Source organism: Eulemur rufifrons, chromosome 17 (assembly GCF_041146395.1).
Source record: "Eulemur rufifrons isolate Redbay chromosome 17, OSU_ERuf_1, whole genome shotgun sequence".
Taxonomy (NCBI): Eukaryota; Metazoa; Chordata; class Mammalia; order Primates; family Lemuridae; genus Eulemur; species Eulemur rufifrons.
The window spans coordinates 9489365-10065583 of NC_090999.1; the positions used below are offsets into that span (position 1 = coordinate 9489365).

Genomic DNA, 576219 nt, shown 5'->3' on the forward strand with positions numbered 1-576219 from the left:
GTATGTGGGTCATATCTATTCCTCTGTACTGTATAGCAATTAAAACTAAGAAATGTTTAAAACACAAGAATAGACAAACAGCTCCACAGGCAAAGTAGGATAAGTGTGAACATAGTTTTAACCTCAGGGACCCCCTGGAAGGCCTTGAGGCCCCCCGGGGTCCTGGACTATACTTGGAGAACCTCTGAACTATGGAAACAAGCAAAGTCCCCAGGCTTCCTGCAGGAAACTGATGACCAAACTGTGACTGACATCCTTTCTTGTTTAACGAAAGCAAAGAGAGTCCTCAAATACGGCATGTACAAGGCAGTCAGCTAAGGCTCTGCAGAAGCCGTCACACAGAACCACTCCACGCCTGCCTCTTGCTCAGCCCCTCGGACAGTTTCCAGGCTCCAGTGCCGGCACCAACAGAAAACACCTGTTGTGGCAGGCAGAGTAACAGCCCCCAAGGGTCCACGCCTTAATCCCCAGAACCTGCGAGATGTTGGGTCACATGGCAAAGGGGAATTAAGGTTGCAGGTGGAATTAAATTTGCTAATCAGCTGATCTTAAAATGGAGAGATTACCCTGGATTATCCAGGAAGGCTCAATGTAATCACTGCAGCCTTAAAGTGGAGCGAGAGGCAGGAGAGGGATCAGAGAAAGACATGGGACAACAAGTGTGATCCAGGAGGTGCGATGTCGCTGGCTTCGAAGGGGTCTCGGCCAGGGGATGCAGTGGCCTCTAGAAGCTGGGAAAGCACAGGAACGGAGTCGTCCTGGAGCCTCCAGGAGGAACGCGGCCCTGCCAGTGCCTTGATTTTAGCCAGGTGGCACCCATGCCTGATTTCTAACCTACAAAACTGTTAGATGATTTTGTGTTAGATAAACTTGTGCTGTTTCAAGCCACCAATCTTTAGTAATTTGTTCCAACAGCCAAAGAAAATTAATACTCCTGGAAAAACCGTCCAGCACCTGAACCCTGTTCCAACAGGGAACTGTCCAGAAGAACTCCTTCCTTTGGGCAGAACTTGGCATAAACAAATAGACCAATAAGGAACTCGTACCACTGCCCTGCCAACAACAGGATGCCCATGGGAGGCCCCGGCCCCAGCCACCTCCCTGGCCCTGTCCACAAATGGCACATGCTCCTGACCAAGGGCCGACCACTAGGGCTTTCAATGAGGCTTCTGCTCCTTGCAGTCTATTTCAAATGGGCGTTTGGGTTTCATCAGCCCTTCTTTTCTTCCCCTCCATGACATTATGCCAGTTGTCATGAGGGTGCTTAAGTAATTTAGCATGTAGTCCCCAGCTGTAGAAGCACGCCCCGGCCCGGATCATGACCACACTGAGGGAGTGACCGCCAACAGGAGACCCGGAGACATCACTGCTACCGCAAAGGCTGGACACAACTGCAGCAGTCCCCCGTGGGAGGCAGCAGTACACGTGGGCCGCGTGGAGAATCACCGGAGAAGGGATATTGGAGTTTGGTGATGCACATTGTGCAAGATCAGCAGCCCAGGGTGGAAAATGGTGTGTCTGTCATAGTGTTAGCCCAGACAGCATCCCTCCCACCCGCTTCCTAGTAACCTCCCCTCTGCTGCCTCCAGGCCACTGGGAGTCATTCAGAAGTGGCCTGGTCCTCCCAACCCACAGAGTTGATTGGATCAGGGGAGAATACCTGACCAAGCTGGGCCAATCAGAGTCTGTAGCCCTGAAATTCAGAATCAGAGCTAAGAGAGAATCCTTCTCTTTGGCAGAGAAACCATAGCTTGGCAGCTTCTGTCTACAAAAAAGACTATGGACACAAATAAAGCCAGTGTTCAGAAGGAGAAGAACAAGAATGAAACAGGTACCTTCTGTGTGCAGAGACCAGCGAGCTGGGTCACTTGCCATCCTGGTTCTTGCCCCTTCCTCTGCCCCAGCACCACCAGCACCATCCCCACCCACACTGTGATTCCTGACAGCCCTGGCCCAGTCCCCTTCTTCTGCTTTGGTAGTTTTGTGTCTTGCAGCCAAAAGAATCCTAACCCACATGTGATATCTCTACTGTAAGGGTACAGAATCCAGTAGGAAGCATTGATTAGAAAACGTAGTAAGATCCATAACCAATGTTTATTTAGTTCATCTATAGATCCCTGCGAGCAGAATGAGGGTAAACAGCCCGCTTGCCTCTTCCTGCTGCCCAGGGCTCCCCTGTTCCCCAAGACACTTGGGATCTGCTTGTCACCCATGATGCCCAACCAGAAGTGCAGGGCATCGTGTCCACTCTCCTTCCTTCCCTGCCTCTCCCCACCCTTCCCGCTCTTGCTTCCCTAGGGCTGGACTCCTAATAAACTCATAGCATAAATCCTCGCCTCAGGCTATGCTTTTTAGGAAACTCACTCCAAGGTGTTCTTGATTAAAATGAGGTCTGTGGCAAACTCAAAAGCTGAATATGATAGAGATGAAAACATCCTTGCTAGTTTTCTCTGTAGTAACTGAAAATGCAGTAAATACCAAAGTAGCTGAACAAGCCACAGAACAACTGATACCCCTCCAAGTATAGCAGGGAATGAAAATAAGATAATGTTAGCAAATAAACTAAGTTTAAGACCTCACCAGCCCCAAATACAAGAGAATTTAATTTAAGGTGATTCAATAGGACCCCCAAATACTGCTTACTTTTACCTGGAGACAAAAATGAACATCGAGTCATAAACTATACAAACCTGTCACATGGAAACCCAAAGCAACAAAATGGCCAAATGCAAAGAAGCCACTCCGCGGGAAGCCGCTAGGTGGCGCGCTTTCTCCATCCGTCGGATTCCTTGCCTGTCTAAAGACCCACTCCAGGGTTGCCTCTGCTCTTAGGGCGGTTGGTGAGAATTTGCTATTTTGACAAACTGAAACGTACTATGCTATAGTCTGAGAATTTAAGAAATCTCGAAAATCAAGAAGTTGAAAAATGATTTGTCTTAAATAATAAAATAAAAGTAGGATAAATTTAAATTGCAGAGCATGTTTTACTTGTCCATTGCCACGTGACTTTTGTTACCACTCTTCCCTTGGTCCCCCGTTCTTGAGAGGGCGGTGTGGGTATTACGGGGAGGACTTTGGTCCTGTTGCACTTTCACTTGAGGGGGGATGTGTGTTTGCTGTTTAAATAAGGTGTTTTGAGGATAATCAAAAAATCTTTTAGGACAGCATTTTTCACGTGAAGCCAGGATAGAAAAGGAGGGTGTATATTAGGTCATTGGAGGCCAAGGGAAATAGAAAAAGGGGGAATGGGGGTGTGTTGCTTGCAGGACGGGAATAGAAGTGTAGGGACACTGGGACAACAGGAGGGGAACGAATTCTTTGTAATGATTCATGTGAGGAAATACTTTACAAGAAAATCTCTGCAGCTTCATAGTAAGAAATTCATAAAATAATTAATTGTAGAGCTATCCAATGAAAATTCTATGTAGCCATTAAATATTGTGTTGAAGAAGCATTTGAATGAAATTGAAGCATGTTTATGATATGTTGTAAAATGAAAAAAAAAAATCAGGCCCCAAAAGGGTATGATTCAATTTTTATAAAAAAGAAATTTTTTAAGAAATTGCATGTGTATATATATATATATATGAAGAAGGGCTACTAATAGTGATTATCTCTGAGATTGAGAGGTAGGTTGACAGATTTTTTTAATGTTCTTTTTGCTTAGCTATACACCAGCATTACTCTATATCAAGCCTTGTTCTAAGTACTTCATAAATATTGACTCACTTAATCCTCACAACATGCCTATGGAGTAGGTACTATTATTAATACTATTTGCATTTTTATAGATGAAAATATTGAAGCACAGAGAGGTTAAGTTACCTACTCAAAGTCACAGAGCTAATGAGTGGTAGAGCCAGGATTCAGACCCAGGAAGTCTGGCTCCAGATATGCTCTTAACTAGTAAAACAAGAGGAAAAGTAAATAAAAAGCATAAAGAAAAAGGAAGAAAGTATGGCAGGGAGGGAGGGAGGGAAGGAGGAGGGAAGATACTGTGTACCACAAGAAAATAATACACAATTGCTTTAAAAACTTTAAAAAAAAATTATTTAGGCCAGGGCACAGTGGTTCACACCTGTAAATCCTATAGCACTTTGGGAGGCCAAGGCAGGAGGATCATTTGAGGCCAGGAGTTCATAGACCAGCCTGGGCAATTTAGCAAGATCCTGTATCTACAAAAAATAAGAAAAATTAGCCAAGTATTGTGGAGCATGCCTGTAGTCCCAGCTACTCAGGAGGATCACTTGAGCCCAGGAGTTGGAGGCTGCAGTGAGCTATGAGGATGCCACTGGACTCCAGCCTGGACAATGGAGTGAGACCCTGTCTCAAAAAAAAAAAAAAAAAAAAAAAAGATCATTTAATGCCTCTACAATTTTATTATTAAAGGGAATCTGGTTTTTTAAAAGGAAAAAGGGGAAATGTAAACTGAAAAATAGATAACAAACATTGAAATATTTAACCCCAAATAAACTAACCACAAAGGGGCAGAAACCATGCAAATAAAATCTCTTAAATAAGATGCAGTTACTTTTCTTTCCCCAAATACCTCAAACCAGCTGCTTCCCCTCCCAGAGCACAATAGGTGTCCAGAGGCTGCATTTCCATCTCCACACGTTGCCGCAAGTCCTGACTCTGCCTCCCAGAGCATGCCTCAGCCTGACTGCAGGAAAGCCCTAATTGTTCGGTGGGTTTTCTTTTTAGACCAAGTAAAAGAAAACCACATTGAGAAAAAGGGAAAGGGGGAAATGCCCTCGCTGAAAGCATAGCAAACCTTAAATATTACTCTGCATTATTTAAAACTTTCTCTCCTTCAAGACCAGAGGACTGAAAGTGAATAAACTAAGTCTATGTCTGCAGCAAAAAAGAAACCAGCCAGTTCAGGCAGACGGCTGCTCTGCTTAGTGCTGTGGAGAGAGGGAGAAATTATTCCCTGAATTATTCCCTTTTGATGGAGGCACGCTTGCCAGGGATGCCCAGACCAAGGGCCAGGGGAAGGGGTTCGAAGAGAGGGAAGGAGGGAGAAGGAGAGGAGGAGGAGGAAGGGGAGAAGGAGGAAGAAGGCCGGAGGAAGAGCAATGAGAGAAGAGAGCAGGGTGTGATGGGGACGCTTCATGTTCCTAAGACTTGGGTTAGACTTAAGACTTGGGTGTTGAGGAAGGGGATGCTAATACACCTTGAAAACTCATGAAAAACAAGAGGACTATTTCTTTCTTTTTCTCTGTCCCTCAGCACAGACTTTAGGCAAAAATCTCCATCTGCAAAAGAGGTAAATGTGTCTTGACCTCTTAAAAACAGGGTCAGGATTAAATTTTGTAAAGATGTTTGAGCGTCATCTGTCACAAGCATTAAGCAAAATCCTCTAGCGTCACTGCAATACCCTCCAGGATGCAAAGCAGGAATGAAGAGACTTTATAAAATGTAATCTTCGTATAAATAAAGCCGGTGCCGTGCAGGAGATGAAGACGCAGCCCAGAGAGCTGCAAAGTAGCTTCGCAGACTCACGGAGAATGTCATTTTGCCCGTTTAGCTTACCCTACTTCACAGTTTCCATTAAACAGGTATTTTTTAATAGGCAAGGATTAGATTGTTTTAAAATAATGCATTCATGTCACTGCAAAGCCAAGTCTTGTTCTTTAAAACCCCACTGTTCTGCCTAAATGGGCTGATTATCCTCATCGCCTCCACCGTGAGCAGCTAATCCGGCCGTGGCCCCCAGACCCCAAAACAAAAACCCACCTTAGTCCCAGATTACTCACAAAATTGCACGTATCACATTTAAGACATTCAGAAAAGGATAAAGATTAAAATGAGAATGAAGGAAAAGCCCATGATCTCTCTTTTCAGAATTTTTATATCCCTTTTTTAAAAAGGTCATCTGCACCTAATTGTTGCTTTGACCAAAATGGATAAAAATTTTAACCTGATTTCTTTGCACTATTTACTAGTGATGTAATGGGCCCTGTTTTATTTCATTTTGGTGCCAGTGGCCTAAAAACTTGACTTTAAAAGTCATTTTTATACCCAGGGGATTCCCTTATAATGGAGCTGTGCCTACGTAGCATATTCCATGAACAACTGCCAAGTTATTGGTATTCCACCCTCACCTAATGTTATTATTTCCCAATACTAAAAGGAGATCAAGAAGGCAAAAATACATTATTAGCCACTTTTAAATCTTTATACTAAGATTTAAAATATTAGTTCACTGGACATACATTTGCATCCAGTTACCAAGACATAATTAAAAGTCCCAAGGTGAAGCTTAATCAGCCTCTCCCCTCTTAAACCAATCATCGCCACCGAGACTGCTAGGCAGTGACCCAGTTACTTCTTCAGATGCCTTAATTAGTCCCAGAAACACCAAAGCTCTTTTTTGAGAAGTGGAAACCTATTTCTGTTATTCATTAACACCCTTAAAGCATATTCTGCAGCTATTAGATAGAAGCCAATGAGAGGGCAACGAGAAGTCACAAACACAGGGCCTGATTCGCATCCTCAATGAAGAGGTAAAGGGCGCCCACTTTTTGCCTTAGCGATGCCCATCTCTGAGTGCTCAGCTTTCAAATGGAGAACGCAGAATTTAAACAAAGATTAAATTAGCTTCCAAAGTCATTATGAAGTTAATGAACAAATGTAATCATGAGGCAGATGCTCAACACATTAAGAAAGAAGTTAAATACTCTATTTTTATTACTCTCTCTAAATCTTCTCTGTAAGCAGGTAGAACCTATTTTAAAGACAAATGAAGTGACTGGGAGGGGGTTTCCCATTTTTAAGGTTTTTAGGTCCACACAAGCCTAGGGAAGTGGACTGACTATCCAAACGTTCTGAGATTAATTTTCTCAGCTAAAAAAATAAAATATTCTGCCTACTATACTACCAACTATAAATACAAAACAATATAGATTACATAGAATTTAGAGGCATGAAAATATCACTCAGTTAACAAGCATTTCTAATTGTCCAATACGCACAGGATTGGGCTAGACAGAAACACAGGTGTTTCCCTGAATAGCACAAGGGCATAAATAAATTGTGTCCTATAATTCACCTTCCAAAAAAGTTTTAAAAGCGTGAGCACAGCTGTAAAGAGAGATTTGCTTCATGGCTGGTTCCGGAATCAGATTGGCTAACTCGCAGTCATTCCCTATCAGTGACAAACCCAGAAGTCAGCTGTGACATGCTGGCCTCTTTAGATCCGGATAAATCTGGCCAGAACACCCATTTCACGCCCTCCCCAAGACTTCAGTAAATCCCCAGGGAGCCAAAGAGTCCAAGGTCACCTCCAGCTGTGACCTTCATCCTCTGGGGGCTCCAGGTGTACAAGAAGCCCATTGCTCAAATTCCAGGAAACGACAAAGTGCTGAGTGAAGATAGTAGGTCTCTTCAGAGGTAGGAAGGGGGAAGACACTTTCCAAAGGAGCCTCAGGCATGCCCACTCTCAGGGTGTCCTCTGCTCACCTCTGACCTGGGGGGGTCCTCCCGTGACTCTGGCCCCGCACACATCCCAGCCTCCCTCTGCAGCCTCCGCCTGCACGTCCTCCCATGTGTCCTCTCCTCCACCTCTCCCCGCCCACTGCTCCGCCCAAGACGGTGAAATTGCTCTAAGTCCTTTTCCCTGTTTGCTCTGACCTTGCGCCCAGGTCTCATCTCCTGTCTCCGGTGACCTAACCAGAGACTCCCTCCCACAACAAAGACAATTTCCTCCCCCAAAAGGAATTTTGTCATTGAGATCATTAATAATTTACACTGACCTAGAAGAGTATTGTCATCATTTTGCCATGGCCAAAAAGCAGGACTCATTCAAGGAATATAGACCTTTAAAATTATTACCATAAGGAACTTCAGTAAAATAGTCGTGCCATGAAGAACAAAGATAAAATAATAGAATCCTGTTGTAAAATAACTCATTACACATTTCAGACATGAAAAGATACTTAAACCCTGACACAGCAACTATGTATAATCACAGCCTCATGTGACACGGAAAATAAGGATACCCTGTTCTTCAGCACTAACACTACAAAGGAGTCACACCACAGGTCAGATAGTCTTTTCTGCTTATAAGCTTAAATGGAAGAGGACCCGCAACCTGGTTGGACATGAGCGACCTCAGTGTGAGAGCTCTTGGCCCTCCTCTTCCTCAGGCTCTAGGTCTGTGCCCAGATTGCTGCTGTCCTAATCTGTCTGCTGCCATTACCGCATTTGCCTATAAAATTTCTTCTGCCTGCGTGGCTAGCTGTTCGCTTGCTCAGGTTCACTGGGAACAGCTGCTCGAGTTCATCGCCACGATCCATCTTTAGCAGCATCCGTCCATCACACAGGAGCTGCAGCGAACCGGGAGCCAGGCCGGCAGGACAGACGACAGGAGGAGCCCAGGGGCGGCAAGCTTGTTATCAGGCAGGACCCGGGGCTGCTGACAGACGCCAATTTGAGGCTTCACCCCACACTGACCTCTCTTTTGTTTTTCAAGCTACGATAATCACAAGCATTTTGTGCTGAGTCGGTTTTCGGTTTAACTTGCTTAGGATTTTGAGAAGTGCTTGGCTAGCTTATCTTCCCAATGCGATGGTTAAACCTTTCTGAGAACTAAGACCCCTGTCTCTGGTTTCTTTTTCCGTCTCCCACGTTGCCTCGCACAATGCAGCACACATACAGCAATGGGCATTTACAAATGATACCTGATGCTCCGACCACCAAAGCCAGCCCTGGGGAAAATTGTGACAAAGGCAAAATTAATCCTTGGCTCCTTTCTTCCACCCTCCGATTCCCTTTCCCCTTCTCCCCTCCCATCCTTGCACTGCCAAGAGCTCCCACGTCACCCCTGTAGCAGTTTACTGAGGCTTATGTGGGGTACATTTAGATTTAGTGGGGCCTGAAGCTTATGCAAATAAGGGGCCCACATTAAGAAAGAGAACATAAATAGACACAAAACTAGGTATTAAAGTGAATATTTATTTAGAAAGAAAACATAAAACATAACAAATCACAAAAATTTTTAAAAGCTGACAACACAAAATCCAGGTTTAATAAATAACAGTATATTTTTATTAACTTTCTGAAAACTTCTATATTAGAAATATATATAGATATACATATATAGATATGTTTTAGACTGCAAACTTTTTGATTCCTCTCCTCATTCAACAACTTAGTAATATCTTCCAGAGTGAATACAAAGATAATTTAGTCCTTCCTCCAGCAGAGTTGATTGAAATTTGTCTTTTATAATGGAGAGATGGAATGCACCAAACACAACTTCACAAACAGAGAGATACTGTCTCTTTGCAGTACCATTTACGGGTTTGTTCCCTACCAGCACAAGAATTCTGATAAAGTCTGTTACACAATTCCTATCATAAAGGAGGAAATGTATGGTGTGTTTACAACTATATCACTGCATTATCAAAAACAGTCTTGACAGAAAAAATTTCCATTCTTGAGAGATGACAACCCAGTCCTCCACTCTGGGCACAACTAATGATTCAGAGCATTTCCACAGACTGGCTTCAGGCTCATTCATTTCAAAACTAGTGTCTCCTCGTGGAACACACACATCCATGCTGGGCACCACAAGACACGTCTTCGTGAACGTGACCTTGGCCCTGGCCCTTCAGGTCAGGGCTCAGGGTGAGTGGGCACAGCAGCAGCGAGTGCTGGCAGAAACATACACAGCAAAGCCACCAAACATGGCCCACAGAACCTGCAGCTGAATAAAAAACGCCTGCTGCCACCACATCTCCACCTAACGAGAGGGGACACTGGACGAAGGAGAAGCCAGGGTGGAAAGAGACAGTGGTCTGAACCAGTTGCCGCGAACAGACCTGATGTCTTAGTACAGTTGAGCTGCTGAAACAAAATACCTTCGACTGGGTAATTTATAAATAATCGAAATTATTTCTCACAGGTCTAGAGGCCGGGAAGTCAAAGATCAAGGCACTGGCAAATTCAGTGTCTAGCGAGGCTCACTCTCTGTTCCCCACGTGCCACCCTGTTGCTGTGTCCTCACACGGTGGAAGGGCAGAAGGCACTAACAGACTCCCTCGAGTCCTTTTATAAGGACACTAATCCCATTGATAAGGACTGAACTCTCATCACCTAATCACCCGCTAAAGGCCTCACCTCTTAATACTACTGCATTGGGAATTAAGTTTCAGCATGAATTTTGGAGGGACACATTCAAACCATAGAAATGTCTGCAAATTTTACGAAAACATATGCCCGTTGAACACACTGGTTGGCCCTTCCCGTGCAAGTGAGGAGCCCTGACAGCCACGCCTCAGTAGCTTCATGGTAAAGTCAACTCTAGGCTGCCTATTCTGAGTGGGGAAAGCAAGTAACATTTATTAAGCACCTTATCTCTGACATTTACTAACTCATTTCACTCTGAACGTTATCTTATGAGGAAGGTAACGGTTCCATTTCATAAATGAAAAAGGCAGGGTCCTAGCAAGTTTCTGAGAGAATAATCCAAAAACTGTTGAAATGATTATTTCTAGTGAGGGAGCTAGTAGACAGGGCTGGGGTAAAGGGTGTGCTTTGAATTGCTCACACTTCCGTATTACTTTAGAGTTTCTTTTCTTTTTTCCAACATTTGTACCCCCGTAATATGCTGAAATTTAAAAACTTAATATAATAATTTTAATTTTACTGTGGCAAGCACACATAACATGAGATCTACCCTCTCGACAAATTTTCAAGTGTGCAGCACGTTATTGCTGACTGTAGGTAGGTACAACCTCGCACAGCAGATCTCTGTGGCTTACTCATCTTTCCTCACTGAAACCTCACATCCCTTCGTTAGCAACTCCCAACACTCCATTCCCCCCAGCTCCTGGCCACCACTGGTCCACTCTTTGAACCTATGAATTTGACTAGTTTAGATACCCCATATAAGCGGAATCGTGCACCATTTATCTTTCTGTGACTGGCTTATGTCTCTTAACCCAATCTCCTCAAGATTCATCCGTGTTGTGGCATTCTGCATGGTTTCCTTCTTTTCCAGACTGAATAGTAGTCTGCTGCATGTATATAACACATTTTCTTTATCCATTCATCTGTTGATGGACATTTAGGTTTCTCCACATCTTAGCTATTGTGAATAGTGCTGCAATAATTATAGGAATGCCAATATCTCTTTGGGATCCCGAATTTCAATTCTTTTGGATAAATCCCCAGAAATGCATCATGTGGTAGCTCTGTTTTTAATTTTTGAAAGAACCTCCATACTTCTTCCTGCTACAGCTACACCATTTTGCATTTCCACCAACGGTGTGCAAAGGTTCCCATTTTTCTATGTCCCTTCCAACATCTATCGTCCTTTGTTGTTGTTGGTTTTTTTTAGTTATAGCCATCCTGACAAATGTGAGGTGATATCTCACTGCGGTTTTGATTTTTAAATTAAAAAACAATTTATAATATATTTTAAAGGAAATAAAAAGAATTCATACTAAAGGGAAAGTATTGATAATAGCTTCATGAATTACATTGCTATTATGGGTGGAATTGTGTTCCCTCATAAAAATATGTTGAAGCCCTAACCCCCGACCCCAGTACTTCAGGATGTGACCTTATTTGGAAATGGAGTCTTTGCAGATTTAACCAAACTAAGATGGGGTCATTAGGGTAGGTTCTAATCCGACTGATGTCCTTATAAAAAGGGGAAACTTGGACACAGACAGGCACAGAGGGAAGACAATGTGAAGATACACAGGGAGAAAACAGCCATGTGACCGGAGATGCAGCTACGAGCCAAGGAACAGCTGGGGCTACCAGAAGCCACGAGAAAGGCCTGGAATAAGCCTTCAGAGTGCGCATGGCCCTTGCCGACACCTTGATTTTGTACTTCTGGACTCCAGAACTGTGAGAGTAAGATTCTATTGCTCTAAGCCACCCAGTTTGTGCCACTTTATTATTGCAGTCCTAGAAAACCAATACAATTACCTTCCCTTGAGATACTTTATTTTTAACAGAACTTTATAACTCAAAGAGATGACTTACAGCATAGTAAAATTTGACACAAGAGAGAAGTTGGGGCCCCGATCACACCCTATACAGACCACCGAGTGTGCTGTGTGAAGCCGAGGCTGCCCACCACTTGGCCCATTGGAGAGTTCACGCACCCGCAAAGCCAACATCAAGCAATGAGCCCAACTGGCATACCAACCCTTTACTGGTATCAATTTTAATTTCTTTGTACATTAGTGTGGTACTAAAAAAATCAATTAGAAAAATAATTACTTTAGAAAGAAAATTCAGATGCGTATTTCTAGTGGCGGGCATACGTGTATCTTTTCACAGGTACACATTTTAAAAGATCACTATGGATTGGGGGGACTTTTTTGGCCAAGTGATTTTTTTGTATGTTTTTCTAAAGTTAAAAATAAAATATATAAGTGTAGTTTTAAAGTTGACAATATAAAAAGTTGGAAAAATTTTGAGGCTGGTTTTACGCAATTCTAAAACTAGATCAACTTGACTAAATTTAGTAACCTCAAGAAGGAAAAAATCAAGTTTATTTATTTGGTTTAGCTGGCAAAACAGTTATGTGCTTAACTAGTATTTTGTGAATAATGTTTTATTAACAAGATATTGTCATTATAAATATAGTTCTACATTTAACAAATATATACACATACATAAAGGGTAGCTTAAAAAACTGCAGGTATTTTTGTTTAGCAGATCAAAATGTGTCACTATAGCTAGAAACTGCAACATCTAATAGGAGATTAGAATTTACTTTTTTAAAAAAAGCTTTTCCTTATTTGTTTAATTAATTTTAGGATCTCTTTCTTAATGTAATCTTTCAAAATGTACTTATATTTTAGAAATGAAAAAATATATTTTTGTATTTGTTGACAAAAGGCCACTTTCTCATCAAAGAACAGCCGTAAGTTTTGCTTATAAAAATAACATTAAAGAGCAAAACACAGCCATCATAGTAATTGAAAACTGAGCAATAGATGTCTTTTTTGATAAATAACAGAATTTAAAAATTAAAGTTGCAGTTAGTATAATACCTGGGTGCTTTCAAATGAAAAATTTTGTTTTGTTTTTAATGACTAGCATTTTTACATTTCTAATAGTAATCTAATAATAGGAATGTATTATTCTCATTGTTCTTTTTTACTTTGTCTTAATAGCAATAAATTAATCTGACTGATCTTTATATTTCTATAAATTACATTTTTGCTATTAATTATAAATCTGGAGAAGAAAATATCAGAGTTACATAGAACATTCTAAAAAAATGTTTTCACTTGATCATAAATATTCCCTCACCAAAAAAGGTAAGGTCTGGGAGAATTTCATTTCTTGTTTGATTTGGAGCAAAATGCATTTATGTTTTTCATCCTATATTGATTTGAATGATAGAGATTCACCTATACCGTGAGCAATACTTTGATTTCTTTGGTTGGTAAGACTCACTAGCAAGTAAAAAGCCACTTAAGAGATCACCATTAGCCCTGGTCACAAAGAAAATATTCTAGTCCTTCCACCCTTCTCATCTCTCTCTAAAACTCCCTTCATGACTTTGGGGGCAGGTAGTAGTTTCCAAAGATGGCCACAAAAGTATGCCATCCCACGTGTTCTTCATTCAATGTGAGTTTGACAGTCTTCCCATTGAGCAGTGGAGTCTCCTCTCTTAAAATGGGGGAAGGGGAGGCTGTCACTGCTTTGACCAATAGATTATAGCAGAAGTGACTTCCAAAGTTAGATCATAAAGTGATGCAGCCACCTCCTTGCTCTCTGAAATACTCTTTCTTTGAAGCTTTCAGCCACCAGGAAAGCAGCCTACTGCCCTGGGGCTGCCTCACTGGGAGGAAGCCCAAAGTAACCCATGTGAAGACAGCACCTGGAGCTGTCTGAGAAGACAGGAAGAGAGAGATGCTGGGCCAGCCCTAGCTATTCCAGCTCTCAAGAGCCGCGTAAGAGACCCCTAAGATAGGACCACCCAACTCAACCCTTCCCTGGTTCTCACAGAGATAGGAAGAGATAATACAATGATTGTTGCTGTTTCAAGCCACTAAGTCTGGAGGCAATCTGATGTGCAGCAGTGACAACCAGAACAATCTCCAACTTCCTGAAGAATGCTCTTTTAATGCTTCTAATATTGCTACTTCGTGTCTGTTTAAATATCTTTTATTGTGAAATAGGGACATCAAATCTAGGTCAAGAGTCCCCTGGCCCAGCTGCTCCTTATCCGAAAGAAAAAAGGGAGGAAGGAGAACCCTGTGAAATGTTGGGCCTCGTGGAGAGCAAAGGAGAAATTAGTCGCAGCTACCTTTCTCCAATGAGCTGTGGGCTCCTTAATTAAAGGCTTTTGTCACCTAAACCAGAGAGGGGAGGGGAGAAGGTTAAAGGCCTGAGTCCCAAACCACTGAGTTGTTCTGAAATCCAAGCAACGTGGAGTCAACATGGCCCAGGGGTTCTTTAACCCTGAATAGCAACATTGGAGCTCTAGCTGAGTCTATCAACAAGTTGTTTTTACTCCCATGTTCCTCTTTAAAAGGTAGCTTTTATTGCAAAAGTTATCAATGCCCATTGGCGGCAGCATGTTAAAGTGGAGAGGTCTGGGTTCCATCACTGCACTTGCAATCTGTTTGACTTTGGGTAAGTTACTTAACTTCAAGTCTTCATTTTCATTGGTGAAATGGAACAACCACATTTGTTCCATTCGGTAGAGCTGTGTGGATGAAAGGAGATTGCATATGTGTGTAGCATGGATAGCACAGAGCAGGCCTTCAGAAATAATGACTGTCTTTCCAACTTTCTTTTCTAATATTGATTCTGCTGCTCATTAGCTGTGTGACTTTAGGAAACTGACTTAACCTTGCTGAGCTTTGGTTTAGTCTGTGAAATAGTGGACTGTTCTAAATGGTCACTCAATCTCCTTCATCATTTTCTTCCTAGATTTCTGCAATCACCTCCTAACTTGCCTCTCCCTCTCTGATCCCATCCTGTCCCAAACCATCCTGCACATGCTTCCAGGGCCATCTTTGCACTAGGCAATGCAGCTGTGCATTCCTGCCCTCTCCCACCCCTGCTTTCAAAGATAAATCCAAAACTAGGCACATGAGCCTTTTCATGACTTGGGACTCCTTCTGCAGCCTCAGCCTCAACATCCCTCTATGATCCTCAACCCCAGCTGCACCAAATCACTCATCGTCCCCCAGTGGCAAGCCCTCCATGTCTTGGCCAGCCTTCTCTTTCACCACACTGCTGCCTCAACTCAAGTATCATCTTTCTGGAAAGCCCTTTTTGACTCTCCTAGGCAGGAGTTTGTTCTCCAGCTTTCCATGCCAAAAACAGTCTACCATACTCATTGAAATGGCCTCTCTCTCTCTTCCAGCTCAACTTTAAACTCCCCAAGGGCAAGGACTTATCCATCTTTCGTCTCATTATCCCCAATATCACAGGAGCTCATTAGATGTTTGTAGGACACAGAATGATGACCAAACAACAAACATGAATATTGTTGTACCTCTGGTCATAAATTCATACCACTTGAGCTCTTTTGGGTTTACTGGGCTTTGGATCCTCTAAGCTTGCACCAACTGGTGAGAAAAATCTTCAAAATATAGTACATGACTGTGTTCCTTTTGAATCATCACTGCACAATCGATTGGTTTTGGTAAAAGACCTTTTAGGAGACTGAAAATGCTATATTTTCTTTTTCTTCCCTGTATTCTGGAGTTTGCATTTTAAATTCACATCCAGAATCAAATTTGTGTCTTAAAAGGCAAGACCTATGAATTGAAGCTCACAGAGAATTTTCTAGCATGGGAAAGGCAGAGAATGAGTCTCACAGGAATTTGAAAATTATCACACATGCACTTTCCTTTCTCAATATTTAGACTCCATCCCCTGCCTTCCATGGATCTTAATGTAAGTTACTCAAAAAACAGTGGGCAGCAGTCACAATTTGTTCATCTTGTTTGGTCCCCACAAGAAAAGGGGGAAAACGTTATGAATTGTATAATGAGTGTTAGGGGAGCTTCAGAGCTGCAAAGGGGAATTTGAGAAAAGGGTCTCGCAGAAACCGTGCAATACATATTTTAGGAAGAAGGAAGGAAAGTAGGAAAGAGGGATGAGGGAGGAAGAGGGAAAGAAGAAGAAATGAGAAAGGAAGGGGGGATGAAAGGAGAGAAGAAGGAAGAGGAAGGAAGGGAAGGAAAGAAAAGAGATGAATGAAGGAAGAAAGAGGGAGAGGGGAAGAAGGAAAAATAGAGGAAGAGAAGAAGAAAGGAAAAGCTCCCAGGAGTTTTTGCATGGTGCTTGAAACACAGGAGGTACTTAATAAGTATTTATTGAATTGAACCGAACTGCTCAAGTATCTTTAATACCATTTTTCCTACTCCAGCCTCACTTTCTAAGCATTTCCTCTAGAGAGGTAAATACAAAGAGAAAGCATTCGTTCCACCAATTCCACGCCCTTCACACCACACGGGGGGCCTGGCAGTGGGCCGGGTGTGCCCTGAGATGACAGGACAGACTGATCCACGCACTGTCTTGAAGCCGGTTTCCTCGCAGGATTGTAACTTAACAGTCTGGGAAATACAAATATCCCTGGTAGGCAATTTACTCTTGAGTTGAAGCTATTGCTTTTTTTTCATAAACAAAGTAATGAGCAAGCAGTTGTTCAATTCTTTTTTTGTCTGTTTGTTAAAAGTAAGGCCATAAGAAGCAAAGCCGAATGCAAACAGTACTGAGGTAAAAATAAACAGCCACTGTGCTGAGTGCCAGGAAAGAGCTTAGCGTGACTAAAGGAGAAAATGTAACAGGTAAACTTCCTCCTAGCATTTCTTATGCAGTGGGAATCAATTCCTCGAAATATCCATACTCACAGCATCCTTTTTGAAATACTGATGATAGCCTCAACTATACCATTACCTGCACCTGGGGGAAACACAGAAGACCCCTGCCTTCCAGGGGAATTTAAACTTCTGTGGAGGGCATATTTCAGGGATGCAACAATTTGTACACCTTATACTTTGCTTGAGTGTCTATTTGTTTCTATTTTTTCTAAATAACATAACCACAGAAATCCATTTTTGCAGCGTGGATAATAAATTATTAGGGCTGCCAAAATCCTTTCCAAAGCAATCTCGGATAACGGGCAATAAGCTGCCATTGATGAGGGTTAAGAAAATGATGCTGTTCAGGAAACAGAGGAGAACTTAGCCATCGCTTTGTTTCATTGTTGCTGTTCTTCACATCGAGCTATGCGTGCTCACTGACCACCTTCTACAGTACTTCCAATTTTTGCAAAATAGGGGCTATTGACTTCGCTGGGGAGACCACCAGTTACAAAATAGTGTTCATAAAGATGTGACCCATGTGCACAGAAAACAGAAAATATTTATCAAACGATGCTAAATTATCTTGGGAGAAAAAAGTTGTGCAAACATTTTCGGAGTCATTATTCTTTATAATTTTTTCTAACAACGAATATATATATGATATGTATATTCACTGTAGAAAATGTTAAAATGAAGAAAAAAAACAAAGAAAATTAAAATCCTCTTTAATTACCACTAGCCAAAGATAGTCAGTATCAATATTTTGGTGTATGTCTTTTTATTCTGTTTTCTATACATATTTACATACCTTTTTATTTTCATAAAATTGGAACCTATTGCTTTAGTAATGTACTTTTTTCACTCATTCATTGTAAACATTTTCCCATGTTATTAAACATTCTTCAGTAACATTCTGGGGGAAACTTTGCAAATTTAATAGATACAAAGAGGTATATCAATTTAATTTCCTAGATTACTACTTAAGTTAAATAAGAGATTTTGGTAATTTTCAAATTCTTTAACTTGAACAGACCAAGAAAAAATTAGAGGCAAAGACCATAGCCCTGAAATCCTAAAGCAAGCATAATTAATAAAACCTAAAAACATGGCATAAAGCAAACAGCCCTGCTCTATATCCTTATAGGATAAAAACTGATAAACTCCATGTAAGATTATATAATATATGGATTTTAAACTAAGACATACAAAAAAGCCGTTGGTTTACTGGTATCAGAAGTAGCATTGCCATCTGTCATTTCAGGGTCACTATTTTCTTTGACAGAAAATGAGAAAAAAAGTTACTTAAAAGACTAAAAAGAACTAATGACCATTTGTCTTCCGTAAAACAAAATAGATATATTGGAAATTCCAAGTATTTCTGACATAAATCATATGAAAATAAGAATATTAATGTGTCTACTATAAAAGGATGTTCACAAGAATAAAAGCCAATTTTGAGCATGATAAATATTTAGAGATGAGGAAAATGCTGACGTATTATTTGCATAATCTATAGACATATACATTGCTCTTAATTCAGTAAGTATAAATTTGTGTTTATTAAAGCATGACAAAGTGCATACTTTATTGATTAGCAGAATAGAGCCTAATAGCTACATGGCTATAGATAGTGTAGCTAAATGGAAATGTATACAAATACAATCTCCCTTGAAGATAAAGATTAAGTGCAAAAACAAGTACTGTACTTGGACTATTTTTCATTCCACAATATTCATTAAAAAAAAAAAAGCAAGACTAAATAAAATGAAAGCTGATTTAAATGCACAAAGTCCGTTTCCAGCTGCGTCTCACCTGCTGCACGCGAGGGAAACGTAAAGGAACAGAAAGAAACCACCCAGTGGGGCTTTCTCTGCACACCGTCCTTCTCTCTCTCTCCAAGGGAACTAAACATTTGCTTTTGTCCAAACCCAAGCGCCAATGAGAGCTAGTAACAGCCGACAAAGTTGAAACAAAAATTTTTGCCACACCTGCACATCTTTGGTGCTCAATGTGGGACCGCGGGTTGCTTGGGTCCACATTGCTGACGCCCAATAGTCTTTTGGCAGCAAGAGGAAGAGGGGGAGAAGCAGTCCCTGGACTTACTGCTTTTTGCATTTTCATAGGTGCCCTCGTGGGCATGATCGACCACTACCACCTGAGAAAAAACCAGCAAAGCCCAAGAAACAGCAATCCTAGCCCTAAAAGGTCAAGAAAGCGCTTTCAGGCCCCAGACTCTGAAGCTGCACCCCAGAACAGAAGCCAGTGCCTCCCTGGCCACTGCCAACACCCCGCGGAGCCCAGGAACCCCAGTGCCCCCGGAGGCTCGGCCGCGCATGCGCCGCGGAGGACCGGGCTGGGCGTGGGAGCCGCGCGGGGAGAGCACACAGTACCAGCTTGTCCATGGCGTTCCGCGGGGACTCGCTGCACGGTGGCCGCGGCGGGGCCGGTGCAGGGACCTCACTGCCGACGCCTGTGCCGCCCCCTGACCGCGGCTGCTCCCGGGAGTCGGATTGGGCTGCGCCCGCGGTCCGGCCGGTCGGGTTGTTTGCTGCTCCTATGGTTGCCATGACGACGGGCGATGCTCCGCCCGGACCCGGCTCCCGCCCCTCGCGCTGCGGGGCGCTCCCGGGCTCCGCGCTCCGGCCACCTTGCAGGGCAGCCCGCTCCAGCAGGCTCCAGGACAGGGGACGTCCGGAGCCTTCAGCCAGCCTCAGAGTCCCAGGCGCCATTTCCTGACTGTTTCTCATCAAGTTTCTGTTAGGTCTCAGCTGAATGTTATTTGCAGCATCACCTGTAGCCAAGTCCACTTATTTGGAATTTGCTTGAATGCGGAATTTTGACGGTTTCGAGCTTTAGGAGAAAAAAAATAATACCAAATGAAATTGAGAAGGTTTCAACTTCAATTCGCATATCTTCCGCACAGCCTTGAATTATTAGTCTCAGATTATAAATCTTAGATTCTTCTCACTGCTTCCATGTCAGTTACCTTCACAGCTGTTTGTTAAACCTCAACAGAAAATTTTAACCTTGAGTTTTAACCTAAAGGGGATAGAGATAATGTCCTAAATATTGTATGCCCATCAGAATAATGCCTGCATTAGCATGTGTGAACCCCAAGGAACTGTGCCTTACAGGACTTTCCAAAGAAGTTTGAATAGAAATATTTCATATCTGCAAAATCTCCTCTCATCTGGGCCAGCACTGTCAGGTAGAAATAGAACGTGCCGCACATGTAAAAGTTTATATTTTCTAGGAGACATGTTTTAAAAAGTGAAAGAAACAGTAATTTTAATAATGTTTCAACTTATGAATTTGTTAATGAATCAATTCATTAACAAGTTTCATCCAAAGTATTATTTCAATATGCTACCAATATAAAAAATTATTCAGCAGATGTTTTACATTCTGTGATCATACTCAGTCCTCGAAATCTGGATATGTATTTTACACTTACAGCACATCCCAATTTGAACTAGCCACATTTCAAGAGCTCAGTACCCAATGTGACTGGTGGCTACCACATGGGGTAGAGCAGGTCTACTAGACTGTACACCCTGGGAGACCAGCCCCAAATCTCCATAAGGAGGAGAGGTTGCATCTGCTCTTAAGGCCTGCTATAACTCATGAACAATTATTCCAATTCTTACCAGAGGGGGTAAAAAATCCTTAAGTGGCAAAAACACTCTTCAGAAACTAAGAAAATTAGAAATGACATTTTAACTGTCTGCCTTTGTAGGTAATTTATGTAACTTTGCCTACAAAAGGCATCTTTGCCACATGATACCTTCCATGTTAGCCTAAAGAGAATGCTGGCCTGGGACTCAAGGTAGCTGGGTCCCATACATCCCTGCTGTGTTGGGGACCGAGAGTGTCATCATTCTGCCCCCCTCTTTAGGGTATCCTCAGAGTTACTGGTATACCCTAATAATCACCTTAGAAGATTTTAGAACCAGGCCCTCAAGAAAAAAATTACTGTTTTAAAGAGAGAGGCAAAAACTCAGCTTGGTCACGGGAAGCAGCTCCCGGAGGAAAGATTGCCGTACAGGGTGGGTCTGAGAAGGGGAGATGAAAGCCAACACTTTTCTAGGTGATTTTGTCTTAAACCACCCTCTAAACTTGGCCATTATCGTTATTGTTCCTATTGCAGAGGAGACACAGAGAGAGACGAAATGCCTTGCCCAAGACTCTACATAAGCAGAAGAGTAGAACGAGCTTGTGAGCCCTGGCAATGTGGCTGCACCTGGTGCCTGGCCTCTAGGCTCTGTTGAGATGATAGAAGGTTCTGAGGGGAGGAGGTGGTTCTAGGGAGAGGCACTTTCAGGGATGATGGCACAACGACACAGATCTGGCTGATTTCAGAGACCAGGGCTATGTCTGAGCTAATATAGTCTTTTGTAGTTCTCTGATCTGTGCCATCTTAGGCAAAATTGTGACCTAGACATTTTTTCTTTGATGTTCCCTTCCTGCTAAAAATCCTTTGTTCCCAGAGGGGTGTGTGTTGTTCAGGATCCCAAAGCTAAGGCAGGCTTCCTTGGGTCTGGCCTGGGTCAAAGCTTCCCAGCCACCCTGGTCTACCATCAATACTTAATGTCTCCTCGCTTCTTTGCCTTTTGGCTAAGATCAAGTGTAGTATCTGTTCTGATCAATTTAATAATTAACATCACCCCTCCCCTGGGCACTACTCACAAAAGACCCCCATTTGGCTTCCTTATTAATATTATGGATTAATTTCTGCAGTGAGAAATCGTTGGGCAGAACAAGATAGCTGGCTCAGCCAGCTCTCACATCCTTCACACAGCCATACTCCTAAACTTGACCTTCTGGAGATGCAGTCAGCTCTGTGATAGGACGGACCCTTGACTGAGATGATGGGCTGGTAGGGAAGACACTTGACCTGGAGGAGCTTCTAAGTTCCTTAGATCCTGCCTGCCCTGACCATGGCCAGAAGTGATGCCACCATTGATGGAATTAGACTAACCTGCTTCAGGAAATAATTCAATTTCTTTCTTTCTTTTTTTTTTTTTTTTTATTTAATTTTACAGAATCAAAGAGTCTAACAGTATATCTTGTTAGATACAGTATATCCTCATAATGTATACATTATTTCTTGTACAATGATATGAAATAATATGGGAAATATTCATGATAAATTATTAAGTGAACAGTGCAAGTTAAAAACAATAGTTTCATATTTTTTTCCCCACCCCCCCTTTCCCGAGTCAGCACCATCAAGTGTTACCACTCCCCAAACGGTGCGCAATGCACTCATTGTGTAGGCATACCCCCATCCCCTCCCCCACCCCCCACCTCAGTCTGATGTCCAATTGGTGTCGTTTCCAGATTTGTATTTAGGTGATGATCAAGGAAACCAATTTTCTGGTGAGTACATGTGATGCTTGTTTTTCCATTCTTGGGATACTTCACTTAATATAATGGGTTCCAGCTCTCTCCAGGAGAACCATAGAGATGTTGTATCTTCATCATTCCTTATAGCTGAGTAGTATTCCATGGTATACATATACCACAGTTTACTAATCCAATCATGTATTGATGGGCATTTGGGTTGTTTCCACATCTTTGCTATTGTGAATTGTGCTGCTTCAATTTCTTTCTTTTCCTAAAAATTGTAAAGTAAACCTCAGTCTAAAACCCCCAGCCAAACTGGTCTATTAATAAGAGATTTACCCTTGATCCTTCATTGCCCAGCACACAGTAGGTGCTCAAGAACCAGCTCTTGAATCTAAGACTAAGTGAATGAACACATGGTGATTTATTCTTGTCCATCCACATAGTATCATAAGGTATCAAGACAAATGACAGACAGTTGTAAAATTTCGGATCTGAGAATAACTAATCTAGGTTATGATTTCATTTCATAGAAACAATGATCATTTTATAGAAGAGAAAACAAAGACAGACCCACTGGGGGCCACATAGCTATTTACTGACTAAAGCAGGACTGGAAACCAAGTCACCTTTTTGTGCTGTATTGTAATTCATTTCAATCTTAAAAATCATACTGTTCTTCTCTAGGTCTGATTTTCAGGATCACAAAGCTTTACAGTGCTCTGTCACCTCCTTGGTGTTCCATGATTCGTCATTTTTGTCCCTCACGACCATCAAATAATAGTAACTTCTTCTCATTTTACCAGAAAATGGAGAGAGAGAGATTGATTACTGGATAAAATTTTATTAACTGTTTAACTTCTATAATTAGGAGAGGAAATTTTTATTGCCTGTCATAAACTGTGGGCTAGCTAGCACTGACGTAAAATTAAGGAATTATCAGCTCACGAATCAAAATTCATATTATAAAACGTGGCAATGGTAGAATTCACTGTTGGTTAGCTAACATCCCCACATTTTAATCTCATTCTCCTCTGCCTCTGCCACAGAGACAGGAAATTCTAAATATTTCCCAGCCTCCCTTGCAGCTATGGGTGGCCTTGTGCCTTAGTTCTGGCTAATGAACCATAAATGGAAGTCTACTAGGGCCCCTGGGAATACTTTTGCTTTTCTGATGAAAGACAGGTCCAGCTGTCCCTTTTTCCAGCTGAAATGTGGCCATGGTATGTGACTGTTGCAGTCAGCCACGTTATAACCATGAGGACAAAGTCATTTAAATGACTGAAATGATAACTTTAATGTCTTTGTGTCTCCAAACCAACAATAGCCAAGTGCCTCTCCTTGTTATGTGGAGAAATTAAACCTCTATTTGTTTAAAGCATTGTCAATTATGTTTACTATTACTCGAAACTGAAAGCATTCCTAAGTAATACAGCAACTGACAACCATTCTTAGATATTTCTGTGGATCGATTTTATTTTACAAATGTAAGACTTATAAGTTGTATAACTAGCATTAGGTTTCGCCACCGTCCCAACCTCGGGGGAGGAGGATTGGCACATGTTAAACAATCAGTGAATAAAATCTCAAATGGGTGTTGCTCAGGTCCATCCAAGTACCGACGCTGGATGGGTGGCATCTCTTCCCCTCCATGGCTGCCCCCAGCTCCCTGGGTGTCCAGAATCCCACTCTCTGTTTTGGAGGTAGGGGATAAGAGGGATTACAGGTGGCCCTGGATGTTGAAGCAGGGATGTCTACCCTGTATCAGTAAGATAAGCTGGGCAAAGGCTCCAGGCACAGGCAGGTGTCAGTGCTGTGGGAGATGAGCAAATGCCCAGCAGTAGGTCTTCCTGGGATGCTTTTGCCTGACGGTGCTGAGAGAGGCTGCAGGCACAGCTCCTCTGGTTCGTGGACGCTCCCCAAAGGATCTGTGGGGTTGACTGTGGACAGCACTCACTCCTTGCTGGCGCCCTTTTCCTGCTGGTCATTGTGGTCCATGGGGCCCCTGGGCCCCATCCTGAGGTCCTTCCTGCCACTTGGCTGCTAACAACCAGGTGCTCCGTGATGGTGCTCCATGGCATCTAGGCTGCCACTGCCATGCTGGCTTATGTAGACAAGTGGTACCAAAAAGCATGGTAGTATATGTTTGTCCTCTTTGGCTGACTACCATCCAAATCGCCTTCCTATATTTGGAGAATTTCCCACCAAGCAGAGTCCTCTAACCCCTATAGAAAGTAAAAGTACCAGATGTTTTCCCAGGTACCCTTACACCTAGGGAATTGTCATGTGACCCAGGCATGACCAATCAAATGCATGCACCTTGGACTTGAATCAGGAGCTAGCAATCCCAAAATGTGGGATGGTATAGAGTACATTCTGGCAGAGAATGGCAGTAGCAATAATGGCATTGAGCAGTTGTGGCAACGGTAGCCTCCAAAATAATGTATCCAGGAGCCACTTGGGTGTAGCAATGTCCTCACCAGACTGGTTTCATGGCAGGATGTCTGACTGGGCTCCTGGTTGCATCTGAAATATCCTCCTGGCCACCATTTTCCCAGCCTCACTGTTCAACCTTCTCAGCTATTCTGAGCTGCACAATATCTTTTTAATACATTCTTTATTTTGTTGTTTTTGCTTCAACCAGCAGTGCCCAATCTCCATTGCTTGCAATTATGAATCCTGATTGATGCAGCCTCACATCTGATACTACCCCATCCTTTAAGTTTGCTTAACAACACTAACACAAGGCTGGTGTGTATACAATGTACTTCATTAAGATTTGGGAATATTAATTAATGGAAGGAATTATGGAAGTAGAGAAGGAAAAATGTAAAGTAGCATAGTAAACATAACCTTCTCAGATTTGGGGAGCAAATTTTTGAAAGTTTAAACTCTTCAAAGGGACTTTCTTGGTAGGAAGGAGGAAGATGGTTTGCTAATTCCTAGCCTTGTTTATCAGTTGCGAATGTACGTTATTACTCAGGGTTCTAGCAGAGAAATAGAAACTGTAGGCTATATGTATGTATACATATATGTGGGCATGCATACACACATACACATATATATGCAAACTGTATATGTTATGTATATAAAGAGATCTATTTCAAGGAATTGGCTTACACGATTGTGGAGGTTGGCAAGTTCGAAATCTGTAAAGCAGGCTGGAAATTTGGGCAGAAGCTGAAGCTGCAGCCCACAGGCAAAATTTCTTCTTCCTCAGGGAAACCTCAGCCTTGTTCTTAAGGCCTTTCAATAATCACTAACTGCTCGCAACAATTGGATACGAAATGAATGTAAGAGAGATATATTTTGAAGTGCCATTATTTGCAAAATTTTAGTGATAAAAATACTTCTAAAATGAAAACTTAGCCTCCACCAAAAATAAAATCTTACGACCTAGAAAGCTAAGCACACAGGATGAATCCTTTTTTTATCTGAGAAAATATAAAAGTGCCACAGAAGGATTAAACAAAAAAGGAACCTACCAAAGTGAAAACCCAAAAGGCTTTTCTACTGTACTTTATATTTGTAGAATCATGATTTATCAAAATATTTCTATCTAAAATAGAGACAGTATTGCCAACAAAACTTACTGAGGTGTCCAAACTTCAATATCTAATAGTAAAATTTAACCAGCAACTTTGGGTGTACAATTACAGTGTTAAATGCTAGCAAGAAATATACACAGTAAAATTACATTTATTTTTTGCCAAGGAGCAATGTTCTAATAAAAATAATAAAGCTTCATAAAATGGATTTACCGTTTTATCAAAACAATATTTTCCACCTATATTTGAATATAGCCAGTTCATTATTTAAATGGTTGGAAACAATTAGTAATGAAAAATAAAAATGGTATACATGTATAAAGAGTTCCTTGTACTATAAATTGCCTTTACATTGTATATTTTAGTTTGGGTCTTTGAGGTATGGCTTCAGATTATCAAAAACAAATAAAACAATCTGTCCAAGAAACAGCTGCTTTCTGGCACTTGAATGACCTTACTAATAATTTTTAATATTGAAATGTTAAAGCAAGTTCTCAGCCAAATTGAAAAGAGCATGTGTCAAAGTTTTGTTCCAAATCCTCCACAAGAGAAGCAGCAGCCAATTCAAAGACGTCCCTTCTGTTAGAGGTATTTATAGAAAAAAAGAAGCTGCTGTTGAGAAAAATTTTCCAAACTTGGAAATGAGAAAGAAGGAAGCTTGTGTGACTTTTCAGTCTTAGAGTGGAGCATCAATAACTAGCTCACCCAAGGAGTATTGAACCCTTTAGGGGAATGCAGCTCTCTTTGAGTGTTGTTGATTAGGGTGCAGATTCTGGGAAGTTACAGGTTAATTCATAGATTTCTGTTCAGTAAAAATGAAAATTATTTCTGTATGAGAGAAAAGATAATCACAAAAGTTACCATTTTATTATCATGAAGGGCAGTAGCTAGTTTGGTACCTAACTTTGCATTCTTTCATTGATGATGAATAATGCAGAATTTCCTGTAAGTCTTAAACCAGATGGATCTCTAATTAATGAGTTAAAAAATCTTTGACACAGGCTGTTTTATATTTATATTTTATAAATATTAATTTTAAACCACGATTCCTATATTTATATAGGAATCGTGGTTTAAAAATTTTAAAATATACTTTGACATTAGACAGTATAAAATATGCCTGGTGACATCAGATTCCTCAAAAGGTACATGGTCAGTTGAGCGGGTAGGCAAGCACATAACTTTTCCAACAGGATTTCTTAAACTCCTTCAAGTGTATCAGAAAACTGCTCAGAAATGCTAATTACTTCCAAAAAAGAGTTATAAATTATAACTGCAAAAAATTTCTGTACCAGACCTTGTTTGGGACAGTTTTCTTTCTCAGTTGCCATTTTGAATTTGGAAAACATTATGTGTACCGTCTACCATCAATTGACAGAAATAACCATAGAATTACGCTCTCTCACAGGATTATACTGGGGGAGGTACATCAGGAAGAAAATATGCCAGAGAATTCCTAAAATTGGGCACTTAAAAAAATGTCTCCTGCCAATAAAGAGGAGACTTTGTCACATGCCTCTACATGCTTCATGGTCTATATTCTCCTTTCTGAAAATGCAAGCCAGAAAGGGAAAGTGAATTTCAAAACGCCTCATCTTTGTGAAGCTACTTTGATGAAAAGTAACAGAAACCCATTCAAACTGGCTGGAGGAAAGAGGACAAGGTACAGGGAAGATGAAGGAGTATAGCAAGGAAGGGAAAGAGGAATGGCCTGAAGGTGGGACAGAAGCTTCCAGCCAGCACTTCTTGGTCCCCCCCTCCACATCCCTGCATGACCTGCTCCTAACACCCGCCTCCCTCTGGGTAACTCTCTCTGCAAGCCTCAACTTCCCCATGCACACAGCAGAAGGTTGCTGCCCCATGACATCCAAGTTCACAAATCCTTCATTCAAGCACCCAGAAGAGATGGACGGGCAAAAGTGTCTTAACTCCAATTCCTGGAGGGAGCATCTTGGATCCAGCATTCACCTTGGTCCAGTCAGCTCTGACCAGTGGAGCCGACAACACAAAGGGACCCATCCATGCAGGAGGGAGGAAGCTGTCAGAGAAGGAAGGGCATGAAATAGGCAGACACCCAATAAGGCAAGACCTTGGTCCTCTCAATCTGCTATAACAAAAGACCATAGACTGGGTGGCTTCATTTTAGGCTGGAAGTCCAAGATCAGGGTGCCAACATGGTCAGTTTCTGTTGAGGGCTCTTTTCCTGGCTTGCAGACAGCCACCTTCTCACTGTGTCTTCACATGGCCTTCTCGGTGCAAGTGCATGTAAAGGGATCTCTGTCTCTCTCTCTCTTTCTCACTCCCTGCCATCCTCTTCTTATAAGGCCACCATTCCCATGAAATCAGGGCCCTACCCTTATAACCTCTTTTAAGCTTAATTACCTCCTAAAAGCCCTATCTCTAAACACAGTCACATTGGGGGTTAGGGCTTCAACAGATGAATTTGGGGGCACATAATTCAGTCCATAGCAGGTGTCTACTTCAAGCTGAAAGGAATCACTTCGAGGATGCAGAAACTTTCTTCCCACTCCTTCAACCTCCACTCCATGCCATAATTTTTCATTCGTTTCTTCATTCATTCATCAATTGAACAGTGCCAGACACTATACTAGGGGGAAAAGCTGAATGGAACACTCCCTGCCCTTATGAATCTCCTTGGCTAGAGAGATGGTGAGACCTATAAATACCAAAGAAACAGTGTAACACTATATGCATTTAGAGGAGGTATGTGCAAAGTTTTCTGAGTGCATAGAGAAAGAGGACGCTGAATGTGCCAGGGACTTAAGGAAGACCTGACCTAGGCAGCCTTTGCGTGGATTCTAACCCTGAGTGAGAGCTACCTCTCGCTTTACACCTGTTTAGTCTCCTTGATGCTTTTTTGTTATCATGAGATTCAGGTAAATTATGAAACCTCTCTTTCCAGGGTTGTTAAAACAGGGTGATTTCTATTTGAAATCTATACTCCTTAAAGCCTTTTACTGTCAACAAAGAGCATTTGTAAAGTCTACTAAATTCCTTGAACGAGTAAAGAAATTTTCTGTTCAAGGAATATATTTGGTCTCCTTAATGGCCAAATATACTAAACCTTCCATTTTCTGCCAAACCAGTTCCTTAATGGGTCCATCAACTCGGGACTGATAGACAATCAAACTGCCATCACCTTCCTTATCCACACTATTCTTACATTAAGATAATCAAGGTCAGTCTGGATAGAAATTTTTTTTAAAAGTAATTTAATTACAAAGTTAGATTTTAAGAGAGAGACTTAAGCAGTATATAAAGACTTAAATAAAATTAATATATTACTTTTATATAATTTTTAAAACTTAAATGAATCTCAACTTATGCCTCTTGCCATTACTGCTATTGAACAACCACTGTTCATTCTCTTGGGTTTTGCTCACCAGGCAAGAATGGTGTGACAAGGCTTTAGGGAAACCCTTTCCTTCTGGGGTGATCCTACAAATCCCCTGTTTTCAGGTGAACACTGGGACAGCCCACCTCAAGACTCTAGATGTACAAAGTTGCATAATTTAGACTCCACAAAACTGCCCATTTGTGATAACACAAACAAAAACTGGGCTCAGTGTGTCTTTTTGCTATTTGTAAGGAAGGAATTTGCTAAGTAAATGAATGGTGTATACAAAATTTATTTGAAAGGAAAAAATTTAGCCTGTTGAATCCTCCTGTAAGTAATTACCTTTTTCAAATATTTGTAGGCACTCCAGAGAACTATGTATTCATAAATCATTGATAAGTTAATTGGAAAGCATTCTTATGTATTCATCAAATCTGATTCCCCGAGGACCCCTGCTAAGCAAGGCTTTGCTATCCTGGGCCTAATTGCTATGGATATTTAAAAGTAATGAACACTGTACTTTTTTTTTTAACATGCTGAATTTCATTTATTTGTCTGAATTACTGAGAAATGCAGATATATATGTATGTGTGTGTAACTATTTGAAAATCCCTCTCAGTTTTCCTTATGTGAATTGCCCTCCCCTCTCCCCTGCAATTTGATGGGAGTGAGGGTGGGGTGCCCCATGACTGACCAGCCCAGGTAACCCCTAGCTTACCTTGGGGACAGTTTTGAGAAAGTTAAACTCAAGCAGGCAAGAGCTTGTTTGTTATTCCAGGAGGCCCAGTCACGCAGTTTGCCCTCTCAGTCTAAGCTGCTTGGAAAGGGGGAGCAGGTTATGCAAACCCTAAGTAATACATTCAACTTGATCTGTTTCACCATTACCACACCTTTTTGTTTTACTTTTTATTATTTATTTAATTTTTGTTCCTTGGTGTCATAAGTGAAGACGGCCCCCTTTAAAATTTTCAAAACTACCATTTATTGAGTGAAGCCAGTGTTTAGGAAAATTCATTGCCCGCAGTCAAGCATGCCATGTTCTTTTTAGTCTTCACTTTCCCAAACGTTCATTGATTTTCCTCTAAATCATTGCAAAGGTGGATGTGCATATTTGACAACGTGAATAATCAATAGCGAAAGTCAAACTCCTGAGAAGGTTACAGACCTGGTTCAAGTTAAACAATGGAGTCTCCATTCTTAGATTCATTATGGAAACGTGATTATATTGCTCTTTGAAAACTAGTTTTCATTAAATGGATTTTTAAAGACTTTTTAGTTTTTTTTTCAAGAAACATGATTCTATGTCCACCGGTAACAATTTCTTTAATACCAAATGACACTTTTCCTCTCGAATGTAGCACTATGTACTTTGCACATTCCATGGGCACAAGGTATTAGAATGTACAAGAAGGTGCTGGGTTCTTGATTTACGACAATGTTATTCAGTTTGCTTAGAGCTGCACCACAATAGGGGATGTAAGGAAGAGGGGTAATGTTCAAGCTACTTTGGGTGTGCATATTTTGACAAGATGTAATTTAAAACTCTGAGAATCACACAGAGTTGATCAAGTGTGAGAACCGTGAGGAAGGGAAGATCATGTATGAGTGTTGAGCCCAATTACCAACATCAAATACCACTGGGTTAGCATTCACTATGTTGTTGCTTTGGTCATTCTGCAGCAAGAAGTTAATGGCAAATGACATTACAGTTCAACAAGACAGCAATCAGTTTTGTGAAAGACTCACCTACTTCCTTTCCTCCTTTGGGCAGCATTTAAGAGTATGGAGTATGAGAAGTTCAGTAGCATCTCCCCGCTCATTCTCGGGGATCTTTCCAAGATCCTTCCACATTTAAGTCTGGCAATATGATAATTAGCCAACTATGAAAGCCATGGCCAGCCCCTTGCAGTTTTAGGTTCCCTGGTTACCATCTCTCCTTTCTGGAGTCCCACCAGGTGGCTCATGCCTGTAATCCTAGCACTCTGGGAGGCAGAAGTGGGAAGATCTCTTGAGGTTAGAAGTACGAGCCAGCCTGAGCAAGAGCAAGACCCCGTTTCTACAAAAAATACAAAAATTAGCTAGGTGTGGTGGCACATGCCTGTAGTGCCAGCTACTCGGGAGGCCAGGGCAGGAGGATCACTTGAGCCTAGGAATTGGAGGTTGCAGTGAGCTATGTTGCCACCACTGCACCTTAGCCCAGGTGACAGAGGGAGACCCTGCCTCAAAAAAAAAAAAAAAATCATATGGCATCAAATAATTATGGAATAAGTGAATAAACATATAAATAAGGGAATCAGACTTTCTAGTTTGTAAGACCATAGGATGCTCGCCTCCATTTTAAGGTCACTTGCTGGGTAACATCCCACTCTGAGTTCTTTTCCCATGATTGAAGTGTGTAGATTTGGATTCCCAGTGTCACCTATAGTACTGCTTTTGAAAAAAGAAAGAAAGAAAGTACTACTTTTGAAGCAAAATGAGGCTAATAGTTTCATTCTCTGTCTCTTCCTGTCCTCCCCATTTCTCTGGGCCCACAGAGCCGACATCCTCCCCTTACCCTTCACTTCCTGTGCTTGTCACTGTTTCTGAACTTCTAACACCCTTACCGCCTGGCACTCTCGTTTGGCCATTCCTTGTCTCGTTAACAAGATTGTAGGCCGGGCGTGGTGGCTCACGCCTGTAATCCTAGCACTCTGGGAGGCCGAGGCGGGTGGATCGCTCGAGGTCAGGAGTTTGAGACCAGCCTGAGCAAGAGTGAGACCCCGTCTCTACTAAAAATAGAAAGAAATTATATGGACAACTAAAATATATATATACAAAAAATGAGCCGGGCATGGTGGCACATGCCTGTAGTCCCAGCTACTCGGGAGGCTGAGGCAGTAGGATCGCTTAAGCCCAGGAGTTTGAGGTTGCTGTGAGCTAGACTGACGCCATGGCACTCACTCTAGCCCGGGCAACAGAGTGAGACTCTGTCTCAAAAAAAAAAAAAAAAAAAAAAAAAAACAAGATTGTAAATCATGCAGGACGTGCTCTTTTTGTCCCCATGCTTTGTACACTGAAGTCTCTCCAGAAACATGTGCAGGGGGAGGGAAGGTGAAGAGAGAGGAGAGGATGCATGAAAAATGCTCATGGGTCAGTAGTGAAACGCAAATCAGAACCACGCGGAGACAACACTTTACACCCACCAGGCTGGCTAAAATCAAAAAGACAGACAACAAGTGTGGGTAAAGATGTGGAGAAATTAGGACCCTCGTTCATTGCTGGTGAAAATGTAAAATTGGGGCAGCCCCTTTGGCAAACAGTCTATTATTAATAGTTCCTCAAAATGCTAACCTAGTGTTATCACACAACACAGCTATTCTACTCTTAAGTATAGACCCAAGAGAAATTAAAATATATGTTTAAGCAAAAACTTAGACACAAATGTTCATAGCAGCATTATTCATAATGGCCAAATGTGGAAATAACCTAAATTGCTGAATAATATCCCATCCTATGGAAATACCGCATTATCAACCCAACTGATGAATGGATAAACAAAATATGGTCTATCCTCACAATGGAATATCATTCAGCAGTAAAAAGGAATGAAGTACCAATATCTGCTACAACGTGGCTGGACCTTGAAACTATAATACTGAGTGAAAGACACCAGTCTCAAGAGACCACATATTGTAGGATTCAACTTATGTGAAATGCCCGGGAGAGACAAATCCATAGAGACAGAAAGTAGATTGATGGTTTCCCAGGGCTGCGGGATGGAACTAGAGAGCGACTCCTAAATGAGAACAGGTTCCTTTTGGGGGTGTTCAAAATACTGTAAAATCAGATTTTTGTGATGGCTGCACAACTCCGTGAATAGATTCGAAATCCTGGAACTGCACACTTTATGGTACGTGAAATATAAATATCAGTGAAGCTGTAAAAGAGAGAAAGAAGGAAATGTTTCATATGACTTAAGGTTAAATTAGACACAATCTTAAATGTAAATGCTAATGTCATGAATAACACTCCCCAACAGAAATAAACCTGATAAGAGCTGCATTTTCTAAAGGCAACAAATTTCCTTGATTCGCCCACTCTGGGAATTAAAATTTTGAATTGATAGATGGGAGGGAGTCTCCCAGTTCAGAAGATTATCCATAACAATACTTACGGATCTGGTAAGAATGACTGCATTCACACCACGGAATGAAAACTAAATGCAGTTTACAATGTGGTTGACTTAAACATAATTATACACCCCAAACGATAATGATACAGAGCAGGAGGAAATGAACTTAGCGTTAGTAATTTCTGCCTTCCCCACGAGGAGCACCGTGAGGTCCAAGGATGGTTTCTGTCCTGGTCCAGCCGGGCTTCTCCCAGCCCCAATTCGCCCTGGTTCTCCTCACTGTTCCTGTGCAGCCCACAGGGCTCTGGCCTCAGTCTGCTCGGCCCTCGGATGTCCCTTTCTCATTGCAGAGCCCTTATTATTTGCAGAAATTTCTCTTCCTCAGCTTTAACCTTATTTATCTCTTAGTATTTGGTCAGCAGCATGTCTAAAACAATAGGGACCCCCAAAAGATCTACTATTAATTTCTTACTGCCCCTAATGTGGCTTCTGTTTCTCTGTGGGCGCTGCCTCCTACTGGGACCTCGGCTGGCCACAGGCTTCCCTTCTGTCCCCTTAGGTCCTGCATTCTTGCCTCATGCCGAAGCCTGTAGTACTTCTCTATTCAGGGCAGGAAGAATGATTCAGCTCAAATTGCCTCCCAGTCAGGGACTGGAGCGCCCCCTTAGACAGCCCTGCAAAGAACACTAGCACGGAGGTTGACCCTGGGGGGCAATAGCATGAGGTACCCTCTGGTACCCGGCATAAAGGGGACAATTGGGGTGCTGTAGGAGCCCCCTTTTCTCCTTCCGTCCACCCCTGTTTCTCCCTGAGGCCACTCCGGGCTCTGGGTCCTCCAGGGCCACCACTCGCCTGGGCTCCCAGGAGATGAGGCCTAACTAGGGAATTCACATCCTGACAGCGCAGATTTCTCTTTTGCCTTGTGTCTCCCAAACACAGAGCTGGACGCAGTCTTATTAGTCCGAAGGAAGGGGAGGGAGAGGAGCCCCAGGCACTAGCAGGGCAATGATGCACAGCACCCCCAGAGCACAGAGAGAGTGGAAAGCGGGGCCAGGACGGCATATTCTGCTTCCTAACTCCCTAAGTGCTGATGGCAAAAAATTTTAACTGAGCTGAGTGGTTCCACTACAAATTCAAGTTTTCCATCTCACAGCTGGGTTCTGAATGCTTCTTGACAATCATTTTCCTAATCACTCCGTGATTTCCTTTCCACTCCTCTCCGCAGCTGTCACCAACCTTCCCCGCTTCTCTCGGCTCCCCGCCCCCACCCCACCCTGCTCTCTGCTCACGGGGGATTTCACCTTCCTGGGAAGGAGACGCTCTGGCTGCAGCCTCTGTCACCATCCCGCCCTTCAGCTCAGAGCCCCTTCCTTCTGCTCTGACTTGGGTCCCCTTTCTCCTTCTGATCTCTCTTAGGGAGAGGTGCAGAACGTCACTAAGGATCAGCCCTCCACCCCTTATAGGATAAAGAGGTTAATGCAAAGATAGAGACTCGGATCCTGGCACCACCACCACCACCGCTCAGCAGTTTTGGGCCAGCAGGAACTTCTGAGTTTTATCACTGATAAAATGGGGGTAATAGGAGAGTGCCTACCTAGTAGGGCAGTCGTAAGGATTTCATTCATTTATCTGGGTAAAAACTTTACCACAGTGCCTGGCACAATATAAACCCTACGGAAGTGTTCACTATTATTGTTGTAGTGGGGTATTGATATTGATATGCATTCTATTATGTATGTTAATGTGTAGTCATTACTAATATGTATTAATATCAATAACAGTTCATCATGGTTTGCAAATCTTCAAAAAGGGAATGTCATATAGCTGCTGCAAAAATCCTTTACCCATAGCACCTACTAACGCTTGCCCAGAGCAGTGCTCTGCTGCACACCAGCCCCGAAATCAGCGCCTTCCTCCTCACCTGCTCTTGCTCACCGAACTCCTTCCAGTGGCCGTGGTCCAGCCTCTTGCCCCTGCCCCAGGATCTGTCCTTACCCCTGTCACCTGGGTGCCATCCTCATAATTCTATGAAGGGCACGTCTCTTTCTCATTCCATGACATCTCCAACATAGAGAACACCGTGAAGACAAGCGACAGGCAAAGACATGGATGAACACTTCTCACCATGTACAAAGCAGTTACGAGCCAGCTGTGGTTCTGATACTGTGGATTTGTTGTTTATCATTATAATGCACTTGACAGCCACGGAGGATTTCACTGGCATTAACTTATTTAATCATCTCTTCAGCTCTGTAAGTAATTACAATTCTTGGAGTTCTGGTGATTCGTTCTAATAAATGACAGCATAACCGGTGGCTCCCATATTGGACAGCACAGATTCAGATCCATGTACCAATGGCCCGCAAGGCGCTTCCTCTTGGATGGCCCACACGCCACTGAACTCGACATGGTAAGATGTGTTTTGGTGGAATGGGGCTCAAAGTCAACTACATTTGAAATTACACTTACTAATGATTGCAGAAAGTGTTCTTCACACACATCCCATTCGATCACATTCTAAGTGGTTTTGGTGGTGTTATCCCCTTTTAAGCAGACAAGGCGACTGAGGGTCAGAGGGTTTGAGGAATTTGCTCAAGATCTCACGAATGGTTAGATGATGACTTTTGAACATGGGTCCTTTGGCTCAAGAACCCATGTGTTTTCCCATGTCACTTAGTTTTTGCCTAGTGGCCCGTGTTTTATCAGGAAAGTGGAAATGAAGACATCTAATCAGGAGGAACGAGGGCTGAAAGCTCGAGGGAAGGAAGTAGAAAGGGTTTCAAACAGTTGCTTTTGAGGTCCTCTAAGAGTATGTTCTGGAAGCCTAACGTTTGCACCCCAGTGTCCTGGAGCTCTCTCCTTGAGCTGCCGTGCTGGAGGGCCAAGTGTTGGCACTCAAGTGTCAGCAGTCCCAGCTGAGCCTGGCCTTCCAACTATCCCCACCGAGGTGCTAGACTAACAAGTGAAGCTGCCAGCTGAATCCCACCAATCGACCTCAGGCGACACTGGAGCAGGGTGATTGAGCAGCTGAGCCCTGCCCAAATCCCTCACCCACAAAATCACAAGACACAACAAAAACAGCTGTTTTTAAGCCAGTAAGATTTGGGGTGGTTTGGTACACAGCAATAGACAACCAGAATATACCACAAGTTCATCTTACAGTTTCCTTCTCTGCCAAACAAATCAATAGCCAAGGGCTGGGCTAACCACTGATCATAATTAACAAAGCAAGCTCTCCTCTCTTGCGTACGGCAATTCCTGCACACAATTATAGCAGTTTTGTATTTCAAACAAATAGCCTATCAATGGACTGATGTGAAATGTCACCCATACAACAATTTTTCCTTTGCCAGTTATAAACGCTGATGAAAAGGAAATGTCTGTGAAAGCACAGCAGGGACAAATGGGAGAGACATTCTTTTGATCATTTTACCGTTTCCATTTTTGACGCACAACAGCTTTTTCACCATTAACTCGAATTTGGAAAGGAAACGAGATAACATCTGTTTTCCCCACTGTCCTTCCTCACATTGAATAGCACCCATGTAGACAAGGGCTTTGCTCACGTGGTTCCCATTATTCAAGTTCACCTTCTGATGACTCTAAAATGGAAAGGGCATTTTCTATAGATCTGTCTCACAGGGTAGGCCAGGAATGCAAAGTAGCTAAGCAGGGAGTCGATTACTCTAACCTCAGTGGACAAAACAGTTTCCCAAACTGCGCAATTAGCAGAGCACAAACGCTGCAGCTGTTTGCAAAGGCACCCGCAGTATTTCTGACATGGCAAATCATGCTGGTGATGTCAGACTCCTTTCTTAAACAAAAGTGAAATGTGAGAAGGTGAAAAATAGATGACTGTTGGAAGATGTTTTTCCTTGTTTGGGGACTGCATTCGTAAATGACTCTCTTGTCCACGGTTCTGGGTTTTCCCCAGGTCTTTGAAGGTCTGCGTTCCTTTACAATTTTTCACTAAACCTACCAGTTGGCTCCCCGAGTTCCTAGTTATCTCACCGCTCTGTCATGCAAGTCACTGAGCAGGGAGAATGACTCATGGGCTCTAAAGAAAACCTAATTCATTGAATTAGATGTTGGAAAAGAACCTAAGTGAGTCACTGTATCCTTTGCTCTGCCTTGAGGCAGCACCACACCTAGATGGCTCCAGCCAGAAGAGAGGTAATCATATTTTTAATAAGCAGGTTGGAGGAGGATCACTTACAACAATAATAAATCACATGCCTATATATACCTATATTCCAAAAACAACAACAAAGGCATTGCAAAATTGAACCTAAAGTACAAACTAAAGAGCAAAAATACACGAAGCCTAGAGTCCAGCTCACACTGTGCCAGTGCTTTCATGCAAATTAGAAAAAGGTGGCCCCTCAAAGAGAAGGAATTAGGAAAAAGCAGCCCCTTGGAGCAGCAGCTGCCCAGAGCCAGTGCGGGGGGGGGGGGGGGGGGGCGGTGGCTTGGCGAGGGAGCTGATGTGCTGGGTCCCCACTCCTCCTCCTGCCCTGCCGCACAACCTGCCCCCCACCCCACCCCCCGCTGTTGTGCAGAGAACGAATTCTGGGACCATATGCAGTGGCCTGAGAAGAAGGAAATGGAATTTTTTATGACTCCCTCTCCTCCTCTTCCTAGTAAAATATTTTCTTCCCTACATTTACCTTGTTCCTTATTGCTAACACTTGGTAATACTGATTTATTTTTCAAATCTGTCACCCTCTACTAATAAACTTGTGGGCTGGCAGTTAATGTACCTTTATCCCACTGGTACCTGGCAGGTGCTCAATAACCATTCACAAAAAGAATGAATAACTCCTGGGGAGGATGAACACAGCCCTGGAACAGTAACACCTAATGTCATCCTCGCTTTAAACTGGAAGAGTGTGACCTCAGCGCCCCTGGGAAAAACAGCAGAGCAGTAGACACGTTGCTCTCCAGAACAGAATTCCAGGTAGGAAAGGGACCTTCTTGAACACGTGGGCTTTTGTGGCTGTGAGATCTGAATCCGGGGCTGGTGCTATCATCCTTGAACTTGCCTCCTGCGTGGAGGCCTTTCCGAAGCATTCTCTCCCACCAAGTGGCATGTCAGACTGACCATCCAGAGGAGGGGCATCCTTCCTAACCCCTCGGAGCCCTCTCACGCGCAGGGAAGGGGCTGCCTTTTCAGTGCCCCTGGGGACAGCCCCATTTCCTCCTGGGGAGAAGATTAGATTCACAGCACAACCGCCAGAACCCCTAACACGGGCAGATTTTCCCAGCCTGTCCCCAGCCCGGCATTCTCAGCATCCTACCAGGCCAGAGGTAGCTGCCCAGGGACCCCACCACCACTTGGATATGAGAGGCCAAGCGGGAGGTCAGAAACTGAAAGTTTGAGGGCCCGTTTATTTGGTCCACATGGTGTCTTTTGTTTTTGATGTTGTTGTTAGTTGTTAACATTTAATTCTATGATTCCATTTATATGAAATATCCAGAATAGATAAATCCATAGAAACAGAGGCAGATTGGTGGTTACCATGGCTGGGGTTTAGAGGGAATGGGAAGTGACTACATAATGGGTATGGGGTTTCCCTTTGGGGTGACAGAAATGTTTTGGAACTAGATAGTGGTGATAGGTGCACAGCTTTGTGAACGTACTAGATGCCAGTGAATTTTATATTATGTTTTATATTATGTTAATTTCACCTCATTTTTTTAAGTAAAGGCAATTAAAAAAAAAGATCTAAAGGCCCCTCCTACCAGATTTCTGACTTCTCTCCAAGCTCTAGCAGTGCTAAGCTGACCCTGCAATTCGGCAGCAGCCGCTGGTGGGCACAGACCCGCAGCTGCGTGTCGGAGCAAGGGGCATTCGCTCATGGAGGTGCCTTTCACCACAGCCTCCTCTGAGGTTGTGACCCCTGCTCCTGCCCACAAGGGAGCCACTCACTTTCTCCAGAGTAAACAGAGTCCCCACCGAGCTGCCCTCTTCGGATGAGCAGGAGGCGAGGACATAGGTCAAGGTCTGAAAACACAGCCGGGGCGAAGAGGCCAGGAGGCCGTGACGGGGGGAGGCAGAGACACAGGATGAGGACCGTCTTGCTCCTAATCTGCTGCCAGGGGAGCACCTCCCCCTCCAGCCCTCTCCATCCTCTCTCTCTGCCTTATTTTCTTCCCAGCCCTTACTACGGACTTACTACGTGTATTAGTTTCCTAGGGCTTTGGTTCCAAATCACCACAAACTGGGTGGCTTACACAACATAAATTTGCTGTCTTACCGCTCTGGAGACTGGAAATTCAAGATTAAAGTGCCAGTGGCATCCTGCTCCCTCCAAAGGCTCTGGGGGAGAGTCCGTCCTGGCCTCTTCCAGCTTTTGGTGGATCCAGGTGTTCCTTGACACCCCAGTCTCTGCCTCCGTCTTCTTCCACCCGTCTCTCTGTCTCAAACCTCCCTCTCCTTTCTCTCATAAGGACACCCGTCATCGCACTTAGGGCCTCCCCTAAATCCAGGATGATCTCACCTTGAGATACTTAATTTAGTTACATCTGCACAGAAAGACGCTATTTCCAGATAAGAACATAGTCACAGGTACCACGAGTTAGGACTTAGACATATTGGTGGGGGGATGGGACACAGTTCAACCCATTATGTAATACTATGTATCTGTTTGTTTATTGTGTGGCTCACGTCATGTGTCATGGAAGTCCAGACTTTGCCCATTTGTTTTCACGTGGGATCCCCCAACCTAGGACGATGCCTGGCACGAGGGGACTCAACAAACACGGAACGAAGGAATGAGGAAGCACGTGTGTGGGGTGATGTTTGGCTCAAGCTGAGTCAACTGATAACAGGTTCCGTAGGAAGCACAACAAAAGCAAATCCAGTACGTGCAAGGCAGGGTGACTGTCAGGTGGTCCCAGGGCTAAAGGTCCACGGCCACACAAGGAGACACCGGGGTAAAATGAGGAATAGGTCCAGCCTGAGCAAGAAGTTTGTCATTGACGCTGCAGAGTCTGAGCTGATGGAGATGCCTGTGGTGACTGCTCAGGGCCGTGGAAGCTGGTCTGCAGTGGTGTTGGCTTCCACACCGAGTGGGGCTGGACGAAGACACTTCAGGAAGGGTCACGCCTTCCTTCTACCCCTCCTGGGGCTGCCGCTGTGTTTGCCACAGTCTCAGCCCAGGTTCTTACCTCACTGGGAGAGTAAGACTCATGGTATGAGCCAACCACTTGCTTCAGAATCACCTGGGGAATGGGATTTAGAGATGCATACTCTCCAGCCTCAGCCCAGACCTTTGAAACCAGAAGCCGTGGCATTCTGATTGCTGAGAACACTAACGTGGAGACCAATGAAATGCAGTCTCTTATAACGGTGACTGGCAGCATTCTTCCCCTCCTCAACTGTGGCAAACGTCCCACACTATTTGCTATTTGCTATGGTCATGTCCTCAGCACAGGCAGCTAATTGGTTGGGCCTGCCCCAATTCCTTGCCTTTCTATTCTATTTTTCCTGCTGTCACCAGATTTAAAACAGGGATGGCACTATTTCTGTCATCTAAACCCTTGAATGGTTTCTTCATTATCTAGAGAACAGACATTGTTGGTTGCCTACTCAACAGCTGTTCCTCCTTTATTTTGTACTAATAGAAACTTGATTTCATTTGGGCATTGAGGAAAACTGTGCTTCTGGAAGGGAGGCCCTGCCCCTGCCACAGATGACCAGCTGTGACCGGTCCCAAGTCAGTCTCCATGATGCCATTGTCATTTGCCAGCGATTGGTTCTGATGTGGGCATGTGACCCAGTTTTGTCCAATGGGGCATGAGGGGCACCTGCTGGCGGCTTCTGAGAAAGGTCCTCCTCCCTGATAAAAAAGACAAGAAAGGAAAATGTCCCCACCTTCCCCATTGCAGCGGATGCCTCTGGGTCCCTGCGTCACAGCCCTTAGCCTGCCGGAATTGCAGCTGCAGCTGTGATGCATGTCCTTCCTTACAGTTGTTTTGATCATTTCCTCTTCGCCCCTTTGGGGAGGGAGGGACTCCTGAGCTAGGGCTAGGGGATAGCTGAACACTGGACACTCAGCACTGGCCAGGTGAGATCCACCGCAGTTTGTTAGTCACATACTCACAGCCCGGGGAAGAGGATGCCGCCCGCTAAGCAAGGCACTTGGGGCTGCTCCTCGGGGCCAGAGTCAACACGCAGAGTCTGCGGGAGGCAGTTTTTGTAGTATCGAGCAGGTGGTGCCCCCTGGATCCTATGGGAGGATGCGATTGGGTTTTTGAATAATTCCCTGGTCTGGCAGGACCTGAAGCCTATTCTCAGGGTAAGAATAAGGAGGAATTGTGCCTGGTCCTGGTGATAAGGGCTGTTTGGCCAGGGGATCTTATCTGTGGGAGCAGAGTTTCAGATGTCAAGGCAGCACGTAACACTGAATTTTAATTTCAGGACTTATACCACAACGGTGGGCATCCTCTCGACCACATACCACCTCCAACTCACGCCTGAGCATTTTACACTTTTGCCTTCAAGTTTTCTCCTACACTGCCCCACTGCCACCTCGCACACCTGCATTCGCAGCCCTCCGAGCCACTGGGGAACAGGGGCAGAGGATGAAGGCTCCAGGAGCCTCACCTTCCAGGTGGACACTTCTGGCCACCTTCTGTGGTCATAAGCACCTTCGTGGTAGATCCTGGCAGGATCCAGCCCCTGGCTCCCCCAGCAGTAGCCTCAATGACATGCCCTTGTGTTGGCTTTTCATCTTTCCCTGTTCCGTGCTCCCCAGTTCTCACCCCTGCTTCTGGGTCACCTCCCAAATAATATATCAGGCTCTGCTTTTAGGGCAACACAAAATAAGATGCTCTTCCTGTACTCGGACACAGCTTTATGAGAAAATAATGCCTTGTGACTTTGCAAGGACACAGCTGAGGATAAAATGCAATGTGCTGAGGATGGTGGGGTGGAAGCATGAGAAGGGATCATGGTCCTTGGTGACATCCCTGAGATGCTGAATCCACACCCACTCCTTTCTCCATTCTTGTTGGAGGGAGATGACAGACCTCCCTGCCATCAGGACAATTTGATCAGAGCACCCTAAGTGTTCCCAGTGGTGTTCCGTGACCTCCATGCCAGTAGGAGGCAGAAAAAGCATTTTCATTTCAGACCAGCAATGTCAGGAGTCTCAGATAAAAGGTCAGCTGCAAGTGTCAGCTGTTGTGGTCATGCCCTCTTGCTGGAATCCTGCAGGGGGTGAATACAGAAGTCTGAATGTGCCACCATCTGCCAAAGCCAAACCCAAGCCACATTATGTGGGGAGTACAACGATTTGTCACATCTCTGGCCGTTCTCATTCCATCTTGTCTTCAGCTGTCACCTGAATTTCACTAACATAATTCTAGCCACAGAATTGGGGGGGAAATTCTTTGTCATAGTTGCACAAGTACAATTATAGCCACTAACGACAGAGTTTCTCATAACAACAGCCTGTGTGGATCAGCCACATTCAGGCATCTTGGTGGCGTGTCAGCTGCTGTCATGCAACTGACATGTGAGGTTTTGCATGAAATATGTAAACTGTGGAATAAGACATGAGTTCCGAAAACCCAGCTCCCCAGTGCTCTCTGCTCTGTAAGAATATGAGTGATTAGAGATCTATTTTTACTCTTTGGAAGATACTAATTAGCATTTAGTTTGATTTACCTCAATTAGGCAAAATAGTTGTTTAATGAGCAACCTTCACAAGCTAGACAGCTCACGATACCCTCCCAGAGGAACTAACAAAAAGACCCCACAAAGCCTGGCGGGGGGAGCCAGGAAGGTCTCCTACATATTTGTAGGGATTTACTCAAACTATCTGTGCGTGTTGTCATATTTTAGCATGCTCTCTTTTGTGCTCCCAGCAATACCTACAAAATTTCTAGGCACTTTTAACACTTGCTGAATTGCGTTGATTGGCTGTACTCCCATAGTACTCCCTGGGCATCTACCCTGAGCGGAACCCAAGATACGATGACCCGTAGGACTCGCCTTGTCTTCTGGCCTTCAGCACCCGAGCTGTCTGACTTGGACTAAGACACTGCCACTCTGTGCCTCAGTGTCCTCCTATGAAAAACGGCAACAGTAACACCCAGCTTCCTGGTGCCCAACCTTTGCCACCGTGCAGAGCCCACACTCTGACGGGCCTTGCACTTGGCTTAATGCTCTTCTGTTGCCATCTTGAAATTCTTAATAATTAAGAACAAGGGGTCTCACATTTTCCTCTTTCACTGAGCCCCACAAATTACATAGCCTATGCAGAGTTTTATGAAGATTAAATATACTTAAACACAAATGTAACACAAAGCTTCACATAGAATAACGACTCTAAAATGGTAAAACCACCCTGATTATGTGATTAAATCCAAAACAGGGCTGAGCACCGTGGCTCATGTCCGTAATCCCAGCTCTTTAGGAAGCCGAGGCAGGAGGATCACTTGAGGCCAGGAGTTCAAGACCAGCCTGGGCAACATAGCAAGACCCTGTCTCACAAAAAAATAAGAAAAATTAGCCAGGTGTGGTGGTGTGTACCTGTAGTCCCAGCTACTCGATGTGGGAGGTGGGAGGATGGCTTGAGCCCAGGAGTTTGAGGCAGCAGTGAGCTATGATCGTGCCACTGCACTTCAGCCCAGCTGACAGAGCGAGACTCTGTCTCAAAAATAAGTAGATAAATAAATCCAAAACAAATGTATTTTCTCATGGCCTCCCACCCATCTTATTTAAATACCATAAGTTAAATTCTGCTTAACTTTCTTTAATGAATTTTATGCTGCATTACATCTCTGACCTCAACTTTGAATCTTTATTTCCAATTATTACAAATTTAGTGGCTTAAAACAACATATATTATCTTACAGTCCAGACAGTGAGAAGTCCAAAACCAGTTTCACCAGACTAAAATCAAGGTGTTGGCAGTTCTCCATTCTTTCTGGAGACCCTAGACAAGAATCAGTTTACTTGCCACTTCCAGCTTCTAGAGGCCACTTGTATTCCCTGGCTTGCAGCCACCTTTAAAGCACATCACTCCAAGCTGTTTCCATTGCCACATGGCCTCTCTCCCCCACTCTGACGACTCCTGCATTCGTCTCTCTTGCAAGGACCCTTGTGATTATGCCAAGGCCCCAGAAAATCCAGGATAATCTCCTCGTCTCAAGACTCTTGATTTAATCACATCTATAAAGTCCCTTTGCTGTGTGGGGGAACACAGTCACAGGTTCCAGGGATGTACAGGTCCCATGGGCATCCTGGGGGAAGCAGGCATTTATTCAGCCTAATTGGCAGGCTAGAGGCTCATGTGCAAAATTGAGTTCCAAAGGACTGAAAGTAAAATGGCAAAATACTTCTTTCTGTTTGTTGCAGGAGAGATAAAAGGTGAGTACAGATCTGTGCCTGAGATAGGGACAAAAATTCTCGTTGGAGAATGGGCCAAATGCATCATCAGAGCAAGAAGGGCCTTAGGCCAAACGTCAGACCCTGGGTGCAGACACAGGGACAGGTCTCTGCTTCTGGACGTGGCAAACAAAATAACCAAACTACTCTCTCACTACCAAGCACTAAGAAGTGCTGAATAAAATATGACAAATACCTTTTTAATTCATAGCCAAGCTCCTAAGCAAGTAAAGGATAGCCCCAGGGCCCAAAAAATAAATGAACAGAAAGTTAGCATGGCAAATGTGAACTGATGCCGGAGTCGCTCTGTGTGAGCTGGAGAGGTGGCCAGTTTTGGTAACCAAAGGTTCGCATTTTGGTGGCCACACATGGACAGGAGAGAAGGCCTTGGATCTGTCCCAGGTGGAGAATTAGAACTGAGGCCCCTGGGTAGCCTATGAAAAAAAAAATCTGCCCATTGTCCTGGGGAGATGATACCTCAACCAAGTGCAATGAAGTGGGAGAGGAGAAGGGACAGAGGTGTGTACAACTGACTGAGGGGGCAACTTCAGCTGGACGAGGAGGAAAGCGAGGGCTTGAGGGGGATGAGGTAACTCACTGGGGAAAGTTCCGTGGACTGTGATCACCGGGGGCTTGCGGGAGTGTCGCAGTGGGGCGTTGCAGGGGGCTATAAAGTCAGTTGTAAACACTTTCCAATTAGCCATGCACATTACTGCCTCTGAAGACCTTCCAGTGGGACGAGGTGTGGAGGTGGAAGACAGGGATGATCCTGACCCTGTGTAGGCCTAGGATATGTGAGTGTGTGTGTCTTCGTTTGTAACAAAAAAGTTTGAAAAGCAAAAAACAAATTAAAAATTTTAAAAATAGAAAAAAACTTACGGAATAAGGATATAAAGAAAGAGAATAGATAAATACCGGAACAGCTATTGCCATTTTTCTCCAGATCTGCAATTGCAAGACTGTGGCTGCAAAGGCCCGTGGCCTGTGCCACACTTCCCTCCTGGAACCCAGGCAGGAGGCAGCCTCAGGACGTGGGGTGGGAGGGGAACGAACTGCAGATCTGGAAACAGAAGGGCAGGAGAGAGCCACCCACACCCCACCAGCACGGTGGAGATCCAGGGATCCCGTAGCCCTGGAGGGGCCCGGTGATGACTGAGAATTCCATCAGGGTGCCTGCCAGGGGTCGCCTAGCCCAGAGTGAGGGGACATTTTAGGCCAGGGATGACAGCCCAGAGCTGGAGCAAGCAGCGTGCAGAGAAAGTAAGATGAGGTCTCACCCGAAGACCAAGCAGGAAGACGCACGTCTCCTCCCAGGCCAGCTCAGAGAACCAGCCGCCTGAGCCTCAATGTTCCAGAAGCTTCCTCCTGTCCCAGGACTTTCTCCAGGAGGAGGTGGATTTCTCAGAGACTTCTTACGAAGGAGGAAACCATTGGAAAGGCGTGATAGAAACTCTGAGGTGACTGAGAAATGTACTCAAAAGAGTAAATTTTCACCAGAAAATACAGAATTACCTTGAGTGGTGAGATTGCTTTTCTGCCCGGAGAAGGAATGTGATTGTTATGGAGATTGTTCCCACTGAGAGGAAAAGGCTCTCATAGCAAATTCCAGAAAGCTGGTTACCCTTCTGCATATCTGAGCGGTGACTCTGAATGGCTGCTCTACATGCAAATGAAGCAACGTTATATAAAACAGCTCTTTATGTTGACAGCATATGTTAAAAATCAGAAAGGAATATTGGAATGGGAAGAGGCCTCAGGTCACCTAACCTGGTGGTTCTCAGCCAGGAGCGATGTTGCCCCCAGGGTACACTCGGTCTTATCTGGAGACTTTTTTGGTTGTCACAGCTGGGAATGTGCTGCTGGCCTGTAGTGGGGAGAGGCCAGGGATGCCACTAAACACCCTACAATGCACAGGACAGCCCCTCTCAAAAAAGAATTATGTGACCCCAAATATCAAGAGTGCCAATACTGAGAGATCAGTGGAATCCAAAACCCTACCCAGGCAGGCATTTCCTCAGGGGAACTCCCTCCCTGGCTCAGCCAGCCTCGGCTTCAGAATTTCCAAGGCAATTGGCCACTGAGTAAGGCATGAAGGCGTGATTTGTTCCCAGCTCTGCCTGAGCCCAGAGTCTGAGCTTCCGAAACCACTCGGTCGTATGCCAGGGTCAGTCGAAACAGGAACATTGCACGGTGGTATCGCGAATGCCCAGATGGTGGGATGTGAGTTCTCCTGAAAGATCCCCTGCCCTGTAGACGAGGGCTTCCCTCCTCCTGGGCACCACGTGAAAATCAGGTACTCCGTACAGATTTGGAGAAACTGCTCTACAGTAAAGTCTCAGAATGGCACTGCCTGTGTCCCCGGGCAAGGTACTTGACCTCCTCGTGCCGCACTGTCCTCGTCTGTAAAACTCGAATAATGGTTGTACCTACCTCACAGGTTGTCATGAAGACAGCCCATTACATATAATCTTTCATTACATATAGTTACATATAATGAAGGATTACATGTAAAGCACTTAGAACAGTGCCTGACACATAGTAGGTACAATTTGTGGTGGTTGTTAACCGTGTTTTCAAGTGTTCATGGGGGAAATCTGTTATGGGCCCTTTAAAAAGCCTGGCAGAAACCCAAGTTTAAAAAAAATAGCAACAACAAAAGTGCAGTTTCTGCAGTTTCTTTTCAAGTAAGACAAACTATTCAAAACTGAACAAGCATTAATAAGAAGTTGAAGAGTTGAAAGCGGTGAGTGACGGACTATTAACTTGGTTGCCAGGGAAACCCTCCAGGTTGGAAAAAAAGATTGTGGTGGAGGTTGTTGCAGACCTAGGAAGGAGCCCGTAGAACTTCTGTTCTTCTTTTCCCTTGGCCGCAAGAGGAAAGCAAGCAAAGAGGCTCACAGGGCATTTGAGAGCTAACGCATGGGGTCAGGAGAAAGCCCCATGTATCAGCAGAAAGCCTGCTTCTCTCTGACGGAGCTGGGCAAATCTAATTAGAGCAGCAAGGAGACAAGTCAAACGTTGCCCTGATACACAGCAAACATGCTCTCGGGCCCAGAGGAGGCTGAAGGCAGCATGGCTGGCGGAGGTTGTCTGTAGGCTGTTTGGATGCCCAAGTGTAAAGTGGGGAAAAGCTAATATTTCTCCTGAAAAGAAGAATAAAAAAAAAGAGCATAAGAATAGCAGTAGTAAGAAAGGCTTGTCCAAGTACCTAGATGGTGCTATTTCTGGAAAATTATTTCCCTACCGTCTTACAGATTTGTTATGGATTTTTCTGCCATGATAAAGTACACATAGAATTGAGCATTTAAAGTGTACAATTCAATGGCGTTACTGCTTTTGTAGTGCTGTGCAACCATCACTCTCCAATTCCAGAAAATGTTTACCACTCCAAAAAGAAGCCCAGTTAGAGTCACTCCCATCTGCCCCCAAACCCTAGCTACCATGGGTTCGTTTTCTGGCTCTAGGGATTTGCCGATTCGGGATATTTCATGTACATGGGATCACACAATAAGAGGCCTAACGCTTTTCTTTCTTCTTCTGGCTTCTTTCACTCACATTTTCCAGGTTCCTCCAGGTGTAGCTTGTATTCAAACTTTATTATCTTAAGGCCAAATATATTCCATTGCATGGATATACCACATTTGGTTTTTCCATCCATCTGTCATTAGACATTTGGGTTGTTTCCACCTTTTGGCTATTGTGAATACTGCTACCATGAATATTTTGCACAAGGTGTTTTTGAACTCCTCTTTTCAATTCATTTGTGTATAAACCTGGAGTGAAATTGCTGGATTACATGGTAACTCTGTGTTTACCTTATTGGGGAACCACCAACCTATTTCCCACAGCAGCTGCACCATTTGAATTGTTATCAATTTTTGCCAAATGAATAGAGAAGAAATAATAACACATAGAGCTCTAGGGAAACACTGCTGATGGCCCCTTTGAAAAGCAATCTGGCCATGTGAGGAACAGCAAGTCTTAGCAGAAGAGGACAGAACTCGAATCCAGTACACCTGAGTCCAATTTCCACCTCTGCCGACTACAACTTGGCAAAATGCTTAACCTGCCTGTACCTCAGTTTCTTCATCTGTAAATGGGGACTATCTGCTTCATAGAGCTATGGTGACTCTGGCACCTAGTAGGCACCCTATAAATTCTAGCTATTGTTATTATAATGTATAATGTTTAGAATGTATCCAGAGCCATAAAAGTCATGTTATTTAACTAGACAACTCTGCTCTTGAAAACCTATATGAAGGGAATCAAGTTTACCATTTCTACTAAGAAAAAACTCTCAAAATACACGCCCTATTATGGATGAGTCAAGAGTACCATTCTTAAACAAGAAGGAAATGAAGAAAACCAACAATTCTTCAGCACCCTCTCTGCCCTGGGTTCTGGGTCAACTTCTTGACATGCTCATTCAGTCACTAAACATCATTTATTGAGCCTCTGCTATGTACTACTTACCAGACTAGTCACTGGTGATATAGCACCAAATAACAGAGACACAGTCCCTGCCCTTAGGAAGCTTGTATTCTAGCAGGAAAGAAAGGCATTAAACAATCAATAATAACAGCTAACATTTACTGAGCACATGCTCTGTGCCAAGCCTATTCTAAGCCGTGGTTGGCAAACTACAACCCATGGGCCAAATCTGCCCCAATGCCAGTTTCTGTAAATAAAATTGTATTGGAATACAGTCATACCTATTCCTGTATGTATTATCATCCAAAGCTACTTTTATGCAGAGCTGATTAGTTGAGACAGAGACCACATGGTCCACAAAACCTAAAGTTTTTACCTTTTGGTCCTTTAGAGGAAAAGTATACCAACTCCTGTTCTAAGCACAACAAACCTTAGACATAGGTACAGTAGTCTTATTATGCTCATTTTGCAAATGAGGAAACTGAGGCACAAAAAGATAAAGTCACACATGTAGGAAATGAACCAAATGTATAGTATAATCTGGCTATAAAACCCATGCTTTATAACTATGCAATTCTGCCCACCTAATTAAATACAGGATCATCGCTGCAAAAAGTGCCGTACAGAAATAGAGGATGTTGAGCTCATTGACTTGCAAAGCTGAGCCTACCATTTGAAGGGTAAGGAAGAGTTGGCTGGGTGGAAACGGGACATATTCTAGGTGTGGGGAATGAGGGCCTTGGGACAGACAAGAGCTGGCCCAGTCAATGAGCAGCGGCCTACAGGAGAGGCAGGAGGCAGATTATGCAGGGCTTGGTAGGTTGAAGATTCTGAACTTTACATTAAGCGCAACAATGAGCCATTGAAGGGTCTTATTCAAGAATGTGACAATATTAGATTTGCCTTTTTCCAAAAATAACTCTGGATAGTGTGGAGACAGGATGGGAATGCGGGGGCTAAGAGTGGAAGGAACCATTGCCAAAGTCCAGATGAAGGACAATGCTGGTTTGACTGTGGCTAGGACAGTGCAGGGGAGAGAAATAGACAGGCTCAGGGGGCATGGGGGACGGCCAGAATCAACAAGACCTGGTGATGAACTGGCTGTGGTGGGGAGAGAAAGGGTCATGGTTAGGCACCCAGGTTTCTGGCTTGGCTACTCAGCATGTGTTGCTTCTTTGAACTGTAAAATATAATTTGCAGTAGCTAGTTTGGGAAGAAATGGATTATAATAGGCTATGACGTGCCTAAGAGAATCTTTGGAAGCAAGAGTGGACCAGGTTCTAGGCTGAGTTTCCAGGAACAACTCCCTGGTAAAAAGATGGTGAGGAGACCCCAGAACAGAGCCACCTCCGCCCGAACCTGCGCCAGCAAAAGGGAGATGCCCCGTCCTGCCCCTTCCTCACCTGATCCCACCAGGAAGTACAGTCCCATACTCTCACGCTGGTACATCTGATTAGTGGAATCCAAGTCACATGTCTGCATCCTGGCTGCAAAGGGGTCTGGGAAATGTAGTTGGTTTTTGTTTTATGCTTTGGTTTCTATATTGGGGAAAACTCAAATGTGGAGGTGTTCTCAAGATTCTGGGCTGCTTCAAAGGGCACATACCTGCTACAGCAGATGGCAGGGAATTAAGGTTGGGGTTAGGTGTTAGAGTTAGGTCACTAAAATGGAAAACAACAAAGGAGGAGCTGGCTTGAGAGGGGTAATGGAGGTTCCGTTTTGGACCCTGAAAGTGTAGTGCCTGTGGTATTCAGTAGGATCTGGAGAGATCCTGTTTAATCCTCAAGGCAAACTACAAAATCTGTGTTATGATCCTCTTGCCCTAATGTCACATAATAAGAACGTTGGGAAAACAGGACAAGAATCCACGATATCGTGACTCCAATAGCCGTGGTTTTTTTCCTGTCGCACAGTCTTCCAACTCTATTATCATCCTTTTAATCTCTGCCTATGTTTTGTTAATATCATTAATACTTCTAATCCTATTTTTTATTCTATTTTCATTGCTCCCTAGGCTGACAAACACTATGAAAACTCACCATGTGTCCCTATCAAACATCAAGGCACCACAGCTCTTTGAAAGTCATGTGGAGGTCACAGTTCTGTCTCCATCCTTCCTGCTTACCTAGACTGGGGTCTTGTGCCTGTGAGAAGATGTGTTCTGAATTGCAGTTTTCAAACAAAACCGAAGTGGGCAATGTTTGTCTTAGCACTCCCCAAGTCCCAGGTTTACGTAGTTCTTTTCACTTCTAATGTCCTAATTTCTTTAAGATCTCAGTAAATTTACTGGATACCAAAGCAGCTGGAGTTTCTCTTGCTAAAGGGTCAAAGCTTTAATGCTGTTACCCCTCCCAGGGGGAATCTGCACTTCCAAGAACGTTAAATCACCAATTTAAAGAGGCAATTGGAAAGATAGCTTTGGGGGTTTTGTTTTTTCCTTTTCTCTTTCCAGCTTTTTTTTTTTTCAGTCACCCTTTAAATCACCACCAAAATGTACTCAGCCTTCCAGAGAAGTTGGCCTGACAGCCTCATTCGTGCTCAAGGAAGAGTCTATCACATTCCACCAGGCTTTTTCATAGAAATGTCATGTTGATTCTGCAGTGTAAATAAAAATGCAAAGGACATATAATTTAGACAAAACAATTTTGAAAAAAGAAAACACCAAAATTGGAGGACTTATATTATTTTACCTGGATTTCAAGACTTACTATAAAGCTATCATAATCAACACGGTGTGATACTGGCTAAGGATAGTCAAACGGTGAGTGAAAAAGAAGAGAGAGTCCAGAAATAGACACACAAACATGATCAGTTACTGTTCAATCAGAGTGTCAGCGAGGTTCAATGGGGAAAGGATAGTCTTTTCAACAAATACCACTTGACCATCTGAATAGCCACAAAGAAAAAAAATGCACCTCCACCTTTACCTCACACCATACACAAAAACTAACTCAAAATAGATCATAAACTAAAACACAAAAGCTAAAACTACAAAACATCCAGAAAAAAATCAGAGAAAGCCTTTGTGACCTTGGAGGCAGACAATAATTTCTTAGGACACGAAAAAGCACAATGAAAGGATATATTGATAAAATGGACTTTATCAAAATTGAAAGCTTGTGTTCTTTGAAAGAAAGATACTATTAGGACAACAAAAAGGCAAACCACAGACCAGGACAAAATTATTTCAAATATCAAGTGATTTGTCTTCTTATGATTAAGTTGTAAACATATTTATATGTTCTTACTACAAATCTATTGTCAGGGCCGGGCACAGTGGTTCACACCTGTAATCCTAGCACTCTGGGAGGCTGAGGTGGGAGGATCACTCGAGGTCAGGAGTTCGAGACCAGCCTGAGCAAGAGGGAGACCCAGTCTCTACTAAAAAAAAAAAAAGAAAGAAAGAAATTAGCTGGACAACTAAAAATATATACAGAAAAAATTAGCTAGGCATGGTGGCACATGCCTGTAGTCCCAACTACTTGGGAGGCTGAGGCAGGATTGCTTAAGCCCAGGAGTTTGACGTTGCTGTGAGCTAGGCTAACGCCATGGCACTCTAGCCTGGGCAGCAGGACAAGACTCTGTCTCCAAAAAAAAAAAAAAAAGAAAAAAAACACAAGTCTATTGTCAGATATACATGTATCTAATATAGTTTATAACTCAATCATAAGAAGACAAGCCACTTGATTTTTTTTTTAATGGGCAAAAGATTTCAACCACCTTCACTAAAGAGAAAATATAAATGGCCCACAAGCACATGAAAAGATTCTCAACATCGTTAGTCATCAGGAAAATGCAAATTAAAAGCACAATGAGCTAGCACCATACACCCACCAGAATGCCTAAAATTAAAGAGACTAGCAATACCATGTTGGCAAGAAAGTAGAGCAACTGGGGGTGTAAAATTGTGCTTTGGAAAACCGTTTGGCAGTTTCTTAAAAAGTTAAACATATACTTAACATATGACCCAGAAATTCTGCTTCTAGGTATCTACCCAAGAAAAATGAAAACATATGTACTCAAAAGATTTGTATATAAAGGCTCATAGCAGCTTTCCTTAGAGACATTGTGTTATATCCATACACTGAAACACCTCTCAGCGTTATAAAGGAATGACATACAGTGTTATATGCAATAACATGGATGAGCCTTGAAAATGTTATTATTGGTGTCTCGTCATTTCCTCATGGTGCTCCTAAGCCAAAAGAAATACATAAAAATTCAGTTTGTTAAGTCATTAGGTCCACAACAACTTCAAAACACTGGTTCCCATGGCATCCATGGCGCTCCATGAGTTTGCTGCAATGTCCCTGGGCACCTCAACAGAGTTTGGAAACTGCAAAACTAAATTAATCTCTAGTGAGTAAAAGAAAAACAATGGTTGCCTGGAGCTGGGGGACAGGAATACTAGGAAACTTTCTAGGGTGAGAGAATTTCCCTAAATTTTGATTGTGGTGCTAGTTACATATGTGATACATTTGTCAAAACCCATCAAAGTGTATTCCTAAAATGAGTGTATGTTATCATATGTAAATTATACCTCTACAAACTTGACTTAAAAATAAAGACCAAAGATATCTATTCTGGGTATGAAAATATATCTCCTGTGAACACACACATACCATCACACACACATTCACACTCGCCTTTTTCTGTCTGTTCATAGAATCGTTGAACTGTGCTTAGTTATTTTGTGATTGGCCCACTAGCCGACTCTTGAGACTCCATCTTTAATTTCATCCTTCACCTACCACTTCTCTGCTCCTGCCGAGTGACAGTATTTTCCCCATTTCTCTCCCCTCCCCCCCACCACTTCCCAACATTCAGGTATTAGAGATACTGTGACTCCAAATTGAACAGCATGGAGAAAAGCATAAGAACTCAAGGGGCATTTGTAAGCATGAATCGCCATTATAAATTAAGAATGTGGTGTCGAGATACGCAATACCTCACACATAGTAGACGCTTGTTAAATATCTATTGACCTGGATTTATTGCATTTGCTAAGACTTGAAAGTTTCTGGGATATCTTATCATTATCATTAAATAATCATTTGAAACTGCCTTCCACATAGCCCATATGGCTACCATTCATTGAACATAAGCTTTTCTGATAGACACTGTAACTACCGCTGTTCAGCTTCATATCATTAAATCATCCCAATTCTGTGCAATAGATATTCTTAGCTTCATTGTACAGATCAGGAAACTGAGGCTCAGAGCTGTTAAATAAATTGATCTGTCACAAAGCTACTAAGCGGAGATGCTGGGACTTACATTTCAGTCTGTCTACCTGAACAGCTCTTGGACTTTACTATGCCTCGCTGACTAGACACGGGCCCCTGATCTGAGTGTTGTAAAAGAGCAGAACCTTGTTTTTGGAAACTGAACTTCACCATATGCCAGACTAGAATATATGATGGAGTTTAAAAAAAAAAAATGAGAGAAAAAGCTACTGGGAAAGATTCTTTCTCATAGTTATTCTTCTTAAACTTTAGGTAAACAAAATATGAGAATCATTTCTTTCTACAGTATCAGTAGTCATCAAAATGTATGTTAGGTTTTTTTTTTTTTTCCTTATTTTCCTCAAGGTTTGTGCTTTACCCTTTAAAAAACCACTTGCAACAGATTTTTTCTAGCTAAAACTTTTTTTTCATCTTTGGAACATTTCCCACAAGCAATAGTTTTGTCTTATCTTGGGATCTAGAGCTGGAAGGAGCTCAGACATCTGCTAATTTATCTTCCTTCTTTGTAGCAGGTAGTTTTATGCCTGGGATGAACTGAATTCATGCTTTTTTTAAGCCCCCAGAAGGCACTAGCACACCAGTCTCCGACATGCCTTCTCAGCGCCAGGGAACTCTTCTTTGGGCCTGACACAATCTTACATTTTTCCGTTTAAGCTTATCTCCTCTTTTTTGTATTTCCACAGTTGATCAGTCTCCATTCTGGATCACATTGCAGGTCCTTTACTCAGGTGCCCCCAGATGGCACGTCAATCCCTTTGACCAGGTGTCTTCCATCTCTCACAATTCCTCATGGTCACCCAGGGCTACCTGATGCCTCCCACCAGCACCTCGGCATTCGGGGCCATGGCCTGAGCCTCCTCAGAAGGGCATCTCTTCATAACCACACCGACCACCTGTCCTGGCCAGCTGTCCAGTGCTGGTGTCTGCCTGTGTCTGCACAGTCATTGAGAGTCACCCCTTTCACTCACCCTCAACAATCTCTTGGTTTGCTTAAAAAATTCTGTGATCCCCTTATTTACAGGTTATGAAGAATCGGGGTGATTTCCCTGAACCTCCCAGCTTTGCGTGCCCCACACACTAATGCAGTGATCAGAGACTAGCTAGAGTGATTCCCTGCAGAGTGTTCTAGAACTGTGCAGTGCAATATGGTAGCTAAAAACCACATGTGGCTACTGAGCACTCGATATGTAGCTAGTTCTGAGACGTGCTGAATGTGTAAAATACAGTTCAAATTTCAAAGACCTGGTACAAAAAGGAATGTAAAATAGCTTGTTAATAATTTGCATATTGAAATTATATTTTGGATGTGGCTAGTTAAATATAATATATATTAAAATTAATATGTAACTAAAATCTATTATTAAAATCATTTTACTTTTTTAATGTGGCCACTAGAAAATTTAAAATTATATATGTGGCTTGCATCGTGTTTCTACTGGATGTTACTGCTCTAGATCCAGTCAGTCATTCCCAGGAGTGGTCCTGTTACTGACTTTCCTTTTCCTTCCCCACATTAACACGGGGCTGTCAAAGGGTGGCTAGTAACAGTTCTAGGTGTTATTCCTCCCAGATGGTATTTGCCTGGTGACTGTGGCCCTTGAAGGTGCCCAAGTTAACCAAGGTGTTGCAGGTGGATAAAGCACCGTTCCCCAGTTGGGAGACTGAGGCTCTAACTCAGCACTGCATCTGTGTGAACTTAGTTGAAACACCAATCTCAGAGGACTTTGGACTTCCCCTCTATTAAAACAAATGAAGGCATGGAGCGAAATGACTGTTGAAACCCCTTCCAGTTCCTTCTAACAGGCCTGACCCCATGAATGAACCATGTGACTATTTCAGGGATACTTGTAGGGTCAGTGGAGGAACACGATTTAGGAGGGACTTTGGTTACCTCTCAGATCATACCATGTGTGTCACCCTATAGGCCACACTGGGGAGTTTCACTCTATCCTTTGGTGAGTGGGACACCTTCGGGGCTTCTAGTCAGGGAAGCAATGTGGTTAGACTTCTGGGTTAAAAAAATCCCCACCTGCATGTGGATCCCTTTGCACAGCTCCAGAGACCCAGAGCCCCTTTGTGCAAAAGCATATTCAATAGCCAGTTGTTCCTGCTGAATTATTATTATTATTATTAGAGACATGGGAACTAAGCTTTAGTGCATATCCTATTACACCATTTATTTAATTGTAACCACAAAGTAAAACTACATATTTATGTGTGGCTTTTGTGTGTATGAAGTATAAAAGAAAAACTGTAAGAACATAAATTTAGGAAGGTAGTGACTTCTGATGGGGGCAGATAGGCCAGGAGACCCATGAAGGGGGGGGACAAATGGAAATGTCAGCGTTATCCACAATGGTCTATATTTTTTAAAAAAAAAATACAAAACAAAATCAACAAGGTTAACATTCATTCATTCTGGATGGATGGTATGTATACTGATTTATGTTTTTTTATCTGTACTTTTCAGCATGTTTTTAACTCTTCAAAGGTTTGTAGGAAATAAGAGAAGACTCCAGTCTAAACTCCTGGCCTGTTGCCTGACTGGTACCCCAGGAAAGGTAATGACAGATCTCTGGCCACAGCATCCCTTAGAGACCCCCAGCAGCAGTCACACAGGGGCACACACAGATGCACACAAACATGCACACAAAACAGACCCAGGGAGGGCCTCAGATCTTTCAGTCACTTGAGCCAGCTAAGGCTAGACTGGATTGAAGATCCCAGATACCCACCAGGCCTTCTTGTAACAGACCAGCTGCAGAACGTGTTCATGGCAGCAGGGGCCGACCGCTGTTGTGAGCTCCCATGTCTGGGGAGGCCGAGACAGGTCCTGGGCATCACAGATGGCAAGTGGACAAGGGTGGATCTCAGGCCCCAACCTTCCCAGAGGCAGGCTAGCAAACGTTCCTCTTAGAATTAATTTCACAAATGCCTTTAATCTCATACTATGAATTAAACATTATGCTAGAAGCTGGAGCTCTAAAAATAAAAGGTGCTACCATTGGCCTCAAAGTGCTAACTTTCTGGCAAGATACATACACACAGACAAGAGATCCTAGTGTGGTACAACTAGCAACTATGAATTTTGGTAGAAGTGTAGGGAACATGCTGCAAGAACAAGGGACAGGGAGAAAGTCTTCTCAGAGAAAGTGACATCTGAGCTGGGCTCCACGTTCAGAAGTCCCCAGACTTTATCCTTCAGGCAACAGGAAGCAGCAGTCATGGAGGCAACAGATTAGAGAGGAACAATTCAGGAGACTAGATCAGCTAGGATGCTATAGAAATTATACAGAGGGTGGGTGATGAAGACCAGCAACTGGGCTGCACTGGTAAGAAGAGAGGATGAAATAGCTTTGAGGAAATTTCCAGAAGTAGAATAGACAGCCAGGCAGAGAAAAAGAAGCAGGAGTCATTGTTCTGGCTCACAATCCCCTCATATGAGGATGGTAAACGGTTTGTGCCAAAGGAATACCTTTTGCTTTGGAGAAACTCTTCTGAATAATTTGCAAATTTCCAAAACCAGATAATTTTCCTAAAATTGTCTATACTGTAGATACCACTGCAGCTAGTGCAGATTGTCATATAACGAAGCCTGGAGAGGAGAGGAAGGAGCAAACTCAAACACGAAATAGCTCACTGGGGACTTTCCCCTTTTGCAAGGGGATCACAGAGGAAGGAACGAATCTCAAAAAAATACACTGGTTTCCACTTTGATGCCAGTTCTGCAAGATCATGCCAAAAGCTCAGCACTGCTCCTGTAAGAAAGGAAGAAAACAGCTCCAGGGCTGACGATGTCCACACCACATCCAAGCTGGAGGTGGCTACTTCTCACTGGCAGGTGTGTGAGCTCTGCATTCTCGGCAAAACTTCCCCAGGACGTCCATGCCCTGCAAGATAAACAGCTCTCTGCGAGGAGAGAGCCCGACCTTTCATGCACCATGCCCACGATCCTTCTCTTCCCAGGGAACCTGGACACATATTTGCTTCCCATTCTACTAACCACATGCAGAAAGGCACAGCCTGTTTCTCATCCCTGAAAGAGTTTTGGAGCACGATACTGAAAGGGATCGAATCGTTTAAGAGGGGCCCTCTAGCCCCCTGAAAAGAGGCAAGGCTTGAGGACCCCTTCCAGGTACAAAGCTTCCCCGCTACAGGGAGGAGACGCCTGTGCTGCAAAGGCCTGCGGGTTCTGTTTGCGTTGTGGAGAGCTCAGCTCCATGTGTGGTGGTTTCACGCTGATGTGCACATTCTTTGTCGCTCGGCCGTGCTGTAATCCAGAAAGTGACATTCACTTCAGCGTGACATTGGCCATATTACAACAATGCCCTCTATTTTCCCGCTCCTGCCTGGAGGAACTGCAGCGACACTGACTTCCACTTAGAGAGACAAATGCTCACTTCCCTGCTCACCCCATTAGGCCCTGTTTTCTAAACTCACAAGGAGCCCCCTGGAGTCAGAGCAGCCAGGCAAGTTTGGGAACTTGAACAGTTGTATTCCTTGCACATTGAAAATGACACTTCAGGGAAAATGCCTTGCTCATTTCCTTCACTATTTCCCGCCTGCTTCCCCCACGTCAATCTTCCTTATCACTTCCCCTTGGCTCAAGCGGATCTCACCCTCCAGAGCAGAGTCAGGTCAGGAGAAATTTTAAGGAATGCAGTATTCTGAGGTCACAGGCGAGAAAGGAGGAGAGGAGGGTGGTGTTCACTCACCTCCAGAAAGCAGAGTTGGTTCTCTCCGCTTAGAGCCTAGACTTGTCAAGGGTGGGGATTTTGTCTAATCTCCGCCAGTTCAGACACCACAACGGACCTTGTGGGTATTTGTTAAGTGGGTATTTGTTAAGTGGCTCGTGACTGACTAAATGCTTTCTATACGCCTCAGGTGACTTGCACGCAGTTAATTGAAGACCAAGAAAGGAAACCCCACCTACCACGGGGCTCGGCCCCAGGGTGCATCTGCTGGAGAGAGCAGTGGCCTAGGTGTTTCTCTCCAGCAGGGATTGTTGGAACAGACTGAAAATGTCCCGTTAGGACCCACTAGGGTCCATAGCTGCAGAAGTTGTTGACATATTTTAATCACTCGGCTAACACACATGCAAGGTTAATGATCTTTTTAAGATCTGCTTCGACTTGGAACTCACCTGCTTAAAACTCTTCAGTGGCTCCTCGCTGCATTGGTGAGAATATCTAAAATCCTGAAACCCTGAAGTTTTGCATCAGCAGTTCTCAAACTTTTTAATATCAGAACTTCTTTACACTCATAAAAGATATTCAGGACCTCAAAGAGTTTTTGTGTATGTAGGTTATATCTATTAACATTTACCATATTAGAAATTTAAGCTAAGAACATTTTATTTCTAATTATGAATTCATTTTTAAATTTGAAAAACATTTTTTAATTTAATAATTTGTATTATTTAAACAATAAGCCATTTTGTTAATATGATTAACATGCACAAAACATTATTAATACGAATAACATATTTATGAAATCTATTTTTCAAAACAATTTCTAGTAAACAAAAAAAATGGGATTGTTTCACATTTTTGCAAATCTCTTTAGTGTCTGACTTAACAGAAAGCAACCGGATTGGCATGTCTGCATTCAGTCTATTGGCATAAGTGATGTTGATAGATCTAAGGAAAACCTGGGCTCACACAGATATGCAGTAGGAAAGGGAGGAGTGTTTAATAGCCTTGCAGATAATTGTTAATATTACTTTTTGATGCTACACCAAATCTCAGCATATGGTCTTTTCTTAAAGGTTAGTTGCAATGTGCAATCTGAAACAATATCAGTATCATTTTCAGACTCAATTACATTAAAATCCATTGGAGTATCTTGTCCTTTGAAAGGGCCTGTCACATACATGATTTTACATCATCATGCATTGGTCATTTGGAAAATATTGTGTCACTGAGTTAGGCAGATCTTCCAAATGCTGTCACAGTGTACTTCTGTAATATCAAAGAATCTTATTTGTTAATATCACCACCCACCTCATCAAAAAATTCTGTAAGTGAAAGGAAACTATCAAGCTAACCATGACAGATACTATTTTTCCAAAATTCCAGTTTTCATTTGGAAACTCAAACTTTATAATTGGCAACAAATAATGTCTGTTGGATTTATTAAAGAGACAGGCTCACTTTGTTCATTTTTGAGAAAATATCTGGCAGGTATCCAAGTCTGAATAATCATAGTTTGATTGCTCGCCAGTCACACTTTCAAGTCAAGCTCGTGTTCCATGGAGAAAGAGGCTGGTGCAGCTCACAGCTCGAGTGCTTTCCCCTGACACGCCCACCGGGGCTTCCTACGCAGCACAGCACTTCACATGTACTCACTTCCCATTCCATTACTCAGAATTTTTTCTAAGCATATGCAAGACAAGAAATTTAATAAAAAGTAATCATTTTTACAATTTCATCAAGGACATTCTTAAGCGCAACTGGGATTTTTTTCCCACAAATGCAGGTGAGGAAGAATACAATGACTCCTAGCATAGCCTTAATTGGAACTAAAGTCCCATCCTTTTCACCTTCCCTTGTTTTGCATTTTGACAGTGAAACGTCAAAATGGTGGAAAAAAATAAATACCATCTTACTGGTATTACAAATAATCAACTTGACTTCTCATACTCCCTGAAAGGGTCTCAGGCAACACTGGGGTTCACCAGACCAAGCCTTGAGAGCTCCAGCCCTCCGTGCTCTGCCTTCTGTCTGCTTTTCAGCCACCTCCTCCCTTAATGGCTTGCTGTGGGCTCCCCCAGGAGCAGACCAGGAGACAAGATTCAGGGGCAAGTAGCTGAATTTCCAGGTGACCCCCGGAAGTACTGGGAGGGGAGTGGGAGAGTGATATGAAGAAGAGAAGGAAACCAACGCATGATGTGTTTATGAGCAGGTTACCACTGTGGACAACTGAGTTCAGTCCTGCAGGAGATGAGATCACGATGCCACAGGGTTATTCCACCAGAGGGGTGAGGGAGCTGGGGCATTTCTCCTCCCACTCTCATCACCACTGGCTAAAGGCTACTCATGGAGACCACCTTGATCCTTTATTCACCATGACTTGGGGTCTTCTCACATGCTGTCCCTTCTACTCAGAACCTTCTTGTGCCCAGCTCTTTGCCTGGCCAGCAGGCACTCATCCTTCAGGTCTCAGCACAAATGTCACTTCTAGAGAGATCATCCCTTATCCCCACCTTCTAAAACAGGTTCCCTGCCATAATCCCTCAATGCACACAGAGGTTTTCTTCTCAGAGAGCCCTCCCACTGTTTGTAATTATATATTTGTGTTATTCTTGATTTACTGTCTTTCTTCCCACCAACCCAGTATCTCTGTAGCTTGAAGGATGACATCTGTGATTTGTTTTCCGTTGTTGTATCTCCATCACCTAGAACATGCCTGATACATGGCAGGTACTCAGTAAATACTTGTTCAGTGACTAGATGGGTGATAAATACAAAAGTACATAGAAAGCACACGGCTAGAATTCCCAGTGACAATTCAAAGCAAGTAGTTGAAGCAATGATTCTAGAAAATCCAGGCACTCTGATGATTATGCCCCTTAATAGCTGAAGATTGGATCAAAGTCCCTGAAGGAAACACAACCTTGTCCTACGTGGGGTCACACTAGATGGCACAGTGGCAGGGCTCAGTTGCAGTCCCCTCTTGCCTTTCTCTGCCCTCCAGCACCCTGCAGGTTCTATTTCCCCTACTAGGACGCTGATCCCCCAAACACATGGACACATGATCCTAGAATGAGAAGAAAAAGAAATGCCAGAGAAAGATGCTCAATATGTCCCTCCAAATTTTGACATGAGCCATGAATATTGCACCTTACATAGAAAGCAACAGTGAAATTCAAATGAAGAATGAATGAATGAATGAATGATGCATAGAATGGAAGGAACTTTCCTTTCTAGATTTCACACAGATTGAATTTTATTTTTCCACAGCAAGATATTTCTTGGGCCCTTGGCACTGCTTATTTGCAATGCCTGACAAATAGCATAAACCAAAAGAAAAACTTTTAACAGAAACCTTACAAATCATCTCATAACACATGATTCATTTTTTATATCTATTGCAATTTTCAAATACCTTGTCAGTAGAATAGAACTCTCCATAATAAGACCAAATTCCCTGATATGACACTTTAAAAGAACCACACTCCGTGATGGACAGTAGGGTTCACAAACCTTTCTTCAGTGTTATTAAATCTACTGCGGGGAAAATGCTAATTCCCCCCAAACCTTGGTTTTCAAGCTCAGGCCTGCAGGAGTCTCAATCTCAAATTTAAATGCCCAGGTGCATGATTTCATATGTGCTTTGAATAATGGTGTCTGCTCTCAGAAAATCAAACAGAATTAGGAAAAGCAATTGCCCACGGGGATTTTCATTTTGTGTTAGTGACACGAGATCATTCACATGCCACGCCATTTTTACAATTCAGCCTTGTGGAATTACAAACCTTTCCACAGATCCACTGTAGAATTCAGAGTGTTCATTTTCTTCCCATTACGTGAGTTGAAGGAAACAGGTGCTCTGAAACGCAGGCAGCCTCACGGTAAACGTGGTGGCCATTTGCTCAGTGAAAAACACATGGCTCTTTTTTTCCTTACAGAAGAGAGACAATATTTGATTTTAATTATTTGTGTGGTATTGGAAATGTTGGGTCCACGGCACAGAAGCCAAGTAACTAAAACAAAATACACTGAAGCGTCACAGGTCAAAAAGAAGCAAACAAATATAAAAATGGAAATGAAAAGGCAATAAATGACCAAACATAACCTATGCTACTCGCTCGTTGCAGAACTGCCTTTACCTCTCTCCCAAACATCAAAACCTGCTTTCAGGTTTCTTCAGAAATATCTGAGGCCTCAATATCCCAGGAGTGGCCTCCTTAGGCTGCTGACCACAGATTGCAAAGCATCCCAACCCCAACGGGAGAAGCCAGAAGTACTTGGCCACTAGCCAGAAGGCAGCCCCTGTGCCTATAGTCCTTGTGCTGTAAATCCTGTTCATGGTCCTGAGGTTTCAGTTTGCACCTGGCTGCCCACGGTGGTCGGGTGAGCTTGCAATGGAAACACAGGGCAAGATGTCACAGGGTCTCCAAAGGGAGACTATAGAATATTAATAGGTGGGAGGGGCCCCTTAAAAGAGATTTTACAGCATCCCTGAGACTTTCTGCCCTGTAGAGTAACACCCTGGCATCTGCCTAATGTACACTTAGGCCTGTGAGTAAGTCTTTACAAGCTCTGACTCCTAATCATAATCGACAGCATCTTTCCACTTCTGCTAAAAGCCCGACATTTGGTACCTCGGTCCTCCTTCCTCTTCATTGTCCTCCCCCGTGGCTTTCTTCCTCATGAGTCCCCTGATCCTAATATCCCTGCAGCCTAACTCACCTCCCCTCTGTGTCCTCTCAGAAGCCAGTTTGCCCAGCAGTGAAGTGACAGCTGGCTCTGCCACGGTCACCAGGAACTCAAAGACCCAAGGGGAGGGAACTCCATTCCATAAACCTATAACCTCAGCCCAGAAATATTTCCAAGCCCCAAAGGTCTAATTTAGTCCTCCCTCCACCTCCACAATCAGCAAAGCTTTCAGCTTTTTTTTAGTATTTAGTATTAGGAAAAGAACTGAAATGGACTCCGAAAGCTGAGACCTCCTGGAAGAAACCTTGGCGTGAATGCTCACAGAATAACTCACATCCTCGCCAATAGCTCAGCCATTGGTGCCTGCTGCATGCCGAATGCTATGGTGAGCTTTAATTCACGTCAACTGATTTAAGCCTCCCAACAATGTGATGGGGTAGATGAACTGTTATAATTCATGCCCATTTTAAAAATGAGGAAATGGAGGAAGAGAGAGGCTGGGGAACCTGCACAAACAGCACAGGCAGAAAGTGGCAGAGCTGGATTCCAGGCAGAATGGTTGGTCTCCAGAACCGCCTGCCAAAGCCAACCTAGAGTCATAGGATGAGGAGATGAGAAAACAGCCTTCAGATTTCTCTTTTAGGGCCAGGTGCGGTAGCTCACACCTATAATCCTAGCACTCTGGGAGGCTGAGGCAGTAGCATCGCTTGAACTCAGGAGTTCGAGACCAGCCTGAGCAAGAGCAAGATCCCATCTCAAATAAAAATAGAAAAAATAGCCAGCTGTGGTGGTGGGCACCTGTAGTCCCAGCTGCTCAGGAGGCTGAGGCAGGAGGATCCCTTGAGCCCAGGAGTTTGAGTTTGCTGTAAACGCCAGGGCACTCCAGCCTAGGCAACAGAGAGAGACTCTGTCTCAAAAAAAAAAAAAAAAAAAAGATTCTCTTTTATATTCAACCATCATTTCTTTTAAGAAAAGCCCTAATTTCTGTTATAATCATTAATTTAAATGATCAAGTATGTACAGTTTGGGGCTTAAAGACTTCACAGAGTCAATCAAACAGTTATAAATAAATATGCTGTATCCTAGGACCATAAATGAGACTCTGAGTTCAGAAAGGTGATATTTGTGCACATCTGTGGAATATTCCCACTCCCCAAGAACTGACAGTTACTAATGGATGTGCCTGGGATCTGCACAGCAAGGATCCCTGCCACCATCCCTCACTGCTGAGTGCGTGATGCACTCACTCGTTAAGGCGAACTCCAGTGCCTAATCTCCCTTCTTAAAGCAATGTAATTAGTCATGAGTGATGAGTTGGAGTGTTGCCTGGTTAGAAAGAAGTGTTTTTGAAAAAGAAAACTGTAGATGAACATAGCACATAACTGGATATTGAGGATAAAGGAGATAATTGAATTTCGGGTCAACAAATACTTATTGAGCACTTTCTTCATGCAATAACTGGAAGAGTTATATAAAGATCAGCTGGAGACATCCCTGATCTCAAGGTGCTTTACATAAAAGTTTGGAAAGAAGGGAGCTAAGACAAGCATACAAATAATGATAATGGAAATTAGAATAATCATATTGTGACAATTGCAGACAAAAAGCTATGAACTAAAATGTGGCCCAGGGAACAGCAGGAGGGAGAGGTCTCATACAATATGGGACTAAGAGAAGGTATTTTAAGGACTTTTATGGGCATGGGGCGGGGTTACAGGTGAGCAAGCTCCCTCACTGCCTTCCGCTTGGCGCAGACTGTGGTTGCAAGGTCAAGTCCACGCCCTCTCATCCCTGGAGGCTGGTGGAATAATGCTGGCGGGTCACTCTTCAGCTGAAATTCTTGCTGCTGCTGGCTGCATCTAATCCCCTCTCTTGTGTGGGAAGCTCTGGAGTCACAGGAGAGGGTGTGGATTCTACCAGAAGTGTTCTAGCCCTTGCAGAAGCCCAGGCTACTCAATCTCCTGTGAGAGAAGCCAGCATCCCCAGGGATGTGACATGAAGAGACGAGCTATGCTTGGCACAGAACACTAGACAGAGCACTCATCTAAAAGGGAGAGCAAGTAGAAAGAGCTAGGAAAAATCAACTCATAAATGACTAACCCACTTCCCACACAGATTGCACGATGAAAGGCTGTTGTGTTAGCAGGAAGGTTTAAGAGATCAGGCATATTGTGTGTGATCCCGACTAATGTTATCATATGAGTTATTTATGTTAATATGTTCACTGAAGCTTACATGTTACACTCAGATAGGTGACATGTTTCTCCTACAACAGTCAAGAGAATGTCCAAATTCTTCACTGTATTTGATTGTGATTTTGTGAAAAACAAACAAACAAAAAAACAATGACAGGAGCTTTGGGATCTTTTTAATGTACAAAGATGGTGGCAAATAGAGAAATCGATGACCTCTATCTCTCAGCATGCATTTACAGTTTTCTTCCTGGGGAGAAAAAACTTCCAGGAGTTAATGTCTATTTTATAATATTATGTACCTGTTTTGTTTAATGTGGAATCTGCAGGTCACATCTTTTATGTTATAATGAATACCGTTTACAAGACTCTGTGTGGTGAATTAATGAACAATGCAACTTTTGTGCATTAGTCAGTTTTCCAAATTATGATATTTCATAATATCATCAACTTGAAATTCTTATGTAAGAGTCAGTAAAACACATTTGAGTGTATAGTGCTCATGATAATGTTATTAAACCTAAGTTGCTGAGCTTATGGGCTCTATTTTCATCTGAATTAATAGGATTCTGCCTGAAGGCAAAAAAACATATTAAACTAGAGTTCCTAGGAGAAATGGCTAATTCCAGGGCTGGGGTAAGAAAGTACAACCTGAGCCTGGAACAACTTGTTATGCCAAAAAGTAAGGAGAGTAAGGATGTGATCAAAAGGACATAGAAGCCAGCTAAAGAGGCTCCTAACTGGCCAAATATGGGACAATTTGAGCATCAAAATATAATAAAAATAATATATCATACCCTATAATCCATTGAATAAAATAAAAATTCAGAAGTCCATACTGATTAAATAAACAAATGGGGGAGAAGGCAAAGTGCTTACTCATAGTAGAATGCTAACTAATAAATGGAGAAAAAACAATAGAAGTAGAAAATCACCCTTTTATAACCATCACAGTAATGATTGATTCAAGCAGGAATTATCTATACCTGTGAAAAGCAGAGTGAATGCATGAGGAGCAATAGCATATTTACATAGTCTCAAAGTATTTCCCAACAGATCATTCATAAATTACAAAGGAGAAAATGGTTATTTCTAGTGAAGAAACCTGACAGACATCACCCTAATCAAGGGATCCAGGTTAATATTACCAATAATGGGACAAACTGACATAATTAATGTGCCTCCCAATGTGTCACTCAGGCGGTTGTTTTGCCCAAAATGTGTAACCGGCATGTGATCATGAGAAAACATCAGACAAAACCACTAAGGAACAGTGAGGAATAGTCTACCAAATAACTGGCCCATAATTTTTTTTAAATCAATAACGTGAAGGGGAAAGAAAGTCTGAAAACTGCTCTAGATTAAAGATGAGTAAAAAACCATTATGACTAAATACAATGCAAGAGTTTGGATGAGGCTGAGGATTTGGGGGTGGGGAGGTGGAGCAGGGAGAGGGCAGGGAGAGGTATTGTCCCAAAATTATTGGGACAATTGGAGAGATCTGAAGAGGGACTCCCTAGTAGATAATCGCATTGTAGCAATGTTGAATTTCGTGGATTTGATATTCGTACGGTGGCTATATTACAGACTATCCTGGCTCCTGAGAAATATAACCTGGGGCATTTATGGATAAAGGGGGATGACACCTACAACTAACTCTTCAATGGCTCAGGAAAAGCAAATGTGGCAAATTGTTAACAATTGGTAAGTCCAGGCAAAATACATGCAAAAGTTCTTTGTACTATTGTTGCAACTCTTCCATATATTTGAAAGTATTAAATGATTCCTTAACATACTCCCTAGTCATGTTGTCCCATGAGTCTACAATACCCCTTTTGATGATGATAACAGCTACTTTCTCAGGATTGCCTACTGGTACCACCACTGCCCTAAGGACTTTACACTATACCGTCTCATTGGATTTTTACCACAATGCAGCGAGGCAATTACTCTTGTCCTAATTTTACTAATGAGAAAAATAGAGGTTTAGAAAGACTAAATAATAATATGTTAGATTCGATGATTGCTCAGTTAATATTCAGCCACATCCCTGATCTCCGAGAGAGAAGTATACTGACCCCATGCCACATTTGTTGGGCTAAGGCCATGGGACTAAATTTGGGGAAAGAGATGTTAGTAGACAAGTAGAAGTTTGAAATGCTATTGACTTTTTGGTTGTGCTTACCCTTTGGTGCTTCTGCCATCATTACAAGTAAAACATGTCTTGGGTAAAACATGTTGCTGGTCTAAGGAGAATGAGAGACATATGGAGCAGGCCTGAACCTAACAGCTTAGAACTAAGCCCAGCTGAGCTCAGCCTAGATCAGCCAACACTGAACCAACCCACAGATGCATGCTATTAGATGCTACTGAGTTTAGGGTCATTTGCTGCACAGCGTTATAGTAGCAGTAGATAACTGATAAAACTAATATGTCTGAGATCATGCAGATAATAAGAATTGGAGCCAGGAAGCTCAACCAACCATGTTGTTGTGGTGCCTCATGACACACCTCTATCAAAGAGCTCTTCCAAATATGTAGAGCCTTGTTATTCATAATGGTGATGCATGACCCTGAAAATTCCTCACGTACTTCCTGAATCATTGAATTAAAACGATTATAGCATAAAATGCAAGTGTATTTTATTTTCATTTTTTAGTAGTTGATAATCATGGCAGCTTTAATTAACCTTTCTGTTTACCAGCCTGGTCAAATGTTATTACTATTTTTCAACTTCAATAATTATCAGAAATATTCAATATACATGGATGTTAAGTGGCATGAAGTGGAGGCATTGCTTGAATAATCACCAGTCTCTAATGTCAGATGGAAAAATCAATTCTATAAAAATCGGGATGAATTTTCTAGCAATGATTTTTACTCATCTGTGCCCTAAGACAGAAGAGAATAAATTTCTTTGGATATTTTGATTCCCTGCTCTGAGTCTTCCTCAGAACCCAAAATGAAAAAAATACACCTGTTCTCAAATTTTAGATCCAAAGCAAATTTCTAATTTAAATCTAAAGAAAAGTTTGTTAGTTTTTCCCAATTACTAAAGATATTCTTATATTTTTGCTAAAATATTGAAAACATTTTCTCTTATGATAACAAAGGAACATTTTTCAGCCAAGAAGCCTTTTTTATGTTACATTTACCTGAAGAGAAAATTCTATGACAAAAAAGCATCTAGGCATCTAGAATTGTACCACAATGGTTATGACTTGACTTGTAACTATCAATTCAGTTGTGCAGTGGTGCCTGGATCATTCAATAGATTTATTTTGAGCAAATTTCTGATAAAAGAAATGGCCACTGTTAATTCTTAGGGGACATTGCTCTCAACATTCGTTCAAATAAGACTTAGCCAGGTGCAGTGGCAGGTGGGGACAGCCTACCTGCAGGACAGCTTGGGGATTGGTATCAACAGCCTTAAAAATATGGATTCTGAGGTCAGCATGAGCAACACAGCAAGATCCTGCCTCTAAAAAAAATTTTTTTTTAAATTAGCTGGGCGTAGTGGTGCACACCTGTAGTCTTAGCAACTCAGGAGGCTGAGGCAGGAGGATTGTTTGAGTCCAGGAGTTCAAGGATGAAGTGAGCTATGATCACACCACTGCACTCCAACCTGGGTGATAGTGAGACCCCCGTCTCTCTAATAAAGTAAAAAATAAATAAAGATTTTGCAAAACAAATAGAAGACTTTAAAAATGGAAGAATTGTAAAGTTAATGCTCAGTCAGTAATACGCCATTGCAGGTATGCATGGAGTTGGAAATTTTATACTACGAGAATTTGGTTTTATGACTCCTTTAGAATCTTCAGTAAATATACATAAAAGTGAACTCCCTAAAACACAAACTTATTTTCTAAAGATTTAATTTTTACCCTCCTATACAAGAGAGGCAAATTATTTACAGAAACTGAAGTTAAAAAATAGCTCTGGTGATACTGTCTACAAAGTTGAAAACGCTCTTTTTGTTTCATATTCTTATTAAAGAGAGAGAGCAAAAGGAGTGTGAAATAAAGGGCGAGAAAACAGACTCTTTCTAAAAGAAGAGAATGCGAAAGCTCTCCCACTAGCTGATGAAAAAGTCAATAAATCAGATATTTGAGCTAATCTCGTAATAATGAAACTTCAGTAAGTGATTAAACAGATGTAGTTTCTTTTTAGGGGGTAGATGGCATAGTCTCCTCTTATGTTCTCATGAAAAATAGATGTTCTTCTGCCATCTTAGCTGGATAAAAGGGATCACTTTTAGTTCAAAAGACTGAAACAAAGCGATTGATCAGGGGCTGGGAAATTCCAAAGAAAGATGTTCCATTGCTTCCTATTCTTAATTTGTCCTTGCAACATACGCAAGAAGCATCTTAGATAAGAAAAAAAGCAAAAAAGGAATAATGGCAGCAATTTCAACTTAATGACAAAGCTGTGATCCTCTCATATGGCCTCCAGTTTTTTCCTGGTAAGGCACAAGGTCACTTTTATTTATTTTTATAAGAAAGGAATGGTTGATTTTACAACCATTGCAGTGGAATAATACTTAACAAATGCTGAAACTTTAAATGAGATGTAAACCATATCGGAAGTGGCCAGGCAGCAAATTTGCATCTGCAGACTGCCCTGGGAAGCAAGACAAGGGTCTCATTAAAAACACAGAAGACACATAAATTATCCCACAATGGTGTGAAATGTATTAGAAAAAATTCATCAACAAACCAGTGGAACTAATGTTATGCAGATTAATTTCAAAGTCCTTTGGCATCAAAGAAGTCATAAAAAACATGTCTAAGAGGAAGAGTCCATTATACCATCTGGAATTCAGATTTCTAGTTGCAAACCAATTGGTATCATGAATTAATCTTTTTAGTAGAAATAATCTGGTATGGCTGATAAATAACATAACATGAGATGGTAGTTACATATGTAATACAGAAAACAGATCCCCATACATAATGTTCTGCTTATGCTAAACTTTAGTTACCTGAAAAAGACTATACATGAAATATGACTTGCTAGACATTTTAGCACTGCAATAAATACTGCATATTACATTTGTTATATACTATCGATATGTGTAGGTTAAGCATCTATTCTTAATATTTTTAAGATCCTTTTCCCTTTTTGAGTTAGGATTGGAAAGTGTTGAGACACTGTGCTCCACTTGTTTGAAGAAGCTAAATGGCCTTCTAAGAACAGTTGTTGTTTTCCAAGCACTTAGTCTATGCCAGGCAGTCGGCTTAGATGGCAGAGCCAGGGTCTGAACTGAGCAGTCTTACTCCACAGCTCATTCACGTAAACAAAATGATTTAGTGCCTCCCAAACACACAGTTAGAGAGTGTGAACTCAGAGCTTCCCCCACTCCCCCAAATCCCCTCACACCCATTAACTCTAACCGGCAGTGACTTTGAAGTCTGTTATCCCTATCTGTGCCCTAAGAGACTGCTAGATGTCCGGGGAAGGAAAGGAAGCACAATGCTGGAGGATGGCTGTGCAGATCATCTACCTCCCAGCTTTGCTCCTCATGGTTCTGAAGTGGGCACCATGTCTGGGACTTGGTAGTGCAGCCATTGCTACTCTGCCAGTGAGATTCAAACCAGCTTCTCACATCTGGGCCAACCGAAGAAGGAACCTCATCACCCTCCACGTTCCCTGGCTAGCAAGGGTAGTAGCCCTTATTTCCAGAAGGGGGTAAGGTCTTCCAGGGACCCAGGCAGGGGGTTCAGACATCCATAGAGATCCAGTGCAGCTTGTCCTTCCCGCCCTCTTTTTCCCAGTGTCACAATCGCATCACTTAAGTGGCATTATCTCCTTTCTGAAAGAAGGGTGGGCATAAATAAATAAAGTACCTCTCTGATGTATCGGAGCTGGTTTGTCAACCTTGTTCATGCCACCAGTTATTTAATTACCAAGCTGATCATCACCCAAACTCAAAGTTCAGGAGGTTGGTTTCAAAAACTAGCTGACATCAACAGATAGGAAACTGAAAGTCAGATTGCCGTATTACTCTCTACAATGCCAAAAGAGCTTCTTTATGGCCACCTTGCTAAAAGTGAGTTCATATCAGATATCAACTTATTCTCTTTAACTAGAGTAGGTGGCAGCCTAAGAGATCATTACTAATGCCTGAAGTTCCTTAACCGGAAAATGTCTTTCGTACATCAATTAGAAAAAGGTTTGAAATGAAATCCACCTCAGTCAGTGATACCACGATTTAGCTCTACGCTAAGCACAAATTATGTGTAGCTCACCATATACCAAGAAAGAAGGCAAGAGGAGAAAGAAATTCAGTGCCTGCAGAGGATGGGGGAAGAGAATATTCTACTAGATAATTAATTTCTTGAGTAATTTCTTAAAATTACTTCCTTATTGTATATGGGCTCAATAAATACTTTTTGAGTAAATGAAAGTTGAATGAAAAATAGAAAAATGGGAAAGGGAAAATGAAAACTAACTCTATTTATTTCTATGTTTTACAAAGGTAATTAAATGGTACTTGGACAACAAACTAGGGATAGAAGGGAACTTTCTCAACCTGAAAGATGGTATCTCTGGAAAACGCACAGCTAGCGATGCTTGGGGGGTGCATCGGTCGTGTGATAATCGTGAGAACAGAGAAGCTGCCCCAGAACCGCACCTCTGGAACCACCTGCCTCCAGGCTTCTCATAAGGTGAGATTCCTTAATAAACCCCATTGTTTAAACCACACTCTGTCAGACATGCTGTTTGTTGCAGCTGAAAGCCTCCTAATTGACAAATTTTCTCTTAAATAGGTATATTTGTGAATTCTCACAAAATTACATGCTCAGTCCTATATCTATGTTCCTCTTTAGAAGATGAAATAAAATTGATCAGAGGACAGGCCTAGTACCAGTCAGTTGAAGGTGTAAGAAGGAAGCATTGTGCTCCACAGGAGAAACAGCCTTCTGTCTGTGAAATGGGGCAGAGGGCAGGTCAGCCTTTGCCAGGAAGCGAAGGTGCTGATAGGCATCACCTGTCAACCATGCTGGGCGAGCATCAGGTGGGGCCTAAATTAGAGAGTCTATAAAATTCTAAATTCTGTGCCTTAATTCTCATGCAAAAACTTCTAAGACCGTCGACTCATTTTCATACAGAAGATGAAATCAAGCAGCTCTGCTTCCAGATATGTTAATATTTTATTACTTTGTCAGCTTGGGCTCAAGCTAACAACCAGGAACGAGCTCTTAATTGGTTTTATATAATTCTTTGTGAAAATTTGAACTATATCTTAGTGTTCACCATTTAAGGTAATTTGATAAATTATTTTAGAAGTGAACAAGAAATAAATCATGCTAGAAAAGCAGACATGATAGTTCTGAAAGGAAATTATCATTTTTCTTCTTTAAATTGTTTATCTTAATAGAAACCAGGAAATGTGTGAAAATACCTACAATTGTTAATGCTATGATGGAATCTCTTTATAAACCTGTAGGCGTGGGATTTACACTTGTCTCATAATTGTTATGTAATTCTTTATGTATATAATTGTTTTAAACAGCATGATTTGACCTAAATCAATGTAAAATTTAGCTATGAAATAAGACAACCTCAAATCTTTATTTCTGATAGAATTAATGCCACAGAGGCAGGTTTAACTGCTGCTGTTGTTTAATGTTCAGATGTTATGGTCAAATATAGTTAAAAAGCAATCCACTTCAGAATAGTGATGTGAGCTCCATGTACACACTTATTAGTGCAACAATTATACCTGATGAAAAATTATTTTTTAAAAAACAAAAGATCCATTTAAAGTCTCAGGAAATTTTCATAAGGAAATGTACTAAGGAAATGAAGAACTATGAACATATCCACTGTATCTACTCATGATAAGAATAGCAAGAATCTGTGGCACTTAAGTCACAATCTATTCCCTCTACCCATCTCAGCATGATGGAAGCTCTATTCCCAGTAGGTATGGCCAAGAAGATGGAGCTCACTCTCTCCTCAGCTCCCACTAAATGGCTTTGATATCTTTCTAGGAGGGGTTGGCCACCAGCACTTCACATGTCTGCCCCCAGATCTGTGTTGAAGAGGCCGAATCACAAGTGAATGTGGCTGAGAGGTCAGAGGCTCCCTTTGCCCACCAAGCCCCCATTTGTAGGTATGGTAGAGGTTCTAACCCAAGAGCAACAGGCTGAGAACATAAGAGCCCCGGTTGTCCTCATCCCAGTTCACTCATGGGTCAGAGGTCCCCACCAAGAAATGCAATCTGAGAAGACCAGAGGCTAGCACCTCCACCCAGCACCCTGCTCCTAAAGCAGGGGTGTCTCTCAGGGAGAAGCACACCATTGTCCCACCTTCAGCCTGCAGCCAAGGCCCAGAGATTTTGCCAAGGAGGAGAGACAGGCTATAAAACAGAGCTCTGAAACATTCCCCAAAAGAATTAACTATATTGGAAACAGAGGTTGGGAAAGGTCAAGCCTAAGGGTATCCTTAAAAAGCAATGGGGATTTTGGTGGTAAGCAATTAAGAGGAGGCTGGTAGCTTCATGAGAAAGAAAAGCTAAACCATAGGCCAGCTATTTCCCAGAGAAAACCAGAAAAGAGGTAGTTAATAACAGCACTCTTGGGGTCAGAACAAACTTCAAAGACTGGCCTTAGAAACTACCCCTGGAAAGAGGTCCAAATTTAACTGGATTTGACTGTGGAGCAATTTGTGCCACTAAGGCATTGTCAAAAGTAGAGTAATCAGTCAGCTATTAGTGGAGTCTAAAAATTGGATGTGATACCAACAGAGACAGACAGTTTAGCTGAGCAATCAGGAGAAATGGCAATCAAAGAGAGCCCTACTAAAACTACTGTCATCCCAGGGAGACTATGCCCAAGGCTGTGCTCTCTGACATCAGATGCTTCTCACTGCAGGGAAAGTAGACTTCACTTTAAGGTCCAGCCAAGACATTAAACAAATAAATAAGCAAACAGAAACAATAAGCCCTAGAGTTGGAAGGAATTCATATCCAGAATTGCTACAAGATATTAACTAAAAATTTCTCATTTTCAACAAGAAACTATGCTATGTGAAGAAATAGGAAAGTCTGACCCATACATGGGGGTGCTGGGCGGAAGGAGGCAACAGAAACTGCCTATGAGAAGATTTAGATGTCATACACAACAGAACAAGACTTCAAAACTGTCATTACAACTGTGCTCAAAAAGCTAAAGGAAACTATGCTTAAAGAAGTAAAGGTACGATGATAATGTCTCATGAAATAGAGAAAATAAATACAGAGAAATTATTTTTTTTAAAAATTTGTTGGCCGGGCGCGGTGGCTCACGCCTGTAATCCTAGCACTCTGGGAGGCCGAGGCGGGTGGATCGCTCGAGGTCAGGAGTTCGAGACCAGCCTGAGCAAGAGCGAGACCCCGTCTCTACTAAAAATAGAAAGAAATTATATGGACAACTAAAATATATATATACAAAAAATTAGCCGGGCATGGTGGCGCATGCCTGTAGTCCCAGCTACTCGGGAGGCTGAGGCAGGAGGATCGCTTGAGCCCAGGAGTTTGAGGTTGCTGTGAGCTAGGCTGAAGCCACGGCACTCACTCTAGCCCGGGCAACAGAGTGAGACTCTGTCTCAAAAAAAAAAAAAAAAAAAAATTTGTTATCATTTTCTTCTGCTAGCTTTGGATTTGGTTTGTTCTTCTCTTTCTAGTTCCTTGAGGCGTGACATTACGTTGTCAAATTGTGATCTTTCTGTGTTTTTGATGTAGGTATTAAGTGCTATGAACTTCCTTCTTAGCATTGCCTTTTCTGTATCCCAGAGATTTCAGAAGCTTGTGTCACCTTTGTTGTTCAATTTGAAAATTTTTTTATTTCCACCTTGATTTCATTCTTGACCCAAGGGATTGTTCAGCAGCAAGTTTTTTGATTTCCATGTATTTGTGTAGTTTTGAGAGTTCCTCTTGGAATTCTAGTTTATTCCACTGTGGTCTGAGGAGATACATAGTATGATTTTGATTTTACTAAATTTGTTGAGGCTTGCTTTGTAACTTAACATATGATCTGTCTTGGAAAATGTCCCATATGCTGATGAGAAGAATATATATTCTGTAGTTTTGTGGTAGAATGTTCTATAAATGTCTGTTAGGTCCATTTGTTCTAGAGTCCCATTTAAGTCTAGTATTTCTTTGTTGATTTTCTGCCTTGATGATCTGTCTAGTTCTGTCAGTGGAATGTTGACATCCTCAGCTAATAGGATGTTGCTGTTTCTTTCTTTCCTTAGATCTAGTAGAATTTGTTTTATGAATCTGGAAGATCCTCTGTTGGGTGCATACATATTTTAGAATTATTATATTTTCTTGTTGAATTGATCCTTTTATCATTATATACTGACTATCTTTATCGTTTTTTACCATTGTTAATTTAAAGTCTATTTTATCTGGCATAAGAATAGCTACTCCTGCTTGCTTTTGGTTTCCATTTGTATGGAATATTTTTTCCACCCCTTTACCTGAGTCTATGAAAATCTTTTCTAGTTAAATGGGTTTCTTGGAGACAGCATATATTTACGTTGTTGGTTTTTTAATCCATTTTGCCAATCTATACATTTTAAATGAGGCATTTAGACCATTTACATTCAATGTTAGTGTTGATATGTGACATACCGTTCTGGTCATTATGTTGCTAATTACCTAGTTTATTTGTTTTCTCCCTATGTTACTGTTTTATAAGAACTCTCAGTTTTAACTTTGCAGTGTTTTTACACTGATGGGTATGGACTGTTCTGTTCCATGTATAAAGGACTTTTAAGCATTTCTTGTAGGGCAAGTATAGTGATGACAAATTCCCTTACTGTTTGCTTGTCTAGGAAAGACTTTAAATCTCCTTCATTTTTAAAACTTAGTTTTGCAGGCTACAGAATTCTTGGCTGAAAGACTTAATAGGAAGACCCCAATCCCTTCTGGCTTGTAAGGTTCCTGCTGAGAAGTTTGCCATTAGTCTGATGGGTTTCCTTTGTTAGTTACTTGATGCTATCATCGTGCAGCTCATAGAATTTTCTCCTTCACTTTGACTTTGGCTACACGACGACTATGTGCCTTGGTAGTATCCTGTTTGCCATCAATCTTCCAAGTGTTTGACAACCTTCTTGTATCTGGATGTCTAAATCTCTAGCAATACCATGGACATTTTCCTCCATTATTCCCTCTAATAGATTTTCCATGCTTTTTGCTTTTTCTTCGTCTCCTCCAGGGATACTTATGATTCTTATATTTGTTTGCTTTACCTAATCCCATATTTATTGGAAGGATTGTTCACTCTTATTGATTCTTTTTTTTTTTTTTTTTTTTTTTTTTCACTTTTGACTGACTGGGTTAATTCTAAAGCCTTATCTTCAAGCTCTGAAATTCTTTCTTCTGCTTGGTCTAGTCTGTTGTTAAAACTTTCCACTGTATTTTGAAATTCCCTAAATGACTTGTTCATTTCCAGAAGTTCTGTTATATTTTTTCTTAGATTATCTATCTCTTTAGTGAACTTTTCATTCATGTCCTGATTATTTGTGTGTGTGTGTGTGTGTGTGTGTGTGTGTGTATTGGTTTTCAACTGTCTCATTGATCTTACTTGCAATCCATATTCTGAATTCCATATCTGACATTTCAACAATTTCCTTTTGGTTGGAGTCCATTGCTGGGGAACTAGTGTGATCCTTTCAGGGTGTCACAACAGCCTATTTTTCATGTTGTGAGAGTTCTTATGCTGGTTCCTTCTCATCTGGTTCCTTCTCTCAGCTCAAAACTAATAGCTTTGTGGTATACCTGGTCTCCTCTGCTGGGAACACTGTTTGTTGCTCAGTGAAGAGAGGGAGAAGCCCCTGGATGGCATACCTGAGTGATGCTCCAGAAGATTGACCAGAAAGGAGAAGGGCAGATGCACTGTGAGCCTGTGATACTGCTGCTCTCCTGCATCTCTCTGTTCCCCTGTGGTTGTCACAATCCAAGCAAGTGCTGGGAGATATTCGTGTGGAGGGGTGGGCTGGTCCCCAGGCCACTGCTAAAAGCTCAGATGGGGACAGAGTTGGTCCTTCTCCATGGAGGCAGGTGGTCATGGGGGTTTGCTTTTCCTGGGTTCCCCATCAACAGCAGCAGTGGTGGCTGGGTGGGGATACCTAGGTGGTGGCAGTGGGTGCCTGGGCTCTGGGCCTCCACTCCACCCAGGCCAATGGCAGTAGCAGTCAGGCAGCACATGACAGCATTGGTGTTCACCCAACCCAGGTCTGTAGTGACAGTGCTACCCAGGTGGCAGACACCAGATAATATCTTGAACCCACAGAAACAAATGAAAAGAACCAGAACTGGTAAACAAGAAGGTAAATATAACAAACTATAAATATTATATATGTTTGTTTTCCTTTCTTCTCCCAGTTTCTTTTAAAGACATGTAATTATATAAAGTAATAATTATAGCACTGTACTTTTGGGTTTTTACATTGTCGAATTGTTATATATTATTTTATAAAAACAAGCAAGAGGGAGCAGAGCTATATAGGTATAGCATTTTTATACATAACTAGAATTAAGTTAGTATAAATCTGCAGTAGATTCTGATAATATATATGTGATCACTAAAGAAACCAATTTTCAAAACTCAAAAAATTAGAAAAAATTATTAAAGGCATTAAAATATTGCACAAAAAAATACTTAATACAAAAAAAGAAAAAGATAGTTGGTCACATTTAGTAATGCAAATAGACACTGGGCAACCCAGCTACCAAAAAATTGAAAAGTAATTAATGAGAAGATGCTTCCCAAAATTTTGGTCCAAGATCCCGATAAATTCATGTGTATTTTTTACAGTACTAAGGAAGGTACATTTCTCTAAGGGTTTATCCTTAGGAAGAGAACCTACTGTTTATTCACGTCTCACTTGTCACCAAGGGGATGATATAATTACGTAAATTTCTCACAATGACACCACTCACTGATGAGCAATGGGAGTGGAATTCTTGAACAGGAAGAAAGTAAAATGACTCAAAACCTGTGATGGTATGGAGCCTACGTGAGCTTCTTCACACAGAATTCAGGACTTCTCCATCCTGGTACACATCACGTGTCTGTAAACAAGCTGCACTATTCAGGGAAGAGAAATTAACCCCATACACTTCATGGAACTTTTGGCCAGTTCAAAGGCAGGTGGTGCCCCAAAGCTCTAATTGTTTTACAGAAAAGGAGCAAGCGTTCTCTTTTAGAATGCTGACTGACCTTGATAGGCACCCTAACCTCAGCAGAGCTTTGAACAGATGAATGGAAATTACCACATTTCTTCCAGATTAGACATAACCAACATCCCTTCTTGGAGTCATCAGTAAGGAATTTGCTTAATAACTGAACCTGTGGCCTCTGGGTTCCCTGCCAATGGCAGGACTAAATAAAGACAAGGATGCGGACACAAGCAGGGACAAGAGAGGCTACTTTGTCCCTGACTTTATTGTTCTGTCTCTTTTTTTTTTTCTCTTTCTCTTAGCCCTTCTTATCTATTTATAGAAAACAAAATTATCCCTTAAATCTGCATGCATGAGAGGAACATGTATGAATGCATAGCTTAAGCAGACAGTTATGCAAATGATTACAGAATAATAAAATCAGATGTCTGAAGCAAATTATTTTCATTACCACCAGCCCATGGCAAGAGTCCCTATTCTACTTTTAGATCTACTTGTGGTCTTTTATCTCAATTTCATTTTTATAACATTTTTCCTAGTTTATAGAGAGCTTGTCTTCTGTATGTTTCTTATACAGAAAAAAAATCTCCCTCTGTATCTATTTCTATGCAAGATTTTGTGGGAAATTTTGCCTATCAAGAAATATCCTTTCAATTTTCACTCAAACAGAAAATCAAACTGCTCTACAGACCTACTGTAACTTCCTTTACAATTTCACAGTCTCATTCGAGCTTCATTTAAGAAGTGACTTTTTTAAGAGATCAGAGAAAACCTGACTCTGCTTTTCAAATAAAAGTACCATGAACAATGAAAATGTAGGCATATTCAGGAAGCATTTGAAAGGTTTAGTTGGAGAAACTATTGATTGATCTTCATACTATTTCCCTGAGCCTCCCTCAATTACTTCAGTTCGTCTAGTTTTGTTAGTTTCTTTTTCATTTCCAGTAAAATCCTTAGTCTTTCTCATTTTTCTGTGGTAGATTAAATATATGAGTGGAGATAAGCATTTTTACTTATCTAGTTGGTGTGTGTTATGCTTTCTGTATCTGTAGAATCATATATTTCATCAGTTCTAGAAAATTCTCCAGCCATTATTTCTTTTTTAAATATTTCCTTTACTTCATTCTCTCCATTCACCCCTTCAGGAAATATGGGAGAGTGACTCAGTTTATCCATCAGATCTTTTTTTGTTTTGTTTTGAAAAAAACACAATTCTCTACTAGAGTAGGTTTACTTACCTTACTGAAGTAAACTATATTTTAATTATTAATTAACACAATTTAGAAATGACCAATTGCAAGTTCAGTTCCTTGCTGACCAAACTAACTAACTTCTTATGCTTTACCATTTCCTAATTTTAGGTAAACTTTATTGTGGTATAATTTATACAGAATAAAATTCACAAATTGTAAGTGGAAATAGATAAATTCTGATAAATGTATTCATCCATGTAACCAATGCCCCATGTAAGATATAGAATATTTCCTTAGAAAGTTTTCCATGTCCATTTGCAGTCAATCAACCTCCACCACCATGCTCTAGTCAACCACTGATCTGATTTCTATCAATTTAAATTAGTTTTGTCTATTCTTGAATTTCATTTTGTAAAAGAATCATACAGCCTTCCTCTTTTGTCTCCAGTTTTCTCTTTTTCAGAATAATGTGTGGGAGATTCACCCATATTGTTGCATAAATCAGTAGTTTGTTCCTTTTTATGTTTATAAATTAGTATTCTATAGTATGAACATAAGCACAATTTGTTTATCCACATACATTCCATGTATTGTTCCATATACCTAAGTAATCTATATAGTTACATTGTAAAATTACATATATTCAATACAAGAAATGATACACAGAAACTTTTGATAGCTGCTAACTGGCTTCTCTTGCTCCAGTCTCCAGTACACTCTTACAGCAAAGATCAATCTTCCCTTCACCCTGACAATTTTCTATTACACTTTGCCCTTGTCCCCTGCTGGCAGCAATCCGTCTTGCTTCTCAGTTTTTACATCATATGATACACCACTTTCTACTTTGTGTTATGGTTACTTACATACGTGTCTAATATCAACTACTAGACTCTAAGCTGCTTGAAGTCAGGATCCAAGTGATGCATACCTTTGTCTGGTGCACAGCACTTAACCTGCTGCGTAGATAAGTAAGCCAGTGAATTTCTCTATTCAAAAGTAGCTTCAGTGACTCCCCATTTTTAGCTTGTGTTCAAAATCTTCCACGACTAGCTCCAACTTAGCTTTCCAGCTGCATTCCCATGATTTTTCATGCATAATACCTCTTCTCCAGTTAAATTCATCTATTTACTGACTTCCATGCCTTTATCTATGATGTTATTCCGATACACACACACACACACACACACACACACACACACACAAAACCCTATTCTCCCTACCTCCCAAACACAAGTTAGAATCTGCAGGCTTGTGTTTCCAGGACACCCCTCCACCATCCATCGCCTTGGTCAGCAGGGACCACAGGAATAAGCAGTTGCAGATTGTGCCCAGGAGGGGGAGGCGTGTCCATAATCTCTCACTAAATGGGAGGCCTTTCTGTAGCCCGGGGGATTTTAAAGAAGCCACATGTTTAGAAAAACCTCTTACAGATTAAAGAAATAACAGAAGTTCAGCCATCTCTTTCCTCTAATCACAAATTGAGTAATCTCTGCTAACCAAAGCACAGTAATTTGAGCCCAAATAACAAAAACAAAACCATTTGACCATTTTTAATTTCTAAGAACCCCAGTCCATTTGCATCCTCATTTCTTTTTTTAAATCAATAAGATGTAGCCACAGGTTGAGTGTTGAATCTGTGTTGTTGAATCCGGAACCAGTAATGGGAAGTTGAATGTCTTGCCTTTCTTAAGCAGAGATCAACCTTCTCTGGTTGTCTAGGGGTTAGGACTGGGCACTCTCTTAAGCAGAGATCAGTTTAAAAGAAAATAAACATCTGTACTGCCCACCTCTTCCCTCCATTTAGGTTTTAAAAATATGTTTTATAATGGTTTACCAAATGGCAGTTATTTTTCATGTACTAGGTTTAAGATACCACAGGATTCGGATTGACTCGGTGTTAATCATTGATTCACACTGATCACAACCCAGAAGTGAACAGTCGTGGTGAAACACACAAACTGTCACACCACAGGGAACAGAATGGTGGCCCAGCCTGCTGTCTGTCACACAGGGGCAGATGGATTTCACAGAGAATTAATAGAGTTCAGTGTTTTGTAAGTTTCTAAATTAATGAAACTGGAAGAGATCATCCCATTTCATAGATGAGAAAATTAAGATCTAGAGAGATCAAAGTGACTTTTTCAAGAGACCACAGCCAGTTAATGCTGAAACAGAGACTGGAATCCAATGCTTCGGACCTGTTTTTCCCGGGGTATTCGTCATCTGCAAACACCATTCATTGCACTTCCTTGCAGTGTCAGCAAGAGATAATATCTGAAAAGGATCATTTCTGTGCCCAGGTCCTTTAGAGGCATACTAAGAAGGTGATGTGAACACCAGATCAGCTTGAATAATGCCTCTCTAAGGAAGCAGCCAGACTGGCAGCTTCCTATAGCTGCCACATTGGCACCTTTTAAAACAGTACTTGTGAGAAGAATCGTCAAGGAAGAAAGCAAAATCCATCCACAGTGAATACTGCACATATCAGCACACAGCCTATTCACTTCTCCTACAATTATTTATGGGTGGAGTAAGCAGCCGGAGCGTGTCATTATATTAGGCAGTTATTTGTCCCTTGAATCTAAAGAATATGCCTACAGGTCACATTGCATCAGAGGTAGGATATAAATGCTAAAATCTATGTTAAAATGACAGTCCTTAATAGCAGTGACACTCGAAGCTTACAACACTTTTCATGGTGGATCTCAAAGCCCTTGGCAAATGTTCATGACATTTCAACACAGTATTGCTCTGAAGGAGCAATTGTATTGTGATCTCCTTTCTGTAAGTTAGAGAAAAGAAAGATAATTGCCTGTTAAAATCTATCTGGCAAGTTTGGTTTTTAGCCCTAACATTTTTATTTTTAATTATGTCTAATCTTATAAATTGGCTAAAAAACTTCTTGGGAATAAGTTTATATAAATTCTAATTCAATAAATAAAATGACTGACTTGGGATCCAAACTCAAAAGTCCTGTGCTCGTTCAGAGGAAGCACTATCTATCTCTTCTGGCTTCCTGTCATAGACTTCGTACCAAGAACCCCCATAAAGCGTCATCTGAAGTGCCAGGGGTGGAATGTGTGAAGCAACCCACCAAGGAGTATGGCAACTTAAAGAGATAAAATACAGAAGCTAAAATTCCCTTCCCTGAAATATCACTATTAAAAATTAATCCAGGAATTCAGGTTTGGGATGAGGTAGGAGGATGGGTGGGAGGGAATTAGACAGGAAGGAGAAGCAGACAAAGACTGTTTAAATATTTATGATTTTTATTTGAAATCAGAGAAAGATTCCCTACTTTCAAGACTTGAAGTGTCATGATAATTAAGCCCTTCATATATTTTATATTATACCTGATGGGTTTTGACTTCAAAGGCTTAAAGGGCAAAGCGTCAGATGACACACAGCTTTCACTGCAGCCCCCTGGAAGCATTCAGCCTCTTCACAGAGTGTTCAGCCTCTTCCTTCCAAAGGAGTACAACACCCTCGGAGTGCAACAATTTCTCATCTCTAAAGTGGTCAGTGAGATGGAAGTGGAACTTGTTGGATAGGGCCTCTGGAAACATCTCTAAAAGAGGGCTGACTCGGCTATGAAAGGAGCTTTTGTCATTTCACCCATGTCTCCTTCTTCCTGCCTGGACTGTGGACATGATGGCTGGAGTTCCAGCAGCCACTTTGTATCTTGAGGTACACCTTGAAGCCACATTCTGAGGGTGGTAGAAAAAAGATTAAAAAAAAACAAACTCACATACCTGATAACCATGTTGATGTCATGCTCACCCTGAACTACCTAATTTGGTATTTCTTTTGCTTTATAGAAAGCCTCTTACTTGAGGTTTTCATTATTTATTCACTGATACAGCCAACTCAATGGGTTTAGAGTGTGTATGATCTTACTTTCTCTTTAAAACTGTCTTTGATTCTTGAGGAAGCACAGTCAGTACTGTTTTCGTTGTATTTCTAAGATAGGTCCACCAAGGCCTCCATTTTAGATAACTTCAGAGGACATCATTTATATTGTGGGCCACTGGACACCTCTTGCTTAGGTGACAGTGTGAATAGGTCCTCAGGACGCTGTGGTCCTATTTCGCCCACTTTCATGGAATTCTTGCTTACTTTTGATCTTCTTGGGGTTACATCCTCAGGTAAACAAGTAAAAATGTTACTTTAGATTCCAGTATCAGTTAAACAATCTTTAATACAATCTGTGGTTTTATAATCTCATTAGGGGCTAATTTAAACCAGATTTCTCAAATGTGCAACCCCTGGACCACTTTGGCACATAAAAGAATACCTTGAACTATTAATATTTATCACGCTTCTTTCCACAGTGCAAAAAAACAGGGAAAGAAAGAAAGAAAGAAGGGAAAAAGGAAGGAAGGAGAAAGTTACCACATTGAGTGGAAGGGAGCACATGTTATTGATCATAAAATAAGAGATATAGGGAAATTATTTCCCATCAGAAACAAAACAATAACGGTGGCAATAATAATAAACAACATTTATTGTGACACATACCTTACTCTATGTAGCCCTTGTTCCAACTTCTTTATGTGTATTAACTCATTTAATCCTCAAAACAAGCCTCTGAAGTAGGTATTATGACCATTATTATTATTACAATTATTATACTTACTGTTCAGATGAAGGAATGGTGAAACAGGAAGCTTAAGTGACTTGCCCAGAGTCTCACAGTTGGTCACTTGTGGAGTCAGGATGTGAAATCAGGTCATCTGACACCCCCTCTGGCCCTCTGAGCACATACAATTATCAATAACTGTCACACCATACTGCCCCCTGTAGTTTAAAACAGGCCACGTTGTACCACAAACACCAGGACTAGAAGATCTAGACCACACGCTCCACAAGGAAAAGGGTATTTGTGTTTTGTTCACTGCTCTATGCCCAGGCCCTAGAACACTGTTTGGCATGTAATTGGCACTCACATAATTACTCAGTGAATGAAGAAATGGATGAATGAATGAATGTGGAAAACCTGGCAGTACCCCCGGGGTAGGGGGATCTAGGATATGATTATGGCTGAAGAACTGATTTTGGAGTTGCTGTAAGCAGATCCATCCAAGGAGAGACACATCCATGGTAAAGCTGTGCGGGGTGCACCATCTTCAGGTGTAACAAATCCTTAACATCCAACCGTCTGCAGGAAATCATTACGATACCTTCCAGGGAAGGCCCATAAAGGACTTTCTCTGACACCACCTCATTTAATCCTCACAATCGCCCTGTGGGGATTTATTCCCACATTATGAGTCAGAAAACTGAGGCTCTAGTGACAGCCAGAATCTAGACTCATGTCCCCTCCCACCGCTGCACCGTGGGCGTTTACCCTGGGCTGTCGTGGCGGTCGTGGGGTCAGATGCCCTCGGACCACTCACATCTCACTGCCCCATCCCCTTCGTAACCATGGCCTGCATTTACAGCTATTCTTGACCCACAATCGAACTTCAAATCTTAGCGTTCCAGGTATCTCTTGTGGAGTGGCAAACCACCAAAAAAGTTGGCTTAGACAATAATTTATTTTTATTATTTATTTATTTGTTTTTATTTATCTCGCACGGTGCTGTGGGTTGACTGGGGTCAGCTGAGTGGACCTGGGTGGACATAGTGGACATGAGTGGACATGGGTGGCCATTAGTGGATGTGGGTGGACATGCGTGGATGTTAGTGGACATTAGTGGAGATGAGTGGACATAAGTGGACAGTGTGGACATGAGTGGACACCAGTGGACATGAGTGGACAGCAGTGGACACGGGTGGACATGAGTGGACAGTGTGGACATGAGTGGACACCAGTGGACATGAGTGGACAGTGTGGACAGTGTGGACATGAGTGGACAGTGTGGACATGAGTGGACACCAGTGGACATGAGTGGACAGTGTGGACATGAGTGGACACCAGTGGACATGGGTGGACATGAGTGAACAGTGTGGACATGAGTGGACATGTGGTTGCAGTCTGATAGCACGTCTGCTGGGGCTGCAGTCATCTGAAGGCTCAAGTGAGCTGGACGTCCTATAAGTCTCACTCAATGGCCTGCAGGGGATGACGGCTCAGCGAGGGCCACGTGAGCCTCTCCCTGTGGCTTGGATCTCTCATACGCAGTGTCTGGGTTTCCCGAGGAGCGTCCCAGGAGCAAGTGTTTCAAAGGGCGGGAAGCTGCCAGGCCAGCGAAGGGCTGTGCTCAGAACCATCACAGCGTGACTTCCACTGCACCCTCTCTAACAGAGCAGCCCTGCGGCCCACCCAGATTCCAGGGTGTGGAGACATGCATTCCCTTGTCCTGATGGGCGAGTGGGAAGGTCATTTTTCCAAAAAGCATGTGGGATGGGAGGTGTTGTTGCAGCCATATTTGGAAAATATGATCTGCCACATTTGGCTTCATCATTAACCTGAAACTAAGCCACCCGGTTGCAGATAAATTTCCATTTTCACACTGTTATTCTGTGTGTAATTGGGCATGGAATGATGTTCAATTTATTTTTTTTAACTGTTGCCAAGGTTACATTTTGGGCCTTAGCTGTAATTAGCACATATACTTTTATGCCTTCCAAGGCTATTCTAATCCAAACAGGTATTTTTGCCCAATGATAAGAGAGCTTGTGGGGTCCAGGGCATGAGTGAAGCTGCCATCATTTAATTTACACTCACGATAGTCATGTGTACCCCTGGCCAGTTTCCAGCCTCTCAAAGAGGTCTAGGCAAAAATATATAAACCAATCAATACAAATTCATCATAATAATGAACACTGGTTTTTTTTTTTTTTAAGTTCAAAACAACCTCTCTTTCCTACCTTAGGGTCCAATATTTCTCACCAGCACCCATGTTCCAATCAAATCAAACTTCTCATGCCACACATCCTGGCCTCATTGATTTTGCTTTCTGGACCCCTACCTTCCCCCATCCCAGCTCTGATTCTGCTCTTTCATCCTCATTTATTGAAATATTAAAATATGACTTCTTCCATGGAAGATTCAAATTCTTCTAGATTGCATTTCCAAATGTCCCTGCCAAATGAGCCTGACCTTGCTTTTTTTGAACCTCTGTAACCCTTACCTGTCACCTCTGACGACTTTTACCTTGTCCAATTGGAGTCACAGTCCTGTCTGGGCTTGCCTGGGAATGCTGCGCCCATTCCCTGAACTCAGCACAGCACCTCCCACACCACAGGTGCTCCACGAATATGCCTCGAATTGGATTGAACCGCCGTGAATGTCACTCTCATTGTACTGTCAATTTCTCTAACGGCCTAGGCTTCTAAAAAAAAACTCACTCACCCTCAAGGAACTTTCTTCATTCACACTCATCCACTCATTAATTCAACAAATATTGACGCACTGTAGTCTGAGAGCCAAGACAAAAAAATGTTTTAACATAACTCTGAATTTATTTTAAATCATCCCTTTTGCTACAAGCAACATTCTCTTACCAAAGGAAACAGGCGTCATATGTCATGTTTACTCGCATTTCTGCTCCTTGAAGGCCACAGGAGATGTCCTCTGGAGCTAGACCAAGGGCTGTCCACAGAAGCTGAGTGCAGCTTCCCCGCAGGAGCCGGATTTCCCACCTTCTGCCAACATGCCCTGGGCAGGCCAGGCTTCGGGCTGCCCCCCAATGTTGCTTCCTCCGATCATGTCCACAACAAGGGGACTTGCTCACTGACCCCTCCTGATTCTGATTCTGCTCCATCCACGCTGGTGACCCTCCGTGTCCCTCACAGGGCTCCTAACCCGCTCCCCTCCCTGGGCTGGTCTTTGCTGCTTTCTCACAGGCTGGTCTTTTACTCCAGGGGAAAGGACAGCAAGAAAAGTTCCAGCTCCTTCATGGATACATCAGTCAGGGTTCTCCAGAGAAGCAGAGTCAAGGGATAAATATAGATATTTGTGAGAAGAATTTTGTTTTGTTTTGCTTTAAGAGAGAGGGTATCACTTTGTTGCCCAGGCTGGAGTGCAGTGGCATCACCATAGCTCATTGCAACCTCAAACTCCTGGGCTAAAGTCATCCTCCCACCTCAGCCTCCCAAATAGCTGGGACTACAGGCATGCGTTACCACACCCAGCTAATTTTTCTATTTTTCATAGAGACAGGGTCTTGATATATTGCTCAGGCTGGTCTAGAGCTCCTGACCTCAAGCCATCCTCCCACCTTGGGATTATGGATGCTGGGATTACAGGCATGAGCCACCGCGCCCAGCCTAGGATGGCATTTTTTTAGGGGAATTGGCTCATGCGATTATGGAGGCTAAGAAGTCCTATGACCCGCCATCTGCCAGCCGGAGGACCGGAAAAGCTGGTGCTGTGATTCACTCTGAGTCCAGAGGCCTGAGAACCAGTAGTTCCAAGTGCAAGGACAAGAGAAGATGGATGTCCCAGCTCTAGAAGAATAGAAAATAGAAAAAAGTAGATTAGTAAGATAGAAAAAAGGTGAATTCATTGCCCTTCCTCTGCCTTTTTGTTCCTTCAGGGCCTCGACAGATTGGCTAATGCCATCTACATTGGTGGGGGCAATCTTCTTTATTCAGTCTACTGAGTCCAATGTTGATCTCTTCCAGGAATTCCCAGAAATAATGTCCTATCAGTTGTGTGGGTAACCCATTATCCAATCAAGTTGATACATAAAATTGACCATCACAATAGAGGACAGTCAGAAAGGCCCAATTCAAGGTGGGGCCAAGTATTCAAATATATAAAGGCAAGTTATTTAGCTGCTCTGGGCCTCCAATTCCTCAAGTGAAAATGAGGATAATGATAGCCCCTATTTCTTACTGGTCGGGTTGTTGAGAGCACTCAGTGGGATAATGCACTAGGGCATTACAACCAGGCCTGGTGCACAGTAAGCAGCCCATAAATGCCAAATTTTCTTCTTGTTGTTAAATTATCATTGTCTTGGGTCATGTTTCTCAGAAGCAGACCTTGAGAAAAGGAAGGATGTGATTTTAGAAAAAGTCCCAGGAAGGGCAGCTTCCGCCTCATCCCCCAGGGGAACTCAGCAGAGCAGGGGAACCCTGGGGGAAAGAACTGCCTGGAATTGCCCGCTCTCTTCCTCGCCAGCAAGTCAGTTCCAGCAGCCAGCCCGAGGCAGGCCTCCGAGAAGAGTGGCAGGTGTAGGGGAGGGACAAGCAGAGGTACAGCAGGGACCCAGGAAATCTGGTGAGCGCTGTGATGGGCATCCCGGTTGTCACCTGCAAAGTGGTACTGGGAATTCTCTTCTCGGATTGGCTTTGCACTCTGCAGCCTCCATTCTCTGTTCTACGTCCTCGCTCCTTTACCATCTACAGCTTGTTTATTCATTCAGCAAATATTTCCTAAGTCCTGCCATGTGCCAGGCACCGTGGTAGGGTTTGTGACCATCTCTCTGAACAAAATAGGCAAAAATCCCTGCCCTCACAGAAATATTCAGTGGTAGCAAATTTTACCACTTTTTAAAGTAGATCTGGTTTTTAGAAATAGCCAAAAGTCAGGAGAGGCAATTAATTCTATAATAGCAATTTTCACCCAAAGTAAGTTGTAATTATGAATTAACAAGACTGACTTTCTCCTAAGCCTATTAAATTAATCTTTTCCAGGCAATAATTTTCAGAGGACTTCTTTAAAATTATACATTTTTAAAAATTACATAGGTATATAATCACACTGCCAGAAACTTGGAAAATAGAAAAAAGTAAATTAATCACCTATAATTTCCACTGGCTTTCCACAAGTACTATTAGCATTTGGGGATATTTTCTTTGTGTCTGTTTTTCATGTCTATTTTTTTTTATTTGAAATCATTTATGTATATTCATGTCTTCCTTTCTCACTTCATATTTTACCATAGTGCCACAGTCTTTATAAATCATATTTTAATGACCGCACAATATGATAGTACAGCATTCTTTACTCACTCATTCCCTATTGCTAGCCTTTGGGGTTGTTTGTAGTCTTTTCACTATTAATTAGTGAATTGACTACTTTGGAAAACAATTCCAAAAAGGGAGTTCCAATTATGTGCAGAGCTGTGAAACTATAACTGAAATGAGTTTACCAACTCCCAGGGAATTCTCTGGAAGGATGACTCTGATCTGGATATATCAGGTTTGTCACGTTGGTTCAAAAAAACGAATAATCTTACCCAGCAGTTTCATATTTCACATGTTTGAGGCGTTCTTTACACGTTCACCGGGGCAGCCTCCAAAAGAAGAATGCTCGGAATTTGATTTTTATCTCTACCCCATTGCACCACAGAGGTGACCTCCTAAACCTCCCTTAAAGCCCTCTGCAACCCTTAGAGGCAAAGGACCTGGGAGGTGGGGGGGGGGGGGCGAGTGGCCTCCCGCGATTGGCCAGCGTTATTCCTGCCAAGGCCTCAGCTGACCCCCGAAGGGCCCTTGCTGCGGTTTTCCCGGAAGGGCCCCCAGGTCTAGATGTCACCGGTTTTTCGGAAGACTCTCCAAGGCTTCAGACATCTGTTAGACAAGACCCAGGACAAAGACAGCTGGGAGAACCCACGAGGAAGGAAATCCCACTGTGAAAGGAGCTGCCTCGAGTTCCTTTGAAAGCCACAGTCAACTATTGTTCCGTCACAAAAGGCTCAAGTTGAAAGCTGCTGCTGATTCCGGGGTCAGTCTCTTGGCCCGTGGCAGAGTTAGAGGGAGGGAAGGGACACAGAAGCGCCTGTGTCCCCAAGAAGGGCTGCCAGCGGCTGACGGAGCAGCTGAGGGGCTGCTGCCAAGAGCCAGGGCCCCCTCCGGAGAGGGCCTGGGCCCCAGGAGACCACGCCAAGGCACAGACAATGGCCATTAGCTCTCTGTGGCTTCTCCCTGCCTGGCTTTGGCATTTACTGCAGGTCCCACACTCGTGGGTCTAGATCTCCCTGGAAACTCTAGTAAATCGTAGTGAAAACTTTCCAACAGCCACCTGCACACACTCTCAGACTGGATGAATAAGCAAAGAGTCTGACGTCCATCCTCCCTCTTATAAAGGCCTAGGAAAAAGGGGAACAAGTTTTAAAAGTATTTAATATATGAACCCTTCAAAATTGGGTACACACTTTCGTGGCTGGATGCCTTATCATTTTCTCTGGCAGATACGTGACTTCAACGTGCATAGCACTCTAGGTGAAGAGAACAAGTGTTTAGTGGAGAGAAATGGGCATCATAGGAGTATTAAAAAAGGAAAATAATCTCCAAGCTGCTGTCTACAGCACTCCTTTCACAGTTTCTGCAACTCATCAAAAGGCTTCACGTGACAAGTGATACAGTCCCTAGAGCAGGCCACCAGGGCAAAGGGTCAGCCTGGGTGTTGGCATCAAGGAGGGTACAGGTAGCGTTGTCCAGGATTAAAACTGGGAATGACCTCACTCTTGATGGGTTCATCCTAATATTTTTTATCTTTACTCTGGGTTGAGAGAGAGGGCAGTTCCTTAAAAAGCACCTCCTAAAAAGAGACAAGGGAAATCAGGTTAAAACAAACACTAACACACAAACCTTTTCTATACCACCATGCATAGAATTCCAGCCTAACATATCTTACCACCTCCTTTAAGGAAATATGGCTAAAGAAACACCCAAAGGACCATGTGATAAGAAAATCTGATCCGTGAGAAGCTGAAGACCACCTTGCAGGGAAGGAGGCACACTAGAGCTTGCTTCCTGCAGCCACAGCCAGGGGCCGTGTGTGCTGTGAAGGGTTTGGTTCAGCGCTGGGCATCCGGAATGTAGCAACCTGCAAAGACATAAAGGACATTTAGCATGGAAGAGTCGCAGAAGATGCCATGATATGCAGCTGATATGTAGAAAGCATGCTCTGCTGAAGGTACATCTGTTGTTAAGATGCTCTTAGCAAAGGGCTGCTCCCTCACACTCTCCTAATGTTGCTCCTCTGCTTTCCAACCATCCCAACCCTCCCGGGACTGGAAGCCAAGGGTAGGCATCTCCAGGGGCAACCTGGCCCCTGCCAGCCTGCGGGGGCATCAGCCAGTTCACTTAGCAACTGCCACACCTGGGTTCTGTCCCCGTGCACCAACCCCTCAGCCGGGGAGGGCCCAGACAACAGCACAGGACCTGCCAGTGCCCGAGGGTGCCAGAGGCAGCATTCTCCCAAGGCATCCTCAGGAGGTCACTTGTGGGAAACACAGTCCCAGTGGGGTAACCTCTAGTCATTATTGCATATCGAGGTGTAGCTGAGAACACAACGTCCTTCAAACCCTTCAGGAAGAACCAGATCTTCCAATGAAGTGCTTGTTGGAAAATTTCCCCTCCTCTGTTGTTTCCAAACAGCATTAAATCTCTTAACTGTTGAGATTCTTTGATCAAAAAAGGTATGGGAGAAACAATACTTCCATACAGGTGTGCCAAGCTCAATGCTACATGTTTTCTGCCCTACAGTGGGAGTGAAAGGCTTTCCCATGGCAAGATTGCCAAGCAAGAGTGAGCAGTGGCGCTAAACGGGCCGCGATCACACTCTCTCAATTGTGATGATTTTTTTCCTGAAAGTTCTGCATTTCTACCATTTTATTCTTTTGATAACTATCAGAAATATTGTCATATTGCCACCTAAAGTATTTACTCCAGATAACAAATTCTCAGACTGTACCTGTTATGATAGAACTCCAAGGAAAATGAAGCTCAACCCCGGTACCGTCAGCTCCCTCTCTGTCGTGAGCATTACCTTGTTTTCTAGTTTCCGGACTTGTTTTCATTTGTTTTTTTCTTTCATCTGATAGAAACTTGCTGCTTTTTTAAAAGTAACAAGTTTTTAAAAGACCTGAATTCAAATCAAATCATCACTTTTAATATGCCAACATCTGTTATTTCTTTATGGTGTTGTGAGCATAATCATTACCTACAGATCTCTGGGAAAACAGTCGGTTCCCCAAAGGCAGTTGCAGCATTTAAGTAAAACAGATATTAGCTGGCCTGAGACCAGTCCCCGACACGGGCAGGAGCACCTTCCTTGCTCTGAAACTAGCCTGCGGAAACACGGGAGAACAGGTTTCTATTATCTCACAAGGGTATTGCTTAGTGCAGATTTAATTCAGTTTAAGTGTCCCATTATGATTATTGTAATACAACTAGTTTCTTCGTTTCCATCTTCATATAGTAGTATTTCCGAGAGAATGACCTTTCACATCTGAGTGGATGGCCTGTCTGTCTGTTCATCTTTTAGTAACATGAAAACCTTCAGATATTTGTCAGCCCCAAGACAGGCTCAGTCACAGTCTTGGCCAACCTCAGGGAGCTGGATCAGCCTGTCAGAGTTGTCCTGAGTGTGGCTGAGGAGGCCAGGGCTTTGTGCTCCCAAATCAATGTGTATGTGCCCCCAGGAGGGGGCACGACCTCGGGCCGGTGACCGCTGAAGGCTGCCTGCTGACAGTGCTCCCAGCAGCCAGGGCAACAAATCTTCATTGGAGGGAAATGAAAGGGTGCCACGCAGGGGCCACCACAACTGTACCGTCCGGCTGGGAGACACATACAAGAGCAGAGGGTGTCATAAAACACTGTGACGGGAATAGGACAGAATTAAACACAGGGCTCTCTGGGGACGTCTAAGAGACTTGTACACAGTTTGGGGGGTGAGGGAAGCTTCTGGAGAAAATTTCATGCAACTGGGCCGTGAAGGGTGCAGCGGGCTGCGGAGGGAAATGCACGTGCAGAGGGCCGGAGCGTAAGTCGCTGGGTGTGACGGGGAGACGGGGACGGCAAGGCCGAGGGGAAGCGAGGTCTGCGGACTGGAGATTAAGGCGGTCAGTAGGGAGCCACTGAGGGACTCTGAGCAAGGCGGTGGCAGGAGTAGGGGTGCACTTTGTAAAGTTGTGACAGTCACAGTAGAGTGAATAAATTGGGGGGTAACTCTAGGGGAAGCATAACACGTTTGAGTGTTGCAGTAACCCAGGTAAGAGAGGACGGCAACCTGCGGGGATGGAAGGATGTGAGCAGGTCAAAGAGAGATTCGGGTGGTGAAATCCAGACCGTCAGGTGAAGGTTGGGATCCAGGAGGTACAGATGAGGGAGGGGCGGGGTGATGGCCAGTTGTCCAGTGGGTGACCATGGCATTCTCTGACATGAGGTTTGGGGAGGGGTTACGACTTCAGTTTTGGATACACTGAGTTGAGATGCCATTCAGCTGTCCACTAAGCAGCTGCCACATGTGCCCAAAGCTCAGGAGAGACTCCTGCCCTAAAGATGCAGGCTGAGGAGTCACAGCATCTACATGGAAAAGAAGTCCTAGGCACGGATGGGGTCTCCCACGGGCTTATGTAAACAGTGAGAGGAGACGGGGGTCTAGAATTCCCAGAACTACCAGGAGCACTGATGTTTAAGGAACGCTTGCAGGGGAGAAGAGTCTGTGAAGACTGGGGCATGCTGGTAGGAAAAGCAAGGTTTAGGATAACACACACCAAGAGAAGAGAGTAACAATTAAGGAAGCCTGGTAAACCATACTGGGGTTTGCGGGGGCTCAACAAATCCTTCCTGTTTTCCTTAATTGCATTCTGACTTGATTGAGAGATAAATACGGGAGCAGGTAGTTGGAGAAATGACTCCCCACCTTTGTTACTGATAAAGCTGATAATGGTGGCTGTGGCTGGGGTGCGTGGCAGGAACTCCCCAGTACTGGAACCTGGACTCCTTCCTGGACCGCCGCAGGCCCCCCCACATGGGGCATGGAGGAAGCGCGGGGCAGAGTGCCAGCTCCCTGCAGCAGCTGCTCCCAAGAGAAAAGGAGGGAGGCAAGACCAGGCCTGCCCAGTTGCTCCTCACGGAGTCACCAGTCAGGGAAGTCGACCCACACGGAAGGAAGCCCCAGGACTGGGAAGAAGCATCCCCCACCCTCCCCTTCACACACATACAGTAGAGGACTGGAGGTGTCCATTGGGTGATGCTGGTGACAGTGAACTGCATGGAGGGGTGGGTGGAGGGCCAGACTGCAGTGGGCGAGAGAGCAAAGGGAAGCGAGGAATGGAGACAGCCAGAGTGTTGTTGTGATGATGACTCCAGTAGGGTAGAGTAGTGCCTGCAGAGTTTAATTTCATTACCACATTTTAGGATCATCCAGCCTTGAGAAGCTGAAATAAGGTCCAGATGAACTTTCTAGGGAAAGATACAGGAAATAAAGCCATGAAAATGTGTTTCCTGGGGCTTGGGCCGCTGGATTAACAAGGAAACCACCTGGGGTCAAATCATGGAAAGCCGATGAAGAATTGGAAAAGAGCTCCGGTGCCTACAGCAGGTGTGTTTCTTCTCAAGATGATTCATCGTGTCAGAGCCATGAAGGGAAGAAAGAGGACACAGAGCCCTTTGGGAAGTATTTAAACCAACCAACCCACCAAATAAGCAAACCAAAAAACCCCGCTAAATTGAAGAAAGAATATGTATTGGTAAAAAGGCTGTGCTTGCTAACAAACAGACCCCCAGATTTCAGTGGCTTAGCAACAGTAACAGTGTGATTTACCCATGTCATAGTCTGCTGCAGGTCGGGTGGCTCTACTCCATCTTGTAGCTTCACTCTAGGACATGTGGCCTCCAAGGCTGATGTGATGGGGAACGGAGAATAGAGGCTCTCAAACAGGGGTGTGTCTATCCCAGGAGACAGAGTATAGGCACATGGCCTCACCTGACTGCAAAAAAGTCTAGGGACTGTAGTCTGTGGGCCTTTGGAGGGGAGAAAAATGGACACTGGTGAGCACCTGCAGAATCCATCACAGAATAAAATGCTCATGCAAGTAAGGAGATTCCTCACTGGCCTTGAAGAAGTTTTTTTCAATAGGCATAATGTTTAAATAAGTAAATACCACTGATATGAGGACTGTGGCCCACAGCATGAAATCATTGGCAGCACGGTCCCCAGCACACAGGGGTCCATACACATCTACTGACGAATTTAGCTAATGCTTGATACGTCTTGACACTTAACAGAGAAAACAGCAGAAGCAACAACACAAGGCTTTTTCTCTCCAAAGGTCAAAGCGTTCAGGTTTTGCCCTTTCCTTACTCAAGTTTTCCCACATCCTATATTTTTGGCTGCTGGTTTCGAGGCCATAATCAGGGCAAAGAAAAGAAATGCTTAGATAAGCAGAGTAGCTCAGCTGGGTTAGATCTTGCCACTAAAAAGTCTTGGTTGGTACACTTGCCTTTGCCCTCTCCTTTCTTTTGGGAGGGGAATGGTAGGAACGGAATGTGGCTTGCAAGGATGTGCGACCACACTGGTGCGGCCTGGAAAGGGCCTCAAAGGCCCCTAAAACCTCTTCCACGCCTGCTAATGTGGGAAACCTCTTTATAACACTGTTGCATAGGGGAAAGTAATTGAAGGAAAGGTTTAAATCATCTTGAGGGAGGCAATCACTTGATTAACATCCCTGCTTAAAAATAAATGACAAAAATCAGATTTTGCAATTTCAACAGACATTTATTGAACATTTACTAGATTTGCAAAGCATTGTACCAGACAGAGTGAAGGATATACAAAATAAATAGGCCAGTCCCAGCTCTCAAGGAGCCAGTGGGAAAGACAGTCATTTAAACAGCTCATTAGATTATAAAGGAAAATGATTCTGAGCAGAGTGATGAGAAAGTCAACATAGAGTTGAGGGACATGGGTGCTCACCTCAGACCATCAAGAGCAAAGGCCCAGGGGGGGGCACAGGGTTGGGGGAAGACTTTGGGACAGTGGGTCCTCCGTGGCTGCCCCCCACCGGCCCCATATGTATGGACTGAGGTCTTGGCCTGCCTGGGTCAGATGTTCCAGGGACATTTCTGTCCAGATCCTATACCAAGTGTGGATCAAGTCCGTGGAATTGTGGTGCCCCCGGGACATCCTCAGACATTCTGCCTGGAGCAGGCTCCAGAATGTGGATTTAAAATAAGGGACCCCAGAAGATACTGAGGTTTGGGACATTAACATGGTGGATAGTTAATATCACGATTAAGGAGTCTGAACATCATTCTAAATGGCAGGAAGTAAATTAACATCTTTTGAGAAAGGGTGGCACAACCCAGCCAGTCCTTTGGGAAGCTCACTGGCTGTGGTCAGAGGAGGAATGGTTAGGGTGGACCTGCAGTGTGGAGAAGGCCCAGGGGAGCAGCCCTTCCCTGAGAGACAGGCAGCCCCCCATGTTCCTCCATGCAATTCTTCCAGATCTCCCTAGCCTCAGGCACCTGAGGAGACAAATGACGTCACATGACTGTGAATATCAACTTTCACTGGCTGGTTAACTCACCACTCTAGCGCAGCATCCCAAGTTCTTGCAAAGCAGCCCGCAGCCCCAAGTACTTGGAGGAGTTCCAGGGAATCTCACGGGTGTGTGTCCCCACCCACCAGGCTCAGCAGGCCCTGCCTCTGTCCAGCGCACCCCACCTGCTGCCATGGTCCATCCTGAAGCCCCACCTCTTAAGCAACCAGCCCAAGCCCTGGGGAGGCCAGTGCCAGGCTGTGGGCTGCAGAAGAATGAGGACAGATGACCACCTTCCTTTTGCATTAAGGGGTCTCAGACCCACATATTACTTGAACCTGGATGGGTAGCAGTTTGGTGACCAGCTCCTTCAGTTTCCATTCATGGTTGTCCCTCTCCTTGGGATCCAGATTTGCATCCGGGAGGCTGGACTGAAGCTCATTCTCTGCTTCAAATCTGTATTCTCTGCCTACAGTTTTACTCCTGGTCCAACCTCATCGTACCTGACTCTCTCTCCCTTGTGGGTAAGCTCTGCTACCAGAGGCTCCTCGGATAGGCTCTGCCAACAGGGCACCCTACCTGTTTTGTCAGAAATCCCCTAGCAGTGGGCATAGCTTGAGTTCTCTTTCCAGGTGGTTTGTTAAAGATTTAAGGTGTCCAGTGGTTCACCTAGACGTGACTATGTGACTAAGCCTCCGATATGCTGAAATCTACATCATCTGACCAGTCACCATAGGCACCACGTATCTCTTCTCAAGGATTTCCAGTTTATAGTCATAAAATGGGGGTGTTGAATTAGGTAATCCCTCTCAGCTGTAAAATTCTTAACTGTAAGACAAATTAGAAGGCTACTGCAGTATTCCAGACATAAGATGATGAGTACCTGGAGAGGCATGTATCAAGGAAAACAAAAGAAAAGTCACATAATTAAGTACTAACAACAGGCAACAGTCACTGAACCTTCACTATGTGCTAGGTGGACCGTATTCGGCTGTTTACACATATCTAATTGAAACCTCAGAACAACTGTGTGATGTACGACATGCTGTTATCCCCATTTTACAGATGAGGAAGCTGAAGGTAGGCTTCTATGTTTACTCAGATGCCGTAGCTAAGCTGGAATTTGAACCTGACTGTGATTTCAGAGCCATACTCTTAGTTGCTATGCTACACAGCCTCTCGAGATTTTGGTGAAAATGGAAAGCCCTGGATCCTTGAAAGACAAGGTGGGTTCATGGCATAAAAGAAGTTCAGAAAAAACAGGAACCGTGCTGGAGTCTGTCTTTCCCTTGTTCACAAGGCAGTCCGGTTGGTTTGTCTGTCTATCCGTCTGCCTGTCTGTACATCACCCGACCACCTATCAATCTCTCCATCCGTCCATCCCCCACCTTCTTCAGAAAAAGTCCCGAGGAGACTAAGGCTACACAGAGAAATAAAAACTTTTAAAAATAAGGACACAATAATAAAAACCACATAACAAAGGGGAGTATATTATTGTAAAACTGGATGCAAATAAGCACATAACTTACTTCTGAGCATCTTGACTTCTAAGGTATAAAAAGAAACATGGTGAGTTACACAGTTTGCATTCGCTCATAAAAGGAAACACAGCCATCTGTCAGCAGAGACAAACTTTTCTACTACCAAAGCCTGAAACGGCGAACACATGGGTCTTTATTTATTAAAGGAAAATTAAATAACATAAGGCCAGCATCTTCAAATGCAGATGAGTCCCAATAAAGTCAGAGCGCCTAATGTTAAATCTTCATTATTCCTGTCGGACTCCAGGGTAATATAATCTGGACATGCTCTGTCTGGAGTAGTTTCTACAGCCCTGGGTGGAGGAGGCCCAGCAATGTGTGACCTTGTGTTCCCCTGGAGCTCAGTACAGTGTCACCTTCTCCTTAGCGCTGGCTTCTCCTTCCTCCTGCCTATCTCAGGAAAGAGAACCATCTGGGGACGCCAATTAGATAATGTCAGAGAGAGTGAAAGAGACAAGAAGGCAAGACAACCAGGGAATGTCAGGGACTTGGGTGGAGAGGAGCGAATGAATGAAAGAGCATGGCTTCAGAATAGTTTCGAATGCCAGCCCAACTACCTCGGAAAAATCACAACGATATATTTCCTTTCCTTGCTTCTCTAAGGTTGTGAAGAGCTGGGAAGAGCTGAGCAGAGGGGTCTTGCTGAAAGGACACAGCCGGAGATTCCCTCTGCAGGTGGAAGGTACCTTCCTGAGTCTCTTCTCAGAAAAGAATCTTTGCACCAAAGATCAGGATAGAAGGGAGATGCAGGTAACATCTCCCACATGGGAAGGTGCAGCTGCTGGCTATTGCGTGACGGCTTTTGCAACGTGAGAAAGTTCAGTTCCTCACAGTCAAGAAGTGTTATCCAGGCACACTTCACCTGCTCTCAGTGTCCCAGGCCATCAGTAGGTGTTAGAAGCTCTTCCTGAACCTTGAAAGTTGACTGGATCCACTCTCTTTGGAGTTTCCTTTCCATGAGATGTTGCAGGTTTCCATCTGTCATCCCTGTTTTGCCTCCTGGTGGTCTCCCTTGGTTTGAGAACCGGTATCCCAGCCACTGGACAGCGATGTGGATGCCTGCTTTCCCTTTCTGTGGGGAGAGTCAAGTACCAGCAGTTCCTTCCTACTGCACCTCTGCCAGCCATTCTTTCTTTGCATTGCTACTGTTGTTGGCCTATGTGGACCTTCATTACTAGACTAGCATTCCGCAACCGTGTTGATGGCAAGGCACACATAGAAAATAACATTAGGTACTCAGTACACTGGGCTTATCCAGGCTGGACACAAAGGACTCTGGCCACCCAGGCCCTACCAGGCTGCACTGGTAGGTGCAGGAGCCAATATATTGACGTGCTTGCCACCCGGTCTAGGACACACCAGTTGGAAGCTCTGATCTGGAGCACAGACATAGCTACTTGAGTCCCTCCCCTGTCACTGGTCTCTTCCTTCCATCCACATCGCGGACATTGGCCAGGCTCATTTCCCCCAATTCAGCATATTCACTGTGTTGTGTTACTGCTCACCTCACAAGCAGTGGCTCCCACCACCCACTGGGGCTTTAAAGTTCTTGACCTGGCAGTGAAGACCTGCCCCAGTGTTGCCTGGATTTGTCTGTCCCAGGCTCGTCTGGTCTAGATCTGAACTCAGTGCCTCCTCCACACTGACGCCCCTGCCTTCAGCATGGTGCTCTCTTGGGGGGTCTATGCCCCATCTTCATCATTCTCACCTACCCTTCAAGACCTGGATCAGATCATGTCTTCTCCATGATGCTGTCCAGTAACTCAGCTTCTAAAGGTCATCAACTAGGACTTCATTTTAACTTCTTTTTGAACTTTATGGACCAGTGCTCCCTAAGTCTCTTCCAGTCTTTCCAGCTGTCATCCCTGTTCTTCCTCCTGGTGGTATTCCCTGGGTTTGAAAACCGTGATTCTAGCCATTGGACAACAGAAAGGTTTAAATGGTCAAATAAATTCAGGAGATGCTGAAGCACATATTCCCTTCTTGGGGATGCTAAACACACATCTACTTAAAAGGAATTTGTTTAATTTGTTTTAAACCTGAGTTATTCACACTTATTTCAGCAGGGAACTTTTTAACAATAACACTTATTAACTTCCTGTGGAATGTGCTCTATAGAGCAGACTTTGGGAAACACAGCTGAGACCTCGCAGGTCACATCCAAATAGGCTCTAGTTTCAAATTTAGTTAGGTCTTTTAAAGTTCTAGGTAGTAAGAGCTAATTAAATCTGATCACGAAACTAGGCAATTTCACCTTCCTATAAATAGTCTCTTTCCCAGCCACACTTGATACTGGAAGAGAAAAGAGACAGCAGTGGTGCTCCTCACTCAACAGACCTTACTTTCAGCTCTGTGTTTGGAACCTTGGCAGAAGTTTGCTAGGATGAATGTGAGTACTCGATTCGAGTAATAATAGTAGTAATCATAATAGCCAATAATGTGCACCGAGAATGAGCCAACACATTGTAAATGGGCTTTTTCAACCCTCACAACAGCACTATCGAGTAGCCAATATTTTTATCTCCTTTCTACGGACAAGGAAACCGAGGCACAAAAAGATGAAGTAACTTCTCCAAGATTGCACATCTAGGGAATAGCAGAGCCCGCATTTAAACCCAGACACTCTATCACCAGAGTCTTGCTCAGAGCCACCTGCTATGTTACCTCTGCAAGAAAATCAAAGTCCTTCACTGCCTCCCACAGGGAGGGCGTACTTTCAGGGGTGCGTAAGTTAAAATGACACAGTGATGGGGTGATCTGATGCCTTCGTTATGAAACTCTGCCTAAATGTTTACTAACGTCTATGCTCAGAAGTCCAGGTTCTCTTTGTTACACATGGGTAGCTTTACCTTCACCCTTTATTTAAAAGATCCCAGCGTACTTATTCTTTGTGCTGTGAGTCTTGGTCTTTGGCCAAAAGCAATAAAATTCTGACCTAGGAGTTCTTCCCTCATCACCCCACTCCAAGAGGTGTTTCCTGCTTCTCTGAGATCCTTTGGCATGCATTTATTGTGTCCTCTACTCATTTGGACATATATTGTGTTTTATAATCATAATTGTCAAGTGACTGGGTCTTATCTCTCCAACTCGGACTTGTCATTTAGAGCACCACGCACAGTGTCATGTTCAGAGAGGTGCTGAGTGTCTGTTGACTGGTTTATTACTCACAAATGCTGGAGCCATTTCATGATTGTACCGAATGTCCTCCTTTCGCTCTTGAGATCTGCTCTCCGCCATCCTCCACCCTGCCCTGTCCTCAGAGGCTGAGCGGCGGGGCTTGTCCGCAGGCTCCCTCGCTCTCTGGCTCCTGCCTGGTGCCCCCTGATGCAAGGCTGGGAAGAGAGAGAGGTTGGGGTATTTGTTCCCCTGGCTTCCTCCCTTGCATGCTATGGGTTGTCATGACTAAACCACTGTATCCAGAAATTCTATCAAGCACCCTCCCAAGAGCCATTTATTAGCCTCACAGTCCCCAATCTCCAGGCATGGCCATTGTTCCTCAGGTTCTGTTGTGATTCTCTTTTGCCATTCTGCTACGTCTTGGCACTAGACTGAAGAGTGAATGTAACCACCAGCTGCACACCCTACAGAAGGCTGCAGAAACAACTGGAGATGCTTCTCCTTTGGGACAGGTATCCCTACACTCTTCCTGGCTATCGGAGGGATAGCACCACACATTGCAGCAGAACAAGGACAGCCTCTGTCATGGGACATTCCCAGCTGGCCCCATGAGCCTGTCAGCTGTGAGTGGTGAGGTCCGTGATGAGACATCTGAATTTCATAGTTACTGGCATATTTTGCCTACCGGGAGGGATCTCTCAGGAGAGCTTGTATCACTGCCGCAGCCCATTTCTGGCCAGTTTGACCTTTTTGTCACATATTTTAGGGCTTGAGAATTTCCTGAGACCCCCGGACATTCTACTGCTTTGTTTTGAATTAGCCAGAGCCAAAATCTATCAGATTGGGTTTTTATTTACTTATGTTTAAAGAACTTTATTGAGATATACTTTGCATACCATACAACTCACCCATTTAAAGCGTATAGATCATCAGCCTGACGCGGTGGCACAAACCTGTAGCCCTGGCTACTTGGGAGGCTGAGGTGGGAAGATCACTTGAGCCCAGAAGTTTGAGGTTGCAGTGAGCTATGATTGCACCAACGCACTCCAGCCTGGGCAAAAGAGTGAGATCCTGTCTTTAAAAAGTAATTAATTAATTGATGGATTAAATAAAGTGTACAGTTCCATGCTTTTTAGAATATTCACAGGGTTATGCAACCCTCACCCCAATCTAATTTTAGAACATTTTCATCCCCTCTAAAAGAAACACCGTACACATTGAGAGTCACTCTCCTTTCCTCCTGACTCCAGCCCCTGGCAACCATTAATCTATTTTCTACAGCTATGGATTTCCCTATTCTGGACATTTCATATACATGGAATCCTACAGCATGTGTCCTTTCCTGTCTGCCTTCTTTCACTTCGCATAATGTTCTCCTGGTTCACGCACGTCTAGCATGTATCATGCTTTTATGATTGGATAACATTTCCCTGTATGGGTATATGGCATTTTCTTCATACACTCATCAGTTGATGGGCAGTTGGGTTGTTTCCACTTTTTGGATATCATGAATAATGCTGTTATGAACATTTGTTTATAGGTTTTTGTGTAGATATATGTTTTTCATTTCTCTTGGATAAATACCTAAGAGTAGAAGAGTTGGGTCATATCGTAACTCTATGTTTAATTTTTGAAGAACTTCCAAACTATTTTCTAAAGTGATCGCACCATTTTATATGCCCACCAGCAATGAGTAAGGGTTCCAGTCTCTCCACAGCCTTGCCGCTGGTTACTGGCTGTCTTTTAATTGTAGCTATTCCAGTGGGTGTGAAGTGCTATGTCTTTGTGGTTTGGTTTACATTTCCCTGGTGGCTAATAATGCTGAGTAACTGTTCATGTACGTATTGGTCATTTGTATGCAATCTTTATGTCCACAATTCCCTGTCCAAAACCTTAGGAGCCAGATGGGTTTCAGAATTCTGACCCTTTCTGAAGTTCATTAAAATTAAAAAATTTGTCAGATATGGAAAGGTAACATAGTTCATAGACTCTAAAATGCTTAATATCCCCAGTAGGCTCTAGGGCAGCATCCCGTAATCACACTGTTCAATATTTCTGCTGCAAAAATACTATGATTCAATCTGGGATAAAGTGTATATAGCCTCACATGTTGTTAAGTCAGTTTTTACCATCCAATGAGTTACAAAAAAATCTGCTTTTCAGAACATTTGGATTTTGGATTATGAAGAAGGGCCTGAGCACTTGTGCCTGCTCCCGGGTTCCGGTGAAGACTGCGCTCTGGGCAGCCACTCAGATGCACCATCACTGCTTCCCCATGACTCCCATAAGCATTGTCCTCTTTAGTGCAACTCCTCAGGGACCCACCTTGGGGTCCAGTAGGAAGCAGAGTACAAGGACAGGGCCCCAAGTCGCCCCTCCTCCCTGATCTGACTTTGCATGTTGCTCCACCCCAGGCCTGAGTGGCATTCTCAGCCCAGCCCTGTGATTGCCTGAGGATCACCGAGGTCACCTTGTTTGTCCAGAGACAGAGGTGCAGCTGGTGGTGTTCCCAGGCAAGGGAGGGGCTGGGGTTGTGGGGAGGGTTGTAATACATAGAGCAGGGGTGGGTGTTAATCCTGGCAATTATGCCATTGGAGATATTGCCATTGCACTTTCTAGAATCTTTACCTCTACTTGCAGAAACACAGAAAGGCGGCAAATTTGGCTGATGCTGAAATTTGGCAGATCAACAGTGTGCGAGACAATCAGGGCTAGGAGAAGTGTTCTTCAAATGCTTGGTTAAGCTCACATTCATAATCCCCTGTAAGTTGCTCTTGGTCCTTGGCTCCCTGTTGCCTCAGCTGGCCCAAGGGCCAGTCCACGAGAAGCAGAGATGATTAGCTCATTAGCTGTCTCCACACCGCTGACTGCGAGCCACATGAGATCCATCCCAGGATGTGCAGAGGGGCGCTCTGCCGTCTCCCCAACTCTGTTCCTAAGCCATAGCCACCTGCATAGTGAGAGTCTGTTGCCCTTAACCATCCCCTGGAACTGATTTATGTTCTAGTGAGGTGCTTTTAGCTAGAGACACCCCCCCCCCCCCCCACCAGGTGATTCAAGGCAAAGGGAGCTGGAGTTGGGGGAGATGCAGGACTGGTGCTCAGGCCAGAACAACGGCCGTGCTCCTGTCTCCCCACTCCCTGCTCCCGTCTGCCCCTGCTCTTCCCCTGCTGCTCAGCTGCTCCAGTCCGTGCTTCCTTTCTCCACGTTTTCTAATTCAGATAGGAACAAGTTCCGTCTAGCTTGTCTTAAGAGGCTTTCTTGCCCCTTGATGAAGGGAGGTAGGGATGGAGGAGGGGGCAGGTAGGGGTTATGTGATAGAACCAAAACCTGGGAGCCAGGGGAGCCACCACTTTCCTTGGGGAGGTGGTTTTCTTGAAGGCAGTGGTCAGGCAGGCAAGATTCATTTCTCTAGCTCACCGGCCCAGGATTACATAGCTGGTCAGGGGCAGAGCTGAGACTGAAAACCAGCTCTTATTGGGGCTTCTTTTCCCTCCACAACAATATCTACCCTGGCATCTCTAGAAGAAGATGTCAACTACACTGGTTTTGGAAAGAAATCCGATCCACTCATTAGGTTTTCTTGCTGCTTTTCGTAGCCCATCATTTATTTTACCCTGGGGCCAGAAAATAAATAAATAGAAAGTAAAAAGAGGCCTGAGGTTCCTCCCTAAGAAGTGATTTTCAAGTTGTGCCTGTAGTCTCATCTGTTGGTCCCTGTGACCTGGCAGGTGGGTGGGAGGAGGAGGGAGGTTTGTAGGCAGTTCCTCTCGGTTTATAAGGGAAGAAGTCCTCTGGGGTGTGGCTGCAGAGCATGTGGGGTCAGCTCTGCGGGCAGCCAACAATGACCAGGCCAATTCCCATGGGGCATTACCTTGGCAGGGGGTATCCTTGTTCTCCTAGCCCTGGGTGGGGGTCCCATTAGTTGGTGTGGTGGTCCTCAAGCAGCTTATAGAGCCTTCCACCCTGGAAGATAACAGCAGCTGGTTTCTAGGGAAAGCCCCACTACTATCTTTTAAAAAGCTTTTATAAACTTCTGCTTTATTTCCTAACATTCTGATGAGTGCACATAATCTCCTACTTTCAACCTAAAATCACTTGGAATCTTCCCACACAGCAACCCACATCCACGATCTCATTCTGATTAAAAGGCAGAGTCCTTATAAAACACCTAGGAGGTTTTATGTGATGAGGTTCCTGAACCTCACTGACTGCAGCTCCTATTTTTTCCCCATACCCAATCACAGTGGTGTCCCCTATGTTCTCCACATAGCGGGACATGCTCATACCTCAGGGCCTTTGCACTTGCTGTTTCTGCTCCCTCAAGTCCCCTTCCCCCAGATATACACTCGTTTCATTCTCTCACCTCTTTCTGATCTTTGCTCAAATGTCACATCAAACGTTGCCCACTGTCCTGTCCCCCACACATCTCCCCTTTTCCTGTCTTATTCTTCTTCATTGCACTTATTATCATTTGGCCATAATGCATCTTATTGTTTGCTTGTGGTCTGTTTCACCTCACCTAACCTCAGCTAGCAAGTAAGCTCTGTGAGGGCAAGCACTACAGCCTGCTGTGTTCACTCTTGCGAATGTAGCACTTAAAAGAGTGCCTGCCACATAGTAGGGGTTCAATATGTGTTTATTGCACGACCAAATCAGGACTTCTAGAACAGCCCCAAACTGGACGTGGAGTCTTTACGTGGCTTCCTGTGTACAGTAGGAGGCCTTGCGTGAGTAATCAGTGCCTCTCAAATAGAAAAATCCTCATCGCTCCTGCAAATGCACCAGGGTGGATTTTTCTCAGGTTGTACGCTGGATAGAAGCAGTAAGACCAGCTCTAGGCACAAAGTCAGTGCTTTTTTTACTGGTGCCTTCCATCGCTCTTTTCCTTCTTTTATCCCTCATTACCCTGGGCCAATGCTCGGCTAATCCGCTAATCTTCTCTATAAGGTATTAAGTGATAAAGGTTTAAGGCGTTAACATTCCCAGGAGTATTTATCCTTTAAAGAGAAATCCAGAAGTCCAAAAGTTGGCCAGGATCAGAATGAACAAATCTCACCAGGTAGAATTTTAGGTCCTGCAGATTTTGGGCTGGGGGCTCAATTTGGATTTCTTTGAATTACTGGCCAGGAATAGAAAGTCAGCAAACAGTTCTTAAGCAACAAGCCTAGAAAATTGTCATTTGAAGACAAGGCAGCAAATATAGACATTTTTCATTCTCTTATACACCCCTCTCATTTATATGCTTGTAACAATAAAACCTTATAACTTTGAAATTTTAGCTCATTTCAAAGCCAAATCTATCTTTATCTTTTCTTTGTTTCTTCCCAAATTGCTGTGTTTCTTTGTTACCAGATCAAGAACTTTATTAACTCCAATCCAAAATGCAGGCTGGCAAAAGCACTGGTACACACACACACACACACACACACACACACCCCCCTTTTGTCCTCTGTTCACCTCCCACCCCCTGTTGTTTTCCCAGGCTCATTCCACCTAATCTCCTCTTCCACCTGTCACCCAGTACTCTGCTTGATTTGTGTAATTCAGATTTATTTCAATAACTAGAAAAAACAATTGTGTGAAGGGGCCCAAAAGACTCTTTACCAATTAACCCTGAAGGCCAGTTGGCAATTTGTGGGGCTCCGTGCCTGTGAATAGGGGTCCAGAGCAGAACACACAAGGCTCTGGCTTGGACTTTTCTAGCTTAGTTGTCTCCCCAAATCAAGGAAAGCCAAGAAGCTGATTCATTTGGAGTCATTTGTGAGCAAACTTAGCATGGCCCAGGCTGAATTAGACCGTGCTCCCCTCTGTGGGGTGGGGGTTCCTCTCCTTCCACATGCTTCTTAATCTGGCCCAGGACCCACTGGGGACTCTCAGGGCACCTCAAGTCACACCTGCACCCAGAGCTGTCTGGTATAAAAACCCAGCCCTGGCCCCAAGTCCTGCTTACTTTTTACACTCAGGTCCTTGGTAAACTAGTCAAGTCTAGAAGTTCCAGGATCTTTACGCTCTTTAGCTCAAATTTAGAGCTAAGTTTCCAAGTTCTGGCCAGAGGTCAAGCCCCGTATCTCAAGTTATCATCAATACATTCCCATGGTACGTCCTTACCCCCATCTGTCTACTCCTATAGTTACTCAAGCTAGAACTCTCTGCATTCCTCTGGATCCTTTCTTTAGCTTTATCTTAAGCACCTATCAAATGTCACCATAATCTCTCCCAAGAATGACAGTTTCACCCAAGAATTTGGAGGACTGGATAAATATGTTACCTTGTGTATTAGTTTCCTACGGCTGCCAGCACTGTAAGTACCACACACTGAGTGACTTACAACAAGATAAATGTGTCGACTCAGAGTTCTGGAGGCCAGAAGTCTGAAATCAAGGTGTTGGCAGGGCCATGCTCCCTCTGAACCCTGCAGGGAAATCCTTTTTGCCTCTTCCTTGCTTCTGGTGATTTGCCAGCAATCTTTGATGTCCCTTGGCTTGTGGATGCATCAGTCCAATCCTCCATCTTCATGTGACATCCGTCCTGTGCGTCTCTGTCCTCGCACGGCCATCTTCGTATAAGGACACCAGTCATATTGGATTGCTCCAGCATGACCTCAGTCTCAACCAATTACACCACAATGACCCTATTTCCAAATAGAGTCACATTTGAAGGTATTAGGGGTTAAGACTTCAACATGGCCTTTTTTTATTTTTTGCGGGGCGGGGGGGATTTAGGAGACACAATTCAACCTACAGCAACTTGTAAATGAGTTAAGATATTGTTTTTATATTAAAATAAATATAAATATATGAACAGAAGGAAACTAATTCCCATGCATTTCTAAGAAAAAAACAGCAACTTCAAGGACATGTTCATCCTGTGGTGGCTACTTGAGTCCCCTCCCAGATCCTTAGGGGTATAATTTTCACCTTTTTCTTCACTCTCCCCCATCTTCAGGGTTTCTTTGGTGGAAAAGTTTGAGAAGCACTGATAAAGAACTGTGACTGTCCTATCAGTTAGGAGCGGGTTTGGCTGAGTATAACCGAATATCCAACTTACAGCTGCTCAGCTGACTAAGGGTCTTCTTTTTCTTATGTATCCAGAAGTCTGGCAGTGGGCTGTTCACTGAGCCACCTGCACCACGTGCTCTGTCCTCATGTTCACTCTCTCATGGTCACACAGTGGCCTTTCCATCTCCAGTATCTTGTCGGTGTTCCTGAGAGGAGAGGAAAAAAACCAAAAGGCATGCACACGCTGCCCAGCCCTTTCCACTTACATCTCATTGGCCAATGCCCTGTCCCATGGCCACCAGAGCTGGGAAATGTAGTTTTTTAGCCCAGCATAGGTTCTGATAAGGAGAGAAAGATATCGAGTAGACAACTTGCAGTGTTTGTTCCATCTTGTTTTCCACATTTTGCTTTGTGCCTTAGGGCCTGGTACAGCTCTAGGCACACAGGAAGCATGCCAATCCCTGTGTACTGATTGCAAAGGATCGCCTCATCTCGTGGGCAAGATGTTAAACGCAAAAGATGTGAATAATATAACGTGGTGGATGATTAAATGCCAAAATGACTGGTGCTGCAGAATGCAGAGAAGGGAGAGATCAATTTGAGTTATGTAGGAGCTTCATGAGAGGAGATGAAATTCGAGCTGAATTTTGAAGGTTGGGTAGGATCAACAGCAGCTGTCATGAAACCCTGTTTAGATCCCCTACACATGCTCAGATGGCAGAAGGGAAAAACCTGTGTGCAGCCTCTTTCTCTTATTGCAATCTGGGTGAGTCTGCACACAAGTCCCATACTCCGACACAAGTCTTCTATATCGAGTTCTTGGAACTGACTCTACCTGAGATACAAGAATTGGTCAATATCTGAGTCTCAACATTAGAGAGCTCTTCTTGCCCCAATACATGCCATTCCCTGCACAACCCAATTACCAACACCCTTAACAGTCATTACCACTCACCACATTCCCTTTCAGACCAACTCCCATCACTCAGAACTTGCCTCCACCCAAGAATCCTCCAATATGAGTAGGCCTTTTCCAGTTGTCACTTCCCAGATATCACCACTAAGATATTGCCAATCTTTCTGTAGCTGCATATCATCCAATCTGTCCCCCTTCTCCAAGCAGTTTTGAGTTTTTCAAATTCCTGAACTTTCTCCACCATTTTGGCAGCAGAGAAGGGACTCTGTATTAACTATCTGCAGGATAGGGTCATTATGGGAGGGATGCAAAGAGAAAGAAATAGTTGGCACTTGGCTTCTGAATTTTGAGATACTTTTGGAACCCGTGGCAGAGGGAATAATTGTTCTCGAACAATAATTGTTGAACATCAAGAGCTGAGTCTCTTGAAGAACATAAAGGTTATGCAAAAACAAACAAACAATAGATTTAGAAGAAAACATAACAAAACTGGGGTGAGGTTTTCTTCTTGGAGAGGACATAAATATTCTTCAACCTAGGGGGAAGGGAGATGGATAGCATTAAACCCTGACAAGTCTCTGAGAAAAGAGCCTGTGCCCAGCTAGGCCTGAGGGCTCTGACAGCAGAGATTTTGGCCCTGTTTTCTAAGGCTGGATGGGGAGGGCAAGGGCGGGTGGTGTTGTTTCAGCACTTCAGCGAGCAGCTGGATACTTTCCTGGGAATAGCTCAGGAGGGGCACTGATGGTCAGCCAACCTCCAGAGTTCCCATGGTTGGGTGGGAGGAAGCAATAGCAGAAGGCGAGGCCTTAGCAATGCCTGCAATCCAGACATGGTGTCAGGGTGGAATGACAGACATGGGGCACACATCTACACTGGTGCCAGCATAAGCCCATGATGGCCAAGGACCAGGTACAATCTCCTCACTGCCACCCCGAGTGAAGCCTCTGGGAGCTTGGCTACAACCTTGGGGAGAGAGTGGGGAGGGGGGCACTTAATTGACAAAGAAAACCCCCAAGGACTGAGTTTTCCCTAAACTAAAATTAAGCTTTCTGCCAAGGGGGAATGGGAGCTGAAGACAAATTAACAGAGAGAAAAATAAGAAAAAGAAATATTGTCAGCACACCTGGGCTGATGGCCTGTAAAATTTGGATCTATTGCATTTTTTTTTTTTGGAGATACAGCATATCTATTTTTAAAATAATCTTTTAGATAAACTTTTATTTTAGAATAGATTGACATTTACAGAAAATTTGTAAAGATGGTAGAGAGTTTCCAAACACCCCACATCCAGTTTCCCCTATTATTAGCATCTTTTATTGGTAGGGTACATTTCTCACAATTAAGGAAGCAATATTGATTTGTTATTATGAACTAAAGTCCGTATATTACTCAGATTTTCTTAGTTTTTACCTAATGTACTTTTTGGTTCCATTGCATTTAGTCATGATGTCTCCCTGGGCTCCTCTTGGTTGTGAAAGTCTCCCAGACTTTCCTTATTTGTAATGACCTCGACAGGTGTGGGGAATACTGGTCAAGTTGTTTGTAAAATAGCTCTCAACTGGGATTCATCTCATGTTTTTGTCATGATTATGCTGGAGATGTGGGTTTTAGGAGGAAGACCACAGAGATAAAATGCCAGTCTCATCACATCATATCAAGGGTACATACTATCAACATGCCTTGTTGCTTCTCATGCTCACCTTGGTCACCTGGCTGAGGTAGTGATTGTTTCCAGTGGAAAGTGACTCTTTTCCCCCTCCTTTCCATTTTGTGTTCTTTGTAAATGAGTTACTATGTGCAGCCCACAGTTAAGGAGAGGGCAGTTCTGTTCCATCCCATTGAGGAGGGCACAGTATCTACATAAATTATGTGGAATTCTTCTGTATGGGAGATCTGTCTCTGCTTCCCCATTTATTTACTCAATCATTTATTTATATCAGTATGGATTCATGGAGGTTTATTATATACTTTTGGTTATAATCAAATATTGCTTTATTTTATTGCTCAAATTGTTTCAGCTTTGGACACGGGGAGCTCTTTAAATCGCCTCCCGTGTCCTTTTGACATATCCCCATCGTTGTTGTTGATTTAAAAATTTTTTGGGGGGTGGGGCCTTCCTTACCTTCTGGTAGAACAAGATGCTCCAGGCTCATCCTGAATATTTCCCATTCAAGTCCTAGAATTAGCCACTTCCTCAAGGAACCCTGGTTCCTTTTATTGGAGAATGGTATTAAAAACAAGATCTGAGTGCCAGCTGTGTTTGTGGTTATAAGAGTGCTGTTTCTAGACCCACTCAATTGACAAAGTAAGGAGATCCATGTATGTGTACTACCCTGTTATCTAGAAGTCTTTGTATATACCCACCTATGTCTATATTAAGCCAAACATGAGTTCATACGATGTCTCCAACACTCAGTACCACGTGCATCGCTCCAGCCTCTTCTTGTCTGTAACCTCCCACTCCAACTGTGAAAGACCTGGTGGCCACCACCCACCATTTATTTATTTCCAGTATTGTGTGTAGCGATTTCGTCATCCAGTTGTTTTCTTTCTCTCTCTTGTTTCTGTTTTCCCCAGCATTTGATCCTTTAACCTCTGACACCCATCCCTTTACTCGCTTTGTAGCCAGCGCATAGGCGTTTTGTACTTGAATATAATCCAACGCTGATTAGACACGGATCTTCCGTAAAGGTCCATTTCCTTTGATCTCCCCAGCCCCCATACATTTTGGCGGCGTAAGGATGGAGGAGCTGTGAATCCGAGGTCCGGTAGCCCGAGGTCACTTGGGAGCTGGGGATTCCCAGAAAGGAATCTCTTTTCACTAAAGAGGAGACTTGCACCTACAGGAGTACTGTGGCCTCGGGGATGGAGCCGTTAACATGTTTTCATACCCTTTGTTCCTTCAACAACTATTATGGAGCCCCCGCTGCGTGCCAGAGGCGACTCTGCGCCAAGAGGGACACAACACCCCAGCGCCCGAGTCTCCCGGCCCCGCGGGCGACAGAAGAATGAAACGGCGGCAGCGTCTGGAGGACCGCGCTCCGACGCAGGAGCCAGCGCCCCGGCTGGGGGCGCAATGCCGGGCGTGGGAAGGTCCTCCCGGGCTGGCTAGAGCGATCCTGCTCCTCCCAAGGCTTGCAGCTGCCCAGGCGAAGGAGAAGTAGCCAAGCACGACGCTCTCCGGGCCACCCAGCCGGTCGCCTGGGCGCCCGGCCGCCCGGTGCGGCCCCACCCATCGCCACCAGGCCCCGCCCCCCCCAGGCAGGCCCCGCCCACTGCCGAGCCCACGCTCGGGCCCCTGACGAGGTTCGCCGGAAATTCCCGAAGCCCCTCTTTTTTTCCTTCCTCTCCTTTCCCTGCTCTCCCTTTTCCTTTCACCCGGGTTCCCTCCGCCGTGATTTCCCCCTCCTCCTCCTTCCTTCCCCATTTGAAATCAAGATGGAGGCTCGCGGCTGCCGCCGGCGCCCGTGATCCCGGAGCTCCCGCCGGCCACGGGCCCCCGCCCTCGCGACTGCGTGTCCGGCGCGGTGCGCGCTGCTGCCCGCGCTCCGGCCGGCGACGCCGAGGCCGTGGCTCCGCGCCCCCGCCCCGCGGCCGGCTCGCGGCTCCCGGGCGGAGTCCTCGTCTATGTGGGCGCGCTCCTTGGGCCGAGCCGCCGCTACCGGCCCCCGCCGCCCCGGGGCTCTGCGTCCGCGCGCCGGGCGCGGGCAGCTGGGTGCTCGGCGCCGCCAGGCCCGGCGCGGAGCGGGCGGCGCGCGGCGTTAGGGGCGCGGGGCCCGAGGCGGGCGCGGCCGCGGGCGCCGCCGCAGCCATGAGCGGCAGCAGCGGCGGCGCTGCCGCCCCTGCCGTGTCCTCCGGCCCCGCCGCGGCGTCCAGCGCGGCCGGCTCGGGCTGCGGGGGCGGCGCCGGCGAGGGGGCCGAGGAGGCTGCCAAGGACCTGGCCGACATCGCGGCCTTCTTCCGATCTGGTGAGTGCAACTGCGTCCGGCTGGCCCCGGCGGCGCTGCCCCGAGCGCTCGGCCGATTCCACCGGGGAGGCGCCGTCCGCGGGCCCTGGCGCGCCGGTGCTCGCCGTCTGCCCGCCCGCCGGTCCATCGGGGCTCGCGTGCGCTCACCCGCGACCTCTGCACCCCCGCGCCGGGGCTGCCTGACCCACCCCGGCGTGTCCCGTTGCCGGCGCAGCCCCTCGCGCAGCGGCTCGGCGAGAATGCCGCGACTCGCCTTGCCTGCGCCCGCCCCTTGCTCCAGTGTAAAATCCCCGGTCTCCCGCCACGGCTCCCAGGGTTGGGGCGCCGGCTCTTTGTCTCTTTCGCTGGAGGGCCAGGGAGGCGGCGGCGGGGACGGCGTGGGCGGAGGGCCCTGCCCCGGAGGCCCGGCGGACCGGGCCGGGGCCGCTCCCTGGCCCGGGAAAAAGCGGTCTCTCATCTGTGCCTGCCTCTGGCCGATTTGTACCTGGACCCTGCTCGATCCCATTAGCAGCCAGGTTTCCTTACTCCGTCCTCTAGCCTTTTACCTCACCGGCCCTCTGTCTACACTTCTGTGAAACGGGGCAGCCATGGCACCCGTTGCCCAGGAAGGGGAGGACGGTGGCCGAGCTGAAGCTCAGCGGGCGGGGCGGCGAGGTGAGCCATTGTCTCCGGGGGCGGCCCGGAGGGTCATCTGGGAAGCTGGTGGCCCCGGGGGGCGGCGCGGGGCCGGGGCACGGCGTGGGTGGCGTGGAGGTGAAGGCAGTGCCAGGTGGCCCGATGTCCACCCAGGCAAGGAGGGGGTGGCCGTGGAAGAGGCGAGCAAAGCGACCAGCCTGCGGGAGGGGCGCGCGGCGCAGGGGGCGTGACAGGGCGTCCCCGGTACCCCGGCGGCGGCGCCTCCTCCCGCCCCAGCCCAGATCCCGCGCGAGCCAGGCCCGCGTCCCCGCGTGCCGCGTCCCCGCGCCCAGTCCCGTCTGCTCGCGCGTCGGCGGAGCAGCAGCAGGAGGAGGCGGCGGCGACGGCGGCCTCAGGGCCCGCAGCTCGGAGCGCAGTTCCGAGCGGGTGGGGAGGATGCAGACTCCGCGCTGGAGAGCCGAAGAAGGCGGGCCAGGTCGGGGCCTGAGAGGCATGCGGGCGGGTAGAGGGCGTGTGCGGGGGTGCTGGTGGCGACCCCTGCGGGGGCGGCCGGGCTGGGAACGCTGACGGGTCGGGGGACCGGCCTGCGCCCGGGCGTGCGTGGGGGAGGCCAGTGGCTCGCGGTTCTCCATGGCCTCTTTCAAAATCAACTCCCCAGATTCGGTGAGGTCAGTTCGACATCCCGGGTCACAAGGAACAATTGAGGCGGGAGGGCGATGGTCAGAGCCAGAAGTTAGTAGTGCCGGTAGATAGCTGGTTTAGCACTGTTTTGCCTTGGTTTTCTTGATCTTTGCCCATGTGAGGTTATTTTTGACTCATTTTAACAGATTGGTTGTGTCTGGGAGTGACACACTCCAACTCTCCAGTGTCAGCTTGGGGTTAATATACTCTCCAGTGCTCACTCTCCTTGTGAGGTCCCTGCAGAAAGCAAAGGTTTAGGAAAACAGGAGCTCTTTCAACTGAAAGCCTTTTTTTTTTTTTTTCTTTTGGTGTGACTGGCCAGGTAGAGCAGCCCTGTTTTACCTCTTAATAGCAGAACTGGGATGTATTCCCTTCATGCCCTGAAGCTAACTAAAGTCTAGCCTGCCTTCTTTCTCTCTCTGCCACCTGTCTCAGAATAATAGATTCTGTGCAGAAGTCAGCTCTCTGTTAGAAAGGCTCCTGTGCGCCAGGGATGGAATTTTTGGTGCTTGTGATTTCTTACATCTTTATTATGCATAGCAGAAAAATCACTACTTTTGCTCCTAAGAGCCCCAGAAGACATCGGGTTGGACTGGACACCCACAGAAGACTTGCTCCCTCTCAGTGTGACTTTCCCCAGGAGTTATCATCTGCTCTTGGCTTTGCCTAGGCCTGGGCTGCCCCTGCTGCCCGGGCCCCTGTTCATGTTCAGTTTGGGGCAGAACCAGGTAATGTTCCTTATTGGCTTGCTCCTTTCTTCAGTCCTCCAAAATGACTTGACAAGCTTCCCTTGTAGTTGTTTGACTTAGATTCAGGAGCCAGGGCAGAATTTAAGTAGCATCATTTTGCAATGTCCCATCACAGAAGTAGTCTGGAATATCTCTTTAAAGTGCTTTTCCCTGCTTTGGGCAGCTCTGAGTCCCTGACCTAGATCTTGGCGCTCACTTCTGGGCCTGTGATGCCTAGCAGGGGGCAGAGAGGGGCTATTCCTTTGGGTGGGTAGGGTGAGGGTGGGGTGTGAACAGTTAGGGCAGACCATGCAGGAGGACCCTGGGTGGGGACTTCATCTAGGAGAGCAGCTTAGGCGGAGGACTCAGTAGAGTAGAGCAGCCCAATCCATAAGTAAAATCTGACTTTCTTTCCTAAGACGCAGAAACACAGGAAAGTAGGTTCTCATTGAGTGGGGAGGACAGATCAGGGTGTGTGTTTGAGCTTGCTACTAAGATTGCCAACGTGACCTAGACAAGGGCTTCCTATTGGCTGCCTTTCCTTTCTGGGCCCTGAAACTGTGTTTGCTTGGCTGCCTAATTTTCTTTCCTTCTCATTTCTCCTGCATTAAACTTTATCTTTGTAGCCGCAGATTGAAAACTGATACCAATGGTGGAAAGAAAGATTTCAGTTTCATAGAACTTTCTAACTTTTAAGAGCAATTCAAAAGTAGAATGAGCTGCCCTGTGATTTCTCCAGTACTGGAAGTGCTCAAGCAGAGGTGCTGCCACCTGCCAAGGTTTGGAGTTGGGTGCTGGGGATAGGACTTCTGCCTGGAGGGGGATCTGGGTAGATGGCCTTGGGGGCTATTTCTCTTTCTCTGTAGATTTTGGGGTTCCCTCCAAGCCCCCAGTGCCTAATCGTGTTCTCCACTTTTCTTTGGGTAGTTTAGGGCTCCAGAATGGTGGCGGCCCTTCCTGTCTGCTCCGTGTCACCCATGCCCTACCTAACCCAGGACCTCACCTCCTATGCTGTCATTGTAGTCTACACTCAAGACCTTGGCACAGAAACTCCCTATTCATTTTGAAGATCCTGATCACCCATTTATAGACTTGGCAGGTAGCAGACAGGCCAATTAGTGTTAAAGTGGATTGAGTTGAAACGTGTGGTGATGTGTGTTAAAGAGCAGCTAAAAGACTGTGCAAGTGTTAGTGAATTTCGAAGTTCTCTTTTCTCCTTTGCACAGAGCTCAGCACCAAAAAAGATAAAGCAGGTTTCAAAGCAGAAGAGGGGAGAAGGACATCCTAGAAATTAGCTAATCTAGTCTAGTATTTTTTTATTTTATAGATGAGGAATCAGAGTTCTAGGAAGGTTGCATGACTTGCCCCCCACAGTAGAACTCAGGTAAATGTGGGGTCGGGGCTGGGAAGCTTACCCTGATCTCTGGTGCTCTTTCCCGGATGCCTCTCATTGCCAGGATGTTGCTTACATTAGTTCTCAACCCTACTGGGACCAATCACTTTTATTGCCAATCTATTTTGGGGCTCTGTTCTTGTGGCAATAAATCATTCTTTCAGAGCTCCGTATTTAGCCTTGCAAGAGTGTGTATATGTGTGGAGGGGGTGCTTACATAAATGCATTATTTTTAACCTGCCTGATATGCTTTAGGTTGGCGTTAAGTGAATATGTGGAGAATAAAGGTTTGTGGTTATTCTGAAGCATCATGGCCTGTCATGCTGGATTTCTTTCATTATTAAATCTTATTCTGCACTCCTCACTGCAGCCTCTCTCTTTCCAAGGCATATATGGAGAAAATCAGGTCTGTTGCTTAGGGAGCAGCACACATACCTTTATATGTTTTAATATGATGGTCCTCACAGAGTATCAAGGGAAGCTTTTCTTTGTATTTATGCTTTTAACCACACTTAAGTAGCTGGTCTTCAAGCTTGCCAATGCTACTTCTGTTGACATGCAGAAGCCACTTCTGTTGGCATTCAGAAGCCTGGCAGCTTTGGTCATTGTGAGCACCAGTAATAATTATTGTATTATGAAGTAGGTCCTTGTTACCCTCAATATTTTGAAAAGGGAAGCTGAAGAAAATGTAATTTGATAGTGAATGATGGTTTCTCCTTTTTAGGTGGCACAGGTAGTTTTAGAGGAAAGCAAGATTTCTGAAAATAATTCTGTAAGTGACTTTCAAGAAATCAAAGAAGAACAATAAAATAATCATTGAAAGAAACTTTTCATTGAGACCTTATACACTGACTTACTGATGTGTAGGATACTATGTTTTTTCCCATTGCAATTTAATCATCCAAGATTCAAATGAAGATTTCTTTTTTTTTTTTATTTTTTTTTTATTTTTTATTTATTTTTTTTTTTGTTGAGACAGAGTCTCACTTTGTTGCCCAGGCTAGAGTGAGTGCCGTGGCGTCAGCTTAGCTCACAGCAACCTCAGACTCCTCGGCTTAAGCGATCCTACTGCCTCAGCCTCCCGAGTAGCTGGGACTACAGGCATGCGCCACCATGCCCGGCTAATTTTTTCTATATAGATTTTTAGTTGTCCATATAATGTCTTTGTATTTTTAGTAGAGACGGGGTCTCGCTCAGGCTGGTCTCGAACTCCTGACCTTGAGCGATCCACCCGCCTCGGCCTCCCAGAGTGCTAGGATTACAGGCGTGAGCCACCGCGCCCGGCCTCAAATGAAGATTTCAAGAAGCCATTTTAACCATTTAAATGATTAGCCAAAATTTAAATGAAGCCAGTGGTGTTCAAAATGAAACATGTGGGGGGGGAGTGTGTGTGTGTGTGTGTGTGTGTATTTTAAATTTCTTGAGTCAGGGTCTCACTATGTTGCCCAGACTGGTTTCAAACTCCTAGGCTCAAGAGCTCTTTCTACCTCAGTCTCTGGAGTGGGACTACCGGCGTGCACCACCATGCCCAGCTTTTGTTCTTTAAATGTATATTAAAAATATGTAATTAGGATTGTCTTTTTTAGACCTTTTAAATGTGATAAATTTGGGATTTGTTCCTAATTGCATTTGAAGCTGTCATAATCTAAATCAGCTGTATTTGGTATTTATTTTAAGTTAATTTACTTGACTCCTCCACTGAGAAAATAAAATTTTATCTCATTTCCTTGGCAGAATTCCAAAGAAAATTCAAATTCTTAATCAATAGCCACACTTTACTGCCTAGTAAAATCACTTATGTTGCTAGGGATGAGCTGTGTTTTACTATAAAAAGCAGTCGTAACAACCCCCCTCAGTCCTCAGTTCTCTAATGAATTGGTTTTTATTTCTTTAAGTGCATTGTCTTGACTAAATTTTAATAGTGCCACTGGCAGGAAATAGTAGCCACTCCAAGGACAGTGAAGGAATGTATTTGAGTGAGAATCCCACCCTATTTTGGTGGGAGGTAGTTGCTCTGACTCCCTTCCTTCATTTCTTCCTTCCCCAATATTCAGCCCAGTGGATGAGGGTGAGCTGACAAGGATGCTGCTGTGATTGTCTCGTGGGTGGGGATGCTGTCTTTTAGGCCCCCCCCCCCAGTTTAAGCTGACGGGCTGCAGTGACCAGGATGGGCCCCCAGCTGGAGCAAGGCAAAAGTGGGTTTAGATGGTGCAGCCACAGAGTTCTCTTGTCCTATTCTAGATTCTCTGATGAGCTGTTCAGTGGGGCGGTAGGAACGGGGGGGCGGGGGGGTGGGGAAGCATGATCGGGAGACTTCTCAGCGACCCCTGCACTTGGAAATGGGGCTGCTGCATCATGCAGCTGGAGCCATTCTGGGAATTCCTATGGAATGTGGGGTGGGGTGGGGAGGGAGGCGCAGAGGGGAGTGGGAAAGGCCCCATGAGGCCCCTTGCTCTGTGCTGGGCCCCTGGTCTTACACCCCCTCCCCCAAAGAATAGGCCTTTGCGCACCTCATCATTGCAGTGGTTCCCAGTTCCCTGCCAGTGACGCTCAGAGGGAGGTGCTGACGGGGCTCCTGTGTGGTTTCCCGGCTGTTTGACTGTATTAAGCCTCACTTGCAGAAGCTCTTGGTCATGGGAATCTTGCTCTCACATTTAGTGGTTAACAAGTAAGTACGTTCTCATTTTCACCTCTCCTTCACTAATGGAAACTCTTAATTTGCTTGCTGAATAGCTGTGTTGTTACCCTAATTTCCTCTTTTCTGCTCCCTTTCCAGGTAAGGCAGCCCCTTGAAACCCAAATTATTAACCACCTGCCCTCTGGGGAAGGTTATATGCTGAGGGAGGGGAAGCCAGAGCCAGGCTTTTCAAGCATGAGGCTGAGGGCGCTGAGCTTCTGAGGTTTCCCCCTTCCGCTCACGTAATATTTGGTCTGATGGCACAGGGGCTGTGGAAATGGAAACCTCATTTTGGTAATAAATGTACTTGAGTGTTAGATTATTGACCATTTTAATTAGCTGCATGTCTACTCTTGTCTGGGGTGGGGAGGATGGCAGAGTAATCTGTAGTGCACACCTGGTGTTTTGGAACCATCACCCTATTTAGGCTTTGTCATAAATGAGTACATTTTTAGCAGTTACACTGACAGAGAAAGCTTTCGTGAAAACATAGTCAATACAAAGACTGGATTCTAGGTCGAGGGTACTGTGGGTTCACAGTGGCCAGGTGAGTTCATCAGGCTTATTTTCTTACAGTCTGTACCCCTATTATGGAGGGGGATGAATTGTACGAGGTTTCTCTTGAGGAGGGGTTTCTGTAAGCAGTGGCAGATTTGTTCACAGCTCCGTGGACCCCCCTTCCCTTCAGTTCCAGGAAAGAGGTACATGGGATGCTGCTCCACTGCCCTGCTGCTGGGGGCCCTTTGCTGTGTGCTCTTGTTAGCATTAAAGCTATACAGGTGTGAATAGATAAACTGTAGTACATTCTTGCAGTTAATGCTGAGTGAAAGAAGGTGGTCTCAAAGGCTACATGCCGTATGATTCCACTTATTAATATATGATGTTGGCAGAAAGAACTGCAGTAACAGAGAACAGCTTGGGTGTTGATTGCCCGGAGTTGGGGTGGGGGAAATTGTGGCTACAAAGGGGCAGTGGGAGGGGTGGATGGAGAATGGCGGAACCGTACACTAAAACCCATTTAACTGTATGTTATTTTAAAGTAAAACATTAAAAAATGGCTAACAACAAACTGGGAGAAAAATCTTCATTGCAAACCAAAGAATTATATATATATACACACACACACACACACACACACACATATATAAAATTAATAAAGGGCTTCCTCATATCAGTAAGGAAAGACAATACAAAAGGAAAGTAGGCAAACAGACAATTCAAAGAAGTACAAGTGGCCAACAAATAAATATTCACCCTTACTTGCAATCAAGGAAATGCAAATAAAAACAGATACCAACAAAAACCAAAGCCAATAGAAGCCATTTAAGTAAACTTGAACGAAATTGAGTTATCTTGGAAAGATTTTCTATTGATTTGAAAGATGGTACTAATTGCACTCAGATTGCCCTATGTAGGACCAAGCTTCCTGTAATTGCTCGGGGTAATCTAGGGAAACCCCAAAGATAGATATGGAGAAATAAAGATCCTTTCCTGGGATTCTGTAAGAAGTGTTAACTTGGGAATCCATCTGGCATACAAGTTAAGTCTGCTGACTTAAAAGACAAACAGTCTTTAGATAAAGGATAGTCACCATTTTTGCTGCTTCAAATTTTCCTACTCAGGATTTTTGCTACTGTCCAGATAGAAAAAGACAAGTAGCAAGTGCAGGATGGTCTGCAGTGCCTCACCATTGATTCCTGGTGTTAAAGAAGGAATTTCTAGGGCTAAGTTTTATGTCAGGGTAGGGTTTATTCTTGTAATAGTATCTATGTGATGTCATTTGCCCTTTGTTCTTGGCCTTCGTGTATATAATTGACTAGCAACTACCTATTTCATAGTATTGATGATTAATTAGTGAATTTATAAAGTGTTAGTCCCTCCTATTTAAGACTCACAACCATAAAATAAAGCTATTCTTGAACTTGCGAAAAACAATTCAAATGTGAAAGTATAATCCTCAAATATTTTTAGATAGTGTTTGTTGGTGCTTGGTTTTTCTTGGGGGGGGCGGTGTGTGTGTACGTATCTTAGAAAAGTCGTAAACCACCCTACTTTGGAATTCTGTGGAATAGGTGGTTTCAATGCAAGAAGGAATGAATATATTGGAGACTAATACTTGAAATCAATTTTAAAAGAACTCTTGTTTCCTAGTATATATGAAATGATATGTGTAAATGACATGAGTGCTTTAGGGCAAATGTTTTAATTGGAATTTGCAGATTATACATATGAGATGTCTTTAAGACGTTGGTCAAAGGTGTGTGTACGCGTGTGTATATAAATTGGTTTTCATTGTTTATTTTGTTTTTCTTCCTCTTACAACACTGAGGCATCCACATATTCAAGATCACGGTGATTCCTTTCTTTCTTTATTGCTGCTGCTGTGGCTAGCACCACTGAAACCTGTGAGAGGACACTCCTGGGTAATTTGGACTCTGAAAGTTTTACATTTTCTTGCGTTTACTTTTTTTTTTAGTTTGTCCTTGTTCTGCATGACAGGTATGCCAGGGTCTGCAGGAATAACGTAAAAAAAAATATGTATATATATATATTTTTAGTAACTTCATTGGCTTAACTTTTAAATGATAAGGGCCAAAAAGTGCAATTCCTCTATTTTTTAATTCTGAAGCTACCATGCAAATATTGGGAAACAATACTTTGACTAGAACGTTGTTATAAATATTTCTGCTTAACTAGTCAAACACATAATAAAATCTCTGCAGTTTAAATTGCCTAGTATTTTGACATCCACATAACAAACAAATTCATCATTGTTCTAATTCTAAACAAACAGATTATTCTTGTTTGTAGGTAGCTTTTTAAAAAATTTAAATTCATGACTGAGAAAGTCTTCCCCACGCCCACTCCCCTTTCAGTACCACAGTGATGAAAGCTGGCACGCAAGGGAGCATTATGAGCTCAAAAACCAGATTGTACAGGGGCAGGATGTATTTCACACTTTTATTTTGGAGTCACTTCACCTCCATCTGAATTTCTGTGCACTTGTCCTAATATATCTTGTGTCCAGGGGCCTGGAGAACTGGTGCTAATTGGATAGTTTCAGGCCATACATTTTCTTCACAAGTCAGTTCAGGTACCCTGATAGGTTGCCCATTTGAGAGCAGCTCTTTATGGGAGAGGCTTCACTGTAGAGTCATTTAGTGCCAGCATTTTTGTTAGCTGGTCAGTGTATTTCTTTTCCAGTATTTAATTACAAAATTTGCAGGATTCATTGTTAGGCATTTCTCTCATATCTCATGGCATTGTTTATTAGGTCCAGTCTCAACTCTGCTGAATGCTGACTTCACAGTGGGGTTCAACCTGTTTATGGGAGGAGCCCTGTCTCCTGAACCAAAGAGCCGGAAACCTTTGACTGTGAACTTCATGTAGGATTGAGGTAGAATCACCATAGATTTCCTTTGACAGCCTACAGTGTGGATATGGAGCCTGCCTTTTGGAAAGTAGGATCATGGGCGGTCTTTCAGTAACCTGCCCCTTGTCCGTGCTGGCTGCATTCTTGCTATACTCTAAAGCTGTAGCAGTAGGTACCAGGGAGCAGCATGAGAAGCCGGGACCCCTATCATCAGGGATGAGATAACACCTCGGGAATCCTGATCTGTAAGACAGTAAAATAAGTGCATCCAGAGTGTAGTAACCTGCTTGCAGTGCCACAGGATGAGACTTAAAATATCGTGTTTCTTTTCCTTTTCTTTCAAAGCCATTAGTGCCAATACTGCCCTCCAAGGAAACCTGGCAAAATCTTTCTCTTAACTGTTATCTCTTCTCCTGCCACCACTGGTTACCATCTGAGTGCCTATGATTTGCCAGGTACTGTGCAAAGTGTTCTGTATACTTTCTCTCCTGTAGACTCAACTCCCCCTTCAGCAGGTGGATGCTATTCCCATGTTGTGTATGAAGATGTCAGCTTCTCGTGAGGGTAAATGACATGCCCCAGTTGGCTCCTTTTGTGAGCGCCCGCGTGGGATTTACTCCCGGGGCTGCCAGATCACAAAGCTCCCCTACCCGCCTGTCCCTGCCTGATGGGAGGAGAGAGTAGACAGGACCCCAACTCTGTACAGCATCCCAGAATGCCCTGTATTGTCATTTTTAAATCTTTAAAGTTGTATATGTGTAGTCTTGTCTGCTGAGGATCAAAGCTATAATTTACAAGTCTCACACCAAATAAAAGTTGTGTGAAAGATTCCAGGATTTAGCAAGTATTTTTCTAGTTGGTTTGGGCCCTGTATTTAAGTTTTCTGTGCCTTTCCTTTTCTCACCTAATTAAAGCTGATGTTACTTTTTACATAAATAACTCCAGTAGCCCCAGCTTTCCAACTGAGGCGTGTTGGCTACGTTGAGTTTTACTGAATCTCACTGTCTCATACAAAATCCTGGTTGAAATGTTGGCCCTCTGTTTTCTTGGCTGTCAGGACTTGGACTTAAGTGTTGGATAGGAAATCTCTGTGGCCGTTAATGGGGAGTACGGGAAGGGTGGGGAGAGGCTAGCCAGGGAGGGACATTTCTCAGCCCATTGCTGTGTGTGTGACACATTAGATTTCCAGGGCTTCCTTTCTAACTTAGGAAAGGAACAGGGCTGGGGTGTGGGAGGGCAGGAGGGAGGCTGCTAAGCTGCTTTTTTGAGGACAGTTTTGTAAAGTGGGTGTGGTAACACCTGGGTTCTCTATATATAGCTATTTTGTTGCAGCCAGTGATTTCTTTGCTATTATTTGTCAAGATGTGCAAGTAGATGATGCTATGGTGGGCAGTAGGGTTTTTTCCTTCCCACTACTCTCTGTTAGCTTAGACAACTCCTAGGCACGTGTTCTAGGTTTTTCTATTCGTGGGATGCATTTTTGGCAGTCACACCTCATCTGGTCCCCCTCATAATGGATAACGTGATTTTAGAGGATGCTTTCTCAGGCTTATACCCACATAAAACTTCTAAGCTATGGTTTTCCAGCATCATTTCCACGTTGGGAGTATGTTTAGTTTTTCTGTGTGTCTCTGTAACTCCACATTTACCTTGGAGTTTTAATATTTCAGTCAGAGGATGATTGAAATGCTGGTCTCTTAAAGGTAGGCATTGTATAATCAAAAGGTATATTAATTACATTCTAAAAATTTACACATTTCATTTCCTCCTGTTTTACCCTAGGAGTTTCTAAAAGTTTCAACTGTTTTTCATTTTTGTTTAATTCTTGCCTTTTGAAAATTTCTAGAATTAAAAGAATAGGATCGGCCTACTGTGTAATGTGAGATTATGGGCTGCTTTTTACTTGACATATTTTACCTGCTATTATAATATATCTTTTATTTTAAACTAATAAAGGTAGTACAAAGCTCAGATCCATATTAACGTGGTTGAATTGTGATTTTGCTGTATTATTTTTGGCTGTTTAGTTGGTTCATATCTTCAGTGTTGATAACATTTAAAGTTATTTTGGGGAAGGGCTTCACTTGGAGAAGTCAGATTTCATGTTCAAAGAAGCAAGAATGCAGACTGAGTTCCCCAGTTGTTACTGTTCCCCCACATTGGCTTATCTTCCTCCCCCTCCCTCTCTCCTTTTCCCCTCAACCTCTCTGGAGATAGATAGATATATAATTTACATACTTTCTGTTTCAGAACCTTTTGAGAATAAGTTATAAATGTGAGGATGTCCCTTACATGGTTGGTTATACATTTTCTAAGAGTGAGGACATGCTCTTACATAATGATCAAAATTGGGAAATTAATTTTGATACAACATTATTATACAAATATACTAACTTTAATACAGTTTCATCAGTTGTTCCAGGAGTGTCCCTTTTGGCAATTAAAAAAAATGTGGTTGAAGACCACATAATGCATTTAGTTGTTGCAGCTCACTGCAGTCTGGAACTCTGGGCTCAAGCTATCCTCCTGCCTCAGCCTCCAGAGGAGCTGGGACTACAGGTGTGCACCACCATGCCCAGCTAGTTTTTAAATTTTTTGTAGAGAAGAGGTTTCACTGTTGCCCAAGCTGGTCTTGAACTCCTGGCATCAAGCAGGCCTTAACCAGGCCTCCCGCCTCAGCTTCCCAAAGTGCTCTGGCCTTACAGGTGTGAGTTGCCACGGTGCTCAGCTGTTTCCTTTAATTTGGAACATCTTAGCCTGTCTCCCTTCTTACTTTGATGTTTTTGAAGATTACAGGGCGGTTATTTTGAAGATCCCCCCTCAGTTTGGGTTGCATGGTTCATTTTAGCAGAGAATGGTATTTAGAAACATGATCTAGGCACTAAGTGTGCTCATTGCTACAGAGGTGTCATTGCTTCTAGAACCTCTCAGTGGACAGAGCTAGGAAGAGTGTGTGTGTGTACATACACACAGATATGTGGACATGTACAGAAATTACACATGCACACAGATTAAGATTTCTCTCTGCACCTGTCTATAATAAAAACCAAGTGTTTGTACTACTCATGTCTCCAATTCCGGTTCAACGCTACAGGGTTCATTTTAGTCTTGCCTTTTCCATATTTGTAATTCTCTTCTCTGACAGTGAAAAGCCTGGCTCCCTTTATCCTCAGTATCTTGACTTATTTACTCAGTCCTATTAAATGCAGAAAATGATTTCGGAATGCTCACCCAATACCCTGGTGATAAATGAACCTCCATCTTCAAGTTTAAACTGTTCAAATCAGCAGTTAGTGGTCAGCTTCTGTTCAGCTCAGTGCCGTGTCAGTTAGTCATCCAAACAAAACAGATGAAGTCATGCTCTGCAGCTCCCCAGAGGCGTGTTTAGGAAAAGAGCTGCCAGACTCCATCAACAGCTTACTTTCTGGTGATGCTGAAGCACCACATTGAAAAACCAGAAGTTACCGGAAAAGAAAAAGATTAATTTCTAATAGGTAAAGTTTACCAAAAGGACACCTGTTGTGGAAAAAACAGTTTATCATCTTTATCTCAATGTAGGAATTGCCGAAGAGAAGAAATGGAAAGGAAAGTGTTGAGCTAATGAAAATGAATAATGAGGTGTCTGCATGTGAGAGATGGGATTGGAATGGGTGTGTGAGAGAGGAGGATGGGGTGGGAACATCTTTTCTCAGGAATCCAGAAAGTTCCACAACTAGGGAGAGACGCTGAGTTCACATGTTGGAGTAAGTCATGAGTCATGACTTGAAAGAGTGTTGCTGCCCTTCATTGACTACATATTTCTTCCCAGAAACCACGTGCAGTAAATTTAATGCGGCTATGTCTCTGCTTCAGTGGGGATTTCTGGGAAGTGTGTTTGTCTACACTCAGTTCCAGAAATTGTGGAACAGTGGGTGAGATTGTTTGGGTCAGGAAAAGTGTTTGCTGTTCTGTGTTTTTTTACATTAAGTGATAACATGGAACATAGGTCCCTGATTTTGGGAGACAGTCTCAATTTCATATATTATGTTTTGTACTTTCCATAAATGTTGTTAAATTGTGTTCTGGAAAATTTGGCCTCTGTACTTCTAGAAGCCCTTCCTTCAACTACACATTTTAGCAAGAAGAGTCATAATTTGCTTATTAATATTTTAAGGGGGAAGGCTTTTGATATTTAGAAAATTTGGAGAGTAAATGGTTGGGGGAGTGGGAATGACTTCTGGGTCAGACGTCCTGGGGAAAGTGTTTAGGCTTGATGGAGATGTTCTGGAATCAGTGGTGATAGTTGTACACATTGTGAATGTACTATAAACCACCGAATTGTACACTTTCAAGGGGGTGGATTTTATAGTATGTAAATTATTTGTCAATAAAAAATGAAAAGGTCATGGCTAAATTTGTAACACATTTCAGATTTTGAAATAGCTTCAGCTGTTGAGTGTTTACTACATATCAGCTACTTAATTTTCATACCTCTCGGCAAGGTAGGCAGTGATATCCAATATTATACCTAAGGAAATGGAGCTCAAAGGGGTTTTCGACTTGGTCCAGATCAGGTAGCTATAGGGACAGATACAAGGTTATTAAGTGCACAGCAGTGTTCTACTAACGGCGGGCTCAGGGCTCTGGGTCGGAGCAGGAGTTTGCCTGTTGGTTTCTCCTCTGACATGCATCTCATACTGAGGTCTTCTACTACATTCAGGGGAGTTTTCTACTCCCCCCCACTTTTTTTTTTTGGTGTCAGGAGAAAATGAAATCACTCCTATTTGAAGGAGGGGGCTTGTGGATAAGATTTGATCAGGCTTCAGTTGTGATTTGATGGCATTTGGACATTCTGTAGAAAACCTTGGATTAACTTTTCAGGAAGTCTCAGTCAAAAAGAAAATGAGAGACTTTTTGCTTTCCTATAGATTGTTTCGGACCCAGGGATGTATTTTGGGACAGTGAAGAGCACAGCTGAAAAAGTTGAAGCTGATGATACTTCAGTTTTTTTGTTTTTTTTTTTTAATAAATATTCTGGGAAAGTTGAAGGGAGAGGCAACATTCTGCTGCGCTCCTACTGAAAGTGATCTTAACGTTAAAAATAGAAGCCAATTTTTTCTGCTAGTGTGAGTTTTGTATTCTTGAATATTGGAGTCACCTCTGCTCACTAGCATATAGACCAAGACATAGAGTATGTTGTTAAGACTCTAAGACAGAATTGTATTAATTTGCATAAAATCGCATATGCTCTGTTGCAAGAATTTTCATTGTGCCTATTTTAGAATTGAGTTGACACTTCATACAGAGTATTCTAGTTTCACTTGAAAAGAGACATCTCAGAAAGAAGAAGAATTTGTGTGGCTTTGAAGTTACTTTTGGGCACAGTCCTTGAAAGAAATGAACCACTGAAGACTTTTGTTCTTTGTAGCATTTTGAAACCACCTCTTCTGATTATATACATTAAAAACACGTAAAGCAGGTTGAGGGTTGTCTGCTGTGTAGAAGGCCTGCGAAGGGACCAGAGGTTTGGCAGAACAAGAGCCTCTTAGCACAGTGTCTCCTGCCGGGTTGGTAGCCTTTTTATGATGTTTGGTTTGTCATCTTTGTTTCCGAGTTTCAGATGCCTAGCTCAGAATTACTTAGCACTTGAAGTGGTTTTCGCCTTCAAAGGACTTTATGGGTATTATTTAATATACATGACACTGTAATGAATGAGCTGTTTATCCTTTGAGCAGCGTCAATATGCCAGGTGGCATACAGCTGGATAAGATAAAAATAATATTCTGTCCAGTGGGAGTTTGTAGTCTAAAGAGGCAAGATGATTAGGCAGATTCTCTCTTTTGGCCTCTTTTAAAAATGTGCCGGGGAATAATGTAGAAATTAAAATGATAAGAGATGATCAACTAGCTCAAGTCTACCTAATTGAAATTGCCCTCAAGGTGAAAATGAAATTTGAGATGCTCTTAAAAAGACATAGAGTACTAGCTCCCATTTATCGCACATTTATTGATACACACGCTACTTTTTGTGTTACAGGTGAGGATTTTGGTGAGACTGGGTCAGAATCATTCTTTACTCCTCCCTTTCTACTACTGAAACTCCTGTTTTTGTTTGAATGGTCCAAGAGATGGTGCTTTGTAACCAAGTCCCCTTGTAAGTCCCAGACACAGATTTCTCAGTTGCAGACCAGATCAGTCCATCCTCTGTGGCTGGGCCAGCCTGCAGGGCAACTAGGACTTTGTGCCCCCATCACACACCCTGCTGTGTCCTGTGCTCTTGTACCTGTGTCTGTGTTTGCTGTTCCCTCTTCTTGGGTTCCCTTCCTGACTCAGCTCAAGCATCACTCCTTTTGGGAGGCGTCACTTGTTCACCTTGTCCCAGCCTCCTGGGGCTGGTCCGTGTTGGCGTTGCACCTCATACAGGCCTGGATTTGGGCACTGATTCGATTCGGTTGTAATTTTTCCTTCACTTGTGAGTGTGAGCTGCCGGGGCCTCTCACCTCAGTTGAAGCACCAAGTAGAAGCAAAGTAAATGCTTGTTATGATTTACATCTATGGTTCCTTAACTCAGACTTTATCAGAATCACCTGGAAAGTTTTAAAAAAATACAGAATCTCTAGAGATTCTGATTTAGTAGTTCTAGAATAGGCTCCTGGAATCTGCAGTCAAATGCTCTACCCCTGAGCTATTCTCCCAAGCCCCTGGAATCTGTATTTTGAAAAAGCATTATTGGTAATTGAGATGCACAGCTGGGTTTAAGGACCACTGAGTTATGCCAAGGCACCTGTGTTGGCTGTGGGTTATGGAAACATGGCCAATTTTGAGTCAGGTGAGATAAATGTAATTTCAAGAAATCATTCCATTCACATAGCTGGAGGAAATGGAGAAGGTGAATGCAGTCCACTTATGACAGACATGCTTTTTGAAGGAGACAGTCCTGGCTCGTGGAGGAGCTTCCTACTCTGAACAGACTGAAGACAGAATTGGCCCTCCAGACTCTCATTTGAAGTCACCGTGTTGCCATAGAGATGTTAGGTGGTGTTGAAGGAGATCAGAGAGATCCTATCGTAAATTATCAGAACAGATGGCTTGTAATTTAACACTCTCCTAGCCTGTAGTCCTTGTCTTGATACTTGAGAACATTGAAAATATCAGTTTTTACTTTGTTCTTTTACCTGTAAAAATGGCAGAGTTTGTATTTTGTAAGACCTAAGATGAGTGTTATATATGCCACATACTCAGTGTGACGTGGTGTTGGTGTAGGTGGGGGTTAGTTAGAGAATTTTAGGAGTGGCTTGCTTAACTCTGTTTTAGAACCCATGTGTAATTTGTTACCTTTGTTCAGTTCCACTTACAGATTTCATACTCTCCCTCACTGGTTTAATAGCACCAGTCAATTTTTATCTCCTGGCTTGATAGTAATTGAAGTGTGGTCCCAGATCTTTGCTTGCAGGAGGAATATTATATGGTCATGTAGATTTGGGCAACATATTCACTTCCAGGTTGTTTTTATATGTGATCAACCAAATAAAGGGTATTTAGAAGGACATCTCTTTGGAATTTTTTCTGTTTTTCTGTTCTAGCCTGGGACTGATGTGCAACTTTTAAAGATGGTATCCTTTGTTAAGGACAATTATTGTGGCTTGCTGGGAGCCGCATCTTGATTGCAGCTCTGGTAGATATACACGTACATACCGTTGCTTATCATTAACATTGTGTAGATGCCCAGAGTGGGCATGTACCTCAAACACTTCAAATTAAGGAAATGATTATTCTATTAGTGTAATTAGAAAACTCAGTAAAACTTACCATATTTTTTAAGTACTTGTGGTTATGTGTATATTAACATAATTATTTCAGATTGTTTTATTCTCACATGCTTAAAGTATTCAGGAATCTTAACAGGCTCTCCCTACATACATTTTCATAAGCCTCATTTCTCAAGTGTCATACATTAACAGTTATTTGCAAAGGAAATTAACCAGTAACTTTTACAATCTCCAGACAATTCCTGGTTGCCCTTCTGTGAATGTATGTTTTAAACCGAATCCAGACATTCACAGAAGTGAGTACTTCCCTTTGACTCCTTCTCAGCCCACATAAATACATTTTACTAGCCTACACTGTCTATGCTGAGGGTGGTTTCGGAAGCCATTCAGCAGTGGGACACAGAGGTCAGTTGTGAGCCTGACTCTGTTGGACGTAGTAATTCCTCCATTACGATGACTCATTCGGGTGACTTAAGTCCTTTGACACTTCTATGTCAGTGCTAGAGATTTTTTTGGCAAAAAGTACCTTGTAATTATATCAAAAAGCATCTGAAAAACAGTCTTATCAGAAGGGCTCAGAGCCTTTATAGGAGCGAGGGAAAAAATGTGGGAATGAGCCATAATTTCTTTGGTGAGCATGTCATGTGGTACAACAAGGTTGGCTTGACCTCCTGGTATCTGTCCTGAAGCAGAGTGGGCTAGGTCCAGCTTGGAGAATGGGAATCAGATTGCCCCGTTATTGAAACACCTGGCTTGAGGACAGGCTGTGTGGCTCTGTAAAACCACACGTCCGTGGTTGTGGCAGTGAGGAGAGACCATGTCTGCTCAGGAATCCGATTTGTATAGAGGGCAGAAAGGCTCTGTTGTGCCCAATCCCAGAATCTCATTTTCCCGAGATTGCTTCAGGCAGTTTTGAACAATGACCTCTCAACCTGCTGGATTTAGAGTCAACAGTTGTGGCTCTCCATGATCTTAGTTTTCATTAGTCTGAAAGTCTAAACTTTCACCTTTGGTTAGAGTTTTGTCCTTCTCAGCTAACCTGCTGACAGGTGTTGGTGTGATGGTCTTTTTTTCCCCTTTGTTAATTGCCTTGTCAGGAGGAATTTCCTCATTGGAATGTCAAATTCAGCTTTTCACATGTAGGCCCTGAAGCGTCACTGTCATTTTGCCCGTTGAGTTACTTTAAAAACACTAAGGGCGTATGAGGCCCCTGGGAACCACGGATCTGGAACACATACTGGCTGCAGGATGGATGGCCCGAAAGGGAACGGTCGGTCCATGGACGCACAGGGGCTGTGGAGCTGGCCGTTTCCCAGTACAGGAAGGGCATTCTCAGGAAAATAAGTGCACCAGAGCAGTCTTCCCCATCTGCACTGCCCCTTTAAGCTTCCCTGTTGCTATATTTTTGTTTTATTCTTCCTCTGGATTGTCTGTCTTTCTGAGGCTCTGTGTTTCCGTGGACCCTTCAGAGGGACTTTCCTCTTGTTTAGGAGAGTGACTCACCCAAAGGTCAGTGTCAGCCCCAGCCCTTCCCAGAGAGAGCCAAATCTGCCCAGAAGTAGGCTCTTCACAAAGGCCTCTGAACCCTATAAATAGCTGCTGCAGATGCCCTCCTGCAGAGCTGTGTTAACTCTACCGTGGTATCATTCTTAACCTTGTGTTTCTGGGTTTCCCAGCCTCCAGGGGCCCCTCACTCCATCCAGACCTGCTGAATTAATGAATGCCTTTCTTTCCTAAATGGACTGACTCCTTCTAGTTTTGACCCCTCTTTTTCTTATTTCTTCCTTTTTCCTGCATTTCTCTTGTTTCTCTTTCTTCTTTGACACTTAGAGTGACAGTGCCACGCAAGGCCATTGCTAAACTTTGCTAGAGACAGTCAGAGATACGTTTGATTTTGGGGGCAAGAATTTAGGGGGCTGTTCCCTGTGGAAAGTCTACTAGATTCTGCCTCACACTTAACTGCAGACTTAAGCTGGGAGGGAAGCCGACCTCTCGGCGGCCCCCTTCCTCCTCCGCCCCAGGCCCCCAAGGCTGAGCCCGTCTTCAGCAGGTCCCTTCTTATTTCTCTCATGGGCCTCTTCTCTCTCTTTCTGCTCGATCCTGCTCCCCTTAAAGGGAGCACAATTTTATCTAATTTAAAATTTGCATTTCATGACGATTCTAATAAAGTTGGCTTAGGAAATAAACCCGATGGTTCTATATTGGGGGTAATTTAATCCCTTTTCCGAAGTTGTGTGGTATATTCTTCGAAAAACAATTTGGCTCATGGACACCTGAGCATCATGTAATTTCTTCTCGATGTTTTATTTTCCAAGCTGTGATTCACATTGAGGGTGAATCTCACTCTTAGTTGTGTCTGCAGCGTCCAGCACACACTGAGTGCTTAGTGTTTACCGAGCGAATGAATGAGTGGATGCTGCATCCCCAAACCCAGTGGCCAGTTTCCCTTTCTGACAAAGGACGTAACTATTGAGTCAGCAAATTTGGGCTAGAGGCCCGGATGTTTTTATGGTATAATGTTCTCTCCAGTAGAAATTTGTGAAAGGGAAAAAAAAAAAAGAGGAAAGGAGAAATAGGTTTTTGCAGATGGGGCATGTGTGTGTGTGCGTGTGAGCATGTTTGTAACATGGACATGGGCAGCGATGGAGACAGGTGGTTTAAGTAGAAGAAACTGCCCCTGCTCTCGGTTGGCTGTGTTCACGTTGCTGCTATCAATCTGCCTACTGCCGTTTACTGTTAATAATTAGTTCAGTCCTCAAGCTTCATGCCTCTGGTGCTTGGACTTGGGTCTTCTCTGTAATCTCTCAGTCTCTAGATTGACCAAGCTCACCATGGACCCTAATCAGTATTTGCTTACTGACTGTTGGGTCTGTTTCCTCACAGTGGAGGGTGAAGAAGCATCCATGATCAGGTTTCCTTTGAGGTTTAAGATCTAGTTGCCTCTGAATGTTCATATGTTAACAAGTCTATTTCCTAATGAGCAGATTGTGGAAAGATAACTTAGGGGGAGGAGAGCATTGGTAAGATCTTCTAAGTTCTTGGGAGTATTTTTATAGGCATGCTTTCCGTAAGCCAGTTAAGAATGTTCCAGGTCCTGCCCTGTCCCCCACTTCCCATATTTCACTGCCATTTTTTTGGGATTTCTCCCCAAACACCACCGACCCCCACCCCCAGCTTTATTTACATGAATCTGAAAGCAGGCCACAGGGCGGTTTAAAATCAAACACATCAATATGAGGCCAACCTAGTTTTTCATAAATAGGTCAAGTTGTTTCTACAAAGTAGGATTTCAAAAACACTCTCTTTAAAGGAAAAGTATTTTAAGGTAATACGCCCAGTGTTTAAATCTTAACCTTGCTGGTAGAGCCTGTGATAACGCCAGCCCTAGAAAATGCTGATTTCTGGGTCCTGCCTTGGAAGAACTGAAGCTTGCCGCAGACATTACTAAGGGAGCCTCCTGCGGGCCAGATGTGGTGCGAAGCCCGGGATCGGTGTGAGTGAGAAGGCCTGGGTGCCTCTGTAAGGAGCTCTGGGTGCCCTAGAAGCAACTCAGTCTGAACTGGCATCTGGAGGAGCCATGACTAGCAAGCAGCCGTTGCCTCAAGCACAGTTTTTTGTCCAGTGGAACAGATTTGCTTCACCTAACTGCAGGTTTATTTCTTACTTAATAGAGAGAGACTTAAATCTCTCCCCTAATTTCTTTTTATTGATGATTGTGCCTTTTAATCTACATATGAGAATCCACTGATGATCATGTGACACTGGCAAGTTACTCAAGCCACAGCAAATCCGGAGGGGAAGATGCCAAGGTGGGGTTTACAAGGTAGTTCTTCAGATGTATCTGAGAATAGATACCCTTAAAGAATGTTAATCATTTCTGGCATGATCCTTGGAAAAGTTTCTAGAACAGTTTGAAAAGAAGCCTGAATAGCTGTGAAAACTGGCTGCGTTCACAGGTGTAAACATTCACAGTCTCACACCCAAACATGTCATCCTGAAATCAGTGAAATGCTTTATCTCTGATTTCACAGGCCTTATCTTCCATGAGAAGTGGATGCACCATGTGTTTAATTCATGAGCGGGTATATTTATGTGCTGTTCATGCAGCCTAATGCAAGAAATACATTTCAAGAAAAGTTTACCCTAAAGCCCCCCAAATAGGGATGTCCCACATAGGTGAACTAAATAGACACTCTCTGCAAATATATTATTAAAATAGGAGATTTAAAAATATATTTTTTAAAAATAGATTGCCTAGTGAATCTGAATATTTGGCAACAGAATGTGACTTACACAGCCTGGTGTAAATGTGTTCATTTTTCCTTGTACTGTGGTTGATTTTCAGGAGGATTGATGTCCAGTTTATTGTTTCTCTGTAGCAGAATAACTTGCTTTGTATTGCTCTGGGTATTATTTTCTAGTGCTGGAAGTGTTTATGCATGCATATCTTCTTCCTGTTCCTTCTGATTTGGAATTCTGCCCTTTGAGCTAGTGTTCAGTTTGTCCAACTTTATTTGGCTTTTTTGACTTGGTTGAGGGATTGATTTATGCTATTATTTGCAGTTTAAACATTTCAATTCATATTACTGTATGTCACTCTATGTGGCCATCTTTTTCATTTTAATTACTGATCTGTGTTTCAGCCTGTGTTTTGGAATAACAACGTTGAGATGTGAATGTATTATTGGAAGTGCCAGCAATGAACCCAAGTCTGTCTGGTGTTCCCCTTGTCCACACGGTGGGAAGAGAGCCGTGTAGCAGGGAGGCCTGGCCGACTTTCCCACACACATCTGACAGCCAACTCTGGTGTGACTTCTGTGGTCACAGTGTCCTCAGAGCCACTACTTACAGGGTTAGTTTTTTAACTGTTACTGTTTGATTTTAACTTTTTAATTGGGTTATTTGAGGTGAATGCATGGTTTAAGTTTCTTGTTCTTTGTGTTGGACAGAAATAAAGGGAAATTTGAGATGTCCTAGTCTGCTTTTGTTCATTAACTCCATTATATTCTTAATGGGCAATAAGACTGCCTTTTTTGCGTCTTTAGATGGAAGGTTCCCCATTTTTATTTTTACATTATGTTCTTCCTTATACAGTTTTCTTAAACAGTACAAGAGTTGTGTTTTTAAGAATATGTTCCCACATTTCCATTTCCTTACTTTTGTAGGACACTATCGTTTCTGATGATCACTAATTGGTATGTCTGAATACCTCCCCTTTGATTCTAGGTATTATCAGTAGTGACTGAAATAAATAATTTTGCTTCAAAGATGGAAAATTTGGGTTACTGTTTGGGCTTTACCACTGAGTCCCAGGAGATAATTTGCCTTGTTTCATATAATCTTATATATTGGTTTCCCTTGTGGGTGATTATCAAGTCTTTGGTGCTCTTTGTTTTAATCAAATGGAGTGCTTGAGTTATCATAAAACACATATCAGTGAAATGCAGTGTAACTTCTTTGCCATTTTTCTGTGCAGTGGTGGTAATAAAATTGTTTTTTAAACCTCTTGATTACGATTTCTTGTATTGGATTCACCATGAGTTCTCAAAAGAAGGATCACTCCCTAGTAGATTCAAGTCTACCTTTGGAAAATTAAAAGTGATAAGTACTTGCATTTTAGGATTAGCTTGAAAATATCTGTAAGTTGATAGTACTTGGATCATACAGTTTTGTTGTGACTAGCTATAGAGTGATTCGGTAATTAGACAAAGTGTTTTAGAAAGCCTGTATTACTAAAAACAATGGTAGCCAGGCAGGCAAAGGAGCAAGTCTGTTAGAAAAGCAGGGTTCCAGGTGATGTGATGGAAGTCAGGTGAAGTTGGAGAGAGGAAGAGGTGAAGGAGGTAGGAGGGTGTTAAATCAGGCCACTTGTCATGCACTTAGGGAAATGACTTATAGACCTCATTTATACTCCTTCTGGGATGAGTTTTCTGTATTTTACCCAAACCAGCAATCTCTGTTGTTACGATGTATTTTTTTTTTTTTTTTTTTTTTTTTTGAGAGGTCTCACTCTGATGCCCTGGCTAGAGTGCGGTGGTGTCACCATAGCTCACTGCAACCTCCAACACCTGGCTCAAGCGGTCCTCCTGCCTCAGCCTCCTGAGTAGCTGGGACTTCAGGCATGCACCAGTTAATTTTTCTACTTTTTATAGAGACATGATCTTGCTATGTTGCTCAGGCTGGTCTTGAACTCCAGGCCTCAAGTGATCCTCCTGCCTCAGCCTCCCAAAGTGCTAGGATTACAGGTGTGAGCCACCATGTCTGGCCACAACATGTTTTGAAAGACTAGTTTTGTATTAGACATATAAAAGAGAATAGTAGAAAAGTTCTTTGTGATAGCTTTATAATGTTAGATAATAGTTAGCTTTTTTCTTTTTAAATTAAAAATACAATGGAGAGAGTGTAGTAGCTTATATATACTGTGGTTAGAAAGTTTTGGTTCTGTTTAAAAATTTGATATGTATGTTTTGCTTTCAGTAACCTTTAGCTAGTTACTGAACCCTTCACCCTTCAGTTTAACCATTATTTAAGACAATCTTTGGTGCTCAATCATGCATAATTTACTGAGCATCTCCTATGTGCTAAGCAAAAACTAAAAGTAAAACTTCTCTTAAAGTTGATTTCAGGTTTCTGAAAGAGAATTTCTTATTATATATAAAGAAATACATTTATCACATTCAGCCATTTACATTGAAGATATTTGAACAAAATGTAAGTACCTATTCAGTTTTAACTTAATATACAATTTCAGTATTAGATAAAACAGATGAAGATGGGATATTAACAGCTACAAATAATGAAAAATTATTGAAACTTGACCCTATTTCACCATTCTAAGTCTTAAATTATATCTAGCCTAGCCCTAAAACCAAATATCCTGGGATATTTGGCGGGGGGATGGAGAATTGGAAATTTTTACAATCCTAGAGTGTTAAAGATACTAAGAATGTTCAGAAGACTCAACCAAGCCTGACTTGCTCAAGAAAATAAGTAAATCAGACATCTAGTTTGTCACTATTTTAATTTGCACGATCACAAAGAACTAACTTGTATTTAGCAAAAACTGTACCCATAGTGAATTATTACACTGTTGTAAAAAGAGGCAAAAAATGGCCAAAAAAGAAGCAAAATATATTGACCAAAAATTTCTTGCCATCATGAGAAAAGCCTATTGGCTAAATCTCTTATCGTTCACTGTAAGTAATCACTACTTTTGATCAAAACTACAGGCATGCAAATCCAACTTTTTCAATGTTTGAAAGACTCTAAAATTGCACCATTTAAGGTAATGCTGGCTAACTAACCTTCGTAACATTTGAGTGTAGACCATAAGCTGATGAGCCTGAGGTCAAAGTTAGGCAACTGTAACTTAGGATAGTGAAGGACACAGGCAGAGACTAGCCAATAGCTGTTCTGCTGTCTTATCACTGGTAGAGGTGCAGATAGAAATCTGCAGAGATGGGGGAGGTAGCTCCGGGATGACATTCTAGTGGACCGTTAAGTGATAGTGTGTACGAACCCTGCTATGTTTAAGGACTACTTAGCTGCTGTTCCTGGGTGTTTTCCAGTCTTAAACTTCTTCCCTGGTTATAAGATTTAAAAAGAAAGAGAGAGGGGAAGAGGACAAAGGGCGAGGAGGAAGATGATTGGTTGTGATTAGATACGTGGGCCTACAGTAGCCTTTCAACCAGTGTGGGTTGTGGAACACTGCTGAGTGTTTCTGTGGCCAGTTCTGTAGCTACACGAATATACTTATATATGTTCTACTTTCCATTTTTCAAAAGTAACGAAAGATTTTCTTACAAACAAGGTGTAAGAGTCCTCTAAATTATATTTTGGGAAAAAAAAAATCACACCTACAGAAAAGTTGAAAGAATAGTACAATGAACACCTGCATATCCTTTACCCATTCATCACCTGTGAACTTTTTGCCAACCTGTTCTCTCTCTTTCATGTTTGTTGGAACGTTAATAACCACGGCACCATCACCAAAGTGTGAATTAGTTTTGAAGTGAATATCAGTCATGTTTTAAAAAGATTGTGTATATTTTTGTTTTCATTTGTCTTGAGGGTTGATTTGGGCTTTAAAAATACCTCTATAAGTGGAAAGCCAAGCAATGTTTGCCCATGAGAAGTACGACATGAAACAAAATTAGAAGTGCATGAGCAAATCTAGCCTTTTTATTTAAATTGAGTAAGTTCTAAAGTAACTAGACAGCATCACAGAGTGACAGGCAGACCTTGTCATCTCAGGAGCAGCAGCTTTTGTCTTTGGGGTGATAGTCACCCTCAGGTGTCATCAGGGTGTTGACTGGTACGCAAAATAATTCCCCTTGTGTTGCAGAACTGGTTTAATGGAGTAGGACATGTTAACAACAGTTGATTATGCCAAAACACAAATCTAACAGGGCACAAACACATGAAGTGTCACTGTAAAAGGAGGGATGACATCAGACCAGAGCGTGGTGGCTACGCAGTGAAGTGTGCAGTAGAGGTGAAGCACTTAGTAGCATCACTGAGGCGGAAGGACGTTTGAAGACCCTTGGGTTCATTAAGCAAATGGGTTTTAGGTGGTAGTAAGTTGAGGGATAAGCAGTCCCATCCTTAAGGGAATATACGTTTTGGAGGTAGAAGCATGGATATAGCAAATTACAGTATGCAGCCATGATCCAGGTGCTAGACTGGGGCAGGAATCACATCCTGGAGCCTACTGAGGGAACAGAGTGGACTGTATGGAAGGGCTGGCATAGACTCAGGTCTTGAAAGACCAGCGGTGGGATGAGGAGTCAGTGAAGCCTGCCACCCAGGGGACAGGGAGGAATGGTCAGCTCACCCTCCCATCCCTTAATGGCTTCCAAATCTTTGCAGGCAGCACAACCCTTTTCCAAAAATGCTTGTTTTGGAGGAAACCCATCATCATCCATAGGGAATTATCAGAACGGTTATGGCCAGGTGTGGGGTTGGTGGTTCCTCTTTTCTCCTTCCCCTCAGCCCTTAGGAGATCCAGGAGCAGTGTTTAAATTACTGAACACTTGTCTCAGATGCTCACGTTGGCTACATTCTTAACTAGCTCTAGGAATGTTATGGCAAGTGTTATAGTGAGTGGTCCCGAGGACAAATTGAGTGGCATATGGAGAGTCGGAGAATTAAGGTTTATTTGTCGGCGGGCTATCAGGAACACTAATAAAAATCACCTTCTTCATTTAAAAAAGCGGTAAGTCCCAGGTTTACCCGCTGGGACACTAGGAGACTCAATTAGGAATAATTAGATAAGGATTGGGGGCACCCTTCATTTCAGTAAGAACAGGATTGTCACACTCCACACTTAATGGCAGATTAAGAGAGCAACTTCGCTCATTTATACTGATATCATAATTTCAGTTTTCTCTGTTTTGCTTATTGCTAATTATTAGTAAAAGCAATAGCACTGATACAAAAGCACAGAGGTTTTGTTTTGCTTTGTTTTCCGCATATGAATCAGAAATGTTTGTCTCTGTGACTCTTGTCCTCCCATAGTGGTAAGTATAAATATAGAACCACATGCTGTTTGTATGTCTTGGCTGTGCCCTTAAAATACAGTATAATTCTGCCAAAATAGCCAGCAGTGAAAACCAAGGGCTACAAGTAAGCTTACAAAAGGCTGTTGTAGGAGAGTAAGACAAAAAACATGTCTGCTGACATTTAGGGTCACTGAGGTACTGATTCTTCATGTCCTTTTTAGAAAAATCCATTTTATAGTGCTTCTGGCTTATGGAGAAATGAGCTCGAGTTGCCTTCCAGCCTGCTGATTTAACCCTCTGTGGCCGTGGTTGTTAACAGTTCTCACGCTGAGTGGTACATGCGCAGTTTGCCCTGTGTTTTAAGGGCTTGACTTAGTTAAGGCTCTTTTGGCGGCTGGAACAAAAAAAGGAATTTATTTTCAGAGTATAGGAGCCTCTCAGTTAACCCAAGGGAGGTGGGTGGTATAAACCTGCCTTACCCCAAGAGGAACTGCTGAGAGTAGAGCCCAGCAACCCCCAAAATAGCTGCTCTAAGTTTGTTTCTGTTTCCTGTTTCTCCCTAGGGGTCTACTTTATGCCTGCCTGCCTACCTATCTACAGTCAACTTTACCTCACTTTCACAGCTCAAAAAAGGACTGGCTGGCAACTCCGAAAAGTTTCAGATTTCTGATGGTCACATTTTGGGTCAGGAGTCCATCTGGTCAGCTGTGGTCAGAGGCACACACAGGGCTGCTGGCCTGAACCCTTGCCCGAGAGAAGATTCTATGGTCCTAGTTAAAAACTTGTTCTTTGATGGCTTTCTTGAAACCTTTTCTCCAAAGATAGAGATCTGAAAGCCAAATAAGTAACAATGTGTCCAGAGTAAGAGATTTTAGCTGGGAGTCAAGACTGATGAATTTGGATGGGAAAGAAACTAATTCCATCTTTATTTTCATGTAATAAAATACAGAGTTTCCCTCAATTATGAATGTAATACAGTGGTTCCAGTAAGTAGCATCCATGACTTATCACCCATGGATGCCCACAGATATTTCACATTACACTTGTTATTGCCGATCTCTCAAAATATTGTTCATGCTCACCATTGCATCAAAATTTGCATAGTTACTAGACTGACTGTTAGGTCTTTTTATATAATGTGTGGTAAAGATTCATACATTACTTTTAAACCTCCTGATTATTATTTTTTAAAGTATAATTGGCTTTTCTGTTTGTTTCTTTATTTTATGCACTTAAAAACAGAATAAGTTTCTGCCACGAGTTAGAAATGTACTACTCCCAAAAAATTGCTAGTTGGAATTGAAATCACAGTTTTCTCTTTCTGACTGTCAGGATTCAAATGTTTTCTAGTTTTCCAATTTCCTTTTAGTTTTCTCCATTCTTTACTTAGAACTTTGTTCCTGGCCGGGCGCGGTGGCTCACGCCTGTAATCCTAGCACTCTGGGAGGCCGAGGCGGGTGGATCGCTCGAGGTCAGGAGTTCGAGACCAGCCTGAGCAAGAGTGAGACCCCGTCTCTACTAAAAATAGACAGAAATTATATGGACAACTAAAATATATATATACAAAAAATTAGCCGGGCATAGTGGCGCATGCCTGTAGTCCCAGCTACTCGGGAGGCTGAGGCAGTAGGATCGCTTAAGCCCAGGAGTTTGAGGTTGCTGTGAGCTAGACTGACGCCACGGCACTCACTCTGGCCCGGGCAACAGAGTGAGACTCTGTCTCAAAAAAAAAAAAAAAAAAAAAAAGAACTTTGTTCCTTTCCACAGTTTCAATTTCCTTTTATCCTTTAATATCTTATAATAGGTTTCATTTTTTGTTTGTCCTTTGCGTAAATTGTACATTTTTTGGAGCTGAAGATTCTAGATAATTATAGTATTAACATTTAAAGATATACCAGGATAAAACTAGATCTTGGAGTATAACCTCAAGATGTGGAAGCACGATTATGATTTGCAAGCCTGTTTCTCAATGCTTAGGAATGATGGTACTCAGGTAAGATTAAGTTCACTTAAATCTACCTGGGCATTTTAAATTAAACCAATTTTATCACATTAAAAATTACACAAATATTCTGGAAACTTCCTTGTATAATATAGCCTATTTTTAGTGTAGCTTACTGTAAATCTATTTAGTATGAACTTAGCAAAATTTATTGTAGTCATGGAAATGTACAGGATACCTAGACTAATGGATGTTGGGTTGGGGAGACACACCTTATGAAAGAAAAGTAATTCACAAAATGTCATGTTATAGTGAAAGTGTGTCATTTGCATTGGAAATACTGATTTGTGAAGAATATCTAGAGGTTAATGCATTTTGGGTTAACAAATATCAAGCATAGTTCTCATTTAAAAATACATTCTATGCCAATTCCTTATAAAACAGGGCTTAAAAATTTCAGTTCATGCTTTTAAAGATGATTTTAAAATTTGGAAACACTGAACTTTTCAAAAGTAACGGTTTTTTTTTTTTTTACTTACTGCCAAGTAAATGGAACAAGTCAAAACAATTTAATTCTTCTTTAAAGCATAGTTACTTGAAAATTTGGTTTTAACTTCTGTCATTGTGGCTATTGAGTATTTAATGCACACATTTACAGAGTTGATATTAGTTATATTCGTTTTAGAAATGAAACATTTGACCATTAAATTTAGTTTTTACAGGATTTTCTTAGACAAACACTGCCTGTTCCTGGATACTTGTGTGCCCAGCTTTGCATGCCATAGATTTTGTTCCAAGGACCCTGCCCTACGGTTTGAGAGACCTAAGACACTCGTGGTTTGGCAGTAGTGAGCATACGAGTGAGCCCGTGTGAGGCAGGGGATTTATTCTGGAATTCACTTGAGTGTTGATTCATTTTAAATACGTGGGAAGATTTTTTATAAACTATCACATTTAAGTTTTGCTTTCAGTGGCTTATATGTCACAAGTTTAAAGGGCACATTTAAATTTTTTTGGGTAATAATTGGGATATGAACAGATGTAATGGAAATTTTCTTCTTACAAGAATTTTCAGACATTAGAGGTCTTTTTACTACCATGTGCTTCTGGCATTTATGTGAATTTCATGATGCTTGGTGTCTGCCCTGAAACATGCCACACTAGGATCGCACCATCCTTGCTGGGAGATTCCAAGGACAGCCCAGGATCCTTACACTTTTAGGCCTGCTGCCTGGGGTTTACTACCAGATAGGAAATTTAAAAATAAAAGCAAACAAACAAACAAACAGTTGACAGAGGGAGAAGGTGAGGAGAGAGAGAATGAATATTGCTGGACTGACTGCCTTCCCTTCCTTGGCTGAGTCCCAGAGCCAAGGACCCCTTGCAGAGGAAGAATCAATCACTCCTGTCTCCTGCCAAGAACTCCTGCTTCTCCTGAACTACCACGCTTGGGTCTCGTCTTCCCTTTGATTTTTGATTGCCGAGTATACTGGCTGCACAAACGAGAGGCTGCTTTGCATCTTTATGCAAATTTAAGAGTTTCTTTGGAATGCCACAAGCCCATTATTTCAGACTAAGCAAAAAAAACCAAAATCAGCCCTGGCTGTATCAACATTATCTACTTTTGCCATTTTTATTTATATTTATTATTCACCATTTAATTTAGTATTATAGATTATTGTTTGTGTGCGTGGCTTATTTTGTTTTTAACAAAATACTCTTCTTTTAATACTTACAGTTTTCCTAGTTCGTGGAGAAATTCTTCATTTCCCCACTTCTTTTAACCATTCTTCCTTAAAAATACCTCTTTTAGGGCAGAGGTTCCATTTGGCCCTTACTGCTTTAGAGTTGCCAAACAGATGCAGCCAAGTTGTATGTGTGGTGCTGAGACCACACAGCAAGGACTTTTCTCTCGGTGCCCAAGTTGAAAACGGAGGTCATTTGTAGGTGATGCTTTCACTTAAAAGGGAAGAAAAAATGAATAATGTTCAAGTTTACTGCTGTAGAGATGTTTGCTAAGGTTCAACTTTAGAGGCCCAAGGTTGTTAATCTTGTGTTCTGGGCACGTGTTAAGAGGCCTCCTGTGGTGTGGTTAAAAAGCCCCATCTCCGCTTGGTGTTTGAAAAGTGACAGATGATGCTGTCAAAGGTTGATGCTTTGGAAGCTTGACATTCTTCATTGATAGGCTGACCATATAATTTATTGTCTAAACAGAGATGCTTTCCAGAGTGAAAGAGGGTGTTACTAAAATTATTGTAGAACACCAGGTGTAAACTGCCCCTGTCAAGCCAGGATGTGTGGTGACTGGACTTCCCTGACCACGGTTTCACAATTTCAGTATAAAGAGGGTGAGAGTCATGTTGGTGACTCCCAATGATAATTTTTTGTGGCCTGTCCCTAACGTGGATAAAATGATGTCTGATTCAGTACTGGATCTATAAAGGCACAGGCAGCCAGGAAGAGTGGGCAGAAGGGATGGTGCTGAGTCAGCAGCTCCTGTCAACAGTGGGCTGTTTAGAAACAGACCCACAGCACATTCAGAGAAGCCCCCTCCCCTTAGCCCTTGAGTGGCTGAATCTTTCATTTTGTGTGTGAGCTAAGTGTGACTCGAGCTGTGAATCAGGATTTGTCAGCCCTCGTGACCTGGCTTGCATCCTAACTTTCTTTAGAAGAGCTCAGAAGGGGGTCTTTGTACTCCCCCCACCCCCACTGAATCGCAGAGAGAGGGGGGTGAGAAAGCCTTTGTCACTGCCTTCCCCTGTGGAGTGAGGGAAGAGTCTTTGGTCACCCCCTCCCCATCTGCCCCCCTCCCCTGGGTCTGGTGTCTCAGGATGAGGAAAGAAATCCTGTTTAGCAGTGAGACCCCCGGAATAAAGCCCTGGTGACTTCTTTACCATGTGTTAGAGGAATTGTTCTGTATTTGTTCTTAATTGTTCTGTAATGCCAGGTTGCAATTTTAAAAATATCTTCAAAATATATTCTTTTTACTTTTTCTGCCCTCAGAATTCTTAATAGTATTATAAAGATTTAAATAAATCAATAGCAGTGTGCGTTCAAATATGTTCACATTCTCACAATCTGGAATTTTATACATATTTTAAATTCACTTGATTTTCGAAGACATGTTGGGTAAATTAATGATTAGCTATAATATCGATATGGTAGAGCGTGTGCATTATATTCCCTAGTTTTCTGGCACAACCTCTTGAAATAACCTAGATAAAAAGCTGGTTACATGCTGATATTTTCAGTCTTCGTGGCCTGAATTTCCAAACTGATCATTACCTGCTGCCTGGAGCTTCCTATTCTCATTGGATTAAAAAAGATTATTTTGAAGGGAATGGGGCAAAAGAGGATAAGTGACTTTACCATTCATTTTTTTAACTGTGCTAAGAGTATTGTGTTAAATGAAAGGTCTCTGTATTTTTACCTAAATAAATAAGGTTTGTTTGCTTTCTTAAAAATATAACCTAAATTGTACTTTTGTAAGAATCTCATTTTTAACTTAAAAAAAAAAATAAAAAAGATAGGACATGTGTTAGAACTTTCTGATCTTTGAATATGAAAATACAGGTAGACAGTTTTAATTTTCTCTTGAAATTTATGATTTGAGTTGGCTTATTTTCTACATGTGCTAAAATATTTAATTTTGTCTTGTGAAATCTTTCAGAAAAAAGTTAAGGTACAAAAGAACATGCAAGAAAATGGTGTTCATACACATTCACATTTAGAATTTTCCTTGGTTTCATTATGTGGATTATAAAAAATAAATCAAGAATGGAATATTACAGTGCATTTTTTTTGTTTGATTCTTCTGTTATCTCTAGTTCTCAGGCTCTTATCTTTTTGTGGGACATACAGCTAACATTACATACTTTTTCTTAAATAATAAAAGATATCTTATTTAAGGGGTATAGAATGAATGTTGGTATACCATATTTTTCTTGGATGCCTTAAAATGTGTTAGAGAACACTGAAAAGGAAAAGCCCTTCCAGATACTGGTCTGGCTGAAATTCTGTCAGTGCTTCTCTGAAGGTTTTGGCATTTTTTTGAAATGAAAGTTGGAGTGGGCTGCTTCATCCAGGTACAGACAAATCTATGCAGTTAGTTATCTGTCACCATTGCCTGTCATTCGCTGCCCAGGAGATTCCTGGGCTGGCCCTTAGAACCTCAGAGTCTTTCTGTTTTCTGACCCGTCTCAGAGTCTGGGATTGTCCTCGTGCCAGGTTGTGAGTGGGTATGGGCAGGCCTGTGATCTGACTTGGAGTGTTTCTGGGGGGTGCAGTCTGTGAGGTGGCACTTGGGACCACTCAAATAGGACACGTGTCTGCAGGTGCTCCAGGGTACATGTGCGGCAGAAACCCCTTGCTGAGGGCCGTTTCAGCGCCCTTTGAACTCTCTGGCTTCCCTCTCCTCACTTACAGACCAACAGCAGGAGTATGTAAAGACAGATTAGAGGATTGTGGCCAAGTTCAGAGTCTGAGTGGATAGCCAAGAAGTGACAGGGCACAGTGTTAGAGTGCCCTGAAAGACAAGAAAGTTAGAAGAGTGAGTTTCATGTTCTGGCTCTGGCACGTGGGCTCATTGCTTGGCATAGTGGCTGCTGTGTCCTGGGCGTGCGCTCCGTGTGGGATAAGAATGAAGGAGCTCGGCTTTTGTGGTTTATAGCCATGCGGAGTCCCCTACTTAGCCTTTCCTGCAGATTATCCCATTTGATCCTCCTACTGTCCCTCTGATGCCGGGATACTGTTTTCTCCATTCATAGATGAGGAAAGTGAGTCTCAGAGACATTAACCTACTTAATTTGCTTAAGGGTCACTAGGCTCGTCAATATAGAAGCGATGGGATCTAGGCCTCGCTCTAACTCTGAACTTAATGTGTTCTTTTCTTGGTATTGTTTTGCCTCCCTTAGGTTTCAGTGTTTCTTCCAGCTAAGCTATCAAATCATGGGGTGTGTGTGGAGAGGTATGAACAAGGTATGTAGAACAAAGTATAATGACATATACCTGGAGGTTCCACCTGGTTAAGATGGCACAGAAAAGAGGAGATTCTGAGTATCAGGCAAGTTGGGTAGGAGAAGAGTGTGGTTTAGGGCTGCCAATGGAAACAGTGGCCAGGGACCTGGCGTGGGGGACCCCTCCCTAACCAGAGTGTGACTTTGAGTTTACCAGGACACAGCCTGTCTGCCCCTGGCCGGAGCTGGCTGGTGTGTGGTTGCCCAAGGTAGGTGGGCACCAGGGAGAGGTCATGGGCAGACCCACACAGCCAGCCTGTTCCTTGGTCCGTGACTTCCTCGGCCTCCATCCCATGTGTGTGCCCAGAAGTGAGTGTGCGGTCAGTGTCTCATCAGGCAGACTCTGAGGGACTGACTCCATGGCACAGATAAGAACCCTGAAGTCGAAATCCCTTTTGGGATTTACCTTATCATTCCTGATGTGTATTGATGTGTTTTGGTCCATGAACTTTGGACTGTGTATACATTTTTATGTTTACAGCCTTTTAGGGAAAGTTGTCCATTTTTGGCTTCATTTTCAAGATATGACGTGTGGTTTCCTCTTTCCAGTCATATCCTTAACAGTTTTCTAGGGCTCATGGCAGTCATATAGCTTAAAGTTCAGTAACTGGAACACGGTAGCTTAGTATTTATGAGAAAAAGGCCTCGGGAGGTTTCTTATGGCATGGAGCAGCAGAAAAGGTGGGTGGAAATAATTGTTGGAGTCAGTTTTGTAAATTGTAGTAATTAGCAGTTTCTTCAGCCCAAGTAGAGAAAGCACCTGTGAATTGGGGTGACTTTGTCCTTCTTTCCCTAGACCCGAGATTCATAATTTGATGGCCATGAACGTGCTTTATGGTATCTGTTACCCCCTGAAATTACATGCAGAAGCACCTGTGTATGTGGGCATTTTCTGAGGCAACGGTTGAAAGTGTAAGTTGAACTCAATGTTAAGAATAACTGCCACAGGCCAAAGAGATACCTCAAACTGGAAGGGGAGGACTTTTCCTAAATATAAACATAACCTTTTATTTTTAATGACCATATTCCTTATTTTTAGTCTCTTCTGTCCTTATTCCTCCACCTCCACACTCTTTAGAGGTTGAAATCTCTTTCTCTAAAACTTTATCAGTTTATTCCAATTTTGGCTGTTGGTACCAAGCGTCCAGAATTATTAAAGCTCTTTCTACTGAGCTTTTGAAATGTGTGCAGAGAGTGATCCTGCCCCTCCTGGCTTAAGCCCTTCAACATCCCCACTTCAACTCACTGTTCCTCCTCTGCTGCTTCCACCCTGAGCACTGATGTGGACCCAGAATTCTAGGTCTGACCTGGTAGAACTCTCCAGAGTGTTCAGTTTCCCCTTTCCTCTTTATCTGCTTTTTTACACATGAGTCCTTCCTGATTTGTATGTAAGAAATTAGCGTTTTCTACATTAAGCATGACTTCCCACATGCCATTGAATTTCATGTTATTACTTTTCAGTTCTTTCTGTTCAAATCTTTGGATAGTGGGTTTTTTTTTGTTTTTTTTTTTTTTTCTCTTTTCATCCAACACAGGAATGATTTCACTGAGCTGTGTGGCCTGAAGGTTTGGTAAATGGGACTTTTCTGTCTTGTTACTTAGGAGGTGGCTCCTCTCTCTCTCTCATTTCTCCCACCTGTTAGGCTTAGGGAGAAGTGAATACATGTTCTACCAAATGACTACCTTTTTCTTCTGGTATCTTCCTTAACTGAGACAGCACCTTGGTCCCCTGGATCTTATTGTCAGCCCTTGGATTAATTACTCTTTAGAGATGCTTCAACCTTGGGACAAACGTAAATCTGATAGAAATTGTCGTCGGAGTGGGGGTGGAGTATAGTAGCAAAGTTTTAGAAATGGTTGGCTTACCACATACAATGTAGGTTCTTCTTACTTGCCCATAGATATGGCTAAAAATCTCCCCTGTAATAATAAAAGCATGATTAAGTGATACTCTAAATTCTATGCCTTAATTTTGTTGAGGATTAAAGTATAAAAATTCATGAGGAATTTACATGTAGAAGCTCAGTGTATGAGAAAATGCCATTAATTCAAAAGAATAGATACTATACTTTGACATACCTTTCCTCTGATGAAATCTTACGGGTTTTCTGCATTTTGATTTTCTTTCTAAGACATTACCTATTGGAACACTCACTAGCATTTAAGAGTTAACTTTCTCCTGACAGGTGAAGAAGTGCTCCCTAGGTGTGAATTTGGAGTTCTGGGTTTTTTTTTTTTTTTTAATTCTTCCCTGATTTTTTAGGGGATAAGTAAGGAAAATGGGCCCAAATACAGCTGAGAACCTCCCCTTTGCCATGTATCTTGTTCCAGAGCAGGGATGACAAATATTGCCATTTGTGTCCCCCACCCCAGCACATTTGTCCTTTGTAGCACCTTTCCTCTGAGCTGGGCCAGGCCCTCATCCTCTTCAGCAGGACTCCAGGCAGCACTGGGGCCAACCAGAACAGTCTTTAGGGCGGGGGCCAGATGCCCCCAGGAGCTGAGGAGGTGGGGAGTCCTCCCCAGGGTTGAGAAGGACATCTGCTCCTCCCTTCTGCCCAGGTCTCACTCCTTGTCACTCCAGGTTTGCTGCACTCACCTGGACTTCTGCAGGCGCTGCAGTTGCAGTGAGCGTTCCTTAATTGCCAGTTCTGTGGTGCCTGTGCTGTGCCTTGTATAGTCCTTTTCTGTGACTTGTCCTTTCTCTCCCAAAGAGAGACCTAAACTGGATGCTTTTTTCTCTTCTTTCTTTCATAGTAGACATCCAGTAGATATAAATAATGAAAACATATGTCCTTGGAGACTTGTTTTTTTAAAAGGATGTTTAAAAGGCATCAATTTATTTTAAAAAGTATTCATTCAGAATAATTAGTGTCCTCTAAAACTTTAAACAAATTATTACTTGTTGAATATTTTTCTTTTACCAAAACCAAAATAAAACGAAAAACCCATCCCCCCCCCCCCAAAAAACCCAAAGAAACTCTAAATAATTAAAAATAGAGAGAGGGAGAAAAAATATTCAACTCTGGTACTTACTTGACCATCAGAATCTCATTTTTTCCCCTCCATAATGGGCTTGATTTCAAACTTGGGCTGAACAAAACCTTTTGTGTTCCCCCCTTCCCAGTTGCTGAGGAAGGCACAAGGCACTTACCATTCCTGGCTGCACCTTCGGGATCTCTGGAGGTTGGTTGTTGGTCTCCTGGCATCTCAAGTGACACTGCCAACTGTTAACCTTTCACAAACAGTGACTGTTTTACTTTGATTTTATGTTCATGGTAACTTTTTTTTTTTTTTAATTACCCAAGAGGACATGGTTTCTAAGGGAAAGATAGATGCCAAACTTTAAAAATACACAGTTTTTAATTCCAGCTCCCTGATGTGTGGCTCACGGGTTTCTTAAGGAGGACTGCTGATTGACCTTGACTTCAGACCTCCTAAGCCAGGTGAGCGGTGTCTCAGGGAATACTGTTTCGTTCAGATGGTTGGGTCCCACGTCTACTGAAAATGAGTTAGTAACAAAAGGCCTTACAGAATTTATCCTGTGGGGATTTTGAAATGTTTTTGTTAAAAGAGCTTGTGCTCACCTTAGCAACAGCAGTTGTGGTTTGAGAGTTGAAGGGAATACTGTACACTGTTTGTGTGTCCTCTTAACGTAAACACGATGGGCAGCTGTCTGAAATGGTGTGTCCTAAGGCTGTGAGGCTTCCTGTTGCATGGTTTCCGTCCAGTCATTGGATCACGGAGTTTCAATTCTGCATGGTGCCCTGTGCTCTACTAAGGGCACTTGGCAGTGTTGTTGAGGCTTCGAACATACATGCGCGTGCGTGTGTGTGTGTTTGTATGTATGTGTGTCATATTGAGAAAATTATAAGGCTTCAGTGTGCTGGAAAAGTGATTGCATTTGCTTCCTATTGGCTCTGTTATTTTATAGTTTAGGACTTCGTTGGGATGAAAGAGTCTCGTTTCCCTTGATAATTGTTTATATCCTCATATGACCTACCCCCATGTTCTTAGAGGAAAAAGTACATCTCAGCGTCTTTTATATGGTCTAGAGATAAAGTCTCATTGTAGAACTGTGGTCCCCAAGCCCTGGGCCACAGACCAGTACCAGTCTGTGGCCTGTTAGGAACCAGGCTGCACAGCAGGAGGTGAGCAGCAGGTGAGTGAGTGAAGCTTCGTCTGTATTTACAGCCGTTCCCATTGCTCACTCACATCATTGCATAAGCTTTGCCACCTATCCGATCAGTGGCAGTGGTGGCATCAGAGTCTCATAGGAGAGCAAACCCTACTGTAAACTGTGCATGCGAGGGATCTAGGTTGTGGCTCCTTATGAATCTAACACCTAATGATCTGAGGTGAAGCTGAGGCGGTGATGCTAGCGCTGGGGAGCAGCTGCAAATACAGATCATCATTAGCAGAGAGGTTTGGCTGCACAATAAATGTAATGCACTTGAATCATCCACAACCCCCCGCCCTGATCCATGGAAACATTGTCTTGCATGAAACCATTCCCTGGTGCAAAAAGTTTGGGGACTGCTGTTGTAGAACACTTGTTCTATCATGTTTTTTTTCAGTACATACTATATGTGGGTAGTTCTTGGTGTTTGCAGAAAAAAATTTAAGTTTGGTTAGTGGAGCAGACGCCCTCTGGGTGCGGTGCTTGTGCTGTGTGTCTGCACCCTTTAAGCATCGCTGTGCTGTCCTTGGGGATTCCACGCTCTTCCACTGCTCACTAGTCATGCTTTCCGTTCTGCGTCCTAACCAAAATCGAACTCCTTTGAGCAGCGTACTCCGTGCAGTATCTGTGCCAGGCCTTGTATGGCTCCGTTCCAGCCCTCTGTGACGCATAACGGTGATGTCAGTTGTAAATGGGCCTCCATATTGAGTAATGCAAGTCACAGTCTGTTTGTATGAATGTGCCCTGTTGCCTTTGGCGGTTCAACATTTTCATTTAATAAAGCTTGTTTGTAATTTAAATATTCTACATTTTTTTGGTGAACCATTTTGTCCTGTTGATGAGTATAGTGAAGGGACAAATAGAAATAGGAGATATTTGGAAGAGAGAAAGATCATTTATTTAAAGCTATTAGTGATCTGATCTTACCTGAAATTATTTGTAGTAGAACTTACCATGATTTTAGTCCTGATTTTAAAATTATGAGCTTCTTTGGCTATGGGTACTTAATACTTTTTTGCCCAATGTCTAGTACATGGGATTTTTACACTCGGAATTCCTGTAAACATTCGTGGCTTTAGTCAGGAGGTCCTTTCTATGAATTCCAGTGATTATAAAACTTACTCTGAAAATGTGCCAGTGCTTTCATGACTCCAGTGTTTGTCTGTATCAGTGTCTGAGGTGAGGAGTGACTGTAGATGCTGTAACTTTCTGAAGTATTTGCGCATCTTTCAATGGAGATGTTTATTTAACATGTTGATCTCTCTCCTCCCTCCAGTAAAAAGCTATTATTAAATCTGTAGTGTGTCATACAATCTGTAGCATTCTAAGTCAAGGAAATAAAAAAAAAGATGATTCCCTGACGTGCCTTAGGGGAAAATTGAGCAATTTTTAAAAACTCATGTTTGGAAAGGATTCTTAGGCAAGTGCTCAGTAGATTTTGGTGTGGCAAGGTAGCCATAAGTAAAATTATGGTTGGGGGATTGCTGGGGTGGCTGGATTTTCCTAAAATTTAAGGGGACTGCCATATCTCAGAGACATTTTAGTCACTTTCAGTGACTCTGAATCCTGAACACCTAGGCCTTTCTACTTCCCCCCATTAAATTAAGTGCCCCCCTCCCCCACCCCCTGCCAGCTCCTTTTTCTCTGTCACTCTGTCCTTTCCTTCCTCCCTCTTTTAAAGGCCAATAGTGAGTGTTCTTACCCCAAAGCCAAAATAGGTAAAGTTACAGGGGATTACAGGAGAACTTGGTCCTTATTTTTTTCACCCAAATTGAGTCCTGCAGACTGTTGATGCAGACTAAAGAAGAAAATACATAAAGATGTGTCCTTCCCCATCCCCAAGTGGGGTGGACACCCTTGCTTGGCTGTCATGGAAGACATGCCCACTTATGGTTATGAACATGGCTGCCACAATGGGTCTGCTGGCTCTGAGCAGCCTCCCTGGCCCAGATTGGCCACCACACCCACAAGTGCTGGAAGGACCCTGTGCCACCTGCCCCTGTGCTCGGGCAGAGATGGCTCCCTGACTGAGGTGCAGGGAGAAACTGGGGATACTGTTCTTGTGCCGGACACCTAGGAAAGGGTGGGAAGGGACAAAGGATAAGTGGAAATAATGACTGGGAGAAGGCAGAGGGGAAAAAAGGCCAAATAGATGGGAAGCTGGTGGGCGAATGACTTTTGGGCACATGGAGGATGTTTAAAACATTTTGAAGTTGATTTAATTGACGAGAAACAAGCCTGCCTGAATTTGTCTGGTTTATCATATGAGTTTGCATACCAAAAATTTAGATTAAGTATTTTCTTACTGCCAATTGAAAGTGTCTATTTAGAAGACACTTATGTCAGGCAAGTTTTTAAGCCTTCCATTTAATAAATATCACTATTTTATGTTGTCTTCCCTAAAATTGTGGGTGTGTGTTAAACAGTTGGTGGCCGATGAGCAGTTTTCACAGGAGACAGAATTTCTTTCTATGTTTATTTGATAGCTTGTATAGGGCTTGTCCATAGTTCTTTAAATTGTTTTTCGCACAGGTGATATGATTTAGCAGAAGGAGAGGTGGTGTTGCATTTGTATTTGGAATGCTTTGACAGAATAAAGCATGCTGTGGACAGTTGGGGAATAACACCATGGTCTGGAGTATCAGTTGTAGAAAATCGAGCTACCACATTCAGATCTGGCTTGCCCCTCTTACAAATGGGTTGATTCCTCTCATTTGTAAAGTGAAATAGACAACTGTGACTTCCTTGGTGACTCATTGGAACTTCTCAAACCTTCCCCAGTGAACCGTCCAGTTATGGGAGGTGGACCTTTTCATCTTCCAGTTAGAGAAGACCGTTTTGCTGCTTTGAGTACCTCAGCCTTTCACTGTAGGGAAGACTGATTCCTGCTTGTGCCCTAGTAAATGTTTTCAGAATATTTTTCTAGGTAGCTTGGGACCAGGGTGTTTTGAAAAATAGCTTGTTACACAGACTTTTAAGAGGCAGACCCAATTAGCAATACTGAGTAGTGTTTAAATGTTGACTAGATTCACGAGTCTATGCTGGAAGATAAATTGCCCACTTGAGTCAAGTGTGACATTTTAAACTAGCTTTTGGTCCTTAAAACCACTCTGTGCTGGAGACAACCAGCTTCTCTCTTGTTTTTCTTGCCTAGTCACCAGCCTTTTGAGCTCTAGGCCAGCCTCCCAACACTCAAACATATTCCTTTTTTAGAAATGAAAGTACCTGGCCTCTAGGATACATGACTATGAGTCATCCAGTAGATATTAAAGAACTATAAAAACATGCTTCAAGATAGTTTTTCACTTTGTTCCAGAGCACAGTCTAAATTTGGACTCATTTGGAATTGAAGTAGAAGGCTGTATCCTTGGTGCCCTAACAGAACATTCTGGTTGATGCTGTCTTTGAGTTGCTGTGGTGGGTGGGCAGGGTCAGCTTCACCTGGACAGAGGCACGTGGGTTTGCTTGCCTTCAGTTCCGAATCCATTGGCCTCATTTTTGCATTGGTAACCAATATTGAGACTCTTGGGCACGATGCCCTGTGGTTTTATCATGACAGTGTGAAACAATACCCTGCTTTCATGGTGGACAAACCTGTGTTTATATAAAGTTTTATATTATTGCTTTGTAATATTTGGGCATATTAGACAGAGTGTGAGTGCTTGGTGATACTAAGAGGTGCAAATGTGGGAAAGTTGTGAGATGAAAAAGTGACTTGTCCAGACAGCCTCAAGTGACGAATGGGAACCTGATGGTAGTATTTTATGGAATGTCAGTTCTGGTCTTTCTTATATGTCTAATTATAGTATCCACTACAGTAAGTTGATAAGTACTAGAATGTATTATATCTCCCCCCCTGCCCTATTTCAAAATGTAGTATATAGTATTAACAAGGACTACAAATCTAATGCCTAGCCAACAGTTAACAGAGGTAATAAGGATTTTTAAGAAAAAACAGAAGTTAGCAGGTGGTTTTTAGTGTTTTTTTGGTGGTTAGGGCTCTAAGGTTCAAAGAGAATTGCCATTCCTCTGTGTTACCATGAAATTGTAAACATTTGCGTCATGTGCTTTGATTTATTTTTATTTCCTATAGTCTTTAGCATGATATCTGGCCTGTAGTTGGCTCTTAGTTAAGGACCACCTTTGAATTTATGTTTTTGAAAATCACTGTACCAAGGAGTGTATATAGCAGTCACAGGCAATCTTATTTAATCTAAATAAGTTAGATGTCTCCTATTCTTAGATTTTTGAATGTATTAGCTAAAATGAACATTTGTAACAGGATTTGACATTTCAATTTTTATTTTAAGTAGATCCACATAGAACTCCAATTGAATAAAAAGGTGATAGGTGATATTCATATCTGTTTTATATGGAGTATTTAAGTCATTATTATTTAGGTGTTACATTTTGTGGGGTTTCCTGATTATTAAAGTGATGAATTTGCTTATAAAACAGTGACAAATGAGTTACATGGGGAGAGAGGGAAGAGGGAATTATTAAAATATTAAAAGGCCTTTCTTACAGGGGTAAATATGGTTTTTTTTAATTTCAGAATATTATGGGGGTACAAATGTTTTGGTTACATGAATTGCTTTTGTACAGTTTGAGTCAAAGTTACAAGTGTGTCCATCATCCATATGGTGTGCATTGTACCCAGTAGGTGTACCCATCCCCTGCTCCTCTCTCCCACCTGCTTGATTTCCATTAAATTTTACTGCCATATGTGCACGAGTGTTAATCTGTAAGTTTCAATTTAGTAGTGAGTACAAACAGTTTTTGTTCTTCGATTCTTGTGATACTTCACTTAAAAAGATGGTCTCTAGTTCCATCCAGGTTGTTACAAAAGGTATTAGTTCACCAATTTTTTTTTTTTTTATGGCTGATGGTATGCATATACCACATTTTATTGATCCACTCATGTATTGATGGGCACTTGGGTTGTTTCCACATCTTTGCAATTGTGAATTGTGCTCCTATGAATATTCAAGTGCAAATGTCTGTTTTATAGAATGTCTTTTTTTCCTTTGTGTAAATACCCAGTAGTGAGATTGCTGATTAAATGGTAGGTCATTTTTAGTTCTTTGAGGTGTCTCCAGACTACTTTCCATAGAGGTTGTTCTAGTTTGCAGTCCCACCAGCAGTGTATGAGTGTTCCTATCTCTCTGCATCCATGCCAGCATCTGTCGTTTTGGGATTTTTTAATAAAAGCCATTCTCACGGGAGTTAGGTGATATCTCGTTGTGGTTTTGATTTTCATTTTGCTGATGATTAGAGATGTTGAGCATTTTTTCATATGTTCATTGCCCATTAGTCTATTTTCTTTTGGAAAGCTTCTGTTCATGTCTTTTGCCCGATAAATTTTTTTTTTTTATTGAAGTTTTTGTTTGTTCTGCCACTGAGCCAATCTTCACTGAGTTGGGAGCAGACTCTGCTCTATTAAATAGACTCACAATAGGAAGCCTGGATCTGTCTGTGCCTTTTTCACTGTTATAACCTCACTTTTCTCCTTGCCATCTATGAAGTTAAACTGCAGCATCGTCAAGATGGACTGTAACTTAAGAATTGTGAACACAGCTTTTATAAAATCACTAGTGTTTTATTTGTAACATCCTGCAAGTTACCCAAAATAAAAATTTTGAAAAACATTTTTGTGAAAAGGAGAAACTGTGCGCTTGCTGGAATTCTGGAGTGAATATTTTGTGATGCAGTTTTCAGGTGATCTTAAGAATAATCATGATAGCAGCTAGCTGTGTTTGAGTGCCACCTCTATGCCATGTACTGTTCTTATTGCCCATATTGCTTATTTAATAAGGGTAATATTCTGTCCATTTTACAGATGAGGAAACTGAGGTACAGACAAATTGGTTAAGTAGCCCAAGCTATAGTGTTAGTTAAGGACTGGGGTGGTTTGAACCTACTTTTTGGTCCATGTTCTTAACTATTTAGCTGTAACTGCTGTGAACTAAATAATACAGTAGAAATGAATATAAATTAATACAGTTTGCTTTGTATGTGGCTTATAAAATCAGACCCCATTAGCTTATTTTCCATGCCTTATACGGAGTCTAATGTTATGAAAGCATTTCTATTTTTGAATGATTTTTCTTTGCTTATTTTCATTGTTTTCCCCTTGCCATTGCTGGTAACTTACAAATAAGGATTGGAAAGGAAAGAAAAGAGTTTATAAGCCCATCAGTCATAACTTTTGGTTCTGTACGTTTTTCCTCCTTTACCCAATGATGCTTTTCAGCTTTCTCAGTGTAATTCCTCACCAATTTCCATGTTTGTCCCGTGGATCATATCCCGTGTTGTAGTGTAGTTTCACGCTTTTTAGCCTGGGAACTTTTGGGTGGAGAGAATCTGGTAATGTAATTCAAGTGGAAATACTATGAAATTAACCTTTCATGAGCCCATACACTTGTGTGCATATTAAATATATTTTTAGCAGTTGAGCTCTGGCTCATTGTAGTAAAAATGTTTTTCCATGAATAATTCTTTAATGTTGGTCTTGAGTTTTTACCACAGATGTTACAAGTTTGGCTATGGTTCTCCGTTGAAAAGCTCATGCAAATTGCCAGTTTGGTATAAGAATTATGGAATCACATTACTTCTGAATTGTATTTATTTCTATTTTTAGTATGTAAGCTATTTTTTGTATTGTAGTATTATAAAAATGTATCTACATGTAAAATTATTCTTCATTAAACTTAAGCTTTAATAGCAAGTAAATGACCACCATTTACTTGTAGCATTTATCTACTTTTGAATACGTGTAAAATTTTGGTGCTTCTGCTTCTGTGGTTTGAAGCACCTAGTACATATAATGCTATATTTATTATCAAATTTTGAATGAAATCACTAGCCTAAATACAAGTGGAATATTTCTGAAATTTTTATCACCTCTGAAATACCCAATATTTCTGTAGAATTGCATTGGGGAGGGTGGGGAAAAGGGTTAATCCTGAAAAATACAGAAATAGCAGTTCTTTATCATGACGTAAGTGTGTGGCGTGGGAGAGCGTGTTGGATAATTCTCATCTAAGGTTATACCTGTGACCAGAGCACTGGATAAATGTATGTATGGGTACAGTTCATTTTCATGCCTTAGGAGTGCGTTTTGTACTGCTTCCGCCAGTCTAAGCTTTAAAGAGGCCTGTAGCTCATCTGGGATCGCAGAGAGCTGCGGAGATGCTATTCTGAACATCTTCAGAAGACCATCCATGTCTGGCACAGATGATTAGCCGTTTTTAGTCAACAGAGCTAATTTGCATAGTAGATGGTAAATAGACCCAGGGAGAGAAAAAGTTACAGGTTTGACCTAATATAGGCTACTAATTTTTGAATAGAAAAAAAATCTATTCCAGACGGATTGCTTCCTTAATCCCCTCTGGCCATTGCTAACATGGCCTTGCTGGGGTGCCAGGTGCACAGGAGGGGACAGTAGAGTGGGCTCCAGGGAAGCATGGTGCTTGTGGATGTTGCTGCCTGTTTAATGATTCAGGCACTTGAAATCCAGTGTAAGTACTGCTTAATTGAAGAGGGACTCAGACGCCTGGGACAGTAACTTGCAGAACTTCTAGTCCTTTGCAAATACCTATCTCCTCTATCTTGGAAAAGCTCACTAAAGTTTAAAAAATTCCTCCTTAAAAAGAAGTCAGTGGCTGGCTTAGTCTACTCAGAAGTATCTGAGGACAAATTTACATACACACCCCTTCATTTGACACCTGTGGCTTTTAAAAAGAAAGCCAGATAACACTGTTGCATAGTCATTTAATCAGTTTGTATCCACACAAGAGCTTCTAGGATTTCCCTCATGCATTAGGTAACAATACCTTTCCCCTGAGATTGAGACATATATAATTAATTAAGTAGCCCAGTGTGTTGTCCTCAAAAGGGGGCAGCAGCAGGAAGGATATCACAGCCTCTGCGGTCACTGTGTCTCTTTGTCCTTGTGGGAGTTGCAGTAGGAGGGATATAGGACATGCTGCCCTACAGTAAGTTGACCATGGCCCCATGCATTGTGTGGCCGGGTCTGGGTCCTACCTAGTGGGTCAAGGCTGATATATTATGGTTTGGATACTGTTTATCAAAAAGGCCAATTTGATCTAGTTGTTGTGCATATGTAAAAATATATTTATTTATTTTATATGTATATATAGCATTCTATATCCACAAACATTTAAATAATTTTTCTAGAAATTTGTAAGAAGTTATTGCCCACAAATAGCTTGCTGGCCCTGCGGTGTACATTCAGTATTCTTTTACCACTGTTTTTAGAATGGGCACAGCAAACTGTCCACTTATTTTCATCATTAACATATAGAAGATAATTTATAATATTTTCTTAAAGAAGTGATTAAAATCAGAGTTAAAATGAGTAGGGAATTTGGTTCTGTTAATAAAGTAGGTAGTAATCTGGATTTAGAGAAGTTAAGCCACAGTCAGGAAAGTTGCAGACTGGAAAAGATAAATTATTTATAGAGAGTTCTTGTGGTTCTTAATGTATCTTCCTGAACCCAGTGGTTCTGCTCCTTCACCATGAAATCCTGATTCTGTTGATTAGCATTTTTGTGTTCAATAACAACCCTAAATAGCTCATTTATTGTTTAATGTTCTCTCTTTTTTTCTTTTTTATACCAAACATATTAGGGGATGTTGCCATATCAAAGGTGGAAAATCCAAGTAAAAGGAATTCAGAGAGTGATACATCTGATCTCCAGGAGATGATGTGGTTGCAGTGGTTGTATTGTAGAGAGGAGGAACATATTTAGCATAGATAATGGCAATGGCAAAAAAGGTGATAATAATAAAGATTGCTTTTATTTATTTTTTCAGTGATATATGCATTATCTTATTCATATATAAAAGAAATGCCCCCAGCAACTTCTTGGAAGCCTAAAGCAGGTTACCAAATTATTTGTTTTACAAACCAGAATATTTTTAAGAATGACAGGAAGTGCTGTTAATCACTGTGCTGGGACAACAGGTGTAAATCTAAGCTGCCTATCAGGCAGTTGATAAAAAGAATATAATAGTACCCTACCTGTTCACTACACTGATGTCTTTGAACATTTACAGATCAAGAAGAGAAGAGAGCAGGGTCTGCTTAATAAAAGGAGTACATCAGCTCACTGACTTTATCTGGGTTGCTATTAATATTAAATTGATTGGACTAAAATTCTATATAGACATTATCCATCCTTAGAGCTGAATTTTGAATGCCCTTACAATCAAAATTCTTAAATCTTTAGTGTGGTATCAATTTATTTTTATGATGATTTGTAATAAGTTAGAAATGGTTACTTTGCAAGGCGTAGTTTACTTTGAAGATAAAGGAGTGATTATAGTTAAGGAAAAATGCCATATATGGCATTGTTCTTTTCTTAACAGCTTAGGAGATTTGAAGGACTCTGGATATTTTAGAAAGCCTTCTGTTGGTGGCTGGAATGAAATGGAGATCCTGCTGGGATACAGCTCAGAAATCTGTTGATAATTGCTCTAATTATGAGAGTTCAGATTTGGAAAATTTGTCTGAAAAACTGCATTTCCATGGAGCTTTTGTTAGTAATACTTTTGAATTAATTTTTATTGTGTGATACATATTTTTGATTAAAATATTTCTATGCAGCCATTAAATGCAGTAGAGTAACACTATAATAGTAATCTATTGTGACACAGAGGGATATTCACTATAAATAAGTGAATGAGGCAATTCACAAAACACTATTGCTATGTGCTTCCCTTTTTTTTTTTTTTTTTTTGAGACAGAGTCTTGCTCTGTTGCCCAGGCTAGAGTGCCGTGGTGTCAGCACAGCTCACAGCAACCTCAAACTCAAACTCCTGGGCTCCAGCAATCCTTCTGCCTCAGCCTCCCAAGTAGCTGGGACTACAGGCATGCACCACCATGCCTGGCTAATTTTTTCTATATAGATTTTTAGTTGTCTGGCTAATTTCTTTCTGTTTTTAGTAGAGACGGGGTCTCGCTCTTGCTCAAGCTGGTCTTGAACTCCTGACCTCGATCGATCCACCCGCCTCGGCCTCCCAGAGTGCTAGGATTACAAGGCATGAGCCACCGCGTCCAGCCCTGCTTCCATTTTTTGTTTTGGAAAAATGTACCCGTGGACACACATACACAGATAAAATAGTGCAAGGATATATCACTAAATTTAACTGCTTATTTGAGGATTGGTGGCATTGAAATTTATTTTCTTCTAATTGATGACAAATTGACCATATTTTCTGTTTTATGTATACTTTCAAAATATGAAAACATAAAAATTAATCTGTATCCTGTTATAAAATTGGTGGTGTGTATTCTGAAGCTGGCTAGTTCTTTATGTTCAAGATAGTATTTTCAAGTAATGGAATCATTCATTACCATCTCATTCTCATGGTTGAAAATAAAAACTAAGTATATATTGCACAGAAAATGCTTTGTAATCAGCTAGGCAGTCATTTGGTTGGCAAACGTTATAACCATTCAGGTCCATCATTGTTTTTCAGGTCTTTCACCCTCAGCTGTCGGAGCGTATCTCATCAGACACTTGATTATTTTCCACATACATTTATATGAATAATTCATGTGAAACTGGAGAATAAGACCTCACATTCATTCTTAACAGCCTCTATAAATACCGTGATGAGGGTGCTGACCTTACTGAAAATAATAGTGATCCTTTACCGTGTGTTCTCATTATGAAGTACCTGGTACAGACTCTGACCCCAAATCCTTGTGTGCCCCTTCACTACTGAGATTACCGAAAGACTCTGCTTTCTCAGTATTCTCAGCAAGAATGTTTGTTCCATCAGCAGTTCTCTTGGCCTGTCCAAAGTTCAGCAAGCCCTTTAGGCTGAGGAAGATAAGCTTAGCTTCTGTCCATTCAAACGGCATCCCTGCTTTGCCAAACCAGCAAGTAAATTGTACCCATTACTGAATACTTTTCTGCCTATCGAAGTTCCTTAAAAATATCAGTTGTCTTTTTACTTTATGGCATGTGATTTTATGAATTGATCTGATTCACATCATTTTTGTGATATAGCTTGATGTTTCCAAATATGTATAAGCAGGTAGGAGTAGTTTGTTTTTCTTTTGTATTTCTTCTTTCTTTTTCTCTTTAAAGTCTTTAAATGGAAATGAAATAAATGAGGTACATATTATGTGATCTCTTATTGGCAGTATAAATGGTTTTATAATAATTGTTTTCTTTCTTTATTGTTATACAGGTGCCTCATTAGGTGGAGAGGTGGAGAGGGGTGAGAGATTTAAGGATTTGATTAATTTTTAAATTAAAATGTTAGGTCACTAGATATCTCTAGATATCTAGCTAGTAACTTAGCTTTTTAAATTCAGGTTTCCAGGGAGGGATGTTATTCTGGAAATTCTGGTGAAATAAACAGTATGCACAGGCATATACCTGAATATTTAGGTGTTGTCAGGGGCAGAACTGGCAGTGCTAAGTAACTTAGGGTATATTCGGTAGAGGAATACTGTATGGCCTTTATTGATAATGATTTAGATCTGTATTTATTTTTACAGAAAGGTGTCCACTAGATACATGCATATATGCAACATATATATTTAACTTTTTATTTTGAAATAATTTCAGACTTACAAAAAATTGCAAAAATTACACAAAAAAATTTCTATTGCTTTTCACCCAGATTTCTCAAATGTTAATATTTTACCATACTTGTTACATAATTCATGCTGCCTTTTTTCTGTATTTTTATATGTCATCTAAGCATTGTTTTTCTGAAACATTTGTAATTAAGGTAAACATAATGCCTTTTTTACCTTTAAATACTTTAATGTGTGTTTCTTAAAACTAAGGATATTCTTTTGCCACAATAAATGATCAAAATCAGGAAAAATCATATTGATTCAGTACTACTATCTACCTTACCTTATTCAGATTTTGCTGATTGTCCCAATAGTGTCCTAGTGTAGGATCCATTCCAGGATTACACGTTGCATGTCTCTTTAGTCTTTTCAATCTGAAAGAGTTATTTAGTCCATCTCTGTCAGAACTTCGATAGTTTTGAAGAATACAAGCTACTTAATTCTAGTTAATGACCCTTAATTTGGGTTTTCGTGATATTCCTTGTGATTAGATTCAGATTCTGCATTTTAGGTAGGAATACTGCAGAGGTGTGACCTTGTGCTTTGCATTTTATCAGGAGGTGCAGTGTTGATATGTCTGTCCTGTGACTGGGGACATTAACTTTGGTCACATAGTTAAGATGTCAACTCCATTGTAAAATTAATTATTTTTCTTTGTAATTAATAAGTATCCTGTGAGGATTTTCTTTGAAAGTGTGTGTGTGTGTGTGTGTGTGTGTGTGTGTATCTTATTTCTCATCATACTTTCACCCCTTTTTGTCCCCATTGATGATTCTTTCCTGAAACAGTTATTCCTGTGGTGTTTACCAAATGGTAATTTTCTAATTCTTTCATGTATTCTACTTTTATTAGTTTGAATTATACTGTAAGAAAGAGCTTTCCCTTCTTATTTGCTTATTTTTTTCAGAAGGACTCATAGATTCTTACTTTATTCTGCTGGTTATAATTCCTTACTAACATTATTGATTTTATTACTGAAATTATTCCAGGTTGGCCAGTGGGAGCCAGTTGAAAGCCTTCACCTTGTTCTGAGCACTCCCTTACTGTTTTGTCCAATCTACTTTAGTAGGGGGCAGGAGAGTTGTAGAATCATTATTTTACTAGATTTTATCTAAACTTCTCTCCTTGTCTGTATTTACATAAATTTTTAAAACTCTGAGCATTATAGAAATGTTCATGATGGTTGCCTTTGGGTTATGGGATTACTGATTATTCTTGGGTTTGTTTTTTTTTTTTTTTGGAAAAAAAATTGGCCATCTAGCATGCATATTACTTATGTCAGGGAAGAAAGGCTTTGAAAAACACAGCAAAGATTTGTTGTGATTGGAAATCATGTACCTTTAAGTCTAACTGAAATTATCTTGCATTTTGTGCCTATCACTAGGGAGCATTCATGTTTTTCAGGATACATTATATGTGAAATGGAACACTGCCACTAAATGCCAGTCTAATGACGTGAAATAATTATCCTACCTTTAGGCATCTGGTGCCGTGAGGTTAGGTGACTTGCCCAAAGTCACAGAGAATAAATTGAGCAGATATTCTGTCTCTGGGTCCAGTGTTCTTAGAAAACCCTTAATACTGTTTTTGTTTATTAACTGCTTTCTAACCACCAAATACATATGAAATGTTAAAAAGCCTTTAGCTTAAATGTGCTTGTTCCATTCAGTGAATAATCTTCCAAAGCTTTATATCCAAAAGTTATCAAAGTCCATTTGGCTGTGGTTGAAGATTAACAACTTCAGGTGACTCTAAATTGATTTCTTGGTAGACCGTAGTCATGAAATTCTGTGATCAGTCTACTTTCTAGTGTTCACCGTGTAATTACACTATTATTCTATACTTATAAAAACATAGTTGGATTGAAAACACTGGTAAGTTTGTGCCAACTATTTAAACTTGTAAACTTTCTCTGCAATGAAGACGTGTCTGTTAGGAGAAACAAGTCTACTTGTATGTGACTAAGTGACACCTGTAGAATGTCAAGGAAGCCTTCCTTAATCCTTTGACTTGCCTTGAGTCCCCTCTCCTGCCCTCTCTGAACACCTTGCACTGGTTTGTTGTACCTGCTATGGTGATAATTATGTGAAGTATGTATTGAGGTGCTGCCTGTCTGTCTTGTCCCCAGTTCTGTCCTTCGCTCTAGGCACAGAGCCTTTTTCGCACCAGGAGTGCAGGAAAAATGAGAATATCCTTTGTCCTTTCCAAGTTGTCCTGTAGAGGTGGGGCTTCTCTTGATGCTTTTCCCTTCCCCTTCTTTTCTTTTTTTAAGAACATTTAAAGATTGATTTCTAAAAGCAGTTTTATATCATTAGTCAAGGCTTTGGTTGCAAGCAATAGAAACATCTTTAGCCAATTATAATCCTCTCAGACAGTAACAGTAGCACATATTTGTCAAGAACTATGAAGAGTCTGAGCTTCTTTACCTTATTTGCAAGCCAGAAAGTTAGCCTGCCCCAGTTGGCTGACAAAAGATATGAGACTTCTGGTCACGGTAGTCATGGTAACAGCATGTGTTTTTTTGCACCAGTTCTTCAAGCCATAGGGCAACTTGCAGAAGGCTAGGTGAGATTTACACACACAGTGGGCTGCATTGCAGGAAAGGAACTCTGAACTTAGGGTTCCCAAATCTTTTATGCTGGACTGTAAGCATGCCTGCTTTCCTGCTCTGAAAACACTGTCTCTTGCTTCCAAGGCAGTAAGCAAACCTGCTCTTTGCTCTGGAGGAAGGCACTATCTCTATTTTCTAAGTCTTTTTGCTGTAAAAATATCCTTGTAATGATAGTCCAAAACAAATAGTGCCTCTGCTTGAATGATGTACAGAATTGCAAGAGACCTGTGGAGAATTGTTTATCAACAATATGCATCGTGGAAATTGAGAAAATGAAAGAAGAAAATGTCACTGCAATTCTACCATTCTCACTGTCAAAGTTTTGAAATATATGCTTTTTGAGTTTGATCTCTATAAATATAAATGTCCATGTATACCATATATTTTATAAAAATTGGATCAAACTGTACATTCTACCTTGTGATGTGATTTTTTTCACCTACTACTGTATCATGCCCATTTCCCTCTCCCTGCTGCCTCTGTTCTGGATGTGGTGAGGCGTATTTGCCCAATCTTCTTTTTCCTTAAGCCCTGCCCTCTGCCTAGCATTTAATTGTCCTAAATCTAGACTCAGTTTTGGAGATTGAAGAGCAGAGATTTCAGATCATCTGGCCCAAGCTTTCAATTTAAAGTGTTAATTTTCTCATTTAACATAATTACATTTTACTGAAACCTTCTGAAAGCAACAATAAAACCTTAATATGGAACTGTATGGGTGGGGATTTGGGGCATTATAAAAAGTTGCTGGGCTAGCTGTGTTGTTTGGGTGATCCTACTCCTAACTTCATACCTTAAGTGTGAGGGCCTTTGTGTCAGACACTGACTAGGGTGTGCAAGCCCAGGGCCTGGTTCTTAGGGCCACTTGGGCCCCACTTGACTGGGTGTTGCCAGTCAAGCCCTTAGTTGACTCTAGTGGGCTGAACTCCAAGGGCCAGTTTCGCTTTTTCCCGTCACCCAAGAGCCTCTCTGAAGTCAGGCTGTTGTCATGGGGCTAAATCACATAGAGTCTTGGGAAGTACTTGTTCACACAGGAGTTAGTTTTTATTAATAAAATTATTCTTCCAATCAGACTCAAGTCCTTGTGAACAGTAGCAAAATAGTTCATTTCCAGACATGTACTTTCTTGCAATTTATTAAAAGTGACTGAAAAATCTTACCTTAAAAGCACCTCCCTAAAAGTGCCCATCAATACATGAGTGGATTAATAAAATGTGGTATATGTATACCATGGAGTACTACTCAGCTGTAAGAAACAATGATGATATAGCACCTCTTATATTTTCCTGGATAGATCTGGAACCCATTCTACTAAGTGAAGTATCTCAAGAATGGAAAAATAAGCACCATATGTACCACCATCAAATTGGTTTCACTGATCAACACCTAAGAGCATGTTTAGGAATAACATTAATCGGGTGTCAGGCAGATGTGGGGAGGGGAGGGGATGGGTGTATACATTCATAATGAATGCGATGTGCACCGCCTGGGGGATGGACTCGCTTGAAGCTCTGACTCGGGGTGGGGGGCAAGGGCAATATACATAACCTAAACTTTTGTACCCCCCCAATATTCTAAAAAAAAAAAAAACCCCCTGCAACTCAAGGTTTTCAGTATTCATATTTCTAGGTTCCATTAAAGGCAGGTGTGAGGTATTTATATTAATAGAATTTGCCTTGCTTTAAAAAATTTTTTGTACCATTAGATTTTGGATTATTAAGTCAGAATTGCTAAATATTCTTTTGAATGGTGTCTTTCTTGCTAAAGGTACAAAGCTATCTTATCTTGCTTTCAAGAAAATATTATTCTTTGTTGAATGGTTTAAGCTTATTAGTTCTTGGAAAATTATAAGGATGTGCTGCCTTCAAACAGTAAAACAAGTTCTAGCTTCTTGTGCTAAGAAGAAACTCTTGTTACTAAGGATCACCTCTGTCCCCAATGTCATTCTGTTGACTGGGCTTATGGAGAAGAGATCAGAGAAGCTTGTTGGGCCTATGACATTCTACATCCTGTCCCCTCTCCCTGCCTCTGCCCCTCCCTCTTTGATCTCAAAGCTGGAGATGTGTAGAGTGGTGACATGTTCACTACCAAAGCTTTGCTGGCCTTGAAGAGAGCCTGATTTCCAGGTGACATCTTGAGATGTATCTGACCTTGCGTCCTAACCAGTCCCCTTGCTAGACCTTGGTTTCTTAAGTTTGGACATTATGCTGTCCCTTTGCCAAGACAGGGGTTGGGGCCAGGCCTATTAGAATGAGTCGAGACAGACTTGAAAGAGGGAATGTAGCCAGTATTGGGTGGCCATGGAGTGTCCAAAGTCAGAGGCCCAGCTGAAGAGTGTCAGCCAGGGGTCTGGGCAGAGTTCTCTACTGACTACAGCAGGGTCATGATGGCAGTACTCTGGCTATTAGATGGTGATTTAGACTGTGGTTCTACCCTGCAAGAGGGTGGGAGAACCAGGCATGACAGCAGTGTCTGCTGGGTGCCAGTCATTGTATGCTAGGGGCTTGGCATACTGTGCCATTCAGCCAGGCCCTCCCCTCTTGGCCCCTCCCTTCCCTGGGGTCCCTCGATGCCTCCATTCTCCTCAGGGCCCTGCCTTCCCTTCTGCATCTGTCCCCATCCTTACATCACAGTGTAAGTGTCACCTGATGCAAGGGAGAGGGCTTCTCTGACCCCTCTGATTAGGTAACTCCCTCTTGGACACTTTACACCGTCCAGTCCCTAATCTTCAGTTGCACTTGTCACTTGAATTGAATACTAATTGTGCTGATTATACATTTAATTTCAGTCTTCCCTGTAAGACAGATATACTTCTTGGGACAGGGACTAAATGTGAATTATTCACATCTGTATTTCCAGGGCCTAATACGTGATGGTGCATGGTAAATGCTCAGTAAATACTTGTTGGATAGATGGATTAGATTTAGTATTTTCCCCCCACTGGGCCTGGATTGACCTGGAAATTGGTGGGCTGGGCCTGTAAGTAGAGATGAAAGGCCCTGACAGCTGTGGAGTTGCTGAGGAAGGCAGATACAGGTGCAATAGGGAGGGTCCTAATTGAAAAATATTGCGTTTTTCAGTTCATAGTGCAGAGTCAAGCTACTCCATCCAATTAGAGTACCCCTCTTCGCAGTTTCTGCTTTGGTGTGGTTATTGATGTTCGGTAATATTAATTTTTAGTTCCACATATGAACAGCTCACTCATTTTAGTGGATTAATTTTTCTTCTTCTTTGTTAAATGGCTGAGTTTTTGCTTGTTTTCAAAGTTAACTAAAATTTCCATTTTCATGTTTAAATGTTTTAGAAAATCAGTATTCTTTCCAAAATAATTGTATTTAAAAGGAAAACTTATTCTGATCTGTTTATTTTTTGGAGTAAGAAGATTCTGCTTCTTGTTTTACCTTATAACAAAAGTACAATAGGAATTAAAATTATACCTAAGCCATAGAAGTTTTAATTAAATTAAAACACGCTTTTAAATAGGACTTCTAACACTAAGTTGATTACATATAACTACATTGCATTTTAATTGTAACGCTTTGCTGATGTTATAGCTTGTAGTGTTTATGAATGTTTGGCAGCATTGTTAGTTGACTTTGAGGATTCAGTGTGGCTATTCTGATAACAGAACCTGTTCCAGGTGGGTGGGTGGGAGGGGCTATAGTTTGAGAGGATCCCGTATCTGGGTAAAGGGAGAGTTTTATTAGTTATCTCACTTAGATTTACTTTGAAAATATTAATGAACTAATTCTCATTTGTTACATTTGAAAACACTTCGCTCATTTTTCTTGAAATATCATTTGTCTGCAAATCAAAAGGTCTACATTAAGATAAAAGCAAAAACACAGAGGTGATTGATAATCTGGGCCCAGAGATAGAGATAGACCTAAATAGCAGTCACATTTACTTTGCTTTGACAATTTCAGGAAAAAAGATGAAAATATAAGTCCTGTTATCATCCTGTGGAAGTAGGGTATAGACAGCTCAACATTTCTAGACAATTCTGAGGACCTGTACAATACACAAATTGAAGTAATTTTAAGTGCGATGGCTCATGTTGTGATTAACCAATATTGTGCCAGGTTTATTCATAACTTTTTTTTTTTTTTACTGGAATAACCAGGTTTGATTGTCCTGTTTTATGTATGCTCAGCACTGAAGAGTTATTTCTCAAATTCTGATCTGTTCTCAAAGAGTAACAGTGTACTGCATTAAGGATTTACCAGAGAGTGTGCCACAGGCTATATAAGCAGGCAATTTGAAAGGAGAGATTCCAGATGGCTTTGAGTCCTGGCAGCATTCCTGTGGTGTGTGTCAAAAAAAGTCTACAGCGTCCCAAGGTGATCGCTTCGAAGGTAACCCAGCTAGAGTATTCATCTTGGTATCTTTGTTAAGAATAAATAAAAGGAAAAGAAAAACAGTTTTTTCCTTGTTTTCAGAAACATTTTCCCCACAAGGACTATAAAAGCCTTCCAAACATCTTAATTCTCACAGTATTCTTTACAATCAAGTAGAAAGGTGATTTTTTTACACAACATATTTTCTGGTCAGATGTTTCTGATTTTGCAGTTAATAGCAGAATAAGCATATTAAGACAAAGATCTTATGTTCACTTGTATGTTTGATTGAAATTACCTTTTTATATTCTTGGAATAAAAAATAATAAATTCTGAGAAACAGTCTTTAAAAAAATACATCTAACTGTCCAGTGTGATGTCCGGTATCCTCAAGCATGTGAGCGGAGCCTTTGACGGGGCTTCTGTGACGACCCTTTCCTGTCCTCTGCACAAGAAGGCCTCTGCCGGGGAACCTCACTCCCCTTGGCCTGGGCAGTCACCTGCCCCCTGCTAGGTGCTGAGGCTGTCTAAAACCTGTGCGCTTTCTCAGCAGGCTGGGATGGGGAGGGTGCAGGCTCATGGCTTATTGGAGAAACACAGCAGGAATGGTGTATAAAGTGCAAGGGAGAAAGTGAGCTCTTGATGGTAAACTAACACTCGTAGGTTTTCCCTTTTTATTGCTCTTTTATCGTTACATTGTACCTCAAAAAATGTCTGGTACTTTTAAGTAAAAGCAACAAATGTAGAAAGAATTGCAGCTCTCTTTTTAGGATCGCGATGGATGTCTTGGATATTTCTAGACCTTGATAAAAGTACTTGAACCTGTCAATAGCCTGGACTTTTAAAAGCTGCTTATGCTTTTTATTTCTTGGAAATGCTTGTTTGGAGTTTTGTGTCTTATTTTAAGCCAAACAAGTGTCTTCTGTGGTTGTGCTGCTACTACATTTCTCCTTGACCTTGCAATAAAATATTGATTTTGAAAGCTCCAGCCTGTCTTACCGAAAGGTAATTTGGGAGAGGCAAGGAAGGTGCAAGGGGAATGGACTTCCATGGTGCCAGCCTCGGGGAGCGCGTGAGAACAGGGGAGCCACTTTTCTCCGTGGTCGATGGGCACAGAGGAGAAGGGTGTGTGACATCACTCCTCCTCTTCTGCAAGTTGTCTTGGTCCTGGTGTCCGGCAGCTTAGTGACGAATAAGGTCCTGGCACCACCGATTACACACGTGGACAGACACTGCATGGTCAGTGTCGCCCTACACATCGTGTGGGAATGTGTGCTCAAGTGCAGTGAAAAAATATCTAATTAAATAGAGATTTAGGCCGGGCGCGGTGGCTCACGCCTGTAATCCTAGCACTCTGGGAGGCCGAGGCCGGTGGATCGCTCAAGGTCAGGAGTTTGAGACCAGCCTGAGCAAGAGCGAGACCTCGTCTCTACTAAAAAAAATAGAAAGAAATTATCTGGCCAACTAAAATATATATAGAAAAAATTAGCCAGGCATGGTGGCGCATACCTGTAGTCCCAGCTACCCGGGAGGCTGAGGCAGTAGGATCGGTTAAGCCCAGGAGTTTGAGGTTGCTGTGAGCTAGACTGACGCCACGGCACTCACTCTAGCCCGGGCAACAAAGCGAGACTCTGTCTCAAATAAATAAATAAAATAAAAAATAGAGATTTAGAGAAATGAATGAGAGAGTGGTTATTTCAAGCAAAGGATTTGGGGAAGAGATTGCCTGAAATAAGACTATTGTATATCCGTATTCCATGAAGTCCTGAACCCTGTCTCCCATTAAAATGCCATTTGGATTTTGGAGCACAAAGATGAAATAATGGATACAGTGTAATGTGCAGAGTTAACTTAAGGGTGTCCTGGTTTAGAATAGGGACCGTGACCTGGGCAAGTTACTTCACCTCTCTTTGCTTTAGTTTCCTCACCATAAAATGGAGATAACAGTGATACTCACTCACAGGTTTGTTCCGATGATTCAACAACTTAATATTTGTAAAGTGCCTGGAACAAGCCCTGCTGCCACATAAGCATCGTATACGTTTTAATAATGATATTTGTCAGACTTGGTAGAAATCTCAGGATATGGTGTAGCCTGTTTTTCACTTCCAATGTCTTCTTCCTGCTCTCTGTGTTTTCTCCATGGCTGCAGTAGAGACAGATGCCAGTATTTATGGGGCAAAGCACAGTGCTCACGGATTAAGAGGGGTGCAGGGTTTTATTGTCCTAAATCATCAGCTATTGCCAGAAAAACCCACAGAACATCGTTGTATAAACTGCAGCTGCAGGAAGTGTCTGCTTTCTGGCCTCAGCTCCGAGGGCGTGGAGTTGACTGAGCATGTCCATTGCATGCTTCCTTGGCTATTTTTTCTGTGGACTGGAAATTCTTTGGAAAATAAGAACATGTGATCCAGAGAAACAGGAATAAAAAAAAAAAAATCAACATAATGAGCAGCTAACTGTTCATTAGAAGTACAGCAGTAAACAGTAGCTCCTTAGCATTTGAAGTAACATTACAAGTAAATCTGTTGTTCATTACATTTGGTGGGAGATGAAGATCTATTTTGTATCTGAAGTTCATTGGCCAAGGAGAGAAGGATAAAAGCCCTCGGCAAAAATAAGAATCTTCTAGCTGTACTTATAATTAAATCTAATTCTTGAGGAACAACATACCACACTCCATAATAACTTATTAATCTTTATTATCTGGCCACTGTGTTGTCAGAAGCACAACATGTAAGAATTATTAGTATTCTAGAACATACTACTGTTCCTTCTAAAATGTACTTTTTAGAAAAAGAAACTTCTTTTTAAAAAACTAAACATATTACTTAATTCATCCAGAATCTTGCTCCCTTCTTGAGGACTTTGCACTCTCTGAACTCAACTTGCAGTCAGATTCCCCAGATATTTCTTATTCTCAGAAGTTTAACTTAACTCTTCTCCCCATGAGACTCTAAGAGTCTCTGAGGTCCCCGCAGTCCCTTTTCCCTAGTGTCCTGCCGCCCGTTCTTTCTTGGCATGCTTGGAACTCGGTAGTTGCTGCCTTGCTCCTGAGAAATTTGTCATTCCATTTGGATGATATCTTTGTGTTACCTGTACTGACTAAAGTCCATATTTATTGTCTGGGTGAGACGGAGACTACAGTGTGAAGTATAGTATTTTAAAGCCACTTTATTATACGTTATCCCATGTACTGCTAAGAGAATAAAATAAAATTTCGTAGAATTTAAGTACCTGTTGTTTTGGTATATGTCTGTTTGGGCTTCTCTTTCTATTTATGTTTGTATGCATGTAACTCTACATAAGTATGTATAATCAAATTTTACATATTTTTAAAAGATCGTTTTGCAGTAAAGTTTTATCACTAGTTTTTTCTCCGTCAAAAAATCAAAAAACATATTATGGAAATGGATCACGAACCTAAAAGTTAAAACTATAAAACTTGTAGAAGAAAACATAGGAGAAAATCTTTCTGATCTTGGGTTAAGGAAAGATTTGTTAGATAAGATACAAAAAGTACGAACAACAAAAGAAAAACCTAATAAATTATATATCAAAAATTTAAAATTTTGCTTTTCAAAATAGACCATTAAGAAAATGAAAATACGAGCCCACAGACTAAGAGAAAATATTTGTAAACCATATATCCAGTAAATGCTTTGTATCCAGAATATATGAAGAACTTTTACAACTCAATAATAAGAAAACAAATAACCAGATTAAAAATTGAGCACAAGAATTGAATAGTCACTCAACAGAGAAGATATATGGGAGGGCTAATAGACACATCAGAAGATGTTCAGTATCATTAGTCACTAGGAAAGTGCAAATTTAAACCACAGTGAAATACCACTACTCACCTACTAGGATGGCTATAATAAAAAACAAGATTGACACTGCCAGCTGTTGATGAGGATGTGGAGAAAATAGAATCCGTGTCAATTGCTGGTGGGAATATAAAATTGTATAGTCATTCTGGAAAATGGCTTTCAGTTTCTTAAAAAGTTAAACATACACTTACCATATGAACCAGCAGCTCCACTCCTAGGTGTCTGCTTCAAGACAAATTAAAACATACGTCCACACAAAGACTTCTATGCAAATGTTCTATTACTCCTAATAGCCAAAAACAAGACAATCTAAATGTCCATCACCTGGAATGGATGAACAAGATGTGGTAGATCATATCCATACAATTAAATACTATTCAGCAGTAAGGAACAAACTTCTGACACATGCCACACACAACCTGGGTGAACCTCAATGACATTATGCTACGTGAAAGAAGCCAGACACAAAATACTACACATTTTACAGTTTCATTTATGTGAGATTTCTAGCAAAGGCAAAACTAGAGAGACAAGAGCAATCAGTAGTTGCCTTTGGGTAGGGATGGGTGAAGGGATTGACTGCAGAGGCACGAGGGAACATTTTGGAGAAATGCAAGTGTTGAACTAAACATGGCCTGAGGATGTCTCTATTCTTGGCGTTCTTTTGTAATGTATTGTCTCCTAATTTAGTGTGTAAGCTGACAGCCTAACTATTAATAAGTGTATACTTTCGTAACAAATCGCCAAGTCTCAGCCAATCACAGCAGCGGAGTCAATCACAGGTGGCCAACTCACCAGACCATGTTCCAATAAGGCAGAGACTGAGCTGTTGCCACTTGGGCTGCTTCTGTACCTCACTTTGGTTTTCTGTCCATAGATGTTGCCTGCTTGAAGAGGAGCTCCCAGAACCTTTGCGGGTTCTGAAGGCTGCCCGACTCTCGAATTGTCCTTTGCTCAGTTAAACTCTGTTAAGTTTAATTTTTCTAAACCCTTTGCCATTTGCTGTTTCTTCTAAGAGTTAGATGACATACCCGTTTCCAGAAGAGGAAACCGGGACCAGTGTTGGTAAGTGACTTACAGGTCTCCGAGCCAGGTGGCTGGTCCCCATGTTATGACCCTAGTACCCTGTCTGCTAAAATTTTATGGTCTGTAAATGACGCCTCAATAAAATACCTCCTGACATGTGTAAAGAACATGCTATGAACATCTTTTATGTCAGGTATTATGTTTGCTATCATTTCTTAAAATTTATATTAGGCTATTTTAGATATACATAAAAGTAGAGGTTAGGTAATGCCACCCGTGTCCTCCTCACTTAGCTTCAACGATCATCATGTTGTGGCCTGTCACATTTCAGCTCTTTTCCCTATTGCCTCAGTTACTTTGAGACACGTCCCAGTTGTTATACTGTTTTCTGTAAATAGTTCAGTGTAATGTGTTTTTGGATGATTGCTTACTGTGCGAGTGCTTCTGTCATGTGGGTTAATGCGGTTGCCATTGCTGGGTCAGCCGGGTGGGTTGATACACGCTGCTTTGTGAAGGTGCAGCAGGACCCTTTGAGCCCATCTTTGTGCACGGTCTCCAGAGCGGACACTTTTCGGGGGAGCCCCAGGGCCTCGCCCTGGAGCAACTCTGTGTTGTTGGAAGTATTGTGCAGCAGAGCTTTTCCCCCTTTAAACAAACAAAAAAAACTTTAAAACAGTTCTCTAAGAAAAAAAGATTTAACAAAATTCATAAGAGAAGTAGCCCGTAGGTAGTTTTGCCTGTCCACCGAAAGCCCATGATGAAATATCCCAACTGTTTCTGTTCTTCTTTGGAAACAAAAAGTATCAGTATTCGGGCTGGGTTCTCCCCCCACCCCCACATTTGTGTTTAGTTTAAGCATCTTATGGGCAAAGCTATAGGTTTTATGGGCAAAATCTTAAGGAAAAAACAAAAAACCTTACTGGCCCTGAAGGCAATATTTTAAAGTTGTCAGAAGACTTAAGCTCAGGTCTTAGAGTGAGAGAAATTTGGGAGGGATTCTGCACAGAGGGGCAGGGAGGGGCAGAACCTTACAGTGTCCCCAGAGAGGGGTTTTGCCTTCCTCCCTGCGCGCAGAGCTCCCTGTGTGTGGGCCCAGCACCCAGCATGTGGTGTGGAGCTGCCCCCCAAGCCCAGCTGGGGCGCAGAGGGCCATAGCCAGGCCAGGTTGCACGCAGGGTGTGGGACCAAGGAGGGGCAGGTCAAATGCAGGCCAACCCTTTGGTTGAGTTTTGAAGGAAGATTAGAAGTTAGGTGAAGGGGAGGTTCTGTGTAGAAGGTCTGAAGCATGAAATGGCATGATGTAAAGAAGCCACGAATCACTTCTGAGGGCACTGTTTTGTCTGACTTCCTTGTTGGCAGTTGTAGAAACTGAGTTTAGGGAAACTGTGATTTGCCTGAGGCCACTGAGGTATTTGTGGAGTGGACCCAGCTGGGAGTCAGGAATATCTTGCTTTCCCCAGGCCTCCTGGGGGCCCATTTGCAGCCTGTGGTTTGGTGGCCTGTGTTTAGCCTCTGACTCCCTGTCTAGGGTCCTTTAACTTCTGGGATCATTTATCAGAGCCCACTCAGGGGTCTCCCTTTCCCAGATCTGTGGAGACTGTTGAGGGCAGGTTATTTTGCAGTATTTGTTTCCTGTAAATCTCCTTTCAAGCCTTTTTTGCAACAGTGTTTTCTTGTTTTATGATTGGGGGAAAAATCATGAAAGAAAAATGAAATAGTCAAGTTTTCATTTCAGGGTGAACCATAGATATCTCCTTTATTTTTCAACAGTTGTTATTAATATAATGGCATGTTTTTAAAGTTTCAACTTATTCTGTTCAGCCTTATTTATTATCCAGGAGTTCTAAATTCAATTAAAACTAAAATTTGGGCTCAGCAAAAATGAAGTAGATGTCAAAGACTGATACATACACAAAGAGCCCTTCTGTCCTTGTCCTTCTTTAACCCTTTTCCTCTCTCCTGTTGTCTCTCTCCTTTCTCTCCCCCTCATCCTGTGCTCCCCACTCCCTTCCTTGGAAGTTGGCCATGAGCCCTTAGGTCAAAACGTGGGTCTATTCTCATGACAGTTTTGGGAATTGCTGAAGTTTATTCACGGTCACTTGTAGCCATGCCCCCAAGGGAATAGCCAGAGCTTTTGTGGATTCCTTATAACTGGGGGGAAAAAGTCACATTAACATTATTGTTTTGGTCTGACTTTCTAATGAGAACTATAGGTTGTAATTAAACTAATGATTTGTGTTTTTAACAACTGCCAAAACATTTCCTCAGAAAAGGGAAGAGTCAGAGATGTGGAGTTCAGCTGTTTAAAAAGGAACCATCTTCTCAGAAATACGATGTACAAAGTTCAGCTGTTACTATTTATTATTAATATTAATGATTTGGGCCTCCAAAATGCTTAGTATGAATAGTGGGTAATTTAGACCTATTTATGAACATACCCAGTACAAAGCCTGTATTCTGAAATGGTTTACTATTACTAACTTTAAATGTATTAACATATGCAGGCATTTATTATAAACTTGTCCTTGCTATGAATTAACCTGTAGCAGAACATACTTATATAATAATTTAAAATATGAAGCAATGAAATATTTTGCCACATGTGCCTGAAAGTATAAAATAGTAGAACGTTTACCAGCTGAAGTATATATAGAACTTTCCTGTGCAAACTTGGTTGTGTCCCTGTTCTTTGTAAATTTAAGATCTGTCCTTCAGGGCCGGGCGCGGTGGCTCACGCCTGTAATCCTAGCACTCTGGGAGGCCGAGGCGGGTGGATCGCTCGAGGTCAGGAGTTCGAGACCAGCCTGAGCAAGAGCGAGACCCCGTCTCTACTACAAATAGAAAGAAATTATATGGACAACTAAAATATATATATACAAAAAATTAGCCGGGCATGGTGGCACATGCCTGTAGTCCCAGCTACTCGGGAGGCTGAGGCAGTAGGATCGCTTAAGCCCAGGAGTTTGAGGTTGCTGTGAGCTAGGCTGATGCCACGGCACTCACACTAGCCCGGGCAACAGAGTGAGACTCTGTCTCAAAAAAAAAAAAAAAAAAAAAAAAATCTGTCCTTCAGAAATAAGAGCAATTTTTTTGGTCACATATGCCCTCTTGGCTAGATGTGCATGCACATATCAGTAGTGTGTTCTTAAGAAACAATATGGAAATTTTTGTAGTATTCTGATCGAACAGTACTATGAAGGAAACAATTCTTGACGAAACGAAAAGAATAAAGAGAAATGTAATAGATAAAATAGTGGTTGAAAGGTATTATTTAGGCTTATGCAGAGCACTCAGAAAGGATAGAATTATAAACAGGTGGTGTGGACCAGCTTCCATTCCTTCAAGGACTGACAGGCAGGTTTCTGAGAACCAGAAAGAGTCCTGCTCACCGAGGTGTGTTGATTGGTGCATAGGCTGGTATAGACCCCCCAACCCCAGTCACATTCCAGCTCAGCTACCGGGGCTGCCTCCTGAACGGTTTGAGAGCTGCAGCCAGCTTCTCTGTGCCCTTCCTCCACCCCAGGTCCCCGGGGGAATCTCCCTTTTGCCTCACTTGACTACTACATTTGAAGAGGGTTGGAGTTGTATGGGCTTTATCGGAGGCTTTTTTTTATTAAAAGGCTCCCAGTCAGTAAATTACTGTATTTGTTGAGTCCTAGGTAGACTGTGTGTATGGGGGTTGGGGAGGAGTTGCCAAGAAGACCAGTATGTGATACCTGCAAATAGAATTGTCGTGAAACGCACAGAGATGCTTTTGATGCCATTTTTTCCTACCGTCAAACATATTACTAATAATATAGTATTGTTTCTGTAAGAAGCAGCTTGACAATAACAGTATGTCCTTAATCCTTGACCAGGAAAAAAAAGGAAAAAACAAAACTTTCTCCCCAACTGGATTTAACCTTTATTCTTTCATATGTATTCTCTCTTATTCCTTTAATATGTATTCTCTGTGACATAATTCAATATTTGAACATGGAATGCACAGAAATCAATTATACAGGAGGAACAAGCTGATTTTTCTGGATAAAATTATTTTTTAATTCACGTATTCTGGATTTTAAAATATTAAAATCTAATATTAAAAATTTAAATATGTAAAAAAAGCAGTTTTAAATTGCTTGTTTTAAATGCTATTTTTCTTGCTACAGTGCACTCTTTTAATGTGTTTGTGATATCACTTTAAATGTAAAGGTACCATCGTTTCTTAAAATTATTTTTAAAAAAGTATAAATCTTCTTCTTGGTTTGGTCGCCTCATACCTTCACCTTGAAAGGAAACCAACCACTCTGTGAGGGCCTGTGTGCACAGTTCTAAGAGTCCTGAAGATGAATCACTTCAGCACCAACTCACAGAAGGTCCTGGCGGGTGTTTTCCTCTCCAGGCAAGATTCCCACACGTGCTCGGACATGTGCAGGTGCTGCTTTCATTGAGCCTTGGATGTCTCATGCATGTGGGGTGTTTTACAAAACCTGTCCGAAATTTAAATGCCAGCCTGTGCCAGTACAAATAGCAGGAGTGCCCGAGGAAGGGCTGGAACGGGTGGTTCAGAATTGTTGGCATTACTGAAGAAAAAGGAAAGAGCTGGTCCCCGCCCCCTCCCCCCCCCCCCCCCCCAAGGACTGGAAGAACAAAGCAAACGGCCCTCTCCTGACCAGGACGGCAAGTCTCCTGATTATAGCCGGGAAGATGGAGTTTGGCATCTTACTGCTTTATTTTTTAATTCACATATTATATTTGAATTTGGTCTGGGTCAACTTCTTTTTTTTTTTTTTTTTTTTGAGACAGAGTCTCACTCTGTTGCCCAGGCTAGAGTGAGTGCCGTGGCATCAGCCTAGCTCACAGCAACCTCAAACTCCTGAGCTCGAGCGATCCTCCTGTCTCAGCCTCCCGAGTAGCTGGGACTACAGGCATGCACCACCATGCCCGGCTAATTTTTTCTATATATATTTTTAGCTGTCCATATAATTTCTTTCTATTTTTAGTAGAGATGGGGTCTCGCTCTTGCTCAGGCTGGTCTCGAACTCCTGAGCTCAAACGATCCGCCCACCTCGGCCTCCCAGAGTGCTAGGATTACAGGCGTGAGCCACCGCGCCCGGCCTCAACTTCTGAGATAATGATTCTCATGACTTACAGTATTCATTCTCTAGTTCTTTTATTTTCTACCCATCAAAAGACCATATAGGGCAAGCTGTATTTTGTCCATGTTTACATGAAGAAAAGAGTGTGCAGTGAGTTGGGACTTGTGGCCTGATCTCCTCATTTCTAATTTCTTACTTCTGACCAGAGAAAAGTTTGATTGCTGTTGAACAACACTGACAGTGTATGTTAGGGGAATTCAGAGCAAATTCGAAGTCCTTCTTCCTCTTAGGGCTGTCTGTGTGTGTGTGCGTGTGTGTGTGTACACATAACCTTACAAACACTGATGAGGATGGGGAAACAAGTCTGTTTTGTATTTATAGGACAGAAGGATTTCTTTGTTGGAATGAAGAGGAAAGAAAATACAATTTTTTTCTCCCTCTCCTTCTCCTCCCTCCTCCCTTTTCTTATTCTTCCTCCCTTCTCCTCTCTTTTAAAAACATAAATATTAACCTGATAACTCTAGCAGCTAGCAGAGGCGAGCAGGCTACTGCAGCCTGCCTGGGCACTGGTTCTCATCAGTTGGACACTAAGCTGTTGCACAAGTTAGCTGTGTTTGTTTCGAAATCCATTTATGCCAGGGGTATTTTTACTATATGATTTGAATATTATCTGAGTGTTATAAGATACAGGTAGGAAAAGAAAGCATTTCTATAAACACTAAATTGAATGATTTGGGATGACTTGATAAAGGCAATGCATTTGAAGTAAGCTGTCAGATTAAGGATAGGAGGGAATTGTAAAGAGTCAAGGAACATTTTGTGAACATCTGTAAGCATTCTGCCCTTAGGTTTCTTCTGGAGTGTGTCTGCATTCTAATTCCATTTTAATGAGGACGAATACCAGAATTGGCATATTAGGGTTCATGCCAGTAAGATGGTGAAGAACTCCTGTCCAGGGATTCATACTCCAAGAAGAGACCATGGTCCTGCCCTGCGTCATAAGACTCACAGTGTGGGACCCAGCTCCTGTTGAGCAGCAGGAGGAAAGAAAACATTTAATGTGTGTCTTTCTAATGACTCTCTGCTTGTAACTGACTTAGTTAAAAATTACCTGACCAAACTACTAGTGATCACTTGGGAAAGAGGGCTCTGTGCAGTCGGGCAAGCCACAGGTGGGGCTGTCACTGCTTGGGTTTTAACCATCAGTGTGCTCCTACAGTAAATTGGTTAGGTTCTTTATTCCTTAAATTAGACACAGGTTTAGAAACTTAGAAAAGGTCTGGGTTTCAGTTGTCCTCTGCCACCCAGACAGACCAGCAGGTCATGGTGTTCATGATCAGAGGCAAATACCTACAGGCCCTGAGGAAGGGGATGCCGTTGATCACCTAGGGAAGGCTAAGGGGGAATGCCTTGTTTCACAGGCAGGGAAACTGAGGCTGTTTGTCCACACTGCACAGAAGTTTGGCCATGCTAACATCAATGCAGACTCCACTATTGACAGCTCAGTAGGCATCGCTTTGCCTCTTGTTTTCAGAAAGGACAGAGGGTAATCTTGGTTTGGAAATAAAGGTTTGACCAACATGGTTGTTTGCAAAGATTAGGAAAAAACACCTATTATTTAAAATTTACATCTACCATAGAGCACCAGAAAGTTTGGAAGAACATAGCAGAATGGATAAAAACCTGTTATAATACAAACCAGGAATCAATTCCATTGTCACTGTAATTCACCTAATTATTTTTTAATGGATGAATTAAACTGACTGTTATATTTCAATTTGATGATATAGGACCTCATTGATTTGTCTGTGACATCAGTCAATGTACGTGTGGAGACAAGGGTATGTTCTATTTATTTCTGACCAAGGTGAAGGAAATACCTTAGGTAATAAAACACATCTTAAATCGTTCGAACTTACTTATTGATTTCAAATCAGCAGTTACAATTTTTTTCCTTTTACAGTTTTAAAAAATTGGTGTGTTAAACGTAGTGTCTTTAAAACTTGGAGGAAGAAAGTAACATGATGAGAAATTTATTTTGGATGAAAATTAATTTTTTATATATTTAGTTTTTACTATAGGTAATTTAAAAAGGAAATAGAATGCCCAGTTCAATAATAAGAATGAAGGAATGAATCTAGATAAAATAGCCTAGATTTTCTGCACGTCTATATTGTCTTATTGGCTTTTAATTTTGGGATCCCATATCTTCCTCATAACTGTTTTAGGTTAAAAAAAAATTCCATAACAAACTTAGCTGTAAAGCATGCATTTTTTTGATGATGCTAATTAAGAGAGTCCTGAATTATAACATTTGTTTCTACTACATTTCCTTATCTTTTGTAGTGAATTTGGTGTTAGTATTTGCTAATACATACTGTTAATGGTTATTGGTGTATCATGACAAATTGTGATTGTGATCTGGAAGTGCGTCACACTTTATGATTTTGTATTTTACTAATGAATATGCTAGTGATAAAGATTTGATTTTTTTTTGTTTGGTTTTATTTATTTAAACTTCAGTTCTTTATATGTGACCTTGAGAACATTTTCAACTTCTGTGAATGTTGGTTTTTCATTCATAAAATGATTTTGTACTAAATGATCTCTAAAGTCTCTGGAGCTCCAAGATCCAGTGATTCCATGAAGTGTGAGATCTTACCTGTGTACACGAATCTTTTGCAGTTTCTCCAATGGCATGGGTTAAGTTCTACTCCAGAGTGTGTAGGAATTGAGAAACCAAATATAACAACTTTCTAAATAGACAACTGAGTTTTGATAATAGAAGCAAATTTTGAGACTTGGTCTTTGACTTATGCTCATTTAATTATTTTTTTATTTATTTAGTGATTAAGAATTTGTGTTCTGGAGTCAGGTGTGAATTCTGTCCCCTTCACACAACAACTGTTGGATCTTAGGCATGTTACTTACCTTGTCTGTGCTTCAGTTTTCTCATCCATAAATTAGGAATACCGGTATTTACTTCTTGGTGTTATCGTGAGGCTTCCGTGAAATGATCCATGCCAAGCTTGGCACATAGCAAGAACTTAACAAAGGCTGGCTCTTCAGATCGTGCTTAGGAGTTTCTTTTCGTGGTTTTAGCAAGTCTATGTAAACATCTTTCCTTCCATAAGTTTGTCAGAGTTTGTTGAATCTGCCCACAGCACCTATCCCTACAATCGGTTTGACTATGGGAATACTTCACACTCTTTTCTCTTAGGGAGTTTATGAGTGGGCGTGGTGCCACTGGAGTTTCATTTGTCCAGAGCCTGCCATAGAATTCACACTTGTCCAGTCATTGTTGTTAGTTTTGCCTGTTCATTTATTTATATGCTTATTTGAAAAAGGAAGTGTCACTTTAAACAATAGGTGGTTTTTCGTTTTTGTATTTGCTTCACCTTCTTTGGATTGTTGGAGCTGGCCTCGAGTACCCAGTCATTCAGGGAGAACTGAGTGGGCACTGGAGTATTGATCGCTTCTTAGAGGTAACTTGTGGGCTAGTATTCTCCTCATATTACCAACATCTAGGTACCTTATTTCAGTGCATGCTGTAAGTATCTATACAGGAGATTTGTGTCATACCTTTTGGTTTTTAAAGACCCTGTGTATTGTATTATTGCCTGTGTAATTCCATTTGGCATGTGCCAGTGTGTGAGCAGCATTATAAAGGCATGTTTATCTTTTAACGTGATTCAGTGATTTGGGGGAAACTACCTCTGAGAGTCCTGAACTTGGTGAGTACATTTGTCTTGCTCTTTTCTCATGACTTGTCTTGCTTAGTCAAATCCTTACCATAACTGCATGGTAGGTAGCCAGACCAAGGTCTCATGGCTGGGAAGGGGGAGCTAACGTTGGAACCCAGCAGCTTAGCCCAGAGCCAGGCTCTTCCCTGCTCTGCCACCTCTCGCGAGAACTGTGGACGCAATCAGAAATCTCCTGTGGGGTGAGGAGGCATGCCAGGGACAGCCCGACTTTAGAGAACAGGGCCAAGTGGTCTGGGTACGTGGGCAGAGGACCAGATTGTGAATTCTCCTCCACTGTTGCGCACCAGCATGTTGAATGGTATAGATACATAGGTAGGGTCATCCATTTTAGTATCTTTTACATACTTCATTCCTCCCATTTTTGACTTAAGGATGTTTGTTACTAAGAGTACCTAGAGCCAGGAATTTAAAAAACAGAACAAAACAGAAATCATTTTCGTCCCGAGAGCCACAGTGCAGTGTGTGATCCCTATACCCAGGTCGTTCTGTGTCTGCATTCTTAGGCATCTTAACTGTTTCCCATCACTTAAGTACCAGGAGAGCTCACAGAAAGGAAGCCCCATGTCTGCCTCTTTCTGGGTATCTTTCGTACCTCGGTCACAGCTCTAGTCTTCAGGAGGTGGGAGAGCTGTTTCATTTAAATGGCCACAGAGCTTTTCTTCCCCTCTTTCTTGCCCTCCCCCACGCCTGGGTATAAAGCGTTCAGAGGTTGGGAATTAGGATTCTGGTACTTTTTCTGGCCAGCCAACTGCAAATGCAGTTTGCTGCATCACTGACACACTGAATTCAGTTAAAATCAGGTTTCCGATGTACAGAAAAATTATCTTTTCTCAATGATGACAAGTGCACCCTTGACTAAATTAATGAAAAAATGGTAAGGGTAAACCCTGAGCAGCCACGTACGTGTGGGTACCATTCCAGAAGCATGCACAGTGCTCGCCGGGCCCCGGGAAGCTTTCCTTGCGTTCTGGGTCCCCAGTGTATGGTTGCCAGGGCAGTGGTGGGGCTGCATGCGCAGTGACAGGCGCTCATGACACAGCATTGTAGGAGGTTATAGGAAGGTCTCTGTCTTTTATACTGTATTGCTAATGCTAGTCATGACAAACAGTCTGAGGTTTGAGAAAATATTAAAAGAATAACTTATAGTTTGAAATCAGGCCTTTAAAAACATTCGGTAACTTTTGGAAAGAAGACTTGTTTTCCTTATTAAGGAAATGAGTGTTTTTAATGAGCTGATTTTTAATATAACTATAGTTTATGTGTGTATGTTCGGGTGAGTCTCATTGAGCTTCTCAAAACAAGTTGGATTTTAAAATAACTTTTGAAAAGTAAGATTCACCATGGGGGACATGTTTCCACCTCAGCGCACTCAGTCAGTCATCAACCATCAGCTTCAGTGAGCAATTAAGTGGCACAGACCCACCTTGGCCCACCTTGGTAGGCTGTTAGGAGGATTCAGTGACGTTGTCTGTGTAAAGAGCTTAGGATGCTGCCGGAACAGAGTAAGTGTCTAATGACTAACATAATTTTCATAGTTTTATTATGAAACCATAATGACCCACATAGAAGGCTGATATTAGGACTACAGAAGAAATATTGTTCCAATGCTCTAGTGTCAGTTAATTTGAAAAAATTCTTAACTTTTCCAACCATTAGCATCCAAGAGCCTGAGCTAACTGACTCCCTGAGAATCTGCTGTACCACAAAATTAATATTGAAATTAAAAACAACAAAAAAGAGTAAAAGCAAAGAAAGTCTCAGTTGAGTCTGGAAGGGCAGGAGGGGGAGAGGGAAGGTGGGCTTGGGCAAGGCTCTGCCTGGGGTGCTGACAGCAGGGCAGTGGCCCACTTGCCTGGCGGGTCCCTGCCCCCTGCCACCTGGGCTCCTGGGCACCCCAGGATTTCACAGCTGGGCCAGCCTGGACTCCGGGGGAGATCCACAGCCACAGGCCATTCCCCGCCTCCCCCAGTGGATGGAATACCCCCATTACATGACACTGAAACATGGCAGAAGATAATTTCTAAAGGCTGTGGCCTAAGAGCAATAAAATCCTATAAAGAGGACTGGAGCTGTTGAAGTGGGATCCTTGTGCGGTTGGCAGTGCCAGCAGCCACCTTGCATTCTTGGGCGTTGGAAACGTCAAGCCTGTTGCTGTGTTATGTAGCTGCTTCACCTGGGAAGCTGTTGCTTTGCACCTTCTTGTTTAGTTTACGAGATTTAAAACAAAGTGCCTCAGTTTCTTATTCTGTCAGAGCTGAATAGGCAGAGTTGGTCCAAGGTGAAATCAGGTGGCTCAGAGTTTGTAGAAATACAGCAAGTCCAGTTTGGTGACATGGCCTTGGTGAATGTTTGTTAAATGGAAAAGTACTACTAGGATTGTAGCAGAGCTGATGGCATCTGAAAACTAAGTGTAGGGCCAAGTGCTCTGTGGGGGGCGGGGGTTGGGGAGGGATGAGAAAGATTTGCTTTCTGTATCTATAATTTCTTTCTTCAGCTTTTTTTTCTTTGTTGGTTTACTCTGCAAAAAGCTGACCAGACAATTGTTTTCCTTACTCCCTTTCCCATCCCCCGCAGAGTAGGAAAGCTTCTTTTAGAGCCCTGCCCCTACTTTGGCCTCTGCAAAACCATGCTTTCCTTATTCATAATGCCCAACCAGAGGGTCTGTAGTATCCCAGTTCAGTGCTGAAAGGTTTGCTTCTTTCTAAAGTGTGCTGGACTATCTTGCCAACTGCCATTGGAATGCTGTCCCCTGTGTTTGGATGCTTCTGTCAAAACTCGAGGCTGTCTCAGGCTGTCTTCCTAAAAGACGCTTCTGGTTTGTGAATTCCCAGTTTCAGTACAGTGTCCTCACCACGCAGTGTACGTGAGACTTGGACAATGCTGTCCTACACAGAGTGCCCTGGCGTCCATGTGGGCCAGGTCTTCCGTGGTAATGATGGATCGCTTGGAACACCTTCAACAATACACGATCCTGACCACCACCTGAGGCATCAGAATCTTGGGGGTGGGGTTCTGTACTCTGTATTACACCAGAATCTTTACATAAGAACTTCAACTTCAACTAACCTTAAACAACCCTTTCTGGAGGAGTTAAAATAGATCAGTTTTTCTCAAGCAATAGATTCTGACTAGCTTTTTTTTTTGTTTGTTTGTTTGTTTTTTTTTTAAAAATAAAAGGTGTACTAGAACAGCACAGAACGTATCAGAGTTCACTGTACATACCAAGAGTTACTTTATGAGACTGTAAAGTCAGTATATCTAATTTATGTGTGTTCATGTACAGGAATACCTCATTTTGTTGTGCTTTGTTTTATTGTGCTTCGCAGATATTGCATTTTTTAGAAATTGAAAGTTTGTGGCAACCCTGCATGGAGCAAGTCTGTTGGCACCATTTGTCTAATAACGTGTGCTCACTTCCTGTCTGTGTCACATTTTGATAATTCTTGAAATATTTCATACTTTTTCATTATTGCATCTGCTGCAGTTATCTGTGATGAATGATCTTTGATGTTACTGTTGTAATTGTTTTGGGGGGACTGGGGGGACTGTGAACCATGCCCATGTATCACAGTGAACTTAACAAATGTCGTGTGTGTTCTGACTGTTACACTGTGACTGGTTATTTCCCATCTCTCTCTCTCTGCTTGGGCCTCCCTATTCCAAGACACTCAGCATTATTGAAATTAGGCCAGTTGATAACCCTACAGTGGCCTCTAAATGTTCAAATGAAAGGAAGAGTCACAGGTCTCTCACTTTAAATCAAAAGCTAGAAATGATTAAGCTCAGTGAGGAAGGCATACCAAAAGCTGAGACAGGACAAACTCTGGGTCTCCTGTGCCAAACCTTTAAGCAGGTTGTGAATGCAAAGGAGAAGTTCTTGAAGGAAATGAAAAGTGCTGCTCTAGTGAACACACAAATGATAAGAAAGTGCAACAGCCTTACCGCCGATGAGGAAGTTAAAGTGGTCTGGAGAGAAGATCAAACCAGCCACAGCATTCCCTTAAGCCAAAGTGTAATCCAGAGCAAGGCCCTAATTCTCTTCAAATCTGTGACGGCTGAGAGAGGTGAGGAAGATGCAGGAAAAAAGTTTGAAGTTAGCAGAGGTCAGTTCATGAGGTTTCAGGAAAGAAGCCATCTCCAAAACATAAAAGTTCAAGGTGAAGCAGCAAGTGCTGATGGAGAAGCTGGAACAAGTCATCCAGAAGATCCAGCTAAGGTAATTGATGAAGACAGCTATACTGAACAACAGATTCTCACTGTAAACAAAAGAGCCTTCTGTTGGAAGAAGATGGCAATCTAATATTTTCATAGCTAGAGAGAAGAAGTCAGTGCCAGGCATCAAAGGACAGGCTCCTTCTATTGTTAGCAGTTAATATAGCTGGTGACTTTAAATTTAAGCCAGTGCTCATTTACTATTCTGAAAATCCTAGTGCCATTAAGAATTATGCTAACTCTACTCTGCCTGTACTCTAGAAATGGAAGAACAAAGCCAGGATGACAGCATATCTGTTTACAGCATAGTTTACTGAATATTTTAAGCACACTGTTGAGATCTACTGCTCAGAAAAAAAGATTTTCTTCCAAAATATTATTGCACATTGACAATGCACCTAGTCAATGAAGAGCTCTGATGGAGATGTACAAGATTAACGTTTTTATGCTGCTAAGATAACATTTATTCTATGGGTCAAGGAGTAATTTTGGCTTTCAAGTCTTATCCTGTAAAAAATACATTTTATAAGGCTACAGCTGCCATACATAGTGATTCATTCCTCTGATGATGCATTTGTGCAAAGTAAATTAAAGACCTTCTGGAAATCACCATGCTAGATGCTGTAAGAACATTTGTGATTCTTGGGAGGAGGTCAAAATATCCACATTTGTTAACAAGAGTTTGGAAGAAGTTGATTCCAACCTTCATGGATGACTTTGAAGGGTTCAAGACTTCAGTGGAGGAATTCACTGCAGATGTGGTAGAAATAGCAAGAGAACTAGAATTAGAAGTGAAGCCTGAAAATGTGACTTAATTGTTGTAATCTTATGATCAAACATAAATGGATGAGGAGTTGCTTCTTATGGATGAGAAGAAAGTGGTTTCTTGAGGTGAAATCTGTCCCTGGGAAAGAGGCTGTGAATGTTGTTGAAATGATAGCTTAGGATTTAGAATATTACATAAACTTAGTTGATAAAGCAACAGCAGCATTTGAGAAGATTGACTCCAATAAGTTCTACTGTGAGTAAAATGCAGCATCACATGCTACAGAGAAATCTTTCATGAAAGGAAGATTCAATGGTTGTGGCAAACTTCATTGTCGTATTTTAAGAAATTACCACAGCCACCATCCCAGTCTTCAACTAGCACCACCTTGGTCAGTCAGCAGCCAGTCAACATCGAGGCAGGACCTTCCACCAGTGAAAAGATTGCAACTCATTGAAGGCTCGGATGACCATTAGCATTTTTTAGCAATAAAGTGTTTTTTAGTTAAGGTACTTACATTGTTATTTTAGACATAACGCTATTGAATGTTTAATAACCTACAGTGTGATGTCAACACACTGTGTAACAGATAGTGTAAATATATGTACTAGGAAACAAATTTTGTATGTATGAGGAAACAAAAAATTTGTGTGTCTTCCTTTATTGCGAATACTTTATTGCGGTGGTCTGGAACCAAACCTGAAATATATCTTTGAAGTGCACCTATATTGAGTTGCACTGTAAAAGGTATTTCTTATTGTGGGTTAAGGTCAAAAACATTTGAAAGCCATGAGGATAGATGATGTCCCTCAGTTCCTTCTCATCACAGCCTCCTTTTTTTTTTATCACTTGTAGTCCTTAGCCCATGCCCATGCCCCAGCCAGGAAGTCGTGTACTCAGAGACAAGCACTCGGAGTAGAAGACACTGAACGCTTTTAACCTGCCCTTAGCAGTGCCTTGGAATCTCCCAAGGAACTGAGGAAAATGTGGTTCCTTCCAGGCCTTGTTTCTCAGTGTCCTTAGGGTGGGGCCTTGGAACCTGCCTTGTAAATAAGTGTTCCATAGGATTCTGATGCAGGTGTTTAAAAGGTTCTTTTTTTTTTTTTTTTTTTTGTTGAGACAGAGTCTCACTTTGTTGCCCAGGCTAGAGTGAGTGCCGTGGCATCAGCTTAGCTCACAGCAACCTCAGACTCCTCGGCTTAAGCGATCCTCCTGTCTCAGCCTCCTGAGTAGCTGGGACTACAGGCATGCGCCACCATGCCCGGCTAATTTTTTCTATATATATTTTTAGTTGTCCATATAATTTCTTTCTATTTTTAGTAGAGACGGGGTCTCGCTCAGGCTGGTCTCAAACTCCTGACCTTGAGCGATCCACCCGCCTCGGCCTCCCAGAGTGCTAGGATTACAGGCGTGAGCCACCGCGCCCTGCCTTAAAAGATTCTTAAAAGGTGGGTCACCTTTTAAGAAATACTGGCCTGCCCTTTGCAGGTACTTTACATGTTAAATTTAAACCTTGTAACAATTCTGTGAAGTGCTTTTTCTCTCTCCTCCCCCTACCCATTTTACAAATAAGGATATGGAAGCCCCACCCCAGTTGATTAGATCTGGTGAATTCCATAACATCTCAGAGATGTAGGGGAGGCCTGGACTCAAGCCTGGTCAGTATGAGGCTGCGGTTCCCGTATCCCTTCCCTGGTGGAGGAGATCAGATGGCACAAGATGTTAAAGACACAAGTTCCTGAATGAGGATGTCTCCGTGATCGGAAAAAATAGGATTGTTGAAAATGACAATTTGAGAGACAATCCTGGGCATGAAGATGAAGCCTTTCTTGGGAACAAGTATTGTTATTGCTGCTTCTGGGACAGCCTTTGAGCCCTCTGCCCTCTAGGAGTGCAGCTGCAGATGACAAAAGAGGCCGATAGCCTGAATCCCTCCACGTGGGAGTTTTAGTCCTAGCTCTGCCCCGAACTTTGGAATCCTAGGCAATGGCTGCTTCCTTTGTAAAATGAGAGTGTTATGTGACAGCATCTAGCCCCAAGAGGTCTTCCAGATTTTAAATTCTGTGATTTTGATCTTTTGGTAAAGTAGTATTTCCTGTCTTTTACCTTGATAGCGATTCCTAAATGGCTCAACAAAATGTATACAGGTCTTTTGAGCTCCCCCAGAGAAACAGTGTAAACAAAATCACAGGTTGGTGCTCTGCGGTTCAGTGTAGATTTGAGTTTCAGCGTGCACTTTGAGAGCTCCTCGGGGGTGCAAGCCCTGCTTTAGCTGGGAGGCCAGAGTAAATCGCCTTGCAGCCATTTCCTCTGTGTCCTAGTCACCAGGCCCAGGATCCCGGACAGGGAGGTGGAGCAGCTAGCCTAGAAAACCCTGCAAGGCTTCAAGTTAATCTTATTAGGTAAAGAGAGGGAGAATGATTTTCTTTCAAAACTGGACTACCCCTTCTGTTAGCGTGTAGGCGGGAAGTCCTATCCGGTGGGATTTGTAAGAACAAGAGGAAACAGCCATGTTTCCGGGAAGCTGGGCTGGTGTTGTGCAGCTGTGCATTCTGTGGCCCTAAAGAGGTGCTTTATTTTTAATTTGAAGGTTGTCGTCTCTCTCTGGCACATGTGCTTCCTTCTCTTTGTAAATGTGTAAAATTTTTGCTCAAATTCCTATCTAATTTTAGTCTTAATCTAAGTCGGATTATAGAGGGGCATATCCTCTTACTGTAATATTTTACAAGTATTCAGTGCTTAATATTTCCAAACCCTTGGCTTGGATCTGCAAGTGATTAAATTTGTTAGGCTTGATATCCTGGAGGGTACATAAATGGAGGCAGAACCCACATTTGGCCTGAGAATAATGTTAGTAGAGATAAATGTTTTTTCAAGCATAGGTTTATTTCATATGTCACTAAATCATATCTTTATTTTGAGAATTTACAAGTCTGATTTTATTTAATGTGAATGTGTCCATTTTCCATTTCTTGATTTTTTTAATGGAAGAAGAAACACATTATTATCAATTATTATTTTTTGTTTTAAAAAAGTATGTGAAGCCAAACCCTATATCATCTTCAGGTTAACCTTATATATTTAACATATTGTTTGTTTTAAGTAGAAATTCTAGCATATACCTTTTTTATAATTTTTAAGGTAGAGCAAAGCTTATCAGTTATAAGCTATTTTAGAATATCATTCTAAAATATTTTAGAATATGAGCTATTAAAATCTATTTTAGAATTTTAGGTCACTCCTGGAGTAAGGAAGAACTCCTGTTACTTGAGGAGATACAGCTAAGTTAACCTAAGTTCACCTTTCGGTGAACACAGAATAAAGTGAAGAAAGAATATACTAAGGATTACACTGAAGGTGACATAGTCTGTGATATTAGCACCATCTTAGACATTTTAACTTTATACATTTTTTAAAGCATAGAGAATAACTTTGGCAGCAGGGATGGTTGTTTTCTTTCATGAAGGAGTTATTTATAAGGGTTAGTTCTAAGTTGCTAGCAGGCAGGCAATCCAAAACAAATATTAATAAATAGAACTTTATAGAAATAGCAGAGTGGAAAAACTCAGTAGCTAAAATACATTTCAACTGAGGAAAATTATTGTCTTTTAGTTGTTTTGGCGGGGGGGGGGAGGCTCGACCCTGATGGATCTAGGCAGATTTATAGATACTATAAACATGGAAGAATAATGAAGAAATGAGAAATAGATACCACCAATTTTTAAATGAAATAGAGAAAAAAGTAGGATACCAGAATGTTAAACATGTATATAAGTTAAGATACGTAACGTAATGTTAAATACATAATATGTATTTTTAGTGTCATGTGTACGAATTAAAAAGCAAACAAAATTAAACCTGTGGAACCCAAAACTAATGTAGGTGCTTGTATTATTTTCTATTGCTGCCAAACAAATTACTGCTAACTTAGCAGCTTAAAACAACACCTCTCATTTCTTACCTCACGGTGTCTGTAGGCAGGTGTCTGGACACAGCATAGCCAGAGTCTCTGTTCAGGGTCTCACAAGGCTGAAACCACGGGGACGGTATTGGAGTCCTCTTCAGGTTCGTTCAGGTTGTTCACACAGTCCAGTTCACAGCGGCTGTAGGACTGAGGTCCAGTTTTCCTGCCCTCTGCTGGCAGGGGTCACTTTTACCTTCTAGAAGCTACTCTTGGGTCCTTGCTCCCTGGGGGCCCGCTGTACCATGTGGCAGTTGCTCTTTCAAGGCTGCAGGTCAATCTGACACTTTATCCTCTTTTAAAGGCCTCACCTGCTGAGGGCAGACCCACCCAGGACATCTCCCTTTTGATGAACTCAGAGTCAGCTCATGAGTAACGTAGTCACGATGTCCTGTGAGAGTCATTGGTCCCACCCACCCTCAAGGGAATAGGATTATACAAGAGACGTAGCACCAGGGCTGGATGTCATAGGGTCACCTTAGAGATCTGTCCACCCTGTGCTCAGTACACTCTGGTTGAACTAACGAATGGAAGGGAGGATGGAAGAGGGACGTTAATTAAAAGTCAGCTTTGCATTGCTCGATGGCAGGGCCGGTGCTTCATGCTCCTTTACCTCCGTGTCACTCAGCACAGTGAATTTGAGTGGGTGGGGTGGGGTTGGAGGGGGATGGTGACTGCAGGGGGCAGTGGGCAGTGGTGGGTGTGGGCTTTGGGCAGAGGCAGTGCAGACGGGAGATGGGCCCCTCCTGCTGGGCAGGTCTTCATGGGACCAGCATGGAAGGTCCCAGTCCCTCAAGCTTAGTGACGGTGATGATGTTCCTGACTGCCTGTCTGATCACCGTCACCAGTTTAGGGGAACGGAACTTCTCCTCTTTTCTCCTACAAAATCCCAGCATTGCAGGCCCCACTAATGCAGCTGTGTTTTAAGAACGACGCTGTGGAGGTTGAAAACTAGGTGCCAGGCACATGCAGTTTTCTGGTCATGGAAAAGTCTTAACGTGGGGTGAGCGGGGTGTGCTAAGAGCAGACCTTAAAGGGTCTATCAAAGCAGTTTTCTTTTGCACTATATTGTTTTATTCCAAATTATGTATTTATAAGAGGCTATAAGATGTGGAATTTCTAATGATCACAGCATTATAGTTTAACATTGTCCCTGAAGCTTAGTGAAACATGACATCTTCACTTACGTGACTAACCTGTTTAGTCAGTTGCCTTGGTGATCCAGTATCCTGAAAGGCTGACACACTCCCAGGAGAGGTGCTGGGGAGAGTATTTCCAGATCTTCCCAGTTCACAGTGACCTTCGGCTGGGAAGTCAGATGAATGCGGAGGAGAGTGGCCTCTGTAGCCCTCCACCACTCTGGCTTCCGCATTACCCTGTGCTTAAGGTAGGAGTCAGGGATGGAGAAATCCAATCTGAAGATAAGTGTCCTCAAAATGGGGAAAAACTTAACAGGAAAACGCTCAATAAACTCAAAACTCCTGGGATGTGAAGAGTTGAGGCAGCTTTGGGGAGAACATGCAGAAATAGGAAACACTGAGTTATTTTAAGAACTCAGTTTGCCAGCCAGATCTGTCTTGTTCCACACTCCTCAGTCCTTGAGGTATTTCAGGCATTTTGGTCATTCCACCCTTTGTGGCCCTCAGGAAGTGCATGGACGCCAGCAGCTCGTACTGTATCCCACATGTTAAGGGAACTCTATCTGAGGTCACCACTTGGAGGGTTAAAATGAGAACATTTTCTATCAGTTATAGCAGGAGGAGAAAGTGGAGAAACTACACATTTTTCACGTTTGTGATAAAGGACAGGGGCATCCTTTCGTGCCTTTCAAAATTGGATCCTGGAGTAGATCGTTGGTTACAGTGTAACCCTAGATGCTTGTTGGCTTGCCTCATTTGTGGTTGTCAAATTGAAGATTTATTTTACTAAGTGGCATACTCCAGTTTTTTATTTAAAGCAGTCAGCGGAGGAGTACTTTCTTAGTATCTATTGTGTTCTCAGGACTTTGTTCCTCTCAGCTCTGTTGAAAATGGAAAATAAAAGCTACCACCTGTGAGGAATTTGGTTGGGAAGGAAGGCCTGTGTATCAGAGATACACCTAGAGCCCCAGAGTGTTTTCCACCAAGTACAAGTAAGCAAATTGTGTTGCACTGGATATGATGAAGTCGTATTGGGAGGGTTTATGTCATCTGATAAGGATTCTAACTCTTAAATTGCTTATTAATTTAGATACGAAACTTAGGGAAACAACTTCAGCTTTGTTCTTCAGTCCCAATGGAAGGTTTATGGGATAAGAATAAAGTTAATTTTACTGTGTGATGGAAAATTCTCTGATGAGTAAAATTAAAATCTAGTTTTGCTGATATGGTAGTTGTAATATATGAGATTCACCATGACTATGGCTCATCGTTAACACTTAGCAAAGTATTCCATAACAGAGGCCCTAAGCATTTATGTCTGAGCTCTCCTGGAGTTCGGTGGGCGGGTTTGGGGGCCTGTGTGAAGAGGCCAGGGAGCTGGGCCCATTCAGGGTTTGTCATGCCTGTTTCCTAGGGAGGAAACCGCACCCCCCACCTCCACTCCTAGTAAAGGAAAAAGAAAAAAATGGTTTGTTTTCAAACCAAACCTAACTGCCTGGTTAGTTTTGATAGAGATTATGTTTGTGTGTTTTAATGCAGTTTTCTGCACCTAGAGCTTTAATTCTGTGGGACAGAAACCCATTCTTGATGGCTGTGACAATGAGAAACCCATCCAGGGTTTGAGACTTTATTCCCTGCTAGGTGTTCCCAACGTTCCAAACCACATTGGTGAGCTTAAGCTATTTTTGAAGTGGACAAAATGATCTGCAGCCTTGAACATGTGAGCCTGTGATTGACAAAAATATGTCAGGCGTTTCAGAGTGTATATTGGGAAGCAGAGGACAAATGGCTAGGGAATGTTGGAGAGACAGTGCAAAGCATAACTGCAGCAGCACATGACTGCGAATTTCCTGGGCTCCAAAGCTGTTGAGGACTGAGAAAAACCCTTACTGTAGCCACCTCATTTTTTGCAGTCATGTGAACTTTTACAGTAGCAAACATCATGGAGGTTACATGTAGATTTAAGCAGATAATTTGCATGGGCATAAATCACATCATTTTGACTTAAGTTCTTTAGAATGAAATTGATATCTGCTTTATCACCGCTTGTACTTATAGAACTGTTTTGACTTTATAGGAATTTACTTGGTAGAAAGAAAGCTTTCTCTTATTAAAGTTGTTTGTATCAAATTATAATTGATAGAGTCAAGCCATCTTAATTGTATACTGTGATAAACTAAAATTAGGCAAATTTTAGATATATGTTCCTGAAATGAAAGAGACTAAAATTCAGAGATATTTATTGAAGCTCAAACTATCCTGCTAATCTCAGACATCCTTCGTAGTGTTTAAATTTGTAATATTGATTATGACATATGGGTTTTATATATTTAAAATTAAAAATAGATTTAAGACAAAGCATGTCAAGCTATGTCTGATCTAGAATAGGAGCCAGCAAACTTTTTTGTAAATGGCCAGGTAAATATTTTAGTCTCTGTCATAGCTACTGAGCCCTACAGTTACAGTGTGAAAGCAGCCATGGAAACAGTAGTACGGAAAGCATGAGTGTGGCCAGGTGCAGTGACACGTGTCTGTAATCCCAGCTACTTGGAAGCCTGAGGCAGGAGGATCACTTGAGCTCAGGAATTTGAGACCAGCCTGAGCAACACAGAAAGACCCCTTCTCAAGAAATAATAAGTAAAAATAAAATTAAAAAAAAAGAATGAGCATGGCTGCATTCCAATGAAACTTTGTATACCAACACTGGCAGAGTGGATTTGGCCTGTATACCTTAGTTTGCTAGCGTCTTCCTGCAGTATTGTTGTAAGGCCTGGCCCTGGGAGGAGAGAGGTCTTTTTTTTTTCTTATTACGTTTGAATGAAGTGAAACTCTAAAACATGAGCAAACAGTGTCTAGCATCTATCCCAGGAATTTAACGTAGGTTTGGGGTTATGTAATTTGACCATCTTGCAATAGTCCAGGTCAAAATACACCTCTTGATAGGTTTCCCCAGACCTTTTAGGAAGGCACTTACTTACAAGGCTGGATCCAGGTGATTCTTCCCTTTCTTTATGGTAGCAGTAACTCTGTCAAACCCAGCTCCCCTATTTATAATGTATTGTGTAAGGCTCTGTGCACTGTCCTGAAGTGTAGTTAACATATACTTAAAAAATTAAAATGCTTTAACTCACAAGGAAAAAATGAAAGGAAATATCATTTTATAAACATTTATTTAAATGTTGGAATGATTAGATATGACTCTGTGCTAGAACAGTGGTATTGGACATGCTGGTCTGTAAGAGAATGTCGTCTGTAAATCACCCAGCAGCTGCTTTCATTGAGAGAGTCTTGCTGTGGGGAAGAAAGAAAAAGTCAGCTGAATTAAAGAGGTGCAAACTCCTCTGAGCACCACACGGTGCTAATGAATTTGTGGATGTGTGGCTAGTCTGCAGATCGCTTTGGTGGCAGAGCTCTAGAAGATGTAATGTTTCCAAGTGCTTGTACCCATGCGTAGAATCCCCGTGGACGTGAGATCCACGGAGGTGGACGGCTGATGTGCCTGTTGTATTGGTGACTTAGGCATTGTGAGCTACCTTGCTGCTGGTGACATGATTTTCTGAAGAGGTGAACAGTTCTTGGTACATTTCCAAACCAAAGTAGAGATTTCTTCCATTTATGTGATAGTTCCTTTCCTGAAAAATGTAGTGAATAAAAACTGTGCTAAAAAGTGGTTTCTGTTTATGCATAAAATGGAGGAAGGTTCTAAGCTCAGGATTTTTACTTGCTGGAGAATGTCTGGCAGGATGTTGAAAGTCAGGCAAGATGTTTCATGAGGGGTGCGTGTGTGTGTGTGTGTGTTTGTGTGTGTGTGTGTGTGTGTGTGTGTGTTGGGGAGTGGGGGCTGCCACACACAGTTGTGGCACACACAGCCCCATCGTTGTGACAACTACAAGTGCCCCCACAGATTTCCAGATAAAAAGTGGAAGGAAGGAACCTGTAGATGAGGCTCTGCCATGGGGGGGGGGCAGGTGTCGGGGTCCGTACTGTCCTGTGTGCTCGTCCTGCAGGTGAACCGCAGCGGTCACGGAAGCAGTGTGCTCGCTGTCCACGCTTCCTCAGGACTTTGAGTTGTTTTGCTGGATTCTTTTTTCTTCTCTTTCATTTTTTAATATTTTCCTTTTCCATCTTTTCCTTTTGCCTTCCCTTCCCCTAATATTGCCCCCATTTATTTGGTTATTTCTCTTTTGTATCATTCTCTAGGCCAAAGTTTCTCATCTTAATGTTCGAACATACTGGTGAGTCTTAATCGTTTTGTAAGATGTGTTGAATATAGTTTATTACCAATTATAATTAAAGCACTGGAATTTGCAGTGTGGTTTTTCTAATATCACTCACTTGCCTACTGATTTTTTTTTTTTTTTTTTTTTCTCATTTTTGAGCTGGAAAGTGAGTGAAAGAGTTTTGGCTCTTGCATACTGTGATTTTGCGACTGGGGCTATTGTTAGTACCTTTCTCAGAGCGTTGTTTGAGGATTAAATTCACAATATAGTGCTTGTCAATTACTATAGATGTTACAAAGAAAGGGAAAACAAAGAATTATTTTCCATGTTTGCTATTGCATGGTATTTCAACAATCCAAAAGTTTAAAAATTTTCTTTGCTTTGACAACTCTCTCACTCACCTTGTGACCTGTTACACTCAGTATTGCTGGGCACTTTTTAAATCACGGCACCTACCACGTCCACTTTTCCCCCATCAGGCCAGACCCTCTGGATATGGTGGATATGAGTATTAAAGCTTGCATGGGCAGTGGGAGTGGTGTTATTTTTGTGGCTGAAACAAGAGTTAAGCTTATATTTTATGAAGCAGTTTTAACTATTTTCAACAGATGTTGGCAGTTGACTTTTATGGATTTCACAGTTGAGTAGTAATGTCATAATCACTACTTAATTTTCTCAAACCAGAGAGTAGATGCATTTTGTTATTGGAGCCTCCAGGCTGTCAGTGAAGAGAAAAACTTGGAGGTTGAGTTGAAAAGTCTGTTAACACCTATTCCTGGGCCTGCCCTGCTCTCCTGAGCAAGTCTGTTTCCAGAGGCTGCTTCCTCCCATCCTCTCTGCAGTAGAGGTATCAGGTCGTTTACCAGCTTCATTCTTACCTTTATGAGTTTAATTTAATAACGTAGTAGAACATGTAAAGTATGCAAGAATAAAATATGTCACCATGACCCAGTTACTTAAGACTTTTCTTATGCAAAGTGATAGAAAGTTATATATTTTAGTGTAGACTCATAAGGGATCCGATTTTCTGCTCTTGGTACTTCTTGTATTTCCTTGAATTTCTGGTTGTGTTCTCATGCTTTCATAGGTCATTTGAGGGTGAAAAGCAAACACTTGTTGGGAATCTATATGTACCAGATGATTCAGGCAAAAATTCTGGCCTTGCAGGTGTTAAAGTCTAGTGGGAAACATAAGGATTTAATTATAACAGCAGCAGCTACCAGCCCATGATAAAATCATACATATTCTCTCCTTTAATCTTTACAAAAGTCCTTTTGTAAAGGGTAGATCTTGTTATCCTCATTTTGTAGTGCTAGAGATTGAAGATGAAAGATGCATGGTTGCTTAAGGTCACATGGCTGGTAGGGGCAGAGTTGTTTTTGCCGCTGTCCTTGAGTGTGCATTTTTGTGGTACTGAACTTCTCTCAGTTCCTTGAGCAAATGAGGCATACCTGCCTCTTCGTCTGCTCCTCTGTCTTCAGTGAACATGCCTTCAAGACCGCCCCCCCTCATTAGGTTCTGACCACCTTAGGTGTTCTCAGGCGTTACTGTTGCAGACAGGCATTTCCTGGCCCCTGTGCCAAGTCAGCATCGCCTCCCACCCCATGCTGTATGTGCCTTTAACTTCTAGTAATCCCTGGCTACTCTCAATTGCAATAATGGTATTTGTTGTGTTACATGTGTCTGGTTTCCTACACTGCAAGCTCCGTGAGGGCAGGAATTGTCTGTCATTGTTGCCTAAGGTGGCACGTGGCACATGGTGGATATACAAGAAATATTTGTTAAATGAATAAATGAATGGATGTTCATACTTTTGTCTACCATGTTTTATGCTATATACCCAAAGCAGAAATTGAGAGATGCTTTGCGATAGAGGTGTGCATCCTTTGAGCTGTGGACAACAAACTTTTAAAAAATTGCACACTCAATTAGAAAAGAAAATCAAGTATATATTTTTAACATGTTTACTTAATATACATGTCTAATATATGGAATATATTGCAAACATTCATAATACTGGAATTTTTAAAAGGATGAAAAAAATGTTAAAACATGGAGTTTCTAATATGTTTTCCTGTATGTCAGAGAATCAACTGGTATGGAGGACCTGCCACACTTGCAGCTGGGGAGCTGTGGAATGTCTTAATAACATTTCCAAATAACCTGTTTTTGTCTGGCAACTTTATTGAGGTGTAATTCACATAGCATACAATTTGCCCATTTACGATGTACAGTTCAGTGGCTTTTAGTATATTAATACACAGAATTGTGCAGCCATCATCACAGCCAATTTTAGAACATTTTCAACACCATAGAGAAACCCCACTTTTAGCCTACATTCCCTCCAGTCTCCCCACCCCTTCCAGTCCTGGGCATTGCAGGCAACTTTCTGTCTCTGTGGATTTGCCTGTAAAACAACAGCCTGTTTCCATAACCTGAGAGAGGCATCCACCGGGACGTTTCTCAGCTTCTCCTGTTGCACTGAGTGATAGCCTGGTGCACCTGTGCAGGCTGCTGGCCGAGGAACAGGACGTGCTTGCGTGCCAGCGTTACAGAGTTATTCTTCCCTGGGACAGTAACCAATTGCTACTTTCCTGTAGTACTACAGTTTGAGTATCCCTTATCCAAAATGCTTGGGACCAAAAGTGTTTCAGATTTTGGATTTTTTCAGATTTGAGATATTTACATCATTTCTTCCCCCAAGTTTAGCGTCCCAAATTTGGAAATCTGAAATGCTCTAGTGAGCATTTCCCTCGAGTGTCATGTTGGCACTCAAAATGTTTAGAATGTTGGTGCTTGGATTAATGTGGTTGTCAGGACAGTGGTGAAGAAATACTGAGGTCAGTGATATTGAGCGGCTGCTGTCCGGGTGGTGTGACAGGGTTCGTGAGAAACGGCTTGCATGTTGCCTGCAGCATCAAAGAATCAGGATTAGTGGAGGCAGGCGGCCTGGCATGTGTGCCTGTGTGCTTTTGTGGCGCACTGGAGATGTTTGTGCACATGCTGTATGCACACACCTGCTGCCACCAGCAGTTGTTTGGTGGAAGTCAGCAGTTGTAGCCTTCACACAGGTGGAAGTGAACATGGGTACGGTTGAATATGAGACAGAAAACCCTCTGCATCATCACTGAAGCCATTGACCAGTGTTTAAAATGCCTTCACTGATGCTCAAACTTAGCTTCTGCATCTACCTCCTACTAGATCTCTTAATTGATAGATAATTGGCTGGCCAATAGTATTGATCAGGATTTGATAGCTAAGTATTGAAAAGAGAAAATGAGTACAGGCTGGGCCAAAACCTGCTTGCCTGGTTTTAATTTGGAGGTTGCTATTCTTGGAAGTGGAAATAATGACTTTCCTGTAATTTTTATTAATAGCATTATTATTACTTGATGGACAAACTTAACTTTAAAAAATGTTGCTCTGAGCAGTTAGATAGCTACTGGCCCCATCATGCCTGACTGTGATCCACCTGAACGTGCAGGAAGTGCTATCTAGGACACATTTTCCTTTTTTTTTCTTAGAAACAGAGTGTCACTCTGTCACCCAGGCTGGAGTGCAATGGCACCATCACAGCTCACTGAGCCTGAGCTCAAGTGATCCTCCTGCCTCAGCCTCCAGAATAGCTAGGACCGCGCGGGTACCACCCACCACACCTGGCTAACTTTTACATTTTTATTATTATTATTTTTAATTTTTGTAGAGACAGGGTCTCACTATATTGCCCAGGCTGGTCTTGAACTCCTGGAGGCCTCAAGCAATTTTCCTGCTTTGTCTTCTCAAAGCACTGGTATTATAGCCATGAGCTACCATGCGCAGTCCAAACATCTTCCTTCTTCTTTTTTGTAAATTTTAAAGTGATTATAATGTTTAGATGAAGTTAGAGTGAAATTTGCACATGAGAAAATAGAGTTTATGTCAGGTCTCTTGAAATAGTGGGCATGTAGTAGATTTTAGTAGGAATTAAAGAAAAATGCACAGTGATTGTTTTTGGAGGGGTAGGGTGCTGGAGGTGAACTGACTACTACTGTATGCTGGAAGAGCTTTCTGCATCTAAGGAAGTAATTAAGTGGTGAAGAGAAGCATTTCAATGTTTTCTTTGAACTTGGTTGTTAATTTGCTCATTACTTTAAAACATATATAGCATCAGTGATAGTCTCTTCCCTACTGCGTGTCCCATCTCTGTGACAGAGCATCCCCAGCCTCCAGGGCTGCACCAGCCCACGTGGCTCTCATGTGCTGCCTGCCATGATTCCTGCAGCTTGTGCTTGGGACACTTGGGGAGAGATGGGGTGTGAATCTTTCTCCTTTATGTTCCATGTGCATTTAATTTCAGATGATATTAAAGAGAGAGTTCAGTGTCCATCATTTTCATTTAATGTAACATTTCATATTTAATTATTTTCTTTAAATAATTTATGAAGTGGTACTTTAAGTTAAAATCTTGCAATGTAGGATCTTAATGGATTGTTCTTTACACATAGAAAATAGTTTTGTAAAGAACCTGGGAGTGCAACTGAAACGTTTTCTGCTTGGTGCTGAATAGTGCTGTGCAGAGCTAAGAAGTACCCGGTTTCACATGCCACTTCTTTGGTACCTGGCCGCCTTGTCACCTGTTCAAGTTAATTAACCTACATTTTCTAATGGAAAATAGGTATATTGAAGGATTAGGGGAGTAGCCAGCTTGTGGTATAACTGCAGTGAATGGTGATGCTGATGATAATGGTAACAAGGCTTTTGTTGTCAGGCTAATTTTCTTAAAGGATGGTGAGATGTTACATATAATCTGAATTTGTTGGTCATAGACTTGTGATATAGAGCATAATGCTCAGGATGTTTTGTACACATAGTCAGTAGAGTTCAAAATATTGAAAAATTCAAATATTAAAATACTAGGAATAGTTTCAGAATATACAAATGGTATTCTGACATGTTATGCTTAAATACTTGTTTTTGATAGAAAGTCTAAAATTATTTTGTAATTTTCCATTACAGACCCCCACCCCCACCCCGTGGTTTCTCAGTACTTATGTAAGTGTTCTTCAAAATACCACTAGTTATTCTTCCTTCTATACTTAGTTGAACTGTATTGAATAAGAATTAAATGCAGTGAATAAAATCTGCAGTGCCAGCTTTCTGTGTTCAAAAGTTTGAGTCCTTGGTCTCTTTATTGAAAAGAAATTCACAAGCACTGCCACATGGGAGAAATAGCATTCACCCCCAGCCCCAGATCCCTAGAGCTGCTGTTCACATAATGACTTATATTCAGTGGGCACATGATTGGGAACTGGTTGCCGGATTTGATCCTCACTGGCCTCCTTAGGTGATGCCGTCCCACTTTACGGATGGGAACTCTGAGGCAGGGAGCGTAGCAGCCTGCCCAAGGTCACTTAGTTGCAGAACTGAATTCTGATCAGCTTGAGCCAACTCCAAAAACCCATATTTTTCCACTGTTGTCTGCCTTCTCATTTCATGGAGAGGATGATACAGTAACATAAGTGACTCTATCAGATTCAGAATAGAAGTACAAAATTCAGTTCAACAAACAATGAAGAATGAACAGAGAATTGTCTAGGATCTGAAAGGAGAGCATTTATTTTTGATTACTAGGAAAGGCTTCATGAAGTTTGAGACTGGCCTTAAAAGAAGGATGCTTTTCAGAGGAGGGAGCAGCCATAGGGAGCAAAAGGAATATTTTCTTGAATTTAAAGCATCCACACCTAATTTAGAAATTGTTTGAGAATATCCCCTTTTTCTCATCTAGAACATTCCCTATGAGGTTTTCCTGTCTCTCTTTAATCTTTCCTTTCTAAACTCTTTGCCTAGCTTTACTTCCTTTGCGACGTAAGTTTAGCTGTTTTTCAGGATTTTGTCTTTAGTCTGTGACTAATGATGTTTCAAATAATAATAAAAAGTTAATGGGAATCATACAGGTTTCTGGAATAAGGTTGGTTTGAAACTAAGTGAAGCATGATGTTTATTTGCTTTTATGAACACAGTATAGTAACATTGGTTTATTCTAACAGATAAATGGTTTCTAAAAATGGGGTCGGTTATTATCTGCTAAATACGATTTGGTAGGGAGATGCTTTCAAATCATGAGCTTCACAGTGGGGATAAATGAAGCAAAGGGGTTCTTGGTGGTGAAAAGATTGGGAAGGACTGATGTATTTATGTCTGTGAAAGTCGCTGTGAAATTTCAGCTAAGCTGTTATCCTGAGGCTGTTTTCCCCTTCTTTTACATAACAGCAGATTTTCATTCTTCTCACTCTTTCTCTTGCCCTGAACAGTTGCATTTGAGCATTATCAGCATTAAAAACATATTTGAGAGGAAATCTAAGCCAAGCATCTGTTAACCTGCCCGCCAGTCAGTTTCCAAAACCCTTTCAGCTGCAGGAGTGGGTATCCTTCCATGTGGTGTGAGTCTGACGTCCAGGCGGCCGGCCTGCCGGTGCTCTTCAGAGAGGTCCCTTCCTTTTGTAGACTCTCGGACAAGAGGGAAAGACTCCTTACATTTCACTGAAGGTGAATAGTTCTAAGTCATAGAAAATAAGATCCCAGTTATCAGTATGTGACAAAATCCTGCAGACCCACTAATTGGTAGGTATGTATTTGAGAGGACATTAAATTTGGATTTTCCTCCCTGCTTCCTCTCTGTCTCCCCCCGACTTTTGTACCATTGAGATGGGATTTCTTCATTAAAGCTGTTGGCAGAACCCATTTCAGAATGTAATATGATAAAAGATTAAAATTTACATTATTTTCTTGTGAATTGTGAAACAAGTTTTTCAGAGTAGCTCTTGGGTCCCTAGAGTGAGTGATTAAGTGACTGGTGATAGTTTTATAGGGAAGTAGCATTGCATTTCAAAATATTGAAAAAACAAAAATGCCACTTTCTATTTTTTGTCATTTATCAGTGTTAGAATTAAGGCTTTTAAATTCTGACCTTGTTTTTGGTGAAGACTACTAAAGCAAGTTAAGGGTTTTATTCAAAGAAGGATATTTTCCAACTACCTTTCTCCCATATTAACTACAAATATAGGCCTTTTGGGGGGCCTGTCTATATATTCAAATTCATAATGTGTCCTTTGAGCATCATAAATTTGCCTGATTTTGTAATAGGGAATCAAATGATACTGATTTAGGGAAACGAGGTAGAAACTATGGCGTAGGCAGAAACTTCTATAATCTTTTAGTAATTGTTTAGTATGATTGTAAAATCTGTACATAGTAAAACAAGCTACTGAATTAGCGTTTTCTTTATCAGCTGCTGTGGGAACAGTCTGAGAGGGAGTATGTAGAATCAGCTGTTGGTCCCTATTTAAGGCTAAAAATGTACTTTAAGAAAGTTCGTAGAACCTTTTATTTAATTGAAATATTCCTATTATAGGGTAAATTTTATATTGTGAATATAGAAACATTTTTAGCTCTAAAACTCTGATTTTAGGATGCTTTATATTATATGTCATCATTTTAAATTGGATAGTTTTGAAGAAGGCAAAACAGTAGCAACTCAAACGTGGATTTGTTCACTTTTGGTTCTTGTTTCATCTCTCTTCCCCCAGACACTCTATAATTGGATTTGCTTCTAGGTTTACATGTTAGGGTATGCCAGTTATATTAGCAATGCAGCTTGTTGATGCCAAAGATGTGGCACAAATTATATTCCATTGGAAACTTGGAACATTTTTTGTGGCAGTTCAATACATTTGAGTGCTATAATTTTTAGTAAAAGTAAATATTATTCCAGTAACGCTGTAAATAATAATAATTATATTGACCACAGTCACTATGTGCCAGGCACTGGTCTAAATTCTTACCTGTATTAACTCTAATCCTCATTACAGCACTAATAGGTGGATGTACTTTTTTTTTTTTTCTTTTTTTTTTTTTACCGATGTGGAAAGTGAAATACAGAGAAGTTAAGTAACTTATCCAAGAGCACACGGCCCCTAAGTGGCAAAGCCAGGCTTCCAGCCCAAGCAGGGTGACCTTACTCCTGCTCTCTTGCATGGCCTCTACTCCTGCTGCCCTGCCCTGCCCTGCTAGGTGTTTCCAGTTGACTAATAGTTCTTTTCTCCATTTCTTTAATACGGCCTCAGACATGAATGTATGTATCATATGTATATAATAAAGACATGCTAAATCATTATCTTCACCCTTATATCTGAGCAGGGAATAAAGGTTGTTTACATAGAACACAAAGGAGACCAATTTTATGCAAGTCTGAAGTCTTGTCAGTTCTTATGATTAAAAATATTATTAAAATTGATAGAGTTTTTCCTTTGGGAATCTTCACAAGAAGACAATAAAGTGTTGTCTGTCAGGCATAGAGGAAATTCTGGTTTTATAGCCATATTCTTTCACAAGTGAGTATCACCAGAAAAAGATGGTAACGTGGGGCCTTTTTATCTGCTGTTTGCTTGCTCAAGATCAGCCAGTCCTTACCTCCCAGCCATGCTCTGCACTGCTGGAGCATCAGCCAGAGATGGGCAGCACAGTCCCCGCCCTCTGAACACTCCTCTGCTCCGGAAGGTGAACCACAGGTGAGCCTTGTTTGGAGCACCTTGCTGGTGAGTTCCAGCAGAGGGAACTTTCAGAACAGACACACGCAACGGTTGGCGAGTGGAGCTGGGAAGTCCCTTTCCTCGCAGCAGCAGGTCTTGGTTGGAGACCATGAAACCCTCCGTGTGAAGAGCTCAGTAGGAGTTCAGCTGTGTGTTGAAGGAGCAGGTGAAGAATTCCGGGGCCCCCGTCATCCCTGCGATTGCTCCTCCTTTCAAGGTGCTTTTCCTCCTCTGTCTGCTCCAGTTTTCCAGGTGTGTCCCTGCCTCTGCTGGTACTCCCCCTTTCCTCGTCACTCAGTGTTCAGACCATACGTCAGAAATGGAAGAGTTTTTTAAAAAGTTAAATTTAAATTTGATTAGAGGTTTCCAGGTTAATGCCTGGAAACACCCCCCCCCCCATTAAGTTGTGTATAGCTTACAGAGACCTTGGTTGAACTTTTTTATATTTGTGGTACTTGATTAAAAGGAGTTTCTATATCTGCTAATGTCTACTTTTATTATGAGAGTCTTTTGAATTAATTAGAAAATGATTTTTGGAAAGATGTTTCAAATAAAGATGATAATGATGAAACATTGTATCTTATAATGAATGTAGTATTCTAGGTTTTTAAAACATTTCAGCAGAGGATATAAGCCAAATTAGTTTTTCCCCAGCATTTGTTTTGTTTTTTTCATACATTTATAAGGCAAACATATGCCCTAAAAATAATTAGATGCATTAAAAGACCATATTGACTTTTGTGTGGTGGCAGTTTTTTTCTTTAGTTGTGTACATTTTTCATGAGTTTTTGTGTAGTTATCAGTTTTTGGTATATAGGCATGCCAGTAGCCTAGAGCTTCCTAATTCATCAAATGGAAGGTATTTCTAGAAAAATAGCAAGGACCTCGTATGAGCTTTCCACTTGCTGTTCAACAAGCTATCTCGTACAATAACAACGCCATATGCGGAGCTGTGCCCGGCAGAAGGGCTCCTCTTGGGGAGGGTGACTCAGATCCTGCAGCCAGAACTGCTTGGCTGCACTGCCCAGCCACTGCCCGACTGAGGGAGGCAACAGCATTGTGTGCTTCAGGTCCATTATTTAAAATAAGGAAAATAAAACATCATAGGAAAATTCTGAGGGCTTTGGATAGAACACTTTAACAAAGGGATTTATTTTGCATTCATGTAAGTAGATTCCAAAACCTTAAAAAAATTAAAGGTATTTGCAGTAAATATTGTGTGATATTTTACATTCGAAGTTTTCAGTTTGGGGAATATACTTTGACATTGTGATTTCCTTTTTAATTTATAGCATTATAGAAAACATAGGATTTCTGATTTATGGTTCAGCAGTATCTGCCACAGGTGGGGCAAACATCGTAGAAAAAAGGCTGCCTCTGGAGTTACAGAGAATTTAGAAATCAAATTATTTGTTCTAAGTCTGTCAGAGATACTGGCTTTTCACAGTTGTATGTAGAATACTTACAAGCCAATTTTTCTGAATTGGTTATTTGCTTTCTGTAATGTGTTTTCCTATAGAATTGTTACCGATGGTGGCTGGGCTCTCAGGCCAGCCCCAGAAATTGTCCTATCCCAGCAGTCTCCAGCCTTTGTGGCACCAGGGACTGGTTTCATGGAAAACAGTTTTTCCACGGACTGGGGAGGGGGAGCATGGTTTTAGGATGATTCAAGCACATTACATTTACTGTGCAGTCAAACCTCTCTGCTAATGATAATTTGTATTTGCAGCTGCTCCCCAGCACTAGCATCACCGCCTCAGCTCCACCTCAGATCACCAGGCATTAGATTCTCATAAGGAGCGTGAACCCTAGATCCCTCGCATGCGCAGTTTACAGTAGGGTTTGAGCTCCTATGGGAATCTAATGCCGCCACAGATCTGACGGGAGACGGAGCTCAGGTGGTGATGCAGTGGGGAGTGGCCATAAATACTAGCTCTCGCCAGCGGCACACCTCCTGCTTTGCAGCCCTAACAGTTCCTAACAGGCCATGGACTGGTACCAGTCCGCAGCCTGGGGTTTGGGGACCATGCTCCTATCCTATAATGTAACTGAACTATAGTACTAAGACTATTAGAGAAAATAAGCATTGATCATTAAAATAGATTAGAAATTGTGATGAGCTTATGGGACAATACTTGCCCCCCACTGTAGCCCACGTAGCAAGAAGCAGCTCTGGGAACTCTACGCATGCTGTGCTCCTGGTCATCAGCCTGGGTTGCAGCAGTCCCTGGTGGACTCAGGTGGGGTCAGTGAGGAGTGGGTAGGGCTCTAATGGAAGATTAAAACCACCAGAAATGGGAGTGCAGGGAGGATGAGCTTTGGGCCTTGCAGGAGGCACGGGCAGAGGGTGGGGTGTATAAGGGCAGCCAGGGTAGGTGTGGCCCCAGCAACAGAGGATCTGAGGCAGCTCCAAGTTGAGTACTTTAACACCAGGAGCTTTGCGTCCAAAATTCTCTGAAGCAGTCACTAAAATATTACTGACAGAGAGCTGGAAAAAGCCAATGAGTCTTCTCAGTGAAAAGATAGCATTTGCTGTGATAAAGCTACTCTAATATCTGGGAGCTTTAACAAAAGACTTAACCTGCCTCAGGGATGCAGGCCAGGCCATAGTTCCCAACAGAGTCGGGAAAGTTTTCCAGGCCATTCCCTCTGTTACACTATGTAATTGTTTCACTATTCTCAATTTCGAACATCTACTCACCATTCTGTAATACATCCATTTGTCCCTAGTATTTAAATTAGATTATTGTTAAAGTGCCTTTGCACCTGTTGAAAATGCTGGCACAATTTCTCCCTGAGTAAACCCCAGAAATCTGAGCCCTTCTTTCACTGAAGTTTCTTATTTCAAGTAGAACATTCTTCTTGAATGTGTGTGATAGGATCAGTATACAGTTTTCAAATGGTTCAGTCTTTTTCTGAACCACAGAGTTCCTTATTCAGGGGAGTACTTGCAGTTTTTTTCACCCCCTCCTCCACTTTTGAATTAAGAAAAGAAAGGCTTATATTGTGTTTAAGGCAGCTGCCAACAGAAATCTCGTTTTCATAAGAGCTGTGCTTGTCATTGCTTAATGATGGTATATGTCAGGCCAAGCTGGTGACAGTTCTACTGTGATGAATTGGAGATGCCTCGGCGTGGAGGGCCTTCTCTGTGTGGATCAATGGCCTTTGCAGTAGATGCCCTCTTACTGACCGTTTCTGCGCCCTGTGTGGCTTCATTGTGAGGCAGTCTCCACCTGTGCACACTCAGGTCCTGGAGAAGAGTGCAGGGGGTTGATCTTCTGACCCAGTGCTTCAGATCCAGGCAAACTGGAGACCCCTAGTTTTGTTGTCACCACTGCCGGCCACGGATTTGACCTTCCTGAAGCCCAGTTTGCAAGCTGTGCCCATTCCAGGTAAATGATACAGGCAGTGGAAGTAGATGCCTGTTTTGAGTGTTGAATATTTTTGGTGTCTATTTCAAGCAGGACAAGATTGAAGCTAAGTAGGGTTAGAATGTATATTGAATATTACTTGATTCTTCTGGAAAGTAACTCTTAGTTAATGGCATAATGAGAAGAACATCACTCACTCTCCAGCCCCTTGATTTACCCAAATCCCGTGTAAATTTTACTTCCCCTCTCTCCTTAAACCATTTATTTTATCTGATAAAGCAGTACAAACACTGTTTCATTGTATCATTTGAAACAATTTAAATCAGAAGGTGAAAGCTCAAAATAAATAGAATGCCTTCTTAAAATAGAAAAATAAAGTTCACATTACAGGATCAACAGTATTAAAGTTCTGATACCTCATTTCTCTTAAATTTAAAACTTGATGTACTAGACATTAAACCGGGGGGGGAATTCTCAGGTTTAATATCATTCAGGACTAGGAGGTATATGTGTCTGTGGAACTTACTTTGTTAATATTTTATAAAATTAAGTCTGTGAATGGGTCCAATAACCACTTAGCATTAAATGGACTATTGGGATGTGGAAAGGTTCAACCAAGAATAGATTTTTCTTTTCCCACCTGTCCGTACCTCTTGACTTTCAGACCTAGAGCTGTCACTTCCCTTCTGGGTGCTAGAAGAGTCATGCTGTAGGTATTAGGAGCCCAAACCACTCTCAGCCAAAACTTCCCTCTTTCAACCCACTCAAAGCCCTCTCCCTCCCCAGGCCAGGGGCAGTGGTCTGTTTATTCTTCAGCTTTCCTCTCCCCACTCTCACCTACACCTGCCCCCCAACCCCCGTTCCCCTTGGCTTCTTCAGCTGAGGGGTGAGGACAAGGGAAAGGAAAAGGGTGACGTCTTTTTGATGGGCTGTTGTTATCTGCCATGCTCATGTTCTATCTCTCTGTTTCTGTCTCTGCATCTGTCTCTTGGGTTCTTCAGAGGACCCACTCCCCACCTCCTGGAATGCTCCTAGGCCCAGTGGTGCACACTCCTGGTGAGCTTTTACCACTTCTCTTCCGAGTCCTGCCCTGGAGGTGCCCCCGGCTCCGTCCCTATGCCCCGGCCCCTTGCCTTGTCAGGATGTGTGCCCTCCCACACTGGAACAGCAGGCCAGGCCACTGCTGACGTAGCTGTTCCCCCTCCATCCCCACACCTCAGCCTGTTGAGCAGGGACCGACACCAGGGTTGTGCTGGGTGGGGTTGACTCTCATTAAGCCTGAGAGATGTGCCCTGCTGACCTCTGCTTTGGAGCAGAAGCCAAGTCAAGATACAGAAATGTCCTGTCACTGTCACAGTTGGAGATTTGGATGCTGCTGCTGTAGTTGGTTGTTTTGATGTGTGGATGTGAACCTCAGAATTACAGGGAAGACTAGTCTGAATTATGAAGAATTTTAATAATGTATAATTCAATTATTTTCAAATGTAGCAATATACTTTAAAATGAAGTTTTCAGCATTAAGTGAAGTCTTATTAATTGCTATATCCTATTATGGTAAAATATAAAAATCTTTTAAGGAGTTTATTCTTTTAGGTTAACTCAAAAATTAAAGTTATGTTGAAGATATTTTTGATCCTTATTTTGTAAATATACTGAATTTTATGGTAGATTTCTTATAGGAAACACACATATTCAATCTGTATATGTCATAAGATTTCCCATTATGTCAGTTAAAATAGATCTTAATTTTGTTTTAGGACTTTACATTCCATACTGAGAAAGCACAATATTTTGACAATAAGGTTCATAAATTAGAATCTGTGGGCTTAGATGTATTAGTAATGGAGATGGACTGTTTGCCATTTTTTTCCTGCCTCACTTTGTTTTTAGCTTATGAGTGTGGGAAATTGTAATGGATCTTGTACATCATGGTATATTGGGAAATCATAGGGTTAAAACTTGATGTACATAACAAGTTAAAATGATCAAAAGTAGGTTTTGAGGGAATCATGCATTTTTGTGTTTTAGCCTTCCCACTTAAAAAAATTACAGATTGTCAAACCTTTGGCATTAGGTAACTGATACCATATGTTGAACCCTTTGTTAAGACAGTTGCTGTTGAGAAGTGTGTTGAGTGCATTTTAGTAACATTCACTGCCAATTCAGTCAGTCTTGGGAACACTAACCTTGGCTGGCAGCAGGCTGACCTAGCTGTTGTTTTTTAGAGGTAGACATGTGGCTTCTCTCTCCAAGAAAGCAGTGGAAATGTACAAGAGAGGGAGAAATGGAGTCTTGCTGGTAAAGCAGACTTGGAAAGTCCTACATAGTTGATTTCTGGGGTGAGAGCGATTGTCGGGTTAGGAAGCTGATGACAGCCACCTGTTGGTTAGGCTTACCCGTTTGCTGGCCACCCATCACTTGAGGCAAATGCCAGTTTACAGAATGGGCAGAGGAGGAGGATGGCAGGCACCCTCATCAGTACTTTACCTGGAAAGGTAGCTGAACTCTCTGGGCTTCAGAGGAGGGAATTGCCAGTGAAGAATGTGCTTGTGTGGTTCAGGCTTCATTTAGTCCTTTCCGTATGTTCAGTTTCCTTGTGCTGAGGTTATGCAGCTGGACAGACCCCTTGGTGCAAAGACCTTGTGGCTGAGGCCGCACGGTGAGATTTATAGCAACTGTGACGGGCAGGCATGTTTGCTTGCAGGACACATTTTGTGAGCAGGTTTCTTGGTGATAACGTCATTCTGAGCTGACTTGGCTTGCTTGTTTAATAGGATCATTTTTAAATGAGCGGAACAGCATTTTGGTCTCAGTGGCAGCCCTGTGTGAGGATTTAAGAACCTGCATGCCCAAGCTCAGCACCCTGGCACCGCAGAGCAGCTTTATTCTGTGGTCGGGGAGGACATGGAGACTGGGGACAAGTCACCTCTCACAGAATGGAAGGCTGAAGTAGCTGGATGAGAATGAATGTTCTGCTGATTTTCATACCTAGTTCATAAAAAACTTATTTTTTCCCTTTCCATTTTAGCAATTATCCTGTTAAGAAACATGTATGCTTGAAAAGGCACAGGGAAGTGGCGAATATGAATTTGTTAGAGAAATCCAAACTGCTTGATTGTGTCATCTTTTGGAGCACGTTTTATTTTTTAACACAAAGGAGAAATAAGGGCGATTCGCACCGACAGAAACTGCTGCCGTCTGTAGCTCAGCTCTGTGTGCTGCTTAAACTAGCAGCAGTTGCTCCTCCCGCGGTTCATCTCTGCACAAAGGAGGTGATGTAATCCCTTTAGCTGCCGGCCACGTGGCCAGCATGCCGTCACTGTCTTCACCGATGCCTCTGCACTGCCAGCACTTCATCGGCGGGGGCGACTGTGCCTTTGTAATTAAATTGCATTCCCCTTGTCCTGCCTGCCCCTCCTGGCCCAGGCAGTCCGCTTACCTGGGTACATACGCGTGTTAACGAGGGTAGCCTGGCTTCACAGCTGAATTGTACTGGTGACTTTTACGCAGAAAAATGACCAGAGTAGCCTCTTTTACAGCGCTGTGGAGCCTCCACGTGCCCACAGATTAACAGTGGGGAAGGAGATGCTCTGTTGCCATTAGCAACCACTTGCCTATTTATTAGAGGAGTGAAATGCTCAAAGCTCAGGCTTTTCCGTTCATTCCTCTGCTTTCCCATGAGTTCTAAGAGTAGCCTGTATAGTCAAGAGGGACGAAGAAGACTACTGAGTTCAGCTGCGCGTGCATAGAAGCACATCCTTTGCAACGAAGATAGGGACCCACTGTGGGGTGCTGCTGGTTTGCCTTTCTTCATGGTCATCACTGCATCCCCTTGGGTTCAAGGCAGTCACAGCCACATGATAGCTGCCAGGAATTGTGCCCAGATTTGCTCAGCTCTGGGTTCAACACCTGACTTGCATTTTTGTACTGATTTTTCCAACGGCCTTCTGAAATGCATGACATACAAAAGAGGAAACTGCAGCCAGGAGAGGTGAAATGATTTGCTCAGGTCTTTCTGCATCAGAAAAGGCGACCCTCCCCTCCCCCCCAGCACAGAAGACAGAGGAGCTGGGGGAATACTTCGGATTTGATCCCCAGTTATTTTTTTCTTTAAAGGAAACACTAGGTTTTGAGCCTTCTTTCTCAAGAGATCCAGATGATTCTCTTGTGAAGAGTCCCTGGGTGTGTAAGCCCCCAGCCACTGAGGCTTAGTGACACCAGACAGCTTTGTACTCTTGGGGGCGTTCTTGGAATGTTATTACAGTGATTACGTGCCGCTACCTGTAAGATTTAAGAAATCACAAGATTTCCTTGATTTCATGGCCGATGATTTTCAAAGTGAAAATGTGATTACATGAACAAAACCACCTGTTAGTGACACAGTGAAGTGGCCCAGGCTTTGGGCCCCATGCCTCTGGGGACCTCTCTGTCAAGCTGCGTCAGTACTAATTTTGATTAGCATTTATGGACTGCACACAAGGTGACAGAGATAACTTCTGCATAAATAAAAATCATAGCGTCCGAATCCCAGATTCTTAAAGTGCCTTTTTCTTTGGAGATGAAGTGAATTGGAAATGGTGAGGAGCTCTGGTTGAGGTGCAGCCTCCATGCCTGGCCGTGCACCTGTTTCTCCTTTTCCACAGCCACATACAGCCTTGAGGGGTCAGAGGCTGGACCGCCTCCCTGAGAAGGTCTCCCTTTCTTCTTCCTGGCAATGCAGGTTCAGGACTGGGCTTGGGGGAGAAGAGGTGGGGCATCTTTTAATTTTCTGAGCCCTGCCATTGCTGAGCAGTCATTGGTGCTTTACATGAGTCACCCCAAAGCTACCCTGGGAGGTGGGGACAGCTGGGGCCTGGAATTCACCTGCAGGGGGAAGGTATGAGGAGTGGGGGAGGCATAATTAACAGGTGAAGCAGGTGTCAACAGAAGCCATGAGGTCAGGGACAGATGATTTGAGAAAGATTGTGTCAATTTCCTCTCTAAAATTAGAGGGGAAGTTGGCCTTAGAGGTGATCAGATTTGTCAGGGAAGAGAAGCAAAGAAGCTTAACACCTTGGTTTTCTTGGTGAAGTAAGAGGCGACTGTGAGGCGAAAGGTGAGGTGTGAGTCGAGGGTTGGGGAGGACAGGCGGGTGGGAGCAGCCTTGGGGGCCTGAGTGCCCTGGTGGGCTGCTAGTCCATGGCACCGTCTCCTTACCAGTATGGGATGGTCCACCAGGCCCTTGACCACCTTTGGCCAACCTGTGAGATGACAGTGAAGGCTTACCAAGTGATTATGAAGGGGCGGATATATATAAAAGAAAAAGTCCTTCCCAAGCTGTCATATCTTTAGCCTTAACCAGATCTTGTAAAATATGACATTGAAATAATTAGTTTGGCATTGTCTGTAGTTGTTTACAAAAGGAAAAGGTGATTTTCTTGCTGTAAACTCACTTGTGGTCATTTTGTATCTTGTTCAGGATTTTGTCTCATTAAAAATTAAGCATCTTTTGTGCAGGACTCTTTGGAGACACTTTCAGTATGTCCAGGCCTTTGCTTTACACATCATGTCTGTTGACAGATCTAATTGCTTTTCCTTTGTGCTAATTCTCCATTGATTCCTTTCTCAGCATCTCTCTAGCCGTGGCCTAGCCAAGTGTCAGGCCACCTTACTGGACTTGCTGTCCACAGGTTCGCCACCTTCTCGAAGATTTTGGTGTCTGCTCAGACATTTTGCAGTTATGTGCCCACTGAGAAATGGGCCTTGGAACTAGCCAGCCACAGGATGCAAGAATGTTCCAGAAGGGTGAATTCAGATTCCTCAGGGGATCTCGCCTGTCTCCCTGAAAGACTTCACCTGTGTTCTTGATGCAGGCCCTGTTCCGAGGTGCAGCTTTCAAATAGTGTCCTGTCTTTCTGTTGCTACCTCTTGTAAAGAGAACAAAAGATGGCAAGAGAGCCCAAGAAACTATTAAAACAATTCCTCAGACAACTGAGAAACTGACCTTTCCAGATCTGAATTACTCCCTTAAAATTGGGTTACTGTGTATGAAACAAAAATGTAGGTTTTTATTTTATTTTTAAACCAAAGGCTTTGTCTCTCTGGAGCAGATGGACCCCCAGGCTTCCCTGTAGCACACTACCAGGGCAGCAGAGGGAAGAGGCTGCGAGGCCTCACCTCGGCCAAGCACCCCTTGCGGGTGGGGCGTGGACAGGCACAGCATGGCGGGGATGGCTGACTCCAGGACAGACTTGGAAATCTGGCCTGCGTGCTCCGGGCTCCTGGACTCAGGACGTGGCCGTGCACGCTGCCACTGCTTCACCTCCCTGGGGTGGCCCCAGAATTACAGTTCACCACTCATTAGATCAGGGAAACACCCTCTGTGTCAGCACCATCTTTAGTCACTGATGCAAACTACCCTGGTCATATCACTGTCTTTCCAGTGGTAGTTAAGACAAACATTGCTGAGGAAAAAAGGAAATGCTGATGCCACAGAAGACAGGAGCTCTGTGTTCGCCAAAGTGGTGAATGTGTGTGCTGTTACCTCCTGGGTGTAGGAAGAAAGTATCAAAATCTTTTTTAAAGTACTTATTTATGGCTTCTTATTTTTTAAATGTCCATTTGGGGACATCTGTCATTACATAATATACTAGTACAATAGTGCATATATAATGTAGAATTGAGGGACATGTAATACAATTCTTTAGTGATGGGATTCTTGATCAAAAGTGTTTGAAGACTATTGCCTTAGGGGAGTGGTTCTTAAAGTTTGGTCCCAGGGATCCCTTGGGTTCCCCAAGACCTTTTCAGGGAATCTCTGACTTAAAGCTATTTTCACAATAGGCATAGACTTAGCTCATTCCCACTCATTCCCTCCAAAGTGTATGTTGAAGTCCTTCGGAAGCTACATGACATGTAACATCACAACAAATCAAAGGCAGAAGATATGTTCTGTTAAGCCAGACATTAAAGGAAGTCTCAAAAGTATAAAACAAATGCCAGCTTTCTTTCTGGCATTTTTTTGAAAATAGATATTTTTTAGAAACATTATTTATGTTAACATGTAATGTATGTGTTATTAGTTTTGAAGAAATTACTCAGATTTTTCTCAGGTTTAATTTCTAATATGGTAAATATCCATATGAGATATCTTGATATTTTATGGATAGAATTGTAGGTAATAGAAGCCACATAAACCAAAGCTCTTTGGGATCCTCAGGAATTTTTAAAAGTGTAAAGGGGTCGTGAGCCTCAGACTTTTGGGAACTGCTTGCTGCCCTGGAGGCTCCCATGGCCTTGTCTGGGCAGGGCGGCCTGGCGCCTGGGACGGAAGGACGCAGGGAGTGGGGAGGACTCTGGAGGGCCAGGCGATCTTTCTCCTCTTTGTAGTGGTGCTGCCCTCCTTGAAGAAGGGCAGGTAGATTTTCAGCTCCTGGTCTCCATCCTTCCCCGCCTGTTTCTGCTCCAATCCATGCCAGTAGCATAGGTGGGCTATTGTATATTAAATAGGCTTTGGTGGGCTCCTATGAGACCCCAGTAACAACTTGTAGCCTTATTTCTGTGGGACAATCCATTCCTGAAGTTGAGAAACAGCAGACTTACTAACAAAATAACAAAATTTTTGAATACAGGCCATTTGGAGGTTAGAGACTGAGTTTACGTGCAGGTCTCCTCAACAGTTCCTTTTTGGCACTTACTCTTAGGGAATCTTAAATAGGAAGACTATTAGGGGAATTCGGTTCAGATAGAAATAGAAAGGGAAACATCTGGGGTATCCTGTTCTTTCAGTTTCAGACCTTCAGAGTAAAACACCAAAATCTAGTTCAGAGAGTTTAGAACCCAGAGTTGATTTCAGATTAGTCTCTTGTCTACTAATGTGCTTGTTTTCTTTTCTTCTTCAACTCATTTTGGTAAAAGGCTGCCAATAGTTGCATCCTTTAAAAAAAATACGTAGACTGGTCTGACAGATAATACAAGCTTTAGAGAGAATGTGGAGTACAACCATTTGGGAAATAATTTGGTATAAACTGATAAACTGACCTACCAGTTTCATCTGTAGGCATCTCCCTAGGCCTAGAGTCAGTGGCAGTTGTTCAGGAATACATGTACAGGGCTGCTCATGGCAGCATCATTTATAGTAGCAAAAATAGGAGACAAATCAAATGTCCACTAACAAGATTGCTTAAATAAGTTTATGGCATGGTGATAGAACACCACACAGCAGTGAAATTGCACTAAATGAAACTCAGCATGCACATCAGTATGGATGAACCACACAAACTGGGGCAAGTCACCAGAGAATGCAAGTGCAGGCTGAGCATCTCTTGTCTGAAGTGCTTGGGACCAGAAGTGTTTTGGATTTCAATTTTTTAAAAATATTTGCATATATACAATGTGATATCTTAGGGATGGGACCCAAGTCTGAACACGGAATTCATTTATTTCATGTTTCACATAGATCTTACATTCATAACCTGAAGGTAATTTTATACAATAGTTTTAATAATTTTGTGCATGAAACAAGGTTTTGACTACATTTTGACTGCATTGCATCACATGAGGTCAGGTATGGAGTTTTCCACTTATGGTATCATGTTGGCACTCAAAAAGTGTCAGATTTTGAGGCACTTAGGATTTCAAGTTTTCAGGTTATAGATGTTTAACCTGTAATAGGATTGCATTTATATAAAGCTAAAAAACAGGTAGTGTAGCAATATATTTTGTAGTAATTGATTCATAAATGGCAAAACTATAAAGAAAAGCAAGGGAATGAATGGTTATCATAAAAGTCAGCACAGGGGCTATGTAAAGAGCCAGGGAGGAGGTACAATTAGGGAGAGGCATGGGGGAGGCTTCTAAGGTATTGGTAGAGTCTGGTTCTTAAATGGGGTGATGCTTTCAAACACATATATGTAATAAATATACATGCCTTCATACAGGTCAGGCTAAGATTTTCTTCCAAGTCTGGGGCCTATTTTGCTGAGGCTTTCATTTTAGTAGTTGAAAGAATTAGAGGAATTGATTTAAAAGCCTTTTTGTTTTACCATAAAGTGAATAATTGAATATTTAAAACCATCAGGGCTCTTAGAAGTTATTTACAATAATAGCAACCACCGGTCCTCCTCTTATTTTGAGGTTTTGAAGGTGGTGCAGTGTTTTGGTTGGAGAGTTGACTGATGTCATACTGTGAGCTTCCACAAAACCATCTGGTCTGGCTTTTGCAAGAAACAAAAAAGGAAAACTTAGTGTGGTTTTCATCACTTTAAAAAATTATTTTCAAATGAGTTCTTCCTTTAGTGGAGCTCAGGTCAAGGGTGTGGCACTATGGGCAGTGTGCGTATAAAGGCCAGCATCTTTGTCTACATCCAGGTGCTGTTTGCCTCTGTGTCAAGGTAGAGTGGGAAGATCCTGTTTTTGATCATCTGTCATAATGAGAGATGATCGTCTATTGAGAAGAGACCCAAAGGGAGAAGCTGAAGATGAGAGTGTGGTCTGTCTGTGCCTTCTGGCGACCTCCTGCTGTCCACGTACAGTCTTCCAGGGGGAGGCCACGAGCCATGCACCCTCTGGTCCATGGGCACCAGACAGGTTCACCCTGGTGTCTCCACCAGATCCAGTGGTCACTAGCAAGTTCCAGGACTCAGCCATAAGCGGCCGTGACAGCACACACCCTCTTCCTTCCCACCTCCGTCCTCCAAAGGAGAAAGGAATTCTTAACACCAGTGGACAGGCTCCAAGGAGAGGGATGTGCAGTAGAGAGATGTCAGAAAGGGAAGACACTTTTGGGCTATTGAAGGTTTGTTGCTACTATTTTAGTGAGAAGTGGTGGTCTCTTCTACAAAGACGAAATTTGTTCCCTTCAGGTGATTTTATGGCTCACCTGTTTCCATTTCTGATTGTATTCTGGTTTGCCCTTTTCCACAGGAGGTGCCAGTTGGGGGGTAGGTGTGACAGAGGGATCAGGGTGAAAGATCATAATGAGTGGTCCGACTTTTGGGTTGCCTTGCGGTTCCTTAAATTATTTACAGTCAGTTTGGGAGAAGGAAATTGCCAAGGTTAATCTACCATGACTGTGTTGACTTTTTAAAAAATAGGTCTGCTTTTTGTGGCTTTTGATAATAACTCCATGTCTCAGTCTTTTTTCAAAATTTTTAACACACTGACTGACTGCCATGCAAGTTGTATTTCACTTGGGCTAGTTTTGAGCCTGGGGCTGCGTGAAGCAAAACCCTGCAGTTGGTTCGTGAAAATCTTACTTGTTGATGTTCTTATTGTTACAATTAATATTGGCAATTTAATTCTGAAAACATGGATTGTACTGCATATAACTCATGCACAGAAAACAATAAAAGATAACAAATCAGAAAAGATTTCCTGTGGCCCCAGGAAAAAAAATAATTTTTTTTCTAGTGTGGCAATGTGTTAAGTAAAGATTTCTTTCCTTATAGAATGTAATAATTGCAGGTAAATGGGGCAAAATTTCCAAAAATCCAGTTATTTAAAACACTTACCAAGCTTGTACAGCTAAGAATAAGCTTCTTCCTCAGATATTAATAATAAAAATAATGGTAGCGTTCCATGCCCTGTTTATTAGTCAGTTCTGTGAGGTCGTGTTCTAGGCTGTCCATGTTACAGGTGAAGAAAGGGAGGTGTGGAGAGACAGAGCGCCTGCCTGGGTGAGGTGGCTGACCCAGGCGGCCGCTTCCAGAGCCCAAGCTCCTAACCAGTCACCTAAGTAGCTCTTGACACAAAATTTCGTTTTGAGTTGTGGCGCCATTGTGGCTTTCAGGTGATGTACCTGAAACTTGGAATTTTAGTGTAAATGAGTTGTGACGTGCAGTGTTACCCCTGCCCCCCACGTGCTGTGCTCCTGGGTCTCCTCCACGCCTCACCTCTCGTGTGTACATCACAACTCCTTTGCGAGGTGGTTGTCTGTAGCCCTGTGTCACCGCCTTTGCTGGGTCCCTGCCCCTGGGGTGGCAGTGCACTGAAGTCTCTGTGCAGAATTCTGTCAAGGTGCTCCTTGTGCTGGGAGCTGGCCAATGAGTGAGTGCCACTCACCTTATCTTAAATGTCCTTATTGCATTGCCATTTTCATTACTATACTGAGTTTAATTTGGAAAAAATGTCCCCTGTGCTTCCTGGTAGATAGGGACTTGTTGCCCTGTCAGGAACGTAGCGATTAGGAGATTGGAAAAAGGAGAACAGATTTCCCAGCCCACAGGGCAGTCGGCTTTGCGGAGTCCATTTGGCTCTTACTGCCCTCAGGTTGGGTGCTGCCGGGCGAAAGCCTACAGGTGTAAAACTGCGGGACAGTGTGACCTCCCCCACCCCCATTTCTTACTGGAAGACCCCAAGTGGCCCCTGCTTCCTACAGCAGTGAGTGGCAGGAGGCTGTGTGGCCTCAGTGCTGGCCCAGTGCCACCAGTGGTCTGCCTCATGTCCTCCCGCTGCCATTGTCCCAGGTGGACTGTGAGTGAAATGGTCACCCAGTCAGAGCTGCTTCTGTTGGAGCCTTAGCAATAGCTCTGTCCTTTCAAGACGGTGGAAGCAGATGAGGATGGCAGTCCTGCCAGGTAGGCGGGCTGTGGGGGCACTGGTGGTACCTCGGTCTGAGCCTGTGTTGGCTTCCACTCACTAAGCTCCAGCCTCCTGGGGGTGAACCACGGGAAGAGACGCCACCAAGTGTAAGCAGGTCGTTTCCTCAAGTTCACTTGGGTCCCCATGCAGTGATTCCCTCCCGAGCCGGCTTCGCTCCGGCGGCTCCCAGAGATTCCTCACACCTCTCTCAGACACCTCTGTCCGCGCCACCTTGTGCATCCGCAGCTTTCTCCCTTGGCCAGTGAATGTGCATAAAAATACCAAGAGGGAGATGAACCAGTCCACATTAAATCCATTTTTATGTCAAAAATTGTTTTCTGGCAAGGTGTTGTGGCGCACACCTGTAGTCCCAGCTACTTGGGAGACTGAGGCAAGAGGCTCGCTTGAGCCCGGGAGTTCAAGGCTGCAGTGAGCTGTGATCACACCACTGCACTCCAGCCTGGGCAACTGAGCCAGACGCCGTCTTTGAATTTGGGGGATAGGAGGTAGAGGAGTAGAGAATTGAAATGAATTTTTCTCTTTTCTCTTTTTAAAAGAGATGGGGTCTTGCTATGTTGACCAGGCTGATCTCAAACTCCTGGGCTCAAGTGATCCTCCCATCTCAGCCTCCCAAATAGCTGGGGCTGTAGGTGTGCGCCACTGTGTCTGCCTATTTTCTTTCTCCCCTTTCCCCTTCTCCTTCCCCTCCCCCTCCCTCTCTTAGCAGATGCTTTACTTTTCTCAATCTTCTTTGTAGTTTCTTAAATTTCTCATTAGGAATTCAGTAGGAAGGTAAATGATAGGGGCCTATCTACTAGAATTTTTTTTTTCTTGCTTGAAATTGAGAAATGAGGGTGTAGGGCAGGACACCAACACCAGAGTTCATGTAAGCAAAAGAAAATACTTTAACCTTCAAAGCCAGTAAATCCTTAAAGGCTTTGGTTGCCCGAGTCAATATAATCTTAAGACAGCTGGACAAGGATGTTATCTTTGACCAAAGTTGGGTTGGCCCTGCACCCTGGTGTGCAGGCTTGCACACTTGTTGGGCAGTCAAATCTTGTTATACCAAATTGAAGGATTTTGAAGAAAACTTCAAACCTAACTGTAGGTTGCATTCAGAATTAGCCCAAAAAACATGTTACAAAGTGCCGCTTTTGCTTTTTTTGAGTTGTTTTTACTGAACCGTAACAGAATTGCTCCTGCTAGGTTTCTTACACTGTTACAGGCCCTCTGGCCTCTGCTGGTGGGTGAACAGCATCAGGTGCATCCTCACAGCATCAGGTGTTCTGCAGATTACATTCAGGAAAAAAAGGAACAAAACTGTCAAAGCAAAGTAGGTTGACTGAAGTGACTTAGGCAAAGCAGTTATATCTAGGCTATAATGTGGATTTCTAATGATTAAACCATTGCAATATTAATCTTTGAACATGTTATTTATATTATTATTCACTTCCATGCTTTGTGTTTTTAATCCATAAAGCAAAGGTTTCCAACCCTTTCAAAATGGTCCAGAACACCCTTTTTTAGCTAAGGACTTATTTCTTGTGCCAGTGACAGATACGACATTTCAGTGACAAAAGTAACACTTTTAAATGACTTTGTCTGATTAATCATAACAGTATCTGTATTTCTTTTTATAAATAACTGTACATGTATTTGCAAGATGTATTTATTTGTCCATCAGATTTTCCTTGTTGTGTACACATAGTTAAGGCTACGGTTTGATCTAATGTTTGTTTTATTTTGCTTTAGATTATAAGCTTCTTAAAATGAGGAATGTGCCATTTAGGGAGAAAAATCTCTAGGGCTTAGGAGAGCACCATGTGTAAATATGTCTTTTATGGATGCCAAGTGATTAAAAACACAATTCTAAGCCTTATCAAGGGACTGACTAGCAGAAAGTTCTGCAAAGTTCTTTGATGTTATTAAAGATATATCTTTCTAGTGAGTTTCATGGTAGAATTAAACCCATGCTTAGTGAAGTGAAAATCACTTTTCAAACCTTCAGTTAAAAGTCCTGATATTTGTGGCACTTGCCTTATATGATATATTAATAACAGTAAATGAATTAACTGAAAAATTTTAAAGTGGAAATGAACCTACAGTATCTTAACTTTGCTGAATATAGTAGGAGAAACTTTGATATTTTATATATATGCAATCTAATGATTCTAAAAACTGTATTTTAATTTAGATATAATTACTGGTCACTCAAGATAATTGATAACTTACTAAAACATTCAGCTGTAATTTGCGTTTTCCCCAGGGATGGAAAACTCATCACCATGGTGTATGGAAGTAGAGGGATTGATAGGCCCTGTGAAGCCTGGGAGGGGAGCCCCCTGGGTGGGGATTGTAGCTTCAGTGACTAGTGCTGCCACCTGCCCCTCCCTAGCCCCCTCCTTACCTGTCTGGTAGGAGGAGGGACTCCTTCAGGGTCAGCCTTGGTGTTTTAGGGTAGGAGGAGGTGAGTCTGGGCTAGGGGATGTCGATGTGGAGAGAGATAAGCTGGAAAAAGCCAAATTTTAAACCCTGATCTTGGTTGAGTGATGGGAATTAAGTCCCTTTATCTCCTGGAAATTTATAGATGGCTGGAGAGCTTTGGCCCAGCCTGCCTGCTTTGTAAAGTTTGTTCTGCACCTTTTATACCCACGGTCAGTGCCAAGGCAAGATTTTGTGGGTGAAGTAGTGCAGACGTCCTGGGATGTTACTGCTTGTGGTATGAGGCCCTCACAGAGGCTGAACTCGTGTTCGGTTAATGTGGGGCAAACGTGGTCTTGTTGGGTATCTAGTAGTCTGCCTCAGGTTGGCCCTCTGGCACTGAGGGACTCGAGCCTTCAGTAGGGGCTGACATACAAAGAGAGGAAAGAAAGACGTTCAGTTTTGAGTTGTGTGGAGTTGACTTGCCTTGCCGATTCCATCATGGAGGTCTGTTTACAAAAATCCGGTAATTAAAATACTTCAAGGTAACCTTAAATTCTTGGGTGAAAACACTACTGAATGTAGAAAGGCAGAGCTGTGAGACCTGTGTTTCCTGTTTAGAAACCACTTTGCTGAATATATTAGGAAAGTATATTCCCTGAATATCTTGTGTTCCCTTTAGTAGTTGAGGTGCTGGGCAAAAAGCCTCCCAGTTCTCCTCACCCAACATGCACAGTCTGTTCTTTCCAGCAGAGAAAGTGTTGTTTTGCCTTGTTTTGATGGTGGTTGGAGCAGATAACTTTTTAAGAAGATTGTAAAAATCTCAAGGTAAAACTTTTTTCTCCTTTAAAATATAGATTGAGAATATGTAAATACAATTTTATTTAGTCACCAAATATACTTGACATAGAATGAATGCCGTCCCTTTAGCTACTCAAAGGAGTTTGTACAGCTGGTTGAATGCTTCGGAGCTGTCGCTGACTCTTGGTGACTAGAGAGATCACTGACTCTCAGTGAATACACGGAAACTCTGCTGAGAACTCCAGATTGTAGACTGCCACTTGAAACTGCCACTTGCCTGAAGCATGTGGATGTCAAGGTTTAGCCAGCTAGGTGTTAAGTTCTTACTCTGTGCTAGGTGCGATGGCTACCATACAGTCGGACACAGTTCAGTCCGTGCCCTCAGGGAGCTCAGCTGCTGGTGGGGACACTGACAGGTCTTTAGATAATTTCTGTGCATTGTGATAAGGATGTCAGGTGCTGTGGGAGTGCGCAGTAGGAGTGTCTGATCCAGCAGTGGGGGATTCAAGAGTGGGGGAAGGTGAAGAACGGTGTGTGTGTTGGGAGTGGGAAGGGAAGGGGGTGTTTTAGGCACGTGGAGGAGCAGTATGTGTAGGAGTTCAGCGGAGACTGGGGATGGGGTGGGTGATGATGATTAGGATTCCTGGAATGAGTCTGGAGAGAGGGTAACTAATGGTGAACTGTTGAGACTACAGAGGTAGCAGACACCAGATCGTGAGGGACTTTATTCGAGGGCACCAAGAAAACGTTAAAGAATTTTTGGAGAGTAAAATGATGAGATGTTTGTTTTAGAAACATCATTCTGGGGACAGTGGTAAAATGGATTTGAGGGAATCATGAACATCGATTAGGAGATTGCTAGAATAGCCCACATGCAAGAGATACTGGCCAGTGGGGGCAGAGAGACATAGGTGCTTGAGTTGAACCGTGGAGCCTGTGAGACTCTGCCTCATGAAAATAGGGAATGCGAGAGAGGATGGAGGGCAGGGAGAATCCTGGGCCCCTGGTTTGGCCATGGGGTGGATAGTCTGTGGGGTGTGTGTACTGTTCTGGGACCCACACAGTGGGGAGCAGGCTTAGGGGTAAGCATGAGGTCAGGGTTAGTGGTCAGGTGGTGACTGTCCCAGAGGCATGCCGGTCCCTTTTCATCATGGCGCCTCTTTGTTCCAGTGATGGCAGTTTCCTGCCTGACAGACAAAACCCATCATAATCACTGCCCCGTACCTTGCCTTTGTTCTCTCCCATGAATGTGTTGTGTTTTCGTTCCTCTGCTTCTGCTGATGCTGTTTGCTCTGGCTGGAGTGCTCTCGCTTCTCCACTTTGCCCACTCGTGGCTACACTTTGCACAAATCCTTCATCTGACGGTGTGTCTTCTCTTTCCTGTCCTCGTCCCTCTGGCCCCAGCATCTGTACTGCAAAACTGACCCCTCACATGCGTTGCTTCCCCAAACAGGTGGAGTTCAGGCAGGGTTCTAGATGACACTTTGTACACGGGCACTCCCCTGCTTCTGTGCCGGCCAATCCATGTACACCAAGAGAAGTTCTCACATCACTAGTTTGTACCACTTCTAGTGGTTGCAAGCCTCTTTACCTGCCTCTTCCTTATGTCATCATCAAAATGATGCTCATATAAAGGAAAAGAAGTAGAATCATAGCTGTATTTTCCAGAGCCTTTTACAGAGTGTGATTGTGATCTGCATTAAAAAGTATATCTGGCCACTGAGTTCAAAATAAGAAAAATTTGAAAGAGGACAAGAGTGCTGAAATGCGAGATGTTTGACATGATGAAACAGGGTTTCTTTTAGTAGTCAGCCTTGTTGATTTGATATATATCAAATCATTTGATACAATGATTAAATTCTATTCCTTGTATCACTCTGGTTCATTTGATACACACTAAACTTCTACACAGCTTTCCTGAGAGGCTTCCTCTGTTACAGCAAGTTTTTGGAGTCACTCAGCATCACAGAGCCATATACATGCACACGCATGTACAATTGTGTGTGATGGATGTATGAAGATTAGGGTGGGGTAACTTGGGTCCCAGATTACAACCTCTTCTCCCAGAAGCATCACCCGACAGGCAGCACTGGCTCAGACAGACAGATACATGTGTTCTTTATTCTGGCATTAGGCAAACAGGATAAATTTTCTCTGTTTATAGCTCTGTGTTGGTCCCTTGGGATGCAGAGATGAATGACACATCTGGGCACGTGGTTCTTTTTTGATTTATGAGATTGTAAGAAAGTAGAACCCCCCTTTTTTTAAATTTTTTTATTTTTTGTTTGTTTTTCAGCTCATTAAGGGGGTACAAAAGATCAGGCTATATACATTGCCCATGCCTCCCCATCCCCCCGAGTCTGAGCTTTAGTTGTGTCCATTTCCTAAGAACCCCTTTTATAATAATACCACTTTTTTTTTTTTTTTGAAACAGAGTCTATCTCTGTCCCCCGGGTAGAGTGCAATGGCGTCATCATAGCTCACTGCAACCTCAAACTCCTGGGCTCAAGTGATCCTCTTGCCTCAGCCTCCTTAGTAGCCGGGACTACAGGTGTGTGCTACAACACTTGGCTGATTTTTCTATTTTTAGCAGAGACGGGGTCTTGTTCTTGCTCAGACTGGTCTCGAACTCCTGAGCTTAAGCAATCCTCCCATCTCGGCCTCCCAGAGTGCTAGGATTACAAGAGTGAGCCATTGAGCCCGGCCTAATAATACTACTTTTTGACTGTTAAAATATTCCCTTTTATTGGTCTATTAGTTATGCTTTAAAATTAACTTCTAGTGTACGATTAATATATAATTAAAACATTAAACCAGAACAATTCTATAGATTGTTTCATTTACATTAAAATATATGTAATTGCTTAAAAAAATTTTTTCTTATTGTCTTTTTGGTTATTTTGGCTCGTCCTTTGTATTTTATGGTTGAGACATTAAAAGCCAGAGCTATTTAAATGGAAATTCCTTTAACCCCCTTGAATCAATCAAACTTAGGCTGCTTTTTCTTCCTTTAAGGTATAATATTATAGGCTATTTTTTCTAAAATTATGTGAAGGGATAAATTAACCAGTCTGACAGTTATTATAACCATAAGGGTTATAAGTAAAAATTATAATGGTATACCAAAAAACCTCATCCATACTCTTGTGTGGTCTGGTCTGTGAACATGTCCATATTCTTGATATAAATACTTCATTCATTTTATACGCATTTTATGAGTGTGATTGTGGTTATGTATTTATGTAAAACTAATATAAAGCATTGCATTATATGTTTTGGTTTTTTATATATTAGTAAAAATGACAGCTATATCTTTTGATTTATAACCTTGTATCTTTCTCCCCTTTAATATGTTCATAGAGGATCTAGGCTAGTTAAAATGCTTCCTTCCTACGCATCACTTCTAGATGCTTGCACAACTAAACCCTTGATAGCGCAAACATTGTGCCGCCCCGGGCTGCAGCTCCCTGTGCTCTGTGTGTAGTCCTGCAGGTTCTGCAGTGAAGTGGCCTGCCTGGAGAGGGTGACGTCACCTCTGTGCATGCGCATGCCAAGTGAGGGCGGCACCGGCCACGCTGATGCAGAGATTTATCACCCTGCTCTTTGTGTTCAGGGGCACTTGTGCGCGTGAGAAGTTTTCCCTCAATTAACTAATGAGTAAAATTCGGTAATTACCACCAAGAGCCAGTACTAATAGGAAGCTCCAGTTAACTGTTTAATTTCTTTTTGGTTGTTTTAAAATACTGCTTTGTTTATTAACATGCTTTTATTACTGCTACAACCTGTGTTTTTATAAATATAGAGTTTTTTTCAGCCTCTTCCCATGGACAATTTTCCCATTTAGTAGATACTAAAGTGGAATAGCTGACAGGCAGCTGAGACCTCTGAAAATGGATGAGGAACACAGTGTGTCATGAGGGCTCGCTGCCTTCTAAGGAGGTGAGGCGGACAATTCAGAACAAGGCACCGGTTCATTTTGTTCAGCAGCCCAAATGATCAAGAAATAACTATGTTTTTTTCTAACACTCTTCTTTATTAAAAAAAAAAAAAACATGTAATTTGAGGATTATGTAAGATTGCAGATTACTAGTATCTACCAGTAATCCTCTTCTAATTTTACCAAAATTATCTTTGTGGCATCACCTTTTACCTATTAGTAGCATTGGTAGACTCCTTTGTTAGCCCTTAGAAGTAAAAATATTGCTGACTTCTGGTCTGTGGACTTAAAGATGAGGTTTGGGATCTCAGAAGCATCTCTCCAAGATGTCATTTGCTGTTCCTTAGCCTCTCTATGACCTTGGGAAGAGTGTGTGCTTCCAGGTGACAGTCATTTGGTGCAGCATAAGTTTGATGTTGTTCAATAAGTTTGAGAACCACAGCTAGATCCTTTAATGCATGAATAAAGAAAGCATTAGGAGTTGAGCCTTATCTGCTGTGTGATCTAGAATCACTGGAATAGCACAGAAGCCATTTATTTTTAATTTTTAAAAACATTTTTTATAGTCACATACTTTTCATAAATAGCTCTTCAGAGCATGGAACACAGCCTGCCTTTTTGATCTGAGGAACTTTCATGGTTGGGTTCTTCCTGCTTTTTATAGAAAGTTACATGATATATTTAATCTAGTTTTAGTATTTATACTTGCTTCCTGAATCCTTTGCTTATTGAGTATGGTTTTTTTTTTAAATGAAAATGGATTTAAAATAATACCTAAGTGACCATCGTAATAGCCACAAACTCTGTTTCTTTATGTAGTTAGTTTTATGTTTCTGCCCTTTTTTTCTGTTTTAGAAGTATTAACTGACAATTTTAATATAAGTAACATCTTTTTCTGTGACATATTCAGCAAAAATACAGTAAAACTGGTCAGAATTTATATTCTAGTCTATTTTGGGGCATGTACATATATCACAATAAATGTGTGACACCTTTCCACACCAATTTTTCATTGACTCATGTGCTTTTCCTTCTCTAAAAAAGTTGTGAATCTTAATGAATTTGGGGGGAAATTGAGAGACTGATAGGCTAAGGTAACTACAGCTCTGAGAAGCTAAAGATCAGGTCACAAGAAGTGAGTCTGTGGCTCACAGTGGGAAATAATAGGAAAATTAGATATTCACTGTTAAGTTTTGTTTTGTGCACCCATTTTCAAATCAATATGATGTTCTTCCCGTGGGGTAGCTTGGTATGTGGCCGCTCTAACTTCCATCATCCACACCATCATGGGTGTCAGAAAATAGGAGTGATTCAGAAAGTTAGCAGTAATTGTCAAGAATGCTTTGGAATAACGATTCAGGTCACACAGTCCTTCATTGGGGTATCAGCTCTGGGATCAGGACATTCTTCTTGGTGAGGGCTGTGTGACTCACAAGTGGGACTCTGTTTTCCTAGTGTAGGAGCCCAGGACTGTAGGACGTGGCATGTCTCTGAGGGCTGCGCTGGGTCCTGGCTAGGACACATGGGCATGGGCTCGTGGGAAGGGTAGGAAGCATGCATTTTCTTATCTCTGAGCAACAGAAGGGCAATCCTGTTTTCAAATACCTACAGATCTACAGCTGTAGCTTAATCTTTCTCATGTTTCTATCTTTCACGTGCTGCTGCCGCCTCATTTGCCTGGGTCCCATAGCTCTTTGTCCTGCCTACAAAACTTTCCATAATCTGCCTTGTTTTATAGGTGTTTATAAATTTGTTTCTTTAGAGTTGCTGTGGAGCCTTGGTCCTCTTTGCACTTGCCCCAGCGCCTTCTGTGTCTCCCTCAGATGGAATCTTCTTTCTAGACACGTTCAGTGAATTCCAGTGACTGGCAGTGAATTGCTGAGACTAGATTGCATCCATTCAAGAGTTTTGAAGGAACCTGAAGATGAAATTGCAGAACTCTTGGCTCAGATGTTTTTGGCTTTTATAAATAGCCACCGTTTTAATCACTTGGTGGATTGCCAGCACAAAGCATGGTGCATTGGAAAGGAAAACAGTCTGGTGATCTGCAGGCTCGAGCTATGTGTTGAGCCCACCCATAACTGGCTGGGTGGCACCATGCAGCCTTCCCAGGACCTGGAGGTCCTCAACAGGATGTGTCTGCCGCAAAATTTGTGGTGATTGTCAGTGTTATAGCTAAATTCCACTAACTAGGGTTCTTTGCACATGTACAAATGTTCTATGAACAGAAGGGATTTACTTAAAAAAAAATTACACCATAAATTTACTTACTCTCTTTGCTTCTATGAATGATGTGTTATTGAGACTGATTTCTGTTATATTCTTCCTGAAGGTGTTGATTTTGTTGTTGTTTGCTTGCTTACTTTAGCAGGCAACTAATTTGGCTGGACCTAAACTTCAAACTCTCTCTCCTTTGCAGTGGGCAACAGCTTAAATCTTGGTTCAGATCTTTAATCCTTAGCAGGACTGCTTGGATTTGCCTGGTTCTTGCTTTGGTTCATGTCCTGGTTCTTGTTTTAACATTTCCATGTGGCTTAGACTAGGCCCTGCCCTCAGGCTAACAGCCCTAATGAAGGGAAGTATACCCAGTGTCATTCCCTTTTTCCAGGTGGATCTCCCTGCTTTTGATCACTCTTCAGTGCCTTGAGAGAGTCATTTTTCATAAATGTTCTCTGTGGCAGGGCTGGTCTAGGAGCTATTCAGGCACAGCACAAATGGAATGTCAATTCATTTTCTTTCAGTACTTTTCTTGCTTTCTAATTCCAGGTCTATATCTTGCATCGGTTGTGTTACCAGACTAAAATTTTGGATGTTGTTCTGGTACTATTTTAGCAAATACAAATAGAACAATTGGGATAGGGGAGTGGTCTTTTATTTTTTGTAGAGATTGTTCTGCTAGCAATGATAGTTACTAGTCTTGATGAGCATCGCTGAACCTAGATTACCTCCATTAGAGACCCCCAGGAGAAATATCTCCAATATAAACATTTTGGACCCCAAATTCCCATGTAGGCGTTCGCCTTGGTGACCTGGGCCAGACACATTAGGACTGCAAGAATTCCTTTTGCTTAGATGAATGTTGGCTTCGCCTAAATTGTGTGCTCCATGCTGCTTTTCCCACTTGGCCTTCTAAGATATTGGGGGTGGGGGAGAGTTGGTTTTTAGTGAGAAGAGGGACTGGCCACCTCTGAAGCTGGAGCAGCAGTGGGCCATCTGACCACATTAGCCGCTGACATTCCTCCGGGGGGCATGACCCAGAAAGCCTAGAAGGCGAGAACAGAGAGAGAGAGCATAGCCAGTCCCCTGCTATTTATAATCCCCTCTCTGCTCCCTGCCACCATGTATTTTTAACCAGACTCTGAAGTGCAATAGAATGAGGCTTTGAGCTCCCCCTAGAGGTTTTAGTATGCCACAAATAGCAGTTTTTAAAAAGCAATGTTGCCGTTTTCTTTGTCAGTATTTAAATTAATCTACAGGATTAAAATGAAGATTTGGTAAATGATCTGGACTGCTTTGATATCCTGTCTTTTTGGGACCAAATCTTTATGCTAGAAATGGCTGAGAGCCTTCTGGGGACATGAGCAGCCTCTGGGTCTGTGTGCAAATCATTACTCAACATTAAAATAGAAGAGAGTTCTGTGATCATAGACTGGTGCTTTATGGAATTCAGATGTCGCCATAAGGTGATGTTACTTACGTTGATTTAATGGGTGCGGAGAAAGCTACTGTGTTGGCATTGGATAGAATGGTTAAGGAGTAACTGCCACTCGAGCAACCCAGTAATTTTATTTTTTCTTTATGTATTTCAGGGTTTCGAAAAAATGATGAAATGAAAGCTATGGATGTTTTGCCAATTTTGAAGGAAAAAGTTGCATACCTTTCAGGTAAAGACTAACTTTCTAAGCTTGTTTTTTTCAGCTGCTCTGACACAGTATCAGAGTTTCACGTACTGAATTACCTCACCTGCCACAACATGTAAAAACATTGGCATCTCAATGGATTGTTAACTGCTTTACTCTTGTAGCAATTTTCCTGAGAAATTAGCGCCCAGAGCATTTTCTTCCAACTAGGAGGCACAGGGAGTCGGGTAGTGTTGGTGTTCAGACTGTGTTTGTATCTGTCATTCAACAAACGTGGATGTTTTACTCCAATCAGTTAAGTAAAACAACTGAGTTTTAAAAGTTGATCATTTCAGCACAAGTGGGGGGAAGGTGACAGTATGTAGATGTGTCCTGAATTTCTTACCTCTGTTTCTTACCCTGCTTCTCCTTGAGAGCTCCTCCTCTGGGGCCCTCTGGCCCTGCAGTTACTAGAACCCATGTCGTGAACCATAAAGTCCCAGTGATCTCTACCCTGTGGAAGCCAGTCCTTGGGGCCCTGGCCCTCCTGCAGTGTGGTGACCACTCTGGATCGGTCCCCTGGGCTTTGGAACACCTAATTGCCCTCTCCTCTGCACATAGACAGTTACGTTTGGGCCTTCTCTGGCTGTCTCCTTGGTGTCTCCCTCCTACACGAGCAGAACAGCAGTGGGTATTATACCTTTTGGGCACCAGTTCACCAGTTTCAGTTGTTACAAAAAAAAGATCTGCAACATTTTTCTGCTCTGTTTTATCAGGAAGTAAATCTGTAGGTTGTCATGTGCTTTTAGGCTGTCTTCCTGGATGTGTTTCCCTTGATAAATTTTTGTATTTCCCAAACAGGCATTTTATGTTGATCTAATGTATCTTCTTGAACACATTTCATTTTTAATTTATAACACTGCTAGCTGTTTTTATAGGTTTTGTGTGTCCTTTGAGCATGTAGTGCTGGTATATGTTTAGGATACAGTTTCCTATGGCGTTTTTGCTAATCCTGCTTTGCTTCATGTCCAGCAGTGTGTCTTGGCCCGTGGTACACACTGTCTGATAATTTGTGCAAGTAAATCTAAATCATAATGTATTTGGAAGATTAATAGAGTGTAAGAGGTTAATGAAAAGACAAAGGTGCTTTAAACTTTTGGAAATACATGGTAGAAAATAAACTTCTGTCTTGTCACACACTGAGTTTTAAAAGTAGCATTTATTGGCTCTTTTCTAATCATTTACTGACAAACTACAAAGGACTCATGCCAGCTTTGTGAACTCCTGATTTTTTAGTTTACAAATAGATTTTAAAGTTAATAAGATTAAAAGACTCTACCTATAAATATTAGAGGCATCTGTAAGGAAGGCTTACAGAAAGCTGATTCCATGTGTTTATCAGTTTTTATTTTTAAAGTCTGGGTCGGTGATGAGAGCACCTGCTCCTTCTGATCCCTCTTGTGTTTCGGAGCCTCTTGTTCCATTTTCTCCTTTCCTTTAGCTTGTGGAGATAGACATGTAAGGAAAGGTAGAAGGTTAAGATCGATGGTTTTTATTGGTATTCATTCTTTTACTAGGCAGTTAATACAGAATACATTATCAGATGGCATTTTTAGATAGCTTACTGTTAAAACCAAACTCTTTACCTTTTAACTAATCAGAGAAATAAAGTCAGCAGTCTTTCAGAGTTTGTTATAAATGTTTAAGAAAACATTTAGGGTTAAATAAAGTTGGATAACTTTTATGGGGAGGGAAGTTTTGCAATGACAACAGATTAGTATGGAACTGTTTTAAAACATTAGCAATGATAGAACTTTCACCAGCTGTGTTGGCAAAATGCAGTTAGCAGGTGCCGCCACACTCGGATAGTATTTCCTAATTGATGAGCAGATTGGCAAGCCGTATCACCATGAGCTCATTGCCGATTGTTTTAGGCTTATTGTTATCTCCTTTAGGAAGGGAAAAGGAACAACAACAAACCCTCATAAAAGTAAAAACAAATTGATTGCTTGTGAGTATTGATTTTTCTGAAAAGTTACAAAGAATGAGTAAACTTTAAAAAATGTTTACCTCTGGCCCCATTTTTTTCTTTCTTTTTTATCAAGATGTAATTCACATACCGTAAAACACAAATTTTTAAAGTTATGATTCAGTGGATTTTAGCCTATTCACATTCACAAGGTTGTGCAGCCATCACCCCTGTCTCTCATCACCTCCCAGAGAATGCCCGTCTGCTCTCCCTGCCCCCAGCTCTAGCAATCACTAATCTACTTTCTGCTCTGACCCCATTTAAAAAAATCAGGGAATATAATGGTACCTTTCTAAAAGCTCTTCATGCGAATGGCTTTCCGTAAATAAATCTAGGTAGAATAGCAAAGGCTTTGTAAAAGCAGGCCGAAAGATCAGTGATTCTAAAAGATACTTATTCGGTCAAAATCTCTAAAAAACAAGTGAGGATTTCTTGAACTTGAATATTTCGGATCCTTAGACTCATCTCCAGGTATTCTAGAAGGTAATGCTCATTGCACGTAAATAAGACGGCCACATACTACCTCCTCCACTTAGGATGAATTAAATGAGGTTAAATGTTTGAAGTCTAAAAGAGGAGGCTGTGGTTTGAATGTGTTGCCTTCAAGATTCACCTGTGGCCTCTGTGATGGTGTTCAGAGGTGGGACTGTTAAGGGATTTGGCCATGAGGGTCCCTTCCTCTTGAATGAGATTAAGGGTCTTATAAAGGAGGCTTCACTCTTGCCCTTCAGCCACGTGAGGACACAGCGTTCCTCCCTCTCCCCCTGGAGGGTGCAGCCCTCACCAGGCAGCCACACCCGCTGACACCTCCATCTTGGACTTCCCAGCCTCCAGAAATGTGACAAAATAAATTTCTGTTCTTTATGTAATAAATTACCTAGTTTGTGGTATTCTGTTATAGCAGCAGGAACAGGCTAAGCCAGAAGGTCAGTAAAAGAACTAAGAGAAGTCATATTATAGTTTATATTTAATGTAGTTTATATATAATGATGACTGTTACTATGCTGCTAGGGTTTGAGACTTAAAAAAACTCATAGACAACCAGCAGAATTCAGGACATTTAAAAAAAAGAACAAAACCTTTTATCCTGGAACATTTTAACATCCGAAAGGAAAGAGAATAGTGTAATGAATTTCCACGAACTCATGGCTCACTTCAGCATTCTTTTTTTTATTGTTGTTTATTTCAGCATATTATGGGGGTACAAAAGTTTAGGTTATGTATATTGCCCTTGCCCCCCTCATCACTTCAGCACGCTTGTTCCAAATATATTCCTGCTTACTCTGCATAATTTTGAAGTAAATTCCAGATACCATAACATTTTATAAATATTTAACGTATGTATCTAAAAAGCTTCACAAAACCCCACAATACTATTAACAGACCTAAAAATCGAATGATAATTACATAACATACAAAAAAATCCAATCAATATTCAAATTTCCATGCTTGTCTCTCATAAATTTTTTTTTTTTTACAGGATACATATTGCAGTTGTTTGAGATATTTGTCAAGTCTCTTTTAATCTATAAGTTCTGCCTCCTCCTTGCTCTTTTTGTCTTAGCCTCTTATGTTTATAAGATGAGGAAACTGGTGTTTTCCTGTGGATTTCCCTACATTCTAGGTTTTGCCGATTGTGTCCCTGAGTGATTATTTAACATGTGTCTCTTCCCCTATATTTCCTGTGAACTAGGAGGAGTTAGATCCTGAGGCTTGATCTGACCCACCTTATATTTTTCAGGGAAGGGGGAAGAAATAGTTAATGGGATGGGTGGTATTGCTTAGTTTTACTGGGAGAGTCTGGTTGTCTTTTATTCTGATGTTAAGTATTCATTGGGGATCATTGCTTAGATCTAATATTTTTTTAGAGTTGCAAAGTAGTGATACTCTAACTATTATATATCCTTTCTTCTTCATTTATTAACTTAGATATTCCATACAGAGAGATGTCCCATCATCACGTACTTGATTACCCTGAGAATACAGTTCATGCAGGAGAAGTAGGAGACATGATTGATTCTTGTCCTTTTCTACTTTTCAGGCTGATGAAAAATGACCAATGAGGTGGTTGTTTTGTTTTGTTTTGTTTTTTTAGAAAAATAATCATTTCAAACTTGTGATTTTAAATATATTTTATGTGTTTTGATTCATTGCACATTTTCTCTTTTTTGAAGTTAAAATTTTCACATCTTTGGCCATTGGGAGCCTCTTCAGATTGGCTCCTGAGTCCTTTTTGCTGATGTGCTGAGATGTTTCAGGACATCTTGTGTGTTTCCTGCTTCACATCTGCAATCAGCCGTTTCTCTAAAGGGCCCTGGTTTCTTTCAGAATTGCTCATTGTTGGTGGGCTGGTTGTTGTACCTGTGCCTCTTCAGTGGACAAGTCTAGGAAATATATGTATACACACACATTTTAATGAGAAATTATATCATGACTTTATATTAAAATTCACAGTTCAAATTTAGGATTACAGATATTTTACTTCTTTGTGTATTATCTTTTTTTCCTTAAGATAGAAATGTTAGTTCCTTTCTCATCAACATGATTACTTACTTTGTAATACTAATGTTATTACCACAGTATGACTACCAAATGTAATCTTTAATTTTTTTTTGTCCTAAGAGTATATGCCACTATAGGTACACGGTCCTAGCAGTGTGTTTTAAAGTCATCTAAGATAGTTCCTTTCCATGTGGATATGCTGCCAAGTGGAAACTAAGGATCATTTGTTTCATTTTGCTTTTAAATTTGTAAGGCTTGGGAAAAGAAAACTCCTAATTTTGCTTCAATTTTAAGTAAAACTTGTATATCATTCCAGGATAATAATTTAAAAAAAAACTACGGTAAAAGAAGATAAGTGTAGTGAAAAAAAAATAATCTAGCTTCTGTTCTTGCCTTTTCTACCTTGTTCCTCCCCAGTTGGAATCTTTTTGTTCTTGTTTTTGGTGTTTTTTCTTTTATGTTTTTGGTTTATTCCTTGTGCTTTTAAAATATGAGCAGCTCTATTGATCCATCCATCTATTTTCATCTTCCTCTCTCTTGGGTAAACAGTGGTGTATCAGGCACCAGTTTCTCCACTTTGCTTGTTTTATCTCAAAATGTAACCTGGAGGTCAGTGTATAGCAGCACATAATGGGGTCCTCATTTGTTTTTACAGTTGTATGTTACTCATATGTGCGTATGTATATGTGTTTACACACACACACACACACACACACACAGACACACAGACCACAGTTAATTCAATCAGAAGTGTACTGATGGGCGTTTGGGTTTCTTTTTCTTTTTCTTCCCCTTTCCCTTTCCGTTTTCTTTTCCCCTTTCCCCTTTTTGCTTTCCTCTTTCCTCTCCCCTCTCCTCTTTCCTTTCCTCTCCTGTCTTTTCCTCTTTCCTTTCCCCTTTCCTTTCTTCTTTCCTTTTTCCTTTCCCCTTTCCTTTCCAAGATAGGGTCTCACTCTGTTGCTGGGGCTAAAGTGCAGTGGCATCATCACAGCTCACTACAGCCTCAAACTCCTGGACTTAAGTGATCCTCCTGCCTCAGCCTCCGAAAGTGCAAGGATTATAGGTGTGAACTTCCACACCTGGCTTTGTGTTACTTTTTTAGAATAACTTTTTCTGGGGTGAGGTGAACATTTACACTTAGCAAGTGGGAGTATTGACAGGAATGTGGGATTTGATGCCTTGAGGTTTGCCTGGTTGTATATGGAGCTTAGTTCTTCATGTTCTCGTTCTGTAGAGTATTGCATTTTCTGGAAAGGGAAGGAGGCATCACCTATCCGTTTGTGTATTCTAGCACAGGGTGAGGTAGCAGGGACTTCTGGAGGCCTTCCAAGCAGGCTGTTAAAGGAGTTCTCTTAGAATCTCATTAGAAATCTCCCATGAGCCAATTTCTGGTTCTCAGGACTAGGCAGCAAGAAGTGAGCATAGAAAGTGTGGAGCTGGCAAGGTGTTTATCTTGGTTGCTCTAAGAGTGGGGGCCCAGTGGGCATCCTTTTAACAGTTTTATTGTTTAATAGCACACTTAATAAACATTAGCCATAATTTCTCTCTTACAAACTATGGTTTTAGAGCTTTCCTTTGTAAAAGGCTACTTTTCATGGTCAGTGTGAGTTAGACTGTTCTGCAGGGGGCATAAAAGAATAGTTTTCAATAATGTTCTAATCCAGAAATTGAAACGAGGGCTATATAGAGAAAAATACAGTTGGTTCATTGAAATTTTACTCCTCAAATCCCGTATACCTTCCTTGCAAGTTCATTCTAAATGAACACAAGGTGACTTCTTAAGTCATTTAAAGGGCAAGAGGGGACTCTGAATCTGTCTGCTTCTGTGGCCATCCTGGGGCACATTGCTCAAGAGACCAAGTCCCCTGCAGGCTTACCTGTGAGACAAGGGAAATGAGGTTGCTGGGTTTGAGGAAATCAGTGTCACACAGACATTTATAGCTCTTATGTAGGACTCTTTTAACCTCTTTCTATTACTAAAATAAACCTCAGTTCATTTAGCATCTATGTTTCTATAGGAATATTCATCAGACATTTCCATTTCTAACAACTGATACCTGATAGTAGGTATTTTTAGTTAATGTGTGAAATATGAAAGAAGAATCCATTCAGCAGATACTTAGTACTGTTTATGTGCTAGTCTGCTGGTCAGCAAGAGCACTGTACAGTCTGGCTGGAAATAAAATGGGGTATGGGAGAGGAAGGGAGAGAAGATGCATAGTTTATACGAATAGAAATAGAACGCCCTCACCATTTTTTTCTTTTTTCTTTTTCTTTCTTTCTTTCCTTTTTTTTTTTTCCCCCCCCTAAGACAGCATTTGGATAGGCAGATAATCCTTAATGAGCTGTAGGTCTTTGGTTGCAGACATGAAAAGGACCCATGCATAGACATCCTGTGACGTTGGCAGGTGCAGGAAATGTATTTCCTGCTTTTTTCCATTCCTTGTAGAAGCTCAGGCACTGAGTTTCCCGTCTATAAATCAGGGCTGACGTCCATACTGCCTGCCTCACCGTGAGGCTGACGGTTGACATTGGACACATGCAAGTGTATCTAGTAGATGAAGTTTTTATGAGCTGCAGTGTTGTTATTTTTTATTAGTTCATGAGCAGGAATAAGAACGTTGAGCTTGTAACTTTTCTGCTTATACGCAGACACTGTTTTCATTTGGGTACGTCTTGTGACATTGGGAGCCAACCTAAATCTTGGGGAATGTAATTTAAACAGACACCTGTGGAGTTAATTTTAAGCTCCTCTACGTTCAGAGACCATGTTCCTCTGAACTAATACCACATTTCATCCTTTCTGAAGTGTTTTTCTTTTTACCTCCCTGGGACAGGATTGGCCCGGGGCCATTGGCACTTGCCTGTCACTGACTAAGGCACAGCGTCTGTTGCACCCATTGCAGAGAGGTTGGCATGTGAAAAAAGACTCTTTGACTCTTTAAGTAGAGAATATGCAATTTTTACTTCATAAATGATTTTTTTTATGAAATTGTGTAATAAAACTACCCTAGTGGGTTTTCTGAAGTTCTTTTCTAGGAAAAAGAAAAGTGAAAAAATTTTTTTTGTATCTTAAATTCAGATTCAAGTTTTTCAGATTGTAAGTTTTTCTTAGGACATGAATGAGAGCCTGTTTGATTTATGTACTTGCTAGCAAGTCTTAGAGGACCTCTTGTTAGTCTACCAGCCTAGGGAAAAGTAGGAAAAATACAACAGAGGCGACTGGAACTTCTGCACACAGTTCCCTTTAGTACTCAGGTCTGGGGTGAATAGAACGGCTGTGTGCAATGTGCATGCCTACTGACTCCCGTGCAACTGTCCTTGATTAGCAGATTTGGGATTTTACTTCTCACACCCATGTGTGCCTTGCTTTGATTGTGATATACAGTGAGTGACCCAAGAGGGAGAGGCTAACATAGGTCATTGGCATTTATTCTCCCTATGGAATTAAAAATTGTGATGCATTTCAGAAACATTTTAAAAATTCAGAATGGTTGTCCATAAAAAATGGTAGATACTAGCTTTCTGTTTACCAAAAGTGAGGGAAATGTTTTAATTCAAGTATCATATAGTATATTTTTAAAAATTAAAATTTCTGTAATGTCTTGATCTATGATATTTTTGATCAAGAAGGTTGACTCTTTTTTTAAAAACATGAAAGATATTGGAAAATGAAAAATATTGAGGCTATTGTCTGTCTTATCTTAGGAATAAGAGGTATTCCGAAAAAATGAGAGTCATTGACCCTACCCTAGAAATAATACCTGATGTTTTACGAGATTACTTGGTGATGATCAGTGCTGCTCCACACTTTAAATAGCACTTTTCATTCATAAACATTACCCCCTAAAAAGGCCGGGGAACCCATTATTTAGTCATCCTTTTGACATTTTTACTACTTTAAAAAAGAACTAAAGCCACTGATTTGAAGGATTATATAAGTTCTTGTCAGAGCAAAGGACTTAGCTGTGACAATGTTGCATATAAGCTTTTGGAGCTTCAGTATCTTTCTCTATAAAGCTGGAATGATAACACTTCCTAACAGGGCCATTGTGAAGGTCACATCCTAAGGTGCATGTAGAGCACATGATTCCCTGCCTCGGTCTGTGGGTGCTATAATTTGCTGTTCTCTTTTAATACCTGAATTACTGGATTTATAAACAATTTAAGACTCCTCTAGATTGCATGACTGAACAGCACATGTGGAGTTTTAAGTATTCACAATCAGAATTAAGTTTCATTACTACTTAGCATGAGTGTGTAATCATTCTAGGAAACTGTAAAAACCATGTTGGTAAAATATGTTTTTAAAATACCATCATCTTCTGCATATCTTTTTTTTTTTTTTTTTTTTTTTGGCTTTTCTAAAAGAAAAGACTCTTGTTTGTTTGCTTGTTATTTGCTTTTTAATTTTGCCTCTGCTGACAATTTTTGGTGTGCAGAAAATAATTAAGAGTTTCATATCATGACTTGAATTTTGAGATCTCCTGAAGGGAGATGATCAGAGTTGTAAAACTAAATGAAAGATCCACTTGAGAAGGCTAAATTTTCTTTCTCTGTTTTTCTGACAACCCTGACGGAAGTAATAAAATAAATGTGACAATTTCACCAAAAGTGTTCAATGATACCAAATTGATTTCATTAGGGTTGTATATGTTAATGAGAAATCTTTCTGCCTGCCTGTCTGTCAAAGTCAAATACTCTGAGATTTGTACTTCTAGTGTTTAATATAATTTTCTCAAATCCTTAAGCCAACTAACTAAATTAGGTTTAAAGTTGCTTTTAAAGTCTCATATGCCAGTCTGTCTTTTGTGTATGTATGTGGCTTCGTGCAAGAGATGGGCAAAGCTTGACCATTGGGGGTCAGATGCCATTGATCCCAGATTATATAAAGTAGTAACCACTGTAGTTGGAAGAACTTTCCTTTTTTTTTCCTCTCAAGACTTAGAACCCAATTTGGTTGGTAGAAAAGGAAGAGCTTGGAATGCAGGGGAGGGGAGAATGAGAGAGAGAGAGAAGGCATGAGGAGGGAGGTGGCAGTTTAAGATGAATGACACACAGATACGTGAAAACTTTTTTCCTGTCCAAACATAAAAACTGAAGAAAGGAGTTTCTTCCAACACATTGGGGAAAAAAGACCATCTCTAGCATCTTCCATGTGGCCTCCAAAACTCAGATATTTTCTTCCATGTCCCATGAGGGGATAAAATAGCCTCACCGATGTCACAGATAAAACAAAGACTCTTGCCTTTTGCAACTTGCCATTTGTGCAGTTAATTTAGGAACAGTTTTGACTGAGTGAGTGGATGATGACGAATTTGTCTTATCTTGTTTTTGTCTAAGTTTCTTCCCAATGTTTGTTTTTTAGGTGGTAGAGATAAACGTGGGGGTCCCATTTTAACATTTCCAGCCCGCAGCAATCATGACAGAATACGACAGGAGGATCTCAGGAGACTCATTTCATATCTAGCCTGTATTCCTAGGTAAGTTCCGTGTGGCTTGTCACTTTTTTCACACTTCCAAGAGACGTGGCACTATATTCTTTAGAAAATGGCTAAACAGTAGCTTGAATTCCAAGCAAAATAGTATAAAATTAAAATCATGATCTTTCTCCTTACTGCTATTTTGTGACCGTTATTGTCTTGTGTAAAACACTTCTGAGTACGGGGACAAGAAGGTAGGTATCTTGTAGTGAAGAGCTTTGTGTGTTGGCAGTGACTCTGGGATACTCAGCTGGGATTTTAGGATGTTGGATACAGTCATCATTGATGATTCGGATACCAGGACACAGTGGGCTGGATGATCAGAAATTGGGTGCTGTTTTGATTATACATTTCTGTCTTCATACTAAGCTTTAGTTCCTTAAAAGTAGCAAAGGTTCCTGTTGATTTGTGGCATGAAGTTTGTGGGCATTAAGAAGTCTTACTACCTAATATACTGGGCATCAATTTGGGAACCCCAATCAAATTTGAGGCTCTGTTAGTGACAAGGAGATTTTTAGCATGGATGCTGAAGAACACCAAGATCAAGCAATGTTTTATTTTCTGGAGAGCCCTAGAGTGGGGACTAGAGGTAATAGGAGTTGATCTGTGTGTATATTCGAGGAATTTAGAATCTTCATTTCTGCCCTGGGAATGTATTATTCGGGTTTTGTTTATAGAGCCAGCTGACCACTGGTGGAGGAAATTTCTTCCCTACATTAATACCTCCATTTAATTGTTTCAGTTGTTTTTCTGGAAAATAGAATACTGCTCTGATATAATCCAAGGACACAGTTATGCCTGGAATAAGAGATCAGGCCTGTGTTGTTGGTTGGAGGGGTGCTTCCCTGTGAGGAGAGGGTAAATCCGTAGGTGCCTCCTTCATTCCAGAAAGGCACATCCTAAGAGACTGAATTAGGATGTGTAAAAGAAAACTTGGTCATATCTGGGCTAGAGTAGTAGATAGTAACTTTAAGGAACTTGTTATGCAAGAGAATAATATAAGATGGTCAGTAACAGTGTAATGGGTTTCAGAAGGTTAAGGTGAAATGTGATAGACCTACTGCAGCACATGGTTTGCAACACTCTTAACTTATTTAGGTTGACACCAGCCAGGGAAGATAGCCATGCCCTTTGGTAACAGATCCTTGCTGTGGCTGATGAAAGACAGCTTTTGGTCTTAATGGTTTGACCTGCTGAGGAAGTTCTTGAGTTTTTGCTTGGGTAGCCTTTATGGGAAAAACTAGCACTGTGTGCCCTCAGTGATTAAGTCATGGAGCCTTACTTACCCAGATGGAAACAGTCTTCCCTTTCTTCCTACTCTGGTGTTTTCTTAGATGGCTGAACTGTTGAAATCATATAGTTGGAAAGGAGTTTAGAGGTTATTTACTACTATCATTTATAAATAACAATATAGTTTATAGCTCCCACTTCCTGAGTTCTTACTATGTGCCAGGTCTGTGCTCATGATGAAAAAAGAAATAGAGAAATACAAGGGACAATGTCAAAAAAAAAAAAAAAAATCCCTGCCAATCAAAATAATACTGGCGTAGTTTCATACAAACCTACAGTTGAATTTGGTATTTATGTGATTTTTTAAAATGTACATAATTGGAATACTATATGTAACTTTGAGAACTTTCTAGTTTTTAAACATGTTAATAAATATAAAAATGCTTTTCATTTCATTGATATAAAAATCACTTCAAGTACATTTTGGATAATCTAGGTGACTTAGGAAAAAAAAAAACCTCTTGTGGGAAATTGTGAGAATACACAAAAGTAGAGAGAACAGTATAAAAAGCACCCATATACCTATCACCCAGCTTCAACATTTGTCAAATTTTGTAAATCTTGTTTTTCTATAATTTTTCTTCTGGATTTTATAATAAATCCCAAACATCATATCATTTCACTCATAAACTCTTACGTGTGTAGGATGACCCTCCAGCCGTGAACACAGGCACTTCATTTCATTGCCTAGATTTGCTTTTGTATTTACAATCCCGTGATGAGAAGTGCCATTTAGCTTGTTCTTGATTAATGAGCAAATAATAGAGGTGGAATTAACGTGTGAATGATGCATTTGCCGAGGGATAATGGAGAAGGATTTCCACGTTGCCACACAGGAGTGGCGACACAGCAAGTCCTCTCTGTGTGCTTCATGGCAGGAGGCTGTTTGGCTTTAGTCAAACAGTGGGATCAATAAACTTCATCTACAAATTAATGGTGTGTGAACTTTTTTGGACTTGTGGGTTTGCTTTTATATAATTGGTAAATCTGATTCTACATTGTAGTTTCAGAGTGGTGTAAACACAAGGTATTTCTGCTTAGCTTTATACTCGTGTGTATATTCTGGGGCCTGCAAGAACTTTTTCTCTGTCCACTACGCCTGATGTTCTTCTGAGATTTGTCCTCCAGCCAGACAGAATCAGACTGGCTATGGCCTGGGACAAGTGACTTAATTATTTTTATTGGTTTTCTGATCTACAAAATGTGGTAATGATCTGTACGTCTTGGGATCATTGTGAGTATTGAGTAAAATTGTGTACATACAGCACAGTGTTTGCCATGTGGTAGCTGCCTCAGGAATCGTATAATAATTTCTTTCTTTCATATTCACTCTTTTATTTTCCATCAGTTATTTTCCTTTTGGCACGATTTCTAGAGGCAGATCAAATTGTTTGTTTGCTTCCATATGCCCTCTAGGGTTTCTGTGTCCCTCACGGTTGAAAACGAATTTGACCTGAGCAGCTGTAGGTAGTTTTGAGTGTTTACTATTACTTGGGTCACACCTGCCCCCCTTTAAAAAACAGCTGGAATAGTAAGGTGGTGAGTTCGTAGGATTAATTTGCAGTGAAACCTTCCATTAAATGTGTGTAGGAGAAACAGTAGCAGAAGTTCCTGCTTGTGTCATTGGAAGTCCTGCACAGCAATGAAAATAGTATTAATCTTGGAACCTTGCTAGGTGGTTATTGCTTGAATTATATTTTATACTAATTATGTTCTAGAACTTTTTGCCTTTCTTAGAATGATTTACAGTTGCTAAATGGATGAACCACTTTTATTCTCTGTTTGCTAATGAAATAATATGAAGAATTTTAATTGATTTGTTAGGGTGGAAAGCTTAGGAGGTGTTCACGGTGCAGATGGAGGAAGATTTCTCACACGGAGATTAAGATATAAAAAGTTAAGATAAAATAAACTTTTTATCTTTTAGAAGGGCAGAGGATGAGAGAAAAAAGGAGGGCGGGAGAGCAGAGAGGTGGCACAGCATCCCAGAGAAAGAGAAGGGAGTTGCCAACAGCCAGGCCAGGTGGATTGCTGCTTTTTATGGGCACAAAGAGAAAAATAGTAATTGTTGTGAGGTAACAAGCAGGCAGTTGCAAGATGTCAAGCTGTCCATCTTTCTTGTTTCTTCTGTTCCTGGAGACTTGGTTATCTCTGAGATGTACTCAGGCCTGTCACAGGGGATGTGATTTTTTTTTGCCCCTGAGGTATGGTTTTTGGCAGGAAAGGAAGGCCTGGAGTTTACCTGCCTGCTGTCTGGTCTGGGAGCTTCTCAGGAACACCTTTAGGCTATAGAAACAAATTCTACTGGCTGTGAGCTGGTGAAATGTAAGGAGAAAGATGTGCATTTCCTTTCTTTTGGCTCTTTTTGGATGTTTGTGAAAACAGAGTTCCAGCAGGTTGCCTGCTAGCTTGGGAGAGAAACTAGCCGCAAAGGGTAGGGAGAGCTCAAGATTGATTTTTAGCCGTTATTAGAAAATCGAGAGATTCAAGGCCGCCCTAGCAGATCCATTCACGAACATGCTTATAGAAAGATACTTTCTTCATCTAAGAATTAAAAAAAGCAGTTTTTCTTTTTTTAGAGACCTATGTTGAGAGAGGGGACCTTATTATTAAATAAGTTTTCTTTATCTCACAGATAAAATGAGGCAGTTTTGGAAAAACTGCTAAAATAACTGGTTAAGGAGTCACATTTTCCTAAGAGTAGTACCTACGAGATAAAAGGCTTGGAGCCCTTCTGTCGGCAGCTTTACATGTTCATTACATGCTTATAAATAGGAACCAGGTTTGGGGATGTTTGCAAGTCACCGTTCTCTTAATGGTGACTGGCTTTGAACCTGATAAAACAGATGCATTGAAAGGCTGTGCGCTCCCAGCCCAGTTCATATGCTGTTTTTATTACTTGGGAAGCCACTGGGTGGAAACAGTTTGATCATGGAGGAAGGTGAATAGTTAATCCTTCTGTAAACTAGGCAGGCTCAGTGTTCCTTTTGGTTTTGTTGTTCTCCTACTTGTTCCTGTTGTTAAGCCTGGAGTTACTCAGGATTCCTTTTAAGCTTCTTTCAAGTGGAGGGGCTTTGTAGTTTATGTGCATACTGCATAAGGCCACCTTAGGAGAAGGACAGGCTGCAAGGGAATTTATTTTGATATGGTGAAGACTGATGCTCAGAGTGTAGTCTACCAAACAATAAGTAGTAAAACAAAGAAAACATTGCTGTGGTTTTATAGGCTCCTGTCTTTGGCGTATGGGAGCAGAATATGTGAATCTGGAGTGGAATGCCTCGCAGGGCCGCAGGCTTCCTCTGCAGAGCGCTTGGCATCCCGGCACCTGTCTCTTCCTGCTTAGGCTGTGCTCTCCCCAGTACTTCTGGAGCCCTGGAGTCTTTAAGGAATAGAATTGTGTAGGATTACAAGTCCCATTCGAGCCCAGTGAGATCCAGAATGCTTAATTTCTGTGCCTTGGGAGACATTTCTGGGAGTCCTGTTTGCTTCTAGGTTTTGTGAAGGAGGCTGAAAACAAATGACATTTCTGCCTGTGATGTTACCTGGATAGTAACCCACGATGGCTTGGGATGGGGAGCAGAAGTGACAGCAGGATGAGTGTTTGAACTCAGTTTCAGTGCCTGTTCATATGAGGGTAGTCAGTTATCAGATGTTAATCACATCATTCCTGAGCAGTTTTTAACATCTGGGTGATACATTGGGCTGCTGGATTAGTCTGTCTTTTCATCACGGCTTTGAACACCTTGCATCTCTGACCGTGAGCCTCCTTCTGCTTGGTTTCTGCGGCCCCAGATGTTTATGTGATGCAGTCTCTTATGCTGATTGTCGTCTGCACTTTACCTCTTTAAGACTTGGAATGCTATTACTCTGTTGGTATGAGTCAAGATAAGGAAGAGGGCAGAGTGTGTGAGTGAGTGTGAGTGAGTGTGGCAGGGAAGGGTAGGGGAGCGATCCTGTGCAAGAGAGAGCATGAAGTTGGTTTTAATGTTGAATTAATTTTTTGTTTTTTAACATTACTTAGTGATAACAATTAGCTTTCTGAGTTTTTAATTTAGACTAGTTTTTCAGGGTGATTCCCAAGGCAGAAGAAAGTCAGATGTCTTTCCCATCCTGGCAGCACATTCCTGTTTGGGGAAAACCTCACATTCTCGTTGAGTACACGTAAAGTCCTAGGTGTATTTCCAAAGACCGTGCAGGCAGGCGTTACCTGGTTACTGTCTGGTGCTGGCATCAGTAGGCAGCACAGACTGTTGGGGTCCACTGTGCAACAGTGAGCATTGCAGTGTTGCTTCGCTGTAGGGCCACTGGGAAGCCAGTACAGGAGCTTCTGTATGTATCACTGGTTATAACCTGGTGAGACTAGGTGTTATTTTAACCTGTGTTTAAGGGCATCTTGCCCCTTGTTCACTCTTTGTTGCAGATGCTGACTTGCATTATGTGTATTTCCCACATAGTCAGGAGTTAAGACTTAATAAAATTTGAAGCTGGCTTTTTTTTTTTTAACTGTAAGAATGTGGACAGGAAGAACACAGTGGCTCCTAGCACTACCTTGATTCATGCCAAAGCCCAGCAGTGCTACCCACTGTTGCTTTCACACCATCAGTGCAACCAGGGGAAAAGGCGGATAAAGTCCCAATACTACTATGAAACTGGATACCACAGAGCCCACCAGAAGGGTGCCTGGAACTCCCAGGGCTGGTGAACTGTACTTGGAGAACTGCTGAGATACCTTAAGGGCCAGGGAGAGGGTAAAGGGGGAAAAAGGGACGCTAGAAAGCTCTCACCATTGGAGTCACTCTGGTGGGGGGTCATTTTCAGTGCCTGTGATTCTGGGAGTCCAGCGGTAACTGCTGTTCACAGATGTCGGGTCTGTCCCCGGCCTGGGCTCTGTTCACTGTCAGGGTTTTGTGCCGCTTTGTGCTCCCTTTGCCCGTTGGAGTTACTGGATGAGTGTGTGTGATCGGCCAGTACACAGAGGTGAGAGGAATGGGCTGGATGGGCGTTGTTGTCTTCTGAAGAGAAGACAGGATGCAAACCCATAAATACAAAATAAAAATGGTGAAGATTTTTGAAGTTGAACCCTCTTTCAGTGTGTCACTGTTCCTCAATGCACATAGAGTCCAGTTCCTTTCTTTTATGGTACAGAGAGGGGTGAGACAGAGCTGAGCTCCACAGGTGAGAGGGCAGCTCTTTCTGGTCACATCAGGCAAGATGCAGGAAGCAGAGGCTGCGGCACCTGGTGGGACTCTGCCCAAAGTGGCAGGAGTTGCATGTGCTGCAGTTGCAGCCCACGTCAGCCTGTGTTTTCTTTCCCTGCAGCGAGGAGGTCTGCAAGCGAGGCTTCACGGTGATCGTGGACATGCGCGGGTCCAAGTGGGACTCCATCAAGCCCCTGCTGAAGATCCTGCAGGAGTCCTTCCCCTGCTGCATCCACGTGGCTCTGATCATCAAGCCAGACAACTTCTGGCAGAAACAGAGGACTAATTTTGGCAGTTCTAAATTTGAATTTGAGGTAACTTCCCCGGGGTAGCCAGACCCACTGAACCAATTGGTGTGGTTTATTAAAAGATGACTTTCTCACCCCTCAGGCTGATAATAGATTTGTAAAACCACATACTAAACAAGAACTGCATATCTTAGCATACACATGATATGTAAAATTAGTTATTGCATAAAACATAACAAAGTTGCATTCTGAGTGGATGGTTTTACCCAAGGGGGTGTTAGGTTTCAGTTCTCTTGGATTTGGGTGATGGGCTGCTGAGGTGTGAGGCATTTACCTGAGAAAGAGAAGCCTGTTCCCTTGTACTTCACTTGATAAAGTAGCTTTTGCCACTCAGCACAAGTGGCTTTGCACAGCTGCACAGCCATTATCGTTGCCTTAGTCTCGGAGATGGGGAATGTTAGGAGAAGCGCCCAACTTCAGAGTTCCTGAGGGAAAAATACAGAGATGCCCGAGTTTCATCCTGTCACGGATAATGGAGAGAATGGCCTGTCATTTGTTTCATGTATTAGGCTTGTCATTTGTGAAAATGGAAATATTCCATTAAAAACTGTGCAGAGTCCTGAATTCAGTTAGGCACAGAAGATAGCTGTCTTTCAGACAGTGGTATAAAACAAACCTCAGTCTGCTAACTGATTCTCCTTTCCACCATAACCTCCTCTCCTTCAGCTGCCAAGGTTCTGACAAGGCTTTTGATGCAGTTAGTTGAATGAGATGGTTATGGGAAGAAAGTATTCCTGCCAGCTTGAAACTTGACTCATGCCCCCATTTTGGAATAAAATTGGAAAATAATTTTAATTTTGTAATAATAAATTATAATAATTTTTGGTTGAATAAATTGCTTCTTCTGGCAACTCTGCCCAAACATTAGGTTTCAGTGAATGTGTTCATATATTTCAAGGCAAATTGCAATGATAATGTTAAACACATGAGACAATATTAATACTTAATCTTTAGGTTATGTGCTATACTTTTCAAAGTATTTTCACATGTGTATTACTTAAATTTTTAAGTCTCTTTCCACAATACTGATTTTTCTATCTGAAATCTGAATTTAGTTTTAATTTGAATTTGAGACCATACTCGGGAGGTTTAGGTGAAAAATGAAACCAGTAGGCCACAATAAGAAGTAATTTTGGAGAACAATTTATTAGGTCTTACTTATTTTCTTGATGCAGGATTTAAAGTGTGTTGTATTTAATTATATAAGTTTGGCTGAGTGCAGTGGCTCTTGCCTGTAATCCTAGTGCTTTGGGAGGCCAAGGTGGGAGGGTCACTTGAGGCCAGGAGTTTGAGGTTATAGTGGTCTATGATTGTACCATGGTACTCCAGCCTGGGCACCATAGCGAGACCCCCATCTCTACAAAAAAATAAAAAAAATTAGCCAAACGTGGTGGCACATGCCTATAGTGCTAGCTACTCAGGAGGCCAAGGTGGGAGGGTCACTTGAGCCCAGGAGTTCAAGGCTGCAGTGAGCTATGATTATGCCCCTGCACTTCAGCCTGGGCGACAGAGCTGAGACCCTGTCTTTAAAAAAAAAAATCATACACGTACATACATATGCACACACATTTTAAGTAAAAATAATTATTTGGCGATATAGTTCATGCAGCTTTTTGCCAGTCTAATTTTGATGTCTTCCTCTGGGCTTTTAAAGTACCTATACCAGTCTTTTCTACTAAACTTGTCGTCTTCCTTGTTACCAGCCTCTCTCTGAAAGCGATTGCCTCCACAGAGGTTATTAAAAGTCCAGCAAATGAGACAGGAATGGGCCTACAGTAACATTGTAAGCCAAAGTGCTGGATCAAGGAGAGCCCTCTTTGTAGCTCTTTCTAGCTGTGCTGCCTTTTGCTGTTTCTTATGCCAACCAGCATGCAAACCAGCCCTGCTCTGTTTTATCTTTTGGTTCTAGGCCACAGCTCTTGTTCCTTTACCTTTGTCTTGTCATTTAATCACCCTCCCCCCATGCTGTCCTTGAGGCATAATACTAATATTAATCTGCTTCACATTCTGGGTGAGGTTAAGAATTCTTCCTTAGACTGTAATTGACTAAAGCGTCGTCACTGTTAAATTGGAAGGTAGTGCCAATTACGTACAACACCCAGACTGCTCAGAATTGCAGCGGATTATTACAGTGAATGAAATGTTCCCTGTGTCTTTAGCTCTGTGACGTGAGCCTCTGCCAGCTTTCTTGCTAACCCTTGGATATTTTCTAAATTGTTAAAAAGTCATTTGTATCCTGTCATGTGTTGCTTGGTGGGAAGTGAGGCAGGGAAGATGAATGATAAGGGTGGTCTGGTCAGAGCAGCATTCATCATTTAGTAAGCAGCCCACACGCACGCCCGTGAGCAAGCCATTAATGTGATAGCAGAAAATAGGGAGCCTCTACAGAGTTTTCTGCTGGGAATGAGGAGATAGAAAGGCAGGGATGAGAACGGGTAGGTAGAAGAACTCATTGATGAAAATAAAATTTTTGAATTATCTGCTCTGGACTTGCAATTTAACATATTTCCTGGTTTAATGTGCCTAAGATAGTGGGTTAATCTCCACGTTCTTGGAAAGAGATCTCATTTCTTTAGTTCTCATGAAATACACATGATTCTATAATTTTAGGTATTCCAACTAGCATATGTGTTGCTCTCATGGATTTATCTTTCTTTCTACTGATAATGCTTCTTTCATCCATATTTATTTTTATGGGGCCAGAACGAGGTATGTTACGTTTTCTATGAATAGATTACTTTAACTTTGAACACCTGTGACTAAGCATTGCCCGTTGCATTATGTTAAGACTATATAAAATTGGTTCATCTTCTCATACGTGATTTTTTTTCCCTTAAGACAAATATGGTCTCTTTAGAAGGCCTTACCAAAGTAGTTGATCCTTCTCAGCTAACTCCCGAGTTTGATGGCTGCCTGGAATACAACCACGAAGAATGGATTGAAATCAGAGTTGCTTTTGAAGACTACATTAGCAATGCAACGCACATGCTGTCTCGGCTGGAGGAACTTCAGGACATCCTAGCTAAGAAGGAGTTGCCTCAGGATTTGGAGGGGGCTCGGAATATGATCGAGGAACACTCGCAGCTGAAGAAGAAGGTGATCAAGGCCCCCATCGAGGACTTGGATTTGGAGGGACAGAAGCTGCTTCAGAGGATTCAGAGCAGTGATAGCTTTCCCAAAAAGAACTCGGGGTCAGGCAATGCGGACCTGCAGAACCTCTTGCCCAAGGTGTCCACCATGCTGGACAGGCTGCACTCGACACGGCAGCACCTGCACCAGATGTGGCACGTGAGGAAGCTGAAGCTGGACCAGTGCTTTCAGCTGAGGCTGTTTGAACAGGATGCTGAGAAGGTGAGAGGGGAGATGAGTCTGTGCGTGTGGGATAGGGGAGTTTCGGGATCACTGGGTCTAGGCAGCCAGGGCCGATGGGGTCAGGTGACAGGAAGGAGAAAAGGGGGAGAATGCAAAGCATATACTCACCACGTTTGCTATAAACCAGGAGGGTCTGTTCAGAGATGACATTTAAACCTATTTTCCAGTTTTACTCATGCCACTTTAGAAATTTTGAGTTAAAATTACTGATGATTTGGTCTAGAATGCCTGTAAGATAGACAAGAATGATAGTTTCACTTAAAAGAGTGAAAATTTCATAGTGTTGTGTTACTGAAAGCAACAATTGTGTATGTGTTTTGCTAATACCTGCTCTTTCACTCATACAAAGCCAGTGACAGAACACCATTCTGATCTATTAGTGAGTATGGTTTTAAAATAAAAAGTGAGTAATGTTAAAAGTAATAGTTTCTGGAGAATACAGGCAGTAATTACCTGTGGTCTCATGTTTTATTCTTGTGCACCAGACAGACCAGCTGGTCAAAGTGAATTCTTGTCAATTACTGGCTAATTCAATCTTAGCAGTGTGAAAACAGGACACTTATTTATAGGTATGTGTTGTAAGCCATGAACATGGGTGAAGTAATCACTTTTTTCTTGGAGCTCATTGAATTTTATTTTACATGGACAGGAGAATATTTTGTAAACTAAAAGACTGCATTAGAAATCTTTGATCTAAAAGGACCTTTTGAAAGGTGACAATCCAGTGTTTTTATTTGGTAAGCTTTTACCATCTGTCAACGTACTATTGTGCCTTGTCAAAGACACTAGAAAATCTTCCAATTACTAGAAAAACAGATTACTGTCTCTGGGATTCTGGCTCAAGTCATGATAGCAATGCTAATTGATAGTCATTTCTATTTTCTTAAGTGTTTTCCTCGAGAGCGTCTTAATTGACTTCCTTGTTGAAGTAGCATCTATATTGAACTTCGAGATGTCACTGTTAAGTTTTTTCCCAAGTCCTTTTTATTTTTACAGTGGAATTTTATTGTTTGCATTTGCACAGGTTTCTGTATACTTCTTGTATTAAAGAGTGTGATCTTTTAGTCATTGGGATTGCTGTCAGTAATCTGTGGACCCAGCAAAACCCTTCCAGAGTCCTATGAGTCCCTAATTTTACCTACCAGGTCTTGAATGCAAGGGTGATGTGGCAAATAAAGCAGTTTAGCCTGGAAGGGAGGCTGGGCTGAATCAGATCAGAGTTTTTAATTAGCCTGCATGATTTGACTACCTCTCTTTACTTATGTGCCTCTGGATTCCTCTGTTGGAGGAACACGTTAGGTAAGGTTTTCTGGTAGATTCTGCAAGTTCAGAACTGCTGACTTGTTCTTAGAAGTAAAGACTCTTCCGAGTCCAAACGCCTGAAAAGTTGTCGGAGGAAGGAAGTCCTTTCTTTGGTTCAGCCCCATCCGTGGGCCTGTGTCAGCCTTTTCTCTTTCTGGAGTGATTCTAGGTTATCTTTTTCCTTCCGGTAGATGTTTGACTGGATCACACACAACAAAGGCCTGTTTTTAAACAGCTACACAGAGATTGGGACCAGCCACCCTCATGCAATGGAGCTTCAGACGCAGCACAATCACTTTGCCATGAACTGTATGGTAAGGCCCGTCGGAACACACGGCCCCGGCGTATGAAAGTGTTTGGCCGTGGAGGGGTTTTCAGCAGACCCTGTGCTGGCACACCGGGAGGAGGCAGTATGGGGCCTTCAGAGTGGCTGTTTTGATTGTAGCAGCTAACGTCCACATGTAGGAATTCTCTAGTGTTAGAGTGTCTAGGTATCCTGTTTTAAATTTTAAACAAACAAAAATGAATGCAAGCAAACCAACCAACCAGTCAGACTTGAACCAGTTACTTGGCTAGTTCACATAGACGCTTTTGATGCCAGCTCCCGTGCTCTGCTTCAGAGGAGCCCATGGGGGCTCCAGAAAAGCTTCCCTGAGGCACAGTGAGTCTCTGACCAGCCGCTGTCCGGGCTGGCCGCTGTTCCTGAGGATGAAAGAAGCCAGCCCGCTGCATACCTCGAGGGCGCGCTCCACTTCTCCTAAAACAGGAGATGTCCTTGCAAGTTGAACTGGAGCTCTGAGGTGTGGCCTTCAGGCTTGCTGGAGTCCCATGGCTCTCTGAGGTCGTTGCATTTTATATTACACCCTTGGGCTGTTGTGACTCCTTCAGAATCCTGGAGGCCACATAGGGGTCACTGTAGGACTACATCGCAAAAAACCAAAAACAAATGAAAAAGCAGAATTCTGCATAGCACTTTTGTTACAATTTTATAGTAATGTAACCAGAATAAAACTTATGTTTCTGTAGGATATGTACTTCTGTTGACTGTTAAGCTTCTAGAAATCTCCTCTTCAGGGACAAGAAGTTTTGGCTTGGACTTTAAGCCAACCTTATGAGAATTAACCACTCTTAAACCTTGGAACATTTGTCACAGAGCACTAATGCAATATGAAGACAGGATCTTGTTTAAATTAATTCAGTAAGGTGCCATTTAATTAAAGTTTGGTCAACTAGGTGCTATAATTTAGGTCATTTCAAAGAAAAGATTTAGCAATATAAATTTTTGTAATGCCATCAAAAAGTTTTATATCTCCTCTAGAGTTGGAGGTGAGAGAATTCTGGTTTAAATCATGTGGGCATAGACAAAAATTTCTTTCTAAAAAGTTATAAATTTTTCAAAATCTTCTGAAATTTCAACTAATGAGAAAAGACACCTTCAATCCACTAGAAATACTAAAATATAGTCTAGAAATGAATAGAAAAATATATTCTCTCTTCCCCTCCTCCTTAGTATTATTAGTGGCAGATTTAAGAATCAAGAGAACAGGAGAATAATGTGGAAGACAGGAAAGTGGATGGATTGAGAGGTTTTTAATTGACTCTTCCATTTACCGTGTGACCTTGGGCAAGCTGTTTAATCTCCTTGAGCCTCAGTTTCCTAATTTGTAAAGTGGGGATAATAGCTACCTTCCATGGTATTACATTATTTTATTTTCTCTGTATATTCAAAACACTAAACATAGAGCTTGACACATAGGAAGGACTCAATAAATGCTAATTACTACCAGTGATGTTATCAATATAATTCAAAATACAGTTAACGCAGGTAAGAAACTTAAAGGTATGGATTATGTCTATTTTTTTTAGGTTTAAGTATATTTTCTTATTTTCTACAATACACTTTTATTGCTTTTCTAAGTTAAAATTTTAGTTAAAATTAATGTGGTAGCTCAGTACCTCACTCGTGATGACGACCGGGGAGCTTTCTGCACTGTCTTGCCCCCGTGCTAAGCACTTGTGTATCCATCATGGCGTTTACCTGCAGAACAAGGGCTGTTAACTGTCAGCCCCTCCTCCTGCTGTCTACAATGTTTTGGATAATTTTTTGACAAAGTAAAACTACTGAATACCAATATGCAAAGTTAACAGTCTTTGAAGTATATTAAGGGATACCAGCACTGTGCTCCTTCTGCTGTAACATGTTTATGAGACCTGTGATGATAGGAATCCAGGTGTAGGTACTTTGAAGTGCGGGAATTGCACCTTGCCGTATGTGTGTACAGATTACATATTTAGGCTGTGTGCCAGCACGCATGATTACATATGTTGTTAAGTGATGGAGAGATGGGAAAAGTATAGTACACAGACTGGTACAGTCTCTTTGAGATATAAAAGTAACACAGGAAACTAACAAGTATGAATGAGTAGGATCAGTGGTACCTGCAATGGAGCCATCCAAAGGGATGGTCCTTCAGATCCTAACAAAGAGCATCTTCTTGTGCTCTTCCTAACAGACCTTATGGATTGGCTTTTTCTCCTTAAGGATATGGAGAAGACAAAATTGGTAAATCTGGTCACCTATCACTTTACTAGGGAGGAGAGACAGAGAGAAAGAATGAATGTGAGAACGGAAGGCCTTCATTTTAACTTGAAGGATGGCAGCTGGAGCCACTCAAGCCAGGGAGATTATCCCCACTGAGCGTGGCCTGAGTGTCACAGCCTTTTCTTGCTACTTGACTCACGCGATGGCTGTTAGCTGATCCAGCCTGCAAATGCAGCTCAGAAGAGTAACTCTGAGGCTGGAGTCCTGTGGCTCTGTAATCCCAGACGGGGGTGACTCCACCGAGTTCTGGTTTGGATCAGAGATAGAGGATAAGGATCAATAAAAGAAGGTACGAAAGAACGGACTGCAGGCACCCAGGGGTCTGCGAGAAGGCTGTCGCAGGGGGCCGTGTGCAAGGGAGCTGGAGGTTGGCTCAGAAGGGAAGGGAAGGCAGAGAGGGGGACAATGTAGAGGACCTTGGCAGATTGGTTAGTCAGATTGGGGGACCTACAGAGCAGCAGTGGGTGACAGTGTCACAAAAATAATAAATACGTGAAGTATAACAACTTGGGATTTGTTGAAGGTTTGCAGCCCCCCTCCTCCCTGTGTGATACTGAACCAAAAGATCGGAGGTGGAAAGGGAAGCTCCATAGTGGGAACTTGTTTTGCAAAAAGGAATGGATTTTTTTTTTAAAGCTGTGCATCCTTATTTTTTGCAGTAAACTGGTGGGCTTGAAGATAGGAATTTCGACAGAGTAGAAAAGCTTTATTTAAAATTTGAACGTAGCATTATTGTGTTTCTACCTCAATTCATATTCCTGGGAGAAAGTGAATCCATTTACAGAATATTTTCTGCTGGCACCAAAAGATGACTTGGGCTTCTGTGGAAAAGAGAGCTTGTTTTCACACAAATAGCCTTTGGTTGCTAAGTACATATTTTTTAGTTTCTGGGTTCTAGTTAAAAACTGAAACGTTAGGTTCCTTCGGTTCTGCGTGACTGCTTGTCAGGAGGCCTGCCATCTGGACCCTTCTCGGTGCTGGAAGCCAAGGAGTGAGTAATAGTGTATTTGTGTGCACCCACTTGTGTACTTGATTGCTTTGTGCTTCCCAATTATGCCGTTTGGCTAGTTGATTTGTAATTTTACAGTTTTAAGACTAGAAATTGAAACCAATACTTTGAGTTTATGGAAGCCGAGAGAGAAAATATGTGAAATATTATATACCAGGTGATCCTCCTGTTAAAAATACGATAAATTGTGGTGGGCTGTGTTTCAGCAAGTGCTGTCTGGGGTTCTGAGAAGGGAGCCACTCTTGCTTGCCTTTCCCTGAGGAGCCCTCTCGTCCTGCCCTTTGCAGAACGTGTACGTGAACATAAACCGCATCATGTCTGTGGCGAATCGCTTGGTGGAATCTGGCCACTATGCCTCGCAACAGATCAAGCAGATCGCCAATCAGCTGGAGCAGGAGTGGAAGGCGTTCGCCGCAGCCCTGGACGAACGGAGCACCTTGCTGGACATGTCCTCCATTTTCCACCAGAAGGCTGAGAAGGTCAGTGCCTCCAGCCCCCAGCCCACGAGGTGGTAACGTTACCAGAATGTGTTCTCCTCCAGTACTCTTGACGAGTGCACCAAACCCTTGGAGGACTGTAGCACATACGGAGAGCTCTGAAGTCACTCAGCCCTGAGTTTAAATTCCAGTTTTCTTAGTCCTTGCTGTGTAACCCTGGGCAAGTTATTTAACCTTTCTGTCTTTAGTTTTCTCATTTGTAAAGTAGAAATGAAAGTATATGCTTGGGTGGATTGCTTTATCACATAAATGTGGTAAATTATGTTAGGTGCCCTACGCAGTGCCTGGTATATAGTAAGTACTCATAAGTGGTAGCTGCTGTTCTGTTTCTCCTCCTCCCTCTCCTCCTTTCCTCTTCCTGCTCGTTACCTTTTTATTCCAATTACGGTGCTTTGGCAGCAAGTAACAATGCCTACCGGTAGTTTGAACATCACAAAAGGAGAAGTTGCAAGGTGTGGGCACTTCCAGCTGCACAGGTGTTGGGCCGGTGTCTGCTTCTCTCAGGTTTTCCTGGCCGTATCCTCACGGTCACAAGGTGTAGGCCCCAGCTCCAAGCGGCAGCTCCTCAGCGGAAGTGTCCACCCTGGGCAGGGAGGGGAGGCAGGGCTGGCAGTAGCTGTCTCCACCTGTCACTTTATAGTGGAAACACTGTTCCAGAAGGCTCCACCACTCCCAGCACACTTCTCCTCAGTCCCATTGGCCAGGATTGGGGTTCACGCTCATGCCCTGCTGTGCAAGGGTGGGGGAAAGGGCAGGTCTAGTTTTGAGCCTCCTTAGGGAGTTTCTGCCAGCAAGTGCAAGGACGGAAAAATGGCTTTTGGTAGGCAGTTTACAGTGTCTTTCACATTATGAAATTATATACGTGGATTCTGACTTGACTTTGGCTTCATTTGCTGATGTACGCTTTTAAAATTTCTTAAGAGGCGAGGCATTGGGTAGATAGAGTGAACAATATTTGATAGCACAACAAAGTGACTATAATCGACAGTAAGTTAGGATATACTTTAAGAGTAGAAATGGAATGTTCCTAACACAAAGAAATGTTAAATGCCCGAGGTGATGGATACCCTAATTATCCTAATTTTATTAATTCATATTGTACGCTGTATCAGAACATCACATGTACCCTAGAAAGATGTACAGCTATTATGTACCCATAATAATTTTAAAAAACAATACAGATCAATCTTGTAACTGGAGGACATAGACTCAGTTTTTCTAGAGTAGGGGTGTGTTAACTGCTTCTGATGTGTCAAATCTGGTCTGCCAGATTGATAAAAAAAAGTTCTAATAGAAAAGAAAAAGAGGTAATGGGGAATGTATGCCCCAACACTCCACGCACCTCCACTCAAGCTAACCTGTTTAAACAAACACACTCTGAAAGGGCAGAATGCAAGCGATTTACACATGCCTCACGCTATTTGCAGAAGGTGTACTGCATAGCAGAATATCTTTTAAGATGTGGAGAAAAAGCACAAGTACTTTGAGCCGCTAGGAAGATGTATATATGGGTAAGAGATGCTTAATTTAAAAGGCAAAATATTGATATAACTTTCTCAGGGTTAATTTTGGGGGAACACCAGATTCATAGAGATTTGCACTGACACATCTAAAGAAGGAAATAGTATCTCTTATATTAGAAACAGTCTCTGTTGGAGTGAAGAAGTCAGTGAAGGTAAGATGGGGGCTCCAGCTTGCCTAGGGTTTTGGCAAGGCAGTCTGAGTGTTGCACAAAACACTAATTAGCAATGATCTCAACTCCAGAAGCCTTTAAGTGTACAGCAAGAGAGGAAACTGAGTGTAATATAAAGAGAAAAAAGTCTCCTTAGCATCCTGTAAAAGCTGTGAGTGGGGACTTTCAGGTTTCAATGGTAAGGATTTTTCTACTTTCTAACCTCATGCATTTAACTATTAATAATTTTATGATAAAAGATAGACAAAAGCCCACACACAAACAAAATTTTTTAAAATAACAGGAACTTCCTTCAGCATAAAATAGAACAGTCTTCATGACCCTGTGGCCACCTCTGATCCTTATTGTACGAAGTGGCAACATACTTGATCATTTGACGTTAAGATAATGTGAATAAGTCTGAAGCAAGACAAGCTGCTTGGGTGAATGCAGATAGCTGGTGCATAGCACGAAGAGAAAATCTCTCACGAACAGGGTGGGATTCAGAATTGTAAATAAATCCAGGAGATTAATTGCTGTTCTGACCTGCTGGAAAATAATCTAGAAATGTGGGTGCCATGGGGCATTTATCCCCTTCCCTCATGTTTTATCAAAAATTTCAAACATGCAGCAAAGTTGAAAAAGCCTCAGGTGTTCTCATTTGGGTAAAATGAGTGGGTGTGATTTATGGGTTTGAAGGAAACTACACTAGATGAATACATTATTGAACAGAGAGGAAAAGCCAAGTACAAGCTTAGGGCAGAGGAGCCTAATGAAGAGGGGGCCCAGCGTGTGTTCTGGGCCTTGAAGCCACGAGGCCTGCACAGAGACGGCTGGACTGTGCGGATGGGACATTAGGACGTCTTCAAAAAGGGTTTCCTTACTGGCAAGTAAAAATGTATTGTGTCTCTTCCCCCTCACTGAACAAAAGTAAGATCTTTGAAATGCTGATGCGTGGACGAAGTTCACATCTACTAACGTAGTTTCTTTTCCCTGAGACCCATCCCAGGAAGAGGTCAACGTTGTTCCGCCTTTTTAAATCCTTTGCCTTCTAGTTATGCTGAAGTTGTTTTCATAACTCAGTCTGGAAAAGACCAGAAACCTGAATGTCTTAAGTTAGGTTTCCATCTTAGCCACCTCCTTACACCCCACCCAGTGTTTTTATGAGGAATTTAAGTCTGGTTGCGGGGGGACACAGGATACAGATAGGTGACCCCACGGTGAGTGGCCTCCCTGAAGGGGCAGCCTTCTCTGTGGGGATCACGCTCTCGGCTCAGCGGCCCGGCCCTGTCGCCCTGGGTGTTCTGGTGTTGGTATTTGCTTACGGCTTTATAAGCATCAGTCTGGAAGTTAATGCTAGATGAGAATGACGCCTCACAGATGTTGTGCCTTGCAGAGCTGTCTCTGCCCTCCTGTCTCCTGTCCTCTTCTCCAGCGACGGTGGGATCAGAGCATCAGTTTGCGAATGTGGGACGCACAACTGCATGTTGGTGAATTTACCAGTAGAGATTGTTTAGGGACTCCAGTCTCCACTTTTCTTGGTCATGTGTTATGTCCACAGGACAGTCCCTTTATAGTAAGAAGCTTCCACGGCAAATTTTATTAGAATCACATTTTTATAAAACAATTAAAGTGACTTGATTTTGCCACACCTTAAAATCTCCTTTTTCTGTGACCTCCCTGCACGGCCCAGTGTGGTAGCCAGTCACCAAATGTGGCTATTGAAGCTACTTAAAGTTACATCAAATTAACTGATAAGATAAAATAATTTTTAAAATGGAGTTGAATTAAAATTCGGTTGCTTACTCATAGTATCCACAGTGCACGTGCTCAGGAGCAGCATGTGGCCAGAGCTGCTGCACTGGTGCAGGTCCGTGTTTCCGTCACTGTGGGGCAGCCTGTCTGTGCTGGTAGAGGCTCACCTTCAGAGCGAAGCATAAATCTGGTCACCTTGTGTTGTCTATGACTGTAATGGCTGCTACACTTTGATAAGAGCCCAAAATAAAGTGACAACTAGTATTTGTAGAGTTCCTTAACATTTGCAGAGCTATTTAACAGGAAATCTCATTTCATCCTAAATCAGCCCAATATGGTAGATGGGGCTGGTGGTATTATTGTCCTGATGATCCTTTTTGGGAGCGATTTGCCCATGTTCCTAAAGCTGGAACTTGAGTTGAGGTCTATGACTAAGTCAGTTCTTAGTAACAGACTAGCACTGCCATTAATATTCTTAAAAAATTTCACTTTCCATAACAATTTTAGAAGTAACATTCACTGTAAACATGACTTATAGATGAAAGTGCTCATTCTAGGAAGTTTCAGTCCCTTGGTCTCCTAACTCGGGCTAAGCACCTGTGCTCAGCTGAGGCTACATCCGGAGGCAGTGGGGCGAGAGATGGGTGGGACTAAAGTTCACGAGCCGGGAGGACCCCCACTTACTCTGGATGGTGGGAGCCAGGTTGGGGGCCCCTCTCAGCAGATAGAGAGTTGTGGAATAAATGCTTAAGGGAAAGTGCTAATTAATTATTCAAGTTCTTCTCTTAAGGCTATATATATCACTCTTCCCTCATCTGCTTGCCTCTAGTTTGCAAACTGGCTGGCCCAGACTTCTTTCATCTTCTTCCATTCAGTAATACTTTAAAAAATTCACCATTCTGCTCAGTATCCAAATCCCTAGTCCTGAAGCAGACTCCTGATCTGAATTCATGGAGCAGCGCCTAATGCTCCTGTGCTGTCCTGTCTTTGCCCCCAGCCTGCCAGGTGCTGTATGTTCACGTATTTTGATCCACTGAGCACTTACAGCATCAGATCCTGGGCTGGCTGCTCTGGCCTCGTTAGACTGCAGAGCCACCTTCTGTCACTGTCTCCTAAGTGTTAGCCTCTGTGCTGGACATAGTCCCCAGGTGTTGCCATCCCCACCTGGGTTTCTCAAGGTGGTAGTAGGTGTGTGTGTATGTGTGTAGGGGAGTGATGTATGGTAGAGTGGTCAGGTAAGTTTGGGAACCAACATACCAGCCCCCACCCTCATTCACAGTGTTCATTATCAAATTAAAAGTCTTAAGGAGGTTCTTTTATATGGGGACCTGTTGCATTTTGACACTAAACTTGACCTCTGGATGCTTTTATTTGTGAAATAACTGTTAGCACCCTCTTCCTTGGATCTCTAAATGGGAATCGCTCTGCAGGTGGCATTGGGTTCAGACCCTTTGGGTGTTCAGCCTTCCAGAAAGCAGCCAAGGCCTAGAAGTTGCCCTTTGAAGTCCAGGGTTGCTGACTTAGAAATAAAGGACAGAAAAATGATGCTTGTGCAGAACTCCCTGTTAAACCATGCCCAGGACTATTTCTCTCATTGGACTGTGTTAACCCAGAAAAAGAATCCCTTTTCTACAAGATTTCCATGTGACAAACCGTCCTTCCCTAGGTATTTAGAACCTGGCTGTACTTTTTCAGATAAGTATAATTAATGCCCTCTCAGGATACTTTAAGAAATTATAAGTTACTTCTAATTATGGGAATATATAAAGCTTCTTGAACGTTTTTTCTTTATTACTTGCTTTAAAAATTGGAATTGAATATATTTTAATGGTGATTCTGATACAGAAATATATTAGTCTGACACTTCTCATTAAATTGTGAAACGTAACTAAAATTTGTTTTCATCTTGTTCTGTCAGAAGCATTTTGATCTTTTCTTAAAAATATGTTGTAACTCTTTGTTTGAATGTTTTGCAGTGGAGCAATTAATTGCTCACTTGGACCTGATGATTTATTGATGATAGTTAAACTGAATCAATTTGTATTTGAAAAAGGCTTATAATAATTTAATAATTGGTATTAAAAGCAACAATGGAAGAAGATGGAGTGAAGTAGAGTTTAAAAATGCTTAGAATCATCAAACCTAACCTAATTGACATTTATAAAACACTCCACCCAAGAAATACTTAGAACCACCTATCAGGTGACACTTAATGTCATATGAATTGGTTTCAAGCCCTAAGATTTTCATACAGATATTTTTTCTGAGCTAATAAATACATTAATAATAAAGGAATTTTCATAAACAATTATCATTAGTAATACTTTTTTTGAGACAGAGTCTCACTGTCACCTGGGCTAGAGTGCCAGGGCATAAGCCTAGCTCACAGCAACCTGAAACTCTTGGGCTCAAGCGATCCTCCTGCCTCAGCCTCCCGAGTAGCTGGGACTACAGGCATGTGCCACCACGCCCAACTAATTTTTTCTGTTTTTAGTAGAGATGGGGTCTCACTCTTGCTCAGGCTGATCTCGGACTCCTGAGCTCAAGATATCCTCCCGCCTTGGCCTCCCAGAGTGCTAGGATTATAGGTGTAAGCCACCTCACCCAGCCAACAATTATCATTCGGGTGACTTGTCTATTTTAGGGTCCTAAAAATACCATAAGTAACTGGGAGGTTATTCTCATTATATTTTAGGAGAATTATAGTGCATTTCCTTTCTGGGCAGTTACTACATTTTAAATACCCATCCTCTGCACTCCCTGCTAAGTATAAAGACACGCAAGGAACTGGAGTAAAAGAGGTTAAAACCCAGGGAAATCTGTTGATGTCTGTTTGGCCTAATTCAATTAGCTTTTTAAATTGGGCTTTCTGCACTTGCCTTTGACACTTAACTGTGATGGATTCCGATAGGATCTCCCGAGGAAATTTGGCAGTGATTGATCAGCTATTGATAAATCCTGCAGATCTGGGTGGCGGTGGAGAAGACAGCAGCCTGGACTGACAGTGAGGCTCAGACTTCTCTTGTTCACGGGCAAATTGGGAAAGACCTGTACGATTCTACTGCCTCCCTAAACCTTTCCTGAGATTCACAGTGGAGAAGTTTAGGCTCCGTTTACTTGATCTCCTTTCAATTCCAGTGTTAATTTCCTTTTGAAAGGGTAGCAGAATGGTCTGGCTGCCCTTCCTAATGTTAGGTAAATGATTTTAGATACCTTAGACTTTTTCATTAGCATTTTAATGTCAGAGGAAAGAAGTAAGGAAAACAGCTCCACAGGCAAGCTGCATCTGCTGTTGAGGCTGAGGATTGCTGGGCAGGTAGGTGGAGAGCAAGTGAAGATTCATTCGGATGCCCCAGACAGACCCTGTGGGATCTTACTGCTCCAGGGACGTGCCCAGACCTGGGCAGCAGTCAGCCAAGGCATTCGTTTTAAATGCATATTCCTCGGCCCCACTGCCGTCCTGCCAGAACCCACTCTCTGAGGGGGTGGAGTCCAGGAACCAGGTTTGAGAACTCACATTAACACCATTTAAGGTGGAGAGTAGGCCCTGCTACATTCTTAGAAGCTCCCCCTCAACGACCCTAGTTTTCAAAACCATGTTAAAAAATATCCACTTCTCAAAATAAATTGTCATTGATAGAAATAATCTTTTCTTTTAACCTTCCAAGTATATGAGCAACGTGGATTCGTGGTGTAAAGCCTGCGGTGAGGTAGACCTTCCCTCGGAGCTGCAGGATCTAGAAGATGCCATCCATCACCACCAGGGAATATACGAACACATCACTCTTGCTTATTCCGAGGTAAGTGGCCAGTTTTACTTGAAATTGCAAGGCAGCGTTCCTTTCACATCACAGCACCACAGCCTGAAAAAATTGAAGTCTGGCTAGCCATAAAAAGCTTATTGATTTCAAGTTAAACTGCAGTTTAGTTGTTTACCATTTGAACTCCAGCGTGTGTGGACAGTAAGTGATGCAGGGTGGCGCGCAGCTGGCAGCTTGCCATGGCCCCAAGATGTTTGTGGATTTCCTTTAAGGTGCTTGTATTTTCATCTACTAAAATAAGTGAAAGTCCGACCTTGTCTGCATGTATTTAAGAAATATGTATTTTGTGTGCTGCTCAGTCTAGTCTAAGTCAATTTAATCTTCCAGAGTGGAACTTTTTAGAAAAGTTAGTCTAGGTTGCAAGGTGCACCTTTTCTGTAAGTATGTGAAGCTACTTGCTGTCTATTCTAAAAATCTAAGTGTAAGGTTTTCTTTGTTAATTTGGGCTATATTACATCATTTACTGAATGCGTTCCTGTTTAATTTTCTGCTACTTTATTCTGTGCTAGGCTTTGTTGTAACAACGTTATGTAATGATTTATTTAACGCTCAACAACTCTGAGGCAAGTACTGTTACTATCCCCGCTGTTACAAATGAAGAAGTCGAGGCACGGAAATCTAGCAGGTCAGCGGCTGGTGGAGCCGGATGTGAGCCCAGGCGGGCTGCATGTCCTCTCTGCTGCCTCTCAGCCCTACTACCTGGTAGCTGCATGAAGACCACAACTTTAGACAGGTTGACGAGTGCCACTTTGCCTGTGCCTTGCTCATCTGGCCCTTGGAGCCAGTGATGATGGCAGCTACAGACAGGTTGTCTAGGTTGTTGAGTGCCTCCCTTGCCTGTGTCTTGTTCATCTGACCCTTGGAACCACCTGCCTTTATGATAATGATTACAGTCCTGGAGGCGCAGTGGGGCTGGGGAGAGATTCTGTGCACTTGCTTTTTTGTTTACAAGGTTTCCCCCCTTAACAGGAAGCATCTATGGCTATAATGTTCTATGTAAATGAGAAAGATTGTTGTGCAGCTTCCCAAAGAAAGTGTTTCAAAGCACCTAGCAGAGTACTGGGCACAGAGTAGATGTTTAATAAATGCTTGCTGTATTTAAATCTTGATCTGAGCCACATCTACACTTGTCAAAGTTTTGGGGAGGAAATTAGCCATTTGCATTTCATTCTGACAGTTGCTGTTGTGCTTCATTGGCCAGCTGTCACTCTCATGTCTTGGGGCATGGGTTTCTTGACCCATGAGTGAATTAAATGGACATGTGATTTGCTACTGCAGTCATACGTTTTGGTCAGTGACAGACATATATGACAGTGGTCCCATAAGATTATAATACCATATTTTCACTATACCTGTTCCTATGTTTAGATACACAAATGCTTACCAATGTGTTACAGTTGCCTACAGTATTCAGTACAGTAACATGTTATAAGGTTTATAGCCTAGGAGCAGTAGGGCTAGACCATGTAGCCTAGGTGTGTAGTAGTTTCTTCTACCATCTAGGTTTGTGTATGTTCTGTGATGTTCACACACAGAGGAAATCACCTAATGGCGCATTTCTCAGAACATGTCCCTGACATTAAGTGATGCATGACTGTATATTTGCTTCAGAATGTGGGTAATTCTTCTTCCCTTGAAAGCTGATATTTAATTGTGTGTTCCTCTAGCCACGTTTTTGCCTAACAACATCCCCCCATTTTTAAAGCAGCATTTCATGTTGCTCATAGAATTAAAAAATAATCAGCTCCACATTATGTTTCTTAATTTTGCATCCGATGTTCTTATAACTAATTTGGTTATCTAGTTTATTAGAAACTGTTTAAATAAGTGATAGCCTTTTTGTAGTAAAACTGAAATTTGAGCAAGTTTTTTTACGACACTGATTCATGAGGATTACGTGATTTCTAAAAATCATCAAGTTCTTTCCTCCAATGTGCTACCTCTATGCATTGTATAATTTCAACCTGTGATATAGAAGGTGAATGACCCTGTCACTCACTCGTGTAATGAAGTCTTCACTCATCTGCATGAATCCTTTACTCCGGAGCTGCTCTTCAGTTGCAGTGGTGGGCTTGCACCCAGCCATCTGCGAGCCCTCGCCCCACCAAGATAGAACTGAATAGCTTTCGTTCACAAGATGATTGGCAGGAGCTGGGTTACAGTCTCTGCTTGTGCTTGACTTGCATCGGAATCACCTTGACCTGACCAGTGTCTTCCAGCCTAGCCGCCCAGTTCAGCCTGCGGTTGCCCTGGGCACTTTTAGTTAAATACAGAGTCTCTAACTGTTACCACTGCATTCTATAAAAATGGGGCATATTGACCTAGGAATTCATGTTTACCTGTGATGTAGTTTCATTTGATTAACACTGGTACTAATAATTCAAAATAATTTGATGAGAAGTAAACCACCTCCCGGGCTGAGATCTTAAACCACAGTTTTAGCCTAAGGACATGTTCGCAACTGAGCTATAAATTCAAGGAGACAGTAATATGAACTGAAAGGATCTTCAGTAAAACAGAATGAACTTTTTTGCCTTTTAAATTATTTAAATTTTGAAATGGTTTTAGGCCTGTAGGAAAGTGGTAGAACAGCACAGAGAATTCCCACATTGCCTGGATCCAGGTTTCTCAATTTTTAGCATTTTTACCACATCTCTTTCCCGACTTCAATCAGCAAATCAACATTGATACACCACCATCCTAGCCACAGACCCCACTGCTATTTCCCCAGCCGTTCCAAGGATGTCTCTTTCTCTTTCCTGGTCTGGGATGCCGTTCAGCAGCATGTACTACGTTTAGTCGATGTGTCTCATCAGTCTCCCTCAAGGTGGAACATTCTTTAGTCTTTCTCTGCCTTTGTGGCTTTGACATTCTTAAAGAGCGCAGGCCTTCCATTCTCTAGCATGACCCTCCACCTCCTGGGCCCACGTAGTTCTCCCCATGGGCTGGCTCAGGCCGTGCCTTCTCGGCCGGTGTGTGTTCTCCTCCAGGGGTCACAGCAGTGGGCGCGGGATGCCGACCTCTCATCAAGGGATGCCACCTCCAAAGCGCCCCCTACCACCCACCTCCTGCAAAAGCCTGGGACGGGACACTTCCACCCCTCACTGCCTCATTTTCTCCATGCCAGAAGGAGAAGAGGGAGGAAGATGGGAAGGGAAAGACTGCTTTTATTTTGTATTTTTCCTTTCTCTAAGTCAGTATTTTTAAAATATGAGTGTCTTGGTTAAAAATGCAGCAATACTCCACCCCCAGAGATAGTGAGTCTCCATTTTTAATGGGTATCCCTAGAGATCCAGCAACTCTGATGCAAATGATTTTACAGGACATGTTGAGAAACACTTGTAACCTTGTTGTAAAGAGTCCTGAGTCCGCTGATGAGGTGTCTGTCCCGCAGGTGTGGACCTTCTCCTGCCTGTGAGGCGTGGAGCTGGGTCAGGGTCCTTACGGTGGGCACGTTTACAAGCAGGGCTTGCTTTTTCCTTCCCCCACTTTCCTTTGCCTCCCTATTCCCTTTCTTCTCTCCTCCCCTCTCTTCTTCCTTCCTTCCTTCTTCCCTCCTTCCCTTTCTTTTTCCTACAGTGTTTTTCTTTAAACAGTGCTCACAATCTCTAATCTCTGATGATAATAAGTTTTCTGTGGGAAACCTTCCCAGCATTTTTTTTCAAGACACAAACACCTGCTTTACTATGTTTTAATTAGACCTGTCCCACGTTGCTCCTGTTTGTGTTTTAGCAGCAGGAGCAGACTTGTGCCTCATAAAATGCTGGCTTGTTTCAGCTTGCAGGTCTGGGGCTAAGATTGTCTGCTGTAGGTGATCAGAGGAGAGCGGTGCGGTGTAAACGTCTGAGATAAGCTGTGGTTTTCAAAACAGCATGTAGAGTAGTTATTCTTAACATTTTAAGTAAGGCAACTCATCTGCTAGTTTCTTGACAAACTAAATCCGTAAAAATGATTTTCATCTCTGTGTGCCGTGTCACCTTGTAAGCCTGAATGCCAGTTGTTTGCATCGTGCAGCGAGACTGCCTGGTGAGCGCAGCCCTGGGACAGGAGCAAGGTGAAGCGCCACAGGGCCTTGCCCTGCCCTGATCCCAGGTGACTTCCAGGTTTAGTTTCTGCATCAGTGTTTCAGTTTAACAAGTGTGCTGACTTAGTGTGCACCTCACCAGGGCCTTGCGGGAATGACTGATTTGCTGCTGTGAAGCTGGTCGAGCTCCTTTTTAAAGGCACTGTATGAATGAGTGATGGCATGATCAGTTCCTAGCATGAGAGGGAAACAGCAAAACGAGTCAGCTGGGTAGAAAAGTTACTAAAACCGTCTCTCTGTGGTGTGTGTGGAAGCTCAGTTCCCTTGCTGTAGAGTCACGCACAACGTGTTGTTTGAGGGCTGCAGCGTTGCTGTAGATGGCATGGAGCGCTAGTGAGCGTCTGCTGCTGCATCAGAGCCGGCGGTCCACACAACGGTTGTCTTCTCCTTACTCCAAACTCAGCTTGGGGCCTTCCTTGCAAGGGCTTGAAATACAGGAGCAACCAAAGTAGAGCCCAAGTGCGATCTAGAGAACACAAGTGTACATCTGGCTTACACCAACTGGGCTGCTCCAGCATCCTGTTTGCGTCTTATTTTGTTTTTTCCTTTCTGATAATCCCAGATAGAGGTGCCAGAGAGTCAAACAAGGTTAGACTGATCTGATTTTGAATAAGAAACTAAATAGGCAGAAGAAATAGAAACCAGCTTTTGGAGGTCCATCCTATAAGAACTTTGTTTAGAGAAAGATCCAGCCAGTCCTTTACTGGGTGGCCTCCCTGGGGCATGGGAAAATAACTGTCGCTACCAGTACGTGAACTCTCGGGAGGCGACTGGCCTGCATTATTCGTGGGAGCTTCTCAACGTAGCCATAGGAGCCCAAGACAGGTTTGACCTCCTTGCCCAGAGACACAGGGCTCATCTACTTGGGTGAGGAGTGTTGACTAATGCTGCAAAATAAGCTGGGTACTCACTCACTGACCCTTTTCCACTCTTTCTGCTTTATTAGAACCTTGATATGGGAATAATTCATTAAGAGCTGGAGAAGAGAGAGGACTCATTCCCAGGCTTTCTGCGGAGGTCTGCGCTCTGCAGGCCATGGCAGGCCAAGCCTGCAAAAAAATTAAAGCAGTGTGGGCCTTAAGTCAGTGCAGACGTGCGATTCATTTCATGTCTGTTTTGAAGTACCACCATTTCTTTGTGACAGGCTAAATGTTTTTGTGTATTTTGCCTATTTTTGTTATATCTTGGGAATACCATTTCCTAGCTCTTCTAGATCCAAAGCACTGCATTTAGACCTAATTGACATATCTGTAGGTCTTTGGGTGGTTGTTGCTTTTGTGATAAAGTCTGGGTACTATCCTCTTTCCTTAGATTAGAGCAACATCTGTCCTTTGTGCAAGTGAAAAATATTCCTGCTGGAGACTCTTAGCTCTAATCTGAATTAATGGGAAATATAGATATCCCAGTACCAGAAATAAGAATAGGCAAGTCTGAGTGAAGTTTTACGGAACTTTTTAAAGGATGACATGCAGAAGTCCAAGTTACAAATCTTATGTGCAGTTTTGTTTTGTTTTGTTTTGTTTTTAACAGATTCAAAAAGCAATTGTACATGGCATTATCACTAGATAGTGTGCTAAATGTTCAAAACCTCATATAAAATACATTTTACTTATGTGTAGTTTTGATTAAAAGTAAATATTCAAGAACCAGGATATTGTTCTAGGTTTTAAACAGTTAAGTTTTCTCTTAAATGTTACCTTTGATACCGTAAAATTTTAAACTGCAATTACTTTTTTTGCTTTAGTGAGTACTTGCATTTTTTATTAAATCATTTAGATATTAGAGCACATTAGTTCAAATATTTATGAAATGTTATTCTTTGTAAAATGTAACTTTGATTGCCCTTCAGGTCCCTCAGCCTGTATTCCAAGAAAAATAAAGAGCAGACTGAAAAATGAGCTGATTTGATCTGTTAAAAAATTAGAGAAAAGTCCTGCTATTTGATGATGAAGGTTTATTTTCTTTTTGTGGCTGTTGTCTCTTTGTGGGACACAGTTTGAGTGCCTAGAAGCTAAAAACAGAGTTTTAAACAAAACATTAAACTGAAGTAAATTCATTCACCTGGTTCTGTAGTTGAAGAAATGTAGAACATCACATACTGTAAACTTGTTTTAGTACTTAAATTATATATGTATTTTTTTGTCTGCTATATACTGTACAGTCTCTCCTTTTATTGATCTTCTGGTTATTCTGTACCACTTAAAATCATCTCTGTACAATAGAACAGCAGTCTTCATAAAACTGAAGCATTTTTTCACATATTGCTGTACTTAACAAAGACAAAGACATTTTGCTAAAAGCTACTAAAATATATATGCTTACCTTCATGTGCTTAAATAATACTTTTTAATTGCCAAATCTACAAAAGCTATACTGAGATAAAAGAGAATTATTTCCACAAAGGTTTATTGGAGAAATGCTATATGTGAACATGCATTTAGAGTTCCATGCTGTCTGGTTGTAGTGAGAACAGGTGTTTCCTTGCCTGGGGTCTTTACTGCCACTGTCCCAACCAGCAAATGACAGACCAGTGGTGGCACCGACAAAGATGCTTTAATCCCTGCTTATGAATTCCCCGGAAGGTGGAGCTTTGCTCAGTGAGTTGTCTGATGTTAAGGTATTCACTGCTCAGCAGACATTTCCCACCACCCCTCCACCACCATGAGCCAGTGTATCCTTGGAAATTCAGTCATGATATCTGCTACTGAGATCTGTGAAACGGTTGCAAAGACACTCAAGGAAAGAAAGATTCATTGGAATATGTTGCTTAGAGTGTTCCATTCTCAGTAGAAGAATATTGATGGTGTCACATGGATTCCTTTTGTAAACTTGGTGAAGGCTAGGAGCTCATTTTGTTATTTTATATTGATGGTTTAAGATTAAAAACAATGGCTTGAGATAGAGATTGGCTGTCTGCCTGTGTAAAAGAAATCCGAAGGCTGACATTGCAGGGCTAATGGGGTAGACGTTAGTCAGAGGATCTCTAAGATCCTCTGTCTTTCTATATTGCATTTTTTAGCAGGTGGGCTGCTGTGTTTAAGATTGCCTAAGAGTAATCAATGCTGCTGAAGCTCTAGCCATCTCATTCCAGTTCTTGGCAGCAGGGAAGAGGAACTTGCCACCAGCAGTTGGTGTGGAGGCTCTCAGTCAGTCTGCCTCATTGCCCCGGTAGCAAGTGAGGCCTGCGGGACGTCCTAATCTCTGCCTTTAATCCTCTTCTAACTGTAGTTGTGCCAGAATGCGACATGTTTATTTTTCAGTACCTGAATCTTTTGTGGAAGTGCTGATTATTTCTTTTTTTTTTTTAATTTTAGCATATTATGGAGGTACAAATGTTTAGGTTACATATATGGCCCTTGCCCAAGCCTCAAGTGTGTCCATCTCTCAGACAGTGTGCACCGCACCCATTACATGTGTATATACCCATCCTCTCCTCCCCCTGCCCAATACCCAATGAATGTTATTACTATATGTGCATTTAAGTTGATCAGTTAATACCAGTGTGATGGTGAGTACATGTGGTGCTTGTTTTTCCATTCTCGGGATACTTCACTTAGTAGAATGGGCTCCAGCTCTATCCAGGATAATACAAGAGGTGCTATATCACCATTGTTTTTTGTGGCTGAGTAGAACTCTATAGTATATACATATACCACCTTTTATTAATCCACTCACGTATTGATGGGCATTTGGGTGGTTTCCACATCTTTGCAATTGTGAATTGTGCTGCTATAAACATTCTAGTGCAGATGTCTTTTTTATAGAGTGTCTTTTGTTCTTTTGGGTAGATGCCCAGTGATGGAATTGCTGGATCAAATGGTAGTTGTACTTGTATCTCTTTGAGGTATCTCCATATTGCTTTCCACGGAGGTTGTACTTACTAGTTAAGTTTTATTTTATCTTACGTAAAATATGCCTTTGAGTAAAACTTTGGTGTGAGACTATGTGTGAATGCCTGGGTATATGTGTGTCTGTGTGTGTGCACACGTGCATCCAAAGACAGCATCTACAGCACAGCTTGAGCAAAGCCTTACATCTTGAATAATTGCTCATTTATTTTGTGGGCAGGTGAGCCAAGATGGGAAGTCACTCCTTGACAAGCTCCAACGGCCCTTGACTCCCGGCAGCTCCGATTCCCTGACGGCCTCTGCCAACTACTCCAAGGCCGTCCACCACGTCCTGGATGTCATCCACGAGGTGCTGCACCACCAGCGGCAGCTCGAGAACATTTGGCAGCACCGCAAGGTCCGGCTCCATCAGAGGCTGCAGCTGTGCGTGTTCCAGCAGGACGTCCAGCAGGTGGGTTTCGGGCTGTACTCTCCTCTATGGGGAATGGCTCACGCTGGGTCGAGTTTGGGTGAGTGTGTCATGTTGGGAAGATCTGTGTGTAAGGAGCAAGTAGAAGATAGGATAGGAGCTTCTTTGCTGGCCAAGGGTAAAAACTGGGCTTGAGAACGTGTGCTCAGGCTGCCTCAGCCACTGGCTCCCGCTTGCTGAACCCAGGAGGCAACGCGGAGTCCTGGGGAGTCTGTGAGTTATCTTCTCGATGCACATCATTCTCAGTTGGATTTATTTGTGAGAATAATGCTGGTGGGGCTTCCACTGGTATGGTGTTACAATTTAAGACTTGTCTGCTTTCTGACTGGTAGTGCAGTCTGTGGTGCACAGTAGGTGCTTTATAGTTAGTAATCTCATTAATGAAATGTGGACTTTTAGGACTATTCATTCCTAAGCAGTTGACATCTCTTTTGTTTTAGTTGTTATTACAAAAATGAGAGTAAGTTCTGTCCCTTATCTATTTACTTCCTTACTGTGCAATAAGGATTTTAAGGATTAAAGCTGTGGGAGCATGTAAAATATGCTATGGCTTTAGTGATAAATACTGGTCATATCCTTGCCCCCAAATAGAGGAAAAGACAAGGGAGAAAACGAAGCATCACCTCTGGGGAGGAGGAATTCTGGCGTTTGCAGGGACACCCCGGCCTCCAGAAAGTCGGCCTGGAGCCAGGCGATATGTCTGCTGTAGAATCACTCCCTTCTCCCTGGGCGTGAAGAGTCCTCGGGCATTGTTGAGACTTGCAGAATCTCAGGGTTGCATCTGCCCGAGTGTCCTCTGAAGGTGAGGGGTTTTCTGCTGAATGGGCTGAGATTTTGGAGAGTCGTCCTGTGTTCTGATGAACTTGAGATTTGTGTTACTTACTGTCATTCTTCACTTACCGTTGAGTCTGGTAAGTTCAGAGTACGTCTAATGGTCCTGTAGTTTTTAATTTTCACATGCTCTGCTCTGCTCTGATTCTAATTTTATTTCTTGAGTTCTTTGAAGGTTACAGAGGACTGATCATTTTGACATTCATGCTTCTTAACAATGCTGTTTCAGTCCAAGAAGATAATTGCCAGGGAAGGAGTGTAGTGCAGGAGAGAAAAGGGTGGAGCCAGCGTCAAAGAGTTACTGAGAGAACGGACTGTGTAAGATTGAAGGCATGAATATTACGTTTTTTAATTGTCCAAAAACCTTCACAGATCATGAAATGTGAATAGTTTAAATATCATTATGGAAGGACTCCCACCCCTGCCTTGTGTCCTTTGGATCAAGTGTGATTACACTTCCGTGCGCTGGGTGCACTTCCCCAGAGGGGACCTATTTCCTTCCCTGAGAAAGAGCAGCAGGGCCCCCTGATGCTGCCCCATTTTTATGGCTCTTTGGGGTACCCAGTGGCATAAGAATAAGCCACTAGCCATGGGGAAGGCACAGGAAAGGAAGCCTTTGGGAATGGGCTGAGGGGTCTGGCCATGTCATTTGGCACCGGCTACTTGATGCACTTGAACTTGAAAGCAGCAAACATGTAGAAAGGTAATTATGATAATTATGAGCCCAGTTCTTTAAGCTAGGTTTTTTTTTTCCCCCCTGAAGAACAAGACATTGGGTCAGGTGTCAGTCGGAGAAAGTGTTTTGCGATACACATAATGCATATATTGTCCTATTAGCATTCCATAGAAAATATATATTGCCCATTAAGGGAAATGTTTTTTGTTGATTAATGATCTGGAATGGTTTGGACTTGTTATGCAAATAGGAAATTGCTATGCAGCCTTGACTCATGGAGCAAAGAGCAAAGCTGATAAGATTAATCAAAGCAAATACTTTGACAATAGGATGTCAAAACCAAAAACATGTTTCTAAAACTCAAAGAGATTAATAACACCTAGGGAAGTTTTTGCCATATTATGCATATAGTAGGCTTGATGAGCTGAGGATAAATTAAAAAAATAATTGTACTTTAGAAAGACATTATCAGCAGAAGATAAATTTGTAAAGACAAAAATAAGCCAATTTAGAGATACCAAGTGTTTCTTATTTGACTGTTTTGGGTGATGAAAAAGCATTTGTAAATATTGTTGAAAAAAAAGAACAACAATTTACTGAACAATAGGTATGGAATTACTACGGTTTTAGTAAAGCAACTCTCCAAAAGGGTATACACTTGTTGGTTGGAAGAACAAATGCTGATCTGTTCGCAGTGGATGGTGAGGAACGGAGGGAAGAGTGCAGGGGGAGAATGGCATGGGGAGTTTGATTTGTAAGACATGGTTAATTTTGGTTTAGTGGTGGTTTTTTTTTTTTCTCATAGCAAGCAGAGACCATTTTGTAATTTCTGTATGGAATGTGTTTGGGAAAGTTTGGGGCGTGGCTTAGGAGAAGTTAGAGAAGCTGCCGTTGCATAGTGTTCTCAGGCGTCCAAATCAAAGCCCCCAGCGGGGAGAGGGAAGACCCCCTGAGAACTCCCCCAGGACCCACGCCGGCTGCTGCTAGATATTAGCCTTGCCTTGGTTGATTTAAAAGTAAAATGAAAACTCTTTGTCACATTTCCTGATGATCAAGTAATATACCTATTTCCATTGCTTTGTGTTGACCATTAGAGTGACCCGCAGTAAAGGTTTGATTGAATTAGTGAGTGACTAGTTGTGTTGCTGCTAAGTCATGTTTTTTAGTGTAGAGTATGCTTTAGCTTTCTATGAGAAGGTAACATATTTTTGCTGTACTTGTTCAAATGGAGCAGTAGTCATGGAAGCAGACCAAAGCAGGGTGCTGGCAGACTCATTTTTCTACCTCGCCCATTCAGTTGGCCTGGCTCTTAGATTCCTGAGATTTAGTTTACTCTAACATGTCAGGGGAGGTGGATGACCCAAAAATCCACTTTCCTGAAGCAAGCTGACTCCTCTCAAAGAAGCCCCTCAGGCAGGAAGACCTTCTTCTATAAAAGCCTCCTGTTTCCCCCACAGCCTTCGTGTGTGGACATCACCCCACCCCCATGGAGTTATCTCTTGGAAGAACTCCTTCCAGGTTGATGTCAGACTATTAACTAATATTCTTAAAAATGATCAAGCAAATCTAGCCCACTCTAGATTCTTCTTGTCCGCCCTCCATTCTTTTTCTTCAAAATATCTTAATTGAATTTGTGGTGCTCCAAGAGATACAGGGTTAATAATGTCAACTCCAAGCTCCTTTTCTCAGGGAATTTATAATCTAGTAAGAGCAATTTTTTGGTTTTTTGTTTGTTTGTTTGTTTGTTTTTTTAAGGAGATGGTTTAACAATCTAATAAATTAGACTGCAATATGCACAGCTGTAGCATTTGTGTCTTTGGTTATTGTCAGGTATAATTTGCTAAGACATAAATTTGAATCATGCCTGTCCAGGTACTTTCAGAAATGAAGGGATAAATGAAATTAGCTTTCTCATTCATGTTGTCTACCTGTCTTGCATGTGCATTTTGAGGGCACATATCTATATTTTGGTGATTTGTGCAAATTTGGGAGTTCCTCAGAACTTTGCTATATTATTCTTAAGCGTCAAGTATCTAGTGTACAAGGAGAAATGAAAAGGGCTATGATAGAGGTGCAGCTAGCAACTGTCGTGCTGGGGGTGCCAGGAATGTCTTCATGAAAGAGGCAGAGCTTGAGCTGCATTTGGAATGGTGAGTAGAAGGTCAGTAGGTGGAGGGATGGGCAGGCAGTAGGTGGAGGGATGGGCAGTAGGGATTGCAGCGATAACAGGACAGGAGAGGGCAGGGCCTGTCCAAGGAGCAGCAGGTGTGCAGTGTGGATGGAAGGGAGGGATGTGGAGGAAGGAGTTTTGGCTGGGGCTGGAAGGTAACATGGGGCCAGGCATGGAAAACATGGTCCCAATGATGAAGGAAGGTGTGGGGCTTGTTTCTGTAAGTGTTGGGCCACCGTTGAAGGGACACAGACTCACCTACATTGAATGTCAGTATAGTGCCAGGGCCACGTGTGACATCTGAACCTTATTGAGCTCATCCTGGTGCTTCATGGGTGCTCCCTAATGCGTACGTGTCTTTCCTCTCTTCACGCTCACAGCCAGCCTGTTGAGAGTTAGTGCTTTCCCCGGTTCCTCACCTGAGTACAAACCGTGAAGCACTGAGTAAACTGTACATTGTGACCCGATGCAGTGGGGGGTGGATGGCACTCATGAATTGCAGGTGCGAGCCTAAAGGCCAGGAGCCTGGCTGGGTTCCATGTGGACGCCATGCAAGCCATGGACCAGTCTTGGAGAGCGGGAATGTGAGGTCCACAGGGTGCAGCCATCTGGGTTTTACTCACTGGTGTTTCCCAAGTGTCTGGAACAGCAGATGCTCAGTATTTGAATGAGTGAATGAGTAGATGAAGAAATTTAAGTAATTCCCCAATTTTGTTAACTGAAGTTTTCTGGGGGTTAAAAGTTTCTTCATTTATTCTGGAGTAGGGGAGGGCTAGTCTTGTATCTGGGAGATCTGCCTGAAGGAATGGAAGCTTTGATTGATAGATAACAGGGACTTAGGTGTGTCTGGGGAAGGAAGGGATAATTCCAAGGCATGGGAATTTTAGAAGTGTGGTAACTTCTCTGGTAAAGATTTTGGTCGTTTGAATGCAAAATGAGCATCTTCAATGCTGAATTCCAGCTGGGGGAGGGAGGTCAGCATATGCCTAACAGGCGAAGCTTAAGGTCTCCGGTCTGTAGAGAAGCCATTTCACAGATTCATCTCGGGTCGCAGGCTGCAGTCTTTTAGCCTGTAAAAGCCATGTATGTGTGAGGCTTGGTTCAGGGGTTCTAGGTTAGCACCACCTGTGCTGGACCTGGCTTTCAAGTGAAGTTCGAGTTCCTGAACTCCCTTGTCCTCTGCACATTAAGTCAGGAGGGAGTTCTCATCCCACTCACCAGAGTCACTATGTAGCCCTAGCTATTTAACATTTTCTGCTGTTTACATTCCCACACTTGCAGTTTTGATTGTGTCTCTTGATAAGAATGGCTATGGGATCACCATCTTTGTTTCTTAAGAGTTTTCAGTTAGAATTAGGGAGTGCAGATGGGGCCTGCACTTGGTGTGGGATTGGGAGCTGCTGGGCGCAGGCAGCGGCCGACTCTGCAGATCTTCCTGGTAGGTTTGGAGCCAGCGCGTAATCACCTTCTGTAGCCGTGAACACAGGAGAGACTGGACTGGAATCTGGTGAGCTTAGTAACCACAGCTTGCAAGGAGCTACAAGTTAAACAGTGGGAGGAAAAAAAGGAGGAAAGGATGATTCCTTCCCACACACCCTTCCACCCAACGTGGATATAATACAAGAATGCTGGTGTGTGAGCTGGCACCATGAGCCAGTGTGACAGAAAGCAGAGAGCCCATAGGAGGAGGGTCAGGCGGGAGTGATCAGGGGGCTGAGGTCAGCAAGCCTTTGAGGAGGCACGGGGTCAGGGGCCAGGATGCCCAGGCTTGGGAGAGCCAAGGCAGACCCCAGTGAGCGTGGGGCCCCCGTGCCTGAGTGCCAGCCACATGCCCTGGTCCCCTGGGATGGAAGCGCCAGGGGATTAGCTGAACAGGGAAGGTTACACACACACATGCATACGTGTGTGTGGTAATATATGGGATGTGCATATTTATGTGTATCTTTGTATTAACATGTATGTATTTAGAAATATTTGTAGAGTTCAATGACCAGATTGAAACTATACATAATAACTTTAATTTCCCAGATAACACCTGGACGTATGAAGATTTTGGGGGAGACAACTTTGGACCATTTTATATTCATTTCTGAACTAAGAATGGAAAAATAATTGTTAAAAGTTTAGAAAATCACTGAAAGGATTAACCAGTGTATCGTGATAGTGATAGTTTAGTTTGGGTTTTATGGGAATATCCATGATGATACTATTTATATGAATAATAACCACCCCCATTAAGCTTCTTTGTTTTTGTTAAGAGATTTCATGTGTTTGTGTAATTAAAACTAGGGTAATAGCAGGGAGAACTGGTGATTTGTGTTTGTTTTAGCAGTAAGGTAGGTGGATGGATAGATGGATGATGTAAAAGCTAAAAAGCCCCCGGCCAACCTCATCGTTCACTGGTTTCTCTTATGCTGCCTTCCAGCCGGGAGAATGCATGGAGGGTGCTCCCAGCACGTCATGTGCTCCTGCGTTAGTTAAGCAAAAGCATCTCCTGCACGCAGGACATTGCGGTTCCGTGTCATACACTTGCTGTGTGTTCCTTGCCTGAGGTTTTTAAAAAATAGCTTCTTTCTCCCACGTGAGCATTAGGCTTAGTCTGATTTGTCATGTTCTAGAAACCATTTTGTAAAAAGCTCTTTCCATATTAAGAATAATTATATATATTTTTAGAACAGTCTTGATTCTGATTTTGAAATACAATGAACGAAGAAATGGAGAGTTTTTGGCTCCTGTGGAAGAAAATTAAGAAATGTGGTGAAAGAGCATCCTTCCTGTCAGGCAGCTGTGAAGGCTGGACATGAAAAGTTCCCGCCTCTTCCCTTGGTCCCCAAAAGCCCACGGATGTGTGCTGAGTTCTGTGTCTGTCTCATTTCACTTTAAAAAATTATGTCATGGACATGATAGAATTTGGAGTGAGAGCCTCTTCTTTTTCAGGTGATAAAAACCAAGCCTTGGAAAAGTCGAGTGACTTGGCCAAAGCTCCAGGAAGCCTCGTGGGGTCTTTACTATTGTACTTTTGCTGCTCTGGGTCTGAGGATGATGCTTGACTTCTGAGCTAATCGAGAGTAAAATCATCATGTTACCAAAGAAAGAATCTTTAAGTGATGCTTTTCAGACTGAGGGGAGGGGCTTTCCTAGAAGCAGCAATTGCCCATGACAGTGAAGGAAAATAGCTCCTTACGGAGTTTTTTCTCTACTCGTTTTAAAGTTTTGGAGTTCAGTCCCTCAGGAGTGGATCAGTGGAAAGGAACAGGTGAGGGCAAGGGTACCCTGCACTGGCTTCTGGCCCCAGCCCTGCATCCCCAGCCGCCTCGGGCCCTGCTTGCCTCTGCTGTCCGGTGATCTGGTAGCTGGTGGTGACAGTGTGGTTTCAGTGTCCTGCTGAGCTTGGCCTCCACTGGAAAGGGAAGGACATGACCAAGACACTGGTGTCAGGAGTAAACTATGTTTGGAGCACTCAGGAAAGAAGTGTTAGCCAGCCTAAGATAGGGTGGATTCCGGTAATTTAAACTAGATATTCCCTCACTTGTGATTTCTGCTTCATAGATAAATTTCATTAATAGCATAATACTGAATATCCTCATTGTGATGCCAAGCACCATCCTTTAATAAAAATTAACATTATCTGGCTGGGCATGGGGGCTCATGCCTATAATCCCAGCACTTTGGAAGGCTGAGCCAGGAGGATCTTTTGAGGCCAGGAGTTTGAGACCAGTGAGAGCAACATAGGGACACCCTGTCTCTACAAAAAAGAAAAAAAACTAGCTGAGTGTGCTGCTGCACACCTATAGTCCCAGTACTCAGGAGGCTGAGGCAGGAGGATTGCTTGAGCCCAGGAGTTGGAGATTGCAGTGAGCTATGATGACGACACTGCACTCCAGCCTGGGTGACAAAGTGAGACCTTGTCTCAAAAAAAAAAAAAAAAAAAAAAAAAAATTATCTAAGTCAAAGTCCCGTTTTTGGTCACTTATTTATGTTTAGCAAATTTGAAATGATGTCGTTTAATCCATCAATCATCTTTTGTTCTATCACTTAAATACCATTGATTTGATAGTCAAGAAAACTCAAAATGTGATACATTCATTTTTAGATTGGTTTCCTCAGGGATTTTAAATAAAGCCAACAATGATTGAATGAGGAAGTTACTAAAATAAATGAAACCAGATTATTAATTTTGGTTTTATAGAGAATTTAGAGTGGGCATGGAGGAAATTCATATTTTTCAACTGGAAAAAAATCTGATTTTGTATAAAAAACATTCGGCATATTTTAGAATTACCCTAGTTTTCATTTGTTTAATATATTTTAAGAACTGAATATAGAATCAGAAGAGCTTAATATTTTCATTTTTGTGTGCGTAAAATGTGACTTAAGAGGGGCTCTTATTAGTAAGACAGAAAAATTATGTATTGTCTCCTTTAAAACAGTATCTGGAGTTGACAAATGTTTGTATATTTTCTCTGAATGCTCTTTGGATCCAGAGTTGCCAGTAAAAATAGACTGGCTTAATGTGTTCTTGGTTGTTTTATGTCAGATGTGTTATCTAGTTTTTACAAATAGCAAGTCTAGAGATGGAACTCTAATTTTAGAAGTATCTTAAAGGTTTTTAGACAGTATTTACAAACTGTAATGTAATACACTGATTTTGGAGTTAAGACCTGCATTTGAATCTCTTTTTTTAGGCAAGTCACTTAACTTCTCTGAGACTCAATTTCTTGCTTAATAGGGATGATAAAAGTCCACTCTCTTTTATTTATAGCCCTGATTTTTGGTTTGGAACTCAGAATTTTTCAAAGCTTAGAAAGATAGCACAGTTTATGGTGCGTAACACTCCTAGCAGAGTCTGGGCAGCCCCCATGATCTAACACATGGCTAATCCTGCAGCCAAATGTACAAAAACTCACACTGAAGGGATCCATAAAGACATACAATAAAGACCCTCAGGTGAGGTTTTATTGCCAAATGAATTTTGGAACGAAATTTTGAGAAAATATTTGAAATTTCAGAGCTTTTTGTGGATAAGGGCTTATGGACCTGTGTTGCCCTCCCAAGCCTAGCACAGAATAGTCTCTCAATAAATGATGCTGATGACAATGATATGATGCACGATGGTGATAGAAAACTACTCTAGTGTTTCAAATAAACGTCTCTTCATTTTAATGAAAAAATATCATTTATGTTGGTCTTCATAGCACATGTTGTTGTGAGGTGAGTTTTGTGAGATTTAGTCTCTTCTTTGATGAGGATTTAGTAGTTATTCACAAGTTCTTAAAGAAATAGTAATTACTTCGAAATATGAATCCACAAAACCTAGTGAATATTAGCTAGTAAGAGCTTACTATGGAAAATTATTTTACAGCTAGGTTATGCAGGGAGTGGCCGGGAAGGTGCCTGTGGCCAGTCCCTGAGGCATTGCATAGCGGGTTGGGAAGGGTTTGCTGGTTTGCCGTATCCCAGTTTTGCTGTCCACTATGACAGTGTCATTTCCTCAGAGGTTATTTACCTGATAGTCTGAACCTCTCTGGAACAAAAATGGAGCTCTTTCCTTTTCTACCTACATGCATGTCACTTGTGCCAACTAAAAGAAGAGGCAGTAGACTAGAGGTAAGGAAGTGCCCGAGGCCAGGTGTCTTGGGATCCAGTCCGCGAATGGCTTTTCTGCAGTGTAGCTGAGGGCCCATCTGTAAGAGGGAAAAGGGTCTTACCTACCACCGTGAGGACGGGTGGCTTAGTGCACACCCAGCCTTACGTCAGTGCCTACTTCAACAGCAGGTGCTCGGATGGCAAGGTAACTATTAGTTTATAGATGATCATAATCATACTTGCCATCATCATGTTCAGTCTTGTAATTAGGGCCTTGGTTTCCTTTTCATTACAAACAGAGGGTTAAGCTAAGCAATCTGTACAATTTCCTGCACATCTGACATTTGACTTAGGTGCTGATTGAAGTGTGGGTGATGCACTTTGGAGTGACCTTAACCTTGGGGCTGTCACTGTGTCCATTAGAGGGCACTGATGTACAGAGGAATGAGCCCCCACGTCCTCTAAACAGGGAGGAAGGTGGTCATGCCCTTCCAGCTTTGCTCTTCTGCCTCTTTTAAAAAACATCCAGCGTATTTTAGAATAACCCTTGTTTTCATTTGTTTAATATATTTTAAAAACTGAATATAGAAGCAGAAGAGCTTAATATTTTCATTTTTGTGTGCATAAAGTGTGACTTAAGAGGGGCTCTCAGTAATAAGACAGAAAACACTATTATTCACTATGTGTTGTCTCCTTTAAAACAGTATCTGGAGTTGACAAGTGTTTGTGTATTTTCTCTGAATGCTCTTTGGATCCAAATGCTCTTTGGCTAGGGAGCCATGAGAAGGGATCAGCTTTTGCCCTTTCCATTGAATCTGGACAGAAGGCAGCAAGCCCTGGGCCAGCCTCCTCGCCCCTGGGGTTGAGGTCACAGGGCAAATAGATGACAGCCACTGGCCAGCACTGAGGTCAGGGAGGAAGCTGGCTGGGTAGGATGATAAAGCCCCTGATTTGCTAATCTTTTTATGTTTTAAATTGAAAGATTCTACAGGTATGTCTTTAAAATGTTACTTAGGTTTGTGTATTGCTTCAGGATCACTTGTTAAGCTGGGAAGTCTACCCATACTTGTAAAATAAGCAGAAGCCTTGTGGAGGAGTTTGGTTTTGAGTCTTAGCTGGATTTTATAACTCTCTGCAATTATTTTAATAAAGTGCTTGGAATTTGTACATTCTCCTTTGAATTACTTTCATGTGTGCTGGTGATATAATTTTACCTGGTATTTACATTTCTGTATGAAGGAACCACTGATAAAAAATGCTCTTCATAATCCTGACTGGTTGGTTCATAATGGCTTTTATTTCCAACTTGTACTTCCTGAAATACTTTTCTTATGCTTAAAAAACGTATTTTTAGTATTTTTAAAATACTGTGTTTTGCTTCTTCTTGCCCTTTCTACCAAATAATGTTTATCTTATACCTTTTGAAATTGTGCTGTTTTTTCAATTCTCTGTGGAGTTGCCAGTAAGCATGGGTTTGCTGCTTACTGGTGGCTTACTTTTTCTTTTTACGGTTGAGGAGTATACAGAATATACTATATAGTATTTTTAAAAAAGTCTCCCTTGCCCTTCATGTAGATCTTGCAGGCAGGTGGACTGTGGCTTAGGTGTTACTTACATACCTTTACATTCTCTTCAAGCTTAAACTACTTGTCTTCTGCATGGCACTGGCCTCATGCCCAGAGGCCCATTCCGTTAAATGTATCCATTTTAGAGACTGAGAGGTCTTGAAGTTCTCATTGAGACATTTCTTTAGGAATGGAACAGGACCTGTGTTTTATAATACATACTAAGAGACTGTCCCAGAAACCACTCAGCAGCTTTACATCTGCCTTGAAGTCAGGTGGTGCATATAGCACTGCCTTAAAGTGGTCTATGTCTCTCTCTTTCTCCCCCTCCCTCTCTCTCATCTCAAGAAAGGAAAATAGTGTACTCAGCACACTAGTGAAAAAGCAACGGTGTATGCATAGCCTGTGCCTTCCAGGAGCTCAGGGTGAGATGGAAGCCTGCCATCTCACCTGGTTCTGGTGTATGTGTGGGGATGTGAAATACATGTGCTGTATTTTTGCTGCACTCAAAGTAAAAAGCTCAACCTAGATACCATCTAATGCTCACCACTCCCCCTGATTGTCACTGTTGAGCAGGTAAGGAAGTGGAAGCTGAGAAAGAACACGGAACTTGCCCAAAAGCAGCAGCTAGACTTTATGTCTGTGTGCAGGGGGGCTGGAAATGAAGGGGTGGGAACGGGGAGCTTTCAGAAGGAGAACCAGAAGAACTGGACAACAGATTGGCAGAGCTGACAGAAGACAGGGATCCGGAAAGAATGGCTCTGAGAGTAATCCCGGGGTCAGCAGAATGACAGTACGGACAACAAAGGCTCAGGAATAAACTACAGCTATAAGGTGAATGGGTAGCTTTGCCTGCACACCCACTGCCAGGCCTGACTCCATCCCTACCCCACATGTCCTGCACTTCTAATCTCAGCTTCTGCCCGCTCTACAGGATCTTTACAGAGGACCACAGAAGGTTTGTCAAGGTTGGCAAGCCATTGTTTATTTACATGTAATTCTGACTGTGCTAGACCCCGTGCAGGAAAGACCCTTAGGCCACCCTCAGGTTTGAAGGTCACCGATTTGGAGCAATGGAGAACAGATCAGGCACTGGCCCTTACCAGCTGCATCTTTTTTTCTAGATATCTGTCTGCACAACTGCTCTCTCTACAGTACAGTTAATGAAGGGCAAGGGATCCTTTTTGTAGCAAGGAACTACAAGCTGAAGCCCCTTTTATTTTGCCATTATCAGAGCACTATGGCTGGTCTGCTTCCAGATTGCCCCCTGGACCACTGTGTTTGCTGTGTGTGCCTCTGTTTGTTCTTTAATCCACGATCACTTTGATCTGCATCCTTAGGTCCTTGCTATGAATTGTTCCCCCACATTCATATGTCGAAACATAATCCACAAGGTGGTGATATTAAAGAGGTGGGGCTTTGGGGAGGTGATTCAGTCATGAGGATGCTACCGTTGTGAATGGGATTGGAGCCCTTAAGAGGCCCAAAGGAGCTCGTTGCCCCTTCAGCCTTGTGAGGGCACATAGAAAGTGCCCTCAGTGAGGAATGAGCCCTCAGCAGACACTAAATCTGTTGGTGCCTTGATCTTGACCATTCTGGTCCCCAGAGCTGTGAGCAATAAATTTCTTCTGTTTTTAAATTACCCAGTATAAGGTATTTTGTTGTAGCAGTGTGAATGGATTAAGAGAACACCGTAGTTACAAACATGCAAAGTATGAGTGAGGCTTAAATACTTTAGCAGCACATTAACAAATGTACTTACATTTTTTAGTTTTTAGCTAGAGATATCACTAATTTAGGTTTTTTTGCTGATTATCCCCTCTTCATCAGAGAGAGACAAAGTGGGCATTTGACGTAGTGTGAATACAGTCTTCCCTCAGTGTCTGCAGGGGTTTGTTCCAGGACTGCCTGTGGATGCCAAAATCCGCACGTACTCAAGTCCCGCAGTTGGTTCTCCATATACGTGGGTTACATATCCTGTGAATACTATATTTTCCATCCATGTTTGGTTGCACATGTGGAACCCACCAATATGGATGGCCGACTGTATTTATTGAAAAAAAATGACATATAGGGGGACCTGCACGGTTCAAACCTGTGTTATTTAAGGGTCAACTGTATTTTATTAGATATTGTTGGTGTTTTGTGATTTCTCAAGTACAGGAACCAATGAACTACTCAGTCCCAACTGTGAACTTTAAAATATCAGATCGCACTGATTTGCTTTCACTCTTTTTCTTTAATGTAGTGGATTTCAACCTGCAAGAATTTTTAAGTAATTCATGGAATGCTTAGCTTTTGCAGCATCTTTGTTTAAAAAATAAGTTATCCTTAAAGATCAGGACTGAGGCATATGTTATGTTTTCTTAGATTTTACTTATGTGTTTTGAGTCTTCTAAAGAAGAGATAGAAAAAAATTAACTCTGTAGTTAAACTTAAATTGCCTGAGTTGTGTAGTTTTAAGCCTTATAAAAATGTTAACTTAAACTGGTCCTCTTTGGCTTGATAATCACTATCTTATGCAAAACCCAGTCAGTTTGGTGGCTCAGTCATGCGTAACATGAGGTGAGATTTAATTTAATCATTATTGCATGTAACGTTTATACATAAAAAGATTTACACTTTCAACGTAGAGCTGATTAAAGTCCTGGTGGGAAAGCTGATGTAATTATCAGCTTGTAATTATCAAGTGTGTTAAATTAATATCCAGTTGTATCTTCCAGATTTTTTTCTCATGTGCTTCTTGTTTCTTAGAGATTTGACAACAGAATGGGTCTCCCTTGAATACCCCTAAAATTGAACAATGCAGGACATAGTTCTTATGGCTTATGTACCTGTATTTCATTGCAGGTGCTGGATTGGATTGAGAACCACGGAGAAGCATTCCTGAGCAAACACACAGGTGTGGGGAAATCTCTTCATCGGGCCAGAGCTTTGCAGAAGCGTCATGAGGATTTTGAAGAAGTGGCACAGGTAAAGGCTTCTGCTATTTGATCCCATAAATACCCCTGTGGCTGGTTTTGAATTACAGTTTTGACCACATTTGAGACAAGTTAGCATTGGCTGGATGTGTTGGAGGTGATTCAGGTGAGGTCAGTGCTCAGATTGCAGAGTGAAGTTGACATTGTCCAGGCAGAAACATGATTTGTCAGTTGGCCCTTTTGTAAAACGTGATGTTCCTGAAACAGAAATATATCTTGAATGTTTTTGTCATATTTGTTGTATTAATTTCTGTTGACTAATTTATGAAATTTCAGTTCATAGAGAGTAATGATCCCTTTCTGTAGTGATGGACCAGCATTGTTTGTCCTGTTTCTAGTTCTTTCAAATGCGTGTGCTTAGGAAACAGGAGACAGGAGTGCAGCGTGTTCAGAGTGTGGGATTTGCAGAGTTTGAGCGTTGGCGATAATGCTCACAGCTGTGTGACTTGGGACAAGCAGCTTAACCTCTCTAAAGGCAGCTCTCTGAGAAACAGGCCCAGGAGTGGCTCCTAGAGAAGAAGCAAGGATAAGGCGGTGTGTGGCACATCCTGTAAAGCTCACAGCGCAGCTCCTCCTCACAGCTCAGTGTGGCTTGGGAAATGTGCCCTTTGTTTTGCTGGGTTTTTTGAAAGAAAGAGGGGTGAAGGACGGAGAGATTACAACAATGTGGCACATGCCTATATATATATATATATATATATGTATGAAACATTTGTTTGAAAAAGAAGTTGTCTAACCAGGACAGATCCAAACTCAGACACAGTGTGGTAAAACTGAGAAACGTCAAAGACAGTCTTAAAAACAAGGAGAGAGAATTGACAAAATGACACCTGTGAGAAAGCCAACTCCTGATCAGCAACCATAGATTCTAGAAGACAATGGAATGGTGTCCTGAGGGAAAGTAAGTCTGAACTGGAATTCAATAGTGAGGACAAACTGTAGACCAAGATTGAGAGAGTTTACCACTCACATACTTACCATAAAAACTATTTAGTAAGAGTAATATAAGCACCCACTGTAATTTAAGCACCGCGAGAACAGGGACTTTGTTTTATTCTGTTCACTTCTCTGTCACCAGCACCTAGACAAATGCCTGGCATGTTTAGGTATTTAGCAAGTATTTTTTCAATTAATCAATTAAGTGAATGAAAAGAAAGTATGAGAAGAATGGGCTGGGATCAATAATGAGCAAAGAAATTGGGAATATATTTGTAGATCAAGGGATTGACCATTTAAACAAAAGACAATGAATTTGGGAGGGAGTTAAAAACAAGAACTAAAGTACCAGCCCACGTTAACACAAAAGATGGTAAGATGTTCAGAGGAGGATGGCAGGAGGCTTGCTGTTTATCTCGGATTTGTTAGTTCAGGTGTGCATGTTAGCAGTTTTGAATGACCACTAATAGTACAGAGATAGAAAGCATCACTTCCAAACCAGTTTAAAGGGAAAAAAATACAGAAAACCAGAGAAATAAAAACTCAGGAAAATGAGTCTGGAAGAAGCAAAAGAAATTAGAACAACAAAAATCATGGTAGAAATCACAACATAAGATGTAGGAATTTGTCCAAAAATATCAGTAACTATACCAAATGCAAAATAGATTATACTTGCTAAAAGACAAAGATTCTCAGATTGAATATCTTTTAAAAATTATGCTATGTATTATTTCCAAATAGAACACCTGAACATAAATACCCAGGAAGCTTCAAAGTATATAAGGTATAAGAAATCTTATAGGAAAATATAACAAAAGAAATCTTATACGAAAATATAACAAAAAATTGGTGTAGGAATATTAATATTAAAATAGACTTGAAAGCACAAAACATTATTAGAAATAAAGAGGATCTTCAATTATGAAAGGAAGAATATCAATATATACTAACAATATAGTCTCAAAATTTATAAACCAAAAATAAACAGGACTAAACCATGGCTATGTGAGTCAATGTGTTTCACATAACAAATAAAGGGTTGAACTGTACACTTGTTTAGTCAGGAACTAAAATATGAGGTTGAATTATAGGATAACAAACTGTACTTAAGTCCTGTTGTGTGAAAATGCTTTTAAAATGTTACCTTCTGTACATGTCTTTTATTTATTTATTTTGAGACAGAGTCGTGCTCTGTCACCCCGGGTAGAGTGTAGTGTTGTCATTTTAGCTCACTGCAACCTCAAACTCTTAGGCTCAAGTGATCCTCCTGCCTCAGCCTACTGAGTAGCTGGGACTATAGGTGCATGCCACCATGCCTGGCTACTATTTCTATTTTTGGGAGAGACGGAGTCTTGCTCCTGCTCAGCCCGGTCTTGAACTCCTGAGCTCAAGCAATCCTCCCACCTTAACCTCCCAGAGTGCTAGGATTATAGGTGTGAACCACCACGCCCAATCAGTGTCTTCATATGTAAAATAAAAATGACAATCGCAACCTTTCTGCCTTATGGATCCCAGGAAACCAGAGAGAAACCATTGTGTATTCTGCAGCCTTGCCCACATACTCTGTGTGTCTTTGAAGCATTTCTCTTTTCCATGTTAAATGTGCTCTCCCTACTTTCACCTGCTGGAAGATATTTTGCCTCCTTGTAGCATAAGAAATGTGGAAAATGTGCTCCTGTCTCCCCTTTATTTTTTTCATAAGATAAGCTATTGCTGTAATTACTGTGGTTTGAGGATGCATGTGAAATTTGGGTCATATGAATAAAGACTTCAGGCATCAAAGAATCTAAGAGGCAGAACTGCAGACCACCAAGTTCTAGAAGTTGAGGCTGTCACCTCAAGAGGCACATGTACGCATGACTGCAGACCGGCTGCCCCCTCCCTTCCACACGCCTTCTGGAGTACTTTCTAATGTGAAGGGTGACAGGTTCCTAAAGTTTCTCTTGTGGGTCTGCCACCCTTTTTGACCTTTCTGCCAGTTCCTTTGGTTCCTTTCATCTTAAATTAAAGAAGTATCTTCTAGGGCTAATGTTGCTCTGATGGTGAGCTTATTTCCTCATGTCTAAGACGATCGTCGAAGCTGTCAACACGAGTTCTCCGGACAGCGAGAGTGGGAAAACTTTGTTTCTGGGGAATGTTTCTGCCTGTAGGTTTCTAGAGCAGGCGAAGGGTTGAAGTAGCACCCTGCAGCGGGGGCTGCTTTTCACCCTGGTTGGGAGCGAGGCAGTTGCTGGCATGCTCCTGCCTCTCCCATCTAAGCATTGTCCTTTCTCACCACCTCTTGCAGATTGTCCCGGGACTCCAAGGGGTACCTGACCCTCTTTCCCAAAATGAAAGTGTTTAAGCCCAAATCTGAACTGTATGTGAAAGGAGACCTTTAAATAATCACTTCTGTTCGCTTTGTGAATATCTGCACCCGCTTTCCCTCCATCTGGTTTTTAAGTAATCACCCACTGCATGTCAGGCACTCTGCCAGGTTGGGGGGCGGGCAGGTAGCCTTAGACCCAGAACCTGCCCCCCCCCCCCACGGGGGCGCATGCAGGCTGCCAGAGGGCTTTCTGTGGCAGTGCTTGATGTCTTGGCCAAGACATGAAAATTAATACAGTTCGGCTTAGCGACAAAGACAGGTGTTGGAGGCAGATGTGAAGGACGGCAGGTGGACTGTTGTGTGGCACGGCTGTGGGGCCTCCCAGGGCGGGGCGCTGCACACAGATGCCCAGTCTGTCCTCTCTCAGGCCGCCTTCCTTCCACACCTGCCATCAGGTGTGGACACGGGCTCCACCCCAGCGCATTGGGCCTGTTCTCACTCTCGTGTCTTGGCCTCTCCTCTCTCCTTGTGCTCTCCCCAACCCGCTGCCACACCTGCTCCCTTCATTATGGCCTCCTTTCCAGCATCTTTTTCTTCTGGCACTGAGTATGTATAGACCCTTTCCTCTCTTGAAGAACATCACTGACTGCTGCTATATTTTTTAGGTGTCAGTTGGTTTCAGAGAGTGCTCTGCCACTGGTGCCCAGCTTCCTTGCCACCCACTGCCCAGCTCAGGTCTGGCTGATGGAGCTGCACGCAGCAGGCACTCAGCAATCAATTATTGTTGACCATGAACCGAGACCCAGCTGCTCACATAATTCCCCTCCTCTCTCATTAGAGTGAAAGAATCTGATTCATTCAGTCCATAAATAAATAGTGACCCCTGTAGTGTGACAGCACCAAGTGATCAGGAAAGAACAAAACAGATGTGGTCCTGCCCCCCGGAGCCCTGGAATCTAGTACATGCCAGCACCCTTGCATGCAGGCCTTACATATCCCAGACAACAAACACTCCCTGAACCATTTCACACTAGCTCCGAAAGGAGTTTGCTCAGCCTCAAAATTCCACCATCCAATGTTGTAGGTAGAGGGGCTGCGCTGCCAGAAAGGAGCCAGCCGCAGATTAAATATGGTAAGGTGGGCCAGGGGGCTGCAAGACCGGAAGAAAAAGGGTGACCTCCCTCTGGCCCCTCCACCTTGTTTAATAAAGATTTTTTTTTAGTAGCATTTTAAGCAGGAAGCGATCGTGACAGTTAGGTGGCTCCACAAGGAGCCTGGCTGATTTGTCAAGACCCTGTGCAGTAGACATCTAGGTCTAGAGACACACAGTGACCTCAGTCTAGAGGCAGAATTATGCTTTGTATTTATAGCTTCATTCATGAAAGCTCTCTAGCTCTTCCCAAAGACAGCGTGACCCCGTCTTGTTTTGGCATAGGGCGAATGAGGCCTGCTGAAAGGAGTTACCTTCACCAGCCTCCCTTCTCTGCTCTTCCCATCTCTGTCTGCTTTATGTCAAAGCAAATTGTGATTAGAAGTACTATGACAGGTCATATTTTAGGGTTACGTGGGTTTTTGGGGACAGAACAACTTCTGGAGATACCTTAAGAATTGGAACAGGGGCCTGCGGACATACCACCCTGAACGCCCCCGGTCTCATCTGATCTCAGAAGCTAAGCAGGGTCGGGCCTGGTTAGTACTTGGATGGGAGAATTGGAACACAGCGATCTTTAGTGCTTAATAAAGAGCCTTACTCGATTTTCTGAAATAAATTCACAAAGGTAGGACAAATTTTAGGATCTAGAGAGAAGAAATTTCCTTTTCACAGTTAAGTTGATGGTTAGTTACTTATTTCTTGGGGTTGTGTTTTGATGGTTCCTTTGTAAAATTAATTCTAAATTTGTTTTAGTTTAGAAATCTTAAGTAAGCAATTTATTTAATAAGTTTTTCTTCTAGTCAACTTAAGTAGTGAGTTGTGGCATGATGAAGTAACATAACAGAGATTCAGAAAGGAAGTGGTGAAACTTTATGGTTGAATTCATCAAAATGCACTAAATATAGATTATTATATAGAACAATTCTAGCGTTCTGAGAAGGAGGAACCCAAAAATTTGAGCCTCATGTTTACTTGGTGGAAATGAGTCATCCAGGCCAGCGTAACTTCTGCAGGCACAAGACCTAGGTGCAGCAGCCTGGGTTTCAGGATGTGTTTCAGACTCAGCTGCCGCCACCTCAGGAAGCACTTGGATCCTTTCTGCATGCAGTTTTGCAGGACCAAGAACCTCCTCATGACTAATCTGAAGATCCATTCCTTTATTTTGTGCAGTGATTGTGAGTAGAGCTCTCCTATTGAGTGAATCCATGCTAATTGATCTATAGTGTGTGGGGTGCACGGCCATAGTACGTCTTCATGCACTCGTGTAAAAAAAGAAATTAAAAAGACTTTCAGGTGAAGCTTTTTGCAGATGACTCTTGGAAGGGAAGATGCTTTTTAACGGTAACCTTTTACCTTCTAAATAGTTATCCAAGTTAATGTTCCTTTTTAGATTTAAAAAGCTATGATTACAATAGCCACTAAAGCCCAGGACACTCTGATTCAGGAAAAAGCTGGTTTTGACAGCATGGAAGATGTCTTTACTATCATTAGCAAATCTCTGGCTCTGTGAGTGCTTAAACCGCCTTCGCTCTTTTCTTCTTATCCCTGGAGTTCAGATTACCTTCCAAAAACAGAACCTGTCACGAAGTTGTTCTCCAGGAAACCGTTGCTGTCAACAGCTTTTCATATGAGCCATGTAATCATCTTGTCTTCCTGGATAAAGAGCGTGTCATTTAGGAAAGCAGGAAACCTTAAGTTCATTCTAGATTATCAGAAAAGAGGCAGGCCAGATAACTCCCTGGCCATCACTGAACTCATTCATCTTTTGGGAGGAGGATACTACCTCTGGAACACATGGACATACAGAATGCCTCCACTTTTGTAGCATTCTCTAAATTTCTGATTTGGTACAGCTGTTAGAGCCTTGCTTAAGTTCACTAGGCTGCCATTTTGCAATAAGTTTGGTTCTTAATATAAGGCGTGTTGTTTTTTAGTCTTTTAAAATAAATAGTGGAGAATTCAGGGCAAATTATTTGCTGTCAAGAATTTCCTTTAAGTTGGTGTGTATTTACAAGGTATCAAATCTTCTCACGTGATTTTTTTTCTGATTAAAAACACTTCTAAAATTTACTAATATGACGCCACTGCTTTCCAGCTGTATGACTATGGAAAAGTAACTCAATCTCTCTGAGCCTCAGTTGCCCTAGCTGTAAAATGATACCTAATATCTACCTTTGCCAGGTATTTATTAAATAAAACATGCCTGACACTCAGCAGGTGATGATGTAGTGCCAAGTCCCTGCCTGCCACAGTTAGATCATTCACATTATCCAGATATTTTGGCAAATGCTAGCATTGTGTCTTAAGGCTACTTAGCAACATTTGGAAATGGCTGCAGAGGGCACTGTAGGTATATTTATCCCAACCTACCTTACCTTGCCGAACTCACCCCACCCTGCAAAAAAACCTGTGTCTCTGGTCAAATGCTAACAGATACAGATAGTAGTCAGTATTTTGCTTTGCCTAGGTAAATGTCACGTGGAACTTTCTGGGTCTGCTGTTTGTGGTTTTACCATTCATCTCTGAGCCATGTACACGTGCTTGGGGAGGGAGGTGGTGAGCTGGCCTCCTGACACACAGTGCTTTCCCATCATGGATGAAAAGATGATCTCTGGGGACCTATTTGCTTTTTAAGTGATCATTTAAATTATCTGGGGTATTTAATTTGCACTGTAAAAGTACTGGCCCATTATTTTTCATTATATTTCTATAGTAATAAAACACCTTGGAAGTTTTCTATATGCAGACTTTGTTCCTCTTTAAGCCAGACAAATGGAATAGAAGTATTCAGGCCTTAAAATGCTTGTTTTCCTCCTTTCCTATGTATTGTAAGATCAAGAAAACCCTTTTTTTCCACTGGATTCTAAATACAGCCTCTGGCCGTCTTTGGTAACAAACAGGCCGTAGCTAAGGATCATAAGGAAGAAGAGGGTGTGAAGTGCATTTGCCTTACTGTGGCTCTTGTTTCCGAGTCCATCCAATTATGCAACTTGCATTTACTTCTGAAGGAAAAGAGGAAACTAGTCAGTCCCCTCCTGGCCAGGCCCTTATATTATCTCCTTTAATCCCCACAGCAGGGATGACCCTTACCCCACAGATAAAGAACCAGGCCATAGTGAGAAGCCTCAGAGGACAGGACAGGACAGCAAGTGGAAGACAGGAGAAGTCCAGGCTCTTCAGACTCTAAAACTTGCTCTGTCTGACACCCTGCCTCCCTTGAGTCCCGTGAGTGAATGTCTCCTTGTGAGAGGAAGCCTGGCCCAGGCGTTAGTGGTTTCGACAGTGCCAACTCCACTGACTGACTTGGATAAGTTACGTCACCTCTTTGTGCCTCAGTTTCCTCACTTGTCAAGTGGGAATAAAACAGTATCCACGTCACAGGGCTGTTGTGAGGCATGGAGTAAGTGCTCAAAAGGTAGCGTTTCTGATCAGCATGGTTTATATTAGCACAAGAGACTGTCTGTTCTCCCGTTGCTAAAGGACCCAGGGAAGGTCCTGTTCCTGGGAAGACCCGGCCAGGGGTTCCAGAGACACGAGTGCTGACCTTCCCAGCCCTTGAACCTGTTTTCTGTGAGTGTAAGATGAGAAGTGGGATAAATGATTGCTGTTTAGTGTCCCAGATCGTTGAAAATGCACTTGTTCCTTTGGGACTTTTTAAAAAATGTCTTTGCCTGCTAGCAAAGAAGTGGAAAAGCTTTCAGAAATGTAATGTTTAGCTGATGGGAGCCATTGTCATCTGAAAACCCACTTGTCAAACACGAGAGGTAAATGATTTCAAAGCTGTAGTGATGATCAATAAGAAAACAGGACTTTTCAGAAGCGTGTGTCTGCAGCGCTCTGTGTTCTGCATGCAACTTGCTACAGTGTAGCTTCATCCGGCACCGAGGCCCCAGCATGCCTGTCTCAGAGATGCAGACCATGGCTCCCACGGGACGCTCAGCTAGGGGTAAGTGAGGACCTCGAACCTGTCTTTCCTGGAAGAGTCACTTGTATGTGCAGCCTCTGATGGTCAAAGGATCTCTGTGGGCAGAATGCAAGCAGAACCTCCCCAGTGGAGACCTTAGTGCTAAGGGCTGACTGTCACAAGGAGAGTCTCCTGTTGCTGGGTGGGCTGAGTCCCAGCCTCAGGAGGGCAGAGCCTGGATGAGATAGTCCCACACACACATTTCTCCCTGAACTATTTACTTTGGTGTACGTTTCCTTCCCAGAAATAACATTCTCCTATACAGCCAAAATACCTTGAAAATCAGGAAACTAACATTGACATCCTATGTAACCCTCAGACCCCATACTGTCCTTTGTAAAAAGGATCCAATTAAGAAACACCTTTGACATTTAGCTGTCACACCTCTTAGTGTCCTCGAGCCTGGAGCAGTTGTTCGGTCTTTCCTTGACCTTGTGACCTGCCACTTGGGAAGATTGCTGGCCTGTGTTTTGGAGGTTGCGCCTCACCTTGGGTTTGTCTGGTGTTTTCTCATGACCAGATGCAGGTGATGTGTCTTGGGCAGGAGTATCACAGGCTGATGCCACATCCTCCTCATGGCATCCCTCAGGTGGTGCAGGGTCTTAACTTGTCCCCATATGATGTTCATTTTGGCCTCTGGGCTGGGGTGGTGTCTGCCAGCCTTCTGCATTGTAAGATCAGCCTCTTTCCCATTGGAATTGATAAGCACTCTTTGGGAGGGACTTTGGAATTCTATGATATCTGGTTCCTCACCCAGTGTTATTTGTTTCCGTCAGTGTGGACTCGTGGTTTCATCGTATTTGGTAGCTGGCACTCTGTGACTCTCAGAGTCGATTACTCTCATGCTCAGATCATCCCTGATTTGGCTGGCAGGAGCCTCCTCAGGCATCTGTGCCCTACCTGAGCGTGTTGCCCCTGAGCACTTCCTTACTTTGGGGTACAAAAGATGTTTCAGGCTCATATTGTCCTTTATCCCACCCCAACCCTGCAACCAGCTGTTTCTCCAGGGAGCCCTGGTTCCTTGCAGAGGAGGATGGTGTTTAGCGGCCAGAATCTGGCGCTGAGCATGCTTATTGCTGTTGGGCTATTGCTGCTCCCTGGCCCTTCTCCAGACGGTGCACAGAGGGAGGGAGAGGGAGACCGTGAGCGAGCGTGTGTGTGTACACACGCATGTTCACATCAGTCTGTTGAAAACTATGTATTCACATCTAAACCTCCCATTTCTGCCCAGTGCCAAGGGTTAACTCAGTTTTCTCCTTTTCTATACTCATAACTGCCTTCTCTCAGATCAGGAAACTTGGCTCCCATTATTCCTGATGTGCTGACTTTGCCACTAAATCCCCCTGGATATAACCAGTCTCCCAAAGTGGAAGCCACCCTTGTCCCCCTGCCCGGAGTGTGCCACCTGGCACCCTCACTGCTGAGATGCCTGCTCTGCTCAGCTTCAGGACTGAGCTGTTTGAGGAGGATGAAGGGCTCAACCTGTTTCTCAAGGGAGCCAAAAGCTGACTTTCTGGGCCTGCTTGGAGGGCCTGGATTCTGTTCTTTTCCTGCACTGGCGTCCTCCGGCCTCTCCCAGCGAACCCCTCGCTACAGTTTCCTGCAGTGGCGTTGGCTTTAGCATACCTGCCTCTTTGAGGAACCCATTTACAGCCTTGGATTTATAGAGAATTAGCATATTTCTCCAAGTGTTCTAACCACATTTATGCTTAGCTTTCAACTCTTTAAAAGTAGTCTGGGTACTTTTCTTTATAGTTATTTCCTTTTTCTCAAAAAACCTGTAGCCTTAGGTAGAAAGAAGATAAGTACAGAATTACCAATGTGAAAAGGGACAGCAACTTACGTCTGTTTGGAAGTTAGCCTTTAACTTGCACTTTGGGGATTATAAAGCAAATGTGTCATACTGAAAGACACAGAACTGGAACTCTCCACTCTGTCATAAAACTGGGAGAAAAAGTGAAGCAGGCATTGTGGCTGTGGGCTGTCTCCTGACTCCACCTTGGCAGAAATCGGGAAGTCCTTTCTGAGTCATGAGACAGCCGGCAGCTGCCTATGAGTGCCCTGCCACCCCTCCGAGGCAAGGGCTTTGCCATGAGGTTCAGAGTTTAACAATTTCAAACAATACTTGAAAAAGCTGCTGTATAGAAGTCCTGAAATCATCTCTCCCCATCATATTTTCTGCTTGATTTATGTAAGTGATCAGAAATGTCACAAATTGCCTGTGTGTTGCTGTATATCATGGCTCCCAGCCTGGCTGGTTTGCTTTGTGTTCACCTCCTGTTTCTCCGGATGTTCCCTTGTGCAGAACACATACACCAATGCGGATAAATTACTAGAAGCAGCAGAACAGCTGGCTCAGACTGGGGAATGTGACCCGGAAGAGATTTATCAGGCTGCTCATCAGCTTGAAGACCGGATCCAAGATTTCGTTCGGCGTGTTGAGCAGCGCAAGATCCTACTGGACATGTCAGTGTCCTTTCACACCCATGTAAAAGAGGTAAGGCATCGGGACCATAACCCTTGGTCTGAAGGGGTCTCTGAACTCTTCGGAAGAAATTTGAATGTGGTCATACCAGGAGGAAGTGGACAAAAGGTGACAAGTTATGAGATGTAGCCCTCTACTGCGAAGCGTGTCTGTGTGGACAGGGAGGAGCTAGATGTGTACTGGCCTTGTCTGGCTGAGCACCCACGAGGGCTGGCATGGCAGGGGAGAGGTGTGGATCTGGAGGTGAGCAGGGAAAACAAGAAACTGAACGAGATCCTTCAACCTCGGAAGGGGACAGAGCATGTCCATTTCGTATAAATAGAGGACCTGCACGTTGTTGGTCAGACCTGGTGGGTTTCCTTTCTGTGTGTTGACCTGTCATGTAGCTAAAGTCAAGATTGCCTTCTGATTTTATGAGGCTACTCTCAGATACTAATAAAAGTGAATATTACGTAATGTAATATTGAGTTTGAATCTACCAAAACTAACATGGTGTGAATAATGTTAAAGCTAATGTCATAGGTATGCTCTTGCTAATAAATTTATCTCATGATAAGAGATAGTGTGTTATCTGGTGTGTGATAAATAGGTAGGTATTAATTATAGCTTGCATATATATGTTATTCGTGGTAGAAATCATGTAATGTTACATTAAGGAAACTTGTGTAGCTGTTGAAGAAAAAAAGGAATTATACTAAAAATTAAAGTTCTTAGGGTGACTACAAGTTGAGTCAGAATGTCACCGTACTGCATCTTATTTCTGTCTAATGAAAAAAAATTACCTGCTTCACGAAGGATCACGATATATTATGATACAGCCCTTTGTGTATTGGAAATGAGGGCCCTTGTGAGTAATTTGGGCCAGTGCATGTGGACACTATGGCAATAGGATGGGAAGAAGGATCTGGGAAGAGTAGGACTCCTGGAGAAAAGTGGAGGAGTGTGAGGCCTGGATTGCCTTGTTGGAAGGCACCAGAGATCAGGGGCCAGTAAATCCACTTGAAGGAAAGGAAGTCCACCACCAGTTCTGGGATCTTGGGCAGTTAGTCCTCAGTCAAGTTGTGACGTGACTGCTTGGACTACAGGAAAACCACACTCCCTTCCCTCTGAAAATCTGTGGGCCCATGAAGAAAGTCTGGGGAGAGTATTTAGCAAGCTGCTGGGACCCCAAGAGTTTGTGCTCAGCCCTGCCTGGGCCGGCAACCAGAGCTCCGTTGTGCAGAGGGGCTGGCAGTTCATGGGCCTGAGATGGTCAGAAGAGAAAACTGGCACAAGTAGCTTCTTTGCCTGCTCTTAACAATGCCATAACTAAAAAAGGACTTGAAAATATTTACAAAGAGGCTGTTTTTTCCAAGGAGACATGTTAAGTGGACATTCTTCCATGGTAGTTTCTAGTTATTGATGCACGTAGCTCTAGGCTGTGAGCTCCTCGCTCATCCTGAGCTGAGCAGAGATCACTTCTGCGCTCCCTGCCTCTGCCGTCTCCTTGCCCAGCCTCCCTGCAGCACTGCTGCCTCAGTTGTTTTTCTAAAATGTGAATTTTACTAGATCGTTCCCCTGCTTTTGAGCAGCAGTGATTCTTCTTGTATCTGGGGAGCAGCCCAAATGCCCCAACATCCATTCTGGACCATACTTTTCCTTCCAGCCCCTTCTTGTGCTGTACCCTCCTCTCCCAGGGCCTCTCCCCCTCAGCAGTGTCCCCGAATCCCTGAGGTTCCTTCTGGCACCTTTGAGAGTGGGATGCGCTGCTTCCCTTCTCTGCCCCAGGCAGTTAGCCGCTCTTCTAGCACCGTGAGCTCTCCGGCCACGCACCTGTTACAGCACTTGTCGTGCCGCATTGGGTTGTATGCTACTCTCTCTTTACCCTTAGTGTTAGTATTCAGCTTCTCTTGATCTTACATATTTTTACACCCTTGCTGAGAGGGGGGGATCAGGTTAAAAGTGATTGGTGTATGAGAGCAGATCGTGCCTAAGTTCATTCAGCAGTGACGTAGACGGAAAACAGGCCGGGAGCACAAAGCAGCCTGGACCCGCCATAGGGCCAGGGCCTGGGCAGTGACATCAGTCCGTGGGTTCCCGCTTAGGCCTCAGCAGGTGCCATTGCCCTGGATGCCACAGGTGTTGTGGGAGAGGAAGGGAGAGTGGCTGGCAGCTGGGCAGTGGCCGTCAGACCAAATGGAGGGAAAGGGGCAGAGGGCAGACAGCCTCGCACCTGTAGCACGTTCTGGAGCCAGGTGCCCAGCAATATTCTTTGGCAGTTTAGCAGTCTAAGGTCAGGATTTAACTTCCTTTTAGGACAGAAAACTCTTTTCATGAAGCAATATTTCTGATTTTGAGCACCTCTTTCACTATGTGATGTTTTTCAAAAAGCAGACACTGAAGGAAAGCATTTTGCAAAAGCTGTTCTCCAGAGACTCCGTTGGGGTTCGTTGGTTTTTGTGACATCAGCAGCATTTTTTAAGGAAAATTCTCATAATAAAAGCATTCCACTTAGCAGATCATGGGGTTTGTATTGTCATTAGGCTTGGAAATTATTTAAAAATGAAAATATGTTTTGTTTTCATTGGCTTACACTATAGGAACTTGTGGTATGTATGAGTTTGTAAACTTAAGGAGACCTTAAATCGGTTTTAAGGGTTAAGTGGTTCACTTTTACAATTGGGGAATTTTCAGTGCATTCATCCTTTCCTTTTCATATGAAAGGTTATCACAGGCCAGGCACTGTGGCTCATGTCTGTAATCCCAGTGCTTTGAGAGGCCGAGGCAGGAGGATAGCTTGAGGCCAGGGGTTCGAGACCAGCCTAAGCAACATAGTGAGAACCCGTCTCTACAAAAAATAGAAAATTTAGCCAGGCAGAGTGGCCCGCACCTGTAGTCCCAGCTACTTAGGAGGCTGAGGCAGGAGGATGGCTTGAGCCCAGGAGTTTGAGGTTGCTGTGAGCTGTGATTGTGCCACTGCACTCCAGCCTAGGCAAGAGAGCAACACCCTGTCTCTAAAAAAATATAAATAGAAAGAAAGAAAAGAAAAGTTATCACAATAGCGGAGAAACTAGTATAGAATGTTTACCCTGATTTGCTGCTGCTTAAATGTGTGCAACTCTGGAACCAAGGAGCGGTTTGGAGCCCAGCAGGGAGTGTGTAGTAGGACACGCACGTGCCTGTGTAGGTGGGAGCACAGACATTCAGGGACGCTGCCCGTAGGCTGAAATGCCGCCTGGTTTTCTTTTTATGTGCTTGGAGTTCACTTTTAGACCCAGCCATTTTCTCGGTAGACTTATCTTTTCCTGACCAGCCCCAAAATTCTCTTCTGTGTTCTTTCTCTGTGCTGCACAAAAGCCCTAAAACCCCCAGGAATATTTGGTAATTTTATGCAGGAAAGAGTTTCTTCAGTTGTTGTGTTTTGAAACTTAGAACCAGTTTAATTAGTTTAAAACAAAATTAAAAGTGAGACAAGAGCCAAAAGGAGAATATCATGTTAATTTTGAGGCATTTGCATAAAGTCACTGAATGTATTAACGTATCAGATAAATGAAAAATTGCTAAAATATATTACCTGAATCCGTTCTTCTCAAGCATGTCATACCACTTAAAATTACATAGTGGAAGATAGAAAAAGTAGCTTGTCTTTTTCATTTAGGCAAATTCATGAGGCTTTTTAGAAGTTACCTGTCAAGGGCTCTCCAACGTAGAAGTTAACCTTCCTCACTGCCCTGTGTTCTGCAGTGGTTCTGTTTCTCATTTCATCCAGAGTGTGGTTGCACCCCCTCTTTCTGCAGTACATTCCTGGCTCTCTGATGAACAAGCAATACAAAGGTGCTGTCGTAACAACTCACTTTAAGAAGGTGCCAGGTCAAGGTGATGTGTGCTCAGCGTTAGCTCAGGAATCTGTAAGAATCTCACCTGGCAGAGGGTCGTGGTTGGAAGTCTGGTCACAGACTGGCCCTTAGACACTGTAGACAGATACCCCTGACTCTTACTCTGGTACCCTGGAGGGCGGAACAGAGGATACTGTTCCTGGGAAGAGAGAAAAGGGAAATGTTTTTTCCCTCGAGGTTGGATGCAGCAGGTGGTTGACAGAGATTACATCCTCAGTTTCCCCCTCAAACCAGATTTGGAAGCATTCCAGGACCCCATTTCCTCTAAAAAGAACCGTGAGATGCTTAATCTCCTTCAACCAGGCTTGAAGACTGGTGCTTTGGCTTGTGTTTTTTGTTTGTTTATTTGTTTTAAATATTTAAAAGCAATATGGATGGCCTAACCTAAATTTGGGGAGGATTTTTATCCTCCTCCATCCTGCCCTCCACCTCTCAGGCCCCTTCCGTGTGATTCCCTTCAGTCTTACTGGTAGCGTTGGTTCACATCAGTTGTGTGAGTAATTCTCCTATTTGTCCTCTGTTGACTGTCCCCCTTTCCTTCTGAATGCATTTTCACTGTTCATTCATCCATTCACTCACTTTTCACTCATTCCCAAGTGTGTCCCCAGACAACTGCAGTGTGCAAGGAGAGGATACCAAAGTGAGTGACCAAAGGATCGATGCACTTCTGCTTTTGTGCGTATCGCACATTTTAGACATTTGTTTATTCATTTCTTTCGATAGACTTTAAGTTCCTTGAAGCCCAGGACCATGTCTCACATTATCTTTGTGTTCTGACTACTTAGCCTACTTCCCGGAGTTGGCAGATACTCAGTAAAAGTTTGTGAGATAAATGATGTCTATTTCTAGCATATCATTCTGAGATTTAATGATAGATTTAGTGATTGAATGATATTTCTATTTTCAAATATAGCAAAAGTGTAACTATTTTCATCCATTCATACTCATTCAACTTCATTTGCAAAATTAGGTCCTGAGTTAACTGATAATTACACTTGAAATTGGTGGGTTATTTGAGGCAACCAGGTGGTGACATTGAGCTCTCCGCCAGAGTTTGTTTCTGGAATTGATTCATTGGCCTTGCATTGAATTTTGTTCCCAGAAGCCATGGTTTCCCAGGAAAGATCATTCCCATTTGAATTGGGCTATGATTCTTGCTGGGTTAAGTAAAGAAGCCTCTTGGTTCTGCTTCTGCAAACTTACACACTGAACTGGGACAAGGTTTTCTTTTGAGAATGCCTGGGAAAAGAGGAACCTTTCATTTTATTCAGAAGTCAAAACTAAAGGCCTCCCAACCACCTGGAGGTTTTTTTGTTGCAGCATACCAGTCTGGCTTCATTTTTATGCCTAAGGATTGAGCATGCAGACTTCTTTATGCTTGGGCCAGTGCTTTTGGAGGGGAGCCTGGGAGAGAGCCTTGCTGGAGTTGGGGAGGGGTGCGGGGACGCGGGAACGCTCTGCATCTTGGTGTGCTGAGCTGCCTTTCCTCTGGTCCTCAGGTCCTCACCCAGTTTGCTGCTCCAGGAGTATATTGAAAACATACCCAGTGCTTTCTCAAGCAACGCCTGCTTAAAGGGCCCAGATTTCTTTTCTCTTGTTTCAGTTGTGGAGCCAGAGATACTATCCAGCTTCTGTTGGTTAAACTAAAATAGGAAAACTGACCGAAGGTGTACACAGTGCTCCTTGCATAGACTAGCTGTCCCCCAGTGGATGTCAGCGTGTTAACCTGGCAGGCCCAGCCTCCTCCTGTGGGGCTTTCCCTGGAGGCCGGTCTCAGGCCTTGCATGGAAATGACTCTGTAGGCCACAGGCCGCAGTAGTTGTTTCCCTAATTACCCCAGCCTCTGCTGAGCATTTGATTGCTCCACATCTGTCAGGCAGAGTTCTCTAAAATTTGGTTCCCAACTTCCAAACCTTTTCTTTGGCCTTCCCAGAAGTAATTTTCCTGATGAGTCACTTGTCTATATACTCTAAGATGACTTGCTTTTTTTTATTTCCTTCATTCCTATTTATATCCGACATATACATACAAATGTTCCTTGACTTATGTTGGGGTTATGTCCCAGTAAATCCGCTATAAGTACAAAATGTGTTTAATAACCGATAAACCCATTGTAAAGTCGAAAATTCATAAGGTGAACCATCATTAAGTCCAGATGCTCCTCAACTTGCTATGGAGTTTCATCCTGATGAGCCCATCGTAAAGTTGAAAAATCGTAAGTCAAACTATCTTAGGTCAGGAACCATCTTTACTTGCAAAGATATGTGTCGTATCTTTAAACATATTCCCCAGCTTTTTTATTTTACTTTTTATTTTGAAATAATTGTAGATTCACAGAAAATTACCAAAAAAAAAAAAGAGAGAAATGGCCAAGGAGGTCCTGTGCACCTTCGCAAAGCCTCCCCGAGTGGTGACATCTTGCATAACCTCACAGCCTTAGTGAGCTATCCAGCCAGGAAACCAACTCTGCTGGTACCCCACAGAGCTTATCCACATTTTACCATGTTTACATGCACTCGTGTGTGAGTGTGTTTGTTATGTGTATTTAGTTCTGTGTGGTTTTATCATGTATGGATTTGTGCAACCACCACCACTTTCCACATACAGAATCAATTGTTCCGTAACCAGAAGACTCCCTGTGCTGCCTTCTTAGAGCCATACCCAGTCCCTACCCGATCTCTAACCCCTGACAACCACCAATCTCTTGTTCTCTGTTTTGTTATTTCAAAAGCATTACATAAGTGGAATCATATAGTATCTAACTTTTTGAGATTAGTTTTTTTTACTCACCATAATTCCTTTGAGCTCCATCTACTTTCTTGCATGTATCAATAGTTCTTTCCACTTCATTGCTGAGTAGTGTTTCATGGTAGGGAGAGATTATGTTTGTTTAGCCATTTATCCATTGAAGGACATTTGAGTGATTTTCAGGTTTTGGCTATTACAAAAAGAGAATCTATGAAGGACCTTGTCCAGGTTTTTGCATGAACATAGTTTTCACTTCTCTGGGATTAATGCCCAAGAGTGCAATTGCTGGATCCTTTGGTAAGCACGTTTAGTTTTAAAAGGAACTGTTTTCCGGAATGTATGTACCATGTTACACTACCACCACAAATGTGTGAGTGATCTTTAGACTTTTAACATCTCAAAGTCCAGGATTGCTTTGATAAATGTGTCAATGAGAAAGGTTAAGATCCAACATTTGATATTTTAGGGTGCAAAGTTTATCTTATATGATCAAATCTTAGTAATTCTCATTTAACATTAAATTCCTTAGCGGCATTCCTTAGTGCACTGATTTCTCTATATAGAATCTTACACATTTGATTGACTGATTGATTTATCTGATATAGGTACAAATGAGCGATTAAATACCCCCAAGCAGTGAAAGCAAGAGGAAACTGCGAGCCTGGAACCGTGTGCTGCACCGTCAGCCCTGTGTGACCCAGGGTTAGATTTGACTTGGGCCCTCGGTTGCTCCCTCCTCGTGTGGCACCGTGTCTTTATTCAGACTGTGGTGTCCAGTTTGCCATCCTGATTTAAAAAAACAGGTGATCTTCCTATGGGTGGGAGTTTCAAAAAAAAAAATCAATCTATTTTATGCTTTCTTTCTGTGAAAATATAATCTTTATTAAAATAATTAAGAAAGCATATTATAGTGTGACATGTCCCCTAGCTGGCTGCGTGATCTGGGATAAGTTACTCTGTCGTGCCTCAGCTTCCCCAGCTGCAAAATGGGAGTAATCAGGCCTCTGAGAGATGTGAGACAAATGAAATTACGTGTGTAAAGCACGTGACAGTGCTTTTCTTATAGAAGCTGCAGTAAGTGTTCTTTGTTCCTCCCTACCCCTGTTAAACTTTCTTGATACAGACGAAATAATACAGATTTTAAAGTAAGATGCAAAGACATAAATACCTAGGTCACATCTGGTCTCTGTCTCGCTAATCTTCCGGTGCCTTTCCTCAGAGTAATCACCTCACGCTGACCCTGTTCTTAAGATCAAAACAGAAAGCCTCTCGTGGGATGTCCCCAGCTCAGTTCTGTCTCCAGCTTCGGTCCCTCAGAGTGGAGTAGGCTGTGAGAAAGAATCCTCAGTCAGGGTTCCATTCATATTGGCAGAAATTACTTTGTACACATCACTAAATACTTTTGATCCCAGCAAAATCTTCAAAATAAATAAATGATTTTTTTTCACCAAATAAATATGTAAAACATTTGTGTTGGCCAGTGGAAAAAGAGTGATGTTGTGATATTATCTAAAAGGAAAGTGCTTTTTTCAAAATAATTTACGTAAAACATAGTTTCTATAGAATGATTTAAACTGTGGTTTAAATTCATGAATTTTCTATTTGTTAATACTGGACCAGTATTTTCAAGTAGGGAAAATCTTTATGCCAACAGGGAAATTAGAAGTTATCGTAGAAGATAACATGGCGCTCCAGTATACCTGACACATCATAGCCGTGTAGTAGAGGTTTATTGGATGAATGAGCTAATAGTGTATTACCTTCATTTGTAACTCAGTGTTACAATAGGTACTGAAAGTATAAGACCATCTACCAACTCCAGATTTTATAGTTTCTTGTAAAAGGTTACCTCTAAATGGAGAGTTGTAAATGTCTGCTTTAATTAGCTGTTTGTAGATAGGACTTGATTAATGTAATACTTAAGGTGAAGAACTTCAACACAGGTCAGGAAATGCAGTGTTATAGGTCTTAAAATGCCCAATTGAAAATGGACACACACATGGTAGTGCTGTTTACTTGTTAAATTTCTTTTTAAAGGGCACTTTAATATTGTTGATTCTTATTTTGATACTTAGCTTCATACACTAAATATTTTATTATGAAAGAATCATGGCAGGTCTTTGGTTCAGTGAGAGAAGTAAACTATGCATATGTATTTCTGGCCTGTCTTGTTTGTACTGATTATTGTTCTTATTGAATACGTAGAGAGATTGGTCATCAGCAGTATATTAGCAGGGATTTTGCTAGGCCAGCTTAAAAGCTCCACATAAACTAGACTTGGAGAGACTGATAAGGCTTTTTTAGTTTAGTTTTTGTTTGTTTTCTCTTCCTTTTTTTAAAGCATCAAATTGAGAACCAGAAGATCAGGGAAGGTTTGGGCTTGTGCTAGGGACTCATGATGTTGATGGATGACAATAGACGTCATCAGCTCTCCCTCTCTTTCTCCTCCTCAAGGAGACTGCTCTCCAGACAGGCTGGGAAGCCAGAGCCCAAAATGGGAGAAGGCTTTGTAAGAAAAGAGTTATTTCTCCTGAGTGAGTTCAAGTCTATTCCAGGACAAATTAGATCCCTGACTACTAAAAGAACTTGATAATTAGACCACTCAATTAGATATGTCAGTCTTCAAGGAACTGTGGGAAAGAGGAGACACCAGAGACCGAAAACGCGTTGTGCTTTTTTAAGAAGGTGGACGTCAGCGCATTACTTAGGTTGAGATTAATCTTAGGCAGAATTCTAGAGACGTTTTTCAAACTTCCAGCACAGGAACAAGTTGGAGCATGTTAACTGTATTTCATTCTTTACTATGTTTCTGGTGTGATGAAGGGCATGCTGTGGAATTAGTATGTGGACATTTGCCCAGGCCTTTCAACATCTGTTTTGTAAACAGGAAAATAGGAGCTGCCTGTTAGTACAGTCACTAGAATTAGGCTGTTGAATGGCTGTGAAAAACATTCAAGTGAGGGAGGGTCAGTGGAACCAAGACTCGCCACCTCCTTCCATACTGACCTCCAGGTCAAGATGCCGGGAAGAAAGTGTTTCTGACAGTAGGACGTTACTCATACCCAGTATGTGAGCAAGGGTGTCATCTCCAGTCTAGAGCCCCGACTGGCTCAGACTTGCTGATGAAGGCAGTGATGGGAGGTGACAGACTCATCATGCTACGGAAACTGCAAGTGGGTTTCAGTATAGGCGCAGTTGCTCATCGCACGAAGGTCCAATTATTGAGGCAATGAGAATTGTCGAGGAAGAAAGGACTTTTTTAATAAGAAAGATGTCTTGTTGGGAGAACAGGAGAAGCTGCCTCAAATAGTCTCTCCAACTCTGGGAGATAATGGGCTTTTTAAGAAGGGGCCACATGCCTTGGGGCTGGTCGTGGTGTCTGCCTTCATTGTGGCCATGTTGTGGAGGATGGTGGGTCTTGGCTTCAGGAAGTCTGCCCAGGGGCCTTCCAAATCTCAACCCCTTTGTCTCTCAGAAAACCTGCAATTTCTGGAAAACAACTCAAAAGGTCAAGTAGTTAGTTAAGGGAGAAGATTATAGAAAACATGTGGGGTCACTGAAATGTATTCATGGAGCCAGTTACAGATGACTCTCAGGTGGACCTCCTGCAGGACAGACTAGTCTGTCCCTTGGTGTCACCTTCTAGTAGGGGAGAAGACTCTGCAGTAGTGTCTTTGAGCTGACTCCACCTGACCTGTTCAGAACCTCTATGTCTGCATGTGACATCTGGAGAGATTGCTCATCCAAATTCAGGCATCCTCAAAATCTTGTTGTGTTGAGAGCTGTTTTTCTTAAAAATGGAGAGATAGCCACAAAGCGAGGACAGATCGATACCGTAGCAGAAACCATTGTTGCTGCACTAAAACCCTGCAAGTGAGACTGTCAGTGCAGGGATTGTTCAGTGGATGATGTCAGCAGGGCGGGATGAAACTTCCACTGTCACATTGCAGGTCTCTGTCCCCGTGCAGACAGCCTGTGGGTGGCTGGATTGGTGTGGCAGACATGCTTACCAAAGTCTAGACCAGCGTCTGTCAATATGTTGGATGATGGAATTAGGATCCCAGCAGATCTCAGCAGTAATAAGTCAAAATCTGTCACAGAAAATTTCATTCATAGGTTTGAATGTAAGAGTCTGTTTTTAATCAAAACAGGATAAAGACCACATAGGTGACAATACCATGTGTTGAACAAAGAAATGGCTTTGCATATGTCAGTTGACAGAGTCCACAATATTGTCGTGGCCCCAAGTTGTCGTGACCAAGAAAGGAGTCATCGTGCTCTCTGGCTGCTGTTGGGATCACACGGGTATTGCATTCAGTCCCCTAGTTCTGGAGAGGGTCGGAAGGAGAGTGAGCTGGTGTCGCAGGAGCCTCAGGTCATGGACAGAGTTCTTAACATGTAGGGCTGCCCTGAACGTGTTCCTGTGTGTCTTCTGCTTTGTTACATATGTTTGCATTGATAGCATTTCATGATACTGACTTTGACTTACCCTCTGTTCCCCTTGCCTCCACCCCATACACCCTTCATACGTGTTCTTTCATCATAGTAAGGGATTTTTATCCCACCTACCCAGGAATAAAAAGGTGTTCCTCCAACCCTACCCTTCCTTAGTCAGGGCAGCAGGTGTGTGCACCCTCAGCACTGTTTGTCATTTCAGGCAGGGGAGCATGCTGTGCATTGTAGGAATGGTTCTCTATCCCTGTTTCTTTTCTTTCTTTTTATTTTATTTTCATTGCATTTTATTTTTTGGAGACAGAGTCTTACTCTGTCTCCCGGGCTAGAGTGCAGTGGCTTCATCATAGCTCACTGCAACCTCAAACTCCTGGGCTTAAGTAATCCTCCTGCCTCGGCCTCCCAAAGTGCTAGAATTACAGGCGTGAGCCACCGCACCTGGCTTTGTCCCTGTTTATTGAATCACATTTACATGTATAAGTGGCTGCCCTCTGAAATTCCACCTGCAAGCTGCCATTGAAACCACCTACTTCTGACTGCTGCAGCTCCGGGGAGCTATGGCTTTCATACTTCCCCTGCTGGCCTTGTGGCTCACCCATCCCCACAAGTGCCCGAATGATTGTCTTTGTCAAAAGCAAGAGTAGGGAAACAGACAGCAGTGGTAATAGCTTCTGTTCACCAAGCGCTTGTTTAAATTCTCTTCTGCCAGACACCCTGGCCTGCAAATCCCCTCTCAGTGCTGGAGACTGTCGGCAGCAGCTCCAGTGGCCTCAAGGGGGCAGCGTTACCTAATCCTGTAGCTGGCTGACCAGCCCGTGGTTCTGAGAAGTAGAATGCAGGTTGCTGTGAACTTTGATAAAATGAACCTCCTCTCTTGCTGTTGGGCAGACATTTAACTTTTTATTCTAAATTAGCAGCATGCACAGAAGTGCAGTTGTTTTCACTCTTAGGAAGTTTGTGATGAGAATTTTATAGGCATCCTAGAGACATTTTCACATTCCTTTATTCAGGAGTATTTTAGACATCGTATGTGCCATTTTAAAAGCTTAAAAATAGATTTTGTTTGAATGATGTTGCATTATGATATATGTCAGTTCATCCCCAATTGACATTAGAAAGGACCTTTACCCAACACTTTTTTCTCCAAATTAAACAAGAATATTTCCTATGGGACCAGACAGAAAAATTTGAAAGCAGAACAGGTTTTTAAATAGTTTAGCCTTGCTCCTTCTGCCTCATTTAGTTTTCCTTTTGTCAACCATGGGGTCCCAGGATCGGTTCCTGTGTGGTCTCTGTGGCTGTGGCTCTTTACTGGTTTCACTGCCCCGGCCAGGCAGGTGAGCAAGTCCCACCTCGGACACCTGTAAAAATGTCCAAGATGTTGTAGGGAATAAGCTGAGTTTTTTTACCAAAGGGGGAAAAAATCCACCAAGTGGAAGGGAAAAGGTTTGAAACCCAAATACTCATGGCACTTCCCCTAGAATCGAGAGGAAGTGATTTCTATAGACTCTAACAGATGAATCCTGGTACCTTTTCCTCATACTGTACTATTTTTAGGAGTAAGATTTAAATGTGGGATGATGTTAAGCTTACCAAACTAAGTGACATGTTTTGAACAATTGGTACAAACCTGGATATGTTTTGAAAAATATCTAGAGAAAGATTATTTTAAAACTGTGATTTTTCTTATTATAAGAATTTTTCTTAGAACTAACATTTACTTATTTCTTCACTCTATGTGTTATTTAATCTTCCAAGCAACTCTTTGAGGTAGACTGTGCCCATTTTATTACTGTGCCCATTTTATAGATGAGAAAACTGAGACATGGATCCAGGCAAGTAACTTGCCAAAGGTTACACCCCAGGAAATGTTAAGCCAGGATGTGAACTCTGGCTTCAGAACCTACGCTCTTAACCATCATTCTGTATTACTTCTTATGAGAAGTGTTCCATTTTAAATTTCACTTATGAAGAAACATTAACTCTTACGCTGTTGCAGTGGTGTTATATAGAAGCACACCCATGCATTGGGCATCAGGCCAGTTCTAAGGGTCATGTTTTATCTTCTCTTCACCAGCGTGTAAAAGTGAGGCTTGTTAAAATGGCACCATAAATGGTATTTTTGGTAGTGTTTACTGGAGAAGAATTATTCTACAGACGTCCCCACCCAGACAGGCAGCCTGTCCCACAAGTTGGGTCCATGAGTGAGGCCTCATGATGCATCAGGGGACAGGCTGCTGAGCTCCCAGGCAGGGGCCCTGAGGCACACAAGACAGGGCTTTAGGGCGAGGGCCCAGTGAGCCCCCCATCTGAGCAGGGCTGGGAGGGTGGGAGGGACACCTGTATTCAGGGGCTCTGTTAGGAGATGTATCTGGTCCAGGACTTGCAAATACTCTACCAGCTGTCTTAATTAATTTTGTTGTGTTTTGCTGATTTTGCTGTTTTTCTAGTAGGGTTTTAAAAAAAAAAACAACTTGTGTTGTTTTCTCAACAGATTTAAAAGAAGAGACACTAACTAATTTCTATTAGTGTTACAGGAATCTAGCTCTTAAAGAGGCAATGCAGCTAAAACCAGAGGCCACCATTGGCTCCAGCCTGCAGGGCAGCTGGCTTCTCAGTGCCCAGAATGGCAGCTTGTCCCCTAATGCATTGTACACCTCCCACTGTGATGCAGATCCCATATTTGTGTCAGGCTTGCCTCCTTTATCTTTGCTCTCAGAAATATTTCTTCTGATTAGATTAGAGTGAAAGAAAATAGGTTCTGAGGGTCTTTTTCAGATGTGCATTTGCTTAAATCGTGGCCAGGTATGGTGGCTCGAGCCTGTACTCCTACCACTTTGAAAGTGGAGGTGGGAGGATTGCTTGAGGCCGGGAGTTCAAGACCAGCCTGGGCAATAGTGAGATCCGGTCTCTGCAAAACCTAAAAAACTTAGCCAGGCATGGTGGCACATGCCTATAGTCCCATCTACTCGGGAGGCTGAGGAGGAGGATTGCTTGAGCCCAGGAGTTTGAGGTTGCAGTGAGCTATGATGATGCCACTGCACTTTAGCTCAGGGAACAGAGCAAGAATCTTGTCTCAAAATAAAAACTCTGACCAAAAAAGAATACATACTGTGCGATTTGCATTCCAGTCCTATAAATTAAAAAAAAAAAAATGAAAGCTAACCTATAGTGGCTGAAAGCACACCAGCAGTTGCCAGGGAGGGAGGATGACAAAGGGCATAAACTTTTGGGGTGAAGGAGATGCTCTGTCTCAATAACAGTGGACTTTTGGGTGTAGACGAATGTCACAACTCACATTGGACCTTAAATTTGTGCAGTTTATTGTATGTTAGTTGTGCCTTAATAAAGCTGTTTTGTAAAAAGCTAGCTGGGAAACAAAAGACCAAATGCAAGCACAGTTTCTTTTTGCAAGTACAGATTTGACTTATGAGCCCTGAAGGCGGCAACCATTGGACAAAGGGTCGAGGCCTCAGCACAGTGGAGGCGGCTGTCCTCACCAGACATGAAAGATGCAGGAGATGACTCCTCCATCCCTGAGGAAGCTGAAAGCAGTTTCTCCACATACAAACCACCACCAAGCCACCAGGGCCTGCCCAGTTTAATTAACTGTCTTTTTTGGTTCCCTGAATAGTACCCCCGAGATCTGGAGGCGTTAATGGACTTCCAGGAAGTGGGCGAGTGTTCTGGTCCCTGGCTCTGCCCGGCCTAAAGTAGTCCTTGCCGCTCCTGCTCCAGGCAGTCTTTGCTCGTCCAGGTCCCCAGTGACATGTGTGGTGGTAGTGGCAGCGAGGGGGTCGCAAGCGTTTCTGCTGTGCACGCTCTCTCCATGGAGGGGGTGGGGCCCAGGCTGGCGTGGTTCCAGCAGGGCCGTGGACCCCTGCCAGGCTGGGCGGGGGGCTTCTCCCACCACATCGTCTGCTTCCTTCTGTTCTGGGGTAGAGCTCCTACCTCTGAGTGATGGTGTAATAATTAAACATGGATTGTAATGCCCTTGCTGAAAATAAAATAAAGCTGTCCATCTGCGAAGTGAGCGCGACATGTCAGAGAACGCCTCTGACCTTCAGTGGACGTTTCTTTTGTCCGAGGGGGTCTTTTCTTATTTCATCGCGCTCAGGATTCAGCCTCGGAGGAATGGGAAAGAGCGACTTCCCTTCCCTTTCCTTTTTCTCTTTTGTGACAGTCAGCCCGCCTCACTGCCTGTTTGTTTTTTCACCACGCGGCGGTGGCATGCTGCTTTTGTTGTGCGTGTGTTCCGCTGGCCCCTCCCTCCCTCCCTGCCTTTCCTTCCTTCCCTCTGGGAGTGGTCTGTCAGCCTTTGCCTCCCAGTGTGTCACACACCACTCCACGCCGGGCACCCTCGGACTCTGGGCGGCCCACCTGGCTGCGCACGGGCCCGGCCTGCTCACCGCCCTCTCCCTTCCCCAGCTGTGGACGTGGCTGGAGGAGCTGCAGAAGGAGCTGCTGGACGATGTGTATGCCGAGTCGGTGGAGGCCGTGCAGGACCTCATCAAGCGCTTCGGCCAGCAGCAGCAGACGACGCTGCAGGTGACCGTCAACGTGATCAAGGAAGGGGAGGACCTCATCCAGCAGCTGAGGTGGGCCTCATCCCTTTCCTCTGTCTGAACACAGAGCATCCGGAATCCTGCTAGTGATCCCCTTCCTCCTTTACTTTTTTGAACAATTAGCGCTAATTCTTTGTCCAGCTAGGTGCAGAACAGATAGCATCTCTGAAGGCAGAGGAGTGTGACAGCTCTCCCCTCTGTCCTTTCTTCCTTCTCCTCCCTCCCATGCAGTTTAACTTCAGAGTTTTTCCCATTACACATTGACTAATAAACCTCAGAATTCAGCTTTGACTATTTCCTCCTGACACTCACCTAGTAATTATTGAAATTTCTTTATAGACCAGATTAACATGAACTTCCTAGAGTCACGTCCTGAGGCCTGTCTAGAGTGGAGCGCAGCGGAGTGTCCTGCTCCCAGCTCCAGGCCTGGGCAGCTGCAGGGCCGTCCACCCATCCCTCCGGCGCTCCTTGTAGCAGGAGGCGGGGGCAGTGCTGGGGTTGGAGCTTTTGTTTCCCTTGGAAGCAAATTCCTTTTATGGGGTCAGGGGGACCATTTACATAAATGTAACCTCCCCACTGTATGACGCAGAGGACAGTTTTATTGAATTGTTGACTTGATAGCCTTACATGACGTTCACTTTGCTAAAAGAGAGGCAGGCAGAAGTTACTTACTACAGGCTTAATTGATTGCGTTAAAGGTTGACCTCCCCTGTCCAATGTGGCTCTATCATTTGTACTAAACAGGTATCATCTGTTCTCTCTAGTTAAGGAGAGAAGTGGCTAAAAATAAAGCCCTACTAAAGTAACTTTCTGTAATTATTAGACTTCTTACAAGAGTGACTTCAGAGAGTTCTTCAGCACACCCTCAGATTTGGCAGCACTGCTCAGAGGAGGAAGCCTAATATTGTTTTGCAGGAGGGGCAGCGTGTTCCATTTTCTGAGACGGGCAGTCCAGCTTCCTGCCGGCTTTCTTCCCCGTGAAGATTTGAGTTGCCGGATCTGGTATCTAACAATGTGAGACTTTCTCGTCGGTTCCTGTTTGTCTTGCTAACCCCGTTTCCCTCGTGTGCCCTCCCGCAGGGACTCGGCCATCTCCAGTAACAAGACCCCCCACAACAGCTCCATCAGCCACATCGAGACGGTGCTGCAGCAGCTGGATGAGGCGCAGTCGCAGATGGAGGAGCTCTTCCAGGAGCGCAAGATCAAGCTGGAGCTCTTCCTGCAGCTGCGCATCTTTGAAAGGGATGCCATCGACGTGAGTGTCCCTCCTCCGGCACCCGGGGCCCGGCTTTGCCTCTCTGTCCTCTGCCCTGTTCAAGCCCCGGGTCCTCTTCCACCCCCACCCTCTCCACAAGAAGGAGGGTGGAGGAAGTGGGGGGAGGGAGGGGACAGGGGAGTGATCCTGGGCACCTGGGAGGCTCCCTTGCTCGTCCCTGGGCGGCTGAGGGACTCAGCTCTGGGCTCTGAGGTCAGCAGAAACTGTGGGGAAGGCAGCTTGGGCAGCGGGACCAGAGCAAAGCAAGTGTCGAGAGTGGAATGGATGGAAACAAGCACATCTTTCTTCTTGTCTCCGTGTGTTTGAGCCTTGATTGGGTCGAGCACAGCACTCCTGTCGTTGGAGCAGAGCCATCGACTTAGGGTGGCGATCCTCTCCAATCTTGTCTCCCTCCCCCACCCCCTCTACCCCCTTCCCCCCTTTCTCTTTCCCCTCCAGAGTGGGAATAATCTTAGCCCGTGCAGACAGCATTTTAGGTAGTAGGAAACCCAATTTTTTCCCCTCATTTCCTCAGAGATGTTCTCAGATTATAATTCTTAAGTAAAAATTACTTTTGCACCTTATACGAGAACAGAAGAGAGAAATATAGGTTCCTTTTATCTTTCTTTAACAGAACGAGGATGGTTCTGAATTCTGTGGTAAGGAAGATCTTTTTTTCTGAACTTCACATAGTGCAAGCAGCAGCAAGTATCATCGGGTGAGACTGTGAAACATGACAAAAGGATCCAAAGGCTCTTCAGCCTGGGGAGACCCGGTGCCTGGCAGCTTCACAGAGCTGGTGGCAGTGACTGCCCGCAGGCCTCCTCTGGGTACCTGTGAGCTGCCCTGGTGGCACTTGTGACTGCCCGCGGCAGTCTGTGGAGCACACCCTCTCCATGTTTATTACTCATTCGTGGTTTAGAACTCCAGCCGTGCCGGGAGGGCACGCGGACCCAGACCCTGACGTGCTGCCCCAGGCAGGTGCATGGCCGGCCCTCAGTCACCCCAGCTCAGAGGAGGGGCCCTGCGCCTGCAGTGGGCCTGTCTGTGGGCCCCACCCTCAGGGCAGTTTCCGCCAGGCCAGCCTGCGCAGGCCTCTCCGGGTACCTTTGGGTGGCTGCTTATCCAAACCTCCAGCACCGTTTTCATTAAAGACAGACCTTGGATCTTTTCATTGTCATCATTTTAGTTACAAGAAGAAAGGAGTCAAACCTGCTCAGATGCCCTCAGAGTCATGACCTTTAGATTCGTGTGAAGCCTGGCAGTGAAAAGGCAGCTGCCTGCCGGTTCCTGCCCAGAGAGAGCCCACCGTGGCCTGGGCCTGGATCAACAGAAGGCCGAGCAGGCCTATTTTCCTCCCAGATTTCAGAGGACTTGCTTTTGCAAAAAGCTTAGCTGCTTAATACATATATTCAATTAAGAAATACAAAGCAATGAGAAGTATTAGTTGGAGTTTCTTTTCTGGGACATTTTAGTATTTGAAAGAAAAGATTGACTTCATTTGTCTTAATGCTACTTTAAAGGGAAAATTTTTTTTTTAATTGTATTTCTGCTTTCATTGAACCAGATCAGGAAACAAAAACATACATTTTCCCCAGGCTAAAGCCACAGAATTGCAAATGCCATAGGTAAAGCCAGTGTGCCCGACCCCGGGTGAGAATGTCCCAGAGCTGAGGAGCTTACACCTGTAGTTCAGTGTCAGGCCAGCATCAGATACAGGTTAAAAGCTTTTAGAAGGTCATGGCCTGAGAACCTCTTCTCTAATAATCTCTAATAATCCTGAAATGTGAAAATCTGAGTAGGATTTGGCTGCAGTTTCCTCTCTTACCTGGGAAAATGCCATATCTAACTGCCAGTAGGAAGCACGGAGTTACACTTAAGGTAGAAATCCATCTGTTACTTGGTTAATTTTTTTAAATCCCCACATCTCTTGTCTTTCAATTGGAGTAGCATCTTCATCTTTCGAAGGTGGATCGAGGTTTTCAATTTTCATACTGGCTTGATTTGTACTCATGGATACAGTGAGTTATGACCCATGGGAAATGTTATTCCATTGAAGGGTGTAGAATATTCTTTCACAAGTTTTTTCCTCCTTTCTGGATTTTATAATTTTTAGTCTTATTTTTAAAATTATGTCATGAAAGTTTTCACACCTGTCCAAAAGTAGAGAGGATAATACAGTGAAACTTCCATATGCCTGTCACCCAAATTCAACAGGATTTTACCACCCTTGCATGCCTTCTTTTGTTATTGTTGTGCTGTAGTATTTTAGAGAAAATCTTTGCCGGTTTATCCTTTCATTCCTAAAGACTTTCCTAGGTATCTCTAAGAGATAGAGCCACTTTCTTACATACCCATGATCTACTGAACATCTCCCCAATTTAGCAGTTATTTCTCCTTGTTTCCTGACCTCCCCGCTGTGTTCAGATTTACTGGGTGCCTCAAATAGGAAGCATGTGGGGTTGGCTCTTGAATTTGATGGTCAGTCTCATAATCTATAATTGTCTCTCCTGCCCTCTGGCTTTCTTTTCGAGCCATCATTTGTTGAAATAGGTTAGTCGTCAAAGCAACCAGGTCTCACATTGTGTGCATTTGTTCACTTGATTTCTTCTAGGTTCTTTAACTGTTTTTCTTTCCCTGGCATTTCCTCTTCATTCGGAAGTTAGATGCAGAGACCTGATTAGATTCAGGTTCTGTTTTTGTGCAAAAGTACTCCCTAGGTGGTGCATCATGCATCCCCCTGCGAGAGGGCACATCCTGTCTGATCCTGCTTATTTAGAGATGCTGAGACTGGTCTGCGTGTTCAGGCAGTGGCATCCTGGTCCTTCCATGGTTAAATTCCCCCTTAGCCTTTCGTACAGTAGTTACTATGCATGAATGATTGTTGCCTGGGACAGTTATTTTACTAGAATATGAAAACAGACAATTTTCTATTTTTATTCTTTCTACACTTAATATTAAATAGATGGATTAATTTATAAAGGGGAACATTCCTTCATCATGAAATGTTTAAATAATTACTTTTCTTAAGCACTAATTTTCAGGGTAACAGTTGGTTTCCTGCCTACCTCTAATAGACACCAAAGACTTTTTAATTTTTTTTTTTTTTGGCTGTTCAGCTCTTCTTCTTATTCTTTTTAAAATATCATTAGGAAGTAGTGGATTTTTGTATATTTTATGTATTTTACTCAGTTGTGATAATTTTTCTTTTTGAGTATCTAGTTGTCCCACTTTGGCCAGTGTGAACCCCTTCATCTGGCTTCTGTTTCCATTTATTTTTTTTTATTTTTAATTTTTTAAAAAATAGCTTTACTGAAAAGTCAACTTATATACCACAAAACTCATCCATCTTAAGGGTATAATTTCTACGTCCTTTTGACACAGAGAGTCTCTTCCTTACTTGGCACAGTGAGATGTGGCGGCGTAAATTTATTCTTTGTCTCGGTCTCATACACATACTTTCCTCCTTCAGATCATCTCCGACCTAGAGTCTTGGAATGATGAGCTTTCTCAGCAAATGAATGACTTCGACACAGAGGATCTCACGATCGCAGAGCAGCGCCTCCAGCACCACGCAGACAAAGCCTTGACCATGAATAACTTGACTTTTGACGTCATCCACCAAGGGCAGGATCTTCTGCAGTATGTCAACGAAGTGCAGGCTTCTGGTAAGAAGGGCCCTTCCGTTCTGTGTCCCTTGTGGTTACTTCATGTCGCCATGGGAATTCAGTTTATTTCAATGTGACGACTGTAAATTTTGTTAGCCCCTGTGATATAGATACTAGAGATACCTGTTCTCTAAAAGGAAATGTTTAGCGTTTTTTCCCCCACATAATACAGTCATGTTTGGCATTATGGTTAGAGTATTACCCATGGTACTCTCCCATATTATTTTGAGAATGATTGACTTTAATTTTACAAAAATGATATGTTGTATCTCTGTGAATGAAATGTAAACCCCAAGAAAATAGTTTCATGTTCTTTATTTTTTCTTAGTTTATATTTTACCAGCAGATGTCACTGTAGGCTTAAAAATATAACTATAGTATTAGACGCTTACTTAGCAACAACCTGCATACTGCATTACTCATTGTCACAAATTAAATACTTACTAAAGAGTAAACTGTGTATGTTGAGTTTAACAACAAAAACAAACTAAAGTTAATTCATTTGTAAAGGCTGCTACACTTTCACTAGTTCGCAGTGTGGGAGTAGGAGCAGATTGATGGGAAGTGGGTTTGGTTTGGTTATCGAGACATCCTTTTGCACACACTCACACTCGAGGCAGGAGTAAGTGCTCTTCTGCTTGGCTGTGCCCTCCTTGCATCTGCCCTTCAGTGTGTGGCTCGGCCCCAGCTGGGGAGGCCCCTGGCAAAAGCAGATTGTGTGCCAGCCACCATTTACGAACAGAAGGTTGAAGTGCTAGCCGAATTCTAGGATTTCCCTTCAATGTCCGCAGGTGTGGAGCTGCTCTGCGATAGAGATGTAGACATGGCAACTCGGGTCCAGGACCTGTTGGAGTTTCTTCATGAAAAACAGCAGGAGTTGGATTTAGCAGCAGAACAGCATCGGAAGCACCTGGAGCAGTGCGTGCAGCTGCGCCATCTGCAGGCAGAAGTGAAGCAGGTAAGCAAACGACTGGACGAGGGCGAAGCTGCACTACAGACGCCCGGTGAGTGACGGATCTTTCTGTAGCATTGGGAAGATCGTCCCCGCACAGATGACTGTCCCAGTATATAAGATAACTGCCCGCCCCCACCATACAGCCATACCTAATGTGCGGAAGCAGAGCTGGTGGCCTGCACGGCTGGCTGGCTGCTCGGTGATGGAAAAGACTTCCCTGCCCGGCAGGTGTAGCACTTGAGAGTAGCATCGTTTGCTTGTTTTGTTAGTGGTCGTGTCTTGCTTGAAACCCTGAGCACGTTGCTTCCTGGGCTAATAACTGTGATTTTTATGCCAAATATTGTCATGATCTGGATCAGATCACAGACTATGAATGGCTGGGGCTTTTCTTGTGTTATCAGGATGGCAGGGCAAAATAAAAATGGGGCATGTGGGAGGGATTGCTTTTGGCTCAGTGCTGGTGGGATTCCGTGCATTGATAGGACATGTTATCCAGTAAGCAGGGCATCTGCTGGTGAAAGTGGCTTGGTGGAGGGAGATAAGGCTGTCTGGGTAGATGCACAGAAAGCAAACGCTTGGCTGGAGGGGACTTACGGTGCCACTGGACCGTGAGTAAGGTATAATGCAGAAGTAGGTGGTCTCATGTAGAGCAGAAATACTATTAAATCAGAACTGTTTACAGGAGCACCTATTGATCTCCCACATGCCATCAGTACGGGTATTTTTACATACAGATGAAATAAGTATTGTGACCTGCAAATAAAGTGTTCCCTTTTGCCAAAAAAAAAATAATTCATTTAAGAAATGAAGGAGTAAATTAATTTTCTCCTTAGGTATTCCTTAGGAATTGCCTTTTCCTGTAACAGAGACTAAAAACCAGTCTCTTGAAAAAGGTGTCTTCTCCACATGATGAGTCAGGATGTAGTAGATTGCTGGTGTCCCCATGATTGGCCTGAGATCTTGGTGACGGGTAGCGTTTCCCTTCCAGTTGCCAAATGGCTATCGTAGCTCCAACTTTCGCCTCCATATCCCCGGCTTCAGGGAGTGGGAAGCAGCAAGAAAGAGGTAGCAGAAGTGTCAGAAAAGAAATATTTTCACAACTTCCCCAGCGACTGCGGCTTTGATCTCATTGGTTGGAATTGTGTCATGCCTGTAACCAAGCTGTGACAGGAGCTGAGAAATGGTTTTATTTTTAAGCTCTCCCCCAAAGTTGGGGTTTTCTGAGTAAATGATAAGAGGAGGATAGGGATTGTGTGGGTTACTAGAGGTCCCTGCCACAAGTAACTATCCTGAATGACCTCCCACACTTTCTGTGGCTTCTGCTGTCAGAATTGACTTCTCTTTTCGTTTGTGTGTAAAGTTGAGCATCTCACAGTTTGACTCTGAGCATTGTAGTACAGCGTAATTCACACTTTGGTTATTGTGCCCTTTAACACTGACGTTAGATTGGACAGTAAGTTACTGAAATAATTGTTTCCCCTTATCAAGCAGCTTGCCAATTTTTCAGACCTAAAAATGCTGAAAGGGAATGAAAATAATTTTCTTAATTATCAAGGAATTGTGTCCATAGGTTTTCTCATATATGGTCCTCAAGCTATTTTAACCTGTGGACAAAAACTAACAATCCGCTGGACCTTCCACCTTTTCATTTCCTATTCTCTACTAAAAATAACAGAGTTAATTTAAAATATGTAGTACTTGGGATCAGACACCATTGAAGGACATCAGGCCATTGCCAGTGAAGACATCACATTTCATACCTGCCCCGAGCCACTAGACCACCTTGCAGGCTCGTGTCCCGTCCCTGGTGGTCTGCAGGATGCTCTGCAAAGTCCACTGCTTGGACTTCCCCTGTGTAACGTTTCAGGTGCTGGGTTGGATCCGCAATGGAGAGTCCATGTTAAACGCCGGACTTATCACAGCCAGCTCATTACAAGAGGCAGAGCAGCTCCAGAGAGAGCACGAACAGTTCCAGCATGCCATCGAGGTAAGAATGCCTGGTCCCGTCTCTGTGAGTTGGACCTTTCTATCCTTAGGGCAAACATACTAGATCCCTTAACATGGCACTGACCTTGGGAGCCACACGGGGCTCGATTGGTACAGAAAACTCATGGGACCCAAAATGACAATGCTTACAAATCTACAGTTGACTGCAGGGGAAGGGAACAGTATGGCAACGGCAGTGAAGTGAGGGTGCACATTCCAGCCGGGCGGCCTCACAGCCGGGGTCTGGAGGGGGGTCAGTGGGCAGGGAGGGTTCCTGTTGCTCTCCCACTGCATGGTTCCTGGCAGGGCACACTTTCTCCAATCAGAAACACCTCCGAACAACCAGGGAGCCCAGACTGGAGTCTCAGCCGATGCTTTCTGTCTTGCTGGTCTTGTAGGCACATTCTCACTGTGTTACCAACCTCAACAAAGCAGAGTGCTCTGGGGGTCTTACTGTCGATCCGGAAACAGTGCTGACGACAAAACTCACACCCTTGCTTAAAAGCAGCATTGTTCACCTTCACAGGAGGGTCAGTGCTGTAGCAGAACGACTCAGGCCAATTCCAGGCCTGCCCAAATTCACCCTCAGGATGTGGACTAATTATTTTTTTAGGTTTTTTTGCAGGGTAGAGGAACATGAGCAATAGTTCTGATTGGTGGTCGCAAGGTAAAGTCAAAGAAAAAGAGCATTTGAGTGTAGAAAACTTGTTTCCTGCTCTGTTTACATACATATTGTGAGCCAGAGAAGAAAGCTGTAGAAGTCGCCACTAATTTATTCCCTGGGTTAATTTACTTTCAATTACCTATTGCCAGTGGACACACATTAACATTTCTTCCTGAGGCTCAAACTCTGGGCATCTTTTGAAAACTGTACACTGTGCCAATAATTTCTAGTAATTAAATTGCAAATACTAAGTCATTGTGTCTGCATAAAGGCTGGGACTATATGGTTTATAGTATTTTATGGGATCGTTCACAAGTTTTTGGGTGAAATGCAAGATTTTAATTTTTTTTTTTAAAAAAAAATCTGTGTGCACAGAGACTCGTATGCTCCCCTGACTGTCCCCCGCCCCCACCCAGAGTTCTAGTTTTTCGCCGGAGAGAACCTGACCTCTCTGCCCCTGTGAGTCTTCTAATGAGGACAGATAAGCAAAGTTCCTCCTGGACTTGCCATGTCATTTTCATAGATTTATCATGTGGCATTGACCTCCAGAGACTAGTTGGATCATCCTTAGCTTTTCATTAATTTTTTCTTGTCTTCTTAAAGTTCGTAGTTCTTGAAAACTTTTCACTGGAGTCCAAAGTTAAGTTGAAAATGAAAATTAAAAGAAAAAAAGTATTCATTCTGGCTACCTTTTCTTCACTTGTTCATTTGCCTCCAGTGGGTATTATAAGAAGGATCAATAGGAATAATGAACTTGGAACATTTCAACAGCTTTTTGAAACAACATTGGCTGTTAAGGGTCTTTGCTGCTGTTTCTCAGGCTGAGAACTCCACAACTGAGACCCATTCTGGGAAGTCTTACTGTATTTCACCCTTCATTAGCTCATTTAAATATAAATTTAGTTGTTGCTGGGCATAAGAACTTTTTTACTAAACTATCTGCTGTGCTCTTAGAAGCATCCTGGAAAATATTAACTGGAGTTGTTTCTGCAAACTCACGATGAGCAGAATAACTGTAGCCATCCTGGCTCCTTCCCAGCCAGTGGGTGCCACCCTGTTAAATAAACCTTCCCTTCTCTTCTGTCACCAGAAGACACACCAGAGCGCACTGCAGGTGCAGCAGAAGGCGGAGGCCATGCTGCAGGCCAATCACTACGACATGGACATGATCCGAGACTGCGCCGAGAAGGTGGCCTCGCACTGGCAGCAGCTCATGCTGAAGATGGAGGACCGCCTCAAGCTCGTCAACGCCTCCGTCGCCTTCTACAAAACGTCAGAGCAGGTCAGGGCAGCGGGTCCCTTCCTTGGGCTCCCCACTGACATCTTATCTCCAGATTAATTTTATTGGGCAACTCAGTCATGAATAACGTGTCAGTCATTATGGAACCAGTCCATTGCAAGTCAGGCAGGGAAAAGACATTCTGGAATTAAGATTATTCTCGCTTACCTTCCTTATCAAAGGATGGTAAGTGGGAAAGTAGCTGAGACGACACCTCTTTTCCGCTTATTTAAATGTATGACCTAAAACACGTCAGAGAGAGGCAAGATATTCAGCTTTGGTTCTGTTCTTGTCCTGAAAGACCCACCTGCTTTCAACCCTGTGTTTGTCCTCAAGTCAGACGGAGCCCAGGGCTCCTCCTTATGTTCTGGGTCCTCCCGGCAACACTTTCATCCCCAGAGCCCGATTGAAAGTGCTCCCCAAAGATGCCAGTCGGTGACAGCAAATGCAAATCTGAGCCTGGAACTTTCTCCTGCCCATAGGTGTGCAGTGTCCTCGAGAGCCTGGAACAAGAGTACAAGCGAGAAGAAGACTGGTGTGGTGGAGCCGACAAGCTGGGCCCCAATTCCGAGACGGACCATGTCACCCCGATGATCAGCAAGCACCTCGAGCAAAAGGAAGCGTTCCTGAAGGTACGGGGCTGGTTTGTGGGCGCTCGTGCCTCACTGAGCAGTGCAGGCTGCAGCGCTCCTGGGTGCCCCCTGCGCGTGGCACAGTCGTGGCTTTCCAAGGGACCCCACACATCCCACGGCTCTCGCCTTGGGTGGAAAGTGATTGGGGCAGTGTCGCATCAGCGAGGAGTTAGTTGAAGAAAGAAAACCTTAAACTCTTTCTCATGTGTGAATTACACTTTCTAGCTTTCAAGGAGGAAGAGCTAGAAATCTGTGTAAGGGTTGACTAGAAGTCACAATATCAAATGATGCTGGAGACAGAGAGGGTGATTGATTGTTTGACTGATTGATCGATTTGGTGAAACGTAATGCCTATAGCTTAAACTAATCCTCTTTTGGAAATTCAGCCTTTGGAATAAAGATCGTATCTCAGAAGAGGTGGAGCACAGTGTGGAGTGGACACAAAGCCTGAGCACTGTGTGGCTTACTGGATCACTAATACCTACTCAGGAAACACCTCCCACTGGAGTAATTTGATCACATGCAGACCAGAACTGGGGGTTTTCTCTCTGACAAGCTTTAAATAAGGAATTTTTCTAGACTGCTTTGTCATATTTTTATGTCACCTTAGTTACACATAAGTCACAGATGTGCTTTGAAACAATTAGATTTTTAAAGTGGTCACAATGTTTAGAAACATTTGACACTGAGTGCTTCCTTGTTGCATTCTTGCACTGAGAATTTCTGAGATTCTGCTTGTTATCACCACTCAGACCTGTTAAAATAGGTGTGGGGTTTGCTTTCCCTCGTTGCTTTATGAAGCTTATTTTTGATCATTGCTTTAGCATTTGACCCCTCTGACACCATTTCCTGTGAAGTTGAACAATTTTTGTTTTGTTTCTGAAGTTGATTATCTGACAGAGAGAGTTGTTTTAGTCTTGGAAAATAAATTGTAACTTTGAAAATTATATCTGGTAACTTTTTAAGTAAGTCAAGGTGAGAAAGCATTGTTGTTTCCACAGCCACTAACTGTAACTATGTGAGACCAGACCTTGAAACTCCTACCTCCAACTCATTACTGCTGTTGAAGTTTCTTAAAGGCCCACCACTGTTAGGATTTTGAGTTGGAATTATTATAATTTGTCTTTTTCAGGAATCCATTTAGGATAAAAGAGAAATGAATACTACTAAGTTGTAGTAATTAAGAAAGATAATTTAGGTAAAATTGCTAAACAAAAATATAGATGGTCCCTGACTTACAATGGTTTGACTTAAGAGTTTTCCACTTTACGATAGTGTGAAAGCAATTCACATTCAGTAGAAACTTTATTGCACGTACCCATACGCCCATTCTTTTTTTCACTTTCAGTACATTATTCAATAAATTACATGGGATATTCAGCACTTTATTTTAAAATTGCCTTTGTGTTAGCTGATTTTGCCCAACTCTGGGCCAATATATATGTTCTGAGCATATTTAAGATGGGCTAGGCTAGACTATGATGCTGAGTAGATCAAGTTATTAAATGTATTTTTGACTTATATTTTCAACTTATGGTGAGTTTATTGTGATGTAACCTCATTATAAGTCAAGGGGCATCTGTAATCACAAGCCTGTTTGGATTCCTTTGTTCAACCATAATTTTGTAGTGTTTGTGTATAGGGTATTTTAAAAGTTTATTATAGAAATTTAAGGATATGTATAAGTAGAGAGAATTCATAATGAGCCCTCACCCGCTTTCAGTGATTATCAACATATGGGCATATGCCCACCTTCAGTGGATTACTTTAAATTCTAGATATCATATAATTTTATTTGTAAATATTGTAGTATAAATCTAAAGATTAAATTCTCCCTTTCTGAAACATAACCACAATACCATTATCATATCTATAAAATTAGTAGTAATTCTTTAATATTATCTGAATTCTAACATTGTTAAAATTTTTCTGATTGTCCTATAAATGTCTTTTTACATGTGGTTTTAATCAGGATTCAAACAAGATCCACATATTGATTTGGTTGGTGTGGTTTGTGAATCACTTTTAATCTAAACAGCACCCCCCTTTCATTACTGTTTATTAATTGAAGAAATAGGTCATTTATACAGTGAAATTTCTCCCATTCTGGACTTTGCTAATTGCATCCTGTGGAGTCATTTAGCACCATTTGCAATCTTCCAAATTTCTGTTAGATTGAGAGCCTTGGTCAGAGTCAGGTTTGAGCGTGTGTGTATGTGTGTGTATGTGGTGTATGTGTGTGGTGGTATGTACGTGGTGTGTGTGTATGTGTGTGGTGGTGGTGCTGGTGAGCTTAGAATACCTTGCTACCTGTGCCTGTACTTCCTGTTGCACTACCTCAGGGGACAGGCACATAATGTCTGGTTCTCTTTTTTTATCTCTGTGATGTGAGGATGTATCAGTGGTTCAAATGTGGAGTGTCTCATTCGTCCCTGCGTATTTCCCCACCATGTTTTCGCCTACTGGGTTTAGCACCCAGTGATGGTATTGTTTCATTAGGAGTTGCGAAATGGTGATATTCTAATTCTATCATTCCTTTAGCCTCAATTGGCTACAGTTATTTCCTCAGCTACTTGGTTAGTCTAAAATAGAGTTTGTACAGAAAAAGCAGAGTAAATGCTTGATCCTATTTTCAGGATAATGAATTGTTGCCATAGCAACCTCTACATATGACTTTGTTTTAGTCTCATCATGGATTTCAATATATTTGGTACGTTTCAGGCAATCATAATCATTTATCTTTTAATGTTCTACTTGTCCCATTCGTGGGAGCCCCTTCAAGTCAGGTTGCCCAGATGTCCTGTAGACGTAATCCTAGTGGTCTTTGACATCTTCCTTGCTGTTTAGTATGACAACTTGAAATGCCAGGATGATTGGTAGAGACTTCTGATGTATTTTTCTCTTAATTAAAAAAAATATATATATATCCTAGACTGAAAAATCCTAGAAACAATGACACCCCAATAGTACTGAGCATCCCTAGTGCCCAGATTGTGGTCTCTACCATTTACCACTAGGAACTCTTTGGAGAAAAGATTAATTCCAGATCTGAGATAGGAAATGTACAAGATAGTTCCAATTCAAATATAATTAAGGGTTTTTTTCCTTAACTATTTCATTTTATATTTGTATCCTTTTTTCTTATATAAAACCCTTACTTTTTCATATACTGATGAAATTACTTATTTGGTTTATCCTACTACATGAACAGGTAATATCAGTTACCTGTTACTACAGTAGCACCACATAACAAACTACCCCAAACTCATTGGCTTAAATCGGGGTCGGGAACTATGAACTGAGGTCTAAGTGCTGCCACATGTGTTCATTTACATATCATCTGTGGCTATTTCGTCTACAGTGGTTGGGGTTGAGGACTCGTGATGGGAAGACAGAGACTGTATGACCCCCAAAGCTGAAAGTATTTACTGTCTGCCCTTTAGGTACAGCTTAGGGGGGGTCCTGTGGCTCAGGGATCTCACAGCTGAGGTACAGGTGTTGCCTGGGGATGCCATCCCCTTAGGGCTCGACTGCGGCAGGGCTTCTCTCCCTCTCGGGTTAGGCCAGCCGGGTTAGGCTGCCCTCAGTCTCCTGCGTCCCGTGGGCCTCCCTATAGAGAAGCTTATAACGTAGCAGCTGGCATCTTTAGAGGAAGGGCTTCGGGACAAAGAGATTCTTTTGTAATTGAAATAGTATTTAACCTATGCATTTTCCAAACCACAAGTTGGCCAGATAACTGTTTTAGGTAATGACGTATGTGAGCCGTATGATGTTGTCATCCCTATGTACTCAAAACACATGTTTGTGTAAGTCAAATTAACAACACTTTGCTCTCCATTATTTCTCAGGCTTGTACTCTTGCTAGGAGGAATGCAGATGTCTTCCTGAAGTACCTGCACAGGAACAGTGTGAACATGCCGGGAATGGTGACACACATCAAAGCTCCTGAACAGCAAGTGAAAAGTGAGTATGGCTGGGACTGGCAGGTCAGGATGTAGCAAGCAGTGAAGGAGCTCGACTTGACGTGTGCTAAACTCTGGATTTAGGGTTTCGTTTTAAATGTCCATTTCATGTTAATGAAGTCCTCCCTAATTATCTTAGTTTAATAATAAAGTATTAAACAAATTTATAGGCTGATAATTATTGAATAAATTGATGAATGTAAACCAAAAATGTAGATTCAGGATATTTAGTGCCATTGGTTATTTTGTTAAAGTGAGTAAAAATATTATAAATAAGGAAAAAAAATGAAAACCAGAGTTATCTATAAGCAAAATATTTTTAAAAGTTCAAATCAAGAAATTATGTACCAATATTATTACTATAAAGTGTTACCAATTTTTTATACCTAAAGCATGGTTAATAAAACGCAAATTACAAAATAATATTATATACTTTAATATCATTTCAGTATAAAAATCTATAAAACCATGTTTGTATGTCTGTATGTAAATGCATAAAAAAAGGTCTGGGAAAGTGTATACAATATGGAACTAACAGGCTTGATGTGGACAGAAAGGTGAACAGATGAGGAAAGTAAGGTACAGAGTAAATAACTACCTTGACCAATGTCACACAGCCTGAGTTGAGTTTTATAGGAAAAAAATTGTGATAAACAGTTAACCCATGATTCATCGCACATATTTTAAAACAATATGATTGGCAAAAACTTTCTATATTACATTCTACTCTCTGTTCATCTGATTCCTCTGTTATCACAGAATAATTTTCTGTCACACTAGCAAGTCCTCTAAGTTCTGTCAGTGAGACTTATATTTATTAATTGTTGGGCTTTTCTTCTGGGAAAATGAGCAACTAACAAAAACAATCATTTTTCTGCATGAACAAGTCTTTATTGCCAGCAGATTATTTGCATTGATAATCAGTTTACTTAGCTCATTTTCTATAAAAATAATTTCCTTTCTCCCACCTCTCCTATTGCTTTTGTTTGTTGGTTGTATTCTGTTTTCTCTGATCAAAGGTGTTACGGTCTTTTCTAGGTTGTATTATTAATAGTTTGGCACATGTATTTGTGGCAAGAGGAGGGTATGTTTCATTTATTCACTCGCTAGGTACTTATCATGCACTTGCTATTGTATATCACAGTGCTAGAAGTGGGAGAATTAAAATAGAGATGTTCTGTTTCTCTCACAGTCTACTTGGGGGTGAAAGGTTATGCTCAAGACAGTGCAGTAAATCTGTGCAAGTGTGACAGTGACAGAAAAGACAGAATAACCCCACGGCACAGGCAAGGAGTCAGAGCACATGGTCAGAGGGTCCCTCGGAGGCGAAGGAAGCCCCGTGTCCAGGAGGCGGTTACCACTCTGTCTGCTGCTTGCCGAAAAGTACTGCTGGCCCAGGCAGAGACTATGGAAACGAAAGACCAGAAGAACCCCATTGGTTCATATTCATGTTCATGTGTGATATTCTCGTTTAAGTGGTAGCCTGACTTTTTGACAGACTTCAAATTTTTAAGCCTTAATTTTTTTCACTGAACTAGTTCATCTTTCAGTGGAGTAAAGATAATAAAACGTGTTCACTGAGCTGGCATGTAAATGCCGTTCTTCTGCTTCTCAAGTACACAGCCTGCCAGGAACTCAGTAAATATTTGTGGAAAACTTCCTGTTTTTAAGGTTTTTCCAATATACTAAAGAAGTATTCTGAGGACCACTTATGTGATTTGCAATTGCAGTCTTGGGAATTTTCTTCTTAAGTTGTTTGTTTCATAAACTTGTAGAGTAAAATATACTTATTGTAAAAAAAAATCCAAAAATTGTATAAATATATGTAAGTTACCTAATTCCTTTGCCACTGGTAACCACCGCCAAGACTCTTGTGCATCTGTGTATGTATATAAATGTAAATATGTACAGAAATGTAAGCATGTACATTCCACTCACCCATCGCACTTTTAAATTTTTTACAAAAATGGGACTATATTCCCTTACACCTTGCTTCTTTCACTTAATATCTGTTAGTCATCTTTGTATGTCAGAATTTAAAGATCTGCTGTCTTCAATTTAGTATCCAATGTAACATTTCTATAATGGATTTGACCTGTCCCCCAGTCGGCAGGTCATACATTGCTGCCAGTTTTCCACTGTTCGTCCAGCGCTTTGGTGTCTGAACATCTTCGTACACGTAGCGTTGAGTACTGGTGTCGGCACTGTTGGTCTGAAAGACAAGTTCCTAGTTCAAAGATGTACACATTTTCGGTGTCATCACCTACTGCCACGGTGCCCTCTGGCAGAGTTGTTCTCAGGTTTTCTCCCTCAGTCACGCAGGGTCATAATCACCTGTTTCTCTCACCTGTTCCAGCAATGGATAGTATCTGTCTTTGCCAGGAAAACCGTGAAAGATCGTCTCATTGTTTGAATGAGGCTAAACATGTTTCTATGTATTTAGCAACCACATTTTAAAAACTGTGAGCTGCAGTTTTATATGCTTTGCTCATTTTTCTAATGGATTAGTCATCTTTTTTCTGTTGACTGTTAAGTAAATTACATCTGTGTTATATATGGTCCCAATCTTTAAATTTTTTGTGAAATATTTTATGGTGGTTCTTATTTGGTTGTGACATTTTAAATCTTTGTGTAATATGGTTTTTTTTGTTTGTTTGTTTGGTTTTTTTTTGCCTTTCTGGCTTCTCTGCTTCCCTGCTTCCGTCCCTTCCTCTCCTAAAGGTTTATGGTTTCATTTTTGGTTGTTTTTTTAAAAACCACCTTTGTTTTCTTTTTGTACTCCACCATTTTAACATAACCTTTAATATATATGAAAGTCTATCTACAGAAAGGTTTTAATGGTCTTGAACAAAGTATCTAATGCTGGTGTTTTCTTAGCCGTTGTCAAATTGCCCCAGCAGGAGATAAAATGTACATATCCCACTAATCCAGCTAACTTGAGGTATTACATACAGACCGACCTTAAGTTTCCAGTGATCTCTTCATTGTAATGTAATAAATCATGATGAGACAATGAAGAGAGGTCTGGTCGACATGCTTATGGAGAGCCTTGGACAAGAAAGCAGTGTGGTTCTTTATTTAACGTTCTGTCTTGCTACAACATTTGCATAAAAATCTGAAAAAAAAAACGTGCACAGGATTTTTTAGGTGTTTTAATTGGTTGCAAGCACCAACGCACATCTTTTCCTGTTTTTCTCTCAGATATCTTGAATGAGCTCTTCCAGCGGGAGAACAGGGTATTGCATTATTGGACCATGAGGAAGCGACGGCTGGACCAGTGTCAGCAGTACGTGGTCTTTGAGCGGAGCGCCAAGCAGGTCAGCACGCCCGGTGCCTGGCACGCTCCGCCCGCGCTCGCCTTCTGTCGGCAGGGAGGCGGAGCTTGACATTTCGGCCACCTTGAACGCCACTGTCTAATGGCAAACAGTACTGCCTTTTAACTGACAGTTTCTTTTAAAAAGAAAACCCTGAAAACCCCTCAGCCTGGTAGAATATGTCACCTGGGGAAAGGGTGATTTCAGCCCTCAGCGAGTGCACCACTCAGGTTTCCCCCGCGGCCTTTATCTCATATTTCAGTCAGCCACGTACAAACAGTAATTATGGTGAGGACTGAAAAATCCTTGTGGAATCTTGGTCCTGTGCTTGTGGAAATACGGTGGGTGGTTTTTCATATTGATGTATTTATATTTTCAAGACAAAGTTTTATTTTTCAGGTAAATCAAGCTAAATTTAAGAAATGTGACAGAATTTCTGATAATACAGCATGTATCAAGGGATACATTTAGAATATCCTCCTTCTTAGGTCATTTGGGATAAAGTGCTTCTGCCTATGTCGTCAGTCATGGACGATCATTTTAGTGTAAAATCTGAGTGACCCCTGTCTTAGACATTAAGATTTTTATCACTTCTTTCTGGCCTTAATGGTAGCATAAGAATCCATAAACTGTTCATTGTGAATTTGGGGATTGAGAGGGAAACAGAAGAGAAGGCACGTTCCCAGAACACCTGTGTGTGGCCTGGCCCCAGGCCGGGTGCTGGGTGTGTGCCTTCTCGTGTCCTCTGTGTAAATGACCTCAGAGTCCCCCAGGGCCCTTCTGTGCTGTTGGTCAGTGTTGATCCACATCCCGACCTTGACTCAGCCCTAGACTGTCTTCTGAATCCACTTCGCAACTTAGTATACGCCTGCCGCAGTAGGCATCCCATAAAATCTTTTTAGCTCAAGAAAAATTAAATTTTCCTCAGCATAGGTTTCCCACTTAGGGAGCAGATTTTGTTCCAGTTTGCTAAATCTAGGCTCAAAGTGGACAGCCTGTGCCGGACTGTGGAGGTCCCCAGGGTTCAATGATCAGGGTTCCCGGGCTACGGGTCTGGAGCCCTGACTCGGCCATTTGTAGCAGTTGAGGTTTCCTTTGCATTTTTTTCCTGCTAAAATGCCACAAAAGCTGTAATGTATCTAGTAGAGACAGCCAATGTTTCTGTCCCAAGACCAGCAGATTACAGTGGATAACTGAGAGATTACAAAGGCAAATGTCAACTCTCCACTTCTTTATGCTGCTTTTCCTCAGCATGGCCTTGTTAGGGGTATATGTTTAAATAAGTCTGATTTCACTTCAAATGTATAAAAAATTGGCTGCCCTCTACACACTTGAGACCATATATGACTTAGAACTGTCATTCTGTTGCCATCTAAACCTGGCTGGTTCTCTTCTCTCCAAGTGGGGTCACTTCTCCCTTCCAGCTAGAAGGGCTAAGCCGTGTCTCTGCCCGTGTCTTCCCGGTGGTAGCTGATGCAGAGTGTGGAAGGGTCCTCTGCAGGAGCTCCCCAAAAAGCATGTGAAGTGGGTGCATACCTGGGTGCTCCAGCTGGACACAGGAATAGGAAGAAAGACCTAAAGTTGTAGAGTTGAGAGCTGGAAATACACCTGTTTTCTATTTCTTTTTTTAATTGTAATACCCCAGTAAGGTTCTAAAATTTCCGTAGCATGAATGTCTGGATATTTAGTCGTGTGAGACTTTCAAACCACCCCTTTAACCCACATCTTCTCAGGATTCTTGAAAAAGGATCTTAGTTGTGGTTTCTTTTCTTTTATTGTACTTTTACTGTGCCTTTAGGTTCGTGGTTATAAGAAACTCTTGAACTTTTTATTGTTGCTACATAAGTGACACGATTATAACTTTCTAGAATGTCCTTTTTAAAAAACATTTTGGAATTGATACTCATTTCAGAAACTTGTCTCTCTCCGAGGGAGTGTTTCTCGATGCGTGCCAACCTTGCCTTGTGATTTGACATTTAAACGTCTCTCGCAGAGGTTTAGCCCGCGAACATTGTTTCATTCCTTCCCTCTCCAGGCTTTAGAATGGATCCATGACAATGGGGAGTTCTACCTTTCCACACATACCTCGACAGGTTCAAGTATACAGCACACCCAGGAGCTACTGAAAGAACACGAGGAGTTTCAGATAACTGCAAAGGTAAATCCAGATTGGTGCTGGACTTCTGCTCAGTGGCCTGTAAGTCAGCCTGGGTTTTCCCAAAATAACCTAAAATGGGATACTGCAGGAAAATGAGGGATTCCTCAAAAACATCATTCGAGTAATAACTGATGGAATTGGAGAGACTGGGTGAGCCAGTGGGTTGTTGCACGTTCACTGGGTGGCACTTCGTACCCCCTTCACACTGTCCCCTCACTGTCCTCATCCCTCCCCCTCTGTGCCCGTCTGTCCCTTCTGTATCTGCAGGCACCTCCCTCTCTTTCCTTTCATTCTTCTTTGTTCTTTTCATTATTCCCTTGCTCTCTTTTCTTTCTTCCTTTCTTTCCCAAGGTGTTTTCTGAGTACTTGCTATTTTTGTGAAACACCATTGGGTGTTATCAACTTGACTTTTATGTATTTGGTGGGTGTTGTCTTTCGTTGGAAAATGTTCCAGTGGTGTTACTTGCACTCAGTCCCGCCATGAACTTGTCTGTTTTATGTTTGGCAGAGTTTACGTCGGCATCTCTGTTAATGGGTGTTCACAGACTTAGAGAACTGGAGGCATTTTCACTTTTCTCCCGAAAATCAAGATAGAATTAAGTGCTTAATTAAATAGAATTAAATCTTTATGGCATATGTGAGTAAATATAAACTTTTAAGGAAATAATATAAGAATCCTCATACTGACATGAATGTTTTCCCAATTAAAGCACATATCTACAGAGACTGCTTCCTTCTTTTAGCTCAAAACAGTTTCGAGACTCTTTCAGGGTTACCTTGTCAACCTGTGGTGTTTTGTTTCTCAAAGTTTTTGAGTATACATCCTTTGTATGTTTCCAGAAGTACCTCCATTTTTGTTTTTCTTTTCTTTTTAATTTCAGAATATTGCAGGGATGCAAACATTTTGGTTACATGAATTACTTTTGTACAGTGAGTCAAAGTTAGAAGTGTGCCCATCCCCCAGATAGTGTGCATTGTACCTGTTAGGTGTGAGGGAGAAAAATACATATACACATACATGCACTTGGTGGTTCATCCGTATACAATGTCTCTGGAGTGATCCCCAGTGGGGCTGGTGACAGTGGAAGGTGGGGTGAGGAGAGTTTTCACTTTGCATCTTTTTAAACTCTTTTTTTGAATTCTGTCAATGTATTTTTAAAATACTAATTAAAAAAAAAATTTACTGAGATATGAAATTTTCATGGATTAGCAGATTTGTTGTACTTAATTTTTATCACCATCTATCATTCAACAATTATTTACTGAGCACCTACTGTGTGCCAGGAACTACTGGGCTTATGGATTGCACATTCCAGTTAGAGACATAGACAACAGCATGATAAATGGGGGGGAGGGAATCTCACTCACACACACACTCTCTCTCTCTCTCTCTCTCACACACACTCTCTTTCTCTCTCTCTCTCTCTCTCTCTCTCACTCTCTCAAGAAGAGAAAAAAACGAAGCCATGGGTGGGGGTGTGCAGAGAGGGTTGCGATCTTTGATAGAGCCAGGGAAGGCCTCTTTGAGAAGCCTTTTGACTATCTGATTAGCATTATTTGCTTCAGTGAAGTTTATGCACCAAAGATGTATCAATCTGCTAGGCTTCACTTTGTAGGAAATCTTTCATGTTGTATGTAGTGTCCTGTAGTCAGTATTAGCCTATTGGTGTTATATGCAGCAACCTGGTATATTTTATGATGTGTGTATAGAAATCTTTCTTTAGCTTCTTGGTGTTTTTTGTTTTCTTTTTTAATGTAGGCAAGCAGCTTGTCTTTTTTGTCTTCATTTCTGTGTCCCAGCACTTTATACACTAAATAGCTTTCTTAGTCTCTTAAAGATATACATACACATAGTTTATACAGTGCCCTCCACAGATGGCATGGGTGACAGTGGAAAAGATATCAATAAGCCACACAAGCAAATATCCCTGGCCTGTGGAGGTGACATTCTCACAGGACAGAGACAGGCAATGACCCTAACAGATACATTGCACCCTCTGTCAGAAGGTGGTGTATGCTGTGGGAAAAACCAGAGCAGAAGGGCAGTTGGGCAGGGGGCCAGCTACGGTTTCTAGGTGGTCCGAGAGGGCCCGTTGGAAGCCCACTGAGAAGGTGGCCTTTGGTTGAGCAGAGATGTGAAGGAGCCGTGGAGGTGTCTAGGGGAAGAGCATTCCAGGCAGAAGTGCCCGTGCAAAGGACCCAGGGAGGGCTCCACCCTGGAGCCGGCAAGGTCGCCAGGCAGCGGCTGCTGAGCAGGGCTGGCAGCCAGTGGGTCCTGGGGGTATTTGTGTCTGAAGTATCTTGACAGCCGGCTTCGCAGGTTGCCCAGTGAATTCTGGCTGAAAACTTTCATTTCACAAGCTAAGGTAATTTACCTGGGTTTTGAGCTCTGACTTTCTTCCTTTGGTGGATGGGGGATTTTAAAGTCAGGTTCCTGAATATTCCTCAAAAAGATTTACTAGTTAAAGCTTAATTGAGAAAAGCAGGTTCCACAGCAGAAGAGTAACTTACTTCTTTGAAAATGCTAGGGGAGTGTTGAAGGAAGCACAGTAGTATTAATAATAATTAGTAATAATAACCAGTGAAATGGATGTGAAGAGAAAGATGTTGAGAAATCAGTTAGTGCAAATTGCCGTATAGTATCTATAACTGTTATTTTATGGCTGGCTTTACCTTTATGACGAATAATAAAGTATACTTAGTAAAAGATCTTTTCTACATAAAATGAAATAATCATCTTGCGAAAAAGAGTTCCCGAACAGCAACAAAATTTAAAATGCCTCTATGAAGATAACTTCCTGACTAGTGGATTTTCCTCCATATCTCCTGAGAGTTAAAAAAGACGTGAATGTGTTGTCGGGGAGCTTCACCATTTTGTTGAATGCCTGCCGTGGGCACAGCCTTCGCCCCCAGAAAACTGGAAAGTCACACGGCCACTTGCTCTAAAGGGGCTGAGGGTCTAACTGGGCACTTAGAACAAACTGGCTCATACAGCAATGGAGATGCCGTCCACACAGCTGCTCCGTCACGAGCACATGTGTGTCAACAGAGGAGAGGGATAGAATCATAGAGAACCTCCTCCTTTCATTCATTCTGCAGGCTCTTCCTCAGCATCCACCAGATGAAGACACTGTTGAAAGATACTCTGGATTTTTTCTTTGAGGTCATAAAAGTGCCATTCATTGTGGAAGAGCTGAGGAGAGCCGGCTAGTCTAGAATCAGGGAGGTGGACTGGATGGACTTGGGGCTTTAGCCTAAGTTCCTACCACCAGCCAGTTTTTCCCTGTTGAGAGCTCAGAGTTGTAGGCAAGTCGCCACTATGTTTCTGGCAGTTGGGTTCATTTGCTTCACAATACTTTCCTGTTGTTTTTGCAGCAAACCAAAGAGAGAGTAAAGCTATTGATACAGCTGGCTGATGGCTTTTGTGAAAAAGGGCATGCCCATGCAGCAGAGATAAAAAAATGTGTTACTGCAGTGGATAAGAGGTACAGAGATTTCTCTCTGCGGATGGAGAAGTACAGAACCTCTTTGGAGAAGGCCCTGGGGATTTCTTCGGATTCCAACAAATCGGTAAATTGCCTTGTACAAACTGAATAAGTCACGGTCTTCTTCCTGATTTCCCTCTTTACTGATTTAATTAACTGAGTTCATCGACTCTTTTATTCCACAGAGTAAAAGTCTTCAGCTAGATATCATTCCAGCCAGTATCCCTGGGTCAGAGGTGAAACTTCGAGATGCTGCTCATGAACTTAATGAAGAAAAGCGGAAATCTGCCCGCAGGAAAGAGTAAGCCTGTCTTTAAGAGTGTATCAAGAATCATTGAAAAAGTGAAGAAAATGTCATTTAGACAGAGAATTTTGTGTGCTTTGAAATCAAATATCACTGAGACTTTGTTGCTCTGAATGTGCTTCATTTTTTCAGCCTAGATTTCACTGTGGTTGCTATCCCCTTATCACCTAGTTTAGAAACAGTGTCATGTTTTTTATCCTTGTGCCTTTGTTTCATATGGAGTTGACAAATTGTTATTATTAGGTAGTAATACAAAGGAGAGAAAAATTAATAGCACAAATTTAGGTGCTTTAAAGTTGCCATTGAGTAAACTACTGTGTGTAAAGAAAGACAAAAGATTATTGTAACCCAGTGGTTCTCGATTGGGAGCAGTTTTATCCCCCTGGGGACATTTGGCAACGTGAGGAGACACTTGGTTGTCACACAGTGGGGAGGGGGAGGGGAGGGTGCTGCTGGCATCTAGTGGGTGGAGACCAGGGAAGCTGCTAAGCATCCTACAGTGGGGAGGACAGCCCAACAACAGAGTCACCCAGCCCAAAATGTCAGTGGTGCTGAGCTGAGAAACCTGATCTATAGGTGTCTCAGTAAAATATTTTCAAAAAACTTTTTTTTCCTTTGAATTAGAGGCTGGATACTACTGTTCTGTCTGTTCTTGATGTACCTCTCCAAAACCATTGCTTTAGGACCCAAACTTTTGGACTCTCTTTATTCTTCCATGAATTCATAAAAGTGGATAGTGAAATAAACAGGTGTCCTGCCTGTGAACTACACTCTGCCCCTTGTCTTCCTCTGTTCAAGGTTCATAATGGCTGAGCTCATTCAAACCGAAAAGGCTTACGTAAGAGACCTCCGGGAGTGTATGGATGTAAGTAAGTTTTGTTTGTTTGTTTATATTGAGTATAACCTTGCTACTTTATTCTCACTTACTGGTAGTTCTTAGAATAATCGCAATTTTTTGGTTATTTTTGAAATTTAAAGTGTGCTTAAGCAGCCCGTTTCACGTTTCTGCACTTCTGTGGAGTTCCAGGCTTGTTTTCCACGCATTACAGAGATGATACAGCATTAATCCTCGCGCTCCGTGTATCACATGATGGCCTGGCTGACATTCCCTTTGTACAGAATTTTACAGCAGCTCCAGAGAAATGTGCCTACTGGTTATGATTGGCAACTGATGCTCAGTAGTGTCATGGATATTTGTTGTGCTGTGTGGAGTAGGTTAATCCCGAAGCCTGAGGCTGGAAATATGTTTAGAGTTAAGCTAAAAGCGAAGGAACCCTTCTCTCAAGTATTAACAGCAACTGAAGGGCTTTTTTAGAAGAGTTTTTCATGTTTTGTAAAAGTTTCCATTCATTCCTCCATTATGTTTTCATTCATACATTAATTCTGAGAATGTGTAAATCTACAGATGTCAGGAGTAGCTATTTCTTGGAAATTTGGTGTTGATTTTGTCTCATCCCCGTGTTTCCCTCCCGGCCAGACCTACCTGTGGGAAATGACCAGCGGTGTGGAGGAGATCCCGCCTGGCATCGTGAACAAAGAGCTCATCATCTTCGGAAACATGCAGGAAATCTATGAGTTTCATAATAAGTGAGTGGCCTTATCTGTGGGGAGTAGCTAACTCGTGAAATCTAGCTACCGTGCTGAGGTGTCATAAGAAATAAAAGTTTCCAGTTGAATTAAAGCAGGTCTCGATGATTTTGTTGTAATTTGAATTAAGTCTGTCAGCCTTTCTACAAAAAGACTGACATTCTAGAGACTCTTTTAATAATCTTAACTTTGTATTTGTACCGATTTTCTGCAGAAATAAGATGAGGAAAGCTGTGGAAATGTGTTTATGGGACCCTGACTTCTTTCCAGCCCAGTCGTCAGCTGCTGCCTCAGTTACTTCTTAGGGTTAAAAGACAGCAGAGCCCCCCACGGGACTGCGCCTGTGGTGTTTGTTTGGCCTTTTATGAATAAGAGGGAGGGGAGGGACTGAGGAAGGAACAGACATGTAGTCTGAACAAATAAAATGTACTTTCCACTGGCCACAGGAGGTGCATAATTTTTTTTAATATCTTAAAAAAGCAGTGGCAGCAGAAGTTCCTCTAGGTGGGGTCTGTGCAGCCCACTGCTATGGCGAGATGACACCAGGGCCGGAGCTAGTGGGGTCTCCTCACTCCCCTGCCCCAACCCTACCCCTCCCCCAGCAGAAGGCACAAAAATGCCAAGTGGGTTTTTCCGTTGAACATTTATGTCCCTAAATTTTATCCTTAGCTGCTAAACACTAGCATTTTCCCAGAAGTAAGCTGCTAGGTTAAAATTCCTATTAGAAAAGGTTTGAAGGCCAAACTGGTTAGCTGCTTCTAGTTAAGAGCTACACATTTTGTTAGTTCTTAAAATCCAGAGGGCACAGATTTTTCAATTCCTAGCATATCTCACTAATAAAATGTTTTTAAAAACCTTCATAATATGATAACATTTTCATTCTTTGCAGTATATTCCTAAAGGAGCTGGAAAAATACGAACAGTTGCCAGAGGATGTTGGACATTGCTTTGTTACATGGGTAAGGAAACCTCAGCTACTTGTTGTCTGGTATTTGGTGGCATTGAAGGACGTTAGAAGGGATATTGTTCATTTCTTTCGAGTCACTATCTTCTGAGATTCGTACATGCAGAGAAACAGACTTTACCTCAAGGAATTACATTCTGCATAACTAGAATTGCTAGTAGTTATTATGGAATGAGTTGTTTAATGGCGGTTGAGATGGTTTGAAATAGAATATTTAGTGTACTGGGGCACTGCTCGACCCTGGGGGTTCCCTGATAGATGAGTGCCCGGTGCTGATCGGGGATTGTCCAGTCTGGAGGGGAGGCAGACAAGCGAACCAGGGGTCACGGGGTTGTGCTGTTAAAAGCCTACAGCCAAGCTTTGCACACACGGCTGTGGGAAGAGAGAGGGCAGGTGTCCGGCCCCAACTTGCTGGGCAGGGAAGGCTTTTGGAGGAGCGTGGCATCAGGCGGATATGTTTCTTATTTCAGTAGCTTCTTTTTAAAATAGAGTTTCTTATATTTGAGGCTTAAATTTGTTTTACTTTGAATGAGATATTCTAATTTTTATTTATTTTTGAATATAGGCAGACAAGTTTCAGATGTATGTCACATATTGCAAAAATAAGCCTGATTCTACTCAGCTGATTTTGGAACATGCAGGGTCCTACTTTGATGTAAGTAATAGATTCCTAAAGAAGCTGTAAATTTTCCAAGTTATATACATAAAATGCAACATTACTCATATAACTTTCACCGAAATGGTGGTGCAGTTGTTTTATTTTGGGATTTTGCAGTTGAGATAGTCTTATATTTTCTTCTGTTTTTAAAAGATCCTATTCAAGTACTAGAAGCCTTGTATCATATATATTGTATCATATATATATTCTTATATATATGAAATTCAGACTTTAATGTGTACACATATGTTTAATATGTATATATGTTTGTGTGTATATGTCATTACTTTTTACATTCAAGTCATTATTTTTTTACATATAATATTGTGCACAGAAGGTATAAACTAATTGCTGCTTTTCCCCCTGTATAACAAAAATAAATTTGAGTCATGTTATTTATTTTTCCTGCGTTAATTTCATTATGTTATGGATTTCCAAAAGTGACCTACCAATAAAATTTTACAAATAGCAGTGTAACTGCTAGGATTAATTAGAAGCTCATTAATTGCGTTCCCATCAGAGTAAACATAGAGGTCATCTGGGGAAGGATACTGCAGGAAGGTTATTTAGCACAAAAGGGATGGAGCCTTATGACATGATACACAGAAAGCTCTTTGGGTTTCCAGAGCGTGGTCAAATGTGTGCACAGTAAAGTGTGCCTGCACAAGTGTCAGAATCTGCTCTTGCCTGAAAGTCTGGGAACTTAGGAAAAAGCTTTAGTTTCTGTCTGTGAGATGAAGCCCTACCTGGAGATGACCCTATTTTAGTTGTCATTCCCAGACCAGTAATTATATATCACTGCCTTTGTAAATAGGAAGCCTGCTCCCAGTCCGGTGTGGCCTGTTCTTTTTAATATTTTACATGACCCTAGATCTTTGCCATTCGGTGAAATCCAACACCATGGCTGCACGCAGACTTAGTATTATTTAAGGCCTAAGCAGTGAGAGCATGTGGCACATTTAATGTTTGGAATCAAAGCCATTTTAAAAATCATTGTGCCCTAAAACATCTTTAACAATAAAAGAAATCATGCTTGTCTAAGAGATTTCACAAATTATATGCCTTTAGTATTCATTGTACAGTTGCTTTATTTTTTAAAGAGTCTTTCCATTATAACTTACTCCATTCTCCAAGACACCTGTTACCCTTCGATTATAGTTCTTTCTGGTTATAAACACTACTGAACATCTGTCAGGTGCTCATTTAACTCTGAGCTTGGTCATAGGTGCTTAGCATAGACTGCTCAGGGTGCCCACCTTCACAGTGAGGCATACAAAAGGCCAGCAGATGATTATGTGTAAAGCAGCGGTCCCCAGCATTTTTGGCACAAGGACTGGTTTCATGGAAGATAATTTTCCCACAGACCAGGGGTGGGGGTGGGAAGAGGCAGAACTCAGATGGTGACACAGCGATGGGGAGCGTCTGTGAATTCAGAGGAAGCTTTGCTCACTTGCGTACTGCGCAACCCCCCCCCCATTCCTAAGTTTCATGGAAGACAGTTTTTCCACAAAAGGGCTTGGGGAGGCACAGAGTTCTGCAGCCAGGTCCTTAACAGGCTGAGGACCAGGGCTTGGGGACTGCAAGTGTAAGGGACATAATTACAAAATGCAAAGTGAAGCTCATGGGGTGAAATGTGCCACTGACCAATAATATAGATCCTCCCTTTTACCCACAAAGATCTTCCCTTTCCAGAGTATCTTCCCTCCTATGCAAGAGTAAAGTTTTAGAAGCAAAGTTTTTGTTAATATTCTAACAGCCTTTTAGAAAAAGGAAACTTTATTATTTCAGCAGGATTAAACACTTGTCAGGTACAGTATTGGAAAAGTAATGTGCTCTCATAGCCATTTTTTATTAGTGTACCCTACAGTAAAGTTTTTGTTTTTGTTTTTTTTTTTATACAGGAGATACAGCAACGGCATGGATTAGCCAATTCCATCTCTTCCTACCTTATTAAACCGGTTCAGCGAATAACGAAGTATCAGCTCCTTTTAAAAGTATGTGTGGAGCATCTTCAGTCTGCAAAGTTTTATGAATTATGCATTACTATTTTGACATTTTCTCTATATTTATGTATATCACCCTGAATTTCTTGAAATAATTCCTAGTAAATTAATGTTATTTTGTTATTCATTGCCATTTTTTGCCCTGCCTATTTTCTCCTTGTAGCAGTTAAATAAGAATGTATTCCTTGGTTATGCACCCAAACTGTGCTGGCTGACCTTAGTCTCTGACATAAAATGAGATCCGAGTGAGGAACTGTCATTTCTTGATATTGTAGTGCCCTTAGTTCCTGGTGTGGCTTGCTGACTATGGGCCATCCACTGTGCCTGATACTTTGTTTATATTAACCTCACAAAGATGCTAGTCTGCAGGTGGGGAAATAGCCCCAGAGCATAGGAATGTGCTCGGAATCATCACCAATACCTGTTATATGGGCTCAGCTTTGAACAGAGGTCTGGCCAACGCCCATGTTTCCCATCGAACCCGTGAAGAACCCACCCCCAGGAAGCTTCCTCTCGGTTATTGTCAGTCATTTATCACACACACCTTAGAGGAAATGTCATTCATACAGGTCACAGATACTTGAGTCAGACTTACCTCTGCTTTTTCTTGGTTGTGAATGATTATAATTAAAATCACACTTGTAAAAATCTAATCGTGATTAGTCTTGACAACAGAAAGGTAAAGAAAACTTAGAATTTGTGCTAAAAATTGTCACAAAATGTGTTGTAGATCATCAATACACATTTTCTTGACAACATAAAAATAATTTATAATCCCCGTCTGGTGATATTTACCATACTGTTTCCTTGGCTGGTGAATTTTATTAAGCATTAGAACATAGAAAGCATCCAGTGACAGTATTTTATGACTCCTGCTATGTTTCAGGTGCTGTCCTAGGCAGTACAACAGGAAGATATGGTGTGATTGTTCTAGATATAAAAGAAATTCAGCCAATGGAGTTATGAAACTTTTACCCTTTTCAATAGTGAGAAAAATCTAGAAACAGTAAGAAGTGGCTATGTTCTTTTTCACTGGGAAAGCTCTCTTGTACTTTCATATCAAAATTCCATTAAGTGGTTTTATGACCATCACTGTACAGAAACATGTAGTTGGTGTGAACATGAAATAAAAAGTCGGGAGGCTAATTTGTTTATATTCAAATTTGCTCTTTGCTTTCTAATTCTGCAAAGGCAGTTTACCTCTTAGTGTTCTCAAAGTTTAAGGATTTTGTTTTTAACATCCTGTGGTTCTACTAAACTAATATTTAAATTTATAAACCTTACCTTATTTTGCATAGAGGTTCCTCAGGAGAACAGTAAAGAAGTTGCATGAAGCTTCCCAACAAGGAAGGTTTTCTACCAGTGAAGTTATCAGCCTCAGTACATTGCATTTTTAAAGCAGTGTTTACCAGGCTGCTCAGAGTAATAGATAAACACCATCTGGTCGTGAGTGAAGGTATTTGTCTGGTAACTGAGTTACTCTAAACTGTCCAGTATGAGACCAAAGCTGCCTGCAGGGTCATGTTCCTCTTTTGTTGACTACCAGGACACAGAAAAACTGTTGTTGCTGTTACTGGCTGATAATAATCATTAATACACCAGGAAAAATACACCAGGAGCCCGCCAGAATGTGAACTTCTTGTTCCTGCTGTCATTCGTTTAATAGCAGGTGTTCCTCTAAAAAGCTCTGAAATGTAGTTATGTACATAGAGCTTCCAGGGAGGTGTAGTTCAACCATTAGAGCTTTTCTAAACATCCTGCACACAAAGGAAATGCATTTTACTGTAGGAGCTCATGTGGCGTCACTGTTCCAGCCGCATGGTGTAGCTGTCCCAGATTAGATGGGGCGTTTTGTTAATGGCACCAGGGTTTGAAGTCATGCTGAGGTGGTGCGGTAGGCATACAGCTGGACTCTGGCAAGACCATCAGCCATAACCGGTAGCTGATTAGCATTACTATACTAATTAAATATTTGTATTTATTATTTTTGAGGTACACTAAGTTCATCTTAAACTATATGTGCATCTGCTTTACCCTAATGTACTGATTTGAGCAGAATAAAAACTGCCATCCATTGATTGAAGAGGTCATAATTTGTTTTCTATGAGAATATGTGCCCAGTTGACCACAGTCTGTTTTTATCTTAAAAACTATGGGTTTTCACAGACTCCTTCATTTCTGCAAAGGTCTTGTTGATGGAGCATTCTGCAGCATTTACCCAGGTCTTGGTCTTTATAGGAGCTCCTGACGTGCTGTGAGGAAGGAAAGGGGGAGATTAAGGACGGCCTGGAGGTGATGCTCAGTGTGCCCAAGCGAGCCAACGACGCCATGCACCTCAGCATGCTGGAAGGTAACTGGACTCCACGTGGCCCCAATACGCATTTGCACAGTTTCTACTGATGCTGTTTGTAAATGGATTTCCTGAACCTAAATATCTTGGCTTTATGCCTTTCTGTTTAGTGAGTGGTTAAGAGTTTAGATGTGAGTGTCTTCTTTTTCTTTAAAGAATCGGTGTCACTGCTTTTTTTTTTTAAGGGCAACATAAATGGTTCTACCTTGTTGAAGCCTTTTCTTGTCCCTGAACTGGAAACAGCCTCCCCACACTCTGAACTCCGTAGCACTTTATGCCACTGGCCTTAGGCTGCCTGGCTTCACTGTTAGATGAGTGGGTGGAAGGATAGATCGAACCCCGAGATTGTAAAATCCTTAAAAGAGCTTGTTGCTTCCCCATCTCTGTCCTGAGCATCACTCGCCTGAACCTTGAACATAGTAGGTTCCAGATACTGCCTATGCAGTTGAATTCGGTGTGTACCGTGGTAAAGAGAAAATTAGATAAATATGTTAAAAAATTATTATAGCAATCTTAGTTTCCATGAATGCTTCTGTTTAAGAAAGCTTTTTCTGTGTTGAAAAGCTTAGCTCTTAACAGGTCACACAGAACTGTTTATAAGAATTATTTATAAATAATCCTGCTCCAAATGCTTTTGCTAGCTTGTGTTTTTATTATCAGTAATATTGAGCAATATATTAGTTCGCACATAGGCGCTGCTGTGTGTAGTGGAGACCCAAAACTCGGAGACTAAGTGAGACCAGTTTTTCTTTGTCTGATGTAAAATGCTGAGCTGGTATAACAGCTCTTCATGATGGCATCAGAGACTCAGGCTATGTTCCAGCTAGTTTCTCTCCATCCCAGATGTTGTCCTATTGGCTCTGTGTAGAATGTTTCAAGACCATGATAACATTCCATCTAGCAGGAAGTGGGAAAGGAGGGCAGATGGGCAGAGACTACCAGTCATACCCATCGCTGTCCTCATTGCCCGGCTGCTCCGAGCTGCGCAGGGGGCTGGGGAATGGAGTGCTTATTTTGAGTGGCCCTAGAGGGAGCTTCTGCTGTCAGGGAAGGGAAGAGTAAGGGGCAGCCAGTGCCCTAGGTGTCACTTTACTAAGCCCTGGTGACTTCAAGTCCAGGTGATAAAGCAGGCAACATCCCCCAAGAGAGGAGCAGTGGTGAAGGCCACCGTTTGCCATGAGCATGGCTGGTTCTCATGCAGAATGTCACAGAGGAGGGAGGGCTCACCAAGGACAGGCAGCGGGGATGTCTCCAAGGAGCAAGACTGGATCGGTCCTTGAAGAAAGACTGGACTTGAGTGGAATGTCTGGGAAGGGTGTGCTGGACTGAGGAAGCAAAGGGACTTGGGATTGAGGCAGGAATGTGGGTGAGGGCTTAGAGAAGAGTGGGGGGAACTCTTCCAGAAGGAAGGGGAGGTCTGGAATGCTGTGGGAGAGGGCTGAAGAGAGGTAGGGAGTTCAACCACATCTCAGGTGGTGTGAAGGGAAAGTATACGCAAAGCGGTATCTTAGAATTATCCTTTGTGGGACAGGTTAGCAGTGGGGAGACTAGAGTCAGGGAAACCCTAATCTGAGGTTTAATTGATAGGCATTTTGCAAAGTTTGAAGCAGTAATTAATAGTGCTCTGTTGTGCATCATTTATTTTTCTTTTAAATTGATTTGCCTACTTTTTTTTCATGTTGTAGGGTTTGATGAAAACATTGAGTCTCAGGGAGAACTCATCCTACAAGAATCCTTCCAAGTGTGGGACCCAAAAACCTTAATCCGAAAGGGTCGAGAACGGCATCTCTTCCTTTTTGAAATGTCCTTAGTATTTAGTAAAGAAGTGAAAGATTCCAGTGGGAGAAGCAAGTACCTTTACAAAAGCAAATTGTTTGTAAGTATAGGTGTCCAGAATCGTTAAGTCTAAACTAACACAATCGCAATCTTTTTGTAGGTGAGAAAAAATATGGTTTCTTGCCCTCAGTTTAACTTCTCAATCTATCCTAAAATGTGAAAAAGTCTGAATTGTGATGTTTTCATCTTTGGTGAAATTCTGTCACTCTTGGGTCCACTAGAGGGCGTGCTGGAGTTTCATAGACTTAGGAAACTGGCCCTTTATAAACCCCGGATCATCTAACTTAAGGAGACATTTTATAAGTGAATTTAGATCACTTATCTCCTGTGTGGCTTAACTAGCTTTATAAATACATTGATCATACCAGACTATGATTAACTATAAACTCTCATTATAATTAATTTTTCATCCATAAACATTGGTGTACATTCAAGCACCCTTACCAGGTAGCTCCCTGTAGGTTTCTTAGTGATGAGATTTGATATTTTTTTCATTAAAAATAAATTTATGGAAAATAAATGCACAAATAAAGTTATAGTTCTTTATAGTAAAATATCATTATTAGACAAAATATATGAAAGCAAAAATGAAGTTTGAAAGATTCACAGCCCCACCTACGTGGGGACAGCTGCCCTTCAGTGTTCGTCTGATCCAGTGATGCATTTTAATTCTTATTTTACCTGTCAGCCTACTTCTTGGCAAGAGAAATACACCCGGTGCCATTTTGTTCCTACTAGCCAGCTTAACCAGTATCTTTATGATACTCCATGTGTACAGGCAGAAAAGCCCGAGACCAGTGTAGTCCTCTGGGCCCACTGTACTTCCATCCTCCTTAGCAGGCCATCTCTCAGGAGCTGGCAGCGCAGAATTGCTGGGCAGGGTTGGGCAGGAGGAAGGATCGAGTGACACTAAGGAGAAATCACCATCCAGAAAAGAGTAGAAAATGGCAATGGAGTTGGGTTTCTTTGTGACAGATCACTTATATTAATAAATATTGGTAAATGTTTGTAGTTAGGACAACTTATACATTTTTATGATTGTCATATATTAATCAAATTCCCAAAGTAATAAAATATCCCCAAGTATGGAAATCATCTTAATAATGATCTGGAATTTGCAGGTTCCAACTAATGGTTTTCATACCGTTTTCTTTGGCTTCTGTCCTATTTGAGATTGTCTTTTGGATCACAGCTTACCTTACATCATTTTAGGTCACATTCTGACTGGAGAGAAAAAATGCAACGTTTCTGGCTAGTAATTACACTAGCTGGCTTTAATCTGCCTTTAGAGACCAAGCTAGTCTGTTTGAGAAGCCGATACATCTTCACTTAATTTATCTTTTAAAAGTTAAGATTTCCTCAGAGGCCACCTCTGGAACTCTAGATTATGAATCACTTCCTTTGCTGGAAGGAGAATGCGTCAGGGGTGAACTTGACTGAGGGGGAGAGGCTGAAAATGTGGGCCTTCCTCTGTGCTCTTCCGTGTTCTGCGTACATCACAGAGCAGAGTTCTGCCTCTTAGCCCTTAAAATTATTTGTGAAACACTAAAAGTTAATACTATTGATAAATTGGAAAATAACTGAGCTGTTAAAACAGCTACATCATTAATGCTGAAAATTCATGGTGGCAGTCCTTTCAGAATTAGGAAAGACTTATTTTGTTGCTTATAGGATTGAAAATAGTCAAATCTTGATTTTCCAAATAGTAGAATTTTCAGATGTTTTGGTTTCCTTCCTCTGGATTTTTTTGTTTATTGACCTGTACCTCTGAAGTGCTCAGAGGAAGTAAAAGATGAAACCAACTTTTAAGAACAAAATCTCTAAATTTTCTTATTTTAACTAAAATGAGACCTAAGATTGCACATCAGTGTAAAGGACTGTGTTATTACCAACATGACTGCAAGTAACCAAAAACGGTTTTCTTAGTCTCTGTTCTATATCCTGCCAGAATTTTACTGTCACCTAATTATATAATTGTCTTTTTATCCAGACCTCAGAGTTGGGTGTCACAGAACATGTTGAAGGAGACCCTTGCAAATTTGCACTGTGGGTGGGGAGAACACCAACTTCAGATAATAAAATTGTCCTTAAGGTATGTTCATTTGAATCTGGGGAATGTGTGTGTGGAAAGCTTATTGTGGCTGTCGGTGCCTTCTTTCCTGTTGTTGAAGCATGTTATTTTGTGTGTGTGTGGGTATGTATGTGTGTGCTCTGTTGGGATCGCTGACTACCAGGAAAAGCATAGTGGAATAAACTCAGTTAGGTATTCTGAAGATGAAGAACTTGAGCTGAACTTTCGCTTGCTTCCCAAAAGAGCAAATGTAGGAAAGATCTTTTTAAATTTCTCCCATTCTTCGTGTCTTAGAATTAGTTGATTCTGTAAGAGATGCAGGATGTTGGGGTATTGGAAGAACAAGATACAGACCAGTAACTCTCATTGCACACTTGACCTTGAATTTCCAAAGGGGAAAAGTCCCCTGGTGCATTTGTGAGGGCCTTTGACAGGAAGTTGAGGCCAACTGTGCCAAGTGTCTTCATGGAGTCCTTGGCTCTTTGGCTTAATAGTTTGGGGCACAGACAAAAGGGGGATGATTATCAATGACAGGGTTTGGTACTTTTATGTTTTAAAGTTCAGCAGCACTCAGGGTGCTTTGGGGTATATAGACTTTGGGGAAGGAAAATATCTCTGGATATTTGATTTGAACTGTCTTGGTGATACTAACCTCTCCCAGGAACGGTAAAGGACTCTCAGGGTATCTTATATACTTTCCTCCTCTGCATTTGAGGAAATACAGATGGAACTGTCTTTTTATGCCATCTGGAAAAACTATATAGCAGCTTCAGGATGTTTGGAGGAGGATGTAGCTAAGATCTATAGAATGTTGGGAGACAAGCCAGAAGGGTAATGAGACTCTGGTTTGTGAACTTGCATGTTACCTCTTGTGTCTCTTGCATACCTTTTCATCTCTCTTCGGTATTTCCAGTGACTGTGAGTTACTCATCTGTGCGTTTCTCTTTCAGAACCTGTTCTTTAGTGGAAGCCGTTGTGTTTTTAATAAAAGATCTTTATTCCCATGTAAACAATGGATTGTTTTGCAGTGAATATATGATTACCAACCCAGTGTGTTCTTGTTAGTACTGGCATAAAGCCCTCTACAATATAAATTGCACTGATAGCTAAATTTAAATTACTGAATTTTTCTAAGGCATAAAATTTTTAAAGTATACTCAGGACCTTAAAACTTGCAACTTTATATGAACTATCCAGATTAACTACAGTGGCAGAGACCAAAAGATGCTTCTAAGAAATAGTGCCAGATATTTTAACCAGATATGGACTGTTTTCATTTAGGACATAATAAAATGCTCAAGATACAATTGAAGGATAAGGCTTCTTGCAGGCTTCAACAGATGAAAGTTTTCTAGGGAATTTTTGGATAATATCTTTCTTCCAAGGAGATACTAAAGGAAATGATGCCCTCATGAATTTCAGAGATTGCTTTATAGTGGTGGTGGTGGTGGAGATGGTGGTTGTGGTGTAGATTTTGGTGGTAGTGCCATTATAGATGGTGATGATGGTCTAGGGTGGTGGTGAGGGTATAGACGAAGGTAGTGGTATAGATTTGGGGGGAAGGTCCAGGTGGTGGTTGTGGTGGTTAGGGTGCAGACGGAATGGTGATATGGTGGTGTGAGTGGTAATGGTGATGTCCTAGTAGCTGTAGAACAAAAATTTGGTCTTTTTTGCTTCTGTAGTCTGGAAAGGAGAAGTCCTTACTTAAACAGATTGGAACTACCAAGAGTATGAAACAGATTACTCCCTTCTCTTAGCCAAGTAGGATTTTTTGCTTAACACTTTGGCTGTTACCTTTCTCCTATTATTTCTGAAAAGATTGACATCTTTTTTTCTTGTTTAATTTTTTTAAGGTTAGTTAAGAGAATTAGTTTGCATAAATGTCATGATCAATTTGCATGAGAATTCTTTTTTATTTCTGAACCATATTAACAGTTTTCCTCGGTTGTTTCCGAACTCTGCCCAATGTTCTTTCATGGGTACTTCTCTTTGTTTAACTTTCCAAATATTGTAATCAGGCATTTAAATTCCAATAGATTTGTAGTTTTTAAAGTTTTCTTTCCTGGGACACTTATTTCACGTGTGAACCCCTGTGCCCTGGGCACTCTGCCTTCTCCCTGCCTCAGCCCCAGGAGGCATTGGTCTCACCTCTGTCATGTATCAGATCTGCAAAGAGGGAGCAAGAAGCTTCCTTTATCCTCCTTCCATTTCCCTGTCACTGGCCTTACGTAACTTTACAGACATACCCTCTACTTAAAACATCGTATATAGAAAGAGGGTTATCACATCAGTTTCAATTTCCTTTCCCAGCATGGGCTTTGATTTTCTGTTTTCAAGAAAGGACACACAGTGAGAAATGTTGGGTTCTCCTCCCTTCATGATCTCATCTGTGATCCCACTGACAATTATTTTAATCATTTACAGGGAATTATGCTTATATCATAGGAGGCTGATGTTTTCCGTAAGGAAATTAGAAAACTGTTAGTAAGGCCCAGAACATGTAAAAAGAAAAAGGAAACAAAACACCTCCTTTGAGAGGCAGAATATAAAAAAAAAAATCTGGAAAAAGTGACGCCATATGTGTTCATTCAGCAGATGCTATTGAGTTTCTACTCTGTGTCATTGTCAGGGAACAAGTCTCTGAAGTTGTGATGGCGTTGGGGGTGAATCCACCATGGGGATTGGCAGCTGGTGACCTGGGCACATTTCTTGCTGTGTCTGTGGGTGCCTCAGTTCCTCATTTATGGAACGAGGATGACGGAGGCCCCTACCACAGAGCCCTTGTGGGAATGAGTGAGAGATTGCACGAGGAGCACTAAGCCTGGCATAGGGGGAGGGAGGGAGCAGAGTAAGGGTGACAGGTGCTGTTCATGACTCCAGCAGATGAGGCAGGAGGTCACAGGGATTGGCTCAGCGTCCTGCTGACAGTTTGCGAGCCCCTGACCAATGCACAGCAAAGTCTTTGCCTGAGTAGCCTCCAAGACGTTTTGGTTTGTGGGTGGCTGTGTTTGCTTAGTTGGGCAGGGATGCTTAAAAGGTTTTGGCACTGGAGAGTGACCTATTATTAGAAAAGTCAGAGATCTGGAATAACATATATGCTATAAGATAAAAATGGTTTTGATGAAAAAATGTTTTAAAATAGAGTCATAAATATTTATTTGGTGGCAGATTAGTAGGATGTGGTTGCTTTTCTCCTGAAAAGTTATTTTGAAAATGGGAAACTCAAGGAATGCAGGAGACCAGAATGTGGGCAGCGCAGGGCCTGGAAAGGGTCCTTCTGCGTCCTGAGTGATTCTGACACCTTGTTAAGGCTTCCAGCATAGAGAACAAGCAGGACTGGATAAAGCACATCCGCGAGGTGATACAGGAAAGGACGATTCACCTGAAAGGAGCCCTGAAGGAGCCCATTCACATCCCCAAGACAGCTCCAGCCACAAGGCAGAAGGGACGGAGGTGAGTGCTCCAGTGTGTTTGCAGGTTTGTCTGATAGGGAGGGAGCGAGGCAGGGTTAGCTTGCCATTTTTCAAAAATCATTTTTCTCAAATGTTTTGAGGAATAGGTTTTTAAAACTACCACTTGTGTATAACATCATTCTTAGTAATGAAACTGCTTTGTCAAGACAAGACCCTCCATTGGCTTAAAGTAAGTGAAGGTCTGTGTGCACCTCCTTCACGGTGCCCCTTCCCCACCCAAGCGCTATTCAGAGCATGTGTGTGAATCACACTGCGACCTTGGACAGGTTACATACAGCATCTAGACATTTTTATTTTGTTGTTTCTAAAATACAAACAATCCTATCAACCATATTTTACAATGGTGAGAATGCAGTGGAAGATATATTTTAGACATTTAGCACAGTGTCTAGCAAAAAGCCCATGCTTGATATAGAGTGATGTGTCATCGTTAGCATATGGTGGTGGCGGGCAGTCACTAAGACTGACATCCACCTCTTTAAACGAGTCAGTTATTTCTCCAGGGACTGATGGAGCCCAGCAGTGTCAGGAGTTAACAGTTTCTTTATACTGCCAGGGATGGAGAGGACCTGGACAGCCAAGGCGATGGCAGCAGCCAGCCTGATACCATCTCAATCGCCTCCCGGACGTCTCAGAACACACTGGACAGTGACAAGGTAAGCTGTCCCCAGCACTTTCTGTGGGGCGGTGAATGTGGCTGGTCTCTAGTCAAAGCAGCCTCTTTCTCTCTGTAACTGACAGTTCATCATCAACATTTTCAAACATTCACTGTGTGCCAGGAGTAGTGCCAGGACCCCGTGGCAGGGGCAGAGACTCTGGGGGCTCAGGATCTAAAGACTTGAACCCTGAGGATTCAGGAGAAGTCACCCACTCTTTGCAGCACAGTTACAGGATGTGAAGACAGTGTGCTGAAGCTTTGTCTTACTCTTAAGCAGAACCTATCATATGAAATAGAGTCCTACACAGAACCCCAGCATACGTTGTACCTTAGTCTCTTTAGATGATGAGCGCTCCTCCATTGATTCAGAGAGACACGGGAAGGAAATACATTATTACTTACAGGTCCTGGACATACACGGAGGCCACACACATGAAGAGAGGGGGACCCGTGGGCCAACGTCTTTGTTCGGTCCAGGGCATTGTCCAAACAGGCTTTCCACAGGGAGTGTTAATGGATGAGTTTAAAGCAAGCAGACATGAGTTTCAGGAGGTCATGCTGTGACTGAGAAGTGGTCACTGCGGCGTATCTGCACAGCCCATGTGGGGTATTAGGGTGAGTGGGGCTTGTACAGTAGGTCCCATCTAGCTGTCCCATAGGAGTTGGTCACCAGGAGGAAGTTGTATAAGGCGGATGTCTGGATCGACGGTGTTTGAGGAACTGGGGGTGGGGAGGTGGAGAACTGGAAACTGTGTCAAGGGTGACTGAGCCCTGCTTCTAGTGTGAGAAAGTTAAACTCGTTTTCAAAGTGGATGCCGAGGCAGCATAAAGCTATAAGAAACGTTACAGTCTATAAAAGTGGAGCTGCCCTGGTGGAAGCAGGGTGCCCCAGCATCCTCGCTGGTGGCGCCTTTGTAGAACCTTGGGGTGTAGCAGGGCTCAGCTGTGAAAGTGATGACCACTGGGAGGACAGATCTGATTTTTATCAAAAGTTTATGTGAGTATACCATCTTTGAAAATGGCCTATAGAGTACATGATTTCGTCTTGGTAGAGTCCAAAAAGCCTACTAAGTAAATTGACAATAGAATTTGAAATTCTGGGTTTACCTGGTGGACAAAAGACCAAAACACTCTTCTGGGGAAGCCAATGGGAAACATTTATCATAATGAATCTTCTGTCCTGCCAAGATGTGCATCTGCTCTATTCCGTGTCTAGAATGCAGAACCAAATTCTTCTTTTAAAAAATTGACAATAAATAGGGATTTTGTTTAAATAACCATCAGTTCAGAATTCCTGAGTTTCTCACCCTCTGATGCGAGCTGTGCTTTGTTACATGAGACCTGATCATGGGACGCAGGAGTGTGTTCCCTGCACGTCGTTTCCACAGCCCACTCGGTCGTAGGAGGGAGCAAGGCCCTGGCCCCGCCGGCGTCAGGAAACGATTGCAGGCAAAGGACAGAGTCCGTTACGTAGGGTTGTTTCAGATGGTGTGTTTCACGGTCCCAGACTTTGGTCTTCTCTCACTTGGTTTTGCAGAAGAATTCATGGTATTTAATGATGTAGTTTCTAGGACAGAAGTAAGTAAATTTAAAATATTGCTTTGCTACAATGATTTCATTTTTAAAATCCTTCTAATTTGAGTAATTAGGTCTTTTTTTCATTCTACTTTTTGAGTTTACTAAATAATAAGTCCTAGGACTTAGAGGTCTTAAAATAACAGGACTGGAGAATAAAAAGAATGTCTCATTTTATTTTGTTCATGGCCCTGTGTATTCACATTCAGCAAATATTTCTCACCATTAGTAAGAAGAAATAAGATAAATGACATATTCAGGCCTTTTGGTGCCTGACAGCATTTCTGCCTGAGGCCCCAAAAAATAAAGTTTTACCTGGAAACTTTGTTAGAATAATACTGATAATTTTTATTGTTGTTGTTTTTCAAATAAGCAAGGTGATTGAGTTATCTAATCAGTTTACATTGGATTGCCACCTGCAAGAAAAGTCAGAAACAAATGGTCTGTGCTTGGGTGTGAAGGGAGACGACCACCTTCATCCAGGATGTTTTGCAGTCTCTCCTTGAGAAGCACCGTCACGCCCAAAATTTACATTCTTACAAACTCTCTTGGATTTACTCTGGATTTACCCCAGAAAAGAGTTCAAAAGTTTATTAACAAAAAATAAATTATTTGAAGGAAATTGGCAAAGAGATAAATGTAAAAGTTATACCTTGGAAGGTTCATTAAGACTTTCGGAGATTGGTCCAAGAAGCAGAGGTGACCTATTTCTTCAGGTAGTTTACGGATAAACGTGTGGCAGCGGGGGTTTGGCAATCTCGTTCTGTGTTCTTGGTTCTTGGTGCGCTGTTGGCTGAAGAATGAAAAGACACACCAAAGAAAGGCAAGCGAGAAATGAGGTTTATTGAGGAGAGAAAGATAGGGTTATAGAGCAAAGTAGAGGTTTACAGAGCAGGATACATATGCCACAGATGACCACTGGACCCTTCATCATAGCAAAAGAGGCCTTGGTTATGGTCTGGGTCTTCTTTAATAGTGTCTGAATAGGGACCTCCCTGTGGTTCAGACGTTGTCATGGAACCAGTTTGATGGACAGTTGGGAGTTATATGACCTGCGTCTTACTGTGTGTGTGTGTACTTGCAGATCTCCCAGGAGCCTCTGTGAAAGGCCATTTGAAGGGATGCACCACAACGTAGATTTAGCCTTAGGTTGTCCTACATTGCCTTCCATATGCTCTTTTGTACCTGTGCCATTGGCCTGTGGGCTAGGGAGTCCTGTGCATTCTTTTGCAGTTGGCGTGCTAAGCTCTGATTTGTAGATTGGTAGGGCATTCCCTCCTCCCCCAGGTATGGCAGTACTTGTGACAGGATTAAGGAGGGGCAGCACCAAGACAGCGGCCTGGGGCCTGCCTTTGTCCTTCTTCCCAGACGGGGCAATTGCTCAAGGCAGCACCAAGGCAAAGCACCCACTTTCATCCCTAGGAGACCTGGAATCCCTCGACATCTGCTTAACACTTGTACCCAGCAGGGCCTGAGATAGAGGTGCCTAGTGCCATGCCTGGCTTCCTGCTGTGTGGAGAGTTCCTTTGCTGTGCTAGTGCACATCCCCACCCCCAGCGAGCCCTGGTCCCCTGAGGCGAGTGGCCGACTGGGATTCACCAGGGGCTTCCATGGAAACGAACCTCTATCCCAGAATTAGGAATGATGAAACTAGCACCACTTCAGATCTGCCATAGCATAATAGCGCTTATGTGAACTTGGAATACAGGAGATTATATTTGTACCCAGTGAGAGAGGAAGGAAAAATCACTAAGAGAAAAGTACAGGTTTGCAGTAGTGGGTAATTTTACCCTGGGAGTCTACTGGGATATGAGAATTTTAAAAGAACTGCCTATTAGATATTTTATCTGTGAAGATAATTCACCAGTTTCTGGTTACCTCATCTAATGAATGTGTTGTCTCTCAACTTCATTCCTGAGCTCAGAAATCCCCAAAGGGTCACCCCTGCCAGTTCAGCCTCCTCCACCCGGGCTTCTGGGAGGTTCTGACTGACGCTTCATGGTGAAGCTTACGGCACAGCCTGCCACTCGGCCACTCACCCTGACATTCTCATGGTTCCTAACCGTCCTGAAGGGATGACACTCCTGACTCACCTTTTGAAATGGACCGTGTGCCCTTCAGTACCCCTCGCTGAGACCACAGGTCCTTAATAGGCTCGAAAGCACAAAAAAGGGAGGCAGCGTCTTCCTCCGCAGCAGTTGTCTTCCGTTCTTGGGATCTGCATTTGGGATTAGAATAAACAGCATGTGAAAGAAAGAGAAGTCAGAATTTGGAATCTGGAGAGGACATGCCCATTAGGCCTTATAAAATGGAAGGAATGTGTTTGCTACCACCTGTGGCCTGCATTTGTGTGTGCTCTGCTTTTGAAAAGTTTCATTTAGCCATCTCCCAATTTATGCTTCTGTGGTGAAACATTTCAGGGTCGTTTTTTGAGAGAATATGTTTTGAAAATAGGGACTCCATCTTTCCTGAGTCAGTTTGTAAAATGCACTCTTTCTGTGAACTAAGCTTAGCCAGCAACTGGTCTCCAGTGACAGCAACTTCATAGGTCTCAGGGTTCTTTCCGCCCTACATATTTCAAGTTTAAGCAGCCTCTGATAACAAAGGCAGATGGACCTGGCAAGGGAAGTTACTTAGTGACATTCTGCCTGTTTGACTTAATTTATGATGTCTGTTATGAGTTAGTTGTTATCATGGAATTTGGTTCCATTTCAGAAACTGGGTGGGGGGATGTTTTGACTCAGTCTCTTGGAGAATTCTTCAGGAAAAAGTTATCTGCCAGGACTGTTAGTAATTCTCAGATGAGGCACAAAAGGTTTAAGAAAAGAGTCCATAAAGGAGGGGCTCTGGAGACGCCCTCTTTCTAGGGAACGCTGTCCACAGAGCCGGGTTAGCCTGGTCGCAGACACAAGCCACACACCCCAGGAGCACATTTCCTACTCTGCAAACACCAGATTTAAAATAAGCCATCTCTGTTCCAGAAGTGCGTTTAGCACTGATTCTTGCTGATACTCATGGTGCTTAGGCTGATAAAATGATCTTAGGAAAATACAATTTGAGTTCCAAAGAAATCAAATGCTTTCCAGATTCTTATCTCATTTGTCCTGAGCGTATCTCCCTGAGGTGGGGAGAAGAGGGCTGGCCAGGCCTGGGGCACTGAAGAGATCGCAGGCCGCCCAGCAGCGGAGAGCAAAGCCAGAAATGGAATGTGGATTTAATCATCTGTCGTTTTCTAGACCATATTATTTCACACTAGACGTGAATTTGGAACTGAATATTTTAGTATACCAAAGAAACATCTTTAAAAACCTTTTTCCTACTCTCTGCTGTGTTGGTCTGTGATTTATATCACTTAACTAAAATTTATATCATGAGGAAAATAGAAAGTGTGGAAATCACTGTATGGTATCATAGAACTAAGCATCTTGAAGCCAAGATGGAAAAGTCGCCAAGGCTAAATGAGGTGTCCTGCGGAAAAGCTGGCCCGCGCCCCCAGAGCCCAGGTTGTGAGCTGTCTCTTGGATGTGAGGCAATATGGTTCTCATTTTTAATGAGTGAAAAATTCAGTTGAGACTGATACTTTGCATGAACTCACCTTAAGCTTATAACACGAACGTATGAATCCACATATTAAAGCAATGGTTTCAGTTACTCTTAATGACGCTATTGCACTGTGCTGGGGACATGGGGCTCTTGTAATTTTAAAAGTCAGTCAGCTTTTCCTGTCCGGTGACATTCTACACTCTGGGAACTTGGTTGGATTTAGGTTAATTACAGAGTTGAGGTTGTATGTAAAGTAGTTAATGCCAGTACATTTTAAAATATGGCCTAATTCAGGATCTTGAGAAAGGAAATATATCTACTTAAACTGCTTGCATTTAGGCTGCCGAGGTTGTCCTGCATTCTTGCCTTCTGCCTCCCCAGTTGTGTGCAAGGCACAAACAGGCGCTGCCCGGCATGAGGGCAAGATTGTACCCTGTACTCTCCCCACAAGCCGGAGTCACTCAGAGAGGAGACACTCCACCTCCTGGCCTGTCCACAGCTCTGAGTTTCCTAGAACTTCAGGTAGGTCTGCACCCCTGTAAGCAAGAAATTGAGTCATTTAATTCAGAAGCCTTTCTGCAGAACAGTGCACATTGTGATCTCCTCACAGAGCACTCTGGACCTCAGTTAATCCTTCTCTACTGAGAGCCTGCGTAGCAGTAACAGCGTATGTAACACGTCAAGAGCAGATGGTTAAGGACGAGGACATGGTCACCAGCACACCTCTGGCCTCTCTGCCTTGGCAGCTGGTGGTCTTGGGCAAGTTACTTAAGCTCTTTGTGTGCCTCAGTTTCCTCTGTAAATGGGGATGATAGTACTACTACTCATTTCATAGAGCTGCAAGCGTTGAAAGTGTATAATGTATTTAGAACAGTGGCTAGCATGTTCTGAGCACCAAATGTTAGCTATTTCTGTGTCTTCATTATAAAAATGGCTTCCTCCTCCCTCCCTCCTGGGCCGTTGGCCTCTGTTGCTGCTTTTGCAGATCACTCTGTACAGCCTCATTTTCCTCCGTCTGGGCACTAGGGGTGGCAATAGATTTAGAAGCTAATTGTGCTCATTGGGAACTGGAAGCTGTACTAAGAATGAATTGCTCTGTGTTAGCGCCTGGCTTCCTGCATTCTGGTGTCCCAACAGCAAACTACTGCGTTGAATGGGACAGTTACTGCAGAAGAGGGAGACCTGCTTAAAGTGTTTTTCCAGCTATTCGTCTTTCATCCTACTGAATTAGTGGCTTTGTGGCCAGAAGCATATACAATGACCTCATAATATTCACAGAGTAGGTTCACTTATTCTCAGATATTTATTGATCACCCACTGTGTACCATCCCCATGTTAGGTGTTTAGGGCACAAGAATGAGCATAGGAGACAAATCCCTGCTCTCATGGCGAGCTCTGAGTGATGGCTCACGTGTGATGTTTGCTTCCTTCTTTTACTCATCTTTGTTTTCTATGTTTCTAAGTGGCTGTGGCTTTTTGTAGTATTTTTTAAGATAAGTTTTCTAAGTACTCTCATAAAACCACAAAATGAATGTAGTCTCTGATAACTTCAGTCACCCAACCAGAAAAACAGAATCCCCCAAGCTGAAGCACAAAGCTTCAGTTCTAAGAAAAAGCAGATTTAAAATAAATAAATGAATGAAGTTTGGTTAGAAATGTAACCAATTAAAAGTTTTTATAAAAATAGTAGAGCACTAAAGTGCTTTGTAATGTAAATTTTACGTGACAAGTTCAAAGTTCCTGTTGAAGATGATGATGAAGTTTTGATTCAGGCGTGAAGCAGGTGGTTTATTCTGTTGCTTGTCCTTCCTTGTGAGGGGCCCAGTCAGCTGGTTATCATTAGCTGGTTAATGTTATCTGGTTAGTGTGTTAGTTCTTCAGATGGGTGTCCTTCCATTAAAGATAAAAAGGGACATTTCAGAGTAAGTTTTCTGAATAAAAGATTGCTCTGGTCACTCAGGAAGTGCAGCAAACAGGTTTCTTTGGGCAGCGCTCGTGCGCCTGCGTGGCCTGTTGTGGCCCCCGCTGTCCTGCCGTGGTGACCGTGAGTGGCTGCCGCGCCGGGCAGGCCGACCTCTGCGTGCCTCGGAGCCTGGTCTCCTCGAGCTGTCCTCTCTCTGATGTGCCTACTCTTCTTAGTTGTTATCTTTTAAATTCAGCCTTTTTACATCTCATCCTCCATTGCAGTTCGTGTGTGGAACACATTCAAGGAAGCCTTCCAAGACTTGCTTTCACATAAGAAAACCTGTGTGGTCGTGGCAGTGACGAGTAGAGGAACTGACATCCCTAAATTCTGGACTCACTCATTCTTTTCTGGCTAAAATGTCGAGTGTGGTAAACTACTGGTTTCGAAAAAGTTTTTCTCACAGATTTTTTTTTTTTTTTTTTAAATCTTGGTAGAAAACATGTAACATAAAATTTACCATCTTAACCGTTCTTAGGTTCTCACAGATTTCTTTTTGTGCCCCCAGTGTGTAGGAGCCTATCGCAGTGGTCCTCTTTGAAACTCTGAGCAGCAGGTTTTAGTGAACACGGCCTCATGCAGCCGGCGTTGGCGTGCCAGGGCGGCGCTGATACGCCCCGGCCTCTGCGAAGCTGCCCGGCAGAGAAGCCTGGGCGGGCGAGAACCTGGGGTGTAGTGGCATTTGTTTGAGAGGTTGTTCTGGCTGCCTGTGGTCGCCTCTTTCTGTGACCGTTGCCAGTAATAGAGCTGTACTCGCTAATCCCCTGGAGCCAAGGAATCATGTTTTTTTGGTCTACTCTGTGTGAAACCTTCACAGAACCGCAAGACCCTTTGTGAGGTTTCTGAATGACTGAACCGGAGCGGGCTGTAGGATGTGACTTCACAGGCGTTGATACACTTTGTTCCTTAAGGGAAAACGGCTTTTATGAGACCACATTCCCCCTCTCCTTTTGAATTGCTCTCAGAAAATCGGCCAGATACCCACCTGCAACTGATCTTTACCACATTAGACTTTGGTTCTGGAAGTAGAATCATTTGCAGCGAGGACTGCATCATCTACCACGCCAGTCACAAAGAGCCCCGTCTTCCTCGGGCAGGACTTCCCCCAGAACTCATCATGGGGCTTGGGAATTCAAGCCAGGGCTTGCTGTTGTGCACCAAGAACTCTGTGTGCTTGTCAGATGAAGCTGCCTCATTGTGGTACACCAGGGCAGGGGCTGCTCCCCGGGCAAAGGGAGCCGTGACCACGCCACGGGGTGAGAGCTCCCCCATCCACGGATCCGTGTCAGTTACCTCATTAAGGGGGTGGGGTCAGGCAAGGCAGTGATAGGACATGGTTTCTTCAGGAAACATAAAAAGTAAAATCCCGTTCTGCGTGGCGATTGTCAAAGGTTAAATGGTCACAACCAAAGGTGAGTATTTCATTCCTTTGGGTGAAACATAGCAAGTTGTTTATTTTCAGTTATTCTGGAGAAAATTCAGGAAAGAAACCTGCATTTGATTTGGCTGATTTGTCCATGTGTCTGGGTCACTGGAGTTCCCCTCATGGCCCTCTGAAGAGGGACACGGTGTGGCCTTTGGAGGAGGGTATGTCAGTGATGCCTCCGTGGCCTGTGGTCCAGTTATGGCCATTTTATTGTCATGCTTATTAGTCACCAATTTAGTTTTTTAAAGGTGAAAATATGTCTTCTGATATCCATTTGACAAGATAGAAATTGAGATTTTCATAAATTGCAATCCTAAACTAAAATGAATGTGGTAGGAAGCACATATAATAGAAGTCCATAAAATATACAAAAGTGAAAAAAATACTGTGAAAACTTTCACAAAATATGGCGGTTGGAACAGAAAAGTGAATTTTTTTACTAGATAAATGAAATGGTAACTCTTTCAGCATAGTAATGGCATTGGGTCTCTGGGGGTGGAAATGTCCCTGGAAGCAAGACATCCATCATACTTAATAGTATATGATGTAGTATCTGAACTTTGCTAGTTAGGAGTTCAGTTCTTCTTAAAAGGCAGTAGTGATTTTCATTGCTCCCTCAAAATAGTTATTACAAGTGCTTTATACACACATAGAAAAATTTTTAATTAGCAAGCCTGATTTTAAAGATTTTTTTTGTAGCAAGAGGTTTAACATATTCAAATGTGAACATTGAGACAGAAATCCATGGGGCAGCTTTTCTCTAGGCTAGAAAACAGCCATTCTCTTAGTGGTTTGGTTCCTGTCTGTTCTCATGGGCAAAGCCAGTGGATTCATTGGGAGATCTGGAGTTGTTTTTTTTTTTTTTAATGATAATTTTAACACTGTTTGAAATATTACTCTGGTACTGAATTTTCTTAACAAGTTCTCAAAAGCCTTTAAAAAAGAATTTTAACTTTGTATATGAGTCTTTGGCAGAACAAGCTTGATTTTTATTTCTTATGCTCGGTCAAGTACACAGATGTTTCTAATAGTTTTGATTACTCTATAAGGGGCTAAAGAAATCAGTGCCAGAAATAGAGTCCAGCTTACTTCTTCCTGGACAGCCCCTCTCTCCCCTTCCCACCCTTCCCCCACCTGCAGAACGCAGCTATGGCTTCGAGCATTCTGGAAAACTACTAAGACTCTGCCGAGCAAGGGCGGGGGGGGGGGGGGGGGGGAGGGGGGGACATGGTGTGCTTCCCAGGGTCCAGGAGTGGGGGCTGCTGGAGGAGTGTCAGGGAGACCCAGGGGGTTCCCGGTGGGGGGTTCTCAGAGTGCAGGAGCTCGGTGAAGGAGCAGGCAGCCGGCACCTGGGAAAGCTCCAGCAGAGCCACAGAGGACGGGCAGGGCAGGCCCCGGGGGGCCGAGGCAAGCTGGACTCTGTCGGGCTTGTAGACTGGTCCTGTCCTCCCTGGAACAGGAATCATCCTCTTCTTTGTTAGGGGGATTAACCCCTTCCACGAATGTTCCAGGAGGAAAGCTCTTTTCCAGTTCAGGCCTCTACCTTCGACCTTTTAATGTTAGCATCTTTGATTGTTCCCAGAGACCTGTGTAAAACTTAGCATGGTTTTTCTGCAGAGAAGTTTGTAAAATTTAGGAGGGGATTAAACATTAATGAAAATTTTCTTTGTGGCCTGGCAAAGATGATTCGCTTTGTCTTGTTTTGCTCTTTGTGTTTGCCTAGTGGACATGTGTTTCTTATTTTAAATATCTAACTTTCTCTTAAAAGATGGGTTCTCGGAACAGGAGGGTAGTCAGCAGCACAGAGCGAGACAGAGGCACATCTGGCCGTAAAGCTTGTGAGCCTGGGAAGGGGGTGGGGACCCGGTTGTGGGAACCCTGAGTCCTGTGCTAAGCAATTTGCGTGTAAGGCTTTCGAATAGGAGGATGACATGTTTGAATAGAAGGATCCATGTTTTTAAATGGTTACCTGGCAGCAGGGTTTAGGTGGCTTGGAAGGAGAGCCCCAGTGGAGTGATTGGCGTGGGGGTGCAGCAGAAGGGAGGGGTCAGCAAGCCACCCTGACAGCAGCTTGGCAGCATTTGGAAGGGAAAGAGTGGGATTGTTTTAGCTCAGGTGGCAACACCGTCACCCAAAGGCAGCACTGGAAGAGACACAGATGGGGGCTGGGGGCACCATGAGTCATGCCCTAACTCACTGCATGGAGGGACAGGGAAATAGGCCCAGCTGCCCAGCTGCCCAGCTGCCCAGCATGGATGGGCCTGCCGGTGGGGCATACACCTGGCAGTCATCCATATGAGGGTGTGGTTGAAGAGCTCATGCAGGGGACAGAGGAGAGACAGGGAGCTTGTCATAAGATACTTATGTAGGAAAGACGTGAATGAGCCTGTGAGCCCTGTCCCCGAGGAGCTCACAGGCTGAGGGAGGACACTCAGGACTCAGGCCATATATACCAAACAGATAACGAGAGGGCCACGTGCCTGTCTTACAGGCAGAGATCATGGAGTATGTGTCATATGGAGTTCGTGGATGGGCTTCTAAGGGCCTAGGAATTAGTAGAGTTTCAATAGGCAGAAATGGGAGTGAGCATAGTGAGAGAAGAGAAGGGAAAGGGATTTTAGGCTGAAGGAACAGCACACGCAAACGTGGAAAGGCCAGAAAACACATGGCACATGGGAAGTGAGCCTGTGTCCGGGCGTACTGAGTGTGGAGTGGAGTCTGAGGGCAGAGGCGGGGGTGGCACGCCAGGAGACTCCTGAAGGATTCCGAGGGGAGGTGGGTGATCGTGGCTCCGTGTTTCAGGGACACGAGCCCTTTGCCTTTCCCTTCCCCACTCTTGTGGCTGCTGCTTTCCTGATCCAAGCGACACTTAAAGAGACCACATGCTGCCAATCAGGGTGCACTCAAACACCAAGTCGGAACGGAAATCTGGAACAGAACTACATCTCATTTTATCACCATATTTCACAGTAATTCCCCAAATAGCCTTCAAGCAGAGTTTTTATTAGTTTGCTATAAGTTAAAAAATGAGTATATAGCACTTTGTGAAGAGGGAGATAGAATGTCTCAGGTGTAAAAATTTGAAAAATCATATCCAATTCTGATGGTGAAACCTTAGAAAATCGTAATTATATATTCACATATGAAAAAGTACACAGTTGTGTGATTCCAAAGGGAAGTGAAGGGTGCACAGCCTCGGAGCTCTCACTTGGGTGGCAGGTGAGGCTTTCGACCCACCTGTGTGATGGAAGGTGGCATTCCTGGCTGGGGTCACAGCTCCACCGTGAAGGCCCCGTGGCTCACCCTTGCTGACCGGTCTGCTCTCCCTCTGTCCCTCCCAGCTGTCCGGTGGCTGTGAGCTGACGGTGGTGATCCACGACTTCACGGCCTGCAACAGCAACGAGCTGACCATCCGCCGCGGCCAGACCGTGGAGGTGTTGGAGCGGCCGCACGACAAGCCTGACTGGTGTCTGGTGCGAACCACTGACCGCTCCCCCGCGGCGGAAGGCCTGGTCCCCTGCGGCTCTCTGTGCATCGCCCACTCCAGGAGCAGCATGGAAATGGAGGGCATCTTCAACCACAAAGGTAGGGATCCACAGAGCATAGGCGACAAGGGCCTGCTGGAAGTGGCACTGGAGCCTTTGTCTCCACGGCTCTGCTGCCTTTTAACATGATCCTCCTTGTGAACCATACGCATTGTCACTGTCTCTCGGGGCATATTCTAGTCCATCAGCAGCTGCAGTGGAAGTGAGGATGTCACCTGTTAGTCAGAAATAAGAAAAGATTTCGTCACTTCCAAGGGTGATGTAGTAAGAAATGATATCAGTTTAGAGAAGAGGAAGGGGGGTGCACTTTTGGGGCCGATGTCATTCATAAATGGAGAAGGAAGAGAGGGTCCTGCTCTCCTCCAGGTGATGCTGGAAATGGGGATGGGAGGTCAGACCATATTCAGCATCTCCTCGGTCAGGTTTTCTCTTGTTCAGTCTTTCTTTTGTTAGTGATAAATTCTAGAAAATCAAACATGCAGACCCCGAGAGTTAAACCACCCCATTTTTCTAGCTATGGAAACAAAAGTGTCTAAGGACATCCCAAATTCCACGAGCTGCCAACACGGAGAGGGAATTGCGCCAGGCCCGAGAGAGGTTGGTGCTGAGTGGGGCAGGGCTCAGTGCTGGGGTTCTGCAACTGTGGCCTCTTGAAAGAATTGCTTTGACATGGAAATAAATAGCAGGGCACTTGAGCAGAACAGCATTAGGCCTTCTTAGGCCACTCCTTTAGCTAAGGGTACCTGGAGCAGGACTGCCGTGGTGCGTGTATCTGGATGGATCAGTAACGGCTCCTGTGGAGAGATGAGTCTTTATCCTGAATGTCCACTTGCAGCCGCTGCACAGACCTGGCTGCTGAGCCCTGGAAACATGGCTAGTCTGGGTTGAGATGTTCTCCAGGTATAAAGTACACACTATATCTTTAGTGTGAAAAAAGAATGTGTACTTATTTTATTGTTATTACCTGTTGAAAAGATAATATATTTCATAGAGGGGTTAAGTAAATGTATTATTTTACCTATTTGTACTTTTTAAAGTATGACTACAGTGCTGGTATAGTCTTTCATCTTAGTGAAAAGCTAATTTGAGACTTTAGGTCCATTTAAGAAACATGAGTCTATAGCTTCTAGAAAAGCACAGAATGGGTAGAGTTTATGGGCTTTGAAGCACACTGTGTCACATTCTTCATTTTTCTACAATACTGGCAAATAGCCAATTCTTTCAGATTTAGGAGTATGCAGTTTGTTTTTCCTTCCAGAGAGAACATCACTGTACTCGGCCATATTCTGTTTCTTTTAATTTTGGAACATTCCAGTTGCTTCCTTCGTTTATCATCTGCGCCCTCTTTACGTTGATCACGACGCCTCCCGGAGGCCGTCCCCTGGCTGCTGAGGGTTCGTCATGCCGTTGGGCTAAAAGAGGCAGCACAGGATACAGCTACTGATTAGCTCTTCTCATTGATTACAGGCCCAACCGTGTTCCAGCTCCCTCGGGGCCTAGACATGAACTTATTGTTACCTCTGTAAGAAACAAGAAGAATTAGGCTATTATTTCTGCAGAAATCCAAAGAGAAAAGCAGAGAATTTTCAGATTTTGGCCAAAAGCCGAGGTGCCCTCTTTTATTTCTGGCGAGGCTGCCTGAGTGTTTGGAGCAGCCGTGGGCTCCCCTGGGGTGGCACTGAGTTCAGATAGAGATCTGGGCTCTGCTGTCCTTTAGCCCATTGCCAGCGTGTTTCTAAAGTTGCATCATGTATTTTAGTCCTTGAGTTTGAATGGAAAATAAAATACAGCTTTTTTTCAAGTTAATCTGTTCTCCAGAGGAGCCCTGGTAAACTTAAGCATGCTGAAAAATAGCGGTTGTTCTGAAAAATTTCTTTGTGGGCGAGCCTGTCCCGTGGTGTGTTCCTTGCTTCCTGGCGTTCCCAATTGCAGGCTAGCCAAAGGGAAAGAACTAGGTATTCATCACACTTGACTTTCTCCTGAAAACTTCTGGTGGAGGTTGGATTTTCAGAACCGTTTGTCTCTTTCTTCTCCTTCCCCCCCACCCCCGCCCCCGTAATGCAAGGAAACTCTTAAGATGATCTGTTCCCTTACCGCATCAGAGCCAGGTCAGCGACAAGTGTAGATCAGGGAAGGGGAGATGCACCTGTGGGCTTTGGACAAGCCTCTGACAGAGTCCTGTCCAAGTTCAGGAAATCAGGTGTCTTGGCCAGAGCGTCTGTCTAGGAGACCCAAGGCTTTCATCTACACGTTGGGGCAACGAGGGAGGAGGATTTAGGTGTGGAGTCCAAAGATAGACGCTCAGACTCGGGGGCCAGAGGCCTCAGCTGCCTGAGGAAGCAGGAGGCCTTGATTTGCTTCTGCTCAGCCCCACCTGCTCCCGCCCCCTCCTGCCCTGCGTGTGGAAGGGGTCTGCCTTTGCAGCCAAAATAGATCCGTGTGTGCTGGGCTGTCGGAGCCTGCTGTCTGCGAGCATCTGCCTGTCTAGCATCGCATTTTGAGCCCCTGTTCATTGTAAGACTCCTTCTGGGCTTGAAGGACACAACAGTGACTGGGTTAAATGTGGCCCCTTCTCTCTCCAACCTTGGCATGTGTCATCCTTCACGCTGGGTCACACCCTCTGGCAATATCAGGTGAGCAAGTGGTCTGCCTCTCCCACGCTTCCAAACCCAGGGACATCGTGGAGCTGTCCTCACATGTTTGTCTCTCCTCACTTGTTCATCTTAAGTGTCTCTGATTCATACTGCTCTGGCCGTCCAGACAGGAGGAAGGAGCACACTCCCTAATCTCTAATTCCAAAATTTTCTCAGCCTTAATACCTCAGTAATTTTTCCATAATTCTCTAGTCTAACAACTTAAATTTCCATAAATTTCAAATAGGAAAAACTCACCTGTTGAGGTCAAAGTCTGTTTGCTTGTGGACGATGAGCTATTTTAATGATTGCAGTGAGTATAAGTACTTAGATCAGCCAAGAAGGGCCTGATGCTCGCTGTGAGTGGTGCTCGGGTTCACTTGGTGGTTTTGAGGCTTGGCTAGACTTGGAGGTCTGAACAAAGAGAAAACTTGGAATTCATGAGGACCAGGTTTCTTTCATCTGGCTATGTATTCTTAAGGTGATTTGGGGAGAGGATAAAAATGTAACTTATTTAAAATGAACAAGAAGTTTAATTACACAATTTGTTTTCGAGAAAATAATTTTGTGTCTGAAACTAGACTTCCCTGTGAGCATTATTCCATTGAAAAGTGCTTCTGATTTGTGGGAAAAGCTTGTTTTTGAATGTTTCTGTTGACGCATTTTTGCAGAGAGACAGCCTTGGTGTTTGACGGCTTCTTCTGGGCTGGCTCTGGGGATGTTCTTCCTCCTTCACAGCACCGTAGTCACAAACTAGACAGACACCAGGTGTGTTGAGATAGGATAAGGATTCAGCAAGCCGTGGTGCTCTGCTCGCCTTCCTTGTGTTTGGTTGGTGCCGTCCACCATTACCCCGGGATCGCTGGCGCTGGGGCCCAAGCATGGAGACTGCATCTGTGCCCCCACGAGTCTCCGGTGCAGGCCATGCCGAGGACCACGGGTCTCCCTTACGCTCCCGGGGGCGTAGGAGGCATTGACTCACTGTTGAAATAGATGTCACGTCATCACTTTAGTCTCTTGGTAACTCCAAGTGACCTGAGGCAGTGGGCCCTTGACAGTGGGTCACAGCGGGGGAGTTAGACAGAGGCCTGTGCGCTGGGGATTCCCTAGCTGGAATTCTGTGTCCGCAGGTGTCCGTGGAGCGATAGGTGCCGTTAGTCTGTAATCCTGCTTGTCAAGTTCTGGGGGTGGGGTGGGGTGGGTTGGTTGGTTTTTAACTTTAAAGTTACAGATTTTATATAGATTTATTCGCTAGGGCTATTATTCAACATTCCTAGAAATGGACTCACTATTTATACCGGGGGTTACTCCTCAGAATCACTTGTCATTTCTTAAAATGTATGAATGAGTGAGCCCAGGCCCTGTGCCTGGAGGTTATGAGCTCCAAGTGGGTGACCACGGGTATAACCGCTGTGTGAATATAAAATCAGGGCGTGTGTCCATTAAGACCCAAATTGCAGTGTGTTTGTGTGCCTGTTGTCCTCCCTCAGGCTATTTCCTTACCCTACCCCAGGCTCTGGGAGGCTCTGCCTATTTGCTGGTACCCTCATCTCTCCATCCCTTCCCCATCCCCAGATTTGGGAGGCGGCCAGGTCTCTCCCGGTAGCTCCCTTGTCCCTTTCATATCCCCCCTTGTACAGATGAGACCAGGTGACAGGACTTTGCCAGAGGTTTGCAGATGATGGAAGGGAAGACTCTGGAGGCTACCAGCTATGTACCCCGTCAGGCACCCAAGCCCAGGCCCAACTGCCTGCACTCCCAGCCAGCCCCCAGCATGGAGGCCAGGCCAAGGCTACTCAGAATACAAGCAGTTACCAAAGACGACCTCACCACCATCCAAGCCACTTTCCCAGTTCTCAGGACAGCATCAGCCCTTCATCAGCCCAGGACAGTTGACAAAGGGACGTCCTGTCCTCAGAGGAGGAGCTCACCTCTACTCTCAGGGCTGTAGCCTCATCCTCTGCTCCTACCTGGGCAGTCACACCAGGATGGAGGTGTCCAGGATGGGTCAGTTCTGAGACCAGGGTTTTGCAGTCTGAAATGACACATAAGTGGTCCAGGCTGAGCCCCAGAAGCCAGGCCCCGGTCCCTTTCTGGTGCCTGCTCTGACATGAGCCGAGTTCATGCTGCCGACCCACCTTATTAAGCTTCCAGGTCCCAGGAGCAGCCACTCTAACAAGGACGCACACATGGCCACCAACACAAGTACAGCCCTATACTAAGCAAAGAAATTGCCCGTCCCCACCACCACCCAGAAAGCACCAGCTTGCAGTAACCAAGACCTTCTAGAAGTCTCTGTGACCAGACACAGAGCTATGTGCTCCGAGGCCTCTGGCATTTCCCCAGGTGTATATCGGAGGACTTAGTTTAAATGTGTTCGTCCCATGTGTGGTCTTTCCCAGATCACGAAATGAACTGCCCAAAGGTGAATCTAAGTCTCCTTAGCTTCATGTGAGACTGAAACTGCTTACGGCTTCTAAATGGCCTAATAAATTTTCAAAAAATGTACGGTACTAAAAAGACTTTAGCAACATTAAAAAGTTTAGTTGAATATATTGTGATTCTGGTATATTTAGACATTTGCTTCATACCAAATTGCCACTGTTATCAGAAAACACACCCCAGGCACACTAATGCATAGACATTTCGAACCCATATCTGCCCACACAGTCTTAAAAATATATATGCTGGAAGATCTATATACAGTTCTTTTAATTAGCTTAGAAAAGAGCAGTTTTATTCTGTTTGAACAGCTGCTAATGCAGATCCCTGCGGGAAGAAAAGCTGAGGAACATGGAGTTACACCAAGAATTAGAAACAAAGACATTGTCCGTCTCCTGAGTACTGTGTATCCAAGACTAAAAGATCAATCCAAGACCTGTGATTAAGGAACGTTTTCTATGTAGTGTGTAATTACGGAGCCACACAAGTGGGCCATTACTCTGTTGAATGCTGCATGTTTGAGGTATTTTCATGTTCCAACTTTACATTAAAGTGTTTATTAAAACAGGAAGAAACCATCAGCAGGTATTGACACTATCCATATTAGATCATCACAAAATTATATATATGGAAGAGTCATAAACAGTGAATAAGAAACCGTCTTCCCACACTGCGTTAAGTGGCCAGGACACAGTGTTAAGGGCAAGCAGTAGAATCGGCGGAGGGGCTCACCAGGGAGACCGCAGAGGGGACTTGCTGGGGTCACTCGGGGGCCAGGCAGCGCTGGCTGCAGGAACGGGACCGCAGCGCCCATGCCTGCCTCCCACTCTCGGGAGTCCTGACATTTCTAACTGCCTCCTTTCTGACACTTTGTGGATATCAGACTTTGCTATTTATTACATAAACTGGTATTCCCTTTTAAGTGTACTCCTTCTAATTAGCATTGGCCGAAGCTGTGAAAAATTAAAGAGGTGATGTGTTTGGTAAGAGATGGCTTAAAAGTTCAGTGTGCTGTTTTTCATTAGGTGTTTTGAGAATGAACAGATGCTGTAGGTGGAGGGGAACAATTGTGTCATACGTTTGAACTTGTTTCCCGATAGTGTTTATCTGGCTGTGGCCCTGAGGACACCTGAGGAAACAGCAGCCGAGCACCTGTCGAGAAGCGGGTACCAGACAAACCGAAGTATGGTTTGCCTTTCGTCTTGTGCTCCCTCCTGTTTTCAGAGAAGTGTGAGATGAGATTTTGTGGTTATGTTGTGTTCCTAGAGCTAGCTTTCCCGTAAACAGAATTTTTGATAGATTGGACTATAGATCCTCCTAACTGAGCTGAAAAACAAGGAGAAAGGAAAATACCTTAAATGATTCTGGCTAATTCTGAAGCAGCAGGCCTTGAAAGTCTTTGACCAAATCTGATGGAGGCCATGGTACCTAGTCCCAGAAAAATGTCTATTTTACATGCAGTTTCAGAGACGCCACCCAAGTTCAGAACTTTTTTCCTAAGTAAGAGAAGAAAAAACATTTTTAAAACTTATAAATTATTTTCAGATATTTTACATGGTTCAAAAATAAAATGCGAAGAGGTATAAACTGAGAAGTCTTGTTCCCATGGTCCCGTTTGCCATGTTTTGATAACCATTTTTTATTAATTTCTAGCTTATACTTCCAATGTTTTGTCAGAGAAATACAAGCAAATGAATATGTATTCATTTCTCCCTCTTTTTTCCCGACATAAAAGGTGGCATATTTTGCCCCTAGCTTTTATCACCTGACTCCATACCAAAACATACAGGCCCGCCTTGTTCTTTTTAATGGATGTTAGTACTTCATTTGTGCATGTCACATAGTTTATTAGCTAGTGTCACTACACAGAGACACTTGGGTTGTTTCCAAGCTGCTAATTATTATAAACAGTGCTGCAGTGAATAACTTTGCATGTATATCATTGGTTCATGAGCGGGTGTATCTGTAATACGGAATCCTAGAAGCAGAATTGATGGGTTAAAGGGTAAATGCATTTATGGAAAACCAGCTTTTAGAGAGGACTCACCTGAATCATAAACTAACTGCATCAGTAAAAATCACAATAAAACATGCCATACAATGACATGTGCTTTTTTATGTACATATTTTAAGTTTCTGTACCAGCCATGATATTTGAGCTGTACTGAACCCCTTGAGTTCTCTAATTTTACTTTATCCACTTAGAAAAACTTGTCCCCTTTGAATGGGTAACTCTTTAAAATCATTCATATAAATTAAATCATGAGTCTCTGTGTGACTCATCTAGGAGATGAGATTTTGATGGACATTTTCCCACAGAACTTGTACAGGAACATGCAGTGGAATGTTTATATAAATAATAGTTCACCAAAAGTTTTGTGTTTTTATCTTAAATTTAGCCAAAGAGTACAAATTAGGAGTTTTCCACATGAAAATAAATGATAGTGGTTTCCAAAGAACAAGTAACTTCTCTTCCCTCAGTTTGTGTATAAAAATCACTGTTGTGATGTCCCTGTATGCCTTCCATGCGTATAGAATTCCCTATTCTTGACCACTACAGTGCTGTCAGTGGCTTTTATAATGGGCTTTAAAGTCTCTGTATAATCTCTATACTTTCCAAGGGATTCAGTTTCTTATCATGAACATTCACAATGAATTTTGAAAAATACAATTTAAACAGCCTTCCCAAATCTAACTTCCTTCCTTCTTTGCTGACACTACTGAAGGCGTGTGGAAGGGACAGAGAGGGCTGTAGAGGAGAAGGGCCGACCTCTGGCTCTCACCCCCACAGCCGGCTCTTCCAGGCGGTCCTCGCTCCCCTCTCTGGTGTTCTGTGTGGGTTCAGGCTGGGCTGCCCGGAGTCTTCCGAGATACTTCAGGGTCTGAACCGTTACCTCGTGGTCTGACCTACTGTGGCCGGAGGTGTCAGGCAGATTGGTCATTCCACATCACTGACCCTTCAGGGGATCATCGTTTTCCGGAAACTTTTCTAGCTAAACATAGGACGAGAGACGCAGGGTGTTTATTATTTGAAGGGCCCTTTCAAACATTTGGGAGGACAGTGAACAGGCCGTTTGCTGTGGCTGCATCGCATGGCAGCTCTGGAATTCTTTATTATTTTTAATCGTCAAGAAATGTAGCCCCGTGTTCAGCTGCATCTTTTCTCTCCCCCACCCCTTGTCTTGAGTCTGTAGAACTTTGAATTTACTAGAAGGAAAGGACGTGAAAGTTCTTTTCTTAGATACAGACTGGTTTCCTACTGTCTCAAAAATATATAGACCATTTCAGTCCCGGATGGTGGAGCACATTGTCATCAGATGGGGGAGGAAGGGGTATTAGTCTGCGCCGCTGCCAGAACAAAATTCCAGAGCCTCGGGGCTTCAACAGCAGACATTTATTCTCTCACAGTTCTGGAGGCCAGAATTCTAAGATCAAGGGGTCAGCAGCGTTGGTTTCTCCTGAGGCCTCTGTCCTGGGCTTGGGATGGCCACCCTCTTGCTGCCGCTGCCTCTGTCCCTCTGTGTGTCCCCTGGTGTGTCTCTGTGTACAGACTTCCTCCTATTTCTTATAAGGACAATAGTCAAAACAGGATTAGGACCCACCCTAAGAGCCTAGTTTTAGTTTCATCACCTCTTTAAAGACCCTGTCTGCAAATGCAGTCACGTTCTGAGGTATTAGGGATTGGAACTTCCGCGTGTGAATTTTGGGGTGACACACTTCAGCCCACACCAAGAGGCCTGTTGGAACCTAGAAGATTAACGATGGTGACAGCTAGGATGTGTTGACGGCTCGCAGTGTGCCCGCCACGGGGCTGCTGTTCTCCGCATTTCATCCCAAGATACCTTCATGACAGTATGTGGATGTACACCGTTTTCGTCCCCAATTTATGATAGGAAAAGAGAAGCACAGAGAAATTACATAATTTAACCAAGCATAGCAGGTGATATAAAATGAGATTTTAAAAACAGCAATCAGATGTCAGAGCTCAAGTTCTTGACCACCGTCCCTGCTGCCCTCCATACAAGTCGAAAGGAACCTTTGGTCCAGGGAGGAAGCAGAAGCTCAAGAGACAAACCTGGCTGCCCAGGGCCAGACATCATTCGTGGAAGAGCTGATTCTAGAAGCCGTGTCCAGGGTTCGCTGCACTTGAGGCTGTTTGCTCCCTGTGGCTTTGCACATTCCTGAGAGGCCATGGCCCCTCCAGTGATTCCTCTCCAGGAAAAGGATCAGTTTTCAGTTTGAATTATGATATGATAATTCCATACACCTTCTGCTGCCCAAAGAAGTCATCTTAATGGAAATCTGTCCTTTTTTTCTTTTTGGGGGGGAGCCACTTCTCTCCTCTCCCGCCTGCCCCAGGTTAATCACAGAACTTTACTCACAGTGGGTTTGTTGTGAATGAATAAATAGAAGAACCAGTCATGAAGTAGAAACCATTTTTTCTTTATCAGTTTGCATCTAGGAGAAAAAGGTTTTTGTTCCACAACCCTCATCTGCCCCTGTTCCCAAAATCAAAATCAAAATCAGCTGCTTGGTCTCCCTCATTCTTCTTGAAAGAGCTGGGGAATTGAACTTCCTGTCAGCCCTTCCCCCTCACCCCTGTGAATTTGTGACCTACATCTCTCACTCTCTGAATTTTAACAGAATTGGGACATCAAAAGCACATATTGGCTGTCAAAGGTTGGCTACATGGCCCTAATTTTTTGAGCACTATTGTTTTTGTTATTTTTTTGGTGAGGAAACCATCTCACATTGCAGTTCTGCAACTAATCCACAAAGCCAGTGCAAACAGAGAATGTCACATAGTGAGTTAAAGCAAAATATGAAAAAGGAGTATTTGAATGTTTGTTTTGTGCAGAAAGGGAAAAACTCACATAGTTTGTGAAAAGATAGTAAATAAAGCCATGAAAAGGAGCCTATCGAATTCTTGGCACCCGAATCGAGTGTTGACTGCCCCAATAAAGGTGCTTTTGTGGATTGGCCACTGTGCTAGAGAGCAGCAGGAGCTCGCATGCTGAATGGAGCCCTAAGAAGCAGGGGTTTCGTCATCCCGGTCCCTCCAGAGCAGGAGGTATTATCTATGGGGTAGAGAAACCGGAGAAAACTTCCTGTGAACAGGAGTATCTTTGTGCATGGAACCTGAGAGACGCGATCTTGGTGGCGCAGCTGCTTGCGGCCAGCACTGTGGACATATTGTGCAGAACGGAAACGCACAGGGAAGAAAACGAGGGCCAGGGAGGTGGCGAAAGGAAAACAGTCCAGAATTGCGACTTTAATAAAGTGGTATGGCATTTCAAAGGGCCAGCATCCTCAATGGCAGAACTGTGTGCTCCTTTCAATAATGGGGGTTTGAGAACTGCCTCAAAGACAGAATACTGAAAATTTGTCAGGGTTATTAATAACATGGTCAAGTCTCAAAAAAACACGACTAAGTTTTTAGAGAAAATTATAAATAATATTTGTAGTAGTTATATCATTTAAGATCTAATCTCAGAATTTAGCTGATGTTTTATATATCTGATCTTTTGGTTTTGGGGATCTTTTCATCCTATATTAACTGCCTAATTATTCATAGGTTTATTAATCAAAACGCAATATAATATCAATAGAAAGACTTAAGGTCCTTTGGCTTATCTTAATTTTAGCTTTCTTCAAGTATACTTACAGTGCTCATTTAAAAGCACCACCATTTGTATATTGATCTCTTTTCTATTGTTTTAGAACCCCTTTGGCAAAAATGATCTGTCTCTTATTTTTATGGGCAGATTAATAACAGACAATTGAATATTGAAGTCCTAATTTTAAATACTTGAGAAATAATTATCACGAGAAGGTTACGTGAAAAGTGAATTTCTTGGCATTAACTTTGACCATGACCATAAGTTTCTTTTCTGCCAATCTGAATAAATAATACCTTTATTTTCATGAGAATGAGATTAACCGTTGCTTTTGCCCCACAAATATGTGAAGAAATAGTAATTTTGTGTTCCTTCATATTTTTTTAAATAAATCGTCCCTTTATTCACAGATCCTTAATTTGCCTAATATGTGTCTTTTCCACAAAAGATCTTCTCTGACTTTGCCTACTTTTTTCTGGTGACTTTTTCATACTCTCAATTTCTTAAGCTATTAATATTTGCAATTAAATAACATTCACTTTTTTATTTAAAGAAAAATTTTATTTTGAAATAATTTTGAACTTATAGAAAAGTTGCAAAAAAAGTACAGAAAGTTTCTGTACACCCTGTCCCTAGCTCCCCCAATAGCAATACCTCACGTGACCATGGCACAGGGGTCCTAACCAGGACGGGAGCCCTTACGCAGTACTGCTGCCTTCTCCCCAGCCTCAGCTCAGATGGTGCTCTCGCGTCCTCTGTCTGGCTCAGTATCCAATCCAGGATCCACATCAATTAAATTTCCTCCAACCGGTGATAGTTCCTCAGTCCTTTTTAACCTTTCATGACCTTGACAATTTCAAGGCATACTGTTCCTTTATGTTGTAGGATGTCCCTCAATTAGAGTTTTATCTGGTGTTTCCTCTTACTAAATTTAGCTTATACATTATGGGTAAGAACACCACTGAAACTGTCGTGCCCTTCTTAGTACATCATATTGGGGCATAGAAGATCTTGATGCATCTCCTTGCCAGTATGTTGACCTTGATCGCTTGGTGAAAGTGGTGTCTGCAGTATTTCCCCATGGTAACAGTGCTGGTTTTCTCTTTGTAAATAATAAATGCCATGTGGAGAGATATTTTTAAACTATGCAACTATTCTATTTCTCATTGAACTTTTGCCCACTAATTTTGTCATTTGCCAATAGTTCTTGCCTGCAACAATTATTACTGTAGTGTTTGCCCAATGATATTTTCTGTTTTCCTCATTCCTTCTAAATTTATCAACTGGAATTCTTCTGTAAGAAAGAGCTGTACCTCTGTCTCATGTATTTGATTATTTATTTGTGTCAGTTGGAGTCATACATATTTATAATATTTTTTTTTCTGTGGGTCATAATCCAATATTGTCAATATTATTTTTTTCTTATCAAATTGTTCCAGCTTTGGCCATCAGGAGTTTGTTCTGTATACTGTTGACGTGCTGCCGTCGTTTTTTGAGCGCTCTCTTACTGGCACTATGAGGTGCTCCAGACTCATCTTGTGTTTTCCCTGCTACAGTCCTGGAATCGATCATTTCTCCAAGAGGCCCTCCTGGTTCCTTTTATTCGCGAATGGTTTTAGGAACTAAGATGACTAAGATCTGGGTTCTAGGTATGCTTACTATGTTAGCGCCATGACTTTAGGCAGACATATATGTGTACCAACCCCTGTATATACAAGCTTTTCGATTGATTGATTGATTGAGACAGGATCTTGCTCTGTCGACCAGGCTGGAATGCAGTGGCTCAATCACAGCTCACTGCAGCCTCAAACTCCTGGGCTCAAGAAATCCTCCTGCCTTGGTCTCCGAAATAGCTAGGACTACAGGTGTGTGCCACCACGCCCAGCTGTATTTTATTTTATTCTATTTTATTTTTATATTTTATGTTTTATTTTATTTTATTTTTTGTAGAGATGTGATTTCATTGTGTCGCCCAGTCTGGTCTTGAACTCCTGGCCTGAAGCAGTCCTCGCGCCTCAGGCTTCCAAAGCGCTAGGCTTATGGGCACGAGCTACTGCCTGCAGCCCACAAACATCCATATTTATATTCTCTGTCGCCGTACTTCCCTCCCTGCCCTGTCCCCTCATGTTTGTTTGTGTGTGTTTGTGTATGTGTGTCAGAGAAAGAGAGAGAGAATGAGCCCCCATCATCCTGAAACCTCCAACTACAGTCCAACAACAAAGGGTTCTTAATCTTCCTCCTTTCCTTATTTGTAACCTCATTCTCTGACAATCAGACACCTGGATCTCATTCCCAAAATATACTTATTTGTTTAATCCTAGTCTAAAAGTTCTATTTTTTTGGAAATTGAATATTTTCTTTATTAATTATAACTTGACTTTAAGACACAGCTCCACCTATCCTCACTGTAGTAGTTTCAGAATTGCTAACCCATACTCCTGTGAGAAACAAACTTAATCCCCCGCCTTGGTTTTACAGTATACAGTCAAAATGCTGTTTTCCAAAGTTACCTAGGTTTTTTCCTCCCCCCTCCCCCAAGTCAGTGTGATCACTCTTTTCAGCCACGTTCATTTATCACTGCGTTTCTATTCCTTTGCGCACTCACACCCCACACATGCCCTGTATTAGTCTGCTAGGGCTGTCATAACAAAGTACCACACACTGGCTGGTTTAAACAACAGAAATTCATTTTCTCACAGAAAATTTATTTTCTGGAGACTGAAAGTTAGAGATCAGGGTGTCAGCCGAGTAGGTTTATTCTAAGGCCTCTGTCCTTGGCTTGCCAATGGCCACCCTCTCCCCGAGTGCTCACATGGAATTACCCCTGGGTGTGTCTGTCCTAGTCTCCTCCATAAGGACACCGGTCACATTGGATGACAGCTCACCCTACCGACTTCATTTGAACGTAGTCACCTCTTTAAAGCTCCTGCCTCCAGACACAGTCCCGTTCTGAAGTACCTGGAGTTAGGACTTCAGCTTATGAATTTGGGAAGAAACAGTTCAAGTCCATAACTCCCTCCATCATGGTTGATTTTAATTATGTACTTTGGAGTATGTGAAATATAACCATAATTCCAAGGGTCAGCACTCAATTTTCTTAATATAGATAATACATATTTGCATCTTCCCGCCATCCCTGGCCTTGGGTCCTCATAAACAGATGTCGTGTCTTTAAAGCACTATCTTACACAGTGGACCTTCCATTCTTTTTGTGGCATTTTTAATTATATGTCCAGCTATCAAATTAAAGTGTCAAAAACATATCAAAAACACCAACAAACAGAATTTCTTGTTTCCTTTCACAGACTCCACCTGTGTGCGTCTCACGTCTCCTGTTCCGCCAGGCGCCCGCCATGTGCGTCTTTAACACGCCGCTCACCCACTTTTCACGTCTCCCCCCTTTCTCTGCAAAACTGAACTTCGTCTGTTCTAAACTGATCTCGCCATTCCATTCCTTTTCTGGGTCCTGGTCATTTTAAATCCAGACTTTTGTTGTCATTTCCTGACCACCTCTCCTTCCTTGATAATGTTCTCATGCCACAGATAGACTCATTAAATAGGTAGAATGAGATTAAAAAACCCAACCTTGAACTTCATTCTACCTTTTCTCAAGCCTCTCAGTGGCTTCTGATTTCCTTTCTCACATCCCATTGTTATTTCTTCTAAAACTTTCTCCACGTAGCTGAAGTCACCCACCTCTGTTCTCACCTCCTCCTCCTTCCCACCCTCACAGCCACAGCTTTGGACCAGCTTTTCTTCACATGGTCTACTGAGGTTACTAAGCCCTGGGTCTTTCTCTTTTGAACCGAATCTGTTCAGACTCTTAGATTCCTGGTCCTGCCACCGCAGCAGAAATAAGCCATGGAGTCCAGAACTCATCTCCTCCTCCTGTCTTTGCCTCAGCTCTTTCCCATTTGGCTCATTCACCAACCTCAGCATTCCTGCCCCATCCTGGTTTCTTGTCTAGTAGATTAGAGTGTCGCCCTTCAGGACAGTCACCTGGTACCTTTAATCAATATCATTTATCTTCACTGACTATGTAAAGTGCCCCATCGGGTGCTGAGTGGCCCGCAGTCCCTCACTTCCATGGCTGGAAGGAAGGAGGGATGAGAAAGGCTTCCTTCTTCCCCTTCTGCCTTCCTCCCGCTGGGCTACATCTCTCTGACAGATGTGGACTTGAACTTTGAAGAGACCAGCCCCTGGGGAAACTTCCCATACGTCTTTAGCCAAAGTTGTTTCATTCATTTTTAAGCTTAATCCTTTTCTCTTTCGTATCAAACTTACATTACACATAAAGTGATTAATTTCCCTGACAGCTCTTTTTTTATTTTTTAATTAACGGCCTTTGCTTGGCAGTCTGTATTTTTGGAAAGGGACAAAGTAAACTATTTAATAAAGGTTGTAGTAAATGAAACCTAAGAATGTCAATTAACTTGATTTCCTTTAGGTCATAATTTTTAGTGCTTTTTTGCCAAAAAGAGAGGAGGTTATTTGGTAATAAAGTTTTCTTTTCTTGCATAAAAAGCACTCTGTGCAGAATACTGCCACTCTCTTGGTCCCGGCATAAATACATCATCTGGATCTATCATGGGACCATTTATAGGGAAAGACAACCTTATGCTGTACTTTTGGTCTTGTAAGAAGAATCTGAGGCCTAATGTGGGCCCATAAATGCCAGATCCCCCTCTGCAGCGGTTTGTGTGAGAGAGTTATTACAGTATTGGAGACAGTTTTCTTCGGGTGCCCTGGATATATCATCTTGTATTTTTATAGTTGTTAGCTGTCTTAAACTCAGAAAGAAACTAGCAGTCTATGCTGTTTTCTTTCTCCTCTGAGAATTTTTGAAATTTACTTTGCAACAAATGTAGGGGATAGGAAGAGGAATGAAAATTTAATTTTTTTTTTAACGAGGAGGTAAAAAAGACAACATTCTTAGAAAAGTCATAAAACAACACAAAGGAAATCGTTTATACTATCAGGTTGGATAAAGCAGACATGAGAAGAATTATTGATATAAAGAATTCAGGACAGTGTATGATTTTGTTACGCTAAGTGAAGGCTTCAACAAATAACACCTCCTCAAAAATATTTTAACTAATTTAACTAAGGACCACATTACAATTTCAGACACACAGAGAATATTCCAGGCAGCTCTACCGCAACACAAGAGGTGGGCCCTCAGAGCCCAGCGTAGAGGGTGCCGTGCATGCTCTTTGGCTCCTGAGGAGCAGGAGAGAGTGCACACACTTCCCTCCGGAGTCGAGAAGCCCAACTCTGGGATTCTCCCACACTAGATATTCCCCCTTGTGCTGTAGGAGACGAGGAGAGAACATATGGAAACTTTCAAATAGTAAGAATTTATGTAGGCTAAGGAAAATATCCAGTTTCTGAGGAAGACAAAAATGAGCTTTTAAGATATACTTTACTAAGAATGCCTTTACAAATCACATGTAAGGATATTTATTTTCACTTGCATGGCCACTTCCTGTAAGAAGAATGAAGATATGTTTTTAATAAGTAAAGAGTGGCATTGCAGCACAGTGATGTAACCAGTTGGCTATTAGACCACATTACATCTCTCTCTCTCTTTTTTTTAAATCAAGTCACATCAGGCAGTGCTGTTTGTTGTATGTCTCAGAGAGGACCTCCCTCCAGATGCACACAAAGCCCGAGTCAGTGAAGCTGCACAGAGAGCCCTGCGTGGGGAGGGCATCTGTCACTCTGCGTTTCCCTGGCTGAGGAAATTGCAGCTCTGGCTGGTGCAGGAGAGGAGAGACATCTGGTTTCCAGGGTGCCTTAAGAATTTCCTTGAGCTCCAATTAGAGTCAGTGTGGTAGAATGTAATCCTCTGTGCTGGATATTCCCACATGTGAAACTCAACGGCAGCGCAGCGCTCAGGAACCAGCCCAGCAGAGGAGCCGCTCGGCGGGGCCACGGGCTGGCGCCAGCAGAGCTGCCCCAGTCCCCGTCTGTGTGTGCCTGTCCCTGTTGCGTCCCAGTCTGTGTCTGAGTGTCTGGTGTTGCTGCGAGCAGGCTGCTTAGGCTCCGCGGAGGTAGGGTAGGGCTTCAGAGCCTTTGGCCTGCAACCCGCTCCCCGTCACCATGCCAAACGGAATGAAGCCAGTGGACACGCTGGACCCGCTCTCCTCCGTCAGCCCAGCCTACTGCGGTGGCGGGCAGCCGGGCACCTGCAAGTACTGGATCCTCGACCTAGGTACGCGAGCTCTCCGCGGAGGCTCGGGCCACGCTGCTTTCTCTCTGCCTCTTTCTTCTCAGGTGGCCGCTTGGCTGACTGACGTGTGCTTTGAAACCAATGTTTTGTATGCTCTGAAGCTGAAATGTGTTATGTGCTGACCGCCATGCGAAGAGGCCGTGTGGGGATGGTTTGGGGGGGACCACCGGGAATACGATGAGACACTGAGAACAGGGCTCTGCACAGCCACTGTGTGTCATAGGCATTTTTAATATCTGGGGACTGCTTTTGATTATCCCTTTTTCTTGTAAATGGCATATAAACAGTCTAAAGTAATCTGTGCTACAAATTGCCTTCTTATGATTTTAGTTTGGCTTTATGTCTGTTTCAGGTTTAATTTTGTTTGGGGTTTTTCAGACTACTTAAGAAAATGGCAGTGTCCTGGCATTGGTATGTAGATTCTCTGGCTCTGTCTCATAAGAACTGCAGCTGTATGATAAGATGATATAAAGTTATGTGGGGAAGGAGCGTGTGTGCCAGACTCTGGCTTTATACACAGAACTGACGAAAAGATCACTTGACAGGTAGATAAAGCTCTGCTTTGAGAAAAAGGCAATAGGATACAAAAGAACCAAGGTGAGGGAGGAATTAGGTCTGCGGATCCCCATGGAACTCTGCCCCGAGATGCTCCAGGGGGAGCCGGCTTCCATCAGTAACCTTTGACACCTGTGCAGACCCTGTGGCCAACAACATGAGTTTCACACCGGCTGCCACTGTGTACCAGCAGGGATGGTTTCTGCCCGAATTTTGGTCCTGGCCTGGTTCACTTTTAACCTTTGCCTTCACTGTCCTGCCAGCCATTATTCACACACGTGCTTCAGAAGTGGGCGCCGAACGTAGAGCATCAGGGGGTCAGGTGCAGCTTCCCGGGCACTTCCAGTGTATTGTGAGCTCTACAGAGAGGAGTCTGTCGGGTTGGAGGGACCCACCAAAGAAGGGGAGGGGCCATCAGACCGAAAGGGGGACACACAAAATACACACTCAGCATCTGAAGGGGAAGGGGCATTGTTAACTTTAAGTGTTTGTTCATGGAATCCCAGAGAAAAACAAAATTATCTTTGATTAATGGGCCCTTTGGAGGTAAACCTTGGCTGTGTGAATATTGAATTTGTTATTCTGGCTCTAGTTTTTTGGGTCATATTTATTTATGTTAATTATATTGTTTCAGAAGGGTCTATCTTGAAGGATGGTGGCCTCTCCGTCTGCAGGTGTGGAAGCTGGGTGGGTCCCTCAGAGGGTCTGTGCGGTAGGAATTCCTCTGCTGGGTGGGTTAAAGTATATGGTAAATATGATCTCGTGATTGAAAATACTAACTTCTGTGCGGCGAAAAGAACAATTGGTAACGTTGAAAGTCTGATCTAAAGTCTCAGCCACTAGCTGGCTTTGGGTCTTGGGAAATTGCCTTCTCCATCTAAACTTCAGTTTTCTTTGTCTGCAAAATGAGAATGATGGTAGAGCACCCACCTCAGGATATCATAAATGCCCCCAAAGTTTAGATCAAAATATTTTAATGAACAAGTTTGCTAAGGAGTAATGTATCTTAAGAAGATGTAACATTCTTTCTGCAGAGGGAATTTGGAATCCTAGCAATATTTTAGTTCCTTTGGAATTCTTCTGAAGGGAGATTATTGAACTTGCTTTTTAAAATACTGGAGGATGATTGTGCTATTAATATTATATTTTTAGATTCCCTAGATTTATTTTTGTTCTGGTAATTCTCAAACTATTAGGAAACTTTAGGTGATATTCTTCAAGCTGTCACCACAAAATTTTTAAGCTAACACAGATTTGGAAAGAAATGGATGATGCGTGGGATTTCCTGAAAAAAAATTCACTTCACAGTAGAGGATAGATGATAGAAAGCAAAACTCTAGTTGGGGGGGAGCGTGTGTAGAAAAATAACTGTCCATCCCTTTCCAAACCTTATAGTAATTTCAAGACAATTTCCTCAATGTCGTTATATCAGAATGATATTTTAATATATTCTATTCTAACTATCAAATTGATTATGGGGAAATATATATGCATCAAATTTGAAAAGGAAAAATGATTTTGGGTAATATCCAAGAAATAAATCCCAAAGTAACTTTACAATGCCCATCAAATCAGAGTGATTGCAAAGCCATTCTTACACCTGCAAGCAATCTGGGGCTTCATTTGTTAGAGAACTTTAGGAAAAGGCAGTTTTTCTGCTTCCTGACATAGTCAGTGGGGCATCCTCCTGTCCAAATGTGAACCAGTCTTGCTTGGAGTAATCTGCACAGAAGCCTGTTTCATTTGCTAAGGTTGCCATCAGCAATAACTTACACAGCCATGAGCTAGGAGAGTTTTACTGCTAAGCAATTGTTAGGAAAATAACTCAAGAGAGGCTAAAGTCTGTAACAGTCAAGAACTGTAAATGATCTTTTATGACAAGGGTTCCAATGGGAGAGCCCAGTTCTACTGATAAGATAGTGGAACTATTGGATTGGTTCTCATTCTGAAATAAGTACAGCCTTTTATGGGACATATGGAATCCATTACAGTGCTGTACATATTCCCCTGACTCAAGCTAAGGAAAACCATCATTTAGTGACCCTCCTTAACATTGAACAGATCCACATACAAAGTGATCTGTGTGCTTTTACAATTCTTGAATTCTCTTCAAGCCTTTTTTTATTTTTTTTCTTTTTTGGTTGGGAGTGTGGATTCTCACCAATGCAATTTTTGTTTTTACAAATTAAAGGAAAACATTCCAAAGACTAAATATAGGATAAAGAAATATCTTTGCTTAAGCATGTAATATGAACCTGTTCTGAAAGTATCCAAGTAGGTTAACAGCACTGCCTTAGCTCATATTAAAGATGTTGGTGCATAGGATATTCAGTTTCTTGTGAATAAACAGAATTGTATTGTTTCAATTATGAAGACTGATTGTTTCACACAAGTTGCTTTGCAAACTAAATTCTATCTCAGATCATTTTTGCCCTTTAAGTATCTTTAAATGAGTCAGAGTTCAAGACAGGATGTGCATTATGATATAGTGGAAATAGTGCATTACTGTAGAAACCAGAACCCCAGTGTTCTTGTCCCTGTTCACCCCAACCCATATGGCCTTGGACATAAACCCTTATCAGTCTCACTGAGCTGCAGTTTCCTCATCTGCAAAAAACAGGGGAAGAGAGAGAAGAGAGAAGAATGCTTGCTGCTGTGGTTATTGTGCTCTCCAAAAAATCTACTTTAGAAGTTATTCTTAGTTCATTTAAGCAAACTCCATCTTTAAAATAATTTTAAATTTGTTTCCTTATTTCCAGGGAGGGGGGAAGTGTTACACATTGAATTTGCATATATTTCCAGCCAAAAAAAAAGAAACTTAAAATTATTTGGTATCATGTTATAGCCTTTTTAGGATGAATATAAAAATTTTGAAATATTAAAACTTTTTAAAGTTACTATTAAAAATAGACTGAAACCTCCCCTCAAAGTGCCCTAGGAAGCCCAAGTTCCCAGGTTAGAAGCCGTCAGGCAAAGTGACCTCCCCTAGTTTTGGAATTCTTTCTTCTCTGGACAAGGGGCAGGCATATCCTCCTCCTTCGCCATGATCTCTCTTTGGTATGTGCTCTGAGTTTCTCTCTTCAGCTAGGTTTCAGGGGGAACACAAATTTATGGCCCTTCATGCTGAAGAATTTCCTCCAGGTGCTCCGGGTTGGCCCCTGGGGGGAGTGTGCAAGTCCATAAACACGGCAGGTCTGCCTGGGAGTGCGGGGTACTGAGCCGGGGGAGCTGTCCGTGGAGGCGTCCTCCATTTCCACTTCCTGTCTCCAGGGATGGGCGGCGGGGTTCAGCGGCCTCAATCCAGATGCCCCTGTGAATCTTTGCAGTTCTCACATAAAACCAGACAATTGTGAGCGAAGCACATAGCCCCCGGAATATCTAGTTTCACTGAAACTCTGTGTGCTAATTGTAAAACAGTTGGGAAATGCACAAAGGTGCGGAGCAGCGGAGGGCAGGTAGCACCCATGGGCAACCACTGATCGTATCTGGACAAATGTTCTTCTGGCCTTTTTACGTGTAAAATGATGCCTCTTTTATTGATACTTTAATACTTCTAATATCTGACTGTAAGAACTCAGTCATATCCATTGTCCCTTTTCTCAGATTTGCAGTTGACGCTGGTTTCTGTTGTTGCATCTGTAGATGTAAGCCCTACTGTAGGGAAATGGCCCTGCACCTATCTGCCTGGGAAGACTGGAGTTATTCTTACATGTATGGATGCAGCCTTGAAAAACTTCTGAGACAAAGTACATTAGCCCTAAGGCAACTTCCCCTTCTTCTTTTATCTCTTAAAGCTGGTAGATTATTTTAAGAAGTCGCCCAAGGGCCCAGAAGCACACAAGTTCAATAAGGGACTCATTAATAACAAAAAGGGAATGTGCTTATAATGATGTAGGAGCTAAAAATGCTGAGTTTTTCCCTTTGTCTCGCGCCAGCCCCTCCCCAGCCCAGGGCCCACGCAGGGCGGTCTGGGTATTTCCCGCTGATGCCTCCGGGCTGTGGCAGAGGCTGTGCCTCTCAGCACACGGGCTCTGAATCCAGCCGAGGACAGTCGGGCATTAATTGGTGTTCATAGCTGAGGCGTTTTTTTCATTCCCTTTGTCTCAGAGCTGCTTTGTTTCTGCCTGGAATAACTCCAGGCTCCCTTCCCTCCTTCCTTCCTCTCTTCCTTCCCTCCCACTGCAGTTCCTCGCAGCTTGAGCCGCACAGAGGAGGGGCAAGCGTCCTTCACAGGACCCCTGCCTGACAGGAAGGTGCGGAGATTCCTAGAAAGCCGCACTGGGAGCACGGCATAGCCAGAGCTTTCCACTCCGCAGTGGGATATGGGATAACTTCAGAAGCAGCCCCGCCAGCCCTCTTTTCTTTTGTTCTGTAGGCATTTATTGTGGTGGTGGTTTGCATATGTGATATCCCCAAAAAGTGGAGGGCAATCCTCAAGAAATTACGAAATGATAATTTAAAAAATAAAGTTCAGTGCTATTCAGTGCTTGTGGGAGGGTGGACAAGATGGCATAAAATCAAACTAGGTATGGTTGTGGGAACCACAACCCTTAACCCTTTGTGTGCTTGGGGCGCGGACTGTGGTTTGCCGAGTGCCCACGCACACCCTGGGCTCTGACCTCCTCCAATCTGGTAAACATTTTAATCCTGTTTTCAAGGGCTTATTAGCTTTAGTTGGAGCAGCATTTTGCTTTCCATGGAGGTGTTACTAAAATAAAATTACAAAAGGAATTCCTTATTGGTTAGGGCTTTTGTTTCTTGTTTGTTTTCAGCTAAACAACCAGCGACTCTAGAATATAATGTACTAGATGTTTGCTTTGTGGTGTGGGGGGAAAATCATCTGGTTCCTCATTCTACACAGCTGTGACTCTTTCTAAGCTAATATTGCATCCCCTGAGACTCTGAAACTTTAGCTAACCTGCGCCGTATTGTAGATGACGTGAAGAGTGATAGTACTTGGCAGACTCAGTGCAGAATATTCCAAGGCCAACTCTCTTCTTAGTGCTGTATAAAAATGAGTTCAGTGTTGTGTGGCTCCATGAAAACATTTATAACTTAGCATGGTTTATAGCATATTTTGGTTCTGTATGTTCTCATGCAGTTCACACATTTCCTATAATTTAGGTAGAAGACTTCCATGCTGGCATTCTGAATCTGGTCTTAAGTTTTAAAAATAATAATAAATTTATATATGAGTGAAGAAAAATCGGTCACTACCTAAAGTAAATAAATCATGTAGTTTAATCCACTACCTGCAGAATGCTCTTTTAAACCATTTTGTATGGGAGGGCCTTTTTGTGCCCCCTGCTTCATTTAAAGACATGTTTCAACTTTTAGAAAATCTATAAATAGCCCCCCCCAAACATCTTTGGTTTCCTCTTTAACAAAGCAGCCTGAGTTATTTCACTTTTTCTCAGCAAGTAATAGGAAGACATCAACCAAAAGTATAAATATTCATTGTGAAGAATACAGTTCCATATGTAAGCCTTCTTCAGATAAGAATAGATCTTTCAATACTAATATTTTGTGTATAATGTCAGGACCTATTGTGCCCATGAGTTAAATATTCATGTTTCTTAATGGTTTCAGAACCTCTGAAAGGCAGAATCAGATGGATCGAGTGGTCTGTGAGCAGCATGTGATTGCTTATTTCCTCCAGAATTAACTTTCTATTCCTGTAAATGATGATTGTCTCTTCAGAACAATAATAAATACTGTATTGCCTTGGGAGTGACTTCTCAAACAGAGAAATCAAGAATCAAGAACCCATTATTTTATAACAAAGAGAACTTCATTATCCCCAAGTTGGCAATATACTAAATACTAAATGATCTGACAAACGTAGGGAATTTGGGGTTTTTTAATAATCTTTCTTTGTATAAGTGATATTAATCTTAAGTAATTTTGTGAAAAGAACAGCCATTTGACTTGTCGGGAACACGGAAGATCTCAGCATCTGAAAAATCCAAATGAATAGAGGGGCATTCAGAAGTGCTTGGTTTCTGAGCATTTAAACAGACCAGAGCCCAGAGCGGCACTGTGGGATGTCACCCTGCAGTGTGTCACTCGTTGCGTGCGTGGTGGTACCTGGTAGATGTGGGGTCACATGGCACTAGGTCTCCCCGGAGCAGCCCTGGCCGTGGGCTTCTACCTGTTATTCTGTCGTGGGAGCTGAGAAGCCGTCACGAGAACAGCGCCACGGTGGGGTTCGACACAGGCAGGGGGGCCCCTTGCTGGCTGGAGAAGTTTCCACATTTGAAATCACCCTCCTCCTTCCAGTTTCCCCCAGCCAATGCCGAGGAGCCATGTGGACTGCACATTAGGGGTGCAGGGCCAGGGCGGGTCGTGTGGCAGAAAGCCTGTGCACACGGCCGTCTTCAGCAGGCAAGATTTGTGTGTGTGTGTCTTTCTGGTCTCATTTTTATGGGATTTTTTTTTTTTTTTTTTTAAGCGTCTTTCTTCCATCCAGCAAGGCTATCTGCTTGTCCTTTTGTAGACGTCAGGAATGAGTCCAAATCCCCTCCCAGTCATCACTGGCAAGACAGTTCCTCGGGGATTTTTTTCCCTTTGTGACAGCTTACACTTTTGGTTGCAGAAAAAGCCTGCTGTTCATCTCCCAAAAAAATATATTTTAGGGGCCGACTCACATAAAAAGCAGTGAAGATGGCCCTGTCATTCCAGGAAGACAGGAATATGGGCTAGAAACGCTCCTCAAATACAGTCTGTACTTGTCCAGTGTAGAGAAAGGATCACATTAAAAAGCAAGCCCCAGTCTAAAAGTAGGGTTAAAAAAGAAGAAAACTTTTTTTACAACCTAGTTATTTTTTATAGCTATGGTTTTGAACAGTGTTTGGATGTCTGCCAGGTATAGGGGGGTTCTCCCTGTCCCTATCCCGTTGGGGGGAGCTGGGTGAGGAGGCCGAGGACAGGGCACCCTGGCAGCCTCCCCTCTGCGGGAGGCCGAGTGCCTGGGGAGTGGAGGAGGTCCTGTAGGGGCACGAATCGCATTGGCCATAACTTGATTTTTATGTTGGCCTCTTTGCACGACGGCTGCCCTCTCCAGTGTTTCGGTCACATGCAGAATAGTCATCTGGCTCGTCCTTTCCTGGAAGCCAACAGCCTCGTGGAGAGCTGTCCACCATCTGCAGATCCACTTGTTCCTAGAGCGTCCCTGACCTGCCAGGTCCTCTTTTGTTCAAGGCACAAATGACTCACATCTCTAGATCCGTATGAAATTTCTTACAGTGGTCTAGACTAACCCATCTTTTCCTGTTATCCACCATCACTAATGACTTCATTTATTTCATTTCTGAGGTGTTTTAAATTTCCACTTTGGCAATATGTGAGATTCTGTGTATCTGATTAGGCAAGCAAAGGATTGTGCCATCTGTTTTCATTTTTATTTAATTTCCTCAGGTTTCATTATTGGAGATTTCAGTGGTGAAAATAAAAAAGAAAGACCTTTAAAATGAAATGATTTCCTGACCAGAAATGCCACTAGGTTGGTATTCCCCTTTCAAGAACAAGCTTGAGAGGAAAAACGATGTTTGAAGTCTCACATTCGTTGACATAGCCACATTTTCCAATGCTCATGTAATGTTTTAAGTATTTTCAGAAACGGCACTGAGAATGTATAGCATTTGGAGATTCTCTAAGGGTGAGAAGACCAGATTTGTACTTGTGACTTCCGTTCGCGTGTTCTGTGAGGGTGGGTCTACGGGACAAGCTTCGCGTCTCTAGTGTCCCTCGTGCTGGATTCCCGTTTCATGACATCATAACTCGCTAAGACCAGAGCCCAGCTGGGGAAAGTGGGGTGGGGGGGTGTGTGTGTGTGTGTGTGTGTGTTTTCTTGCTTTCAGTCTTCACAAAGAAAAAGGTAGAGCAGTTGTTTTTCACTAGGTGGTTTAATTGACACCAGTGATTATATTGTGCTCTGGCACTTGAGTCACCCGGAGGTGGCCGCAGGTGACCACTCCCATGTGAATTCGTGGCAGGGGACTGCGCAGGGAACAGTGGAAGTGCTGGTCATTTATGTGCATTTTCTCAGGCAGCAAAGGCCATGTGTTCTTCATTACAGCATGAGCTGTGGCCATGCTGTGCTGGGCCTCTGGTTGAATCTGGGGATTACTTAAAAAAAAAAAAAAAAAAAAAAAGCTGGGGAATTTAACTTTCTCCTTCATGTTTTCTGCGTTCAGTTTGTATTTGAAATCAGATACAAAGTTCACATTTGTGCATTGAGGACCCACTGTGCACCAAATTGTGAAATATGGAAAAGCTGGTCATTACCGTCTCCAGAGCTCGTGCTCAGTGCGCCTGTGGCTTTTTCAGAGACCATTTCCCGTGCTGATAGGACATCGGCATGGCGGTCTCAGCCCCTAGTGAAGCCTGGGACCCGGGCGTGAGCCAAGAAACAGAGAACTCAACCGGGACGACACAGCACCCAGTCCAAATCTGGTGTTTCAGCCCCTGAGGTTTCCTTCCTTTTGCTGAAGAACAAAGTAAGACTTAGTAGCACTTACAGACAGAACATAAGTGAAATATATATAAGAGCAAGGTAACTGGAATGAAAAAAATAGAAGTCAATCAAGAAACATTTTCAGATACTTTATTCACAAGCAGAAGAATATAGATTTAAATTTTGAGAAATATTATAAAAATATTTACATCTATATTCTTAATCACCAAAAGGGTAACCATATCACACTGGGCAGGTCAGTTTCTTCTTCATTACCTAAAATTCCCCATGTAATACCCCAGCTTTGTCTTATTCCTCGTCATCTTAAATTAATGTGCGTAGCCCGTGAGGCATTTATAATCACTATGGAAAACGAGGAGAAGATGTGTTCCCTAGGAGTTGCATCTGGAGGAATAACTTACAGATTAGCTCACTTTTTATGAGATCTGCGAGAGAATTTCTAGTGCACTGTGGTTTTTTTCTTTATTCAAAAAAATGTTACCATGATTCCAAAAGCAAGGAATTAAAATCCAGTTCAAAAAATGTAGAGATAACAATCATTTACCCAGAAATTTTGCTCTGGAATATTTGAACCAGCTCAGTCCACAATCAAAAGCTAACAACTTGCTTATTCTTTGCTTCCCTAAGTGATTCCTAGATGTGATTTTCACACGTACATTGCAACCTGCCTGGCACGGTAGAAGAGCTTCCCGAATAAAAACATCATGTGCTGCATCATATTCTTGACAAGATGGAGGTTTGAGAAACACCCATAGGCCAGGTACACTTGACTGAACCCTAACTTCCCTGTTCCAAGATAGTCTGACGGAATTATTTTCAGACATTAGAAGCAGCTGCCCCAAAGTGTCCTTGAATTATATTTCTTGAGCATATAGCAGTAACTGCTAAATAAACGTTTCTTTAAGTCCTTACAACTACAACTGTCAGCTGTTGGCTTTGGGTATTTGCCTCTGAGTTATGCTTATCCTGGTTAGAGCGCATTGTTCATCCGACAGGTGTTTTGAGCACCTACAGTGGACAGCACGATGGGGATCTCTGAACTAGCTAGAACCATTTGGGGACACTGTGTGGAGGGAATGTGGAATGGGTGACAGGTGTTTATTGGACACTCTGCCACTGATGGACGTGTGCATCTGTGTGGTGGCCCTGCCTCATCAGATGTGACGTGCTGTCATCGTTGGCCGTGGGCGTTCATTTGGCTGGCGTTACATGGGGTGAGGGCTGCGGTCACAGCAGAGGCACGGTGACTGCGCAGAGCTGTGCCACGGCTGTCGGGGAGGCCAGGCCTTTATGGCCCAGCTCGTCTTCCTTCCCACTCTGGGCCAGGGTGCTTGTCTGTGGGAGGATAATCTCGCCGCTCCACTTGGTCCTGCTTTCTTCCTTGCGTTATGCAGTTGGGGGTTTTTTCCTATGCAAAAAAATGTGAGTATTGCTTCATATATATGTTAGGCTGTAAGTTTACAAAGACCATCTTCTACCTTTTCCCCCAGCAGCCTGGTAAGGCCAGAGGAATCACTGTCATTTTACACATCAGGAAACTGAAGCAAAAGAGGGCTGTTGGCTCATAAGAACCCACCCAGTGCGTCGTGGCAGGGGTGGGATTGGAACTCCAGCCCCATGGCCTCGGCCGTCCATTCATCTCTAACGTGCTCACTCAGCAGGTACTCACGGCGTGTGCCAGGCAGGCTCCAAACTCCAGACACACCGCGTGAACAAAGCAGCAGAAAGGCTGCCCTCCTGGAGCTTATATGCTGCTGAGACTGTGAAACGAAAGAAATGCAGAGATTTGGGTGAAACATTTTTAAATTCAGAGGCCGGAGTTTTTAATTCAGTTTACTACCACAGTCAGCAATCTAATTGTTACTCTAGAAGACTTAGAGACTTCTTTAAGACTTTTTACCCTTGTGAAAATGAGGAGAGAGTTAAAGTGAAACACGATCCTCCTTAGCTTACAACCGACAGGATATGGTCCATTTTCCCTTTTTTTTTTTCTTAAATTAAAAAAAAAAGTGGTTTTATTAATCACAGATGTCCCAGATTTACAGACGGGGACTAAAGGGGGCTTCTCGCCTCCTGGCAGCGCTGGGGCTGTGTGTGTTCCCGCGGTGGAGCTCCTTCCTGTGGGGCCGCAGGTCAGAGCTGTGCGTGCCCCTTTTTCTTCAGCTTTTTTCTTTTTTTATTTTGAAAAGGAATCTAGCATGGACTTTGCATGAACTCCGACTTCAGCAAAGAAGCCATCTAGGTGAGGATTTTTCCCTCTCAAAATAAGAAGGGATCAACTTTAACTGATTTTCTCTCGGGGCTTCGAGCAGATCCCAGCAGCTCTCTCATGTACATGCTTGAGCATCTTTTTGAGTGACTGTCACGTGCTGATGGCCTCTATTTATGCTGAAGTTTACTGTGTCCTCTAATGAGGGAAAAGTTGTTTTTAAAAATAGAAACAGAAGGAAGTGACTCATCTAGGTTGCTTCATTCATTCTTCACACATCTAAAAATGACTTTTAGTGTGTCCCAGACGCCATGCTAGGCCTGCAATTACAGACCCAGTGGTGATTAACATGATTCCCGTTTTCTGGATACTCAGTTTATGTGAATATAGCGTAGTAAGTTTTGCACTGCCGTGGAGTTCTGGATGTCCCAGCCCTCCGACATTTGTAAGTAGGACTTTACAGTTTATACAGCTCATTCATTCCCACTGTTTCACTTAATCCTATTACAGCCCTGTGAAATGGGGAAACTCAGATGCCGCAGTGTTTGCCGGGGGCCACAGCTGTGGAGTGGGAGCGCCAGGCTCACGCTGACCCTCTGATGCGACCAGTGTTCTTTGTGACATTCTTAATGGATCGTCCATCTGGACCTTGGATCAGTGGGTCTCCCCAAGCTGAAAAGAGGAAGGCAGGCCTTGTGGGAACGGAGGCATTCTTGCAGACAGGAGTTGGTGATGGGGGAAAAGCGAGACTGAGAACTGGCTCTTTTTCTTCCAGGAAGATAGAAGTTGGGGGGGAGGCAAGAGAGGGGTAACTGAGGATGGGAAACAGGAACAGATACAACTTCCTGGAGTAACAAATGGGTCGTTCCTGGTATTTCTCTGGTCAGTTCTGTCCTGAGCCCTTTGTGCCCCTGCACCGACGTCTCACGTGACGGGTGATGCTCCCGTGCACTTAGCCCAGCTCTACGTTGTGAGAAAACAAAGCATAATTCGGGTGAGAGATAGGGTCACTGTGAGGACATGGCCTTCATCTGCTTTGAATTATCATCTTAGAAGTAAATAATGCACAAACTCTGAACTTGACAGTGAACTTGACCTGTAGTTTCTCCCGTAAGTGATCAGGGTGTACCACTAACTCAGGACATCACTGTTCAGGTGGTGACTTAAGTTATCAGTCAGTGTGCTTACCCTGGGAGAAGGGAAACTGGGAACAGCCTGCAGCTGGTTCATTTGCTCGCCTGTTTGTCATTTATTCAGCACGCACTTATTAAGCGCCAAGGGTACATCAGGCCACCTGCTAGCAACTGGGCCTGTAGTCGTAAACAAACAAGACATGGCACCTCCCACACAGAGCCTGGAGTCCAGGGTCGTGGCTGGCTTCCTGACCTCACAGTTACCCAGCTAGGAAAATGCTGTCACAAACTGGTGACACAGGGCTCTGACCAACGGCTCTCCTCTTGAGGATTACCCTTGTTGCTGGGCTGAGCCGTCCACAGTCAAATCCTGAGCAAAAAGGTGAGGACAAGATGCCAAGAGGAAGGGAGCATTGCCCCCCCGCACAGTGTGGGTGTCTGGGCAGTGGGGCTCATGGGCGCTAGACAGCCACCAGGCCCTCTTCTGGGGAAAGGCAGCAGTGTGCAGACCAGTAATTTAAGATCTTCCCACAGAGACCTAAGAATTCTGCAGCTCTGTGTTTATTGTGGGATGCATGCTTACCTGGTGCCCACTAACTTTGGAAACCTTAATTCTACTAGAGATAAACATTAGCATATGTGATGTAATTCAAAATTTGCAGCAGAGCAGTTGGTCTAGCAGGAAAAGTCTGGTTTTGAGATCACTAAAAATAATAGCAGGCAGGTTATTTCATTCTGTTAATGATGGCATTAAGTTTAAATAATTTTTAAGCTTTTTAAACTCCTGATTTCTGCATTGTGTCACCCCCCACCCCCCCCCACCCCGCCCGCAGCAAAGCACATATGCATTGGCTGTTACAATCCACTGACTTAGGCAAAAGGAGCTTCTGTAGTGAGAAGAAAACAATTTATTTTTTCAGGGAGAGTCTAACAGCATAAAGAATTGAGCATCCTTATTAAAAACAAAGTGGAAAGAGAAGGGGTCATAATTTCCCCTTTACGTTTGCAGACATCTGAAACAAAATTTTTTTTCAAGGTAAAATAAAAAATTCCACAAAATTTCCTTCTAAGTCTGTGATCGCTGCTAGCATTTTTCTAAGTCATGAATATTCCAGTGAAGTGAAATAATGTCGCTGCAGTGATTTGATAAGTAGTTCAGGGAGAAAATTGCCTATTCCCTTCAGAATAGCAGAGTCACAGAATCCTTTGCATTTTGTCTGTGGCACTGGTGAGCTCCTACTTCAGGCAGCTCTGATCCTCTGGGCTCCAGAATGGATGTTTGGCCCATGCCACATTTCTGATGCTCAACCTGCCAGTGAGCAGGAAATCTCTCTTGAACCTGCTTCCCAAAGTGCAAAAGGACCAAATGCTATGCAGCTGAGTCCATGGAGTGAAGCTGGGAAATGACATATCTAATTTCTTTTTCTTTTTGAACCATTTTTCCAATAACTAGCTCCTTTCCCAGGCAAGGCTAAAAGGCCCTGGGAGTCATCCTTATAAAGCCAGCTGGGTGCCACGAAGCATTAGTAATTGACTGCAGTTCATTCTGTCACGCGTGCAGAGGCCGCTGCATCTGCTAACCGACAGGGAGGTCTGTCTGCTTCAGGGCTGCCCTGCGTCCCTGCCTGCACCGCACACCCTCTTCCGAGAACACCCTTCCTTCTCTGCAACCCTGCAGGCATCACTTAGGGTTCATATTGTACGCTGCATTGCTCCCATGCCTAGTTCCCCCACATTCTCAACTTTTAGGCTCAGGAAGGTCTATGAAGTTGGTTTTTTGGCTTAGGTGGCATTCCCCGTTACTTCTGATGTGTAAATGTTCTGCCTATGAATGTTAAGACCTGCATTTTACTTAGTTTTGTTAAAGTAAGTGAGCCTGGGTCTTTTTCCTGCCTCCACTTCACCCAAGGCACAGCGGAGCTCCTCGGTGAGCCCGCATCACGTCTCGCCTCCACCCAGGCCCCTCCCTCAGGGTGCTTTGTCTTGTGCAGTTGTTTGGCTGAGTGAATGTACGTCATATAAGTGACTGTCCTTAAAATATGGGCTGTGACTCAACTTGCCCTTTTTCTTTAGGCTGTTGGTTTCTGATGTCTGCGTTCAATACTTAATGTGTGCCTGCTGTATGCTGGGCACTGGGCAAGTCCCTGGGAGTATGTCAGGTCCCAGACAGATGAGGCCTGTGCCCTCACAGATCCGACGTGCTCCCGACACAGTTCACGGGTCACTTGGGCCCAGCTCACTCAAAGGCTGGGCGTCAGGGCTGCCTCGTTCACGAAGCCTTCAGTGATTCCTCCTCCTGTGTCCCCTTCTCAGCTCTGACAGAGTTTGTGCCTCGCCTGTAGTATACAATAATTATGTGATCCAGAAAACACTATGAGGTGGTCCGTGGGTGGAGAAACTGAGTGTTGTTATCTCTGTCCAGGGGAAAGTCCAGGGCCCACCTCTGAGTCACAGCACAGGAAATGACTCTGAAATCCGCTGCCTGCTGCAGCCAGTACAGTGTCCTGCTCATAGCTGTTGCTCAAAAAAATATTAGTTGAATAACTTATCGTCTGGCGTGTGGATTGTCCAACCCTCTTCTTCTCTTTGTCCTCCTGTTGTCACTGCACCAGGAGTTCCTGAGGCCAGAGACTGTGTCTGCCTCTTTCAGCCTTTACCGTAAATCAGTACCTGAGAAAGTCCCTAGGAATGGTTTCAACCTAATGATTTCATTCTATCTTTCCTCTTCCAGACCGTACCTAAGGAAAATGAGGCTGATGTGTAAATGTTTTATATGACTAAAATAAACACATGAAGAAATGTATATGCACACATATATGTGCGCACATACATACATACAGAGGGGAAATGGTTACTGCCCTTTAACAGATAGCGATTGGTTTTGAACCACAGTTTCCCTTTGAGAAAAGTCTAGATTTTTAAGAATGAATGATTCTGCTCATATTGCATCATATGTTTATGGAAGATTAGACCCTTCACCAGTCTGTGTCTTGGGCCGAGGAAAGAATGGGACAGTAATTAGAAGGGCATGTGCTGTCTAGTCCCAGCGTCGGGAGCACTTGTGGGAAACGCTGCCGACTCTGCACGTAATCACAGGGGTTTTAACCCAGCGTGGAAGGGGCTCCGGGGCCACAGAGGTAAATACAGGTAGTGCAGGTGTCTGCACAAAACAATATTTTCAAAGATTAGTTTTAATTATTTTTAAGACTTCAAAAGACTTGAGAAAATGACAAGCACAGTGAATGATCATCGTCTTCATCATCCTGTTTCCTGAAGTAAAGCATTATTACTGGCTGTCGCCGTGGTGGAGCCCCGAGTCCAGAGCTCAGCAGGGCCAGGCGGTACGTTCAGGTTATAAAGTAGACCTCACGTGACTCCGTGGATTTGTTGAGCGTCTGCTGCTACCTAGATTTTGTGAGTTTTTTCTCTTGAAAAATCATCAACTCAGGGTTGACTATATTTAATTTTTGTGATCTTGTGAGAAGCTTGATTTGTATATCTTTTTTTTTTTTTTTTTCCAGAGGTTTTATAAAGATGACTCTCAGGGCCCTTTATCTTTGCCTGGGAAAGGAGCTAGCTGTTGGGAAAATGGTTCAAAAAGAAAAAGAAATTAGATACGTCATTTCCCAGCTTTTCTCCATGGACTCAATGCCCCCTTAGAGCATTTTGGTTGAGGGTGGCTTCTCCTCTCACATTTCTTTTTTACATGCAGTGTTATTTTTGTTAGTAGAGATAACTTTGTCCTGACTACGAGCAAAGACCCCGAGTGCCTTGTGTGGTCTGGCTGGAACAAGAGCCCATGGGCGGCTCCTCTAATAGACCAACTGACTGCACCTTCCAGATGGGCCCGGTTTGTCACAAAGGCTCACCAGGGCAAGCCTGTACCGTTGTTATATGTCATCCGTCACCTAGCCCCCTCTTCCTTGTCACCCGCAGACTCGCTGTCCGTTTCCAGTAACGACGCCAGCCCGCCTGCCTCCGTGGCCTCCCTGCAGCCCCACATGATCGGGGCACAGAGCTCCCCAGGCCCCAAGCGGCCAGGCAACACCCTGCGCAAGTGGCTCACCAGCCCGGTGCGGCGGCTCAGCAGCGGCAAGGCCGACGGGCACGTGAAGAAGCTGGCGCACAAGCACAAGAAGAGCAGGGAGGTCCGCAAGAGCGCCGACGCCGGCTCGCAGAAGGACTCGGACGACAGCGCAGCCACCCCGCAGGACGAGACCGTGGAAGAGGTGAGTGTGCCAGCGAGACAGACTCGGCTGTTGCAGTCGTGGAAGGCTGGAAACCGTCCCATGTTTCTTTTCGTTGTTTTTATGCAGTTGTAGGAGTAGTCGCTTGTCTTATGAATAAACTGATTTGGTTGTTTTCTGTGCTTACCCAGACATTACCGTTAACATCTCTGCTTAGCAGACTGTTAGATTCAGTGGGGACAACATGAAAGACGATTGGAACAGCTGCTTCCCTGGTAGCATGGTAGAAGTCACCGCACCAGGAGTTCGTGCCCCAGGCTCAGTCATGACCACCCCCAGTCTCCCACCCCCTTCCCCGGGCCAGGAGGAAGTGGGCGCAGAAGCCCCTCTGCCCTCCCCTCCTCACCCCACCAGGAGGCAAAGCCAGGAGGCACCAAGTAGAGCCGCAGAAGATCTGAGTAGTCCCTGAGGTCAGCATGAAGGACCATGGCAGGATTTTACAGGGAAAGCTCAGATTTGAAACTTGGAAGGACTTGTGAAATGTTTGCATTCTCTAATTATTTTTCCAATATGTATACTTACAGCTTGTCCTGAGTAGACAATACCCAATTGATTTACTCTGCTGACCCAGTAGTGAATACCAGGTTATTCCCTTGCCACCAAAGATAAATGCGTGTGGGTCAGCTAGGGATTTTTTTTAATTTCCTTTTGGTTGGGGGTGCACTTTAAATTATGCTGCAAGAAACAGAATTCCTTTGTGATGCCTGAGATGATGGTGGTTGTCAGTGAGGGGCCCCCCAAGTCATTAACTCGGAGCCCTCCACCCCCAAATCCCACACAGGCTCAAGAAAGAAAAGACAGACAGAGACAGGTTCAGATTTGTATCATTTCATTTATTTGGCAGATATGTGTTTTCTACTGGATTTTTTCCTGGGCATATTTTGGCCATGAGCTTTCTCACTGGAGTATGTGGGTCATTATGTACTTATGTATCTGCTTTATAAATCTGTGTCCTCTTTGTAAGACTAAAACGATTTTTTTCTAAAAGCAAGAACAGAGGGAAAGAATATGTAATTTGGATTCTTAAAATGCATCTTGGGTTATATTTTTTTATGCCTTTATTATTTCAGTGAATTTTCCTATTGCAACGTACCCAAAATGAAATTGGCCGGCTGAATCCACGTGAGAGTTGTGGCTCAAATTTTTGAACCCTTTCTTATTGGCTTCTTGAAAATGAGATGTGTTCAGAGCCTAACGGATGATGTTGACAGTCCCTTCAAATGACAGAGTCAGTGGCCCATGCCTCGTCCAAGTTAGTGAGCAAGATAGCTGGGTTGCAGGAAGCGAGTGAAACGTTACCACCCGAGTCGAGGAGGGCTGTTTCCTGATTCCTGCAGTCTCTCTGTCCTCACTATGCTTTTCCAGTTGACCTTTAGGACCCAGTGCCTGTGAATGGGCCTGGGTAGTCGCGGCCTGGAATATAACCAGCAAATGTTGATTTGCTTTCAGAGAGGCCGGAACGAAGGCCTCAGCAGTGGCACCCTCTCCAAATCCTCCTCCTCGGGGATGCAGAGCTGTGGAGAAGAGGAAGGTGAGGAGGGGGCCGATGCTGTGCCCCTCCCCCCACCCATGGCCATCCAGCAGCACAGCCTTCTCCAGCCGGACTCGCAGGATGACAAGGTAAGGAGCACATGGGCCACGCTGGACGTGGCGGGGGCGGGGGAGGGGTGTCACGACTGCCCTGCACAGGGACAGGGCCCTCTCGGGAACTGCCCGACACCAGCCTTCTGTGAGGAGACAGGATATTCAGAGGCATGGAAAAGGTCCCCCGGCGACGTGGTGCCTTTCTAGGCAGAGTCAGCCTGGTTGCACCCCAAAAGTGTACATAACAAAGCCATTTAGAGTGAACAGCAGGTCAGCACGTGCAGTTTCTCATGCACGTGTGGCTCAGTGCATTTTTAATGAGGCTTTAGTAATTGCTGCTTGTAAAGTTAAGTTTCCCAGTGTGTTGACTAGAGTCCCTGCGAGCCGTCAGAGAAGTCTCCCTAACGCATCACTGAAAGATCAGTTGGCCATCTTGTTCTCTCGGTGAGGAGTTTTTGCCACATTCTGTTTTAAGATGAGATGATGTCACTGTCCAGTTACTTTTTCCAGGATGGCAAGCATTAGTTTGTAGGATCAATACACTACTGTGTGGGCATAGTTGTCAAAGTATAGAAATCAGTTGAAAGCATGAATCTCCTCTTTGGGTATATGCAGAGGTGTTAAGCCAAGTTAATTTTTTTCCTTGAGTTCTTACATAATCTAAACTTATTTTGTAAATCCCAATTGTAGAACCTTAAAAATAAAATATCAAAAAGAAACTTGATAAATATAGCTGCACATCGACTGGCCCATTGTGTCCCTGAAAACTGTCAGGTATTGAAAATCGTGCTCCAAAGTCATTACTCGGCTTCTGTTTTTTGGGCAGTAACTTAAGTTTTGTGAATAAAACAGATGTGTTTTCAACAACTTTTCTCCATCCTTTCCCTTTTTCCTGCCCTTCCTCCCTTGTCAGTGATAGTGCGGTCATTTGCTGGGTTAATCACCCTGTATTTTACGACCCAGGGTCTGCCACAGCCCGTGGTTGGCAGCTGTGAGGCCAGGTCTCGTCACGCCTTAGTCTTAACCCGAGGCAGACACTTCGCAGCCCTTCTTTGTAGAAATCTGCTTCCTCCTCCCTTTCAACAGGAAGCCCGTGCACTGTTCGGTGCCGCGGGTCTTGGAACAGTGGCCAGAGCTGCAGAACTTAACTTGGGTTTGGGTCCTGGAGTCTTGTGTGCACAGAGTGACAGCCAAGACACGGGGGCTGTGTGGTTTCACTGACATCTCCCAGCTATTTTGTAATACTCTAAGCCATACCTTTTTTAAAAGCAAAAAACTAACATTTATTAAATCTGGTTGCTTATCCAAACAATGAGGGGGCTAGGCCTTGTTGACTCATTCACCTAGTGAGGGAGTACTTTCCTCCATGTGAACAGTGAATTGCACTATAGTCTTCTGTTTGCTAGAATCATTTACTGGTTATTGTGTTACCTCATTGGGTATTATCAGTAGCAGTTCTTCATTTACAGAAATCTATAGTGATGTTCCCAGACAGTATATTACCCTGTGACTAATTTTTTGTTTTGTTCTGTTTTCTCTTTTTGTAAACTTTCACTGCAGCATTATGTTGATTTGTGTTCTGTGTCTGTTTTGGCTCAGTTTCCTTACCTTTCCATTTGAATTTTTTTCTTTGTTTTCTTCACCCCATATTCCATATTTCATTAGACCAAACCAACATTTCTTTTGCAAAGTGCACATTTTGACCCACACATGTAAAAGCCTCGTTGTAAATGTATAAACCTGTATCTGTCTGCTGTGAGAAACGCATGGCTGGGACAGTAGCCGTGTGCCGCATGCATCTCTGCTGTCCTTAATATGAAGCAAGGTTCATATTATGCCCCTCTAGTTCCCGATTAATTAACAGTGCAAGTAATCTGCAAACACCCTGTGTTTGCCAATTACTGAAACTCCAGTCTAGTAGCCCCTCCCCCGGATTCCCTGACTGTCCACCCTGTTACACCCTCGATTCTGGCCATAAGTGGCATCTGATAGGTTGTGAGGCCTCAGCTCTCCTGTACTCTGCACTAATCATGGGGAAATGGATGGCACAGAAAATGGTGAGCTCGTCCCCCTCCTCCCCTGTCTGGTCACCGCACCCTGCTCCTTGCCTCTTTCTCGTTTCTTTCTTTTCTTAATCCCATAAACACAGTAAAGCCATTTTTAGTATCCTGTTTTGTTTCCTGATTATTCGAGGATTCACTCGTTAGACCTTAAGCCTCTCATTCTTCCTTAGATCAGATTTTGTATTTTTTCTCCTTAGCCTAGAGCCTCGCCAGCAGTTGTGAAAGTTACAGTTAGAATATTCCCGGGCCCAGTCACCTCTGAAAAACATTACGATGTTACATGACTGCGGATTAAAAACAGACATTGTCTGCTTCCCACATGTATCCCAGACAGGTTTTATTTAATGTTTCGTGTCAGAATATTGTAAATTTAAAAGGATGACTTTAAATAAATGCAAACAAAGACAAACTTGTGGTCTTTTTGTCTGGAATTACTTTTAAAAAGAGCTCGAGCTTGCAGGGGAATTTTCTGTCTGTCCAGCTACTAACGCGAGGCCTTCCCCTCCCCCCTCCTTTTTTTCTTAACTTCTTCCGTAGGCCTCTTCCCGGTTATTAGTCCGCCCTACCAGCTCCGAAACGCCGAGTGCAGCTGAGCTTGTCAGTGCGATTGAGGAACTCGTGAAAAGCAAGATGGTAAGGCCTCCCAGAGACAGGCTGAGCTTTGGAAGTTGCTCTGATTTGCTACTTGCAGATGGATTTGCCCTCATTTGTGTGTTGCTCTGGGCTGCAGAACGTGGCTGTGGCTTATTGCACAGGTTGGGCATCCCCCACACCACCCTCACTTTTGACCAACAGCAAGTTTGGGGGTCCCCACGACCACCCTCAGGTTCACGAATTTGTTTGAAGGACTCACAGAATTCAGAGAAGCCATTATTCCCGCAGTTGCGGTTTATCACCATGAAAGGGCATAGGTTACAATCAGCTAAGGGAAGCCCGGCACAGAGCAGGGCCTAGGAGAGTGCTGGGTCCAAGCCCCTAGCTGTCCTTTCCTGGTGAAGAAAAGCATAGACTTCTGCCAGCAGTGTTGGTGTGGCAGTTTGGACAGAGTATTGCCAACCTTGACAGCTCACCCAAGCCTTGGTCTTGGGAGTTTCTTTTTGGGGCTCAGTCACATGCACGTGGTTGACTGCTCTATGTGGCTGACCTTAGTCTCCTGCCCCTCCAGAGATGGAGGTATTGTCACATTGTTAGCATAGACTGTCTGTCTTGGCCCAGGGGCCCCATGTATGCAGACATTCCAGGGCCTTAGAGGTTCCCTTGCAGGAGCGAGGGGCAAGCCTCTTACTGCACACATAATTGACTGCAGCCATAGCAAATGTGTGTCAACTCCAGTCTAAATACGTGCTCAGGGGCAGGAGTACCCACAGATAGGTTCACAGTTTTCTTTTGCTGTCTCTGAGATCTTTCATTTGGGTTTACAACATAGAAAAGGGTTTGCATTAACATATAGGGGCTTTATTCTCTTAATGACTTCTTTGTTGCCAGTTGGTCAGTGTGGATTCATTGACTCAGAGCCCAAAATTAAATGTTGATTCTTTGAAGTTCGCCACACACTGCTTCTGATTCAAATCGATTAATTTCTATTTCTCTAGTTTTCCTAACTATGAAATGGAGAAAGCACTAAGAAACCACTAATAGTAACAAATTTTTATACTAGCAAATTCCACTACCTCGTAAAGGTATTTAACGTCTTTTAAAAGCCACCCCTCCCAGAGTAAAAGCCCTCAGCCTCTCCTACCAATCCGGTCCCCAGTGGTAACCACTGCGAACAGCTGGGCGTGTTTCCCTCCAGACGTCTTCCTTGCTGGTGCAGGTATATACTCGACACATGCATGAGTGCATGCTTTTTCTTTCAAAATGGATTTATTCAATTTTTAGGAGTCTAAGACTTAATATCTTGAGAATCTTCTCATGGCAGTACATACATATTACCTCTTCTCCTTTAGTAGCTGTAATACTCCATTATATGGATTCTATGGTAATACCACTGAGAGCTTAATCTAAACCAGGTGCTATTCTAAGTGTGAGCATATATTAATTTAAATATACTCCCCACAACAACCTTATGAGGTAAGCGTGCACTACTATCCCATTTTACAGATGAGGAAACTGAAGCATGCAAAACACTTAAAAATTTGACTAGCTACTAAGGGTCAGAAACATGATTATACTGTAATTTATTTAAATAAATTCCACTATATTAAAATTGTTCCCAGTTTTTCACTATTATAAACATCCATGTTCATTACATATTTGTGGTCATATTTGTAGGGTGGATTCCCAGCATTGGAATTGCTAGATCAAAGAGTGTATTTCTTTCAAGTTATGTGTTTTTATCTTTTTGCATTTGGGTATTAACTAGGTACCAGATATTCCTATTTCTTCTTCCCCTAAACAGCCTCTAATGAAGCTAGTTGACTGGGTCAAATGGGAATTATATAAAGAAAATATTCAGACTGACGTATGTCACCCTGCCATAGCTAAGAATTTCTCCCTGGGCAGTCACACTGTGTTCTAGAAAAGACACAATGAGCTTTGAAGTTAGACAGGAAGGTTGCTAGGACTTGGTAGCTAATTCTTCACTAGCCAAGAATTTGGAATCACACCGATATGAATTGAATTACAACCACATCCTTGGTGTCTCTTTAAGAAATAAATTGTTTAAATGGTTGAAACAAAGGGTACTTACAATGTATCCAGTGAGTTTTCAGGCATCCTTAAACATTTTTTAATAAGCCATTTATATACATCACTTAGATGATCATTAAAATCATTCTTGTCTAATAATTGAAATGGTTTCCCAGGGAATGCTGAGGCAGCACTTTGTCAACCTGCTGGTCATTATTCTGCAAGTATTTAAGTTGTATTGTGTTTTATGTGGTCTCTTATTGATTTGTAGTTAATTTGGGTGGACTTCCAAATGGAGGAATGGTCTGTGGCGTGGTCCCTTCCAGCTCTTTACTGGCTTATTCTCCTTTCTCAGTTCTGAGGAATTAAAGTTTCTCAATTTACTCAGTTGAAACTAAGTTATTTCTACACACTTATGTCTCTTCCTAAGTGGAAGGACATACCACTGTTGGCACAGTGAGAAGGGCAGAGGTTTTGGGGTCGGATGGACTTGGGTTCACAGCGTCCTGCTCCCAGTGGAGCTCCCCCAGCAGGTGCTCAGCCTCTCCGAGCCCGGGTCTTTGAGCTGTAAATGGGACGCTGTTGGTTGAGCTCCTGGGAAGGTTCCATCCACATGGGCATTCACTGATGCCTCCCCTCCTCCCTGGGAGGACCATATTTGTACTTTATGTGACAGTCACCTCTTCTTCATTCTGCCGTGGGATGTAATCTGGACTGTGCCTTCTTTTTCTGGTTCAAGGGAAACATACCTCTGCATTGATTTCCTGTCACTAATCCTCTGATGTCAAATGGGAACTATTTTTTGTCAGTAAAAATTCCAGTGAATCATTTTAATGTCCTTCAGCCTCTCCTGCTGCCTGTGACTGCGCTGTGGACCCTTAGTCATCCATGTGCATTTTCCTGGGGGAGATTTCCGAGGCTGTCAGGCCTCAGAACTGGATTTGAATGCTGAATTGTTTATCCATCAGGAGCTACATATTAATTTTTTTTTTTGGTTGGGGAGGAGAGGAGAGGTGTTCAGCAGTTACGCAGTTATTTTAAACGTTGTTCATTTTTCCTACGCGTTGGCAATACAGTGACAGTAGCCTACCACCCCAGTGACTGTTTCAACTTGACTTTGGGGTTTTCTTCTCTTCACTGATAAAAATATAAAAAAAGATACAAGAAAGAATGAAAATAAATGAAATGACATCTAACTCAAGAGCTTAGAAAAAACAAATAAAAACAAAAGGAATAAATTCATAGTAAAAGCAGAAATTAATGAGTTGGAAAAACAGTAGAATGATAAAACCAGAAATCTGTTCGCTATATAAATATGGACATTAGGTAACCTCAAGAAAATAGCAGAAATTCACAAAATTAAGAAATTAGAAGGGAGGAATAAACTGAAGAAATTCAAACAATCGTAAGACATTACTTTGTTCAACTCTTTGAAACTAAATTTGAAATGAAACGTGTATGAAATGGGCAGTTTCCTAAGAAAATATAGTTATCAGAACTAACCTCAGAAGAGAGATGATATCTATGCAGACCTATCTTCATATAAGAAATAGAGAAGCTTGACAAGGACAAAACAACAACCAAACCCAGATGATTTCACAAATAATTCATCCACAGTCTATGAGGCCCCAGTTATTTCATTTGAGGTGGCTTTATGCTGGTGACAACCTTTTCACTCACATTTGTGTAAGAGGTAAATGGGCCACAGGGAGGGATCAAGTGTCATTAATGTGACAAGGACATACAGCCATGCCTGCCTCTCCATCAGGGCATCTGCACCCTCTCAGGTTGCCCCTCTTGGTCAGGGCAGGTTAGATTGGAACACAGGCAGCCAGGGGGCCTGAGACTCCTTTGTTTCGGGTCCACACAGACCTTCCACCGGTTACAGAAGACAGGTCCCCAAGGACACTGATGAAGTCCATGGCTTCACCTCTTTGCTCTCTCCTGGAGCCTTTCTTTTCTTCCTGTCTTCTCGTTGTTCAAGCGAACAGAATTCAGTCTAACAAGTTTCAGCTATCCAGACAGGCGACAGGGCCCAGTGTTCGCTCCTTGCTCTCCCCTGGGGCTCCTGTCAAAGACATCCCTGAACTGGCAAATGTGAATCAAGCTCTGCTACTAGACGGTAGAACCTTTGTTTCCAATAAAGGTCAGTAGCTAAGCAGTGCAATTTATGGATCAAACTGTGCTCCTTAACTAAAATGTCCTGTTTCTCAAAAATAAGAGCAGCAATTGGTGCGTTTTTGTACAGCTCTGTGGGTTTTGTTTAGCAAGATTGCGTGTACAGACTTTATGTCCTCAAAGCCCTGTTTCGTGATAAAGTGAGATTCAGTCTGTTACTGTAAAGGGCAGAAAATAGGAAAAGTATCAGAGATTTTAATTTATTAGTATCATATGTATTGAATGTTAAGTGAAATATTAAATGTTCTTGCATTTTGTATTATGCTGTTTATCCAAAGATAAGTTAATCAGATGTTTCCAGTTCGGTCATTTCTGTATATCCAGCTAGATGTTTGGAAATTTTAAAAGAACTGTAACTCCTTTGTGAATCCAGGTAAAGCAACAAAATTAATATGTACCAATCAGGAAGCAATTGCTAATCATTGTCACATTCATCCAGGGAGAGAAGTCATCAATATTCAACTCATAGATTTACTGAACCCTTGCAAAAATTTGTGTGAGGTTCTCCAGGGGATACAACAATAGAAAACAGTCACCTGCAGCAGCTAAAGTCCAGTGGGGGAGGGAGAGTTCTGGAGAAGCAGTTGAGACCAGCATGATCACTGCTTCCTGGAGAAGGGATAGAGTGGAAGCTGTGAGATGGAAATTAATTTTAGCTGGGTGATCTGTGTGCATTTAAGTGTGAGTCAAGGCTTCGTGGATAATCAAATGCAAACCAAATTTGTTTAAACTATAGATTGCTGATATTGTCACATAGCCCCCTAATGAGGAATGTGGGTGCCATGTCCAGGGGCCAGACTGGCCTGACCCACGCACTTCTGAACTGCTTACGCTTTCATTTGGCAGGAATATAACCAAAAAGAAAATTGCTAGATTTGAAATACATGATATATCCAGAAATGAATACAGTGCTCTAATGTAAGCAAGTGTATCATTCCTAATTATGTGGTAACAAGAAAGAGGATTCGTATATAAATTCACTATCCTCATTCTAACTTTCCTCTTTTACCCACCTCCTCTGACTCCATTTTTTTAATTAAAAGTAGGGTTTTTGTATTGTAAATACTATGTAATTTTGCAAACGTAAAGACTTTATAGTCTTACAAACACATCTTCTGACTTAGGAGAATTTCTTAGCCTAAATTCAAGCTATCATGCACTGCAGGCAGTAAGCATTGCCGATTATCTGAATCTCTTCCAGGCCCTGGAGGATCGACCAAGCTCACTGCTTGTGGACCAGGGAGACAGTAGCAGCCCTTCCTTCAACCCCTCGGACAACTCCCTTCTCTCTTCCTCCTCGCCCATTGACGAGATGGAAGAAAGGAAATCCAGCTCCTTGAAGAGAAGGCAGTAAGACAGAAGTATTGTCATTCTCACTGTTCTCTGGCTTCCCTCCTGTCTTTGTCGCCTTCAGAAACATGACTGGGACTCGTCTCTGAATTAGTGCAGTGGGAGCTCCAGGGTCTTTGGTTGAGTAATTGTACGTATGTGTGTAGAGGACGCAGAACCTCAGAGGGGCGTAGTAAGCCACAACTGCAATTTCTGTTGTCTTATTCTTATATTATGCTTTATAAGAATGATCTAGACAAAGATACCTTCTGCCACTTACGGTGAGGAACTCCCACACTTTTTATTGGATATATAGTCATGAAAGAAACGGAAGGTAACATAAAATTAGAACCAGTCCCCAAAACTTGAATATATTTTGAACATACCTTAGTGGTAGTGTTTCTCAATTCTAGTAAAGCAGTTCATGGTAAAAGAGTCCTGAAAAATGTTACAAAAGATTTAAAGTTGCCTTTGGAGAATAGGATAAACTGTAAGCTGCATGAAGGCAGAGACTTGGTTTTATCCAGTGTTGTGTCCCCGCAGCTGAGGCGCTGGGCACCTATTAACACTGATTCCCTCGTAAAAGGCACCAGGATGATGTTGGTCAAATGAATGCATGAACAACGAATGAACCTTTTCAGGACAGTTGAGGTTGTTTGCTATACTGATGAAGTGATTATTATTTAAGTGGCTTTAAACAGTTACTAAACCTTACAAACAAAAACATGAGTGATGTGATCAAATCCAAAGCTTTAAACATCTGAGTTAAAAATTGTTCTTATATGTCCAGTAAAGCTTTAAATGACTTAATCTTTTTTTTTTTTTTAAGCTATTTCCTTTAATGTCATGGCTTCATAAAAAAAAGCCACGTCTAAGCTTCTCTTTCCTATCCGTATATGCCATCAGAATCCCGTAGGGTGAATTCACCCTGATTGCACTATGCCCATGTGCCTAAGTGTCTCTTGACCTCCGGAGCTCTCATGGGTCACCCACTTAAACCTGTAAGTGATTTGGGACACTCAAGAATTTAAGACCCAGTTTTGCAAATTTGATATATTACTGTTCAGTCCCAGAAGGAATCTGTCCTGACAGGAGCAAAGGTGCAAAAGAATTCATTTAGAAAGCAGAGTTTGGATTATAAACACTATTTTTTCTCTCTCTTTTCAGCTATGTTTTGCAAGAATTAGTGGAGACAGAGCGTGACTATGTACGGGACCTTGGCTATGTGGTTGAGGTGTGTATTTTCAGAGGTTTAATAACCTAGTATTAGCCCTAAGAGTTGTCCAAAGAGCTATCTTTGGACATTTTAACACTGATTCGCTCTCAAAAGCTTTACGAACATTTTTGAAGGAAAAAAAAAAAAAAAAACCAACAAAATATTTCTGAAAAATAAAAATTAGCCAATTAACCATCTGTATCAGTTGTAAATGCTGCTTTTTTGCAAAGTACTACATCTTGACATAATCTTTTTAACAATTAAGTTTTTAAACAAATACATCCAATTGTTTATTAGACGGGAGTCTTACCTTTCTTTCCCAGAGTGGGTATCACAGAAATGAAAACATATTGGTTGAAAGAATTCGGCATGGCTCAGCTGTGGATCCACTTCCATCCTGAGTCCACCCAAGTTCAGAACTTGGCCTATGGCTATACCAAGTCATGTACTTAAAGTTTTGGATAGACTATGTCGCCATTTTCACTGACCAGAAATTGCTGGGCACTGTGTAGCCATAGGATAACTACTGCCTTTTGTGCAGGAGGAAGAACTGTTTCTAGGCTAATCCCTGCCAGTAAGTTCAAGACACAATCATATTAATAAACTCAACTCATCAAAAAGCTATTTTTATAATGTAAATTTCATCATTTATTCCTTCAGCTTTGCAAATATATATAGGAGAATACTTTTGGGTGCATATCCTGTTAAAAGTCACAGCTATTACAGTTAATTGGGTAACACAAAAGATTTAACATACTTGATTTGTCTGTAGTCATTGTTAACAATAAGTAACTTGAATACTTAAGAGGTTCTCGTATAGGCTGAATTAAATAGAAGTTTTAAACCACATTTTAGCAACATACTTAATCAACTTTTGTCAAAAAATCAATGTATAAGGAGAACGTTGTTAAATCCTTATTTAACAGTTCACGTAGTCCTGGCTACACAGGAGGCTGAGGTGGGAGGATCCCTTGAGCCCAGGAGTTTGAGACTGCAGTGAGCTATGATCATGCCACTGTGCTACAGGCAGGCAACAGAGCAAGACCCTGTCTCAAAAGTAATAAAAACAATAATAATCCAAAAAGAAAAGGAAATCTTTCTGTTTATATGAGATACATGCTGAAAACAGAGGAAATATGATTCTGACCAAATACTAATATTTACTATTTGCAAGCTGATAAGATTATTTATTTTAATGAAATCATTTACATTTATTTAAACTTCAATTCCTTAAAAGAATTTTGATCTGTGGAGGCTAAACAGTTCAGGGAGAGAAAATGGCAGCCAGTGAATGTAATGGTGTACTTCAAGTACTAGGTTAAGCATAGTTTTCATATAGGGTTTCTTGTTTGTTTTTAAATAAAGAATTGGTTACAAGAAAGTGTGTGTGTCTGTTTTGTCCTTTGTGACTGTTAATCAATAAGCCATTACTTGACTCAAACACATTCCATGAAATAAACTTAATTTTAAACGTTCAATTGTAGGGCTACATGGCACTTATGAAAGAAGATGGAGTTCCTGATGACATGAAAGGAAAAGACAAGATTGTGTTTGGCAACATCCATCAGATTTATGACTGGCACAGAGAGTACGTAAACACATGTCATGCTGAGTGGTGTGCAAAGCCTCAGCATGTGCTCAACTGCGCCAGGCCAGGCCCGGGGTAGAGGAGATTTATTCTTTTCCTTTTATTACTTGTGTAGCCTCCTGGAGGGAGCCGGTGCAAAGGAAATATTGATGTACTGAGGAGTTTTGTAGTAGCATTTCAGTGCACGGGGAAGAGTCTCTTCCGCATGCTGATCCTGACCTTGAGCTGTTTGCCTCACCTCTATCTATGTGCCTCCATTCCTCGTCTGCCCACCTGCATCATAACATTACCCACCTCATGGGGTTGTTGGGAAGGATGACTGCGTTAATACTTGTAAAAGAACTTAGAACAATGTCTAATGTAGTAAGCCTCAGTAAGTGTTTCTGATCAGAATTGCAGTCATCTTTAGAATAAATACAAGTTATTATTAAAGGATTTTGAAGACATTCATTTGTCCAGCTCAGTTTTAATGGGAAAAGTAGACTCGATTGCCCATGAAATTCAAATTTGATCACGGTGCCTTGCCCCCACCTATCCTAATGATGAAGGGACCCACGTGGGGGCTGGTGCTGCACCATCCATCCCTTTGGGCTACCTTGCTTGTAATTTTAAAAATCCTTCGTTATCTGAGGATTGCTTCTGACAGCCACTGGTATTACAGTAGAGTGTTCCAGCTGCACCGTCCGCTGTCTGCTCCCTTACCTGGGCGGGCTTCCTGCTCTCCTGTCCTGATGCACCTTGCTGCTCCCTCTGCCCAGAGCCTGCTGTCATCGCCTCCAGAGCCCTGCCCTTGCCCTAAAGCTCAGCTCAGTGCTCACTTCTCCACTAGGCCTGAACGTCCCAATCAGACACGTTCTCCCCCTGCAGACAGCAGTGGGAATGTGCTCTTTAAACTATAAAATTCTATACGGATAGGAGGAAGAATTCCCATGGGATTTCTCAAGTAGTGTTTTATTATTTATGTACTTATTTTTCCTAATAGAATGTAAAACCTTTTAACCCAGGTACAGTCTTTATTTTCATATCCCCTGTGATGTCTAATTTACTTGGATTCACAGATAAATGTTTGGTCAACTTTAGAAACAGTACTCCAGTTTATAGTGAAACCAATTTAAAAAGGGATATCTATACCATTTAGTGTTCTATTCCCAAGGCTGGTTTCTAAGGCCGTGGAGGGAAGGGCGAAATGACACAGTGTTCCTGGGATAATCAGAGAAATTGCATCCAGACGTGCTGTCTGCCACAGTGTCTGCAGAGCTGGAGGATAGGAAATCCCTTAACATAACATTAATTGGGCTGGTGGTTTGCAGGTTAATAAAATACCAAATACAAATACATGTAAGTGGTGATTAAGGTAGACATACATCTTAAAGACAATTGCAGCCCAGAAGAAATGAAGAGCAGCTGCCCTACTGCTAGTCTGTTACTGTGATTGTACCTAATTTTAATCTTAAAGGGAGCTAATATTTATAACCTAGACGTTGATTTTGATAATATTTGAGGAAACTTCATAAAGCTGGCACAGGTAACATATTTAGTGTTTTATGTCTATTGTCCAATTTGAGCCTCTAAAAATTATCATAGAATGAATATGAAACTCAGAGGTATAAAGACCAAGTTTTCAGAAATAAGAAATGATCAATTGCTTTGAAACATGTTATTTTTCACTCTGTATTCACCCCAGGATATTAGCCCTTGTGTCCTTGAACAGAATGAGACAAAAATGCTCGTTGTCCAAAGACAAGGAAGATTGCCATTCAAGGGATCCCATCCTGCCTTATCTTCCAAAACTGTGTGTCCCTTTTTGCTTTATAGCCTAATCAGATGTTTTCTGTGTATGTTAATATTTGTTAAGCGTATACTTTTCACTTCCCAACTGCTCATGTCAAAGCAAACTATTTTGAAAATGTAAACCTAAATCTAAAATTAGAAAGCCAAATTGGAGATGGTTCTTATATTCCCTTTCCTATCAGCTTTTTTTTAGGAGAGTTAGAGAAGTGCCTTGAAGATCCGGAAAAACTAGGATCCCTTTTCGTTAAACACGTAAGTACAATAGCCTTGTTTATATTCTGTTCTGATGTTGTCATCTTTAGTCATTGGTGTGTCAGATTAAGGAGGAACTACTTATACTTTACAGGAGTACATAGGAGTAAAATCAAACTGTACAGTGTTAGTGAATTAGAATTAAAATCTCTTTTTTTACATGACAATTATCTGCTTTCCTGGTTACTTGGCCCCAGCTGGCTATTTGGCTAAAAACAGTACATGTTGGTCAGAGGGGACCAGGGCCAAGCCTGAAGCGGTAACATTTGGGGATGTCTATGGGCGGACAAGTATTTGGTGAAGATGTATATATACCTGCGGTGGGTTTAACATAATACCCAAATATATGTGTATGTCTAAAATAAATGTATTAGCGTTTAAGTTTTTTTAGTTGGGGTTTTTTTTTCCCCAGGAAAAAAAAAATCACCGTTTTTTAAAAAAGTTAGTGACAGGAGTTTTTTTTATTTTTTGCGTATCTTGTTAATGTCTGACTTGATCAAAGGCAGCTGGATTTTTGTATCTGCTTTTACATTCAACCTATTGTGATATGTTTTCTTGGTTAAAGTATAACAAAATAAAATTCCATCCTCACATAGATGTATAGTTAGAAAGGGACAAAGTATTTTAGTAGCCTTTGCAGAGAATTGTAGAGTTTTTTAGATACTATACCAAAACTTGACAAGTGATAATTTCTTAAAGGTTAGTTGCAACACGGAATCTGAAAACCTACCGGTGAACTTCTCCTCCACTGTAACATTAAATCCATTGAACTGTCTTGAACTTCAAGGCTCTTTCACCCATGCACAGTCTTATGCCATCATGCATCGGTCAGTGGAAGACATCAGTTCACTTGGGCAACCTCTGACGTCCAGAGGTTGACACATTTCGTTGCACAACATCCAAAAATCAGACTTTTTAACATCACCACCCATCTTTTCAGAAAAGTCTTTAAGTATTGTCAATTTCATGGTGGCAGATAGATACATGTTTTCCAAGATTCTAAATTTTTGCTTGAAAGCTGGAATTTTCATCATTAGCAAATACTGCCAGTTGTCTGCCTTGAAACAACAGGCTGATTTCATTCGTATTGAAGAAAGTGTCTACCAGATACCAAAGCATAAATAATTATAGTTTGTTTCCATCATTCTTTCAAGTAAAAATGGTGGTCCGTAAAAAAAAGCATTTAGGTCAGCCTACAACTTGATCCCATAATTGCTTCTCCTTGAATCGAGACAATATATTCAGCAGAAATATTATGGAGACTTCCATCTTGTCACAAGAATGTTAAAAAAGGATATACTCAATGGTTGACTTTTAAGAAAATGAACAATTTTTATTTATAAAGGACATTGTTAAATGAAACTGGCATTTTTTTATTGAAAATTCGTGGCAATGAAGAACATGTGCTGAGGTGCCAGCAGTTTCACCCGCCACTGGTTTTGCAACTGACTACAGATGTCAGCACAATGAAAAAGGCGGATGACATCTTAGTGTTGTTTTGAAAATAGTTCCGAACTAATGGAGCCACTGAAAGGCCTCAGAGGCCCCCAGGGGTCTGCACACCACCCACTTGGGGGATTGCTGGGTTTGAGGGAAAGGGCTCATCCTCTACTTCTTTCCCCCTTCCTTCAGGATTTGAGATTAATGGGCTTTGCCTCCTCTACTAAAAACAGCCAGGCTTACTAGGACTGGCCAGAGTTTGGCAGGATAGGAGTAATTCTTCCTTTAATATTAAGAAGTGTATTCTTTTGGCTGCCTCTGGTATTTACTGTATTTGGTACTAAAGTGAACGAAGGGTTTGGTGTATGTGAGGGAGCAATAATGAAGGACTGTTTTGGGAGCCACAGATAGAAGACTGATCTATGTCATGAATCTAGAATGTGCTCCCGAGAGATTTAGAAAAGTAGCTTGGTTTTAAGAGAATTCCCTTTATGAATGTGCTGAAATATGCATGTGCTCTTATATTCTAATTGAATTTCCGATCTTTTTAACCCATGTGTTTGCCTTTTTCATTCCTAGGAGAGAAGGTTGCACATGTACATAGTTTATTGTCAAAATAAACCAAAGTCTGAGCACATTGTCTCAGAATACATTGATACCTTTTTTGAGGTAAGACCAAAACAGAAACAAAGTATTTCTGAATCTTTTCTTCCAACTGATTTCCAAAAATTAAAGCATTATTGGTTCCCCAGGAGACTAAGCAGTTCTCAGAAAATTAGCCTGAGTGATAAGAATTCCTAACCTGTATTTCTTTCCTATAAATCAGAGGAATGGGTATGAATTCAGTCTTTGGTGGTACTACCTGGCATTCAGAAGACTGGAGCAGTTGTTAAAGGTTTTTATCAGTGTTAAAACTTAAGTCTCATTAAAAATTCAGAATAATTCTTGATCTAAACTTTTAGCCTAAAAACATGTTTGTATGAATAAAAGAAAAATTGAAAAAAAGCCCTTGAGCTTAAATAAGTACTTTGAAAAACAGCTTAGAAAGGTTAAAGTGTAAAACTTGGAAATTTTTGCACTAGTTTTAGTGCAAAGTGGCTTTTATTTGTTACTTTTACTGACGATGTTGTAGTTAAGCTGTTCTGACAATTACAAGGACTAAAAAAGTGCCCTTTAATGAACATCACCTTTAGATCTTTTTTTCTCTTTTAAAACCGCAGGATTTAAAGCAGCGCCTTGGCCACAGGTTGCAGCTCACAGATTTGTTGATCAAACCGGTGCAGAGAATTATGAAATATCAGCTGTTACTCAAGGTGAGGAGATTGGAGGTACAGACTGCAGTGTCAGGAGTTAGTTTGGTGAGAGGACAGGACTGAGAGTGAGAAGGAAGGTGAGGAAGTCATTTGTATAAGAAATATGAAGCAATCTTATTACTTCTGATTTTAAATATTTCAAGGTAGATTCTTAAAAATTTAATAAAACACCTTATACTGTTTTCTCCATTTTTTACTTACATCAAGTTCTGAATCAAAATGCCAGTAAAAGTGAACTTTCTTCACCACCACAGACCTCGGAATGCTAAGGATTTTTCTTCAGCTCTGTCAGCCTTAAATATTTTCTAAACTTCTTGGAGCCTTGAATAAAAGTAAATGTTTAATCCCTCTGTCTTCCTCTCCACTGGCTTAGGACTAGCCCTTGATTGATAAAAATTCTTCAGCACAACTAAAGGCAGGGCCACATATTTTTCCATGATAAAAGTGACTACAAAAATGTATGGAGGTTCCTTCATGTATGAAACTTAGTTCCTGGACATAAAGAGGGACAAGAGCTTGTCTTGGATTAAACAGGAACCATTAGATAGATCTGGTCTGACTTTCTGTACCGCAGCTTGAAACCTACATAAGGAGGGACCTTCTCACTGTGTTACTGAGAGAATAACGTGAGAAAATGGAACTAAAGCACTGAACCCAGTGCCTGGCACAGCATGAGCAATCAAAGAGATTAGCAGCTGTTACCCTCATCACCATCATCATGTCCTCCTCTCCTTTTCCCTTGCAGGACTTCCTCAAATATTCCAAAAAGGCCAGCCTGGATACATCAGAATTAGAGGTACTCGCATCGCTGGCTACGCCCACCCAAATCCCTGCCGGGCTCTTCTCCTAATCCCGAGTGTCTCCAAGCAGGGAGGCCTGGCCCTGGGAGGGGGTCTCTCCAGCGTGTCTGGGATTGCCCTCTGCACACCGGAGGGTGGGAGGGAGAGGAACTGGGTTAGCACATCAGATCTTCCCTAGAGGAGCTTGAACTTGCACTCTGCTCTCTTCCTGCCCGCAGAGAGCCGTGGAAGTCATGTGCATAGTACCGAGGCGGTGCAACGACATGATGAACGTGGGGCGGCTGCAAGGATTTGATGTAATGTGGCTCTTGCTCTTTAAAAGGGTCCTCTGCCTTCCATCCCTTTCTTCTGTCTTGGATTATTTCTCTCCACATGTGGAAAGCTGATCATTTTTGCTTGGTTTTCTGCTTTACCTCCCTTTACTTCAACCTGATTGATACTTTCTTTCAACTTTTTTTTTTTTTTTGATGCATTTGATTTGCTTTTTTGGGACCTTTCTCTGCTCAAAGCCTCGTGGCAGAAACAAGCAGGACTGTGCTTTGTCTCTTGGGCCCTCTACTGTTGTAAGAGCTTTCTCCTGTGTTTAAAACCGTGGTAGCTACGGATATAGTAGGACCCAGGAGCTTGACTTTAGGGCTACTGTGTTCCTTGTTAGTCCAGCATACTTTTGTATGGGTTGCCAGACTACTCATGTTACATGTTACCTATTACGTGTCCTAAAGGTGAATCCAGAACCAGAATCTCCTTTTTTAATTTGACTACTGAGTAAGGAGATGGGAGGTTTTACTTTTCTTGCCTACTGTGTTGCTAGGGTCTAAAGTTCTAGTGCTGGGTTTCTCTTCAGCACACATAGAATCGCCTGGAGGGCTCCTGAGACAGATTCTTACACGTCTGACTTGTTCCTGCCGAGTGATGCTGTTGCCACCGGTCCAGAGACCGCACCTTGAGAACAGCTGTTCTAGTGTGAACTAGACATTTTTAAGATCCTAACATTAGTCTCTGATTGTAACTGAGGCCAGAGGTTTAGACAAAGGTTGACAAGAATTTTATTTAGATAATTGTTCTGTTTGGGGCTAAGAACTCAATACAGTAAAAGAAAAAAAAAATTTAAGCTCTATAAATTAATAGAAGAAAAACACATTATTCTGTGGGAAGAAATGTATAGAAAAGAGAACTTCAGGTAACTTAGAAAGCAATGTTTTTTTTCTCCTCTTCCTTTGCCCCCTTTTCTTGTTTTAGGGTAAAATTGTTGCCCAGGGTAAACTGCTCTTGCAGGACACCTTCTTGGTCACAGACCAAGATGCAGGGCTTCTGCCTCGATGTAAAGAGAGGCGCGTTTTCCTCTTTGAGCAGATCGTCATATTCAGTGAACCACTTGATAAAAAAAAGGGCTTCTCCATGCCAGGATTCCTGTTTAAGAACAGTATCAAGGTAATATGTTTTGTGTATGTATTCTCAAGTCCCAGTGCATGTACCTGTGACGCAGATAAACAAACGCTTTCCTTTTTGGGTAGTGTTCATGCACCACCTTCTCTATGACCATGGAAACTTGTTTAAATTGGGGGGCACAGATTTGGAGCATTGCTCTGTAGCCAGAGAAAATAGCTAACTCAGTGTCATCTTCTTTTCCTCCATTCAACAAGGAGTTGCTGAGCTGTCAGTATGAGGCATGAGTGCTCTAGGAATGGCCCAGACAGATGCCCTCTCTGCCCTGGTGTCGCTTGCCCTCTGATGGGATAAATAAACAGACAAAGAAAACAATTGCAAATGGCACTAAGTTCTGTAAAGGAGACAAACCAAGGATGAGGTAGAGGAAAGCCGGGGGAAAGACTGAGGTCCCAGAACAAGATCCCTGGGAGATGCATGTGTCCCCCACCTACAAGTTCTTTTTGCCCTAAGCCACCAGCCCAGTGAGGGACAGGGAATCTCTCAGACTCTCCACACCCTGTAGGCCTCCTGGCATACAGGCAGGACATTGCACCCTATCCCATCTGGCTTCCCCCTTAGGCTTCCGTTGTCTGTCTCCAACAGCCTCCCTGCACCTGAGCCTGGTGAGGCTCTGTCCATGGGCACAGCCCTTAAGCTGGGGGGTCCCCTGCCGACCGCTACCTAGGAGGGCTTCAGAGGCCTCTGCATGAAGCTGGGCTGTGGGCCCTTCCATCTCACACCACCTTCCCACCCTTCACTCTGAGGCCATGTCAGACACAGGCCCTCCATGCGCTTCACCACACCTGCACTTTCATCACCTGAACTATACGTCCATCACCTGAACTGCATCATCATCCGAACTGCATCTATCCATCTCCTGAACTACATCCATCACCTGAACTACATCCATCAGTCACCAGAACTACATCCATCAATAACCTGAACTACATCCATCACCTGAACTACATCCATCAGTCACCAGAACTACATCCATCAATCACCTGCACTACATCCATCAGTCCCCAGAACTACATCCATCAGTCCCCAGAACTACATCCATCACCTGAACTACATCCATCACCTGAACTATATCCATCACCTGAACTTCCCACCCATTCTTTTCGCAAGTCTCTTGACAGAAAATCACTCCAGAACCATACAAATTCTCTATACATTTTTTCTTACATATTCTGCTGCTTCTATAAAGTTATTGGATGTGTTTTAATCATGATATCACATATACTTTTATAACACAGGTTTTGTTGAAATATGGGATTTTTTAATGGTGTCATTTTATTCCCTGGAACGTGAGTGAAGGATGAACACTGGGTCATCATAGAGGGGTTTTGGAAACAGGTAATCTCAGGCCCACATTTCTAGTTAAGTGTTCAAGCTGTTAGTTCAAACTATTAAACTCCTGATAATCCCCATGTACCTGAGTTAAAAGACACATGGAAAGACTTCACAATGTTTTCTGAGGAAGTAAAAATGGAAGCTCTATCAAAAAGTGATTGTTTAAGTTTTGATGTTGGATGAACTTCACTTTGCACTTGGCTAGTGGGGATAAATATGTTTTGATTTTTTTATTGTAGTAAAATACACATAACATAAAATTTACTATCTTAATCATATTTAAATGTATGCCTAGCTCGGTGGTATTAGATACATTCACGTTGTTGTGCAGCCATCACCATCATTCATTTCCAGAACTCTCCATCATACAAAACTGAACCTCTGTACCCATTAAATATTAACTCCCCAGTGCCCTCTCTCCACAGCCCCTGGCAACCCCTGTTCTACTTTGTGTCTCTATGAATTTGACTATTCCAGGGACCTCACATCCTTGGAATCATACAGTATCTGTTTTTTTGTGCCTGGCATATTTCACTTAGCATAATGTCCTCAGGGTTCATCCATGTTGTAGCATGTGTTGGAATTTCCTTCCTGATTAAGGATGAATAATATTCCATTGTGTGCAGATACCACATTTTGTTTATCCTTTCATCAGTAGATGGACACTTGGGTTGCTTCCACCTCTTAGTTATTGTGAATAATGCTTGAATTTTTCTCAAGGTGAGTTGCCTTTGCCTGGAGGAAAATGTGGAAAATGACCCCTGTAAATTTGCTCTGACATCAAGGACGGGTGACGTGGTAGAGACCTTCATTTTGCATTCATCCAGTCCAAGTGTCCGGCAAACATGGATCCATGAAATCAACCAAATTTTAGAAAACCAGCGCAATTTTTTAAATGGTAACGTATGTTCTGTTACTGGATATGTATTTCCTTTCCCTAATGGACACATTTCTATTTTTCTTCTCTCTCCCATTACATATTCACAGCAATGACTGGGCTTAGCACTTCCCGCACACCAGGTGCCATCTGTATATTGCTTTATTTCATCTTCACAGCCAGCCTGTGTGGCAAGTACTGTCGTCCTCGCCACTTGCCAAGGCACAGAGTGAGTTGGTAATTTGCCCAGAGTCCCACAAGTTGCAGGTGGCAGAGTCAGGATTCGAAGCAGCCGTGTGGCTCTCAGCGTGTGCCCCTCCCAACTATACTGTTCCGTTGTATCCCGCACAGAATGTGCACGAGGGCCCCGTCCTAGGAGGAACAATGAGCAAGAAGGACATAAGGCAAATGGAAGTGGCCAAAGATGTCGGAGACATTCTTGAGTGTATTGCCTACCCATACCTCCCTTCTCCATTAAAAAATGAGAGTGTCTTATCCTTCCTAGCTTCCATTGCTTGAGTGATTATAGAGGAGCCGCAAACACAAAGGGAGCAGCCACACTGCTCTTACGTTGCTTCGTAATAGGTGTGACATCTCTTTGAGGCTGCTGGTGTCTACTCTGGTTTTAATTTGGTGATCAGTGAAGAACTTTGAGAATTCAGTCAGAAGTTGTATGTTCATTGAATCTGTCTTTTCTGTGCCCTTTTCTTCATATTATGCATCTCTGTGCTCAAGTCCAGTAGGATGTTGTAATGTTCTCTGTCACAAGAAAACCACCTCCACACCCTGCATGGCATTCAAGAGCCAGGAACGTAGGAACTCACTGAAAAATCTAAAGTCACATGGCATTTTTGGGCCAGTTGGAATCAGCTGCCTAGATGTTAACTCCAGGTTTCTATTGAGCTTGCAAATGATAATTGTTTACATTTGCAGTTAGAATTGGGTGGATGGGGGCGGGAGGCAGATAGTTCCTGTGGAGGTAGAAGGTTGAGCTCCTGTGGCTGTGAGAGAACGTGGGTCTCTTTAAATGTGTTGTTCTTAAGTGGTGCATTAAATACCAGTCCATAGCTTGGGATCAGGAAATCTCTAAACTTTTACCATTGTCTTTAAAATAAAATGAACTGCCCCCAAACTGCAAGCATGATTAGGCTATGGTATTAACGTTTACTTGGCGCTCAGTCTTGTCGATAATCATACCCTGCCGTCCCCAACCCCTGTAAGGGTCTGGCATGTTAGGGACCGGGCCACAGAGCTCTGTCCCTGCCTACCCACCACCCTCCCCAAATACATGGAAAAATTGTCTTCCATGAAACTTAGGAAGGAGGGGGCATACAGCAGGAGGTAAGTGGCGGGTGCGCCAGCAAAGCTTCAAGCTTCATCAGTATTTACAGCCATTCACATCACTGGCATCACTGCCTGAGCTCCACCCTCCATGGAAAAATTGTCTTCTACGAAACTGGTCCCTGGTGCCAAAAAGGTTGGGGAACCTCTGATCATACCTGTTCCAGAAAATTAAAGGAGATCCGAATGGATGGGGTGGGAGCTGTGGACACGTCCTTCTCTTTCTGGCTCTCCCCTTACTCCTGTGAGAGGCCGAGGCAACACAGATTGTAGACTGCCTCTGGCTACAGGGTACTTTCCTACACATGGCCGCTGCTGGGGGTGGGGGGCTGGGTATCTGATTATGGTATTTCTCAAAGGCTGTAAACTTTAATTTGTGTTAGTGTTTCCATATATCTTATTTGACATGATTCCTGTGTTTTTCTCCAGATTATGTGAGAAAGCTAAATCACTAAAGTCACAGATGGGACAGCAAGGGGCCTGGTGGAGCTCCTTTAACACATTAACTGCCATGTGAGTTGTATTTAACTCATGCTAGTTTTAAGCCCAGGGCCTGTGAAGCATATGTAACTCATACATCTATTCACCTTGGGAGCCACAAGAACTATTTTTCAAGTTGCATGTAACTCATGCACAGAAAAAAATAACAAAGTTTTCATTAAATTAGAAGGATCGTTTTGTTTTTGAAGTTTTTATTCTGTTTTCATAATAAAACACCGTGGCCCCAATTTTTCTTCTGTGGCAGTCAATGTGTTAACTTCCCTTGTGTGGTTTGTTCAACCTACAAAAGAGAGGTGGTCTATAAAACCACCTCTGAGTATGGTAGCCAAGGGGTTAACTCCCAGCCTGTTTCTTGGACTAACTACTCCCTGGTTTAATGTAGTCTTTGGAGAAAGTCACGCTAACCTCTCCCACAGTGGGAGCCAGTTGGTGCTGCAGGCAGTCTTGGGTGACTCTGCCCCAGCATGGCTCTGGTCTGCCCGTTCACACTGGCCATTTGCTGGGATGCTCTGGGTAGATGCCACTCCTTTCTCTTTGTGGGACGCAAAGGTACTTCTGCCTGCTGTCTGTGGACTGCTTCCACTGCCCCCATCAAGTCGTTTTAACTCCTTAGTAAACAGGACAGTAGCACATTGCTCACTCCCTTACTGGTGGATGGTGCCAGTCTGTGGCCTCCAGATGTGTGCGCTGCGGAAAGATCCTGGTGACCGCAGGCTGTCTTGATTACTTACCCTGTGACCAGCCCATGGCACATCTGAGCCCAACGCTCCTTTAGATCGCCTCATGTTCCTTTTCCTTTTGCCCCGCCGTGTGCTTTCCCTCGGTGCCCTGACCAGTCTCCTCTGTGTCTTGCTTGTTTTACAGCCTTGACATCACCGATCGAGTACCAGAGGAACCACAGCGGGGGCGGCAGCGGGGGCGGTGGGGGCGGGGGCGGCGGCGGCGGGGCCCCCAGCAGCGGAGGCGGCCACGGCGGCCCCAGCAGCGGTGGCACCAGCAGCGGCCCCAGCTCGAGCAGGAGCAGGCCCTCCCGGATCCCCCAGCCTGTCCGACACCACCCCCCTGTGCTGGTCTCCTCTGCAGCCTCGAGCCAGGCAGAGGCAGACAAGATGTCAGGTATGTGCAACCCCGGCCCCTCACTGCCTCCCCCCGGTGGCAGCCTGGCCTTGGAGGCCGGCCTCAGCCAGCCCTGCAGGCCGCCCCCCAGCGGAGACGCCGAAGGGCCCGAGCGAGGAGCCGAGCCCATCCCCAAGATGAAGGTGATGGACAGCCCCCGGAAGTCGGCCGCGGGCGCCAGCCAGGACGCGGGCTCCAAGGACGCGCGGGGAAGCCCGGGCTCCCTGCCCCTGGGAAAGCCCAGGTCCGGGGCCGTCTCGCCTCTGAACTCTCCGCTGGCCACCGCGTTCCCTTCTCCTTTCGGCAAGGAGCCCTTTCCCCCCAGCAGCCCCCTGCAAAAGGGGGGCTCCTTCTGGAGCTCCATCCCCGCCTCCCCCGCCAGCCGGCCCGGCTCCTTCACCTTCCCGGGGGACAGCGACTCCCTCCAGCGCCAGACGCACCGCCACGCGGCCCCCAGCAAGGACACGGACCGCATGAGCACGTGCTCGTCGGCCAGCGAGCAGTCCGTGCAGTCCACCCAGAGCAACGGGGTAAGCGCGCCCCACCGCCTCCGCCCCGCCAGCTCTTCTAAACCTCCTGTGTCACCGTCGCTGTCCTCGTACTAACTCCGGCTCTCCAGCGCTGCTGCCGCAGTAATCGCCTCCTCCCGCGCCGCGGCGACGCTCTCGGCTCTACTAACTCGCTCCTTGCTTTGTCCGTGTCTCCTTGATGAGGGAAGCAGATCGTTAACCTTCTGAATGCAACACCTTTAAAGCTTTCAGTTTTCCAGCCATCAAAATACCCTGGAACTTCCTTTTCGGTTCCTGCCTTCCTCTCGCAATTTTTCTGGGGGAGGAGCCTTTTCCCGTTCTCTACCTCTTACTTCAACTGAAATCTGTACACTTTAAGCTTTTTGCTCATCGCTTGGTTTTGCTCTTTTATGCCTTATATTATATTGTCTTTGTGGCTGGAAAAAAAATCCCTCAAGAAACTTCCAACAGCAACTCAAAGCAAACAAAGCTGACAAAATGGGGGGAAGGAATCTATCCAGTGGGAATATTTTACTGCACTCCAAGGTTCGCTCTGGAAGAGAGACTGCTCTGGGCAGCTGGCATCGTGGCTCCTGCAGGTGGCGGTGCAGTGGAGCCCCGGGAGGAGCAGTGCCCTGCATGGGCAGCAGGGCCGCAGCGTGGGCTGGGGCATCCCGCCTCGAGGCTGGCCAGGGCCACTTTACCCTGCACTCACTCGTTTTCTCAAGCAGAAGGGTTACTATGATGGGTTTCCCCCCATTTCCTGGCTTCCTCACTGTCTACGCACCTGTTCCCTACACGGCACCTGGCCTGGCCCCTAACACTTTCCTGAAGGCATGCATGAGTGAATAGAACTGTTCTAATGAGTGTATGTTTGATCACTTTATAAATTTTTAAATACATTTCCCTAAAAGGGATTGTGTTTCTCTTTATATATATTAAAAAAAATCTGACTTTTGCATGTCTCTTTCCTCTGGACTTCTATTAATACCTTGCTTGGTTTACTTGGTGTTACTCTTTCTTCCTATTTTTTGTTTACATATTTTGTTAAACTCAATTTTTGTATTTAATGGAGAAAGAAATTAACAAAATGGGTCATGATACATTTATTTACAGCTGAGTATTATTATCAAAAATAAGCGTCTGGCAGACATCCTACAGAGCGTCCCAATTAGACTGGACGTGCTCAGTGGTCAGGTTAGCGTCAGACCTGGGTTTCAGTCAGGGAAAGCGATGCAGACAAGCCGTGACAAGTGGCACCTGCCAGCGCTGAGTTGAACACTCAGGATGCAGACATGGCCTTACAGCTGTGACCCTCACGAAATCCGCCAGTCAGCATTTCTCGTGCTCATCCTAACCTGGACGCTTTCCCATCCAGTACAAGCGGAGTTCTCAGAGTCCGAGTTTCGGAATGAATACATCAACTGCTCCAGCACAGGAGCCGACACTGGTCTTCTCTGGACGGTCACGAGTAGACGTGAAGAATGGCCACGGCCGGCTCCATCCCAGCATGCTGCCTCTGAGACAAAGGTGTAGGATAAAGGGGGCGTACGTTCCATGAGTTTTAGGTTTGGAAAGTTGCCTTTGCTTTCTCTCTTCCTCTTCCCACTTTTTCTTATGTGGTGAGTAACCTGGAAAGGGAAATTGCCGAACAGTGTTTGAGATGAGTCACAGTGCCGTACAGAAATGCCTCAGAGGCTGGGAAGATGGCCAGAGGTCCAAAGTGGGATTTGGAAATGTCCTCCAGAACCCTTAAGTATTTGGTTCACAGGAACTGCCACCCTGCCTAGCCCCTACCCGTGTGCACTCCTGTCCCCCTGGCAGCTCCTCAGAGCCTCCCTCCTCTTTGACCACATCTGTCAAGACCTCTGTGGTTACAGCCAGTGGTTGTGCCTAACCCACAGCCCAGGTCTCTCTTCCCCCTTTAGATGGGCACCTTCTGCAAAGTTCTGCTGAAAGCAGCAGTACAGTAGGTGTGGATCAACCCAAACTGTGACTGTGCCAGCCGCTCTATGGTCTGGCCTTTCAGCCTGTTTTATTAGGCAACAATAAAAGTCCACACACATTGGAGTCGCTGCAGCCCTGCCTTTCTCTTGCAGGCCAGGTGGTCCCGTGCAAAGTCACTAACCTCCTACGACAAGGGACTGATGACCACGCCCGCCCATTGGCAAGGCAGTTGTGTGAATTAAGCAAGATAGATTTGAAATGCCTAATACATGGCCTGGCATGCAGGAGGTGTTCTGAAAATACTCATAATAATAGCTATTATTACTGCGGTAAGATACTCAAATTATGAGATGTAGCTTGGTATATTACCAAAAGCAGCTGTGCTGAAGATGTTTTTTGTTTATATATTCTAGCAAATTCAGCTTTGTAATCTCAAGACTATTGAGTGTTGCCATGTAAGTCAGCATACCAGAATACATGCTAAAGGTATAGAATTGTATAAAGGAGCACGCACAGGCTGAAGCCTGACGTGTAGCACCCTTCACAGCAAGGGACCACAGGCAAGAAGTGAGCCTCCATGGAGACGGGCACAAGGAAACAGACCCCTCCTTGGCAGAGACAAGAAACAAGAGCTGAGCAGTGCCGCTGTGTCTTAGTTTATCTACAGCAGGCCTAGGTTCGTTGCCCCGGCCCCTGGAGTTCCCAGTGGCTGGCCTGTTGGCTTTCCTGCGCTTGGCCTCATGAGGAGAGCAAGAGAGTCTCTTCTCACTTTTCCCCTCGGCTGGCTTCGATCTGCTCCAGCATGTCCTTCAGCACCCAGTAGACAGGGATGAGCGGCAGTATGGCGGGGTTGACTGACCGGTTGCATCTGCACTGACCCAGGATCTCCCCAGGGCATCTGAGAGCCCAGCAGAAGCTGGCACCTTTGGAGTCCTGACAGTCCACGAACATCCCACAGCGTCACCAATGGGAGCCTCTGAGAACAAGCTTCTGGGAACAAGGCACCAGATGCCATTTCCACATCTTGGTTTGATAGAGGGGACTTGGGCAAGATGTCGCTCAGGAGCTGGCAGGGGCCTCAGCTTTCTTCTCCTCCCCTTGGAACAGTAGGTCACTCACTAAATGAGAGCCTGACTCAAAGACTGCCATTTGTGTTTCTTCTGCTCTGTGGCTGCGCCACTCAGCGTGTGGGCCCAGGGACGGCCTTAAGGAACCAGCTTTGCTTTGCCGTGGTAGCCTTGCCTCATCAGCTGGGCCACTCAACACCTATTGAGTGCCTACTGTGCGTCAGTCACTGACCAGAGATCAGGTGTCACCAGGGCTGCAGAATCAGGGTGGGGTAAGCATTCCCACGACAGGTCTGCTCCTGAAGTTTGAGTCCAGCAGCACTGTGATGCTATGTGATATGTTCCGATGGCAGCAGTACCTTAGGGACACTTGAATCATGCAAGCTCGCAAGAGGGCCACCCACCAAGGGATGAGTAATGGAGACAGAGCAACTGTCCATAAGAAGAGAATAGTAGTTGGTTTTACTTTTCAGTGTTTCTACCATCTTCATTTTGAAGGGAAGAGAGGTAGAAATTAGATATGTCAGCAACTGAGCATGATTCTGGAATATGCGTTTCCAATGAGCGTTTTGTTGTGAAGATTTAGGGACTTCTCCATTATCTGATCTGTCAGTGAGACAAAGAGCAACTCTTTGCAGCTTTTAAATTTAATATCTCATAAAAAAATAGCTATATTCACAGTGACATTGCTTTGTTTGGGTTAGGAATAACCCAACATGCTGTCGGCATGAGGTCTAAGGTATTCCCGTGAGCATGCAAGGAAGATCAGACTAATATCAGATAATATCAAGCTCCCAGAAGTTAAGTGTCATTATTGTGGTGACTTCATTTTAGATTGTCCCTAAATTGCTTTCTAAAGAAATCTTATTTTCAATTCTTGAAAAAGATGCACAAAGTTAGCTTGTGTGAAGGAAAAGTTAAGTGTCTCCATGCCTGTCTGGGGAGCCCTGCACTGGGTCATGGTGCACAGTGATGCGTGATTGTACATGAGTAGGTCTCGTTTCAGTTCCTCTCTGCCTTTTCTTTTTCATCTTTCCCTCTACAGAGTGAAAGTAGCAGCAGTAGCAACATCTCCACCATGTTGGTGACACACGATTACACGGCAGTGAAGGAGGATGAGATAAATGTCTATCAAGGAGAGGTCGTTCAAATTCTGGCCAGCAATCAGCAGAACATGTTTCTGGTGTTCCGAGCCGCCACTGACCAGTGCCCCGCAGCCGAGGGCTGGATCCCGGGCTTCGTCCTGGGCCACACCAGTGCAGTCATTGTGGAGAACCCCGACGGGACTCTCAAGTGAGTGCTTGATGGTAAAGCTGGTGTGGCGGGTGGCCACGGAGAGGAGGGCACAGCGCAGATGAGGCACAAAGACCCTGGAGAGGATGAAGCTTATTGAAGGGGAAGCTGTGTCTGTTAGTACAAGTTCATCTCTGAGCAAAATGTGCAGCCCTAAAGGGAAGATGGGTCTCCTCCCGTCTCTCAGACTAATCCTGACAGGTTCTTTTAATAACCTGCATTTAGAAACAAACAGCTTTTTGAGGTCACGAAATAGGGCACGACAATAATTTAGTCCTGGGAGGTCTTGGGTGGGGAATGAGGACTTTCTGAGGACCCCTAACTCATTTTCAGGGCTGTGTTGGAATGACATCTGTGAAGATGCTCATTCTGTAAGCCATAGGTAAAGACCTGTGTGACACCATTGGCATCACGCTTTATATGCTGGAAGGTTAATTCATTTAAGAAACTTCAAACCAATTTTGTTGCATTAAACATTATTTTAAAGAAAACCAAATTTGGGTGTTGGTTTGTAAAACTCTTCCCTTTTCTGAATCTCCTTGAAATGTCCACTATGATAGAGGCCCAGCTAGATGGTTTCTGGAGGTGGAAGCATCATAGGACTTTGTGACTTTGATGTCCCTAAAAGATCAGACACGGTTGTGTCCTCCCCACGCAGGGCTGCACCCTGGCCTGGTTTGCAGTGTGGGCTGTGCCACCATCTCGGTAGCTCCCTGTGCCTCTAGGCTCGTGCCCCACAGGGAGGCTGGCTCCAGCTCAGGCTGCAGAGGGCACCTCTTTCTCCATGACAGTCCCTTGTCCTGTTTGTCTTTGTACAGAAATAGTTTTTCCTAGTGCATTGCTTAGGAATCCCATTTGACAGCTTTCTGTATGTCAGTCATACCTCAAGAAAGTGGTTTAAAAGAAAGAGAGCTGAGGAGAGAAAAATCCCATTTTATACTTTGTTGCCTTAAAATACATTCTTATGTTCTACATTCTTAGGGTTCTCTACAGAAGTAGAACCAAGAGGGTGTGTAGATATAGACACAGAAACGGACATACCTCGTTTTATTGTGCTTCGATTTATTGTGCTTTGTAGATACTGCATTTTTTTTTTTTTGCATATTGATGGTTTGTAACAATCTACCAACAACCAAGTCTATCAATGTCATTTTTCCAACAGCACATCATCACTTCCTGTCTCTGTGTCACACTTTAGTAATTATTATAATATTTCAAGCATTTTGATCATTATGATATCTGTTGTGATGATCAGTGATCTTTAATGTCACTATTGTAATTGTTGTGGGTACGTCACGAACCACATCCCATATAAGACAGCAAACTTAATCAATAAATGTTGGTTGTGTTCTCACTGCTCCACCAACTGGCTGATTCCCATCTCTATTCCTCTCCCCTGACTCCCTATTCCCTGAGATGCAACAGTATTGAAATTAAGCCAGTTAGTAACCCTACAATGGCCTCTAAGTGTTCAAGGGAAAAGAAGAGTCACATGTCTCTCACTTTACATCAAGAGCTAGAAATTATTAAGCTTAGTAAGAAAGACATGTCAAAAGCTGAGGTAGGTTGAAAGCCAGGCCTCTTGCACCAAGTAGCCAAGTTGTGAATGCAAAGGAACAGTTCTTGAAGGAAATGAAAATTGCTACTTCGGTGAACAATGAATGATAAGAAAGCAAAACAGCCTTATTGCTGATATGTAGAAAGTTTGAGTGGTCTGGATAGAAGATCAAAGCAGCCACAACATTCCCTTATGCCAGAGCCTAATCCAGAGCAAGGGGCTAACTCTCTTCAATTCTCTGTAGTCTGAGAGAGGTGAGGAAGCTGTAGAAGAAAATTTAGAAGCTAGTAGAGGTTGGTTCATGAGGTTTAAGGAAAGAAGCCATCTTCATAACATAAAAGTCCAGGGTGAAGTAGCCAGTGCTGATGAAGAAGCCAAAGTTATCCAGAAGATGTAGCTGAGGTAGGTCATTGATGAAGGTGGCGGCAGTAAACAACACATTTTCAGTGTAGATAAAACAGCTTTCTATTAGAAGAAGAAGTTGTCATCAAGGACTTTCATAGCTAAAGAGAAATCAATGCCTGGCTTCAAAGCTTCAGAGGATAAGCTGATGCTCTTGTTAGGGGCTAATGCAGCTGATGACTTTAAGCCAATGCTCATGAACCATTCTGAAAGTCTAGGCCCCTTAAGAAAAAAATTATGCTAAATCTACTCTTGTCTGTCCTCTAGAAATAGAACAACAAATCCTGGCTGATAGCACATCTGTTTTACAGCATAGTTTACTGAATATTTTAAGCCCACTTTTGAGACCTGCTCAGAAAAAAAGATTCACTTTCAAATATCACTGCTCATTGACAATGCATCTGGTCACCCAAGAGCTCTGATGGAGGGATGTAAAAGAGGGTTAATGTTGTTATTATGTCTGCTAACAGAACATCCATTCTGTAGCCCATGGATCAAGGAGTAATTTCAACTTTCAAGTCTTATCATTTAAGAAATACATTTTGTAAGACTGTAACTACCGTAGGTGGTGATTTCTATAATAGATCCGGGCAAAGTAAATTGAAAACATTCTGGAAAGAATTCATTCTGGATGCCATTAAGAACATTTGTGATTCATAGGAGTAGGTCAGAATATCAACATTAACAGGAGTTTGGAAGAAGTTGATTGTAATCCTCATGGATGACTTTGAGGGGTGCAAGACTTCAGTGGAGAAGTAACTGCAGATGTGGTGGATATAGCAAGAGAACTAGAATTAGAAGTGGAGCCTAAATACGATGTGACCGAATATTTGCAATCTTAGGATAAAACTTTAACGAATGAGGAGTTGCTTCCTATGGATGAGGAAAGAGTGGTTTCTTGCTATGGGATCTACTCTTGGGGAAGATGCCGTGAACACTGCTGAAATGATGACGAAGGATTTAGAAAGTTACGCAAAGTTTGTTGATAATGCAACAGCAGGGTTTAAGAGGATTGACTCAAACAGCATCCCATGCCACAGGGAAATCTTTCATGAAAGGCAGAGTGATCAGTGTGGCAGACTTCACTGTTTTAAGAAGTTGGGCAGGGTGCAGTGGCTCATGCCTGAAACCCTAGCACAGGTGTGGGGAACCCGCGGCCTTAAGGCCACATGTGCCCTTCTAGGTCCTTAAGTGCGGCCTTTTGACTTAATCCAAATTTTATAGAACAAATCCTTTTATTTTTAATACATTTTTGTTCTTTTATATTTTTATTTTATTTTTAAAATGAATGTGTTTAAGATAACCAAAGAATAAGTTTCAACAAAATAATCCTTCAGATTGACTGGCACAATTAGAACATTAGGAAGCCCTAAGAGCTAAATTGACACCTACTATGCTCATGATTTAGTTCTAACTGGCACCACTACCACACGAGGCCGGCTGGCAGGAGTTTATGGCGGTTGCATAAGCCAGTCTGTTACCAGCCTTTGACAACAGTGCACTGCGTTTCTCTTTGAAGTGGAGTTTGTGAATGGTTGCATCATTTGGTAGTATTTTTTAATTCTGTCTGTTTAACAGCCCATTATGTCAAAGATCAAGAGAATGCTGAAGAAAGAAAGCAGATTTTTTAATGAGGATTGGGGAATAGCAATGTTATCTTGTTTCTGCTAAAGATAAGATCATTTTTGCAACTGTGTTCAGTAGAACTAGAAAAAAAAAGAAAAAGATGATTTGCTTGCTTTGTGATACTGCAGTATCAACATTAAAGAAATTCAGTGCTCATCAGCATTATAACACTCGTGAGGACCACAGATATTTTAAATTAGAGGGAGAAGCAGGAAAGGTTGTATTGCAGAAATCAAAAGATGCAAAAGCAAAGACAGTTCTTTCAAGCAGCAATAAGACCTGGAAATAATGCCACTGAAGCAACTTAGAAAGTAGCTTTTATACTCGGGGGAAAAAAGGGAAGCCATTCAGTGATGTAGAAATTGTGAAAGAATGCATGGCTGAAGTTGTAGGATACTTAGACCCCGATACTGTAATAAGTAAAAACAGCTTCCTCTTTCAAGGAGAACCATAACTGATCAGCAGCATGAATTAGCCTTCAATTTAACAGAACAACTTCATGCAGTACTTCAAAAAGAAAGAATATATTATTCAGTCACTTTGGATGAATCAACTGATACAACTGACTCAGCACTTTATTCAGTCATAACAGAAGATTTTCTTTGCTGCAAAGAGTTACCCACTTTGGGCATTCTTGCAAATAGACCACAGGGAATAGATATCTTCAACAACTTTCAATATAAATGTCATGAAGTTGGAGTGAATTTGGTAAATTTAGTGAGTGTATGTACAAACAGTCGGTACACCTTCCATGATAGGAAAACATGAAGTGTTTATTGCACAGATTTAAAAAAGTATCAACAGATCTAATGCTCTCATTTCTTTTCATTGTATTTTGCATCAGCAAAATCTCTGTGCTAAAGCTAGTATTTTAAGTGACACTTTGCAACAAGTTGTAAGTATGTTAACTATAATTGTGCAAATGCAACACTGGCATAGTCAGTTTTATTTTGTAACATGGTGAACTTGAAGGATGAGGTATTCGGTGTAGATTTGCCATAGCATTCTAAAGTGCACTGGCTATTGCAGGGACAGGTGTTAGCCAAAATTTTATCTCTGCGAGCACAGATAGTTAAATTTGATGAAGAACATAAGAATCAGCAATGTGAACTATTGAAAGAAGACTTCTATAGGAAAGCAGCATTTCTGTGTGATGTCATGTCAAATCAAAATAACTTGAATATTTCTTTGTAAGGTAAAAATAAGTCTATATATGATATGTGGCAAAAAATCCAAACATTTTGGAAAACTATCTTTTTTCATAACTTGCTTTATTGTGATGGTCTGGAATGGAACCCCCAATATCTGCAAGGTATGCGTATATGGACACGGGTTTGTTATAAGGAATTGGCTCACACAGTTACGGAAGCTCCAAGTCCACATCTGCGTGCGGCCAGCAGGCCGGAGACCCAGGAGAGCCGATGGTGCAGATGAAGTCTGAAGACCGTCTGCTGTAGAATTTCCTCTTTCTGTTTTCTTAAAGCCTGCAGCTGACTGGGTGAGGGCCACCCACATTAGGGGAGGGTATCTGCTTTATTATTCCAATTAAAATATTAATCTAATCCAGAAACATCCCCACAGAAACACTCAGAAGAATGTTTGGCCGAATAGCTGGGCATCCTGTGACCCAGTAAGGTTGACACATGAAATCAGTCATCACACACTCCATTCTGTTTTAATCTTTAAAATTTGGTTTAAGATGATTTTGTCTTCTGGGTTCTTGAGAATGACAGAAAAGTTTTCTTCAGCAGAGATCACTGTTACTGGAGGATGTTCAGCCACCCCATATGCATATAAGTTGAATATTCAGCCTTTCTCTCATGTTGCCAGGTACCGTTTGCTGCATGTCGGAAAGGCGTGAGATTAACAGTGTGTTCTTTTCCCCCTAGGAAGTCAACATCTTGGCACACAGCACTCCGTTTAAGGAAAAAATCTGAGAAAAAAGATAAAGACGGCAAAAGGGAAGGCAAGTTAGAGAACGGTTACCGGAAGTCACGGGAGGGACTCAGCAACAAGGTATCTGTGAAGGTGAGTTTCAGGGGCTCCAGGAACCTGCTTGGCCCTCCGTGAGCAGAAAGAGTCAGGGAGGCAGAGCACTCGCAGACCTGGGGCCTGGGTTTGCTCCTGTGTAATCTCCCTCCTGCCACTCCGCCCCCTGCCCTGTGAGCAGCTCCCTGCAAGGTCTTTTCTTGTTAGGGGGCCGGTCTGGGACTGTGCTGGCTGGCACAGGGATGCATGCGTCCTACAGGGAAACAGGTAGACACCTGCACACCTCACCAGGTGCACATGTGGCCTATGAAGAACACAGTTAGGTCCCCGGGTGAAGCACAGAAACAGCGCACAAAGCAGCTGTGGCTCAGGCTTCCTTCGGTGTCCTGCATAGACCAGAGGGGAGGTGACCAGCTGTGAGGACACCCCTAGGTTCTTTGGCTTTCACAGATTCCCGTGGGGGTCTCGTCAGTCAACTTTAGTCCTCTGTAATCAGATTGCCTGAAGCCTGTGGGGGTCCCTCCTAAAAGGGACTCTGAGCACCTTGGTCAGGGCACTGGCCATCCTGCACTAGGAAGATGTCCGGGGACCGGCTGAACTCAGCCTGTAGGATGAGAAAGATTAACGTCTCTGAGTTTAAGCCATGTTTTTTGTGTTTGTGGGTAGGAAGGAAAAGACTCACCCAAGTTAGTGTGACACTCACCTTTCAAGTACAGTGAAAACGTGGTCTATTTTGATCGCTACCCAGGCAAGCCAATTTCTGCTGATCTTTTGATGATCGATGTAGCCCCGGAACGAAAGTAACACACCTTAAAATAGCTCATGTTTTTGGTTAATACCTGTTTGCCTTTTCCATTCCAGCTTCTCAATCCCAACTACATATATGACGGTGAGTCCTGTCGTCTCTCTCTGCTAGTCTTGGAGGTCATAGATCTGTGGGCCTGTTTCAGAGCACTCGAGTGGAACCTCTGGAGATGGGTTTTTGGTGGCGCTCTGGGCTGGGGCAGCAACTTAGGTCTCGTTAGTGTGTCAGGGATGAGTCGGGGGGTGCGGGAGAGGAGCCCAGGGTGACCGGCCTCTGCCACCCTCTCTCTTACAGTTCCCCCAGAATTCGTCATTCCGTTGAGTGAGGTCGCGTGTGAGACAGGGGAGACCGTTGTTCTTAGATGTCGAGTCTGTGGCCGCCCCAAGGCCTCAATCACCTGGAAGGGCCCTGAACACAACACCTTGAACAACGACGGTCACTACAGCATCTCCTACAGGTGAGGGAGGCCCTCTCTGGGGTGGATTTTGCTGGCCGGGAGCACGGTCTTGTTATGTAGGGACTGGAAACTCCTCCTTCACCGGGGCTGACGTGGTGGATTTCATCAGCCACCTTGGCACCCTCCTCTGTCCGTGAGCACACACTTCATGCCTGGGTGTGTACCTCCATCCGTATGGAGCTCCGGCCTCCCTGTGACCCCGCGCGAGAGAGGTCAGCACTGATGGCAGGCGCTGAGCCTTTCTGACGCCGGTGTGTTCTCCTGTGCGCTGCAGTGACTTGGGAGAGGCCGCTCTGAAGATCGTTGGCGTGACCACGGAAGACGACGGGATCTACACGTGCATCGCTGTCAATGACATGGGTTCAGCCTCGTCGGCGGCCAGCCTGCGAGTCCTAGGTAAGCTGCGCCACGCAAAGGGGCCTCTACCTGAGGGCACAGTCTTGCAAGAGTCTCCTTAGGTCCAGAGTACCCCTCACATTTAATGTGGCCTGAAATATAGAACAACAGGTCACTCGTGGGGCCTTCCAAAGAGTTGCTTGAAGTAGCAGACCACAGGCTGGGATGTCACAGGAGAGTGGCCTCTCAGTGCCTCGCATAAGGTCAGGGGAGGCACCAGGGCTCCCGCTGCTGGGAAGGGGCTGGGGGCCTGTGCGGTGAAGGCCTCTGGCTGCCCACCGTGGAGCACCTGGGCCTCTAGGGACCAGCCTCTGAGTTAGAACAAGGTGATTTTTGTGCTCTTAGGACTCAAAAATGCATCCTTGTATCCAGCTGAATCTGGATCTAGCCCAAGTTGGTGTCACGGAGAACGTAGGTAACAAAGAAGGAAAGGAGGTGGCGTGGCTGAGCCCCGGCCCGGGCAGGCTCTGCACCTGAGAGCCTAACAGACACCTGGTCCCCTCGGTGAGGAGCCAGGCTCAGGCTTGTCCGGAGCATCCCGCTAGGACGGCGTCCGCCACGAGCCCTGCTCACTCTGTTCTGAAGACCTCGTTCTCTCTCCTTAGCTAAACGCTCAGCTCCTTGGGGCAGAACAAATTTCCTGCCGTTACCCTTGACATGGGCAGGTGCTCAGAGGGCGGCTGTGCAGTCCAGGGTAGCTGAGCATTCCCGTCCCCCCAGGAGTGGGGAGCTGCTTCCAGGAGGGAAAATAAAAATCCAAACTAAAGGGCAAATTGAGTCCGGGAACACACCGTATGTAGACAATAAACAGAACTCGTCTTAGAACTTTTGTCCCAGATAATCTTAATTCTGTAGATTTAATCTCATTAAATCAAACAAAGGACTTGTTCTGACTTTTTGGATCATAGGACAAGAAAGAGAAAATCTTGAATTTGATAGTAAAAAATCACCGATTTTCTGATTTTAAAAAGACATTACAGAAATTATAAAGGTGATTCTTTTGTATTTAATAAATCACTAGTGAAAGCTTAGGGAGTTTAAAGGCACATAAGATATCTCTACTGTGCGGAGATGCAAGTGGGAAAATAAAGGAAAAAGAAATGCATCATTCTTTCTATCGCACTGATCCAGCTGCAGCCCTTACATTTCTCCAGAAGAATCATCTTATCACAGACTATTCCGAGATGATCTTTCTATTTCCAATTGTCCTCTGTGAGAAGCCATTTTATTTGCAGGCTTCCATAATCTGGCGTTTTGTTTTAACTCTCCTGTCTGTCTGAGGCTGCTCCCTCTGTCGTGCTGTGTGCAGCGTGGGCCTCAGTCACGCTCGAGATCAGGGAGTCCAGGCCACGCGAGGGAATTCTGAGGCCAGAGGAATCGCTCCTGCACCCACCAGGACACACACAAGCTCCCATAACCCAGGAGAATGACACAAGCAGAGAGCCCCACTGTGCCGCAGGCCAGGGCCACGGTTGCTGTTAGTGAGGGTGAGAAGGTGTGATCTGGAGGAGCCGCGGGGGCCGCTGCTCGCTGCATTTCTGTCTCGTGTTCTGATTGGTGACATGTATGTTTGATGTACGTCACTGTATATATGTAATGCTTGAATAAAAACATTTTTTTAAAAAGCCATAACCAAGCTCTCTCAGTAAAAAGGAAAAAAAAAAAAAGAAGAGGAAAAAAATATTGTCTTTATGTGGGTAAAAGTCCAGTATTTCTTTATGGGATTTGGTAGAGTTTCAGAACTCCCTAGTAAAAATAACTTTATTTTTATAAATAAGACGATCAGTGCTTAATCACCTGTGTGATACAAGCCGTGCCGTGATTAGGAGACCCTCAGCCTACGGGTGCCGTGAGTCAGTGGCACAGTCAGAAGTACTAGCCTTGCCATTTTTAAAGCACTTGAAAGCAGTGCGAATGGGCTGACAACGACGGAAGAGACCGCGGTGGATTGTGTCCTCTGGTTTAAGGGACCGCAGTGCAGTCATTGCCTCCGGTGTGTCCTGCAGGGAGCACTCGAGGCTGTGTGTGCGGGTGCTCTTCCGGGCTCTGGAGGCTAGAGAGGCAGCTCAGACGTGGATGTGTGACCGTCACATAGTGTCTACACACACAGCCTTGACAACAGTGCTAGTGGCAGCACGTGGCACCCACAGGCGCTGCTCACCTGCTGTGGGAGGACAGGACTCCCAGCCGTGAGTGAGGCAGGGAAGGCCCATGAAGGAGGTGACATCGCCCCGCAGAGCCTTGAAAGATGGATCAGATTAGACATTAAGGAAATGCATTCCTGGTGACAACCTGGGCAGAGAGGAGGAAACTCAGATGAGGGTAGGAATGAGCAAATGCCTCAGCTGGGCTGGACCACAGGGCAGGGGAGAGGGCAGAGGAGGAACTGAGTGGAGAGAGGAGCCCAGCAGAGTAGGGTCAAGAGTGTCGGGCAGCTGCGATGGCGGCTGTGCTTCCCGGAGCTGTCTGGCAGCTGGGCCACTCGGTCGGGACTCGCCGCCTTAATGCTTCTTTTCGCCGGAAGGCTGTAGAAAGATGCTTTATGTGCCCGTGGACATACATAACAAACACTAGGTTCATTACTGACAGGTGCCTTACAGTTGGCCCCAGCATAATAAAATTCTGTGTTTGCAGTGTATTTATGATTTATTAACGATCTAAAGCCCTGTGAATGTTAAGTAAACATAGTGAACGCTTGCTCTGGTGGCTGTGAAAGGCGTCGTCAAGAGGAGGGACCAGCCCAGCTGTGAGGCCGTGTGGCCGGGCCAACAGGAAGGGACTGTCTGTAGCAACAGTATGCACTGGAAATAAAATGAGAGCCACATATGCCATTTTAGATTGTTCTAATAAGCACATTTTTAAAAGTAAAAGTAATTTTACTAACATTTAATGTAATTGAATATATCCAAAGTATTTGCTTTTAACATGAATCAATATTTGAAAAAATTATTAGTGAGATACTTTTAGATTCTTTTTTTCACCCTAAGCCCCGATGCGCAGTGTGTCTTCTACCCTCACAGCACATCTTCACTCGAGCGAGCCACGTGTCCGATGCCCGGTGGCCACGTGTGGCTGCTGTTTTGGAAAGTGCGTGACTGTGGACTTCTTACCCAAGAAGCTCCGCATAAAATGAGCTCAGGGAGGTGCTGCTCTTCTTGCAGGTCCAGGGAGCGATGGGATCATGGTGACCTGGAAAGACAACTTTGACTCCTTCTACAGTGAAGTGGCCGAGCTCGGCAGGTACGACGTGAGAGCGGAGTGTGAGGCAGAGCACGCCGTGGGTGCACACGGAGAGTGGGTCTCGCCAGCAGGGGGCAGCCGTCTGCCCTGTGGCTGAATCGTAGCCCCTAATTGCCTTCCGACATTAAACACTGGGATATAAAGAAGCCGTTGCCAGCGGGGGTCCAGGGGAGAAGAAAGGCCCGGTGCCATAAGCCACCCACAGATGGGAAGAAATAGCTTCCCTCCTGCGCATCTAGAGTAGTACTAGCTCTGTGCCATCCTTGGGGAACCCAGAAAAGAGCCACTCAGGTGCTTCTTGTGGGACTTAATTCTCTCCTTTCCTTTGGGTTTCAGTTGTGCATAGAGATTTAAAGGAATTACGTTGTGATTAGATGGAGTGTCAGGGTCTGAGAGAGGATTCACCACAGCAGGGCTGTTTGTCCTCACGAGGGGAGCGAGGCCCAGGTGGTGGCTTGGCAAGTGCCCTCAGGCAGCCCGGCTCCTGGGACTGTGCCGCCCGGGCCACACAGCGCGCACCCGCGTCCAGGCATCACATCCCACGCGGCAGGAAGAGCCAGGTCACAAAAGCATGACAGCCTTCTCTTGTCCCTCTCCAAGAGCTCTCTCAGAAGCTCCAGCCAGCCACATCCTTGACGTTCCTGTGGCCATAACTGGCTGCAGGGCTCCTGTCAGCACATCTGTCCGTTATCTGTTGCTGCGTCACCAGTCACACTGGTCCCCGCTGTCTCCTAACAGTGGTGACGTGTGTCCCCTCCCAGTGCTGGGGGGGCATCAGGCAGTCATTGTGTTGCTCTCTCCTGGCACACCTGTGCCTCACCACGTCAGAGGCCTTGTTGGACACTGGCCTCTTTGCACGTAGACTTTCGCCCTGGGCCTCCTCACAGGCTGGCAGAAGCATCTGGAAGAGCAGAAGCCAAAGCTGCAGTACGCTGGCGGCCCAGCCTCAGCAATCAGCAGCCGCAGTCCCCTGTATTCCCTGGGTCAGAACCCGTCACCAACAGCCCAGATTGAAGGGGGGGACCTCACCTCTCAGTGGGAGAAGTGGCGAAGCGTGGCCACCTTTAACCCCCACGGCCTGCGCCTGCCCCTGCTGCGGGTTTATTTATAGTCCCCAGGCGTGCAGGACACACGCGGCCCTCCCCCGGCCCCCAGCCCTCACCCTGTGGTGGCAGCAGGCCCGGGCTCGCGGCCCAAGGGTTTTTCACCCCGACCCAGTTAAGGTGCGGTGAGGGCCCTGGGTGACCCGTTGGGTACAGCTCCAGAGACCATGTGTCCTGCCCACACCCTCGCTCCCCACGAAGCCAGCTGGAGCCCATGACCGCAGCAACGGCCCTTTGGAAAAGCACAAGAGGGACCGGCTGCCCGGGACGCACCAAGCGCTTCATCCAGGCTTCCTCCCAGGGCACGAACGAAGGCAGAGCTGCCTGGCAGGGTCGCGGCTCAGAGGCCTCGCTCTGTCACTTCTGCCACGTCCAGTGGCCAGTGGCAGCCCCAGGGCGAGGCCTGCCCAGACACAAGATAGAAGGAGATCGAGGCTGCCCAAGAGGGAGGCTGGCAAGTCACATGGCTGAGGGACAAGGCAGGATTTGGGGGCCACTGTGGCATAACAGCCCCTACACAGAACAGCCAGAGGAGCAGGGCCTGGGGACAGGGTTTGGGTCACCACAAGGCAGAGGTAGCCCCCCATCGAGTCCATTTAGGGTAACAGAGTCTTTCTCCTTGACATGTCAGAGTCCTCTGAAAATTGTCTTCCTGACATATTTTACAGGGGCAGATTCTCTGTCGTTAAGAAATGTGATCAGAAAGGAACCAAACGAGCAGTGGCCACTAAGTTTGTGAACAAGAAGTTGATGAAGCGTGACCAGGTCACCCATGAGCTCGGTATCCTGCAGAACCTCCAGCACCCCCTGCTCGTCGGCCTCCTCGACACCTTTGAGACCCCCACCAGTTACGTGCTGGTTTTAGAAATGTGCGTACACGCCTGGCCTCCTCCCCTCTCTGTGGCCCTGGCCTCGACTTCAAGTGGTTTTGTTGCCTGTGTTTGTTCTCTAAGAAGAATAGAAACTGGGTTTTTAGAATTCACAGAACTCTTAAAAAATATTTACTATGGGAGATCTCAGTTTTAGACCCTTCCAGTAGTGGCAGAAAGAACGTTGGTCCTCAACAGGGGCTGCCTGACAGGGGTGACAGGGGCAGGACCCCGACGTGCCCAGATGCGCCAGGCTACAGGCTCGGCTGTGTCTCAGCCGATCCAGAGATCCCCTGTGTCCAGGGACCGGGGGCGTGGTTTCCAGCCCCTCTCCCTGGCACAGAAAGCACACAGAAGGCGGCAGACTCTGGCCCGGTCAGACCCAGCCTGGCCCCAGGCCCTGCTCTCCCCTCATTTCTCAACTTGGGTGTCCCTTAAAAATCACACCGACTTTGGAGGGTCGTTGGGGGGCTGAAATGACGTATTTGTGAGCCGGCGTCCCAGCCTGGCCTGGCCTGGGAGCTGCAGGACCTGGGAGGGCTGCTTTCTGGCTACTGAGAACCAATAGCTACTGCTCATCTTCCCCGGGGGTTCTTAAACTAGAACTGTCACTCAGGTCCTTGTCAAAAATCTCCTACAAGGCCTTTGTTTCTGGACTCAAATTTCAGTGCTTTCAGCCGTCGTTTCTTTTCACTGGGAAACTGTGTGGTTTGGCTGCAGCATACTGTTAGCAGGATTCATTTTCATAACAGATTGCTGCCAAACCCTCACTGGTTTCTCCCCAGTACCCGACTGGTTGAACCGTCCTAGAACTTTCTGCTTGCCAGGCAGAGGGCAGCACAGGCTGTGTTCAGAGAGGCCAGGGCCAGACCGCCTCGGCCGGGATCTGGCTCCTCCGCTGACCGGCTGCGGGACCTGGGGAAGGGTTCACACCTTCTTTGTGCCCCAGTGTCTTCACCTATAAAATGGGGACAATAAAGCCCTCTTCTCAGAGAGTCAGGAGGATTAAATGAATTGATAGAAAGCACTTAGTCCCTGGCACATGGCAGTGCTGCATAAGTGTTCTTTAAATATTAAAAGTGATTTCGCAGTAGGAAGACTTTTGAGTCCAACGTTAAGCACTGGCTGCGTTGCCTTATCCTCTGGCTCTTTACTTACATCACCTTCCCTTGGCCAGTTTTGCAGATGAGGGAACTAAGGCTCAGGGAGGTGGGGTGGGTGTCCACCTTCCTCAGCAGATATTTGCAGAATGTGCGCTGTGGCCTGGCACCACCCGGTGGCTCGGCCCCGCCATCTCAGGGGCCGGATTTGGACCCTGACGGCGCCCGCCTGCCAGCCGGTCCCCTGAGATTGCCAAGCCGTGTTCCCCACTCGCATCTTCACAGGAGAGCTGCACAGAAGTCTCCTCCTTACCTGCTCCTGCCTCCCGGTAGAGGAATTAACACAATCCTGAAATGCCAGTAAAACATTCACGATGGGGCCAAGTCCTGCGTGTTTATATCGTAGTGGCCCAAACAGGCCTGTACATTGACGCGCTCATTCCTGCCTCTGCAGGGCTGACCAAGGTCGTCTCCTGGACTGCGTGGTGCGATGGGGAAACCTCACCGAGGGGAAGATCAGAGCGCACCTGGGGGAGGTTCTGGAAGCCGTCCGATACCTTCACAACTGCAGGATAGCACACCTGGACCTAAAGGTTGGCGGGGCCCGGGGCAGCCCAGGGAGGGTCTGACCACACTCGGCTGGGCCACACAGGACATGCAGCCCCCTCTTAGCTTGTCCTCGGCAGCCAGGCCGGGAGCCCCCAACGGACTAGGGAGACGTGAAGCGGGGCAGGGAGTGGGAACACTGACTCCAATCTCTGTTCCCAAGAGTTGGCAGTCAGCAGTGCACACAGCCAGTGAAGCGCTGGGCGGACACTGGAGGTCCTCCAGCCTTTCCTGGGACTTTCTGAAAGTTCTGTTTCGCTCAGTGGGTGTGGGTGCTTCTGCGGTAACGTAGACAAGGAAGAGAGTTTTCCTCTTAGTTCTGGGAGGAAAAACAAACGCCCAGCTCCACAAAGCGGCCTTGTTCACTTAGGCTGCTCGGCAGTGAGACTTCCAGAGAGAGCTGCGCCCGTTACACCTTCCTCCTCCTCACCCAGGCCTGCGCGTGTGGGCTCATCCCGCGTTGCCCGTGAGCCGTTTGTTCCAGTTGTTCTTTCTGCCTCCCCGTAGGTTCCGAGGACCATCACAGTAGCTTAAGACTGGGGTGGTTTGGAAATGACGGTTGTCTTGTCCTGTATTCTAGCCTGAGAATATCCTGGTGGATCAGAGTTTAGCCAAGCCGACCATTAAACTGGCTGACTTTGGAGATGCTGTCCAACTCAACACGACCTACTACATCCACCAGCTACTGGGGAACCCCGAATTTGCTGCCCCCGAAATCATCCTTGGGAACCCTGTCTCCCTGACCTCGGATACCTGGAGTGTTGGAGTGCTCACATACGTGCTTCTTAGTGGCGTGTCCCCCTTCCTGGACGACAGCGTGGAAGAGACCTGCCTGAACATTTGCCGATTAGACTTTAGTTTCCCAGATGACTACTTTAAAGGAGTGAGCCAGAACGCCAAGGAGTTCGTGTGTTTCCTCCTGCAGGAGGACCCTGCCAAGCGTCCCTCGGCTGCGCTGGCGCTCCAGGAGCAGTGGCTGCAGGTGGGCACTGGCACCGGCAAAAGTGCAGCCGTCCTCGATACGTCCAGACTGACTTCCTTCATTGAGCGGCGCAAACACCAGAATGATGTTCGACCTATTCGTAGCATTAAAAACTTCCTACAGAGCAGGCTTCTGCCTCGAGTTTGACCTGTCCTGAAGTTCTTTCTCATTCTCTTTCACCTGCCAATCAGCTGTTGATTTGAATTTTGAAGAGAAAACAAACAAACATACTGATCAGCTGCCGGTCTGTTCGTCGTGTGAAATTGCATTCCAAGTGGGCTGTGCTCAGCAGTGCTTGGGCTCAGAGCTGCGAGCTGCGCTGGGGTGGAGGACCTTCCGTTACTCTCTGCCAGAGGCAGAGATCGCATTGCTGTATCACAGTATTTTATTCAGGTTTCTGCAAAAAAATAAAAAGATACTTTTTTAAACAAACATGAATAGAATTTTGCAAATTTAACATTTTCGAGATTTATTCAAGGAAACAAAATGCCTATGTTCAACCACTGGTGTTAACGAACAAAACAAAGATACTGTGCATCTCTGGGGAAGACGCACCCAGGTGGCGGCCACGGCCTCGTCTAGGACTCGGTGTCCAGCCGGCTCCGAGCTTTTCCAGCCGCCTCGTCTGTGTGTGTCTCACCCGGACACCAGCCAGACTTGGCTTCTGGAACATGCATTCAACCTCAAACTTTTGCATAAAATAGAATGAATTGTTTTGCTCTGATGAAATGTAGGCCTTACTTGTATATAAGACTGTTCCTGCCTTCGGTCTGTCATTTCCCACCTCCCTCCCCCACCCACCCTGGGCTTCCTCTGGGGGTCTGAGGGTCTGTCCATCAAATGCAGACTTCAGGTGGGGTCCTGCCCTGCGGCCCCTCCCCCACCCCACCTCCAGCTGTCAGTCAGATTGTTGAGCAGTATACAGTCAGATGAAAATACTGTAAATGCACTCATTGGGGTTTTTTTGGTTTTATTTCATATCATGTGCAATGTTGTGGCTTTAACATTTTATGCAACTATTTATGAAGACCTCTGTTGTACCTGTAATAAATATATAGAAAAAGCACATACTTCGTACAGTGAGCTTTATGGTTTTGTGTGTGTGTTGGGGCAGGGGGGTGGGGAGGGTGGGTCGTAGCCCTGTGCCATCTGTTCAAGGAGACTGAACTCTTCGTGAAATTTGTCGGTTTTAAGGACTGTAAAAAGTTATTTCATACTCTGAATATAAAACTGGATAATAGGGTAATGTTTTAAAATTAATTATGCTATTATTCAGAATGCCAAAGTATTATTTTTTTTCCCAAAATCAGTCTGGACATTTACTACTTTTTAGACTTTTTGACGTTCAACTTTCTGTACAAAAAAATTGGCTGGATTTTGAGCTTTTGGTAAGAAATAAAAGCCAATTAAGCACTGGCCGCCCTGAGGCTGGTACCCAATGCCCGAGTCACTGTGGCAGAATTCACGCTGGTATGGGGAGTCCCTTCGACACGAGAGGCGAGGTTTCTGGGCACGCTTGAAGTGTTCTGGATGTCTTTTTATCTTTGTTATGTGAAGTACACTATAAAAGAGACCAGCCTGCTTCCCAAGCCAGCCAGACACCTGGGTCTTGAGCCATAAACTGGCATAGTTAAGCTTTGCAGCTTCCAATGTATTTTATTTATTCTTTTGTTGGGTTTTTGTTTGTTTCTTCTTGTAAAATTGTACAGAAACTTTTTAAAAGAAATTGGATTAAAAAACTGGATGTGTATCGTAACCTCATAACTTTTATTTGTGTATTGTTTCTTTTATTATTTCAGTTAAATTTTTACATTATTTTGCATGTATATTTCTTTGTACAGAGACCTTACATGTTTACACAGTATGATGTGATGTAAATATTTTATTTTGCCATCAGTTATTTTAAAAAATTAAACATATTTGCTTGATTTTTGTGTTAGGCTTTTTATTGAAATTGGTCACTATTAAATCGGAAAGAGAGATGGCTGAGGGTGAGACTGAAGCACAGGCCTCGTGGGTGGGAGGGGGGAGAACATTCTAGACTGGGAATCTTCTGTACACGCCCAGAAATAGGAGTTGCCGTGACTCCTGCAGACTGGCACAGACACCACACTCCGGACACTGGCGGATAACCAGGGTGTCTGCCGACTGTTCACAGTGGCGTTGTAGCTCATCCGGTTAGAGTATCTAAGGCACCTGGTTCCCTGAGGAATGTAGAATCGTAGCAAAGGGAAGAGCTGTTTCATCCCGGCCTCAGAAAAGCAGAGTTAACGTTGTCTAGATAGATTCCAGAAAACAAAATGCTTAGTTTCGAGCACCATATTACAAATAAACCAAAGATCCTGCACGTGCGGAGAAGGCTCCCCAGTGGTGGTCATCCCTTGGTCCCCAGCTCCAGGGTCCACCTGGCCCTGGGAGAACTTGCAGCCACAGCTTCCCTGGGTCTCCCACTGCGGGCTCTGCCGGCCCCACTGCTGCCAATACGTTATTTTTCCTGATGGCCCATATCTCTTACGTTGACTCTTTCTGGCCTTCCTTCTGGGATGGTGACTTTGATTGTTCAACACACCATAAAGAACAGGTTTTCTTTTCCATCTGTTTGCTGAAATCCGGGACAGAAAACTGATGTGAAAGGACATTTGTGCCAAGTCTCTAGGTCAGGGGGAAGCTAGCTCCCTGAGGTGCGCGCCCCTCCTGAGTCCCAGGGGCACCCGTGGAGGGACAGGAAATGGAAGGTCGGTTCTAATCCAGCCCCGCAGTACTGCGTCAGGCCAGAGCCTGGCCAGCGCGGGGCCAAACCTCAGCAACACGAGAGACGCTGGCTGAATGACGGAGACATGCCTGTGAGGTCAGCAGAACCTAGACTATGCACGAGTGAAAGGTACTTGGGTGTTTGGTCTGTCAGGACCACTATCTAGATCTTTTTTCTCAAATATCAAGATGTTTTACATTCTGCATGTTGCTATTGATACATCTGTTAAGTCCACGGATTCTTTTTAGCGCTAATTGAGGTAGGGAGGTTGCCAGTATCTTAGCAGAATCATGAACATCATCTTATAGCAGGTGTTAATCTAAAAGATACTAGACCAGGTTCCCCAACCTATGGTGAGTTGTATAATTATCTCACTATATACTACAATGTAATAATAGGAATAAAGTGCACAGTAAATGTAATGTGCTTGAATCTCCCCAAAACCATCCCCCATTCAACCCCCTGTTGGTGGAAAATGCCTCCCATGAAAACAGTCCCTGGTGCCAAAAAGGTTGGGGATTGCTATCTTAGACCACTAGAAGGAAAGATCCTTTAAGCTGTACATAATTCTTTATGTGAAGTTTTGAATTATGAATTCAATTTCTTTTGTTGTTATATTGAAATTATTTCATACTGAGTGAGTTGTGATCATTTGTGCATTTCAAGGAGTTGATCATGTCATGTCTAGTTAATCAATTATTGAAAAAGAAATGTTGACATTTCCAACTGTAATTATGTAGTTTCTCCTTTCGTCTCTATCCATTTTTGCTTCACATATTTTACAGCTCTATTGTTTGGGGCACATGCACTCACGCTTACTTTGTCTTCCTGGTAAATTGACCCTTTTATCATTGTATAATATCCCTTTTTATGTCTAGTAATTTTCTTTGCTCTGATGTCTACTTTGATAATAATGTCGTCACTCCCGCTTTTTTTTAAACTAATGTTTCCATGACATGTTTTTTTCCATCCTTTTACTGTCAGTACATATACATATCACTATACATAAATTTCTTGTAGACAGCATATAGCTGCATCATGTTTTTAATCCACTCTGCTCATCTGTCTTTTAATTGGTATAGTTAGATCATTTACATTTAATTTAATTGTTGATAAGTTAGGGCTTAAGCCTACCATTTTATTTTTAGTTAATTATTCTCTCTGGTCTCCATTTCTTTGTTCTTTTGCCCGCCTTCCTGTGGGTTGCAGGAACATTTTTAGAATTGCATTTTGATTTACTTTGTTTTTGAATATATCTCTTTGTATAGCTTTAGTGGTAACTCTAGGTATTACATTAAATATACATAACTCATCCATCAGTTATGAAATAGTTCATTGGTTTCATTATTTTACCAGTTTGAATGAAATATAGAAAACTTACCTCTGTCTTATTACCCTCCTCTGTCTGTAATTGTTTTAAGTATAGATGGTCCCCAAGAATGATTTTTTGACTCTATGATGGGTTTATTGGGATGGTAAATGCATTTTTTTTTTTTTTAATGAGACAGAGTCTCACTCTGTTGCCTGGACTAGAGTGCCATGGTGTCAGCCTAGCTCACAGCAACCTCAAACTCCTGGGCTCAAGCAATCCTACTGCCTCAGCCTCCCAAGTAGCTGGGACGACTACAAGCATGCACCACCATGCCCGGCTAATTTTTTCTATATATTTTTAGTTGTCCAGGTAATTTCTTTCTTTCTTTCTTTCTTTTTTTTTTTTTTTTTTTTTTTGTAGAGATGGGGTCTCGCTCTTGCTCAGGCTGGTCTCGAACTCCTGAGCTCAAACGATCCACCCACCTCAGCCTCCCAGAGTGCTAGGATTACAGGCGTGAGCCACTGCACCTGGCCAGAAGTCTAGATTTAAACTCAGGTAAATGCATTTTAACTTATAATATTTTTGACTTATGGTGAATTTATTGGGATGCAATAAATTCATGGTAAGTCGAGGAGCATCCGTATTTCCTCTACACACATTTAGAAACACATCATACAATGTTATAATTTTCACTTCAACCATCAAACATAATTTAGAAAACTTAAGAGTAAAAAGAAAATGTATTTACCCATATTTTTATTATTCCCATTGTTGTTTCTTCCTTCCTGATATTCCAAGATTTCTTCCTTCATCCTTTCCTTCCTATTTAGGGGACTTAACTCTAGCCATTATTTTAGGATAGTTCTGCTGGTAACAAATTCACTTAGTTTTTCTTCCTCTGAAAAATCTTGACTTCTCCTTACTCTTCTTATTCTTGAAGGATACTTTGGCTGGATGTAGAATTCTGAGTCGTCAGTTCTTTTCTTTTAGCACTTGAAAAACACCATGCCGCTTCTTTCAGGCCTCTGTAGTTTCTGATGAGAAATCTTTCATTCCGATTGCTTTTCTCTTATAAGAAAGATGTTTTTCTCTCACTTTCAAGATTGATTTTTTTTTTTTTGTCTTTAGGGAAATTTAATCCTAATGTGTCTTAGTATGGATTTATTTACATTTATTCTGTCTGGAATTCACTCATATTCTTGAGTCTGTAGGTTTATGCATTTTGCCCAATTTGGAAAGTTTCCAGCCATTATTTCTTCAATTTATTTTTTCAGCCTTGCCTTCTTTCTTCTCTCTTCCCAGGACTCCAATGAGTGAATGCTAGATATTTTTGTTATGGTCCCACATATCTCTGCGGCACTGCTGCTGCCCTCCTCCTCCTCCTCCTCCTCCTCATCCTCCTCCTCCTCCTCCTCCCCCCATCCCCTCCCTCTCCTCCCCCTCCCCTCCCATGCCCTTCCCAGCCCTCCCTCCCCCTCCTCCTTCAGCTATTTTCTCCCATCGTTCAGATTGGGTAATTTCTGTTATTCTGTCTACTCCAGTCTGCTCTTGAGCCTGTCCATTGAGTTTATTTCATTTATTGTATTTCTAAGTTCTAAAATTTCATTTGGTTTTCCTTTATATTTTCTGTTTCTTTGCGAGACTTTATTTCAGGCATGTTTGTAATTGCTTCTTGAAGGATTTTTATCATGGCTGCTTTAAAATTCTTATCAGATAATTCTCACATCACTGTCATTTCATTCTTGGTGTCTGTTGTTTCTTTTTCATTTGAGATTCTCCTAGTCAGTAAGATGATGATTTTGAAATGGGGATATTTAGGGTATTCAGTTATGAGACTCTGGGTTTTAGTTAAATCTTCTGATCTAACTGGCTTTCTTTGACCCCGCTGTAGCAGGGGAAGAGGGGAGTCGCTGCCTTATTGATGGTGGGAGGGCCGGGAGTTCTACCAGGCCTCCTCTCGTTCCACCCTAGTGGGAAGGGGCCAGGGCCCCTGTTATTGCCGAGTGGGAGTGGAAGTTCCGGCTCCCCACATAGTCTCCGCTGATACCAAGGGGACTGGGGGGCCTTGTTAGTCCCCGGCAGGGGTGAAAATCCTGGCTCCCTGTTTGGCCTTCTCTGACACCACCTTGGCAGGGGGTCAAGGTGCCCATTACAGCCAGGCAAGGTGGAAGTTTAGGCTCCCACTAGTCTTTGCTTGTGGGGTGAGGTGGGGGCCACAGTTTTTTCTGCGGTGTTGGCCTGGAGAAGAGCAGGAAGTGTCGAAAAGTATTCTGTCTTGCTAAGCTGTCCCTTTCCTGGTCCTTTGTTTAAAGAGAGCAAAGTTTTGTTGGGACCTTTTTTGTCCATACCTATCGCATCTCCAGGTTGCTGGCTTCTTTAGCTCCAAGTCCAGAACATATGTGGCAAAAAAGAAATACCGAGGAACTCAGCCTGAAGTCTCTAGAGGATGTGCTTCCTTCTCTTCACCTCACAGAGTCTCCTTGTGTTTGTCTTATGTGTAATGTCCAGAGGTTTTCGTTGTATAATAGTTAGTGGAGGAATAGGGAAAAGTCCGTCTACTCCGTCTTCCCAGAAGCGGGAGTCCAGGATCGGTGCTTCCTTTTGTGTTTGTTAGTTTTAGGGTTATGTAACATCGGTCTCAGGAGATAGGTACAAAAACAATTGCTTGGTCTTATTTTCAAAACCAATTTTATCAGTTACAACAAGGGGAGACTACACAACTCAGAACTGTCAGAATGTAAGCTCTTTGTACATTTCACTGTCTTGTACCTTTTCTGCAGACTCATTTCTTATTGAAGTCGCACTTAACTGCCAACACTAATATTCTACTATTAATACTATTCCCCAGTGACCAGACTGGAACAAGCGCAAGAGGGTAGCGGAGGGGAGATGGTGAGGAGGGACTGGCTAGGCCTGAACTGCTGGTGCAGAGCACTGTTGGAGGGGTGCAAAGGCCAGCTCTGCCCTCCGGAGGGAAAAGAACTGACTCGGATAACTTCTAGAAGAGGGAATGCAATGCACTGTCTAACAGAAGTTTTGAGAGGACAGAAAAAAGTGAAGTCAGAACTGGGTTTCCAGGCTGCGACCTCGGGTTAGGTCCCGGTGTCATTTTGCTCTGGCAACGGCAAGTGGGGGGAGAAGCCGGCATGATTCTCAGTTCTCGTGTAATCCGAGGCTACAGAACATTTGCTTCCTCGGATATCTCTTCCACTGGCCATTTCTTATTTACAATTCAAAAATTTTATAAGGGTTTATCTTTCAGTCTGTGGCTGTCACCCTATCGAAAGCCCAGGTCAGGGGCTTATTTTCAGGACTGCTGGGTTTCCTGGTACATTTTCCTGCTTTCTCTCCCCGCAATATATTGAAGGGCTTGCAAGGCAAAGTCTCTTGTAAAAACCCAAGAAAAGTAAAGGCTTTAAAACTAATTGCCTCATTTATAATTGCTGCTTTAGAAAACATGCATCTGGCCGGGTGCAGTGGCTCATGCCTGTAATCCTAGCACTCTGGGAGGCCAAGGCGGGAGGATCGCTCGAAGTCAGGAGTTCAAGACCAGCCTGAGCAAGAGTGAGACCCCCGTCTCTACTAAAAATAGAAAGAAATGATCTGGCCAACTAAAAATATATATAGAAAAAATTAGCCAGGCATGGTGGCACATGCCTGTAGTCCCAGCTACTCAGGAGGCTGAGGCAGTAAGATCGCTTAAGCCCAGGAGTCTGAGGTTGCTGTGAGCGAGGCTGATACCATGGCACTCTAGCCTGGGCAACAAAGCGAGACTCTGTCTCAAAAAAAAAGAAAAAGAAAAAAGAAAATATATGCATCTATGTTGAAAGTTAAAAACGTCTTTTACTCAGTTTTACCTGATCCACCCATTTCTTTTTCTTTTTTTTTTTTTTTATTTCAGCATATAACAGGGGTACAAATGTTTAGGTTACCTACATTGCACTTACCCCACCCAAGTCAGAGCTTCAAGGGTGTCCATCCCCCAGACGGTGCGCACGGCACCCATTAGGTGTGTATATACCCATCCCCTCCTCCCCGCCGCCCCCCCCGCCACCTGCCTGACACCCGATGAATGTTACTACTGTATGTGCACTTAAGTGCTGATCAGCTAATACCAATGTGATGGTGAGTACGTGTGGTGCTTGTTTTTCCATTCTTGGGATACTTCACTTAGTAGAATGGGCTCCACCTCTATCCAGGATAATACAAGTGGTGCTAGATCACCATTGTTTCTTGTGGCTGAGTAGTTCTCCATGGTATACGTATACCACATTTTATTAATCCACTCATGTACTGATGAGCACTTGGGTTGTTTCCACATCTTTGCAATTGTGAATTGTGCTGATCCATCCATTTCTTTGCAACTACATTTGTTCCTAATAATGCTTATAATAGTGCTTATAGTGCTTATACAGGAAAGACTAAGTCAGAACAAGTGACATAAAAACAGGCTTTTGAGACACACCCTATTGATAATTTGAGAACTGCCTACACTGCTGGATTGTTAAGATATGGTAATGACCTGGTTTCCATATGTATTTTAAAATGCTTACACCAAAAGAGAAAAGATGCAAAGCATCAATTTTTTGCAAACATGAAAATTACTTCCCTGCACCAAGCTCACTCGTCAATGCCAAGTTTTTGAAATGACAAAGATAAGGATGGGAAGTTCAGCGGGGAATAAAACAAAGCATCCCTCGTATATACATCCAGAGAAAAATAGTTGAAGTTTTTTTGAAACCAGGGTCAGGGCTGGAAGAGTCAGAGTTTAAGGAGCGGCAGGAGTCGGAATGGGTCCTGAGCCTCTCTCCCTTTGTCCTATCCCTGCAGGGGTAAACACGCCGCGCTTTGTTAGTCTTGAGCGATAAACAAAGCCGCACACTTGTACACAGCACATCAAACAATGTCCTACCAAAGGAAAGAGCTCCTAATCCATAAATTACAGCAACAACTTGGAAGGAAACCGAGGCCTTTAGCCAGGGACAAGACTCTCAAGAAATATGTTACCAGAATACACAGCCAGGCAGGGACTCTGGAGTAATAAATAAGATGCTGGCACCGACGTCCCAAAACGCAGCCGCAGGCTTGTCAGCCCTCTCCTCTCTGCCTTCTCCACTGAGTTGGTGATGAAATTGCAATTCAGCGTTTGATAACGAAAGCCCAGTGCACAAATTAAAACATTTAATGTTCAAATATTCCATTTATGAGTTTGAGTTGTTAAAAAAGTTTTTCTTAGGCTAAAACTAGATTTGAGCTTCATGTTCTCATTTGGCCAGAAGTCCTACAGCAGCAAGCTGTAACTTGGCAGGGGAAGTTCATTAGAGTCAAGAGAGCCAAGGAATTGAGAGCCCAGGACGTGGAAAGGGACATCAGTATTCTTGATAAAGCCATCCCGTGGGTCCAGGGCTTGGGGTAGACAAGAGCAGATGGGGAAATTCCTTTCTGTCTCAGCTCCATGATAGGGTGACCAATTCATTCCAGTTGCCTGGCATGTCCCCAGTTTAGGAGCCCTGGAAACCCCTCGGTTCAGGGCACACTGGAACAGCTGGTCACCCTTCGGGGCTGTGGCCTGGAAGTGGTTAGCTCTGTGCACGGCAGCGCCGGCTGGGTGCTCTCCAGACCTTGCCGGGTCTGAGTCTGCAAACAAGACGCTGTCTGAATACACACTTTGAGAAGAGGAGGGTGGGTGGCGGGAAGCGGGGGGTCATTTCCCAAACATAGGCCGCTAGTCCCTGGTGGAAACAGTTCCAACAAAGGTGCTGTTTTTGAAAACCCACTTTTATCTGGACAAAGGCTTCTTGAAAAATTCCTGAAAATGCTTCCTGTTTTTCATTAAGGAGATCCCTGGCACGTTTCCATGGGCTTTCATAGCGCCTTCTGTAGTTGAGATTTTGTGCTTTTCTCCTCACACCATGTTAAAACCGAAACAAAAATCAAAACATGCCCCGCTGCCCTGCATGTGGTACTCTTGAGTTCAGCTTGAGACCCTTCCTCTGCAAAGCAGAATGAGCTCAGCCTCTGTGGCCCAGAGCCTTGGGCTAACTGGCCCGTAGTCCCTTCAATCTCAACAAAGGCAACGCTAGGATTGTGTGAGCCACACGCTTTCCGACACAAGGACCAGAGCTGCGCTCACGTGTGCTCACACAGCAGGGGCTGTGAGCCTGGCTGCACGCGCCTGGGGACCTGAATCACCCGGCCTTGGTCAGCTCGAACACCTGTGAGGATGGCACACCTGGAGACTAGAACTGGAGGCCACCAGGAACAAGCAAGACCCTGAGACCTTCTCTCTGGAACACAGCCATCAGTGCAATTCCCCAGGGCCCTTACTCACGCTCTGTGGGGTTTTCTCTTCCACGTGATGGTCGCTCATCTTGGCTGCACACGACCCATCAGCTCACTCCTGACCCTCCAAGCTGGCTGCGGAAGCTTCCACCCCACCTCTAACTGCCTCATCTCCTGACATTTCCCCCAATGAAGTTTCTGAGAGAGAGAGAGGTAGGTTGGTTGATTCCTTATCTTAGCTATTGTGAAAAATACTTCAATGAACAAGAGAGTGCAGATATTTTTTTTGATATACTGATTTCCTTTCCTTTGGATATATACCCAGTAGTGGGACTGTGGGATCATATGGTAATTCTAATTTTGGTTTTCTGAGGAATCTCCATTCTGTTTTCCATAAAGACTATATAATTTACATTCCCACCAACAGTGTATAAGAATGCCCTTTTCTCCACATCCTTGCCAGCATTGGTTACTTTTTGTCTTCTTGATAATGGCCATTCTAACTAGAATGTGATGATATCTTATTGTGGTTTTAATTTGCATTTCCCTAATGATTAGTGATATTGAGCATTTTTTCATTTGTATATCATCTTTTGAGAAATGTCTATTCAGAACATTTACCCATTTTAAAATCAGATTATTTAATTTTTTTCCTGTTGAGTTGTTTTAGTTCCTTGTATATTCTGGATATTAATCCCTTGTAGGATGAACAGTTTGCAAATATTTTCTTCCATTCTGCATGTTATCTCTTCAATCTGTTGATCATTTTCATTGCTGTGTAGAAGGTTTTTAGTTAGATGTAATCCCATTTGTCTATTTTTCCTTTTGTTGCCTGTGCTTTTGAGGGAGGTCTTCTCCATAAAATCTTTGCCCAGATCAATATCCTGAAACATTTACCCTGTTTTCTTTTGTGGTTTCATAGTTCTGGTTCTTGAATTTAGGCCTGTAATCCATTTTGAGTTGATTTTTGCATATGGTGAGAGATAAGGATCTAGTTTCATTCTTCTGCATATAAATATCCAGTTTTCCCAGCACCATTTGTTGAAAAGGATGTCCTTTCCCCATTGTATGTTCTTGGTGCCTTTGTTGAAAATCAGATGGCTGTAAATATGTGGATTTATATCTGAGTTCTCTATTCCGTCCCATTGGTCTATGTGCCTGTTTTTATGCCAGTACCATGCTGATTTGGTTACCATAGCTTTGTAGTATAATTTGAAGTCAGGAAGTGTGGTGGCTCTAGCTTTGTTCTTTTTGTTCAGTATTGCTTTGGCTATTCAGGGCCTTTTGTGGTTCCATATAAAATTTTAGGATTGTTTTACCTATTTCTGTGAAGAATAACATTGGTATTTTGACAGGTATTTCATTGACTCTGTAGATCACTTGGCTACTATGGTCATTTTGACAGTATTAATTCTTCGAATCCATGAACATGAAATGTCTTTGTGTATTTTTGTGTCCTCTTAAATTTCTTTCATCAATGTTTTATAGTTTTCTTTGTGGAGTTCTTTCACTTCCCTGGTTAAATTTATTCCCAGGTTTTTTGTTTTTGTTTTTGATTTTTAGCTATCATAAATGAGATTGCCTTCTTGATTTCTTTTTCAGCTAGTTAGCTCTTGGTGTATAGAAACATTACAGATTTTTTATGTCGATTTTGTATACCATAACTTTACTAAATGTGTTTATCAGATCAAATGTGCTTTGGTGGAGTCTTTAAGGTCTTCTAAATATAAGGTCACGTTATCTGCAAACAGGACAATTTGACTTCTTCCTTTCCAATTTGGATGCCATTTATTTCTTTCTCTTGCCTAATTATTCTAGCTAGGACCTCCAACACTTTATTGGATACAAGTGGTGAAAATTGGCATCCTTGTCTTGTTTCACTTCTTAGAGGAAAACCTTTTAACTTTTCCCTATTCAGTATGATGTTAGCTGGGCGTTAGTCATATATGGCCTGTATTGTGCTGAGATATTTTCTTTCTATACCTAATTTGTTGAGAAGTTTGGTTTTTTAAATCATGAAGTCATGTTGAATTATAACAAACATTTTTTCTGCATCTCTTGAGATGATCATATGGTTTTTTCTTCATTCTATTGATGTGATGTATCATGTTTATAGATTTGCATATGTTGAACCATCCTTGTATCCCTAGGGTAAATCCCACTTCATCATGGTGTGCAATCTTGTTGATGTGCTGTTGGATGTGGTTTGCTGATATTTTGTTGAAGACTTTTGCATCTATGTTCATCAGGAATATTGGCCTATAGTTTTCTTTTTTTGTTGTGTCCTTGTCTGATTTGGGCATCAGGGTAATGCTGGCCTTATAGAATGAGTTTGGAAGAATTCTCTCCCTGCAATTTTTTCAAACAGTTTGAGAATAATTTGTGTTAGTTTTTCTTTAAAAATTTGATAGAACTCAACAGTGAAGCCATTCAGTCCTGGGCTTTTCTTTGTTGGGAGACTTTTTATTGATAATTAAATCTTGTTACTCTTTATTCATCTGTTTGGCTTTCCTATTTCTTCCTGGTTCAATCTTGATAGGTTGTATGTGTCTAGGAATTTATCCATTTTCTCTTGGCTTTCCAAGTTGTTGGTATATAGTTGCTCATAATAGTCTCTGATGATCTTTTGTATTTCTGTCATATCAATTGTAATGTCTCCTTTTTAATTTTTTATTTTATTTATTTAGATATTTTTCCTTTTTCTCTTAGTCTGGTTAATGGTTTGTTGATTTGTTTATCTTTTCAAAAAATAAACTTTAAATTTCATTGATCTTTTCTTTGTTTTAGTTTCTGTTTCATTTATTTCTGCTCTGACCTTTATTATTTCCTTTCTTCTGCTAATTTTGGGTTCAATTTGTTCTTTTTTTTTTCTAGTTCCTTGAGGTAAATGATTAGGTTTTTTATTTGAAATCTTTCTACCTTTTAATGTAGCTGTTTATTGCTATAAACTTCCTCCTTAGTACTGCTTTTTCTGTATTCCATAGATTTTGGTATGTTGTGTTTCTATTTGTGTCAAAAAATTTTTTAATTTCCATCTAATTTCTTCATTGGCCCATTGGTTGTTCTGGAGCATGTTTTTAAAATTTCCACATATCTGTACCATTTGCAAAGTTCCTCGTTTTATTGATTTCCTGTTCTATTCCATTGTGGTCAGAAAAGATACTTTATATGATTTTGAATTTTTAAAATTTGTTGAGACTTGTTTTGTGGTGTAACATGTGGTCTATCCTGGAGAATGTTGCATATGCCGAGGAAAAGAATATTTATTCTTCAGCTATTGGATGAAAGTTATGTAAATATCTGTTAGGTCCATTTGAGCCTATAGTGCAGTTTAAATCTGATGTTTCTTTGTTGATTTTCTATCTAGATAATATATCCAATGCTGAGAATGGGGTGTTTAAGTCCCCTGCTACTATTGTATTGGAGCCTATTACTCCCTTTAGATCTAATAATGTTTGCTTTATATATCTGGGTGCTTCAGTGTTGGGTGCATATATATTTATAATTATTATATCCTCTTGTTGGATTGATCCCATTATTATTATATGATGGTCGTCTTTTTCTTTTTTTATAGTTTTTGACTTGAAGTCTATTTTATTTGATATGAGTATAGCTACACCTTCTCACTTTTTGGTTTTCATTTGCATGGAATATCTTTTTCCGTCCCTTCAGTTTCAGTCTGTTTGTCTTTACAGGTGAAGTGAGGGTTCATGGAGGCAGAATATAGTTGGGTCTTTAAAAACAATGCATTTAGTCAGTCTATATCTTTTAATTGGGGAATTTAATCCATTTGCATTCAAGCTTATTAGTGATAGGTGATGACCTACTCTTGTCATTTTGTTCATTGTTTTCTGATTGTTTTGTATGTCTACTCTACCAATAAGTTTTATACTTTTGCATTTTCATGATGGTAGTTACCATACTTTCCTTCCAGATGTAGGTTTCCCTTAAGCATTTCTTGTGAGACCAGTCTAGTGGTGATGAATTCCCTCAGTTTCTGCTTGTCTGGGAAGAATTTTATTTCTCTTTCATTTGGGAGGATAGCTTTGCTAGGTAGGGTATTTTTTGGCTGCCAGTTTCCTCTTTCAGCACTTTGAATATATCATCCCTTTCTCTTCTGGCTTGTAAGGTGTCTGCTGAGAAATCTGTTGTTTGTCTAATAGCGATTCCCTTATATGTGATGTAACACTTTTCTCTTGCTATTTTTAGAATTCCCTCTTTATCTTTAACTTTTGACCGTTTAACTATAATATACCTCAGAAAGGACATTTTAGGGTTGAATATATTTGGGGACTATTGAGTTTCCTGTGTCTGGATGTCTATATTTCTTTTAAGATTTGAGAAGTTTTCAGTTATTATTTCATTACCATAGTTTTTCTATGCCTTTTCCTATCTCTTCTCCTACAATTTCTATAATGTAAACATTTATTTGCTTATGACATCTCATAAGTTCTATAGGTTTTCTTCATTCTCTTTTATTCTTTTTCTTTCTTTCTTTTTTTGTCTGACTCAATTATTTCAAAAGACTGTCCTCAAGTTCTGAAATTCTTTCCTTTTCTTGATCTAATCTATCATTGAAACTCTGGATTGTATTTTTTTTCTTTCATCCATTGAATTTCTCAGCTTAAAGATTTCTGTTTGGTTCTTTTTAATGATATCTATGTTTTTACTGAATTTCTCATTCAGATCATGAATTGTTTTCCTGATTTTGTTGAATTTTCAATTTGTATTCCCTTGAATCTTGCTGTGTTTTCTGAAGATCATTAGTGTAAATTCGTTTTTTGGCATTTTATATATTTCCTCTACTTTGGGGTCTATAACTGGATAATTATTTTGTTCCTTTGGAGGTGTCATGTTTCCTTTTTTTTTCATTTTTCTTGTGTCACTATGTTTATATCTACACAACTGGTGGAATAGTCAGCTCTTCTACTTTTATGGAGCAGCTTTCATAGGGAAAGACTTTTTCCTGTAGATTTGTCCTATATAATGTCCATTGAGTAGGGTGATTTGACTTCAGTTCTGGGTGGGTACAGTAAAATAGTCTCCATGTGATTTATTCTGCTGTAACTAACATCAGCGGTGTGTGCAAGTGCCTTATTGGCCTAGGATTTGGATATCTGTGGAAGCAGTGGTATATCATTGCTAGAGGTGGGGGCTGCTGGGCAAATTGGTTCTCAGAATCTATGTGCACTGTGTGTCACAGCTCTGCTGGTCATTAGGGTGATGTTGCCGGTGATGGCAGGTGCTGGATAGGCCAGTCTCCAGTCCCTGGGCAGCATCTTTGGTCAAAGGAACAGGGTTGCTGGTGGTGGTGGGTGTCAGGCAGGCTGGTCTCCAGACCTGAGGGGTACATGCAGCAGCTCCACTGGTTGACGGTGCAGAGTCATCAGGAGGCTGATTTTCAGGCCCTGAGGAGTATGCATATTGGCTCCCTAGTCTTGGGGGTTAGCCTGCCCGCTATGCTGGACTGCCTGTTCCTTGTAGTGTAGGGCACTGAGTGGGCTCAGGTGCCACAGTCATGGGTATACCCCTGTGTCTAGCTGGGGTTGTAGCACTGCAGCCCTTTGTGTGGTCAAGATAGCATGAAAGTGGGGCCCTAGGAATGTGGAGCTGCAGGGGCTATTGGGCCCCACGGAACAATGCACTCTAGCAGTGGCTCTGTTCCCAAAATCACACCTTGCATCTCAGGAAGTGGTGGGGACCCAGCGCAAGTGTCTTCTCTAGAGCAATGCAGCCTCATGAACTCCATCCAGGCAGCTCCTTATACTGGGCTCAGGGATTGTGAGAACCGTGGGGCTCTCCTGTAGCTAGGATTACAGGCAATCACAGTGTATTGAGGACCACTGGGGTTCTCTTACTTACCATCTCTGCAATGGGGAGTCCCTCTTGGCTTTGAGCCAATCCTATGGGTGCTTTGCTTCCTTCTCTAAGCTGCTATCATGCCAAGTTTCTGTGTTTCAGAAAGTTTTGATCACTTCAGTGCTGAATTCCAGTGTGCTCCCTTAGACTCTCTACTTGAAATGCAGTTATTTATTTGTTGTTTTCATCCTTCTTTGTGGAGGAGACAAGTGTTGGGCACCTCTAGTCAGCCATCTTGATGACGTCTCTGATCAATTTTTAAAAATTATTATGGGTACATATTATATATCTTTGTAGGGTATGATCAATTTTTTTAAATAACAGTTTCTCAATGGGTTCTTCATAAAGAGTGTAAATAAATAAATAAGTAGTATTGGCTGAGATTATCTGAACCCAGAACACAAAATTAGAAATAAATACATTTTATACAGACATTTGTAATGAGCACCTTTTGTTTTTGTTTGCCCAGTGCCCCAACTCTGCTTATTCTGAAAAGAGAACCCTTCGTTCTGTGGAAACCTACTCTGCATGGCCAGCTCTGCCTTTTCCTTCACCTGGGTGACAGGGGTGGGTGGGTGACCCAGTCCCAGCCAATGAGAGTATTTTATCCCTGCAACCACAGGATGACTAGGGAAGCTATGCCAGGCCTGCCTCTTCCTGGGAGTTTTTGTTCCAGGGCTAACAGGCACAACTGTCTCTTTCTATGCAATTGCTAAGCCAGGGGAACTGAGTCCAGGGAAGCCATGTAGAGAGCCTCCAACTGTTTGAAAACTGCGGCCAAGCAGAGACATGTGGAGATGTCAAGTAGAGAAAGAAAGAGGGGGAGAGAGGAGAGAGATGGGGTTAGAGGTGATGATAATACAGTTTAAACACGAGATCCAGCCACGTCTAAAGCCAGAAGCAACCCCGATGTCTTTGTAACATGAGCCAATGAATTCCCTTCTTTGTTTAAGCCAGTCTGAGTTATGTCTTTATGTCTCTGTCACTCACAGCTGCAAGAATCCTGGCTAGTTCGCGTGCATGCATAAGTAATAACTTGCACAGGTTATTCAGTGGGTTCCGTTATAAATCAAGCCGTAGGTATGATGATAACCAGTGCACCCAGAAAAAAATAGACTTTAGTCTCGTCCTGTTTGTAGCTCCTTGTGTGTGCCCCAGACCACGTGGGTTTGCAGGACCACTTCCTCCTCAATGTTTGCACAGAAAACAGCTCCTCTACTGGGCTGTTTTGTGTCACATCCTGGGTAACATTGTTAACCATCCTCTCAACAGCAGAGGCACAGGGTATGGACCAGGGGTCCACTTTCATTGCTACATGCCCAGTATTCTGTGGGCTGCGATATTGTATAAAATTACAGATGCATTTTCCCATTACATGCACACCATTAAACTATAGATAACATCCTACAGATGCTTTTTCATGGCTAAGAATTGTATATGTTCCTATGAGATATGATGTCTTTTTTGCAGACATTTTATGGCATAATAGCAATGTCGATCTGGACAATATAACCCCATACAATCCCTGCCAGCTTTTCCAGGCACTAAAAGTTAGGTCTGGACACTTGGAAAGGTGTGGACAGCACTGCTGAGCCCTTCCTTGCGCTGCCACTGCTGACCAACGGGCAGCCCCTCGAAGAGGAAATTCGGCAGAGAACATTACATGATTATTTCTCAATTTCTTTTTGGTGGAACATTTGCCAGAAGGTTGAGAGTGAAGAATACCCTAGAAAGTCTGGAAAGACACCTTGCTTTGGCCCCAGGAATAAACCAGAGACCTCTAATGGAAGGAGGAGTCCAGAACAGGTGAGGTCAGAGCAATGATGCTTTACTATCTACAGTTTTTGAAGCTTCACACAAAACATCATGATCATTGGCTGAAAGGGAAAGATGTGGATTCAATGACTTCCCTCCCCATATAAGCACACAGGGTACCTGTTGGAATTCTACTCCTCGTTCTGGGACTCAGGTGACTGAGGGCCAGAGGGGTCGGTGGCTGATCCTTCCAGGTGTAGGGAGTGGGGAGTTCATGGTTACCCCAACACCGGGGTGGTCAGAAAGGCTGATGGTGCCTGGTCTCCATGCGGGAGCTGCCCACAAGCCTTTCCTGGGTCCACAGAGAAGGATTCAGAAGTAGCTCAGGGCTCCACTCACTCCCTGCTTGCCAACTTCTCCCTCCCAACTAGGAAAGTTTCCATCATTAGGATGAAATGAGTCAGCTATTTTGAAATGCCTGCTGAAGAGTTTTCCTCTCTGTGCTCCACCCCACTCCCTCCTCCTCCTTCTTCCACTTCTTCTTTTAGTTCTCCTGTCCTTCTTCCACTCTTTCTCCTTCTCCTCCTCCTCCTCTTCCTCTTCCTCCTCCTCCTCTCCGGGCAGCTTTTCCTTGGCTGAGACCATGCCATGAGGCCGAGGTAGGAAGGGAGTAGGAGCTAGTATAAAGGAAGTCCCAACAGACTGGAAGGGGAAGGAGAGAGACCTCACTGGTTCTTGGAGTCAGAATCCCAGGGGCATAGGATTAGAAACACCAAAGTAGGTCAGACAGGTGGGGCAGGCAATCCCTGCGCAGAAAGCTTGTTCCTGGCTTCCCCAGCTGCAGCCTAGGGAGGGTGCGAGGAAGCATCTGGATGGCAAGGTCTGGGGAGTGTCCCAGCCCTGCAGATGCATATGTCAACCTACGTGCTTCTGCATGCCACCGTGAGAGGACACAGAGGGGCTGACCCGACCAGCGGCCAGCAGATGAGCGGGACGGGAGGCTGCAGAATGCACGTACGGCCCAACCTGAAGCCACCCATACCAGCACCACCCCCCAAACAGCAGATCTGGACACGAGTGGGGAGGCTTTGGCATCAAGCTAGATCAACCACTCTGCAAAGGAGACAGGCGAGAACATAAAGGAAGCGCCACAAGCCAGAGACCCCTTAGTGGGCACAGCTTCCCTAAACCCACCAGCCTGGGGGAGACGCCCCTTGAGGAGGGACAAACAGGCCTGGTAGGGAAGTCAAACTTCAAATCGACTTAGTATTTACCTCCAAGGACAGTGAGTTAACCCCAAAGAGTGTATATACATCAAACAAGAAAAACCTGGGTCCCTTTAATTCAGTGGTTAGTTCTTCAACATACATGTATTGAGTGCCTACTGTGTGTGCCGTGCTGGAGATTCAGCAATGAGAAAGACCAAGTCTCTGTCCCTGTGTGGCCCATATGTCTGCAGGCGCAATGGAAACATATTTGGAAAGATGAACGAAGAGTGTTATGGGCTAAATTGTGTATCCCCAAAGCTTTTGTGCTGAAGTCCTAACCTCAGTACCCCAAATGGGGGTAGGGGCCTTAAAGAAATGGTTAAATTAAAACGCAGGCCCATATGTGTGGCCCATATGTCTGCAGGCGCAATGGAAACATATTTGGAAAGATGAACGAAGAGTGTTATGGGCTAAATTGTGTATCCCCAAAGCTTTTGTGCTGAAGTCCTAACCTCAGTACCCCAAATGGAAATAGGGGCCTTAAAGAAATGGTTAAATTAAAATGCAGGTGTTAGGGTGGGCCCTAATCCGATTTGACTGGTGTCCTTATAAGAAGAGGAGATTAGGACACAGGGACACACCAGGGATGTGCTCACACAGAGGAAGGGCCTTGCGAGGACCCAGCCAGAAGGAAGCCGTCTGCAAGCCAGGACAGAGGCCTCAGGAGAAGCCCACCCTGCTGGCACTTCAGTCTCGGACTTCCAGCCTCCAGAACTGAAGAAAATAAATTACTCTTGTTTAAGCCCCTCCGTCTGAGGGATTTTGTTATGGCAGCTGAGCAAGCTGATACAAAGAATCATTGTATTATGAGAATATTAACAAATAAATTTTAAAATATGAGTCAGGTGGTTACAAGCAGGGCAAGGGCGTAAGAAATGGCTGTGAGGGCTATTTAGACAGGGTGATGGGGCCAGACCTCTCCGAGGGGGCGACATCGAGGCACACCTCTAAATGCCGTGAGGCAGCAAGCCACTAAAGGTACGGGGGAAGACATGCTGGCGAACAACAGGTGCCATAGCCCAAGGTGTTCAGGTGACAGCGTTGGACTTGGGGGCAATTCTTCTCGCTTCCTCCAGGAGGAATGCTGATCTCCCCACCCTACCCGTGCAAACAACTCAATTCTAACTCCTTCCTCAAGATATAGCTCCAGTACTGCTTCCGGTATTCCAGAATGACCACTGCGGCCAAGATTAAACTCCCCATCTTTGGAATTTCTAAGCCTTCTTAAAAATACAGGCAGATCTCAGAGATATTGCAGATTCAGTTCCAGACCACTGGAAAAACAGCAAATATCACAATAAAGTGAGCCACAAAAATGCTGTGGTTTCCCAGTGCATATAAAAATGATGTTTATATGTACTATAGTTTATTAAGTGTTCAATGGTATTATGTCTAAAGAAATCAGTGTGCACAACTTAATTTAAAAATACAGGTGGACCCCGGGGGTTACAGATGAGATATGTTCCCAAGAATGTCTTGAGGTTGGATTTGTGTGTCACTCAGATCCCTGATGAACAGCCCATATATGGGAATAATAATAAGAACAATACTAGAATGGCTCATATGTGGTAACAATAATACAGTGTAATGCTGTAATAATACTAATATCCTGTACTGTAATAAGAAGTTACAGAAATTATTGTGCCCTTTCTTTTGATTCAAACAAATAGAACATAAAAACAAACTCAAACAAAAAGTTTAGATAGGAGAAATTCAAAAAAGAACATTAAAGGTTAACCCTCATCTAATGTTGCATTGACACTAGGCTAATAGGAATGTTATGCTTATTTTGATCTCACCAAATCGGGAATAATCTTTCCATTTCAATAATGAATCCACTATGCTGTGTAGTAACGGCTGATGCTTTCACTGGAGCCCAGCCCTTCTCACGTTCCATTATTCTCGCTTTATCCTTTATAATTGTCCCCATAGTCTAGTGACTCAAGCCTGATGCTTTCCCAGTGGATGACGGCGTCCGGCCTTTCTCTGAACACTCAATTATTTCTACCCTCATTTCCATTGTAATCACCTTTCTCTTCGCTGCAGGCTCTCCTGGACTTGTTGCACTTCGGAGGCAGGGTCGGAGGGTAAACACAGACTCAACAAAATCGAATGAAGAAGTTAAAAGGAAAGTGAGGCTGCTCCTGCCACCGTATAAACAGTGAGCCGGGTGGGACGTAAGATGCTGCGCCCACAGACCGCCCATGCCGTGCGGGTTTGTTTACATGTGTGGGAGAAACTAGTTCCCAGATTATTAATTTGTTTAATTATAAATTATCCTTAGGGGGAGCCTGGGGAGCCCGTTGGGAAGTACGGATCGCCCTGAGTGGGGTCGTCCGTGACCCGGGCACTGCTGTACTTCGTTGCTATAAAATGCTGACAATTATCTGAGCCTTCAGCAAGTCGTAGCCTTCTTGCTGGTGGAGGATACACACTGCGTCTTGCAAGGCCCGAGAGCACTGGTTGTTCCAGTAAGTCACTTTGGGGAGAGCTTGTCCTGTGCTGGGCTGGAGCTGGTGACTGAATCCACCGAGAGAGATGGGAGGAAGAAGGGCTGAATTACCCAAACTTGGTCTTAACATTCCACCCTCACGCGATGCCGACGCTGTCCGTAACCCACGCAAAGCCTAGAAGACACATGCTCTGTATTAGAAGTGGGCTTACGCCAGGCAGTGCCTGCCTTTTCTTTTTTGTTTTTTGACACATTAGCCAGGAATATTTATACTTGCATGTATGTACTTGAAAGCCTATTTAGACAATGTGAAAATTAACGGGAAACATTACTTAAAAAAAAAGATCAAACATAATGTTCAGTTAAAAAGAAATTCCCTTGTACTAATTCATTGTGTCCTTAAATTCTGCCAGCGTGGCAGTCCATGTTCCCTCCTCGCTTTCTCTTTTAGCTCCCCTTCCCCCTAGAATCACAATTAATAAAAATTATATTGACTTTTTTGAACTCTAATTTTTTGCGAAGTAACATCTAGCACAACGTTGGATACACAATTTCATTCTTTATTGTGAAGGTTTTGCTTTTTAAAAGCAATGGTGTTCTCATCACCCTGGCTGGTTATGACAAACTCCACAAGCACCCAGCTAAACATTCTTACCTTTTTAGGCAGAATATCAGTCCCTGAAAAATTAATTTTAAATCTCCTGCACATAAATACTTTAATTTACGGGAACAAAGTTACACCCAAATGCCACATCCCAACTTAATAAAACCTTCTCTTTGAAGATCTCGTACTCTCTCATTTATTGCGTGTTGTATCTGTAACTTCTGGCCAACAACAACAAAATGCTTATGTATGAGGACTCTTCATCACATTTCTTTGCTGTGTTGAAGGGTAAATTATTAGCCTCGGAGGGGTGGCAGACCTATGGTAGTTGCAAGAGAAGTGGCCTGGGTGATGCGGTACGACTGGGTTTTCTGGTTTGTTCATACTCCTTACACACTCCCACTTTGTGTGCAAATTTTTGTTAATATTTATATGACCACCTCAGAAATGTTGGCCAGTTCCAGAGGACTAGTCATCTGATTCTCATTTATCCCCCTACCCCTGGCCACTAATCTGATGGTACCTGAAAAAGAACCCTAAAGAATAGGAGCTACACCTGAGCTTTAGCTCACACCTTCTAAACAGAATCACCTGGAAATTTAAAGCCGCATAAACACTGGTTCCTCTCCAACCTCAACCTTCCAGTCTCTGGGGCTGGTAGCCTGGAATCTGGGTTGGGTTTTCCAAAGCTTCCCCACCCCCAGATGATTCCGATTCAATTCAGGGAAGCGCTTAGACAGGAAGACGTTGTAAAACAGTGCCTGTCTTTTTGGGGTAACTTTTCCACGTCCGCGGCATTAAAGCCGGTTTCTCTGCCTTACGTGTGAACTACTGACTGCCCAGCTGGGGTTTCCTTGACACCGAAAGGCAGTGCTGGGATGAACCCAGACACCCAAAGGCACAGGGAAGGGACCTCGTGGGAGAGTCCTTTTAGGACCCCCTCCCCCCTCACATTTGTCCCTTTCCACCTAGGGTGATTTGAGGGGGCAGCTGGAGAAACAGACACCAGGCAGAGATCACAAAAGCCAGCACTGGTCATGAACACAAAGAGCCCACAAAACCCCGTTGTTTCCAAGGTGGGGCTGGTGTCCTCACTCCTTTTCCAACCACCAGCCTCAGTTCTCCATCTGAAGATTCCCTTTCCGTTTGGGCACGGACAAACTGCACTTGTGTAAGGTGGCTCGGGACAGGGAGAGGGGACACCCACATGCCAGGACCCCTCCCTGGGATTGAAGCACCCCAAGCCTCTCCTCCTCTTTCTTTTTCTCCCCAGCAGAGACCAAAACCCGCCCTGGCTGGAGTGGAAGGTCCCTGCGGCAATGCGAGGAAACTCCAACCCCCGAGGAAACGCGTGATTCTCGGACTCTCCGATTACATTGAAAATGTCTGTAAGTTACGGAAGTGGCCCATTTGCTTCTGACCTTTCATGTTGCGTAAGTGGATTCCTGCCACAAAAAAATAATCCTCAAATTGTAGTTTTCAAACTTAGTACAGTCACAGCAGTTCTACATTCTAACCTTTTCACTTGTAGAGACTTGGATCATGGATTTTCAAAAAGGAAAGAGGGCTTTAGAATACATTTCCACCTGTGCAAGTTCATGTTTTCAGTTTTGTCTTTGCATACACAAGGCTGCAGCTGACCGAGGGAGGCGGCCGTAGCAGGTGAGGGGCAGAGGAGAGACTCTAGGGACTGCACCAGGTTTGAAAACACAAGCCTCAAATCAGCCAAAAAAACAAAGCTGACTTTCTGTGGTCACTGACAAGCTGGTTTTTTGTTTGTTTGTTTGCCTTTTTAAGGAAGCAAAGAAAAAAGAAAAATGCATGGACAAAAATGTCCATGCTTAACTCTAAGGATATTCAGCAACAGGACATAGGAATACTTATTCCACAATTCACATTTTTTTCTTCGCTTCTGGTCGCTGCTGAAATGTTTTATAAAACTTTGCTTCGGAGCAAACCAGTCAGAGCCAACTGCGCGCCCAGTGTGGTAAAGTCAGTTCCTCTCTGGTTTCCTGCTGGCCCTGCAGGGAGAGACCCCTGTGGCCTCTGCCCTGTCCCACCACGGCACTCCCCTCCCACTAGAAAACCAGCCTGAGGTCCTTCATCTTTGCCATGTGCTTTCTGGTCAGGGGTAATGAGGTCTCTTTCCTGCCCCACCTGCCATGCTTTTGTTTGCCCAGGCTGCCCTCCTGGCAGGCAGCCCGTGGCCGGGGGCCAGGACGGTAGCCAGAGCCGCAAAGCTGCTGCAGGTGAGGAGTCGAAAGAGCTGCAATGTGGAGTCCGGAATGGGTGGGGACATAGGACTTACCAGAAGGTGGAAGTTCGTGCTGCCGACCTTACAGTAAAACTCACATGGAGCTGAGGCTCTCCCCTCTTCCTTCAGAGTCCGTGCAGGAGCGCCACGTCGGTCTCTTGTGCCCTCAACTCCTAGAACGTGCGATGGTGAGAGACACCCTGACCTCTAAATGGGTCAGGGAAGCAATGATCTCATTTAAATGTTCTCTTTAGTTCTTCCACACAGTGGTGAAGAGACAATGTGGGAAGGGTGAAGAGAAACAGGGCAAGGGTCTCAGTTATGTGAGCTAAGAGGGGAGACGGACACAGGGTGTGTCACGGGACCTCACCTCCCTGAAGGGTCAAGAGTCTGATTTCTTTGAGCTTTGCTTTGTATTATGTGGCGCCAACTTAAATATCAAGATTGTGTGTTTAGCTGGGTGGGTTTTTTTGGGTTTTTTTGTTTGTTTGTTTTGTTTTTGAGATTACTGAATGGAGAAGTGTGTGATTTGAGGCCATTCCAATGCTCACCGAAGAGTCGAGCGTTGAGACCACAGACTTGCAAACTTTAACGACAGCATCTGGGAGGAGATAAAGTGTTTCTGAAGCCTCATGACCTCAAGCCTGTAGGAGAGAAGCCAGCCCCACACCCTCACTACCTTAGTCTTTGGCCTTAAATTTATGCCAATTCCTTTAGATTTAGCAGCAATATCTGAGCTATCAAGAGTCGAGAAAGGCTTCAAAACGTAAAACACAGGACTTGTTTATAGTGAAAATAAATAACGTTCATTGAATGATTATTATGCCCCATGCACATGCTCCAGACTTTATATAAGTTAATTTCCAACAATCCCATATAGGTACCACTGTTATCCCCATTTCACAGAGTTAGAAACTAAGGCAATAAAAAGGTTAAGTGACTTGGCCAAGGTCATCTAGTTACTAAATGATAGAGTCAGGCTTTGAACCCAGGTGTCAGGATCCAAAGCCTCCCTCTTAACCATGGCATTTTTGCCATTTATATGAGAACATGATTATATCCACAATAGAATTATTGTATCTTATCATATATAATATTAGCAGAGCCCACATTATTGAATGCTTGCTATGTCCCAGGCAAGCATTCAATCCTTTACCTATACTACTTTATTCAACCTTGTTAACACCCAACAAGAGAGGTATGATGGTGATTCCGGTTTTCCGGATGAGACCTGGGTGTCTCAGGGCTGAAGGACTTGCCCACGGTTGCAGAGCAAGTCAGAGCTGAAAGCAGTGTACACTCCCAGGGTAAACACTACGTCCCAGGGCCTCATGACAAGGCTAATCTCATGTGGATTGACCAAGGCCTCCCTGCTCAGAACCGTGTTGTGAACTGATACGCATTTCTGCAACAGCCAACCTGCGGTGCATAAATTAAATTTCTTGTCTTGGGCCTCAGGAATCCAAATGGCCTGTATGAAGATCAAACTAATCACTCTGGCCCAAGTAACTCCATGCATAACTCATCACGCAACATGGCTCTTAACATATGGAATTGAAGCATGAATATATTGATTATTCGTGAACTTTCTAGTTGTCTTTCCTTGTTGAAGGCGTTAACTGAAATGCATCGCCTCTAATTTACACTTTTCCAGCCAACCTGGATTGACATCTTATTTAGATTACTAGGCTATATCCTGCTCCCTAAAGAAAAGGACTGTTCTTGTTTGACTCAGCTTCAGTTGTTGCAATTTCAGTTTCTTTGTCTATAAAATGAGATTCATTCCAGAGCCCTGTCCTCTGGCATTCTGTGCATTCACAGATATGTGTCTGGGAATTCTCTGCAAGGATTCCTTCTGGATGGAACAGAACCATGGGACAATTCCATGGTGCTGTGAGTTCTCAGTGTGCCTCTTGAAGGGTTTGTTCAGGCAGTATTTACAGTTAGTATTGCTGCCAAAGATACTACCTCAAACTCAGTGATTTCAAGCCACCACTGTTTTATTATGCTCATGGATTTTGTGAGCCAGGAATTTGGAGAAGGTATAGCAGGGATCTCTCTTTGTTCCACAATAGATGAGGCCTCAGCTGAGTAGACTCAAAGGCTGGGGGTGACTTGACAGCAGGGGCCTAAGGTGTGTCTTAGTCCCTTCAGGCTGCTCTTAACAAATGCCTTAGACTGGGCATTTTATAAACAACAGAAGTTTATTGCTCATAGTTCTAAAGGCTGGAAAGTCCAAGATCGAGGCACCCGTGTCACCAGATTTAGAGTCTGGTGAGGGCTTGCTCTCTGCTTCAAAGATGGTGCCTTGCTGCTGTGTCCTCTTATGGCAGAAGGGGCCAAAAAGCTCGCTCCGGCCTCTTTTATAAGGGAACAATCCCATTTACAAGGGCGCCGCCCTATATAACCTAGTCATTCCTCAAAGGCCTCACCTCTCAATCCCATCACCTTGGGGGTTAGGTTTCAGCATATGAATTTAAGGCAGATACAAATATTCAGAGCACAGCAAGCTGCATTCGCTCTACATCTGGCGCATGGCATGGCCCAGGGGACCTGCCAGCTGGAGTGCTTACGTGGGCTTCTCTGCATGACACTGCCTCCTCCCCGCATAGCAGCTGCGGAGTGGTCAGACTTCTCACAGGGTGGCTCAGCAATGCAAGTGTGAATATTCCGGAGAACACGGTGGCCCTGCATCGCCTTTTATGACAGCCTTGGAAGTCACATGGCATTACTTCCTCAATAGTGTGTATATTTTCCACACGCTGACCAGCCCACTCAGATTTGAGAAGATTAGACCATACTTCTTGGTGAGAGGGTGGCAAGATGGCATCGTAGAATGGCACTGGGACAGGAGACAGTGTTGCAGCCACCATTGGAAATCTGCCGTGAGTGGAATAGAGTAAATGATAAATCACAGGATCCCTTGCCTGTTAAGAAAACCAATGACCTCAATACTGAAAAAGGAAAAGCAAAAATAATTCATTAAAATTTTAGAAGGAAAGCCAACTTTCCTGTGTTCCAGCCTTGCATGGTTCTTTGCGAAAGCTCATAGGATACGTAGAGCAAGAGTTACAGAAATACAGCTGATGAAGCCCTAAAATAAATACTACAAGCCATTGCGATGGAGTATTAGTAGATGAAAGCTCTGCAGATGGCTTGGAACATGAATTTATGAGAATGAACAGGGAATTAGCAAACGCTGCAGGGTTAGAATGACAAAAGGAGACAACCTGAACAGGCCTCAGATACGGGCGTGTTCTTGGCAATGGATTCCATGGTAAGCAGTAATTATTACTTAATACAAGAATAACACTGTTAAATATGTAATTATGCTTAAGTTATATTTTTTAGGAATAGGTAGATTTTTGTAGTTTTTGCCTGCCTGTGAGTCCTCCCCCTTTCTTCTGATAACAGACTGACCTGTCTGCCTGAGAACTGTTGATCCCCTATCTGGTGGGGCTGTTAAATGCAGGGCCCACCCCTCTCCTCTGGGCTCACGATCCAGGTTGGCTTCATGCAATGATGTACGCAATGAGTGGCACAGACTGTGCGTGTGTGTGTATGTGTGTGTGTGTGTGTGGTATTGGGGATTATCATGGCTGCTGAGAGAGAATTTCTTTGAGACTGTGTGTGCTGAGGATCACATGAACTGGACATGTCAAGAGACAGAGACCAAGAGAGTACTGACACAATGTTTCCTGAACTATTGGGAAACAGTTACGTTCGGAGCCAGAGCTAATTGAGTCAATGAATTTCCTTTTTAACCTACACTAGTTCCAACTGGGATTCTGTCCCTTATAATCACATGGTCCTGATTTACACATTAGTATAATATATAACAACATCCCACGCTGTGGATATCACCACTCTCATTCAAATCTTTTGCCCTCATACGGTCCCCTGGGTGGAAGAGCTCCTCTCGGTGTAGTCGGAGGTGGTGATCAAGACCAGGGAGTGCCTAAGTCCTAACGCCCGCAGGATGCTGGAGTTCTGCCTGGGCAGAAAGGCAAGTAGCAACCCTCCCTGGTGGCTCACGCAACTTGAGAATATATGATGTACACTCTTGGCCTTCAGGCCTGAACCGATGGCATCACAAATGTCCCTTGCATTCCTAGCAGCGCTTTGGTGGGCTGGGTTCATAGAGAAAGTGTTGCAAGCAATGGAGGCAAGGAAAAAAGACTGGAGAATATTGAGTTCCTTAAAAATGGAAATTTTCTTTGTTTTTCTTCGGTGCTGATTCATGCACTCACATTCATAGCTATAATTTTTAAGATGTCTAAAATTTTATGCCCTGAGATCTCAGCCTCCCCGTGAGCTGGAAGTTCCAGGGCCACTGCCGTGACAAAGACCTCTCCTTGCATTCCTGTGAAGTTGTAAAGAGGTCGCTTTTAACAAAAACTCCTTTTTTTTGCCTTTTCTTCCCTCTGCATCATTAAGACTCACTGTATTTGCAGAGACTTGTGATTGAGGGAGGCATATGTATTTTGGTTCTTGTACTTATTTGCTGACTCATTTTAATGGAATAAGATAATTGATTTCTTCTTAAGGTCAGGAACACAACCCACATTTATGGCTTCTCAGGGACTACTAATTATCTGTTATCTTTTTCCAAAATACAAATTTGTTTGAAATTTATATCTATACTATGCTAATATCTATGTAAACTTATATATGTTCTTTAAAACCACATGGCTTTTAAAAAGCTTGTAGCAACAACAAAACCCCTGAGCTTCTTGCTCTAAAATTTCAACCGTTTTACCTAATTCTTGTGGTATTTCTTTTCATATTTCTAACTAATGTGCTCTTTCTACTCTTTTATCATTTTAGACATTATCTTTTGACTTCCTGTTACAATAGATGAAAATTTGTCTCTGTTACTCTTTCCCTCCCAGGGCATTTTGATCTCCTCCCATTCTAGCAATATAGTATGTCACAATTTTTTTAACCTTATTATGATATGTCAATATTGCTCATTGCTGGGCCAAGAAGTGTAATGTAATATGTTTCTTTTCTTCTACAACTGTTTGTTCTTCCTGGAGTTCATTGTCTCATTTTGTTCCCTTGATGGGTTTTCTATGTACCTGTATTTAATTTTTTTTTCCAAGTGCGCCATCAGCTCTACCAGGTGCCCAGAATATTATTTTCCAAATGCTCAGAGGCATTAATAAATAATCAATCCCATATTCCTCCCTGGAGCCCTCCCTTCCAGACCCCTCTGGCTTCCTGTCCCAACCCGGGCCGATTGCTCTCTACGCCTGCTGTGTAGCTGTCATCTTCTGACTTCCCTTGGCCGCACTCTGTGGTGTTATCCAGGTTCTCTGTCTCTCCGTCCTTCTCTATCCGTCTCTGTCTCTCCAAGCCTGGGTCTGCCTGGCGTCTGGCTTCACACAGTAAGATGGCTGTGGCCATTGTGGCCACAGATCCTTCCTAACTAGCAACCCGAGTGAAAAGGGACTTCTCTCTTCTAACGTCCATATTCCAACTGCAGGGAAGGCTCAAGCTGGCTCTGTGTGAGTCGTTGGCCCTTTCTTCACCAGAAGAGATCGGGGTACTTTGATGGCCCTGTGATTGGCAAGGGAACTGAGCAGATTCACCCACATGTCCACTGCAGGGCTGAACCAAGAAAAGACAGGTGGAGGGGCATTAACTTGGGAGATGGGGGCCAGGGTTCTACTCTTGGTTGCACCTATTAAGCACTTGGCTGAACTTCAGAAAATGGATTGACCTCTTGCCTCTGCACCCATTCCTTTCAAAAGAGGGATCTAGGTTTGAGTTTGTAATGTAACCCAAGATTTACACTTTGTCCAATAACAAATTATAATATAAAGGGTGCTTTGACTTGGACCTAGGTATAGATCACAAAACAACAATGGAAAATAAAAGCGGAACCAGAGAGGAAATGGTCCAAAATAATGGCTGACGTGGATGAAACTTTTACTGTGGATGGGCCAGGCATTGTTGAACATTTTACTTGGATTAACACATTTTTAATTTTCAAGAACTCTGTCTTGTTCTCTGATCCATTTTAAAACATTCTGTTACATCCCTGTGCCTCAGTTTCCTCATCTGTAGAATGGGGATAATAATCTTATTGACTTTGTGAGGATTAAATGAGATGGTACATGTTAAGCACTGAGAAGTGACAGGAATATAATAACCATTCAGTAAACTTTATCATGATTATCAAACTATTCTTCTTGTTGGTTTTCTCCATAGTAGGCACTTTAGGGGACATTTTTTCTCTCTGCTAACTCACTGACCCCTTCTCCGTCTGCCTTCCCTTATCCAAAAATGTTTCGCAATTTCTTTTACTGCCAGTGTATCTTTGATTTTCCACGTCCTTCTTTTTTAATTGGTCTGGTCATTTTAGGGTATAAAAGGCAATTAACACACTCATGCAATCTGACACTGTCCACCAGTTTTTAGCTTTTGGTAATTAAACATGTTTTCTTTTTTTGATCTTGTTTGATTTAACCTATAACGTTTTTAAAGGCTCACAGTTAATTGTGTGAGCTTTCTTTTCCTCATCAGTCGAGTGTGACTAATTATATGTAATCTCCAGTCTGGCGTCTGGAACATGGGAAGGGCTGAATGAATATTTGTGGTGCACCCTCCCATCTTTATTTTCTTTATCTTAATGCATTTCATGGTTTCTGGCTGTGGGTAGCCACTAATAAGCTTCATTCCAAACTGGGCAAGGTGGTGGAAGCAATGCATCTCCTCTCACCCATCCAGAAAGACATCGGTGAACAGGGTTTATTTCAGCAGGGTTTAAATCATGGGCAGAGACCACTGGCAGGGCTGTGTATAAGGGTGTTCTGTCGTATGGTGCAGTGGTAAACCATGGCTGAAGGTAGGAGGGGGATGAGTGAACCAAAGGATTTTTTGTGGGTGTGTTGCCCAAGAAAGGGTAGATCATACCATGACTTGGTAATGTCCAACAATGAGCTTCCAAGGGCTCTTGTCATTGACTCACTCACTCATTCATTCTGCAAATATTTATTGAGTGATTACAAAGTGCCAGGAGCTGAAGGTACCTCAGTGAGCAAGACAAATGAAGTCTGTGCTTCCATGAGTGCCCCATGCCACTGGCATAGGGTAAAATAGCTTTGCCTAACATCAGGAATTTTATTCAGTATCACATAAATGTCGTATCAACCCAACAGCTCTTCCTAACTCTATTCTGTATTGCTAATCCCTTCCCCCACCATGGAGGGTGAAAAAACCACGTCTTGCTTTCCCAGCTTCCCCTGCAGCCACGGTAGTCTCATGACATCATTCTAAGCAATGTTACTTAAGCAGTTGTCTGCCGAAGGTTTTGGGGGAAGGAATTTGCTTTATCTGAGGGAAAGGATGCATGCAGCTGGTGCTGCCTCTCCCCCTTCTTCCTTCTCCGCCTTTGAACATGATGCTTCGAGCAGCATGAGCAACAGCCATCATGTTGGAAGGACCAAGAAAGTCACAGAGTTGAGAAGCAGAACCAATACCAGCAATGCGAACTTATCTGAGACCCTTATTTATTTTATCTACCATAATTTAGGTTTGTTGTTAGTCATAGCTGAAAACACTGTTAACTGACACATCAAGATAGCAATCAACATAAACTCTTTCCCTTTTCTTTTCCTTCTTAAAATGAAACCTCAGAAGTGTTCCCACACTAATTAGTTTTCTAAAAGCTTAAATTGCCATTGACTAGTCTTTTACTTAATATTTTTGGCGGGACAATAAACATCTCTCACTTAGGAATCACTGTGGAGTAGAAAGCCAATCTGGCATCAATTAACAAAAACTCCTTTAATGTTCTTCAAAATATGAATATTCCAGCTCAGATGCAAAATAGGGCTTTCACAACTCCAAGAACTGAACATGCCTGCTCCCTTAAGCCTCAGAGGTATAGGCATGCTTACTCTAACACACAGGTTGGAAAAGGAGGAAGATTCTATAACCAGCTCAGAAAAAGGAAAGAACACAAATCCAGCAGAGACACAGACATCATAAACAACACCCAAGTCCATGAGGCTTGCTGAAAAACCATGCTTGATCATTGTAGGATTAAAATTCACATTGGAAAGTCAACCCAGAAAGTCATGTGTTGCAGCAAAGGACAGTACAATGACAGAAATCCTAGTATTATAGGCCAGAGCTCAGCAAACTATGGCCAGTAGACCAAATGTGGCCCGGTACCTGTCCTTATATGGCTTGTGAGCTAAGAATTGTTTTTACTTTTATAAATGGTTGAAAAGTAATCACACGAAGAATATTTGGTGACGTGAACATTATGTGAAATTTGAATTTCAGTGCTCCTAAAGTTTTATTGGAGCACAGCCATGCTCATTCATTTACAAACTCCAGCTACTTTTGTGCCACAACAGCAGACTTAGGTGGTTGTCACAGAAAGCATATGGCCTGCAAAGCCTCAACTATTTACGATCTGGCCCTTCTCAGACAATTTGCCAAGTTACAGAATTTAGGGCCTGAGCAACAACTCGTTTCACAAGATATAGCAATAGTGTATTAAATCTCAATTATGACTCAGATAAAAGGATCGGACCAGAGGAGCTGGATTCTCCGTATAACACAGCAAAGTCCCCACAGTTTCTTAGGGGATAGTGTGTTAAAATAACATTTAAAAATTAGGCCAGTAATAAATAATTTTGGAAAGTTTGGAAGATACTAAAAAGTATGCAGAAGAGAATAAAAATAGCCTTTAATCCCATCACCCATAGATATTAATTATTAATATTTGGGGGTTATTCTTTTTTGTACATAAATAGTTTTGTATGAACTTTGTCTACACTATATTAGTATTGTTTCAGTTGCAACTAATAGGAAACTTATCTTAAATAAAGCTTAGGCTAAAAGAAACCAGAGTAGAGGGGGATTTGGGGGCTTATATATCTGCAAGACAGGGGTATACTGCTTCAGGTATGGCTGAATCTAGGAGCTCAAACAATGTACCAGGGCCTTTTCTCTACTTCCTCCGTACACATTTCATCATCAGGCAGACCCTTTCCTCATGGTGACCAATGGCTGCAGAAGTCCCCATCGCACCTCTAATCCACAGAGTAGCCATCCTAATGGGAGAAAAGGAAGAGCATTTGTTTTCAAAAGGAAACAAATAAAATGAGTCTTTCCAATGTGTGTCAGTCAGTTTGGGTGGCTATAATAAAATACTTTAGATGGGGTAATTTATAAATAATAGAAAAGTTGTTTTCACAGCTCTGGAGACTCGGGGAGTCTAAGATCAAGATACCAGCAGATTTGGTGTCTGGAGAAGGCCCACTCTCTGCTTCATAAATAGCATTTTGTTGCTCTTTCCTCACATGGCAGAGGGGCTGAAGGAAGGGGTGAAGGTGCTCTCTTCAACCTCTTTCATAAGGTTGAATCCTGCTTACGGGGGCCCTGATCACCTCCCAAAGGCCTCACCTCTCAAGGTTATTGCACTGGAGATTAAGTTTCAACATATGAATTCAGGCAGGGGGACACCAACGTTCAGACCATAGCACTGTGTCATTCAGTAGATGAGACTATGAGTTTTCATTGCTGCCTGCTACTTACTTATTTAAATGCACAAGTTTTAAATCAATCGGAGGAAATTTTCATCTCAGAATTATAATTGTTGGATTAGATGGTGTCTGAGAAATCATCCAGTACATTCTATTCTTTTTACAGATAAGGAAGTTGAGGCTGTACAGGATGAGCGATTTCCCACTGTCATTCAAGTAGTTGATTGTGGGCAGGCAGGACCAGAAGGTTCCAAGATTCACCCCCTCAGGCAGCTGCTCTGTCTTAATATCAACCCTGAAGCAAAATTCTAGGCCAGAGAGACAGCCAGCTAATGGAGTGTGCCAGCCCCAGGGATCCTCAAAAATAAATGAGTCAGAGAAAAAGAGAAAACTGGTTTTCTTTCCCATTCCTGGATTTACTTTTAAAAATGGGGCGGGCTGGGGGGAAGACAAAGCCAGAAAGTCTGCTGGCTGTTTGTTCCTCTTTGACTAAACAACAAAAAAAACCTGCTTTGTTGACGCATTAGAGCTGCAAGTCCAGGAAAGTATCCAAAAGGTTTTAGAGATTGCAGCTCTCCGTATATTTTTACTTAATTGTCAGATCATTTGGCAAAATTGTCTGTTCATTTGTACATTTCGTGTGGCAAGGCTCCTGCTGTCCCTGCAATCTTAACAAGTGCACCAGGCATGAAAGAGGAAGTGTCATCCTTTGGAAGGCGAATTTGTTGACAGGACGTCTGAGTACTGAGTCTGATTTTAGAGGAAGCAAAGGAATGTATCTGCAGACGTGCGGAGCATGGCAGAGCTCTTGGAGAGAGGCATCATTCCCACAGTGAGCAGGTGCTCATCATGTGGCCGGCAGACATTGTGCCGGAGACCCAGGGGAGACTGGGATCATTCTCCTTGCCCTCCCTGAGCTCACAGTCAAGTGTGGAGGCAGACAAGGATTTAGACAAGTGCCTTGCAGGGCAGTAGGTACAGGGTACTTACGAGGTGTGGTGGGAATAGTAGGTTCACCTGAGAGGGTGGAGAAGCCAGCCTGCAAACTCATCTCGTGCGGTCCAGAACTGCTTCCCAAAGGACAGCAGGTAGAGTCGAGTCTGGAAGGACCAGTGAGAGTCAGCCAGGTAAGTGCACAGCCCAGGTAGTGCAAAAACCCAGGTCAAAGGCCAGAGATGGTGAGCGAGCACAGCTCTGTGCAAACTGCAGGCAGGGCAGGTGTCAGGAATTTGGGAAAGAGCGAAGCCATCTAATTTTCTAAAAAAAATTTTTTTTAAATTAAGGAAATGCTAAGTTCTGGTCTGGACCTACACAAAATCATGAAGTTCTTCACACACACCACCGCCACATCTTTCAGTTCCCTTTATGGCTCCAAGCTGACCTCTTTTATCCCTCCAGCCAGCTCTTAAGCCCTCTTGGCACTCCCCCATCAACATCTGCTCTTAGAAAGTGCCAAGGCTTGTTGGCACTGAGATGTGATTGACTAATAGCACAGAGTTATAATTTAGTTGACTGATTATGTTACATAGTCAAAACATGTTTTGTAATTATTTCATTATTAATCAAATTCAAATCACATTTTGTAATTATTTTATTAATAATGAATATTATTTTTCAATTAAAAACACATTTTGAATTGCAGCCTGAGGCTCCTGCTTAGGTAGGTTAAGGCCCCAGTGTAGGGAGTTATGGAAACTTCTACCAGTGCCGGCTGGACAGCTTCAGGATTCTGTGACTGCTGTGTCAGCCCCTCCTGAGGACCCTCCTGCTTTCTCTGTTCAGGCTTCACACCTTGACTCCCCATCCTGCTGGATTTCTCAGCTTTGCTTGTCAAGTGCCAGCTTGCATTTGGTCTCACCCACTTGCAGCATTTGTTCCCCTTCATGCTGTGACCTTGGACACGAGGCATCTCACTCATTCCCCGACTGCATATGGCAGGCTGGGCCATGCTCGTCCAGGAAAAAGATCATCCATGGCTTTTGGAGAATCATGGGAGTTCCTGGGAGGTGATATTTTTTAGAGGATGCTTTCTGTGTGGCCCTGGAAGCTGGGTTAAAATCCTAGAATGTCATTTACTAGCTGGATGACCTGGAGCAAGATCCTTTAACCCATTTGTGCTTCAGTTTCTTTATATATTGGGGATAATAATAGTATTTACCTAAATTGGGAGTTGTAGGGTTGATGAATGACTACATTTAGAGGTTGGCACTTTGTAAGTGCTCAACTTCTACACACTGTCCTCTATTAGAAAAGCTGACCCTGACTGCTTTGACGTTGTGTAAATAAGAAGCAACATATGCTCAGCATATGCTCAGAAGCTCATATGCTCACTTCCTTTGCAGAAAGGAAGTGAAAAGATAAGTGTTTCCCAAATTCTAATTTTTATGGATATCAACAGTGATGGCATAATGTTTTAAAGACTTGCAAATGGAAAATGAACACATAAAAAGATGCTCAGGACTTCTTACCATTAGGGAAATGCAAGTCAAAACTTGCATTTTGAGACACCACGTCACACTTGCTAGAATGGCTATCATCAAAACAAACAAAACCAGAAACAAGGATTAGAGAGTATATGGAGAAATTGGAACCTTCATATACTGTGGGAATGTTTTCTACTGTGGAAAACAGTATAGTGCGTTCTTCAACAAGTTAAACATAGAATTACCATATGACCTAGCAAACCCACTTCGGGATATCTATCCCAAAGAATTGAAAGCAGAGACTTAAACAGGTATTTATACACCTGTGTACATAGTAGCACTATTCACACTACCCAAAAGTGGAAGGAACTGAAGTGTTCATTGATGGATAAATGGATGAACAAAATGTGGCATATACATGCAAATGGAATATTATTCAGCCTTAAAAAGGAAGGAAATTAAGACAATGCTACAACATGAACGAACCTTGAAGACATTACACTAAGTGAAATGAGCCAGTCACAGAGGGATAAATATTGTGCGATTCCACTTACGTGAGGTTCCTAGAATAGTCAAGCTCAAAGGGACAGAAAGTAGAATGGGAGTTACCAGGGCCTGGGGGTGGGAGGAATGGGGAGTTAGTATTTAAGGGATATGGAGCTTCCATTTGGGAAGATGAAAAAAGTTCTGCAAACAGGTGGTTGGTGTTGGTGATAGTTGTATAACAATGTGAAGGTACTTAACGCCACTGAAGTATATGCTTAAAAATGGCTGAAATGGTCATTTTTATGTATATTTTACCACACGCACAAAAAGACAATAAATTTGGATAAGAACAGTTGGAAGTAAGTACAGGCTGGAAATTTTCACTGATTATTAGTAGGAAGTCAAATCATTGCCTTCACTCACACATTCACTCATGGTTTCATTCAATAAATATTAAATAGGTGTGCTCCATATGCCAGGCACCATTCTTGGTATGAGAATTACAGCAACTGACCCAGTGTCTCTCCTTGCAAACTTTCTATTAGAAGGAGGACCTTTAACCAGAGGTCTGTCTACCAAGCAAGCTCTCAGTAGAAATGAAGATTGCAATTATTGCCCAGACAAAGGTGTAATGGGTTCCACTGTTCTCAGAACCACTGTCAGCTTGTCGTAGTCTGAGGCTGACATGGACATGAACGAGTGACCCTTGAGTAAAATGAAAGGTTTGACGTAGCAGTGGAAAATACTCTTTGTGTTGTCTCCAATGGCTCTGTGTGTTCACATTCCATTTTCAGAGTTCAAATGGTCAAAAAAACTTTATGAAAACAAGAACTCTAATTAAATATTTGCTAGGAACAACTGACCATTTGTTTTCTTTCTTCTGATTTGGGCTGTATCACAACCCTCCATGCAACTAACTAGAGTAGCTGTTGCTCTTAGCCACTCACTCTGAGCTCTCCAGAGACACAAGCAGGTGGCTTCTGGGCACAATGCTAGGCACTGCCTTTGTTTTCATTAGGTGTAAGGTGGATATTTTGCTTAATGCAATGATTTGTGTTAACATTTCAGCTGAGACTATTGCTACAGAGGTCTTTGTTGAGTGTGATCTTTAGCTGACTGCACACCATACTCTCAATTTACGCATTCATAAATATTCAAGCTCTGAGTTAGGTACTAGGGAATCCAGGTTAGAGTTCTTATCCTCCAAGAGCTCACAATCCAGGTATTTAAAAAAAACAATAACTTTGTAATTGTTAACACATGTAGTAAATCACACATGGGTAGACCAGAAAGCCAATCAGAAATCCCTATATCACATTCTTGTCTTTTATCTGACAAATATTTATACGATGCTTATGTACCAAACATTATTTTAAGGGTTTAGCACATAGTCATTTAATCCCCATGAAACCCTCATCAGGTAGATACTCTTACAAACCCCATTTTAGAGGTGAGGAAACTGAGGCACAACAAGGTTAACTAACATGCAAGACCATGTGGCTAATATGCAGGCAAGCCAGGCAGTCCAGCTCCAAGGTTTAGGTCTTGCCTCTCAGCTTTTGAAGTAAAAACAGACATTACAGCCAACCACAAAATCCTAAATGTGAATTAATTGAAAGAATTTTAGGCTGAGTATAAACAGCTGTGTTCATAAATATTATCTTGTGGGAGGAGGGGAAGGAACTAATTTGTTTGTGGTTAAAGGACTTAAGTAAATTTTGTTTTATTATACCACGAGAAATTAGTCCTGGTATTTTCAGTTTCTAGAATAGACAGTTTGTACTTGTAACTGATCATAACCTTGTTTAGGTTTAATTAGGTCCAGTGATTTTAAATCATTTATTTTGTACGAGTAACATGGCTCTATACACGCAAGCGATGGTTTATGGCTGTAGAAAACTACCCCTTGATGTTAAAAATCTGATTTGGATAAAAGGGATTTTTTTTTTCCCTAAACATGCAGGAGAGTTTGGGAACATTTTTATTATTTTCTGTGAATCATGGGTTGCAGAATGGTTGGGCGGTTGAGAGGTCAGACCTAGGTTCAAACTCTGTACTAGCACTTCCTGAACCTCAGTTTCCTCATCTGTAAACGGGAGATAACAGCACCTACCTCACCGGCAAGTGTGAGAATTAAATGAAATAGTACACGTAAAAGGCATACAAAGCACATGGCCAGCTGTCAGTAAGCGTCTGGCCATTATGTTCACGGCTGTTGCTCTGAGGCAGACTTTTACTGGAGCGGCCCAAGACGTGTGATCCTTCAATCTTTTATTCTGAGACTCAGGAAAGGAAGGAAAGTGATTCAACTACTTGTAGACATTGTCCTAAGGCTGCTGAAGCCACAGAAAATTCTAGCCTGTTCTCCACATCTTTCTTTAGTTATGGAACTTCTTTTTCAAGAGGTGCCAAAACATTTCACATGCAAGTCTGTTTGTCTCTGCAATTGTGCATATTGGAGAAAGAGGAAGTGTTCACCAGGATTTTCACTTTCTTCCTTTTTCTTCCTAAAACGGGCCCATCTGACTAGGAAATGGGGGTGGGGTGGAGAACCTTGTTGTGCGCGCCCTTTGATAGTTGAGCTGTTTACTTTTACAGTCAGCTACTCCCATGTATTTTACTTTTGATAAACCATTTTGTACGATGACTAATTTTGTCAATAACGCACATATTCCTGATCCTAAACTAAACTCTGAGTTCGAAGGAAACATAACCCTGGTTCTGCTGACCCAGGGAGAAAGAAAGATCAGAAAATGGCCCCAATGTAGTGGAACAGGCCCCAGGCCGCAGCTACATCTGGATCGCAGTCTCGCCCTCCCAGGCCGCGACCGACCAGGATGAAGGTCCGGGAGAGCTAGGGGGCGTCCCGCAGTCTTGCCGCGGGGAGCAATAGGGCCCCGGTGCCTCTTCCCCCACGGCCAGCCCCCTCCAGGTTTCTTTGCTTCCCACACGGAGGTCGCGGGATCCGTCCAGCTCGAACTCCCAGGACGTCGCCCGAAGAGTAGTCCCGGGAGCCGCCTCCCGCCCCCCTGCCGAGCCCCGAACGCCCCCGCGCAGCCCCTGCCAGCGCCCCAGACGGTGTGCGGAGGCCCCACCCCCTGGGCCCAGCCCCGTCCCAGCTCGGCCGCTGATTGGAGGCCCGGCGCGTCAGTCATCGCCCGGGGCGGGAGCGCGGACGGCCGTCCCCGCCCAGCGCCTCCGCGCCCGCCCGCCGCTGGGAAGCCAGCCCGGGCGCCGGCGGGTGGCCGCCGCGTCTGTCAGAGCCACCGGCCGAGGCTCCGCGCCTGTCCAGCGCGCGGCCGGCATGGCGGCGCCGAGGAGCCCCCAGCGGGCGCGAGAGCAGGAACGTCCTCGCGCCTCCGCCGCAGGTGGGCCCCGGGCGGGGCGGGGTGACGCGCAGGGCGCGGGCGGCACCTCCACCTGCGGGGTTGGAGCTGCGTCGGGGCCGAGGGTCGCAGGTGAATACGGAACTAGCTGCCCTCGGGGCAGAGCGGTTTAGGTCGCCTGGCTGGGCGGGAAAGGCTGGTTCCTGGAAGGGAGAGACCCTCCTTACGCGGGGGGTGGGGGTCCCCTCGGAGCCGCGGGGCAGGCCCTGCGCCGGGGCGGGGGCCGGGGTCCTCTGAGAACTCGGCGGGCGTCGGAGGGAAGTTGCCGGCTTTCGCGCTTTGCCGGCAGAGGATGTGGCGCACACCTTCGCAGACTTGCTAACGACAGAGAAAACGCGGGCTTAAAAAAAAAAAAAAAAAAAAATCCACCCCGGACGAGAGCAGCAGCAAAGTGTGGCAGCAGGTCGCGCTCGCAAGTCCTGGGTCTCGGCGTCTCTGCCCTCTGGCTTGGTAGCTGGGCCCTCACCCGCTTAGGGGCGAAGGGTGCTTTCTTTGCCAACTCCAGGGAAGGTGAACGTGGCCGCTTCTCAGTTTTGATGGAACGCATTCCCGTGTCCTGTCAGGGGTGTGAGCCCACTAGTGAGTTGTGCAGGGCCGCCTGTTCACAGAGTTTGGGCCGCAGGTACTGCAGCGTTTGTGGGAGGTTGTCAGGTGCTAGGAATGCTTATTAATTGCCCTTGGCCCAACAGGAACTTTTAATTCACACAGCAAGCACCGTTCTGGGAGAAAGGACATGAGGTGTAGACATCATTCTGCCCAGGAGTGTCTGGGTAGAAGTCACAACTGCTCTGCCCTCATCCACAAATGAGGGCGTTGGGCTAGCCGATCCCTAAGGCCCCTCCCAGTCTAGAATTCTGTGATTGAGTTACCTCCCACACTCATTTTTCAACCTTTCTGCACCTTGGGTTATTAGAGAATTAGCTAAATATTTCCTGTGGGTGTATTCGTTTGAACTTTTTATTCTGTTATTTTTTTTTTTTCCTCCTCCTTGCCTTAGTTTGGCAGAGAAAGGAAAGTTGGAAATGGGGGTAGGAGCACAGCTGGAAAAAGCTGGTTTGGGAGGCAGAAAGGTGCCTGCTCCCGGCTTAATCACTGGTAATTTTTCCTTTCTCTGCACCAAGTTCAAGGCGTGCCAGCGCTGTGAGCCTAGGGAGGTGAATTCTTTCCAGTTGTGGGATCTGCAGTTGGTGTGCAGCAGAGGAAGACTATGATTCAAGGATAAGGCTATGGAAAACTTTTCTTCTCCAAAACATAACCTCTGAACACTTAGGAGCATAATTCCTCTTCTTTGCCAGTTATGTTTGGCCAAAAAACAAAACAGTTTTAAAATCAATTCCCAAAGCTAAAATGGGAACAGCTTTCTTATGTACTACCTCTATTTTGGCCAGAGAGAGACAGAGATTAGTTTTTGAGAGAACAGCAAGTAGTACCAGGTAACACTTGACAATAAAAGCAAATGGACAACTGAAGAAAACCCACAGAAGGGGTAGGGGTGGAGTTTTTTTGGTAGCCATATTTTTACTCTTTCTTGTTAAAAGTGTTTGGATTTGGAGAATCATGGACTAAGCACCTGTGCACAATGTTACCGGAAAGACACTATCTGAATCAGAATATTAGGTGGGGGAAGAGGCATTGAAGATCATTTAGTGCGGTGCCGGAAGCCCAGAGAAGACACAATCACCTATCAGGCAGGGGAGACCTGGTCTTACAGTGTAATAAGCTCACAGTTCGAAGGACACTTTAGATTTCCGTGTTTAAGGAGGGAATGTGTGCACCCCTCCTCAATTGTCCTGGCTCCTGGCTCCTGCCTCTGGCCAGCCTCAGGCCATTAACTGTCCCAATTGGTTCAGCTCTGCTGTAGTTCTCTCCACCACTGCCCATCTCCGTTTGTTTAGTGGTGACGTTCAAGTTTTCAACCATGTTCTCAGGAGCCACAGGACTCCTTGGTGGTCCTTAGGGGCTGGCTCTGGGAGAACAGGAATGCTCCGTGTGGAATGAGGAACCTATCGGCCTGGTTCCCCGACTCTAGCTATACTTAGAGCAGCTCTGCTTTTTATGTTTTATACTGCTATTCTAGGTAAGATTTTGTTTGGGGAAAAGGGTCTAATGCTAAATCAAAAAATTTAACAATAACAGTAATGGCTATTTTAGTGCTTCTTGTGTCTTAGCTCATTTATTACATGTAAAGTGCTTAACAACCAGTTCATGGTTCATAGTAAGCACTCAAATGTTGACTGACGCTGGTCTTATTATTATCATTACCTTGTACTATGAGGTAGCTGTTATTTTTATCCACATTTTAAGAAACCACGTTACACACAAACTTGTACAAGGTCACCCACCTCCATGTAGACTTCTCTGCTAATTCAAAGGTGTGTTCCTCAATATTCTGGATTTTGTTAATCCAAAGCCAGTCAAGTGGGAGTGACTTTATATATGAAACACATGTTTCTCACCCACCGAAAGCAGTCTTTGGCCTGTTCCCATGCGCAACCACAGGTAGTCACTAGGCAGGCAGGTGAGTTTACCTGGTGAGCATTTTTGTGTTCCAAAGGAGAGTAGGCAAATGGGAACCAATAATGACCCAGTGACTGGCCAGTGGCAAGAGAAGCCATGAAAGTGTGGGGTGAACACATTCCCTCCTCGACATGGACTGCCAGCGGTGTGCTAAGAATTGTGACCTTATTCTAGATGAAGTGCCTTCAACGTCTTTCTTTGCAGTCAAGGAGCGGAACAAGGAATAGAGGGGGCACTGGTGGCGGTTAGTGCGTACCAAGGAGAAGAGGAATGAGCAGCTGTGGTTCTTCTGTGTGCTAGCTGAACCTTAAAGAGAAATATTTTCCTTCTTTAAAAAATAGTTTGAGGGCATAGGGGAAAAATATGATGTAGCGAAAAACACATGCATGCAACAGAATGCTTAAAACCAAATGCTCCATAGTTGATGCATTTTTTGCTGCCTTTTTACCCCATTTTTATTCTTTTACATTTCTGTAAAAATGAAATAATTAAATACCAAATAAAGTGTAATTTCTGGTGCCATATGTTTTATCTAAATAGAAATCTTGACTGGTACAATTATTAACTTGAAAATGACCTTTTACCTGGCTCAGGTCCCAGGTAGACTTAGCTTCATCTAGGAGACGTTGCTGGTTCCCCAGAGTGGGGTGGGTGCCCTCCTATGTGCCTGTAGCACCCAGTGCCTGTCCCTGTCACAATAACAGTGGGCATTTGAGTTCTCTTTATGGTGGTAGACATGGAGACACTGACCGTAGATAGCCTTACATAATCTTTATAATCACCACTCTTGATGCTCAGAATGGTCACAAAATTTGCTCAAGGTTTCTAGCTATTGAGTGATGGCCAGGATTCAAACCCTAGCATGGGACTCAACAAATTCTAACAGATTCTTAAACATCTGCTGCTTCTGTCTCCTGAAATAGAGTTCTGGCTTCTACCTGAGAGTTCTCCATAATTTCCAATATTACTTCATCATATTTAAGCTGTTCTGAATTAAAGTTGGGTTATCATTTTTATACCATTGTTGCTTGAGATAACTCTCACAGATCTGGGTACAGGAAAAGAGAGATTATGAAAAAGTTTTCATTACTGAGCTAAAACTTCCTATATATGTGGTTCCCTATACGTGGCTATTTTAAGTCTCAACTTTTAGAGGAATTGTTGAACTACAGGGTGTGCTGTACATAGGGAAAATGGGAAATTGTAGCTAAATGCACCTTAATTTACAAAATATTCATTACAAAATTTTTCCTTTGTGTGGAGACCTTTGGGGCACCTTGTAGTATATTTGACCAGCAAATCTTTCCTTTCTCTCCTGTCCATGTGAGTCTTCTGGTAAATGTTCAGTTCCTTGGTAAAACAATCTGTTTTCAAAATTGAGGTTGTGTACACATTTATTTGATTTGTAATTAATTTAATGGAAGAACGTTTAAATGTTACTTCAACATAAATCAACAGGAAAAAATTTTTGTATATGTTCTCATTTTTCTAGTAATCTTTGTTCTAGTAATCTGTGGTCCCCAACTCCCTGGCCACACACGGAGCCCCCTTCCCCATCTGTGAAAAAATTGTCTTCCATGAAACTTAGGAAGGGGGGCACAGCAGGAGGTGAGCCTCCGGCTGAGCGAAGGCTTCATCCACCTTTATTTCCTCCCCATCTGTCTGTGGAAGATTTGTCTCCCATGAAACTGGTCCCTGGTGCCAAAAAGGTTGGGGACCGCTGCTAGTAATATTCCATTTTTTTACTTTCCCATTTGATTGGAGCCAGAATAGGTGGGTGCCGTCATGTTTAAATTAAGAGGATGATAAAATGTTTATGTTCATTTCTAGGAGACAGAGGACCATTGTTAGTACTGTTGCTTGGATTCCTAGGTAATAAACAGAAATTCAGAAACTGTAGCATGTAAAATTCTGTGCTTGATAAATCTCTAAATTAAGAATTTAATAGTAAATCTTTTGTTGATGTAACCAGGTGACTGTGGGACATTGAGTGTGAAATTGTTGGATGAGTGGACACATAGTAATTTAAAATACTTCATTAGCTCTTTCTCCTCTTGTTCTGTTACTGGTGTTTTTTTTTTTTGTTTTGTTTTGTTTTTTGAGACAGAGTCTCGCTTTGTTGCCCGGGCTAGAGTGAGTGCCGTGGCGTCAGCCTAGCTCACAGCAACCTCAAACTCCTGAGCTCAAGCGATCCTCCTGCCTCAGCCTCCCGAGTAGCTGGGACTACAGGCATGCACCACCATGCCCGGCTAATTTTTTCTATATATGTTTTAGTTGGCCAGATAATTTCTTTCTATTTTCAGTAGAGACCGGGTCTCGCTCTTGCTCAGGCTGGTCTCAAACTCCTGACCTTGAGTGATCCGCCTGCCTCGGCCTCCCAGAGTGCTAGGATTACAGGCGTGAGCCACCGCGCCTGGCCCTGTTACTGGTTTTTAATGAATATTACAGTTAGTCTTGTAGCTCCAGTGGCACAATTGTTTAGCATGTGGTGCTTATAAGGGTTAGTCTTCTAGCAGAGGGAGCAATGATGTAATTGGAAGTCAGTTCATCAAGAGAGTCCTTCTGCAATTCAGAGAGAAGTAGAATTTCATTAAATGCCAAGGGTTGACTGTCAAAAAAAAAAAAAGAAGCATACCTCCCTCTCCTATACCATCATAGTGGAGATAAGCTTCCTCTCTCTCTCTCTGCTTGGGACAGTCTTGGTGGGTGCAAACCAGTTCCTGAATGGCTCAGGAATGGAGACAGGCATTGGAGTTAGTGGTGGAAGCTTATTGCAAGGTGTGCTTTGAACAATTTGTATGGAGACTTTTGGGACACCCTGTAGTATATTTGACCAGCATATCTTTCCTTTCTGTTCTGTCATGTGAGTCCTTTGGTAAATGTTTAGTTACTTAGTAGGACAATTTGTTTTCAAAATTGAGATTGTATACACATTTATTTGATTTGTAATTAACTTAATGGAAGAACATTTAAATGTCCTTTTGCCAGGGCATAAAGCAGCGGTTCCTAACCTTTTTGGCACCAGGGACCAGTTTCATGGAAGACAGTTTTTCCACAGAGTGAGCGGGGGTGTGGTAGACCTCTGTAGCCCAGTCACCAACAGGCTGAGGACCAATACCAGGGGTTGGGGACTGGAGGTGTAGAGGGTTCTCCGTAGCATTTAGTCTCCCAAGTTTAAGAAAAGTGAACTAAATTCCTTCCTGCCTGGTAATGAGAGAATTTATCCCTAGGTCTTAGAATAATGCCTGGCACAGTGGCAGTGTATGTTTTGACCTGTGGCAAGAAGGCTTCGCAGTTAGAGGAAAACTGAGTTCTCTATGTCTTTCACATCAACCACTTGGACAGGTTGAAATGCAGAAAGGCTGATAGGAAGGGGGAGTGGGAACATGGCAGGCCAGTGCCGTGCAGGCTGAGTGGAGCTGGCCTGTGCTGGTTAACGGGTGAAATCAGCTGTTTGTCATTTTACTTGGCATTTACAAAATGAACTTGGAGGTCAGTTTGTAGCTGAGGATTAGTTGGCCACACAGCTTAAAATGGAAATGGAATAATTAATATAAATGTTGGGAACCTCAGTCTTGTACCTGAGACAGTGCAAGTCATAGGCGTATCGATTTCTTCCTATGAGATATTAAGAGAAAAGTCACTTGAATTAAGAGCTTATTAGATCAGTGTTATCCATTATATATCCCTCCATTTTGTTTTTTAAAATATTTGTTAAACTCAATTTTGGGTAGTTAGCTGCCTGTCCTGATGGAAGGCTTGTACAGCCCATGCTTGTTGCTCTACCTTGCACTGTCCTGCTCTTCTTCCTGTAATATTCCAGTGTCTTCTCCCATATGTAATCAATTCATTCATCCCAGCGAAGGTACAGTTCTCCCTCTTCCTCCCTCCAAGTCTCCTCAACATTCCTTTGCTTTGCTTTGTTTTGTTTTGTTTTTCTCCTGCTGCGTTGTGGAAACTGGCCACTTTCATGGAAGCCTTTTACAGAAAAGGCACTTTACCACAGCTGTGCTTTCAGGTTGACTGGCTTAACAGGTCTGTGGACCCGAGCATGAACTTCTGACATTTGCCAAGATCTTATGTATGTTCTGTACATACTTAGGGCATCTTTCCTGTGGTACAAGCTTTGAGTAACATTTTGAGTTTAATTGAACGTCAGTTATTTCACAACTATTTCAAATCCTGTGCCTTGTGCCCTGACGTGACTGTCCCTCCAGCATAACTCTGAAACGTGTTAAAATAAGGAAGCCTTTGGAAAGCGAAGGCAAATGGCAGTTAGTGGCCTGGCCTCCTTGTGTGTGTTCATAGGGGAGGAAGCTGAGGTCCAGAATGGCTCAACTCTCAGGGACCAGACCCGAGTTCCTGCCTCCCTGAGTTTCCTCCTCTTTACCTTGAAACTATCCTGCTAGGCGACCACTTCACATTCTCACTTCCTGCTTTATATTTACAGGGTATAATTAAGGGAAGAGAAAATGCACTGGTGGTTCATTATTCCTGGTATATATACGTTAAAAGTCAGAAGGGACCATCAAGGTAGAGGCTGTTAGTTGGATTAGGTATAGTGCAATAACAGAGCGACCTCAAATTAGTGAATGTGTTTCTTTCTCTCACGTCAAAGAGAGGTAGCTCCCCAGGGTTGGGGTGGGCTCCTTCCACTTCATTTGTCCCCTGTGCAGGGCTTCCTTGCCCACTGTCACTTTTTGGCACAAGATGGCTGCTGGAGCATCATTCATCACACTCACACTGCAGCTAGTAGGGAGGACGAAGGGCAAGGGACACACACACCACTCCTAAAGGGCCCTTCTGAAAAGTGCACTTCTTGGCCAGATTTCACTCACACAGCCATACCCAGCACCCAGGGAGGATGAAACCAGCCTTTATTCCAGGTAGCTACGTGCCCAGCAGAAAGTCCAGGTTCGATTTTGATGGAAGGAGGAGAGAGAATGGACTCTGGGGGAATCTGGCAGTCTCTGTCATGGGGACACATGGACTGGATCCTGACTACTTGGAGTCATTTCATTCATTCAGCAAATATTTATCAACTGTCTTCTGTGTGCCTAGGCACCAAGAACGCAGAGAGAAAACAGAAACGGCCCCAGTCCTTAAGATGCTTACTGTCTACAAGGGGAGACAGACACTAGTCAAACACAAACACAATTGAATAAACTGTAACAAGTGCTGTGAAGAGGACTCTGTGTGCTTATGAGAGAGGAAAAAGAGGATTTGCTCAAGCCTGGGGGTGGGGAATGGTCAGAGAAGTGACGTTTGAGCTGAGATCTGGGGAATGAGTGGAATGAACTAGGCCACGGGTGGAAGGAAAATGTTCCAGACAGAGGGAAGAGCACGAGCAAAGCAAGGCGGGGAGGCAGCAGTGAGCTCTTGGAGGAACTGAAGGCTGCTTGTCATCTTGGTGCAAGAGGAAGAGGTGACAGAAGAGGGAGGGGTGAGGGTCAGACTGAGAGGGGCCCTGAGTGGGTGACCAGCCATGCCCGCTTGTCTGGGACTTAGGGATGTGCTGGGATGTGGAGCTTTCAGTGCTAAATCTGGGAGAGTCCCAAGCAAACCTGGAGGAGTGGCCACCCTCCCTGGAGGCCATGTTAGTGGTCAGGTTCCTTTCTTCATTATTGATTTCAGAAAAGTTCCGTTTTAGATAGGCATAGCTCCTGCCATAGAAAACATCGATTGACTAGTGAAAGTAGCCCCTCATGTTGGCCAAAGGGAAAGAGGCACAAAACAGTAGCAACACTTACTTGTAGTTGGATTGCTTGACTGATGAGATTTTTATCTAGCTTGATTTCTCCTAATGGTAACTTTGGAAATTAATTGGCATCTGGTGATATATTTGAGATAAATGGCCACGGATAGAGGTGCCCTTCCTCCATGGCAGTGTTTCTCAACAGTGGCAATGTTGGAATCACCTGGGGACTCAAAGACAGCTACCTAGGCCTCAGTCCAATAAATCAAAATCCACAGGTGGAGCTAGGGCTCCGTAACAGCGCCTCTTAGCTGTCAGTGTGCATACAAGTCACCTGAGGATCTTGACAGAATGCAGCATCTGCTTCCATGGGGTTTGAGAATCTGTACTTCTAAAAAGTCCCCAGGTGGTATTGATGTTGCTGCTCCAAAGACTTTGGGTAGCCATGCACTATAAAGTTTGATGAGTTTGCTTTTGGTTTCTTTTTGGGAGAGCAGCCTACAGGCCTATGTAAAGGTACCTGGGTCTGTGAGAGGAGAAGGTAAAAGACTTAGGGAGGCGGCCAGGGAGGCTTCTGCGGTGGGGTCCCATCAGCAAGATCACACTGAACCCAGTGAGGGCCGATCTGGGATTCCCAGTTGGTCCCTTGGGGTGGGTGGGAGATTACGGCTCAGGCTTGGCTTGGAGCACTGCCTGGTGCCAATATTCTTGGTTACAGAAGAACCAGCTCCCGAGGCTTCTGGCTAGGCTGGTACTATGACTGATGACCACTTTTTACCTTTCTCGCACCTCGGTAGGGGCCTTTCCAGCTCACACCAGTGACTTCCAGTATGTAGGTCTTCCCTTCAAATAAGAAAAGCCATGGGGAAATTTTTAAGTCAGAGGTGACACATCCATTGAATATTTTAAAAAACCAAACCCACACTGGCTACAAAGTAGAAAACAGAATTGGGGAAGGGAGGCCAATAGAAGGATTAGTAACTACTAGCAACAGTGTTCAGATGATTGTGATTAATGGAAAAATTAACTGCAGGTTGAAAGGGAAAAGTGGCTTGTCTCAGAGTGTACCTTTAGTCAACGTGTTCATAAACGATTTGTATTAGGATGTAGAAGTCTAACGTTACAGGCCTAGGAGTTGAGTGAGAGCATGTGCCACGAAGCCCTGGCAGGTTGAATCAGTGAGCCAAACCCATTAGCATGCAATCCCACAGGGAGAAACGTCAGGCCTGACTGGGTCTAACAGACACAGAACTTGCACACGTGATCAGGATAACCACTTGATTTCCATGTTCTGAACTGAAATGTAGACATGGGAATCGGAGATCTAAAAAACTTTTAGAGTCAGCTCAATGACTGATAAAATCCACATATCTTAGTTGTGTGGCCAGATGGGCTTACTAATAGTGCCCGAGCTGAACTCACCTCTAAAACCCCAGGCCTCCCTCCAGCGGAGAGAGCAGGCCAAGGATTCCTTCTCTGCAGGCAGGTCTGGAGGGAGAGAAGGGGAGAGGCTGAGCTGAGCATGCCAAGGAGATTCTTCTAAACCTGCCAGTCACTGGAAGACAGTGAAGATGGGGACATACCCCAGCACAGGTCCGGAGGACTTTAAATCGACAGCAGGCTGAATGTGAGGCTATGGCTTTTTGGTTTTTTGTTTGTTTGCAGCTATGTAATATAGATATAATCACAGGCTGCATTAGTTTGAATGTATGGTCTAAAACAGGATTCAGCAAGCTATGGTCCGTGGGCCAAATCTGGCCTGCTGTTTGTTTTATATGGCCTATGACCTAACAGTGGTTTTTAATTTTTCAATGGTTGGGAAAAAAAAATCAACAGAAGACTGTTTCCTGATGTGTGAAAATTAGATGAAATTCAAATTTCAGTGTCCATGGGTAAAGTTTTCTTTATTAGAACACAGCCACGTCATGTACTGTCTGCTTTCCCTATGTAAGGGCAGAATTGAGTGGTTGGGATAGGGACCCTATGGCTGGTGAAGCCTGAAATATGTACTCTCTGACCCTTCACAAAAAACTTGCTGACCCCCGATCTGGAAAGAAGGCGGCACCGTGTTGAATTCTGCCCTGGGGGGATCATACCCCCAGGGACTCATTCTCTGTGGAATGAGTTCAGAGAAGAGCGACCCGGACGATGAAGAGACCCCCAAACCATACCCTGTGGGGACTGGTTGAGAAAGTGGGAAATGTCTAACCTAGAAGAGGAAAAGATGCAGAGTGGAAATGACAGACTTTCAGAGTTTGTGGTTTTGATTGTTTTCATTCTTGGAAGAGAATTACTCGGGGGAAGGCAGCACGTACGGCAGTTGGTTTCAAAGGGCACTGTGAGACAGAACATGGGGTTCCGGGTCGGACTTCTACTTGTTTTCTCTGGGCTTCAGTTTCTTCACTTCAGAAATAAAGTGTGCTCATGACAGCTCCTCGGAGGACCAGATCCACAGTGAATTAAGAGTCCACTCACCTTGCAGGTGGTCACAGACTAGTGGGGGAGACAGTCGTGAATACTCTGAACTGGCCGCGGTGGGGTGACGTGCTCAGGGAACACAGGGGAGGCCTTGGAGAACAAGTAGAATTGCAGCTCCTGCAGCTCCAAGCACTTATCGATTTCATGAAAGATTTAAAAGGTTGCCATATGCAAAAGGAATCAGACTGTTCTTCATGACCCCAAGTGGTAGATTCAAGTGTGGCTACAGATCTGATCACATCAGCCCCTTGCTTAAAACCCTTCAGGGCCTTCCCTTGCTCTTCAGTTAGACATCAGCATCTTGAACGGGATCTTCCGGCCTCCCCAGCCTCCTGTCACTTTCCTCGCTTTGCGAGCTCCTGAGCGTCCTTGGATCTCAGCTCAGCCTCACACCGAGGGAAGCCTTCCCCGACCTGGTCTAGGGCAGATTCCTGTGTTCCGTCGCCTGTGGAGCTGCCGCCTTGTCCCCTGGCACGTTGCCTTCATGTGCTCCATCCCCACTGAGGGTCCATCGAGAATCCACGCCGGGAGAGGCCAGTCTGTCATGTTCATCTCGGCACAGCGCCTGGCCTGCAGGAGGAGCTTAATCTGTGTTCATAGAATAATGATAGCTGTTGATCAATAAAGAGGGAAACATTCCAAAAAGGAAATGGACTGTGACCAGAAGGAGTGAGTTCCCAGCTGAGAGGTCTGTGAGCACTGATTGGATGACAGATGGTGGGGAGATTGTAGCAGATACTCAGCTGAATGGTTTACATTTGGATAATGCTGTTTTGTTTAATTTTGTTCCAACCCATGTTCCACCACATGTTGGCCATTAGGGTGACTTTTTGGTGTTATCAAGGATACAGTGATTTGTCCAAGGCCCTGCAACTAGAATATGGCAGAATGAAGACAAGACTCCTTTGCTTGTTTTCCCAAACCTATTGTCTCTCTCAGACCAGGGAGGACTGGGCGGTGGATAAAGTAGTCCTGAGTTCTGTGATTTCACAGAGAAGGAATGACAACTTGCTCTTCTGTAGTACCTTATCCCGCCTACAGCTTTTGTGTTCTTATAGTTAGGTGGCTTTTAAAAACACTACACACAATTAGAAAAGTAAACTTACCTTTAAGATGTGTCCGTCAAAACAAAAACAAAAACCTCCGAGCTATGATGTTATTAAAAGCACACACAAAATCCTCAGTGTTTGGCAAGGAGCAGTTTCCTGTTGTATTTACTGACACTTTTCAGTTTAATAGGAGCCTCCTGTGAAATGTGCCCCGTCCTATGGGGACTGTCCTGACAGTGTAAGGAGGTTGCATGACAGGCTACAGTTAAATGTCTACCGGTCATGACTTTCAAGATAAAACCTTCCACGTGATTCTCTTCCTCAGTGATACTGATCTTGTAGTTGTTGTTTATTGTACTTTACTGAGTAGAAAACTGTCATTTCTTAATTGAACAGCATTAATGCCTCAAATACAAGAGTTTAGAAAGTCTTTTGACTTTGCCATTTCAAGGGTTTATTAAGAGGGTGTTTTTTCCTGAATATTTGCCTCATAACTGGTATAAAAACTGAACCTATGATTTTGCAAGAACCAAGACAATTTAAACTCATTCTTTCTCACTGCTGTGCTGACTTCTAAAAAATCTTTTGAGACTCCATGTGCTCCAGATTACTTAGAAACCTTGATGGCCTGCAAGGATTGCTCTGTGTGTTTTTCATTCTGTCTGTGTAGTGCTTAATTTATTAGACTAATGTGTACTACTTTGCTTTATTCTCAGGCCTCTGAGTTCCTCAGAATTAAGCAATCCATTCCCACACTGAAAGCTCCCAACTTTTCTCTAGAGCCACACTGAGGCCTAATGAGAAACTAAAGCCTCTGAGACGGGTGACTTGCTGGTGGGTGGAAGTCAGCCTGCCACCTGGGCACCAGGACCGCTCACCCTGGGGAGTGCAGCCGGAGGCTGTTTGCCTAGACCAGCTGACCAGCAGCCTTTCCTCTCAGGAGGCCTCCTGCCTGCAGACCAGGGGTTCCCTGAGGGGACAAGTGCATCTTTTCACTTCACCTCCTCCCTGCCCAGCGCCCAGCCCAGGTGGGAGGAAGTGTGAGGATGAGGTGAGGGGTGGGGAGAGGAATGCATTCCCAGCCTGTCCCTGTCTTCTCCACTACCATTTGGCTTTAGTTTACTCCTCTGTGTGGCACTTCCTGCCCTTGGTTAGAATCACCCGAAAGCCACATTCCCCTTTTCAAAGGGAGCAGATGTGCCGTGACCTCTGCATGCTCACCTCGCCCCGTCTTCCTACCTCTCTTGACATGGAGAGAGTGTCTAGCGGTCACTTCCTATTCCATCAGTCTCTCTTCGCTCTCTTCCCTCTCCTGCTGAATAACCACAATATGCATTGAAGCAGATAGAATAGGTGTTGTGTTTATTAAGTGTAGTGCTTTTACCTTAAATGTTTTTAGTAAGGTGATTTCACTGTATGTATATGTCTTCGCTTTCTCTGCTACCTCAAACATCCAAATTAAATTCCCTTTTATGTCTTCCCAGCTCAGTCCTGATAGCCTCCTCTAGCTCCCTCAGTAGCCCTTGACATACACCACCTCTGCTTCAGGGAAGGAAAACAAGCTAGAGGCTGCTGACAGGGTCTGTGTGCAGAGAGAAAGTGCCGTGGTACTGGTGCCGTACGTGAATAAGACTGGGAGACGAAGTAGACGAGGTTGAAGACTGTGCAGCCCACCCACCTGTGGGGAAGTAGAGATAGTAAAGAATTAGCTATTTGGGACCTGGAACAGCACTGGAGGTTTGGAAAGCGAACTAGATGCTGCTGAGTTTCCATGAGAGAGAGACTGTGACGTCCTGGGAGCCCGAGGCTCCTGAGGCAGCTGCTGTCTGCACAGTCACTCGGTTTCCGGCTCTTCAGTGTCTTTTAGTTTTGTTTTCAGGGTTTTGGTGGTTTTTTTTTTTTTTTTTTTTCTTTTTGGTTTCCTGTTTTAATGTTTGAATTACTTTAGCTTTGGGGTATATTGTAGAGAATGGAAAAAAAAAACTAAATAGAATTTTACCACAAGAAACGGTGCCCCCCCCCTTTTATTTTTATAGTTCTAGCCACTGGTCTCCTCTGCCATATATAGTTTGTGTGATCACAGACCAGATTTTAGTTTCAGATATTCACATTGTTGATTTCGGGAGGTTCTGGTGTGATTCCTCAAGGATACCTTAACTACTGAGCATGACTTCTGCCTGTGTGGGTTGGGGCCTCAGCATGCTTTAATGCTGAGGACTGGGCATGGGGGGTACATGAGAGCTAGTTGATATACTTCCCAGGGTAGCCTAAGTGCATTATGCTGTACATACAGCCTCATATAAGCTACCACCCAAGTGGTTCAGTTCAAAAGAATTGAAAAGAAATTTCATTTTTTTTGTGATTCTTGACAGGCATTGAAGAGGATCAAATCCATAATTCCTGGCAACACTTCTCTTTTCTGCCTCTTGCCACCTGCACTTCCTGGATATCCTTCTTTGCCAAAACTTGCCCCCACCCCCACTCCCTTTTCTTTTTATTACATAGAATGGCTGAGTTCATGGGTGTGGAATGTTCTCTCCTTCCTATCTCTCTTCCTCCTAGTCACCAAGCCTCAGGACCCCCTTCAGTGGGCACCCACTTCTGGGGGCAGGGAGTTGGGCTGGAGACTGCAGAATTCTCCTTGGCAGGCTGACAGAAGGGGGACTCCTGTGAGCCTTCAGACGTCCACAATTTTATCCCCTCTCAGCTGTATTTGGGGAAATGAGATTCAACTCAGGAAATCATCAAAATTGTCATTATGATACTATTTTGTGAGGTATCTCATTACGTTGTTTTCTTCTCTTGTCATTTTTAAGTTGTAATCCAGTTATTGGCTCAGGCAGGAGAAAATCTTTTTTAAATTTTCCTTTTAGAGAGTCTTAATTTTACATGCTGTAGCAACACTGATTTGAAGATTTACTTGGTTCCGTAATTCAGAGGCAGGACAGCCAAGTGGTAAAGTGGGCAACTTCTAGCATCATGTCTTTGTCTATTTTCTGTTGTTACAACAGAATACCACAGACTGAGTAATTTATATAAAAAAAAGAAGTTTATTTCTTACAGTTCTTGAGGCTGGAAAGTCCAAGAGCATGGCACCGGCATCTGGTGAGGGCCTTCCTGCTGTGTCATAAACATGGTGGAGGCATCACATAGAGAGCAGGAGCATGTGTGTCCGCTCAGCTCTCTTCCTCTTCTTATAAAGCTTCCAGTCCCATCTTGGGGCCCCACCCTGATGACCTTGTCTAATCCTAATTACCTCCCACAGGCCCACCTCCAGTCATCATATGAATTTGGGGATTAAGTTTCCAGCATGTGAAATTTGGGGACACAATCAAACCATAGCACATTGCATGGCTCCTGTTTTGGGATTATAGCTCTACCACTTCCTGGCTGAGTCCCATTATCTAATCTTTTTCACCCTCACGGTTTTCTCATCTGCAAAATAAGGGTGATCAGAGGACTATCAATAAAAATATTAGTTAGTATTTTTAGAGTACTTACATTGGGCCAGATATTGTGCTAAGCTCTTTCCCAGCATTTCCTTTGCTCTGTCTCCTATGTTGTGATTCCACGATGATAATAAGAGCAAACATACACTGAGCATTCACTGTGTACCAGGCTCTGTTACGTACTGTCTTCATTCCTAGATTCAGAAACTGAAGCTTGGGGTGGTGAAGTCACTTGCCCCGAATCACATGGGAACCACGAGGTCAGACTGCAGGGCCTCACAGGAGTCAGTGAGATATCCCTGTGAAATACTTAGCTCTGGGCTGGCACATAGCAAAAGCTTACATTGTTGCTATTTTAGTTATTGGTGAAGTCATGCTCTTTCCTACTAAAACATTGTACTTCCTCCCCTTTGACTTAGAAGCTCCACTCCTAACTTTATGAGTGAACAGCTTGAATCGATGATGTACGTGACTATGTGGCCATGGCCTGCTTACGTGTGACCTCATGAGTCCCGCAAAGTACCCGCCGCCCTGCCCAGATGGCTCCCTGGTACCCACGCCAGCACCCCTGTGATTACACTCCCTGGCCCTTCTTGGCTTGAGTTACTTGTGGGCACATTGGGTAGAGCGAGGCCAGGAGTGTAGGCTTGTGTTCTAGGGTTTTTTTTCTGATAAGACTATGATATAACTATTTCGTTCTTGGATTATAGGTGGAGTTTAGTTTTGAGGATGAGGGCAGGATGCTAGGGAAGAGTATGTGTGAGTGGGGAAAACTGTCACCTGCAGCGGGTCCCCCTGGAGGCCTGGGCAGCTGCAGGAGAGGCCCTGTGCTCCAGAGAGATGTTCGTGGTTCAGGTGGCTCATGTCGAATTCCTTGAGGTGTTGGCTGGTAACTTACATGAATGCAGCAGGGTAGATGGAGTCTGTGACAAATAAAGCACGTGCCCACGGAGGGGGAAGCAGCCAGTCCTCACTTCAGTGACTGCAAGCCCTCCACGTCCACACACAAATGAGCACCACCTGTGGGAAGTAGGCGGATGCTCTCAGAAGGCCCTTCAGAGAAGAAATGCACATGGCCAGTACATACAGGAGAATCCTAGTCTCACGAATTACTGTAGAAATGCAGCCTCAAGTGAGAAATTGAATCCATCTATATTAAAATAATGTAGAACCATAAGGTATAAATAGAAATCTAAGTCTGTGAGCCTTGTTGGTCTCTAACAAAATCATAACCAGTATCAGGGTTTAGGGGAATAGGTGCTCTCCTACCTGTGGTGGGTGTCAGCCGACAGAGTTGTTTTGGAAGGCACTGTGCCAACATCTGTCAAAACTAAAAATGTGCACACCCTTTGATCTAGGATTTCCTCTTGAAAGTATCCTTTAGAAAAAGCTGTCATGACTCTACAGCACTGTTAGAAAAGAATATACGCCACAGCATTGTTTGTAAAAGTGAGAAATGGAAAACCAAGTTTATCAGTAAGGCAGTGCTAACATATAGGACAGTCTGTACTAAAATATTTTGCATTCATTAAAAAGATTATTGTAGATTTATATGTTCAGTACTGATTTGAAAAGATGTCCAACTTTAGAATGAGGAAAAAACTGTAAAAGCATATTATATTCCGTTTTTTCTAAAATATTTTTATAGCTACAACAAAAGAAATTATGTATCACATAGACAAAATTTTAGTTTTCCATGAATTTAAGGATTTGCTAAAAATATTACACATGTCAAAATTTTCAGAGTTGGGAAATCAGCCTGAATTAATAAAAATCTAAATTACAGATATAAAGGTAGTGAAGCTTTATGTTTTTAAACATTCATAAAAAGTTTTACCAAATTTCTAGGTGGGAGTAATTATATAATGATTTGAATAGCTAATCAACTGTTCTAAACAGAAAAGCACTTGTTTTTGAAAATGTCCTTTTAAGTAATTGTAAATGTATTTTTTTATTTGCTGGCAAATTCTTTCTTTATTGAGAGTGCACATCAAATATCCAGATGATAAAAAAATGCTAAAATTGTAGATACTATGTTGATGAGGCTTTTACGATAGTTAATCACTGGAATTTTACTAAATCATGTGCCATGGAGGAATTATTTTGCAATGAATCCGAGGAGATTTGGCCACTATTCAAAGGTCCTCTTCCTCATTTGTACTTCAGCATTTTACATGTCCAAACATAACATGGTGGGGAATCTACTGAACACAGCAAAATGTTACAACTGCACCCTTTGAGCTCTCTAGGACTACTAGTTTTCTCTCTTGTCAAACCAGGAATCACAGTATATTTCACAAGCAGTATATCTCTAAATCCATCTCATGCCTCTTGTTTTTAAGTGGTCTACTTTCTGGAAATGATGTCCGTGTGCCTGCTGTTTGAGTCACTCATCCTGTGCTGCTAAAGTGATGCCATATGTTATGGCCTATAATGATGCAAAACTATAAAAACGGGCAGAAGTAGATATTGGAGGCATCGCTAGAGGCCACTTGGTTTGATTACCCGCAGTGTACCGGGGGCTTAACTGAACCCCTGTAATTGTGTGTGGATTCGACAGAAATTCAGCAAGAACCAAGTATGTGCTGGGCATTGTGCTTCTGCTTAAAAATTTAATTTTGTCTTTCTCTGGCGGGGTCAGTTTTTTAACCCTCATTTTAGTCAAGAAAATTCAGGAGAAGAGGAATTAGGTTGCTGTAGTCACACAGCTGGATAAAGTAGTAGAAGCGGGTTTTTGAATTCAGGTCTGAGAGATTCTGAAGCCCATACTCTTTATATTTATTATTCCCCTTTAATTTTGTGGAACAGAGATGTTATGTGTAATACTGATTATGGGAAGACTAGGTGTTTCTTTAATTTTTGAATACTTTAAAAGTATTTATGTAAATCAATGACAGACACTTTACAGATAAAATTATCCCATCTCTATATTTTTCTTTTCTCTTAAAGCAGACTTGGGTAATTGCCTTTTTTTTTTTTTTTTGGTAATTTTTTAGGAAGTGACCAGGTTCACCACTGGATACTACTTACAAGCCAAGCCTTGGGTACCATCTGGAGACTAGGAAAGGGCTCCGTGATGTTTGCAGTTTCATTTCTAGGGGCTGCCCTCTGCTACTTCAGGAGGCTCCATTTATATTTAGGGCATCGGCTGAAATGGTATGTCATTATATCATCTTTAAATTTCAAATATATGCTTGCTATCCAAAGCAGAATTTTGATGTTATTGTTCCCTTTGTCTTTCAGGTGGATTGGATATCTGCAGAGAAAATTCAAAAGTAAATATTTTCCTTCATATGTTTCTTTATTCTTAAGGTCCAGAGGGCTCAAGAAGGGAGAGGAAAGGGAAAATTAACCTGCCTTTTATTTTTTTTTTTGGTCCAGGGAACCTCAGTGTGGAGGCAGAAGTTGATTTACTCAGTTATTGTGCAAGAGAATGGAAAGGAGAAACACCTCGTGCCAAGCTGATGAGGAAGGTGTGTCTGTTTATAGAGGTTATGGAAGACATAGAATTTGTCAAAATCAGGAAACATTCCATTCTCCTTTGCTAAATCCAGACATCAACCAATACCAGAATGTGATTCATGTAACAATTGTGGCTTTAATTCAAAAGCCAAACAGTTGCTAGATGTTGGCTTTGGGTCTTTTACCTAGAGGTTATGTCTTCAAGGACTTAGGTAGATTAGGCCTATAATTTAGGAAACTTGATCATTGTGCTCTTTTTGGCTATCTCCTGGCCTCTTAAATATCTGCATGTGCAGTGGAGACTGTCTTTGAAGGGATTATGCACCCTGACATAAAAATATTTTGAGGATTTTTAGAATTTTCCATTGGACCAATCATGATAAATATTCCCAGCAGTGCTGCCCAATCTTGTCACTAGCAAAAGGAAAAAAAAAAAGTGGTATGTTGTGTGTGTTGGGGGGGGGGGGAACATTTAAAGTACTCCTTAACATGGTCTTAAAAGTATATAGTATTTTTCACTGTGGTTAGGTTGCATGTATTATATGCCCAAAGTGATCTACCCTAGTCAATCCATCCAGGATTTCTCATCTAAAATATCATGTCACGGACCCTATATACATGAGAGTCACTTTAAAATTACATGTGGTCGTATTCATAATTTATCATTGTTTCTGTTGTCCACTTTAGTTGGGAGGAACACCTCACTGAAAATACAGTGAATTCACTTTCTTTATTCTCTTGTCCAATGGAATTAATCAAAAACTTTCTCTTTTCGTGCTAATAGGCTTATGAGGAGCTGTTTTGGCGGCATCATATTAAATGTGTTCGACAAGTCAAGAGAGATAACTATGATGCTCTCAGATCGGTGTTATTTCAGATATTCAGCCGGGGCATCTCCTTTCCATCATGGATGAAAGAAAAAGACATTGTTAAGGTATGTCTTCACACTGGAAACTCAGGAAATGTCATGTTGACAATCTGCAACTCAGAAACTCCTGGTCTTTGGGTGGCTTTGTGCTCAGGGGATCATGAGATTGAAGAAACTTTTAGAGGCTATTTAACCCAATCCTCTATCATGTCAGTTTGCAAATAAACCATCTCAGAAAGATAGTCGTGCTCAGTGGTCCTTTTATTTTATTTTTTTTTAATGCCACCATCTTTTCTTGAGGGGGTTCTGTCTTTTGTAAGTAAGGTAATCTAGTAAAATTCACTTTTTCACTCTATAGTTATGAGTTTTAACAAATGCATACAGTGTGTAACTGCCACCCAAAAGATTCTCTTGAATGCCTTTGTAGTCAATCCTTCTCCCACCCTCAGCCCCTGGCAATCACAGATCTGTTTTCTTTCCCTCTAATTTTGCCTTTTCCAGAATGTTATATAAATGGAATCATCTAGTATGTAGCTTTTTGAATCTGCCATCTTTAACTTAGCATAACGCATTTGAAATTCATCCATGAATTCCTCAGTGAATTTGTAGTTCATCTCTTTTTACTGTTGAGTGGTGTTCCTTTACATGAATGTAACAGTTTGTTTATTCATTCCCATGGAATGTTGAAGGATATCTGGATTGTTCTCAGTTTGGGGCTACTATGAATAAAGCTGTTATAAATAGTCTCATATAGGATTTTGTATGAACATTAGTTTCCATTTCTTTTGGGTAAATACCTAGGAATGAGATTGCCTGGTTGTATGCTAGGTATATGTTTAACTTTATAAGAAACTGCCAAACTGTTTACCAAAGAGGCTCAGCAATTCTGCATTCCCACCAGCAATGTATAAGAGTTCAGTTGCTCCACATTCTAACAGCATGTGGTATTGTCAGGTTCTTTGTTTTTTAGCCATTCCAATAGGTGTGAATTGGTATCATTGTGCATTTAGTTTGCATTCCCTAATGAGTAATGATGTTGAGCATATTTTAGTGAGCTTATATGCCACCCATATTATCTTCTTGGAGAAATGTCTGTTCAAATCTTTTGCCCATTTTATACTGGGTTGCTTTTTTTGAATTATTGAGTTTTGAGAGTTCTTTATATATGTGGAATATAGTGCTTTATCAGATATGTAATTTGCAGATATTTTCTCCAAGTTGTGACTTGTTTTCTTATTTTCTGAATGTAAGGCAGTACATTCTTGATGAGTAAACTTAATTTTTATTTTGAATGCAATATTCATAGTCTAGGATGTATATTTAAGAATGGAAGATCAAAGAAAAATAAAGCACGTGTATATAGAGGTACATAAGTTCTATTTCCTTAATGTCTTTCATTTAAACTTGTTTTTATGAGTTCCCTTTTATCTAGCAAATGCTTGTTGAGTGTCTGCAGTGTGCTAGCCCTGTTGCTGTTGCTGAGGACAGAGATACAAACATACACAGAGGGTTGTATGGGCTCAACAAGCTGAGTTGGGTGGGAAAACATCTTGGATACCTACAAGGGATTAGATTCTTACATACACCACAATCTTACTTGATCCAAACAAAAGCCCTATAAAATGGACAATATTATTCTTAATTTACAGTGGAGGATGAGGCTGAGAGTTGAAATAATCCATGCTGGTTAAGTAATCTCCCAGCTGGTGAGTGACAGCTAGATTTGAACCTTAGAGGGCATCATTCTAAAATCTGCCTGTTTCCTGAGGTACTATATGACCCTAATATCATTTGGTTGAAAATAATTTCTAAAGGGCTACAGCTGTGAAGTTTGGTAAGTATTTTATTCAAAAAGAATATTTCTATGGACACAATTCTTTATTTAGGTTTTTATCACTTGTGAGATTATGAAGTAAGAATATAATCTAAAAATCACTTAATCCACAAATAAAAAAAGACTATACGCTTTTTACTTAACCATTGTTATAGTCTTTTTAAATGGAGATTGCTAGGTGAGATAAGACGGTGTGCTGTGTCGTATTTCGAGCTCTGTGTAGTAAACGTTGAGATACTAATCATTTTTGGCATCTGCTTCCTTTTCAAGCTTCCTGAAAAACTGCTGTTTTCACAAGGGTGTAATTGGATTCAGCAGTACAGTTTTGGTCCTGAGAAGTATACAGGTTCAAATGTGTTTGGGAAGTTACGTAAATGTGTGGAATTATTGAAAACACAGGTGAGTGTTTAGGGGAAAGAAGGAGAAAAAGACAAAGAAGAAAAGCCTAAATCCCAAGTATAGCCAGTTTTCTCTAATGTCAGGCATATCATTCTATGTTAGGAAAGTAAGCAATGCAAGCAGAAATGCTTTTTCTAGTCACTAATGATTTCCTTTCCTTGTTTTTCTTTCCCCTTCCAAGTAATGAATGACAGCAACATTGTTCTACCTGATAATTAGGCCTTTTATAGGATAAGGAGGCTTCTATGGGCTAGTGTGGAAACCTTACCAGTCATATACCTTGGTTTCCCCAGAAAAGTGTGGTGCAAGATCCAGACAAGGTGCTCAGAAATGTTTTTCTGGAATGCACCTATTGATAACTGGAATGGCACAGATGTAATAATTTGACTAAGTTCTTCTTGCCTTTTTTATTATTTTTAATTATTGTGGGTACATAATAGTTGTATGTTTTTGGCGGGTACATGTGATGTTTTGATGCAGGCATACAATATGAACTAATTGAATCAGAGTAATTGGTGTATCCATCACTTCAGGCATTTATCATTTCTTTGTGTTAGGAACATTCCAATTCCACTCTTTTAGTTATTTTAAACTATACCCTAGCTTACTGTTGATTAGTTACTTTGTTGTGCTATCGTATATTGTTCATTCTAACTATCTCACTATAATTTGCACTCATTAACCACCCCCACATCATCCCCCCTTCCCCAATACCCTTCCCAGCCTCTGGCAACCATCATTCTACTCTCTCTCTCCATGAGATCAATTATTTTTAATATTAGCTCCCACATATGAATGAGAACACGTGAGATTTGTCTATGTTTGGCTTATTTCTTTTAACATAATTGTCTCCAGTTTCATCTATGTTGTTACAAATGGCAGGATTTTATTCTGTTTGTGGTTATAAAATATTCCATTGTGTATATGTATCACAATTTCCCTATCCATTCATCCATTGATGGACACTCAGGTTGATTCCAAATCTTGGCTATTGTGCATAGTGCTGCAATAAACATGGGAGTGCAGGTATCCTTTTGGTATACCGAATTACTCTCCTTTGGATGTATACCCAGCAATGGGATTGCTGGATCATATGGTAGTTCTAATTTTAGTTTTTTGAGGAACCTCCGTACTGTTCTCCTTAGTGGTTGCATTATAATTTATATTCCCACCAACAGTTACGAGGGTTCCCCTTACTCCATATCCTCCCCAGCATTTGTTATTGCCTGGCTTTTTAATAAAAGCCATTTTAGCTGGGGTGACATGATATCTCATTGTAGTTTTGATTTGCATTTTTCTAATGACTAATGATGCTGAGCATTTTTTTAATATACCTGCTGGCCATTTATATGTCTTGTTTTGAGAAATGTCTATTCAGATCCTTTGCCCATTTTTTGATCGGATTGTTTGATTTTTTTTCCCATTGAGTTGTTGGAGCTCCTTATATATTCTGGTTGTTAATCCCTTGTCATACAGGTAGTTTGCAAATATTTTTTCCCATTCTGTGGATTTTCTCTTTGTTGACTGATTTCTTTGCTGTGCAGAAGCTTTTTAGCTTGATGTGATTCTATTTGTTCAATTTTGCTTTGGTTGCCTGTGCTTTGAAGATATTACTTAAGAAGTCCTTGCCCAGACCAATGTTCTAAAGCAATTCCTCAATATTTTTGTTTAGTAGTTTTCATAGTTTCAGGTCTTATATTTAAGACTTTAATCCATTTTTATTTGATTTTTGTGTATGGTGAGAGATAAGGGTCTAGTTTCATTTTTCTACACATTCTTTCTGCCTTTTAATAATGACACGGATTTTGGATAATTTGGAATGAATTGTGAACCTACCATCAGCTAGGTTATGTTGGGAAATATCTTAACCTTTCTGAGCCATGCTTTTCTTATCTGTAAAATAGAAATATGAATAGTATATACCCTGTATGGATATTCAGTGACTTAATACATATGAAGTGCTTTAAACTGTATAGGGTTCATGGTGAGTGTTAAAGAAGGCTGGCACTATTTTTTTCTGGAATACCCTTTGTATAATTCAACTATCCTAAGCAGTTTTAGAAAACTGATTGCTTAGTACAAGTAGGTGGTACTGTTTTGAAAAAATATTTTATTTAAACTAATTTGTTAATGTAAACATTTTATATAGGTGTATAGATATGTATGTGTATATATATGTGTGTATATATGTATATATATGTATATGTGTCTGTCTGTCTTAGCTTGGGCTGCTATAACAGCCATATAACAAAATACCATAAACTGGGTGGCTTAAACAACAAACATTTATATTTCACAGTTCTGGAGACTGGAAGTCTGAGATGAGATCGGGGTGCCAGCAGGGTGGGGTTTTTGGTGAGGATCTTCTTCCTGTCTTATAGACAGTCATCTTCTTGCTGTGTCCTCACATGGTGGAAAGAGGCTTGTTGGTGTCTTCTTATAAAGGCACCAATCCCATTCATGAGGGCTTTTCCCTCATGACCTAATCACATCCCAAAGGCCCTACCTTCTAATACCATCACTTTGGGATTAGGGTTTTAACATATGAATTTGGGGGAGACACAAACATTCCATCTGTTGCAATACACTTGTGGTTTAAAAAAAGGGTTTAAAAAAAGGGTTTAAACCACACTTGTGGTTTAAAAAAAGGAAATAGTGCCAGAAGATAAAAAATAAAGAGTTAAAGATCTAGTCTCCTCTATTATTCTTTGGATTATTTTATAAGTACTTTAAAAATTATGCATTGGTGTATATAGTCACCCTTACTCTTCTAAATTTCACTTTTACATCTGTGTTTTTAGTGGACTGAATTTAATGGAATTAAAGATTATCACAAGAGAGGATGTATGTGCAACATCCTTTTTTCTGATGCCATTCTGGAATATAAACTTTATGAAGCTTTAAAGTTCATCATGCTATATCAAGTCACTGAAGTTTATGAGCAAATGAAGACGAAAAAGGTCATTCCCAGTCTTTTTAGACTCTTGTTTGCCAGGGAGACATCATCTGATCCTTTGAGCTTCATGATGAATCACCTGAATTCTGTGGGCGACACATGTGGACTAGAGCAGGTAAATGGGGTGGAAGAACCACGTTTGTTTGATTAAGGATGTTATGTATTCAGCTACTTGAACACAAAGGTGTTTGGGGGTCACTTTCAGCAGTGATCTAACCAAGTGGACAGAGATGGTTGGTTGATACTATCGCCCCTAAAATGAGGAAGAGAAGAGTAATAAACCTCATCACCCTGTGCTGGTTGCTCTGTGTCTCCCCAGACCTGGCAGAGAGAGCAACCAGTTCTGGGAGCCGTTCTGACCTCTGTGCTGCTTCTCAGATGATAACAGGTTCTCTCACACAGAGGTCCAGCTAGAAAATGAGATAACATTGGGAAAGCATTTGGTTACCTATTGGAGATAAATAGAAATTAATTGACATTTTTTTAAATCCAGAAAATGCTTTTATCCCCATAGTAAAAGGTTTCTTTTTTGTTGTTTTGCTTTCCCAGAGGGTGAACAAAATTATCTAATGTTTTTGCACAAATTGATTTAAAATGATAGGTTAGAAAACAATGCAGTCTTTATTGTGAGCGTTCCTTTCTTTTTCATTAATTTTTTTTTTTTATTCAAATAGCTTTTTCCAGGCCGGGCGCGGTGGCTCACGCCTGTAATCCTAGCACTCTGGGAGGCCGAGGTGGGCGGATCGTTTGAGCTCAGGAGTTCGAGACCAGCCTGAGCAAGAGCGAGACCCCGTCTCTACTAAAAATAGAAAGAAATTATATGGACAGCTAAAAATATATATAGAAAAAATTAGCCGGGCATGGTGGTGCATGCCTGTAGTCCCAGCTACTCGGGAGGCTGAGACAGGAGGATCGCTTGAGCTCGGGAGTTTGAGGTTGCTGTGAGCTAGGCTGACGCCACGGCACTCACTCTAGCCTGGGCAACAGAGTGAGACTCTGTCTCAAAAAAAAAAAAATAGCTTTTTCCTGTGATTTCTTCATGCTAGTCTCAAGAGATGTTCCTACGCTTGTCCCCTTCCTTCCACACAATGGACATTTGTTCCCAATTCTGTGCCCACTCAGTGGTTCATGGGTAGGTCTGTCAACAGTAGATTATTTCATAAACTGCAGAGGAACACTCCCCCCTGCCATGGTGGGAGGCAGGAATTTGAAGGTGTGTAGTTGTGACCTCTCTTTCATCTCATCCCCAGATTGATATGTTTATACTTGGATACTCCCTTGAAGTAAAGATAAAAGTGTTCAGACTGTTCAAGTTTAACTCCAGAGACTTTGAAGTCTGCTACCCAGAGGAGCCTCTCAGGGAGTGGCCAGAGATCTCCCTGCTGACGGAGAACGACCGCCACTACCACATTCCCGTCTTTTAAGTCTGCTGGGGGCCAGGTGCCAGCACTGGCCAGTGGCAGTGGTCACACTTGAAAGTAAAGTATTTCTCTAAAACCAAAGCTAGCGTTTCAGCCATGGAAGGAATTCGGACCTTTTTCTCCAAAATCACAGGTATACTGGAGGGAACAACGCACGGATGGTTTGCCTTTATTTTTCAGTGATTTCCTCCAAAGCAGCTGCACTGATACGTTTGGGGGTTGGTGATTTGACCTTGTCCGTAAGGGATCTGGTCACTTGACATGATGGCAGGCCTTTGAGAGCACAAGGAAGTTTAATATGGACAGCAGGAGAAAAGCAAGAAGAAAACAAGTAGGGAAAAATGGCTAACGTGGAGAGAATTTATCGTTTACGTTCTTCATTAAAAATCTTATTTTGGATTGATGTTAGATCATCATAAACATGAGCTTATTTCATAAGCATTACCTTCCCTGGAGTCTTTGTTGTATATTAATTTTCTAGAACCACTTGATTAACTTTAAAATTATGTGTGTGTATATATACATATATGTTTATAAAAACACACATGTATAGTTTATATATATAATATACATACATGTAGACACACAAATAACCACTACTTTGTAATGTTGTGCAGTTTGTTTTAGATCTCTTTACATTTTTTTTGTTACTGCTATATCTGGCCAGCTTAATAGGTTTTATTTAGACAAAAATAAATAAATTCTGTAGATTAAAGCAACTGAATGACAGTTATTGAACTGTTAGAAAAATATTAAACTGTGGTCTATTTAATGTGTGGAATCTCATTATGGTGGGCAGAATAATTGCCCCCACCAAAGATGTCTGTGTCCTAATCCTCAGAGCCTGTGAATATGTTGGGTTAAATGACAAAGGAGAATTAAGGTTGCAGGTGGAACTAAGGTGCTAATCCAATGACTTTGATCTAGGGAGATTTTTCTGGATTCTCCAGGTGGGCCCAGTATAATTAAAAGGGTTCTTAAAAGTGGAGGCAGGAATTGGAAGAGTGTCAGATTCATAAGGAAATGTGAAATACAGCAGAATGGTTAGAGAGAGATGCACCATTGCTGGCTTTGAAGGTGGAGGAAGGGGCTGTGAGCCAAGGAGTGTGGACGGCCTCTAGAAACAAGAAAAGACAGGGAAGCAGAATCTGCCCCAGAGCCTCCGGAATGAACACAGCCCTGTCAACAACTTGATTTTAGCCCAGCAAAGTCCGTGTCAGACCTCTAACCTACAGAACTGTAAGATGATAGATGTGTGTTTAAGCTGCTAAGTTTGTGGTAATGTGTTACATACAGCAGCAACAGAAAACTAATATTCTCACGCTAACTAATTTTTGGTCATCTTTATTTTGGAAGTATTTTTCTAATTTAATTTGGTAATTTTTATTTTAGAGGTACTTTGTTAATCTGTTTTCAGTCTCAATAAATACAAAATAATTTTGAAAATCTTACTAATGACATAGCACTTCAAACTTGAAAATCAATTTCTAAGAGTGACTTAACAAGATATTTGGCACTAACATTTTCCCATGTTTGTATTCTACAATAAATTTAAAAAGCGGTGTGTTAAATGCTGTGGTGTATGAAATTAACATTCATATTCTTTTGCAGTGGGGATGATGAGTTGTGTGCACTGCATAAGCCAGATGTTCTGTAGTGAGGTGTTCCCACTGTCATCTGGTTTTCTGGTTGAAGATTAATTAACACAAAACTCGAGTTCTTAATTGACTTCTACAGCCCCTTCCTGCTTGTAAATGTCTGTGTTTTATATAACCTGGTCATTTAATGGACAGTGTCAGAAGTTATCCCTTGATATGTGACCGTGACCACAATCGCACAAACTCTACCCTTTCTGTCCATGGGCAGACACGGTGGCAGCCTGCCGCCGGCTGCTGTGGCTGATGTTTGTAGAATTGCTGCTCTGAATTTGTGGTTCCACTCGAGCTATCTGGGGACCTCCCTGGCGTTTGGGTATGACCACACATCTTGGATCTCCTTACCCGGTGTCATTATTTCCACGTCAATCCAGGACTGAAAGGAAAAACTTTCTATAGGGATTGGCAGCCTATAGCTCTGTGACATCAATCAATGCATTATGCTTATTCTAACTGTGTGTTGGAGGTGGGGGGAGTGGGGCAAGAATTCTTTAAATAGAAAACCAAGTTGTGAAAAAAGACATTTCAATACAGTGAAAGTAAAAAGAAGACATCAAAATAGTTGCTATGTTTGGGGAAGGCATCAAAACAGAAGGTTTTCAGGGAGAGGAGGTATTGGGTGTTGTTTTGTTTCGTTTTTTCTTTGTTTTTATTCAGTTGTGTAATGGACATAATAAACTAAGTAGCCAGACGGAACTGCCTATAAATTAGCACCACTTTTAAATGCCAGCAATAAATTGGAGGTGAACTTCCTGTGTGATGCGAACATTGAAATGTCTTCCAAACCTTGTATGTTTTAAATGATGAGAGAACTATAGTAAAAATGAAAATGTAAGGCTTTTGTCCTTTCCTGATTTTAGAATAAGTTTCTTTCTTACATTTTGGCCGTATGTGACCATACTGAGAGGTTGTATGAATATTAGTACAAGACTGACTTTTATTGTAAAATATGCATAACATGAAATTTATCATTGGAAGCATTTTTCAGTGTCCAGTTTAGTGACATGAAGCACATTCACACTGTTGTGCAGCCACCACCACCATCCATCTCCAGAACTTCTCTTTATCTCCTAGACTGACTTTTTCCATAGGAGGCGACTTTAATGCCCCACCTGGTACCTGGATTTCTTTTACTTTTCACACTTTAATTATACCCTTCTGGATATTTCTTCTGGGCTTAAAAGACCCTCTGTGGAGAAGTACAACATAAGGGAGGTTTAGGTGACCAAATGGATCAGGAAAATCGTGTTTATCTCCCAAAGTAAAGCAACAACTATGGGTGACTTTTGGGTTCAACTTAGGAACACTATTATTTGAAAGTCCCCAAGAAACTATTAACTCAAGGTCACCCTGGTGACTCGAATTTCTTGGATGTGGGTCTTCATGGTCTCCAACCAAAGTCATTTCCACCCAAGAGGGGTTCAGGTGAAAGCCCCAGGGCCTTCTCTAGGATACAGGAGCCCCCCAGACTGAGCTGGTTGTAGGATGGGCTCAGCGCCCTAGAGAGAAGAGCAGCCCAGATCAGGGGACATTTACATTGATTTTCCCAGGACATTTCTACAAATGGATTTTGGATGGAAATGTTTGTTATTGTTCTCAATCAGGTGATTTTCTCCTATTTTAATGAGACCAAAGAAAGACTATTTTAATTCTGGCCAAGCTGGTCTTGGGGATTGAAAAAAAATCTAACTTTTCAGAATACTCTGGAAATGTTGGAATTCCACATCTAAGTAGGTAAATGTTTTTAATTGATAACTAACCCAATATGTGAAAATCTATACAAATATGAATAAGAGGATGACTAATACTGAAATTAACAGCAGTTTTCTTTTAAATATTAATAGCAAATTCCTAAAACTGTAAGATTCTGTTTATAAGAACGTGTTTCACACTGCTTCACAAGACCAGTGACTATGTAAAATTAACTATATGTATGTATTTTCCATGGATCTAAAACTTTAACTGTCTATAGGGTTGTTTGTCATAGTTGAATATTGTTTAATTGCCTTATAAATATTATTGATTATATTTTGGTATACTTTATAGCCATTCACTTTTTTAAAAGTTTTAAATTTATTTTAATTGATAACGTAGTCATTCACTTTCTTTCAAATCTTATTTTTACCACCATATATGTTTCATAGCTAGACACAAAATTAAGTGGGTCCAAATTGAACAATTGCTTCTATGTTATTGGTTCAATATGGTTGGGTCTTCCTTGATTCCCTTTTGTTTCAATCGTGTCATATTCCTTTAGGCCAAGAAAATGAAAGCTTATCTGGATTGTATTTATGCTTAATATCGACATGGATTATAAGTGAGTAGAAAAACCACTCACTCACATGCTCAGCCACGCTGGACTGAAGTGCTCTGTGGAACAGCCAGAAGTGGCCACCACGTGTCTGCACCTGAAGCTCATGGAATGCGTTTGAGGAGACTCGAGCTCTGTGCGGAAACTGTGGCCCAAGAGCCAGGGTGGAAGAGGGCTGGATGAGCAGACCACACGTGGAACGGTAAAGTTACATTCCTAGCTGGTACCTCTGGGAGAATACCACCCTCCGTTTAAAAAATCGAATTTCTGTATATACTTGATCTATTGGTCCTTATAGTCATCATCACCAGGTTGTAGAGTGTTACTTAAGTCATTTTGCTGCCTCTGTGAATGAGTGTCATTCACTTATCTTGTAATAATTGTGAAGTTTAGTCAAGAGAATTTCCTTAAAAAAAAAGTGCATGCTTAAAAGTATTTTCATCTTCGTCTAGATGGGTTGTAAAACCCATTTCTACTCAAGGAGAAGTTTAAAACAGGAACATATTCTAAGAAGCATCCCTGAAGTACAGAGATATTTTTCCCCATTGTACACAAAGAATGTGTTTTGCTTCCTAATTTATAAAACCTCAAATGGAACATCTTAATAGAGAGTGGTGGTTAAAACTGAGTATCAGCATCTTAGGATTTTGTTTCACTCACGCACAAGTTTGAAAAGGTGGAATGAGGCACAAATCAGTGACAACAGAATGCCTTGTGGACAGTGTGTGACCCTGCCCATTATGCAAACACAAATGCCTGGGACTCTCCTGGCCCCGTTTGTTATCACCGCTGTCACCCCCAAAGACAGAATCTGGGGTGCAACTTGGGAGCTACGTTAAGTGCATGTTGCCTACGTTTCCTGCTCAGCACATACACGGACTTCTCTGGGGTGCCGACTTTTCTGTTGAACCAAGAGCTTCGTGGAAAGGACCCTGGGGTGAGGTGAGGAGAAGCTGATGAGGAGGGCAGAGACCAGGTACAAACTGATGAGGAGGGCAGAGACCAGAAAAGCGAGTGTGGGCAAGTTTTGGTGTGATGTGATTCCAAGTAGAAACATCTGTGAGACTCTCTTAAATAGAAAGGGGCAGAGATAAGGGGATGCTTGGTGAAAATAGTGTTTGTTGTAACTTCTTGGTATCCTTGTGGGTAGATAGGAAAGACAAATATTTACATCTCTCTTCTGGAAAGCTGCCTTTAGCTATAGTTAAACATGCGGGGTAAGTTGAAAGAAAAGCCTAGCCCTGGAGGCGTGTTTGACCTATGTTTAATTCATCAATCTGCAAACAGTAAAATGAGTCAAATTAATTTTTCCGCTTGGTTTGTATTTCACAAGGTAACAGTGGAATGCTTCAGTCTGCTCAGGAGACCAGTTTTATCAGTAATTGCATTTTGGGCTGTCCTTCCTGTATGTCTTTATAAGTGCAGGCAAATTGAAAAATACTCTAGACTTTGTACTGTATGGGAAAGGAAACACCACATGATCCTCTTTTTAAAGTATAAGTAAAGTGGCTTTTTCCTTTTGAAAATTGTAGTAGAGCAGTGCTTTTTAAACTATGCATGGTGAACGATGAGTTTTTAAAATTTCTAATCCTTTGCAGTCTGGTACTTTTGTAAATACAATAAAAATGTTGCTCCGAGATCAGATTGCTATAAAAGTTTCTAAAACACTTATTCTCAATTTCTGTACTTGCTCTTACAGAGTGGTAATAAAGACTTCACAATGTGACATTAGCCTACAGACCACACTTTATGAGCACTGAAATATGAATTTCAGGCAAGAATCAGCAGATTCCGATGTTATTTATCTGGGTGACTGAGATTTTGCCCTGAGTGGGAGGGCAGTGCTTTGAGTTTTTTTGCTGTTATTGGTCCAACCAAGGCCACTGTGTGAGGTTGTGTGGGGTGCACCTTGCTCAGTGGTACCTGACGAAGAGATGAATGGCAGCTGAGACTTCTCTCCAAGCCGTGGCCCTTGAGGTAGGGGACAAGATGTCCACTGCACCAGAGGAAGGGGTGTCTTTTCTACCAATGAGGCTCAGTCCACTGGCCAAGCCCTGCACCAGTGACAGGGAGGCGGCGGTGGGGGGTGGGGGGGAGCGCCTTTTCCTAATTTGCATAAAGGCCTATTTGGCAGGAGTTGGGCAGGGGAAATCCTACAGACTGTGAGTACAGGAAGCACAGCCAGTCCTCACTGGAAGTTGGCTGAGACCTGTAAAGTCAAGAATTAAGGTTACCAGCTGCATCCCTCATGGTCCCTCAGGTCTCCTCTCTCTCGAGATTACTCCGCCTCACTCTGTACATCTCTCTCCTCTCCCTTGTCTCTTTGTCACTTTGGCTTTCTCCACGTCTATGCCCCACTCCTCATCCCAGGCATGTAAGGCTGCTCCTACCTCTGAACAGAACTGCATCTTAGTTCACTAGTCCAATTTTTTGAAGCAGAATCTGATCAGCTCAGCCTACGTATGGCCCTCGAACCACGTGTCCCTCTCTATCCAATCATCTGTGGCCACTGTCTGGGGAAAGGGGGCCCCCGGCACAGATTCCCAGTTTCTGGGAAGTGGACATGAGCAGGACCACACCCCAAGCCATATCTAATGCATGTGCATGTTGGGCTTTTCACAACTCAGGTGTGCACATGAGTGACCTTTAGTGATGGCAGATGAATCTAGTCCAGATTAGCACATAATTAAAGTTAGTATTCAACCAACTGACATCTTCACTGATAGAATTGTTGACCAGGTCATTAGAGAGGAACAAAGACAAGTGCCTTGTGACACAGAAGTCTTAGGGCAGTAGTCACACAAGGTTGCCCTGTGAAGTAGTATTCTCAATGGTCAGGGTAGAAGATGGAAAGAAAAAAGTTACAATTGCCCAGAATAATTCCCGTCATGGGCAGGTTTGTTGATGGTGGTCTGTTTAAATAGCTTAAAAGATACTAATGTGCTGTTTTTAAAATGCAAACAAAAGCTCTGTGAGCTTTATTGTAGCACTTTGATGGAAAACATATTACAGTTTTCTTTTGTCCTCTAAACGTTATCTAAGCACATTTTTAGCCACCTTTTAGCCTGAAGTTGGTTAGCTATGTTTGCAAAGCAGTCTGGCTCCAGTACTTGAACTTCACATTGCAAACTTTGGATCTTCCAAAGTTTGTCATTGTCAGCTTCCTCCATGTTCCATGACGACTTCCTTAATTTGTTGTTCTGTTTGTGCCATGGGTAGTGAGTTCTTACCAGCAATGATAAATTAGCTCCTCCACTCTTAAGCATAAGCACAAAGGTCAAATCTGATGGTCTGAAGCTTCACGCGCAGAATTCCCAACAGCTCTATCACAGGCTAGTTTTATGTTTACTCTAATGAAATATTCCCCTCCCCCCATACCTCTTATGACTTCTACAGGATATTATATTTGTTAAGGTACATCCTGGGGCCAGGAAACAGAGCAGAGCACCCAGACTCTTAGAAAAGTAAACCAGGCAGTTGTTTTCATTGATCAGAATTGCATTTGTGGTTTTCTAGACATTGACGTAAATAAAAATAAGTCTTTGGAAGGCCTCATAGTGGATATCAGAAAATATAGTTTGGTATAGTAGACTATCCCACAACTAAAGCTATTTCTGGATCAACCTGTGTTAGAGACGTTAAACATATCTATATTTCAAAGATCAATGCAAGTAAACTAAGCCAAGGGCAGAGTTCTATATTTTGTTTTGCTTTGTTTTTTAAATATATACACAGGAGAGAAAATATTTCTTACAAGCTAACCATCAGCAACACCTAGTGGAATAGGAAATTGTATTGAACAATACTATAGAAATGACAGTATCAAAAGCAGTCATACTTACAGCTTCATTCTAATAACCTCAGTCTTCATGTTAAAAACCCATACAGGAAGAAACAAGTACCTTATAGGAAAGATATTGTTGGTACTATATCTGTAGTTACTCCAGTTCAGGAAAAAGGAAGTAAATATGATGAAATAATTTTAAATGGTTCCAAAGCCATTTCCTACTTTACTAAACCATCTCCAGATAATGGGATTTTTCAAAGTCAATTATTGTGTTAAACAAGGGGCAGTGATGAAAAATTGTAACCAAAGACATTTTCAGATGGATGAAACAAAATAGCCTTCTTAAGATATGAACTGGAAAGGAACCTCTTCACATAATGTCACTTAAAAAGTTTTTTAAAATCTAGGAATGTAAGCAGACACATAATGTTAAGGGCAACCTCATAAGAATTTTAATAATGTGTTCATTGTTTCTCAAAGTACTTCTGTGTAGACTGCTAGTCCTAAGGAAATGCAAAGTTATTAATAGATTAATGCAATCTTTAATATCATTTAATCCCACAGGAACCAGGGAAGATCATCATCATCTATGTGGCAGACACAAAGCTTGTCAAATCCTTATCTATGGAGAGAATCAAGTATCATACTAAATTATTAACTTCGTGATTAATGATCAATTACCTGACAGTTACTTTTCTTTATAAGAGCATTCTGTTTCTCAGCATCAAGTCATACTTTTGGTCCTTCTATGCAAATGTACCAACTTCACATTTTCCAGTCCCTTACAACAACTTTTTGGTCTTGAGCTTTACTACAGTGGAGAGATGATTTTATGAATCTGTTGCCACAAGGTCAAGCCAGGGAACTTCCACATTATCCTTTCAAGAGAACCAGCTTCCAAAGTGACTTCAGAGACCCAGAAGGGTCACACTTTAGTAGTAGGGCTAAACTATCCCATAGCAGAGGCTATTTTAGACCCACCTTAAAAAATAAAAAGAAGCCATTGAAAGGATTGAACAAATCTAATCTTCTAGTAACTTAACCATCTTCTGGAACAAAGCCACTCTTTAAAGGAAGATAAAGTTCAGATACTCAAAAACCTTACAACTCAATGTTCAACATTCAATTAAAAATTACTAGATATGCCAAGAAGCAGGAAAATGTGACCCATACTAGGAGGGGGAAAAAGAAAGCAGTCAATAGAAAAAGGCCCAACAAGGACAGATGATGAAATTAGTATATTAAAGACTTTGAAATGGCTATTACAAATATGTTCAATATGTTTAAAGATCTTTAAAATAATATTAATGTAATCAGAAAATGTATTGAAGATATTAAAAAAGAACCAAGTGGAACTTCTAGAGATGAAAAATATAATATCTGAAATGAAAAGTGTACTGGATGGGATTAACTGTATCTTAGACATGGGGAAAGATCAATGAACTTGGAGTTGTAGCAATAGAAAGGATTCAAACTGAAACACAAAAAGGATGGAAAAATGGATCCTCAGTGACTTGGGGGTAATATCAAGTGGTTTATTTTATGTATAATATCTGGAGTCCCAGAAAAGTGTGTGTTTGGGGGATGTTGGGCAGTTTATTCCAAATTTGATAAAACTGAACCCACAGATCCAAGAACCTTAATGAACCCTAAGCAGGATAAACACAGGATAAAGACCACAATGAAGCACATTGTAACTAAATTTCTGAAAAACAGTGATAAAGAGAAAAATCTTAAAATCAGCCAGAGAAAAAAGGCATATGAGGTATAGAACAAAGAATGAGAGCAGATTTCTTTTCAGAAACAATGCAAGTCAGAAGACACCTTTATGTTACAGAATGAAAAAAATAATGTCAACATGGAATTCTACATCTAGCAAAACATTCTTTAAAAATTTCACTTTAGGCTGGGCATGGTGGTGTGTGCCTGTAGTCCCAGCTACTTAGGAGGCTGAGGCAGGAGGATTGCTTGAGCCCAAGAGTTTGAGGTTGCTGTGAGCTAGGCTGATGCCACGGCACTCTAGCCTGGGCAACAGAGTGAGACTCTGTCTCAAAACAAAACAAAACAAACAAAAACAAACAAACAAAAAAAAACAAGAAAGAAAACCCTTTTTATTTCACTGATTCTTTGTAATTTTTTGTTGTTGTTGTTTGTTTCCATTTCATTTAGTCTGCTCTGAGCTTTGTTATTTCTTTTTGTCTCCTGGCTTTGGGGTTGGCCTGTTCTTTTCTAGTTCCTTTTGATGTGCCATTAGGTTGTTAATTTATCATCTTTCTGTCTTGTTGATGCAGGCATTGAAAGCTATGAACTTTCCCCTTAGGGTTTCTTTTACTGTATCCCATAGATTTTGAATGCTTGTGTCCATTTTGTCATTTAGTTCAAGAAATCTTTTGATTTCCATCTTAATTTCATCATTGACCCAAGTATCATTCAGCATCCAGTTGTTTAATTTCCATGACTTTGTGTAGATTTGAGTGTTTCTCTTGGAATTGAATAGTTTTATTCCACTGTGGTCTGAGAAGATACGTGGTATGATTTCAAATTTCTTGAATTTGCTGAGACTTGTTTTGTAGCCTAAAATATGATCAGTCTTTGAAAATGTGCAATCTGCTGATGAGAAAAATGTATATTCAGTAGTTTTGGGGTAGAATATTCTGTAAATGTCAGTTAGGTCCATCTGTTATAGAGTTCTGTTTAAGTCCAGTGTTTCTTTATTCATTTCTTGCTTCAGTGATCTGTCCACTTGTTTCAGTGGAGTGGTGAAGTCTCTGACTATTAAGGTCCTACTGTTTATTTTTCACTGATATTGAAAATCATGACATCACACTCAAATTAGCATTTCAGCCTCACCTAGTTGATATCACCAAGGCACCTAAAGAACTACAGATGGGATTGATTGAGCTATCAGTAGATGACATTTTAAACTCATTGTTTGATGCTAAGAAAGATCCAATTATAATATGGAAAAGTGCAGTAGAATACCCACGCCTTTGACAACATGCCCCCAAAATGCTTTCTTGCTTTTCAACCAAATATTCAAATGTTGTTCTCCAACAACAGAGTCATTAAAAGGTTAGTTAACTTTAAAATTAACAAATAGTTGTCATTTTTTGAAATTATGAAGTACATAAGTATCAAGTTAGATTTTTATAAAATAATGTTACATTTTTAAGTATATCTAATTGAAGTTTATTGAATGTGGCCTTATTTGATTACAGCTAAATTAATATGGCCTTCCAACATGACAAGGCTCCCCATCCCTGGTCTAGCACATAATATATTTTGTTAAATGAATGGATTAATGAGGTAGTGTAGCAGATCTTTTGTTTCCTAGTCAAGTGCTCACAAAACATACATATTAATATAAAAGCAATCATGGTTGCCATGACATACAGCAGTGCTAAAAAGAAGAAAAGTGTGATAGAAATGTTAGTTTTGGAAAACCTGCTGATCTGAGTAGCCTTTTGTATGCTGCCTTTGAAGTTTGGCATTTGTGGGGAGCTGTCCGTGGTGCTGATCAGGATGCAGATACTAGGTCAGATGATGGCCTTCACCAATTTTTGCACATACTTTTTCCTGGGCTATTACCCATGACAACACTGTTAATAAAAAATACTTTACCAAATATTTTTTCTTATGTAAACATTTGAAAAAAATTTAAAAAATAACAGCTTTATTGAGTTATTTACATAACACTAAATTCACATTTTAAAATGTATAATTCAGTAGATTTTAGTATACTCACAAAGTTGTGGAACCTTGACCACTAAGTTTGAAACATTTTTATTAGCACAAAATGAAACTCTGTATCCATTAGCAGTCACTCCCCTTTCCTCACCCCCTTAGCCACTGGCAACCACGAATTTACTTTGTCTCTGTAGATTTGCCTGTTTAGAACATTTCATGTAAATGGGAATCATACAATATGTGGTCCTTTGTGACTGGATTCTTCAGTGTAGCATAATGTTTTCAAAGATTATCCATGTAGTAGTATGTATCAGTACTTCGTTTCTTTTTATTTTTTTATTTTTTTTTTATTTATTTTTTTTTTTGAGACAGAGTCTCACTCTGTTGCCCAGGCTAGAGTGAATGCCGTGGCGTCAGCCTAGCTCACAGCAACCTCAAACTCCTGAGCTCAAGCGATCCTCCTGTCTCAGCCTCCCGAGTAGCTGGGACTACAGGCATGCACCACCATGCCCGGCTAATTTTTTCTATATATATTTTTAGCTGTCCATATAATTTCTTTCTATTTTTAGTAGAGATGGGGTCTCGCTCTTGCTCAGGCTGCGTTTCTTTTTATTGACAAATAATAATCCATTGTATGGATATACTACATTTTATTACTCTATTTATCAGTTAATGGATATTTGAGTTGTTTCTACTGTTTGGCTAATATGCATAATGCTACTGTGAACATCCATGTACCAGTTTTTGTATGTGCATGTTTTCAACTCTCTTGGGTACATACCTAGAAGTGGAATTGCCGGGTTATGCAATCTCTTTGTTTAACATTTTGAGGAACTGCCAAGCACCTTTCCAAAGCAGCTGCACTATTTTATTAATACATCCTCACCAGCAACGTGTGAGGGTTCTCATTTCTTCACATCCTCACCAACATGTGTTATTTTCTGTCATCTTGACTTTAGCCATTCTAGTGGGTGTGAAGTTGTATCTCATTGTGGTTTTGATTTGCACTTGCATATCCCTAATGACTAACAATGTTGAGCATCTTTTTACGTATTTATTGGCCATTTGTTATCTTCTTTGGAGGAATGTCTATTCAAATTCTTTGCCCGTGTTTTACAAGTGGGATTATTTTAATTGTTGAGGTAAAAGAGTTCCTTACACATTCTGATACAAGTCCCTGATCAGATATATGATTTGCAAATATTTTCATCTATTCTGTGGGTTGTCTTTTCACTTTCTTGATTGTGTAAGGGACTATTTTGAACATTTTTAAGAAGCCAGCATCTATGCTCTGAGTAGCTCATTTCACATCATAATCATTGGGAAATACTAAATGAAAGAAACTCCTTAACTGTTCTTGGGTAAAATACTTATCCTTGAAACTGGATGCTGCAGAGTGTGTGACATCTGTGCACTGCAGAAGAGGCGCGCCCTCTGTGTTGTGCTTTTTCTCATTACACTGTGTCTACTCTCCTCTCGATTAAACAAACTGCTCGAAAAGGAGGGCCAGAAAAAAAGGAAATGGAAGCACAGAACTATTTTCTATCCTGGTAAGTATTATACTTCTGTTGTCAAAATCTGGTCTTTGGCAAGAAAATGTATTCCTTTTACATAGAGATTAAATTATTTTGTAATTGGAAAATATTACCTTCTGCAAGAGTTTTTTCCCTTAGTGGAAAGTATAATAAGAAAATGAATCATTGGTCAGTTAGCCAAGATCAGTTTTATTCCCTTAAAAACTTCCAAATGGAGTATTTATCCAGCACCTGCACTGAGTTGAAATAACATCTTCCAACTCTTGTAATGCTAAGCTGAAAACATTAATATAGCTCCCCTTTATTGGCAGTTCTCTACTGTGTGGTTAAGGGAATGTTCTTCCTGCTAAAAACAAAAAATTGATATCAATATAACTGAAGAATTATTCAAACATTTGAAATTTAAGTTGTTCATAGGAGTAAATGATATTTTTTCAAGTGCCTATTAGACAGAAATGATAGTGATATAATAGTTCATGGACTATTTCATTTACAAATAGCAAATTCCCACTCCACTTACCAAATTTTAAAATTCTTTTGCCCTAGTTTCTTAAACGAGGGTCATCTGAAGTACTTTTAATATTTTATCCAAATAATTCTCACCTAGATTTATTTTTTAAAACAGGGAGGGTGAGGGATAAAAACTTACCTATTGGGTACAGTGAACACAATTCTGGCGATGGGCACACCAAACACCCTACTTAAGCATTATATGAAGTATCTGTGTAACAAACATTTATACCACCTTAATATTTTTTTTTTTTTTTTTTTTTTTTTTGAGACAGAGTCTCACTCTGTTGCCCAGGCTAGAGTGAGTGCCGTGGCGTCAGCCTAGCTCACAGCAACCTCAAACTCCTGAGCTCAAGCGATCCTCCTGTCTCAGCCTCCCGAGTAGCTGGGACTACAGGCATGCACCACCATGCCCGGCTAATTTTTTCTATATATATTTTTAGCTGTCCATATAATTTCTTTCTATTTTTTTAGTAGAGGTGGGGTCTCGCTCTTGCTCAGGCTGGTCTCGAACTCCTGAGCTCAAACGATCCGCCCACCTCGGCCTCCCAGAGTGCTAGGATTACAGGCGTGAGCCACCGCGCCCGGCCCCACCTTAATATTTTGAAATAAAGAACCACATAGACAGCAGAAGTCAGAAGACCTAAGTTCTATTTTAGATGTTACTGTGATCTCTAGAAGATATTAAACAGCTGCTTTAATTTTCCATCTCCTAAGGATGCTACGTGAGGGATTAAATAAAACTGGCCTTGAACTTTTGTTTTGCTTATGTGTTTCGTTTGCTGCTTTATTTTTTAGCCATTGTTTGTTGCTGGGTTATGAAGAATTCACAGTCTCCAACAAAAACCCTAGTATAACTTGGGCTAAGAAAAAGGCAGGTTTAAAAGGTCTGCTCAGTCAAGTCACCACTTTGGTCATTACCCCTGCTCTACCTAATCTCCGGGATGAGAGCATTTCAGAGGCATGGGCTCTGCCAGCCTCCGTCTCCTCTCATTTGCCACACATCTCAGAGCAGGCACACAACTGCCCAAGTTCGCCTGGAGTTCACATAGCTTTTGGGAAGGACTCACTGGAAGTTATGAGACCTGGGAAACAAAAGTTCTCATCACCTGGTGGTCTCAATAACCTCACACTCCTGGGATGTCTCCTAGGGCAACAGTCATAAGGACACTTGAAATTTTGCCAGCGCTAACATCCATTAAAGGAACGAGGAGGAAATTAAATTTCAATAAATTTTATTAACTCCAAATGAACCAAGCAAACATTTACTTCTTGTTTACAGTGTGCCAGGAACCAGGCTAGGTGTGGGGATGCAAAGATAAATGATCCAGTTTTTACTCAAGAGGAGATCACGTTTTACTGGGAGACCAAATGGAAAACAAATACTGATAAAACAATTTTATATCTATTTACATTAGGAACCAACAGAGATGGAGAAATTAATTCTCACAGGCAACTGGAGAGTGGTCGAAGTTATAGGTTAAAAAGTAGGCTGGACCAAATTGTAAAGAGCCCAGGATGTCACATCAATAATAGTCAATGAGGAACAGTCATTTGAATTTTATATTAATAGTAAAAGAATGACTCAGATGGAAGTACGAAAGATGGAAACTGATCAAATTAAAAAGCTTCTGCATAGCCAAGTAAACAATCAATGGAGTGAATAGACAACCTACAGAATGGGAGAAAATATTCACAGGCTACACATCTGATAAAGGGCAGATAACTAGAATCTATATAGAACTCAGGAAAATCAGCAAGAAAAAAACCCATTAAAAAAAGTGGGCAAAGGACATAAACAGAAACTTTTCAAAAGAAGACAGACTAATGGCCAAGAAACATGAAAAAATGCTCAACATCTCTAATCATCAGGGAAATGCAAATCAAAACCACAATGAGATGTCACTTAACCTCCTGTGAGAATGGCTTTTATCAAAAAGTCCCAAAACAATAAATGTTGGCGTGGATGCAGAGAAATAAATAGGAACACTCATACACTGCTGGTGGGACTGCAAACTAGTACAACCTCTATAGAAAGCAATATGGAGATACCTCAAAGAGCTATAAGTAGAACTACTATTTGATCCACCAGTCCCATTACTGGGCATCTACTCAAAGAAAAACAAGACATTCTATAATGTAACTGCAACTCATCGTCTGGAAATGATAAGGTCTAGGGTATGGCCACTGGACGAAGTTGATGAAAAGAATTTGAGACCACTGGTGGGGAGGACATTAAGGACTGTGAGTTTCAGTTGTTTGTCTGAGGGACAGTTGAAATGAATAGGTCTGTGGTTCGAGGCCTTTATAAATGTTTGAGAGTGATCTCGAAGAGCAGGCAGGGGCCAGAGTAGCAGCAGAGAGGCCCACAGCTGGCCCAGGTGAGGGCCTCCCAGGAAGAAGAGGGCTTCAGAGGGCAGGAAGAATCTACGTTTTTAATTTCAGCACTTGGCAGTCCTCCCAGCAGTCTAACGAGATGCACCCAGGGCAGGAAATAGACTTTCTTCAAGAAAACCAGCTGTGAAGAGGCTGCACTGGACTCAGAACAAGTCTCCTGACTTGATCCATGCTGGCTGTAGTTTGCTGTGAGCCTTGTTTCTCTACATACTGTTTGTGGTGGAAATCAATCCTCTACAAAGAAAACTTTAAAGACTCTTTTCACACAGAAAAGGAAGAAGATTTCTCTAAGTTTTCTTCACCCCAGACTCTGTGCTAAAACTCTTTAGGCCATAGATTCTGGGGAAGAGCCGTTGGGCTTTCAGGAACTGGCTCAGGAGCAGGGTTTCTGGCGCCACCTAGTGTCTGTGGTTGGATTTATCCACAAAGCTTTGGCTATAAATTATCTAAAAAATAATTTAAGGCAACTGCCAATTGCTGGTTGAATTTGGAAGATAATAGCTATTAAAACACCTAATATTTTTCTCTCCCTACCTGGAAGATTTCTTATCCTGGCCTTTTGATTACCCTGAGGACCAGACCAATTCAATAAGTTACTTTGTTAGATAAAATAGAAATTATGACCTAGTTAAGTTTGAGGTTACTGAAAATTAACATGTTCTGTAAGGCCTTGGATCACCTTGTATAGTGGAAAGATCACTAGGCTTGGTGCTCTGACGAGTTCAGGTCTTAACTCAGTGGGACAGCGTATACAAGGTGCTTCATTAACTATAGAGTGCTCAGCAAGTGTCAGATATAGCTATAATTTCACAAACACTGTTCTAGACCTTTCACACACCTCCCTTCTAATCCTTTCAACATACCTATAAGATAGGAGTTACTCTCCAGATTTTACCTCTGAAGAAATGGAGGCTCAGAGAGGTTAAATAACTTGCCCAAAGTCACATAGTTTTCTCTCTGCTACACTACATCGTCATTATTATAGTGATGTAAGGAATTAATATTAAACCATTCAACAGAAATTTATTAAAGAGCACTGTGTACCATTGGGTTACGAATAAGGTATATAAATATTAATAAGTGTTGTGGCCTGAATGTTTGCATCCCCCCAAAATTCATATTTTGAAGCTCTAACCTCTAAAGTGACTATAATAGGAGATGAGGCCTCTAAGGAAACGTTATTGGGGTTAAATGAGGGCTAAAAGACACTTGCACTCAAATGTTTATAGCAGCACAATTCACAATCACGAAGATGTGGAATCTACCCAAATGCCCATCAATACATGAGTGGATTAATAAAATGTGGTGTATGTATACCATGGGGTATACAGTCATAAAAAAATGGTGATCTAGTATCTTTTGTAACAACCTGGATGGAACTGGAGACCATTCTTCTAAGTGAAGTATCACAAGAATGGAAAAACAAACACCACATGTACTCAATACTAAACTGGAACTAATCAATCAAGACTTATGTGCACATATGGAAGTAAAATTCAAGGGAAATCAAGCAGGTGGGAGAGGGAAGGAGGAGATGGGTAAATTCACACCTAATGGGTACAATGCACACTAACTGACTGAAGGGCACAATTCTAACTTTGACTCAAACTGTACAAAAGCAAATTATGTAACCAAAACTTGTATACCCTCATAAAATTCTGAAATTAAAGAACTTTCTGATTATAGAAGGTTGTGTTATCTTTAAGTGATTTCCACATTGTATAAAAACACATTAGGAACTGCACATATGTATATACATTTACACCCACATGCCTACACACAAGATTTTATACACACACACAAGCACACTGTGTTAAATGAAAGTGCAGAAAACCAAAGCAAAAATAGGCAATGAGGTTACATCAAGTTAAACAGCTTCTGTACAGCAAAGAAAACAACTAACAAAGAGACAACCCATAAAATGGGAGAAAATATTTGCAAACTGTCCATCTGACAAGGGATTAATAACCAGAATATATAAGGAACTTAAAAGCAAGAAATCAACCCAATTAAAAAATGGGCAAAAGATCTGAATAGACATTTCTCAAAAGAAGACATACAAGTGGCCAGCAGGTATATGAAAAAAATGCTCAATAGCACTAGTCATCAGAGAAATGCAAATTGAAACCACATGGAGATAGCATCTCACCTCAGTTAAAATTATCTTTATGAAAAAGAAAGTAACATACGCTGGTGTGGATGTGGAGAAAGGGAGCTTCATACACTGTTGGTTGGAATGTAAATTAGCATAGCCACTAAGAAAAACTGTATGGAGGTTTGCCTTGGTCCATTGTGTTGCTGCAAAGGAATATCTGAAGCTGAGTAATTTATGAAGAAAAGAGGTTTAGTTGACTCCCAGTTCTGCAGGCTGTAGAAGAAACATGGGGCCAGCATCTGCTTCTGGCAAGGGACTCAGGCTCCTTCCATTCATGGTGTAAGGCGAAGGGGAGCTGGTTTGTGAAGATCACATGGTGAGAGAGGAGGCCAGAGGGAGAGCAGAGAGAGAGAGGGAGAGAAAAGAGAGATGTGCCAGGCTCTTTTCAACAACCAATTCTTGTAGGAATTAAGAGTGAGAACTCTCCCAAAGAATGGCACCAAGCCATTCATGAGAGTTCCACCCCCACCAGGCCCCACCTCCAACATTGGGGATCAAATTTCAATATGAAATGTGGTAAGGCCAAACCATGTTCAGCCTATAGCAAGGTTCCTTAAAAAACTAAAAATAGAACTACCATATGATCCAGCAATCCACTACTGGGTATATATCCAAAAAAAGGAAACCAATATATCACAGAGATATCTACACTCCCTTGTTTGTTCCAACACTAGTCATAAAAGCCAAAATATAGAATCAACCTAAATGCCCATCAGTTGATGCATATATAAAAAAAATGTGGTATATATATATATATATTATACAGTGGAATATTACTCAGCCATAAAATAATGAAATCCTGTCATTTGCAACATGGATGGAGCTGGAGGTCATTATGTCAAGTGAAATGAGCCAGGCACAGAAAGACAAATATGTTCTCACAAATATGTTCTCAATATGTTCAAATATGAGAGCTAAAAAAAAGTGGATCTCATGAAGATTTAGAGCTAGATTCATGGTTAACCAGAAGCCAGGAGGGTAGAAGGGGATGGAGAAAGGTTGATTAATGGGTACAAATATACTGTTTGATAAAAGAAATAAGACCTAGTGTTTGATAGATCAGTAGGGTGACTACCGTTTACAATAATCTATTGTATATTTGAAAATAGTTAGAAGAGAATAATTTGAATGTTTCTAGCATAAAGAAAAGACAAATATTTAAGGTGATGGGTGTCCCAATTGTAGTGATTTGATGTTTACAAGATTATATGATATTATCACATATACTCTGAAAATATGTACATCTATTATGTATCAATAAATTAAAAAAGAAAAAATGTAAAATTTTCTATTAGAAACTTTGTTTTAAAGGATATAACTTCCATTGTATTGTAAATATTGATAATTTAAAATAATATCACATGATGCTTAAGTTTCCAATAGAAATCTAAATAACATACATATTAGAAATTCACTTTCATAAACAACTATAATTTTCCTTTCTGCTTCCCATTTCCAGAATTTTATTTAATGCAATATATTTTTATGTTTAAAAGTCTTTATTAAAATTATTTAGATTGTTTATTATGACAGTAAAATTTGATCAAAATAAGAGATTATAAATTCTGATAATTTTTACACATACATAGGAAAATTTGTATAAATCTCTTTCAAAATCTATAGATGAATGCAATTTATTGTTAGAAAGAGATAGGATTGAGTTTCAATACTATTCCTATTTTTGGATTTTATAGATGTATGCACTGAGAAACACTCTTCTCATAAATAGATGGGGATGGAGTTTTGTTATCACAAAATTCTTTGAATTCCTGAATTGCATGCCAAAAATATCACAATAATCTCTCATGAAATATTATTCTTAATCATCAGCTAACAACTTTAGATACTCTTTCAAATTTGTTGAAAGCAAAGAGTTAGAAACCACCTGAATCGGAGAGGATTGATTATGCAGTTATTAGAATTAATCACCTTCTCCATTGCTGGGAAGTACCACAGGACAACCATCTCACTTGAATCCTCATTCTAAGGTGAGTGCTAGGTAATGAGTCTGTCACCTGGATGACATAAGATACCACCAGTATTTTTATCAATATTCTCTGCTTTGTTCTCCCAGGACTCCCTCAGGAGCAAGGCATCTTTGAGTGAAATTAAAGGCTCAAAATTTTGAGTCCCAGAGAAGTTAAAGGACTTGCCCAAGGTCACAGGGCTAGTTTTCTCTCTATTACACTCCATCATCCTTACCACCCTACTCTACCACATATCTAAGCTAACATATTGGCAAAAATATTCCATTTAAATACCAAAATACCACTCTTAATGAAAGAAAAGGAAAGATATGAAGCCAAATCCAAGTTTTTAGTGTCTTACTGGAGGCTTCTCTGGAAGCAATATTTAAGTTGCCCGTTTGTTTTGAAGCTCCAGAATAGCACCATCCAATAGAAATATAACGTGAGCCACATAATTTAAAATTTTCTAGTAGCTATGTTAAAAAAGTATAAATAACAGTTGAAATTAACATTTTATATAATGCAGTGTTTCCAAAATTTTAGCATTTCAACGTATAATCTATATAGAAAATTATAAATGTGATTTTTTAGGGGGGCAGTCCTAAGTCCTTAAAGTCCTGTCTATATTTTCCACAAACAGCAAATCTTATTAATAATTCTGTCCAGCTACATTTCAAGTGCTCAGTAGGCGCATGTGACTAGTGGCTACTGTATTGGACCATGTAGCTCTTGAGGCACATGCCATAGTAAGATTTCGGATGACTAAGAGAGAATCTTTTAATTTTGTTAAGTAGGACTATAGTGAACATGGAGAAAGTGGTCAGAAAGAACAGGCCTGTCCATGCCCTCATGCACCTGTGAAAAGTATCTTTTACCCCAGGGCTTCTGCTGTACAAATGTATAAAGTGGCATTGCTATACCCGAGGAGATAGCAGTACTTGAGTTTGAAGACCACTATTTTAAGATGGATTCTAGCTGCCAAAGTCTTTGGTAATGATGCAATGATGATAAAATTATACAATCTTATCTTCTGAAAACCTAGTCCACTATCCTCCTAAAATCTGGACCAAGAAAAAAAATGCATGACACAAAATATTAGCAGAAGATCTAGAAAGCCCTTGTTACTTTGTCAGCAATATTCTGGTATGATTTCTTAAGGTAAGGTTGACAACTGACTTTATCACAGAGAGTTTTTGGTAATGGTAGGGTGAGGCTTTTCTCTCTGTGATGGAGACAAGATGAGGTTATGAGAGAATCATTAAAATAACATCAGACTAGTTGAGGAGGTGAAGGTTTCTTGTAAGTGACAAAGGGTTTCTTCCTTATTTTTATTTTCTTAGGAAACATCTACAATTTGCCCCTCTCTTTAAGTTCCAGTGTGCAGTATGAATGCTTCCTTTCCAAAGAACCTCATATGCTCGTCCTCAAAGGTAAGTGTAGGGAAGTACTTTGCAAGAACACTGTCTTGGTCTGCCAGTGCTGCCATACCAAAAATACCATGACTGGGTGGCCTCAACAACAGATAATTATCTTCTCATCATTCTGGAGGCTGGAAAGTAAGATCAAGATGCCAGCTGATTCAGTTTCTGGAGATGGCTTTCTTTCTGGCTTTCAGTTAGCTTCCTTCTTGCTGCGTCCTCACACAGTAGAGAGAGAGCTCTGGTGTCTCTTGTTCTTAAAAGGACATAGAATCCATCAGATTAGGGTCCCACTCTTATGACCTCATTTAGCCATTATCACCTCCTCACAGGCCCTATCTCCAAATGTAGTCACATTGTGGGTTAAGGTTTCAACACAGCAATTTGGGGGAGACACAATTTAGTCCATAGCAGATACTAAGGTACTAACGGTGTAGAATTCCATTTCAGAAGCTCTCCAAATAAAGATCATCATCTGCCTGGATAATTTCTTTAGGATGAAATTCTGGTTAGCTAGAGGCAAATGACTGTTTAATATTTTCCAGAACTCCAAGTCCCTGAATTGTAACAGCATCATCCTCTCTCATCTCCTTATGTATAAAATGGTTTCATTTCCATGATAAAATAAATTTCATTATGACCTATACTTCTCCCAATAAAAACTCTCAGGGAAAGTCTTGGGGGTTTCCAGGTAGACAACATTACAGCAAGATATTGTTTCTGTTGGGCTATTTCCTCTATTTTATTCCTCTATAATTTCTTTTAGCCTCAGAATGGCAAAGTCAGAGTAGAGTTTTTTTTTCCCCCTTCTCTAATTCTATTTTTTTTTAAATGGGCATTCCATAATCAAGAGGCATGTTGGATAAAAGAGTCTTTCAAATTAATACTTGGGCATTTCTTTTTTTTTATTTCAGCATATCATGGGGGTACAAAATTTTAGGTTACCTATATTGCTCTTGCCCCCTTCTCCCCCCCCCCGCCGAGTCAGAGCTTCAAGCATGTCCATCCCCCAGACAGTGCACATAGCACTCATTATGAATGTATATACCCATCCCCTCTCCCCCATCTGCCCAACACCCAATTAATGTTATTCCTATATGTGCTCTTAGGTGTTGATCAGTGAAACCAATTTGATGGTGAGTACATGTGGTGCTTGTTTTTCCATTCTTGGGATACTTCACTTAGTAGAATGGGTTCCAGCTCCATCCAGGAAAATACAAGAGGTGCTATATCATCATTGTTTCTTATAGCTGAGTAGTACTCCGTGGTATACATATACCACATTTTATTAATTCACTCATGTATTGATGGGCACTTGGGTTGTTTCCACCTCTTTGCAATTGTGAATTGTGCTGCTATAAACATTCGAGTGCAGGTGTCTTTTTAATAGAATGTCTTTTGTTCTTTTGGGTAGATGCCCAGTAATGAGATTGGTGGATCAAATGGTAGGTCTACTTGTATCTCTTTAAGGTATCTCCATATTGCTTTCCACAGAGGTTGCACTAGTTTGCAGTCCCACCAGCAGTGTGTGAGTGTTCCTTATTCAATAAATTGTGCTGGGAAAACTGGATAGCCATATGTAGAAGACTGAAACAGGACACACACCTTTCACCTCTCACAAAAATCAAATCACAGTAGGTAACAGACTTAAACCTAAGGTGTGAAACTATTAGAATTCTAGAAAAAAATGTGGGAAAAACTCTTATAGACATTGGCCTAGGCAAAGAATTTATGAAGAAGACCCCAAAGGTAATCACAGCAACAACAAAAATAAATAAATGGGACCTGATCAAATTGAAAAGCTTCTGCACAGCCAAAGAAACTGTCATGAGAGCAAACAGACAACCTACAGAATGGGAAAAAATTTTCACATGCTACACATCCAATAAAGGCTGATAACTAGAATCTATTTAGAACTCAGGAAAACCAGCAAAAAAAAAAAAAAAAAAAAAAAATCAAACAACCCTATCAAAAAGTGGGCAAAGGACATGAACAGAAACTTTTCAAAAGAAGACAGAACAATGGCCAACAAACATGAAAAAATGCTCAACATATCTAATCATCAGGGAAATGCAAATCAAAACTGCAATGAGATATCACTTATCTCCAGTGAGAATGGCCTTTATCAAAAAGTGGCAAAACAATAAATGATGGCGTGGATGCAGAGAATACTTGGGTATTTCTAAAGTAGTTAATTTCTAAGTGAAATTTCTTCAAAGCTTAAGTACAGTCCATGAACCTATGAAACTAGAATAAACTAAAAAGTACCTTTCCTGTGAATACTTTAGAAATTGATGTACAGAATACAATTGAAATCTATTTTTTATTACTGTGGCATTGGGAAATTCCACAGAGTAAAAATATCAGGTATTTTAACTTTACTGTAAAATATGTGTTTATGGTATTGAAAAGGGTGGATATGTATATATACACCTTGTACTAAGTTCCTTAAAGAGAATTAAAAAAAAAATACCAACAAGAATACCATAATGGTTCAAGAGTGTTCTTTGTGAACAGTTATTACAAGTAAGGGCTGGAGCATTCAGTGAAAAGGAACTTAGGGTCTTTTACACATTAACTATCCTAGGTAATGCCACTGAAATAGATATATAAATTCAAGGTGATTCAAAATTTAAGTTGCCAAGTATTTACAAATTACAATACCATAATATCACTTTTAGTTATCTAATGCTTGATTCTAAGAGGAAGGTGGAAACTAACTGAAATTGTCTCTAGCAATGTTATGATATAGGCTTTTAATTGAGCTTAAAGTTTTTTATGTTATTATTCATCTTAACATAAGAATAGGCTAATTGTTGTAATTACATCACAGTTCATGGGCTTTTTTCTCATGACTGCCTCTAAGAAATTCTAATTTAGTTTTTGACTTACTTTGTTTAATACCTTAATATGGCTGTCTGATAATTTAGTTCTATAATGTCAGTAAAAATTAGCATAGCTCCAATGTGCATATTTCAAAAACTCACATATGTATCTCTATATTTATGTATCATGTATACTATAAACATATACACAACAGAAATTATAAAAGACGAGATAAAGATGAGATGATTCACATTTCAATGTAATTTTTTAAACTGAAGTACAAAATTATAACGGTGTGACTGGATATTCTTATTTTGGAAAGTCCCAGTTTAACATGTTATGACATGGTGATTTGAGTTTTATTTTTGATTTTAAAACTATAGACTTAATTTTTTTTCTTTTTTAAATTTTTTTCCACATTCACTGCACTAGTAAAGCCTTTTCCAGTGTGAATACAGACTTAATTTTTTAGGATGGTTTAAATTTACAGAAAAATTGAGAAGATAGTACAGAGTTCCCATATACCCTGAATCCAAATTCCCCTATTACTAACATCTTACATTAATGTAGTACATGTGTTACAATTAAGGGAACCAGTATTGACACATTATTAACTAAAGTCCATAGTTCTTTCATATTTCCTTTGTTTAACCTAATGTCTTTTTCTGTTCCAAGATCCCGTCCAGGATACCACATTACTTTTAGTTGCCATGTCTCCCTAGGCTGTGGCAGTTCCTCAGGCATTTCTTGTTTTTGATGACCTTGACAGTTTTGGAGAGTACTGGTCGAATATTTTTGTAGGATGCCCTCTAAGTGGAATTGTCTGATATTTTTTTCCTAATTAAACTGGGGTTGAAGGTTTTTGGAAAACCACAGAAATGCAGTGACATTTTGATCAGATCGTATCAAAGTTACATACTATTGACATGATTTATCACTAAGCTGAGGCCACATGTTAACTCGATGGCCTCATGGTGAAGTGTTCAGTTTCTAATAAGGTCTATTAGCAACCTAAAATCCGTTTCTCAAAAAGAGAGAAGTTATTCACAGAGGATGGCAGGGCTTTGCTCCAAAATCTAATGGTTTGTATTATGATTCACCTATAGGTGCCTGCCAAAGACTCTAAACAGCATCTAAATCAGCCACAGACATTTCAAGCACCATTGGATCTGCTGGATCACATAGTAGGGCAACTTGCCCAATAGTGTGGACCTGTTGTAGAGCTTCCTCTTCTCTTCTCCCACTAGGCATTGTGCCTCTTTTTTAGGTTGTAGAAGCCAAATGCAACAACTTATACTTCACCTTAGAAGTGATGTCTTGACATGTCCAACACCACTAGATCCCTAGAAATTTGACTGAGGTAGAAGGCCTCTGAAGTTTTGTGGGATTTATTTCATGTCCTCCTGACATACAAATAAATATCTTACCAATGTCTAGAGTAATTGCTATTTCCTGCTCACCAGGATTAATCAGCATAATATCATCAATGTAATGGAACAGTGTGAAATTCTTTGGAAGGCCACTGTGAACTAACTTATAATATGGGGCTGAAGAGTTGATATAACCCTGGAGTAGGAAAGAAAGTCGTATTGCTGGTCTTGCCACTGAAAGTAAATTCCTTCTGGTGGTTTCTCCCAACGTGTATAAAGGGAAAAAGCATTTGCCAGATCAATAGCTGCATACCCAGCACTAGGAGATATGTCGATTTGCTCAAGCAATGACACCATGTCTAAAATAGCAGCGCAACTGGAGTCACCACATAATTGGGTCTATGAGAATCCACTGTCATTCTCCAAGATCCATTTGTGTTCTATACATGCCACATAGGCGAGTTGAAAAGGGATGTGATGGGTATCACCACCTCTGCAACTTTCAAGTCCTTGACAGTGGCGCTAACCTTTGTAATTCCTCCAAGAATGTGCTGTTGCTTTTCGTTTACTATTTTTATAGGCAGAATCAGTTCTAGTGACTATTATGTGGCCTATCCTATCAGACTTCACTCTATAGGTCAGGAAACCAACATGGGGATTCTGCCAGTAGTTATTAAGCATGCCTATTCTAATTATGCATTCTGGAACTGGAGAAATAACCACAGGATGGGTCCAGGGACTCATTGGCTCTACTGAGATGAACTTGAGCTAAAACTCCATTGATCACTTGACCTCTATCAAGCCCCTACTCAGACCGGTAGACATAATAATGTTTTGGGTTTCCATGAATTAGTGTCAGGTCAGAACCAATGTCTAGTAATTCCTGCAAAGTCAGATTATTTCTCTTCGCCCAATGCACAGTTACCCTGGTAGATGGCCATAAAAGTCCTTTTGGGGAAGGCTGGAAAAAAGATTAACAATATACCTTTGTGGCAACATAGCAGGGTCCTTCTTCAAGAGAGTCCAGCCTCCTCTTCATTCAAAAAGTGCTGAGTGTGTAAATGGGCAGAAGTCTGAAAATTGATTGAGGGGTTGTGACTCTCTCTTCTGGTGATGCAAGTTAGGATTTCTGCTTACTAGACCTAGAACTCCCCACTTATACGGACCAAGAAAGAATTTAGTAGACTGCCCATTTATTTTTCTAGAGACACAATGATGAACTAGCCAACGACGTAAGTCTCTGTGAGACAATACTGCTTTGACTCTGCTGGCCATTAATCATGCCCACCTACTTTTTGGCAATTAAATGCCACCCTTCGATTGCTACTACCCTGGGATCCCATTATCCCCACTGTATTTTGGAATCCCACTTTGATGGTGGCAGTTTACACTGTAAGATATACATGACTAAAGAGAAGAGCAACCACAGATTACTTCAAGGATGCTGGGGTTCCCCTCACAAATTTATTTCTCACAGTCATGGTGAAAGGTATGTCCTCTGGACCCTCCTGGGGTAGGAGAGCAGGCCTTAAATGATTAATTCATTCTAACAGTCCAATCTCTCTAAGCCTGTGGATACCTTTCCCTACAGTATACCTAGGCAGTCCTGGTACTTCAACTTAATTTAATGTAAGTACTTTGGGGTGGATGGAAGTCAAGTGATCAATGAAGTTTTCACTCAGATTTTTTTCACAGTAGGCCCCCTAACCCATCCTATGGTAATTTCCCTAGTTTGTCAGGCATAATAGGAAAAGGCATATTCAGCAACCAAACATACTGTTAGAGCTTTTGCTAACCCTTCAAGATAAAGTGTTGAGTCCAGAATGTTTGGTGGGCCCATATCGATACATTTTGCCTGACAGAATTTTATCATCTTTCCACTCTGATCCCTGTATTAGTTTCCTGGGGTTGCCATGACAAAGTACCACAAACTGGGTGGCTTAAAGCAACAGAAACTTATCTTCTCACGGTTCTGGAGGCTAGAAGTCTGAAATCAGGTTGTTGACAGGGCCAAGCCTCTTCTGAAGGCTCTTTGGAATCCTTCTTTGCCTTTTCCTAGCTTCTGGTGGCTCCTGGCATTCCTTAGCATTTCTTGGCTTTATAGCTACATCACTCCAGACTCTGCTTCCTTCTCCACATGGCCTTATTTGCTCTGTGTCCATATGTCTGTGTGTTCTCTTCTCTTAAAAGGACACCCATCATTAGATTTAGGGCCCACTTTAATCCAGTATGACCTCATCTTAACTAATTACAGCCCTGTAAAGAGCTTATTTCCAAATAAGGTCACAACATGAGGTTCCAGGTGGACATGAATTTTGGAGGACACTATTCAACCCACTACAATCCCACACCCTTAATATCCATAAGAAGTATACTTTATATATTGGTTGCTCTATATTTTTAGCATGTGTATTTATTACTTTTTCAAGTTAAAGGAAAAAAGAACACCTCAGAGTTCTTCGCCTCAAAATAAAAACACTCTTTCCATCCAGTTTCTCACTTTGAGGTCACTACTAGTTAGTCTTCTAGTTTTACCTACCCTTCTCCGATCTTTTCTCTAGCTGCAAAGTGATTTTCAAAATGATCTCCTCAAGATCTTGCAATGAGGATTAAGCACAAGCTCCACAGTTAGCCTAACATGGCTTTTCACGATCTGATCCCCAGCATTCTTCTTCCACTTTCATTTTTCAATAAAATCCCCTACTCCCTACCTGCTCCACCCTTGAACCACTTGCAGGCTTTTGAATTGCCCATGCCATTCCATTCCTCCATACTTTGGTCTTGCTCTTTGCTGGAGTGATGCTTTTTGCACCTACATTGTTACCCATCCTTAGAAGCTACTCTGCTCCCTTTTCAGAGATGAAACACTTCAGCTTCGGATCTTTGAAGTCAGCTAATATTTTTCCTTTGCTTTGGCTCCCCTCAAATTCAAATTTCCCACATGGAATAATATAATTCAAGAACACACGCTGCAGAGTTGTCTCAACTGGGTCGAGCCGAACCGGTTCGCTTTCCCCGCCCCGACCCCGGGGGAGGGGCAGGAACTCCCAGCTCCGGAGCAGGAGCCTGACCCGACATTAGGCCAAAGCAGAGCGGGCTCGGGGACAAGTCGTTACGGATCTGTCACCTGGGGACTGCCGGGGCAAGCCGCAGCATAGGGCCGTCGGAAGGCGACGCTTGCAAGCCGAGACTGACACTACAAGGCGGCCAGACGCGTTAGCGCCTTTCACACCCAAGGCCGGCCTTCCTCCTCACCCAGGACGCGTCCTGCCGCTTGTCCGCCCCTTTCCCACCCTCTCACACCCGGTGGCCCGTTTAGACACCGCAGACGAGGGAAGCTAGCCAGAGGTGCCAGAGACTGCCATGCGCAGTGACTGCCCCGCGTGGACCATCCCGGAGCCCCGGCGGCTCAGCCCGCGCAGGCGCAGGCGCCGCGTCGCCCCGCCTCCTGCCACGCCTTCTCGCGGCGGGTCAAAGGCCGCGGGGCGGGCCGCGTTGACGCGCGCGGAAGGGCTCTGTGGTCCCTAGGAAGCTGCCGGGGCAACGGAGCTGCTACGGCCTCCGCCGGGCGCCCCGACAGGAGGGGCCCGGGATCTCTCGGACCCAGCTAAACGTCTGCTGTGCCGCCGCTGCGGGCGGCCGCATGAGTCAGGGCACCATGCCCCAGCCCGGAGCGTGGCCGGGCGCCAGCGGCGCCGAGACGCCGGCGCGGGAGGCGGGGGCCGCGGCGCGGGAGGGCAGGAAGGCGGCGGCCGGCGGGCTGCCGCGGCCCGGGATGCAGTGCCCCGCCGAGCAGTGAGTGTGCGGGGCGGGGGTGGCGGCGGGCACGGGTCCCCTCCGGAAGGCTGGCCTGGGGTGGGTGTCTTCAGCCAGGTTCCTTCGGCGCCCTCAGTCCTAGGTGAGGTCGTTGGAGACAGGGAGGAATTTTTTGAAGACTTTTGTTCAGGGTCCGAGTACAAATTTTTCCCGAGGATCTTTCTCACGATTCCAGTCACTCAATGTCTCTCTTCCCTCCCCCTTTTTAATGTACATATCTCTAAAGTTAAAAAGAAAACCTCCAGAAACTTGGGAAGCAGACCCGAGAAGCTTTTTATTTTATTCTGACTCCCGCTAGATCTTTGCTCCAACCTGGCACAGGGAGGAAGTAAGGTTGCCCCTGTCACAGCCACAGGAAAACTGAGCCGCACGACATGTTCTTGGAAGGCAAGTCGCCGCTTGATGAGTGTCCCACCTGTTGGACAGACTTTGGACTGAGTTTGGCCCATTTTTGTTTTAACCTTTAACGTCCTGACTAGGTGTCCCCTCTCCCTCTTTTTTTTTTTTTTTTTTTTTTGACTAGAAAAGTCATTGCTGGTTGGGTCAATTCCATGCTGAGCTGTGAAGAAGACAAATCGGAAGCGTTTATAGCTTCTGCAAGGGTCTGGAGGTGCAGGTGGGAGCAGAATAAAAACTTGAGTGAAACTTTTCTACATTTTCAAGTTGAAGGCACATATAAATGCCTTTGGAATTCCAAAATTGAGAAAAGCACTCAGACAACCAGTTTGACAGATATTTTAAAATCCTTGGAAAGTTAAATCTAAGATGTGTTTAAATGCACCCTTTGAGCTTTTGGGGGTAGATTTTCCTAAAAGGGGGCCTTTCTGAGGCCTGTTATGTAAATATTGTAGCATAATAATGCTCATTTGCATAGTGTTTTGACATTCTTTTTTATTGAGAACCCAAACACCTGGGGGTGATATTAGTCACAGTTAATGGCCACTGGAAAAGATTTTAGAGTAGGAGATTTCAAACACCTGTCCCCAGAGCTGGGCATGTAACTTAAGTTAGTGAATTTGGCCAGAATCTGGAGAGCTTGAGTCTTTCTCTGTTGGGGGTCATGGTCCCCTAAGCTCCAGCCTGTAGTTGCTTGATCTTTTGTACTTAAACAATGCAGCTATCCTGGCCTTTTTATGAAATACCCTGCTTTTAAAATAGTGGTACCTAATTTTTTTTTAAATTGGAACCACTGTACAGATCCATGTGTGAGACCTATCTCAGACTCTGCTGAGGGTTAAGTCTGGGGTATTTTGTTGCTGCTGCCCTTCTCCTGCCGTAGCTGTGAGAACTGTGCCCCTATTTAGATGCCCTGTCTGCCACAAGCTGCACCGCAGTCTTGGCCTGAGCAGTTTCATGCCTACCTGAGGGAACCAGAACCATGTTCCCAAAGGTATGCATTGTTATTTGGCAAGTTTTCTGGCGGTTGTGATTCTGAGTCTGAGCACCTGGGACAATGGACCATGGTGGGAAGGAGTGCTCTATCTGGAGGAAAAGTTTTTGTGGCACAGGTGCCTCTTCTGCCTACTGTCAGTGGAATTATAGACTTAGAGCTGAAAATAATATAAAGAAAAAACTAGCACAGGTTTGTCATTTTACACATTGCAGATTTGTTAGGCATAGCTTGGCCAGGGAGACACAGATGATAGGTTTCAGGGCCAAGTTCACTGATGCTTGGGTGGGAGCCACCCCCTACCTCTTCCTGGCTTCCTCAGCAAAACCAGGCAGAGAGACATGATTTGTAATGACAACAAACTTCAGATTTTTTTTTTCTGGAATAGATTTTCCAGTTTGTGGTATATTTTAGCAACTTAATTTCTTTTTTCCCCCCTACTTCTGTTGCCTTTGATAATCTAATTTCTCTTTAACTCTCATAACACGGGGGAACAGGGGAGGTGAGTATAACTTTCAGATGTCAACTTTTGAACATTATATCTTAAGTTTAGGGCTTTCTAGCTTATTTCCATTTTTCTGTATGAGCAGTTATCTGGGTAGTGGGGCTATTTCTCTTTGCTCTGTGATGTTTTCTCATGGGCTAGCGAAACTGTACTGCATGCATCACATAAACATTATGTTTGGAAGATAAGGCATGCACATCAATTCCTACATGATAATGCATGCAGCTTTAAATATATATGTGTGTGTGTGTGTGTGTGTGTGTGTATATTTTTTTGTTTTTTTTTTCCGCCTCTTGAGACAGGGTGTTGCTGTGTTGCCTGGGCTAGAGTGCAGTGGCATCATCATAGCTCACTACCACCTCCAACTCCTGGGCTCAAGTGGTCCTCCTGCCTCAGCCTCCCAAGTAGCTGGGACTATAGGTGTGCACTACCATGCCTGGCTAATTTTTGTATTTTTTGTGTTGCTCAGACTGGTCCCGAACTCTTGGACTCAAGGAGTCCTTCTGCCCTGGCCTCCCAAAGTGCTAGGATTACAGGTGTGACCACATCCAGCCATGCAGCTTAATAGTTGAGTGTAAATTTTTTTTTTTTTTTTTTTTTAGAGATAGGGTCTTGCTCTGTTGCCCAGGCTGGAGTGCAATGGTGCAGTCATAGCTCACTGCAGCCTCAAACTCCTGGGCTCGATTGATCCTCTTGTCTCAACCTCCCAAGTAGCTGGGACTACAGGCACATGCCACCACACCTGGTTAATTTTTAATTTTTTTTGTAGAGATGGGTTCTCGTTATGTTGCCTAGTCTGGTCTCAAACAGTCCTTCCACCATGTCCTCCCAAAGTGCCAAGATTACAAGCATGAGCCATCAAGTCTGGTCTGTAGATTTAAATAAATAGTATAATGCCTTTTTTTTTTTTTTTTTTTTTAAGATGGAGTCTCACTCTGTTGCCCAGGCTGGAGTGTGCCCTTTTTTAATCTGTGCTTTTTTGCCATTGGAACCCAGGCCTTTCTTTCCATGCAGATAGTTGGGTTTGCTATGTACAAGAATCAATTAAAGTATTTGCACCTGGAATTACAAATGGCATAAGACTGCAAATGTTTTGAAGTATTTCATGGAGTTATTTTTAGTACATTCAGTGGACAATAGTTATGAATACAAATCTTAGCCCAGCTTATCCAGCTGAATTATACATTTGGGTTGTGACTCCTTGAAGGTTGCAGTGGTGGGTAGAGGAAGGGATGGGTTATTTCCTAGGAAGCGCAGTAGGCTACTCTGATTCCTTTCCATTAAGCTCATCACATTTCACAAGGAAGAGGAGTGGGGAAAAGAGACACATAAACTACATGGATAAGCTACTTTCCAAATCTCATTATAATTTTTCTCCTTTCTCTTCCCCTCTCTGCCTGCTTTGTTCCTTTTAGTCAGCTCATTAGAGAGCTGTGGTTGGCTGGCGTCTCCTGGACAAGTCCTAAGAATGGCTCACAACATAACTTACAGTCCCATTTGGAGACGTCTTATATCATACCAGATTAGTTGACATTCTTGAAGCTCTGGCTGGTCTCCTATACTGTATCTGCTGCTTACCCGACTCCCAGCATTTGACTCCTGCTGTGTCTGGTCTTGGGACATTGGTGGTGGCCAGACCAAAAATGCTTAGGGAATTGAGAAGAGAGACTCTTCCACGGTATTCTCTGTCTGTCTGAGGGTGGGATAGGGTTTGAATCTGGGGTCCATGGCTGACTGTGTGTGGGGCCATACTGTCTGTGAACCCTTCTAAAATTGAAGGTAAATTTGTATGTTTCTGGGCTGTGATTCTGATGAAAGTTGTGGATTCTCAAAGGGGCTGTGAACTAAAAAGTGGTAAACCGTTTCTGGTTCTTGGGTGTTGCCAGGCAAACTATTGTAGGATGTATTTTCTGCTTCACCCCATCCCCAGGAGCTACAAGAGTGTGGCGTGGACATAGGTCCACTCCCTCTCACCCCTTCCCCCACCCAAATGAAGAGCCCACTTTAGGGTCTAGAGCAGGGATGTCTCTAAGAATTAAACCTCATTATTGAGGGTTGCTGCATTGTCCCCAGATACCTCTGGAAGTCATACATGAGTAGCATGCGCCAGTCATAGAAGATCCACTTACAGAAGGGGGGTGGAATTTTGGCCTGGGTGCCGGTACTTTCCTGCATTTGATGTGTTCACCCATCTCTGCAACCACGGAGCATCCAAGAAAGGGTGTGTTGAGAAGTTTTTGCCATTCCTGTGCCTGTGTGGGAAGGTGTGTTGGTGTCACACTGGTTAACATTGTCTCACCAATGCTGTCTGGGCCATTAGTTGTATAGGACAGGCCCAGTTAAGTGTGAACTGCAGGGTTGAAGTCCAGAGAGCTGAATAAAACCTTACTCAGTTCTTTTAGACAACTAAGGGGAACTTTTACAAAAGAGCATAATGATGAGTGATTAAAATTCTGTCTTATTAGCTTTACATACACATTAGAATTGATTTATTAAATTTTACATATTTACTTAAATCAGAAATTGAAAATTGGCTTCACAGAAATGTCTTCTGCTTCACTGAGCTCTATTTTTAGCTTACGGCTTTTTAAGGGAATAATGTAATTTTGTCTCTATATCATGAACATTTTTTAAAATAAGTTTTCAGAAACTGGTTGGTATTTGGGTCTTTGAACAGAGTAAGAAGTATTAGTTATAATTTAGTTTGCATTGTCATGTAGCCTACTCAACTGGGCATGTTACCTTAATGGTAAGAATAAAATATTCTTAAGCTAGAGAGCTTAATAGAAAATGGGTAAATAATGTTTAATTGGAACTTGAAAACATACACTTCAAAATAATGCCATGGTGCAAAACTAAGAATCTTCTAACAAGGAATTGTTAGCATTTTGGTTTAAAAAACAATTTTTTTTTAAGAGACAGGGTCTCAAGCTGTCACCCAGACTGGAGTGTAGTGGTGTGATCATAGCTCACTGCGCTCTCCAACTTGTGGGCTCAAGAGATCCTCTAGCCTCTGCCTCTCAACTAGCTGGTACTACGGAACACACCACCATGCCCTGCTAATTTTTAAATTTTTTGTAGAGACTGGGTCTTGCTGTGTTGCCTAGGCTGGTCTCGAACTCTTAGGCTTAAACCATCCTCCTGCCTCAACCAAAGTACTGGGATTACAGGTGTGAGCCACCGCACCCTGTCTGGTTTTAAAATTTAACTCAGTGATGTAATTGAGTGTGACTTGTGTGCTAGGAAATCAAGTCATTTAATAGACTTTTATTTAGCACTTTTCTAGCCATCTTTATGTTTTCTGGAAGAAAACTTTTTGCTGTGGTGATCATCTGAATCTGTGGGTTTCGGTGGCCTGTTTTGTGCCAAAGAGTAGACATCACCTCCCCACCCCCACCCCAACTTGACACACCAGAGGTTGCCAGATCTCCTTTCCTCTCATTGTTTCGCTGTCTTCCCTTCCTGTAACAAAAAGTCAAACCAAACCTCTACCAATTTCGGATTCCTAGCTTTAAATGTAATTTTGTTTTGTCATTATTTTTGGCTTTAATATTTTGGTACTTAAAAAATTAAAGCAAAAGTTTGAAGTATTTTTTTTTTTTTGAGACAGAGTCTTGCTCTTTTGCCCGGGCTAGAGTGCCATGGTGTCAGCCTAGCTCACAGCAACCTCAAATTCCTGGGCTCAAGTGATCCTCCTGCCTCAGCCTCCCGAGTAGCTGGGACTACAGGCATGTGCCACCATGCCCAGCTAATTTTTCTATATATATTTTTAGCTGTCCATATAATTTCTTTCTATTTTTAGTAGAGACGGTGTCTCGCTCTTGCTCAGGCTGGTCTTGAACTCCTGAGCTCAAACGATCCGCCCGCCTCGGCCTCCCAGAGTGCTAGGATTACAGGCATGAGCCACCGCACCTGGCTTTGAAGTATTTTTAAAATAAAATAATTTTTATTTTTCTTGCTCTCTCTTTTCTTCTTTTTCTTTCTAGTTCATTATCCTTATATTTGATGGGTGACAGTTTCATTCTGGCTGTTAAATGTCTTCTTTGCCAACTATTATACATTGAGGGAACATCATTGCTCAAACCTAAAACTTATCTTTTCTCCAAGGAGATACAACTTTGGGATCATTTTAAGAGTTGCCTTCGATAAAAGTTGTATTACATCTTCTGTATGTCCTTGATGGCTTTGGAAGTTAGCAAGCATTTGTGTGCAGGATCTGAGTGAGGTCCAGTTGTGGCTAAAGTAATTTGAATATGCTCTGGTTCTCTTATTCTCCTATTTCTGCTTTGCTTCTTTTGTATGTCCTGAATCACTGCTTTTGATTTCCAGTAATCTCCCTTTCTGCTTCTGTCTTCCCTTTGCATTTAGTTCTCCTGTTTGTTCTGCTGTTTATTTCTTTTTGTTCCCTTCCTTTTGGCTTTGTAGAAATTTGCATTTGTAGCTGTATGGAGAGATGCTTGGTTAGAGAACCTCCTCTGAGCATTGGTGTTGGAATTGTATTTTGGTTATTTTGTAAATTAAAAAGGAAAAGGACAGAAGTGGAGCCAAATGTGCAGGCAGGATGGCCACAGAATTCACCTGAAGTACAATTTTTAATGATGGTGTATTTTCAGGTTGTTAGAATAAAGAACTGGAAGAGGAACCATGTAGAAAATACAGCTCTCTTCCAGTCTTCTCATTTTGAAGATGAGAAAACAGAGGCCAAGGTTGGGGAAGTGGCTTGTCCAAAGACTTGCTTCTGATAATGATGTTATGAAAGTGATTTGCTTAAATGAGTGTTTTACAGGATTAGAACTTCTCTTGTATTTGGTAAAGCTAGGAAGCAGGCCGAAAGATGTTATTAATTTATTGAGCAAATGAACAACATTTGGTCACTTTTTATTTAGGTTTTTGATGTATAGTTCCTGTGAATCAGGTTTTTGTTTGCTTTCAATTCTGGCTTGGGCTTCAAGGGTGACATCACACCTTTTACTTGAAATCTCAGTGGAGTCAAGTGCATGGAAAGTACCTTTTCCTAATATTTGTTCCCTTACCCCCACAACATTAAAACACATGCACTCCCACATTTAGAGAGAAAAAGGAATAAGAAATGATCACTGGACAAATTGTTTATTAATATTGTGCACCAATGGTTATAGAATGAGAATAAGAATAGCTAACTTTTTTGACTGCTAATTATTTTACCTGTGTCTGTTTCTCACAACAGTCCTTTAAGGTGAATGCTCTTACGGTCCTTTTGACGGGTAGTCAACCTTGAATGCTGTTACACATACAGCTAAAAAAGGCTGGAGTGAGGAGTGCTTCAGCCCTGGTAGTCTAACTCCTGAGTTCCCACTCCAGCCACTACCCTCTGCAGAGGACTCACCCACACAGCAGGCATTGTGATGTCGTAGGCAGGAGGCAGAGTAGGAGTTGGGAGCCATTCAGGAAGAGGGAACACCCAGAGCAAATTTCAGATGTAGAGGCACAGGGTAGTGTTGGCCAAGCGTTTGGTCTGAAGTGTGAGTAGTGCACAGGGAAATAATGGAGTACTGGCTAAGTGGTGGGTCTGGTCCAGATTTTGACATTATTAGTGTTTGGGAAACATTGAAACGTTGTCATATTAGACTCCCCACCTCAGGCTGCCTCTCCCAGCACCTCTTGTTCTCTTTCCCCAGCTGTACTGGGCCATGTACTAGGAAGTGAGGTGATAAGGGAATTGGGGGTGGATATCTTAGTCTTTTACATAATTTCTTATTTTTTTTAGCCTGATAACTCTTCCTTCCTGTGTTCCATTGTGTCTGAATCTTTGTGTGAGAATGGGTTGTGCTGTCATGGGGAGGGAGTATAGAGAATTGGGGGCCTGATTGTTCCTTACATGGATTTTAGCCAGGCCCCTTGTTTTCAACCCAGTATGCTACCCTCTGAAGAACTTGCTGCCTCCAATTCAGAGCCTTTCTGGGCTTCTGTGGACTTTGCTTATTGGCTTGCCTTCTGCATATGCTGCCCCCCCCACCCCACCTTGGGCTTCCTTGTCCTGTGTCATTTGCCACGCTGTCTGCATTCACTGTTTGGGCTTTCATCTGGTTTTGTCAAAGATAGGTGTTTCTGTTTTCCTTTATTGTCATTTCAGGGTGAATTTTGAGGGGGAAAGGGGGAATCTTCAGACTAGAAATCCCATTCTTCATCATTGTCTAGCACTTAGTAGGGTTTTCTCACTTTCTAGTACTTGGTAGGCTCTTGTTAGTTTACCAAAGAACTAACAATAGTGGAACAGTGGGGATATATATGACAGAACATGGGTGGCTGGTTAATTGTAGGGGTCAGAGCAGGAGGAGCCTCGAGGAGGTTTTTTTAGCTTTAGGGCTGTGTAATAATTGATGCTATCCTATCCTTGTTTTTAGAGTAGCTATCGTCAGATTTGCTTATGACATGTTACAGAGGTCAACAATTGGCCTGTATTCCTATATAAATACTTTTATTAGCACTATCTCCATTCTTAAACCTTGACAGAATGATTTTAGGAGCTTCACTGATAAGATGCATGCTAAGATCTCTAGCTATATAGTTGAGGTATTAATAGAAGTCACAATTAAAATGGCCTCAGAACCATGCAGCAAGTAAAGTGATGTAAATTGTCTCATTTAAAGTAAGAAATTGTGAAGGGGAAGAAAGTGGTAAGATAGAAACATAAGCATCTGAGATGTAGTACCCTTATTTTATCAGATTATCATCATGTATTATGAAAAAAGCCAAACTTTTAGTGTCTTATACATTTTGTGAGCAGCTGTTTTATTGTGATATGATGGAAAATGTTAGTGCGACAAGTGTTTGAAAATGTCACTTTGGTGTGATTTCAGTGAGGAGGACATGTACCGTGCTGCAGATGAAATAGAAAAGGAGAAAGAATTGCTTATACAGGAAAGAGGGGCATCAGGTATGTTTGGAATTATTTTATTTATAGAGTTCTTAATGTTGATAGTAGAAAATGCAGTTAAATTGGTATATCCATTTTTATAAAATATTGACATCCACTTCTAGGAAATAATGCTAATGAGTATGGTCTTACCTACATTAATTATTTGTTTTGCTGAAGTGTGTTTAGGGAAGCCTGTTTCCTGGGGTTTTAAAATTTTAATGCACATATTATCTCTGCATTCTTTACATTCACACTGTTTTTTGTACCTATGAGGATTGTTTTGTTTAATCTCTTGACACCATTCTCTCTCCCTTCTTGATTTCCCTATATTCTTAGAATTCACATTCGAAATGCATTTTTCATTTCAAATTGAAGGACTTACTGAGAAGCTGGCTGTACGCATCTCTGCATGCAAATGGCCATGTGACTCTGATTGAATAAGAAGAAAGACAGTCATGGGATCAATAGTACTAATTCTCATCCTCTGGTGATTCCATGCCCATGTTTCTCATCTGTCTTGCCTACTTTTTTTTATTTTTAATTTTTTTATTTTTATTTTATTTTTTATTTATTTATTTATTTATTTATTTTTTGAGACAGAGTCTCACTCTGTTGCCTGGGCTAGAGTGCCGTGGCATCAGCCTTGCTCACAGCAACCTCAAACTCCTGGGCTCAAGCAGTCCTACTGCCTCAGCCTCCCGAGTAGCTAGGACTACAGGCATGTGCCACCATGCCCGGCTAATTTTTTCTATATATTTTTAGTTGTCCAGCTAATTTCTATTTTTTTTAGTAGAGACGAGGTCTCGCTCTTGCTCAGGCTGGTCTTGAACTCCTGAGCTCAAACGATCCACCCGCCTTGGCCTCCCAGAGTGCTAGGATTACAGGCATGAGCCACCATGCCTGGCCAGTCTTGCCTACATTTTTTTTTACCACCACCAGGACCCATTGCTGCTAGGGCAAGGCGTTACTCCTTGCCCCCTCCACTGGTCGTCCGTGGAGACTAAGCTGGCAGGGCTGTGTGTGACAGAGTACATCCTTCCTTGGCTGGCTTCATGCCGGAGCAGAGTGGGGATACTCTCATTTGGGGATACTCCATAGATGATTCACAAATAGCATTTTCTCTCTCATTACCTGTATTGTATGAGGGGCTTAAATTAAAAGGTAAAAATAAAAAATGTAAACTTTATTTCCCAACATAAGCTGCATCAAGGTCAAGACACTTATGTAAGCAATGCTACTAGCCATTTAGTCCATCCCTAAAGAACTGAGGGTCCTGGGAATTTAACCATGTCAGTGCAGTCTCTTTTTACATTACTAGCTAAAGAAAAAGGGATGTCTTTTAAATGGGTGTTTTTTAAGATTAGGAAACAAAAAAAAGTCAAAAGGAGTCAAATCAAGACTGTCAGGTAGATGCTAATGATTTCCCATAGAAACTTTTGCCCCCGTTGAGAGAATGAGTAGGACCATTTTCATAGTGGAGAAGGACTCTGGCGAAGCTTTCTGGGCTGTTTTTCTGGTAAAGCTTCGACTAACTTTCTCAAAACATTCTCATAATAAGCAGATGTTATTTTTTTGGCTTTCCAGAAAGTCAACAAGCAGAATGCCTTGAGCATCCCAAAAAACTGTTGCCATGACCTTTGCTCTTGACTGGTCCACTTTTGCTTTGACTGGACCTCTTCCACCTCTTGGTAGCCATTGCTTAGATAGTGTGTTGTCTTCAGGATTGTACTGGTAAAGCTGTGTTCCATTTTCTGTTACACTTCTTCAAAGAAATGCTTCAGGATCTTGATCCCACTTGTTTGAAATTTCCATTGAAAGCTCCTGATCTGGGCACAACAGTTTTGGCACTTACCGAGTGGAAAGTTTGTACAACTTTAATTTTTCTTTCAGAATTGTGTAAGCGGAGCCAGTTGAGATGTCTGTGATATTGGCTATTGTTTCTGCTCTTTTTTCCCTTGGAAATTGATGTGGATGGTCTGGTGCCATCAGCTTCATCCTTATCGTCTTGTCCCTTCTTAAAATCAGTTATCCATTTGTAAACTGCTGATTTCTTTGCGGCATTGTCCCCATAAACTTTTTGTAAAGCATCATTGATTTCACCATTCTTCCACACAAACTTCACCATAAATTTGATATTTATTCTCGCTTCAGTTTTAGCAGAATTCATGTTGCTCTTTTCAAACTGATATTTTATCCTTAGTACCTCAGACTAGATCCTGTTCAGACTTGTAACATGTTAGTATGAGTTTATTTTGGTGCAAAAAAAATTTTGAAATCCATGCATAGTTTTTTCATAATGTGCATTTTCCATGAAAATAAGTGGTCTTTTTGAAGACCCCTTGTGTATGTGTGTATTCTACTGGTTTGTTTTGAGAACTGGCTTCTGTTTATGTTTAACAAAAGCATTGTCATGTGTGTAATTAGGAACAGATGATACATAGTAGGTTTTTTTTGTTTGTTTGTTTGTTATTTAAATAAGAATTTCTGAGTTTTCCTCACAAGGAATTGGTGAACTCTTCACTGTGGTAGCCAAAGGAGATTTCTTTGTAGCGGTTCTGGTATGTTCCTGGGCCACACTGTTCTGGTCCTCTGTAAAACTTCAGAGGATGCCTGGTCTCTACTGCTGTGGTTGCTCAAAGTTTACATAGGACATGGAGTTCTTATTAGTTATATTCCTAAGGAGAAAGAGCGTATTCAGCCAGTGTCTGTTACTGCTGAGGGACCGCTCGTTTTCCACTTTTAAAGCTCTTTGTTGGGATTCTTTTCTGTCTAGCTTTGTACCCGACACAGGTGTTCTAGCTTTTTAGTGGGTCTTATAACTTCCAGCTTCCGAGAGTAAAATGGATCCTCCTTGCATCTCGGTCCTTCTGGGTTTGTTGTCCTTCCTGAAATAACATTCTTTGCAAGTGTTCCCTCCCCTGAAGCAGAGTCCAGACTGAGGCAGAAAGTTTTCTTATCCTCTCTGTTAGTGCAAAGATTTTTTTTTTCACCCAGTCTGAAGGTCAGCAAACTATGGCTCCTAGACCAAATCTGACCTGCCACCTGGCTTTGTAAATAACATTTTTGGGGAACAGATTAGTTTGCATATCGTCTGTGGTGGCTTTCATGGATGGTAAAGTTGAGTAGTAGTGACAGAAACCTTATAGCCCTCAAAACCAAAATTGTTTCCTGTCTGGCCCATTTCAGAAAAGGATTGACATTCCTGTCCTAGTCTACCTCCGTTTGAGAGGCCCAGCTTTCTGCAGTGGTTTCAGTTTTAACTTTCCACCTTCTGAGGGTCTCATTCTTGTTATTGTCACCCATGTGGTGGTTAAAGATCAAGCCTCTTGGTTATTTCAGCTCCTGGCTTATCACTCCAAATTTCAACTTCCCTTATTTTTATTTTTGCCATTAGAAGTGTTGTTTACTGGGAATCTCAATCAGAATCTATGTAGTTTGCAATTAAGGAAAGGTACTGTTGTACTCCATAAGCTGTTTGAAGTCAGCTTCTGCCTTGTCCTGTGTCCCCAGCTCCTGGCCTAATGTGTGGCATATATAGTAGCCATTGGCGTTTTCCCAAAGAATCATAGCAGAACCCCAAACAAGAACCATATCATTTGATGCTGCCTGCTATGCAGGTACCCCAGCTTCCCAACCCTCACTGCCCCATGTCGGCCTCAGATTCAGGACTGGACTTTGGCCTGTATGAGGCCCTGTGGCTGCTTCCCCTCAGTCCTGAGGTGCTTGGCCTACCCTGCTCTGCCCAGGAGGCCAGGGCTTGAAGACAAGGCATGCACAGGAGTGAGGACTGCGTCAAGGAGAGCAGGAAAGTAGACTTTTTTCCTGGGAGGCCCTTCCTGAGCTGGAAGTGTGCTCTCTGTTTAGGCTCATAACCCTGCCTGCTGGGCAAATGTGGAACACTGACAGTCCTGACTCACTACATTTGCAGTTCTTCCCTTTTGGAGGTAAGTGGAAAGGCAGATACATGGGAACACGTCCTTTCACTAAGGAGATACTCAAAAAATATTTCTTGAATTTAAAAAATCAAGGGTCTTTATTTAAAGATTGGCTGGGCAGCATTGGTATCTGTCTGTCTGTGGTCTCTGTATATTATACCTCAGGGATCTGTTTCACTTTTAAGCTAATCCTCGTGTATCTGTGTTACCTGTATATGTATTACTTTCCCTCCTATATAAATGGTTGCTTTTCTTTCTAAAAGAATTCACAATGAGATATTTAGAAATAGGCAGTTCTTATAGTTTACTTAAAAAATTTTTGATTTACATAAACTGCAAGGAGAGTTTAGGGTCTCTTCCATTGTGTTCCTTAATCATCCTGGCATCCATCACATCCTGGCTTGTAAATGCCTGTTGTCATTTCTTCTTGCGTAATCTGTAAGTCCCTTCAGGACAGAATCTGTGTCTTCATCACCCTTGTATCTCTGGTTCCTAGCTCAGTGCTTAGCATGTATAAGACACTCAACAAATATTTGCTGAATTCAGTTGAATAAAGAATTTTTATTCTATGTACAACTTCCTCAGGGTTAAATATATTGAAAGGTACTTCTGTATTTCTATTTTAAAATCATCGCTAAGATCTGCATCTTTAATAATTTAAAAAGGAAGTCAAGATGTGCCTGAAAATTTACCTCATTTTCTTCCCAAAACACACACGCTAACATATGCATGTGCGTGTATATGCGTATACCACAAAATCAAACCCCAGACCACCTACGTTAAACAAAGAAAATCTAAAGGCCATTTTTTACTGTAACATTTGTGTGATTGTAAGTTGTGTTTTTAATTTAGGGAGATATGTTATTAGAGTCAAATGAGGTCTGTGGATCAGTAAACATTGCGAGTTAGTTTCTGGTTTATTATATACTACTTACATACAGCCTTTGGGATCAGGGTGAGACATAAATTAAGACAATTAAGTGTAATTTTTGTTATAGTAGGTGTTATCTCTTTCTATAGTGCGTGTAAAAAACTAATTATGAATTGTTAGAAGGTTTTCGTCATAGTTTGGACTGTTTCATCTTTAATTTTTTTTTTTATTTTAAAAATTCTATTTTTTTTTTTTTTTTTTTTTTTGAGACAGAGTCTCACTCTGTTGCCCAGGCTAGAGTGAGTGCTGTGGTGTCAGCCTAGCTCACAGCAACCTCAAACTCTTGCTCAAGCAATCCTCCTGTCTCAGCCTCCCGAGTAGCTGGGACTATAGGCATGCACCACCATGCCCGGCTAATTTTTTCTATATATATTTTTAGCTGTCCATATAATTTCTTTCTATTTTTAGTAGAGATGGGATCTCGCTCTTGCTCAGGCTGGTCTTGAACTCCTGAGCTCAAACGATCCGCCCACCTCGGCCTCCCAGAGTGCCAGGATTACAGGCGTGAGCCACCGCGCCCGGCCCATCTTTAATTTGATTAGAAAAGTATTCGTGAACATGCGTGTCAGCGCAGTTCCAGGTGCTGTGGACAGAGCACAGCTGATAAACAGAGCCCCTCCCTCAGGAGCTCATGTTTTACTGGGTATATGGTTGTGTGTGTCAGATGTTGGTAAACTCTGAGAGGAAAAACAAGATGGTATAAGAGAAATAGAGAGAAGTGTGTGTGAGATACTGTGGTATTGGGCCATCAGGTGACACTGGAGCAGAGGCCTGCGTGGAGTGAGGGAGCGGCCCAGCAGGTATGGGGAAGAGCAAGGCAGGTGTGCTGGAGAGTTCCAGTGAGGCTGCAGGTGGGGCTGGGGCAGGGTGCGTTCACGGAGTGGTGGGAACTGAGGCCAGAGAGGCGGCAGGGGGCCTTGTGGGGAATAAGGCCATGGGACAGGAAGCCCCCGGAAGTGTCTGAGCCCAGGAACAATGAATGTCATCTGACTCATGTTTAGGTGGATCACCCTGGCTAGCTACCAGGTGGAGAATGGTATGCAGGGTGTGGTGACAAGGAAGGCCCACTGGGAGACCCCCATGGTTATCTAAGGGTGAGGAGATGGTGGTCTGGACCAGGGGGTGGGCAGTGGTGGAGTTTTGGATTTTTTGAAATGAAGTGAGAGAGAAAAGTGAGGAGTGAAGTGTGACCCCCACCCCACCCAACTAAAGCAGTTATTGTTATTCTGATTATGCTTTGTTTTATTGTTTGCTTTTTTTTGGATTCCTTAATAGAACCCAGGTTAAGTGTGGCCCCTGAAATGGATATTATGGACTACTGCAAAAAAGAATGGAGGGGAAATACGCAAAAAGCAACATGTATGAAAAAGGTATGACACAGAGGTGCACATATTTCAGTCTTTCAAATAGTCTATCATAAGTTATTCAATATGTCATTTTATATTTTTAGACATTTGTTAAGATGACTGCTATTAGACTTTGTAAATATTGGTGTTCTAATTTTAGAGATGAGGAAACAGACTTTAAAGAGTCACAGTATTAATATAGAATTAGCATCAGTTATTCAGTAACTTAATTTCTTTGAAAAACATACAAATGCCTCTGCTATTCAGAGTTGGGCCAGCTAATGGTTGTCCTCCTGGGGTCATTTGGGAATGCCCTTTTGGCCTAGAGTGATAAAAACCTCAGGGATGCTTCAGGCTGATTCTATACCCCCAGTTTCCACAACACCCGGGCTTTGGTTGCACACCCTCCAGTTCTAGGGGCCTAGAAACCGTCTGCATTCCCTACAGAGAGGGATCTGGAACTGCTTCCTTCATCTAGGGTATCCCAGGAGCTGCCCGCTTCCAGTCCCATTGCATTGATTGGCAGCAGTTTCCAAGGCTGTGGGATGACAATGGGGACTCCCATGATATGGTCCCTCTGTAGCTATTTGGGCTGGTTCATTGCTCAGCTCAGACACTGTGGCCCACTTACACTACCTGGCTGATTGAGCAGCAGACCCTGTGGGCTCTCTACCCTCAGATGTATTTCAAATCCAACAGTCCTTATTAGTAGGTTGAACCGTGTGAAATTGCTACTATTTGACCATTTTTGAGCTATAAAAATGACAGTTTCAACCTAAATGCACCACCTCTTGTAACCTCTGGGTTATATCTTTTGTTCATTTTTCTCTTGGGATTATTTACATTGTGAATTTGAATGTACTTTTTATGTATTAGATATACTGACCTGTCATGTTTGATAGAAATATCTTTTAACTTTTTTTTGCTTAGAACTTTATTGTTCAGGATTTAAAAATTTAAAATATTTGAATACATTTATTCTGTTCCTCAGAGCTTGTTTTTGTAGAAAATAGTGTTCACCTTTGAGCATGCGCATCAACTGCCAATGGGTTGACCCTAGTCAAAATGTAGCTGCCACTTGTAAAGTACTGACAACAAGTGGCGGCTCTGCTCCCTGCAAGTGTGGTATGTACACTCTTTGTTTTTTAGGCACTTGTAAAAGAACTTAGTCATGAAATACCTGGGACTCTTAGCTCCTGCCAGAGGTTAAGAATATTTATGACTATGCTATTGGCTACTGTAGATTTTTCAACCTCCAGCCTTGTATCAAACTAGATAACCAGAAAGCCAAGTATCTAAACTATATTTTCTCATCTTCCCCAGAAATGCTTTCACTGACTTGTAATTTTATTTTATAACCTCAGTCTATTCAAAGGATCTGTTCTATTAGTTGGCATCTTAAAGTCCACAGTTGAAGATGTCTGAGTTATCCAAATATTCCATATTTTAGAACTCATGCTAAAATTATTCCTTTATGGGTTTAGTTCTAGGAAAAGAAAGATTTGACCTTGTAGTTGTATTTTTTCAGCGATCAGATAATCAAGGGCACATCAGTTAGAAAAGCATCTCAACAGGACCCATGGCAGTAATCAGAGTATTTCAGGTGCCTCATAACAGCTTTCATCTCAGTTCTGTTTTGGTCCTTATTTGCGTAATTGTCTATTTTTGTTTTGGATATTCTTTTGGAAGTAAGTCTATATAAATCCAAATTTAGTTTTAAAAAGCTTGATTCCCCTCTGAAATAACATGAGTAATTTATGCATTTAGAAAGGGGCAGTTCAGTTGAATTTGCCATTGTAAGTATTCCAGGGTAATTGGGGATCCATCATAGGGAAAAGGTACATGATAGCAGAGGTGATTCTGCCTGATGGGCCATTATATGCTGCAGTGGTTGGACCACTAAATAAGAATATGACTCTCAAAATTTGTTATTGGAAAGAAGTACTTTTATATTCACTTAGAACATTATCCTACGACCTGAACCTTAAAAACAACTAATAATGAGGTTCCAGGACTTAGACACATGAGATGAGGTGGTCTGCATTTCACTGAGGGTGACACTCCTTTCTTTGTATAAGTGCAGGGTAGGAAGTAGGTTTTGTGTGACTATCAAGGAATAGCAGGATGAGTGAAAGGGCTGACTGGATCTGGGGCCAGTGGGGTTGGGGCACAGCAAAGTTGGTCCCTGTGACTGTGAGGTATCCAGCTGGATAAGTCAGGGCATCACACATACTGGTGGACCAGAGTCACTGGGATTTTATGGTGTCCTTTTTAGGGGTATGTTTCAAAATGGTCTATTTGGATGGCTATTTTGGGGAAATCAAGCATGTCACTGAACATTTTCATTTCTTTGTTTTACTTCCAGACTGAGCAAGAGTGACACTTCAGTCCACTTTTTTAAAAAAGTCTAAGAATTATCCAGACATCTCCTAGCATGTAGACTTTTATATATACATATACATATATAAACATATACACACACTCCCTTGTTAGAAACATGGGGTTTTTATATATTTTTTAAATATGGAGATATAAATTTGTACATGTCTTTTTTCTTACCTCTTCATTAAAGAGATTAAGGTCAATTTAAATACAGATTAAACCCTTCAAAATGTTGATTATCAGTGAGTAAGTGTTATAACAGTTGCTTAGAAAGAGACATAGGACTCCAGCTTTGGGGGTGGCTAGTGCTTTAATACTTGGCTCTTATTTTGTATGTCTGATCTGTTGCATCTGTTACATATACTGATATTTTGTGCAGTGCTAATGTTTGATAATTTCTTTTGATTAATAAAAAGGAACTTGAACATCTTACATGAAAGACTCAGCCAGTCTTGTTTCCATTTTTCTAGTGATCCCAGGCCGGTATTTTCCACAGAAATGAAATTCTCCCTGCTTTCTGAAGTCAGTAATGACCATTTTTAATTCTTTGATACTTCTCCCCAGGGCTATGAGGAGGTTTCTCAGAGATTCACCTCCATAAGGCGAGTCCGTGGTGATAATTACTGTGCACTAAGGGCCACACTGTTCCAGGCCATGAGCCAGGCAACGGAGCTGCCCCACTGGCTGCAGGACCCGGAGCTCACGCTGGTACGCTGCTGCTGCAGGTTTGAGTCTGCGATGTTTAAAATAGTTTTTGTGAGAACACTTCCGTTTTCTGCCCATGGTACCTGCTGATACTATCTGCAGTATGACGTCAGCATGTGGGTTTATTCAATTTGTGTGGCTGGGATGATTTCACATAGTAAAGTGACCAAAAATAATTCGTATTTCCCAGAAGAGAAAAATGGTAAAATTTTTTGTAAAACAATTCACCTGAATTAGCGAGCAGATGTTTTGAGTTTGTAAAAAGCACTTAGGAACAGTTTGATTTCAATTTTGGTATTAAATATATTAAGTAGGCAGTATATTTTACTGTTTGAGAACCTACCAGGGTTTTAGGATAGTCATTTCTTCAGTTTTAACTACAATTCAAGAAATTAGTACCCTCTGCAAAGTGTGAACATTGGCTTATTAGGCGGCTGAACAGCAACACTAGAAGAGAGATGATTAACGTCACGAGGAGAGAGGCTTCCTGGGGAAGCGAGGGGGCTCTTCCAGGGTTGGCCCTCTTTAGTGTTTGAACCTGCCGTCTGCCACCTGGTAGAGATGCACTGGGAAGTCATGTGTCTGAGTGTCCCGACACAGATAAAGTCATATACTAGGTTGGATGAGAGAATATCCTGGAAGATTTTGGTGGCGGGACTGATTGATCAGAAATGACAGTTTGACATTAGTTGGAAGAAAATTGAAAGTCTTGTGCTTAAATTAGAAAAAACCCCAAACCCAGGAGTGTTTGCTGTTGGAGATCTGCCTAACAGTAATTTATGAAAGGAAGAAAAAGATGTCAGAGGTTTAATTGATTACAAGTTGCAGGCTCCCCGCTGTGAGCCTGCATGGACTGTAATGGCAGCAGTAACAAAGCCCTGGCTGCATTTTAAAAGGAACGCTTCGGAGAATCGGACATGGCAGCCCTTCCTTGAACTGGGCTGGTCAGAGCCCACCTTGAGGACGGAGTTGCACTCTGTGCCTGTATCCTCGTTAGCAGATGGGAGTGCGACCAAGAGGTTTCATCTCATTCTGGGTGCATTTGGAGGACCTGGGGTATTTGCCTTGAGTAAAGTCTATTAGAGAAAACTTGTTGGCTGAACTAGTTAGAGGCCTTGTAGGTGGACAAGGGATCACCTGCTCCAGAGAGCAAAACCAAGACTGGTGAGTGGAGGATACTGCTTGTCTGTTGCATAATAATTTTATAAACCAGTATAAAATCGGTACACCTGTATCAACTGTCAAAATGGCATCTGGAGCTAGGCGCAGTGGCACACACTTGTAGTCCCGGCAACTTGGGAGACAGAGGCAGGAGAATCTCTTGAGTCCAGGAGTACAACCTGAGCAACATAGCAAGACCCTATCTCTTAAAAAAGAATCTAGGAACGATATTTTCTTCTAAGCAAAGATGTATGTCATCTTAAGCAGATTTTTCAGTATTAGCTTCTTGCTTTCTTATAGGGGCAAAAGAAATTGATACACTAGACTTTTTTCTCTTTGCAAATGATGTCATTTATTAATAGTAAAATAGTTCCAAATTGTTGGTCAGTTGACAAAAGCATGCCTGTGGATAGAGATAAGACCCCGCTAGAAAAACAAACAGTGATTTCACTGTCTTTGCTTTGTTTTAAGTTCTGTACTTGACAACCATAGTTTAATTTCTGGATTGTGACATAAGATCCTGATCAATTTTAGGCTAAGTTTTCCTTTTGAGTCTTTACCTTTAAGGAGCTATTTAGATTTATGGACTTAATTGACATTGAATTTGAATTTTTATACTTTTTGAGAAAGTCTGGTGCAAATAGTGTCCCAAGTAATTAAAAATATAAAATATGCCCTAAAAAAAAGTATAATGTCTCTTTTCTTTTGCTAAAAGGATACATTTGGATAACATCATCTGCCAAAGTAAAAATAGTCTAGGTAGATTGTGTTCAGTCTCTTATCAGTATTATTAATAGAATATGTTACATGTGTGAGTGGTGGGGTTTTAAGGTGTTTTTTCTGACTTAATTTGTGTAATGTGAAAATAGTTTTTAAATTCTCAAGTGTACTTTCCAGTTTCTTCCCTTTTTTATGTGTCTCAGCCAGTATATTTTTCTCTTGGGAGTACAATCTAATTAGTTGGTCACAGTGGTATTGTTTTTGTCATCTAACTTTTATTGAATGTCAAGAGGCCTGTGTCAAAGGAAAAAAACACATCGTACCTGCCTGTGAGTTTAGTATTTACATTTATTAAACTTTGGTTCTTCTAAATATCAACTGAAGAAATGACTTTGTTCTTTTCTTGCTGTCATCAAGCTAGAGGACTCATCCTTGTGTTGATGTTCCAGTCCCCAGCAATTTCACATGATTTGAACACTTTTGTGACACAGTCTGTTTTGTTGTATTGCTTCTGAAATGTGACCAGGTGACAGATTCAGCACATGCTTTGACTTCGAGGGGCCAGTGGAGGAGGGAAAGAGTTTACAAACTAGGTCTGGTTGTGCCAGATGCTTTTGAACCTCCTCCCAGGAGTCCTGCAGACCCTCCTGTGGGTGCCTTTCTATTCCTGATCTCACTCTGGCCCCCCTACCTGCCTTTTCCTAGGGAGGTTCACTCTGACAGGGTCTTCGTTGAATGAGCAGCTGTGTGTCTCAGCGTGACTGCAAAAGTCAAGGTTGGAACCATTAGTTAGTTGTTATTTGCTTCTATTTGCAGATTGAGAGATTGTTCTCTTAGAACACGATTTGGTTTCAGGATACTAAAGGGAAACAGGAGAGCTAAACTAGCGACCCTCCCCTTCATTTGGGCTTAGTAGAAGAGACCCTAGGCTTCCTTTGTGACGGTGCCCACTTCTCTGGCCTGCTCTGTTCCCTGCCTATGAGGTGAACTTTGTCCTTACTGTCCCCCCTCACAGTTCACCCACCCCCTCATCTCCTGTCATCCTGCCTGGGCTTCCTGTTGTTGTTTCTGTGTCTGTCCAGATCCCAATCTCTGTGTTTGACTGCCATCTGGTCATCTGACCCTGACTCCAACCACAGAGATGGCTTTGTCTGGCTATTCTTAAACTTGGGACACCATCTTGGTCCCTGAGAAGAGGTGTCGTTTAGAGCAGAAGTCCCTTGGTTTCCATGTTCACTAAGTTTTAGAATGTCTCTGAACAGGTGGGACAGTGATAACATTTGCTTAGAGTGGGATAGACTGTATAATCGGAGCTCTTTTTTATGAGTAGTTTGGGGGAATGACACATTTTTGTTACTTGCTATCTTTATTGTGATGTCAAGAATTACACACATTTGCTGGAGAATTTTATAGTTCGGTCACAAATGAAATGACACCTAAGCTAATTATCTACTCTATTCCTAAAATCACTGTTTCTTGTTTAAATCTTGTTTCTTGCTTAAATCTCACTTATTCTAATAGAAGTCTGGTCTCTGTGCTTAGTAGAAAAGAATGGCTATTTACAAGTATTCCATGTGTTAAGACCTCTGAAAGCACTTAAGGTTATATTCACTTTTTTCTTCTGAATGAGTAATTCCAACTCCATTATTCTTTCCTACTAGTTTCTTTTTCATGCGTTATTGTTTTGGGCTTTCTCTAGGTAGGATTTCCACGGTGGAAGTACACAACCCTGAACTGGATCACTCTAGCAACAGTTTGACCAATGTGTGAAACGCATAGGAAACTCTCTGTGTAGTTAGATTTTTGGGGTCTCCAGAGTAATTCAGTCAAGTATTGTGCCTGATTTTTAGATAACTGTGTAATGTCATACGATGCTCAGCTGGTCTTCTGGGCTTCCCTTCACCTCATCTGTGTAGTGCTAGTATTCTCTGCTCAATTGTATTAATAGTTCTTTGTGCCCAGATGTAATTTCAGCCTGTTGCCACTTGAGGGCGTGTTAGGTTCTGGTGATAAATGTGAGACTGAATTGAGAGTTTTTGCAGCAGAGCTGCCCATATGTGGCCGAAATACAGGACAGTGTGGGCACAGAGCTGGGCTGGTGCAGCTCTTAGGTGGGTGGTCGTTTGTCATCCCAATAAGATGTGGACGTGACCGCTCCTCCCCTTAGTGGGTGATGTAGATTGCCATTGCTGTGTAACATTGAAGAGTAATTTACATCCCTCTTGTGTGATTCTGTGTTTTGTAGAAAAGAAAACACCCCAGTTTCACACAATTGCTGTAGATTGAGAAGGTACAACGGAAATAACCATTCAGGAAAGAGTCTTTTGTGTCTTAGATCCCAATAGAACCGAACATATGGCCTCATTTAAAACTGTATTTATAACTGCTAAACAAGTTCGGGTTCGTCGTAGGATGCTATAGGATTTAATTATTCTTTAATGATCTTTTGACTTGGAGGTGAATTTTTTTGCTTTCTAAATTTTGTAACAGTGCAGTGACATGCCTGTGCCCAGCCTCATTATATGATTTTTCTCCTGACACACCCAGGACTGTTGGGAGAGTCTGACTCTTCCCATGCTGTCATCAGTCAAGTTGTGTCTCAGCTTGCCTTTTGTGCTACAGATTCTGTGGATAATTAGGGGGAAACAAAATAACAAATACTCCAAGGGGAAAAAAAAGGAAAGCAGAAATGTAGTGTTCAGCTGTCCCTTCTTTCATGAGCTATGCGTGTAGTCACAGCTCCCTTCACCCCTCTCTGCTGCTGCTGCTGCTTGGTTTTATTTTTTATCGTACAATGTTGATTGGGCATTAAACTAGGGAAATATTGTTTCTTTGAATGTTAAATCTTGGAGTATATGTGTTAATATTGTTTAACAAAAGATCTCTTTTCTTCCTTTTTTAGTGGCTTTTTAAAATATCTGATATTAGATTTTGTTTTCCTAATCAGGGAAGGAGCAGGTTTGACTTTACCCTGTACCATCTCACGTGGCTGGAAGTACCTTCCTGAGCCACGTGTTAGGTAGTGGTGGGGAGATGATGGTGGTTGGTGTGAGGACACACTGTGGCCATGGCCTCACCTCATCTGTACTTCGCTATGGAATGTCCCTGGCTGTGGTTGGAGTCCCACAGGGTAGATTGTGCCTTTGTATCTGAGCCAACAGCACCATTTCGTCCAGCGGCCCTCTGAAGGCGGGTAGTACTTTCTAAGTTCCTAACTTCCAGATTTAGGTCCTCCATCCTAAACCCACATGACAGATTTGCAGGAATTAATTCTGGAAACAGAGGTAGGTTTTATAGGCTTTGTGATTTCTTATAGCTTGGATCATGTGATGGATTTCTTGGAATGTTAACACCTCTTTATCTATTTGTTTCTTGATGTTCTAGTTACCAGAAAAACTCATAAGCAAATACAGCTGGATCAAGCAATGGAAACTTGGACTGAAATTTGTTGGGAACAGTGAGGACCTGGTTGATATAATTACGAAGTCCCTCACTCTGCTAAGGAAGAAGGTTTGGAGCATGTAGTTTCCTGTCTCTGATAAAGTGTGAAGCTCTTGTTCCTGATTGCCCTGGCAGACCAGCTCTTAGTCTTCACCTTGTGGTTATCAAACACTCTAGGCTGATTTTTAGGCAAATTGATTTTAAATGAACACAGAGTCCTCCCGTGAGGTCTTTGGAAAAATGGAGACATATCAGCATTACATATTCTTGGAGGAGATGCTGTAGACTAGTGTATCAGATAATGAAATGTTTAACTTCTTAAAAGGAAACCTTAACAAATGTAGTCTTTGTTCTAAGTCATATTAATAAGTTTCAGGAATGTCATTTAGTCCATATTTCTTACAGTATTGTCAGTGATACTAATTCACATTTATTAAATTCTTCCCAATTATGCTTGTGTTTTAAGATTGTCTGTATTTATTAAACACTTATTTTCTTTCTCAGTGATTTTCTAGTTAGCAGATTCAGTAACCTGTCCTTTGAAAACTGTCCTGAGAGCTTCTTTGGAACAGAATTGTAGGGAGAACTTGGTCTGCCGATTCCTGTTGATTTGGTGTTTGAAATTCTGCATTTCTATGGCTTTCCACTGTCTCCTCTGTGCTGGGCATCCTGCTTGCACACTGGCCTGCACTGCCCTGTAGGGTGCTTGCTTTCAGCAGCTTGGATCCCTCCTCACCCTCCTCACTAACAACCCTGAGCCTGAGAACCCGAGAGCCTGTCCATTGCTCCAGGCTTTGTTGGGGGGGGGTGGGGGGAGTGTTGGGTAAGGAGGGGGCAGACATAAACTTTCAAGGTCCCTCATAGCACATACCCTAGGTAGTGATCTGTTTACTCAGATGTGATCTGATGCCCCATTAGGCCTTCAGCTCCATGAGGGACTGTGTCTTGTGCATTTTGTACCTCATGCCTAACAGCAAGCCTGGCACAAAATAGTCGTTTGGTAAATGCTTTATTGAGTGAATGAACTGAGGTCCCCGACTTCCTAGAACCTAGTTTTTACTTACAAAGATAAGAAATGTTTACTGGAAAATATACTGTCAAAGAAGAATAGAAGTTTTATCTTTCTTCTACTATAAAGAAATGGGATATTGGAGTACTACTCAGCTATAAGAAATAATGGTGATATAGCACCTCTTATATTTTCCTGGATAGAGCTGGAACGCATTCTACTAAGTGAAGTATCGCAAGAATGGAAAAATAAGCACCACATGTACTCACCATCAAATTGGTTTCACTGATCATCACCTAAGAGCACCTTTAGGAATAACATCTGTCGGGCAGATGTGGGGGGGGGATGGGTGTATACATACATAATGAGTGCGATGCGCACTGTCTAGGGGATGGACATGCTTGAAGCTCTGACTCGGGGGCGGGGAGGGTGGGGGGCAAGGGCAATATATGTAACCTAAACTTTTGTACCCCCATAATATGCTGAAATAAAAAAAAAAGGAAATGGGATAGAGAAGGGAAGAGGGATTCTGTGCTTGTTACCTGCTGGAATGGACTGCAGGACTTGGTGTTGCCTAGTCCAAGTTAGTGGAAGGCTGAGGGCAGGGCCCTACCCCTGTGAGCGTGAATGGGAAGGCTCTTCCACTCAGCCACAGTTTCCAGTTTCCTTTTCATCTTTCTTTAAGGTCTTGCAAAATTGTTATTTTTGCTTTATTAGATATGTCTACTGTAATTAGACCCTCATTTTTGCAAATGTCTATGTGATGCCAATTTATAATAACATTAAAATTTTTCATTAGTAATGTGAGTCTGCATTACTAACACTTCTGTGCCAGGCTCTATACTGAAAGTTTTATGTGTTGCTTAATTCTCACAACTATGAAGATGGTGTTGCTGTGGTCATCTCCATTTTATAGATGAAGAAACTGAGGCCAGGAGGTCGGTTAAATGTGCTACAAAAGCCACCAGCTGCTTGGTGATTAGTCCTTGATTCCATCCCAACTGTTCCACCTCCAGAGCCTTGCTCTTGATTGACAACTTGGTCTACTTCTGGATGATACGAGATGTAGACAACATGCTCTAGCTTCCAACCCGAATATTGGAGAGAGTTCTGTGCAGTCATTACCATTAAAATTTACTCTTGGTTTTGAAATCTGTAATGGTGTTTAAGAGGGGCACTAGTTATTGGTTATTCATAAGGAGTGGTATTTATGTGGGCATCTCTGTTCTCATTCAGTGTTACTGAAAAGCACATGTATTCATAGGTTTTCTTGTTCATTTAAAGAGTTTGCCTATGTTCACTGAGTACCTAACACTCTGCTTTATTCTTAATCAGAGGTGAGTAAGAATTTCCTGAATGGATTTATTCATTTGGAGCTCATGTATATTTTTGAGGTTAGAGGAGCAAGTTTAGTAAACTAATATTGGGGAAACCTCACTCTCTTCTTTGCTTGTCTTTCATTTTGGAGGGTTGGCTTTGTGTTTCTGGGTACTAACATTCCTGTAAGCCCTGTGAGAGGTGGGGAATTATAGCTGCCCTTCACAGCTTCACACACAAGCCTCACACATGCCTGTTAGCTCTTCCGTAGGTATCTCTGATTGACTGCTTCAGTCTCATTGCCTGGGAAGTTAGGGGAGTCAAAATTTCCATTCCATGGCCCTAGTACTTCTCCTTATTGCATTGTACTTTTGTTTCAAATTAATGGAGGAAAAAGCTGAATAAGGAGTTTGTGTGATCTAAAGAGAATACCATTGTTTGCAAAACTTAGATGGAAACTTAGATGTTGTGAACATTGATATGTGACCCATGGTCACCTACTTTTGAAAACAACTTTGTGCTTATAGTATGGAAGTATGAAAAAAACAGGGATTTTTAGAAGAAAAATTCTAATTATTATGTAACTTTCTTATTGTAGTGGGCAGGCTTGGCTGAAATGAGAACTGCCGAAGCAAGGCAGATAGCTTGTGACGAACTGTTCACAAATGAAGAAGAGGAATATAGCCTCTATGAAGCTGTAAAATTTCTAATGCTAAACAGAGCCATTGAACTGTATGATGATAAAGAGAAAGGAAAGGAAGTACCATTTTTCTCTGTGCTTCTGTTTGCTCGGGACACATCGAATGACCCTGGACAGCTGTTGAGGAACCACCTAAACCAGGTGGGACATACTGGTGGCCTTGAACAGGTGAGTTGTACCTTTGGGAATATATTAACCCAAAATATAGCAGCTTTAATCATCAAACATCTCACAGCTTTTGTAGGTCAGGAATTTAGGAGCAGCCTAGATGGGTGGTTCTGGCTCAGAGTCTCATGAGGTTGCAGAGGTATGTTGTTCAGGTCTGCAGTCATCTGAAGGCTTGACCAGGGCTCGAGGATCTACTTCCCACATGGCCCACTCACGAAGCTGCAGGCAGGCAGGACTCAGTTCCTCATTGGTACTTAGTAGGAAGGTTCGGTTCCTTGCCACATGGCCCTCTCCATAGGGCTGCTTGAATGTCCTCACTACATGGCACCTGGTTTCTCTGAGTGATCCAAGCAGAGAGCAAGGAGGCAGCTACAGCATCTTTTATGATTTAATCTTGGAAGTCACACAGTGTCACACTGTATTCTATTTGCTAGAAGCAAGTCACTAAATCCATTCCACTCTCAAGAGAAGGGGATTTAGGCTCCACCTTTTCAAGTTAAGTGCCAGAGAATTGTGGACATACTTTACAATCAACTACCATTATCTCAGCTGGGGCTTTATTCTGCAGGGTGGTGGTTGGGATTAGTACCCGTGGCTTTACGAGGGTACAAATAAATGAAGCACTTGGAAGAGCCATTTGAAGGGTATTGTTTAATCTTGGCAGCTGTAGCTACATTAAAAATAGAAATGAAGTCACCTTAGCTAGTAGAGCCCACCTACTCTTGCATCTTTTGCAGATACTCTAAGTTTGGAGTTTTACAGAGACCAAGTGCAAGTATTGTCCCTGAGCCAATAGTTGAGTCACCATACCTTACACTATCTTTGGTGTGTTCATTTCCCTAAAAAGTCTCAATGAATTTTTTTTTAGTGGAATAGCCAACCACTAAAGTAGCATGAAGGCTGTCCATCAGTGTGCCAGCCTCCTACTTATACAACTGACTCTTGTGCCTGCCTTTTTCTGGAAAGGCCCAAGTGCCAGGACAGATACTGCAAGGAATATATAGCTGAGTTGGGTTTCACTCTGAACTATTGTGGATGGTGGAAGTCTATTCCTTTGTTATTCCCAGTGTGTAGGAAAGAGCAAAGACTAATAGTCACTGGTAGGTCAGGCAGGACTGATGATGGTTATTTAAAAAAATAATGATCTGTATGCATAATGTGGGTTACTTATGTCTCCTGAACCGTAGCAAATACCTTGCAGTAAAAAGCCTGGTAGAGCATGGTTTGCGTATTAGACTGAAGTTAGTCCTTTTTGAGACCCTACAAGGTCTGCTATATGGTGAGTCCATTCTTTTTTTTTTTTCTTTTTAGTAGCAGCTCTTTTGAAATATAATTTATGTATCGTATTAGTTCACCCTTTTAAAGCTTTGCAACCATCACTACAGTCTAATTTTAGACCATTTTAACACTCCCAAAAGAGCCCCCATGCCCATTAGCAGTCACTTTCCCTTCCCCCAGCCCTAGGCAGTCACTAATCTACTTTCTGTCTCTATGGATTTGCCTATTCTGGAAATTTCATGTAAAGGACATCCTATAGTATGTAGTCTTTTGTGGGTGGCTTCTTTTATTTAGCATAATGTTTTTAAGATTCATCCATATTGCAGCATGTATCAATAGTTCATTCCTTTTTATTGAAAAGTAATATCCCATTGTGTGGATATATCACATTTTACTCATCTGTTCTTCAGTTTGATGGGTATTTGCGTTATTTCCACTTTTTAGTTATTATGAATAAACTTGCTATGAATATTCATGTACAGTTTTTTTGTGTGTGGACATATGTTTTCAGTTCTCTTGGGTATATACCTAGGAGTAGACTTGCTAGGTCATGTGGTAGTTCTTTGTTTAACATTTTGAGGAACTGCCAAACTGTTCGAGCAGCTGTGCTATTTTGCATTCCCATCAGCTGTGTATCAGAGTCCCATTTCTCCACATCTTCACCAACACTTCTTACTGTCTTTTTTTATTGACGTGAAGTTCATATAACATAAAGTTAACCATTTTAAAGTACACAACTCAGTGGCATTTAGTACATTTACAATAAACCCCACGTGTATGAATTCATTCCCAAAACATTTTTGTTACCCCAAAACCCCGTACAGTCACTCCCCATTATTTTTGATTATAGCCATTCTTGTGGGTATGAAATGGTATCTCATTGTGGTTTTGATTTGCATTTCTCTAATGGCTTATGATGTTTATTAGCATCCCTTCATTTGCATATCTTCTTTGGAGAACTGTCTGTTAAACCTTTGCCCAGTATGTAAGCTGGTGGGTTTTTTTTTTTTTTTTAGTATTGAGTTGTAAGAGTTCTTTATATGTTTTGGATACAGGTCCCTCATCAGACATATGATCAATTCTTGATTATCTGATTAATATATAAAGGATTAGGAAAAAAGGTTGTGGCTTCGCCAATGTGCATTTTCTGGGATAATGGCGGGGAGCATGGTATTAAGCCACACCTTTCAGTATGGCCTCCCTCAGAACACCCATTTGCTCTTTTCTACCCAGGTTGAAATGTTCCTCCTTGCCTACGCGGTGCGCCACACCATCCAGGTGTACCGGCTCTCCAAGTACAACACCGAAGAGTTCATTACAATCTACCCCACCGACCCACCCAGGGACTGGCCAGTGGTCACCCTCATCGCCGAGGATGATCGGCACTATAACATCCCCGTCAGAGTGTGTGAGGAGACGAGTCTGTGAGAGACACGCGCCTGGACAGCCTCACGACATGACCAAGGTGCACAGGCAGCTCCTGGGCTTGGGCCTCAGGCCTGTGGGTCTCTAGGAATAATCTGTGAGAACTCTTGGGCCCCTGGAAGCCAAGTGGGACTGGGATGTTCTAAAGACTGGCTTTTGATAATAAGAATTAACCAAATCTCTTCTGTCTGTGATGCAGTATGTTTCATTGGGGGCCTTCAGAGGACACCTTTTGGAAGGTGCAAACTGTATCTTCTCCATAAGACAAATACTTTTGTATCAGAGGAGACTTATTTTGGAGAGGAATATGTTCTTTATATCTCAGATCAAAACTCTCTCTAATGGCAAACTGGCTTTTAATTTTTTAAGATGATAATTTTTTTTTTTTTTTTTTGTGGTAATGGGTTTCTGTAGTAATCTTCCTACGCAGTCTGTTTCAAGTGCTGTAATTCTGAGATGGATCTGTTAATGGCACAGCCATAACACCTTCCGATAGCCTCATCTTCTCCTCCTTATGGAGGAAGAGCAATGGTTTGGATTTATGTATTAATTAAGACTTTTTTAAGCAGATTGTCTTGCAGATTAAGAGTTGGGTCCAAAAGTGGGTTATTTCAAGGCATTTTTTGAAGGCTAGAGGAGCCGCGGTACAGTGTTGAGGGAACTTAGAACTTCTTGCTCCGAGTGACTGTGATAGGTCCAGTGTCCCGAGCATACTGGAGTCTGGGGCTTGGTGCAGGTGGCGCCTGTCGGCGTGGGTGAACACTGCCTGCACTTGCACTCTGGCGTCAGGAGCTGTTAATTATTCTGAAGTTCCATAGAGTAACGATTTTCTAGTCAGAACAGAGTTTATTCCACCGGTGTTTTTAGAGGAGGAAACCAAGGCCAAATGATCTCAGTCACTGATCCAGGTTTAGAGGTGGGGCTGAGCTGGAGCCCGGACTTCCTGTGCTCTTTTCATGCTGTTGGCGGGTGCATCCATTGCCAAGTGTACCTCACTCATCTGGTGCAGGGGGTGAGAAACAGCAAACTAAGATTTTTCAAGAGTAAGTTTAAGCAGAAGCATGTAATAAATATGGGAGTGGCCGGGCTGCATATGCCCTTGATTGGTGTGGAATCGAGGGAGGCCGCGTTCCTGGTCGTGAGCCATCGCCTGCTCAGCCCAAGCTGGGGTGGTGACTGGGGAGGTGGGGAAGGGGCGGCCCTGCTGCCTTAGGGCCTGAATTGTCCTCCAGGGGCGTGAACCAGAGACATCACCTGTTTGGATTCTATTGGCAGCACCTGGATTGGCTCAACATTGGTGGCAGTGTGTTTCTCTGAAGTACTGAGCTTTCTTTTATAATTAAAATCTTTATTTGGTCTAATTTAATGTAGTTTATAAGCTATCTAATCTGTTTTTGGGGGAGTGGCAAACTTTCTTTGAAAATGTAAGTTTTGCTTTTAATTAAAGATTAAATCTTAGTTAAGAAAACTCAGGACACACAAAACTATTCAGACTGTTACTTTAGTATTTTTCCCATTACCTCATGAGTAATATTCACTGCATTTTGCTAGATGTTAATTGATTAGAATGTTGGAATCAACTTCTGCTCTAAAGGTGTGTGAATGCATTAGAGAGGCTTTGTTTTTCACTGTGAAATGCAGTGGTGCCTTGAATAAGCAGGTACCTAGAAGCCAAATTAATAATGACTTCTTCTTGGCTTTGATGCTTCATTTTAGTATTTGTAACTGTACAACAGGAAATGCTTATCATTTTTGAACATTTTTAAAAATACAACTTGAAATGTTTAGATCACGTACATGGCAGTAGGGATCTGTGTCCCTCGTGTATATGGAATCTGATCATTGGTTCATATGCATTATTGAATTTTATTAATACTCATTTATATTTGCATTTTGAAAGTATCTAATCTTAGTGAACTTGAACTAGATTTTTGGTCAACTTAATTGTTTACATATTTTTTTCTTGATCCTATCTATGTATGATATTGTTAGAGTGTGCACAGGAATTATGGTCCTAACCACCACATTGGTAAAAATACAAAAGGGAGTGTTTATTTTATGTTGCTTTCTGTTCCAAGGCCTTGCCTCTCTGCTGTCAGACGATTGTCCAGTCTTAGTGGGATTATAACATCAGAAAAGCAAAGCTTTTCAAAGAAACAGTAGTACTTTATGAAATAGAAATGATTGGCCAATTTTATTTTTTTAGAAACAGGGGCTTGCTCTGTTGTCCAGGCTGGAACTCCTGGCCTCCAGCAATCCTCCCACCTCAGCCTCCCAAATAGCTAGGACTATAGGTGCACACCACCACACCTGGATAATTTTTTTTTTTCCTGTAGAGACAGGGTCTCACTATGTTGCCCTGGCTGGCAATTGGCCAACTTTGAAGATAACATTTCTTTGTTGCAATATGCAGCTTCAGTTGCCCAGAGTCTTAGTTCCATTTCTCATTCCTGGTCTTGAGCTGGTCAGGTGACATCAACAGGTTAGAAATTGAATTGAGATCAGAGTGGATTCAGGAGGATAATCCATTTAGAGGGATATAGTGTTCTAGAAGAAGGAAAGGTAGGTAGTAGGAACTACACTATGCTCACTTTCTGTCCCAGAATTTATTGCAAGAGTTCAGAGGTTTTGGACCCCATGGTATTGGCAGAAAAATTATCTTCTCCTTAAGCAGCCGTGATTTAAACCTGTGAGCTTATTTAAGGTACATATAAACCTAAAAGAATTTCCTTGTGTCATGTTCCATGGAATTAACATTAATGTTTTCCAGAACATTTTCAGAGTCCCCTCCTCACCTCCTGAGCTACTTCTGTATACACAGCATCAATTTATTTCACTGATACACATGAACAATGATGGCGGCTTTAGAGAATAAGAAGCCAGTAGTGTGTGTTCTCTAATATATGACTTGGGCACACAGGATTGAATCTGAAATGTTTGCAGTTCCTCTTCCTTAGAATAGGGTATATATGAAAATGTTTTAAATGCACAGAAGAGGATTAATCCTGTTTTCTTTATATAGCCATTTATACTTTTATTACACTATTATATATTCGGTTAATATCTAGTAAGATTTTTCTTTGACTAAGGAGGACATTGCCTTTGTATCCTTTTTTCCCCCCCTCCAATTTTAGAGCTTATCATAAAATCTCAGGCCACATGAATTGCTAACATATTTGTTGGAAGAAACATTTGCGGGTTTTTATGTGCTTGGCCTTTTCTTTGTGTGTGTAAGATGCTCTATGTTATCATCTTGTCCTCCTGATCGCCCGCCCCATGCCCTGAGGTGCTGTTTTGCCTAAGTTAGTAGTCTACTTTTTGAAGCTCTTCCAGTGACTGAGTTGCTGTGTCACCTTTAATGATATAGCACTCCTACCATCTCAGTGTATACATAGGACTTACATAGACTTCCTGGATGTGTCTTCTTTTGATGTTAAAATACAGTTTGATCATTTTCCTATCTCTTTTTTCTTAATGCTTTGTAGGTACTCCCCTTTGAAAGCCAGACAATACTTTCAGAAGCATAATCTATTGGGGAATCTTACTTGTGGGTGTGGGTATGCGTAAAAATAAATGCCTTTATGTAAGATCTATGACTACTTAAAAAAAAAAAAAAAAGAAAGGCCTCTGTGTATGTGGAGTGAATCTGAAATGTATGAAACACATAGAGTTCCCAAATAGTTTAGCAAAGGTAGGCACAATATCAAGTAATTTAAAAATGGCCCAAGAAACTATAAGAAGTGAACTGAAGAAGGAACTGATTTAGAATAAATTTTAAAATGCCCTTTAAAAACAAAACAGATGCCAGACAGACCTTCTGTGCTTAAGTTAGAAAAGGATAAAAATCTGAATAAATAGAAGGACTTATGTGCATGTATTCTGCAAATTGCTATTTGTAAAATCTAAGTCCCCTATTTAACAGAAGTATACTATTTAATGCTCAACTATTTGGGGAAACCTCGTTTGTGATGTCTTCTAAGGGGGTGGAGAAACCAGGGTAGCCAATGCTGAGTTAAGCAGTGGCTTAGTGAATGTGTGAGTAAAGACATAGGCAACTGATTGTTAATGTTCTTGTAATTCATTTTATACCTTAGAGCCATGAAAAGCACAAAACTAAACTGGTTTGGCTGCCTGCTCCCCTTGGCTTTTCTGGAATTCAGTAGCAGTAGGGGTGAGGTGGGCTTGGCCACGACCAGGAAGGGAGTGTGTGTGTGTGTGTGTGTGTGTGTGCGCGTGTGTGTGCCCACATGTGCGCAAGCGTACACATGCACGTGTGTTGGTCTGCAGTTACAGCATGCCTTTCTTTATGAGCACATGGCCCCGAAACTTGGGATCCAGCAATATTCTGGGATGGTGGAGGCAAGCTGTCCCATGTGAGTGCATTTTTTTCCACAGTAAACTGAAATTTATTACTGGGAATGGTGGAGTGGGCTAGTATGTATAATTAAAATATATAGGGTGGCCATTAAGTCTAGAAACATTAATTATATTGAAATGTCATACCAATCAATTTATGATGTATGTCTGTTTCTAGACTTTATGGCCACCTATTTATTTAAGCATTTTGAATGCTCATTAATAGCATTCAATAGCATTAATGGAAGAAGACACTGATCGGTATTTTGCCTCAGTTAATCTCGTTGATTTCTTAATTAGAAGTTTGGATCAGAAATGAAGTTGCCAAAACATGGGTCAATACGAGGAAGGGACAGTGGGGCTCAGAATATCCACAGTCTTGGCAGCAGTTTTCCCAGTAACCAGAAGTGGTTGAGCTTAATTCTGAACTTCAAAATAATTTTTGTACTTAATTTTAGGAGCTTTCATTTATACGTTGAAAAATGCCTTTATCTGTATTCACATAAATGGTGCTAAAAATGTGATACGCCTCCTAGGAACTTCTGCAGTCCACAGTAATGTTGGTTACTTCTGAATATGGGAACAAAGCCAAAATGAATGTACTTAATAAGCCTCCTTCTCATTTCCATTGTTTTTATAAAAGTTTTTTTGGTATTGTTACCTGCATTTCAGCAACTTTAACTTTTTCTATTATGAATTTGGAGAGGATAACAGCCCAATTTGAGAACTTCTGTCAGTTGTGATAGTGTTTTTCTTCCCTGGGGGGTAGCACACTGTGTAAATCTAGCTGGCTCATCTTGGCTTGTTTAGCAGTGTCTCCTCTGTTTACACTGTAAGATGTACAGCATGTGTCACAAATTTTGCTCGCTCTGAAAAACATGCCCCTGGGTCTCTGGGCAGTTTGGGGCCTTGCTTCCCACCTGCAGACGCAGCCAGACAACTGGCTCATGGGGCGGGTGTTTCCTCTGTCACTTGTTGAGTCTCTCATCTTCACTGTCAGAGGCTGAACTAACTCTGGGACTATGCTGTTGACCCCCTTTTGCAAATCCAGCCACTGAGGATTATAAAAATAAATAACTAAAAATAAACTTAGAAGATAAAACCCAGAACCCTGGCTGTGTTGCTGTGGTTAAATGCCTGATTTGAGGACTTTGGCACATGGCGGTCCAGTGCTCTACCTTTCCAGCACCCCCAGGGTGGGCCTGTGATGTCCAGGTGGCCGACTCTTGACCCTGCCCACCGTGAGCAGAGAAGTCAAGGGTTTGGGGAGGTGGTATGGGCAGTGCTGAAGAGCTAGAGGAGCTGAAGCAATTAGCACAATGCTTAAACTGTAGTAAGTGCTCCAAAAAACTCAGGTGCATAGTTTTCATCTTGGGGCTGGATTCAACAGCAGTCCCACAGCCTGCCACCAGGGTGAACTTGGGCAAGTCCCTGAACTTCCCTAAATCTCAGTTTCTTCATCTGTGCCGAGCACCATCTATCTCCAATAGTGGTGTGGATCAAGTGAGGTGCCAGCACGTAATAGAGGCTTAGAGGAAGATCCCCGGGGCCTGCAGAGCAGGGCTGCAGCCACAATCCTGACTCGGCCTCGCTGTGTGTTTGCTGAGGAGACCCCCTCCCACCCTGCGCCCTGCCTCCCCAGCCCTCCCCAGCCTTCACAGCGCTCTGTGCGTGACTCCAGGGGTGGGATCACGAGGCAGCTGTTTTTGTCTTGCACTGTTGAAGATGTATTCAAGGGGAGAACTTCCCTAGCCCTGGGTAAAAACTCAACTCTGGGTGGCCTGTGACCTTTCTGAGCACTCTGGGGTAAGAGAAAGACCTTCTAGCCCTCTTGCCAAATGCTAATCGAATTCAGAAACTGGAATATCCCATCTGTGTAAGAGTCAAAGCTATGACCACTTGCTGACTATCCTGTCTTGCTTTCATGAATTGGAACAGGAGGAGGGAGGGAGCAGAGATCTTAACTCTTGATAGTCATGTCCTAACTGGCCTCACTCCCTGGGCCTAGATGGGGCTCGGTCTTACTCTCTCATGGGGTACTTTCAGGACCCCTCTGTCCCTTCACCTCTTACCCCCAGCTCGGGGCCTCTTGAAGTGCCCCGATCAAGGCAGCTCCCCAGATGGGCTAATGCTGTCCCCTTTGACCTGCTACTTCCTCCTCCTGCAGCTTCTGGAAGCCAGTGATGGTTCCAACTTCTTCCTTCTGAGCCCTGTTCCCCCCGGCACCCCAGTAGCTGTTGGACAGGCCTTAAGGTGACCTGCAGGCCAGCTCGTTGATCTGTGTGGCCCAGGTCTGGGCCAAGGGAAAGACCCTGCACCTCCTGCCCTGTGAGTCTCAGGTGTGCCTGCCAGCCCCAATGTCCTTGTTCTATCAGATCTGACAGGGGCGTCGGACACCTGTCCACTGAGCCCCAGTACTGCAGGGGCCCATTTCCGGCTCTCTGAAGAGCCCTCTCACCCGTGACGTACACATTCACGGCCCCCAGGTGGGACGCGGTGCAACTCTGCAAAGAAACTGTCTCTACAAATTCTCTTTTAAAATACTTACTCTTGGTCCTTTTGTGCCCTGACTGTGGGGGAGGGCAAGAGTCGGGGGGTTGAGACTGTGGAACGGGAGGCTGGGGCACTATCAGTCCCCATTTGTGATGCACTTCTCCTGGGGTGGGAGTGTCCTTTCTCACT

At 42.7% G+C, this 576219-nt stretch overlaps 3 protein-coding genes and 1 pseudogene across 3 annotated transcripts; all 4 read left to right on the top strand.

Moving 5' to 3' along the window:
• Nucleotides 1-21399: 21399 nt before the first annotated feature.
• Nucleotides 21400-21554, top strand: LOC138398566 (U2 spliceosomal RNA; annotated as a pseudogene).
• Nucleotides 21555-113349: 91795 nt separating this feature from the next.
• Nucleotides 113350-445897, top strand: TRIO (trio Rho guanine nucleotide exchange factor). Its single transcript, XM_069492180.1, has 57 exons — nt 113350-113890; nt 232798-232872; nt 242727-242841; nt 249451-249643; nt 252476-252988; nt 254503-254625; nt 258210-258401; nt 265515-265646; nt 273820-274050; nt 287747-287869; nt 298544-298735; nt 314227-314396; nt 315444-315618; nt 319091-319286; nt 320078-320244; nt 322109-322228; nt 323982-324173; nt 324653-324802; nt 328651-328765; nt 331966-332081; nt 334114-334236; nt 337612-337806; nt 337907-338022; nt 338824-338890; nt 339503-339612; nt 340502-340571; nt 341142-341231; nt 343136-343228; nt 345476-345587; nt 347273-347463; nt 349414-349515; nt 352805-352947; nt 353524-353623; nt 365474-365717; nt 398912-399204; nt 400672-400842; nt 403407-403502; nt 408877-409025; nt 410172-410238; nt 411705-411808; nt 413782-413851; nt 415871-415960; nt 416512-416604; nt 417350-417400; nt 417623-417700; nt 418644-418835; nt 420906-421083; nt 423769-424550; nt 428589-428836; nt 434312-434450; nt 435273-435300; nt 435511-435673; nt 435948-436069; nt 439231-439309; nt 441081-441281; nt 442836-442974; nt 443568-445897. The coding sequence occupies exons 1-57, from the start codon at nt 113734-113736 to the stop codon at nt 444114-444116; spliced, it is 9285 nt and encodes a 3094-aa protein (XP_069348281.1). The 5' UTR covers nt 113350-113733; the 3' UTR covers nt 444117-445897.
• A 38277-nt stretch (nt 445898-484174) lies between these two features.
• On the top strand, nt 484175-510877 carry OTULINL (OTU deubiquitinase with linear linkage specificity like). The gene is made up of 8 exons (XM_069492423.1): nt 484175-484290; nt 502493-502652; nt 502740-502771; nt 502878-502969; nt 503743-503892; nt 505931-506059; nt 508861-509130; nt 510266-510877. Exons 1-8 carry the CDS (start codon nt 484227-484229, stop codon nt 510437-510439), a joined length of 1071 nt encoding a protein of 356 aa, XP_069348524.1. The 5' UTR covers nt 484175-484226; the 3' UTR covers nt 510440-510877.
• Nucleotides 510878-539566: 28689 nt separating this feature from the next.
• Nucleotides 539567-571962, top strand: OTULIN (OTU deubiquitinase with linear linkage specificity). The gene is made up of 7 exons (XM_069492181.1): nt 539567-539849; nt 548605-548681; nt 554805-554899; nt 557822-557965; nt 563228-563353; nt 566209-566478; nt 568990-571962. Exons 1-7 carry the CDS (start codon nt 539698-539700, stop codon nt 569182-569184), a joined length of 1059 nt encoding a protein of 352 aa, XP_069348282.1. The 5' UTR covers nt 539567-539697; the 3' UTR covers nt 569185-571962.
• Nucleotides 571963-576219: the final 4257 nt, after the last annotated feature.

Bases quoted from the DNA above. Each gene is read 5' to 3' on its own strand.
- TRIO (XM_069492180.1), top strand. From the start codon at position 113,734: ATGAGCGGCAGCAGCGGCGGCGCTGCCGCCCCTGCCGTGTCCTCCGGC. The intron at 343,229-345,475 runs GTATGTGTGGAG...TGGTCTTTATAG, and splicing joins AGTATCAGCTCCTTTTAAAA to GAGCTCCTGACGTGCTGTGA. The intron at 399,205-400,671 runs GTGAGTGTGCCA...ATTTGCTTTCAG, and splicing joins AGGACGAGACCGTGGAAGAG to AGAGGCCGGAACGAAGGCCT.
- OTULINL (XM_069492423.1), top strand. From the start codon at position 484,227: ATGGCGGCGCCGAGGAGCCCCCAGCGGGCGCGAGAGCAGGAACGTCCT. The intron at 502,970-503,742 runs GTGTGTCTGTTT...TCGTGCTAATAG, and splicing joins GTGCCAAGCTGATGAGGAAG to GCTTATGAGGAGCTGTTTTG. The intron at 503,893-505,930 runs GTATGTCTTCAC...TTCCTTTTCAAG, and splicing joins AAGAAAAAGACATTGTTAAG to CTTCCTGAAAAACTGCTGTT.
- OTULIN (XM_069492181.1), top strand. From the start codon at position 539,698: ATGAGTCAGGGCACCATGCCCCAGCCCGGAGCGTGGCCGGGCGCCAGC. The intron at 554,900-557,821 runs GTATGACACAGA...ACTTCTCCCCAG, and splicing joins AAGCAACATGTATGAAAAAG to GGCTATGAGGAGGTTTCTCA. The intron at 557,966-563,227 runs GTACGCTGCTGC...TTGATGTTCTAG, and splicing joins AGGACCCGGAGCTCACGCTG to TTACCAGAAAAACTCATAAG.